This window comes from Tenrec ecaudatus, chromosome 9 (genome assembly GCF_050624435.1).
Source record: "Tenrec ecaudatus isolate mTenEca1 chromosome 9, mTenEca1.hap1, whole genome shotgun sequence".
Classification (NCBI taxonomy): domain Eukaryota; kingdom Metazoa; phylum Chordata; class Mammalia; order Afrosoricida; family Tenrecidae; genus Tenrec; species Tenrec ecaudatus.
In genome coordinates, this window is record NC_134538.1 from 68,951,389 (window position 1) to 69,528,104 (window position 576,716).

Here is a 576,716-nt window from a genome sequence, read left to right on the forward strand (position 1 = left end):
TTAAGGACCTGCCAATCTACACTTTGACATGCATTTCAGTGGTCTTGGATGGTTGGCAGTTACATAAGCTACTATCAACTTGAGGAAGGGGTGGAGTCTAGCCTGTCAATCAGGTCGCAGCTTGATGACCTCATTTGGAGGCGCGATGGAGAGAAATAGCTCACAGGAGGCCAGGCACATTCTCTCTGCTACACATTCCCTTTGAAAAGCCACATGGAGCTATGCGGATCAAGCCAGAGCCCTGGAGCTGGAGGAGTCACATGGAAACACACCTCAGCGCTGTTTCCACCGCCACTGGATCCACAAGACTTTCACCCACTGGCCAGTGATCTTCCTGCACTCAGCCTCAATGCATATGTGTGTGAGTCTCAAGAGGAATTTATAGACTAGTAATGGACATATGGACTAATCTCGGACTTACGGACTTAATCTTGACTGGGCTGGTATGTTTTCTTAATATATACTTACTTTCCTATAAAGGTCTCTTATTTCTCTAGTTAACCTGAACTAACACATTTGGGAATCTGAATTATGTTGGCATGTAGACAACTCTGTCATGCCAAGTTTAGGTTTTTAAGTGGTGCGCTGCGGGAAGCTAAGGCTTCTTAAGGGACCCGTTAGCACAGTGGGTATGTGAAGGATTACTAACTGCAAGGTCTGTGGTTCAAAACCACGAGCTGCTCAGTGGGAGAAAGATAAAGCTGTCTGCTCCTATAGATATTTACAGCTTAAGAAATCCTATATAGGGTCATTAATGAGTTGGAATTGAGTTGATGGCAGTGGATTTGGAATTTGGAGAACGATTCTTAAGGAATAAGCATCTCTCATCCTAGATCAATACTCCGGAGCTAGTCTTATATGCCAATGCATTTCTCCACAAATTCTTATAGAGCCCCTACAAAGTATCAATTAAAGTGCTTCCACAGGGGCTGTAACAAGTCAAAATGGCAACCTGAGAATGGGCACCTATTTACTTCTCAGTAGGAGTGAGATGATTTGATAAGCTTCCCCACAACAACTTTGTAATATGCTCAGCATGCATGCCAAATAGAATAACCAAGAAATGACAAGTCTCCCTTTCCCACCCACACTACAGAGCTAAATTTGGACATCCGAAGAATAAGAAAAAGGTAACCATTTGCAATTTTATTTCAAGAGATCAATCATTTTGGTCGGAGAAATGATTGCAAGGAGAAAGAACGGTCTGCAATGGGGGAAAAGAACCACCAAACGTAGGGACCAAAAGTCCAGTCACTTGCTCGTTGAAGAAAAGGCAATGAAGTCTGCAGAGGGACTATAGCCAGGACCGGAGTGGGAGCCAAAGAATCTCTAGAACTCATAGTCTCAGTATGACCAAGAGCTCAGAGCATTTTAGTGAATTCCAGCCTGGGTCCTTAAGGCTGGATCTTAAGGCAAAATTAAGTTTATGAAGGTCTGCTTGAGAGTGTGAACTCATATGCGCATGAAGCTGCTTACTTGTGGGCAAATCCCAGAGGAAAAAAAAATATAGAGAAGGTGTTCTAGTTACCTACTATTGTATAGAATGCACCCCAAAAGTTAGTGCCTTAAATAACCACCTTTTTGTTTGCCATCATTCTGTACTCTGATAAGGGATCAGCTGGGCAATTCTTCTGCTGGCTTGTTCAGGGTTGTTTGTGTGGTACATTGGGATAAGCATTGGCTGCTAATTGCAAGGTCGGTGGTTTAAACTCACTAGCCACTCCACAGGAGACTGAGCAACTTAGTGGCAGAGGGTTTGTTTGTTAATTTGTGTGGCTGTATTTAACTGGGGTGCACACTATAGACTGGGCCCAGCTATTCTGGGATATCTGAGTCTCTTGCCCTCTCCAAGTAATTCCAGAGACTTCCCTTTCGATGCTGCCCCTCCATGGGGTTTTCGATAGCAGGGACAGGAATGTCCCAGGGTGCAAAAATGCCTGACTTCTTAAGGTCTGTGCCTAGAATTGGCATGGGGCTGCTTGTGTCCCTTTTCTTGGTTAAAACCATCACAGGGCCATTCTAGAGCCAAGGAGCGGTATAGGCAGTCAGTTCATTGGAGGCTACCTATAGAACGATGCATTCCAGAGCTTCTGTGGGCTGTTGACTGAGGTTCACAGATCCTTGTTTCACCTCTGACTTGTGGTTGTTGGGTGTATCCTGACTTGAGTGTATCCTGACTTGATCTATTCACACTGTCAGAGAAAACTGAAAACAAATAGTTTGACCTCAGGTCAGATCCTTCAAGAGCTGGGACAGGTGGAGAGCACAGTTACCTTTAATTTTGTCAAATACACTGAGGCTGACGAATCTCTGTTACGTTCGTGGGAAGGTTTGCAAGATGACAACCACTTAGAAGTGGTTACGTGGTGTGCTGTGTTCCCTAAGGTCAGCACAACCTCAGAAATTGACAGGGGCAGTTCTACCCAGTCCTAACGGGTAGCTATGAGTTGGCATCCACTCGATGGCAGTGAGTTTTTGTTTTTTCACTTTACCTTGTTTCTGTGATGCTACGAAAGGATCCATGCACCAGTTATTGGGAAATACCTAGACCAGGATTCTGCAGTCATGCCATTGCGGTTGTTAGTTGCCCACGAGTAGGGTAGAGAGCAGAGAAGAGAGAGAAGAGTAGCGAATCGAGGGAAGAGTAGAGTAGATGCTGGCTCATGGTGACCTATTCCGATTCACAGTGAATCCTGTGCACCGCCAGTGCTTAACCATTGCGCTACCAGGATTCATTGACCCACGCAAGGCCTTATCTGCAAGGAGCTGGCCCTTCTTCACATGGATTCCTCTCCTGCCCAAGTCTTGTCTTCGCGTTGAAACCAATATTAGAGTGCCACCATGAGTCGCCCTTCACCCTTCTCACCCCTCAGCTCGAAAGCCATAGGCTGTTTCCCAGTCATGTACTTCCCTTACTGGCTGTGAGCCTCCGGAGGACAGGGGGGTCGGGCTGTCTCCTGCACCACACAGGTAAAGGGAGGCGCTCTGGCCTGGGTGGTCTGGCTGGGAGCCACAGGTGGCCAGCACGCACAGCTCCAGTCCCATTGGCCAGAGACAATCCCCCGTGTGGGGTGCCCCCCATTTTCTGCTGTAAAGAATCCGGGTCGCTGTCAGGGTATCCAATCGACTCTGCAGGAAAAGAAGCCCGAAGAGTGCCAGCAGGCTGTCCCCGGGCACGGTGGGGGGGCTGCTCTTTGGCCACCTTCCCTTTCTCCTCCCGGCCTCCGCTTCATCGTCGGGAGCGCGCTCTGGGCATTTTGGCGTCTCCATCCTGCGCGCCGCTCGCCTCGCGCTTCTCCCTCGGGTGTGGCCGTCGGTGCCCGCGCGTCCCGTCTCCGGCTCTGTCGCTTTAAGCCGGTCGCCGCCGCCGCGCCCCTCCCTCGCCGCTGCCCGCGCGCCTCGGCCTCCCGCCGCCTCTCCCGCTCCTCCTCCGCCTCCTCTTCCTCCTCCTCCTCCTCCCGCTCCTCCTCGCCGCCGCCGCCGCCGGCCGCGCTGCCCGCTCTGCTCCTCGAAGCCTTCCCGGACGCGCAGCCATGGCCGAAATCAAGACGGGCATCTTCGCCAAGAACGTCCAGAAGCGCCTCAACCGCGCGCAGGAAAAGGTCAGAGGCGGGCGGCGCGGGGCGAGGGCAGGTGGCTGGCCGCGGGGGGTGGGGGCGGCGCCCGCGGGGGGAGCGCCCGAGGCCGGGGTGGGCTGCGCCTGGGGGTGGGCTGCGCCGGGGGCCGGGGCCGGGGCCCGGGGCCGCCCCGCACTTGGCCTGCGGCGGCTGCTGCAAAGGCGGCACCGGTGCGCCGCGGGGCGGAGGGGGGGGGCGGGATGCGCAGCCCGGAGCCGCAGCCCCCCTCCTGGGAGACGCCGGTCGGCTGGAGCCGTCCCCTCCGAGGGGGCCCGGGCGTCGCCGCGAGCCCTGCTCTCCCGGGGCTGCTCGCTGGCACCGGCAGTCGCAGGTGCGCCGGGTCCCCTGCAGCTTCGGGCGCCGGAGCCCAGCCCCAGCCCGCCCGCCCGCAGGCAGCTCGCAGGGTCGCGGCCCGGAGAGGAGGCGAGAAATTGCGGCTGCAGACCTTCCTCCAGGGGCATTTGTGGGCGCTGGAGTGCGGGAGAAACGCACAGTTTTGCACAGAACCAAGATCCGTTTGGACCAGTAGAGGAGGATCGCCCCAAGCAGCGGCTCTATGTAGTGCGGTCAGTGGAGTGAATCGTGGAGTTCAAAACAGAGATCCGGAGTGTGTGTGTGTGTGTGTGTGTGTGTGTGTGTGTGTGTGTACACGCTTGTCCCTTTTACCGCCGGTGCCCTTCCGTGGAAGGTCAAAAATAAAGTGTGACCTGGACTCCGTAGTTCTCTGCACATTTCTACAATACGGTTTTCTAAAATAAATATTGTAAAGTATTCACATATATAATATCCACACTGCATGCACTGTGCTCCCGGTGTTTTTGCAAGCCACTGTATAAACCCCCCACTATATTTGATTTATTTTTCTTCCCCCGAGATGTGCATAAATTAAACCCAGGTCTCTTCCTAAATGAAGAGATATAATAGCGGGTACTGAGCCTGCCCCTTTACCTGATGACTGCTTGCCTCTGATAGCGCTGAGGTCTTCAGTTGTGTCTTGAGCCAAGGACATTTAGACTGTAGCTTGAGTATTGTACTTGAAAATGAACACCAGCTAATGAGCCCCATGATTTGTATCAGTCGAACTGAGTTCTTCACGTGGCAATATTTTTCCATTCCTGGGATACTGAGTGGTGAATGTTTTCGGCTGAAAGTCAGACTTGTCAATTTGTTCCTCATGCTAATGGGTTTCCATCTTGGAACCAAAGCTCAGACTGTCCCCCAGTTCAGGAAGAACCCAAGGAGCTGAACAGGAAGGGGCACCAATCCGTTTGCTTTGTCCCCAGAGACTCTGTGACTGCCCCCATCCCCTTCCTCCACATAGGCACACTGTGAATGCAGTAAGAGGATTGTATTTCTTTTAATATCTACCCAAGCTCTTGGACTGTGGTGATCCTCCTCCCTCCACAGCTGAATTAGCGGGCTTCCTGCTCCCTTCCTGCCCTTGGTTACATGCCCAGAAGGTTGCCAGGACTCTGCCCGCCTTGGGGTCAGGGCCAGGTTTGCCCATCATCTTTGGATACTTCATCTTATCCACTTGTACTTGCTCCTGCCACCCCCCCCCCCTGCACAAGTGATTACTTGAGTCTTCTGTCAGAAGCTTCGTTGAATCCACTTTCCATCTGTGAAGGAATGCGGTGCTGTGGTCTGTCTGTTCACATATTAAATGATTTCTTAATCTAGGTCACCAGCTGCCAATATGCCCAAAATAAGCGAAAAGAAAATCTCTCTTACAGAGCATGCCAGCTCCTACCAACTGACGGCAACTGCCTTAGACAACATGCTTGATGATTAAAGTCCAGTGTGCATTGTGACTGCCCGTGCAAGTTGGGCGTCCCTGGCCCTTGAGAGTGGAGCCGAAGGAAGCCTGAGCGATGCGTCAGGCTGGCCATTTTCTGCCTTGGGGCAAGTTTCTGAGGAGCAGGACTGTGTATGTAGTTTAGGGTGTTACACACCACGATTCTGAGAGCGTGGGTCGGGTCCTGGGCAAGTTCTGCTCCCTTTCCGGGCCGGCGTAGCATGAGCTACGCTTGGCACACAGGGAAGAGAGCCTTTAGGGGTCTGGATAAAGCAGCTGCGTCAAGCCCAAAGGGAAGCTCCTTTTGAATGGGAAGCACAGAGCGTGTGTGTTGCGTTGGAGGTTTCATGAGGCATCTTCTGCATTGATTGCCTCTCTGCCTCTGTAGCCTCTTCCCCCAAACACAGCCTCTCCTCATGATTGTACACTACACATGTCCCTGGGGCCCCCTGTGCCCTTTCAATTAAATTGTCTCAAAGACAGATCTGTTCAACAGCTTGCATGCATCTTGACTTCAAATGTGTGTCTGCCACACAGAAGAGGTGACTTAGAGCTTTTTAAGGAGCCCTGGTGGAAGTGGTTGTCTGAGAACCAACAGGTTAGTGGTTTGAACCCACTAGCTGCTCTACCAGAGAAAGATGTGACCGTCTCTTTCCATAAAGATTTACAGCCGTGGAAACTGTGAAGGCAGGTCTCTTCTGTCCTGTGAGGTCTAGTCTGTGAGTCAGAATTGAATGGACGGCAGTGAGTTTGTTTTCGTATGGCTTTCTCTTGATTCTACCCATCAGAGGTTTCACTTTCACGTGATGGGAATCCTATTAGGCATTTTCCGTGTGTGTGTAGAACAAAAAATTTGATACTGTATATATATCTTTTTAACCTGCTTAATTTAATAGTCATAAATGTTCTTCCAAATTAATATATGTAGGTGTTTTCCTTCATTACAATGTATGTACTTAATGGCGTCCCAAGTTTTGAACATTGTTTAATATATATAGACATCTATATATATAATGTATACAGACATCAATGTATATTAGACATGCCTAATGTATATAGACATATGTGTGTGTGTGTGAAACTCATGGAGAAATGCTTGACCACAACCTAATTCTCTCTTTAGATAAATTCCTAGAAAAAATTATTGCGTCAAAGTTGTGTTCATTTCTATTAGAGTTGAATTGCCTTCCAGAAATGTACTAATTTACATCTCGCTAGCAGTCCATGAGTCACTTGCCAACACTGATACCACATTTAAAATGACCTTCAGCATTGGAATTGGATACATTATCTTTTGATTTCTTACTTTCATTTGATTTAAAATAAACAGACCTTTTTTCATGCTTCTATTTCCCCCTTAACTTTGTGGATTTGGGTATGCTTTATTATTGTTGTATTTTTGGTTGTGGGGCCCCTGGTGTTGCATTGGGTTTTACAGTAAGGTGCTAACCACAGTGTCAGGGGTTTGAACCCACTAGCTTCCCCATGGGTGAGAGATGAGGCTGTTTGCTCTCACAAAGATTTAAAGTTTTGGAAAACCAATGGGACAGTTTTACTTTATCATCTCAAGGGCAGTGGGTTTATTTTGCATATGTATCTTTGGCTTGTTATGCTAATTTTTCTGGTATAGAGAATTTTTGTGTTTATGCATGTTTTTGTTTTATCATATTGCTTGGTGTTATTTCTATTTTGGATGGTTGAATTAGCTTGGGTTCTACCACTTAAACGTGTCAGAAAACTCACCTTAAATTGTAAATTAATTGCTACTAATTAGAATAGGTAAGGAGCCCTGGTGACATGGTGGTTACAGGTTGGCCTGCTAACTCCAAGGTCAGCAGTTCTAACCCATTAGCCACCCTAAGGGAGAAAGACAGGGTTTTCTATTCCCATAAGCAATGGCAGTCTTGGAAACACAAGGGGCAATTCTACCTTCTTGTATTGGGTCACTGTGAGTTGGCAGCTCAATGGCACTGAGTGAGCTTTTTCAGAATAAGAAGAGGTAACATTTATTTACTACTCTGAGCATATTATTACCTATAAATGAGCTTATAATATATAAATATATATTTTTACATTAAGGTACATATATTCCTATACATAAGTATGACTACATGCAGGTAGATAGGTGTTTATTATATGTATTAACTTTTGAGATTCCATGTGATAGTTACTGTAAATATCCCTAATTTATAGATGAGGAAGTTAGTAACATGCCCAAACTCTGTTAGCAAGTGATCAAGCCAGAGTTGGAACTCAAGCAATCCAGCGCCTTCCCGTCATGTTATGCTGCCTCCTTCACAGATGTGGGCACAGGTAGGTACACTCGGGCCCACAATAGAATCAGGGCTCAGCCACAGATACCAGGGTCCAATTGCCCATTCCTTTCTCTCATCTGGCTATCCATCCTTTCAGCCAATTCTTTGGCAAGTACATCTCTCCTGGTGCAAGATCTGCTTTAGCTGGTGGCATGCCTTTCCTTCAACGTTTTGACAGACTTTGGTATCACTCTCATTAACCCCAAATAGAGTTTATCTCTGGAAGAAAGAAATCTGTATGGCCCATGGCCAGGGCCATGTGGTTGAATTGGGCCTGAGTGACAAGCCATTGCTGAAGCTGGGGATGGGAAAATCCTCCTGGAACCATACGGACTATTGGAGGAGGAAGGAAATCATAGCATCGAAGAGGGAATGAACAGTAGAAGGACAAAATAAAACTATGTTCAATGAGGCATATATTAAACCTCGACTGTTTAGTGAAATCATTACACATTTAATATTTGAAATGGAATATTATTTTTTCTAATAAAAATCAAACCAGTGTATGCACATCTATTTCTAGATCAATTCTTTTCTGTTTGGTGCAGATTGGTAAATGCTTAGTTTCTCTTACACTCATCCCTCTACTTCCCCTCTCCCCAGTCATCCATTAAGGCTAAAATTGTGGGTGCCTGCATTACACATTTTAAAAATTTGAAGTATTTTTACGGAATAACATGTACAAGTCTTAAGTTTTTCAGTATGGCAAATTTTTATGCATGTGGATAGCTGCAAAACTACCATTTAGAACATTTCTTGTGTCATCAAAGATGCCCTTCCCTTGCTCTTATTTCTCCAGTGAGCACCTTTTTATGTCCCTGGCATGGTGGTTATGCTCTGAGCTGCTAGCCGCAAGAGCCAGACCAGGCGTCTTCCTCCCACAAAGAGTTGCAGTCTCAGGAACCCACAGGGGCAGCACTACTCTATCTTATGGGGTCACTGTGAGTGGGAATCGACTTGGGGTGGGAGTGTGCTTAAGACTTGTAATTTGGATCACTTTTTTTGGTGAAGCACAGTTATACTCTCCTGTCTATATTTTTTATGTTTCTGAAATCTCTTTTTCTTTGTGGGAGTTTTCTTTTTATATATTTTCATATATCTTTTTGATCACATAAATATGTTGTAGATATTTTCTCCTAGGAAGCCTTTTAATTTTCTTAATTATGTCCTTTGATGAGTGGAATTTTCACTTTTATATTTTCTGACTGATGCAGTCTTGTTTTCCCTGGAGTTAATACTTGCTGTGAGCCTTCCTATGCTCATTATTTTATGAACTATTTAGTATCATTTATTTATTTGCCTCATCAGATATGTCCAATGCCCATCATTATTATTATCAAATGTCAAGACATACATTTGATATATAATATACATCATATATCATAAAATTACATTATATACCATATAATATAATTGTTCTGTTTTCTCCTCCTGGAAATGTCCTTTTGAAGTTTACTCCCTTTTGTGGTCATTGCAGCTGATGATTCTGTAGGCTTTTATCCTGAGACGTCCATTGTCAGTGTTGGAGTGACCTGGAAGGGGCCTGAAGGCTATGCTCCCAGGCTTCAAACAGCATCCTGTTGTCAGTGTTTGTGCTGCATCCCCACCTTCTGTAGTAAGTGATGGAATCAGGGACTAAGCGTGAATGTATTTTCGTGTGAACAGTGGCTACTGTTTCATTGGTTGACCTTTTACAATCACTTTTTTGGGAGTGGGGGACCAGAGGATAGTTTCCTATATCCTGCTGTGTTTCTATTCTCTGACGCTTTTCTTCAGCGTCTGTAAAAATACCTACCGCTCTTAACTACTAACAATACCTTTCCTACTTTTGTTTCTTTTTCTGTCATTTGGAGAGTTTACGGAGGAAATGGTAATTAACATACACTGTCCGTCTGTCATGCATAACCAGAAGCCATTTTATTTCAATATTTAGTCCAATTGGTAGTTTGCTTTTCACCACCTTTTTCTACTTATGAAATCTAGTGGTATTAGTCTCTTTGGCCCCTATGCAATATGTAAAACAGGGAAGCGCTCCATTTAGACATTGTTCAAATCATGAGCAGGTTATTCTTGGGTGTGATACAATATTAACTTCGTTAAGCATCGCTTACTAAAAATCTGAGTGCTAACCTATTTCAATGGAAAGGTTTTATGAATTTTGTTATTCCTTATGCCAGGTTTTTTTGACATAAGACATTATAATATGATAATTTGACGTACATTTTCCAGTTCGTTATTCCCGCCCAATGAAAATGTAGGCTCTTATGAACCTGCGTTGAGTAGTTTGTGGCTTGTTCGTGGCCAGTGACTGTGCGTTGGTTTGTATTCCTGTCTTTTTGTTTGCTTGCTTCGCACTCCAGTAAGCACGTTGTCATAAGGGGTATTGCCATGTCAGATTTCTCTGACTCTGTGAACAGGTTGCAAGGATTTCCCCGTGGCATGCTGTCATTGTCCCTGGCATCGTGTGAAGGGAGCACACCAAATGCATTTCTTCTTGCTGATTTTGTACATGGCAGGGACTCTCTCAGTAATAGGCTGAAGTGCATAAAATTATCCTTTTTGTGGGTCAGAACAGTCAAATGCTGGCAGAATATTTATGTTTGGACAAAAATTGATGGAGCGAAACACTAAGAAAAGGAATGACGCACGGCCTTCCACAATCCCATTTGCGGAACGTTTGAGTTTTGTTGAATTGTTGCCTTGCTAATGACCTCATTAGGTTGATTCTCATTCACATTCATTGAGAAGTGTGTGTGTGTGTGTGGGTGTGTGTGTGTGTGCGCCGTATGGAAGAAGTAAGAATTCCCAGGAAATTCCTTCTGTAGGACCCAGACACCATATTTGTAGAACAGGTAAAATATATATGTCCACACTTGGACTTGGCTAAGGACACTTTGAAGACAGAGTCTCCAGTGCATATTCAAGATTTCTGCTTTTAAGATTTTTCTAAAGCCTTCTTGTTCCCAGCTTCTGCGTTGTCCAAAATCTACACTTCCTCTTCCAGTAAGAGCATCTTTCCTGGTTATATTAGTAGCTGTCATAATAAAAAACTAGTAGTTATGGGGATATCCTTGCTAGAGTTAACTACTTCCATTTTTTTAAGCATCATGCATCATTCTTTCTTTCATGCTTCATTCTTTCTTCAGATACAAGTAGAAAATTGGAACGGTAGGGATTCAGACTTTAACCTTAGTAGAAGCTACCCTTCTCCTTCACAGCACAGCAACAGGGATAGAATGGGATGGGATGGGATGCAATTGGTGTTTCCAGGCATGACGTGTGGTGAAACAAAAAATCACTGACCTCTTTAGTTAGAGGATACTCTCCTGGGGCTTTTGAATTTGCCAAAAGAGATTGAGACCTCAGAGAGAAGTAGGATATTCTCGTGATACATTCGACGGGGTGTAACAATCATTAAATTTGACTATTGAAAGCAGGGGTATTTATTTTGTACTGTAATTAGGTAAAGTGGGCCATATTGTTTATACAAATATTTCTGGAATTTTAAGATGTTTTTATCCCTGGAATACTGTCTTTTAAAGTATGAATTACTATTTCTAAACAGTTTTATGAACATATAATTCATTTATCATACAATTCAATAGTTCATTAATATTAAAAAGAGTTGGAAATCTTTAGCAGAACAAACCTTAAATGTGACTTTTTGGTTGCAAGTTCTCTCTCCCGCACATACACATGTATACACACAGAGTTTTATGTACTTTTATCCTCCTTGTGATTTGCTCCAAGGGACTGGATTCCTGAGTTAGGAAGCATTTCAGGATCTTCCGGTTGTGCCTTGAATCATCTGTGCTGTTGCATTTCACTCCACTCCATTCTCTCACATTCTGTTTTTAAGAACATGCTCATTGGGAAAAAGTATCCTGAGAATATACCATCCTTTCCCATAAATTGATCATCTGGGTCACTTCAGTCCCTCAGAATATTGGGTGTGTGTGTGTGTGTGTGTTCATACATATCCAAACCAAACTCAACCAAACTTGCTTGTTTCCAAGTATATTAAAGATTTCTGAAAATACTAACAAAATAAAGTTTAAATAGAAGTCATTTTGGAACACCTTTAGAGAGACAACAGAGAAAAACAGAGGCTGAGGTCCCAGTGGATAGACACATAGCTGATAACCAAGACATTGGTTGGCATGCCCACTGGCCACTTGGTGGGAGAAAGACATGGCAGCCTGCTTCCATAAAGATCATAGTCTTGGGAACCCTGTGGCAATTCCCCTCTGGGCTACAGGGTTACTATGAGCTCGGCCTGGCTCAGTGGGCAGTGGGTTTGAGTAGGGAAGGAAAAACTTATTATTATTATTTTTTAAAAGACTATTTTCTAAGTCTTTCAAGTTTGATAATTCCCATCTGAAACTTTGTAAAAAGCATTTTATTTTCCTAGAAGTTTACATTAAGGTCCATCTGAATGGAATACTTTTGGAAATGATAGTGATTCGGTGGGCGTAAAAGTCCCTTGTGTTGAACATATAATTTTCCAGACATAATCATTAATGGTTAACATTTACATATGGAAATGTCTATCTTCACCAACTGAGAATTTACCCCATGAAACAATATAAGACTGTGTATACAGCATTTTGTAAAATTAATGTGATCATAGTTATAATTTCCCAAGACACACCCGGGGACAGGCTCTCAAAATGGCGATGCTGCATCTTCATCTCGTTGATTGAGAATCCAAATTTAAGAAGTCTTTTGGCTGTAGATGTACTTCTTGAATGCGTATTGAGCAAATCCCTTATTAGGATTGATGCTGCAGACACTCATGGTTAATATCTTAGCTTTGAAATATTTTTGAAATATTTGCTAGGCTATAGTTGTGAACCAGCTGTGATCACTTTGAAGTTGTTTAGAACAGTTCTAGTAAAATGAGAAACTGTCTTATTATTGTCATCTGACTCCCATGCTATTATTTAGTTGAAAGCTTAGTCCATATTCGCTAGTGGGGATAACTTGACAAGAGAAATACTCATATATTTTATCTGAACGTACCTGTAAATATTTAATAAGGAGTTCTGGTGGTATAGTGGGTTATGTATTGAGCTGCTAATCACAAGGTCAGTGGTTCAAACCCAGCATCTGCTCTGCATCCAAAAGCTAAGGGCTCTGCCTTTTTGTCGAGGTGGACCGTTTTGGAAAGCCGAAGGAGCAGTTGGACCCTGTCCTCCAGAGTGGCTACAAGTCGGAATCGACTCAATGGCCGTGAGAAACTTTGCATGAAGTGCAAATAGCCCCCCGTGCATGAATGTGCTTCTGTCAGTAATAACTTTTCATGGCATGCATCATTTGTTGCGTAAAATATGCACATTTTACCTGCTCGAAGGAGCCCTGCTGGTGTGCTGGATTACGAGTTGGGCTGCTAATGCCAAGGTCAGCAGCGAGAACTCACACGCTGCTCCTCAGGAAACAGATGAGACTTTTTGCTCTCGGAAGATTCACAGCCTCAGAAGCCCACGGCAGTTATTCTACGCTGCCCTACAGGGTCGCTGTGTGTCGGATTTGATTCAAAGGCAGGGAATCATAGTTGTTTACTCTATTGTGTAATCAATCTGGCAGAATTCATTTATTCATGTTCTTGTTGTTAGGTGCCCTTGAATTGATTCTGACTCAGTGAATGAAACGCTGCCCAATCTTGCTCCATCCTCACAATTGGCCCTAGGTTTGAGCGCATGGTTGCAGCCACCGTGTCAATTCATCTTGCTGAGGACCTTCCTCTTTTCCTTGTCTCTCTATTTACCAAGTGTGTCCTTCATCAGAGACTTGTTTCTCAAAGAATGTGAGATAAAGTCTCTCCAGTCCTTGCTTCTAAGGAGCAGTCTGGCTGTGCTTCTTCCACGACAGATCTGTTTGTTCTTTTGGCAATCCATGGTACTCTCAGTATTCTTCACCAGCACCATAATCCAAACCCATCATTTCTCCTTTGGTCTTCATGTAAGGTGCATTGATTAAGACTCATATATGCAAGGCCGGTCCTAGATACCCCAAATAAAGCAGTAAACCAAGTTCTTGTGGCTGAGCCCGCAGACTGATATGAGTTGGTGGAGAGATAAATCTTTCTACATATTAATCATTATTTTGCTACTAATTAAAAAGAAATAATTCAAATGCTATGGGGAAAATCTAGTCTGTTATGTAGCTGTGACGTAGAGCAAGAGGCTGAGTCACATTGACCTGCAGAAGGGAGATTTTAAACTAAGATCCTAAAGGCAAGTTGCAGCCAGACTGGCAAGACATGGAGTTAGGTTGGAATGTAAAGAAGAATTAGACTGCAGACATTTGCCTCTGACCTCCTCGCCCTCTTATACATCCAACTATCTGACATTCTACTTTATTAATTGTTAGGTGCCCTTCAGTTGGTTCCAACTCACGTGTTATCTGCGTATGAGGTTGTTAATAACCCTTCTTCCAATTGTAATGCCTCATTAGTCTTTACATAGTCCAGGTTTTTTTATTATTTTGCTTATCATAAATATTGAATAATTATGGTAAAAGGAGAACACCCTAGGAGTCCAGGAAGAAAAGTAATGTTTGCAAACTGATTGTGGTAGCAATTGTACAACTCTGCTTGATTTGATTGAACTATGGAAGGATATTATCTATGTATTAACCCACAATTAATAATAAATACATAAATTTTAAGAAGGATACCGTCCTAACACACCTTTTTAAAAATTATATTTTATCATTTTAGTGGGGGCTTGTACAGCTATTACAATCCATACATTCATCCATGTGTCAAGCACATTTGTACATATGTTGCCATCATAATTTTCTTTTAATAATTTAAGTGTCTACATTTATAGGTTTAGTATTAAGGTGGTGGAAGGACCTAGGGCCTCTACTCAAGCACTCCCTCAATGCATGAATATTTTCTTTTATTAAACTGGCACTCTATGATGCTCACTCTCCCGACACAACTGCTGAAGCCAAAGCGGGTGAACAAGTAAATGTGGTGAAGAAAGCTGATGGTGCCCGGCTATCAAAAGAGATAGTGACTGGGGTCTTAAAGGCTTGAAGATAAACAAGCGGCCATCTAGCTCAGAAGCAACAAAGTCCACGTGGAAGAACACATCAGCCTGTGTGATCGAGTGGTTCCCGAAGGTATCAGTTACCAGGCATCAAAGAACAAAAAATCATATCATTGACTGCACACCTCCATGATAGGATCGCTGAAGACAAATGGGTGCATAAGCAAATGTGGTGAAGAAAGTTGATGGTGCCCGGCTATCAAAAGAGATAGTGTCTGGGGTCTTAAAGGCTTGAAGGTGAACAAGCGGCCATCTAGCTCAGAAGCAACAAAGCCCACATGGAAGAAGCACACCAGCCAGTGTGATCACAAGGTGCCAAAGGGACCAGGTATAAGGCATCATGCAAAAAAAAAAAAGGTATATATATATACCATATTGAATGAAGGGGGATGAGCAGAGTGGAGAACCAAGGCTCAAGTGTCGGCCAATGGAGATCCCCTCATAGAGGGGTTTAGGAGAGGAGATGGGTCAGTCAGGGTGCGAGGTAGTACCGATGAAGAACACAGCTTTCCCCCAGATCCTGGATGCTTCCTCCCCCAAATTACCATGATCCGAATTCTACCTTGCAGGACTGGATAGGGCAGAGGTTGTACACTGGTGCATATGGGGACTGGAGGCACAGAGAATCTAGGGTGGATGATACCTTCAGGACCAAGGGTGTGAGGGGCGATGCTGGGAGAATGGAGGGTGAGTGGGTTGGAAAGGGGGAACTGATTACAAGGATCCACAAGTGACCTCCTCCCTGGGAGAGGGACAGCAGAGAAGGGGGGGAAGGGAGAGTCCGGATAGGGCAAGATATGACAAAATAACAATGTATAAATTAACAAGGGCACATGAGGGAGGGGGGAGCAGGGAGGGAGGGGGAAAAAAAAGAAAAAAAAAGAGGACCTGATGCAAAGGGCTTAAGTGGAGAGCAAATGTTTTGAGAATGATTGGGGCAGGGAATGTGTGGATGTGCTTTATACAATTGATGTATGTATATGTATGGATTGTGATAAGAGTTGTATGAGCCCCTAATAAAATGTAAAAAAATAAAAAGAAAATGATTAGGGCAAAGAATGTACAGATGTGCTTTATACAATTGATGTATGTATGTGTATGGATTGTGATAAGAGTTGTATGAGCCCCTAATAAAATATTAAAAAAAAATTTTTTGCCATCATAATTTTCAAAAGATTTTCTTTCTACTTGAGCCTTTGGCATGAGCTCCTCATCCTTTCTCTCCTTCCCACCCTCCCTTCCTCATGAACCCTTGATCATTTATACATTATTATTTTTTCATGTCTTACACTGACTGATGTCTCCCTTCACCTACTTTTCTGTTGTTCATTGTGATTGGTTCTCCCTTTCTCTCCCCCCACTTTCCCCTTCCCCTCCTGGTATCACTGCTCTCATTATTGGTCCTGAGGGGTTTATCTGTCCTGGATTCCCTGTGTTTCCAGCTCTTATCTGTACCAGTGTACATGATCTGGTCTATCCAGATTTTTAAGATAGAATTGGGGTTACGATAGTTGGGGTGGGGTGGGAAGGAAGCATTAAAGAACTAGAGGGAAGTTTTATACACATCTTTCATACTTTTAACCATGCAGTCTTTCCTTGTTCTGTTCATAGGGCTGACTCTTGCCTCAGTTACAGGTTTTACAGGAACCCAATGACATATTCTGAAATTCCCATTCTTTTCAATGTCACACATAGTTTATTATGATCCACATAGTTGAATGCCTTTGGATTTGAAATATAAACACAGATAAACATCTTTTGGTATTCTCCGCTTTCTGCCAAGATCCATCTGACGTCAGCAATGATCTCCTTGTTCCTCGTCCTCTTCTGGATCTGCCTTGACTATCTGGCAGCTCCCTGTTAATGTGCTGCTGCAACGATTGTTGAATTATTTTCAGCAAAACTTACTTCTATGTGATATTAATGATATTGTTTGATAAATTTCACATTCGATTGCACCATTTTTTCTTTAGAATAGTATAAATGTGGGTCTCTCCCAATTATGTTGGTCAGGGAGCTGTCTTCTAAATGTGTTGGCATAGCCAAGTGAGTGTTTTCAGTGCTTTTGTAGCTTGTTGAAGCATTTCCATTAGTCTCCATCAGTTCCTGAAGCCGTGTTTTTGGCTAATGCTTTCAGTGCGGCTTGGACTTCCTCCCTTGGTGCCATTGGTTCTTGATCATGTGCTACCTCTCGAAACTGGTGAATGTTCACACGTTCTTTGTGCTACAGTGATTTTGTGTATTCCTTCCATCTTCTTTTGCCATTTTCTGCATCATTTAATATCTGCCCATAGAATCCTTCAGTATTTCAATTAGAGACTTGAATTTTTCTTTAGTTTTTTAAGCTTGAAACATGCCAAGCATGTACCTCCCTTTTGGCTTTCTAAATCCAAGACCTTTGCACATTTCCTGACATTACGTTGTCTCCTCAGATACCATTTGAGTGTTTCGTTCAGCTCTTTTGCTTCATTATTTCAATAGGACTCCATTTGGTATGATCAGATTTTGACCCTCACACGATGAAGCACTATTACCACCTCATCGCAGAACCAGGACATGTTCAGAGCCCACCTGCCCTATGCATCATCAGCATACAGAGACTCTCCTACATGCATGAAGTTCCAGTCCAGCCTGTTTTTAAAGATCTATTGAGCATAGGATCTTTTATCATAACCACTAGAAATTAAAATGAAAATTTGAGCACTTCTAAGTGACTTCTTGTGTCCCACCAAGAAAGTTTATTTTCTGTTTAAGAGGTTGAACTGAACTTGGACACCTTACATATAATTAAATTGCACGAGTATGTGTGTTGACAAATTGAATGATAGAGAATGAATGGTTAAGAATGGCATCGACTTCACTAAATTATGTTGTAGACACAGCTTGATTGTTTTGCCGGCAGAACCGGCTTGAGGTGAGATACTAAGTTTGAAAGAGGATCGTTTGTAGCAGATGATCATCTCTTCTGCCTAATGCGTTGCGTGCAGATTAATGGCATATGAGGTCTATCACTTGCAAGGATTTCCCAACTTGTGTTAATACTGTTAAGAAGTTCTGACACTCTTCACAACCCCATTTTCCCTCAGATTTTGAAATGGCTGTACACGGACTCCTGCATCACTAACACACCTTTCCAAAGGAAAACAACTCCTTGCCTATTCTCAGTTTAGTGGTTTTGTTTGAAAGCTCTAGGACAATTATGTCCAGACTCCTTCACCCAGTTTTTCAGGAAATCTGTAAAATCCTGTGACTATTAGCATCCCTATGCTACTAACCTAAAAGTTGGTGGTTCAAACCCACCCCCCCCCCCCCAGCCACTCCAGAGGAGAAATGAGTTGTTTATCTGCTTTACTCACTCTCCCAGCCGAGAAGACCCATGGTACAGTTCTACACGTTCCCTAGGGTTTCCGTGAATCGCGGTTGGCTGGGGGTTGCGCAGCAAGACTCTGGATTGCGATGGCTGTACTGGACATACTTGGCTCAGAGTCATTTCTGTTTAAATCCAGAGGATGAGTCTAGAAGTCACCTACCTCTAAGACCGGGCTTAACTCAAAGTGCAGTCAGGTATATTTGGGAGAGTATTATTTAAATGTGTACATAGTGTCCAGTCACTGAAGTGTCGAATCTGTAGAAGTCAATAATGCAAGCATTTGGGTTCCTGATTGTCATGGTATGGACAACTGGAGAAAAGATACTCTATAGGGACACCACCAAGGGCTGTATTCTGCTTTCTACTCTTTAAAAAGTTCTTTTTCTGTTTCTAATTGTTACTCCAATGCTTTAAACCCATTGGTCTTTACCCCTCAGAGGTCACAAATCTTTTGACAATTTGATGGAAACTATGAAGATCCAGGAAAAAAAGTATAAAATGGTACAAACCTTTTCAGGAAAGTCATATAAACCCTGCAGGTCATTTGTTGAACCCATGTTGCGTATGCTGATTTAGAGGAGGCTCACAGGTCCCGTTGCTGTAAAGTAGCCCTTTCTCAGACAACTAAATGCTCGTGGTGATGATGTGTGCTCCTAGTGAGCACTTTGAGGCAGAGCTGGGAAGAATCCGAGTGTTCACTTAAGCTCTAAATAATATTGAATGGTTCACAACGGGGGACTGTAAAGTTTAGGAAGCATCTGAAACCAGGTCCCAATAATCCAAATCGTATGCTGCAAGTATGCATTTCTTTATAATAAGATCAAAGACTTGAATCTTTGTATTGCAGTCATGCATCATGTAACGTTCATGATACAGTTTGTGAAATTGATCACTATGTGATTTGGACTTTGTTCAGACTCCAGTGAGGAGGCTTGAAAAAGTTTGTGGAAAGATGAAATTAAAAGACAATGAAATATTCTCATATACTACACACAGGCAGTTCCAAGATTACATATGAATACTGAAATCTGTCTTTAATTTGAAATTGTTCATAAATTAAAACCATTTGTATCTAGCATGAGTTAGTTTTTGAAAAATATACTTTTATTGGGGTATGTGTCAAATATCATAGTATTGAATAATTTGATTATATTAGGATTTGTGCGATATCAGCATAATCAATTTCAGAATGTATTCTTGTACTCATTGTCATTAGCTGCACATTTTCCCCAAGCTCCCATGCCATGACACTTGGCGATTATCAATTCAGCTACTGTCTGTTTAGACCTACCTGTCTTGGGCTTCATATATAAAAAAGCCATACAAAATACAACAAGAAACAAACAAACCAAAAAACCAACAAAACTACTGGATAAACACACACAAAAACCTCTTTCAAAAAGAAAGTATAAACTATTAAAAACTGAAACAACTATGGGTCAAAAAGGAAATGAACGACAAGGTAATGAATTCTAATCTATCTACATCTGTGATAATCAATTTTACAATGTTCTCTGTCTGATGGCAAGGCAATTCCCATCCCTTGACTGTGGCCTGAAGGCATTCAATGGGGGCTTAATCCATGTGTGGACCCTGAAGATGGATTTTGGGCTTCTGCTGTGATTTGCAGTCTTCTGCAAACCAGGTGTTCATAGTTTTAACTCTGAAATCATTTCCTCTTTCAGATTTTGATTTTGTTATTTACAATCCTTGGATCACACAGGCAGACGTGCTTCTCCCATATGCACTTGGTTGATAGCTCATTTAGATGGTTGCTTGTTTTAAGACAACCCTTTAACATGCTAGACACCATTCTTTCTGATATATCCAGCACGCTCTGGTTTCTTCACCACACTTTGCTAAAGCACCCATACCTACAGTGATCTGTTCATGAGGGCAGACATAAAGAGAGCAAGGCCATTTCATTAGAACCAACTGATCTAGATTGAGGCTAGCATTAAATGCCCCAAGTCCATTAATGTATCCATGGTTTATATGTGTCTCTGGTTAACTTGAGAAACATTATCATCATTTTATGACAGAGAGCATGATAGCGACAGTCAAATTTTATCTCAGTATACAGGGTACCTTTCTATGAATAAAAGCATGTTGAAGAAATAGGTTCAGATACATTAAACCACCTTTAATATAATACAGCAACAATAATAATATTTGATGAGTATACCAAAGTAGTGCCCTGTTGCTATAATGAACCAATATATGTACCTCACTTTTAAAATTTTATGGGTTTTAGGAACACTGACATATATGCAGTCAGATGTTGCCAAATGGACATTATGCAGCACATAATTGTACTTTGTTCTTAGCAAAGTTATACCTATTAAATGTGTTAACAACACTAGATATCTCTATCACATTGTTCTAACTTTTTAAATGTGGAAATTACCCAATTTATTATTTGAATAGAATTCATTTAATGAGAAAAGTATTTTGAAACATGCATGAAAGAAAGCCATACTAAAAAACCCTCAGTAACCAAAAATAAAATGTTTAATCAAAAAAGGAATGTGTTTGCAAGCTTTATCATGTCTGATAACCACCCCCACCATCTCCAGAAAAAACCAAATGGACCCAAAACAAAGCAACAGCACCCGTAAACTCACTGCCTGTGTTGGCTGGAACCCAAGCTGCAGTCTCTCCGAGGTCGGTCTGTACTGGATTCCTTGCAGTAGTGACCGTGGGCGCGAGTGATCAGTGTGTGTGGCCTCTAGGGTGATTTATCGCAGTAGCTTAAGCTACTTTAATAGTTATTGCGTTCAAAGTCTGATGAGGGCTGGAAAGAAGGATTCTTGGGTGTCTAAGTTTATTCCTACAACATAGAGTGCAAAATCCTTTGTTCCACCCAATATAACCTCACCCATTGAGGAAGAGAGCAAAGCAGGCCCGTGTGCGCTCCACCCGAGTGGAAAGGGGGATTTTCACAAAAGGCCGGTTTTTCGTGAGCCATCAGAAAACGTGTGCCTGCGCTCAGTCTGCTTCGTAGTAACTTGCATGTTACAAGCATGCGCATTTCCACTCCGCCACTTCTGTTTTTCTCTTACTTTCCAGTTTTAACATTTAATCAATTGTACATGGTCCATCATAAAGACTCTTCACATTGAATACCAGTTACTACTCGTTTGTACCTCATGGGACATACATGACTGTTTTCTCTAATATCAATCTTTTCATTTTTATTTAGTATCATAACCTTTTCCCCCCTAGGCATGTGGGCATTCACCAGAGATAGTAGCTCTCCTCCTCAATGACAGCTAGCTGTGGCCACAGGACTTACTGATCCCGGCACATCTGAGCAGATCTCCACTGTAAAATCCCTCGGTCCCGCTCAACAAGGGGGAGGTTTGCGCTCCACTTACCCTGCTGTCTTTCTCAACAGATGATGTGGGGCAATGGTGGTGGGAGCCTGAGATTAGACTATGCAAGAGAAGGTAGGCCCACCTCCTAGGCTACGAATGGCCAGACAGTGAAATATGAGGCGCCTGGGTCATTCGTTCTATAGGATTTCTATAATGTCCTGGCCTACATTACCCGAAGGGCCTCTTGTGGCACTGAGGTACAGGGCTTGCAGATTGCAAGGGAAGCGGCTCCGGCTTGCCCGTGAAAGACAGACGAAGCTCTCTGCTCCTGTAAGATCTTGGCGTCATGGAAACCCTAAGCAGAGCTGCTCGGAGTTGGCTTTAACTCAATGGCACTGGGTAATTTTTTGTCTTATTATTATTATTATTGTGTGCTTTACAGTAAGACTAGATAATCTATATCCCGATGGAAGCGATCATATTTTTGGTCTTAGCTCTAGCAGTTAGGGCACTATCCTAAGTTTAGGATGAACCATTGGAGATCGAAAATTAAAAAAAAATTGCCACATATCAGATATTTTAAAAAATCCAGATTATAAATACGCACTCCCTTTTCCAATGAACTATTTTTTTGTACCCCCTACCGGAGGATACATACTGTGGAAATAGAGAACAATTTTTGAAAGATGCAAAGATGACGACGGAAGGAATACTATCAGTTTTAGACAAGGGATACTGATCAGGTGCTCGGTTACTTGAAAATTGTCTAGGTTACATCGGTTGATGAGGATCACTTTGGTTATAACTTTCTTGGAAGGATTAGACCCCTCGACATCAAACATCAACATCAGTGGCTGACTTTGTGGTTTTGTCTCTGGTGGATATTTTAGTTGAATTATGATGTGAATTTCTATTTGGTATTGGATGGTAGATCAATGGTAGGTGCTGGTAAGGCTATTCAAAAAGTACAGGGAGAGGGGTGCGGGTGGGAGTCCAAACAGTTCAAGGAATCAACCCATTTAAAAAAATTCAACTTTTTCCATGAACATTTTGAATTCCCCTTGTCTTTGGTACTGGCTATGACACTTTGGAAAGATGGCTTTTGGTAAAAAATCTGCAGTACATGTCTGTACATATGCAAATATATTTATATATGAGATGGGAAAATAGATCTATGTGCCTATATTTATAGGTTTAGTATTAAGGTGGCAGAAGGACATTGGGCCTCTATTCAAGTTCTCCCCAAATGCAAGAATATTTCTTCTATCAAATTGGCATTCTATGATGCTCACCCTCCCAACACAACTGCTGAAGACAAAGCGGGTGAATAAGCAAATGTGGTGAAGAAAGCTAATGGTGCCCGGCTATCAAAAGATATAGCGTCTGGGGTCTTAAAGGCTTGAAGATAAACAAGCGGCCATCTAGCTCAGAGGCAACAAAGCCCACATGGAAGAACACACCAGCCTGTGTGATTACGAGGTTCTGAAGGGATCAGGTATCAGGCATCAAAGAACAAAAAATCATATCATTGGCTGCACACCTCCATGATATGATTGCTAAGGACAAACGGGTGCGTAAGCAAATGTGGCGAAGGAAGATGATGGTTCCCAGCTATCAAAAGGTATAGCATCTGGGGTCTTAAAGGCTTGACGGTAAACAAGCGGCTATCTAGCTGAGAAGCAACAAAGCCCACATGGAAGAAGCACACCAGCCTGTGTGATCATGAGGTGTTGAAGGGATCAGGTATAAGGCATCATCAGAACAAAATGTCTTACCATAGTGAATGAAGGGGGAAGTACAGAGTGGAGACCCAAAGCCCATTTGTCGGCCACTGGAGATCCCCTTGCTGAGGGGTCTAGGGGAGGAGATGAGTAAGTCAGGGTGCGATGTAGCACCGATGAAGAATACAGCTTTCCTCCAGTTCCTAAGTTTCCCTCCTCACCCCCTCCACCCCCCGCTATCATGATTTGAATTCTACCTTGCAAGTTTGGTTAGATCAGAGGATGTACACTGGTGCAGATAGGAGCTGGAGGCACAGGGAATCCAGGGTGGATGATCCCTTCAGGACCAGGGGTGTGAGTGGCGATACTGGTAGAGTAGAGGGTGAGTGGGTTGGAAAGAGGGAACCGATTACAAGGATCTACATGTGACCTTCTCCCTGGGGGACAGACAACAGAAAAGGGGGTGAAGGGAGACGCCAGACAGGGCAAGATATGACAAAATAATAATTTATAAATTATCAAGGGCTCCTGAGGGAGGGGGAAGTGGGGAGGGAGGGGGAAAAAAAGAGGACCTGATGCCAAGGGCTTAGGTGGAGAGCAAATGTTTTGAAAATGATAAGGGCAATGAATGTACCGATGTGCTATATACAATGGATGGATGTATGGATTATGATAAGAGTTGTATGATCTCCTAATAAAACATTTAAAACATTCTGCAGAGCTTGACATGAAGATTGGGAAGGGTTTGGAAGCCCTGCAGTGGGATTGCAGCATGCTGCAGGATGGTTGAAGGAGACAATGGAATTAGCCAGTCACAGGTGTGGATCCCGACGTCTTGCTTTCTAGCTGTTGATCTTTGACCCAGCTCTCTGAACCTAACGTCTGTGAGAAATGCCAAAACAATGCTGAGTTTTAAAGCTGTCATTAGAATTGGGGTCAGCATTTTAAGTACTGGCATAGCGTGAAGCATTTCCATAGACTACAAATGACAACTAGTTTTATTTTCCTTGGTTTGGATTTCAGTGTCTTTCTCAAGGTGGCTAATTAGTGCTATATTTATATACTTCTAAACTTCATTTTGAAGAGGTTGCAAAACAGGGCATCTAAGTATATAGACCACACATCTCTTTCACCCCAAATTAGGAAGCACTTCGTCTAAGCTGAGAAAACCTAATATAGAGTACGTATTTCTCCCAGTCTCCCTCAGCTATACTAATGAAGTATACTAGAGCCTCAGGTGTTGACACCATTGACATTGCTGGCCCTCAGAGGGTAGCAAGCAAACAAAGCACCCAGCCCTCATCCTCAACCGTGTGAAACAGATCCATGGACTCTTTGGAAAATTCTACTTCTTTCATGAAGCTTTAAATGGGACAGGATAAAAAGGTGTTTTCTTTCAGATCTCTCCACACACCAACTCTTCTCAAGCCCTTTGAGAAAATCGTTTAGATCCTAGGGAGGAACTTCATCAGAGATGATCTGGAAGGTATCAGCCTTGTCCTCAATTCAAGTGCTGAAGGCCCCTGTAAAGCGGTAGTAGCATTTTTATGCTAAACCTTCCCCAAACAAAACATTCCAGTAGAGTGCTTATGGAACATAGACTCATCATTTTAGAGTTGGGTGGTGTCTTTAGACCTGAATCTTTGGCTTGGTCTACTTTAGTAAGTGTTGTAAAGAGAGCCACAATGCCTGGTGTATGTGTGAGGTGTTTCCATTTCTTTTTATTTGGCTTTCTATTTACCAGGGGCTCTAGTAGGCATTGGAAGGTGGGTCGTTCACACTCACCAGCCACTCTATGGGAGAAGGTGAGGCTGTCTGCTCCTGTAAAGATCCACCCCCTTGGTAACCCTCTAGAGAGTCTCTACGTTGGAATTAATTCAACACCAGTGGGCAGGCATCAATTACAGGCAGTCCATGGGTTGCAAACTTGATCTTAAATGTGTTGTGATAGTCTGGGTTGACTGGAGAAACAAATCCAGAGACACTCATATGTGTATAAGAGAGAGTTTTAATCCCAAAGTAATTATATATTAAGATAACATATCCCAGCCTAGTTCAGATCAAATTCATAAGTTCAATATTAGCCCATAAGTCCCATGAATTCCTCTTCAGCACATGCAATGATGCTGAATGCAGGAAGATCACAAGCCAGTGGGTGGAAGGTCCTGTGGGTCCAATGGCAGTGGACTTATCTCCAGGGCTTTGGCTGCCATCAGTGTGGCTCCATGTGGCTTGTCAACAGGAATGTCAAGCAGAGAGAGTACATGTCCCACCTCCAGGGAGAAAGACAGGATTTCCCAGAATCCTCAGAAGTCCATTCCCACACAAAGGCCTCATTGACTATGACCTGATTGACAGACTAGACTCCATCCCTTTGCTCAAGTTGACAGGAGAGTATGCAAGTGCCACACGTGTCTTTAGGTCAGATCTGTAGATGAGTCAGAACAGCTGCATGTCATTAGTACTTAGCTTTACTTTAGTGCCAAACAAGGAGCCCTGATGTCATAATGGGTGCTGATTTTGGCAACAGGCCAGTACTTTTAAACGTGCCAGCGGATCTGTGGAAGAAAACCGTGGCTGTCTGCTTCGGTAAAGATTTGCAGCCTGGGGGCTTCATAGGGTTGTCACTATAGGTGAGAATGCACTCGATGGAAGTGTTTGTTTTGAAGTGCATGAACGGAGTCCTGGTGAGGCCGTGGCTAGACATTAGGTTGCTAACTGCAAGTGTGATGGTCCAAACCCATTAGCTGACCCATAGGAGAAAGTTGTGAGACTGTCAGCTCCCATAGGTTCAGAAACTGTACATAAGGTTGATAGGAGTTGAGTTGGAATCTACTTGTTGGCAGTGAATTTGGTTAGTTCAAGAAGAGGCTCTAAGGCTTTCCAGTGCTTTCAACACTGCATATATAGCAAGTGACTGTGATTGTGATGAAGAATTTATGGTGAGTAGGGGTGGGTTGAATCTTTTCAAAGTGAGGGATAATTTATTTAGCATTAAAGGGAAAATAAGCCTCCAGTGAGCTCAAGTATAGTTACCCTCATCTCTCAGTAGAGGATGTGTCTTGCCATGATGTTCGACTTAATGCAGAGGAGCCTCCAGACCGAGGTAGATGAGGAAGAAGGTCTGATGCTCTACTTCTGGAAAACCAGCCAGGAAAGGCCTATTGGTTTCAAGTTCTGATCCGTATGCGTGGGGTTGCCATGAGTCAGAAGAGACTCATGGGCAGATGGTAACAACTGATATATTCATTATGGAATTAATTAGAACTTCTCTTCTAGCCTGAAGCACAGGGAAACAGTGAAGACACCTGAGGTTAGATGAGCTAATCCAAGGAGGCACATTTCGGTAAGACAATTTGTGGCCAATGGGGAGAACCAAGCTGTTGGTTTCATTTCTTCTGGGCTGTTGAAAATGACAGGTTGTTGCAGATATCTGCTCTAGCCAGGGAGCAGAATGCGAAAGACGATTTCCATCGACGACGAAGAGTGAAGCTTTAGGTGTAGGAGCTGTGCACCTGGGTTAGTCATGTGATCGGGTGCTTCAAGGGCCAGAGAAGGAGTGTTCATCCTTCAGTGGGCATCTCTGAACCCACTGTCTGACCCAACTTCTGGGTATTGCCGGTGTCGTGTCTGCTTCTCCGCCTTCCTGTGCTCTGCTTGTATTCCTGGCTTTCTCTCGATATCAGGGGACTTCAAGAAGTCATGGGAAAATGGCATTCACAGATTATGGAATTTTTGTATGGACTTTTGGAAGCCTTTTGTATGAGCTCATAGAAGGCAATGATATCCTTGAATGTTGTTGAGCGTTTTAAGGTCTGTTACTGAGTTGCTTGTGTTGTTGTTGGTTGTCGTCATGCTGCCCCCAGCTCCAGACTCTCCCTTGTGTGTGGCCTGACACCATGCCATTCACCATCACTGATGTGATGCAGTCCATTTTCTGCATCCGCTCTGCCTTTCGAGTGCTTTCCTAACTTGAAGCCCCCTCTTCAGTACTACATTGGACAGTAGTCTGTTGTAATCCACAAAGTCTTCAGCTCTGCTGAAACCTGTCCACCGGTGGCTTCGTTTGAGCATCATCGCCACGCACAAACCACCATGTAGAGCAAATGGACAGACAGGCGGCAATTGACTTATTTATAGAGCAGATAGAGTCCCGGGTTTAAAACACGACTCTGCTCATTGCTTCTTGTTTGGCGAGCTAGAAGTCTTTCAGACTCTTTACACCTCACTTATAACCTCGTTAGCAAAATTCCTAAGACTCTTAACTTGAACGCTTGTCAGGCTAGAGACCCCAGAGTGCAATTACAGTGCCCAGCATTGTGCCTCTGATCAAGTGAGCTCTCAAGAAAGTGTAGGCACCTTGTTTTCCCAGTCAGGTAAGCTTGGATTAATATTTTTCACAGAATAAAATTTCAATGAAGTTGACTTTTTATTTACATGTTCCTTTATATAGATTTTTGTTTCTATAAGTCTCTGGGTTCCTATCATTTTATGATATTGCTCCCCTTTACTTATTTTTGAACAGAATTAGTTATTACTTTTTAAGAGACACTAACTTTTATTTAATGTCAGACACAAAATAAGTTTTTAGAAAAATACTTATAGAATGCACAGAGTACTGATTATCTATTAAGTATTTTCTGAGGTATAACATAGTTTGCTTTTTAAGAAAGAGTTAATTTATGATCATAGGTATCATACATGCTCCCTATAAAATGAGCAACCACAAGTTTTAACCCACATGACCCCAACTTTATTTGAAAAAATTTTAAATTGAAAATTTACAGAACATACCCATAGATGCGCATTTTGTGCCTAGTACCAGAGTCCTGTTTAAGTGCTTTGGAGGATGTGGTTCAGCCGGCTGGAGTAAGGATGGATGCGGCTGGAACCAGAGTCTCCAGTAGCCATCCTCATGGAGAGCTAGTGATGGCCATGGTTCTTCCAGTCTTGGATCTGATGAGGTTCTAGGAGTGCCGGAGACAGTGGTCTCTGAAGTGAAGCGAGGGCAAGAGGATTTTTCGGCTTAATCAAGCCCTGGGAGGAGGTCCAGCTGAAACGTCTCAAGTTGTCTTTGAGAGACTCGACTGGTACCCAGGTTAAACGTAATAAAAGGAATCCCCTAGCCCAGATGAGAACCCTCAACCTTTGAGTTCATGGGTGAGGACCACCTGCTCTTGCTTATGCTGACCCTCAAGCTACCACCTGTCACTGAAAATAATTCCTATTTATCTGAGTTAAACCTGAAAGTGGAGAGCAGGTTACAGCTGCCTGCCCCTCCCTCTACCTATGATGCTTAACCTCTTCTCAGAGGTCTTTTACTGAGTTCTGTGGTTGTTTGAAGTAACACCATTTACTGCCTGGTTATTTACTGTTAACTATGCAAAGCACACTCAGGCAGTAGCAAAATTATAATGGCTCATTTAAACTGCATGACGATGCTCAGAACATATTCGCCTTGTCATCATTTCTTCTGCGGGCACATCCCTCAGGCAGGCCTGCCAAGGGGAACTGGACTCGTGGGAGCAGATGGAAAGAAAACGGTCCTTGAAGGATTTGGATTTTCAATGCAGGCGGGCATGTGGATTAAAATAATAAACTGCTGTGGCATTTTTATCATGCACATGAAAGAGGCAAGCCTCGCACGTTTGGGGACTCTTGCCACACGTCGAAGGCAGCATCCGGCGATTGGGAGAGTTTTCACCCTGACTGATCTCTGCTTCTCCTTTTTGGTGTCAGTAACAAGAGTCGAGGTCAGTTGTGGAAATGAATGGTTTCTGAGGAATAGGACAGAGACAAAACTCACCCTTCCTGCTCTTGAGTCTGGGGCTTTTGGAGTGCCCATCATTGCCACACTTACTGTTGATTCAAGCAGACAAAAATCAGTTGCCGTTGATTTCTAAATTCTGGTGATCTCGTGGATGTCAGAATATACCTCTTGACTCCAGAAGGTTTCAATGATGGACTTTTTGGAAATAGAGCTCCAGAATTTCCTTCCAAGTTACCTCCAGCTGGACTTAAAACCACGAGCTTTTCCAGCAGCAGTTGCCTGCCTAGCCATTGGTGCCACCCAGGGACGAGAGGTGTGGCCACAGGAGTGAACGTCCTAAGACAGATGCCAGAGTGATATGTTAACAAGCCAGGGAGATACTCAGTAAAGGAAATATAGAAAAAAGGGACAACCGAAGAAGGTGCGTTGGATAGGCATTTGCTTATTTGCCTAATTTAATTTTTGCAGGGGTGTTGGGAATAGCATGACCTTTAGCTTTACAGATGAGGATACAGAGGCCCAGAGAAATTAAGCAGTGGATAATGAAGAACAGCTAGCAGTCCCCTGAGATGATGTCTAGGAGAGTTGGCCACCGAGCAACGATCAGACAGACTCAATCCTGCACACCATCAACGCTCGTGTCGAATGCAGAGGAGCGTCCATCGAAGCTCTTCCCACAAAGATGCAGAAGTTTCATGACTAGCCACAAAGAAATCGCTGATTTATAGAATGCCTTTCACCGTTGAGGAAGGAGGCTGTGTATGGTTGTTTGCTTACAGGCAGGATTCCTGGTCACGACAATAGCAGCTAGGTGCTTTCAAATCACAAACCTTGAGAAGTAGTGACTGAGGAAAATGAGACTCTAGGAGGTGACAGGCTCAACTCATAGGGGAAACATGGCGGAGATGGGACAGACCCCAAAACCTAAAAGCATGCTCTCCACTGTGTTTTCGGGGCGAGGATTTATTGTGTGTAACCTCATTCCCATCTCTCTTCTTTGTCTACACTACATCCCCTGACACTTCCCAGCACACAAGTGCAACCCAGTCCACAGACATGGAGGGTGTGCTAAAGGATCAGAGGCTGTTGAGGAGTTGGGGAGCTTAAAACACCGTCCTTTTCTCTTGCTATCTTCCTGTATTATCAGATAATACTACCATATGAGACTTTGCTTGGAGCTTATTGGAGGAAGGTCTAATGGAATGAGACCTGGAAGGTGACAGCCCTTGGAAGGTGACTTAACAGTGACCTTGTGCCTGTTTCTCACGGGCTTCATGGACAAACTCTTGTGGGCCTTCTCTCTCTCGTCACCTAATCTCTCAGGCATTGGGGGTTCAAGTTCAGCTGCTAGCTGCAAATCAGGAACCTTCTTCTTAATCTAGACTATTTTGCCGGGGTTGTTTATTGTGTTTACATGCATACTTTTGGGGGGTATGTACCCCTTGGTGGTACAAATAGGTAATGTGCCTGGCTGCTAACCTAAAGGTTGGAGGTATGAATCCATCCAGAAATGCTTGATAATCTGCTTCCCCAAACTTGTCCACTAAATCCCCTCTGGAGCATCATTCTACTCTCACACACATGGGGTCCCCTGGAGTTGGAATTGATTGGCTGCTACTGGTACTGGTGTTTGTTGGGGACAATACAGACATCTCTTTTTATTTAGAACGGTCTCAGCGCGCAGAGGAGTGAAGGCTTCACTTCTACTCAGTGTCTCCATACATGAGCACATCTGGATAGCCCAGACAGGTGTCAGTTGTGCTTCTTTGTCTCTTGAAAGATGTCTCACCAAGAACTAATTCTTTCCAACAAAGGACTCAAGCCCTTTATACATCTGTCCTTTGTCCACTGCAATGAAAATAAGTCGCCTGCCTTGTACCACGTCCCTCATTACATTTATTTTGCCAAGTTTGTCCAGCCCTGGACCTTTTTTCTTATTTTTGTTTCATTATTTGGGCAGGGTCTGTGAACTGAATTTGGCGACAGCCTGTACTGTGGAACCTAGTTAGAGTTTCATGCTCCAATGGCGTCACATAAATGACCAGGCTTTATGGACACAGGACATAATTTCTGATGCCCAGTGCTAAACATATGCTGTCGCCCTGAATCGGACTTACTCCTTTGGCGTGCAAGGTTTCAGGGCCCACCTACTGTATAGGTGTGGCTCCCTCTCACGTCCTCTGATGGCTTCAGTCACCCCTGTTAAATAATCTAGGAGCTTGAGAAACCGCCTGCCCTCCTTTCTCTAGGCTCATGTAAGGCCCAAAGGAGGTTGAGAACATGAAAACTAATTTCACAACTGGTCTCGATAGCCTTCGTTCTTTTGGAGTCCCAAGAGCAATGGTTAGGAATGTAATGTGGGTTTGCCTTCTTTTATTTTAACTTCTTATTTTACATAATTTTAGGCAGATAGAAGAATCATAATATAGTACAAATAATTCTTGTATGTCTATTTCTAATTTACTTAAAGTTGAAAATATGATCCCCTTTTATTTCTAAATGCTTCTGTCTGTATTTTCTAAAAATAAGATTTTCCTGTATTATAGTACAATGATCAAAATCAGGAAATTTATGGAGTAACATTAGCCAGTCTATAGACTTGATTCACCTTTTTCTAGTTGTGTCCTTTATAGCACTTCAAATCTCAAACAAAAAAACTTGCCTTTTTTTTTTTTTTAGTCACAGGACATTGCCCTCTTTGAAGACCACAAGCCCATTATTTGGTAGAAGGTCCCTCAACCCGGGAGTGTCTGTTCCTTCATAATTAAATTCAGGTCACACAAGAATCCCCCAAAAGGGGGCGTAGTTCTCAGTGCATCATTTCAGAGCCACTTTAACTTTTGTTGTGGAGGTCCCGGAGATTGTTTAGGCAGATTTATGGTCTCCCCAAGACCGCCCATGATTCAAGGGACTTGGCATCTGTGATTAACTGATCTATGGTCAAAGTAGATGTTATCCTGGGCAATCTTGGTGGGTCGCATGCAACACATCAGTAAACACTAACCCCAACCCAGCCCAGCCCATTTCCATTGGATCAATTCTGACTCAAAGTGACCCTTTAGAAGAAAGTAGGCCTGCCTAATAGTTTCCAAGGCTGTAAATCTTGATGGATAGACATGGACACATGTTTCTCCTAGGGAAGAGCTGGAGGGTGTCCACTGCTGACCAAGAACTTAACTACTATGCCAGAGGACTCCTTCACAGAGAGGAAGACGGAAGAGACGGGAATGTCAGAGATTTGAGATTTGAAGATGCGATGCTACTGCTTTGGAGATGGAGGAAGGGATAATGAAACAAGGAGGGTGGCGGCCTCTCAAGTATGGGAATGGGAAGGGAAAGGCGGTCTTGCAACAGCTTGGTTTTCGCCCAATGAGACCCATTTCAGACTTCTCCAGGACTGCGAAACTATCAATTTGTGATGTCTTCAAGCACTGGGTGGGTGGCACTTTGTTATCGAGCAGTGGGGATTGGGTACAGAGATCCACTTAGAATGCTGGGTCACCAAAGAGGACAATAGCAAAATACAAATTTGATGAAGGGGAAAGTATCAGATCTTAAATTGTGAACTCCCAATTTATAGAAGGCTGTGAGGGACAGTGGGGGCCCAAAAGCCACCTGCAGAGATCCAGTTAGATCAAGCCTTTGGCAGATCCCTTCAAGCCACAGGCGAGGGACTCAAAACAGCTCTATAACCAGACAGAGCCTATTGTAAACTTGATTATGATGGATCTAATATGCTATAATTTGACCTCCATTTTGACCCAACCTGAATTTGATCTAGACTCAAGTAGTTTTTGCTTGTTCCATGGCAAAAATTTCTTCCCTGGCTTTTAAAATTTTGATGGTGGACTTTTCTTTCTTACTCTTTATTTGTATTTGTATGTTTATATTATTATCATTTTATTCTTGCTTTTGTTTTCTATTGTTACTGCTGAGTTTCTTGGTTTGTGAAGTACAGGAGTACATGCATAGAGATAATAACTGATTCAATAGTTTATTAGTGATATGGAGGTGGGAGGGGGAGGTAGAGAATTTGGGGGATTTGGCGAGCAAAGAAGGAATCCAGGAGTGGGGAGCTAGCACTGAACTGATTGTGATGATATATATACAACTCATTTTCAAAGTGATTTAACCATGGAGGTGTATGATTTGATGTCAAGAAAACCACTTAAAAAAAGAATGTTGATATAATGTGAAAAATGTAGCCAATGTCATTGAACAACATGTATAGAAATTGTTTAATGGGACCTAATTTGCTATGTAAACACTCACCAACACACAAGAAAATATATTTTAAAAATAAGAGAGTATGCAAATAATCTGAGGAAGACTTCTCTCGTGCTCAGCATGGGTCTCCTTTCCTCCAGGACCACTTGTCCTTTCCTCCCCAGTGGGCTCTGCTACACAGCCCTCTGTTGACCAGGACAGTGGTCTTCGCTGCCCTTGGAAGGTTTATCCTTAACCTTTCCTGTTATGCATCACATGAATGACTGAAGACCAGGAGTGACCTTCCAGAGCTTCTGTTTTCTGCCTTCCTTTATGGTTCTTTTTATACCCCCACAGAAAATTGGCTGGTGGTTTTGCATTGGTCTTTGAAGGGAGTTATAATTTCACTTTGGGGGACTCTGAAACTTTCTGAAGTTCTCTGTAGGGTGTGAGGATGAGTTGGGAGTTGAAAAAGTGTGGAGAATGATTGTTCTGGTAGGCATTATAATTCACACTTGTTTTCTTATTGAATGCTGTCCATAATTTGAAGAGGCCACCATGGTGGAAACAGACTTAGATTGAAGACCACGCTCAGTCACACCATGGAGCAAGCACTTGAAACCAGGTCTGTAGGACTCCAGCGTCCTGGTCATTCCATTGCACTGCCTCACCTCTTTGAGCGAGGATTATGATACTGTGTTTAACGCAGCTGCCTTGATTCAGCAGTATTGTATGCAAGCTGCGGTGAGGACTTGAAAGACTATAAAGCACAGCTTGTATTTCTTAAGCATGTTTTAATTCACTTCTGAATGAAAAACAAAATCTCATTGCTTTTAAAGAATCCTACAAGGCAGTTGAGGTGAACAAAACAGAAAGGATGTAAGTGTAAGACAGAAGTTGTTGGTCACATATCCCAGGCGAGGTTGCTGCTTTTTGGGGTATAATTTTAACAGATCTGATAAAAAGGAGGTGTCATCATGCCCTTTGAGTCTCTGGGAACACGTGCTTCCAATCAGTGTGTGATGGAATTATGGGGACGGCTGTTGCGAATAATGGACCTGCAGAGCTTGGGTGCCGCCACATTCTCTCTTACTCCCATTCCACGGCCTGGCTTGGCTAGGGCAGCAGGTGAGGGGAGGAGCCTTTTGCTCACTATGAGAAACATTGCTTCTGGAGGATGAGAGGGCGAGGGAGCCACTGCATGAGTGGGGAGCCTCCAGATATGACAGAGTCTCATTGCTTGTCACCTATGCTCTGGATTGAGTGGCCACCCACAACGATATGTTGAAATCCCGACTCCTGCAGTAGAGGCCATTGGGGTCACATTCCCTTTTCTTTGTAGATGCTATCAGTTAAGTAATGACGTCATACTAGAATATAGTAGGTCCGAATTCAGGAATCCTGGGCCACACAAATTGTTCAGTGCTCACATACTATCCCAAAGCTTGGTGGCTTGAACCCACCTAGAGGTGCCTTGGAAGAAAGGCCTGGCATCCTGCTTCTGAACGGTCACAGCCATGGACCTTGCAGAGCTGTTCTGCTTTGAAACAGAGTCAGCATTTCCTTAAGGGCAGCCACTGGTGATTGACGGTAGAGTTTTTATCTTTTCTGAGCAGTCTTATAAAAGAGAAATGCAGACAGGAAAACAGTCATATACAGGAGGAAGATCTGTCTATAAGCTAAGAAACCCTTCAAAATGCTTGAGATGATCAGCCAGAAACTCAGAGAGAATTGAAGAGTTTCTCTCTCTAAGACCCAAGGAAGAATGGACACAGCCAAGACGTGGGTGTGAACTTCTCACCTCCAGAACTATGTTGGAAATATGTGTGTTCTCCATATAGAAAAAGATAGTTTGGACATTGAGTGTGGTAACAATCGTACAATACTACTTGACATGATTGAAATATGGAATGATATGATATATGTATTAAGTCCCAACTAAAAAAAAAGTTTTACTACCTTGGAAACCCTAAAAAATAAAATCCTGTTCTTTCACGGCATTTTGTTATGACAGCCCTAGGAAATGAAGACAAGTTTCAAGGAAAAGATGAGCATTAACCTAATGAACAGTTGATTTAGTTCCCACTCATAATGACTTTATGTACAGCAGAATGACAGACTGCCTGCACCTGTGCGCCATCCTCACAAGTGATCCTATGCTTGAGCCCACTGTGCAGTCACTGCATCAATCTGCTTTGTTGAGTCCTCTTCTCTTTGCTGCCCCTCTACTTTATCAAGCACGATGACCTTTTCCAGGACTGCTCTCTCTTGACAACACCTTCATCGTGAGGGAGGCGAAGTCTCGCCAACCTTGCCATTCTTGCTTCTTGCTGATAGCATGTCCAAAGTACTCGAGGCGAAGTCATGCTACCATTCCTTCTAAGAAGCCGTCTGGACATACTTCTTCCAGACAGACTGCTTTGTTCTGGCAGTCCATGGTACTTTCCTTTCTCTTGCCAGCACTATACTTCATGCGCTTTGATTGTTCCCTGGTCTTCCAGAGTCGATGTACAATGTTCGCAAGCATAGGAGTCAATTGAAAATATTGTGATTTGGATCAGGTATATTTTTGACCCCAAATTGCCACCCTTGAGCTGCATCAATTTAAAGGGGTCTGGTGCAGCAAATTTACCCAATGCCATGTGACCTTTGATTTCTTGACTGCTACGTCCATGAGCATTGGTTGTGGAATGTTTTTCTCTTTAGTATGATGTGACCTATTAGTCCAGTTACGAGGATTTTGGTTTTCTTTACATTGAGCTGTGATCCATACTGAAGGCTGCCATCTTGGATCTTCATCAGCAAGTGCTTCAAGTCCTCCTCACTTTCAGCAAGCAAGGTTCTGTCATCCGCGTATTTCAGGTTGTTAATGAGTCTTCCTTCGATCCTGATGCCAAGTTCTTCTTTATATAGCTGAACTTCTCAGATTATTTGCTCAGAATGAGTAGTTATTTTTAATGTTCTTTTCAAAATAATCACTTGTTCAGCTGAAGAAATTTCTGAGCCTTTGGCACAGTGCCAGCATGGGCAACGGCTGTCTTAGGTGGTACCCATCAATCTCTACCTAAAGGGTCTTAATACCTTAGGTAAATTGCCCTATTATAGACATTGAATAAAGAATGTTTAGCCCATACCAACAAATGTACATGCCCCATAAAACAACATCCTTCCTGACTAGATAGAATTCACCTCTTAAGTGCAAAGATGGTTTAAACATATTTAAAATATATTAGTTTGTGCGATAAATCATGTTTAATAGATAAATCATGATCAAAGATTGATATTTTCTTTTTGTTTAACCTAAAAATATATCTAATAAATAGGTAATAATTTCAATAGATGTGGACAAGTATATGATGAAGGTAACTACTCATTTACTTGTTTAAAGATAAAGCCTCTCCTTCACAGGATTAAAATATTAATGTTAATCTTATGGTGATCATTATAGTGTGGTCACACATGCCAATTTAATTAAAATTTGGAATATGGATAGGATTTCTGTTGCACCATTAATGCTATTATTTAATGATGATTTGGAATTTCTGGTTCATTCCAACTGATATGAAATAAGAATAATATTGTTGGCATCTAAAGTGTAACCATTGGTCCCTTCTATTCTGAAAGAATGTAGAGTGATGAAAATTGAAAGATATATGGAAACAATGAATGACCCACACAACCGTCAGTCTCGACAACTCTGAGACCAAAAGAATTGAATGGTGCCTGGGGACCACCATCCAGTGCTCTAATAAGGATCACTATGAAAGTCTGGGATAGAGTGTGGGGGGGGGATGTGCAACAAGACTAAAAATCATAAATGGAATGAGACATATTGGCCAAATATAGCTAGACCCTCAAGACATGTTCTTAGTCACACTTCATGCCTGGGACTGAATTATTTAAATATTCACCTTTTCCTACAGATAAAAATATTCTCAAATGGGTTAAGTATAAAAATGGAACCAGATAAAACCAGTCATTAAAGAAGCATATTATAACTGAATTTGTGATGATAAAATTTATAAGCATAAAAACAACAAAATTACTAAATCGAGTTGATCACATAACAGTTTAAATGTAAGTTTATGAGGAGTTTATTAAAACCTGTGTGTTTTAATAAATTCTGACTCACAGTGATTCTAATAAACAGAGTAGAACTTCCCATACGGTGTTCAAGCAGACACTACATCTTTCTCATGAGGACAAAGAATGATTTCTTCTTGGGAAATATTTCTTTAAATATTGTAAGTATTAATTAATAGCATATAAGAATAAATGAGGTTTGTATAAATTAAATAAAAGCCCTTATTTTCTGACACTATTTATTTGAAGAACATAATGAGCACCGTAAATGCCACTGAATTGTGTCTGTATGACACAAATTGACTTAAAAAAAAATCCGTGGAAAAATTCCACAAACTCTTTGATACTTGGTAATATATTTAAAAAAAAAATAAAAAGAAAGCAAAAATTGATGTTAACCTAAAAACTACTTATTTGAAAAAGTGATAAAATAGAGCTCCGAGATAGCCGATCAAGGACAAAAATTGATATACACATAAGCAATGTATTGTACAAGTAAGGATACTGAAGCACAGATACAACACTGACTTAAAAAACCTTGTGAAAGACAATATACATAAATTGGAAAATTTTAATGAGAAGAATCTGATCTTAAGTAGTAAACATCAAACAAGAATCCTGATGTGATCATGTAAAATCAGGTGGAAATTATAGAAAGTTGGGATAAATCCCAAATATTAATAATAATTCTATTTTGCTAAATCTGTTGGGCCCAAAAATAATCATTTGTGGACAAATAAAATCTGATCGATTGCATATTCTGTGCACGAAGAGGAGTTTGCAGTGAGTGCGGAGACACGGTGTTTGGAGAGAATGCAGAGGAGTCAATATAGAGACTGAGAAGAGGAGACGTTTTTCTGAGTCACGCACCAAGGCAGGTATGATGTCAGCAGAGATGGACAGGTTCCACTCTGTTGTAAACAAAGCGAGAGCAAAAAGTGCGTAAGCGAAAGTCAGAGAAAAATAAAGAGAACGTGTTTTCCGGTTTCAGATAGTTGCAAGACAGTGGTACCATAATGTTCTATTGGCTTTGGGTGGGTGAGTGTTTTGAGGACTAGTTTATTTTACCAGGTATTATTAGTGTTGCCTTCCAGGGATAGTCCCAGTGATTGTTGGAATAAGTGTTGTTTTATTGTGTGAGAAATGATAGACATATTTTAATTGTGAGAATAAAAAATAATTCAAATGGTGATTTCTCTCAGCATGCGGGAAATGAATTTAAGCAATCCCAAGAATAAGTTATTTCTGTATCTATCTCTTGATTGACTCTATAAAAGCCCTGCATGCTTTTTACCTTGATCTTGTGGTTAGGGAACAGATTCAAACCCGTGCTGGTCAAATGTGTGATCTATGGAATGTCGTGATTTGCACTAACCTTTACCTATTCCTCTTCTGAGGGAAACATTCAGTAGAGGCTACTTGTTTAAATGAAATCACTTTCCTGATGATAAGCTCCTACAAAAGGGAAATGCAATAATATATATAAATCATCATGTATTCCTATAGCTATATATATCATGGTCATATATAGTTTCAAACATAAGCAAAAGAGCTAAGTGAGTCTGAAGCTTTTATTATGTATTTATCGGATCGAAACCGTACGATGAAATGAATGTTACGTTTTCTGCTTTTTCAGATTATTGTTGGCAAAGCAGTACTATGCCTTTTTATATTCCGCACAGAGACTTGTTCTGAAACTAGAGTAGCATGCGTGGCGATGATTTAAACTAGATTCGTTCAGGGTTTCAGTGACTATTGTTTCTATGAGCCAGGCCGTATGGGTCTTTAACCTGACATCAGAGCGAATCTGTTGACGCAGGAGAGAGGAGCTAATCAGATTCTCATGTTTAAAGGGTCATTTGGATTGTGGTATAAAGACTAGTTTGGGGCAGGAACTGGTGGGTGGTACCGGAAGCAGAGCGAGGAAGGCAGAGGCCAAGGGGCTGATGAAGGCGGCCATCTGCCCCGGAGCAATGACAGTGGTGTGGAGATGGCAGTTTTACTCTGACACAGAGAGGTCCCCAGGAGCGGAAAATGGCTCATTTTCTTGTTTCCCAGCAGCACTGACTTCCTGACAGTGTCGGTAGGAAGGGCTGCACTTAGGTAGAACTTGTTAGGCAATTGTGCCAGTTGTTGGATCCATTGAATATTCATTTTTTTACAAACAAAAACAAACACACAAGCACACATTTAAAAGTCAGGAGACTGCACATCAGAAATTAGCCTTGAGCTTTTCCTAGAGAGATCCTAAGATGTGGAAATGCTGGCATGGCCTTTCCTCCCAGTACCAAGCTTCTGGGCAGAGGAGACGCCGGCTGTCCCATCTAGACGTTCCCGCTCTTCGCCAGATTAAGCCTTAAACAGATGACCTACTTCTGCTGAGCCTCGGTCTGTTGAACTCTAAAATTGGGTAAAAGCCTCTATTTCTGAAGGTTTTACTGTGGCCCGTATGCTTACAAAGCCCCCAGCACTATGGCTGATATGACATAGACAAGCAGTCAGGGTGAGTTTCCAGGGTTAAGGGGAGATGGTGTGTTTTCAAGACATCAGAAGAGATACTTGGAATTCCCTGGGATCACGCAGGTATATTGTATACAAACCTGGCAGGTGCCTTGTCATTCTAGACTCCTCTCTCTCTTGCCCCATATCCAGCCCATTAATATATCATGTCAGCCCTACTTTCAGCAAATATCTGGAATTTGACCACCCTGCCTACTCTCTGAACCATCCCGATTTGGGCCACCATCGTCTCTCACCTGGATACAGAACTAATCTCCAAACGCATCTCCCTGCTTCTGTTCTGAGCTTGGCTATGCAACTTGTTCTCCCCCCAACTGCCTGAGTGCATCAGTAAGAGGATGTCAGGCCTGCTCTCAAACCCACCAATGGCCCCCAAGTCCACGGGTAACAAGCTACTGTGCTCAAGGTGCCCTCTAGGCCCTAGTGATGCAGCTCCACATGATCTCCTTGCCTCACTTCCTCCTCATTCTCCCCAGCTCTCTCTACGGTTTCTCTCCTCACTGGCTCCTCTCTGTGCCTTGAGCAGACTAGGACTTCTTACCAACTGAGGCACGACATACATTTCACTTAAGATATTGCTTCTCTCCTCCTTGGAAGGTGAACTCTGCATGGGGAATCTGTGATTGTGTTCTTCACCATCAGTACGTGGCCCTTAGTAAAAGCTTGTTGAAGCAATGTTCGAAAGTTAGTGAAGGCGTGGAGCCAAGTGGCGCCTAGGTGACCCCCTTCTCCAGCGTGAAGTGATGATGTAATGCAGCAACTTAACACTTGCTATTTTTAAAGAAGCAGTTAGCTCCTTGTGATGGAACTGAGAGCAAGCAAGGGAAAATTACAGACCCTTTAATCTATTGATCTGAAAATGTTAGCCCCACCCAGGAACACTGTTTGCTGTCCTGTGGTGCTATGGATACTACTGGGGTTGATGTGGCCATGCTTGCTTTCTGACATCACTGTTCTGGAAGCTCGCTGTGCTTTCCCACTGATATCTTCTCCTTTTTTAAGTCCAAAGACTGTAAAGCTAATTAGTGGATATGTTCCGACACTGGAAGAATAGTTTCTCTTTCCCTGGAGTGGAAGCGGATCCTTATATACGTGCAAAATATCAATTACTTGTCCTTGTTCAGATCTCTTTCCCTTCTAAAGCATTTCATTTATGGCATTTAGCAGAACTTTTGATTATGTACCTGCTCAATGTAACTAATTAAGTGGTACTTAATAATGAACCTACTTAATAGGAAGCCATGGTGACTTAGTGGTTATGTGGTGGGGTGCCATCTGCATGGTTGGCAGTTCAAAACCACCAGCAGCTCTTTGGGAGGAAGAATGGGCTTTCTATTTCTGTCAATAGAAACTCAGAAACCCAGAAGAGGTTACTGTGAGTCAGCATCAACTTGGTGGCCATGAGCTTGGCTTTGGTTTTTGGAATGCTGAGTGCTTTATAGGCTGCAAAGAAAGCTATTTAAACAACTTCATCACTGAAATAACTTGTAGTGTAATTGGAGAAGCAATTCTGGCATGTAAACCTATAAGAGAAGGTGTGTATGCACCATAATGAAAGTTCAGTTTTAGCAGCCATTGAACTTGGGATATACCAGGCAGCCTGCCCTCATTTAGTCACTTTAAGGTAGTTATTCCTGTCTGATGCATTCAGCTGTTAACCTAAAGGTTGGTGGTTCAAGTCCTCTCAGAGGCCATTTGGAAGAAAGGCTTGGAGTCTCCTTCTCAAGAAATAGCCACTGAAAACGTTATGGAGCACAGTTCTGTGATACACAAGGGGATGCCTTGGGTTGCATTGACCTGATGGCCACAGATTCTTCATCACTAGGTCAACTGGGAAGCAAAGAGCTTAAGCAATTGGCTCAATATCACACAGGTGGGATTGATCAATAAGGAGAAACAAAATTACAATAGAAGCTATTAAGTCCCATTTCTCTTTCCACAATAATGTGACTGAGAATGTGTTATGGAGTCTCAAGGAAGGGAAGATCTGGAGAGGGACATCAAAGAAAGTTGAATGGAGGGCTTCGCTGAATAGGTCATTGTTACCAAGGACGAGTGTTAGGGAAACCACCAGAGGATGGAGGTGGTAGAGTGTGCCGAGTGCACCTGTGAGTTTGTTGGCAGTGTGTGTCTGTGAGCTTCTTGTCATCCAGAGGGCCTGATGAGGTTTGGGGGACTGTTGCAGTATCTGGGTGCTTTCAAACTTACAAGGCAGGGCTTCCAGCAAGAACATGCTAGACTTCTTGTGTTTGTAAATTGTTCTCACTTCGTTGAGAAGATTTGGTTGGGATAATTTTTATTTGGAAAGTGCCCTTGCTTTAGGGAACTGGAGAGCTTGAGGTGGGAGACAGAGAGGCCGGGTTGCTCCGCCCTACATTCAATACTACAAGGAGACCGAGAACGTGATTTTGAAAGATGTATGGTCTTGTAGAAAGAGAATTGACTTTAGACACAGGTCTCCCTGGCTACTGATTTCTTCTCTATCACTAACTCTATATATATACACACTCTGTGGTATGTTTGACTCTCTTAAATGGAACTTAATGATATTCTCAACATTTCTGAATACAAGGCCACCCTTCATTTTTTTCCAGAGAGAAAATTGGCTCAAATCCTCTACCGCCCCATTGGATACATATGAATTTCAATGGCTGTAGTAGAATATCAACTTGATGTTATTAATGGACTGATTTAGGAACATTTACTTAACATCCCATGGGAAATGATGTCTCACCTGGGAGATACATCTTTCTCCCTTGGAGCTGCTGGTGGGTTTGACCACTTCCCTAAGAGTGCTTCCAGGAATCTTCACAGAAGTCAAATGTGTACATAAAAGATAAACCAAAAAATTGTAGCAAAGAAACAAAAAGGTATCTTTTTCTGGTGGTGCTTTTCCATTGGTCGTTGAGTGGGATCTGTTATACCTCCTTAGGGCAAGTAATAAATACCCCAAAAAACTGGTTGGAGAGCTGGGCCGCCATGGAATCGAGTCAGAGATGTGGGGAGGATGTATTCCAGAGAAAGGAGCGCAAACATTGAAGTAATAATGATCTGGCTTCTCATCTAGACTCTGCTCAGCAAGTCATCTAATCTCTCTAGCTCTGCTTTTGCAGCTGCAAATGGATGATAACAGATGCATTTTGCTGGGGACACAGGTTGCAGTTGAGAATATGCCCTCCGTACATGGTAACGATGGGGACTCAGCTGATGACGCCGACGCCGACAATGATAAATAAAGTTTGAGCCGCTGGTCCCAACTCCTTGATGTGGTATGATGAAGTGTGTCTGTCTGTGCATTTGCTGTCTAGTCTGGGGGAGCCCTGGGGGTGTCCTGGTTAGGCATTGTGTTTCAACTGCAAGGTAAGCATTTTCAATCCACCAGCTGCCTTATGAGAGAAAGATACACTTTCTACTCCTGTAAAGAGTTACAATCTTGGTACCCCACGGAGGCCATTCTACCCTGCCTATAGGGTCTCTATGAGGCATTATAAACTCAGTGGCAGTGAGTTTGAACTTGATCTTCCAGGTGTGAACCACTTGGGTTCACCTTACTCCCCGCGTTGTCTCTGACCCCTCCTTCTACGGGGAGCATGCATTTTCATGGGACGCAGTGAGTGAAAGGAAAAAGAGCAAAATAGCAGCCAGTGTTGCTTATCTCTGGCTCACTAGCAATTAGCATATTGAGAGCTTGACTCATCTCAAGCACGAGTTAGCAGCTAGAGGTTTGAAATTGAGCAGATGGTCTTGATCATTCTAGACTCGAGACGCCCAAGATTGTCACCACAAGAGAGAGGCTCTGAAGTAATTACTGACATTTCACATCACGCTGCCACAAAATACAGAAATTTGGACACCCCCAGAATTCTAATGTAAGGTGTATTTTTCTCAGAGTCTGCCATAAGAAAATTCTGGTGAGAAAGCTAGTGGATAGATGTCACACAAGGGTTCGAATGTTGTCCATTCTTGAAGTTGCGGGGCGGACATCTGGGAATGGATGATCCCATCTTCTCTACCTATGTGTGCATGTCTGAAAAATTCCACAATAGAACCAGGCCTGTACTAAAAACATTTAGAGAGCAGTTCCTTTCTGCTGGACTGCTTGAAAGACAAAGAGGCATGTTTGTATCTTGTGTCTACTCCTCATGCAGCTGTCTTTTAAGTAAGTAGTATTTAATGTCTCATGTCAGTATTTGGGATAGGAGATGAATTGAAAAGGTGAAGGCTTAATTCAAAAGAAATATGAGATGGTTGCCTCAGTGCATAAAAATGAGGCTGAATAAAAATCCCTTAGGCTAGCTCCAACCTCACAGTCCTCTGACTTAAGAATTATGTATGGGAAATCCTCTGTGTATTCTAAGTCCATAACTATGCATACATTCATATTTAAATTCCCCAGCAGGAAAAGTCACCAGTTTTGAGGCATTATTGAGATTTGGAAATCTACCCTGTACCATGCTTAGATGAGGAGGGGTGTGCCAAAAATAGCCCTGAGTGGATTTAAATAGTCTGTTAGTGTAGACAGGAAAATTCCACCGGCACTCTGTACCATAAAGCTATTTAGCAGATCCATATATTAAAAGCACAGACTAAATTTGGATTGGGTTTGTGATGTGTAAAAACAACATCACAACCTAATATAAAAATATAGCACTATGCTTTTTTCTTCAAGGTCTCATGCATAAATAGGGCGTTATTTGTCTTAAGCCAGGTTTATGTGCTCAAGACTCCACCAATGACCTGTGGCCTTGCTGTCACCATCACGCAGTGTCCTCCTCGTTTGCAGGAGTTGCCAGCAGCGTGTCCATTGTTCTCGGGTTTTTACTTCTCTCATTGCCCCAACCGAAAGCTTGCGGTCATTGATGACTCCTACTCTCTGCCATGCCTCCTGAATAAAAGATATTGTTCAGTTCTTTCCCAAACAGTTACGGTTTAGTGTATGTGCTTAGGTGTCAGAAATACTATTTTCTGATCCATAGAGTTTTCATTGGCTAATTTTGGGGAGTAGATTGCCAGGTCTTTCTTCCTGGTCCGTATTAATATGGACGTTCTACTGAAGGCTGTTCAGAATCACAGCAACATATAAATCTACATGAACAGATGAGTGGCGGCTGTCTTTTGAGGAACATCAGCTGAGAATGGAAACTGGGTCTTTTGTGTGGAAGGCCAAATTCAATTCTTGGCCAGATTCTCTAGCATGGCCTTTTAATAGATCTGTGCTGTTCAGTCTCATCAGTCCCTCCAAGTTCTCATTTCAAAATGGGAATAACATGATGGTTATGGAGAAGAATGGGACATTGCTCGTAATTCGTCTTTTACCTAGTAAATACTCAGTGATTGTGTGAATTACTGTGATTATGAGTATGATGCATGCTTAACAGACGTCTGAGGGGCTGAAAATGCACCTTTATACTTCCTCCAGTTGGAAATTGCCATGTTCCTTGGTTGTCATGGAGAATTTAGAGCTGAACATTTTGTGATTCTTACTTGGAAGAGAGAGAAAATATCAGTCTCAAACATGAAGCATGTAGGGAATGTAGCCCCATTGGCTGTCTGGCTGAAACATACACATACCCGTGCACACTGGACACCAGCCCAGAGCTTTATATAATGGACATTTTATTTAGGTTCCATAAGCTCAGATCTCTGCAGAAGCAATGATGCTATTGGGGCATGTACCCAAGAAAGTGCAGAGGGCCCATTCCCAGGAAGCCTGCTGCCTAGTAAGGTACATTTCCCAGTTCTCTTCTCACCAGGCTTTTGATTTCCCGAGAGGTTCTTTTCCTTTGCTACCACATGCTACAGTCTGTGGTTAAATGCCAAGCATTAGCCACCAGAGAAGGAACAGCGTATTCCAAAATGGAACTTTAACTTGTAACAGAATAACTGCCTTCAGGGGGGAATGTCTTGATGGTTGTCATTGACTGAAAAGGAAGGTGACAGATGTTGACAAAAAATGTTTCGCAATAATTAAAACCAGAATATTCCTTAGGGGCAAAAATGATGGGATTTCAACTTGCTCCCTTTGAAGATGTCATCAGAAGAGAAGAATCTCCAGAAAAGGATAGGGTCAGTGAAAGAGAGGGAAGCTTTCAGTGAGAAGGACTGACACCATAACCACAGCCACGGACTGGAACGTACCAGTAGATCATGAAGGGGGTGCAGGACTGGAACGTACCAATAGATCATGAAGGGGGTGCAGGACTGGAACGTACCAATAGATCATGAAGGGGGTGCAGGGCTGGAAGCACTTGGTCTTGAATCAGAGCTTTGAAGGCAACTAGAAATACCAATAATGATAATAGCAAAAATGAAATCACTGCCACTGAGTCAGTTCTGACTTATGGAGACCCTGTAGGACAGAGTAGAACTGACCTTGTGGGTTTCGGAGACTGCAACTCTTTAGGGGACTAGCATCCCAAGTCTTTCTCCCATGGAGTGTGCTGGTGGTTTCAAACTGCTGACCTTGTGGTTAGCACTCCAATTTCCAATGCACCAGCAGGGCTCCTACAATAACAACAGACATGAGTAATTAACGAATATGGCTGAGAGACATCTCAGGAAGGGGACTGCATTTTGAATGATGCACAGCTGTTTGCTGACAATACCTAAAAACAACGATAACCATGCAGGAGTAGCTTGTCCCCTACACAGAGGGCCCGCTTCCTAGAGCCTAGGTCCCCAAACTTAACTGATCATTGAAATCACCTGGTGGTTTGATGAAATTACAGATCTCTGGGCTCTTTTTCATAGATATTATGATCTCTATGAAATTTGGGTTGCAAATTGAGCCCAAGAATTTGTAGTTCAACCATATCCTCAGGTGGTTCCAGTCAGCAGTCATATTTGGGGCCCTTGGTTTTAGAGCTTACTTTCTATGAAAAGGAACCAAGGCCCTCTAGGGGTCAGCTGATTTCAGGTGTGAGCAGGACACTTACACCAAGAGCTGAGCCTTGGAGTGCCCCACCCCCTCCCCCTCCAAAGTAAAGCAAGGCTGCAATCCAAGACTACCTGGGTCGTTCCAGCTCGACGCAAATGCCAGTCAACTTGCAAGTTCTCGACATGTCCCAGATGATAGAATAAAAGCATCTAAATGATTAAGGATCATCCACCAAACCAAACCCACCACCATTGAGTCTGGGTAGAATTGCACGTTGGGGCTTCCAAGACTGTAAATCTTTTTGGGAGCAGATAGCCTCATTTTTCTCCTACAGAGCAGCCGATGGACTCAAACTATTGACCTTGCAGTTTCAGCACCATTCATAACCCACTGCATCACCAGAGTTCCTTTAGAGGGTATCAGCTCACCCCAAATCTGTTAGAAATAGCAGGTACATGACGATCCTAAAAATGCTTTCAATGAAATGCTGGCTATAACTGACTAGAGCTGACTATAACATAACTGGCTGTAACTCAGTCTGCTTCTCAGGGAGTTGTCACTGCCATCGAGTCAATGCCAACTCATAGCAGCACTATTGGACAAGGTAAAACTGCCCCCGTGACGTTTCTGAGGCTGTAACTGTTAACAGTGGAGTATAAAACCCTGTCTTTCTCCTGAGGAGCGGCTGGTGGTTTCAAACTGGTGACCTTACGGATCACAGCCCAAATCATAACCACTAGTCCTAAACTCCCAAGACAATGAAAGATCCATCTCTTGGTACATCTGTCTTTGCAGAGCAGAACTCAGGGAACTGAAGGGTGAAGGATAGTGATGGTGGTCTCCCGGCCCCGGGGCTGTTCCTCTATGCAAAGAAGACCCCGGGACTTGGTGAGCGGGGAGCAGTGCAGTGCTCCTGGCTCAACGTGCCCCCCCCACCATTGTGCCCAGTAGGACAGCCCTCTACGCATGCCCCTCTTTAGTACAGTGTTTGCTCAGGGCTTCTTTCTCTATTAGCTTCCCAGAGGCAAAGATCTGTTTTATTCTCATCAGTATTTTCATTGTCTGCCAGAGTGCCTGGCATGTTACAGCATTCAATAAACATCGAATGAGTACAAACCTGATAGGTTGTCTGCGCTATAAAAGAGGAGCCCATCTCAAATTGAATAAGGACGTAAATACTGCTATGAATATCTCCAACACGTATTTCTCCCACTAAGCCGTCGTTGTGTGCTTGCTTTTTTAAATGCCTGTTTTATATTATGATTTTCCTTGATACAATTGAAAGGTATGTGGGTTATAATTGATTATTGAAATAATTTTTAAAAGCCATCATTGGTTAAATAATTACCATATACTAGGTCTTAGAGTACGTAATTTATGTCATTTTATTTAACTCTCACCTACCTATGAAATTCCTCGTTTATAGATTGGAAGATTAAGTCTCAGAGAAGTTAGTAACTTACCAAACTCACTGAGCTAGGAGGTGGAAGGACTGAAGTCTCCCTAGCTCCAAAGCCTGCATTTTCCCCCCCTAACTACATTGAGATTCAGAACTGCAGTCCTGGGCTCGATTGATGTTTTGCCGAAAGGGAGCCCACATGAATATAATTCTTGAAAATGAATGAGCAAGATGGAGATGATTCCTTCTACTTTGACACTTTATTAAAAGAATTCCCTATTCTCATCAGTAATAAACCATGAGATTGTCACTACATTGTCTATTATTATATACGGAGAACTTTCCTACGCTAAATTTCTTCTTCGGCAAAAAATATAATAAAGATACATTGGATTTGAATTCATAGGCTAAAGTAGCTTGAAGTGTAGAATGGTCATGTGCATTTTAATTTGAGGCCCTGAATCACAGTGTTTCAGGGTAGAGTCTTAGTGTGCCATACTTTGACTGGGACCCTGTATGTTCCTTTGTGTTAAAGCCTTGCCATGTGCCACGGCCGAGGGCTGCTGGCTCCTCTCAATTAATTGCTGTATAGTAGTTGAAGAAATGCCCGATGAATGCTAACCACAGAGTCAGCAGTTCAAACCCCTCAGTGGCTCTGAGGAGAAAGATGAGCGAAACTTTGAAAAGATATAGTGCAGGAGACAATATAGGGCAGTACATGTCATTAAGCCTTACTTTTAGTTTATATCTGTTCATCTGACCATCCATCCATCCATCCATCCATCCATCCATCCATCCATCCATCCATCCTTTATTTTCATTCTTCCATCCATCTGTCCAGCTACTCACCCATCCGCCCATCTATCATCTCAGTGGTTCTCAAAGTTTTGGCCTCAAGTTACATTATAAAAATAACCCAGGACCCCAAACGAGCTTTGTTTGGGTAAATTATATCTATTGACATTGCTCACATTGGAAAGTAAACAGAAAAGTTTAAAAGACAAAATCACACAGGCACACATGCATTTGCTCTCAGAACAAAGATTTCTCAGAACAAATAGCCCACCAAAATAGTAATTATTTCAGCCCCATGAAGGGGTCTTGGGGACCCCCGGAGTCCTGAGACTATGACTTTTCTGTATGATCTTTATCATTCCTCTTCCTTTCTTTTGGACCACCTCCAATTAGGTTTTCTGCCCAATCATGCCATTAACACTGCTTTTGTCAAGGTCATTGGGACCTCCACATTTTTAAATTCAGTGGTCATTTGTCAGTCATCATCATATACATCCTTTCAGAAGCATTTAATACAGTTTATCTTTCATTTATCTCATTTTGTCAATTTAACTTCCAAGTTGCTTAGCAACTCACCCACACTTCCATGGGTTCTCCCTGTCTCCTTGACCTTTTAATGTGGAGCTTCCTATGGCTTAGTCTATGAAGTTCTTTCCTTTTTTATTACACTCATTCACTTAGTGTAGACGTGATCCCATCTCATTAAATAAAGAGGCCTTATTTAAGAATACTCGCACTCATATATTTTCATCTGGATCTGTCTCATGAGCTTTGAGCGCTGTGTTCAACAAACCTCTTTTCCTTTGCTGCCTCTACATAACACCGTGCCTGGGTTCCTGAAGGCGCTCCCAACTGTCCACTGGTCCCTCCTTTGCTTGGTTATAATCCTTTTTCCAGTTGTCAGCTTTTTTCTGTTAGACGCTAAACCAGATTATGTCTCTCCCGTGTACTCCAGTGACTTCAACTCATTCAAAAAGAAAAACAGCCTCTCAAAGGTCCTCAATGGTCTGCAACATCTGCCCCTACTCCCATCATCTCTTTGGTATTCTCTTATAACTATTCATTTTGCTCACTTTATCTGCCTACACTGCTAATCCCCGGCCTGTTGCATAGATGAGATAGCTCTCTCTTGGGGTACCCCTCCTTATTTATAGATAGGGCTCTCAATATTGTCACTTTTAGACCATTTTAAAAAACACTTCGAGTATATGTACTGCCATAGATGTGATTCTGACTCATACTAACACTATAAGATAAAATAGAACTGCCCCCTAAGGTTTTGGAGACTGTAAATATTTGCCAGAGTAGATGGCAGCATTTCCCCCCTACAAATGGGTTTGAACTGCTGACCTTGTGGCTAGCAGCCCAATGCCTAACCCACAGTGCCACAGAGGATAATAAGATTTCCCTTAATACCCTCATTAAAATTTCAATTCCCCTAAAACTCTTCGCCCTCTTTCCTGCTTTATTTTTCTCCATGGCACTTTTCATCATTTACTGTGGTGCTCTGCAGTAAGTGCTGGGTTGCAAACCACAGATCGGCAGTTCAAACCTCCAAGATACTGAAAAAGGGAGAATGATAAGGTTGCCTGCACACATAAAAACTTACAGAGCCTCAGAAACCTCACATAAGGTCACTGTGAGTTGGAATAATCTTGATGGCAGTGGGTTTGGTTTGGGATTAGAATTAGTATTTTATTTATCATATATATGTATCAAGGATATATAGATATCTTATGACTATGGATATCCAACGTGTGTGTATGTGTGTGTGTGTATGTGTTTTATGGCTATATATGGATTATGCTTCAATGTAAAGAAGCCCAAGATCCTCATAACTGGACAAATAGGTAATTTCATGATAAATGTAGAAAAGATCAAAGCGCTCAGGATTTTGTCTTGCTTGGATCCACAATCAGAGCTGATGGAAGCAGCAGTCAAGAGATCAAAACATGAGTTGCATTAGGTAAATCTGCTGCAAAGGACTCCTTTAGAATATTGAAAAGCAAGGATGTTACTTTGAGGACCAAGGTGCACTTGACCCAAGAACCGATATTTCCTATTGCCTCATTTTCGTGTGAAAGTTGAGCATTGAATAAGGAAGAGCAGAGAAGAATCAATGCAGATGACTCGTGATGCTGGAGAAGAATCTTGGAAGTACCATGGATTGCTGAAAAGACAAATTCATCTCTTGTGAAAGAAGCCTGGCCAGAGCCCTCCCTCAAGGCAAGGCTGGCGGGCAAGCCTTCATTGCACGCAATCAGGACGAGTGGTCAGGCGACACCGGTTCCCTGAGAGGGCGTGGTGCTGGGTAAAGTAGAGGGCCAGTGAAAAAGACGAGGGAGGCCTCTCAGTGAGCTGGGTTGACACGGTGGCTGCAAGGGTGAGCCCAGACATGGGAACAATTGTGCGGTGGTGCAGGCCTGTGCAATGTTTTGTTTGGTTGGGGCTAGGGTTGCTATAGGTGGAACGAACTCGATGGCACTTAACAACAATATCTTATTTATCTTTACAAGTGTATCTTTTCTTCAACCACAACAGAATAATCTATTCCATTTTCTAAGGGATTATTAACGTGGGGGTGAAAGCATTATGAATATTATTCCTGCCATAGCGTGGTTGTTTTTCTAGACCAGCTCTGGACCATCAGATGTTTATTAAGTCTTAAACTTTAAACTCACCTCTTCAGAAGTTAGTGCAAACCATATGTTCACCGAGCCTAGGCAATGCAGCAACTGTAGCCCCACTCAGGAGAAGACAGCCTGTGCATGATGTCTAGACTAGCTCAAAGAAGCCATCTAGGTGGACGCTGGAAACACAGTGCTGAGTGGAATAAGTCAGTCACAAAAGGACAAAAATAGTATTGTCCACTTCAATGAACCATCTAGATAGGCAAGTATACAGAGACCAAAGTTTATCCGTGATTGTCAAGGGTGGGCGAGAGGGATGAAGAAGGCAGGCACAATGCTTGGAAGACCCTGAGCTTTGATTAAGAACGAAGGCAAAGTTTGGGAATGAAGTAGGGTGAGGGATAAACAACATGGTGAGCAAAATTAGCAACCCTGAACTTTGCTTGTGAAGATTATTGGGCTGACAACTGTTTTTACATATATACTTGCCACATACCACACACACACAGAAAGGAAGCAACTTGGACATTGCTGGTGTGAAACGGAAGTTTCCACCAGTTCCCCCTGGGATGTCTGAGAAGGCTATTCTCTAAAGAATGGTGCTGGAAAGGAGAGAAAACAGGTGGTCAAGAGTCTGGCCGTGTTGGAACCAGTGTGCAGAATGACCGCTGTCCTAGGACTGTGCTGGACCCAAGGACGGACTTTCTATCTCTCCCACTGTCATGGTTGGATACTCTTGAGCCTCTGCACACTGCAGAGCAGCAGCTGGCAGCCAACAGGAGACACAAAGATGACAGTTTTGGAAACCTCTACTTTTCCACTTGCTTCCAGTTGGCTTTGGGGTTACACTGTCATCCTGCTGTGGGCGTCGTTTGACATGTCCAGGGCTGAGTTGCTTTGTTTCTCTGTTGAGTGAATTCTGGCTGCAAGCACGTGTTTCTCTGTACAGGCCAGGTGTCCTTATGGATCCGACCGCTACAAATAGAGGGCTCCCTGGTTTCCACTCACCAGCAAGGAAGTATATGTACTGATGGTACAGCGCAGGTTTTCTACATGGTACTCAGGGACGAGTAGAGACATTATTGAACCAGCAGGGCTTGCTGTCTGCTGTTTGTTGGAAAAGGTGATTTGTTTTGGTTTTAGCAAAAAGTAGGGTGGGGGATACAAATCCATTATTATTCTCTGTTGGTGAGGGCAGAGAGTCAGGGAAAGACAAGTCAATAAAACAATGAATATTTATGAATTCTGTTAGATAGGAGTCATCTTTCCCATTTTATAGATGGGGCGAGTGAGATTTACAGATCCAGTGACCTGTAGGGTCGCCAGGACTCTCGCCTCAAGTTCAGTGTTCTGTTCTTTTTTGTTATATAGTTGTTTTTTGTTTGTTTGTTTGTTTTTTTTGCTCTCAAAAGCTGAGAGTCTCCTTTAAATGCAGGACAGAACTGGTCTCCTTGTTCACACAAGCGTAACCCAAGATAAAGGACCGACACCCAGTTAAATTTGAATTTCATATAGCAAAGGAATTTTTTGAAATGTAGAATAAACCTAACTTACTGTCATCGAGTTAAGGCCCAATATAGTGACCCTATAGGACAGGGTAGGACTGTCCTGTGGATTTTTAAGGCTATATATGCCTTTTTATGAGATCAGAAAGCTCTATTTTTCTCCCACAGAGTGGTATGTGGTTTCAAACTGCTGGCGACCTTGCCCGTGCCGCCCCTTGCATCTGCAGAGAGAGCCCATCCTGCCTCTGGGGCGGCCGTGAGGAACCACAGGCTCTTCTTGCTTACTGACTGCCAGCTCAGTGGGCAGTGAGGCCAGCGGTAATGAGAAAGGGCATGCAGGTTATTCTGGGTGTCTTTTTGACTTTGCAGTGGTGTGCTATTCTTCTGCCAAGCACTGCTGTTTATTGAAGGTCACTGAGAGTGCACAGTGCCTCCCCGGTTCCCTGCGACTTTGTCTGCAACTTAAATGAGCCCAATCTCTGCCATCGAGTGAAAAACATGATGTGGTTACGTCTGTTCACACTCAGGAAACTGGCACACTTTTTGTGGTTATTTCCAATGTTTTGTTAGGTGCTGCTGAGTCAATTGCACTCATAATGATCCAATGGACAACAGAAGGAAACAGTGCCTGTCCCGTGTCATCTGCACAATTGTCGCGTTTGATCCCATTGTTGTAGCCATTGGGTCAACCGTCTCATAGAGGGTCTTCCTCTTTTTCCATGACCCTCTACCGTGCCTGATGTCATTTTCTAGGGACTGGTCCATCTTGAGAACATGTCCAAAGTAAATAAGACAACATTTTTGTCTTTTAAAAAAAATTTTAAGTTTCTCTTTCTTTTACGTATTTTTTTACATCTTTTTTTTTAAAAACATTTTATTAGGGACTCATACAATTCTTATAACAATCCATACACACATCAATTGTATATATCACATCTGCACATTCTTTGCCCTCATCATTTTCAAAGCATTTGTTCTCTCTCCACTTAAGCCCTTTGCATCAAGTCCTCTTTTTCCCCTCCCTCCCTGCTCCCCCTTCCTCATTAGCCCTTGATAATTTATAAATTATTATTTTGTCATATCTGCCCTGTCCGGCGTCTCCCTTCACCCCATTTTCTGTTGTCCGTCTCCCAGGGAGGAGGTCACATGTAGATCCTTGTAATCGGTCCCCTCTTTCCAACCCACTCACCCTCCACTCTCCCAGCATCGCCCCTCACACCCCTGGTCTTGAAGGTATCATCTGCCCTGGATTCCCTGTGCCTCCAGCTCCTATCTGCACCACTGTACATCCTCTGGTCTATCCAGACTTGCAAGGTAGAATTCAGATCATAGTAGTTGGTGGGGGGGGGGGGGGAAGGAGGTGAGGAGGAAGCATTTAGGAACTGGAGGAAAGCTGTATTCTTCATCGGTGCTACATCATCGACCCTGACTGACTCATCTCCTCCCCTAGACCCCTCTGTGAGGGAATCTCCAGCGGCCGACAAATGGGCTTTGGGTCTCCACTCTGCACTTCCCCCTTCATTCACTATGGGGGCTGTCTTATTTCTTGACGGGCCATGGTGCCTAAGTGAGTAGCAGGTTCTGGTTGTACTTATTCCATAACAGATTTGCTTGTTCCTCTGGTAGTCCATGGTATAAACATCCGTCTTCTTTGGGAACATGAAATTCAAATGTGTTCATTCTTCTCTGACTTCCCTTATTCATTATCCAATGTTCTCGTGTATATGAGGCATTTGAACATGTCCTGCTGTGGGTCAGGCACACCTTAGGCCTCGAAGTGACATCTTTCCTTTTTGGACCCCTTAAAGAGTTGTTTGGTAACAGATTTGCCCCTTGGTCATGCAAAATTTGATTTCTTGACGGCTGCTTCCCTGAACATTGATTGTGGATCCAAGGGAACTGAAATCCTTGGTGACTTCACTGTTTGCTCCATTTATTACGCTGTTGTGGGGTTTTGTTTTGCTTTCTTTCGGTTGAAGTGTAATCCATACATAAGACTGTATGTAATCTTTTATCTTCCTCAGTAAGTGTTCCAGGGCCTCTTCACTTTCAGGAAGCAAGGCTGTGTCATTTGCATATTGTGGCTTGTGAATGAGTCTTCCTCCGATCCTGATGCTGACTTCTTTTCCCTGTAGCCCAGCTTCCCAGATGATGTGTTCAGCCTATAGGTTGAACAAGTACAGTGAAAGAATATCACCTCGATGCAGAGCTGGTGTGAATTTTAAACCACACACGATCGCCTTGTTCTGTTTGCCCGTCGGCCCTCAATATTGCCCCTGCCAGGTAGTCACTTCCCACATAGAGCCACCTGAGAGGACACAGTAGAATTACCCTGAGTCTTTACAAGACCAGAAAGCCTCCTCTTTCTCCCACGGAGCAACTGCTGCTTCTGAATTGCTCATCTTGTGGCTAGCAGTCCAACTTGTAACCTGCTCTGCCACCAGGCTTCCTTTGCTTCCATGTGAAGCCCTGGGCAATCCCAGAAGAGGCTTGTAGGGCTGGTGCCCCAGAGGCTTCACAGGCATATCTTGACTCAGTTGTTCATAGAGTCAACCATTCATTCATTTTTCCATTCTGCCTCTCTTTTTACCCCTCCCCTGCCCTACCCACATTCTTTTCTCCGTCCCGCACCCTCCTCCTTTTTTCTTCTCTGCTTTGTGTTTAGATCAAGAACAGTCTGAAAACTTCAATCTTAGAAGTAATGCTCGCTAGCCCTTCTTTGGATGTTGTTCCACCCCTCTGGACATTTATGTTTTTCCTAATCAGACATGCTCTACCTCGCTTGCTTTTTGCTTCTCTTCCCACCCTCTCACTCTCTTCTCTCTTGTCTCATTCTATCTAGTGCTCTTTCATTTCCCATTTGATGCCTGCATTCTGCAGTGTATGAGACCCTGTACTAAGTGCTGGTTTTCAGAAAAGAACCAAAAAGGTTCCTCCCGTGAGGGATCCTGGTCAATATCCCAGAAAGCATTGCCATTGACTTGTGGAAATCAAGCAGGACTGGGAATAAGCAACTTGGACGAAAGCCGGAGGAGGCCACGACGACTTACCTCCATTGCATGCAGTTTTCAAGTGGGATATGCCTCAGGATACAGGCACCCACAGTGTTGCTCTTCTTTTCCATTAAAATAAAATTAGTTTGGGATCACACATCCTTAAAAATAGGGGGGAATCCAAGAAATTCCTCAAGATGTGGATAGAGTGGGGAGTCATTATAGGGAGTGAAATTAGTCAAACAAGTCAAAGGACAGTTTCTGTCAGAGCCCACTGCTGTAGAAGCAAGTGTCAACACGGGCCGAGCCCAGGCTTCCAGGGCCCCCAGGCTATTGACTGGGGATCAGTCAGTGTGGCCAAGGAACCATCCACCATCCGCTCCAGGTAATATTTTGAGTAGGTTAGAAGCACGCTAGGCCAGAGAGAGCCTCATGCCAGCGGACATCAAATGGTCATGGGAGAGGAAATGGGGGTGTATATAATGTGAGGCTGACATGTATATCTGTGATGAAGGCTCCTGGACAGGTAGACAGGCCTACCAGAGGGAGGAAGGCTATAGGCGGGAAGGAAGAACAATACAGGAGAGGGGAAACAGGGCAAACACGTCTGCAGGACCACATGGCACACCTTTTGATAGGAAAAGAGAGGACTGACTTCCAGGTCTGTGGGAGTATGACTGAAAATGCTTTGGGGGGAGGGCCTTCTGGGGATGCACTGGATGGACCACACTGACTCTGGCATCTGAATGCATTCTGGGGACACAGCTATCATAAAATAGTGTCTGGGGTCTTACAGCTTGCCTCTGAACAAGCAGCCATCTAAGTGAGAGGTCAGCTAAGTCCACATGGAAGGAGCACACCATCCATCATCAGTCACCACAGAACTGTGAAGCATGTCATCTGAAGTCGAAGGAGGGATTAGTATCAGAACCCAAAGTTTGAGAATCGAGTTTGCAGAAGGCTATGGATAACAGTGGGAGCCCAAGATTCATTGGTGGAATTGCACAGGAAATAAACTTCTGGTGAACTCCCTCCGTCCAAAATTGAGGAGTAGAAGGAAAGAGGTCGCTAATGAGTGCATCAGTCAGTTGAGTAGAAGGACAAAGGCATAAGCCTGATTTGAACAGTGAAAACTTGTCAGAAGATTCCCCCAGGATACATGCTGGACCTGATCTAGTTTCCAAAATCATATGTATCTGGGAGATATATTTTTTTGTTTGGTTGTTGATTGTACATATTAAGAGGTATCTCAGGAGTGTTATATCATTGGGGGGGTCACTCTCTTGAAGTTGCAGTAATTTTTTTTTCAGTGGGACAGATGAAACTATAGAGTCAACAAGTGGAATAAGGGTGTTTTTTTTTTTGTGGGGAGGGGGCACAGAGATGGTGGAGTTGGTGATGACGTCAAAGGGTCCATTTAGCAAAAGAATGTTTGGAGACTGATTGTGGTAGAAAATATACAATTCTGCTGGACGTGATTGAACGGGAATGATTTGATACATGTATTAATCTCAATCAATAAGAAAATTAGTTTGGAGCTGTCATTTGTTTAGTAGCATGTGTTAGTTTTATTTTCTTGTGGTTTTAGTTGTGCTAATACTTTATGTTGGAAGCAGCACATCTGCTGCACAAAAGCCTATCTTTGAGCTTCTCTCTCGAGTAGAGGTGGTTTGGCAGCAGGGTGGAAGAGAGTCAAGTGGGCGGTCAGAAAGCAGGTGGGCTGTCTTTAACTCTCTCTTTGGGAGTCAGTTCTGACTCTTAGGGAGCCTGTAAGGCAGAGCAGACTTGCCCACGTGGGCTTCTGGGGCTCTGCATCTTTATGGGATCAGAACGCCTCACCTGCGCAGTGATTTTGCACGGCTGCCTTTGTGCTTAGCATCCCATTGTGTAACCTACCACACCCCCACGCTCCCTTGTGCATCTTTGTTTTCCAAATATTATATTGGGGGTTCATACAGCTCTTATCACAAGCCATACATCCATTCATTGTGTCAAGCACATTTGTACACATGTTGCCATCATCATTTTCAAAACATTTTCTTTCTACTTGAGCCCTTTGTATCACCTCAATTTTCCCCTTTCCCCTACTGTCCCTCCTTCATTAACCCTTGATAATTTATAAATTATTATTATTTTTCATGTCTTACACTGACCAATGTCTCCCTTCCCCCACTTTTCTGTTGACCATCCCCCTGGGAGGGGTTATATGTAGATCATTGTGATCAGTTCCCACTTTCTCCCCCCACCTTCCACTTCCCCTCCTGGTATTGCTACTCTCATTATTGGAACTGTGTTAGTCTGAGTAAACTAGAGAAACAAATCCACAGGATTTTTATATAAAATTATGTATATAAATATTTTAATATATAATTTTATATAATATATGCATATATTTATATAAAATATATAATCTTTATATAAAAGATAAGTGCACCTCAAGAAAACATCCCAACCCAGTGCTGCCCAAGCCCACAAGTCCAACACTAACCCATATATCCCACACCAATCTACAAAGTCCTCCTCCATCTCACAAAACACATGCAATGGTTTGGGATCAGTTCCGGAGAGTATATTCTGAACCTGATATATGTTCTTTCATTTGGCTTTCAAAGCCCACAGGGCAAGTAAAGCTGAGAGCTTTGGCATAGGAGACTGGATTGTGAAGTGAGGTGAACTTAATTTGGGGAGCTGGTGTTCTGGCCACAGGAACTGAAGCGGAGTGCCCTTGAGTTAAAGCTTACTGTGAGCAGCGTGTACTAGGGGCACTTATTAGCTGCCCTAGCAGAACTCTGTAACATGTTCAGACTGAATAACTATCATTCACATTTCTCACCTGACTTGTAACCTTTTAACTTCCATAATAATAAATCCCACGAGTATCTGTGAGTTCCGTGTGGCCACTGCAGTGAACTATAGAATCTCGAGAAAAAAAGAGTGTCAGGAGACAGACGCTTGATAAATACGATGAAGATCATGATTGTGTGGGCAGAGAGTTCACTCTAAATAATTTCCCTGAAGGCCCCCGGGTGGTTCCTTGGTGGTATTCTCAGGTGGATCGGCATGAAAACAAGAAAACAAACTAAGAAGAAATAACAAATCATAAGACAAAATACTCCAATGTAATATCCGAGGATAGTAAATCAGACACTTGAAGGACCGTCTGTGGAAAAGGCATTAGCTCTGCCCTGGCGAGCGGAACCAGAAAACCAATAAGGAGAAATTACTGCTGAAAAGCGCACTTCAGTAGGAGGGAAGTGTCTTGTTTTTAATTACGGCTTTTCCCCGGTGGAAGGGACCCCTCTGAAAAGTTTCAACTTCGCCAGCACTGGACTGCGCCTTCAGAGACTCCTGGAGATGCTGCATTGCTCTCTGGGTCCTTTGATTTTTCGATCTTACAAATTGCCAAATCTCCACAGGTGGTGAGAAAGTGTAATGGCAGTCTAAGCCCGGAAGCCTAAAAGGGCTCTTTGTAAGGAAATTATTTGATGGAGTTGGAGTCTTGGAGTTGAGCAAATGGTTAATACATTTGGTGGCTAACGGAAAGGTTGGAGCTTTGAGTCCTCCTAAAGGCACCAGGAAGAAAGACCTGTCAATCAGTTTTCCAACGAATCCATCATTGAAAACCCTGTGGAGCAAGTTCTACCTTGACACACATGGGAGCACCGTGACTCAGGCGTCTACTTGTCTACCACTCATTTTGTGAGTTATGTGGGAAAGTGAATCAAAGCTACATCGGGGGTCGAGGGGGTTTGAGGAAGTGGATTGAGGCTGTGTCTGACCTCCTCTGGCTTCATAAGGGGAAAAGAGAATTCAACTCCACATCAGCCCAAGGCTGACTTATGGGATGTAGCAGTCAAACATGCCTCCACCTTCCAACCCTTTCTATGCTATGCTGACTCCATCTATACACAGCCCCCCTCCCCCAGCACGCTACTTCTCTGCTGGGTTCGATAGTACATTGCAATGGTCCCACAGTACTGACATACCAAACTCACGATTATGGGAGGCTATTAGGGAGTTAACAGGTTAACAAGTTAACTAAGGAAAATAAATGTAAGGGTACATTTTGTCGGCATTGTTTTTTTGTCAGCTGTGTGAGCAACCTCTCAGGCACGTGACATTGACTTCTGCCCTAATTGGGTGAGGATGACAACACTCCTTTGTATTGATAAATGTACTGAAATGTGTCCCAAAGTACTGATCAATGCCACTCTGTAAGCCAGAGTCCTGCCTGAAAGGCCTCAGCTTTACTCATTCTGGGGGTCAGGAAACCCTCCGCTCCGTCTCCTGGTTCCAGTGCTGCTGCTTCTGCTGCCTCTTCACACAGGATCTTGGGGTCCAAAGGGCACACTCCACTCACGGCTCTTACTACTTTGATAGTGGTTGTGAGTTCCCCTGACTAGTGGGATGGCAAAAGTGACCAATCCCTTGGTTGGAGTCCCATATATGTTTGTGTATGCTCCTACCTAAGCCACCAGGCATAGGGACAGTCGTGAGGATGGCACTGGACCAGGCCTGCCTGTTTTGTTCTGTTGTGCATAAGGTTGCTGTGGGTTGGAGCTAATTCAATCGCAGCTAGCAATAACTCCCAAGGCATGTGGTGGAATTTACAAAGGTTGTGGGTAGAAGAGCTATGCCTACTTATTAAACTATGCCACAGGTTGTTGGCGTTGTCTTCGTCATTGCGTCTCTTTCAAGTTAGGAGAGGCCTGGCGGGACATCGCCTCTTGTATTTGCTTCTACTCCTCTGAGAACCGAGGGAAAGAACATACCAGAGGCTGGGCGCTGACTGAGGGGCAACATGGTAGAAGGAGCCCAGGCTGCTAGGAGAGGGCTCTCCTTCCAATCCTAGCGTGGACTCAGTGTCCACTCTCCATTTTACCGAGCTACCACTATTGTAAAACCACTGTTTAATTTCACAAATAGTCTCCCATATATTCTCTGGGATAAAAATTAACATGATTACAAACCAGGCTAAAATTTTTTCCCCTCAAATCCCCAAATCTGGATGAGTGTCAACTTGCAGCTGGAGCATGACGCCTGGGCGTGTGTTGATAGAAGAAGGAGAGGTCAGGACACTGGGTGTCCAGGTGGACTCGGATTTCGACCTACTGTGCAGTACCTTACGAGCTGTTTTCATTTGGGTGATGGTAGGGAGGGAATGGAAATTTGGAGAGCCAGACAAACTGGCAAATAAAGCAGCTGTCCTCCTGCCCAATGAGAACTCCTCTAACCTCTCCTGTCATTCTTTTATTTACCCCACAACCACCCATTGGATGTTGTAATTAAGGGTTGATTTTATTTACTTAATTATTTTTGGTGTTTGTTTGGCATATTTTTCAAGCCAGTCTTTAGTGCCCCCCCCCTTTCTTATAGGAGACAAAGCCTGTGTGAACATCAGCTGCTGATGGTGATTCTCCTTCCAGCTTCCTCCATCCTGTAATTAGAGGAAACCCTAATGGGAGTTTAGAGCGTGGGTAGAATTCTAATGCTGCCTGAGTCTGTGTGCGCCTTCATGTGTCAGCGTATCTCTGGGTTTGAGGTGGCCCCCGAGGGAGGCTGACTTATGATCTGCCCAGTGAACACCACATGGGGTGGCGTTTCCCTTCCATGTGGGATTTGCGTAAAACAACATCCCATTGTTATTATTCTATTATACTTGGAAGCATGAGGTTATTTTTTAATTTAAATGAGCTATAATACCACCAGGAAAAACTAAAAATTAATATTTACCTAAATTGAGGATGGGGACAGGCTCCCTACACATGCGATCATCAAGAGGAGCCACAAAGGACTAAAACATTTAATTACATAAACCTTAAATGTCTATATTGTGTAGGTCAGCAAAGCACGCAGAATATTGAAAAGGAAATAAAACAACCAATATTGGAGCGAATGAAGAATTGAATAGCTGGCTTCAAAGTCGATTTGGTACGAAACCAAAGCTTGTGCCTCAGGTTTGTGGTGTAGTCACGTTGCTTTTCTTAATTAGCATGTGCTGAAAATTCTGCAGGCACTTGTAGGAGCATATGCATCTCTGTACCCATGCCTGACTCTGACACCATCTTTTTCAGCAGTAATAATGCCATAGTAATTACATAGGTGCATATGCATCTCCCGTTCCTGCTTGTTGCATCAAGCATTTACATCAGCTTACAGAGGTGCAGAAAGTACAAAAAGAAAAGTGAATAGTAAATGTGGAAGACAAGAAGAGAAAGTAGTAACCAGGAAACGAGGCCTGAGACTGAGCAGGACACAGGGAAGGGATGCCCAGCTGTTTCCAATGGCGGATTACGATGCCGGTCAGGGACTGCCTGGATCTTGGGCCTGTTGGCTCTCTGATCCTTCCCTCATTTGCCCTGTGCTCCTTGTTATAGGGTCACTTAGGTTTCTCGTGTGGGTAAGACCTCGACCTCGGTTCTTGGTTTCACACTATGAAGAATTCACACCGAAGCCTGTTTTGTAATCAAAGTGAGTTTTTATGAAGGACAGGACCTGGGCACAAGCAACCTCGTGGAAAAGAGCACCCACACACGCAGAACTGGGGAAGGGATTCCAGGGACTGAGGGTCTAGGGAGCAAGGGGCAAGAGGCCTCGGAAGCCAGAGAACCAGGGGGCAAGAGAGCCTCCCAGAGCATGCTCCTTGCCTTTATGCTAGTCCACCCCCTGGCTGGGGGAAGGCATGGTTGAAGGTATTCGTTTGACCCCATTGGCTGAGTTGAGCCCACCTGAGTGATGTCATGAGCCTGGGCCTACTGTGGTTCACCCAGGTGTACCTCCCACCTGGCTCGGGGGCTTGAGCATGAGCACGCTCAGTTTGGGGTCTTCCTAGGTGAAATAACGGTTGCCTGGTTTCTTTCCAACCTCCTCTATGGGGACCTCGCAGGCATAGGAGCGACAATCCCCTGTCCCTAAATCTGGCTATCTAACAGGTGCAGGTCCTGAAGGCTCCTTTGTTCAAGTTGAGTGTCAGTTGGTCTCTGGCTGGGTTAAGCGGTTAAAGGCATTGTCGCAAGATTGGCACGTGAGTGGAAGGGCGAGAACAGCTGATTTCTCCTCGTTGAACTCAACCTTGGGTAGCTACTTAGCCGTCTTTCTGTCCCAGTTTCCTATGAAGTGGTTGATGGCCATGCCAGCTTCTACTGAACAACTAAGCCCCTGGACTCATTCATAATGGCCCCTCCTCCCTTTGTCTCTAGCACACAGATGGGAACAGCTTCCCACACTTGCTGATCTTTGGCGCGGACTTCATCTGTCTTTGCTTGACTTTCAGTTCGTCCATCCCTTAGGCTGGAGTAGTTTTCTACTTTTCTGCTTGAGGCAAATATTAAATTTCAGCCAATCCAACGATTCTGGAGTGTATGTTGGAGTCTATATGATGACACGTGGAGCCCTGGTGGCTTAGTGGTTCCGTGTTGGGTTTCTAAGCTCAAGGCTGTCAGTTTGAAACCACCAGCTGCCCCCCAGGAGAGAGATGAGGCTTTCTACTCCCATAACGAGGTATAGTCTCAGAAAGTCACAGGCATAGTTCTACCTGTCCTGTGTGGTTCATGTTTGTCAGACTCCACCCGAGGGCAGTGAGTTTATCATGTCATAATCAGCCATCTAAAGCAAAAGAGAAGTGAATTTCAAGTCTGGCCTCCCCATATGGTCTCTCTTACTCACGTGGAACCCATTGCTTATTTTAAAAATTGTCCTTCGTGTTACTTCTTTGCATGTACTTTCTATTAAAAAAAAAATCAGAAGACTGCTTTGGTTGAGAAGATCCTTGCCAACAGCGTCGGAGTCCCGGGCCTCCAATTTCCAGGACTCATTAAGGCAATTTCCAGGCAGGCATCAGTGTGATAATCTATGTGAACATCCATTTAGACTCACAGTGTCAAGTAAAATCTGTGCTGTCATGGCCAATTACCATCTAGATGGAAGACATGTAATTCATTTATTTCAGTAATTTATTTCCAAGAAACGCACGACCTTACAAATGCAGCATAATTGGAACATTTGGGTTTTTTGTTTCATGAAAATTGCTTCCATCTCCTGCTTTATAAGAAAACAAACAAACCCAAAACAACAACATAGAAGTAATACCTCAAAGGACATGTAATTACAGCTCTCCCAGCACCTCTCGTGCTGTGGTCGGCCTACTCATAGTGGGTACGTAGAATCAACCTCCCCTCCCTCCTAAACTCTCCCACCCTGGAACTGGGTTCTGTCTCTCTTCCTAAACCCTCTTCAACTCTAATATTCCAAAAATCTCTAAGCAAACAAAACAAACATATTTTCCTATTTTTTATGTATAAGCTATATCAATTTAGTAGAAAATGAAAAAAAGGGGTACACTGAGCTGCTAACCCAAGCAAGGCCACCAGCTGTTTGGTGGGAGCACAGTGAGGCTGCCGAGAGCTATAAAGAATTACAGTCTCCGAAACCCACAGGGACAGGTCTACCCTGCAGTGAGATCGACTACTTCCATCCTTTATTATTCTTTTGTTCCCTTAGCTTTTCTTTATTTGTTTTCCTGTTCCAAGTTCCTGTATGTTGCACTGGTGACAAATGCTTTCATCAGGGGCTCCTGTTTTTAAATTCATGTGAGCTGGAATTCATTTAAGAGCCCCGGTGGCTGCAGTGGTTTGAGCCCACTAGCAGCTCTGCGAGAGAAAGGTGTGGCAGTCTGCTTTCATGATGATGTAGAGCTTTGGAAACCCTTAGAGCAGTTCTGCTCTGTCCTAGAAGGTCACTATGATTTGCAATCAACAGTGCAGCAATGGGTTTGGGTTGGATTTTGCATACATTTTATATTTGGGTACACATCTATAGGCGTCAGTGGTGGTTACTGGGTAGAATTCTTGGCTTCTATACAGGAGGCATGCACTCCTATACAGGCTTCTATACAGGAGGCGTGGGCTGTATAGGTGGGTTCACCACCTGTGTGTCAGTCGAGGTTTGTGTAAGTGTGATGCTGACTGGGATTCAGGAGATCTTTAGGATTTACAACGGACTGAGAAGACAGGTCTGAGCACCTGCTTGGAAAGCAAGGCATGAGCAAGCCTATGGACTGCCAGAGTCCGATTCTCTTGGGAATGGGGTCATCGTGAGTGAGGAGCCAACTGGATGACAGCCAGCAACCACAACAACTCCTTCCATCCAGGGATACAGTTGTTGTAGCACAAACAGACACATGCAACGTTGGGCCACTTATAGTCGTTAGTGCCAGAAAGTCATTTAGAATTTTTATTTTTTATGATTTGAAATTCTCAATGCTGCATCATACATTGTGGTTCATCACTTGGGAGACATTTCTCTTTTTAAAAAGAACACTGTGATGTGACTGTGCATGAAGTCCTTTCTGAGTTTTAGACAATTTCCTCAGGCATTATGAAGTATTTATTCGTGCTCATATTTTGAAGATTCTGTCAGTCACAATAACTTGAGGTTTGAATTATTAAATGATATTAAATTTGTATTACATTACATTAGAATTTAAAAGTGTGATGTTAGGGTGCAGATGACTGAAAGGCAGGACAGGTGATGGTTGACGACATGAACTTTATTATGGATCAGACCAGGTCTGAGTCTGATAGCCACCCTGGTAGTTTCTGTGTGGCTCCATATCATAGCATGTTGATCATGGTTGTTTAGAGAGCTAGCCAGTGTACCTCGTGGACATTTGAAATAGGGATAGTTGAATTGAAATGTGCTGTCGATGTATTGGTCAAACACATTATTAATTTTACCTACTTTCAATGTGCCTTCTAGAAAACTTAAAGTTACATTCACATTATATTTCCGCTGGACTTCTTAAATATGGAGGATTGAATGTGATAACTCACATCCCATCAATCACATAGCACAGTGCCTGGCATGAGGCAAGAGTTTAATTAACACCATTGTCTGTGTGGTGATTAGTACTAAGCATGATAGTCATGCCATGAAGCAGAAGCTGAGGTTGAGCACCTCTGTCTTTGTTCTGTGGGATGTCTGTGGGATGCTGTACAAGGAGAAACACCAGATGCCAGATGGCTTCTACTCAGTGGGTTGTTTTGGTTGTGGGCTGTCAAGTCAATCCGAATTCTCCCAGTAGGACACAGTAGGAGTTATTTTTGTCTGGTGCAGATCACCAAGTCTTTCCTCCAGTCGAGCTGCTAGTGAGTTAGATCCATGGAACTCTTAGTTGGCAATGGAGCACTTTTTTTTTTAATTTTAACAATTTATTAGGGGCTCATACAATTCTCATCACAGTTCATACATATACATACATCAATTGTATAAAGCACATCTGTACAGTCTTTGCCCTAATCATTTTTTTCTCCTCTTTTCTTTTTTTACATTTTATTAGGGACTCATACAACTCTTATCACCATCCATACATATACATACATCAATTGTATAAGCACTTTATCACTGTGTGCCCAGTAGAAAGGAACCTCTGTCTACCAAAAGGAACCTTCTGTACCATATAGGTTAGGTTGGTTCTTCCCAGGAAGCCAGGAGAGAGCAATAATCTCTCTTTCACTAACATCATTCACTTGATTCCGACTCATAGGATAGAGTACAACTTCTCCCTTGTTTCTCCAAGGCTAATATTTCTCCAGCCTCGTATTTTCCCCTTGGAGCAGCTGGTGGGGTTGAATTGCTGACCTGTAGGTATCAGTGAAATGCGTAATCTACGACACCACCAAGGCTCCAACTAAGGCTAAATATGAATAGTCTGTACTGACTCTGACTTACCTACAAATTCAGTTTAAATTTAGGAACAGATCTTGTTCGAAATCAGAGGACTGCCTGTACTAGGCCTGAACAATTTTTTCTAATGCATATATCTAATACATTTTCATTCAAATAGGAAAACTTAGAGTGCATGGTCTTGTTTTTCATACTGGCTGGAAATGTAGCTAACATTTAGCTTTGGATGGCTAATCTGGAGAATTTATTCAAAGGTTCTCAGAGTTGCATCTGAGTTTAACAGTAAGCTTACATTTTGCTTCAAGTGAGTCTCTTCTGGGCTAAAAGAAGGGCGGGTGTGTGTGTGTGTGTGTGTTTGTGTGTGTGCATGAAGTTACACACTATCCACTGTTGGTTTTTATGTTTATTTCTTTTGCTGTAGTATTTTTTCTAAGTTATTTTTTTAATGAAAATGCACAGAGCAAAGGTTATGTCATTTTAACAAATTTCTTGAAAAATTTCAACGAGTTGCTGACAATTTATTTTACCACTTCAACCTAGAATCACTTCCCCTTAAGTTTGATCCTTCATAGATAAATCTTTGAAAGCCCACAGTACTCAAAGCAGCAATAGTTTATGAATTAAACTAAATGATTGCTTGATTCAAGCTGGAGAAAGATGAGACTTTTATATTCTTGGAAAACACAGTGCCATGAATCGGAATCAACTTGATGGCATGGAGGTTTGGTTTTTTTGGGGGGTGGGGTAGGGAATGGGGGCGGGGGTGGTATTGCTTGAATAAAAATGGAGTTCAAAGAAAGTCTTGATTTGAGGTTTCAGGCTTAAAAATTAATTCAAGGCAATAGTTTTGGGCTCACTGTCTGGGTGCTTTTGAACATTTAGAGTTCTAAAAGTCATGGGAGCAAAAGTTGTTTCTTTTTTTACCCTCCCATTTCTCTCACTCTTCCACTTTGTAAAAAGCCTCCATCCCGGAGCTCTCTCCTATTCTCCCTTTTTGCAACTAGGCCATGGTTTATTTGGACATTTTGTTACCAGCCCAACATTTTCTCAGAAGCTGAAGTGGGTGAGTTTTAACAATCCTTTCTGTGTCTTGCACATCGTATCTTTTGCCTTGGATCTTGATTACCCTGAGGGACTGGAGACCTTTACATCTTTCTCTGTTTTCATCCTTCCGTCCACCCTGCTTTGTGATAATGAGCATTGATAAACTAGCAATTGCATCTTGTTGCTGTCTTAGTATCATAAATTATATCAATACAATTTGAGTTATGCTATAAATGGATTGGTTTAAACAGAAAAGGAGTCCACAGAGGAGTTCGCCTGGCCTCATCCAGTCAGATAATTGCCTGGATCTGTCAACAATGGCACCACACCCTCTACCCACTTTCTTGACTGCTATGGCTTATTGGAAAGAATTTAGTGTCTAGGTGTTTACTTAAGATTAAACTGTGTGCTAGTTTGGGTTGACTAGAGAAACAAATTTAGAGATACTCATATCTGTATGAGAAAGAGGTTTATATACAAGAGCAACTGAATATTGAGAAATTATCCCAACCCAAGCCAGATCAAGTTCATAAGTCCAATATTAGCCCATATGTCTGATACCGATCTATAAATTCCTCTTCAGACTACACAACACATGCAATGACACTGAATGTAAGAAGATCACAGGTTAGTGGGTGGAAAGTCTTATGGATCCAGTGGCAGTATAAGCATCTCAGTGCTGGCAGGGGTCTCCACGTGGCTCCCAGCTCAGAGTCCTAGGGTAGCTCCATGTGTCTTGTCAATGGAAATGTCTTGCAGGGAGTCAGTGTGTGTCCTGATTCCAACAAACTATTTATCACTTTAATGCCTCCAAATGAGGTCATCAAGCTGTGACCTGATGACAAGCCAATTTCCACTCCTTCACTTGTAAGTCTCAAATTGACAACAGATTATATAACTATCACACTAGGTTTTTCTTTCTGTCGAGAAATTGCTTTGTTTACCTTTCCTTTCCCATCTGAGGAACTGATCGTCTTAACTGTATTACTCGGAGCCCTGGTGTGTTGTGGTTACACGTTGGGCTGCTGACTGCAAGGCAGGCAGTTTGAATCCACCAGCTGCTGCACAGCAGAGAGATGAGCCTTTCTAGTCCTGTAAAGCAGTGGTTCTCAACCTTCCTAATGCTGTGACCCTTTAATACAGTTCTTCATGTTGTGGTGACCCCCCAACCATAAAATGATTTTCGTTGCTCCTTCATAACTGTATTTTTGCTACTGTTATGAAATGGGATGTAAATATCTGATAAGCAGGATGCATTTTCATTGTTACAAATTGAACATAATTAAAGCATAGTGATTGATGACAAAACAATATGTCATTATATATTATGAAATATTTATTTCTAATGACAAATAAATGAAATTTTGTCTTGAAGCTTGGTGTAGCATGGGTAACAGTCCATGCCGGGTACTCATATGAGGGCGTATCTGCATGTGGGTGACCTGCCTTGAGAAGGATATAGAAGAGCAGTATCTCCATTCCCATCAGAAATATGTGGGTCGCGACCCACAGGTTGAGAACTGCTCTGTAAAGGGATACAGTCCAGGAACCTCACAGGGGCAGTTCTACCCTGCCCTATAGGGTCGCTATGAGTTAACTCAATGGCCATGAGAGACGACACTACCATCTACTTGGCCCCTCAGCTGAAGTCCTTCCTCTGCAGGGACACGTTCCTGCATCTGACCCAGGAAGAAGTCTCCTTCCTCCTCCCCGTAGGAGTCATTCCGTGAGCCAGTGTGTGGATTGATCTTATCTCCTCAACTTCTTGTAATCATGGCTGTATCTGGGTATTCTATTAGCCTTTTATAGCAATGAACCCTTAGCCCCCCAGAAGTTTCTTTCACTCACAGTTCTGGAGGCTAGAAATCTAAACCGAGAGCACCACGGGGGCCATCCTCTCTCTGAAGGCTCTAGGAGACCTTGATCTCTTCCAGCTTCTGAGAGCCCTGGCGGGTCTTGAGCTTGTGGCTGCATCACTTTCATCGAGACAAAGGCCTCTGTCTTCATGTGGCCAAATTCCCTCTGTTTCCCTGCTTCGGGCTCTCTTCTCCTCCCTTTGTGAGGACACCAGGCATACTGGATGAGGGTGCTTTTACACAAATGATGCACATTTTATGTTTTTGGCCAACCATACCCTCTCCTTCTGAGGTATTCTCACAAGTGCATTATTCTAATATTTTCCAGCAACATGTAAAAGTATTAGCATGGCACGCTTATGAAAATGCCTGGTGGAATGCAGTTGGCAAAAACACAAGCATACAGCATGCACATCATTTGTATAAAAAATACAACAGTGCTCCTCCCATGTTAACGAATCACATCTGAAAAGACCCTATTCACAGGTATGATGAGGTAGGACTTCCGTGTATCTGCTTGGGGAGACACAGAGCTGTGCAGCGCCTAACACATGCTGGTCACTCACCATGAAGGGCTGGCTCTTGACCCATGCCATGTCCTTCCTAGACTGTTACAAATGCCCTTTTTTAGAAAGTATAGGCAGGGCTTGCTGTTTAAGCGCATGAGAAGAACTTGGACTTGGCCACTTCACTTGGAATGCCCTATCTGTGTCACATTGTCAGGACTGGAAGGGACTTTGTGGTTCCTTATTCACTTGCATCTGCCTTTAGAAGAGAAGGCTGAGTGTAGGTGAGATGAAATAACTCCTTTGAGAGCCATAGAAATAACTTCTTTGAGATTCATAGAAATAGCCATACATCTGCTCTGTAGGTTTCACTGTGGGTCTTCAAACGTGGAAAATCAAGGAATCCTCTTAAGAGACCAAGAGGCTCATGCTTCATCAGTGATAATGTTTCTTAGTGGAAGGTTTAGCTTTCCTTAGTAAATTTACAGATTGAAAAAAAAATCCTCATAGACATAGTTAGAAAGAACAAGTGATAGAAATAACATGTCAGCTAACCATAGCAGAACTGGAGTTCAAACACAGTTTAATTCTAGAGGCACAAATGCTGTTCCCCTAATTTAGACCAATTAAAGCAGATTCTCTGAAGATGAGTTTATAAAGCAGTATTTTTAACACCTCTCCCAGGTGATTCTTCTATGCAGCCAGTGTTGGGAACCACCAGAGAATGTCTACTTTTAACGGGCATTCACTTCTGACGTTTTTGGGAACGAGACAGGCTAGACTGAGAATAAAAGCAAGCACACAGTGTGCTTGCTACTACAGAGGCAGAAGAGCTGCTGCTGGGTAGTCACCGAGCCATGTGACTGGTGTGCAGGGATACAGCCATAGTGCCACACTGCACCGAGGCGCACACTGGGGAGCTGTCGGACCTTTGCTTTCTAAACACTTGTATCAGTTAGCTCTTGTGTAACCGAGTAGTTTAAAACAAAGACATTGATCATTTCTTTCAAGTTGGGCGTTCGTGGAGAAATTCATGGGGCCTGGGCTATCTTGACTGATCTCAACTGAGGCTGCTGCCATTTGGTCTGGGGAAGTCCAACTCACTGCACTGCTGAATAATTGGTTATCAGCGGAGATGTGGGATGATGACTAGGGCTTCTCCACAGCCAGCAGTTAGCTTGGGTTTCTCCACAGAGTGGGGGGTGGTGTTCCCAGGGTTCCCAAGAAAAAAATGATAAGCCCTCGCGGGAATATGTTTGAAACGGTTTTGCATGATTAAATTCTCACCAGTCAAGGCAAATCCTACAGACAAGGCTCCACTTCCAGGATGGAGAGCCAGAGTTCACCTCCTAAAAAGAAGGGCCACACATGTGTCTGGTGAAGCGGTGTGCAGAAAGGGAAAGGGCCAATTTCATGAGCATGCTTGCTGTTCACTATTCTAGCAAGCGGAATTCCAGACGAAATTGAATTATCGTGTATAATTCATCATTTTACTTTTCATTTTGAGTGGCTTTATAAGAATGTAAGCAAGGCTCTGTTAAGAGACATTAGTCCCGTATGTGTCATAGATAACAGCTGCACAAGGAACATATGGGCTTTTGACTTGAGTTAATCTTCAAGCTCAGAATCATGAAACCATAGAATGATTTAGGCAGAGACCAGGCTTCTAGTTCTACCTCTATCACTTATGAGTTATGCAAGGTAGGGCCATTTATTAATTTTCTCATCTACCCATTGGGGCTAATGTATGTTTGGTACAAAGTCAGCATCAATAAGTGAAGTTGTTATAATTATGGCAGCTATCCCCATTTGTCAAAGAGACAAGATGAAACATCCACGAGTTCCTCTTTACTTGAACGCAAACAAATCATTCTGTGAGAAGTGCTGGTAGGATGCTCTTTAGGGTTTGGATATCATGAGGGATCCCTTGCTGGAAAGAACACTATGCTTGCTGAAGTAGAGGGGCTCATGGGAAAGAAGACCTGCAGATAGAAAGATGGACACAATGGCTGCAACAATGGGCTCACATACAATAGGAATTCTGTTGATTATTGGGTTACTTGGAATTCGAGCCTGTTCAAAGGAACCTAGCTACAACCGTGTATGCAGTTGGGTATTTGAGCCTATTGTGAGTGATGGCTGACGGGCATATTGCTAGGATTCCTGGCTTTCCAATGCCATAGGGAAGACCCAGTGCAGTTAAAACCCCAGGGCTGCCTCTTTTCCAGGATATTCTGTAGCAGTCACCAGCTTCTGTTCCCCAATTTACAGATTAGATTACTCCCCTTTATCATTTATTGATAGGCACATTGTGTGTGGGGGGGGGGTAGGCTGGGGGTGGGGTGTGTTCTGAATTAGGCAGGCCTTCTAGGGCCCTGTAATTGGCTGTCCCCCAAACAGCAAGTTTCAGGAATATGTGTACCGGATCTTGATGTCAGTAGTATGCTGGTTGGGTTCGCCCTGTGAGCCAGGTTATAAAATGCTTGCAGCTGGCATGCTGGAGCCATTGTGTCCTCCTTTCTGAATGGAGGAGGCTGGAAAACACAGGAGAATTGTCCCTTTTGACAATCCGAACATGGGGAGAGCATGTCCCCCATGACTTTGGTTTTTCCTTAAACCATCTGCTCTGGGATTCTCTAGAACGCCAGACTTCTCACTCTTCCTTGTTTGGCACATCCATGTCGGATAATCTAAGGAGACTGACTCCAAATGGAAGAAAGCAGAGGAACCTCAATGTGGAAGGTCTGCTTCCCACACAGGTACCAATTGCAAAATCAATAGGCATTGGGGTTTTGCTTTGTTTTTACATGGCTTGAGGTAGACTTTTGCCTAAAGATTGAATTCCCTGAGTGACCCCACCCGGTGTGGCTGCGGAGCAAATCACAGGGCTAACACGGAACACGCAATGTCTTTTTCAGGCAGTTTTCTTAGAGATGTGAGACTTGTTATGTAACACTGTTTTGCATCTAACCTACAAACATTCCTTTAAAGACTTTGTGTTTTTCTCCCCAACCAGATGCCTACCAAACAGCCTCCTCCCTCCTGTGCATCACTACTCCTTTCTCTCTACCACCCCTCAGATTAAAATAGCATTCAGCAGAATGTTTAAAACAGCAGACCACTTTTTAACCCCAGAAATGATTCAGTTCTCCAAGCAAGCTCAGATGGAGTTTAAAAGCAGGACCCTAAGGCCAGGACTGAGTTGTCCAAGGTCACCCTTTCTATTGAGTCCACCTTTTGACCAGGGATTCCCCACACCCTGCACTGATCCCCTTGGGGTTTCGTATGGAAGCCACAGGTCGTCTGTCCTTGCTCAGCTCACATGTATGAGCTGTGTGCCCGGTAGCCCTTTCTCTGGATCCCCTTGTGGGTCTCGCTCCCCTGAACTTCCTTTGGGATCTTTGCTGAGAATGTTTCCAGGATGATACATTCCCCCCCGCCAAAAAAACACAAAAACAACATTGTACAATTGTTATCACAATCAATTTCAAAACATTCTCTTCCTTCTTGAACTCCTGATGTCAGTCAGCTGCCTTTTACCCCTGCCCCACTGGATCCCCCAGAAACCCATATTCTATTTGCTGTCTCTGTAGGCTCAGCAATCCTGGGGTTCACAGACTGAAAGACATATAACGAAAACTCAAAGGGTCACCCCCCCAATGACAAAAATACATCCGAGATAAAGCCCAGTATGAACAAAAACCCCATAGAAAACGTTGAAAACCAGTTCAGACCCAACATGCATCAGAGGGGGGATCAACTGGCCTTTCAAGTCAGGTTTATCTTTCTGATCTCCTAGTCATCTCTTCAATGCAGTCTGTTTGATGAACAGGGTTTCCCCCCCCCCCCCATTCCTCTATTATGGAGAGAGAGGGAACTCATTAGAGTTTTTACCCTACGTAGATCTCACAAATGTATCTTCGGTTCCCACTCTCATCCAGAGCCCTCTGCAAACCAGAATCTCACAATTTAGGCTCTGATGCCATTCCTTCCTCTGACTTTGGATTATATGATTCTTTACATCAGCAATGAAGTCAATGTTTCAAAACAACAATGACGAAGGGAAAAAACCCAACTCAAACTCACTGTCACCAGGTCAGTTCTGACTCACAGTGACCCTAACGGACAGAGAACTGCCCCTCTGGATTTCCTAGGCAGTCACTCTCTGTGGACGTAGGCGTCCACATCGCCGTCCATGGAGGTGCCGGCTTCCAAAGGCGGACCGTGTGCTTCACAGCCCAACTTGTGACCACCTACATCACTCGGGCTCCCTTCTGAAACGTTTAGCTTCCCCAGTGGTCACTTTGTCGTCAGTTTTTAATCTCCTAAGTTATTTCATCAATCTTTTTCTTTTTTCCTCTTCTTTTTGGATCTTTTCCCTTTCCAATGGTTTTCTGTTTGCAATAGCATGTTAGCATCTTGAATGAAGGTCCTTTGTCCACCTTGTTCTTGACTTTATCCCGTGATATTAGAATAGTGCTGGTCATAGGGGATCTACTGTCATCAGGGAATTGGAGCCTTGGTGGCACTTCTGAATAAGCATTGGGCAGCCTACCACAAGGTACATGGTTCAAACCTACCAGGAACCCCAGGGAGGAAAGACTATCTGCTCCTGTAAAGATTCACAGTCTTAGAAACCCTATGCAGTAGCGCAATGAGTTAGAATCGACTCAATGGGAGTGCGTTTGGATACAAAGGGAAGCAATCTGGTGGTTCTTTGGGTTTCAGCATTGGGCTGCTAATCACAAGGTCTGCAGTTCACACCTACCAGCTGCTCTGTGGGAGACAGAGGAAGTCTGCTCCATTAAAATCCTAAAAGTTCCTGGGGGGTGGTAGGAGAGGGAGGGAGGGAATAAGGGGAGCTGATATCAAAGAGTTCCAGAAGAAAGAAAATGTTTTGAAAATGATGATGGCAGGATTTGTACAACTATGCTTGATCTAATTGAATTAGGGATTTTTATAATATCTGTAAGTGCTCCCAATTGAAAAAAGAAAGAAAGAAAAGGAAAGCCTCAATAAATGGAGAGGTGTACTATGGCCATGGGTCAAAAGACTCGTTATTTTTAAGATATCTGTTCTCCAAAAGTGGTCTACAAGTTCAATACCGTCTCAATCAAGATTATAAGAAAAGAAACAAACAGACAAATACAAAGACTTATGGTCTGTGTTGTTTAGATTTTATGTCCACCTGATGGCACCTGTGTGGTGGAGTACCATGTGTTAATCAGATGGTATCCTGGTGATGTCGCCTGTGATCGAGCATTTTTATAAGGGAGAATGGGAGACATTGTCTCTCTTGCTCTTGCCCTTTGCCTTCTCCTTGCTTGGATTTCCTGTCTGTGATCTCCCTGCTTCTCGGTTCACGTTTCTCGTTCATCAGCTTGCAGCCACCCGAGTCTGCAAGCATTGGACTCCTGGGTTGAATGGGACAGGGCTAGGATGCCTGTGTGATAGATCACTTCTTGATATAAAATTCTTTCTTTAATACATGTATCAACAAACTGCTTCTGCATCTCTAGACAACCCAGCCTAACACACGGCCTCAGAAACCCTAAGAAACTGTTCTGGTTTTTCCTTATGTGGTTTGGGATTGACTTGATTGATGGCAGTGAGCAGAGTTCATAGAAAAAATCATCACATTTGAATACCATTTTCTATGAACCATTTGAAGTCTCTGATATTTACAATTACAGTAGGAGCTGTTACAAGCAGTGTACCTCATGTGCTCCCATGTATGCTAAACATTAGTGGGATGAATGAGTGAGTGAATTAATGTACACACTACCACATCTTATTTCAGGTCCCCTTCTTTTCCTTGCCTGATAGTCCCACAGCCCTCGTAGCGTCCCATGCATCCCTTCTTTCCTACGCCCCAGTCTATCCCCTGCATTGCTGCTCCGACTGCCTTTCCCAAAGGGCTAATCGGACCATCTCATGCCTTTGTGTACAGCTCCTTGGGTCACTGGTGCATAGACCCTTTATCACCATGTCTCTTCTTGTAGCACTATCCCCTCACACGTTAACAATGATAGTACTTATTAAAGAGTCCTGGTGAGGTAGTGGGTGTGCATTAGGCTGCTAATTGCAACATCAGCAGTTCGAAACCACCAGCCTGCTTCTTGTAATTCTTAGGAAGAGTCGCAGTGTTGGAAACCCACAGGGGGCATTTCTACCTGTACCTACAGGGTCACCGTGAGTCCGCATCTGGAGGACAGTGCATTTGAGTTGAGTACTTAACTAATAGTATCCTTCTGCGCATGTCTTCTCATTACTTGGATTTTGTTTCTTGCTTCTACTTTATCCAATAAATATTTGAAAATGCTGTTAGGGATTGAATTTTGTTGAAATCCTAACACCCCGCCCCCATGCCTGTAAGTATGATCTTGTTTGGAAATAGGGCTTTTTTAGTATGTTAAGAATGTTGAGCTAACCAGGAGGTTGGTGAAGGAGAAAGGATAAAAATGAGGAGCTGCTACCAAGGGTTTATGTAGAAAGAAAATGTTTCAAAAATGACGATGGCAACATTTGTACAAATGTGCTTGATACAATTGATGTATGGGTTGTTATAAGAGCTGGAAGAACCCCCAATAAAATGATTTACATATATATGTGTGTGTGTATGTATATAAAATATCAGGTCTTAGGCCAGGTGTACCTAGTCCTTAAAGTGACCTACTTGGTCTTCAACCCTTCGAAGATAAGCGCAGCACAAAGGCAGCAGATCAGTCCAATGCACATGTCGTTTGAAGCCTTGACTGCTGCTGCCAAGAGTACTGATTGTGAATCCACGCAAGATGAAATCCTTCACAAACTCAGTCTTTTCTCCATTTATCATGATGCTGTCTATTGGTCCAGTTGTGAGGATTTGGGTCTTCTTTACATTGACTTGCAGTCCGTACTGAAGGCTGCAGTTCTTGATCTTCATCAGCAAGGGCTGCAAGTCCTCTTTGCTTTCAGCAAGCAAGGTTGTCTCATCTGCATGCCATAGGTTGTTAATATGCCTTCCTAAACCTCATGCCATGCTCTCGTAATATGACCCAGCTTCTGAAGGCTATTTGCTAAGCACACAAATTGAATTGATGCTATGAAAAGATAAAATCTTGACCCACACCCTTGCTGATTTTAAACCAGACTGCGTATGTTCTGTCCACGACTGCCTCTTGATCCATGTACAAGTTCCAAATGAGTACAATAACGTGTTCTGGAATTCCCATTCTTCTTCCCAATGCTATCCATAATCTGTTAAGGTCTACCCAGTTGAATACCTTTGCGTTGTCAATAAGACACACACACACAGACACACACACACACACAGCATGCCATACCAGAGTAGTGTGAGTCCTAAACCTAATCACTTCTCAGTAAAGTCGTATAAAAAGAGCTGCAAAGATAGAGATGAGCATGGAGAAGACAGATGCGAAGAATGCTGAAATATCAGGAAACTCCTAGGTGACTGACAAGGCAGGGCCTCCCACTAGAGTGCGTTAGTCATTTGCGCCATTTGTGGGCTTAAGTATTTGCTTTAAGAAAACAAAAAGAGCTTGTTTTTATTTAATGGATGGATTGTTTTCTTTCAGGTTACATTTTTAATAACATTTTTCTCTTAATTTTCAAAGTATACGTGTATTGTCGAAAATTAAACACCCAAAAATTCAGGTGAAAGCAAAAACACCCATTCTTTTATCCCTACTGCTCTCTAACAAGTGTTAACATGTTTGCTGTGTTTTTTGCATCTTTATGCATAATATATGTACAAGGGGGTTTCAAAAATTTGGTGGAAAAGTTTCATGATTTTCAATTCCATTTTCCACCAACTTTTTGAAGCTCTCCTCATATATGAGTAGGTGAACTTATAATCACTTTTTTTCACATAATAAAATACTATGACTATTTTCTCATATTCTTAAATATTTTATACCTGAAATCCCCCAAATAAATAACCTCACTGTTCTCGAGTCAATATTGACTCATAGTGACCCCGTAGGACAAGGCAGTACTGTCCCTGTGAGTTTCTGAGACTGGAACTGTTTTATAGCAGTAGAAAACCTCATCTTTCTCCTAAGGAACTTCTGGTGGTTTTGAACTGCCAACCTTACAGATTGTAGCTCAACGTATAACCACTATACCGCCAGGGCTCCACATATTTTGCACTCGTCTTTATTTTTCATTAGACATGCCATTCTTTATTTACTATTCCTTAGAACTAACCCCATTAATGTTTTGTCTGAGGACGAGGTTGAGGTTAATTCCTCCAGACAGGATAGGTATGAGCCAAGACTGGTCCCCTGTAGTCACCATCTGCCTGGTACAACTCTGCATTCCTCTACCCAGAGGAACTTTACAGTGTTTTCTGCTTGAGAGTTTGGCCTTGAATTTTGGGAGGTTGGGTCTCAAAAACAGAGTAGGTACAATTGTGCCATCCATTTCCAAGGAACACATTTCTTTCCACTCTCTCTTCAAGTCACAACGGCTGCTTTCCCTCACTGTTCTCTTCCTGTGGCAGGCAGGTATCCTTCTACTTCCTCTGGGTGCTGGCTTTATGTGAGCGAGGGGAGTTGGCCTGTCTGTCTACAACCCTGGGCTAATTGTATGTAAGCCTTTTCCTTGGTCCCCATCTGCTCAGTGCCATTGTCAAAACAGAGAGGAGGAAGGTTGCCCCAGGCAGAAGCCTCCTAGACCCTTTGTATTGGCATCTTGGAGTTTAGTTCCTTGCCAGCAAGCTCAGCAATCCAGTTAGAATGATGTTTGCTGGATTTCATCTGGACTTTATAAATAGGAAGATCAATCAAGGCTTTTTGCTCATTATCATGCGGGAGAGAAATGGCAGGAACATAATTAATTTTATATTTTGGGATATGTAGTTTGTCTTTTTCTATGGGTATTGATAAATCAGTAAGAGCATTCTTGCTTTCCACAAAAGAGGAAAAGCAAAACAAAACACGAACGCACAGCCGTTGAGTTGATCCTGACTCATAGCAACCTACGTAGGGTTTCTGAGGCTCTAAATCTGTACAGGAGCAGACAGCGTCCGCTTCTCTGGAGATCTTCATTGGAGCTGGTAGTCTCCTCATTCTTCCATGGAGAAAGTGCTGGGTGCGAACTGCTGATCTGGGCTTAGCTGTTCTATGCATACCTGAGAGCAGAGACCTGGGTTAAATTCCCAGTCTGTCAGTGGAGTCTTGTGTGTGATTATGATGCGGAGCAATTTTTAAAGGAGATTCCAGATGAAGACAGGCTAGAAAGACCTGATGATTTACTTCTAAAAATCAGCCAATGAAGTCCTATGGATCATATTGGGCTGATTTGCACCCTACTGTGGGGAGCCCTGATCTAATGGTTTGGGCTGCGATCCACGTGGTTGGCAGCTTGAAACCACCAGCAGCTCTGCAGGAGAAAGACTGGGTTTTCTACTCCCATAAATAGTAGTAGTATCAGAAACCCACATGGGGGGTTGCTATGAGTCAGCTATTGACTCTTGGCTTTGTGTTTGGTTTTTTTTTTAAACAATTTATTGGGGCTCATACAACTCTTATCACAGTTCATACATATACAGACATCAATTGTATAAAGCACATCTGTACAGTCTTTGCCCTAATCATTTTTTTCTCCTCTTTTCTTTTTTACATTTTATTAGGGACTCATACAACTCTTATCACAATCCATACATATACATACATCAATGGGGACAATACAGGACCACGGAGAGTTTCATGTCACTGTGCATGGGATCTCCATGAGTTGGTGATGACTTGATGGCTGCCAGTTCCTAGAGCCTGTTGTTCTCTAAAGACTTCAGTACAGCTTAAAGGTCTTCCTCCAGCAGCATCAATCCTTCATCATATGCTACTTCCTGAAATGGCTGAATGTTGACCAATTTGTTTTATTCCATGACTCCATGTGTTCCTTCCATGTTCTTTCAATATTTCTCCAATCATTCAATATTGTGCCAATAGAATCCTTCTAGATTGTAACTTGAGGCTTGAAATTTTTCTTCACTTCTTTCACCTTGAGAAATACTGAGAGTCTTCCTCATTTCCGGATCTCTAACTCCAAGTCTTTGCACAAATATTACTTTACTTTGTCTTCTCAAGTTTCCCTGTGAAACGTCTGTCAGTCCTTTTACTTCATCAAGGGCAAGAGGGAGAACAAACTAAGAACTCTTTGCTGATGGCCATTTGTTGTGATGTTGTGAGGTGCCATGAGGTGTTTCTGTCTCAGGACCCTATGTAAAACAGAACAAAACATTGCCTCGCCCTGCACCATCCCCCCAGTTGTTGTTATGTTTGTGTCCATTGTTACAGCCACAGTGTCAATCCATCTCACCAAGGGTCCTCCTCTTACTGCCCCTCTTCTTTACCAAGCATGATGCCCTTTTCCAGGAACCTGTCTCGCCTGACAACATGTCCAAAGGATGTGAAACAGTCTCACATTCTTGCCTCAAAGGCTCATTCTGGCTGCACCTCTTTAAGACTGTCTGTTTTTTGGCAGTCCATGGTACTTTTAATGTTCTTTCCTAGCACAATATTTCAAATACATTGATTCATTTCCAGTCTTCCTCATTAAGTGTCCAACTTTCACATGCATATGAGTGGATTGAAAACATCATGGCTTGAGTCAAGTGTCCCTTATCCTCAAAGTCACATCATTGCTTTTCAACACTTTAAAGAGGCCTTGTGCAGCAAGAGCACATTTACCTTTCTTTAAGCTTGATGGAACATTTTGAGAATGGTTGATAGTGATGGTTGAACAAAATTATGAACATAGTGATTTAATTGAACTGTATACGGGAAGATTGTTGAAATGAAAGTGCTCTGTTGTTTGTATATTCACTATGATAAGATGATGATTACTTAGGAATAAAGTTAAGTAATTGAATCAGAAAAAAATTAGAGCAATGTTGATGCTCATCAGGATTCTTGGTGAAATCAGAAGTTTGATGGGTGGCTCTTCTGCCAACCCAGTTGAGAGGTTTGTTTGTGAGATGCGAGGAGTCCCCAGACCTGGATCTCTGGTGTCACGCAATTTCCTAAAGCCTATTTGGTAGAGCTCTAGTCTTATATATGTTTTACAAAATCATTCTCTGGTCAACAAGTTTCTTGAAAACCTAACATTATACATCTTCCCGTTGGAGATTCAAAATACATTTGGAATATTTTGGAAGTCACCTGATTTCTTGGATAACTTGAGTGAGTTATTATGTAATAAAGCATCTACTTTATCTTTTTTCCTTTCCAAACAATCATGTGATCCCTTAGTTTTGCTCTTAATGGTCTATGAATCTATATTCAGGAAGGAAGTTCATTTCATCTGCTCACGTACACACATCAAGACTGAGTATGGTACAGCCATTGCTTTTCCCCTCTTCTAGCAATCCATTGCTTAACAGATCATAAGCAATCTGCCCAGCGTGTCTGTCTCCTCTCTTCCTTCCTGATCTCCTTGGTCCCATTCTACACGTAGATCCTAGATCCAAGGTTGGGGAAATTTGGTTTCTTGGGGTCTTGGGCATCAGAAAAGGGATCTTTAGGGTCTGCAGATTATTTCAAGAGAGACCTCTACAATTGAAATGTTGTCTTGCTACCTACTGGCTGCTTTTCACTACATAATATATGTTTCTTTGATGCTAATAAAGTTTGTGGTGTAACTGCCAATAATCTGACAGGAGGGAAGGGAACAGGCCAGAAGGCAATGAGAGGGGAAGAAAACCTCCATTCTGCCAAAACGACAAGTTCAAAGATGGCATGACTGCCCTGGATGCTTGTAAATAACCAGCTCGTTGCAGTTCGCAATAAACGTCATGTCTAGCTTACAGTGAAGTGCTGATTGCTTATTAGGTTTTGAAAGAAACAGCAGCAATGGGTTCAGTGTCTATGACACTATGACATGCAAACTACTGGGTTAAAAACCTGTCTCTTAATTCATGACAACAATCATCTTAGAATTTTGCCCAGCAATAGATGTGTGCTTGTTTACAATGGTAATTGCCTGGTGTTAGAAGTCTGTGTGCAATTTGAGTTGTTTGAAACATTGGTTTGGAAATCTAAAACCAGGCATTGTTCATCTGGTCTCAGTTGTTTCAGCATGAAAGGGCAAGATCTTCCACCAGGGAATTTGAACAAGACAGCAATTACTTATCATTTTGGGGCATGGCCAGGAAAAAAAACAAAACAAAACTCATGGATTTTCATTTAGAAGTCATGGGATGCCTTGAGCCAGGAATTCAAGTTTAATTCACACATTGTGGCCAAAAATGTAACTAATTAAAATTAGGCCCCTTCCTGTGGAGTGGTTTGCAGCAGCAGCTTTCTCCCTAAGAACCTAATTGTGATGATTTCATTAAAATGCAGATCAAACTGCAGATAATCAGAACTCAGTCAACCATCCAGAACAGTTAGCCGCATGGAAAAATTTTCAGTCCTCTGCTTTAAGAAAATGGCGAAAATGCTAAACAGACTTTATGTCTATGTCTTAATAACCAGCACTCCTGTGATCAGTCTGATCCACTCTGACTCTTGATTTTTTTCTGCATCTCTGTCATATGCCAAGATTAGTGGCTTTGGCTCTTTCATTGATCTGTGCTGGGGTGGGACAGTGAATTTGTAGTACTTTTTATAGTTTGAGCAACAGGCTATAGTATTTTGATTACAAGTGAATCACCTAGGGATCCCGTTAAGCATTCAGATTCTAATTTAAAAGGCCTGCTTGTCGCCCCCCTCTTCCCCCCCCCAGCTTCTGCATTTCCAGCAAATGCACAGGTGAGGTTCGTGCTGATGACACCAGGACTCACTGATTGGCAAAGAGTCAGGGGAGGAAATTTAAGGAGGATGAATGGACTATTTTAAGTAAAGAACCAGTTATACTTATTGCTTAATATATTAAGCATGCTGATGAATTCATTCTTGAGGATATGCAGTAATAAGGTTTGCACATCTTTTTATATATTAGCTCTTTCAGTTAATCCCCTGGTAGTGCAAATGACTAGCCATTTGGTTACCTGGATGATCTATTTCTGGAAAATCAGCCACTGACAGCCCTTGGAGCACAGACATACATAAGCTCACCATAAACTGAATTGATTCCATGGCAACGGGTTTCCTTCAGCTAACCTGGACCCTGTATTGGTCGGACTCTGGTGTTCTTTCCGTTTTCTAATTAATCTGTCTCCTGTGGCGTGGCTGATGGACATGAACTACTGACCTTGGAGATGGTAGTCCGCTGCTATGGACGGCACCATCAGGGCACCTTAGCCGGTCAATAGATTGAGTGTGTGCACATCCTGGAACTGTTCAGGGAGTATCCTGCTGGTTACAGTCCTCATCCTAGTAGCTCTGGGTTGACTTGGGGTCTCAGGACTGTCTTTGAGACAAGCTGCATGTTTCATGTACCAATATGTTACAGATCAAACTCATACAAACAAAAGACAGAGAAAGAATTCTATGTTGTTTCATATAAGATATAGGAGCAGTGGATCCAGTCATTATTTCATGATTATTGGGTACATGGTGAGAATTTTCCTCCATGTGTGAGCATGGTCAGTTTGCCTAAAAATACAGGATCCTTGTTCCACCCAATTTCTTATGTATTTGCTTCATAGGATGATTGCAACAAACTGGGTGGCTTAAAACAACAGAACTTTATTTGCTTACAATTCTGGGGACTGGAAATCTTTGACACTGGGCCAAGCTCCATCAGAAGATGTTAGCTGTCTTTCCGCAGTTCTCATGGCTGTTAGCATTCTGAGGCTTTCTTTGGCTTGGAGAGGCCTCCTTCCAATTCCTTCCTTCACTTGCACATGACTCTTTTCTTACATGTGTCTCTTTGAATTTTACTCCTTGCATTGGACTGCTAACTGCAAGGTTGGCAGTTCAAACCTACCAAGTACTCCATAGGACAAAGATGAAGGAGGCTATCTGCTCCTATAAAACAATTATTTACAGCCTTGGAACCCTACACAAGGTCACGGTAAGTCAGGATCACCCAAGGTTGAACTGGCAGTAGCTTGAATGAGAACATCTAGTGTATAGGTTTTAGGGACTATCTCCTGAAATGTGACCTGCAAAGCCCTGTTTCCAATTAGGATACACTTCACACTCACAGATTCTGGATAGACTCATTTTTTGCAGGACTCTAAACATGGAATAAGGCTGATAGGGAAACTGATTTGTGGTGTGTGTGTGTGTGTGTGTGTGTGTGTGTTTACTTTCAGTGGACTCAAGAGCTACTAGAGAAGTGGTTCTCAACCGTCCTAATGCCGCGACCCTTTGATACAGTTCCTCATGTTGTGGTGACCCCCCCAACCATAAAATTATTTTCATTGCTACTTCATAACTGTAATTTTGCTACTTTTTTTTCCCAATCGTTTTATTAGGGGCACATACAATCCATACATATATCAATAGTGTAAAGCACATTTGTACATTCATTGCCCTCATCATTCTCAAAATATTTGCTCTCCATCCAAGTGCCTGGCATCAGCTCCTCATTTTCCCCTCCCTCCCCTCTCCCCCTCCCTTATGAACCCTTGATAATTCATAAATTATTACTTTGTCATATCTTGCCCTGTCCGACGTCTCCCTTCACCCACTTTTCTGTTGTCTGTCCCACAGGAAGGAGGTCATATGTACATCCTTGTAATCGGCTCCCCCTTTCCAAGCCTCCCTCCCTCCACCCTCCTGGTATTGCCAGTCTCACCACTGGTCCTGAAGGTATCATCTGCCCTGAATTCCCTGTGTTTTCAGTTCCTATCTGTACCTCAGGTCTAGCCAGATGTGTAAGGTAGAATTGGGATCATTATAGTGTGGGGAGAGGAAGCATTTAGGAAATAGAGCAAAGTCGTATGTTTCATTGTTGCTACATCGCACCCTGACTGGCTCATCTCCTCCCAGAGACCCTTCTGTAAGGGGATATTCAGTGGCCTACAAATGGGCTTTGGTTCTCCACTCCGCACCTCCCCCTCCTCATTCACTATGATAATATTTTTGTTTTAAAAATTGGGTGGCCCCTGTGAAAGGGTCATTTGTCCCTCTTCAAAGGGGTCACAACCCACAGGTTGAGAACTGCTGTACTAGAGGTAAAGATCAAAGCTTTTAATGAAATAACGATTTTAAAAAGGCAGAGATAAATCATAACATTTTAAATTCTCTAATCTGAATATTTAATTCATTATTTTCAAGTAACTTTGAAGTAGAGTGTTCCATTTTCTGTTTCATTCTCCTTGCCCCCACAACCCCCACACTTGTTTTGGCCACTTTAGGGCCTTTGCATTTCTCTATATAATAGAACCAGCTTTTCAATTTATTCAACAGAGCCCGCTGGGAGTTTGGGTATGAGTGCTCTGAATTCTTCAGGGAGGAAAATCAACATCTTGATAATATTGGTGCAACTGGGTTATGCAAACTGCTGGGATAAATGTCCCGCAGTCTTTAAAAAGAGGAAACGGCTGCCCGTTGGGAGGTGTTCAGTTGAAGGCTGAAAATCTCTTACTAAACACTTTTTAATGATAACGATCCTCTGCCAACTGCAAGGCATATTATGTTCCTGAAAAGTGTCAGAGTGGGCAAAAACCCATTGTCAAGGGGATTAGCATACTTAGCTCTGCTTACCAGGCAAATTGTTTTTGGTGGGACCCATCGACTTTGTGACATGACAGTGGTGTGTTTCTACAAGACTCCTAGATTATTATTTTTCATTATTTCACAAAGTGAAAAGGTAAAAAGGTAATGGAGAAATCTGAGCTGGGACTTTTGAGACACACATTCTATTCTAAGGTGCCTGTGGGGAGAGTCATGGGAAATGAGCCAGGGGTGGTGATGCACTCAGTGATAGAGGCTGGTGGCTTTGAACTGCTGACCTGGTGGAGCAGCCCAGCGTATGACATCATCAATGTCACCAGGGATCCTCTGGTGGGATACCCAAGATCAGAGTATGAATCTGGAGGGAAAAGGGGAAAACAAGCTTCACAGTCATTTTTCCAAGAATTTACAGATGGTGTGAACCACTAGTGAAATGCTATTCTAGAAGGTAACCCTCTGGGATCTGGGTGACATGTTTTTGTTTTTTGGTGTATGCAACCAAGGACAGTGAAGATGGTAAGTAGTAGAAGAGTTCCTAGGGGTGCAGTGGAGGAGGGGGTAAAGGGGAGCTGATATCAAGGGGTTCAAGATGGCAGAAAATGTTTTGAAACTGATTGTGGTAGCAGTTGTACAACACTGCTGGATGTGAGTGAACTCTGGAATGAGATAATATCTGTAGTAGCTCCCAGTAAACTGGTAAAAAAAAGAGTCCTTTTATTTCTCTTATTACCATGCAGGAATTCCCAAATATGCTTGTGTTACTATTACTAATTCTATCATACAGAGATTCTTATACATCAAATTCTACTTCTTAAAAGATCCCCCCAAAATATAACCAAATCACAAACAAGTGAGTCTGGAGATAGCTGAAGGCAGCTTAGCATACAGTTTGTAGTAGAGTACTTCTTTGAAGTCTTTGCTGTTGTTTTCTTTCTTAAAGATCAAGCAAGTTCTGCATTCAACTTTATAAAATCAACCAAGTTAAACAGAGAAACACGGGGATTCAAGTTTGAAAAACCCAAATGAAGCCAGAAGAAACCTGAATAAAGTCTGAGCTTCTTATAAAACCTAATAATTTCTAGATTCTACTAACTTATTTCATGCATTCTGAAACAGAAGGGTGTGCACTCTGACAGAGATGGAACACAGAAAGTCATAAGTAGCAACCTTTTCTTTCCTCCCAAGTGTCTCCAATAGCTCATGTTTGCCGCCTTCGGTTCAAGTGCCCAAGAATGACTGTGAAGGAACCCCGAGTTCTGTCTTGACCACAGACATTAACACACAACCCTGAAGACAAATGGAACTGAAGCTCTGTGTCCAGCCCTGTGTCAGAAAGCATTTCCAGAGCAAGGGAGATTAGATGTTCTCTCTCTTATTAGTCTTCTTTTATTTCTTTTACTTCCCTTCACACCTACACATACCTACACACACACACACACACACACACACCTACACACACACACACCTACACACACACACACCTACACACACACCACACACACACACCTACACACACCTACACACACACACCTACACACACACCTACACACACCTACACACACCTACACACACACACACACCTACACACACACCTACACACACACACCTACACACACACCTACACACACCTACACACACCTACACACACCTACACACACACCTACACACGCACACACACGCACACACCTACACACACCTACACACACACCTACACACACACCTACACACACACCTACACACACACCTACACACACACACCTACACACACACCTACACACACCTACACACACACCCACCTACACACACACACACACCACACACACACACACCCCTACACACACACACCTACACACACATGCACACACACCTACACACACACCTACACACACACCACACACACCTACACACACACCTACACACACACACACACACCTACACACACACACACACACCTACACACACACACACACACACTGGTATGAAAATAAAATTGTTTTTATCAGATTGTTATTTTTGGACCAATAAAAGTAAAAGTGAGAAACCCAGTGAAATTACCCTTGGGGTACTCTGTCCGAAATGCTCATTCAGTTATTATGGACCTGGGCATTGGACTGTGTTGAATGCCCTTCGGGGGGATCATTTAATGTCAGTGGTGTCAAATTTGCGATTATGCAGAACATTTCTCTAAAAGTTCTATGTATGAAGTGAACATCTCTTTTTCTCTTCATTCGACCACATTTTTTTTTTTTTAGGCAAGAGGAGGCTAGTTATCAAAACAAGAAGTAACATTCATTCTACAGGGTAGGTTTCTAATGTCAAAACAGGGCTTCATTGGGGACAATGGTATGGGATTTCTGATCATACTGTTCCTTCCATCAAAATTTACTGCAATTTAAATGACTTTTGTCTTAAATATAAAACCTAACCAGAAAACAAGAAATCTACTCCTGGTATTTGCCTGGGTGGTCCCCGTACCTCCCAAGCTTAGATTTTCCTGATTCGGACCAAGAGGCATTAACTGATCTGACAGTGCTTTTCAGTCTTCCTTTGAAACAGGGTCATGTGGGAGGATTCCATATTTTAAAAATCATTTTATTGGGAGCTCTTTTAAAAAAATCATTTTGTTGTGGGCTCTTACAGCTCTTATCCCAATCCATCCATCCATTGGGTCAAGGACATTTGTACATATGGTACCATCATTTTCAAAACATTTTCTTTCTACTTGAGCCCTTGGTATCAGTTCCTCACCCACCTCTCTCCCCACCCTAATTTATAGATTATTATTTTTTTCATACCTTATACTGACTGTTGTCTCCCTTAACCCACTTTTCTGTTGTTCATCCCTGGGGGGAAGAGGTTATATGTTGATCATTGTGGTCAGTTTCCCCTTTCTCCCCCTACCTTCCCCTGCCCCTCCTGGTATCACCACTCTCATTATTGGTCCTGAGGGGTTTATCTGTCCTGATTCCCTTGTTGCGAGCTCTTATCTGTACCCGTGCACATGCTCTTCTCTAGCCCCGTTTGTAAGGTAGAATTGGAGTAATGATGAGGGTTGGTGGGGGGAAGCATTAAAGAACTAGAAGAAAGTTGTATGTTTTGACTGTGCTGTACTGCGTCCTGACCAGCTCATCTCTTTCTTGTGACCCTTCTGTGAGACAATGTTATTGGGAGCTCTTACAGATATTATAATAATCCATAATTCAATTAGATCAAGCACAATTATACAATTTCTGCCACCATGATTTTTAAAACATTTTCTTTTTATTTTAAATCTTTTTATTGGAGGATCAAACAACTCTTATCAGAATCCATACATGCATCAATTGTGCCAAGCACATTTGTACATTTGTTGCCCTCATCATTCTCAAAATATTGGCTCTCCACTTGAGCCCTTGGTATCAGATTCTCATTTTCCCTCTCCCGCCCCACTCTTCCCTCCATCATGAACCCTTGATAATGTATACGTTATTTTTATTTTGTCATGCATTACACTGTCCGACATGTCCCTTGACCAATTTTTCCGTTGTCCAGCCTCCATAGAGGAGGTTATATGTAGATCTTTATAATTGATTCCCCCTTTCCACCCCACCTTACCTCATGAAGGGATCATCTGTCCTGGATTCCCTGTGTTTCCGGTTCCTGTCTGTACCAGTGTACATCCTCTGGTTTAGCTGGATTTGTAAGGTAGAATTGGGATCATGCTAGTCAGTGGGCGGGGGTGGGAAGAGGAAGAAGCATTTTTTTCTTCTTGAATTCTTTGATATTACCCCCCTTATTCCATTCCCTTATTATTTTAATATTATATATTATTAATGCTATAAAAATTATCTTCAAGCTGGAAACACAGGGAATCCAGGACAGATAAACCTCTCAGGACCAATAATGAGAGTAGTGATACTATGAGGGTAAGGGAAAGGTGGGGGGAGGAAAGGGGAACCAACCACAATGATCTACATATAACTCCCTTCCAGGGGGACGAACAACATAAAAGTGGGCAAAAGGAGACATTGGTCAGTGTAAGACATGAACAAATTATAATAATTTATAAATTATCAAGGGTTCATGAGGAAGGGAGGGTGGGGGGAGTGAGGGAAAAATGAGGAACTAATACCAAGGGCTTAAGTAGAAAGAAAATGCTTTGAGAATGATGATGGCAACAAATGTACAAATGTGCTTGACACAATGGATGGATGTATGGATTGTGATAAGCATTGTATGAGCCCCAATAAAATGATTTAAAAAATAATAGCCTATTGAGAATAGCCTACAAACCCAAACCAAAACCAAAACCAAAAAATTTTCAGCAGCTGCTTCATGGAAAGATGGAGGAGTCACCCACAGTGGAGGTTTCTCAGAATCTAGAAGGCTTGCTTACACTAACAGTGTCGTTGGCACATGCGCATGTCTTGTAGTCGGAGGCCGCGTACTGCTCGGGGACATGTATTGATCTGCAGAAAGAGAATTGCCAGAAACTACTTTCCAGTTAAAGGTGGCTCCTTAATCTTTATAGGGCTTCGTTAGCCTAAAAGATTGCTCGGTAGGGTGGAGGATTGAAGAGGTGATCTTGACCATACACTTGACTTTCATCGTCCTTTGGACCAGGGAGCTGGATTACATAACCTCTGAGCTCCCTCTGCGCTCTTTCATGTAGGAGTTTATGATGACGATATTAAAGCAGATGCTAAGTGACAAGTGGCAGTTTGAGTCCCCCCAGGAGTCTCTAGAGGAAGGCCTGGAGCTCTCTCTTCTTGACAGCGCAGCCCTTGGAAGCCTAAAGGAGCGCCACTTTCCTCTGACCCCTCTAGGGGCACTGGGAATGATAATTGGCTCAGTGACAACTGAGTCACCCCCCTCCTCATCAAGTATTGGGTTAGGCACTTAGGCTTTGGGTCAAATCAAAATCTTCCCAGTAATCGGCATTTCCCCCCTTTCTAAAGATGAGAAAATGTGAGGTCAATCTGCGTGTGTGACCTACGCTGGTTTCCTTGTTGCCATGAGGCAACAGAGGGCAGACATCCCTTTATCCTCCATCATTCTTTAAATTATTTTTTCTTTTTTGCCCCGTGGTGGGGTCTGCATGCACACTCTCAATTTTGTGGTGACATAACCAATGCTCTCCCCCTGGGGGCATCCTCCATCATCCTTTACCCTGTTGTGACACCATTCTTCCCTCCCAGCACTCTACTTTTACACTGGGTTCAATAATTTGTTGCAGTGGCCACACAGAACTCACACTATTCCTGTTGAAGGGGATTTCTTAGGGACGTCAATAGGTTACCAGAAGTCAGGAGCAGCAAATAGTAAGGATACAGCCATTGGTCTTGGCTTGCAGCTAAGACTCTCAGCCACATGGTCCCCAGATATTTCTCTGGTCTTTGTCTCTCAGCCACATAGTCCTTTGGACTTTATTTTTGTGGGCCAAGAAGCCAGCCCACCAGTTTCCCTGCCCCACCATCAGGCCTGACAAGAAGATACCCCGTAGTGTGGGCACACTATGCCACAGCCTCCTGTGCTTCTGGTCTGGGTGCTCTCTGCCCATTTAGAGAGAGGTCTTGGACGTGCTCTTCCAAATGGACCTGGTCCAGGTCCCTGTGTCCCAGATGGCTCCTGTTACTGAGGGACAGCTTTGAGGGGTGGTTTGTCTTTTTGCAGACCACACCCCCAAGAAAAAGGAAGAATGACATCTTACGTCACACCCTTTACTTAAAGGGGTCTTAAAGACTTTCTGTCCTCACATATGCATGTAAACGTTGAACATTAAATAGGGAAGACCAAGGAAACAGTCATGCATTTGACTTACGGTGCTGGCAAAGGATATTGAATGTACATGCACTACCACAAGAACAAACACATTTATCGTGGAAGAAGTACAACCTTGCCTCTAAGGAGCAAGGATGGCGAGAGTTTGTCTCACATACTTTGGACTTGTAGTCAGGATAGACCAGACTCTGGAGAAGGACAGCATGCTTGATAAAGTAGAGAGAAAAAGGAAAAGGAGAAGTCCCTTGCCAAACTGGATTGTCACCACAGTGACTGCAACCATAGGCTGAAGCCTACAGGAGCAATTGTAGGACGACTCAGGACCAGACAGTGTGTCTTTTTGTGATGCGTGGGGTCGCTATGGTTTGGACCAGGTTTGATGGCATCTAACAACAACAGCCACATCCTGCCTACAGAACGCTTTCAAAGGAAGCTTATTGTGGTAGTTACATCATCTGTTGTCAATTTGCGACTATTAAGAGTGAAGGGGTTGAGTTTAGTCTGTCAATTAGGTCGCAGCTTGATGATCTCATTTGGAGGTTCTAAGGAGATAAATAGCTCGCTGAATGCATCACATACACAGACACACACACACACATTCCCTGTTGACAAGTCACATGAAGCTATGCTGATAAAGGCAGAGCCTTGGAGTTGGAGGAGCCACATGGAAACCCACGTCAGCGCTGAGATGCTTCCACCACCACTGGATCCACAAGACTTTCCACCTACTGGCCTGTAATCTTCCTGCATTCAGTGTCATCACATGTTTTTCGTGAGTCTGAATAGGAATTTCTAGATTGGTATCAGACATATGGGTTAATATTGGATTTATGGACTTGATCAAAACTGGGCTGGGATGTTTTCTTAATGTACAATTACTCTAAGCTCTTTCCTACACACACACACACACACACACACACACACACACACACACACACACACACACACACAGCCATCTACAGAACTGCTTCAGTGTGAGTGGCCTGAGAACAGAACCCTTCTTGGCTCCTATTGCCATACCTGCTGGCATCAGCTCCTGTCAAGTAGTTAGACACCTGTTTGGCATACATGAGATGTCAAACATCTGGCCAGTGATAAATAGAAGATTATTTTCCCCTAGATAAATAGTGTGGGGATTAATGCAAATGAACCATTGTATTTATTTTCTTGTGAAATATTTACCCAAGACAGTACTGTATGCTTGGAGGAGGACACTGGCGTCCCTCAAGGGACATCATGCAGGGTTTATTAGGCTTCCTTCTACATCACTTAGTTTGATGTAAATATTGTCTGCTGGTATACATACTGGAGGTGCTGTTTTGAGCAAGATAGCTCTGAGACAATGTGTCCCCATTCAGAAGGAGAAAGCAGGCATTTGCCTTTTTGGTAGGAGAGGAGGAAATCATATATCCAAACCTCAAATCTGTTCATCTTCCCAAATAAATATTCCTCAAATAATCTGCTTCAGCATTCTTTTTAAGGTGGATGATTAGAGAGCTTCAAGTCTACAGGATTGAGGAGGGTGTAAGAGAATGGAATTTTGGAACACGGTGCATCACAGTTGGAAAAGCTTCAGCATTGTCAGATGTTGACAGTATCTGAACTCAGGGACCCTTCTCACTGACCTAATCATGTCTGCAACTTGTGCTTTCTATCATGCAGTATTCTCAATATTTGTGTCCCATATTGGCACAAATGGAACAGAAGAACTGGCACACTCTCTTACTGGTTATTGCTGCTTCCCTCTCTAAAAGGCTTTACCGTAAGAGCCAGAAGACTCCTGCCATGCCAATGATGAGGTGTTGATGAAGGCCAGTGTATTGTTGAAATCCTGTAGAGCAAGGAGTATATGCTGTTGATTTTACAGTAATAAATTCCAGAGAAGATAAAATGGGAGACAAAGAGAAATACTTTAAGGAGCATGTAAACCACACCCAATAATGATTTTTTAGTGATTCATGATATTCTTCTCAAAATGTGACACATTAAAGCCACATTTTAAAGCACACCCAGAAAAAGATTTTAAAAAACCCAAACAAATAAAAGTAGAACTCCGAAGTGCCTACAGGACCCTTCAGGACCTCCATCTGATGTGCGCCCCCTGCCGGCCTTCCAGTCCCGGAGCTTTGCACAGTGTGGGTGTGGGAATTTGATTCATGCTCCTAGTGTGAGCAGATGTCAACAGATAAATGAATGACCCATTAGGGCCTGGTAAGGAGAGAAAACCAGAAAGGTCATGTCCTTCCTATGTTGTTTCTTCATGGATTTAGTAGATAATATTTTACATAGATTTCCATGCTTTGCACTTTTATAAGGACAGCAAGTCCGGAGAGCCAAGGCATATCCTTGTTTACAGAAAAAAGGCGAAGTTATATTACTTGTGGGAGGGGCTGGCTTAGGGAAGACAGAGTCACGCAGAGTTTGAGGTTTGTCCAGTTTGAGCCTCCCTTCAATAGATGAGTCCTTATAAGGCACCACTGTGACCCACCCTGCCAGGCACTCGTAAGCAATCATTCTTGATCGACATCATACCATACATAACAACCTGTCTATGACATCTCCACACATATCTCCATCTTGCATTGGTCTGTAGTTCGGATCCATTCCTCATACTAGTTTTTACCTTTGGATCTCAGGACTAATTTTCCTGCTTGAAGAAATCCCCCACTATAGCTTGATCTTGCTTTGCTCACTTCCCCAAATTAATCTGTCACCCCAATTGGAGAATGGAGGCTTATCAATGTTTTATTTCATTTTAGAATCCCAAGTGCCCTCTTCAAATCTTCCATGATAATATTTATTCCCTTTCCAATTTTCATAAATTTTTTAGCATCCCTTTAGTTTTTATTTCATTTTTACATTAGAGTTCTCAGATTGAAGTTTTACTATTCAAATGAATTTGCTTAAAACAATTGTTTTACCTATATCCTTTTTAAATTTATTGGGGCTCCTACAGCTCTTATAACAATTCATACATCAATAGTATCAAGCTTATCTGTACATATATTGCCATCATTATTTTCTAGACAATTACTTTCTATTAAGCCCTTGGTATCAGCTCCTCATTTTACCCATGCTTCCCGCACCACCCTCATGACCCCTTGATAAATTATTAGCTACTATCTTAAGAAAACTTATTTATTTTCCTATGACTGTGATCAACAGTATTTAATTTGTCCAGGAGTATAAGAACCTGGAAACCATAACTTGGCTTTAGTCTTTTGCAGCCCAAGGAAACTGCCCAACTCAAAGATTTCTGCATTCTCTAGATAATTTTTTGGCTTGTTTATAAATTGCTCTTTAAAAAGACCATGCAGTCTCTTATCATTGGCATAGCTCTTAGAGTCCAAGCTGAAGAACTGCTTTAGGAGACCATAAAGGAGAATTTACCACAAATTACAATATTCCTGCATTTTCTTCCACCTGATTCATTTTAATTGTATGAGTCATATCTTTTAGCACTCTATCAGTAATTGCGAACTTGAGCACTGAATGTGAGAAAATATTTCAGTCTCTCTGAAAAGGGTAAAGCTTGAAAAAGCTTAGTCAATTTAGAATTTTATTTTGATTTTGGAAAACAGCAGTAACAGTGAACAATAAATGTTTGATTGTTTTAGAATAGTAATGTGTCCGCCTACATGAAATCACCTTCTAAGCTAAAGATGTTCAGTTTTAAAGCAAAGTGCAGTAGACATGGAACTTCCTTTCTTTTGCCTCTAAGTGGAAGATGTGTCATGTTGTTGTCAAAACCTGAAGTCAGCTCCTTGACTATGCAGTGATCCTGCTCTCACGCTCATGCAGGCAGCTCTTTGGGGATTAATTGATATTTTCCACATATCCAGTGGAGAGATGAACGTGTAAGGTTACCTAAATTATAAATCCTCTGTCAAATATTTGTGACATAAAACAAAGCAAGAGACATGTTTTCAGTCATCTCAACTCTAGCTTTCAGAGTGTTGTATGCCTTTCAACACTGTTAGGTAGCAGATCCACCCGTCCACGACAGGAGAACTGCTGGAGAGAAGTCACAGAAACACTCAAATCTCAAGGGAAACACATGCAGGTGTTCTGCAGCCACTGGGCCTTGGATTCTGTCCGTGTTTGGGTGTGTTTCTTACCTTTCTCCCATGCTCCATCTGACCCTTTCCCTCTCCCTGAGATCTTGACCACAGCCTAGCCTCCCGTGTCTTGATTGATGGCTGTGTCTTTCGCCACGCAGGAAATATGCATCTGTTAAATATGAGTGCCCCCACATTTTTCTGTCATGCAAGCAAACAGCTTTCAATAACCCTTCCTTCTGTTTCTAAGAACTCATTGTGCCTCGTCCTTACACCCCTAGGCCTTTCTTACTGTGTGATCCTATTTCTCATAACTTCCACCTCCTCCTTTCGAGGGTCAGTTCACCGTGGCAAATACACAGGAAGCCCGAGCTTCACTCGTTTTGGGAGATCCTTTTTTGACTCTGCATGCTCCCAATTTTTGGATAAAGCAGCCTGCTCTAATTCTTACCTTCCATTTACTCAGTCTACTACGACCTGGGTTTTCATGCTCCCATTCCATTCAATAAACGGTTACAAGGTTGTCAGGAACTTCCTGGCTTCCATATCCAGTAGATACTTGCAGGGTTTTTTTATTTTCTAGTGCACAGGTTCTCTGAAGCTTTTGAAAATGGCCCTTTCTTTAATTTATTTCTGATTTATACATATCTCTTATTCTCCAATCTTTTCCCAAGAATCCTTTCTCTACTCATTTTAAAAGGTTGGTTTTTCTGAGATCTATCTTTAGTTTACCCCTTTCCTCATACTAAACTTTATCTGGGCTTTTTCATTGATTCTAGTACATTTTCTACTGTCTTATTCTAATGACTTCCAGAGACTGTGTGTAAATCAGAGATTTATCTCTGTGCACCGTCTCTCTACCTGGATGCTTCAGCGGCATCTCAAACAAGGTATCTATTTGTTTGAAGTAACCACTGGTATGCCATCGTCCCTGAAGAAATCTGAGTCATCCTTTTCAATTTTTTTTCCTGTTCCTCATCATTTTCATTGCAAACCATGAAGTGTTGTATATTTCTTTTTCAAGGATAAGTGATATATTCTCTGTAGCCAAACCCTGTCATTACTTCCTAGATATTTTGATTAACCTCTTAGCTGGCATCTCTGTTTCTAGCCCTACTCTCTTCTAATTTATGTTTCACATTCACTCTAGAGAGTCCAACCGTCTAGCTCCCCTCAGGGAAACACTATTTCACTTTCCCACATCTATATAAGAAGGTTCACTATTCAGAGCCCTGCAGACTCAGCCTTTCAGTAATTTGGCCTCTCCTTCCCATGCCAGCTGTTTACCCTCATTATGATTGAACTCATCAGCTCTTAGGACAATGAGTTCTTTCTCTCAGCCAATGAACTACTGTATCTCCACAGAACCATGATAAATATTCGATTGTACAAAACTTTCTCTCACAGCTTTTACATTCTTTATCTTAGTATCTAATAGAAAAAAATCTGATATTTATTAGGAAGGTCTTTTAAGTATTTGAAGACAGCTCTGTTCTTGTTCCTCTGGTCTTCTTGTTTCTCATTAATGTACCCAATTATATCAAGTGGGCCTCTTGCCACATGGTGCCAACTTTCTTTGCCTTATTGAGGGGTCCTTTTACTAGCTCTGGCTCCAATTTGTCTGGTTATTTATATGGCCACAAACTTATCCATCTCAGAGAAGCATTTGTGACTGTTTTCTTTGCAGTTATTATGCAGCCTAAGGTTACATTAGATGCTTTGGCAACGGCATCATTTTGTTCACTCCTATTGATTATTGGCTAAAATTATTTCTTATTTATATTTAAAGCCAGAAACCATGCATCCCCTGAATCCACTCTGCTGCATTTCCTGTGGAAGTTGAATGCATAAATTTTGTACTTTCCCAAGTATATTTTTAACCTAAATTTTATCCCAATTGAATTTTGCATTGCTAGAGAATGTCTTTTGTGAATCTAGATTCTCTTTATAAGAATATTCAATATCCTTCCCATATTTTGTCAATCTAAACTTATGACATCAATGAAGTGATTCAGCAAGGTTGGCTGACACCGCCATTAGCAACAGTAATAATACTAAACCAGGTGCCATTGAGTTGATTATTACTTAAAGTTAACCCAAGAATGTAGGACTTTGCTTCATGGTTTTCAGTGGCTGATTTTTGTAAGAAGTAGAGCGTCAGTCCTTTCTTCTGAGGGACCTCTAAATGGATTTGAACCTTTTATTACTATCCGAGGAATTAATTCTTTTATGAGCCCATCCATGTGTGTGTGTCACAACAACAATAAAGTATATCATTTTCTTAAACATTAAGCATATGGCAGACATACTACCTCAGCAGTTCCTGGCTTTCCTCAGTGGGTCCACACAACGATACTGTCAAGTAAGCACAATGCATGGCCCTTCCTTACACAAGGCCTGCTGAATTATAAATAGGAGGCTGGGGTCTGCCTCTCGGGGTGGTCTTTAGTTGATTATTATTTCACTCATGAGTGTCTTATGAGGTGAGTCTTTTAACTCATTATTATGAAATCCACTTACTTGTATTGGAATCTAGTCCATAAATCTCTTCTCTATAAAATATCAGTATAATAAACCATATAGTCAATTTTATACATTTTCCTAATTAGTAGCATAACACTAAAAAATAATAGAAAATATATCTCATGAATAGAATAATATAATATAATAATCACCCTTAATCTTAATATGTAGAAATAATTGTTATCCTTTAGGGAGAAAGACAGTTACAGTCTCAGAAACCACAGGGAGTTGCTGTGAATCACCGTCGACTCAATGGTAATGAGACCATTTAGTTTTTCTTATCATAGGTATATATATATATTTGTGTGTGGGGGGGTATGTACACATTGATATGAAAAGACTCAAATGTTATATGTATGTATACATACATACATAATATATACATATATAATACACCAGTTGCTGTGAGTCAACATTGACTCAATGGTAGTGAAACCATTTAGGTATTTTTTATATATATATTTGTGTGTGTGTATATATATGCATGATTTCATGAAAAAGGCTCAAATTTTATATGTATGTATACATACATAACATATACACACATAAAACATGTGAGACCGATAGCATATGTACAAATGTGTACATGTGATGTGTATGCATGACATATAACACCATATATACATGTAACAGGTTGGCCTTTTCATATTGTAGCATGTGTGTTTTATATAAACATTTTATATTTATATTTTCATATGTAAGCACAAGTATTGCTACTAGGGATCCAGTTATTGCCAAAGACCATGTTTAAGCATGTTCCGGTGGGTGGCTGCAGACTCGTTCTTTCCAGAATACACTTAAACTTGTCTCATTAGGGTGCCTTAAGAAAAGAGTGCTCGATGAATAGCAGAAGGCTGGGTAAAGGGAGACAATGGACAGTGTAAGAAACAAAAGAGCAATTACAATATATAATCAACCAAGGTTTCACGAGGATAGGTGGAAGGGGCCCCCAATGAATGAAGAAGCTGATTGAAGTCCAAAGTCTGATGGAAGAAGACGGTGGCATTACTGCTGATGTGATAGCTAGAGAAGTGGGGCGCTCACGTGGTCCAGCATTTTCAATTTTAAGGGAAAATCTTGGCCTCAACTAGCTTTTGATGTGATGGGTGTCAAATGTGTTGAGTGAAGATTAGGTAGCTCAACAGGATGATCTTTCCATCAGTCTTTTAAGCACGATAGTAAGTAATGAAGATGAATTTGTGGAATGAATCTTAACTAGGGACGAGTCTTAGATTTATTAACGTGATCCAGAGAGTTAGGTGTAGCCAATTAAAACAGTTACATCTAAGGGGATCGGTAGGGCAAGTTCAATTTAAGGCAGAGAGGTAACCTGAGAATGTTAAAACAACTGGTTTTTTTTTTGAAATCTAAAAAAGGTAATCTTCATAGATTTTCTTTAAGGACACAGGTAAATCATGGTGCTTATTAGGAAGAAAATTTAAATACAGTGAAATCTACATTGATGAGAAACAGGCCGAAAGGTTGCATCAAAATGTTCTTTTTTCATGTTAAAATACACGATCTCATTCTTTGAGGTAGCAAATACTGTGCAGTGATTTAAATGGGAAACCTACCCTCTGTACCCTACATCCAGGATCTCACGCTTCACTTCTTTCTGTTCCCCAAACTGAAGGAACATTTAGAAGGACCTTCATTTGAGCCCCTCAACTATGCCCCAACGGTAAGGTTGACACAATGTAAATCAAAGCACACAGCCTTCTGCAGGGAATGGGGAGAGAGGTGGAGGACACGCACAGTTCTAAATGGAGCCTATGTCAAAGAGCAATAGTTTCACATTTTTATATTTTTGTTTAATAAAGTTTTCTTTTTCATTTTGTGGCAATACTTTATGGCTCTTCCTCATATATTTTGAAAATAAGGCTATATGTTGTATTTATATGCATAAACATGAATATGCATAGATATGTATATCTGTATATTCTATGAAAATGTTAAAATATTGTGTTTTTATACATGTGCATGCATATACAAGAGAAAGATCTGATTTTACATTCCTGTATGTGTGTGTGTGAGTTGTAATCAATTGGATGACAACACCACTAACAATAAGAAAAATCAGACTAAAATACTAAAATGTCAGCATTTCTAGATTTCAAGATTAAAGATGATTATTATGTCCTTTATGGTTTTATTTTCAATTTTATAAACACACACACACACACATATATATATATATAGTCTTATGCTCATTAACTCTTTCCTAGTTATGCCTGATCACTCCAAAAAATTCAATGTTTTTTGCTATTCCTGTCAGATAGACTCTTTTGAAAATGGCACAAATTATTAATAAATAGAGTTTTGGTCCTTTAATATTTATGTTACTACATCTCTTCAATTTAAAAAAATCTTCAGTAAGGAATCATATATTGTTCATGTTATTTAAATGGAACACTGGTCTGGGAAATAAAATCAAGTACTGTCAAATAATTGGTAATGTGCTTGTTAGTTTTAATTTTATTTTAAAAATGTTTCTTAGTTTACTAGTGTCAAGGGAAAGGAGAGAATACACACAAAGAGAGGATAATTATTTCAATAATTATTTAAAAATAAAATAGAAGAAATTTTAGTGGTATAATTAAAATAATTACTATTTTTTCCAAGGAAAATTTGTGTATTGGAGAAATTTGCATGGATTCTGGTTTGTCGATAAATACTTTGAGATACTTAAGAAATACCAAACCAAACTCATGGCCATGAGGTCAGTACCAACTCATGCTGACCCTGTAAGATAGAATAGAACTGTTCCTGTGGATTTCATGACTGTAAGTCTTAGGGGAGCAAATGCTCCTTTCTCCTGCAGTGGTCAGTGGGTTTGAACTACTGACTTTGAGGTTAGTAACCCAACGTGAAACCCACGATGCTACCAGAGCTCCTTAAAAATAAAACGTTTTATTAGCAAATACTTCACAAATCACACAATTTAATGGCTTAATCATATTAAGAAGATTTGTGCAATTATCACCACAGTCAAATTCAGTACATTTTCTTCTCATGCTCCGATGGCTAGTTCCTCATTTCCCCGCCTCCTCTAGCCAGTTACCATGCCCCTAGTCAATTATCAATCTGGTTCCTTGTAGTTAGGGTGACCTCAGACAGCTGTACATGAACTGCTGACTTGTAGAGCTTAAACTCCTAAATGATTAAACACTACACAAACAATGGGAGTTGATGATGGGGCAAAACTTTCAAAACATGCATTCACAAAGACAAAATCATGCCTACCAGATTAATACACGTCGCAAAAGCAAGGAGGACATTGAAGTAGTGCTCAAATGGTAGTTCAGACCACCATTCATTGAGCAACCTCAAAGCAAGAGGTTTGAACCAAAGTCCAATGACTGTGGCCACCATGCTCAACTACAATGAGAGGGAGCACACTAGAAGGTCTTAGAGGAGGGGGGGAGGGGGCTAGGAAAAAGGCCAGGCTTACTGGTCAGATAGAGACTAGTGGGACCTCTGATACTTTGGTCCCTAGCCACTCTTCAAGCCTGCAACTAAACCCACTCCTGTGGCTCAATTTTCAGCTAAAGAGTAGGTATAGAGGAAGAACGATAGCATTAGTGAGGTACACACACCTTAGGGCAGGCGTCCTCAAACTACGGCCTGCGGGCCACATGTGGCCCACCGAGGACATTTATCCGCCTGCCGGGTGTTTTTGCTCCATTTGTTCTTTTTTACTTCAAAATAAGATATGTGCAGTGTGCATAGGAATTTGTTCAGGTTTTTTTTTTTTAAATCTATAGTCTGGCCCTCCAAGGGGTCTGAGGGACAGTGAAGTGGCCTCCTGTTTAAAAAGTTTGAGGACCCCTGCTAGAGTAATCAGCTATTTAACATGAAAAGAGTAGCATTTAAATGAGGAAAGAGTTCAGAATGGTTAGCAAAACAAACAAACAGCTGCCATCAAATTGGCCTGACTCATGATGAGTTGGTGTATGTCAGAGAACTGTACACCATAGCATTTTCAAAGGCTGAATTTTTGGGGAAGTCTACCCAAGGTAGACTTGGACCTGCACCTTTTGGTTATTAGCCACGTGTGTTAATCTTTTGTATGGGCCAGGATTCCACTAACAGCAACAACAACAAACAAACAAATCCACTGCCATTGAGTATTTCAACTCTTAGTCACCCTGTGTAGTGTTTCCGAGACTCCAGATCTTTGTAGAAGCAGACAGCCTCATCTTTTCCCAGGGAGTGGCTGATGGCTTTGAACTGCTTACTGTGCAATTAACAGCCCCATACTTAATCTATGGTGCCACCGTTAGGTAGGTCTGGATTCTACAGCCTGTTGCTGTTGAGTATGGCATATTTAATATTGAAAATTGGGGGGCCTGTGCTAGATAGGGCACATTGGTGAGAGTCATATCCCTTGGAGGCGTGTAGTCAAAATCAGTAGCAGCACAATACCGACACATATGAGTAGAGCAAACAGAAGTAAGGCGATGACAATAATAGTGGCTACCATTTATTTCAAATACATACACCAAAAGAAATTAATATATATAATGCCATATCAGAAATCCTGTCAAGTACTTTCCATAAATTCTTTACTAGGAATTTGAAACAATTCTACGATGTAGGCAATACTATTACCCCCCTTTTGAGATGAAGAGAGGTTCAGGGCGTTGAATACTCTTGGCTACATAGTAATGTATTCCCAAACTCAGATCTGTCATCTGGAAGTGCCACTGTGTTGACAGGTAAGAACAGGCCTTTAAAGGTACTTCATCCTCGCCATCAGCCCACCTTCTAGCCTCACAAAGAAGCATTCTATCTGATTTTTAGGGTGTGTGTGTGCATGCATAGCTTCCAGAAATTTCCTAAACTTTCTTTATTAAATCAGATCTCCAACTTCAAGCCCATCTTGTGTAGAATGTATGAAGCTCTCATTACTTTAAATTCCTTGCTCTCATTTACTACTCCAAGGAAGGTGTCCCAAGTACAAAATAAATGTAAGGAAAATGTACTGATGAGATAAAATATAATCCAAAATTGTACACTGCCCAAGTCGGAGTTCTGACTTCCCCCAGTGATACTAGCTCTGTGACCTTGGCAAGCCACTTCACCTCCCAGCAACTCAGTTTCCTCATCTGTCAAATGGGTGGAGTGGTACAAAGGAGCTTCAGAAAGTTCAAAGGCATAAATCTGACTCGAACAGTTAAAACGTTGTCTCCTCTGATCATGCTGGACCTGATCTGGTTTTCAGCAGGTTCTGTATTTTTGTTTGTTACTATCAGGGTGTATCTCAGGGGTATTATGTCATTGAAGATTACCCTCTTGAAGTCGTATTATATGTTTTTCTGGGTTGTGATGTATGAAATACGGGATTGATGAACCTATTGGGAAAACCAGTAGAATAAAGGTTTTGGGGAGCGAGGGGTACAGCGGTCCTAAGGGATAAAAGGAAGATGATGTTAAGGAGTCTAGGAAGAAAAGAAATGTTTAGAAAATGATTGTGGTAGCAATTATGCAATTCTTCTTGACATGATATATGTATTAACTCCCAATTAATAATAAACAAATTTTAAACATTCCATGAACTTTTGGAAGCCCTCTGGTATCCGCATTGAGTTACGAGGATTAAATGAATTAATTCATGCAAAATTCTTAAGAAAGTTCCTTTCCATAAGGTAAAGCCCAATCTAAGTGTAAGTCATGAGAGTAAGATGAAGCTTAAAACTAGAGAAGTTTGGGGTACTGATTTAAATGGCAAGAAGTTGACACCATTAACTCAGATTGGACTGGGTGGTGTGATGAAGTATAAGGTGGTTTTATGATTAAATGAGGAGAGGGACATTTTTCTAGGCTGGGGATGGTGGGAAGTATTGCTTAGGGCAAGCTAGGACTCTTTAGAAGCCTACCTATAAGGAATGGCAAGCAGGTTTCAGTTCAGAGACCAATGTAAAGACATTGGCCAATTTAGTTGCCATTAGAGCAAAACTACTATAAAGTCAAATCTAGAGCTAGCTTAAGAGAAGGATGTGATGGATTAGAATTGCCAATGTCATTGGTAGGTGATAGCATACATGACACATATGTGTCTTTGTGCCGCAGTGCGGTGGCACATTGGGTTAGGTGTTGGGCTACTGACATAAAAGCCAGTGATTCAAACTCATCAGATGCTCCATAAGAGAAAGGTCAGGCTGTCTGTTCCCACAGAGATGAATAGTCTCAGGAGTCCGAAGGAACCGTTCTAACTACGCTGCCCTTAAGGTTTGCAAAAAGTTGGAATCAGGGATCAGTTATCAGGCATCAAAGAACCAAAAATCATATCATTGGCTGCACACCTCCATGATACGATCACCGAAGACAAATGGGTGCATAAGCAAATGTGGCGAAAAAAGCTGATGGTGCCCGGCTATCAAAAGAGATAGTATCTGGGATCTTAAAAACTTGAAGGTGAACAAGCGGCCATCTAGCTGGGAAGCAACAGAGCCCACATAGAAGAAGCACACCAGCCTATGTGATCACAAGGTGCCAAAGGGACCAGGTATAAGGCATCATGCAATATATATATATATATATATATATATATATATATATATATATATATATATATATATATATATATACCATAGTGAATGAAGGGGGAAGTGCAGAGTGGAGACCCAAAGCCCATTTGTCAGCCACTGGAGATCCCCTCATAGAGGGGTTTAGGAGAGGAGATTGGTCAGTCAGGGTGCGATGTAGTACCGATGAAGAACACAGCTTTCCCCCAGATCCTGGATGCTTCCTCCCCCCAACTACCATGATCCGAATTCTACCTTGCAGGACTGGATAGGGCAGAGGTTGTACACTGGTGCATATGGGAGCTGGAGGCACAGGGAATCCAGGGTGGATGATACCTTCAGGACCAGGGGTGTGAGGGGCGATACTGGGAGAGTAGAGGGTGAGTGGATTGGAAAGGGGGAACTGATTACAAGGATCCACATGTGACCTCCTCCCTGGGAGAGGGACGGCAGGCAGAGAAGGGGGGAAAGGGAGACTCCGGATAGGGCAAGATATGACAAAATAACAATCTATAAATTATCAAGGGCTCATGAGGGAGGGGGGAGTGGCGAGGGAGGGGGAAAAAAAGAGGACCTGATGCAAAGGGCTTAAGTGGAGAGCAAATGCTTTGAAAATAATTAGGAAAAGAATGTACAGATATGCTTTATACAATTGATGTATGTATATGTATGGATTGTGATAAGAGTTGTATGAGCCCCTAATAAAATGTAAAAAAAAAAAAGTTGGAATCAACATTATGTCAGGCAGGTTGGCGTTACTTTTTCCCTAAGTGACAAGGAACAGGTGCCCTGCCTCCATTCCAACCACTGTTCTTCACAAGATACCTCTCTTGGTATATAAAAAGCATTTCATCAGGGAATTGAAGCTTTATAATCACTAATGAGAAACTTGTATTTGATTCATGGTGATTCAGTAACCTATGGTAGAACTTAATAAATGAATTATTAATAAGTATTTTGATGAATTGAATTTATGGAAATGAAGGCATATTGTTTAGCAGTTGTCTTGGATACAACTTCCTATCATCAAATGAAAAACAACTGAATCCAGAAAAGCTTATCATTAATGTTAGTTAAAAGATCCTGCCACCAAGTTGACTTTGACTCATAGAGACTCTAGGTAGGGTTTCTTAGACAGTAAATATTAATTAGAATAGGCAGCCTCATCTTTCTTCTGAGGAGCAGTTGGGGAGTTTGAACTGCTGAAATTGGAGTTAGCAGCCCAACACCTAATCCACAGTGCCACCAGTGCCCGTTATTAAAGGACCATTAACAGGAATCAAATTCATTGGGCAGGGAAGCACTTTGCTGTAGTATTTCTATAGGGAATACATCCTTGGGAATAGGAGATTTGATTGTGGGTTCTGCTTCTTCTGAAGGGAATGGTCTTCAGTAGGTTGGTTTATCTCTCCAAGTTTCATCTATACAATAGGGATGAATAGACTACTGTATGGATGAAGAGACTATTGTGATGATCAGCTGAAATAACCCCCTCATGTAATGGCTGGTAGCATAGTGGTTACGTGTTGAGCTGCAATCAGCAAGGTTGGCAGTTTGAAACCACCAGTCACTCTGCAGGTGAAAGAACGTCTTTGAAGCTCACCTTGTCCTCTAGGGTTTCTATGAGTCAGTACTGACTCAAGGGCACTGGGTGTGGTTTGGTTTTTGGAAATGGCTGGCATGATGAAAGCTCTTAGCAAGGGCTGTATTTCTTCCCGTCTCTGTCCTGTGTGTTCTTCATCTCCCATCTGTTACTGCTACAGTCAACCAGATGTGAGTGTGTTAGAACTCAGGGACTTCTGACTTGTTGTGTTGCTTTTGTTAGATGAGAAAGTGTGGATCTATACTTTCATTCAGTTATGTTTTTTGTAACTCTTTACATCTAGAAGCAGTTATTTTATTATTTATTTATTTTTATATCACCCAATTTCTGGAAACATGGAAAGCAGGGATGATCTGTACTCAGCTTGAGGTCTACATTTCCTCAGACCTCAGAGAGTGTTTGCTCAGTTGAAAGGGGTTATCAGAAGGACTCCCATGTACCTGGCTCGCATAATTCTAATCAATGAAGCAGATTACTATTTTAGCCAGATAAATTTGGTTCACAGTTTAGCCAGACTCGATTACCTATTGTGTATTAACTATTGCAGCAAATAGTGTGGACAAGAAGACAAAATAAGACATAGTTAATATCTTTAAGACTTCTACAGCTTCATGGAAAAGACGGATACACGAATAACCAAAAGCATTTTAGTATGACATTGCTGAAATCCACATAGCCAAGACGTAGTATGGCAGTAATTAAAATCTAGGTCCTTTCGACTTCAAAGCCAGGACAAACTAGCTGTGTTCAGGTCATGGTCTCTTCATCAACCTCAGTCCTGTTCGGCCTATAAGCTGAAAGGTATAGCGTTGTTTGAAAACATCATTAAATCAAATCATTTTGTTTCATTCACAAACTAGGTCCTCCAGAAACTTGGGAAAGCTGATGAGACCAAAGATGAACAGTTTGAAGAATATGTCCAGAACTTCAAACGACAAGAAGTGAGTACATTTATCTACTTTCTGGAATGGGAGGGGGGGGGGTCACTGTGCATATGTGTGTTTTATTGAGATAGAATCCACATATCATATAATTTAATAGTTCACTCAGAGTACGAGGAGTTGTACAAGCCTCACCACAATCAACTCTGGAACATTTTTCTTTCTTGTACTCATTGTAGTTGACTCCCCATTTCTTCCCAACCTCCCCTTCCATGACCCTAGGAAATTATTTATCCAGTTATGATCTCTGTAGATTTATGTATTCTGGATTTCCTATTGAGGAAAAATATAACAAAAGAGACAAAAGCCAAAACAGCATGCAAGAACACTGAAAAATAAAATAGAGAACAATTTCATTGAAAAGAAAGCAAAAAATATCTTTTAAACTGGAAAAAATTATATAAAATATATTAAAGTTTAAGAAGATAAGGTGGGGTTAATATTAACTTTAGAGTCACACTTGCTAAATCTATACTTTGTGTGGAAGGGAGGGAAGAAGCAGAGGCACAGTAGGAATGGAATGTGCATTTAGAATCTAAGGACATGGAATAATACTTAGGTGCTCTTCAAAGCTGGTTCCTGATTTGAAAGCAGAGCAAGGATTTGGCATTTTACCTTTGCCTAAGTATTAGAGAAGCAGCAATTAAGTACTTCTGGAAAAATGATCTTGCTTGTTGAATTTTTCAATATCCTGCATTCTCATCAGTGAGGATCTTCTCCCAGAGAGTGAAAATTGATTCTTCCTTCCAAAACCCAAACTTGCTCCCATTGAGTTGATGTGGACTCAGAATGACCCGACAGGACAGAGTAGAACTGCCCCTGTGGGTTTCTGAGACCGTAACTCTTTATGGGAGTAGAAAGCCTCACCTTTCTCCCACACAGCAGCGGGTGCTTTAAACTACTGACTTTGTGGTTAGCTTAGTGTGTTAAAAAAAAAAAAGCTTACTCTTTGTACTATAAAGCATCAATATATATACAGTAAAAACCAACACATATTGTGATACTAAAATCTCATGGGTAACTGGTAACTTCATAATCTGATGTCAATATGAGGGGATTATGAGTGAAGGGGTGGAGTCTGGCCGGTCAATCATGATAGAATCAATGACGCCTCTGTGGGGGCATGGCCTTCCTCTGAGGATTCTAGAAAAACTCGGAATTTCTTCCTGGGAGGCGGAAGACACACCCTCTCTGCTCACTCCCTGTGAGCCATCCCTGGGAAGAAGCTACATGGATCTACCCTGAGGCAGCCAGAACCCTGGGCCCGGAGAAGCCATGTGAAGACCCCTGCCAGTGCTGAGATGCGTACAACACCACTGGACCCAAAGACTTTCTACTCATTGGCCTGTGATCGTCCTGCATTAGGCATCATTGCCTGTGTTTTGTGAGTCAGAAGAGGACTTTATAAATTGGTATCGCACATGTGGGCTAATATCGGACTTATGGACTTGACCTGGACTGGGCTGGGATGTTTTCTTAATGTACAGCTGCTCTTGTATGTAAAGTTCTTTCTTAGACACATCTGAGTTTCTATGGATTTGTTTCTCTAGTCTACCCAGACTAACACAGTAGCCATCACCAGTATCCATTTCCAATATTTTTCATCACCCTTAACAGAATCTCAGTGATGGTTTCACATTGTGATGAATGTTGTCATTGTCACTGACCTGTATGTGTACAAGATGTTGACATGGAAAAGTGGCTATATTTAATTATGCATGCCCACATGAACACATACCATAATTAAAGAACAATAATCACAAAAGATCTTGTAGAAAGGTGATTAGGAAAAGACTATCTAAAAGGCAATATGAAAAAAGAAAAGGTTGTAAAATTGAGAAAATGGTACGAGAGCCACATTTGACCTCTGTTTTCTGAACAAAAGAGAAGAATTCAACTGTACACGGGCCCAAGGCCAATTCCCACAGACAGAGGCCAGACATATATCCACATTCCATCCTTTTACCTGATGTTGACACCAGGCATTCCTCTCCTATCACTCTATATCTGTGCTGGGTATAATAATCCATTGCTGTGGGTACATAGAACTCACAGATAATACTCACAATTAATGGAAGTATATTGGGGAAGTTCAACATACCACAAGAGTCGGGATCAGAAAACATGAAGGACACAGTCCTGTATCCATAGCAACACCTCTCCTTAGCCAGCAGTCAAGTCTCTCTCTGGTTCTCAGCATCTCATCCACTTGATCCCTTAGTCTTGGTCTCCATTGGCCAGAGAGGCCTCCTGTCTCCTTTCCTTTCCCCATTGCAGCATGGTATCAGCAGCTGGCTCTGGTGCTCTGGTACCTTTGGTCTCTGGTGTCTTATTGCCTCTGCCACCTCAGACAGGGATCTCATATACACTTCCACGGGAGGTTCTTCTCTCTTAATAGACCTGGCATTGTCTCTGTTTTTGCATTTGAGATGGCTCCCTTACACTTAGAGGAATAGAGAAATTAGCCAATCTGTGAGTCAGAATTCTCTACCGCTAGATGAAAGCAATGCGGGCTTGAAGTACTTGCTGGTGAAGATTATGGACGGAGCCTTCAATATGGATTACAACTTAATGCAAAGAAAATTAAAATCTTCACAGCTGGAACAATGGGAAACATGAAAATTGGAGAAAAGATCAAAGTTGTCAACTATTTCTTGGATTCACAGCCAATACTCATGGAAGCAACAGCCAAGAAATCAAATATCATGTTCCATTGGGCACATCTACTTCCCAAGTAAGACCTCTTTTAAAGTGTTGAACTACAAAGATGTCACTTTGAGGACAAATGCACGCCTGGCCAAAGCCAGGGTATTTCCAGTTCCCTCATATGCACAGAGGAATTAGTGCCTTTGAAATATGGTGCTGGCAAAGAATACTGGCAGTGCCATGGACTGCTAGGAGGTCCATCAGGCTGTCTTGGAAGAAGCACAGCTTGAATGCTCATTAGAAGCTAGATGGCGAGACTCCGTCTCATGTACTTTGGACATGCTGAGTTCAGTAATGCATTTGTGAGTAGGAGACACTTTACATTTTTCCAGGTACAGTGAACTATTATTGCTTTAAAAATTTTTGGTGTTGCAGAACTAGCTAAGATTCAGTTGGGGTGGGGGCGGGACAGAGGGTTCTAAACTATCAGAGAAAATTTTGACTGATGAAGTCACTATGTCAATTAAGTGGTCGGTGACTCCAGGAACAGCAGCATGGGATGACTTTGTACTCTAGTCCACCATCAGTTACTGTCACTTTGTACATATATATACATATATGTATTATGGAGCAAATAATATACTACTACTATTTAAGCAAAACAACATACTTTTCTCAAGAATATTAGCAGATTTCATAATCTAGATAAGACATCAATATTGGGGAAATTTGAACAAGCATGTTTATCTGATAAGAGTAAAGCAAATCAACTAGAAATGTAGATTATGTTATTGCTTAGGTACATTCACAAATCCCTTTGGTTCACTTTGAGAGCATTGTTTGCATCAGACACATCTTGTATTTGATCATCCAGTCATTTGTGGGTGAGGGTCAGAGGGGGAAAGATTCAAGAGGCCCTCTGAGGTTTTAGATATCAAACCTAGTGATCATGGAAAGAAGGGGGGACCCGAAGACCTAGGACCACTGGGTTTAGATGTGGGGACAGCGTGAGGGTATGGGTTTATTTACATGCGGTCACTGGAGATACTCGTTCTCACAGATGGATTTGTAACTCAAGGACAATTGCATATGTATGTATATGTGCATACAACTTAATAAGGAAGAGTAAGTTGAGCGTCATTACAATGAAGCGAGGAGGAAGGGCACCTTGACCGTCTGAATAAGTTTGTGTATTTATTAGAGAGAGAAAAAGAAGAAAAGGAAGGTAGAGACAGACAGATGGACTTGTTAATTTTGTGTAGGAATAAGAGTTGAGAAATATTGTGGAAGCTTGAATAGACTAGTGATCTGCAAGGAGAAAACACGTGTTTCATATACCCTTAGTTTGCAATGGTGACCAGTTCACATGTTACATATGTTGAAAATGGCGTGGTGTTTACGGAGAAATGTTAACCTAGGAAAAAGTGTCTATCAGTATTATAGTTACCTCTATGACCTATTATTCTTACTATTAATGTTTCTGTGACATTATTCTAGAAGCAGGAAACATGATCTGTTCTAGGAAACCTAGTAACCATATTTTTCCATGAATTGATTTTTTTTCAAATCCCCAAAAGATATAAAATGAATCACAGTTGGATTTTGTGCATTACATTATAGTGATACATTATATTATAGTGATATGTAGATTACATTATAGTGATATGTAGAAAAGTAGATTACTTTGGAATGCTCTAGAGTTTCTAGAAGTTATTTAATCATTTTGGGCCTTGATGATCTTGTTTTTAAATTCCCTTTAATAAAATCATAAAGGTCTTTATAGTTCCCAATGCTTATTTATGCTCACAGAAACAATGACAGAAAAGTCTGTGTTTGAACCCCACGTGGAGCTCAGGTTTATTTTATTTCAACAGAAAATTTTTGTTTTGACCCCAAACCACTTTCCCTACAAAGTGGCTTGTGTTTGGGTGGGTTCCTGGATAACAGCTATCTATATAACTCTGCTGGTCCATTGGACCCCCAATTGCTGTGATTGCTAGATCCCAGATTTCATTAGCTGCCTAATTAGACCAAGTAGGACAGGGAAAGGAATAGTAGAGCAAAAGGGAATCGAGTGAACTCCCTAACAAAGCACGTGGAATTTTCCAAGATGATTAGGGGTAAGGAGAGAAAGGATTATAGAAATCCCACAGGAAGAACTAAACCCGATTTCAACCTTAACCTCCCTGAAGGATTATTTTTTCCATTTCTACTTTTCCTCCTACCAGAATTGCTAACAAGTAACAAAATTGACTTTCAGTTCGCACAGTGCCTGTGAGAAAAGGTCCTCAAGTTCAAGGTCCTTGACTCTGCTCTCCTTCTTGCTAATAAGCGTGCCCACCAAGGTACCACACCCATAGCAAAAATGTTAATTATCACAACACAACAACTCTGGGTGGACCAACATAGCTAACTATTTAATTATGTCTTAGGGGAGATCTAAGCACTGCCAGTCATGGGCTAAGAACAGTACTGCAAACAAAGGAGCCGTGAACCTGACCCGCGGTAGCTTTTCCTTCCTGCTTTTACTGCCGTGGCAGTGCTTCTGCTGCTTCTCACCCTGCTCATTGCCAGCACTGGACTCACTTTGGAGTAATACCAACTACTCCAAAAATCACTCTGAATTCGGATTCATAGCACGCCTGGGCAGGGTTTCTGAGACTACACATCGTTTTAGGAGCAGATGCCTCCTTTTAATCCCTTGGAGTGCCCCTGCTGATGAGTTTGACTCACGACGGTGAGGTTAGCGCCCTTGTGCTTAACCCACCGCAGCACCAGGGATACTTAATGTAAGCCAAGAAGAAGCTAAATACCTGGGCCTTGACATCTTTTCAGTAGCAAGCATTGAGAGACAACGCTCTAATTATTTGTGTAATCAGTGAGCGCAGATGGAAATGCTGCATCCTCTTCTACACTAAACTGATTTCTGCTTAGCACAGGAATCCTGTTTGGCTGCTTTCATTTTTTTAACTGAAAATAATTTAGTATTTTCACATAAGCTATCAACAAAAAATGTGTTAAACTTGAAGCTAAACTAGTGGCAGAAATGATCATTTTGAACACTTCTTACAGTATGTTTCTTTTTATTTCTGGGAGGGAAATATAATGTTTTGTAAACTTTAAATACCCTTTTAAACAACATAAGATGCTTAAATGATTAAAAATAAAAGGTACAGAAACTGGACTTGTATAAAAGACTGAAAATATGAAGTATACTGTCACAGTATGTTAAAAACCAAGTAACATTTTTTTTCTTTGCTGATGGTAAGATGTATTGCTTTCTGACAGTTTTTGCAAAATGTCTAGCGTCTACCTTAGAAGCATTTTTTTTCAAAGCACAGGAAACCATGATGCTGTTTATCCACACTTCAGTGCATATTAATGAAATATCTCAGACTGTCTTCTGAGATAGCCACTGCCTTAATTAAGCTAAGCGTAAGCCCACTGGGCCTGTTTTGAATAAAGTCAAATTCTAAGTTGGTGCCCTGCCCCAGTTTGAAGAACTGGAGGTAGCCTACAGAGCCCTCTATGAGGGAGACCAACCTTTTGGAGTCTTAGTTTGGTGTCCATCAAAACAGTGGTTTCCAAACTTAGTTACATCCGATTCACGCAAGGCCTTGGTAAAACACAGATTGCTGTACTCTACACTAGAGAACCCGATTCAATAGATGTAGGTGAGGTTCAAGAACTTGCAATTCCACCCAGTAAGTCCCAAGTGATTCAACTGGTGCTGATTGGACAACACTTTGGAAACTGTACACTAATATCAACTCATATAGTTGTTTTTTTCCCCAGCACCCTTTCTGATTAATCTTTGAAACTTCTATTTCCATGTCAATGTCCCCATTTATCATCTTTATGACAAGTATAGATTAAAATTTAGTGGCATGCTCCAAATTACCTGACCTCACTATCTCCATAGATCAAATCACGTAAGAGAATATTCTCTTCTTAGGCTGATTTTGGACACCGACCGAGGGGCCTTCATTCCCAAAGTTGTCTCACCTGGAATCTGTTCAAATAAAAATACCTTTGGATGAGTAAAGTATATATTATTTACAACTTTAATGCAAATGAGTTTAATTAGTTTTTTCCAGATAGTGCGATTTAATAGAGTAAGAGTATGTAGAAGGTACTAGAGCACTGGCCATAGGATCCTAAGGGAAAAATAAAGAATATTTAAAAATGAATTTGATAAAATAAGTACATATAATGTCTCTAAACTGTAAATACCCCCTTTCCAAGAAGCTCAAGCAATGGTTGAAGAGATATCTGTAGCACTGTATGCTTGCACTGTGCAAACACCTAGTTTCTGTCTTAGATCTTTTTGTTGCTGCCGTTGCTTTTTGCTAACAGAAAGGAAGAATATGCCCGGAATATTTTAATCTAAAAGAACTCATGAAAAATGTCAAGCCTTGAGTTGTAATATTGAAAGATTCTATGGGCAAAATACTGAATGATGCAGGAAGCACCGGAAGAAGATGGCAACAACATCCAGATTCACTGCCCCACAAAGAACCTATCAACAGTCAACCATTTCAAGAGGCAGCATTTGATCAAGAACGAATGTTTTCCAAGGAAGAATTCCAAGCTGCACTGAAATCATGAGCCCCAAACAAGGCTCCATTAGCTGATGGAATTCCAACTGAAATATTTCAACAAGTTGATGAAGCCCTTGAAACACACACCCATCTAAGCCGGGAAATTTGGAAGACTTACTGCTTGGTCAACTGAATGGATGGGCTCCGTTTTTGTACCCATTATAAGGCGACTCAGCAGAATGTGAAAATTATAGAAAAATATCACTGCTATCTCATGCAAGTAACATTTTGTTGAAGATTGTTCGACAAGAGTGGCAGCAGTACATCGACAGAGAGCTGTCAAGGTTCAAGCTGAATTCAGAGGTCATGGAATAAGGGACATCCTTGCTAACATAAGATAGAACTTTGCTGAAAGCAAAGAATACCAGAAAGATATTTACTTGGGCCTCATTGATTGTGCCAAGTCATTTGACTATGTGGATCATAAAAATTTTTTTTTAAAAACCCAAACTTGAAAAGAATGGAAATTCCAGGACACTTCACTATGCTCCTGTGAAACCTGTACATGAATTAAAAGGCAGTTGTGTGAACAAAAACAGGGACCACTGCATGGTTTTCAAATCAGGAAAGGTGTATGTCAGGTTGTATCTTTTCACTATGCGTATCCATTCGGTGCACTAAATAAATAACCAGAGAATCTATTATATGAAGAAGAATATGGCATCAGGCTTGGAAGTAATGTGCAGATAACAACACCTTGCTTCCTGAAAGTGAGGAAGACCTGCAGCCCTTGCTGATGAAAATCAAAAACTGTAGCCTTCAGGGTAGATTATACTTCAGTGTAAAGGCCAAAATCCTTATGACTGGACCAATAGGTAACATCGTGATAAAAGAAGAAAAGATTGAAGTTGTGAAGGATTTTGTCTTGCTTGGATCCACAATGAATGCTCATGGAAGCAGCAGTCAAGAGATGGACGCATTACATTGGGTAAGTCTGCTGCACAAGACCCTTTTAAGTGTTGAATAGCAAGGTTCTTTGAGGACTAAACTGTGCCTGACCAAAGCCATCATATTCTCAAGTGCCTCATATGCATGTTAAATTTTGACATTGAATAAGAAAGATAGAAGAATTGAAGCATGTGAACTATGGTGTTTTCAAAGAATTTTGAAAGAAGCATGAATTGCCAAAAGAACAAAGACCTGTCTTGGAAGAAGTACAACCACAATGTTTCTCTGAGGTAAGGCCAAGGAGACTTTGTCTTCTCACATACTTTGGACATATTGTCAAGAGAGACCAGCCCCTGGAGAAGGACATCAAGTTTGGTAAAGTGGAGGGGCGCTGGAAAGAGGAAAGCTCTGGAGATGGATCAACACAATGGCTACAACAGTGAGCTCAAACTTATGAACAATTGTGAGGATGTTACGAGACTGGGCTGTGTTTTCTGCTGTTCATAGGGTCACTATGAGTGGGGAATGACTAGCTGGCACGTAACAACAACAACATATGTTTACATGAAAGACTACTGGTTATAGTACTTGGCTGCTATCCAATTGGTTGGCAGTTGGAACATACCATCTACTTGGCAGGAGAAAGATTTGGTAGTCTGCTTATGTAAAGATTCCCAGCCTCTTAACAGTAGGGGACAGTCAGAGTAAACTCAATGACAATATTTTTTTCTCAGTTTTTAATGCTTGCATTTGAGATAAAGATAGGTGTGAAATCAGTAAATTAAAGTTTTTCAGCAAATTAGAAAATATGTGCACCAGAAATTGAAAAAAGAATGAAGAGTAGAAATCAATGAGATTGAAAATAAGTGAAACAAAAAGCTGATTCTCTGGGGAAAAAAAGTCAATGAAACTGACAAAACTTTAGCAAAACTGATAAAAATATAGAGAAAAGAAAAAACCACCAATAAGACTATTTTAGAAATATTTTTGTGACAAATTTCAGCACACATGATGAAGGTGCTCAGCAGTTAGTAATACAGCAAGTTTTCAGAAACATAGACAAGGCTACTTCAAAATTTGTATGGCAATGCACAGAGCCTACAGAGCCTATAATAGCTACAACAATGACAAAGAAGGATGACTGTCTCTTTGCCACGCTGAAGTTGCTGTAGTAAGAAAGACAGTGTAGTGTTGGGGAGAGGAGTAGACAAACAGGTCAGTGGACTAGCACAGGATGACCAGAAATCAAAACTGAGACCCTTTGCTGTCCATTCTCCCTCATCCTGATTGTATGACAGTGTAGAACTGCCCTATCATAGGGGTTCCCAGGCTGTAAATCTTTACAGAAGCAGATTGCCAAACCTTTCTCCCATAGAGCGACTGGTGAGTTTGAACCACTGACCTTTTGGTTAACAGCCAGCACTTCCTCACTGCATCACCCAGAAGCAATGCCTAAAAATGGAACCTATTGTCATTGAGTTGACGCCAACCCATAGTGTCCATATAGAGCAGAATAGAACTGTCCACCTCGAGTTTCCACGGACCTCTGATGTGTTGTCAGTTAAGTGTTGGGCTGCTAGCTACCAGATAAATTGTTCAAACCCATTAGCTGCTCCACTGGAGAAAGAAGAGGCTGTCGGTTTCCATGAAGATTTACAGCCTTGGAAACCCTGTAAGATTGCTCTGAATCAGAATCAATTTGATGGCAGTTGGTATAGATTTTGGTTTAAAATCTTTATAAGAACAGATTGCCCGTCTTTCTCCTCTGGAGAGGATGGTGATTCCAAACCGACTGCCTTCTGGGTAGTAGCCATGCACTTTGATGACCGTGCAAGATGACTCCTTTCACCCAGATACATAAAACCCCAGTCTATTGCGGTTGAAGAACTCCAACTCACAGTGGCTGGACAGGACGAAGGAGAACTGCCCACAGGGGTTCCAAGGATGAGAATCCTTACTGAAACAGAGTGCCACATTTTGCATTTTTCTCCTTTGAAGTGGCTGGTGAGTTTCAGCTGACAAGCTTCTGTTTACGAACTCAGTGCATAACCACTGTGCCCAGAAATAGATCCCCACAAGTTCAACTGATTTTTGATGAAGGAGAAAACACAGTTGAACAGAGGAAAAGTAACTTTTTCCATAACTGGTGTTATAATGCTCTCCATAGGCAGAAAAGTAAACATCGGCCTAAATCTCATTGTAGAAACCTTAATTCCAACTCAACCACAGGTTTGGATGTAAAATATATCACTGTCAAACTTTTAGGGGAAAAAATTGAGTAGATTTGGGGGGGGGGATCTAGGTTCAACAGAGTTCTTAGTCTTGGCATTAAAAACATGTTGTATACAAAGACAATTTGATAAAATGGACCTCATCAAAATTAAAACTTTTTGCTCCATGAAAGACATGTGTAAGGTGATTAAAAGACAAGCTACAGACTAGGAGAAAATATTTGCAGCCACATCTTCATAAAATGATGAAGTGCTCAAATTACCTATTCACTGATATTGAGTTGATTCCGACTCTCAGTGACCCTGTAAGACAGTGTGGAACGAACCGCTCCCAGTGTTTGTACATCTCTATGGGAACAGATTGCTTCATCTTTCTCCAGTGGAACAGCGGGTGGATTCTAATTGCCGACCTTAGAGTGAACAGCACCATGCGGAACCCACTACACCACCAGAGTTCCTTAACATACAAAACACCTCTCAAAATCAACTGCAGGAAAAATAACAATTCAATTAGAAAATTTGTAAAAGACATAAATAGATATTGCTTTGAAAAATATTACAGATCCCACCACAGGAGATGTTCAGTATCATTAGCCACTAGAGAAAAGGCACTCTGTAACCACAGTAAGATATTATCACATACATTTCAGAATGGTTAAAAGATCAAAATAGTGGCAACATCAAAAATTAGCAAGGATACCAAAGAACTGAATCACTCCTTTATTGTATACAATTGTATAGCTACTCAGGAAAGTAGTTTGACAGTTTCTTTTTAAAAAGTTACATTTCCAAATCACGTATTTAACAGCCTTTAAATTATTGGATATTTACCCTATAACAAAGTAAGTTAATAGTCTCACAAGACCCTGCATACCAGTGTTTACAGCAGCATCAACAGGGTATTGGTTAAACAAGTTATGATCCATACATACTCTGGAATGCTACTAAGCAGTCAAAAGGGACTAACGATTGATACAACCTGGATAAATCTCCAAAAGTTATGATGCATGAAATACCGAAGAAAAACGTTTCCATCATTGACATACTGAGTGATTCCATTACATTTGTGTCTTGCCAGACGTGTAGAGTGCAGTACATTTTAGCCGGTACCACAGGTTAGAGGTGGGGAGGTGCCCTTGGGTATGTAAATGAGAAGTGCTCAGCGAGGAGCTGAAAGACTGGCGGTCTACACCCACCCGGAGGCTCCTGTGGAGTAAGGATGGGCACTTTGTTTCCAAAAGATCCCAGTCATTGAGACCTTCCAGAGCAGCTTTCCTCTGCACACGAGTTGGTCAGTTGGGACAGAAACTAACAATGAGGATGGGAAAGGGGGCGGGGTCACGAAAAGGCAGCATACAGGGTCCTTGTCCCAAAGGCACTGCTTTCCTTTCTTATCTTCTCTTATCTCATGAAAGCAACACAAGCCCCAGTCCCCAAACAGGCTCTGCGTTGTAGCCTAGCTTCCACTCATCCTTGGATTGTTGGCCCAATGGATGGTTGTTTCCAGCGGAAAGCTGTGTGTGGTTCCACTGGTTTCCTTGCGCTGTGACATCAAGGAAGGTGTCACTCTGCTGCCAGCCTATCCTGCAGTGGCTCTACCTGCTTCCTCTCCTGCCGGTGCCACTATCTTCACCAACACAAGTGGTACCACTCTAGAGAACACAGCACACAAACGCACGCACACATCCATGTAAAACTGGGGAGATCTCGGTAATGTTGGTGGGTTATATCTATGTGATCATACCGTCTGTAGGTTTCAAGATAGTGTACTCTTGGGTGAAACTAAACACAGAGTAGTCCAGGCATCTATCTCTATTATTTCTTACAAATTAATGTCAATTTATCATTGCCTAAATGTAAAGTCTAATTAAAAAGTTTCCTTTACCTTGTTTCAGCTAGAAAGAGTTTACTGTTAGAGGCCTCGATTAGAACAAATGGGGCACTGAGGCAGAGTCACCAGCTCACATCCTTACTGAGATGGAGCAGGAGCTTAGATCCTTTTAGTGTGCATGGGCATCTAGAAGCCAACTCTGGATGCTAGGTGGACCTATGATTCCATGATTCTAGACTTTCTCAGGGAGCACCATCTATGGGTTACACTCTAGTAACTAATACCAGCCAACCAGCTGCCACTGAGTCAGTTCTGACCCTTACTGCAGTAACCGGACTGTACTGCAGAATAGAACGTATCCCCGGGGATTCTGAGGTGGTAAGTCTTTAAAAGAACAGAAAAGCTCATCTTTTACTGGACTGGTGACTGGTGGGTCTGACCTCCTGATCTTGGGGTTAGCAGCCCAATGCACAGCTCACTGCACCACCAGAGTGACTTAGAGTAACTGAAAAGCATCAACTGTGGCAATCATTTCTTTTGTAAGAATTAATACCAAACTGGTTCCAAGTAATTGGAGATTTAAGAAGTTCCAAATGTCCAACTCTTCCAAGATGCTAGTCTGCTCTATTCTACCCCCGACCCCACCCCTCTTCTCCCTTGAGCGTATTTTCTCACGTTTCTGGGTTCTTCGAATTGCTGCAGGGTCCCAAAGAAACTTACAGAAGTTTGCGGGAACGTCTCACATGGTGGTGAGTGCTGTCCAGTCCCAACTCTGAAGGTCAGACATGGGCAAGGCAGAAGCTGGGTGCACAGGCTGTGCTGTGCTCCTGGCTCTTGCTGGTAATGTGATCAGAGCCCTGCTCCTCAGAGGGCTCCTTTTAGTCTAGCCAGCAGGTGGCACAATAGGGAATACAGTTGGCCATCCTTCACAGCTGAATCCTACACCAGATCCGCACAGGGAAAGGTCATTTGGTGAGAGTTACATTGCATATCAGTGGTGCAATGTAATTAACATGTAACCCTTCACCCAAATGTAATAATCTATTCTCCACTCCTGGACTCTAGCTTATTTATGCACAAATGACCTGGGGCCTTTGGCATTTTCCCAGGCCACTCCAGAAGTAGCATTTCTTCTTCCTGCTGTAACATATCATGACTTAAATCCATTCAGAGTAACAGTAACCAAGATGACCATTAAACAGAGTGTAGCCTGATTCACACCTTCTGCTAAAGGTCAGCTATTAATCTCATCCTATTCCAAATTAAACTCACTGACACTGAGTCCATTTTTAGTCATAGCTTCATCCTATAGGACAAAATGGAATTGCCCCTGTGAGTTTCTGATGCTGTAATTTTTCTTACAAGAGTAGAAAACTTTATCTCCCTCCCAAGGAGCACTGGTCATTTTCCAACTGCCTACCTTGCAGCGTGTGACCCCACTGCAACCAGGGATCCTTGTTAGTGAATGCTCCCTAAAGTAGGACTGAAGTTACAGGTGTGTGAAATTCAAAATTATAACATACCACTTAATTAAGGAATCATGGCTAGAAGGGCCATATTAATGGAATAGAACTCATTTTTAATGCCCTAAAAGAAAGGTAGCAGCTATTAACATCTGTTATCTTATTAGGCAATCTGCTTTTAAGATTTTAATAGTCTGAAATTTATCCATTTAAATATTAGATTGATTTGCATTTCTTGATAAAATATGTAAATGTTATTGTTGAATTCTGGAAGCATATGCTCTTTGCTTGAGGTTTCTATCACCTATACATCATTTCAGCAACTCCAGAGGATTCACCAGCTATATTAGCCATTTCTTATGAGAGGCATAATAAACCAAAGCAAACTCATTGCTGTCAAATTGAATTCCAACTCATATATAACCCCAAGCCAAACCCCAGCCATCAAGTGAATTCCTACTCCTATCGATGCTATAAGACAGACCTGCTCCTGCCGGTTTCTGAGTCTTTAAGTTTTTACAGAAAATTATACCCTCATCTTCCTCCAATAAAATGACTAAGAAGGTTGCTTGAGCATCAGCCTTGCAGTTAGCAGTCCGATTCTTAGCCCCTGGTAACATTCACAGGGTTGTAGAATTAGTCTTACTTCCCTTTATCCCATTGCAGCCATTGAAGGGATGTCACAGTGGGATTTTCATGACAGGAAGGAGGGCTTACTCGTGCCAGTAAAGCACAAGTGTAAATTACAGGCTTATTATTTATAGAAACATCTCTTCGTTTTATTGATTTTTAATACTATTAGACTAAAATATACATTATTCCAGACCCAGTATTAGGGAAGGAAAATCATGTGCAGGACAGATAAATAAAGCATTTGATTTGATGGAGACATAACAGCTCTTGATGGTTGGAGTGGTCCAAATATTTGGAACATGTATCTTGATGTTCATGACATTCACTCTAAAGTATACCATGAAGTGTGAGTTTACGTGGCTGATTGGCTTCTGTGTCACTGTGTAGACAGAAGAAGATGAGATGTAGTGAACAGCTGGAGACATTGATTGACTTGTATCAGCAGCAGGGAACTTCATTAAAGTAACAGGTATAACCTCCCTAAGGATAAATGCATATCAAAAGCATTGCTTGACTGATTCCACAAGTAATTGAATGCCTGCTCAGTACAAGAACTGAAAAACAATGTCGAGCAGTTCCGAGTTAATTCCTGCTTTGTGAAGCTTAGAGTGCACAGGGGTCTTCTTTATTTGAAGCAATTTAAATAGTAGGAAAAATGATACCGAATTTATTGATGATGATACTGTACTTCTACCATTTCAACATGTTTTGATAACCTCCTTTTATCACTTTGTAATTGGTATATGAGAATATTTTTACCCCAATTCATATTCTTAGGAAATATTATTATTACACCTTCCCATAATCCCACTTCCAGCTAAACTCCCAAACACCCACTCTCCCAGGCTTATTAGGTATTTATTGGCTGTTACTACAAAGGCCCCTCTTACCCTATATAAAAAAACCCAAACCATGGCCTTAAAATTAATTCCAGCTCATGTAGACACCATATGATACAGAATAAAACTGAACTCTGTGGGGTCTTCTTTGCTGTAATATTTTACATAGAGTTGTCTGGGTGGCAAAACTATTTGAACTCGACCCCCAATCTCAGAATTGGTGCTTCAGACCCACCCGTTGGGGCCTTGGAAGAAAGACCTGGCGACCTACTTTCATAGAGAATACAGTTTGGTACACAGTCCACTCAGTAATGGAACCACCAAGAGCAATGGGGTTGCTTTGGTTTGCTGCTGGGTGAGGTCTCACAATCAACCTTTGGATAACTGATCAAACATAAGCCATTTGTGCGACCCAGTAAGATGACTCCTATAGAACTGTCCTATCTGCCTAATGGGAAAAGAGAAAAAATACAAGCAATCACAGGTCTTCAAAGAGTTTGTGGAAAAGTTTAATTTTTCAAAAATGTTCTATTTTGTGAATTGAAGCTCTGGTGGTTTCTCGTTGGGCTGCAACCTGCATGGTCAGCGGTTGTGAACCACCAGAAGCTCCACTATAGTAAGAGTGGGCTTCCTATTCCCATAAAGGGTTATACAGTTTAAGAAGACCACAAGGGGTGTGATAGGTAGGATTATTGTGCCAACCTGGCTAATAAACACATGTGGGATTAATAAGGTTGCAGTCTAATTGAAGGGCAAAGAGATACATGGCTCAGTGAGCCTCGCCTTTCTGTCTCTTGCTCTCTGATTGGACCAGTGTGTGGCTGCCTTAGCTAATTCTCTGCCTCAACTTGTGAGCTACACTACCTGTGGGGCACCCAACCCATGGACCGTGTCACTATAGTTTGAGGTTCCTTCAAGACCTGCTTTGCCACACTGCTGGTGTACACATCATTTGAGCTGGGGACTGTCGGACCCTGTCATCTGGCTGACTGTTGGTGACTGCCCTGCTGTTTGCTGCCTGTGGCCGGACTGCCTGTACACTCAGCTGTGTGCTTCCTTGACTTGCACCCAGCAGCCCTTGTGAGTTGAAGGTCTAACAGTGTATTAACTATCTCATGGGATTGAGTTGAACTGAGTCATTTGTACTGCTCTGTGGACTGTCAGGGGAAGCCAGCCCCTAACACATCATCACGGGTCTGGTAGGCGCAATTGTACAGCTATAATAAATAAAGATTACAATAAAGTCATAGAGAGCATGAGAGATAAAAGAGAGATAATGAAATAATGGGGTTAGACACATTTCATGGTAGCATGCTCACCTCAGCCCCTCTTGGTGGTGCATATGGAGAGAGAGCAAGAGATATTTAATGCTAACCAAGGCTTTTATATTCTCTGGGGGCATGCAAGCCCCCTAATTATAGGTGAAGACATATATCACAGGAAGGGGTTGTGCTATAGGTAATACAGTAGTGGAAGGGGATGATCTAGGGGGATCCACGCAATAGGAAGAGGAGGGAGTGGGGGCACACATGTGGCAAGATGGGCGGATCCTAGATTCAGGATGGCAGCCTAACTTTGGATGTCACAGAGCTGGTTTGGCCTGTTCTCTGGATCTCCATAAGCATCATTAGCAGTAGGGTGTAAACCCCACCTACAGGAACCAAGCTAATGGTTGCAAGAAATAGTCCATTGTCCCCAGCAGCAGGGAGCAGGCCCACCCCTGTGGTGGGGCAGGACAGCAGTCTGGCAGTGATTTCCTCAAGGGAAATAATTTTTATCATTAGCTGCAAGCAGTGTCCTAAATCTAACATATTTGGGGGAGGCAACTTGGGATAAATCTTTCTGTTTCGCACAGTGGACTAATTAGCTGTTTATTTCTTTGTGTTGTATATCTCTCTATCTCCATATCTATCTATAAAATCATAAGTGTCCTGGTTTTGTTTCGCCAGAGAACCTTGTCTAATACAGGGGGTCCCTATGAGTCAGCATCCACCTGATGGCAGTGAGTTTGAATGTTTTGATATTGTGAATTGGGCAAAGGTTTATAGAACAAGTCAGTTTTCCATTCAACAGGTTATACACATTTTGTTTAATCCCCCACACTGATGCAAGGTAACATCATTTATCCCACTCCTTGTTTTTCCTGTTTCTAGTCCTTCTCCTTTCCGAATCCCTCTGACTTTTGAGATGAAAAAGATGACAGTTAACTTGTAATTTAATTTCTTCACAAATATTTTGAAGCCCCTGTGTAGTAACATTGGAGAATCTGTCCATTTTTTTAAGCCTCTTTCCTGTTATTGTTTCAATCAACTGAAGAATGTTTCCTCAGTTCTGGGCTATAAAAGGTAAAATCTTTCATGGAAAATCTGTTAATTTTTGACTCCAGCTCTAAATGTCAGCCATTGCCCCTTGAGGAAGCTCTTGTCTGAAGATTTCCTGCATCAACCCCATTCTTTTACCTGTATTTAATTATAGTTTCTCCTGACTACATTAATTGACCATAGGAACCAAGGAGGATTTAGTATCTCTGTTAGGCACATTGTCTAGTTTGGATGCTTCTCTCTGATTGATTGATCAACTGCCTAACTCTGTTAAAGGAATACTTGAGAGCATTAGACGTGTCTCTCAGCCACACATACAGAGACTCTCGGAATGGTTTCGTGCTGCAGTTGATTTCTTGATTGCACCAATATGACTGCTTCTCCTCTGTGCCTCTTTCTCAACAGTCACTCTGTAGGCTCATATCTAGCTTTGTCACTGGAGCAGCCATCTAAATGAAAGATGTGTTAGAATGAAAGTCTTATGGTGACTGACATTAACCAGGAGTCAGCAATAATTTGAACTGTATTTTTAGCAGTTTCATATTAGAATTTCATACTCGAGTGTCCATCATTGGGTCCAATATTGCTTCACAAATGATACAATGAAAAACCACCGTATTGTTGTGAGCTCCAATAAAGTTGGCTCCTGACTCCTGGCGCCCCCACGCCCAGTGGAATGAAATGCTCTCTGGCATTCTGTGCCAACCCCATGTGAAGTTTCAGAGCAAGCCATTGTGATACCCAGGGTTTGCCTTGGCTGATTCAGAAGGAACCCACCAGCTATTTCTTTCACGTCTATTTAAATCCATTTTCTCTTAATTTTTAAAAATTTTATTTTATTGGGGCTCTTACAGCTCTTATAATCCATAAATATATCTGTGTGTCATAGACATCTGCATATATGTTGTAATCATCTTTTTCATAACATTTTCTTTCTACTTGATCCCTTGGTATCTGCTCCTTATTCCCCCCCCCCCCCCATCCCAGCCCCACCTTCCTTGCCCCATGTCCCCTCGATAATTTATATATATATTTTTCATTTCTTATACTGACTGCTGTCTCATCTTCACTAACTTTTCTGCTCTCTGCCCTCCTGGGGGGGCATACATAAATTATTGTGATTAGTTCCTCTTTATCACACACCCCTTCCCGTATCCTAGTATCAGTATCGTTGCCCACTTATTGGTCCTAAGGGGTTTATCTGTTCTGGGTCCCCTGTATTGTGAGCTCTTATCTGTACCAGTGTACATGTTCTGGTCTAGCCGGATTTGTAAGATAGAATTGGGATGATGATAGTGGGGGGAGGGGGGAGCATTAAAGAACCAGAGTAAAGTTATATGTTTCATCAGTGCCCTTCCTGTGGCCCTTCCTGTGGCCCTTCTGACAGAGGATGTCCAATTGACTACTGATGGGCTTTGGGTCTCCACTCTAACCCCCACCCCCTCATTCCCATTGATATGATCTTTTGTTTGTTTGTTTTGATTTGGGTCTTTGATGCCTGATACCTGATCCCATTAACACCTCATGATCACAAAGATTCACCAATCTTTGCTTCTTCCATGTGGGTTTTGTTGTTTCTCAGCTAGAAGACTGCTTGTTTATCTTCAAGCATTTAAGGCCCCAGATGCTATCTCTCTTGATAGCCAAGCACCATCAGCTTTCTTCACCACATTTGCTTATGCACCCGTTTGTCTTCAGTGATAGTGTCAGGGAAGGTGAATATCTAGCACCTTTCATGAAACCTGTATCGTATCACAATGACATGCAAGTCTCCAGTGACAAATGGGTGGTAGCTGTGCATGAAGCACATTAAGTGGGGATTTCCTGCATGGAAGATAAGAATTCTACAACTGGACTAATCACCCCCCCAAAAAAAAATCATAGTAGAGGCTCTCAAATAGCTATTACAACCATCTGCATGCCTTGTAAAGATGCAGATTCCTAGGTTCTACTCCAGATTTCTGAACTCCAGATTTCGCACATAGGACTTGCGTCACTAAAGAGCCATCATCCTCTTCTAACAACTTTGATGGAAGCCTAGACTCGCACCAGTTGGAAGTGAAGACAATGCCTTTTTAAGTTCACAGCTCTTTGAAGGTTTCCAAACCTGGACGATTAACAGAATTTTCTAAAGAACTTTGACCAAACTGCAAACCAAACCCATTACCATTGAGTTGATTCTGGCTCCTAGTGACTGTAGAGGGCAGAGTAGAACTGCCCCACAGGCGTTTTGAGACTGCACATCTTTATGAAAGCAGACTGCCACGTCTTTCTCTTGGGAGTGGCTGATGGGTCCAAGCCACTGATCGTTAGCATCAAGTACTTTAACCACTGTGCCTCCAGAGACTCACAGGGACCCTACGGGTTTCTAAATTTCTGAGTTCCACTTGTTTAGGCAAACATAGGAATAGGTATTGTTGTTGTTACTGTTTTCTACATGTAGGGCTTTGACATGTATAAAGTGTTTGATACACTGTCTCATTCGATTCTCACAGCAATTCGTAAGTATAATTTTACTTTATAGATGTGAGGGCTGAGTATATGTCATAAAAACTGCAACTGCATTTCATTAGCAAGACTGTTGTTACTGTTGCTAGGTGCCATCGTGTCCATCCCAAGTCACAGGCCACACGCACAGCAGAATGAACCATTGCCCGGTATGGCGTCATCCTCCCATCTGGTTACACTGAGCCCATTGTTGCATCCACAGCGGTGTTCTACTTAACCCAGCATGATGTACTTGTCCAGTAACTGACAGTTCCTGATAGCACATCTAAAGTACGTGAGATGAAGTCTCACTACCCTCACTTCTAAGGAACATTGTGTACTTTGTCCAAGATAGATTATTGGCATCACTACTGCTGAATTATCTACGAATAACCAAAAGAATAAGAAAGCTTAATTCTAAAATTAATCTTCTTGTTACATATTCTTATTTAAAAATTCATATTGTATGTATAATTTATCATATTGACTTAACTTTTCTCAGATGCATTGCTAAGTGGTTCTTAGACATCCCCACAATTTATTCCCATGTGCTCTGGGATCCTCTATTACTGAAACATTTAAAGTTATGAGAAATATAACTTTATATTTGAGATTTGTAAATACAAATTAAAAATGAGACAGCATTGTAAATCCCCAAGTAGCATGTTAGGGGATATTTCAGATATTTCCTATGAAGATATTCTTTTGCAATATGATGTATAACAGAACTGAACTCAATCAAACTTTTATGAAAAACCAACTCTGCACAATTTATCATTTACAAAATATTTCATAGGGGAGCATACAGCCTCACCTTTCTCCCAAGGAGTGACTGATGGGTTTGAACCACTACCCTAACAGTTAGCAACCCAATCCAAATTCTACAGGGATCCTTAAAAAACAGCTGTTGCATCCAATACTGAGTTACACTATGTGCCAGGTCGCCTGCTGATGCTTCATATAACGGTCCTCAACTGCACTGACCACTAAGATGTGAGTACTGTTATCATTCGCATTTTTCAGAAGAGGAACAAGAGGCCAGGAGAGTCTCAGTCACTTGCCCAAGATTACACATAAATGGCAGAGCTGAGATTGCCAAACCGGGCAGTGTGATACCAGAGCCCACAGACTTAACCTCTATGGACTGTCACTCCTGGGAAAATAAATACATGAATTCATAAGATTTTTTAAGGAAAAAATGAGTGCAAAGAAGATACAGCACAGAAAATAGTGTTTCTAGTTAAATTAGTCTCATTGATCAATAGTTGCTTCCTGTCAGACAGTGATAGCCTCATGGTATCACTGGATGACACCCACATCTTTTTTAATCTGGGAGCAAATCACCCAGATGAGCTCATGTACTGGCTTGCCTCCTTCCAGATGCCTGACTCTGGGGGAGCTTCTTAGCTCTGTGCCCCAGCTTTCTTATTTATAAGCACATGCCATCCCTAGCAGATTATTGGGAAGATTGCTGCCCTTGGACAGTGCCTGACAAGCAGTGATCATTCCAGCAGCCGTAGTCTTGGTGATGATATTGCTATATTAAAGGACTGCGTGGACCTTCCCACGACATTCTAGGTGATATATGATTGGAATAATGATAGACAAGGAACATCCTTCTTTCTGATTAAGAACATCTCTATACTTTGACATAGCAGGTCCTCCCCACCCCCATGCATTTATATTTGCCCAACAAAGTCTAGATAGAATACCATAGGTAAAGCAGATCATCCTCAGAAAGGAGGTCTCAATCATAAGCTATAGGAAGAGCTACCCATGAGATGGGCTCCTATGGTGATTCCTTGATTTCTAGGTCCGTCCACGTCCATCAGATGTTCTATTCATGATCTAAGTCTCAAGGTAAAGGTTGAAAACATATTTCAGTAATGCCCCAAATGTACCTTGTAAGTCATCTACACACACACACACCACAAGAGCAAAAAGAAAGAAAGAAAAAAATTTTTCAAGAACTGTAACTCAATTGCTTAAAGGCAGTAGAGCGTATGTTCAAGTTGTGTCTGGCCTGCACTGTGTGTGTGAGTTTCGGAGCGGGTTCCGTGTTGGGCTGCTAGCTGCAAGGTCTGCAGTTTGAAACCAGGATTCACTTAGTGGAGGAAAGGTGAGCGTTGGAAACCCACAGGGCAGTTCTACTCTGTCCTGTGGGGTCATGATGAGTCAGAATTGACTCCATAGCAGTGAGAATTAGACAACTTGTCTTCTTATTTAGGAGCCCAGAGGATGTAGTGGTTATGCCTTGGGCTGCTAACTGCAAGGTCAGCAGTTCACAATCACCTGCCGCTCCACAGAAGAGAGATGAGGCTTTCCATACCCATAAAGAGTTACAGTCTTGGAAATGCCCGGGACAGTTCTACTTTGGCCTATGGGTCCCTATGCCTTGGCTTCGATTTGATGGCAGTGAGTTTTGGTACCTGGGGGCATGAATAATTAAGCACTTGTTAAGAGAATGAATTCTGTCTCTGCAAAATATTCTGTACTGGTGGCTATAATCCTATTTGGGAATTTGTTTCTTTGTTATGTTAATAAACCTGTACTGCAGTTGCAAATCATTCTCTTTTGGGATATAGAAGAGATTAAACAAGCTAGTGAGCAAACTGATGTGGGGGAAGAGAAATGCTGGCAACATGGAGACAGCCTCGGAGCAGAAGCTTAGAAGAAACAAGAAACCTCCAGAACTGACAGAGAGAAACACTTCCTTCAGACCTGTGAGAAAAAACAATTCTGTGTGTTATAACTGGCGGTACCACTGTTGGAGCAGCATTCAAACTCACTGCTCTGGAGTCAACTCTGATTCATAACGATCTTATAGGACTGGGTAGAACTGCCCCTGTGAGTTTCAGAAACTGCAGCTCATTATGGGAACAAGGTGGTTTTGAACTACTGACCTTATTAGTTAGCAGTGCATCCCGTAACCACTACCCCACCAGGGATCCAAACTAGGTAACTAAAATAGCATTCCACTCCTAACTGAACTCACCCACAGGTACCTTGGAAGATAGGCCTGGTGATCCCGGCTTTGACAGTGTTTCTTATAGAGCACAGTTCAATTTGGCAATGCATGGGGTAGCTGGGAGATGGGATTAAACTGATGGCAACTGACTTGGCTTTATATATCCAGTAGCTACCTTTCCCAAAATACCCGAGTAGAGATTTGTATAAACTCTTTAGTTGGCTTATGAGCCATGTGGTCCTTCTTATCTTGTCCACTTTGTTTTATTGAAAGATGGAAGTTGAGCTGTTGGGTCATAGGTAATGTTGATGGCAGGCCAGTTGGGCCATGACTCTCTGATAAAATTGTGGAAACGGAAATGGCCTCCTGATGTCTGTCCCTACCCCTTCCATGTGCCCCCACATCCTCCCCTAAGTCCATTTTCTCCTTTTCTCATCCATAGCTTCTCCACTAATACCCACCCAGAAGACATAATGATGAAGACCTTTAAATGGAGCAGTTGGTCTATGAAATCAGTACTGAGTTCTTAATGAGAGTCCCTGTTAACTACAAAGAATAAGGAGACAGAAATGCAAATTTCAGAGACCCTGCTCTGTTGCCTGTGACGAGCTCTTGTCTTTCAATTTGACAGCATGTTAGCTCATCTTAGGGAGAGCCCTATTTCCTAGCAACTCAAGAGTGCAGGCAGCCTACTGTTCAGCTGCCCAACGTCTTTGATCTCAAGTGGAGTCAGATATTACGCGTTATTAGCTATTCATTAATCAAGGTGCTGATTATGGCCTCATTAAATATTGCCTCTTTGATAATCTTATTTTCTTCTTAGCACTGAAACTGGTGAGCAAATTTATTAACATTGCTTTCAAGATTGAGCTAAATCCTCTGAACTCTGAGAAATTGAGCTAATTTGAATTCTGATCTTCTGCTTCAGTCATTTTCAAGAGAGGAATTTCAGCAAGAGTCAAAAATAATCATGAAAGAATAAGAACTTCTATAGGTCTAGGATCACAGACAGGATGGCAAGACTTGCCTTTGTGAAGTCACCAGTTAGTGGTTGTATTTCCCCATGTCTAGATTTTATACTTTTATTAGTACCGTTGCCTTTCACGTGAGCCCTTCCTGAAAAGTTGGCTCACATCAAGTTGCTGAGAGAGGTGATTTAATAACTAACACTTGTCTTTTAATGTGTGTGGCATTTTCTTTCTCTTTTTTTTATAATGAAGTTATATATACTTATCATACTTTAATGAGCCCATTCAACAATCCAATGCCTGTTTAATAGATATTAAGCACCTTATCCATAAGATTTTTCTTTTTAAAAATCATCTTATTAGTGGCTCATACAACTCTTGTCACAATCCATACATACCTCTATTGTGTAAAGCACATTTGTGCATTCATTGTCCTCATCATTCTCAAAACATTTGCTCTCCACTTAGGCCCCTGGCATCAGATCCTCATTTTTCTCTCCCTCCCTGCTCCCCGCCCATGAACTCTTGATAATTTATAAATTATCATTCTGTCATATCTTTCCCTGTCTGACATCTCCCTTCACCCACTTTTCTGTTGTCCGTCCCTGAGGGAAGAGGTTTTATGTAGATCCTTGTAATCGCTCCCCGCTCTCTACCCCACCCTACCTCCATCCTCCTGGTATCACCACTCTCACCATGGTCCTGAAGGGATCATCCACCCTTATCCATAAGATTTTCATTGATTATTTTTTAGACGTAGATTACCATGCCTTTCTTTCTAGCCTTTCTTGTTTTGGAAGCTCTGCTGAACTGTCTGTCATGAGTCTCCCTGCTGGGATTTGAAGTACCAGTGGCTTCACTTCTCGCATCACAGCAACGTATAAGCTAAAAACACCTACAACCAGCAACTATTATCTTAAGGTATTTTGCCAGACCTGCATGACCTTATTAATAGAATCACATGAATTCAGTATTGCAATTAAATTCAGGACTACATTGATGGGCCCCCTGCCTGGTGACCTTGTGCACATGTTGGTTTGTGGGAAATTTTGTTTTCAGTTGCTGTGGAGTTGATTACAATTCCCAAAGATACCACACTTTATAAAATAGAACTACCACATATACTTGTGTATAAGTTGAATTTTTCAGCACATTTTAATGCAATTAAAATTAGGTGCCTCTGCTGATATTCAGGTCGGCTTATACACGAGTATATATGGTACTCTGTGGGGTTTTCTTGATTGCAGTCTTCATGGAAATGGCTTGCCAGGACCTTTCTTCCGTAGTACTTCTGGCTAAGACTGAGCATTTTGTACCACCCAGAGCCATTTTTAAAGAATTGTTCTTGATGCATGCTGTTGAGTCCATTTTGACTCACAGCAACGCCATGTGACAGAGCAGAACTGCTCAACGGGGTTTCTTGTGCTTTATGTTTTGTGGGGGCAGGTCAGGTGGTCTATTCTCTGGGGAAGCAGTTGGTGAATTGGAAGCATGCTTTGGGTTAGTTGCTGAGTGCTTAACGGCTACACCACCGGGGCTCCTTCTTGCAGACATTGAAGCCAAAAGTCCTTCACTGCCAAGTCAATTCCAACTCATAACTTATAGGACCGAATAGGATTGCCACAGAGTGGTTTTAGGCTTGTAAATCTTAAAAAAAAAAAATCAAAATTATTTTTTATTAATCATTTTATTGGGGGTCTCTTACAAATCTGATAACAATCCATCATTCAGTTGTATTAAGCACACCTGTGCATATGTTGCCATCCACATTTCCAGAACAGTTTCTTTCTACTGGTGCCCTTGGTATCAGCTCCTCTTGCTTCCCCTCCTACCCTCGTGAATCCTTGCTCAATTATATATTATTATTGTTATTTTGTGCGTTACATGGTCTGTTGTCTCCCTTCACCCACATTTCTGTTATTCACTCCCCAGGGGGTGGGATATGTATCCAGCCTTGTGATGCGATCCCCCTGGAGGAAGACTATCACATCTCTCCCCTGCAGAGCAACAGGAGGCGTGCAACCTCTGGCCATTCAGTTAGCAGCCAAGTACTCAACCACTGGGCTATTGATGCCCTGAGCTTAGGTTCCTTCCAAACTGTTGCTTTCTTCTAAACATTTTGTCCACAGTTCAGTCAAATCAATGTTTCAACCATAGCTTCCTTGTCCTGGGCAAAAGTGCTGGCTTATAGGTGGGGTAACAAAATCATACCTCTTTACTGGCTCCTGAAATCATAAGCGTAGGATTTACTAATATTTTACTAACATTTACTAATACTTTAATGTTTCTAAATTTCATTTGCCTAAATAATACATAATCAATTCTTAAGCCACATTCATTCATTGCTATTAAGTAAAACCTTGTTTTTAAGCTCGATGCCTAGAGGTGGTTTTCCACAGCTGTAGAATTTTAAGTCGCTGCCTTTATATTGTATGTGTAATTTTCTTACTAGAAAACCAGCTCATTTTGTAGAACATTGCCTGTAACTCTTCTGTGCTCTTATCAGGGTGAAGTAGGAAATTTTGGTGTCAGAAGCATTTATAATAGATCCTTTGACACACAAGGTCCTTGGGTGGAACAAATGGTTTGTTTACACTGGACTGCTTATCTAAAGGTTGGCGGTTTGAGCTCACTCAGAGGTGCTGTGGAAGAAACATTTGTCAATTAGCTTCCATAGAGATAACAGCCAAGAAAACCGTATGTAGCAACATTTCTACTCGGCAACACATGGAGTTAACACAGGAATCAGAAATGACTGAATGAAAAGGGATCTTGGGTTGTTATTTAGTAGTGTAGTGAATTATAACGTGGGCTGCTGGCCACAAGTTCAAAGGTTCAAGCTCACCCACTGTTCCACAGAAACCCCCAGGGGCAGGGTGGTGCTATGAATTCTACGTTGGGCTGCTAATAACAAGATTTGGCAGTTCAAACTACCAGCTACCCTGTAGGAGAAATATGAAGCTGTCTGATCCCCTAAAGATTTACAGTCTCAGAAACCATAAGTAGAATCACTATGAGCTGTAATCAACTGGATGCCAGTGGATTGTTAGGTTTAATACGTTTGAAGCTGTCCGTGGTGCTGAATATAGAACCGTGAACTACACCTGTTGTGAATCACTTGTCTTACCCACAAGATACATGTATTACAAATAATGAAAGAATGAGTGTTACTAAGGGTTAGCCTGCCACGAAGCAATCTGTAAACATATTTAATTAGGTCTGGAATGTAATTTCCTTGCATTGACTAAACAAAGGAATCTGAATTACTCCATGGTGCCGTGGCTGCTGCACTTATTCTCCGTTTAATTAGATTTTGACTTTCACTGTAATGCTTGCAAGGGGAGGTATGATGAGCAGAACCCACAAGAGTAAGAAGCAATATCTTTGAGCTATGACTTAGCACAAGAATAAAATGCGTTTTTGACTAGGAACAGAGATTCTCAGGCCTTTATAAAAATTTTTTCTGCCTGTATATCATGTCTGTGTACCTGTATTCTCACGATGAGACCCAGATGACCCTGAATTGTTTTTTAGACCTGGCAGGAAGCAGAGATCTGGGGACACTATGCCCTGTTTCCCAGTCCTGTGAGAGTGCAAGACCCCAAGGGAGCGAGTGGGTGGGAATGGTTTAATGAGAAAAGAAGAGCAGACAGACTCCCTTGGGCTGCGTGGGCAGGAAGTGAGGCCTGCGCAGATGCCGGGCTTGAGTAACACCAGCACCTGATACAGTTGGAAAAAATAAAGATCCTCTGATCAATACCAGAGCCACATTATTATATGATATGCCAGGGTGAAGATTTGTGTAGGTGGTGGATCCTTTTTGGATCTCATCCAAAGAAGAGTATTACTAGGCAATCCAGACAACTTAATTATAATAAACTTACTTCCCTCCTGTTGCCATATGCTACAAGGAAAAGTGAGCTGGGAGATAGAATGATGAGTTTATTTTGTAGAAAATGGCATGAAGTACGAGAAGGGAAGAAGGTAGGCCTGCAGGGCTATTGGGTAAAGGATCTGTTTTCGGTGAGCATGCATGCATCACTCAAGAATAAATTACTGCCATCGGAATTTCCCAAGGCATCTCGGATGAACTTCAGATTCAGTGAGATAGAAGCAGGGCTATGAGAATGTATCTGTCATTTTAAAGCAACTTTGTGGTTCCTATAAACCAATGATGCTCAAGCAATTGTATTAAAATTGGTTTTGTGCAGCAACAAGTATAGGATGTTGTAAGTGAGGAACAGCTCTTTAATGTCAGTTACCTTTTATATTCAGGCAGAAGTTTAGATGAAAGTCCATCTTATTACTGAATGATTTATGAGACTAATACACATAGGACAAATCTAATAACTTTAATAATTGGAATGTATAAAAATCATTAAAATTGCCATCCTATTTATCTGCTAAAATCCAACCATCTACTTAAGCTATTACTCTATAATTTAGAATTCCTATTACTTTTTTAATATTAAAAAATTCTCTTCTGAATTCTGTTCTGTACGTATTATTTTTCAAGTTTATTGTTTGACTCTGGCAAGATGAATCCAGCATATATATTTGATTAGAGTAAATGCTCTATATGGGATAACAAGCTCCAAGGAGATTTATTTTTCAAAGAAAAATATATTTAACTATTTAAAGAAAGAATTATTTCCTTCTCTTGTCCTGGAAAAAAAAGAGAGACTTAATTGTGGAGTTAACTTGTCATGCTATAATCATGAAAATCCTTTCCCCACTACTCTTTTGCTATTTCCAGAGACTCTGAATAATTCTGGTGACTCATAGTCAACAATTGCCAGCGATGGCTTTGCATTGCTTTCTGTAGAGAAAGGAAAGGGACCACCATGCCCTCCTGAGTCAGAAGTGTGGAGCCCTTCTCCAGCCCGATTCTGAGACTTCACGGAAGAGCTATGAACAGGAGAGCCAAGTCCTAAAGCAGAACTGAAGCCAAGAGATGTCTGTGGATTTTCGTTTCATCTTGTAAATGTGTGCAGGCATTCATGCTCCACCATAGCAGAATGAGTTAAGGATGGTAAAATTATGGTCTTGCTTCTATGCCTTTTGCCCCAGTCCCAAACTCAATAAATGAATTTTCCAAAGTGATGCTTGAGGTATGGTCTGTGGCTTCATGTATCCTAGTCAAACCATTAAGTAACCCCCTGAGCTCTATGCTTAGCCATGTTGAGAAATGTAACATTTGGGTATTCAAATTCTTCTAATTGCACATTAGAATTGCTGTTGACTTTAGATTGGTTTGAGATTAGATCCATCCAGGTACATTGCCTATCTGTAATGTGATAGCTACTATTTCAGACATTGTTCTTTCAGAATTATCTTACATATAGGGCTTAGTTAATTACCTTCAGTGCTTCTCATTTCTTCCCATCACTCTCCACTCTTTGCTGATTGCTCAGGGAGGCGCGTGGCTCTACAAGCCAGGGAACTCTAAGGAGTGACAGCTGTAAGGGACCCTGTTGCCTCCTGAACCATCACAAAATAACATGTCACTTTTTAACAATCCCCTACTTGTTCTGCCTCCTGGTGGTGGTGTAGTTACGAGATTCTGAGAGTTTCATGAGCTTCAACCACTAGTCTCTCCTTCTCTGGGGAAGAGTGGTGAAAATGGAAAGATAGGCAGAAGCAGTTAGGCCAATGGACAGGGAAATATCAGTCTCTGCAATCTGAACCTGCTCCGAAAATGATCCCTTTTGAAGATATTGGGTAGAAATATGGAACAAAACTGAAAATCATGAAAGAAACCAGGCTTACTGGTTAGCTAGAGACTGGTGGAATCTTTGAGACTATGCCCCTTAGTCACCCTTGAGGTCTGAGACTGTACTCCCTTTCATAGTAGAAGAAACCAACCACTTTAAGATCAAAGGGACAGCAACATTCAGAGGGTTAGGAAAGAAGGAATACAGGAAGAAAGTGGAATAAGTGACGGTACCTTCAAGGGATTACAATGGACGAGATGAAATAAAATGTGGACGGATTATTGAATGTAAGACTTAGGATCTCCTCTGTAAACCTTCACTTTATAGTAAAACATTTTAAAAACTCATAAAACTGCCCATTTTTAGTAGCCCTGTTTTAGCAGCCTTAGGAAATGAAGTCACTAACCATCCAGTTTCTCCATATCTTTTCCAAGATGATTTTCCCTCCCTGAAATGTTTTGGTGTATGTTTTTTAGTACTTTTCTGGTTCCTAACTCTATTGGACGTTTTTGTTTTTTGAGAAGGTGGATTTCAGCCTTTACTGCCTTTCAGCAATTCCACCACTGTTGATGAATGACTGCATCTGGCCACTTAGGCTGTGGTAACAACGCTTCTATGACTTTCAACAATGGGTGTTTATTTCACACTTGTGAAAATATGATGGCCAACTATACTTAAGTTCTCTGCACTCTAGGATTCAAGCAACAGTAGCTTCAATGGCCATACATTTCAGCTTCTTATGGTCTCATGATCTGATGAGATGCAGAAACTGTCACATAATTGATGCTCAGTATGGAAAAGACCCGCTTGTTTCTTCCTGGTCTTCTTCCTTTTCACGTGAGTTTTAAGGACCATGTGCTAATTCTTTGCCTACTGTTTCTTTGTAACCTCTTTAGCCTCTCCCTTTCCCAAGCAGTAGTCACCAACATTTTCTCTTTGTGTTCTGCTTTCTCTCCCTGAAAAATAGTTTTCTCTTTTGGAAACCAACCGTGATTCAATTTTCATTCTAGCTTGTGGGCAGTTTGCCTTTGGTTTACCAACATAGTGGAAGCCGATAGTTTTGTCATGGTGAGGTATTAGCAAGGAAGTCAATTATTTTGAACTTTGATGATTTATGTTCTGGTTTGATTTTTAATTCTGAATTTAAAAAAATGCTCTCCCAATGCATTGCAATCAATTTGATTCCAACTCATGGACACCTTATAGGGCAGAATAGAACTGGCCCAACAGGTTTCCGAAATGACAAATAAAGATTTCTACCAGAGTAGAAAGCCTCATCTCTCTCCCTAGAAGTAGTTGGTGGTTTTGAACTGCTGACCTTGAAATTAGCAGCCTAATATACCACCAGATGGGAGTTTACATGTGCCAGCAAATGATATAACTCTTTAAGTCTCATTTAGTAGGACCTGGGCCTAAAGAAGATGCCCTGGTGAGTTGTGCATCAAACTGCTAACCACAAGTTCATCAAGTTGATCCCACCAGTGGCTCTGTGGAAGGAAGATGAGGCATTTTGTTCCTGTAAAGATTTTCAGCTTAGGAAACCCAAGAGACAGCTCTACTCTGTTCTGTAGGATCACTATGAGTCAGAATTGGCTCCGTGGCAATGAGTTTGGTTTGGTGTTTTTATTTGGGCCTACAAAGTTGCAAAAGTAGCTTGACTTGCCTTTTTTTAACTTTTTGTAGCTTGACTTCAATAGTGTTTAAAAACAGAAAAGAAACAGCAGCCACCTCATCTTAACATTACCTAGATTTTATAGAAACAATGTCACTGTAGCTGCACTGAGTCCCTGGTGTCATGGTGGTTCAGTGCTTAGCTGCTAGCTAATGGTCAGCTTATCACACCCACCAGCCACTCCATGGAAGAAAAGAGTCTGCTCCCATAAATGTGGCTATGGAAATCCTCTGGGGTAGCTCTACTCTGTCCTCCAAGATTACCATGATTTGGAATTGATGAAACAGCACACAGAAACAACAACAATAACATAATAACTACATTATGCAAGTGATGGCATAGTGTTTACGCATTGGGCTGTGGGATCCACATGGTCAGCAGCTTGAAACAACCATAAACTCCATGGGAGAAATACTGGGCTTTCTACTCCCATAAGTAATTACAGTCTCACAAACCCACAAGGGGAAGGTCGCCGTGAGTCAGCATTGACTCGCTGCCAGTGAGTTTGGTTTGGTGCATGGAAAATACTCTCTCCTGAAGTCTCTTTTTGAGTGAAGTAGTGTTTTAAAAGAAAATCTCTTTGCAGCATTCCCTTGTGTTGAAAGTTAACCATCTTATGAAAGTTGAAGGGCGTTTTGTTTTTCCCTGAAACTCTCAAAACACACTGAAGAGCTATGTTTTTATTATGGGCCATTGAGTCATTAACTGTGTGGTTGTTACTGTATGCCGTTCAGTGAACCTTCTATTCAAATCGACCTCGAGGCAAAGAATAGAATTGCCCGATAGTGTTTCCAAGAGTGTACTCTTTCGGGTAAGTCTCTCCTCGGGAGACTGGGGTATGTTTTAACCAGCAGCTTCTCACTTGGCCAGCTGGGCACTGAATCATTGCTTTGCCAGGACTCCCTTTGAGCGACTCTAGCAGAGCTGAATGAAATAGACCGGTACTTCTCATTGCCATGTATTAGTTAGATATTTTAGTTCCTCTACGAGAGTCAGTAAATTACTATCGTGGTAGCATTGTCTTTACTTTTTGGTAAGCACTCAGAACTGTTTGTTGAATTGAATATGATTAGTATATTATTAACTGCAAAGGGCTACTTCAATGGCGATCTGAGAGAGTAGAGGTTTAAGTCCATCCAATGGCTCCTTAGAAGAATGGGATAGTGATTTACTTTAGAAAAATCAGCCACTGGAAATCCAATGGAACATAGCGCTCTCTGACACAGATGGGGTTACCATGAGTCAGAATCAGTTTCAAGGTAATTAGTTTATTAAATTAGCTATATTACTGTTGAACTAAAAGTGGATTCATCTGGAATTTCTCTGTGATTTTATTAAATTATTACACAAAGTATGTGTAATTTTTATATATTCAGTTGCAGTGTCATATCACTGTTGGTCCCTAGTTTTACCCCTTATAGCACCGGCTTTTTCTTATACCCCTTATACCACTGTTGTTTTCTGAGCTCACCAGACTGTCTGGCTACAGCCAGCATTGGAAGCTCTTGCCTGAAGGCTTTCTGTGTGGGGATGCTGGAGAATGAATGCTTCCCACCCCCGAAGTACCTTCACAGGAATTCCCTTGCCCTTAGGTAATGCTATGGTTTTCTAGGACTGCTGTATCAGGAATATCTCAAGAGAAGAAAATTATTTCTTATCGTTCTAGAAGCTTTATGTGCAAATCAGGATACCAATCATGTTAATTCCTTCCGTGTTAGCATTGTAGACATTTCTTGAATCCTTGGTTTGTAGAGGGTTGTCACATGGCATCTGTCTTCCACAATTTGTGCTTGTCTCTGGGTCTGATGTGCTCTTTTCATAATTAAGAAGTGATTAAGTTTAGGACCCATCTACACTGGTATTTTCTTATTAGCATAACATTAGATATCTGTGAGTCACTATGAATCTGAATGGACTGGATGGCACCTAGCAACAATAGTTGCATTATGGAAAGAGATTACATTATGTTACTCTACATCCACAAGAATTCCAATGTATATTTGGTGGGAGGTGGGGGGAGGTATGACAGGTAGGATATTCATATCTCCTAGGATTCCCCACCAGACTGAACTCCGGTTCCCTACAGTGGTAACTTGCTATGTGATGTATATGTCCTGACTCTCTTCCCTGTTCTATCTCTTTCTTCGAGTCCCTTGTTGACTTTCCCTGGATCAGCTATAAAATAAATCACTCATGATCTAATTCTAGTCCTGGAGTTTCTACAGGAATCCAAATCAAAATAAGCATTCATATATACCAAGATTTACTATAAAACAATTATTCTAACTCAGTATTGTTCAAAAGAAATAGTGTACAATGTAAATTTTCCAGTGACCTTTTTAAAAAAAGCATATATTACCTTTAATAATATTTAATGCCACATATCTGAAATACAATTTAAATATGTAATCAATAAGAAACGTGTTCATTAGATATTTTATACTAAGTCTCTGAAATCAGATGTAAATATTATTCTTACTGCCCCTCCTTGCCCTCCACTGCTCACTACTGTCAAGCTGGTTCTGATTCATGGCAACCCTAAAGAACAGGGTTGAACTTCCCCGTAGGGGTTCAAAGGCGTACATATTGATGGATGTACTGTTAACTCTTTCTCCCAGGGAGTGGCTGGTAGGTTCGAACGCTTGACCTTTTAATAACAAGTGAGTGTTTTAGTCACTGTTCCACCAGGGCTCCTTTTACACGTATGGCACATCTCATTTAAGACTAACTGAGGAGCCCTGGTGGCATAGTGGTTGTGAGTTGAGCTGTGATCCTCAAGGTCAGCTGTTCAAAATCACCAGCACCTCTGGGGAAGAAATACAGGCCTTTCTACTCCCATAAGCAGTTACAGACTTGGAAACACAGGGCAGTTCTCCCTTGTTGTATAGGGTTGCTCTGAGTGGGCACCGACTCGATGACAGTGAGTTGATGCTGCAAGGACTTAGCAACTGCCTACCATATTGGACAGTGAGTATTTACTTTCTAACATTCTAATCTGTGGGTCAAAATTTCAGGACATGATAGTTCTTGAATATATAGAAGGCAGTCTAATAGGTCATGTTTCCCACTCTTAGTAAAATCTTACACGCCTTCTTTATTTCTCCTTTCAAGTTGAATGAAATCTTGTAAATATCTGGACTAATTCTCTCAAGAATGAATCTCTGGAAATGATACATTTGAGACATTCTCTTATGCTTCTCACAGGTTTGCATGGAAGCTGTAAGTAATGGAACTCAGCATCTCTGTGTTTGTGTGTTTTGCAGGCAGAAGGCACGAGACTTCAGCGCGAACTCCGAGGATATTTAGCAGCTATCAAAGGTAATGTGCATGAGGTTGTTTTGGGAATTCACAGAGTGACAAGATATATTGTTAATTACAGAGCCATTTGGCCTTTTGGCAAGATGGGCACTTGAACACAGGTGTTCAGTTTACCATCCTCCAAATCTCCATTGAAATGATAATAAGAATGAAATATGTTTGTCCTTATGCTGGAAACTAGAAATAGGTGCCACCCACATGCCAGAAGTTTCTAGGAATGTGTATTAGATAAAGTGAGTGAGACCTGGCTTGTGAAAAGCTACATTGGGCCCACATCTTGAGGGAGACCATGTCCCAAGGGAGAAACACAGACTCACATTTAAATTCTCTAATGGGAGGAGTAAGGTAAGGCTGGCAAGAGGCAGGTGCAGGGTTGGCAGTAAACATGCCTTAGACTACCCCTGACTTGAGTATCCCAGCTGCACCTGCAATCCTGCCAAGGGTACAGAATGAAGAAGCCCTGGCAGTGATTTCTGGCTCTATTCATGCAAGGCAAAGAAATGAGGCCAGTGGAGGAGGGAGGAAAGAAAGGCAGGCGTACCCCATCTAAACCGACTATAAATGATCATGCTGCCTGTACTGAACTGGATGCAAGGGCCCCCACAGAAGAGAAACAGAACTAAGCAAGATTTTAGATTAGGGGGGTGAGAATGGTCATGGGAAAACTGGCCAAACATTTAGGGAAAAAAGTGAGTTTCTCAAACTCACATTGTATCCTTTGTTCCCCGTACCAGATACTGTAAAAATTTAAAGTAGAAATACACTGAACTCCTAGAATAAATATGGTGGATCTCTTGACTGCTGCATCGATGAGCACTGGTTGTGGATCGAAGCAAGACAAAATCTTTTCCACCTTCCAACTTTTCTCCATTTATCATGACGTTACCTATTGGTCCAGTTGTGAAGATTTCGGTCTTCTTTACATTGAGCTGTCATTCACACTGAAGGCTACAATCCTTGGTATTCATCCGTGCTTCAAGTCCGCCCCACTGTCAGTGCGAAAGGTTGTGTCATGTTCATGTTTCAGGTTCTCAATTAGCCTTTCTCCAATCCTGATGCCACGCTCTTCATTATAACGCAGCTCCTGTGATTATTTGCTCTGTATGCAGATCGAAACATAAAGTGAGAGGATACAACCCGGAAGCGCAGCTTAAAAAAAATTTAAACCATGAAGTAGCCCCTTGTTCTGTTCACAAACCTGCCTCTTGATCCATGTACAAGTTTCTCATGGACACAGTTTTCTGTAATTCCCTTTCTTCTCAAGGTTATCCACAATTTATTATCGTCCACACAGCTGCATGCTTTTGCATAGTCAATAAAAGACAAATAAATATCTTTCTGGTATTCTCTGCTTTGAGCCAAGATCCACGTGACATCAATTGCATTATCCCTTGTTCACATCCTCTTCTGAATCTAACGTGAACTTCTGGCAGTCCCTGTCAATGTATTACTGCAATTGCTGTTGGATGATCCTCAGAACAGTTGTACTTGCATGCGATGCCAGTAACACTGTTCTATAGTTTGAGAAATCTGTTGGGTCACTTTTCTTTGCAATAAGCAAAAATATGGATCTCTTCCAGTCAGTTGGGCAAATGTCTGTCTTCTAAATTTCCTGGCATAGACGATTGAGTGATTCCAGTGCTTCCTCAGCTTTGCGAAACGTTTCCTTTGGTCTTCCCTCAATTCCTGTAACCTTGTTTTAGCCTAATACTTTCAGTACAGTTTGGACTTTTTCTTTCAGCACAATTGGTTCTTGCTCATATGCTACCTCCTAAAGTGGTGGAATGTCAACCAGTTCTTTCTGTGTGTTCTTTCCATTTTGCTCCTGATGCTTCCTGCAGCAGTCAATATTTTGCCCATAGATTTTTTTTTCAATAGTGCAATTCAAGGCTTGAAATTTTCTTAAGGTCTTTCAATTTAAGATATGCCAAGTGTGTTCTTCCCTTTTGGTTTTCTAATTCTAGGTTTTTACACATTTTATTGTAATATTTGACTTTGTCTTATCGAGCTGTTGGTGAGTTCAAACTCCTGACCTTGTGACTAACAGGTCTCTATATAATCCACTACAGTTACCAAAGCTCTTTAAGAATATATCTAGATGTATGATGAATGCTTATCCTCATAAATAATCAATGCCAATCATATATTATCAAAGGCAAATGTCAATTTCCTTCTGAATCTCACAAACTTTTTTTAAGACCAAAGCTATAGGAAGAGGGTCCCGTTCATATACCACTGGTATAGCAGCGCAATGCAACTAACTCAGTAGATGAGTAATCCCTTCTTCTTGTTGCTTTTGCATACTTTTTGACCGAGGTCTTTTATTTCTAAAAAATTACAAGTTTTCATTTGGATGTGTGAAACTATTGATAAAAGATACTGATTAATAATGAAATAATGCAAAAATAAGTAGTGAAAAATGAGATGTAATAAGAAGTTAGTGAATTAAAAAATAACTTAGAGTATAAATTTTCACACTTTTTATATCTTAGACTAAGGCATGGTGGGGTAGTAGTTACTCGTTGGGCTGCTAACTGCAAGGTCTGCAGTTCAAAACCACTAGCCACTATGAGGGAGAAAGATGGGCAGAGTTGATACAATTCCTCATGCTGTGGTGACCCCCAACCACAAAATTATTTTCGTGCTACTTCATAACTGTAATTTTACTACCTTATTAATTGGGCGACCCTTGTGAAAGCGTCATTCACCCCCAAAGCGGCCACCAGCCACAGGTTGAGACAGCTGCTATAGGGGCACCATAGCTTGGAATGTACTCAATGGCAATGAGTTTGGTTTTACCACGTGTCTGTGAGCCTGTCGTGCTGTGGTGGCTTGCATGTTGTTTAATGCTGGAAGCTGTGTCACTGGTATCTCAGGTAACAGCAGGGTCACCCAAGCTGCGCGGGCTTGGCAGAACTTTTCGAGGAGGAATGAGCTACAAAGAAGGACCAATCTGCCTGCTCCTAAGGGGTGCTCCACTGAAAACCGTAGGAATAACAGCGAAACATCAGCTGTAGGGCTGGAAGGTGAACCCCTCAAGTTGGAAGGCCGTCAAAAAATGACTGGAGAAGAGCTGCCTCCTCAGAGTGGCGTCCACTGTCATGATGTGTGTGTTGGCTGAGTCGATGTTTACCAGACCGTGTGGGTGATGTGGCCCACCCTACCAATCGGGTCAAAGACTGCTGACACCTCTTTGAACATGTGGCCTTCTATCAAAGAGATCAAGGAGAGCTAAGTTCTCTTTGACACTTCACCTTCTGCTGCTGCTGGATCCTACACCTGGTTCCTGGAACTCCTGTGGCATCCTGCCAATATCACCGCTGTCGGCAGGCCACCAACAGTGTTGATTCATTCAGCTGACCTTGAGTCACTCACCTCTGCATCCATCAGTCTGTGCACACCTCCACCACATCCCTGCTTCCCACTGCTTCACTGCGTTGTCACCCCGCTGCTGGTTTGTCAGCTTCCACAGCCGCATGATCAGGAGAAGCCGGACTTGACCCGGACTGGACTTACACAGCTGTGTGAGCCATTGCTTGATCTAAGTCTCTGTCTATAAGTAGTCACATATAAGGGCCACTGGTTTTGCTTCTCTAGAGAACCCAACCTAACACATTGTGGACCACATTAAATATTTGGGACCATCATTTTCTTATGAGATTTGATTCAAAAGTATAAGAAACAACTGCAAATATCCCCGAATAACATGAACTTCAAATGGACCAGCTAGAGGCATTGTTAAAATGAAATGCAATCTATAAATATCAATACCCTAGCACCAGTGAGCTGAAATGGACTGGTTTTGACCATTTTGAATCAGACGACCATATGGTCTACAATTCAGGGGACGATAAATTCAAGAGGAAGGGTGTCACATTCATTGTCAAAATGAACATTTCCCTCTTTGTCTTGAAGTTCAATGGTGGCTGTGCTAGGAGTGTCTGTGTCCCTACCAGGGATGCAGCTATTGTTCATATGTATGTATCAACCGCTCCAGCCAGTGATGGACACATTAAAGAATACCGCCAGCTTCTTCAGTCTGAAATCGATCACACATGCCATCAAGAAGTATTGTTGACTGCAATACAAAAGTTGGAAATAAAGAAAAAGGAACAGTAGTTGGAAATATGGCCTGAGTGATAGAAACAGAACCAGAGATTGCATGCTGGAATATTGCAAGACCAATGATTTCTTCACTGTGAATACCTTTGCCAACAACATAAATGCCTATTATGCATGTGAACTTTACCAGATGAAATATACAATCATCAAATTCACTACTTTGGTTGGAACTGACCATGGGGAAACTCAATGTTAGCAACCAAAATGAGGCCAGAAGCTGACTGAAATATATCATCAATTGCTCATATGTAAGTTCCGGTTGAAGTTGAAGATAAATAGAACCCATTGACAATAGCCTAGTTTTAACCAGGAATATATCTCTTGTGACTTTTGGAGGGAAAAAAATCTCTAGGAGATTTCATATATGAAATGACCTGATGAGTTATGGGATAAGTTATGTCTTGAGAACATTATACATGAAGAAAGCAAAAGATAATTAAAAGGACAATGAAGAAAGGTTAAAGTGGATGTCAGAAGACACTCTGAGACTTGCTCTTGATTGCAGAGTAGCTAAAACAAAGAGAAGATATGACCAAGTAAAAGAGCTGACTAGAAAATTGAAAGGACAGCCTGAGAAGGCAAAGACAAATATTTTTATTTTTTAAAATATTTTATTAGGGACTCATACAACTCTTATCACAATCCATACATATACATACATCAATTGTATAAAGCACATCTGTACATTCTTTGCCCTCATCATTTTCAAAGCATTTGCTCTCCACTTAAGCCCTTTGCATCAGGTCCTCTTTTTTTCCCCTTCCTCCCCACAAAGTATTTTAATGAAAAGTGGAAGGACCTGCAGTTAGAAAGTCAAAAGGAAGAAGAGGCACAGTATATATTAAGCTGAAAGAACTGGAGAAAGAATTGAATCCTTGAATTACAATATGAAAGAATTCCGTGGGCCAAATCTTGAAGGATGCAGCGAGCATCACAAGATGATGGAAGGAATGCACTGAATCACGTGAAGAGCTAGCTAACATTTCCTGTTAACTGCGTGGTTTAGGCATTACTTCTTTGAAAATTCCTAATACAGCTCTTTGATAAATATCACTAACCTTCCTCATATTTGCAAAAATATAAGTGGACAAGAAGGCAGAGAAAGGGGTTGCTCTCTGACTCAACAGCCAGCTATCTTTTGAAATTCATTCTATAAAATACGAGTCTGGTAAATTCTGATTGGTTTTGTCTTTCTTGCACAGCTCACACATCCCTACCCCAACCCTCTCCTGGTTCCTCAGTTTTATCACTATTCCAAGTCACTGGAAGGCAAGTGGCACCTGAGAAGAGGGAGAAACGGGTAGTGTCAACTTGAAAGTCTAGTTTTCAGTGAAGTCCGTGCAAGCTACGAGGGTAGGCTTATGAAGTGAAGACTGAGAACAGAGGACAGTAGGAAAGAACAGTGAGGAGGAGGGGAGAGGAAGCATTTAACACATTCACTTCTCCTTCACCTAAATGACTTACACCTACTTGCTTATATATATATGAATATACATGGATATATGAAGTCTCAAAGTAGTCAACATCTACAAATTCATATATCATAATTAACTGGTCAGGTAGTTAAAATGAACTCTGCCTTAAATATTTGTAACAGGCTGGAAAATTAAAGTTACCTAGCTATTTCTTGTGTTATTGATTAAGGATTTGCATATATGGAGTTATATTTTGTTACAAGCACCAATTTTCTCTATGTTAATTGAAATTTTTTAATGTATACAGGGATTGGTTGGATAAATGAGTAAACTTTCTCAAGTCTATATATTTTGAGCTGTTTTATTTTTTCAATGTAGAGAACTTGGCTTAAAATCCCAGTATCCTTCTTTCTCCTGATGTGGTCTAGACAGTCAAGACTCAGTGCCAGAGTTATTCCTATGAGATCCTCAGTAGTAGCTGAAACCCACCATTCTCTCAGTACTCTGGATTTCACTTCCATCGTTCTCATCTTGTTGTTGTTGATGAACTTGTTGTTAGCTGCCGTCCCGTGGAGGCCCCATGACTGGAGTGAAATGCTGTCCAACCCTGTGTCACCCTGTGATTGGTTTGACACTGAACCTTTGTGATTCCTGAGTTTCCATTGGTGGTTGATTTTCAGAAGTAAATCTCCAGGACTTTCTTCTAACTCCATATTAGCCTGGAAACTCTACTGACACCTGTCCAGCATGGAAAGCCCCCACTGATGGATGGGTGGTGGCTGTACATGAGGGCCTTTGGCTGGGATACAAACCTAAGTTTTTCACATGAAAGAGGATTCAAGCTACCGGAATTCTTTCTCCAGAGGCTTTACATCACCTCTTCCTCATCTTCAATCCTCCTGATTGAGTGCTGTTTACAAATGCCACCCACTAACAGAGATCCAAGTTTACACCAGTTTGGCCAAGGCTGGGTGGCATGAATGATTAAATAGGTCACTGCAGAGCTGCTCCATGTCCTCAGTATGTTAACGTGATCAGAAGGGTGTAGGGCAGACAACCTTTAGGAAGAATGCTGGTCTCTTCTCACCGAGTGTCAAGAAGAGGACATTCCTTAGAGTGGGTTTTGGATTTGGGGAACACACTTAGAGACAACAGATGTGTGTCCATTGTATCATAATTGGCATTGTCAAAGGGCTCCCGTGGCCAGTTTTTCTTGTTCTTTTAATTCTTCCATTAAAACACTCCAGCAACCTGTCTGTGGTGTCTGTGACATTGGTGCATTGCAGAGCAATTAGACTGTCCCTGGAACTTCCTGGGCCCTGGATATGGTCTCAGAGATCGTTATTCGTGGGACAGTCACAGAGCCACTCAGCTTCCTTGGCCTGCTCATCTCCAAAGGGTTCTTGTTGCCTCTGATGCTCACAAAAATCATGATTGTGTGCAATGAGGTTAACTGGGCTCTGGTGTGTGTCTCCTTCCTTTTGATGTGTGGGTAGCAGTTACCTCTGTAGGTGTTTATCATCTTCACTGATGCCTAGGCTTTGCAAGGCAGTCTTTCCTCTTTTAAAACAATACATGGTAAATTGTTATGAAACAAAGTATTTGCCATCTCAGCGTTCTTAACTTGTACAATTCAGTGACACTGTGTTTATCATATGACGCAGTCGGCATCACTGTCCGATTCCACACGTTCCTACCACTCTCATTCATACGACTTTCAGTCTCCCTGAAAATAGGAGTACTCATTTCCCCGCTCCATGGCCCTGGCTCTGATGCCCTCTAACAAATCCTTTTCTCTAGACACTGGCTCATATGGTTCTGTTTTATATGTGGATATCATACAGTATTTGTCACTTTGTGTCACATTTCACTCGGCATAATGTTTTCGAGATCCATTCACATGTCAAGACTTCATTACTCTTTATGATGGAATAATATTCCATTGCATGATTCATCTTGGCAATCAATGTGTGTATCCATTCCTCTGGGGAATCAGTGTTAGATTGTTTCATCTTTAGCATTCACACAGCTTGGTCTTTCTGCTTTCAATTGTTTGGGTATATGCCTACAAGTGTAGTTTCTGGATCATATGATAAGTCTATATTTACCTTTTTGAGGTAGATCTTAGGCTCACATTGACCTTAGCAATAAAGCTATCATCAAACACCATTCTGTACCCAGTTCTGCTCTAGGAACTAGAGATGCAGAACTAAGCGAGATGTACTACCTATTTTCCGGGCACTCACTATGGAGATGGGGAGATAGTTAAAGGCACAAAGAGCCAGAGATGCATAGTAATACATGTATTAATAGAAGTGTGTTTTGCCATACAGAGGTCAGTCCCTCATCCCCACCTCTGCTTCAGGAGAGTCAAGAGACAGGGTGTTGGGAATGGACCTTCGAAGGAAATTACAGTGGCAGGGGCCTAGGAAGGGGACACAGGTGTTCACCTGTTGATAAGGTATGGCAGAGAAAGAGGTTGAGGCTAGGAGCACATTACAGGTAGAAGAAGCAGCATGTTCAAAGGATCTGGAAGCAGGAGGAAGCATTTGGCTCTTTAGGGAGCAAGAAGATAAGTGAGTTGCAAATAAGGAGTTAATCTGGCAGTAGTGCATATTAAGTAGGCATCATCTGTATAATGAATTGCTTTATGCATCATTTTAGGACATTTGGGTTTTACTCTGTCAATGGAGAGTCGTTAAATTATTCTCAAAATGGCAGGAAGCCATATCTTCAGATTGACATTTTAAAAAGACAAAGTGATTGTGGTTATGTGACCTTCAGGCTAGAAAAAACTTAAAACTACTGGCAAGAATGCCCATTAGAACTATCCAATTACTGCCAAAGAGTTGGTCGTGGCTCACGACCACCCTGTGTGTTTCAGAGTAGAACTGTTCTCCATAGGGATTTCTATGGCTGATTTTTTTGTGAAGCACTTCATTAATTTTAACTCACCTAACACACCCTCTTGGAAGCCACTGTTTTGATTGGACCTTTTTTGTTGTTGTCGTTGAAAGCATCCTAAGGAGACTAAGACAAGTGTATTATTATGAGAACTTGTTTGCAGCCGCCCATTGGTCACAGAGCATGTTTAAAGCGAGTTTCATTTGAAATAAACCCACACATGCATGAACTAGAACTGCAGCAGCCATATGCTTTGACTTACCCTTATATATTTCAGTGTGGAAGGAAGAAGCCAGAGTAACCTCCAGGTGGCACTCCTGAGGAGTGGGAATGGAGGACAGGAAGGCTCTGAGTTTGCTTTGGAAGTGGGAAAGCGGGAGGTACTGGTGGGCTATGGAGTGGATATAACCAGTAGGAATTTAAAGCTAGGTGTCATTGGCTTGTGGGGTATTGGATGCCCAACACAGGGGTGATGAACACTCCAGCTCTTTTTTCTGAACCATAGGTTCCCAAATTTATTTGGCCTATTCCCTTTTCAGGGAAAAAAAAAAACCCTTTCTGTCAATTAAAAACACATGTCCTATAGCCCATAATTGAGGATAAATTGTAGGTATCTGCTTTTGTAGCTCCCCTGTATCTTCTTAGTCAGGGAAACCCTGTTCTCAGTGGCCCGCACCTGTGGTTGAATTAGTATGCTAATGATATGTGACAGGGGCAGTGGTAGTTCAGTGGTAGACTGACTGCTCTTCGTGTGGGAGACCTGGCTTCCACTCCTTGCCACTGAACCTCATGTGCGGCCACCTCCCATATTGGTGGGCGTCTCCATGTTGCTATGAGGGGCTTTCAGAGAAGCTTCTACACTAAGATATCCTCGGAAGGATGGCCTGGTGATGTCATTCTGAAAGATCCATCCTTGACAGCCCTAGGGGTCACAGCGATATGCTAGCTCTGCCGTCGGTCATGGGTGTAGCTGGCCGGCAGCATTGTGTTCCATCGTGCGCATGGTGGCCATGAGTCTACTGGCTGACAGCAATGCCTACCACCACAGTTGTGTGGGATTTATGATATGTAAGTATCATATGTAAGTATGATACTTAAGTATATTGTTTGCTGTTACTGCACTATCTCACATTAAGCCTATTTCCCCCTCTATACTTGCTGCTATTGTTGACCTCATCCTTGAGACTCTAGGGAAAAGACAGCCTTTCTTGCTTTCCAATGAGGCAATGGCTGTCTTGTTAAACAGTCTCTTATCAGGTAGCTACAAACCTACAGGATACTTTTAAGATTTCAGGGTTTTTTTTAATAGTTTGAAGATAATGGCTGCCATGGTTATACAATATTGTAACTGGTATTATACTGTGAACTAAAGCACACCCTCAAGCTATTTAAAAAAAATAACTTGTGTTGCAGTTCAATCTATGTAACAAATCTTAGAGGATGAAAATAGAAGTTTACAATTTGGTGGTGAGAGGAAATAGAGGATGTTACAATAAATGTCTTAGAGGAAGTCCAAACATTTGCAGAGAAGGAAGTGGTTCACTCCATCCAACAGTAAAATAATAATTTTTCTATTACAGGATGCTGTTTTAGAAATCTCTAATAATTTAAAAAATGAGGGAGGGAGGCAGGATAGGGTAGGAAGGGGAAAAAAGAGGAGCTGATACCAAGGGCTCAAATAGAAAGAAAATGTTTTGGAAATGTTGATGGCAACATATGTACAAGTGTGCTCAATACAATTGAATGATGGATTGTCATAAGATTTGAAAGAGGCCCCCAATAACATGATTAAAAATTTTTTAAAAGAGTGGATAGTAGACATCATTAAATGCCAGAGGTAGAATTTAGTTGTCTACTTTTATGCTGTCAAATTACTTTGAAACTAACTTGGAGTTTAGCTTGTCTTTTTCCCCTCAGAGTGCTTGGTGGATGAAGCAGGTGTTTACGTCATTTTGAGCTGTTTCTCCATTCTCTTTATTCTAATTACACGAGAATCTGCAGAGACTTCTTGAGTCATCACTATTTTTTTTCTTTCTTACTCTTTGTTAGAAGTCCTCATCGTGTAATGGGTTATGCATAGGGCTTCTAACTGTAAGGTCAGCAGTTCAGAACCACCAGCCTCTCCCCAGGAGACAGATGAGGTTTACTACTCCCGTAAAGAGGTACAGTCTCAGAAATCCCCAAGGGTAGTTCTACCCAGTTCTGTAAGATCACTATGAGTCTGAATCAACTTACTGGCATAGAGTTTAGTGTTTTGTTTTGGGGACCTCTGTTGTAACCCTGAGAACACATTCAACTCTGTTCTTCAAAGACCAAATATCTATCCACAGAAGGAAAAGGAGATGAGGAATGTTCTATGTTTAAAGAGTGACAAAGTATCTTGAAGTACCAAATTACATATTCACTTTAGCTCACCTGCTTCAAGGATATGCTATTATCGCTTCAGCCAGCTTTATTTTTGTCCTTTTCACTCGCAATCTTTTGATCTCTGAATGAACTACCTTCTGTACACAGTTCCTGCTTATCATTCATTGATTACATGTTTGCAAATTTGCCTACTTGGTAAAATATATTTCCAGCTCCAAATTAATACAAAAATGTCATGTCTACCATTTGTAGACATACAGTAAACAACCACAACCAGCACCTGCAAACTGCATTGCCTCATGTGCAGGCTCCTGGCTGAGGCTGAGCCAGGTGACACTCTGCCTTGTTTCTTCAGCTCTCATGCTCTGAGCACGTGTCCCCTCCATGATACGCTTTGCTCCCTTTCGGTGCTTTTGGTGTTTGATTTCCTTGTTTAAAATGGCCCTTAAGCACAGCATACAAGTAGTGCCTAGAACTCCGCGCAGGCTGTTATGTGCCCTACGGAGAAAGTATGCGCCAGATAAGCTTCGTACAGGCAGACTTTACAGCGCTGTTAGCTCTGAGTCAGTATAGTGCTATGTATTGATCAGATAGCTCCTTAAAAGCTAGGATTGCAAGATTGCTTCTGGCAAACTTTGAATATGTCCCTAGGAAACATTAGTTGCCACAAGGACATCCTGTTTGTTAAGTTAGAAAGGTCGTGGAAAACAAAAACTTTCAAGGAGATGAACTGACCCAATACACACTTAGCTATTCTGCCGCATTGATTTTGACTCACAGAGACCCGGAAGGCAGAGCAGAGCTGTCCAGTTTCTGAGCTGTAAGTGTTGAAGGACTCAAGCAGCCTCATCTAGCTCTTGTGGTTTCAAACTGCCAACCTTGCAGTTAGCAGCCTACCAGTGAACCTGCAAGGGCTCCTGACTTGACCCAACAGCCAATAATGGACCGGACCACATCAAGGATCATGAAATTGGTTCAAGATTCAGCAAATTTAGTTCTGTTATATACAATATCACAAGAATTGGAGCTGACTTAATGACAATGAACAGTTGATGTGATATAAATGTGTCCAGAGTTTCACAGGTTCTAGTCTCATTTTAGAGTTGACAGGGAGAGTCTGGGATGGGAAGGTATTTCTTCATGGTTACCAGCCGAAGAGTACATCTTAACCATGAGCTGTCTCATGACAATTTGGCACTTCCAAGTTCACTATCTCTCCGATTTTTGAAAGGGGTATGGGGGCTAAAAAGACTTGGTGATACTATTTTATATTACCATGTTATACTCAGAAAGAATAATTTCTCTACTGTCATTAAACAAATTTTGTAATAAGCATTTTTATTGAAAGTTCTGATCCATATGCTCAATGAACTTTAACTATTTTGTGATTTCCACTTAAAATTGTATTCATAGCTTTTAAGACTACTGGGAAAAGAAAATCATTTTCTCTGTTGTCTTGAAATGTGTTTAAAACCACTTAGGCCCCTTCAAAAGTTTATGCTTGAAACCCCTATTGATTTTGGTTCTACCTGCTTCTAAAATATTTTACTCATATTTAATATCAGTTAGGGTTGATCGTATAATTTTATGGTTTGATATCACTTAGCCAGTGATCACATACAGAGCATAACCCATCATTATTAGTTTTTATTGTTTTCAGAATGGAATGTGTAACAATTTTTTCTCAGACATACTGTCTCATGTAAATAACAGAAATGCACAACATGATCGGATGAGCCTTGGAGACTGTCGGGGAAAGATGTGATTGTAAAGATTTTGCCTCCATCTGATTTTACTGGTTTCTCCTGACTTTTCTCTCACTTCTCCAGTATAACCGGATGTTTTTCTTACCCAACACCAGGCATGCAGGAGGCCTCAATGAAGCTCACTGAATCGCTCCATGAAGTCTATGAACCTGATTGGTACGGGCGAGAAGACGTGAAGATGGTTGGTGAGGTAAGCGCTGGGGCCCCAGCCTTCGAGAGCCCTGGGAGACTCGCTGGAGGCTCTAGCAATGCTTGCTTATAGAGTAGACCTTCTGCCCCCGCCTGGCTGTGACCATCAGTGCAGATCGTGTGCTCAAAAGGCACCACACAATTGTGCTATCTGGATCGTTGCAAGCTCACAGTGAGACATGAAGATGATTATGAAACAAGTTGGGTAGAAAGCTATGGGTGAGGCTTCTATTTTCCTCAAATATCGATAGCATTTTTCTGCCCCTTACAGCCCATTTATAGTAGAAGGGTGGGGTGCTCACACACAGCTTTCCCGAAAGTCCCCTATCCACTAACCAGTTGCTGCAGAATTGGCTCTGGCTCATGGTCGCCTATGTTAGAACAGAAACTGTACACTGATGCAGGTGGATTTTTCAGAAATAGATTGACAGGCCTGTCGGTAAGGCACTACTAGGTGGATTTGTAACTCCATCCTTTGAGTTAGCAGCCGAGTGTGTTAACTATTTGCCCCACTCGTCTCCCTTCCTGAAGGCAGAGGCAGGAGCGCCACAGAGCATTGCCACTTCCATTTTAACACTGATCTACAGTGCCCGAGGGCAAATGTAAGACGGTCTGCTGAAAAGAGATCTCATTTCAATTATGGTTGTGGGGATAAAGGATGGAAATAACCTGGTTATCAGACAGAGAGGATTGGAGAGATGACTCTAGTACATTAAAATGATAAATCTGACTTCAATGGTTAAAACCATGTCATTTGATCTCCCTTTTGATACATTTTGTGTTTGCTTTGGTTTTCAATATTTTCTGGTTTTTTTAATATTGGATTTATCTGTGTCGTATTTTTATTGTGTTTTGGTAGCCTTCTTGGCTTTATTATATATTTTTCCATTTTTCAATATTTGACACTCAGGATGGGGGAATCTACAGAGACAATAACTAGAATAAGGGTTACTGGGAGATATTGCTGGGAAGGTCGGGGGCAAAGGTAAGAGGGTCGGGGTTTCTGATACCAAGGAGCCCAAGAAAGAAGACAATATTTTGAAACTGAAGGTGAAAGCAATTGTGCAACACTGCTTGATATGGAATGGTGTGCGGTCTGGATTAAATCCTAATAAAATGGCAAAAAAAAATGAGAGAGACCTAATTTCAGTAAGGCCTTGACCTTAGGCATGTCTTAATATCCGAAATCCACTAACCAAGGACTTCCGGCTGCTAAGGGTGAGAAGGAGGGTATGCTGTTGTGTGTACGCAAGACTGTAAGAAACCAAGAAGAGTAACTCTGTGGTGTTAGCTTCTTTTCTGGGGCTTTAATTTCCTCGCGGACAAAATGAAAAACGATCCCCGCTCCCTCCCTGCCTGCCATGGCTTTGATTCTGGCTTTCAGCAGCCCTCCAGGACAGGGTGGAACTGCCTCTGCATGTTTCCGAGACTGTCCTCTCTGACAGGCACAGACAGCCTTGTCTTTCTCCCGAAGAGCATCTGGCGGTTTTGAACGGAAGACTTTTGGATTAGCAGCTCAACACATCACCACTGTGCCACCAGGACTACCTACTAGTGACACATTTGAAGCCTTGTGCCGATCGAACTAGGTAGTACTCAATCTACATTTTCCCTAATGAAACAAGGGTCAGCCAGGGATCGCCTGACATCCTAGTGCTTTTTTAGGCCAAAGGGGAGTTGTGTGTCTGTGCTTCAGTTCACGTGCGCTCATCGCAGCGGAGTTAGATGGAGCACTCCCCAAATCTGTGCTGGACTGGGAAGGTCTGATGTGAGATGAATGGAGCATCTACAGCCATTAGAAAGAGAGTACTGCCTCCCCAACATTTATCTTCAAGATCTTGTTATGACTTAGATAAAAAGAGTTTGTTCATGAGGAGAGTTCAATTGGTTCTATTACATCCTTCAAAATATTTCAGGGTATGTATTTGGCAAAATCAGCCCTCAAGAATCATTTCAAATACAATCATGATATAATTATATCTTCTCACATTTCTTCAATAAAAGTAGTTTCAACATCATATTGCTAAATGCGTAACTTGTTCTTTAAAGATCTGGTTACTAGTGTATCATTTTATAAAATTCATTACTGAAAGAGGAGCATTTCTATAAAGAACATAAATTATTTTCAGAAGACAATGCTGTATTCTATGTGTTGCAAATGCTGTTATTGATGTTTATTTCTTAAGTAAACAATTATCTCTCTTGTCTTGATACTTGCAGTAGTAGGAGTTGGGAATCCTTAATTGCTGGTTCAAATATGAGCTTTGCTGATCATGAAGGGACTTAATATTGAATGCTCAGAGGATCTGCTTACAATTGATGATTACCCTTTGGAGCAGAAGATTCCTAATTTTTGTTTGCATAAAATTCTGGAATTGGGATCTATAGTATGTAAAATGTTTTAGAAATGCAAAAAAGGAATGAAAGCAAACACATGCACCCTCCTCCACCCTATGCCTTCTTCCCCAAAGAAAGATTTAAGCAAGTTAAAAATTTGTCTTTAACATAAAGGAATTTGGAGGCCAGGAGCCCAAGTAAATCATGTGGACCTAAAAGTTATCGGGGACTCATCTTTGTCATCCTTAGCCTTTCGTCTCCAGATCCAAGGTGATTCTTTGAGGTCTGGCCTTCAGCCCCCAATTCTATTCCAGGTAGCAAGAAGGGAGAGGATGGATGTGTTTAAGCATGCTTCATACACACCCCATTGGTCATTGTCACATGGCTACACTTGGCTGCAAGAGAAGCTAGGAAATACGGTCTTTCTCTTAGATGGTCACGTACTCAGCTAAAATTGGTGCTTTTGTTCTTAATGAAAGTAGCTCTGCTGGCGTAGTGGTTAGGCACTTGGTTACTTAACAAAAGGTTGCTGGTTCGAATCCACGAGCTGCCCTGTGGGAGAAAGTGCAGCACTCAGCGTCTGTAAGGATTGCAGCCTGGGAACCGGTTCGGGCAGTTTTACAGCCTGAGGCCATCCCCCTCTGTCCTTACAGTGTCACTATGAGATGGAATTCACTTACTGGCCATAAGTCTGGTTTTCTGTGTATTGTTAGGGAGAAGAAAGGGTAGGTCCTGGGGAAGCAAGGATCATCGTGTTCTACAAGTTCTCAAACTTGTTAGAAGGAAAAAATAAAAGGAGATGACATTTCTTGAACACCTGCTATGTGTCTAGAATTCTGCAAAGTATTTGATGTTATCAAACTATTCAGTTGGGAAAATGAAAATGCCCCAGAGAGACTAAGTTATCCTAAGTTCCACACTGAGATGTGAGCCCTGGTGTGGGGAGGCAGGCTTGTATAATTCACAGACCATGGTCTTGGAACTCACGTGGGCTGAGCTGATTTGGAATCTGTTATCAGCTACCTGACCTCGGGTAGAATATAAATCTCTAGCTGCAGGATCCTCTTTTCTAAAGTGCCAGTAATAAGACTAGCAGGACAGAGACAGGGTGATGCCAGAGGTGCAGGCCAGATTCAGAAGAGGTCATGGAACAAGAGCTATCTGTCCTGCTGTCAGATGGGTCTTGACGCCAAGCAGAAAATACCCAAAGGATATTTATTTGTGTTTTGTTGACGAGGCAAAGGCATTCAACAGGGAGGGCCTTAATAAACTGTGGCTAACCTGAGAGGAAGGGGAATTCCCGAACACTTCATTACGTTCGTACGCAAATTGTACATGGATAAAGAGGCAGAAGTGTGAACAGAACAAGGAAATAAATGCATGGCTTAAAATCAGGAAAGGTGTGTGTCAGGGCTGTATTCTTTTACAATTTCAATCTGTATGCTGAACAAATAATCAAAGAAGTTGTCATTTAGGAAAAAGAATGTGGCCTCAGGATTTAGTGATGTGCAGATGACACTACCTTGCTTCCTGAAAGTGAGGAGAACTTGAAGCAGTTGCTGATAAAGATCAAGGATTACAGGCCTTCGGTGTGGATTGACATTCAATGGAAACAGGACCAAAATCGTCACAAGTCGACAATAGGTTACATCATGATAATTGGAGAAGAGGTTGAAGTTGTCAAGGATTTTGTCTTGCTTGGATTCACAATCAATGCTCACGGAAGCAGCAGTTAACAGATCAAAAGACAAGTTGCGTGAGATAAATCTGATGCACAAGGTCTTTTTAGAGAATTGATAAGCATGGCTGTCACTTTGAGGACTAAGGGGTGCTTGACCCAAGCCATGGTATTTTCCGTGGCCTCATGCATGTGAAAGTTAGACAGGGAATAAGGAAGACCTGAGAAGAATCGGTGCATTTGAATTGTGATGCTGGAGAAGAACATGGAAAGTATCGTACAATGCTATAAGAACAAGCAAATCTGTCTTGGAATGAGCATGCCCAGAGTGCTCCTTAGAGTCAAAGATGAGAAGAATTCATCTTAGATCCTTTGGACACGGTTTCAGGAGAGACCAGTCCCTGGAGAAGGACATTCTGCTTGGTATAATGTGGCATGGTAGCCAAAAAGGGGAAGGTCCTCAATGAAATAGATGACATCACGGCTGCAACAGTGGTCTCAGGCAAAGGATCATTTGAAAGCATGGCACGGGCCTCTGCAGTGTTTTGTTCTCTTGTGCATAGGGTCACTATGGGCTGGAACAGGCTAGATGGCAGACTATTCTGTATTGGGAGTCCTTTGTGGAACAAATGTTTAACATTCTTGTCTATTAACTGAAAGGGTTATGGCTTAAATCAACCAAGAGGTGCCTTGGCAGAAATGCCTGTTGATTCACCTTTAAAAGCACCGTAGAGCACAGTTCCACTCTGACGTACGTTGAGTTACCATGAGTCAGAATCACCTTGATAGGCATCAGTTTGGGTTATTTATTTTCAGTGGTGAGAATTGAATGATGAGGCGAGAGGTATGCATAGATGCCACTGTAAAGTGTTTAACCCAATATCTTGGCATAGTGATCGTAATTAGGAAAACACTTAATTTTCATATGTATAATTTTCATATGTACTTCATAAAAGATGATTGGTGCAGATAGGAGCTGGAGGCGCAGGGAATTCAGGGTGGATGATACCTTCAGGACCAGGTATGAATGGTGATACTGGGAGCGTAGAGGGAGAGTGGGTTGGAAAGAGGGAACTGATTACAAGGATCTATACGTGACCTCATCTCTGGGAGATGGACAGCAGAGAAGGGGGTGAAGGAAGACGTAGGACAGGACAAGATATGACAAAATAATAATTTATAAATTATCAAGGGCTCATGAGGGAGGGGGGAACGGGGAAGGAGGAGGAAAAAAGAGGAGCTGACGCAAAGGGCTTAAGTGGAGAGCAAATGCATTGAAAATGATGAAGGCAAAGAATGTACAGATGTGCTTTACACAATTGATGTATGTATGGATTGTGATAAGAGTTGTATGAGTCTCTAATAAAATGTTATTTTATAAAAGATGATAGGGCCCTTCCCAACATAACTATATATTTTCTGCGCTCCTTGTGGAGACTTCTGCAAAGATTTTTTTTCCGGTTTCTGTCTAGGTTGGTTTCCAATTTCATGGACTATTTCAGAAGCAAGTTATATCAGTAGAATATGTTATAGTTTCTTAGCTGCAAAGTTCATCGTTTGAAAACCCCTAGCAAGAATTGACACAGTGACTGCACATGGGCTACAACCTAACAGTGCTTGTGAGGATGTGCTCTTTTTTGCTGTCCATAAGGTTGGCGTGTGTTGGAACCAAGCCAACAGCACTGACCAACCACACATCACTGTTTTTTCCCTCAGGACCCAGTGTTGCAGTATACATGTGCCAAATGACATTTTTGAGGTTTATTCTTTAAATGGTTATTATCTTATTTATTCTTCATGAATTCAGAATCTCAGATGCATTTTTTCCCTTAATGTGCTGAACATTCTGATGAGCAATATTGTAAATTAGAGCAGGTAGACAAACTACTTTGAAATATTGTGTTATTTCTTAATAACCCACAATATTTCTAATATGCAATGCCTGGGGAAGCAATGGTTATTGGATTTTATGAGTTCAGATTACTTCTAAAAGTTGGGTGAAATGTATCCAATTAAAATAATTGAACAGTTATCTCTGTATTTCTCTTTTTCTTTAGAAATGTGATGTTCTATGGGAAGACTTCCATCAGAAACTAGTGGATGGTTCCTTGCTAACACTGGATACTTATCTGGGACAATTTCCTGACATAAAGGTATTTTACTCTGTGTCTCTAAAGGGAAGAATTAAACAACTCCATATAGTTATTGAACTATGACGGAGACATAAGGCAAATGTGTTCAAACTGACTTGAAAGCCAGTTGTCAGTTTTTCACTTGTTTAAGCACGGGGCTTTTATTCTTTCTCTAGCAGCTGCAAGTGAAATATAACTTCAGTAATCTCATTTTCTCCTCTAGTGCACTGCTTCAACTTTTATTTCTCTATGAAAGTCTTTTAAGCTTATAGATATAAATTCTTTTCACTATCTAGCATTTGACAAAAATTTCCAGCAGACCATACAAGAGTCACAAAGAAGGATATTTTCATCACAAACAGAAGAACATGGCTGTTCTTTCCTTGAAAACTCTTTACTTTGCATGTGTTCATAGTGCACCTGGGTATATTTTCCTTCCTTTGAATTTTCAGGTGTAATTTATGCTAAAAATATGAGTAGTTCAAATACATTTGCATCTGCATCTAAAAATATCTTACCTAGGACATTTATCTTAGCTGATACTCAGATCCATTGTAAAAGTAAGCAACTTAAAATCAGTGAAGGAGTACTTAGAATTAATTTTAGACACAAAGGAGGTTTCAAACCCAAACTATGGGGTACATAAGAAGGCTTTAAACTATTTGTGTAAAAATGAAATTAAGAGGAATTTTTCCATGAAGGTTTTGAATCCCCCTGTATAGAGCTAATGAGTAACAGATCTGCCTGGGGTTATTTTTCCTACTAAATTTGGAGTGCCTGTCCTGCATGATGTAAAAGAAAAACGCAGAACAAAAGTCAAGATCCTGAAAAGAACAAATCTAATGGGTGAAAACCTTGAGACTATGGTCCTTATGTCGGGGCCAGCCAACAAGTTGGACAGTCCTGAAAGGGGGAGTGAGGATTACGGAAAAACAGAGAGACAGAAAGTATTGGGAGGGCAACAGTGAATACTGAAGCCCCAAGTCTATTCTACATACTCCTTTTATCTATGCAGAAACAACCCAGGGTTAATTATCTAATTGTTAAGCAAGCACATTGGATACACATATCAACTCTGTCTTCTGCCAAGCCAGGCATCCTTGAGAAAATTAAACAACCTATTTCCCCAGACCTTGCATACTCTCTTGTTCTTGACAGTCTGTTCAAAATGTTAAGTCACAGAAGAAATCAGCAGGACAGGAGGAAAGTCAAGGGAAATAGAGGAAAGAGCTAGGAGGCAAAGGGCATTTATAGAGGTCTAGACAAAGACATGTACATATGCAATATATATGAGGATGGGGAAATAGATCTATGTGCCTATATTTATAGGTTTAGTACTACGGTGGTGGAAAACCTTGGGCCTCTATTCAAGCACTCCCTCAATGCATGAATACTTTCTTCTAGTAAATTGGCATTCTATGACACTTACCTTGCCGGCACAACCGCTGAAGACAAAGCGGGTGAACAAGCAAATGTGGTGAAGAAAGCTAATGGTGCCCGGCTATCAAAAGAGATAGCGTCTGGGGTCTTAAAGGCTTGAAGGTAAACAAGTGGCCATCTAGCTCTGAAGCAACAAAGCCCACATGGAAGAACACACCAGCTTGTGTGATCACGTGGTTCCAAAGAGATCAGTTATCAGGCATCAAAAAACAAAAAATCATATCACTGGGTGCACACCTCCATGATACGATCGCCAAGGATAAAGGGGTGCGTAAGCAAATGTGGCGAAGAAAACTGATGGTGCCCGGCTATCAAAAGAGGTAGTGTCTGGGGTCTTAAAGGCTTGAAGGTAAACAAGCGGCCATCTAGCTCAGAAGCAATAAAGCCCACATGGAAGAAGCACACCAGCCTGTGGGATCATGAGGTGTCGAAGGGATCAGGTATAAGGCATCAACAACAAAAAAAATCTTACCATAGTGAATGAAGGGGGAAGTGCAGAATGGAGACCCAAAGCCCATCTGTCGGCCCCTGGAGATCCCCTTGCAGAGGGGTCTAGGGGAGGGGTTGAGTCAGTCATGGTGCAATGTAGCACCGATGAAGAATAAAGCTTTCCTCCAGTTCCTAAATGCTTCCTCCCACCATGCTACCCCCGCCCCCCCCACCCCCTGCAACTATCATGATCCAATTTCTACCTTGCAAGTCTGGATAGAGCAGAGGATGTACACTGGTGCAGATAAGAGCTGGAGGCACAGGGAATCCAGGGTGGATGATACCTTCAGGGCCAGTGGTGTGAGTGGCGATACTGGGAGGGTAAAGGTTGAGTTGGTTGGAAAGAGGGAACCAATTACAAAGATCTACATGTGACCTCCTCCCTGGGGGACAGACAACAGAAAAGGGGGTGAAGGGATATGTCAGACAGGGCAAGATATGACAAAATAATAATTTATAAATTATCAAGGGTTCATGAGGGAGGGGGGATCAGGGAGGGAGGGGGGAAAAAGAGGACCTGATGCCAAGGGCTTAAGTGGAGAGCAAATGCTTTGAAAATGATGAGGGTAAAGAATGTACAGATGTGCTTTACACAATTGATGTGTGTATGGATTGTGATAAGAGTTGTATGAGTCCCTAATAAAATGTTAAAAAAAAAAAAAGAAATCAGCAAACACTGACACATAAGTCATGGGAATTCTCAGCCTTTTCAAGGCTGAGTCTTAATGGCCTTCAACACCCTATCAAACCCAACCCAACCCATCAGATCCACTTTATTGTGTATGGATTCTGTGGGTCAAAGTAGAACTTCACCACACATTATTCTGATACTGTAAATGTTTAGGGGTGCTGCAGTTTTATGTATCTTTCTCCTTGGAGTGGTTGGAAGGTTTGAACTACCCACCTTGTGTATAGCAGCCCAATGCTCAGCCCACTTTGCCACCATAGCTCCTCTGTGGCCCTTAGAGTTCCTTCCAGCCAGAGCAGAACCCACACCCAGAGATCATCAATTATCTAAACAATAGACATGCCTATAGGACTATCGTATGAGGACCTTCAGAGGAGCGTGTTTCTCAGGACAGTCAATCATAGGAGATAAAATGGAGCCACTTGGGCATGTGCCCCAAAACAGTGCTCAGAAGATGGGAAGGGACAGGAAAGCAGGACAAATCGAAACAGGGAACATAGGGAGGAAGTAGAAAGAGTGCTGTTACATTGAGACTGTTGTAGTTAACATCACAAAACAAAATGTGAGTAAATGTTTACGTCGGAAACATTTTTCCCTACAAACTTTCACCTAAACCACAACAATATTTCCCCAAAAAGGGTGGTAATAGCGGCTTGTGTTTGAAACTATCAATACCGTCTATGCTCATGCATAAGCCAAATTTTTCAGCACAGTTTTTAATGTAGCTTTGTGGTAAAATAAGGTGCCTCGGCTGATATTTGTTTCGGCTTATACTCCAGTATATACGGTAAGCCATGCCCTCTCAACAGGCTTTTGTACTTATTGTCTTCCGAGGGGCAATATCATCTTTACCTGACCTTCGTTGTAGCCCTTGCCAAAGACCCGAAAAGGGTTTGAAGAATGTGTCATGGCCTTGACAGTTAAACATAGTGAGATTTGTTGGTAATAAAGCACACATATAAAGGACTTTAATCATTTCTTGGGCCCACACAAAATTCTTAATGCTTGCTAGCCAATGTAAAAAGTGTGTCTGTGGATACAAGGGCCACTAGAGTGAGCCAGACTAGCCCTGTTGGCAAAATGTCCTGAGCAACCAACCCGAGGGATGGCTTCTCAATGATGGTATCATCATAGGAAGCGTGCTGCTATGTTGAGCTATTGGGTAATGGTATCCAAGTTCAGAAAGCATAGGTCAAGTTTTTAAAATGTACTTATCTTTGCTTTTAACTCTGACAATTACAAAAATTAGTGAAAATTTGGTTACCCTGTGAGGTTTCACAGATCAACCCACTGGAACAATGTTCTGATATTTAGAATTCAGATGTTTTCTGGGAAGGTGTACCATTTGAGGAGAAAGGAGACTCTCAGGGTCACTGTGATACTTTCACAAAACAAGACAAGCAATAGTTGCTGAGTCAATTCCAACTCCTAGTGACCCCCTGTGTTACTGCATACCTGTGCAGTCCGTTTAGCTAACAAGGAAAAGTAGATCTCCACAGCAGATGTCAGCAAATTATTTAATGCATGGTGAATTAATAACTTTAAATTATCTATTAGAAATAAATCAAAAGGATAAAAGGGAAAACAGTGCCTTCCTACATGAAACTCCAAAGCAGCTTGCCTAATTTAGCTACTATCTGTGTGTGTGTGTGTGTGTGTGTGTGTGTGTTAGATGCATCCACTGAGAATAGGACTCAGCTAAGTCAACAAGGACTGTGATTACCAGTTAGAGCAAGCCATTTAAAATGTGGAGCTGCAGGAATGAAAACAGCAACATCAACAAAATGTGAAGGATTCAGTTGACCTGGTGCTGCCCAGAGATAATTATCTAGAGACAATTGTCCACAGTCTCTAGGATCATTGGATTTGGGATAAACACACAGATGTGCCTGTGTTGAAATAGTACAACAAAATTATGGTAGATTTTATTACATAATCTTTTTAGATTGTTCTGATAAGAAAGATCAAAATCTCATTAGAACATCTTTTTAAACATATTTCCCGTGTCTATATTAATTTCCTATATTGCCATAACAAACTACCACACTGTTATTGCCATAACAAACTACCACATGGTGGTTACTTATTGAGCTACAAGTCTCAAGATCAGCTGTTCAAAACCCCAAGCTGCTCCTCTAGAGAAAGAGAAGGCTTTTTACTCCAGTCAGGAGATACGGTCTCAGAAATCCACACAGCAGTTCTGCTCTGTCCTATAGCATCACTATGACTATGAGTCAGAATTGACCATGACGGGGAGTTTGGTTTTCTGATTTGGGGGACTTATAAGAAAGGAAATTCGTTGTCCCATAGTTCTGCAGACTGATAGTATGAAGTCTGGTGCTGGCAGGGTTGTTTTCTCTTTAAAGCTCTAGGGGAAGAATTACTTGTCTCACCGTAGCCCAGACACTTCCTTGTGTTGTAGATGCCCCTTCACATGACTGCCACCCCTCTCTGTTTGTCTCAGTGTCTCTTCTTTAATGACACCAGCCATATGGAAATAGGACTCGCCTCACTTCACTAGTGCCTCATGGTAACGGGTAATACTGTTGAAAACCCTATTTCTAAGCAAGGTCACATTTACAGGTACCAGAGATTAGAAATTCAACATAAATTCTGGTGATAGGGGACCTAATTCACTCCCAAACCTGGTCTATGCTTGCATTGACTCACAAAGATAATTTCCAAGTACCAAACCAAATGTACACTAGAAATTAGGAATGATATTATTGACATCTCTTTTTCTGTGTGCTTGGAAGATAAATACATGTTGAAGTTTTACTTGTGTTAAAGAGAGAGTAAACCTGTGTCTCTCTCTTATTCTCATTCAGAAAAGCAAAATCTACTCAGAAATTAACCAACCAGACAGTCAGAAAATGGCACAGTGCCACAAGAAAAGCAGTCCGAGAAACCGTCGTGGCGGTGGTTAGGTACCATTGAGTCCGTTCTGACCCTTAGCTGCACTGTGCCCAACAGGATGAAGCCCTTCCGGGTCATGCACCCTCCTCACGATCATTCCTCTGCCTGGGCCCATTGTTGCAGCCACTATGCCAATCCATTGTTGAGGACCTTCCTCTTTCTTGATGCCTGTCTACTGCAACAAAACGTGACGTCCTTTTCCAGGGACTGCTCTCTCCCAACAATATGTACAACGAAAGTGTGTGCGATGAAGGTTTGCCGTCCTTACCTCAAAGGAGCAGTTTAGCCAGGCTTACTCCAAGACCTATTTGTTTGTCCTGTTAGCAGTCCATGGTACTTGCAATGTTTTTTCTAATTCAAAGACATCAATTCTTCTTCAGTCTTCCTTAATCTATGTCCAACTTTCTGATGCATACGAGGCAATGGAAAATAGCATGGCCTGGGTCAGGATCACCTTAGTCCTCACTGGGCAGCCGTTTTACTTAATCCAACATGTCTTTTGATCTCTTAACGTATGCATCCATGAGCATTGCTTGTAGATCCAAGCAAGATTAAATCCAAGCAACTCCTCCACAGATACCTTTTGAGACTTCTCTAACCAGAGGGCCCCATCTTCTGTCACGAGCCCTCCTTTTTAAAAATTGAACTATATTGTATCGTTTTAGAATCATTTTATTGGGGGCTTTTACAGCTCTCATAATAAATCGTGTCAAGCATATTTGTACATATGTTGCCGTCATCATTTTCTAAACATGTACTTCCTATTTGGTGTCACCTCCTCTTTTTCCCCTCTTGCCTCTTCCCACCCTCGGGCCCCCTTGATAGCACAGTATTCCTCTGGTTCTTTGAGGCTTCTTCACCACCCCACCACCGCCCGCTATCATGACCACAGTCCTGCCTTTCAGTTCTTGGTAGACCGGAACACTGGTACATGGAATTTAGGAACAGAAATGGGAGTAGAGATGTCAGGAGGGCGGAGGGAAGTGGGGGAAGGTGAGGAGGGAAAGAAGGGGAAACTGATCTCATTGACCTATGTACACCCACTTTCCCAAAGGGGGGTGAACAACAACAGAAATGTCAGTGAAGGGAGACAACCGTTGGTGTAAGATATGTCACCATCTCCAACAGTTATCTGCGTCCCTTCACTAGGCCTTCAGTAGTGGACAGTGTTTCAAAGCTCTGCATAAGGTTTTCAGGGCCTCCTTCCTCAGAAGTGGGGAGCCACGTCCTTCTTCCTTGTCTGTTCTGAGTCTGGAACCTGTTCACTTTGGGTGACTCTGCTGATACTTGAAATACTAGTAACATGGTTTCCAGCATCCCAGCAACACACAGGTCCCTACCTAATTACCAGGGAGACAATTTGGAAAGTAGGATGTACCACTGGCTTTAGTACCTGAAGGATTTTTCTTCTTTGTAAATGGACTGAAGTTATTCTGTATGCCTTTGCTCAGTGGGTAGAAGTAAGAAGTAGGTAGGGACTCCATTTCCTCAAAAGATTAGATGGGAGTGATTCTATAATAAATGTGTTATTGGTGGAAATGAGGCTTTTGATGAAAAGTAATAAGAGAATTTTTAAAGCATGGAACATGATTGACTTACTTGACTCTCATTATCCTCAACAGGGCATGTGTGTTTAAAACCTTAGGTACATTTCCAAATATTTACCCCAACCTATTGATTAGGGTAAGCAAGTACCATTCATGAGGAGATGGTGTTTAACTTAGCCAGCTGTGATTGGCAGGGCACCCTGTGACATGGTTCCTATTATGCAACACTGACATGTAAAATCAATGTTATAATAAGAGCCAGCTTGTCGCCAGCCCAGGCAGGCTTACAGCTGTGAGTAGTTATTGTGAAAATACAGTTTCGATTCTAGCTGAGCTCCATGCATGAGCAGCTAAGCATAGCTTTACTGTAGTGTATCAAAATGAATTTGAAAGGGGGATTTTTATTGGAATTTAAAGAGAAAATAGAATAACTCATTATTATTTTCCTGTAGAAGACAGTGGGAAATCTCAATGAGTTTTAATTAAATTCATTATATTATAATTAAACGTACCATTGGGCAGTTAAATATAAAATGCATCACCTTCCATAAAAAAAGGCTAAAGTGTATTAACTGTACCTCACTTAGATTGGATTCTTTTCCAAGTTTGCCAAGTGTCAGACAGGTAAGGTGAGCAGACTGATGTGTTTTCGAGCATCTGCGCATCAAAATGAATGATGGTTTTCACAATAGTTACTTCCACCAAGGTAAGCTGTACTGTGTAATTGACTTGTCAGTTACACAAGAAAAAAATGAATCACCTTCTTTATTTCACGTCTTCTCTGAAAGGTCCTGGATAGAGTAGGAGAGAAATGTAGAACAAAAACTTGACTCTGTGCCCCTTAGTCACCCTTGAGACCTACAATGTAACTTACACCCCATGACTCAGTTTTCAACCAAGAAATAAGACAGATCAGTAAGGGGAGCATGTAAGTGTGGAGCATGCACACTTTAGACCGGTCCATCATTTGAGATCAACAGGGCAGCATTGACTCAAAGGCAGAGCGCAGAAGGGTTAGGAAAGGATGAATGGGAACCAGAAACACAGGGAGAAGTGTGATAAGTAATACTATATTGAGGCGGGGGTAGATTGCAATAAATATGATGAAACAAAATGTACATGAATTATTGAATGTGACACTGATGATATGCTCTGTGTAATGCTTCAGCCAATACTAAATAGAAAAAGTTAAAGAAAAAGTACCCAACGCACTCGCTTACCTTATTTCCACATTAGGCAATTGCTGAATTTTGACTCCTTTCAAAATCGAAGCCATTTTCAAAGAATGACAATTTACAATTTGGATTATATTATAGGAGTCTTTCTCCCCCAAACCTCAGGACGGAAGAAACGTTTTATGATTCTGTCCTCAGTATAGCATCGTCCCCCAGGGCACTGCTCCAAGGAACAAGGCTCCTTTGGAGGTAACCTTTTAGATAGCTGTTAAAAATCATTAGCTTTTACATGTAATAATGCATCTTCATTATAACATACCCTGCCTAGTACTACTTGATAGAGCGCCAGTGAAAAAGAGGAGCTCTTTCCAGCGGTTGCTCTTGTTAGGTGCCATGCAGTTGGTTCCGCCTCACAGTGACACATGCGCACAGAAGGAAGCACCTCCCGCTCTGGTCCCTACTGCTCACCCAATGTCAGCGCCCATTGTCTTAGCTGCCTCGTCTGCCGGGCTTGAAGGCATTTCCTCCTTCTCACTGATCCTCCATCAGGAAGGAGGTCCCTCTCCAAGGACGAGTCTCTCTGATAATGTCCAAAGTATGTGAGATTAAGTCTTGCCAGCCTTACTTCTAAGGAACCCCCTGTCACCTTAGAATGAATCAGGGTTGGAAAAACTACAAATTCTTCCAACACTGATTAATTCATTCTCTGGCCGGCTGTGGTATAGGCAATATTTTTTGCCAAAACCATGATTCAAAGGCATCAATTCTTCTTTGGATTTCCATGTTCATGGTCCAGCTTTCTCGTGCAAGTGAGGCTATTGTTCATAAGAGAAAAAGTCTAGGCAATAGACAGAGTGTTGTGTAAGCATCCTGAAGCAACCATAGGGTCAGGCTTCATTCACACCTGCATTTCTCTCTCTGGTTTCCTGTCTGCTTCCAGACTTTCTCATGGCATCTGGTGGATGCCATGGGAGAGCACTCACTTGGCAGCTCAACTATTCCAAATGGATTCATTAGATCTTCAACAATTCATCAAAACTTATTTGATCTCTTCTCACCTACCTACCACATATACTCGTGTGTAAGCCGAGTTTTCAGCACATATAAATGCCGTTCTTGTGGTAAAATTAAGTGCCTCAGCTGATACTCGGATCAGCTTATACTCGAGTACACACGATATATGGTTGTCACATCTCCTTTTTTTTTTTAAAGCTCTGGTGAATACAGGCCTGTTTATATGTCAGATTTCTTCTTAAAGAGAATTGTCTTTCGGATTTAGATTGTTTTGTTGCCTTAGGACCTGACGTTTCATTTGCACACCAGAGAAGGTTATACTTTTGTAGATTATTCAGATTTGTCTCTTTTTCTTTTTAAAATTATTTTATTGGGGCTCATACACCTCTTTTCACAAACCATACATCATCCATTGTGTCAAGCACCTTTGTAATTTGTTTCCCTCATCATTCTCAAAATATTTGCTTTCTACTTGAGCCCTTGGTATCAGCTCCTCATTTTCCCCTCCCTCCCTGTTTCTCCCTCCCCTATGAACCCTTGATAATTCATAATTATTATTATTATATCATGTCTTACACCATCGAACATCTCCCTTCACCCACTTCTCCGCTGTCCGTCCCCCAGGGAGGAGGTTATATGTAGATCCTTGTAATCGGTTCCCACTTTCTCCTTCACCTTCCCTTATCCCTCCCGGTATTGCCATTCTCACCACTGGCCTTGAGGGATTCATCTGTCCTGGATTCCCTGTGTTTCCTGTTCCTATCTGTACCAGTGCATTTCCTCCGGTCCAGCCAGATTTATAAGGTAGAATTGGGATTGTGATCAGATTTGTTTATTATTGTGGGCATCAAATTGTTTACAGCTTGTATGAGGAGAATTCAAGAAGGTCATGGAAAAGATAGAATTCAAAGGTAATGGAATTTTTCCACAAATGGTTTGAAGCTTCTTTGTGTAAGTAGAAGCAGAAATCAATAGGCATCATTATATTTCAGAATTCCTGAGCTGATCCTGATGAGCAGAAAGAAGGTGGAGAAATGCTGCCATGAAAAGATTCGCTTAGGAAGAAAATGCTTTATAGAGTTGTTTAAGTGGAAGTTAGTGTTATGAGAATTATTATAAATCAGATCCTAGTACAGTCTTTCAAAGTGGCACATTTCAAAGTTCATCATGGAGGTAAATAAAACTATAGGTTTACTTCCTCACCCGCAAAATATTTTCAAAGTTTTCTGGTCTCTTTCTACAAACTTGCCCACCAACTTCTTGGGATTGGCCTAATTGTTGTCAGAATGAAGGGATTAGCCTAATGGGGTCCACACAACCTACAGGATGTATTCTGATGTCAGGAAATCACTTGTCTCTATCTCCAGTCAAAGTTTAAGCATCTCCAAACAAGGGAATCATATGGAAAATCGAAAAGAACCTCTCTGCCCAGGTGCCTTTCTGAATACACGTATTTCTCTGTTGGTAGAATCGCATTGCAAAGAGGAGCAGGAAGCTAGTGGATTATGACAGTGCACGCCACCATCTAGAAGCGTTACAGAGCTCCAAAAGGAAGGATGAGAGCCGCATCTCAAAGGTAAGAATTAATGTTCAGTAATTCATTAATTTGCTAACTGCTGACACCCCCTTCATGTTGTATGACCTAGAGCAACCTGGCTTTTTAATATTAGATATCCTCTTTTCAAATGGAAATGAAATCAGAACAGAATTTAAGTTGATGCTGGTGGGTGGCTTCTCATTAGCTTTTAAACTAATAATAAGCTTTCTGTTGTTATTGTATTTCTGCCATATCTTGCACCCAGAGCAACTGGTGGGTGCAAAGTGCGGACCTTTGGGTTAGCAGCTGAGCACTTAACCAATGGGCCACTAAGACTCCTTTCTCTGACACAGAAGCCTGAGAGGTAACCATTCATATCGCTCCTTATGGATGAGATGTCTGAAGTCCAGAAAGAGAGACCAGTCTGACAAAGTCACACAGCTAGTACATTAGAATCCCAACCCAAAGCGCTCCCCACCAAGTATTTTGCGCCTTCCACGTCCAGTCCGAAGGCGCCTCCTCCTGGGAGGCGCTCTGTGTGTGTCCTATCCCACTGTCCCTCATGGCATGCTGCAGGCAGATGGTAAGTCCCTCTGCAGCAGCACTAATGTGATGGATCGTCATTTCGACTTCCCCACTGGACGGAGGCTTCCTAAGGGGCACATTCATACCCCGTCTCAGGAAGGGAATTTGCTTTTGTATAATGAATGAATGAACCACTGACTACAGGGAAACCATTGTAATCAGTGATGTTTTCCGAGACTGAATATTTCTTTTTTTTTTACTTGAAAAAAATAGTGAAATTTTTAAGCAGACAATTTTTCTCCATACCAATATATTTCCAGGTTGTCATAATATTCTACCTATTTTAAGTGAAAGAACGTTGTTGTATATAGAATTTGCTTTTGTTTTTATGTGATTCTATCCTTTCAGTGGAGACAAATGTTATGTGTCATTTCTAGGCAGAAGAGGAATTTCAGAAAGCACAGAAAGTGTTTGAGGAGTTTAACGTCGACTTACAAGAAGAGTTACCGTCATTGTGGTCACGGTAAAGACACCTCTGATTATCTATGACCCTTTTAGAAGTTCAGAGACTGACTGTTCATTCCTTACGTTGCCATTATTGTCTGTGATGCTTTGGTACTGTCCAAGAGAATTGTTCTGTCTCCCCTTTCTAAGCATGGTAGCCACGATTTCACTACGTGAGATGCTTGATCACTTGAAATGGGATTAGCCGGTTTGCAGAACTTCATTCCTTTCAGAATATATGTGCATGTGTATACCATGTGATTTCTTCTGCTCGCTTTAGGCTTAGATTCTTTTTTCTTTTGACCCTGTCGTATTTAGGTCAGGCTGTTGATTTTGAGATTGTTCTTTTTTGTAGCGTATGTATTTATAGCTATAAATTTCCGTCTAAGCACCGAAATCAGCTGCTTCCCACATGGGCATACATTTTAATTCATCTAGGGTGCTTTCTTATCTCATTTGTGATTTCCTCTTGGACCCATTAATTTCATTTCCCCAATGGAATGTGCTTTCACTATACAGCCTTGTCTTTCTTCAGGAAACTCTGCTTCCCTACAAGAACCAGTGGTTGTTGAGACATTTCCAATTTCAGGTGACCACCCACGTGTATCAGAGAATAGGGTTCCATTGTATTTTCTTTTCCAAAAACATCATTTTATTGAGTGCTCTTATAAAAATCCACACACCAATTATATCAATCACATTTGTGCATATGTTGCCCTCATCATTTTCAAAGCATTTTCTCTCTACTTGAGCCCTTGGTACCAGCTCTTCTTTTTACCCTTCCGCCCTCACTTTGTTATTTTCATGTCTTATGCAGTCCACTGTCTCCCTTCACCCATGTTTCTGTTGTTCGTCCCCCTTAGTAGGTGGGGGGTGGGGTGGGTGGTATTTTATGTTGATCCTTGCGATCGGTTACCCCTTCTACCCCAAGACAATTGGACACACACACACACACACACATACACACACACACACACACATACACACACACACACACACACACACGTCTCCGGAAGGGTTATAAGGAAGGGATGGCTCAACCACGGTGCAGTATAGCACCGATGAAGCATACAACATTCCTCCAGTTCCTCAGTACTTCTTCTCCCCAACTACCATGGCCCAGGTCTACCGTACAAAGCTGGCTAGACCAGAGAACACACACTGGTACAGTTAAAAGCTCTCGACATATGGAATTCAGAAACAGATTAACCCCTTAGGAACAGTAATGGGAATAGCGATATCATGAAGGGAGGGAAAGGGGGACCCCTCACAAGATTGGCGATAGAGACTCACAGCCCTACCCCCATGGGAATGAACAACAGAAATGTGGGTGAAGGGACACAACGGACAGTGTGAGATATGAAATAATAATAATATATTATTCATCAGGGATTCACAAGGGTGGGAGGGTAGAGCAGTGAGGGGAAAAAAGAGGAGTTTATGTCAAGGGCTCAAGTAGAAAATGTTTTGAAAATGATGATGGCAACATATGTACAAATATACTTGATACACTTGATATATGGAATGTTATAAAAGCTTAAGGACCCCCAATAAAAATGATTTAAAATAAAAAAGAAAGAAACTTCTAGTTTGTTCCAAACATTAAAAACAAACAAAACAAGATGCAATAAATTTAAAAGACTAAATCATACCAAGTCCATTCTTAGACAACAATTAATTGAAATTTGAAAACAGTAATATAAATAAAAGTGGAAATTCCATAAATACATAATAACTAAGCAAACCTCTTAAAAAATTAATGGGGATGCCCAATTGTCTACTGATGGGCATTGGGTCTCTACTCTAACCCTCCTCATTTGCATCGATATGATTATTTGGGGTCTTCTGATGCTGATACCTGATCCCATGTACACCTCTTGGTCACACAGGCTGGTGTGCTTCTACCATGTGGGCTTTGTTGCTTCCCTGCTAGATAACCATTTGTTTAACTTCAAGCCTCTATGACCTCAGAGGCTATATCATCTAGTAGCTGGGCACCATCAATTTTCTTCACCACATTTGCTTATGCACCCATTTTGTCTTCAGTGATGGTGTTGGGAAGATGAGCATCACAGAATGTCAGGTTATTAGAACAAAGAGTTCTTGTGTTGAGGAAGGGCTTGCTACCTTAATACTTAACATATAAATTGATATATATCTCTATCATTATACATTAATATATTTACATCTATAATGTATAAATGTCTTTGCTTCCTATTCTTTCCTCTATTTCCGTTTACTTTACTCCTGTCCCATATCATGCTTGATATTCACTTGATTCTCCATAGTTCTTCTCAGCTACATTGCAATTGATTAAAACCCACCAGAAGGGTCACAAGGAAGGAAGGAAGAAGTCAGCCAGGGTGCAGTATAGCATCAAAGAAACACACAACATTCCTCTAGTTCTTTGATGGTTCCTCTGCCCCCAATATTATGACCCAGTTCTTCCTTACAAATCCAGCTGGACTGGAGCCTATACATTGGTACAGATAAGATCTCTCGACACATGGAATCTAGGACAAGACCAGTAATGAGAGTAGCAATATCATGAGGTTAGGGGAGGAAAAAGGGGGTAAATAATTACCATGTAGGTAAAAAATATATTGTTAGCTGAGGTAGAATGTGAATAAAGGCATGGGGATTGAAGCAAATCTGGGGTTCATAGATTAGTTTGTTTAATATACAAGATTTTAGATCATAAGTATTTATAATGGGGGTTGTGGAGATAAAGTAGCAAAGTGGTAGGGGTCAGATCGTTTAGCATTCAAATATTTACTGAGTCCTTTGTGTGTATCAACTACTCTCTTGTCCTTGTTCGATGCCATCAAATTGGTTCCAACTAATAGTGACCCTATGTCCAACAGAACGAAACGCCGCCCAATCTTGTACCGTCCTCACAATTGTTCTTATGTTTGAGTCCAGTGTTGTAGCCACTGCGTCAGCCCATCTCATTGAGGACTTTCTCTTTTTCAAGTATAATCTCCTCATCCAGGAACTGGTCTCTCCTGGCAACATGTCCAAAGTACATGATATGAAGTCTTCCTGTCCTTGCCTCTAAGGAGCATTCTGTCTAAACTTCTTCCAAGCCAGATTCATGTGTCCTTTTAGCAGTCTGTTACTTTCATATTTTCCTCCAGCACCATAATTCAAATGCATTCATTCTTCTGTCTTCCTTATTCAATGTCTGTGTAACTCTGGGTACATTAGAGAAACAAATCCACAGAAACTCATGTCTAAGAGAGAGTTTTATATAAAGATTAAGTGCGCATCAAGAAAACATCATAACCCAGTGCTGCCCAAGCCCACAAGTCCAACATTGACCCACATGTCTGACCAATCCACAAACTCCTCCTCCATCTCACAAAACACACACAATTCCTCCCAACTACAGGAGGAAAGCCGAGTCAGTGGAATGTGTAAGCATCTCAGTGTTGGCAGGGCTCTCCACACGGCTGCTCTAGCACCCAGGGTTGCTTCAGGGTAAGTTCATGCGGCTTCTCCTCAGGGATGTCCTGCAGGAAGTGAGCCTTGCAAGCTTAGACAGGGAACTGGCTAAGGCAGCTCCACCCTGGCCTGACCATCACAAAGCAAGAGACGCGAGAACTCAAAAGGCTAGGCTCACCGAGCCATTTATAACTCTCCCCTTTGATTAACCCCACATGTTTATAGGCCAGGTTGGCGCAATAAACTACCTACCTCAATGTCCAACTTTCACAACATACTTCCATATGAGGCGATGAAAAATGGCTTGGCTCAGATGTACCTTAGCTCTGAAAATAATATCCTTGCTTTTCAACATGTTAAAGAAGTCTTGTGTAGCAGATTTACCTAATACAATTCATCATTTGATCTCTTGACTGATGCTTCTATGAGCATGGATTGTGGATCTGAGCAAGATAAAATCCTTGGCAACTTCAACCTTTTTCCAATGATCATGGTTACCATTTGTGATGATTCCAGTCTTCTTTTCATTGAGTCTAAATCCATACTGAAGGCTGAAATCCTTGGTCTTCATCAGTAAGTGTTTCACGTCTCCTACTTTTCAGCAAGCAACGTAGTATCATCTGCCTATTGCAGGTTATTAATACACCTTCATTCTATCCTGATGTCACATTCTTTTACATATAATCTAGCTTCTCTGATTATTTTCTCAACATACAGATAAAAGAAATGTAATGAGAGGATATAATCCTCATTTTAAACCATGCAATATTCTCTCATTCTGGTCTTGATCCAAATGCCTCTTGATCCATGCACGGGTTCTACACAATGACATGTCTTGGACTTCCCATTTTCCTCAAGACTCTCCATGGTTTGATCTACACAGTACCCTCTTGGTGCGGGTCATCCTGTGCTAAAGTTTTATGTTTTTGTCATGGCCACATTAAAGGAGAAGGGAAGGCAACGATCAGCCAACTAGTTCAATTTGGAAACAAACTAAGAGACTAGAGAGTGACTCAGGATATGGGTAAATAGATTGGATGGCTAGGGAAGATTTCTCTCAGAGAGCAAGAGAATATGTGATGAAGTGCAAGTTTTTGGGGAAATTGCCAAGTTTCAATATGCTTAATTGAAGAATTGTAAGGAAATCCTAAAGAATATATCTAGCTAGGTATCGAGGTCACTAAGTTTAGAACTCAAAAGACAGGTAACTGATGCATGGCAATTGATGCCAGCACAGTGAATGAAATTGGCAGTTAGAAAAATCAAATGGATAAATGAAACCAAAGAGAGAACTTTTGAGAACACCTACATTTGAAAAGGAATCTGTGGACAAGAGGAACATGATCTACTGAGAGATGTAGAAGAAAGAGATCTAGGTAAAGGAAATACCTCAAAAGTCAAGAATTTATAAAACATTGAAATAGGGGGCTATCATTTACATCACAGATATTGGGGTGGTTGAGGATTAAAAATTCTTTGCCTTTGAAAACCAGAAACTTCAGGAGACATTTCAATAGTTAGAGGAATCAGACTGTATTACAGAGATTAAAAATTATGGACGTTGAGAAACGGTGAATACCATTAGGTTATTTAAAGCAGTTTGACCATGATGAACATGAGAAATAGTGAGCAGCTGATGAAGATAGATGAGAGGTCAAAAGAAGCCTTTAAAAAAAGCACTTCTTCCAGTTTCAGAAATGACAGACGGTAGCAAAATAAAGTCATTGGGGTTGAGGGTATGTGGGCAAGTAGGAGGTACAGAGGCATGAGATATGGCCACACTTGTCACAGAAGGTGGGGGGATGGCACAGGGTCACAGGCTTGATAAAGCAGGGTATTAAGCTAGTAGGGGCCACTAGTCTGAAAGAACATAGCAGCCTTCTCTGGGAGATTTAAAGAGAAAGACAACAGGTAGGATGGGAAAGTGAAGTCAGAAGGTTTCCTTGTGGCCTACGGAATTTGCTCAGTGGGTGAGCCATTGGCTATTCCCATTTCTGAAGTGGAGTAATTGTGTATGACAGCAAGGTCAAGGATATGCAGAGCTGTCATGGTAAGATATGGTATACTTAAGGCTTCTGAGATCATGGAGCTTGATTTCTCCTTGGCGGAACATGTAGATGCTGTGATTGCTTTATTAGAGTTTGCATTTGGTGATGCAGAGGGAAGCCCAGAGATAGTTATCATTGTGAGCAGTGATTGGGATGGCGCAGAGGCCTGAGAGGTTGATAGCTGAAACAGGAAGGCTTTTATTTTGTGTGGATGAATCTCAGCAAATGAGCTTAGACGGGCCAGAGTGAGCTAGAGGAAATCTTGACTTTCTGCAACCTCATCTAGCAAGGCACACGAGGCGTGGCAGATAGCTGACCCTGCTGCTGCTCAGGTTCCTAGAGAGCGGTGACCCAATGCTGAGGAGTTTTGCTCTGTGGGGAAGGATTCTCAGTGCATTAACCTGGCAGGAAAATCTAAACATCTCTTTAGATTAAATATTAAATTTATTTCGTCCAGTGTTGTTCACGTTGTATTAAGAAAATGTGTTTTTTCATGTATGCCATTGCCACTGAAAATACATCTCTGGTGACTTTCCCTCCCCCTCTCCCTTTTCTCCCTCTCCCTGTTTCCACGCTGTAGACGAGTTGGATTTTATGTCAATACTTTCAAAAATGTTTCCAGCCTTGAGGCCAAGTTTCATAAGGAAATTGCGGTGGTGAGTAATCATTACTTTTATTGATGGAATGTAAAGTTATGCCAAAGAATTCACCCTTTTTTGCATGCTTTTTTCATCATGTATGTGGCTCTTTGTATTATTTCTACATTTTAAATGACTGTAGTTCTCTCTCTAGTTTGGAGATTTTATTTGCATGCATGCAGAAATACTCTCATGAATCCTTGCCTGTGTTCATTTCCTTCAGAACGTATTTGCTATTTCCCTCATGCACATATCAATCCTTGCTTATTTATTTGTTTTTTTCCAGTCAGTTTATAAAGTTGGAGTCTGAAGGGATGGCTTAGGCTAATACGAAAAAAAAAAGTGTCACAAAATATTCAGATAGCCAGCAGCTTGGTCATGAAGTAAAAACCATTTCTTAGTTCCACTCAGGGGCAATGTACCTTTGTAGAGCCAACGAAGCAAACTTTTTGTTTTCTTCTCTGAACTGTGACAAATGGACCACCTGAGTGGTGCCAAAGTGGAGCACACGTGGCTGTTCAAGAAACGGCCTGCGGTTCAAAGCCTGCCGGTTGGCCTCTGAAAAACATCAGCCATTGAACACCCTGCGGAGCGCTCAGGTCTCCTCTGACTCATCCGGGGTCATCATGGAATCAGAATTGACCAGGCCACCACTAAATTTGTTTTTTAAGTTTATTTTGTGTTTGGGGAGTTTTGATTTTTATTAGCTTTTTTAACCTGCAGCAGAACTGAAATTATCCCAAGAGCACTCATAATATCATAAGAGATTTGCCTAATATATGATTTCTTTCTTGGGGAAAATGGTCTGAATTGACACCCAAATGATGTGCAGTTAGTAGGATGCCTCTGTTTCCATAGCTTTGCCACAAACTCTATGAAGTGATGACGAAACTGGGCGACCAGCACGCCGACAAGGCCTTTACCATCCAAGGAGCTCCCAGGTAGGACGCGACGCGCCAGCGCTACCTTTGCCATTACCGAAGGGTCATGGTGTGCATACGTGCCTGTCCTTTCGCTCCATCCTGGAACTGTCTCAAAGGAGGTGTTCCTTTTGGAGGTCGGACACCGGAGCTAGCCACCCGGGGCTCCTGTGGTGGTCACAGGAGAGGGGCCCTGGTGCGGCAGTGGGTTACATGTTGGTCCACAGGAGAAAGAAAGGATGGCATTTTGCTCCCATAAAGATGGACAGCCTTGGGAAACCACAGGGGCGGCTTTATTCTCTCACCTGCGGTGACTGTGAGTCAGAATTGCTAAAGGGCTAAGTTACTCTGTTTAAAAAGAATAGATGCTATTAACCGAAGCTTTTTATAAGGTCATATGTAATTGTGACATTCTGTGTTTGCAGTTTGAATGACACACAAAGCTAGTAATCACTTGGGATTCCTGCAGTAAATGGCACGGGCCCATACCTACCGCCTCCAGCTTCCTGAGTGCCATGAGGCAAGGGTCCTTCTTTAACTATGGCGGCCCCAACCATTCCTCACTCACCACTCTACATCCACAGTGGGTTTGACGACTCACTGTTTGGCTCCCTAGAACTCACAGACAGTACTCATGTTCAAGGGGATTTGTTAGGGTAGTTAACAGGTGACCACAAGTCAGGATCGGTCAACAGTAAGATTACAGTCATGGGTCCAAAGCAACACCCCTCCTCAGCCAGCAAACCAGTCCCTCTCTGGATATCAGCCTCTCAGCCACGTGGTCCCTTGGCCTCTGCCTTCCTGCACTAGGAGGCCCACCTGTCACTTGTCTCATAGTCCCAGAGTCTTGGAACTGCTTGTCTTGGGCTGTCCCATAGTGGTAGCGGGACAGTCTCTAGTGCCTCTGGTCGGATTCGGCCACTTCAGACAGATCTAGAACATGCTCTTCCGATGGTCCTGGGCTTGCTTTCTGTGCCCGAGATGGCTCTGTGCACAGAGGAATGGCGTTGAGGAGTGGCCTTTGTCTGTCAGCTGACAATACCCTTGAGGAAACAAAGGGTGGGATTTGGTTTACACCCTCTCCGGAATTAGAGATTAAGCTCACCTTAACTCTATCCCCAGGTGCATAGCAGAAAATTCCCTCTAACATAGGATTGTAGCCACAGGCATAGACTCCAGGATTATAATATATCATATAATATGGCTAGAAAGGTCATATTAATTGATTACATTTCATTACTTCACTGTCCACACACACATTTATGATAGCACACTCTTCATACATGTGTACAAGTGTCTCTGGATGCTAGTGTTGGGGTTCCTCTGGAGATACTAATTTTTCATATTTCTTGTTCTTTGAATTAGACATACTGTAGTCTGTACTGTGGCCACTGTATTGAATGAGCATTCAGTTTATCTTCTCTTTCTAAGGGAAATAAGATGTTCTAACAAAACACACAAAAGAAGTAGAGCAATATTTTTCGGTATGGTTACTTCAATATTGGTTTAGGTACAAAGAATTAACTGAAATGGAAATATAAAATTGATATTTGGGGTGTTTTAGAAATGAGGTACATATTATTTCAAAGGACTCCTGGCCCACAAGAACCACAACCTACTCTTCTCTGCGACAAGAAGAACTAGCTGGTGCCCAGCTACCACCACCAATTGTCCCTACCAGGGAGGCAATAGAAGTTCCTGGTTAGAATGATATGAAATCTAAAACAAGGTTGGATATATAGCCCACCCCCAGGGGACAAATAACAGAAAATGTGGGTGAGGGAGACAATGGCCAGTACAAGACATGAAACAAAAACAATAATAATGTATAATTGATCAAGGATTCACAAGGGTAGAAGGCATGGGGTGGGGTGGCCTGGAGGGAGAGGAAAAAGGAGGAGCTGAAGTAGAAATAAAATGCTGGGAAATGTTGATGGCAACATATCTACAAGTGTGCTTAATACAACTGAATGATGGATTGTCATGAGATTTGTAAGAGCCCCCCCCCCAAATAAAATGATTAATAAAAAAGGGGGAGACCCTCAAATTAAAAAAAACCAACTTTATGGTCTGAGAGAGACTAGAGGAATCCCCAAAACTATTATCCCAAGTCACCCCTTTCATGTGGAGCTAAAGCTGTTCCTGGAAGCCACCTCTTAACCAAGTAACAGAGTAACAGACTGACTTCAAAAATAACCAACAACAACTAGGAGGGATATTCTTTGTAGAACAATAAGCCATATGAGGAAAAAAGGGCAACAGTTGCCCCACAGCAAAGATAAGAAGGCAGGAAGGAAAACTGGATGAATGGAAATGGGGAGCCCCGGATGGAATGGTAAGAGGACTGGCACGTTGTAGAGACTACCAATGCCAAGGAAATATTAGGTATGAATTACTGAATAGAAAACTAATAGCCCAGGTAAACCTTCTGAAAAACAGTAAAATATTTCACACACACACATGCACGCACGCACACACACCATCACCACCACCACCACCCCAAAACCATAGGATTACCAAAGGAAAATGAGGTACATGAAAAGGTTAAGAGTTGATGCTTCACATGCAATGAAAGAGACGACTCTAAAAATCCCACTGCTGCCTAATCAGACACCATTAAGAACAAATATGGCCATGACGCCTTAACAAACCCATTCGTTTTCCCCAGTTTCTTTTGCAGAACAAGGTGGTAAGTGAGCTGCTCAGTGGGCTCCCCACTAAAGTGGACATAGCCTGATAGACTGGGACTTTGCTTCCTGCCAGATGCTGCCATGATTGCTGCCAGCCAGCCTAATCATGCAGTGTCCACAGCCCCCCTAATGTACCCCATCCCCCGCCCTCCGGACTGTGCACAGACCCTACTGCCTCCCGTTGCAGATTACACTCCTAGAGTAGACTGGGCCTGAGGGTCGTTCTCGGTCACCCTAGGTGGCCTGTTCCGATCCATCTGCTGGAACACATGATAGGTTCTCAGTGAGCATCACTGAGTCTCAGACATCACAAAATTTGTTTACGCATTTCACGTCCTCTGGGTTGAAAGTATGGAAAGATAACTAGTGAATTTGTTTATTTCCCAATGTTATCAGAAAGCAGCCCTACAAAATTAACACCATCCTAAGGATTCTTAATATAAAATGTCTCATCTTTAAAACAGACTTCTCTGTGGATTGTGACTTGCCAAGACTTTCTTGTGAATCCAGAGTGAAATTAATTAATCTATTTTGGTTTACACTGGGAGGATTCAGGACAAGACCAATTGACATTGTGGAAAGGGCAGTAGGTGTATATTAGTTGTGTTGGACAGGGTTCTCTAGAGAGATAAAAGCAGATTGCTGATAATTTTATATATATATATTTATAAAGATAGATATATAACACAAGAAATGAACAGTTAAATTATAAACAGATAGATATATAATACAATAAATGAACAGTTAGATTATAAACAGATAGATAGATAGATAACACAAGAAATGAACAGTTAAATTTTAAAGCAGTACAAATGGCTCAGTGCAACTCACTCCCGTGAGAGAGTTGTGAGACACTGGCAGTCCTTCAAGTCTTAAGGGCCCCCAGGTAGTCCTCTGTAGAGAGAGCTAGGCTATCTCAGCACAGGCAGCAAACAGCAAGGCAGGTCACCAATTGTCAGCCAGGTCACCAACCTTCAGTCCCCAGCTCCAGAGATGTACACTCTAATCATGTGGTCTTAAAGGGACCTCAACTTACAGCGACACAGTCCACAGGCTAGGCGTCCCACAGGTAGTGTAGCCTGCAAATTGAGGCACAGAACAAGCAAGGCAGCTGCACATTGGTCCAATGATTAAAGAGTGAGAGACAAGAAAGGTGAAGCTCACGGAGCCATTTATCTCTCCGCCCTTCAATTAATCCCACTTGTGTTTATCGGCCAGGCTGGCACAATAAACTATCTCATTAGTCCTACCTGAATTCTGTTTCATTGCATTTAAGCACCTCTGTATTCCCTTTTGGGGAGCAGAGGTGGCATCGTGGTTGTTTGTTCTTTGTTTTTTACTGAGCTGCTAACTACAGGGTTGGCACTTCAAAACCACCAGCTGCTCCAACAGAGAAAGACAAGGCTGTCTGCTCCTATAGAGATTTATAATCTTGGAAATCCTGTACATGGTTTCTATGAGTCAGATTCAACTTAAAGGGAGTGGGCTTGTGTTTTGGATGCTTCCCTTCAAGCAGCTCTGAAAGGACTTAGCTGCTAATCAAAATATTGGCAGTTCAAATCCACCAGCTACTCTACAGGAGAGAGATGTGATAGTCCTGCTTTTGTAGAGATTTACAACCTTGGAAAGTCTATATGGCAGCCCTGCTCTGTCCTACAGGGTTGTTATGAGTCAGAACTCACTGACAGCAGTGGAGTTGGTTTAGGGTTATGCTTCACTTTACCTGCTGGTAGAATGGGGCAATGTAGCTATTGTGAACTCTCTCTCTTTCTCCTTCTCTCTCTAATTCTCTCTTTCTCTGTCATTGAGTCAATACCAACTCATAGTGACCCTATAGGGCAGGGTAGACTTTCCCCCTGTGAGTTTCTGAGACTAACTCTTTACTGGAGTAGAAAGCCCCTTCTCTCTCCCATGGAGCAGATAGTGGTTTCAAACTGCTGACCTTTCAAATTGCAGCTAATTCATAGCCACTCTGCCACCAGGACTCCATGGTGAAGATTAGAGCTAATAAATGAATGGGCTAAAGGGTGTCACAGGTGATACATGGTATGAATTAATCACCCCCACTGTTGGTAATAAGTAGAATTAACTTGGAAGAGAGGGGTAGGATAGCAAACAGTATGTGTCCTGCTTTAGGATGTCTCTGAAATAGAGAACCCCTGTTAAAATAGATACCGTTTGATAAGACGGTCCCTTGCTTAATCTTCAATGTGTGTTCCTCCAGTGATTGTGGTCCTCTCCGAATTGCTAAGACACCATCTCCACCTGAGGAGCCTTCACCCATATCAAGCCCCGTAGCTAGTCCAAATCATACACTAGCACCTGCGTCTCCTGCACCAGTTCGGCCTCGGTCCCCTTCACAGGTAAGGAGAGATCAACTGTATTGGGGCAATAGAAGAATTCAAGATAAGACTAGCCCATCTGAGATGGTCCATAATGCTGAGGCATTAAGATGCGTTTCCACTCTGGGAGACTTTAAAATGTGAGGCTATAGACATTACGACCATTCTTAGGACTGAAACGGATTTTCCCACTTGGCTTTTTATATTTCTTTACAACCTGTGGTTGAGTCTGTTGAGATTCCTCACCATGGTCTTAAGATGCTCAAGCTAGCGGGTTCTCCTTTTCTCCCAAATCTTGGGCTCAATCTCTTCTTTGAAAGCTCTATTTAATTCTGCCTTCTTCACATAGCCTTCCTGCCGCCAGCACGTTATATCAGGGCAAGGACTGCCCAGCAAAGCAGCTATGTTTACATATCATTGCACATTTTAAATATCATCGTCATGACAGTGCGTCCTATGAATAGCTGTTCAGTCAACGTGGATGGCTCAAAGGTGGAAAGAAATGGTACATTCCAGGCGAAGAGAAACACAGAATCCAGTTGCTATGCTTTCCTTTGCTACTTTGGGTGAAACTGAAATCCATGTAGGAAAAGCTGCAGTCTGCAGACTCTGATCTAGTTCAGGCGTCTTTGTGTGTGGTGAGACAGAAGAAAGCCTTGGGATGACGTGTGCCACGGATAGACCGCTACCGTTCCTGCTTTTGAAAACACAGGGATGGAAAGCGAAAGTAGTGCTGTCTCTCGCTCATCTCACAGGTTCAGTGAGAGGCTGGTTTCATTTTAATTTTATTGCTGAAGTGAGAAACCATTTTCAGTTTACCTCTAGTGTAGCATGCCCGTAGATAACAATTGTGTGGAGACTAATAGTTTTATTGCCAAAGGTTTTCTTAGTGAGCCATTCATTGCCTGTCAGTTCCCAGAGACTCACACAAGTAGATAGTGTTCATTATATCTGACTCAAGTAGGCTTATTTCTACATGTAGACGTAAATTACAACTGGTGACCAATCTGTCCACCAAGCTATGCCTGTGACATTTCTGCATGTCTCATATTTCATCTTGGGCCGAATTCGCTTCAGCTTGCTTGTGTTGAATGCTTTCTAGACAAGGAAAGGGCCTCCTGTCCCACCTCTGCCTAAAGTCACCCCAACAAAGGAGCTCCAGCAAGAGAACATCATCAATTTCTTCGAAGACAACTTTGTTCCAGAAATAAGCGTGACGACACCTTCCCAGGTAAGCTCCTGTCTGCAGCCGAGGTGCCCATGAGAGTGTTATGGGAGACTTTCCAGGGGCAGCTCTCCCTTGGCCAACATTGGAGCCATCGTACATTAATTGCCATGTAAGTTTGTTTGAATTACCTGGTATATTTAAAAATACAGAGTATTTAAAAATAAAAAGGACTTCAAAAAGTTCATGAAAAAATGAAATTGAAAGATGGAATTTTTCCACAGACTTCATTACCATTCAAACTCTTAGCTATGACAATGGTTTGCTGCTTTTTATCAGGTTTTCCGCAGCTAATTACCTAGAAGAGGGCAGCTCATTCCTCTTCTTAGTCTGTTCTTAGTCCGGAAGCTCTGAGGAGACCTGCTCATTTGGGGCGGCCTTGGTGGTAGCTGAAATATCAAAACCAGAGCTTCCGGCAACATAAAAGCCCCACAGGATGACACACTGACAGGCAAGTGGTGCACATGCACATCCTAACCGAGGCTGGCACTCAACGGGGCAGGGTTTCGTTCGGTTGTGCACAGGGTCACTCCGAGGCAAGCGGACCTCACAGCCTCTAACTACAGAACTACAGCACACCCTTCCTAGCTTTTTAAAACCTTACTGGAGAGTCGCATGAGTTGGAACCAACTCAGTCGCAGGGAGTGAGCCGAAACAGGAAAAACGCTAAAAAGTGTGAAATGAAGAACTTTAATACAGGCAGTTCCTGGGTTAAGTACATCTGTTTTACAAACAACTCCCACATCCTTCAATGTTGTATAAATTTGCCTTCATCCTGATCTGGCCGAACCAAAGCCTACTTGTAACAAATTATTCTTCACAATCACTTTCCTTTGCTCTCCCTTCAGCTGTTAAATCATCAAAAGGGCCCCGGGCCTTTTTTCTCACTCAAAACAAAAAGGGAAACCAAACCCACTGACATCTAGTTAATTCCAACTTTTGGTGACCCAATATAGAGTTTCCCTGGTTGCAAGTCTTTTAGGAATAGAAAACCTCATGTTTCTCCTGTGAAGCGATTGGTGGATTTGAACCCTTGACCTGTGGTTATCAGCTCAGCACCCAGCCTAAAGCATCACCAAGGCTCATTTTTCCTTTCTGAGCTAAAGAAAAGGCTCAATAAGCACCTAGTTCAATGTAGCTACTCATTCTTAAAAAATACAGTTAATAATAGATCATACTTTTAACCTAGCAACCACCCTAATCATGCAAATGATACCAGTCTGATATAATCATTTAAATATCTTGGTCTATTAAAATTTTTTTTCTAGGTATATAAATAAATTTTGTGTTGTGTACCTGGATTTTAAAAGTATATCTGTGAAGCATTTTATTCCATGCTATGTTTTTGGCTTATAGGAATCGATGTTTCCGCCTTCTGTTATCCTTTCACTATGCATTCGTTATAGGAGAGGTTAACACAGAAACCTAGATTATTTGATTCCTGCTCATGCGGACTCGTGTGTGGCAGGTAGATTTATACTCTCGTGGGTTTTCAATGCCTATAATAAAAATACGAACAAATATACTGCCATGGTGCCAATTCTGACTCATATGGACCCTATAGGGCAGTATAGAGCTGTCCCTGTGAGTTTCCAAGATTATAACTCTTCTAAGGAGTAGAAAGCCTCATCTGTCTCCTGCAGAATGGCTGATGGTTTAGAACTACTGACCTTGGGTTAGTAGCCTCCCACATAACCACTACGCCATGAAGGCTCGTTATGACTACTGGGATAGAGACTGCCAGGCCTTTCTTTCAAGATGTTCTATGTGGATTTGAATCTCCAACCTTTCAGTTAGCAGTTAAACACATAACTTCAGTTTATTCCACCCAGAAAAATAGGAGAATGAAACTAAGTGAATTTCTGTATGGCCTTTCCTTTCCACAATGCCATTCCTATTTGCATGAGTCAGCAAGTGGAAAGGTGACAGCTCCCACTGCTTTGGAAGGTACGTAGGAGATCTGGTGGTGTAGTGGATTACACGGTGTTCTGCCAACTGCAAAGTCAGAGGCTTAGGAGAAATGAAGTTTTCTTCTGTAAATATCTTGTTGTTGTTATTTGTTGTTGTTGTTAGGTGCCCTTGAGCTGGTTCCCCTCTACAGCAGGGCAAAACACTTCCCAGTTCTGCGCCATGCTCTCGGTTGTTCTTATGTCGGAGCCCATTGTTGCCACGGTGTCAGTTAGCTCGTCGAGGGCCTTCTCTTTTTAGCCGCCCCTCGACTGTGCCAACTACGATGCACTTCTCCAGGCACTGGCCTTTCCTGGCAGCATGTCCAAAGTATGAGATGAAGTCTTGCCGTCCTCTAAGAAGCATCCTCTAAGAAGCATTCTGGCTGTACGTCTTCCAAAACCCATTTGTTTGTCCGTCCAGCAGTCCATGTTACTTTCAATATTCTTCACCAACGCCAAAATTCGAATGCGTCAATTCTTCTTCCGTCTTACTTATTCAATGCCTAATTTTCACATGTGCATGGTGAAATTGAAAATACCATGTCTTGGGTCAGGAACACCTTGGTCCTCAAAGTCATATTTTTGATTTTCAACACTTTCAGCTTGAGAGCTTCAGAAATCCATAGGGGTAGTTCTGCTTTGTCTCACATGGTCACTGTGAGTTGGAATCGACTTGATGGCAGCAGGATTGTCTTGGTCCATAAGCCCCCACTCACAGCTCCCTCTGGGGAACCGACAGACCTGTCTCAGCAAGAGAGGAGGGAAACTCTCTCGTTGCCTCCACGTTACCGGAGCTCGGAGCTGCCAGGATGCCGTTTAAGCCACATCTGCGATTTTTGAAACCCTCCTCCCCTCAACCGTCAAGTCAAAGACATTTCCCATCACTATTCTTGGGGTCTGAAGTAATATCTTTATTTCTTTTATATGAATTGTTCATGCATTGCTGTTATGAGGAACATATCAATAACAAAACTATGGGTAATATCAATTATAATCATGTTATATGGGTAGTGTATCAATATCATTGATTGATAGTGTGTCAATAAGGGGCTTATAAAATGAAAACCCAGGTGCATTGCAGCTACAAGGTATTTTTTTGAGAGCATCTATCAATAAGCTCAAAGCTTTTAGCTGTAGCTTTTCCTATCCTGTTACCTACATGAAATGATGAATTTAACTAATGGGTGGAGCTTCGATTGTGATTAACAGCTTCTTTTGAAGAGGCATGTTTACAGTTGTGTTGAAGTGAAATTCTTTATGGTCCTTTTATCCATTTCTCCATAACTCCCATCAAATCACTGGGTGGCACCATGCAGATAAGGCGCAGAGGACTCTAACTTGGGGATTTGTCAGTTGTGCCGCTCCCCTGGCTATGAGAAGAAAGCATCTCAGAGGCAGGAAGAATGGAACCGTAGGGCCAGCGAGGAAGCAGAGCCACAAGTGAAGCACGCTTGACCCCTCTGCCTGCAGTGACTGAGATCGTAGTGGCCATGCAGAGACCAGAGTCAAGACAGGAGGACCTTGAGACAGAGCCAAGGACCAGCACCAAACCCACGAGTCTGTGATGCAGAGCAGCTGGGAGCTGCCAGGCCCAGGAAGGCAGAGGCCAAGGGATACGTGGCTGATGGGCTGAGAACCAGAGGGAGCGTAGGAGAGTCAGAGGAGATGTGTTGGTGGTTCTCAACCTTCCTCCTGCCGCGACCCTTTCACACAGCTCCTCATGTCATGGTGACCCCCAACCATAACATTATTTTCATTGCTACTTCATAACTGTAATTCTGCTACTGTTATGAACCAGGTGAGCCCTGTGAAAGGGTCATTCGACCCCCCAAAGGGGTCATGACCCACAGATTGAGAACCGCTGCTGTAGACCAATGACTTTTACCTTAATGTTTTCTGATCCAGGTTGTGGTAAACTGTTAACTTCTGTAATAAACCCCGTAATTGTTAGTGTTGTCTGGGAGTTTATTGTGCCCATTGCCATGAACTCTTGAGCCCAGCAGAGAAGTAGCGTGCTATGGAAAGAAGAGTTGGTGTCAGAATAGGGTAAAGAAAACTGGTGTGAGGAAGGGGGCATATTTGACTTCTGCCTCGTGGCACTTAACCTTCGGATGGTGTGGAGACTGAGTTTTCTTCCCCATACGGAAGCTGAGAAGGTCAGACGTGACTCCCATCCATGCCACTTTTGTACCAATGTACATTGTATAGGTAAATCTTAGGTCTCAGCCAAGACTTTTATTTGCTCCCTTGCTGAGAAATTGCATTTCCACCCTAGATCCACTGAAGCTGAGTTTGACAACTTAACAGGATACCCAAGAGATTTATTTAGATTATTTATGTATGCATAAGCATCACCCGAGGATTTGTTAAATGTAGATTCTGATTCAGTATATCCGGAGTGGAATGCAAATCCTTCACAAGGCATTTAACCAGAATAAACCAGTTGGAAGAGATGGTTGGACTACCTTGGCTACTGCCAACAATAACTTTCCTGGAGTCAAAGGATCTGAACCTCCCCACCTCACCCCAGTCTGCTAATTTTCCTGACCGCAGGCCTGAGCAATTTACTCTCTAGGTGTGCTGTCCATCTGCCCGCTACCACCCAGCTTGACTTTCCCGTTGCTACATCAACTCTCAAATAGAGGGTGGTTTGCAGTGGTCATGTGCTTCAACTCTCAATTAACGAGTAGTTTGCAGTGGTCATGTGCTTGCCCAGAATGCTTTCAGCTGGATCCTCCAAGAACAACCTCTCGATTCCATCTCAAAGAACTAGCTCACCTGGATGCTGTGTGGGCTTAGCTAAGAGCATCTCTATTGAATAGGTGAGGCAACTGAAGTAGAGAAAACATGTCACGTAAATGAGGTCTGAAGCAAGGACCGTGTTCACAATGCCCTTTCTTCTGGTGTTAGTGATAGGGAGGCGGGGCGAGAAAGCCCTTCTGAAAGTAATGAACGCTAGGGGACACCCTAAGTACTTCCATAGCGTTACTTTAGCAGGTCTTGTTGAGTGAGGCTAATGGGGAAAGTGAAGAGTTAGGGAAGAGGAGAGGACATGTATTGAAATATAAAACATTCCAGCTGTGGCTCCCATGCAACGCTGGGAGACTCCACCTGCCCCAGCATGGCTAGTGTTTTATGCGGGTCGCAGAAGAGGGGAGCATCCGCTCTCCATCAATGCCTCTACGTACTTAGCGGTGCAGTGCAGAGCTGAGGGTCCAGCTTTACCCAGGGCTGTCCCAGGAGAAAGTCTTGCTGCCCTGCGTCTGAGAAACCAGCCCCTGGAGTGCTCTGTAGCACAGTTCTGCTCTGGTGCAGACGAGTTAGGATTCACGTGATGCCAACACGCTTCAGCACCAGGGGCATGTGAGGGACTTCATTTGACTTGTACCAGGGACACGTCACTTGTGCTTTGCTTTATTCTACCTCACCAATGGTGCACTTTTGGCAAATTAAAAATTATGACACCCTGAATTGAGCAATTATATCACATGAGTTTTCCAACATGTGCTCACTTCATGCCTCTGCGTCACATGTTGGCAATTCTCACAGTATTTCCAACTTTTTTATAGTGTTGTCGCACATTGAATACACTGCAATATAGTGCAAACACAACATCCTTTTGCACTGGGAAACCAGAAGATCCACATCCTTTTACTGCAGTGTTTGCTTTGTTGCAACAGTCTGGAACCACACGCTCAGAATCGCCGAGGTGTGCCTGCACTGACTTAATTTGGTGAAAAAGTGGGTTCTGTCTTTTCTCAATCTGAGAACCAATGCAGGTCTCATAGCCAGACCACAGTATTTCACTTCAATCATTTTTATTGACTACATAACAATTCCCTTCGTGTCAAGAAAGGACTTAAAGCAAGCATTTGTTTCATTCAGCCTTCTTTCTAGCTTACTGGGCGATGTGACCTTGTAGTATTTAAAATATACATAGTGTTTTAAAATACATGCTGCTGCTTGTGTGGTGGTGGGGGAGGTTTGGGTGAGAATTTACAAAGCATATTCATTTCCCATTCAATGGTTTACATATACTTTGTTTTGTGACATGAATGACAGTCTCCTCGACCACTCTTCCCATGTCCTCCCTGGGTTCCCATCTCCATCCTTCCTGCCCCTTCCTGACTCCTGAGCTTTGATTTTAGACCGGTGCTTTCCTCTGGTCTTCTTCCCCGTGGGTCACTCCCTTTATAGGCCTGGCTGCTGTCTGGTGGAAAGCTGATCCCTGGGAGAGACTGCATTTCCAGGCTTGAAAGGTAGCTAAGGCTACGGTTTCATGGCTCCAACCAGTTCCTGTCAGTGTGTGTCCGGTCTTTCTGTGGTTCAGAATGTTGCTCTACAGTTGTTTCCTCCCATACTGATCTGGACTTTCCAGGGTGGTCCTGATCAATAATGACCACCATCTAGTTCCGGTCTCAGGCATGTGACTCAACAGTCCTTTTGACTACAAGTTTCCTTGAATTTTTGATTGTCTTCGATCTTTTACCCATATAAGAAGAAACCAATAATATTATCTTCAGGGGTCACTTGCAAGCTTTTAAGACCTTCATTGTTACTTATTTAAAAAGTATGTAGAACATTGTCATTGTGGAATATATTATGCCAATTAACCTTGCCCTCTGACAGTAGACCAGAACTCCAAGCTCATTGTGTTACTCTCTCAGGGAGGTTGGCTGTGGCCATGAGGTTTTCAGAGGTTTGTTCCCCATATGCACTAAAATACGCTTAGACTTATTACATCACACACTTATATAAGTGCTTATCAAGAAATATACTTTACTAAATCTGTATATACTCCTGGATATACTTCCGTTTGCTTTCTTACCTCTGTATGTCTTTCATGTCTACCTGTGCATCTACGCATAGATGTTGTTATTACCATGATGGCAGTATCGTGTGTTGTATGTTACTCTTGTGCAGTTCCCAGTGATTGGCTGTGCCATTAGTCGTATTGAGCTGCCGTCTCCCTGATTGTATATTTCCTTTTCCTTCACACCCTTTAGGATGTGTCTACTGTCTAGTTAGTGATTTGTCCTCCCTTCCATTTCTGTAGATTTGGTTCCTACTAAGAAAGACCCTGTGCCACAGAGTAGAACCATGACCAGGCTTGCCTTTCTCATGGTTGTTATGCTTGAGCCCATTGCTGCGGCCGCGTGTAAAGCCTCTCCTGGAAGGGCTTCCTCTTCTTGCTGCCCTTATATTTTATCAAGGATGATGTCCATCTCCAAGAAGGGTCTCACCTGATCACATATCCAAAGTACAGAGTCTCAGCATCTTTGCTTCTAAAGAGAAATCTGGTTGCATTTCTTCCAAGATAAATTTTGCTTGCTCTTCTGGAAGTCCATGGTACTCTCAGTATTCTTTGCCAGTACCATAAAACTGGCATTTTATTGGTTATTTTGAACTTCAGTAGAGGGACATTATGAACAATTTATACACAATTATTTTTTAAATCATTTTATTAGGGGCTCTTACAGCTCTGATACCAATTCATACATCAATTGTATCAAGCATATTTGTCCATATGTTGCCATCATTATTTTATAAACATTTACATTCTATTTGAGCCTTTGGTATCAGCTCCTCTTTTTGCTCCCCCTCCCACCCTTGTGACCCCTTGATAAATTAGAAATTATTATTATTTTCATATCTCACACTGACCGCTGTCTCTCTTCCCCCATGGTTTCTGCTGTTCATCCCCCTGGAGCAGTTGTTTATGTGTGGATCATTGCTATTTGTTCCCCCTTCCTCCTATCCTTCCCCCACCTTCTCCCTATCCTCCCCCCCCTTCTCCCTATCCTCCCCCCCCCCTTCTCCCTATCCTCCTGGTATTGCTACTCCCATTTCTGTTCCTGAGGAGTTTATTTGAGTTGGATTCTCTATGTTGTGAGCTCTTATCTGTACCAGTGTACATGCTCCAATCTAGCCAGAACTGAAAGGCAGGACTGGGGTCATGATGGTAGGGGGTGAGGAAGCCTCAAGGAACCAGAGGAATATTATGTGTTCTATCTGTGCTATACTATACTGCACCCTGGTTGACTCAACCATTCCTTGTGAGCCTTCTGTGAGGGGTTCTACAGATAGGTTTCTGGTCTCTGCTCTGACAGCAATATGGTTTTATGTTTGTTTGTTTTAGGTCTTAGATGCCTGTTACCTGATTCCATAGATACCTCATGACCACACAGGCTGTTGTGTTTCTTCCATGTGGGCTTTGTTGCTTCTGAACTAGATGGCTGCTTATTTAACTTCAAGCCTTTAAGACCCAGACACTATATTTTTTGATATCCAGGCATCATCAGCTTTCTTCACCACATTTACTTATGCACCCACTTTGTCTTCAGAGATCATGCAGGGAGGATGAGCATCACAGAATGCCAGATTGATCGGATAAAGGGTTCTTGCATTGAGGGAGGGCTTGAGCCGAGGCCCAAAGTCTGTCCACTACATCAGTGTATTGTGTCTCTATTGCTCCCTAGAACTTTACTTTGTTTCCTTTCACTGTCCTGTCCCACCATCATGCCTGCCCTTCTTCTGCCTCTTGGTGATTCCTCTCAGCTAGATCGCTCTTGCTCCAGCACTACCAGGATCTCTATGTCCTCCTCATTGTTGATTTTAATTTCCTAGTTGTTCCCCTATCTCTGGTGTTATTTGCTTACTGCTCCTTTCCCCTGCCTTCTCCTCCCACCAAGTCCCTCCAGACTATTGGTCCTGTTATTTTCTCCTCGGGCTTGCTTCCCATGCCTATTTTGCATAGGGAGGCAAACCAATAATAACAAAGACGAAACAACAAGAAAACAATAATTGAATACAACGAGAAACTAAATAAATAGTGAAAAAGAAAAAGTATACACAATTCTAGGTCTGTCTACTGATCTTTATAACTATCTCCCCACTGGTCCTGGGTATTCTGGGAGCTGCTCCTCCTAGCCTAAGGTCTATTTGGGGCTCCTCGTGGGCTTTGTGGCTTGGTGTTTCTCCCGTTGCTGAGCTGATATGCTCCCTTCTTGGTTCGCCCCACTGTGGGGGAGTTCAGACAAGATTCACTCCCCACTGCAAGTTCAAAAATTCTAAAATATCATATAGCTATATATATATATATTTTATAAATTTCAAGATTTATAAGGCACATTTTCCTTAAGAGGCTATCAAGTACCATTATCTTCAAATGTTCATACACTAACATCCTAAGTTCCACTAATTCACAATTTAGTGACATACACACTACACATGCATATATTCAACCTTTCGCAGCACCTAACAGAGTCATAAGGAAAACTGGACTACCACAACCAAGGTGTTATAAAATGCACACAATTCTGACAAGAAAGCCATGATCAGAAAATGGCTTTCAGACACAGTTCTACTACAAATTAATATAGAAACAGAATGTAAAATGTTCTAGTTATACAAATGCATGATGATGACTCCAAGTTGTCATTAAGTGTGGTTTGTATTGTTGTTGTTAGGTGCCAGTGAGTCAGTTCTAACCCCGTAGTGTCCGTAAGCACAGCAGAACAAAACATTGCCTGGTCCCATGTCTTCCTCACAAGTATTCCTGTGCTTGAGCCCATTGTTGCGGCCTCTGTGTCCATCCATCTCCTGAGGGCTTTCTTCCTTGTCGCTGCCCCTCTACTGTACCAAGCATGGTGTTCTCTCTAGTGACTGATTCTTCTTAATAACATATCCAAAATATGTAAGATGATGTCTCACCATCCTTGTCTCTAAGAGTATGCTAGACTATGCTTCTGGCCATACTTCTTCCAAGACAAATCAGTTTGTTCTGTTAGCAGTCCATGGTGCTTCCATTCTTCTTCTCCAGCACCACAGCTCAAATGCATCGATTCTCCTAAGGTCTTCCTTATTCAGTGCCCAACTTTCACATGCATATGAGGCAATGGAAAATTCCATGGCTTGAGGCTTGCACAACTTAGTCCTGAAAATAACAACCTTGCTTTTCAATATTCTAAAAACATCTTGTGCTACAGATTTACCCAATGCAATGTGTCTTTTGGTCTCTTGACTTGACTACTGCTTCCATGAGCATTAATTGTCAATCCAAGCAAAACAAAAATCATTGATAACATCAACCATTTCTCCATTTATCTCGAGGTTATCTATTGGTCTAGTTGTGAGGATTTGGTTTTCCACACATTGAATTATAATCCATACCAAAGACTGGAATCCTTGAACTTCATCAACAAGTGCTTCATGTGCTCCTGACTTTTCACAACCGAGGTTGTATTATCACAGGTTATTAACACACGTTCCTCCAATCCTGATGTCACATTCTTTTTCATATAATCAGCTACTCTGATGATTTGCTCAGCACACAGATTGACTAATTATGGTGAGGGTCTGAAACCCTGATGCACACCTTCCTGATTCAAACCATGCAGTACTCCCTTATCCTGCTTATCCGGCTGCCTCTTGATCCATGTACTAGTTCCTCGTGAACACAAGCAAGGTGTTCTGGAATTATCATTCTTCTCAAAGCCATCCACAGGTAGCTATGGTCCTCACAGTCCAATGCCATTGCATACTTCATAAAACACAAGTAAATATCTTTGTGGTATTCTCTGCTTTGATCCAAGATCCATCTGATATCAGCAATGATATTCTTTGTTCCATTTCTTTATCTGAATCCAGTCTGCACCTCTGGTGGCTCCCTATCAATGGATTGCTACAATCATCTTTTAATTATCTTTAGCAAAATTTTAGTTGCATGTGATAATAATGATACTATTCTGTAACATTCTCTTGAATCACCTTTCTTTGGAATAGGCAGAAATATGGATCTATTTCAACCGGTTGATTAATAGCTGTCTTTCAAATTTCTTAGCATAGATGAGTGTTTTCAACATTGCATCAGTTTGGTGACACCTTTTTGTTGGTTTTTCTTCACTTCCAGGAGTCTTGTTTTTGCCCGGTGCCTTCAGTACAGCTTGAACTTTTTTTACTTCTTCACTACACTCCATCCTTAATCTTACGCTGCTTCTGAAATGGTTGAATGCTAACCAATGTTTGTGACTCTGTGTGTTCCTTCCCCACCACCAGAAGAATTAGACAAGCTCTGCTCAAGAGTAGCGGACGCCCCTGTGGCACAGGGGCAGGGGCCTGGCTTATAATTTTCTGTCCCTTGGGACAGAGAGGAAGAATAGATGACATGTTTTAGCATTTCTTCAAAGAAGATATTTTTAAAAAATGTTCCTAAATCTCCTGATGAAAAAGCTGCATATTTTCTCTCTGATATGGATTTCTTCTTTACAAATATGGAGGCACTGTCTTTTGAATACCCTAGCTTGCTTCTTTACACCCTGTGCATCACTTCTGTTGGGGTGTGAGTGTACTCCATGGCGGAAGGCACAGTCTTCAATCATGTGAGTCGAGGATTAATTTAGTCCCATTAACTTTCTGCTTTTTTATTTCGGTTTTCCAGCTGAATTGCTGTATCCAGAATTTCAAGGTCATGAAATCATTCTATTTTCCTTTGCCAGTTGAACTGAAATAGATCTCCAATTTACAAAATAAGTTCATGAAATGGCTCTTTTCTCGGCCATACTGATGAGGTCAGCCTGCAATTATGCATGAAGGCATTACTCAGTGGCTGAGATAGCTGCAACGTGGGCTTCTTGTCAATTGAATAGACTCTTAGTTCAGGGTCAGTGTCACCTAGTTCATGTGCAGTTCCCCGCCCCACCCCCACCACAAGCAAGCATGTTAACCTCATTTTAAGGTAAAGCAAGTTAGTAAAATGAACATCTGTAAGGAGAAAAATACACCTACTGTATATACTCGTGTATAAGCCGAGTTTTTCAGCATGAGAAATGTGCTAAAAAACTGGGGTTCCGGCCCTTTTTTTTACCCCCTCCCCCACCACAAGCAATACTATTTTTGCTTGTGAAAATTATTAGGGCAAAGAATGTACAGATGTGCTTTATACAATTGATGTATGTATATGTATGGATTGTGATAAGAGTTGTATGAGCCCCTAATAAAATGTTTAAAAAAACAAAAAAAACGGGTTCGGATTATACACGGGTCAGTGGTACCCCAGCAAGGTGTAACATCTCATTAATTTATTTGTTTATTGGCTGATTGATTTTTAAATCACTTTATTGGGGGCTGATACAACTCTATCACAATCCATACATACAACCATTGTATCAAGCACATTTGTACATTTGTTGCCATCATCATTCTGAAAACATTTGCTTTCTACTTGAGCCCTGGGTATCAGCAACTCGTTTTTCCTCTCCCTTTCTGCACTCCCCTCCCCCATGAAGCCTTGATAATTTATGAATTATTACTATTTTCTCATATCTTACACCATCCAATGTCAACCCTCACCCACTTCTCTGCTGGTGGACCTGAATTTAAATAGCAGTTTTGCCATTTACTTGTGTGATCATTCCCTAGTTAACCGAATAACATAATTTGGTTTCTTTTTCATATAGTTATTGTTTTGTTAATAATTGTTATTGTTGCCATACTCATTTTCCCTGTGATGGACAGTGAACTTGGTCACAGACTGTACCCTTCTCAATTCTTAGCAAGTAAATCTTATTGCCACGCTGACTGTTTTGATCCTGCCAGGTTCTTTGAGCAGCTAAGTCTTCTGGGTTATGGGGACAACTGTTCCTATGAGTAGTCGCAAATGTGAGCCTTACTTGATTCTCTGCATTAGTGTTTCTAGCAAGGGAAAAAAATGTGTATTCTGTTATCATGTTCTTTGGGAATGCTAGATTTGAAATTCTTGACTACATATTTTAGTAATTGGTTCAATGAACCACATGAGCATACCCTTCTTTAAAAAATATGTAATAAGCAGCAATCAGGCATTGTATACTGAGATTAGAAACAGGTAGGTCAATTATTTACCTAAATCCATAAGGAGTCCTGGTAGGGCTGTCAGGTAAGCATTGGGCAGTTCAAAGGCACAGCAGTTTTGAGGAAGAAAGATGAGGCTGTATGCTCCTATAAACATTTAACCAATACTTACAGAACTGAAAGGAGACATAGACAATTATAGTGGGGGAGAGGGCACCTCTAGGGAGGGCTGATCATTGGGAAAACACAGAACTCAGCTCACTGCCACTGCATTGATTCTGACCCATAGCAAACCAAGACATAACCACTATGCCAGCAGGGTGCCTCCCCGAAGACCTAAACCACAGAACTAGCCATCTGAGTCTTCTATGCTTGCACAGAGCACTCCACCCAGCAGCACTACAGTGTACATGATTTTCCAGTGCACGTGGAATATTCTCTAGAATAGACTGTATGTTAGGTCACAAAGCAAATCTTAACAAATTTTAAAATACTGAGATTTCAGTATACATTTTCTTAGATCGCATCACTAATAAAATTATAGAGCAAACATAGAAAGAACAAGGACATAGAGGGAAATACTGGAAACTGAAAAACACACTACTTTAAAAGTACTGGGTAATTGTTGAAATACAGAACGAAATTGAAAATTTCCTTGAAACAAATGAGAATGAAAGCACAGCATGCCCAAACCTTTGGGACGCACACAAAGCAGTTATCAGAGGGTCACTTATACCATAATCTAGCAACTCAACAGCTAGAACAAAAGCTTTAAAAACACGACAGCACAACAACAACAAAAATCTTTCAGCCATTTGGTAATAAAGATTAGAGCAGAAAAAACATGAATTTTAAGGTTGAATTTTTTAAAAGATTAACAAATTTGACAAACCACTGGCAAAATTAACAAAGGTTCAAAAACACAATAATTCAAATATTAAGAACTAGAAATGAACAGGGTGACATCACCATAGAGTAAAATGAAATAAAAAATTATGTCTTACTATGAAACACTGTATTCCCACAAACTTAAACACCTAGATTAAATTGACAAGTTTCTAGAAGCATTCCTTTGCAGACCCTTAGCCCCTCTTCCAGAAATGTGAGATATGGGGGCGTGGGTCGCAGCAGCGGCGTCGGGAGCTTTGCGTCAGAGAGGGTGTGACTGCAATCCTGCCTCTACTGGGTTCCTGCCAGAGGACCTGGGCCAGTAGACAGCCTCTCTCTGTTCCCAATCCTCATGGAGAAAAGATGCCATTTATCCCGGCATTTAACATAAGGAATAAACTAGACAATTAGATAAAGCACAGTCTGGGTGTATGGTGAAATAAATGCTTGCAAGGCAGTAGTGCAGTTGTCATTAGACTGCTAAATATGTTCTTTTATCAGAGAATGGTCCTAAGGTGACCAGATTTTAACATTGGTAAAGCGGGACACCATTGCCTGGTGGGGGGCGGGGGTGTACTTGGTTAAAAATTTGGTCTATATGGAGCAGCAAAATTTTCATAAAATGCAAAAATAGTGTTGTAATATATTTTTTAATTTCAACATAAGTATAATTTACAAATATAATACATTAAATTATGTACAGTATTATTTTATTCTTTGGCATATTTCTCATTTGAGTCAATTCTTTTTAGAAGATTGCTGTCATTGTTTAAAAGGTCATGAAATTTTTCACAAGAATTTGTTAAATTATATTTCACACATAAAATGGCTTTCAAAGTCTCAACACTTAATTGTGATTTTTCTGTTGTCCACACTTTATTTACCATGGAAAAAACACGTTCAGTTGCAGCACTAGTTCTTAGTAAGGACAGCGCGTATTCCACAATATTTAGTGCATTATTGTATGGAACATGGTTTGTTTCAAAATGATGAAATATTTCTAACCATTTGTTCTCTATTGTAATTTTTGCTGATGGCCAAGTTTTAACCCTTTCATTTTCAATATATATTTAAAATAATGATGCCTCATTAAAAAGATCATTTTTGTAAATATTACTATATGGAAAATTTTGAGTAATATGATCGAATGGTTTTTGCACATCATTCCAATTAAGTTCTTGTTTTAATGTAACCCAATGAAAATGGTCAATATCATTGTAATGTACCGTCCACTCTTCTAAATAATCTGTGCAGTTACTATAGAACTATTTAATGTGATTCATGATATCTGCATGATTTATTGCACCTGTTCTTCTAGCTGGTTTATACTATTACGGATAGTTAACAGAAGAAAATGATTTTCTAACCACTCTTGACACTGAAATTTTAAGTTATTAACTTCATTTGCTACTTCGATTACCAAAATTTTATCACCTTCAATAAGTTTTATAGCATTTTCAAAAGAGCTGCTTGATTGAGTATAAACTCTAGCCAAATTTTTGAAGATTCTTTTTCAAAAAATTCTTTTCTACAATTCTAGGACATTTATCCTGTGATAGAAAGTAGGATTTCAAAGGATCATATATTTTCAAGATTCTTTCGACAGCTGGCAAAAGAGCTAACCAGCACATTTTACTATATTCAAGTATTTTCCGACTTCCGCAGTTTCACAAAATTCTTTAAGCATTTCAATTCGCACAGTGTATATATAGAAATAAGAATATATTTTAATAACAGTATTTGCCACATCTAAGGGCAAAAATCAACAGCTGTTTGAATGGCGCTATGTATTGTGTGCGCTGCACAGCCAACACCAATGTTTTCATTAAGGTTTTTGCTTAATTTATAAAAAATTGCACTCGTGTTGTCTGCACAATATGCAATCATTTTATGTTTTAAATTGTTTTTCCAAAATATTAATAATGGAACTGAAAATGATTTCAGACCTTTCGCCGGGCACAGAAATAAAATTTAAAATTCTAATTTTTATTCCAGTTTCTGAATAAAGAAATCTAATGATGGTTGGAAATAACTTTATATCCTTACAATTAGATGTGTCAGAATATATTATATATATTTTTATAATATATAAAATTAATTTTTTTTCTAGATTTTTGTTTAATTCTGAAAATGCATTATACACAATTGCCTCGGATTTTGTTCTAGCAAGGGCAAATTTTTTGTTGATTAACTTTTTGATAACTTGTGATGTACAGTCCATAGTTCTGAAGGAATGATTGTGACTAATAGCATGAAAAGACATAAGTCCTTCTGATAATGCTAATTTCTTTTCTTCGTCTCCATAATTTGTTTTCCGAAAAAATTCCTGTATTTTGAGGAAGATGCAGCAGTATTTAAATATCTTTTATGTGTCTGTGTCTCCAAGTGCTTTGAAATATCATTCTTTCCACCATGCGAAATAGAAAATTCACCATTACATTTCTCACATTTCACTATGTAATTGCTTTTGTTTTTTTAATAAAAGGAAATTCATTTCTTAGATCATCATTGAATTTGCATCTTCTTTTCTTACTCATTAATTAAAAACCTAAATTTTTATTATAATATAAATTATATACATATTACTTAAAAACACAGAAGGTGCATAATTACATGAACATATTTTATTGTTAGTTTATAAATTAAATTAATTTGATTGTCATAAAGTAACTATATTTTAAAAATTATTTTAATTTTAATCCTATATTTCTTTCTAAATAATAACAATACTAACTTGTATTATTTTTTCTCTTAATTTGCTGTAACCTAAGTCATAAGTGTCACTTTCAAGGCCGGCACTAGACTTTTTGCTGCCTCTATAAAATATAAATAATATGAGTACTGTCTGCTAAATTCAAGAAAATTTTGTATTTATGCAATAAATAAATAAATTACTTACCTAAATTATCTGAATAGCTGATTTGTTGGCATAACTTGTTTAACTAGCACTAGCACACAGTACGATGTGTATAGTCTGAGAGACAGTAACCAAATGTTTTCGTCGTTGCCAATGCCAAAAAAATGCCATTGTTCATTAAGTCCAAACAATGGTGGTCGATTCCTAACAACTGATCAACATGCGAACTTTGATAAGCAGTTCTCGATAATCAGTTTTCAACAATTATTTGTTATTATTAAAGTTTAACATTATAAAATAAACAAAAATAATATAAACCTCATATCCTGGCAAAATAGCCACATGGCAGCCGAAAACCGTACATTCCCTTCCCGTTCCCCTGCCGTTCCCTAGCTTTTTGTGCTTTTTAAAAAAAAAACGGTACTTTTTTAAAATGCTGTGGGACACGGGACAAATTGTTAAATATCGGGACTGTACCGCCCAAAGCGGGATGTCTGGTCACCTTATATCCTGCCAAATGTAATGTGTTAGCTAAATTTTGCAAAGATAATCGCTATGCCAATGTAAGATCCCCTGAAAAAAAATGAGTCCTTTCGTAGTTAGGTTAAAATGCAATATTTTATTATTTGATCCCCCTGTTTACCCATGTAAAAGTTATTTCCCATATAACTTTCCTCTAGTTCTTAAATGTTTCCACCCCCCCAACTATCATGATCCCAAGTCTACCTTACAAATCTGGCTAGACCAGAGGATGTACACTGGTACAGAGAGCAACTGGAAACACAGGGAATCCAGGACAGATGACTCTGTCAGGACCAGTGGTGAGGGTGACGATGCCTGGAGGGTGGAGAGAATGTGGGGTAGAAAGGGGGAACTGATTACAAGAAGCTATGTATAGCCTCCTCCCTGGGGGAGGGACAGTAGAGAAGAAGCGGGGGGAGACATCGGACAGTGCAATATATGACAAAATAATAATAATTTATGAATGATGAAGGGTTCATGAGGAAGGGGGCAGTGGGGAGGGAGGGGAGAATGAGCAGCAGATAAGGGCTCAAGTAGAAAGCAAATGTTCTCAGAATGATGATGGCAACAAATGTACAAATGTGCTTGACACAATGGATGTATGTATGGATTGTGACAAGAGTTGTATGAGCCCCCAATAAAATGATTAAATTTTTAAAAAGTTGTTTCAATTAAAATAAAAGTGAAGTGAAGTCCACATGGATTAAGTTTGGTGAATCCCCTCTGACCATAGACCAGGGATGTGTCCAGCCTTGCTGTCATGCCGAGAACATCTGCTTTACTGCAGATGCGGTTAGGTTAAAACGTAGCACTTTCTCATTTGAGCTCCCTCTGACACATTTAAAATTTGGCCTCGGTTTTCATACTTTCTGCTTTCTATTGAGATTTTTCTCTTGTTTACTTTGCTGTTGTTTGTTAGTTTTTTGTTGTTTTCTTTTTAGATGTTTTCCTGTATATGCAAGCTAGGATAGTACATCTGTAGAGCCGGTAACTGGATTAATGGTTCCTTGGGAGTATCGCAGGGAGGGTGAAGGGGATGGGGGTTAATAGCCATGAGGTCAAGCTTGAAGAACGTCTTCTAAACTTGACTGCTGTGATGATTATACAACTCCTCTTAATAGAAGTGCACTCTTGAATTTCATTGTTTTTGAATTACATGCCAATAAAACTCTTTAAATCATTAGTCTTTGATGGATATGGAACAAGGTCAATGCAGTCAGTTAACAATTTTGTGCTTGTAACTGTCAGCAGTGGCTCGATGACAATGATTGTTTTTTTAATTTGTAAGGAAATCTCAAAAGAGGATTAGCCTTATTAAATTAATTGTATATATATATATATATATATATATATATATATATATACCAGGAGTAATCACACTGAAAAATAGAAAACTCAAGACCTGTAATGTGAAAATAAGCAGTTTCCCTTCTACACAGTTTGGGGATGTGCTTTGAAAAGTGTTATAGTCACAGCTTTTCATACATTAAAATTTTTCAAAAATGTTATGCCTAAGATCAATATTCATTAAAATAATTCCAGCTCTTTCAAGTTTTTTATATAAGCCTTTTTATCTGTATAAAAAACTTTGGCCCTTAGTATGATTTTAAAAAATTTCTAGGCAACACAGATAATCCCAAAATGAGGCTTCTATATAAAAAATCTATATATCTCAAATTGTATGAAAACTGACTTAAATTTTCTTCATGGTTGTATTGTTTATGAAGACTTTGTCTCAGTTCTGCTCTTTTACAGTAATTGTAAGCAGTTGAACCTAGTTGCCTCCCACCCCCAAATTAAAAATAAAAACGTGAGACTAGTTTTCAAAAGAACTGAAAAATAAATCATTGCCACCGAGTCAGTTCTTACACACAGTGACCCCATCTGTGGATTTCTGAGACTGTAACTCTTTAGTCAAAGCAGAAAGGCTTATTTTTCTCCCATGGAGTGGCTAGTGGCTTCAAACCACTAACCTTAGAGTTAGCAGCCCAATACATAACCCACTACCAGTGCTCCTCCAAGCCTGTTAGGTCATCTTTAAGTCTGTATTATTTTCCTATGTCATAATCCCACAAATGAATGAATGTTAATGTTCAGTATTATAGCTATTTTAAAATTATTATTACAGAACTTTTTTTGATAGGCTGAGCCCATCACTAATCCAAGCATGTAATACATTTAGGGTTCATTTTTCAGTGAATGTGGGACATGGCTCTACCCTTCCTACTTCCTGCCTTCCATCATATGCACATGCAGTCAGGAGAGACAATAATATGAATGAAAAATGGATTAACTGGTAACAAAATTAGGGAACCACAGAAGACTTGGGCAGGTAGTATTGCAGTAGACACAGATTTCTGAAATCTTGGTCCACTCTGTCTGTCTGGCCACCTGAGCTATCTGAATAAGCAGACATGTTGATTTCTTTGATTGGAATGAAATTAGAAACCATCCCTCAGACATGCTGTTTGTTGACTAGACAAAGGACTGGAAGGAAATCTACGATATGCCCCAGGATGATTTCACTCCACTTGACCTCTCATGGCCATCCAGTCAGTGGTGACTCATAGCAGTCCCCTGTGAGTTTCCCAAACTGTGACTTTGCAGGAGTAGAAAGCTCAGTGTTTCTCCCATGGAGCTGCTGGTGGTTTTGAACTGCTGACCATGCAGATTACAACCCAACCTGTAACTACTACACCACCAGAGCTACAGAAGATGATTTCCTTTCTCTTCACATTCTCCTGAATGCCTGACTCTAGGGGCACTTGAATATGGCACCTGAATGGTAAACGATCAAGTATACTTTGGGGATACAGAATGACAGTGTTAAAGAGATTATACATAGGGTATGTCTGAGTTCGGATCAGACGCAAGCTAATGCATCTTTTGTTTTGTTTTTTAAAAGAATGAAGTCCCTGAAGCAAAGAAAGAGGAGACTTTGCTGGATTTGGACTTTGACCCATTCAAACCTGAGATAGCATCTGTGGGAACTGCTGGTGTGACCCACTCACCCATGTCCCAGGTATCAAGTGTTTTCTTTGTATGTCCTTGGATGGCATTTCATAGATCTTAGCATTGCCTGTGAAGGTCATGGATACATTTTTAAGTGATCATTTTTCCTTCTGAATTACTTCTATCTATTTTACCTCTTGATTGACACATATTTCGAATGGAAAGTTGGAGTAGAAAGATGGCATTATTAATATAGATTCTTCGAAACCTCCTCTCTACTGCATTCTAAACCACAAGAGGGTGGCTCATTGGAGCTGCTCTCTCTCCCCTCTTAGTCATTTCATAGATGGGGGCTATCCTGGAGGCCACCCAGTTGTGCAGAAATGCAGGGCAGGTGTGCAGCGTAGCTAGAGCCAACCCAGATGAAATGGGCGTGATGAGTCAGGGCTTCAAGACCCATAGGCTTTCCTACAGAGTCCAAATAAGAGGAGATATACTATCTGATCTGAAAACTGGTGTGGCGTTGGTACTTTTAAGAAGGGAGTGACCGAGTCCACAGTTTGCTATTCACATTTAGTAATTCAACACAATTCCATAAACATGAATTGATTCAAATAGTCAAAAAGACAGGGCAGCAGAGGATGGGACTTATTTCAGAAAGAATGTAAGAAAGAGAGTTCCCTCACACTTCCCACATGAAATGGGAGCCATTTGAAATACATGGATTCAGTCTCCAGGATCTAAACACTTCACAATTAAATGTCAGTAGTAAATGTAATTTATCTATAGGGGAGTATCCTGGTGATTTGCATATATTATATTTTGTCCAATTGAAGAACTACTCTTCCAAGGGAGAGTTACCACCTAACTAGTTAAAACACATCTTCTTAGTTCTCAGACATCTTGAATGTGGGTTTCGTGGGGGTGGGTGAGGAGGTGTCTGTGGGTGTGTGAGCACATGCACACACGGGATACAGATAGAATTAACAATTAGGACCTACATTTTCTCCAAAAAGATGCCATAAACCCTAATACCAGAGCATCTTTCTTACTACATTGTAGTAGGATATATAGATGCACGTGTCTCTGCTAAAGTAGCCACATTCATTGTTTTACAGAAATAGTTATCTGCCTGTATTGAGAAAGGTCTACTACTAGTCAGCCCAATAACCATTAACCATGCTCAGCTATTTACATTTAATTACATATGTGACATTATATGAAATCAGCCATAGTTCTCTAGTTGTATTATCACCTTTCCGTGTGATCACTAGCAACATGTGGCTCTCAATGCCATCGATTTGATTGCAACTCGTAGTGGCCCAATAGGACAGAGTAGAACAGCTTTCTGAGGGTTTCTGAGACTATAAATCTTTACAGGAGTAGCAAACCTCATTTTTCTCTCCAGGAGCGGCGGGTGGTTTTGAACAGCTAACCTTGCGGTTAGCAGCCCACCGTGTAACCCACTATGCAACCAGAGCTAGAGGCTTCCTAATTGGAAAACACAGATATGGAATGTGTCTGTAATCAGGACTAAGTGTTGAGAGCGTGCTCGTGATTTTATTTCAGGAACCATGTTTATCACCTCAGGGCTTTCATGCGTTTGAATTGTGTGTATTTAACAGTATTTTGTTTCTTTGTTTTCAGACACTGCCCTGGGACCTGTGGACGGTAAGGGCACTAGGAACAATGAATTTGGGGGTTCTGGGTTTCTAGAAATTTGCTAACTCTTATTTACATTTGATGGTAATGTAGTCTCTGGGTACAAGCTTCCCAGAATGGCTCGATTCTGAAAACGATGCTGAAGAACAATGCTAGTGACCCACCTTCCTTGGTGCCCAGTAGTCTAGAGTGGTTCCTGTGACCCTCTCTTGTTCCTGTGGTGATGGGTGGCTGGAGCAGATAGTGCAGGTGAAGAGCATGCACATATGTTGCTGATGTTACAAAGTATGGCTGAGTAAGTATAAGATATGGGCAACCTTGCACATGAAACAATGTATCTGTGTTTTCATTATTGCAAATCTTTCATCATAAGGAATTTAAATTTTATCCACTGGGTGTACGGCATGAAAAACACAATAATTTATAGCCTGTCAAGGGTTTATGAGGGTGGGGGAATGAGCTGATACAAAGGGCTCAAGTAGAAAGAAAATGTTTTGAGAATGATGATGGCAACAAATGTACAAATGTGCTTGACACAATGGATGTATGTATGGGTTGTGATAAGAGCTGTTAAGAGTCCCTGTGTTAGTCTGGATTGACTAGAGAAACAAATTCATAGACACTCATATGTGTGTAAGAGAGACTTTTATATCAAAGAGTAATTGAATATTGAGAAAACATCCCAGCCTGGTCCAGATCAAGCCCATAAGTATGATATTATCCCATATGTCCAATACCAATCTATAAATTCCTCTTCAGGGGCGTAGAACTGTGTGGGAGTCAGGATGGTTGACATTAGATCATTTCCCCTCAAACTCCTGCCTCAAGGGCTGAACCCAGAAGGGATAAGTCTTAGGAAGACTTTATTCAGATTTTTGTGTAAGAGCGTGTGGCATCATATAATTTTGTGGTTTTCTCAGCCCGCCGGCCACATGTGGCCCACCAAGGACATTTATCCCAGCCTGCCTGGTGTTTTTGACCCATTTGTTTTTTTGCTTCAAAGTAAGATATGTGCAGTGTGCATAGGAATTTGTTCATAGTTTTTATTAATCGTTTTTTTTAGGGGCTCATACAACTCTTAGCACAATCCATACATACATCAAATGTATAAAGCACATTTGTATATTCATTGCCCTCATAATTCTCAAAACAATTGCTCTCCACCTAAGCCCCTGGCAACAGCTCCCCATTTCTTCCCCTCCCTCTTTAGCTTGCTTATTTACTTATTGGAAACTTTGCATTTAAATCTGCTAGAGAACAACTTTGCAGTAGCCATAAAACATCCTTTTTGATACTAGAAAATGACCAAGGCTTTTTTTGTGTTTCATTTATTCCTGTTCTTCCAAAATATTCTGATCACTAAATGTGTTGTTAATTTTTACCTTCAATCCCCAAATAGTGAGAGACCAGCCCTCAGCAGAATCTTTGTTCTAGACAGTGGGAGATTTTAATGTGCCAGTTAATTTTCTTCTCTTTTCTTGTCTTCTTCTTTTTTCTTCCTTAAATTCATACAGACCAGCACTGATTTGGTGCAGCCGGTAGGTGTAGTTCCAGAAATGTCGGGATTTGGTGGTGGTTGATGTGCTTTGAATGCATGTTACATTATCCAGAAGAGGCGATTCTCACTACATTGCTAGTCTTAACCGAGCCTTTAACTTGACCTCTTTTTAGTTTTGTTTAATTGGAGCTACCCTACTAAAGAGCTTTATGCTTTTCATGAAATCTTACCATGATCTATTTCATCTTATTTTTTATGTGTTTTCCCCCCTTTACTCTTCTGCATTCTTTAAAGACTGACTCTTCAAAAAGTCTTTCCCTGTGTAACCTGATCATGGAGGAAACTCCAGACAGTGGGTTGGCCGAAGAAACTCAAAGATCTCAAATTGACCTAGGTGCATTTGCTTGGGGGCCTGATGCTAGTGCAGAGAGTATCAGCCAGGAAATTACCCAGCGCGGGTCTCTGGAAGACCTTGCATGTCTCTCTTCCACTGACTGGCCCACTGTACCTGAGGAAGGTGAACCTGACCTGGAGCCAGCACTGCCAGGTGGAAATGAACAGCTGCCCTCCGAGCCTGAACCCGAGGCTGCATTTGCTGAATCTTCGCTTGACCCACAGATGCCAGTCATGGCAACTGGTGGCCTGTTCAAAGGAAATCAGGAAGAAGGTGCAAAGGCAGAAGAGGAGGAAGAGAAACAGAAGATAGAAGATTCTATGTGGGCAGGTGTGGAGACAAGTGAAAAGGTAGACATTAGAGCTATTGATATCAAGGCTCTAGAAGGTACGCAGGAATTTCAGGAGAAAGCTAATGAACGTAGAGGAAGCAGGATAGCTAATCTTCTTGAGACAATAGAAACTCAAGCCCAAGAGACCTTAAAAATAATTAAAAATAACACAGGCCAAGGACTAGATGATGGGATTCCAGAAGCAATAAATAATTGTGAAATTATAGAGGGCCCAGGAACTAACCCTCCCAGTCAAGCAGATAGCCTGAATTGGCCTCCCTGGGCTAACCCTGCCACCAGGGTTAAAGAAGCTATCCCTGCGGGATGGGCTCTAGGTAAAGAAGACGTAACACATTTTGTGGAGTCACCTGAGCGTGATATAGTAGATTGTGCAGCACACGGCAGAGCAGGTCCTGAAGAAATTCCGCGTGGGGCTGCAGTAAATGCTCTTGGAAGTGGCAGGGATGAAAACCAGGCTGCTGTTTCATCCATAAAATGTGAAGTGGCAGCTCAGTCTAGGAGTGACCTTAATCCTTCTCTTGGAACTAATGCAAACAGACGGGATTGGTGTTCATGTATTGCAGAGGACTCGTTAATAGCAAGGTCTGAAAGACCAGCGACGGGGAACTCTATTCATATGGTTAACTTGCCAGGAATTGCAAAGACAGACTCTTGGACAACAGATCCAGGTCCAATCTGGTGCCAAAGCTTGGATTCAGCCATCAATAATGAGAATATATTCAGGTTCTCTGGTCTTCCAGATGGCCAAGCAAGTGGATCTACCAGTTGTCCAGATTTTATTAAATACTGGCCTACCAGAGATATGGGAAACGTAGATAACCTTGGTAAACATTTAGACAGAGTTGAGAACAAGAAGGAGCTGGAGATAGACTCAATAGCAGCTGTCTATGGGGAGGAAGCCGTTGGTAGCTGCTTGGAACAAAACCAAGAGAGAGTTAGGCCACTGGTTTGGGGAAATTTCTGGAATTCTAGCCCTGAGAGTTCCTCTAGTCCCCAAGACCATGACACCAACAGCTCAGATTTATCTGAAGATGAAATCGCTAACCAGAGATATGGATTGTTGTACCGGGAAATAGAGACTCGTAAGGAAGAGGTACCTACCCAGTGTGTAGTGTAGATGAGCCGCAGACGGCTGTAGGTGCTGTTTCCCTAATGTCTGTCCCGTATGTCCCCGTCCGTCACCTCTCTGCTCCTAGGCCCACCTCACCCTCCCAACAGATTGGCATGTAACTCTTGAAATCTGTGTAAACCCAACACAAATAGATTGACCAAAAAAAAAAAAAAAAAGAGAGAGAGTGATTGTGTAGGGAAATAATGAAATGTATATTACCTTCCCATTACTTAGCTTGTTCGTCTCAAGCAATAGAAATATGCAAAATGAAGAGCAGAAGTAAATACATCGCTCACTGTTTTAGAGGTTCCACTTCAGGAACACCTAATGATGTTTGTCATCATGATATGGGATAGACTTTAGAATCTTTTCCAGTTTTTCTATCTGTGACCTTGGGTGGGAGTGGGAGTCGGGGTGGGGTCGGGGGAAAGAGCTCTTTAACCTGTTATTGCTCTTCTCTGGAAGCTTCATCTCATTAATGAAGAGGCAGGTTGTGAATAACAGCGGGCCCTATACAAGCAATAATTGCAAAATAATCACCCAACTTTTTTTGGTCAGCCTATTTATAATAATACAGTGCAGCTTCTTGCATTTCCTAAGTATTTTTGCTCACAGTAACCTTTTGTATTATTTCAAAATTTGTGATGGTCTTTCCAACTTGTCAAATGGACATTTACTTAACATTTATAAGTGATGAAAAAACAATACACTCTCATTTCCATCTCTACTTAGGCTTCTGATGGTTCCTTTAATGGATTTGCACAGGTAAGAAATCCATTTTCCTGCAAGACGTCTCTGCTGAGAACGACAAGCTTTAGACCTCAGGGGGCTCCTGTGTCATTGATCTGGCGGAGTTGAAGGGTATAGCGTGTACACCGGTCCCACAACTTATGAATCGAGTCAGAGAGACAGTGATAGAAATGACATTGAAGGGGTAAATGCATAAAGAAAACACTTAGCCCCATAGCCTAACATAAACCAGAGGAAGTCCAGCCGTCATGACATGCTGCCAGGGTTCCAGTTAATACATACACAGGTTTATTCCAAACAAAGCATGCTTCAACCTGTCTCCATCATGAATGGATAGGCTGCAGACCAGTTCTTTCCACAATCCATGTAGTCTCATCAGGATGCCTGCAGGGAGGAAAGCAAGCAAGAAAGAAAAGGTCCAATTAAAACTGGTTTCCAGGGATTTCTGCTGGGCCAATTAAATTCAAGGCAGAATTCAAAAGATTATGGAGACTGTTTTTTGGGGGGATCCCAAAGGGGCTATCTATTTATATTTTCTCAAATGACATAGGACCATCATGAGGACTTATGAACTTTTAAGAAAATAGGGAACCACATTTTTTGAGAAAAAGCAGGAATAGGTGCCGGGGAATTTTTACTTTCCTTCTTCATAGAGAGCAAGTCCTCTGCTACCAGAATTTCTTTGGGAAATTTCAATGGGAAGCCACTCTACAACCTTCATTCTCCTTTTTTTTTTCCAAAACTAAAAAAAAGAAATTAAAGGAACATGATGTGAGCCCCCAAAGGACACAAAAACTGCCATCTTGATGTGGTATCAATTGAAGAGTACAGAATTCTGTAGGGAAGATTAGAAAATTATAAACACTGACTTCAGACATGTATAGACCTGGATGCTAGATATGTTGAGAAGTGATATCTTCGCATTTTGATATTTTTGTGAAAGTTGATATTTAATGAAAGTTTTCATGATTTTGTAGAAACACTTGTTAATTTGCTCTCATACTTGATGAGACTAAAGTTACCTATTATTATTATTAACTACACCAGGGGATTCTTTTTATCTAATTATTTGGGACATTAAATAACTTTTATTCTTTTCTTTGCTCCTCAATGTCAAGCCTCAAGATACATCATTGTTCACAATGCAGACAGACCAGAGTATGATCTCTAACTTGGTGAGTTGATTTTGGCCTGTGTTTGGGGGAGATAAATAGATACCACTACACACCTGAAGCATCATTCTAAGTTGTCTGGGACTCGAATATCCAGAGTAGGTTGCTCTAGTTCCCTCTTTTCTGCAAGTTTCTGGAAAATCTCCTTGTGGCTGCTGACTCTATTGTGTCTTCTGTTTTTATTTATATAAGGATTGTGATCTCGGCAAAAGGTCTCCTAAATATGGGCTTCCTTGAGATTTAGCAAATCCACCGAGGACAGGGTTATTTCCATGGTCCGAATAGGAAATGGTGAGAGAAAGGTGAGCCTTTCTCCTCCCATAAAGAATTATAGTCCACTGCCTGGAGAAGTGAAGAGTGAAGAAAATCACAGAGTCGAGGATTTCCATTTAGTGTAACAGAGTAAAGGGCCACACGCACCACGGCCTCAATTACCCTGAGATCGGAACGAGTAGATGGTGCCCAGCGACCAATAATCCCCACTCAGTTGAGATCAGAGAAGGTCCTGATCAGGATGTAATAAAACTATATAACAACATTCAGAATCCTAAATAAGACTTACTTGGTCCGATAGAGACGAGTTGAATCCCTGAGAAGGTGGCCTGTCAAGCCACGAACTGAAGACAGCCTGGATCATCTTGCAGCCAAACCACAGACAGCCCTATACAGTGATCAAAAACATTTGTGAGGATTGTGTTCCTCAGAGCAATCAGTCATGTGAGCCCAATGGGGAAGCATTTGTACCCATCCCCACCCCACCCCCCACCCATCCTAGTCTCAAAAGACAGGCAGGGCCAAGGGGAAATACTAAGTGGAAATGAGCTGGGGCAAGCAGGAAGAGCGCTGTCGCATTGAGGGGATCACAATGAGGGCTACAGACAAAATGTGTGCAAGTTGTTGAACGGGGAGCAGTTTGCTCTGTAAACTGTCACCCCACGCACGGTTCTAACAGTGAAAGAGACAAACCCGTGGGGCTCAGTTCTACTCTGAAATGCGTGAGGCCGCCCTTAGTTAGGATTGAAGCCAGGGCAGCTAGTTGATAACTTAATCCACAAGATGGAAATGAAGTTGCTGAAGAACAATTTAGGGACAGGATACATAGGAAATATGCAGCAATATTCATTTTTAAAAGATTTTTTATCGTGAGTCGGGTGAAGGTTTGCAGAACAAATAGAAATGTCACATTCAGCAATCCATCCACATTATGATTCAACTCATTCATTGCAGTCTCCTCAAGGCGCCGTCACTTATCCCACCCCTCCCAGCATCCCTGTTTCCAGTCCCCCTTTGTCCCTCTGGACTTTGTACTTGAGTAAATGGTGCCCTTTGGATCTTAAATGGCTGATTATACTTTTACCCAAGGTGAGTTCAGTCCCAGTCATGCATGGGGACTAGGGGGGGCAGTGTCAGGGGTCTCATCTCTCTCTATGTGACCAGTAAGCCTGGTCTCTTTTATGATTTGGAATTTTGTCCCCTCACTTTTCTCAGGTCTTTCTAATGTGACCCTCTTCAGAGCCGTTGGTAGTGGCAGCCAGGCTCCGGCTAGTTCTTCTAGTTTCACGGTTGTTAGACTGGTGTTTGCGTGGTCCCTCCGTCCAATGTACTAATTGTCCCCTTGTCGGTGGAGAGTCTAACATCAGTCATATTGTGGTGAACCTTTTTACCAACAGTTTTCAGAATTGAAGCCAAGTCACTTGTGAGATTGTCAGTCATACACTTCTGAGGATTTTGGCTCTTGGAAGTTTCGTTGACCAGAATTCGATTTTTCCCAAGAGCGTAGTGAATGGTTATCCTAGCTCCTGACTTTCACATGGGAAGCTGTTGACCCTGAATTAATGAAGAAAATGAAATGATTGGCTTTGCCTCAGGGACAGATGGGATTTGGGGGCAAATGAATGGAAGTTTTCTTTTTAGATTATTTCAAAGTCAAGACTTCAATTCTGGGAAGTTTATCTTCAAGGTTAATTTGATATTTTGCAAAGGCACACCGATTATTAAGCTTTTGCCCTTTGCTTATCAAGGTGAAACACAGTGTCTGCATGGTCTTCAAAGACCTATTTAAATGGAGAAGATAAATGCACATATTAATAATGGAGCCAGAGAGACTCATTATACACATTCAAACCTAGTCTAGATGACGGAGATAAGAGTTTTACTGGCGCTAGTTGATGGGTTTTAATTATTAGCTGTGAGTGGGTTAAGGAAAATGAAGAATTACAAATATAAAGGAGAAGCAACGGGTCTTCATTAGCTAAATTCACACTCACTATTTGGATGACAACCATCTAAGCATGGGATTTCATGGCAGGTACACTCTGAACATCTCTGCTCCCACCACAGCTGGTTCTAGAAACTTCCATATCTGCCCTCCTCTTCTTTTGATATGTATCCACTAAAACAGACATCTCCCACCATCTTTCCATTTCGGAGCTTAGCTTTATCATGTCCCGCATTGCAAATGTTGCTACCATTGACTGTGATGCCTGAGATTGTAGGAAATCACAATGAGCCTGCATTTCTAGTTGAGCGTGACTATGCGGGACCTTTTCATGAGCAAGAAACCTTCTACTATTTGACTCGTTAACTGTCTGAACAAAGGAGGGGAAGCCGGTGGTTAGACGCGCATCTCCACTGCCCACATCTTGTGGCTCAAGAGGCATCCCTTATATACTAGATCCTTTTGAAAGAGAAACTGCCTTGTCCAGGACTCAGAGTTGCTCCCAACACTTTTTGAAATTTCATGCCTGAGTTCTCCAAAGGTTGCAGAAGTTGAATTTAAGGCAAGTACCATTTTGGACTGTGCCTAGACCCTTAACCCTACTCTCCCAAATTATCTCCTCTTCCTTTATGTTGACCCCTTTCATTATATCAAAGAGGTTACCAGAAAATGTGCTCAGTGACTACACTCCTTCTTGCTCTAAAGGAAGAATTCCAGTTCTGATTCTTGGAGTCATGCTGTTATGGCAGCCTGTCACCATAAATAAATATAAATATGGGTGTCTCTTATAAGTATATAATGATTGCTATATAAGCAAACAATAGTATATTATTACTTACATTCCATAGTGTGGTGTGGTGTGGTATGGTGTGGTGTGGTTTGGCGTGGCGTGGCATGGCATGGTATGGTACAGTACAGTATGGTATCCATCATCTGCAGTATGTCAAGGGAGACATCTTGTAGAGAAAAATAGTGGCCAAACAAGGTACAATTCTGACCCAACTATTACAGACCTTTCTGTGAAATGGCACTCACAGTTTTTCTTTATTTTTTACTCTATCTTGACAAAATGTGTGTGACTTTACTTACCTCTGGAGAAATAGAAGTTACTTCAATTTCTACATATGAGTCACTGATTTTATGGACAGTCGTGTTATCTTGGTTCATCCTTATTTATCACCCACTGAGTTACACTTACTCTCTTGCAATTGAAGTCAACTAGTTGGGATACTACATGGTACTATTGTTTGTGATGTCACGACATGGGACATACCTACCTCCGCTTTACATTATCATGCCAATTTCAGAGTTCAGAAAAAATATGTAAGTACCCTCACTTATGAAATTACCCTCAGGAGAAAGATGAGACTTTCTGTTCCCACAAGACTTACAGCCTCAAAAATTCAGAGGGGCAGGTCTCCTCTGTCCTGTATGGTCACTAAGAGTCAGGACCAACTTCACGGCAGTGAGTATTCATCCTTATATAAAACTTGAAAATTATTTCAGACTTTCCACAAACAGACTCTGATGCAGATGTTTTCTTTATTTTGAGTTATCTTTGTGTTTTTATGTACAGCAATATATTTATTTGACTCGTGTTTTGAAGCTTCTTTTGGCTTCTCAAATGGCTTCAGACATTCTCCACAGTATAGATTCATCTTATAGGGGGCAACATCTGCTGTGGATTTCTTGTGCTTTATCAAACTAACCTTCAGGTCCTCCACTGTACAGTCATTTGATACCAGGCTCTCATAGCAAATCACCTGGACTTCTCTGAATGATGCAGTCACACCCCAAGAGCTTATAGAATTGGTTTACCATGATGAATAATTATTTCATCATGAAGATTATTCTTTTTAAATATCAAAGTGATGTCCTCTCCTATAAACAACTTCTAAAGTCATATTGGAGTGAATTTTGTTACATTCTTTCTTGAAACTCGTGTCAGACTGCCTCTTACAGTTTATGAAAGCCCATAAATATATCAAACCTCTTTGCATACTTGTCTACCAAACTATCCTCTCATGTTCTGATGCCCCTGGAAAAGAACAGCGCTGTGATCGTGGCACACAGAGCAATGGAGGATTTAGTAGGGACACAAGACAAATGGTATATTTATCTAGTGCTAGGCTTTCCTTTTCTATAGGATCCATATCAATTTTCTGTGACCTCTCTCTGAAGAGTGTCAAGCACACAGTGAATGTACAGAAATAACAGAGGTATCTTTCGTGTTTGTGCTGAGAGTTGGGCAGACGTGACTGTTTTTTAGTGTTAGGCTTTGACTTCTTACTCCTCTGGGAAAACACTTACCTCTTTTAAGGGTTTAAATGTTCTGATGGAAAGGGATTTTAATGAGCTCTCCCTTGTCCATCCATTTAGTGAAACAATTATGCTGAATAAATATGCTTATACTTAATTAATATAATTAAGTATATTAGTTAATTATAGTTAACTATAATAGTTAACTATAGTATAGTTAAGATAGTATATTAGTTCAGTAATAAAATGGAAGGTACCAGGAACATTTTCACTAGCTGTGATGTCATTATTAACTGGTGTTTTAATGGCCAATTCTATTTTATTATTTCTAATTTCAGAAAAGGGTCTTGTGCTAAGAGATTCTGGATATATGGTGCAGCATGAAATTAGAGTCAGGATGATATCTCTGTAGAGATATTTCAATAGAATGAAAATATTTTTTATTTTGTCCACATAATTAAATGGATCATGTAACAGAGAATTCTTCCCTGTGACACCCTAAGAATTGGGTGATTATAAGAAATAGATCAACTGCTGAGGATTTCATTAGAGGGACAGGGAAAACGTGGGACAGGACTGGAAATTACAGGGCAGTGGTATCTGTGATGACTTCTTTCCAGGTAGTTGATCTATTCCTCCCAATCTTGGAAGTGACCCAGTGACCCATAGTGATGAACTAATGAAAATGAATGGATTTTCATTTAACATTGGCAGATCCCTTGGTATTTTGATGCTGTGCATATCAACAGAATTATGTGCCCATGATTGATCTTCTTCACTTTTTCCAATGGGCAAATGTGGGAGCACCTAAAACACCCTCCTCCCTCATTCCCTCCGTACTTCCCTGCCCTGACTTTCCCTCTGCTTCTCTGCTCAATAGGAACGTAAGTAATCAAGTGATGAAAGTAAGTAAAAGGTATAGTCCGCTGGTCAGACTTGCATAAAGTCCAGGGAAATGAAGTTTCTCGATTGTGGTAAAACAAGAAGCTCCAGAGTCCATCTCCGGACCTTTCCATTCTATGAAAGCCCATGACGCCAATTGGGGAAGTTCTTGGCTAGTACCAATTCAGTGAAGCTAGTACTTACGGGATGATCAATAAAACTGTATTGTCAAGTATATTGTAATGCTCTCTGTTCACGTGTTGAATTCTTTCCTCCTAACCCTCAAAATAAACCAAGGCTGAATCTGAACAAGCTCCACCCACAGAGCCCAGCGTAGAAGAGCCTCCTGTGTCTGCTGCACCTGCTGCTGGACTGGGACCTGGACTGGATGCTCAGCCCGAGGAGCCCGTGGAGGAGGCAGCGGTGAGTGCACCTCCATCCCACCCGCCATCTGCTTCACCTGCGGCAGCAATGCAATGCTCTACCTGTCATCCTTTTATTTCTTGTGACCGATGCCTCCCAGCTCCATGTCCAGGACGGCTCCACAGATTGCCTGGAGAACTGCCTTCAAGTCGAGGCCAGCTCTCAGGGGATAATTCGAGAATTGACAACCTTGTTGGTACTGTCGACATATTGGAGACTGAGAATTTTCCCCTTAAGGTCAGGGACAAGATGAGGATATGTCTTACCACGGCTATTTGATATTGCTTTGAGAGATTGTAGCAAGAGCAGTCGGGCAAGAAAAAAGAAGTGAAAAGCATCTAGACTGGATAAGAAGAAGAAAGGCTATTGTTTTTTGCAGATGACATGATTTTAGGTATAGAAGACCCCTGATGTTTCACATGAAAAGCTCTTATAGCTAATAAATGAATTTGGCTAAGTGGTAGGATATGAGCCCCCCCCCCAAAAAACCTGAAAGAAGTATTACAGAAACAATTACATTGACAAGAACATCTAGGAATTAATTAAACCAGATCGTTTAAAGACTTGTATACTGATTGCTTACAATATTCATGTTTTTTAGATTCATTAAAATCCAACAAGGATTTCAAATTTCATAATTTCAAATCTCTGATTCTGCAGGGATTCATGTGGGTAGAAAACTATTTGCTCAAAACCACCTGGCTCCTATAACAAGTGAGAATTTGAGAATATGCTCTTTTGCTAAAGAGGAAGCGCAGGTCTGTTTGGTTGGAAACGTGGACTCTTGCCCTGGTATTGCAGCCATATACCACACCACCTCCAGAAACTGGGTTAAAATTACACGTGTACTATGTTGAAATAGATCATGAAACAGCTACAATGGTGTCGAAGGAAAACTTACTTTTAAAACTCCATGGAGAGTTAGAAATGGTTTATTTCTGAGATCCCATAAAAGGTTTCCTGATGATTTCAGTAGTGTACACTACAACTTTGTTCATTTGGTACAAATAGGAGAGCCACCCTCCTCTTGCCAAAATATCACCACTCTCTTTAACACACGGAAGCCATTGGATAGTATGGTACGTGGCTTATAGGTCAATAAAACAGTTACATGCAGGGCGGAAATCACATTGCCTGGATTAGAGACCTAGACCCATGAGTGTTGCCTTCTCTTGCTCCTATTGCTCTAGGTCATTTCAGGGGGGAAAGCGGCGTCAACTTTCAAGTCTATAGTTTCTGTAACGATGAGAAAGATAAATAACGGGGGAGGATAGTGATGGGAAATGCAAATGACGAAAATAGTCACTTTTTCCAACCGAAGAGACAGTATTGGACTAAATCATGCAGGGGCACGATAAGTGGACCCCGTCGCTGCAGCAATGTGCTCCAGCATAAGAACAGCTGTGCGGGCAGCAAGGACCAGGCAGTGCTGTACACAGCGTCACCCTGGTTGGAACCAACTCGCTGCCCCCAACAACACCCACATGCAGGGAAAACAAGAAAAATGTCCTGTTCGGTCAACTGTCTCCTCCAAGCACTGCCTGCATGGACTTTGGAAGGTGGATGCCTTGAGACCCCTTGAGTCAGTGCCTAGGACTTCTGTTTGGATTCATTAGCAATCACAACAATTCCATGCAGAGAGAGCACTTCCATATGGTATCCGATTGGGATCTGTTCGCTCCCATTAAGATTATTCAATCAGCAAGGAAGGAAAAGATACATCATCATTGCTAATAATGCTAAAATGAAGGAGATGTTTTATGTTTAAAAGAATATGGAAGATGCCAGGGAATTAGAACGGTATTGATTTAGGCATGGAGGGAAATTGTTTTACTTTTCTAAGTTCTCAGGTTCCTGTTTCGAATGGTAGATGGGCTTCATCTTCATAATAATTTAAATTCCAGCTTAATCTCTCTGTGTTTCATTGAGTTACATGGTTTTGGACAAGGACATTTAATGTTGTACAACCGGTCAAAATTAATGTGTAAACTAATGTTAAATGGGGGCTTAAGCATGTATTCTCCACAACACCTTCAGAATCCCATGAGTACACATCTCTCACACCCAACCTGATTTTAACTATATATATATGTATATATATATATGTATATAATTGGGTTCTTCCTTTTTGTCAGATTCCATGTGGTTTTATAATGAACAATATTGGTGGCTACTAGTTACCTATTACAGGGGGACTTCAAAAAGTTTGTGAGCGGAAAAATAAAATTAAAAGATAAAAAAAAAATTCCACACACTTTCTGAAGTCCCCTCATATTTTCTGAGGATCCCGGGGCACGGTGGTTAAACTACTTAGCTGCTAACCCAAATGTTAGCGGTTTGAACATACCAGCCCATCTGTGGGAGAAAGGGACGGCAGTCTGATTCTGAAAAGAAACCAATCCCACAGGGCAGCGTGACTCTGCCCAGAGGCTTGCTTTGAGTTGGAAGCAACTAGACAGCAAGGGGTTGGGTTCTTGTTTGTTTTGTTAGGCTGACTGTCTGCTGGGTTTTCATTGTTGCCAGCTCATGCCAGTGCAGCGGCTCCCCAGCATTTTCAAGGCTCCTGACCTTTTGGAAACGGAGCACTAAGGTTTTCTTCCAAGACACCTCTGTGTGGGTTTGAACCAACAACCTTTTTGTTAGTAGTTGAGTGCTTTGCTTTTTGCTCCAAACAGGGACTCCATCCAGGTAGTCCATAGATATGATTTATAATCCTTTTATCTACAGGTTATATTAATAATATCCAAGAAGCTGTATGGCACAGGGATTAACCATCATAAGGCAAAAACCAAAGCAAAGCAAACTCATTGCCATTGACTCTAGTGTTTCACAGGGATCCCAGAGGACAGGGGAGAGCTGCCCCTGTGAGTTTCTTAGACTGTGACTCTCTAAGGAGTAGAAAGCCCTGCCTGCTGGTCTCCCCAGGAGCAGCTGGTGGTTTCTGCCAGTCCAGATTGTAACCACTAGCTGCTCTGAGATCAAATAGAGAGATATTTGGAAGATTCATCATTTGGAAATCACTTCTCTCCTACGTTTTATAGATAAACTTTTCAGCAGCAATAGTCTATATCCGTATATGATATGCTTATATCCTATATCTGAATATAAAGCACTTCAGAAAGTCTTAGGAAGGAATTAGGGACCTGCTGAGAACCACGGGGGATGCAAGAGCACCAACCAGGTCAAGTTCAGTGTGAGCCACCTTCTCCAAAGGGGAAAAGTTCACCAAGTTCATTCTTTAGCTATGGACTGAAACAGAAAAGCCACGTTCATTAAGAAGGCAGCTTACAACTGCTTGATTTGCCTAATGGTCTCTAAGGAATGCCTTCCATGTTTTCCAAACCGACACACTTGGATAAAATCAATTCACCTTGTTTTCCCTGGCTTTTGAAAAACAGAATTTTACGGAATGTATTTGTATTCTCTAAAGTAGATTTATGACTTATTTTCTTTTACTCACAGTAAGCAAAAATCACAATATTAGGATTATTTTTTTCCTTAAAGAAAGACCCCTCTGTCGCTAGATGTGTGAAATTTGGTTGTAAGAGCATGGAAATCTCCGTGTGTCCCAGACATTGATTAATAGGCTGCCTGTAGTTACCATCATTCACGGCTGGATTGGCGCGACCTTTTGAGGCAATCTTTTTTGCTTCCTAAATGTCAGCACACAGTTATTAGTTCAAATCTTGACAGATTGCATTTCATCTGAGGTAATGTTTGTGACAGTTTTGTAAAAGAAATATAATTTTCAGAACAGGAACTTCTAGTAGTGGTTCACAATGAAACCCGGGGCTTTCAAGAAAAGTTAAATTTTTACATTTTCGTTTGCTATTTTATTCTCTACAGGCTGAATATTGTCTTTAGTTTTTCTCCCATAGCACCAAACTTCACCTGTTTGACTGTAAGACGCATCGATAACCAACATTGTAGCTTCTCTTTCCTCTCATGTTTCTAGGTTAGGCCAATAGAGATTCTATTCTTCAGGGGGAAATAATTTCATTTTATATAACAGAGAATCAGGTTTTATAAAAAAGCAAACTCCAAGTTCACTGCCCTCGAGTTGATGGCACCTTATAGTTACCCTGCAGGACAGGATAGAACTGTCTTGCGAATTTCCCTGCGACTGTCACTCTTTCTGAGAATACAAAAAACGCCCAGCTTTCTCCCTCAGAGCAGCTGGTGGTTTCAAACTGCTGACCTTGCACTTAGCAGCTAAAGAAGATTATAAATCCAAATGATAATGTTTCCTTTGCTTATAACTAAGCATGCTTGTCATTTTCTTGTGGAAAATTTTTACCCATTCCATTTTCTTGCGTAGAGACACATTTAAATGGTATCTAAGTTTCTGCCTATATCTGTACCTGCACAAATAGTGAATTGGACCAGTGCTCTTTTTACATGTTTTGAATGTGTTTTTTAGCAAAGCATTGTAATAAATTTTAAGGTTAACATTTCCAAGACTGAGGTACAGATCTTATGGTAGAGATATGAAAGATGACTTTTCATTTTACTATGCCTATCTAGAAAAATAATATATGTAAATTTATTTGCCAAGACCAATTTAATAAAAGAACATCAGAAGGCTCAGACTGTATAATCTATGAACTTCATCTTTACTGGAAGTCCTTCTCTCTGCTTGAGGAGGCTACATGTGCCCATTTCCTTCACTCAGGTGACACTTTTGAATCCTTCATGGGTGTCAGGCTTGTTCTGGACCCAGGATACAATAGACAGATGTGGCTTCTGCCGTCATCATTCTTGACAACTAGTGGTTGAGACCACTATGAATGTCTCTGAGGTTGGAGTATCTCTCTCTGACAGTTCCGTCATGGAAAACAGCATTTGCGTTTTCTCCTTCTACAGAGAACACTTGTAGAACCAGGTGCTGCACAGTTCCTGGAGCTGTAATGTCTTGATCTATCCGACAACGTCACTGAGGATGAGAAGAAGACAGGGGGTTTATTTCTTGTTCTTTCTTCATTAATGTAAATGTATTTTTCCAAACAGCAAAGGACACTATAAATGAAATTGTCGAGAAACACACGCAAGCGTACATACGGATTGTATCTTTTCCTAATTTAAGGCATTTTCAGATTACAATGGAGCACAGATACTGCATATGGTGTTATAGCACATAATCTACCGTCGTGATAATTCTCAGATATGTATATGAAATATTTACAAACCCTACAGGTAAATAAAGAGACTATTTACAGAGATACTGATTATAAAAGGCAGCAGTAATGAGAACTAATTTTTAAAAAGAGGCATTCAGCTGATGTTAGAGCTGACAGGATGGAGCCCCCGAATGGAACCCTGTATGCAGTTGTTCCATTTTGAGAACTCTGTCCTGTCAGTTCTGAAGTCAATGAAGAGAACCTTGGAGAGAGGGGACTTTTCTCCGAGTGGGCTCGCAGCTAACTACACGGTCGGCATGCCTTTGCGCTCACTCGCTTCTGTCCCACGGTGCCCAGTATGGAGCCTGGTGCGTAACTGTTGCTCAGTGAACTCTGGACACTGATTTCTTTGTTGATTATTTGGCTGGTTAGTCCGTTGGTCCTGGAAAGAACTGCAACCTGATTTCATTAAATATAAATACGAATAAGGTAATTTTCTTTCTCATTGCTTCCCTTTAAACATAGGTGCAAGCCATTCAATTTCTGTTTCAAGAACACCTATTTGCCTAAAACATGCATATCCGTGGCCCGTCCTGTCAGGTTTTGTGTTTTGGTTTTGGGTTTTTTTTCCAGCAACCAGAAAGGATTTGCTGGAGATACTGGACATACAGTTTCCATAGGGAACACATGGGCAGGTGGGGGTTGGGTAAGAGCTCTTCCCTCTAGAGACATAAAATAGGCCAGGGGCCTTCCTCAGCTTCCTGACACCCTCCTTCAGTGTGGGCTGTCAGACACTGATGTGTTATTTTTTAGGCTGCTAGAAACTGGTCCGTAGCACAAAGCTGTCTCCACACCTGAATCTCACCAGTCTCTCCCATCATCGTCTAGCTAGGGAGATGGTGGGTGGGACCTTCCGGGCAATATCTCAGAATTGAGCCCCGAGGTGTTTTTCTGCTCTCAACTTCCTTAGAGATCCAGGTTCAGCAGCTCGTCCTCCAGTGTGGTCATCAGAGCACCTTAGGGCTGTGAGGGAGGGAGGTGTCGTGATGATGATCACAGAGGTAAAGCAGGACCTTGTGGTGGTGGTGGGAGGCTCCAGGAGTATCCCCAGGGATGACTAATAAATGATCATTCCCTAAAGCCACCATCTAACCCCAAGACCTCCTGAAGTATAAAAGAAAACCCAGGGCACCTCCCCTTGACATCCTGGATTGAATGAATCGTAACCCCCAATATCAGCTAACTTGAATGGATCATGATTCGCTGGTTTGGAAGTTATAGAATGATCTCCACTGTGAGATCTGATATGATAAACCTGTCATTTGTAAAGAGATCAAAGCTGGGGTAAAACAGCCTTAATTTTCACGCAGCCCTGAGGGGGCATTCCCTGGAGTGTGGCCTGCAGCACATTGTATCTTACACAAGAAAAAAGGGGAGAAAAGCTAGCAGGGCTCTGAGCGACCCACGCCCATGTATTCAAAGCTCCAAATGGAGAAGACCCTGTGAATCTGTGCAAAGCAAGGCAGCTCGGTGTACAGAGAACGCAGAATTCTCACAACTGCCAGTAGGTTACATCCTAACAAACATAGGAAAGATTGAATTTGTCAGCAATTTTATCTCGCTTGGATTCACAGTCAGTGCTTATGGAAACAGCAGTCAAGAGATCAAAAGACTCACTGCATTACAAGGATGCTGCTTTGAGGACCAAGGGGCTCCTGACCCACTCCAGGGTGTTTTCAAGCATTTCGTGTGCATGTGAAAGTTAGTGCATCAGGAAGACCCAAGAAGGATCGACTCGGTTGAATTATGGTGCTACAAAGAGTACTGGAAATGCCAACTGACTGCCGAAGCATGGCCAGTCTGACTCGGGAGAAGTCCAACCAGAAGGCTCCTTAGAACCAAGGATGGTGAGACTTCATCTCATGTCCTTCGGACATGTATCAGGAGAGAGCAGACCCTGGGAAAGGACATCATGCTTGGTGAAGGAGCAGGCCATGAAAAAGAGGACTCAATGGACTCAAACGTGACAATTGTGAGGGAGGCTCTGGACCCGGCACTGTTTCATTCTGTTGTACATCCTGTTGAGTCCGAACTGACTCAGTGGCACCTTCCCCCAACAGCGTGAGTCAGAATTGACTAGATGGCAGTGAGTTTGGTTTGGGGGACGCTGTGTGTGAGAGTACAGAGACATATCCAGATCAGAGTTAGCATGTAACTAAAGATGAAGACTGGTGGGCACTGCATGTCTGCCTCCACCTCTTGCTCTTCCTTTCGTGGCCTATCTCAGCAATGCCTCCAGAGTCCAGAGACTCTTTGCATGGATGACTCCAGTTTCTCCTCTGTGGACATTAACTGGGACCTAAGTGTGATCAGCAGAAGTTGCTTGGCTCTTCCTTTTCCTGATGTCTTAGTTGCCTCATGTTGTGGTAGCAGAAATACCACACGGGCCTGGCTTGAAGGAGCAGAAGTGGACTTTCTCGATGTTTCGGAGGCCAGCATCCCAAACCCGAGACGTGAGTGTATCAATTCCACCTGTGAGCTTCTCTCCAAGTGTCCGATGTCTGCAGGGATCCTTCGCCGACAGGCAGGTCCTGCTGCTGGCCGTCCCTCTCTTCCCTCTGATTTGTATGTAACTCACAAGGGATTGTGTTGAGGACTCACACGCTAATATAAATTAGATGACCAGAGCAGAATACAACTCCCGTTTTCTGCTGAGGTCATATTTACAGGGTTAGGATTTCAGCCCTTATTTGAAGGTCATACCTGTATCTAGGTCACACCAGATCTTTCCTCCTTTGAAAAGCAAAAGGCATTATGACTAAAATAACAAGAGCGTTGACAGAACCAAGAGTAAATTGAGGCCCAAACCTGCTGTATTATTGATACAATCTATTGGGACTACAGGAGAAAACCCAAAAGCAAACTCATTGCCGTCGAGTCAGTGATGACTCGTAGTGACTCCCCCTGTGGGTTTCCAAGACTAACTTTTTACAGGAGTGAAAAGTCCAGTCTTTCTCCTGAGGACCTGCTGGTGGTTTTGAACTGGCAACCATGCAGATCGCAGCCCAATGCATAAATCACTGCCTCATCCGGACCTTCTACTGCCCTAAAGACTTATAGTCTTGGAAACTCAGTGGGGCAGTACCACCTTGTAGTCTTGGGGCGCTAGGAATAAGTGTTGACCAGAAGGCAGCGAGTGAGCGATTGCTAGTTTGGAGTGCCAGCATCCTCCAGGTATTACCTCACAGCAGTTTCACAAACCTGGCATTATTTAGGGCTCATTACTTCCATCTCACAGATTAAGGAAATTAAGGCACAGGGGAGTAAAGTAGGTTAAGCAAAATCAAAAAATCAGAAAGTGATGATACTGAACTCAAACCCATTTTCATCCATAGGTACCCACACACAACCTAGTGTAAGTGTGCTGTGTCCCTTTAAAAAGTTCTGCAAAAGTAAACTTATCAACTGCTTTTACATCACCTCTCACTGAAGCTCTCTGTTCACACTTAGGCTGAACTCTCTTCCTCCTGATAACAGGACATCCCACCAGCCACCCCTGGTTTGTTGCTATGAGACAGAGACAGAAATTCTTGTGTAGATCATCCTCAGCTCCCCATGGACAATATGTGTCTTAATTCCCCACGGGCTGCAAGTGAATATCAGTGGAGTGATATTGGGAAGGGCACTGACCTGGGGGTCTAGTGTGTTGGATCTATGGTTAAGGGCTTTGAGCAAATCAGTTTACCCTTCACCCCTCCGGCCACACCTCATCTTTGGTTTCTGTATTCTCTGTAACCAGGAGAACATCCTTTGTACTTATGACTTCCCACCCCCACCCCCACCACCCAGTCTCTCATGCCTATTTGGTGGGATTGGTAGGTTTTACTTACCACTCTCACTCAAAGACTAGAATGAGATGGCTGTCAGCTGAGTCTTCCAAGCATGACTGTCAGTTCTCTATCGCTCAAGATCCAGCACCTCTCCTCACCCTCCATGCCATCTGGTTATAGCCCAGGTTACCCAGTTAGGTGTATTTTATATTTGGCAAGGTGAAGGTTGGGAGTGTTAGCAACAGAGCATGATATTGATGTGATTTGTAGATCGCTATGCCACGAGCCCAGTAGCACAGTGGACTAAGTGTTGGACTGCTAACTGAAAGGAGAAGGGCTTGAACCCAACCATCACTTCTTGGAAGAAATATAGGCGATCTGTGTCTATATAAATTTACCTTCTGGGAAATGCTGGGGTGCAGTTTTAATCTGACCTATAGATTGCTGTGAGTCAGAATCAAATGGGCAGCAGTAGGTTTGGGGTTTTTATATCATGGCCTAGTCTTTGGGTATGTTTGGCTACCTCACAAGAAAGTATATTGAGCAGTGGCCATAAAAATGTACATTTCCTTTTTTTTAATTTTTTTTAATTTTTTTTATTTTAACAATTTATTAGGGCTGATACAATTCTTTTCACAATTCATACATATACATACATCAATTGTATAAAGCACATCTGTACAGTCTTTGCCCTAATCATTTTTTTCTCTTTTCTTCTTTTACATTTTATTAGGGACTCAAACAACTCTTACCACAATCCATACATATACATACATCAATTGTATAAAGCACATCCATACATTCCCTGCCCCAATCATTCTCAAGGCATTTGCTCTCCACTTAAGCACATTTCCTTTTTTAAAATCATTTTATTGGGGCCTCATACAACTCAACACAATCCATGCATACATCCATTGTGTCAAGCACATTTGTACATTTGTTGCCATCATCATTCTCAAAACATTTGCTTTCTATTTGAGCCTTTGATATCAACTCCTCATTTTCCCCCTTCCTCCCCACACCCACCTCCCTCATGAACCCTTGATAATTTATAAATTATTATTTTGTCATATCTTACACTGTCCGAAGTCTCCCTTCATCCGCTTTTCTATTGTCTGTCCCCCAGGAGGGAGGCCCCATGGAGGAGGTTGTATGTAGATCCTTGTAATCGGTTTCTCCTTTCTACCCTACCTTCCCTCCACCCTCCCAGTATCACCACTCCCAGCATTGGTCCTGAAGGGATCATCTGTCCTGGATTCCCTGTATTTCCAGTTCCTATTTGTACCAGTGTACATCCTCTGGTCTAGCCAGATTTGTAAGGTAGAATTGGGATCATGATAGTGGCAGGGAGGAAGCATTTAGGAACTAGAGGAAAGTTGTATGTTTCATTGTTGCTACACTGCACCCTGACTGACTCATCTCCTTCCTGCGTCCCTTCTGTAAGGGGATGTCCAGTAGCTTACAGATGGGCTTTCTGTCTCCTCTTTGCACTCCCCCTCATTTATAATGATATGATTTTTTTTGTTCTTTGATGCCTGATACCTGATCCCTTCGACACTTCATGGTCACACAGGCTGGTGTGCTTCTTCCATGTGGGCTTCATTGCTTCTGAGCTCTATGGTCTATTGTTTACCTTCAAACCTTTAAGACCCCAGATGCTATATCTTTTAAAAAACAGTTTACATTTAATTTAGAGAAAATGCACTGAGGCACGGTAATATGGTTATTGTATTGTGAACCCATTGCTCTAATAGCCACTCTGTAGCAAGCTGTTTCCACCCCTGTCGAGCTTGTTGAAGGAGTCCTGGTGGCTTAGTGAGTTCCACATTGGGCTGCTAACCACCAGGTCAACTGTTCAAAACCACCAGCCAATCCAAGGGAGAGAAAGTGTGATAGTCTCAGAAATTGCCCAGGGGCAGTTGCACTCTGTCCTTTAGGGTCACACTAATTCGGAATGCACTTCATGGCATCGAGCGGGAGTTTTCCAGCGATCGTCCACTGTCACTGCTCTTAAACATGCACTTACTAATCCCTTTATATCTGAAAGTGCACACACATGACATTTTTCTTTTCTTCAAAGATTCCATCAACTTTTCCTACCCATTTCTCTCATAGACTCTGCAAATAAATCTTTAACTAAAGCTTTAAATATTGATATATGTCACTGTGGACTATTTTTCCATGACCTTAAAGACCAAATTAATCAAAACCTCATTTAACTTTGGCATCTCCGAGGGAGACCCTAATTCTTAAAGAATGTTGTGTTGAGAGGTTGAACCTGTTGTTGCCTGGGCAACCCTGCTACAGCTGCTGAGTTGCATTGGGACCTGGCGGCTGAGGGGTTGCCATAGGACCGCAGGCAATATGAGGACAGCAGATTGAAAAGAGGATTGAGGTGAAGGTCAGCGGGGCAAGAAACAACGCGAGCTATTCTTTTATTAGAAAGGAAGCATATAAATGTGCTGAAGTTTGCAATAACGTCTTTTAGAGGTGCGCCATTGGGGATCATGTGTTCTATGGGCGAGTCACGTGGGAGGAAATGCTCGCTGGTGGTCTTTTGAATGTGTGGAGAGCACTCCTGCCTGTGTCTTCGTAGCTAGAGAAGAGGTAGTGGACCCCAGCTGTCTCTTGGGCTTTTCTTTAACATAAATCCTGCAAGAAATTCTGCATTTGCATAAGGATGCCAGTGTCTTCAGGTCACAGTCAAGAGCACAAGTGGGACCCAGAAGAAGTTCTGATCAGGAAAACACAAAGATCTCTAGCTGGTTTCCTACTGTGAAAAATAACTGTTCTCCTCTGTCCGTTTTCTGAGTCCTGGTGGTGTAGTGAGTAGCATATTGGATTGCTAGCCAGAAGGTGGGCAGTTCAAAACCACCACCCACTCCTCAGGAGAAGCACAGGGCTTTCTACTCCTGTAAATATGTGCAGTCTTAGAAATCTACGTGGGCAATTCTACTCTGATATGGGGTTGCCATGAGGTGGAACCAACTTATGGCAGTGAGTTTGAATTGTGGATTTCTATGACTTCCAGTGAGTTTACTAAGCAGGGGCCAGTCTAGCTCCACCACTAAATAGTGGAAGCAGCAGAACTAGGGCTCTGAACCCCAGCTCGGCTCCGGCTCCAGCACATTTCCCAACTTCTACAATGAGAACCTTGGGCTAGACGAGATCACTTGTTTCTAAGCACAGTTATGGATATCCAAGTGTCCCGTTTCTGAAGTTTCTCTCCGTTAACTCTGAAATGTAGTAGACAAAAGATGAGAAGACGGGGTGGTTTTTCCCAGTCTGCACTGATTCCTTGGAGCCGTGCCTCTGCAGGACTGTTGGCACAAATCACGCAGAGAAACTCTGCCCCACAAACCTCTTGCTACTTATGGGGCAGATAATGTTGCATTCATTAAGGATGATTTAGGGCCTGTTTGCTAGGGACCCAGATTGAGTACATATACAGCTGAAGAATGCATCTTTTTTTAAAAGAAGGCATCTTTCTTTAAAGATTAACATCCCCAGAGTGTAAGCGAATGCAGTGACTATTAAAACACTCAAGCATTCTTCTTCAAACTTGGTTGGAGTTGTGATATGTGTATCAGAGGCATTCCAGATGTCTGGATCCTGGTAGAATTCTGGCTTGAGAGAGGCATTGTCTTGTAGGATGTGGAATAGTGCAAAAATACACAGAATTTTGAGTTAAACGTGCCTCTGTTCCAATCCCGGCTTACTGACTTTTGGTGAGTTACTTAAACATGGAGTGCTGGCTGACTTTCCTAGGAAAAAGTGATGCTATTTAATAGCGTCATTATGAAAAGAATATGCAATAAATGTAAGACATCTGGAACAGTGCCTAAAAGACTGTAGATTCTTGGTAAATGTCAGCTCCCCAATGGACTACAGAACTTGCATGTATTAAAACTGTCAAGCAGAAGCCTGACCACGAATCAGAATTACTATTCTTCATGCGAGGGTACAATGCTAAGCCTAGAATTCAGTCGTCTTTCAGTCGCATGCTTATGCCAAGAGCAAACATCAGAAAGACTGCTTTTTTTTAAATTCTAGCATCAAATCTCCTTTAGCCATGAACTAACACCATTGAATTGAAAGTCAATATCTGTAGCTTGCATTATTTACTGATCACTTGTGTTATTTATTCCAGGAGCACTGGAATGTATCCAGGAGGGCGTACATGAAACTGGCATGAGAAGCCTGAAAACAGTTTTTAAAAAAATTTTGATGAGATGCTTCACTGCAGACTTTTATTTTCCATTTCAATGTTCTTTACACTTAAATATACACAAACTAAAATGCTTCATTAGTCTGAATTTTATAAATATTGGCCAAGAGTCGACATGAAAAATAAAAGGCCTGGCAGTATGATGGGTGAAGCAATAGGCTGCTAACCGGAAGCCCGCCAGCTCAGGCCCCTCAGCAGCTCCCTGAGAGGAAGATGAGACTGCCTGTCCCTGAAAATATTTCCAGTCTCAGAACCCCCTACAGGGTGCTACGGGTTGGAAGAAAGAAAGCCGGGCCTTTCTACTCCTGTAAACAGTTGCGGTCCCAGAAACTCAAAAGGGGCAGTTCTGCCTCGTCCTGTGGGGTTACTCTAAGTCAGCGTCAGCTCGATGGCAGTGAGTGCATTGGGTTGAAGCTGATTTGACGGTAGTGGGTCCATTAAGCAAAGAAAAAGATAGGCGCTTCCCATCCATCCTCACCCCACACAGATGCTGACGAACCATCTAGCCTCCCACCCGTCGGAGGCGTCCAGGCCCTTTTAGCCTGCTGCAACTCTAATAGTAAACTGCAAACGTCCAAGCTCGCTGCTGGTGAGTGGATTCGGACTCATAGAGACCCGATAGGACAGGGTAGATGGACTCCATAGCCTTCCCAAGGCCGTACTCACTAAAGACCCCGGCGGCCCGGTGGTGTAGTGGGTTGTGCACCGGACTGCTCACCATAAGCTCCGCGGGTCAAAACCAGCAACCACTCCAGCAGAGAGACAAGGCTTCCCGCTCCCAGGAAGATCGGCAGTCTCATAAATGCACAGGCGACAGTTGCCCTATTGGGTCACTATGAGTCACCATTTATGCTGTGGTAGTGAGTTTTGATTTGTTGTTGTTGTTTGTTTGTTTGTTTTGGACATTAAAGGAGCCAACTGCCCTATCTCTCTCCCATGGGGCAGCCGGAGGGTGCCAGCCCCCTTCCAGTCACCATGTGAGCCACCAAGGCTGCTACTGCCACGTAGCATGCAGTCTACAGGATGCACTCCAACACCATGCATCCTCTTACACACAGAACTGGGGCATCAAGATCGATGGCGGTGCACAGACACACTTGATGAGTCGCTCCCCAGCAACTCTTCTAAAAAGGGCCACTAAGCATCTCCATATGGTGAATACGATGGAACAAGGGGAGCCCACCTGCCTTGTCTACAGTAACATGATGTCCAGGGATGACAGATTCTGCAGCTTGGCACTGAGCTCACTCACTGCTATCAAGTCAATACTGACTCATAGTGACCCTATTGCCCCAGGTAGAGCTGCCCCTGTAAGTTTCCGGTTACGGGAGTAGAAAGCCCCGGGGCATCTTTTTGGTGGTTTTGAACTGCCAACCTCTCAGCTCAAAACCCAATGATAACCACTGTCACAGCCCTTCTCCATGTTGGATCCAAGTCCTTAGTCACCTACCTGTTTGCACTGTACCATCTCCTAGAAAGCCTGGCTAGTTTCATGTCAGCATTTTGCAACACATCATAGAACTGTATTCATTTAACTCTACTTGCAGGAAATGCTGCTACACTAGTTATTGATGCTGAAAGAACCCTGGTGTGAATGCCCTGGAACATATCTTGTTTTCCCTCAAGGAGATTGTTGGGTGAAGAAGTAAGAGCGAAGGCAGTGAGGTTTGTAGGGTGCAGTGGTGTGAGAACCATCGCTCTCAGTCTCAGAAGTGGGCCCTGCTGGGCCAGTGATGCCTGAGTGACTAAGGTGCAACATACCAGTAGACTTGGGCCCGCGCCCCGCAGACCTTGTGGGCATAGAGAGCGCCTGGGCTTGGAATCAGCAAAAGTTTGTCTCACCTCCCTTTGCTTGAGCTGTTCTCATTTGGCCAACAAATAGTGGAGTTTGGTAAGAAGCTGAGGATAATGCTTCTCTTAATGTTTAATGGCATTGAAATGGAATGGGATTGAACATCCAAGGCTTGAAATACCTTCCATCGATTCTGTCATCTGGTCTCCCTGAATAACACTTAAAAAAATGAGAAAGCAAATAGCAGTCATTTGTCATTGTCAGTTTTTTTTCTTCTCTAGCAGGTGCAACATTGACTCTGGCAAGCAGAGCAGAGAAAATGCTTTTCTTCCCTAAATCTACAAATAGCTAACACAGAAGGATGCATAAAATAAATCTTAAAAACAAGAGTAACTCAGGCTCCAAAAATCTTGATAGTCTTTCCCGGTTTCCGCTAAGCTAACACCCCATCTGTGCAGATGGGTCCCTATTTTCTGTTGTGTTTTTGTGATGTTCTATTGTGGGAGATCAGTAAATAAACATATAAAATACTTGGAAAGAGCACACCGGTTCCACCTGTGGAGATTCGACTGCCCTGGTTTCCAGACCGGTGACAGAAACAGAAGGATTTTAAGGAAACACAAACTATGGCCAATGCTTTTCTAGTGACATCCAGTTCTCACACTCCATAAAATCAAGTAGTTAATTAAGAAGTGACTAGCAAAAGATGAAGGAGCCCTGGTAAGTGACGTGTTGAGCTGTAAACTCTAAGGTCAGAGGTTCAAAAACCACCAGCCACTCTGCAAGAAGAAGGTGGGGCCTCCTACTCCCATAAACAGTTACCGTTTGGGAAACTCACAGAGGCAGTTCTGTCCTGTCCTATAGGGTCACTTTAAGTCGGCATCAAGCCGCTGGCAGTGAGTGTGGTTTGATTTGGGTAGCAAAAGAGGAAGAAGCCCAGGTGGTACAAATGGGTTGTGCTTGGTTACTAACCTGCGGGTTGGTGGTTCAAACCGAGCCAGCGGTTCCGTGGGAGAAAGGCCTGGCCATCGGCGTCCACAAAGATTACAGCCAAGAAAAATCCGTGGGATAGTTCGACTCAGTAACACTGGGGGCTGTCCCGAGGCAAAGTCACTGGCAGCCGCTAACAACAAGGACAACACAGACGTCTGGATCCCTTACTAATCTGTTCCTGGAAGAAGAAGGGAGGCGTGTTCCTTTCTTTTCCTTTTCAAGGTCATTCAAATTCTTGGACTTTACCTTGATAGTTGAAATGCCAGCCTCCTTAGCGCCCCGCCGTTGCTTGTTTGGTCAATATTTTGCTGATTTCTTTTTTACCGTCCTCATTACCAATAATTTTCTACCCGTGCCAGTCCAGTCTCAGTGACACATCAAGGGAATTACTGAAGACAAGAGACAAGCCAGTGAACCTGGGAGCGGTTAGGCAGAGTCCTTGGCCTCCCCCTTCTGGTGAACTGGCATTACTGCAGCCATGCTGACATTGGTCTATCTCTTAACCTGCAAACCTTGCCAGTTTAAATTAGTTCCCAAATAAGAGCTAATATGTGTCTTTGCGTAATAAAATCTGATACAAACAAAATTATAAAGATAAGGACTAATGATTTACATTAGATTTTATGGTAAGAGCTAAGAAATTACTTTTGTTAATATACTCAATTAGTAAAACACACCCTCTTCTAAAAATGAATTATGTAAGGACCTCTGGTGGCATAGCGGGTTACAATGAGGCTGCAAACTGCAAGATCAGCAGTTCGAAACCACCGGCCACTTCCCGGGAAAACGATGAGGGTTTCTGCTCCTGTAAATATTTTGACAGCCTTGGAAGCCCCAAGGGGAGCCCTACTTTGTCCTATGAAATCACTGAGTTGAAATTGATTAGATGGCAGTGACTGTAGTGGTGATGGTGGGGGGGGGGCGGATAGTGGAGGGGAGGGAGGTAATCAATTCAGTTGGGAGTAAATTTCAAATACTAATAGCATATCTGTGGGAGTATGGTTGAAGTGACCCTTAAATAACACAATGATGTCGTCATTGTGTGTGTGTGTGTATCTAGTAATCTGTACCCTGCTATGCTTGTTAGACTGTCTGTGTGGATATGGGGTGCATCTGTGCGGATATGTTGAAATTAGTGGTATTCTCCTTCCACAGATGTGGTTTTCCAAACAGAGGGAAATCATAACAATCTCGTTGTACCTGTCACCAACCCCCTTCATTAATGATCAGCATTTAGAATTCACTTTGAATGAGTATGTGCTATGAATTCCTGTGGAAGGATGGCTTCTCTGAATCCATTCACTTTGATGACGGGATAAAAAGAAGTGGCTCCTTATTGCTAGTAGTGGCATTTGGGATCGTCACACACTTCATGGAAAGTCAAATTCTCACAGAGGGAAGCACGTCTCTAGACAACGAGTAACACTTGGCCATGGACTACACAATGCTGCTGCGAACTGGAGCCCTGGTGGTGCAGTGGGTTAAGCATAGGGCTGCTAACCAGAAGGTCCGTGGTTGAGCCCCCCGGCCCCTCTGTGGGAGAGAGTTGAAGCAATGTACTCTGGGAAGCTCTGCCGCCTTGGACGCGCCGTGGTGCAGTTCAGCTCTCAGGGTTGCTGGGAGGGGAATCAACTAGACAGCAGTGGTAGCTGTTAGCATTCTTCTTATCCATAAACGGCAGCATTGCATTCTCGAGAAATGTAGTTGACAACAGGTTCTTTTTCTTTGATCTAGTGCCTGTAGATCCGAGTCATAAGAAAGGTGTTTTTTTTTAAATTCTCCTTCTGCCATGTGATGCCCACAGCACAGACACGGATAGCTCATTGCCCTTTGCAGGAGCCTGCGTGTGAGAGTGAAGAGCAGCAGCAGCAGCCGGCCTTCCTAACCTAATAGGATGAAATGGGTAGAACTGATTCAATAGAGAAGAGGAATGGCTAATCCTATCACATCAGCTAGCAAGATCAATTTTTGAAATATGTGTCCTGTGTGTATTACATAAGATCAACCTACTATTCTCCTCCTTGCTTGGACTTTCTGATTTGAGCCTCTGACATTAACTCCATCAAGCTGATATTGTTACAGTTGTATTAAATGCTTAGTCTCCGAGACTAATTTATTCAATACTAAATTTCTGAATCTACTCTTTTAGTTTATTACTATGATTTAAATGCCACATAAAGCCTTCTTTTGACTGTGTTCTGAACTTAGACATCTCATTTTTTAATATTTTTAAAGATCTATTTCACTTCTCCCAGTAAACACGCAGATCTGGTACTGGCATTTTGCTCACAGACACGTGTGGGTAATTACCGCATCTGAGGTGCATATTAGACGTGCATATTAAATAACAGAAGGTATTTCCCCCTCTTCTTTATTCTCATTATGTCTCATTGAGAAAGCGACTCACCACAAACTTTTTTGTTTTTCATTTTTAGATGAATTTAATTTAGGTTTTGGGACCTTTCCTAGGAAGATTTAAAAGTTTATATTGAAATATGGGTTTTTCTATATTCAGAGTTTATGTGATAAGGATACTTACCTTATGTTGTTTTCCTTCATGACTCAGGACTTGGACCCAGGCCTTTTCTATCTTGTGGTTCAGATACCCCCGATGGTGTGGAGTAGTGGTTATGCATTGGACTGCTTACCATAAGGCCAGCAGTTTGAAACCACCAGTCACTCCCAGGGGAGAGAGATGGGCTTTCTACTCCTATAAAGAGTTACAGTCTTGGACACCCACAGGGACAGTTCTACCCTGTTCTATAGGGTCACACTGAGTCGATATTGACTCAATGGCAGTGAATGTGGTTGTATTTTGTTTTGGCTTTTGGTTTTCCATAAAAAAAATAAAGAAATTATGGAGAGAGACCATGACACCATGAAGTCTTAACTAAAGGATGGTCCATGTCATTTCCACTCAAATTCTGTTATGCACTTGTCACTGCAAGGAAGGAAGCAACCAGACTAAACTCACTGCCATTTCCTGACTCTGACCCACAGCAGTCCTACAGGACACAGCAGAACCGCTCCTGTGGGTTTCACGTGCTATCGATCCTGAGGGGAGCAGAAAGCATCATCATCTTCCAGAGTAGCAATCAGGAGATTTGAACGACCGACCTTATGGTTAGCAGCCCAACAGAAGACAAAGGGTTGATTTTGCCTCTTCGCCGAGACCCGTGCAGATGCAGATGTGACCTGTCTTGGTTCCTGGCTTACAGGTTGTACCTGGAACTGAGGCTGAGGTTGCAGCTGAGGGAGCCTTGGCCTCTGCAGCTGAAGGTGCCCTGGTGGAGGAAGCCGAGAAAGAGGAGGCGGCTATCCCCGTGGATGAAGGAATAAGTTTAGAGGAGCCCAAAGCCGATACCGAGACCACAGAGGCTGCAGAGGGTGACAGCCCTGCTCCAGAAGAAACCCAAGCTGCAATGCCTCAGGTACGGGTCCTGGGCAAGCAGTGGCTCTGAGCAGGTGGTGCCAGCAGCAATGCTTTGCCTGTGGGCGATCACTCTTTCAGGGGGTGAAACAGGTTTGCCACTATCTTGTGACACCCCCTCGTACAAAGAAAAGTGTATCCGATACTCAGAAAGAGTAGCCTCAACAGCCTGTCATTGTCAGCCTAGCGAGGCTCCACACAGGACCCAGTGCTGCCTGTGGCTGACTGAGCATCAGCACAGACAGGGGACGGAAACAGTGGTGCACTGCGATGGGGAAAGGACGAGCCAAGATGAGAATGGAGCAGGGAGGAGATGTGCTTGAGTCATGGGATTGTTGTGGGGTTGTCGAGAAAATACCCATAACACGGTACCAGGCACAAGATGCGAACTCGACGTTAGTGGTTGAAACACATGGCTATTTTGCTATGATTGCTATTGCTTTGTGTGATGATGCTTCTTACAAATAGTATCTATTAAATCTTAAGCAGGAAAAGACAAATGCGCATCATCCACATGAGGGAGGCCATTCGCGTGACGGGTCCTGAGGCTGTGCATCTTTCAGATTGCAGTTAGCCTTCGCTTCCTCACGTGGAGCGCCTGTCAACGCGCTTCCAATTCGCCACTCGGCTCATTTCATCAAGGGCCCTTCCTCCACTGCGCACCGATGAGGGGACCGAGTTCTAAATGTATAGGCAGATTTGGCATTCAGTCTGTCTTGCATTCACAGCAGGAAGGTAGCTCTTCACGTCTTAAGAGTGGTGGTCAGAGGTCGCAAATCCACATGCTTTGGGATGATGGAAGCCTGTGACCCAGCTAGGGGTCCTGGTGATGTAGTGCTTACGCAGTGGTCTGCAACCAGCAATTCAAAACCACCAGCCGCTTCGAAGGAAAAAGATGGGACTTTCGACTCCCATAAAGCAGTAAGAGGCTCAGAAACTCACAGGGGCAATTCCACCCTGTCCTATAGGATCCTACACCAGTAGGGCCGCGATGAGTCAGCGTTGGCTGTGAGTTTTCATTGTTGACCAGGTACCAGTGCAGAGCTCAGTGGGTAAGCACTTGGCTGCTGACTTAAAGGAGAACTGTCTCACTCGCCAGCCACTCTGTGGGAGAAATGACCTGGCAGTCTGCTCCTGTAGCCATGACAGCCACAGAAACCCTGAGGGCCAATTCTGGTCTGTCCTACAAGCTTGTCATGAGCTAGACACCACAGGACAGCAGTGGCTGACCCTCTTTCCAATTTGCACAGAAAGCTCACTCTCACCAAATTACATAATTGTCCGAGATCCACAAAGGTTATCTCAATGAGGATTTCGTCCACACCAAGGAAGCTGTGTGCCGAGGTAGCTGCATCAGAGCACAAGAGCAAAGGCAGGAGGGCCTGAACGAGGGGTGGGGGTCAGTGAGGCACCCGGTTGCCTGGAGTAAGGAGGGAGGCAGAGGCACAAGAGCGCGAGAGGAGGGTTGAAAGAGGTGGTGGAAGACACCCCTCAGCACCGCCATGTTTCCTTCCCACAGGAGAAGGTCATCCCTTCGGTGGTCATCGAACCAGCTTCCAACCATGAGGGAGAGGGAGAACACGATGTGACCGTTGGCGCAGAAGCCAAAGAGGCAACCCATGGGGCGGCTCTCCCAGGCTCCCCCAGCGAGACAGTGCCTACCCCGGAGCAGAAGGCCCTGGAAGACACTCCACTGGCTGGAGATGCTGACCAGTCAACCCCTGCCCGGGATGCCTCTCAGGAATTGCCCCCTGGCTTCCTCTATAAGGTCTTCTTTTTTCTCTCTCTCTTTTAAAGGTCTTAAAGCCATTTGTCTTGCCTTCGCTTTGAGTTCCTTGTATTCAAATCTTTGATTCCTTGATTCCAACGTTTACCCATTGCCATAGGTAGTTTCTCTTTGCGTCTCTTTTCCTGCTGACATCAGGTGGGAGCACATACTGCTGCACATGCAAGCAGAGAACCTGGTAGTGCTAGGGCCAGAATGCTAGGCTGCTGACCTAAAGGGTAGAGGCACTCCCCAGCTATGCCAGAGAGAAAGTGGTAGCCGTCTGCTGCCATAAAGATTCCAGCCTCGGGGACCCAGTGGGCAGTTCGACTCTGTCCTACAGGTCAATGTGAGTTGGAATTTCCTCAAGAGCACTGGTTTGGCTTGGTTTGGGCAAGCACGCACTACAGTAATATCTCTCCTTCTTTTAAGAAGGAGTAGTAAGAGGAAAGGTCGCCGCAGACTGAACTGTTGCCTGAGCGGTGAGGGACTTTATTCCTTCCACTGCTTTCCCTCTCCTCTGCCATCCCTCATGCTCTGTGGGACCTCCAGTCTTGCCTCAGACCGTGGTTTTGAAATGTGCCTTTGACTAGTCTGCACCCTACTTGAATTATATACCCCTGTAGGGCCAGCCAAGCTAAACCAAACCCACTGCCATCAGTCACTTGTAACTCATAGCACCCGTATAAGGGTTTTCAAGACTGTGGGGTCTTGACAGGAGCAGAGAGCCTGCATCCCTTTTCTAGGGAGCAGCTAGTGCGCTTGCAGCACGGACCTTCTGGTTCGCAGCCTTGCACTTAACCCCGGCCCCACCAGGGTGCCCTCTGTGGAGTAGGATGCATGCATTAGTGGTCGACCCTGCTATTTATGAACAAGTAAGGTGTCAATAACCTTAATTTTAGATAAGCGAATAAATAAATTAATGGTTTTCTCACTTACTGAGAACATCTGGGAAATGCTGAAATGTTAGCTGGTTGGGATTTTTAAGTTTTATAATTTGATTTTACATCTCTGGATTCAGACTCTTCTCCTTTGGAAAGTGTTAAATGTGCATGTGCTTCAGAAGGTGGGCGCTGCATTATAACAATCTGTGCCTGTATGTGCTTGTGCCTGTGTACGCATAGCCACACGGCGTGGGGGAGGGAGAGTGGATATGATGAAACAGTGCGTGAATTGGTGTGGAAGTGTTCTGCAGCCGGGTAGGGGGAGCCTGGTGTCCTCATGCATTTCGTGTCCTTTCGAGTGAGAAGGAAGGGGGCATGTGCCACAGAAAGCCAGGGCGTGCTGGACCCAATCCTGGGTTCTCTCTCTAAGCCCCTGTGACAGGAGACCCATCACACGTCTCCTCAGGGCTTCCCTTCCTCCTCGGAGAAATGCACTTTGCCTTCAAGTAGTCCTTGCTGGCTCTGACACTTGACAATGGTATATGACAAAGAACAAATTGTTCAACCTTGCGGTATGGGAGGTGGGTTGAGGACAGAGATTCGGATGAAGCAAAGCAACCATGAATTATTAGTTGAGCAAGCTGAGCTAGGTTGCTTTTACTAGTTTTGTAAAGCAGAACTCCAAGTCATAAAAATGTCAGGCTAACGATCACAAAGAGACTGCAGAACCTCTGAGAATATGGTCCTAAGTCATGGTTGAAAGGTAAGTTTGGAAAGAAGGAAGTTTATTTGAATAACTGGATTCTGGGTTTCCTGAAAGAAACATTCTCTTAAGACACATGTGTGGTGGTTTCCCCGGTGAGGACCTTTCAGCCAGAGCAGCGGTTGGCAGACTTAAGAACAGAAGAGACCATCCTGCTCCTCACAACAACTTACAATGTATTCACGAGGCATAAATATATTTTCACAAACAAATGAAATCACCATTATCTGATTCTTGTCCTTTAAATATTTTATAGATGAAACTATCGTAGTTTTATTTTCATTTTCATTTCATTTCCGAGCTGTATGTATGCATCAAAAGAGCTGCGTATGGCTCTCAAGCCCCAGTTTGCCGACCCCTGAGCTAGCCGTTGTTAGTTCTGGCTCTAAAGAGGAAGAAGGGGGAAAAAATAAAATACGAAAAGAAGAGAATCAATACATCAGTGATAATAAAAGGCACATCTTTCAAAACATATGATAATTAAAAATGTAATTAATTCTACTGTTCTGTTAGCTCAGAAGGCATCGCCTCGTGAAGTCCACATCACAGTGATCTCAGCATCCGTCTGTGAGGTTATCAAGTAGCAGGAAGTGGGGTTTCCTTTGTGCCAGCAGGGCCCGTCTTCCCGGGGAGATCATGCCTTACTCTGGGTTTTCTGCAGTCTGCAGTTGCTTCTGAGAGGCCCAAGACATTGTCAGGGAGTCTTTGATGTCATGTCCCTTTCTGTTCTTAACATCATTGGTTATTGTGCCATCTCTTGTAGGTGGAAACACTGCATGACTTTGAGGCAGCCAATTCTGACGAACTTAACTTACTAAGAGGTGAGGTGGTGCTGGTGGTCCCCGCGGACTCAGAAGCTGACCAGGTAAAGGAGGAGATGGGAACCCGCTGGGTATCGTTTGGTTTGCTTTGACATAAGGTCACTGGATCCAGTGGGTTCTGATGACTTTTCCATTTTCTGAGATGCTACAACGCACACACACACGCGCACACATCTTGACAACAGCTTATACGAATTCAGCATTGAGCTATGGGTTTTCAAGACACCTAGGTTGCATGTGTGGGCCGTTGTTATTCATTTTAAAAAGATGACCATTTCTGACCATGCGCAGTTTACAGGGAGTTGTCTCTGGCTTGCTAACCCAGTCTTCGGTAAATGCACTTCTGTAGACTTCCTGGGGTTAGTATTGCCCCGTGAAAGCAATACATTTCCTATGGTCTTGTAGGAAGACAGGAAGCTAGACAGTGAGCCCACCAAGGCCTGCCGAGGTAGGAAATGCCATCCTCCTAGTGAGAGCTTGCTGAGCGTGTAAGTGTCCTCTCTCATTGCATGGGAATTGGGAATGTTTGCATAGGGGGTCGTTTGTATGTAAGAGAGATTTTTTTTTTCATTTCTAACTAGTATATTGGTGCCCAAACTCTACCCACTGATGTGGGCCACACTAGATTGTTTCCTGAGCCCCAGGAGCTCTGGTGCACTGTGGGCTAGACATTGGGCTACTCACCACAAGCTCAGTGGTTCAAACCCAGCAGCCACTGAGTGGGAGAAACATGAAGCTGTCTGGTTCCATGAAGACTTGCCATCTTAGAAGCCCTGTATAAGGCCGCTATGCGTTGGAACCAGCTTGATGGCAGTGGGTAACAAGTAAGACGTTGGTCCATGCTTGTTTTCTAGTAGAGCTAAGGCCTGTTCAGGGAGCCAGTTATAACCCCTAAATTCCACCCACCAAAAATCTCCATTAGAAAAGGTCCCCCCAGTGGGGGTGGAAATTGACTAGGAAAAGACCTGAACAAACTTTCTAGAGTCATAAAAATGCATATATTTTGTTACAGGTATGGGTTATATGGATATATGTGTCAAAGCTTAATGAAATGTATACTTTAAGATACATGCATTTTACAGTATTAATCTTTTTTTACTTTCTTAAAAAAACTCTTTCTGGCTGTGTAACCTGGTGTTAAAGTGCTGTGTTAGTCCAGGTAGACTAGAGAAACAAACTCATAGACACTCATATGTGTCTAAGAAAGAGTTTTATATACAAGAGCAATTGAATATTGAGAAAATATCCCAGCCCAGTCAAGATCAAGTCCATAAGTACATTATTAGCCCATATGTCCGATACCAATCTATAAATTCTTCTTCAGACTCACGAAACACATGCAGTGACGCCGAATGTAGGAAGATCACAGGCCAGTGGGTGGGAAGTCTTGTGGATTCAGTTGCGTTGTAAGCATCTCAGTGCTGGCAGGGGTCTCCATGTGTCTTCTCCACAGGATTTTTCACAAGGAGTGAGCTTGCTCCCTGCCTCCAGCAAGGAATACAGGAGTTTCCAGAATCTTTAGGAGAATTCCATGCCCATACAGAGGCCTGATTTACAGGATAGACTCCACCCCTACACGCTTAATCCTCAAATTGATACCAGTTTATGTAACTACCACAAGTGCTAAGAACCCTATTTTATTTTGTTCATAGGATTTATGAACCCTCAATATTATATGTAAAATACTTACATGTGTCTAGTGATATTTTTTCTAGAGAAGAGGACGATAATTTCCGTAATTTCCAAAGATACTTATGAGACTTTTCCTCTAAAAATACAGTTAAACATCACTGCTTTTGAAGTTAAGCTTCCATATCCCCGAAGTTTGCTTTTTTCCTCTTGATAATATACTTACTCTGCATAGACAAAGTGCTGGGGCAAACAGAAAAACCTCTTAACTGCATAGACTTAAATTGGAAGTCATACCACTAATATATCCTGATATATTAGTAAAAACCTTAAAGGTTTGAAAATTTTACTTCAGAATAATCCATTGCTCTAGGACTAAGCTTTAGTTTTGTTGTTTTTTTTCATTCCACAGTAATCATAGAGATTCTATATGTTTCATTTAAGAGGACAAAAACAAATCAGGTTTAATATCTAGAGTAAATAGAAGGAAATAAGTAATAGAAATTAAATGAGAAATCAGTGCAATAAAAAAGATATCTAAAATGTAAAATAAAGCCAAGAGTTGGTTCTCTGGAAGGATTAATAAATTGTTAAAACCTTCAAAGGACTTTTCAGGAACGAAGGTGGCAAATCATAAATTATCGATTTCAGGCAAAAAAGTACTGTGTCTGCTTAGCTCAAATGCATTACAAGTTTAATTAAAAAGTAGTGTGATAACGTTTATGACAATTATTTGACCAACTTAAATAAACTGCACATTCCTTATAATGTAACTTGGTAAAAAGGACACCAAAAAATCATGTGAATAGCTTCATAACTATTGAGAAATTGAAGATGGGATTTTAAAAAGTCCTTCCATTCAGAGCCAGGTGTTTTCACTGGTGAATGTCGTTAAAAAGTTCAGTGAAGACTTACTGTCAGTCACACACACTTTCTTTTGGAAGACACGGGAAGAGGAGTGTTTCTCAATTTGCGTTCCGTGGTCAGCATATCCTTATACTAAAATCTGGCAAAGACCTGACATGGAAAAAATTACAATATACCTCATAAAAATAAAAACTAAATACATGCAAATATCCCTCTAAAACATTTAATAAATGAAATCCATAAACATCTAAAAGAATAACAAATTGGCTTTATTTCAGAAATGCAAGCTTGGTTGGTAATTTGAAAATTAAGCACTGTAGTTCCCATGTCAACAGAAGAAAGGAGGAAACCTTACAATTGTTCTATTAATGCAGAGAAAGCATGGACAGATTCGAACATATATTCATTACAGTCGCTCTCTTGAAGCTCCTCATGGAGAAAGAAGTACTCCAGCTCCGTATAGCATGTCTGTGAACGCTCAGACCCATCTCCTCCCATCCAGCTGGTTCAGACTGGTAACAGCCCTCTACAGGTGGCCTCCACTCTCTCCTGCGGAGTGACTTGTGTGTTTGAACCACTAACCTACAGTTAGCAACAGCCAATGCCTAATCTACAGTGCCACTAAGCCTCCTTTAAAAAAGTCTAAACATAACATACTTAGTGCAAAAAGGTTGAGAACGTTTTCCTCTAAGATTGGAAGCAAGAAAAGGATATCATATATTCTTCCCACTTCTAATTCTGCATTGTACCAAAGGTACAATAAAGGAAGAGACATGAAAGAAAGAAATACTGGAAAGGAAAAAGCCTCATGTGCAGACATGATTGTTTACAGGAGAATCTAGGGAATCTGTGAACCAACTATCAGAATACTAGGATTAGTAAGTGCTTGGGGCGGCAGAGGGGAGTTAGAGTCTCCAGCCACGAGTACAGCTTTGTTTATTTCTCTATTTAGTTCTGTCAGCATTTGTTTCAGGTACATCTCACTCACTGCCATCAAGTCACTTCTGACTCATAGCAACCCCATGGGACAGGTAGAACCACCCCTGTGGATTTCCAAGACTATAACTCTTCTCGGTAGTAGAAGGCTTCATCTTTCTCCAGCAGAGTGGCTAGTGGTTTTGAACTGCCAACCCCCCAGTTAGCAGCCCAACGTGTAACCACTATGCCATACCATGGTGTTATTCAATTCATGCATGTTTATGATTTCTTAATTTTCTGGATGAATTCTCCCTTCTGCCTGTATGAAATGTCTGTCCTCATATCCCAGAGTACTCCTTGTCTTGAAGTCTACTGTCTTATACTTACTGTTTGAATGGTATATGTTGTCTTCCTAGACCTGTCACTTTAATTTAAAATGGATAGTTCTCTTCTTAGCAAGCTCTAGCTACCTGACTCAACAGGATGGTAGAATTCTTAGGGAAAATTGGATTAGCGTAGATCTTAACCCAGGGCACTTCCCAACTTTCCAGAATTGAATACTGACTTCTTTTGGTTGGTTTCCAATGTTTCAAATAATTGGGTATGTGTGTTTGCATGTTGTAGATAGACAGGTGGGTAGGTGGATGGATGGATGGAAGCATGGATGGGTGGATGGATGGATAGATAGATAGATAGATAGATAGATAGATAGATAAGAATAAAGCTCCGATAAGTAGACTCTGACTTACAGTAGTCCTGGGTACAATAGAACAAAGCAGTGCCCAGTCCAGCATCATCCTCACATTTGCATTTCTAATTCATCATGGTCCCAGTCCATATCCCTCAGTGCTTCTTTCACTGGTCCTGGACTTCACCAGTCATAATTTTCTCTTTCAGTGATTGATCCCTCCTGATGGTTTGCCCAAAGTAATCTAGTTAAGTGGTGTTATTTCGTGATCCATGAGGTTTTCATTGGTTATTTTTCAAAAGTAGATCAGCAGGTCCTTTATCCAAGTCTTACTGTAGAAGGTCCCCTGAAACCTGTCCAGCATGGGTGACCCTGCAGGTACCTGAAATATCAGCGGTCTGCCTTCCAGCATCCAACAACATGCAAGCCACAAACTGTACAACAGATCGACAAACTGACTGGCACACACACACACACGCGCAACCCTCTTATAAAAACACTTTAATGTTTATAGTATGTATTTTATAGTAAAGAATTCATACACACACTCATAATTTAGTATATGAATGTGTGTGTGTACACATATTACATTGCTGTCAATTCAATTCCAACTCATAGCAACCATGAAAAATGGAGTTGAGCTTCCCAGGGGAGGTCTAAGGCTGTAAATCTTTGTAGAAGCGGCCTGCCTCTTCTTTCTCCCTCAGAACGCCTGGCTGAGCTTCTAACTCCTATGTCAACACTGACAGTCCTAATCAACTGGAAGTCTATTTTGATGTGAATGTAGTTGGACCAGCTTTCTTATGCTAACTGTATGAATTCTGTATTTTTCTCTTGCCTTTACTTTCTATCTGCCTTCATGTTTACGGTGCATGTGTGTATCTGTATGTATATAGGTATCCCGTAATTTTTAATTGTTCTCTGCTAAACGTCATTGTGATACAAGCTATTTGGCTATTATCATTCTGGAAATACTTGTGTACCATTTATTCTAAGCATTGAAAGCACCATTTCGCATATTCAGCTGAAAAATTAACTGACATTCTTCCCTTTTAAGTTGTGCTTCAGAATGTCTAAGATGGGCCTGTGCCAGCTCTTTGTGTTTTTCCTTCACTGAAACGTTGTTTAAATGCTGACTCGACATGGGCCCCTTAGGCTTTTTCACTCACTGTGAATAAATTTTAAATGTAGACAGTGGGCATAAAAAATGAGCCTTTATCTAGACATTTAGGAAATATTTAGTTATCATCTCTTGTCTTTGTCCTTCACAAGTATAACATCATAATTCTAAACAGGCAGTTTCCTCATCAGCCAGAGTTTTATCAGTTATTTTATTGAGTCATTTTTCCCTTAGTTTCCCCCCACCCCACCCCCTCGGCCTTCAAAGATTGGCCTGTCGAAGCCCTGCTATGTCTTGCCTACAGAGCACCAACAATTTATAGTCTCAGATTGTATCAAAAGGAAATGTATTCAGCTTCTTCCTTTAATTTTTTTCAGACCTCGCTTTATCTGATGTACTTGAACTATATTGGGGACTGATTCAGATGAGATCTTGTTAGCCCTCATCTTAAGTGGGATCCCCTTCCTGGATGGAGTTACTAATCATTCCCCACTAGTCCCATTTCACCCAGTCAGTATGTTTACTACTGTTCCATCGACTCAGCTCTTCCCAGCTGGACTCTGCTCAGTCCGTGCGCACTGGGACTGGCCTCCATTTCTCAGGTTGGAGCACTGGCTGCTGTGACTTGATGACCATCTGGAGGTTGGCTTTTTAACTGACTGTGGCTCTCTGGCTTCACATCGTATGGTGCCACTTTTATACTGATGGATAGACGTTACAGTGATGATCCTCCACACGGAATGTCAGCACATGAAACATTATTTTGGAGCTTATGTAAACTTGAAAATTAGGCTTTATAGTAATGATACTAATGTAAACAGCCTATATTGCCTCAGCATTGGACGAGTCCTATAGGTAGGGGGTTATTTAGGTTACATGGTGTGAGTCAGGCAATAGGTGACCTCCTTTAAGCAAGCAGGCCAGGAGGAAATAGAACCCTTCTACAGACCCGTGGTGATGCTGTGGATTAGGCAAAGGGCCGCTCACCACAAGGTCAAACCTACCAGCTGCCCGGCGGGGAAAAGGTGAGGGTGTCTGCTCCCGTAAGGTTAATAGTATCAGAAACGCTAAGGACTAGTTGGAACTAACTTGATGGCAGTGGGTTGGGTTTGGTTATGGCTTTACCAGCCCTATATTCTAACTTTGTCCCGAATGACCCTGCCCCAAGCATGGGGTCTTAAGTAGGTGGCTTGTACAGACAATGTGATGTTCTCTCAGATGACACGCATGGTGGGGAACCATGCACCAGACCAACACATTATCTTATCCATATTGACAGTAAGAATTTTGTCCAACTGTTTTATTGGCATATAAATCAGATCACACAATTCAATAGTTCAATTCCATCAAGAAGAGATGTGCGGTCACCACCACAATCTGTTCTATAGTGTTGTCTTCATTCTTCCACTCAGCATTTTCTCCCCCACCACCCCCAGCCAGTAGTGAGGATTGTTTGTTGTTGTTGTTTCTTAAGTAGCATCATTGGATTCTGACCATTTCACTCATTAGTGGCTATGGGGATATTTTAGAGTGAATTCATTGGATCCTGCATATTTTATTAATTGGCACGGCCATCAATTTGAGTGTCACTGATAGAGCACTATATAGATTTTCCAAAGCTGTAACCCTTTATGAGAGCAGACAGCCTCATCTTTCTCCTGCAGAGTGGCGGGTGGATTTGATCCACCAATCTTGAGGCTAGGAACTCAGTGCCTACCCACTAGCTTCACCAGGATGCTTATTTTTTGCATGACTCGTTGGAACCCGAATCCCTTGTCTTTATCTTACAGGATGCAGGCTGGCTGGTGGGAGTGAAGGAGTCGGACTGGCTTCAGCACAAAGACCTTGCCACCTACAAAGGCCTCTTCCCAGAGAACTTCACCCGACGCCTGGATTAGGGCCACAAGTATTCCAGAAAGTGCTTGCCTGCTGGGTTTTCAAACCTTCACAGAAACCTGAGCGTTCACTTTTGCTATTATACTATTAGTGAGTTACAGACTGATGCCAGACAAAGCTTGCAAAGACATCTCCCAGGAGCATGTGTGCAAAACCATATAAAAAGAAAAAAAAATGAATTAAGAGGGAAAGAAGTCCTCTCTTGTTCCCACGTTATTGGTGATAAGGTTGTTTGTGCTTTGTCCGAGTGGCAGTGACTCTTGTACTTGATCCCCACCCCTACCCCTTCTGAATTAGCCTCCTCCCGAGGAGATCCAGACGGCCCCGCACCACGTGCGTGGGCCTGAGTCGCTGCCTGTGCAGAAGCCGTGATGAGTTCTCCCGTAGTCCAAGGTGATCCGAACCCCACCCCCCGCGGATGTGAGCACTGCTCTCCCCCAGCCCCTTCTCGAGTTTACTGTGTTCCGAACTAAATTGCTGCAAACGTTTTCCATGTTCTTTTCCAATGCAACTGCATATGTATGTGGGTATATGCACACACAGTCACACAGGCTAGTTCCCATGCCTTCTGGATCTATGTGTATGCGGACGTCTACATACGCATAGCTGACTCTTCTGAACCCGCCTCGCCGGTGTCATTGATACATGCATTGCTCGCCTTCTGTCTGGCATCACAATTGCAGTTTTGCCTCCGGGCAAAACCAGCCATCTCATTGCCAAAACAGTCGACAGTATCTGTGTTTGTAATGTGCATTCTGCAGGGTGAGATGACAAACAGCATGCCGGAGCTCCAGCTCCCTGTAGAGGCAGCAGTACCTGCTTATCTCCGCGTCCTGCTGCTGGGGCTGGAGGTAGACCAGTGGGATGACCAGCTAGGTAGTCTTAGTGTCTATTTTCATGAGATTGGCTAGATCATGGAGCATATAACTCCACCCCCACCCCCACAGAAGAAAAGAACACTATTTAAAAAAAATTAAAAAGCTCCTATATATTTCCACCTCTTTCTATTTATGCAACTCATCTTCACAGGTTGTCCTAAAATAAGATAGCTGATGTATGCTGTACCAACAAGTCATCTGTAACAATTATGTTTTCAGTGTTGTGTCATTTCAAATAAACCTTTGGTGAACTCTAAGCATTAGCCTAATTCCTTCGTATGAGTCATTGTCTTGGAAATCTTGCTTCAGTCAGATGTTCTCCTGGAAGTTGTTATTTGTGCAGAAATATGCTTGTTACCCCTCTGGGGGTGTCGTCCGCAGCCCCGCCTTCCTTCCCCACCCTCTTCATTCAGTCATTGCTGGGTCACTCGGTGGCCACTGATGTCCAGCAACTACTGGAGCACAAATAACAGCTGCAGATGAAGGACCAGCCTGGTCTATCAGAGTCTCGAAAGCCTTCATAATCAACAGTTCCTTCTCACACCACCTTCATTTCTTGTTCACTTTTCTTTCTCTCATATGCATGTTCGCGGGTGCATTTACAAAGAGAGCGAGAGGTCAGAGGTAATAGAAAAGTCCAGTCATCAGGTCATTGTTTACAGATGATCACTTTTAAAACAAGAGCCTGTCATTTGATTTAGACTACTTCCTGCTAATGCGATTCTGCTCCCAGTGTGAGCTGATCAAAAATGTGCATTCTTAGACATCTAAATGTGGGTCCATTATCTCTGATTCATGGTTGAACATTCCCTAGTGCATGGCTGGTGTTAATGGTTTATGTGCTAATAGAGAAAGAGCTGTCATGGATTCGAGATTTTTCCAAGGAAAAATTTATAAGGAAGCTGGGGCGTCATGAATGCTAGGTAGGCTAGTACCAAAGAAATCACATGCAGCATCCAGCCCTGTCACTGACAATTCAGAAAATTAAATGCAGTACGATTGATTGCAGAAGTGCTGACCTTCGGATACACGGTGTTACAAGCTACAACTGGGAGGGCAAACGATCTTCATTGAAAAATGCACCCATCCTCTCCAGCGGTGATCGCCACAGCTGAAGCAGCTGCTCTGAAATTCCTCCGACCTTGATCCGGATTGTGGTTGGGGTCATCAAGTCAATTCCGACTCACAGAGTAGAACTGCCCCTGGGCTTTGTGGGACACAAGTCTCAACAGGAGCAGATTGCCAGACTATCCACCCCCCACATTGGAGTTTCTAGGAGATTTGAACCACTGACCTTTAGTTAGCAACCAAGTAATAAACCATTGCGCCACCAGGGAATTTTCAATGTACACACCATAGCTCGACATTGTCCAGATGCCTACTAACTGGAACCCACCCTGGTGAACTTAACAGGTTCTTTCCAAACTGACAGGGTTTAACTAAGCTATATTGTCTTGGTCTATAGTCCTTTGTTCTTGTTTGTTTTATTTTGTTTTTTGGTGGTGGGGGGGGAATGTTTTCATTTGTTTTTTGTAAACACCTAATAAAAGCGATCAAACTTTGTTGCTGTTGCAGGAATTTTCAAGATCCATGCATCCTCAATGTATGGAAAACTGAATGGATAAGGGAATAGGAAAAGCCGCAGTCACAGAAGGGTCTGCAAAGATGAAGTGGATGTAGTTCATTTGAGAGGTTTTCTAAGTGGTTTCAACTCTACACGGGTAGAAGTAGTTCCTAGCATGGAGGCTCTCTGCCCTTTCACGTGGCCTTTCTTGCCAGTCTGCTATGGGCACTTGACCTGGCCAGGTAGGAGTCAATATGTAGATACCCTTATACCAAACAGCCCTGGCCCAGGAAGCTCCATTGGCTCCTTCTCTCCCAGTATAAGGTTCCCGTGGCATGTGGACCCTCAGATAGTTTCAAAGTGATTTTTATTAAATAGATACTCTCTGTTTCACTTCACAATTCCACCTATAGTCCCTCGTTTGCCCCTGAGTGATGTATTTGAGGGTAAGTAAAAAAGTGGTGCTATAAAACCATAAACAAAGCTATCAAAATGTAAAGCTATTGTTTCTCAGTAGACCTGCTATCCGGGCCAATACGCTTCTGAAGGCCATGTCTCCATCTCTCTCTTGCTTGCCCAAATGATTCGGTGCTCTTCGATTGATGACATGTTAAGAACAGTCGTTTTGGCATCCTGCAGGACTCAAATTGCATTCCTTTGAAATGTTCTTTGAGTTTAGGGGAACAACAACAAGCCTGAAGGGCCAGACCAGAGCCAGAGGGTAGTTTCTCGAAGAACCCATGCCAGGACTGCCCTGGCTGCCTGGAAGACGGAGCAGGTACATTGTCGTGAAGGAATAAAGAATGCCTTGGTAGAATTTTCCTGGCCTTTCTCTCACCAATTTGGAGTTTTCCTTTTTTTTTTTTTTAAAGCCTCTTCAAAATAAACCCTGTGATTGTCTTCTATCCTTCAAGAAATTATGTCATTTTGTGATTTCACAAAAAGCAGGTCTCTAACCTTCCAAGTGGACCTCTCTACTTTGAATTTAACTGATCCAGCAGATCCGCTCAGAAGCCACCGTTTGGATTGGACCTTGGTTTTAAGGGCACCTTACCAAGGCTCAAGGCACTCTCATGGTATAGCGGTGACATGATGGGCTGTTAACCACAAGGTCAGTAGTTCATAACCACCAATTGCTCCCCAGGAGGAAGATGAGGCTTTCTATTCCCATAATGAATCTTGGAAATCCTCATGGCCAGTTCTACACCTTACCCTAGTGTAAGAAGGGACTCAATGGCAGTGGGTTTAGTTTTTTTGTTTTGTTTTGTTTTTTAAGGAGATTGAAACAGGTGAATTACTGGGATGAGTTGTTGGCAGCCATCCACCGAGTGTAGAGATGCACTGAGAGATATGTTTGTTGCAAACCCATACAGATATGAACTGGAATCCTAGTAGCAATATTGTTTTACTTGTCCTTAAATAATTGCAAAGCAAAGTTCCCTGGATATTGATTTCTTAATAATATTGCAGTAAAATCAAGACCCCTAAAGCTTAAAATGTTTCATGCAATTTCTGTCCACTGGAGCCAACGCTGAGCTCTCTGAGTCGGCACCCACCTGGAGCCCCACTCCCTTCCTGACTTGGGCTGCCAGGAAAGAGGGAGCAACTTCAGAATTCTGAGCCCCTTTTAGTTGTCACCAAATGCCATCAAGCCCACTCCAATTCATGGTTCAGAGTAGAACTGTGCTCTCGGTTTTCAGTGGCTGATTCTTCTGACATAGATCACCAGGCCTTTCTTCCAAAGCTCCTTTGAGTAGACTCAACCCTCCAACCTTTCAGTTAGCAGCCACATATGTCAACTGTTTGTACTACTCAGACATTCCTTATCACACAAAAAAAGCCAAGGTTCAGCTCTTCGGCAAGTGCCAGCTTGACCCCTCTGTTTATTCTGTTGATCCATTAAAACCCTCCTGAATCTCTGTCAAGGTTATGAGAAAACCACAGCTTTAAAGGTTGAATGATTGAAGCTTTGGGGTTTATTCCTCACAAATCATAAGACTTAACCCCTCAAAGCCTTAGAAGTAGATTGAGTTGCCTTGTTGAGGACCTCATCACCTTTAAAAGGGAGCCCAAGAGGCCTTTGATTTTTTTCTTGAAACCAAATTAAAAATCTTAGCGAGCATGGAGGGTCAGCCCCTGGAGGCCTGGTCACTGGTTACACCACATCGCTACACAGTGGTGTAGCAACTCTCCCCCAAGCCTGCAACCTCTTCCTAAGACAGATGAAATGGAGACTCATATTTGTGAACTGTGTGGAGAAGAGTGAACCAATCCTCTCTTGGCAAACAAAATTGAGCACCACGTGGTACTGTTAGCACAATTTGGGTCCTTGCCTGCCTTCTACCTATTTTATTATTGTTCAGTCGTGCACTGCCCCGAGATGAGGCAAACCCTGGCTATTCATGGGCAGCACTGCTCAAGGTACACAGCACGGGTTTGATAAGTGCCATCTATGGGTTGTACATATATATACACACACACAATAAAGGCTGCTTGAATGCTTTAAACGTCCCTCCAAATATTTTGTGACTCACTGGTTATTCTTTATTATTTCTAAGATGGCAGTATGTCAACATATATTGATGTAAAACATAATTGAGACATGCAAACCAAGAAGAAGGTGAGATACCTGGAAGCTATTTCAGAGGCTTCCTCTCAGTCTCTTACCATCCCATGGATTACCAAATCCCTGTGATATCAGGTCCAGCACACAGGGGGAGACTTATAGCTGTGGGTTGAGTCAGAATTGTTTATCCCTTCTCACCCTGTGCCACCCAGAACAAGGGCAGGGCACCTGAAGTGAGCTCAGAAGAAACTTTTCCTGACACATGCAAATACCATGTAAATGAGTCTGCCGCAGAGGCATTATCACTGGCTAATACCATCCAATCCTCCCCACCAACAAGTATCATTAAACTCTATCTTTTTATGCTATTAGATCTGCGCTGTAACAATCGACCAGTAACCACCAAAGTATTTGAATGGTGTCTAGTAACGTGTCTAAACTTTCCCCAAACTCTCCCTGCGATTCCAAGATACCTATTTTTCTTAACAGCTCTCTGACCGTTCCTTCACTATCCCTTATACTAAATTTTCTGCCTTCTCCCTGTGGGTGCTTGGGGTGGGAGTTGGGTGGGACAACAGCCCATTTCTAGCCCTCAGGCTTCAGGGGTCCAAAGCATGCTTCTGTTGGAGTGTCCTATTATTACTTCCAAGCCAGTCTGTTCATTTACTCATTAAACATTTGTCAAGCAAGCTCCTACTAAGTGTCAGTTACTGTACACTGGACTCTGGTTAATAAATAGCAGATCTTGGGTTCAAAGGAACTTCTTTCCAAATCTTGCCACATATCTAAGACACGACTACATGTTTCTACTGTCCCAGAACAAAATAATAAGACAGTAAGCAGGAGATCAGAGAATAAACATGCTTACAGGAGCCACCATTTACCCCAAATCCAGAAGGACTAGATAGTGCCCTGTTACCACCCCTTACCATCTGCCCAAGGTCGCAGTAATTGATCCTGGACAGAATGGGAGAAAATTATGGAGCAGAACTCACAATCCTATTTACCCAAGGAGAAGCCAGGCAAACAGAACAGATGACTTCTATCACTCTGTGACATTCTTTCGAGATACATGCCTGTCTCTTGAAATCAACTTTTAGCAAAATGACAAGAGTGGCAAAGAAAACAAAGGATTGGTGCCCCACTTTAAAGTATCAGAATGGGCCCTCATGGATTGGCATTGATTCCCTAAAAATGAATGTCATTGTCCATCCTGTCAAATTCCAACCCCTCCATTTGGCACTCAAGGTTCTCCAAGTCTTTGCTTGTACTTATCTGATGCTCTGCCAGGCTAGTCTGCTCACTGTCTTGTCCTGCCCTACACATTGCCCGCTCCAGACCTTTGCTCACAAGTTCCCTTCTCCTGGGCCACACCCCCGCCCATATGGCACAGTCCAAGTAAAGAGTCCGCTCCTTCCTCTTGCCCATTCTATATGGTGTCATTTGGCCCTTATTTCCCCAGAAGTTGACATTCTCTCTTAACCTTCTCAATATTCTGAGTTCACTTCAAACCTTCCTACACAAGTGAATAAAGAGATTGATCGATCCACTAGTTCAGGGAAGTCTCATCTCAAGATCAAAAAAGAAAGAAATCTGAATTAGATATAAGAAGAACCTTTAGATTATAGGAGAGGAAAAGGTTTCTCAAAAAGACTGTAAAGTGTTTTAAGTACTTATATATGAGTGGAAGTATTTGTATTTGTGTACACACACACACACACTCATATAGAGTTGCCATGAGTCAGAATCAGCTCAATGGCAGTGAGAACATATTCACTCCTCTCTCTCTCTCTCTCTTTCTCTCTCTCTCTCTCTCTATATATATATATGTATATATATACACACATACACACATATGTTTATATAGATATATATACTCTCTCTAGATATATACTCTACATACAAAGGGGTACTGCACCCCTAAAAAATGAAAAAAGGCTCCATTAGGTGGAGCTTTCATAGTATTCATGTTTCCTGCTAAGTGGGCATTGAACCACTCGCTATGAGTTAGTGCGCCCACTGGCATCACCTGGGAATAGTCTCTCTGGTCACAGTGAAATTTTTCATAAAAGCAGTTTTGCTAAAACCTTGTTTTTTGTGTGTGATGGCTGATATAAGAGAACAGTGTGCAGCTGTGAAATTTTGTTTCCTGCTTGGAAAAGTGCCACAGAAACTGTTGTGATGTTGAAGACAGCTCACAAGGACAGCACTATGGGAAAAACTCAAGTGTACAAGTGGTTTTTCTCATTTCACAAAAGGTAAATATCGAGGAGGGGAAAAAATAGCGACCAAATAGGACTCATCCCTCCGGAGCTCCTGATGCCAGACCAGAAAATTGGGAGGCGAAGGAAACAGGGAGGTGGAGTCCTGAAATTAGGACTAGGGTACCAGGGTTTCTCCTGAACCCCTTTTTGTGTGGGATTTCCACTCACAAAGCAAACCAAGAATGCTTTAAAGCGCTCTAGCTTTGGCGAGCCCGCAGACGCCTGCTGCGCCCTTGTCTGGAGCAGTGATTCCTGCAGGCTGATGCCAGACACGAGGGGAACCCCACTCCAGAGCTCTCCATGCGATTGGCTGCCTTGAGCTCATGGCCAGGGAAGTGGTGGTGGGTAGCCATAATTTAGAGTAGAAGAAATAAGATATCATTACCTTAGGAAGATCACCGTGTGGGAGAAAATAGGCGGAAAGTCGGGAGTCCAGGGAGCAAATTTAGTTCCCATTGGCTAAGAAGGAAACAACCCCTCCTAATAAGCTGGATCTCCCCCTTTGGGGGTCAGCCTGACAGCCCCAGATCAGACCACATCACAAGCATTAAAAAAAGGGGGTGAAATATATATTATAGGTTTAAAACTCAAACCCAAGTCTTGTTCCTCAGCTCCAAGGAACACATAGGTGGGAATCCCTTAACATAAATCAGCATAAGAAGAAACTTAGCTAAGAAATGCCAGAACTCAGCTATAGGGCCTAGCATCTTTTAGCATAACAAAGACCCACTGTAGCAAGTGTCAGCTTTAAACAGCCCAGTGACAAACAGCCCAGTGACTGTGAGAGACAATTTCATTTGATTTTATTCTAGCTGGCCAGGGGGATAAATAAAATAAAATCCTCTGATCTAGTAAGCACCAACAGACTAGATAAGACAAGTCCAGCTTCCCGCTCAGTGATTCTATGCATAGCTGGGAGGCTCTGCCTGTCCTGGGACCCTAGACGGGGCTGAGGGAACCCCCCAGTGTGTCCGTGCTGCAGTGCTACATACAGCCCAAGGCAGGCACACCTGAGAACTCCAGCACCCAAGTGACCCCTGGCCATAGGCGCAATCTTGCTTTTGAAGTAATCCCACACATCTGTGGAACCCTACATCAAATGGGTTCACCACCCCGCTACCTTGAGGAAGAGTTGGAACTCCTCCAGCCTCACGGACAGGTGATCAAGTCTCAGTTATTTCCTTACCTACTGCTGTATTTCTTCTCTCTCTACTAGCCCTTCTAACTTTTCCACCACACTCAGTCTCAACGAGCTGAGGTTTGTGTTGGGGTTTTATTTTCTCTCTTTCTTCTTTGTTCCTCTTTTTTTCCCCTCTTTCTCCTCTACTCTCCCACTCCTATCATATGCCACTACTGGCTTCCAGGCCACTATCCTACGCTTAGGGCAAATCAATCCAAATAGTAGGAGAAACCCCAGCCTGCCCTGGGAGCGCTGTACACCACACAAGGCACCTGGGACAAATACCTACACCTCACTGCGCTGCTGAGGAAACCTCCGTCAGATCTCTAAGGCGATCTCATCAACTAGGGCAATTCTGCCCAGTACCCGGCATTAAAAGGGCACACCACCTGCCATTTGGGGGCAGGGTTTAAACCCCTATAGCACCACATCTAAGCAATCAGGGATCAGCTATCTCTTTATTCTTTATTTCCTCCTCCTTCTCTCTCCTCCCTCTTTACCATCACAGCCAATCTTAGTGAACTCCGATGGATCTATTTCTTTCTTTTTCTTTGTTCTCTTTTTCTTTCCTCCTTCTGTCCTTTCTCCGCTTCTCTATCTGTATAATTCTCTCTGCTCCCTCTCATTCCTTGCACATACCACTACTGGTTCCCAGGCCCCTACACTCAGCCTAGGGCAACCCTGTCCTCCCAGTGGGCAGCCTGACCCCTAAGACAGTGCTGCACACAGGACGAGTCAGTGCTACACACAGCACAGCACAGGGTCAGCTATTTCTTTAACTATTTAAAAAATTCTCCTCCTCCTTCCTTTTCTCTTCTCTTATTTATCTTTTTTCTAAAATGTTTTATTAGGGGCTTATACATCTCTTATCACAATCCATACATACATCAGTTGTGTAAAGCACATCTGCACATTCATTGCCCTCATCATTTTCAAATCATTTGCTCTCCACTTAAGCCCTTTGCATCAGGTCCTCACCCCCCTCCCTGCTTGCCCCTCATTCATGAGTCCTTGATCATTTATAAATTATTATTTTGTCATATCTTTCCCTGTTCGACGTCTCCATTCACCGCCTTTTTTGTTGTCTGTTCCCCAGGGAGGAGGTCACATGTAGATCCTTGTAATCAGTTCCCTCTTTCCAACCCACTCTCCCTCTATGCTCCCAGTATTGCCACTCACATCCCTAGCCCTGAAGGTATCATCCACCCTGGATTCCCTGTGCCTCCAGCTCCTATCTGCACCAGTGTACATCCTCTGCTTTATCCAGACTTGCAAGGTAGAATTTGGACCATGGTAGTGGGTGGTGAGGGGGGGGGGGAGGAAGCATTTAGGAACTAGAGGAAAGCTGTATTCTTCATTGCGCTCTTCTTACACATTTTCTTCTTTTCTCCTCTCCTTCAAGCTCTTCTCTATTTCCTACCACAGCCTTAACAGATTTAGTTCTCCTTTTTAGTTGTTTTCTTTTTCTTTTTTTTTTTTTTACTGTTTTCACCTTTGTTTACTGTGTGCATTTTAGTTGTGCATGGGTGAGGGGGTGTCAGTTTGATTGGCATTATTGCCCCGGTCTGTGTCTTCCTCTTTCTCTATTTTTCCTCTCCTTTCACTCTCTTTCCTGTCACAAGCCACTAGCGGCCACCCAACCACTCCTCTCTGCCTAGGGCAACTCTGAAGGCCCAACTGGGGGAGCTCCCATCCACATTTATTGGCTTGGTGAACAGCTTGGGAATTCACGCTGGTCCTCTCCCACATACCAAGCAGCAAGAGGTTCTCCCCTACAAAAAGTGGGGGCATCCGCAGCCTAAATCCTGAGGCCCTACAAGTGACTAGGGGAAATGCCTCACCACCATTTGTGGGGCTCCATGCTACTGCGGGAACATCCACCCAACCTCCAAGGTGATCTCTCTGTGTATGGTAATTCCTCTACCAGCTACAGAACTTTACACGAAGGAGGGTATACCCGCACACCCTACTTAGCACTACAGTTGCAGAGAAAAACACCATAGGACATCCGAGGTGCTCCAAGAACTCTGAAGCCTACTTAGAGATAGGCCAGGGAAGCGACGCAATCAGGGGCCCACAACAATCCGACGAGTGTCACATGAGAGGAATATCCAACACACATTCCATGTAATGGACTTCTGGACGGTTAGGATAAGAGTGAAACCACAGGAAGACAGACTGATAGCCTGACCCCTCAGTACAGCTACTGGCAGGTAGTTCATAGAAGTACTCATACAAATCCCCCAATAGAGAGCCCAGGGATCTTCGACTCATGAAGTTGGCTCTCGGCTCCTCTAAAACAACATGTAAACAGCAACCAGTTCTAACAGCTTCAATGAAAAAGCAGGAAAAACAAAAAACAATGACGGAAGAAGTTATGAATGTAACGATGTTCATAGAAGGAGCAGATATTGGCCTTCCACAAAAATAAATTTTCAAAATGCTGCTTAAAGTCATAAAGGATATGAGGGAAGCATAACGGATATGAGGGGGAAAGATGAAATGATAGAGGAGATAAAGGTAATGCACCAAAGGGAAATACAAGAGTTAAGGGATGAAATAACAGAATCCAGTAATAAATTGACAGACCTTGTGAATATTCTTGAGGAGGCAGAGAATCTCACCAGTGACCTAGAGGACAACCAAGCAGACCTCAGCAAATGGGAAAAAGAGTCAAATAAGACAATCAAAGAAGCTGAAGAAAATTTGAGAGCCATGTCAGATGCTATGAAAAGAAACAATAATAGAATAATTGGACTACCAGAATAAGACACAACAAAGAAGTCAACAGCGAAAATAGCCAGGGAATTCTCAGAGGAAAACTTCCCTAGCTTAATAAATGAAAATCAAGCAACTATACAAGAGGCTGAAAGAACACCAGCCAGACTGAATCCCAAGAAGTCACCAAGACACATAATTGTCAAACTATCCAACTATGAGGAAAAGGAGATCATAAAAGCAGCTAGGGAAAAACAAACAGTCACGTATAAAGGTACCCCAATACGAGTATGTTCATATCTATCAGCCGAAACTATGAAGAAGAGGAGGAAATGGAGTAACATATTCCAAAAATTGAAGGAAAACAACGCAAACTCAAGAATACTTTACCCAGCCAGATTATCTATTAAGATAGATGGAGAAGTAAGGGTCTTCGCAGACAGGGACAACCTCAAAGAATACATAAAAACAAACCCAGCCCTACAAAAGATCCTTGCTGATCCAGTATGGGCAGAAGATCCACACTCACTGAGGGCAAATAAGAGACCATCACATGGTGCAACTCCACCCATAGGGTGAAAAAGAGTAAACAGCCACCAGGATAGCATCAGCTCAATAGTGGAAAGAAGGCAAACAAAAACTACTCACACAAAACAAGCGGATAAGATAGGTAGATAGGGAAATATCCATCACAAAAGGTACAATATGACATCACAGAGTCCACAAATAGTTATAACACTGAAATCAATGGCCTGAACTCAGGCATTAAAACGCAGAGGCTAACAGACTGGCTCAGGAACCATAACCCATCGATCTGCTGCCTCCAGTAGACTCATCTCAACCTTACAGACAAAAGGCAAAATATCAATTGATGACAAACCTTGTTATGGACATCTGTCAACTTACCAAACCAACGAAAATGTCAACAAAATTTATACTGTGCTCAAAGACTGACGCTGGATCATTGAAGAGATCAGAAAGTTATCTGGACTATCTTAGAGCTCAGTTCAGTGAATTTTAACAGAACATTTGGGAATGAGAAAGGTTGCTGTGAAATTTGTGCCTTGGTTCTGACTGAACAGGAAAAAGAACGTTGAGTGGAAGTATGCTGTGCTTTGAAAGAACAGCTCCAAAGTTACCCAGACTTTTTGTCCAAGGTCATTACTGGTGAAAAGACACGGCACTATTCTTACAACCTGAAAGCAAATGTTAATCAAGCCAGCGGAAGATGACATCATCATCTTGCTTCCCAAAAGCTCATCAAGTGAAATAAAAAATCAAGATGATGATAATTTTTCTTCTTAAATGTGAGGGGGATAGTGCATTTGGAGTTCATTCTACCAGGTCAGACTGTTAGGCAAGCTTTCTGTTCAGACTGTTAGGCAAGCATTCTACCAGGTCAAACTGTTAGGCAAGATTGGGTGACAGTATGCCACCAAAAAAGGCCTGATTTGTGCACACAAGGGACTGGTTTTGCCATCACGACAATGCACCTGCTCATGCAGCCATATCAGTACACCAGTTTGGGGCAAAAAACAGCATGCCAATCACGTTCCACACACCTTTCTCAACTGACCTTGCTCCGTGTGACTTCTTTTTATTTCTGCAAATGTAGAGGGACATGCAAGGTCAGCGACTGGATGAAAGTAGAGAGGTAAAGAAAAAGCAAAGGAAATACTATCAACTATCCAAACAGATGAGGTTGAAAAATGTTCCCAAGAATGGAATCACAGATTTGACAAATGTATTAAGTGTAATGGAGAATCTTTGAAGGTGCTAAAGTTGTTTGGTAAAAAAATTTAAATACATAGTTTTGGGGGAAAAAACCTCTGCTTTTGGGGGGTACCCCCTTGTATATTTATACACACACACACACACAAATTGAGGACTATAAAGTTCAATTTCCACTTAATAAAAAATACTTCAAGGAAAGTTTGAGGGCATAAATTCACAAAGAATAGATATAAATACATGCTTGTCTAAGTGTTCTATGTGTTCACTGATGTCATCTCCACAATGTAATTAAGTGGTGACTATTTATACTTTTTAAGGACAAGAAAAAGATGGGATGAAATTGTTCAAGATAACACAATCAGGGTCAGACTAACACCTAAACCCCCACCAACAAACTGTAAAGCTCACTATACTAATTTTCCAACTCAACATGTTTACATTTATAATTCAGTGCCTCCAATTGTATTAACCCTTGGGCATCCACTGCCAGTGTCCTTGCCAAGTTTTTCCTCACCTGACATTCCCTGCTTCCCAAACAAGGGCTCCCTTCCCTGCTCCTTCCGGCCCCTGGTAACCTCTAATTCAATGTGCCCTCTATACAGTTGCCTGTTCTCGCTATTTCCTATAAGGAAACACAATTCTTCTTTTGTGACTGGCTGACTTCACCCAGCATGATGTTTTCTTTCTTTTTTCTTTTTAAATCATTTTATTGAGGGCTCGTACAACTCTTAACACAATCCATTCATTCATCCATCCATTGTGTTAAGTACATTTGTTGCCATCATCATTTCAAAAACATTTTTTCTACTTGAGCCCTTGATATCACATTCTCATTTCCCCCCTCCATCCCTCCCCAACCCTGCTCCCCTCATGAACCCTTGATAATTTATAAAATATTATCTTTTTCATATCTTACACTGACCGATGTCTCTCTTCACCCACTTTTCTGTTGTCCATCCCCCTGGGAGAGGTTTATAGATAGATCATTGTGATTAGGTTCCTCTTTCTCCCCCTACCTTCCCCTTACCTTCTTGATAGCACTGCTCTCAATATTGATCCTGAGGGGTCTATCTGTAATGAATTCCCTGTGTTTCCAACTCTTATCTGTGCCGTGTTTATGCTCTGGTCTAGTCAGATTTGTAAGGAAGAATCGGAGTCATGATAGGGAGGAGGGAGGGGGGAAGCATTTAAGAACTAGAGGAAAATTTTATGTTTCTCGTCTCCTCCCTGCGACCCTTCTGTAAGGGGATGTCCAGTTGTCTACTGATGGTCTTTGGGTTTCCACTCCACATTCCTCCTCATTCACAATGATATGATTTTTTTGGGGGGGGCATCTTTGATGCGTGATATCTGATTCCTTTGACACCTCGTGATCACACAAGCTGGTGTGCTTCTTCATGTGGGCTTGGTTGCTTCTCAGCCAGATGGCTGCTTATTTACCTTCAAGCCCTTAAGACCCCAGAGAGCATAATGTTTCCATGATTCACTCACTGCACTCTCAACCTGCAGCAGATAATTCTTCTCTTCGTTCCACTTAAAGGATGTGACGAAGCAAGTCCTAGATGAACACACATGAAAATATCCGGAAGAGATCCCCAGGTTCCTAGTAATCACATAAGTGCCTATTAAACAGTGCAACCTTAGCTTTTTGCTCTCTGGCTGCCAAATATCAGGATAGCTGGTGACTATATAGCTGACTATACCCCAGCACTGTCAGTGTTCACTGAGGATGCAAACACCCTATATGATCAGCAAGGTCGGGGTTGCATTTTCAGAGAAATCATTGCAGGGGGCATCTCGATAAGGTACCCCATCAAAGCTGGTGAGAGCCAGGAGCCGCAGTAATCCAGCTGCCTATCCCTGGAGGATGGGCTGCGGGCTGTGGGTCAAAGGGCAGTGGCAGAGAGGAGCAGTGCACTGCTGGTCCATGCAGCCCTGGATCAGAAGCAATGGCATACAACTTGCCTAAATTTAAAAGGCGTTACAGAACATACTGCATAAGTCCTAAAACTAATGATCAAACAGATTAGATTAGGCCTTCAGGGCAAGGTGGGGAGTGTACCTAAAACAGGAAAGGGAAACAGAGTGAAAAAACAAATATATAGCACTATAGAACATGACTGATATGGATTAACCATGCCAGTGTGTCACACCCTGAGAATCATTACATAAAAATACAAGGACAAAGGGCTAAATAATGGAACCCCCCGCCCCGCGCAAATCAGAAAAAGTACACCAGGGAGACTCCCAGAGGATTTTTGAAAAATCATTTTACTGGGGGCTTGTACAACTCTTATCACAATCCATCCATCCATCCATCCATCCATCCATTGTGTCAAGCACATTTGTACATATGCTTCCATCATCATTTTCCAAGCATTTGCTTTCTACTTGAGCCTTTGGTAACAGCTCTTCATTTTTCCTCTATCCTTCTCCCACTCTCCCTCCCTCATGAAGCCTTGATAATTTATATATTTTTTTCATGCCTTACACTGCCCATTTCTACCTTACAAATCCAGCTAGACCAGAGGATGTACACCAGAGGATGTACAGATAAGAGCTGGAAACACAGGAAATCCAGGACAGATAAACCCCTCAGGACCAATAATGAGAGTAGTGATACCAGGATAGTAAGGGGAAAGTGAGTGAAGGGAGACATTGGACAGAGGATGCTAATTACAGGGTACCCATTAAAACCTTGTATTTAAGCTTGGAGAGAGATTTTAGTTTAAACCCCTCTAAAAAAACCTTAACCCACTTATGTGAAGCTGATTCTCATTTATATTACCATTCACTCAGCAGACACTTAAGAAATGATGTGCTATTACCAAGGAACCTACTGGGAATAAGATTTTTAAAGAATAGTATCAAGTCAGAGAAGAAGCCAGCAACTGCATTATGTTGGATCAAAAATGTTATTTGAAGCTTCCAGTTTTCTAGTTTCCAATCTAGACTACCAGTTGCATTAAATATCACTCGATGTTGAAAATAGACAATCAAAAAAATCCGCTCATTTCAATTGGAGCTACAGAAATGGAAGTGTCTATACATGTAGGACATGCTCCCAATAGCCAGGAGGGGGTGCTAGATATTAATAAATGTTATCAAGCACTGTCCTTAGAAAGCAGGAAGGGACAACACATGAGCAAATCAAAGGACACTAGGAGGTGCCCAAGACTAAAAGGCAACAAAGGTGGCTAGTAGTACACACATAATCCTGCAATAATTGTAATAATAAAGAATATTTTAAAGTAGTTACATGCAAGCTATGGTATTTTCAATTGCCTCAGATTCATCGGGAGTTGGACACTGAGTAAAAGGAAGATGAGAGAAAGGATTGACGCATTTGAAGGTTGAAAGTACCACCGACTGCCCAAAGAACAGACACATCTCTCTGAGGAGTCCGAGCGGAAGGTGCCACTTCGGACACGGTGTCGGAGAGACGCATTCATGGGGACCTTCTGTCGTTCCACTGCCTTCCTGGGCAGAGTGCTGCTATATTGAAGGGATTGCAACCAATGACAAGAAACAAAATGTGTATAAACTATTGAATGGAAAGCTAATTTGCTCCATAAATGTTTACCCAACTACAATAGGAAGTGAAATTTTAAAAGAAAAGCAAAGTATAACAATATCACATCTTGTATTAAAGATATAAATTAATTTCCAAATCATAAATACCTAAGCAAATTACTGAGGGCATGCGCTCCAAAGATTGAAACACTTAATTCAAGTTCGCCATGTGCTCTTTATTAACATAGTAACTTCACACACGTTTCAATTCCATCTGCAAAATGGGGATTAAAAATGCTACTTTATACTATGGAATGAGTCCTGTTGACTCAGTGGGCTGCTAACCTCATGGTCAATGGTTCAAATCCAGCAGTCCCTTCGTGGGAGGAACATGGAACTATCTATTCCTGTAACGACTTACAATCTTGGAAACTACAGGAAGCAGTTCTAACCTGTCCTATCGGCTGACCAGGAGTCAGAATTGGTTCCAGGGCAAGGAACTGGGTTTTGTGCTTGTTTGGGTTTTATACTTCAAGGAAGGAAACCAATATACAATGGAAACTTCGTAAAAGGAGTATGTTAGCATTTAATAGAGTGCTGGTTCTGGACTATTTGGGGCAAGCATATAGTAACTACCATGTATCTCCCACTGAACGCAATAATACATCCTGAGTCTGAGAAATAAATGGCAGCAAGCTGACTGGGCAAGGAAACCAGGAACCATAGAACAACTGAGCTCCTGGTGAGTTTCCCATTCCATTTGCCTCTGATACCCTTCCGCCTAAACTAAAAGACAGATCTTAAACCTAAATTGCACCCAGCTCACACCAAGAGGACACCAAGAAACATCCTCTTTTTCTGGTCAAGAGGCTCTCTAGGGACCCAAGGCTCCAGGTGATACAAATGGGTAACCTGCTCACCTGCTAACCAAAAGGTTGGAGTCCACCAAGAGGTGCCTGGAAAGAAGGTCATATTGATCGACTTCCAAATGATCAGCTGTTGAAAACCCAGTGGAGTCTAGTTCTACTCTGACATACATGGGGTCCTCAGAACCAGAGACAGGGCAGCTGATTTGATATGGGTTTGGGTAAACCAGAAAGCCAGTTTTTTTTTAAGGGTATGCTATTTTTTAAACAGTTTTATTGCATGTGGTTCTCAAATCATGCAATTCAATAGTTCAGTTATATTAACAAAAGTTGTATATTCATCACCACACTCAATTTTAAGACACTTTCTTTGTTCTTATCCTCCTTGCTATTAGCTAACTATGCCCAAACTCCCCTGCCATACTCCCAAGTTATGCTTCACTTATATGGCTGCTTGTTTGAAGAAAAGCCATTAACATTCCAGACACAATTCCCTCTGATAGCTGGGCACCATCTAGTTTCTTCATCACACTTTGCTATAGCACCCATATCTTCAATAATCTCTTCGGGGGAGATGAGCCTTTCAAGCAGGGCCATGCCATAAGAACTGGTTGTTCTTACATTAGAGCTAGAATTAAATGCAAGTCCAAAATCCACTCATGTATCTGTGATATAAGATGGTAGAATAGGTAATTGAGGATGAAGGGGCATTCCAGAGGGCTGGGGAGAAAAAGAATCACATAATATGTAGGGTTTTACAGGCTATTGTTGTTGATTTCATTTCTTGAGATGGGCTGTGCAAACACATATAGTATGTTTCTTTAGAAACAAAACAAACAAACAAACGAAACCCCTCCAGATTTCTTATCCCTCAAACCTAAATAGTGGGATGAGTGGCTTCAAAAAGCAGAAGAATGTAAAATGGAAATAGACTTACAGTGTTTATCGACAAACAAGTACATCTCAAAGAAAGAAAGAAAGAAAACAACAAAGAAGTTGGAAACAACCCAAATGCGCATCAGTGGAAGAATGGATAAAGGAACGATGGTACATACACACAATAGAACACTATGCATCTTTAAAAAAAGTGATGAACACATCATGACATGCAGGGACCTGGAAACCATTACGCTGAGTGAATTCAGTCAATCACAAAAGGACTTCCATTATTACAAGGATAAACAAAATACCAAGATGAAAGAAGACTAGCACCCTGAGCATGTAGTCTTCTACTCCGGTCCTCCAGCCAATGAGGGCGAGAGCCTGCCTCTCATACATGAAACACATATTACCTTCCCTCTATGGAACAACTTGGACAGAGGAGACTTTACCTCAGCTGGGTCAACTTTTCCAAATGTGGGGAGAAGGAAAAAGCCATTCAGCTTCTGCCATATAACATTGTGCTAAGGTCACCCCAAATCACCAGACACTGCTACCAGCGTGATAAGGAAACTATTGGAAATGGGGAGGGACAGGGACATGTATGTCTCAGAGAAGGCTATTAGATTTCTGTTGTTAGGGAAACACAGCGGAGCATCCTCCCAATGGAGAAAACAACAACAACAAGAACCACTTAACAATACATGCAAAGAACCAAAGAGGAGAATATTCCCGGGGCCATGTTCCCATGTGAACAACTTTGGTCTAGTTTCTTCTATCCAGTCGTGCGATATTCCAGTGCTATAGACTACTGGGATTTTAGACTTTTCTTTTGAGGCACACGGCATCTTTCAGAGAAGCGGTGTGCTATAGCTCAAGTTCACTTGTAGCCCTTCGTTTTAAGGCTGAAGCTCCAGCGGAAGAAGCACATGATGGCTCCTGTAAGGTTATAGACCTGGAGCTCCCTGGACTTTGGTTCAGATCTCTTGCCTTGAGGGTGCCCAGGGAAGAGTGGCCTGAGACTTCCATATTCCACGTGCAGGACAGGAAGACAGGAGACTCCAAGAACTGGAAAGGGTTGGGGAGGGAGATTGAGAAAGCAATTCCCTGAAATGGTTGTTGAACTGTGTTGACCGCTTTTGTAGCATAACTACTCACAGCCTGCCAGGAGAGGGCAGTAGAGAAACAGGGTGAATCAGAGAGGCCTGGACTCCTCCCCAGCCTTGCGCCTTCCCCCTCCCCCACCACATCCTAAGGGTTCCACCTCTTCTGCAGACATCTTGCTAGTTTTCTAAGCCAAACCTCAGTTACTTCTCCACTTAGGAAGATCCACCCTACCTAGTCATCTGCTGCTCTGGGAAGACAGACTTGCCCATTCTCCTCCTCCTCATCTAGCTCACTGGCCTTCGAAAGCTCGGAGAGGAAGGCATGTGGTTGTCTCTAGCTCTCCTCCTCGCTTTCCTGGCTCCTGGTAAGTGCGTTTCACGGAGTCTGAGGGGATTGTGCATGTGTAAGGAGTAGATGTGGGGAGGTGGCAGGAGAGTCATACTAATGAATTTCTACTAACTTCCGTCTCATTACCTTTTTTGTTTTTCCCATCACAGCAAGCCAGAAAACTTCCTACTTGGAAATGAGTAAGAGGTCAGTCACCAGGCCGATTGGAGAATCTGCCATAATCACTTGCGATGTTCTTGACCAGAGCGTCTTCCTCATCCACTGGTACAGGCACCGAGAAGGAAAGGCCCCGGCACGCCTCCTCTACTACCAATTATCCACCTCAAGTATAGTGCTGGACTCAGGATTTAGTACCAGGAAATACCATGCCTATGAAAGCAAAGGAAGGAGTTGTAAATTTTTAGTTAAAAATCTCGAAAAAAGTGATTCTGGAGTATATTACTGTGCCACCTGGGATGGACACAGTGACTCAGGCCTCCTGTTTCCTCTACTTAAAACCTTGCCTCATGGCTGCCAATATACATAGTACCCAAGATAGATCAACTCTTGTTTACTTGCTCCCTGCCCTTGACCTCATGATACTCTTAGTCATGAAACCCCTGAGCTTATAACTAGCCCAGCCTTTCATCTTCCAAGAACCTGCATTCCTCTCTCCTCTGTATGCAAGCATCATTTCATGTTGTTGTGGGGCAACCATGAGTTGAAACTGACACGATTGTAACTAACCCAACGACATCAAGCTCTCAAGCACATTGAGTTGATTCGGACTCACTGAAACTCTCTAGGAAAGAGTAGAGGTTCTGGGGCTATTGATCATTACAGGAGCAGACAGCCTTCTCCCTCTCCTGTGGAGCTGCAGGTGGTTTCCCATGACTGAGCCTGAGGTTAGCAGCCCACCATCCAGCCCACTGTGATATCATCCAGAACTCCTTCACGTCACTGCATAGGTAAGCTAACGAGCTGAATCACATGTCTGCAGCCTTATCCAGAGATCATGACTAGACACGGTGTTTATATCTTTCCCAGGGGTGTGGGAAATGGTGGGATGCTGCTTTTGGATTTCATGAAGACCTTGAGCTGATCTCTTGGACAAACTGATATGTCCCACACCATCACTAACCATGGTATAGTTAGCATGATTGGGAATCTCAGGAAAAAATTCTTGGAGAAGATATGCCAGTCATTATCTCCTACTGATCTTCTCTTGGGGAAATCGGCTCCAGCTAATCAAGACAGCTGCTCTGTTCTAAACAAATAAAATGGTACTCCACTCCAGCATAGATGCAGACAAATTAGAAGCTGACATAGTCCATCAGACTTTACCCCTCTAACTATAACTAAAAGACATGGGGCAACAATCAGGGAATAACTACTTCATATTTATTATAAAAACCAAGGCCATGAAGGCAACCAGGGAGCTCTAACTGAAGAGTCTTGTGGTGATGGCTAACAGACCACAGTGTTCTTAGGTGCAAGGTAAATGCTCAAGTGACCATGATACTGCTTCTCTGTTAAATATATCAGAGAGGATGATCAGAAAGCTTATGACCACAGTCCCAGTTTTCAAACCCAGAGTCTTTTGAATGAGGAAAAGTCTGGGCACCCTTAATGAAGAGCCCAGCAAGTAGATGAGGAGATTACAAAAGGTTAGTGGAAAATAGAATAAAAAAATAATGGAAACATTCAACAAACATTTTGAAGCCCCACCACATGTGATAGTGATGTCCCTCTTTCCCAAGAGGGCTCTGTGGCCATTTACCTAGCTGTAGATTGAGGGCTGCATAATTATCCGATCTAAAGACAGGATCTGAATTAACATCAATATAAGGAAGCCCAAATAGTCAATCTGGCTCCCAATTAGAGTGAAAGTATAGGGAAGTCAGGCATTGTGTTAGTCTGGGTACCTCAGAGAAACGAATCCACAGAATTCATGTATAAGAGAGAGTTTTATATATAGGTTAAGTGTGCATCAAGAAAACATCCCAACTCAGTGCTGCCCAAGCCCACAAGCCCAACATTAACCCATATGTCTGACACCAATCCACAATGCCCTCCTCCATCTCACAAAACAGAGGCAATGATGCCGACTGCAGGAGGAAAGCCGAGTCAATGAATGTATAAGCATCTCAGCACTGGCAGGGGTCTCCACACGGCTGCTTCAGCCCCCAGGGCTGCATCGGGGTAGGTCCATGTGGCTTCTCCTTGGAGATGTCTTGCAGGAAGTCAGCCTTGCAAGCTGAAGCAAGGAACTGCTAAGGCAGCTGCAGCTGGTGCGACCATCACAAAGCAAGAGACCCGAGAACTAGAAAGGCGAGACTAACCAGGCCATTTATTCCTCCACCCTTCAATTAACTCCACATGTGTTTACTGGCCAGGTTGGCACAATTAACTAACTAACTCAGGCATTAAAGGAAATTCTAGTCCAAGTCCATCTCAAAGTAGAGTCCAAGAGATATATGGACCTGCTTGTCCATGGTCATCACCCTAGTCCCTGTGAGTATAATCAGGATGTATATAACTAACAGCTCAGCAGCATCACTGTACTGGTTCCGTAGACTATGAAGTTATAGACATCATGGTTGAAAAGGTCAGATGGAACTTTCAGAACCCTTCTCCCTCCCAGGCATGATTGTGAACCTAGGCATGATTATAAAAATTCTGTGTGTTATGCAAATGGCAGTGTTTAATGTGTTAAGAAGACTAGAGAAAAAAAATCTAGACACTCATATGTGTGTAAGAGAGAGAGCTTTATATCAAAGAGCAATTGTATATTAAGAAAACGTCCCACCCCAGTCCAGATCAAGTCCATAAGTCTGATATTACCCCATATGTCCAATACTAGTCCATAAATTCTTCTTCAGACTCACAGAGCAATGATGCCTAATACAGGCAGATCACAGGCTAGTGAGTGAATGCCTTGTGGATCCAATGGCAATAGAACCATCTCAGCATTGGTGCGTGGTTCCATGTGGCTCCTCCAGCTCTCTAAGTATCTCAACAGTAGGAAAGTGAAGTAGCAATAGAGTGTGGCCCACCTTCAGGAAGAAAGAGAGGACATTCCCAGAATCCTCATGAGAAGGCCACACCCACAAGGAGGCATCATCAGACTGTGACCTGATTGATAGGCTAGATTCCACCCTATACTTATTTATCAAGTTGACATGAAATTATGTAACTACCACAATTAGTGACCTCAAAGAATTAAGGATGCAGAGTTGAGGACCCATGATACCCCAATTTACTTAATGAGGTCAATCATCATAGATGTCTAAGGATGACAGTAAAGCTACAGTGTTGAATGCACTATCTTAACTAGAGAAGACCAGCACATTATGGTACTGTTATGTAGCTATGAATCTGATGATAGTGTTGTTGTTGTTGTTTTAATCAATACCCATCAGTAAAGAGGATCAGATGTAATTCCCACTCATTTTGGGAAGGGTAGCAGAACATATTCAATATCCTTCCCCAGAGCTTTGCAAATTCTCTTGGTTTCTGTTGTAATTTAGTCTGAAAGTAATCTTAATTATCTGGCTATTTTGCAAAATGGCACACTGGTCTGTTAAATTGATAATATTAGATTTATTGGTTGATTTCCACCGTTGTCACTTGCTTTGCCATGTAATGCTTTACTATAGCTGAACTAGATACCTAGAGAGGATATCAATGTTATCCATGGGTATCCTTTTTGCAATGGAGCCCTGGTGCTTCGTGGTTATGTCCTCGGCTGCTAACCATAAGGTCAGCAGTTCAAAGCCATTAGCTACTCCATGGGACAAAGATGGGGAGTTCTACACCCATAAAGAATTATGTCTTGGAAATTCATAAGGGTAGTTCTATTCTACTGTATATGTTTACCATGAATTAGAATCGTCAGTGGCAGTGAGTTTTGGTTCTGGTATCCCTTTAGCAAAATATTCTGTTAGGCTAAACACTTACTTAAACATAACTCCAAAGCCTCCACCTTGGGGTACTTGTTCCTTGAATGTTGTCGTCATAGCCGAGCACCCTGATTGCTCAGTTGTTACCAGAGAAGAAGAGCTCAGGAGATGCAGCTGGTAGTTTGTGCTCAAGGACCCACACTTGTTCTTCACCCCTACGCCCTTCAGGCCACCTGTCCTTGTCCAATGGTCCCACCTCCTTCACCTCGGGGCTCCCTAGGCATTAGGGCTGCTACCTGTAACTCGCATTCTTGAAATGGGCCTGACCTTCAGCAGGCACAGAGGCCATGCCTGTTTTTCCAAATTTCATCCCAGGTGCAGTCTCTAACTGTTCCTTCTTTTGTTTTGTCAAAAACAAAAATTTGCATTGAGAACCAACACAAGTATCCTACCACTCACCTCAAGCAGCATCGAACAATTGCTGCTACAATCAGTTTCAAATGACTATCTTCGGAAGCTCCTTGAGATCAGCTTCCTTTAGCCGCCCCTCTCCCAGTGGACCCCCCAGGAATGCTTCTTTTAATTGCTGTCTCTATAGATACATCAATCCTGGGTTTCAAACGTTGAACAACCGAAAAACATGGAACTAAAATTCAAGAGGGTGACCCCCAATGACAAAGTACATCTAGCTGTCCCTTCTTCATGTCCTGCTGTGACCATTTCTGAGGACCCAGAGCTGGAACGAACGGAAGGCCTGTTCTACCTCTAGGGATTCACTGTGTACTGGCTTGACTTAAATACCTTCCTTGAAATAAAAACACACATACTTTACCCTCTAAAACTTTATTAATGACAATCAGTTATATTTCCTGTGGGTCTCATATCATTTCTTGCATTCTGCCGGTGTCAGGTTAAATCCATAGTAATACACCACACTGGTGGAGCATTTTCTGTGCCGTTGGGACTTGGCTGTGCACTGTACTTACATTGCCACCGTCACTTTCCATGTAACCTCATGAGGTCACTCTTCACAGACGAGGAAAAGGAGATAAAGTAGCATGCAGTTATTGTCAGACTGTTTGAAGACATTTTCTATCTTTGTTTTGTCTCTGAGACAAATGTACACAATATAAATGCTAGTTCAGAGAGTAGATGTATGTTTTTGCTTTTCCCTGAGGAGGAGCTGTTTTGTGGGTGTCCCTTTCACACAAATCCTTCATCATTCTGTTGCTATGAGATGCTAAAAGAGGAGATTTGTTACCAAGAAGACCTGGCTTTGTAGACCAATTCTATTCCTCATCAACTGTGTGGCTGTGGAAAAGTTGCTTAAATTAGCAGCCTTGTCACTTGACCTTGTTGGAGTTGTTTGGAGGATTGAATAAAGCAGTAAACGGAAATCAATTCTAGCAGTGCTGAATGGAGTGGGTAGGCAATTGTTATTATTCATGGGGTCATAATTACACCAACATTTAAAATTTTTTGTCATGTTGCAAACCGTGGGACCATGAGCCCTGGTGGTGCTGATCTAGAGCCCTCCCCTACCCCAGCCACCGTGACTCCATGTCAAATCCACCAGCCCTCTCAGGGCTATCTGCTCCCATAAAGATTTAGTCTCAGAAGCCCTATAGAGGGCTGTGACTCAGAACCAACTCAATGATAGTAGGTAGGTTAATGTATCATTCTCTCCCTTTAACTTATGGTCCAATTTATGTCTTGCTCTTGGGTCTTTTCCTTGTCTGCTCCCCTCCCCTGAACCCCTCCCCCCATCTCTCTCATGTTCCTGGTGTGAACTAACAGAACAGATGCAGACCTACCTGCCCTCTGCCGCTCAGATGGTGAGGCTCATCCCACTGAGAGCATCTTGTCATTCTTGCCACCTCGCTCCACCTGTTGCAGACGCAGAGCCATGCTGGGCCACCTGGCTCTCCTCCTGGTTCTCCTGTTACCTGGTAAGTCTCTTCTCTGGTGCCATCTGGGGAGAGGTTGTGTGGCTTCCTGACACTCCAGTCTCACTGCTATCTCCTTTGCAGCTGACCAGTCGGACATCAGATTAGAGCAGCCAGCCTATGTCCAGGGGCGAAGGCACAGATCAGTTGCCCTGCAGTGCCAGGTCCGATCAACCGTCAGCTACATCCACTGGTATCGGCATCAGAAAGGCAAGGCCCCTGAGAGGCTCCTCTATCTTGCCATGTTCCAATCAGATATACGTTGGGACTCGGGCTTGAAGGCAGAAAAAATCACAGCCATGGAAGCAAACGACGGCCGCAGCTGCACCCTATGGGTGCAGAAGCTGGAGAAGAGTGATGAGGGTGTGTACTACTGTGCTGCCTGGCATCTGCACAGTGCCACGTGCAGCCTCAGCCCATGTACAAAAAGAACCGGCATTCCCCACTCCATCCAGGCCTGGGAACTCTCACTGATACAAGGATAATGGTGGATCAGGAAGAACCTTCTTGCCAAAGCACTTCAAATTCAGACACCACATGTCTATCCATGAAGACGTATGCATTGTTAGGATGCTGAACAGGTTTCAGTGGAGCTTCCATATAAGAAGGAATAGGAAGAATGACGCATTTATCTACTTCCAAATAGATCTCAGTGGTTTGAACCATGACTGATCATGGAAACGGTGCGAGATAGGGCAAGATAGTATCACCATGAGTCAGCAGGAGCCCTGGTAAGGTAGTGGTTTAGGAACTAGGCTGAGGACCACAATATAAACCGTTTGCAATCACCAGTCTTTCCATGAGAGAAACATGAGCCCTTCAACTGCCCTAAAGAATTACAGTCCTGGAAACCCAAAGGGGTGGTTCTAGTCTGTCTTATAAGGTCACCATGAGTCAGAACCGACTTGATGGTAGTGAGCTGGGATTGGGGGATCAGGTTTCTAAGAGTCTGAATCAGCTTGAAGGCAGTGAGAAAGAAGAAGGAGTCTGCGCTAAACAGTAGGGGCTGAAAAGCCCAATCCCTCAGCAGCCCCCTCTCCCCTGCCCGCACTGCAACTAAAACGGTGCCTGCATAATTCACAGACTCAGAACTAGGGAACTACTGGCTGTATGGAAACGTTGAAAAGAGCACCCACCCCAAGATGCTTTCTTAGCATCTTGAGAAGATCCCGTGTAGGTCAATAAAGGATCACGAGTCACCACTGGCCATTAGACACCTGAAATGTGCCGGGTCCTGTAGTCAAAACTGCAGTGTGTCAGAAGTATAACAGATGAGTTTTATTCTGAAGTGTTTGTATTAAAAAGATGATGTTAATTTTGATTGAAGGTTGAAATAATAATATGTGGGGGCTATTGGGCTAAGTAAAACTATCATCCAACCTCACTGAGCCGGTTTCCTTGTGACTCTCTAATGAGGCACCTAGAACAGAGACAATGTGAAGGCGATACTTCTTCCCGCCGGGCAGCGCCGTGGCGGACAGACATATGAGGGTCCGGCCATCTCCCCTGAAGAAGCACACACAAAACATTTTGCAAATGGTTTCAAGGGTGAGCTGGAGATTTTACCACAAAGTGGTTGAAAGGCAGAGTTGAAGCCGGCACCACAGCCCAGGTTCCATGTTCTTATCCCCCTAAGGTCATGATTACAGCGGAGGAAGTGACACTGGAAGCACAGGAAACGTTGCTGCCAGCTTCTCAGTCCTGTCTTCCCCGAGGCGTGTCTGGCCCTGGAACTGAGGCAAACTCTCTGCTGTCCAGCCGATTCTGACCCCTCATTGTGACCTTGTAGAGCAAACTAGAGCTGTTTTGTAGAGCTTCTGAGACTATAAATCTTTTCAGGAGCAGACAACCTCACCTGCATCCCTTGGAGCAGCTGGTGGGTTTGAACTATTGACCTAAGGGTTAGAAGCCCAATGCTTAACCTGCACTATGCTACCGGGGCTCCTGCAACTGAGGTGGTAGATCATCCTCCTCATGGCAGGTGATACAGTAATGCTGGGCAAACACCCCGTTGCCTTAAACCTCCCCAATGTGGGACTTGACATGAGGGCTAAGGAGGGGAACTCCCAGATCCCCTGGACCCCTCAACTCTTACTCATAAAAGTAAGTAGCTGCTAACATTGACTTTGACTTCTCTATTAAACTAAGTCATATAAATAAAATAGCACCACATTCACTACTTTCTTCCCAAACCAGAAAAATGGAGCTAGTGCTCCTCTAACCACCAGCAGAGAATCCTCCTCCTCTTACACGTGGAGACGAAAAACAAAAGCGCTTGGTGGTCTACACCGAAGTGACATTGTGGTGCTAATCATAAGGTCAGCAGTTCAAATCCTCCAGCCACCCCAAGGGAGAAAAGCGAGTCTGTCTGCTCCAATAGATAGCCTATATAAAGTAACTCTGAATTGGAATTGACTCCAGGAGAGTGGGTTTGGTTTTGTTGTTGTTGTTTGGTGGGGGAAATGGGGAGTTGATGTCTAAATTGAATTCACAGTCCTTTTCAGTTGAAAATTCAGACTCATTTACAACTCAACATAGCATCAATTAAAGTGATCTGTGAAAGGAAAGTCTGGATGATCCTGAAGGGAATCAGTCCCTTAACTCGCCACGTATTGTCCTGAGCTCATGTGGTCATGATAGCATGCTTCACTTAAGGAGATAAAGCCCAGCCCCTATGAAAGGCCTAAAACAAGGAACAGTTCACCCTTCCCACAAAAAATAAACTTACTGCCACTGAGTCAATTCTGACGCAAAGCATCCTACAAGAAGAGGTAAACCTGCCCTGGGAGGTTTCTGAGACTGTGACTCTGCAGGAGTAGAAAGCCTCCTCTTTCTCATGAAGTGGTGCTGGTGATTTTCAACTGCTAACCTTTCAGTTAGCAAGCCAACCCATAGCCACTACACCACGGGGGCTCCCAGTAAGTGTGAGTAGAGGTAAAGGGCTAAAACTTACTTTTGTCTGCTTTCAGGTTGGGGGAGAACAGAGCACCTATTCCTCTTCCAGGGCCGACTTCATCGCTTGCTGTTGCTGGTGCCCCTGGTAAAATAGAAAAAAACCTTGCCAAGCCGAGTAACCTGACCCACCTCTGGTGTGCTGGAGACCATCGCTGCAGCCATGGTGCATACTGAGTGCCTTCTAAGCCACAAGGCCCATCTTCCAGCTCCCTGTCAACGTTCTCTTTGTGGAAGTCGATCACCAGACCTTTCTTTCTTGTCTGTCTCTTTCTGGACATTCTGCTGAAACCTGCCCACCACGGAGGAGCCTGTTAATATTGGAAATGCTGGTGGCATTGTTTCCAGCCGCAAACGAGTCACCACGCCACAGCAAGCTGACAGGTGGGTGGAGGATCTGACTCCAGAAGAGTGATTTTATGAGGTGGTGACTGGGGGGAGAGGGGTGACCAACAGGAGGAACTAGCGCCTCACTGGCCTGCTTACACAGCAAGCAGTCTCACTTTCTCCAAGAGCCGACCCAGCTGGAGGCGATTTCCTCTGTCACTGCTGTACGCTTCCTGCCCTAACCACCATCTGCACCCTCACTAACTGCTGCTCGATCCTGTACGAGTTTTAACCTGTGAGGTCTCTGCACTTCCTCATCTCCCAACAGAGATAGGAACACTCCTCCAACTCCCTTGGGATTCCCACCCCTTGATTTCAGTTTCATCCTCTGGCGTGACCAAGCAGCCTTTTTCAGCGTGGAATGCCGTAAGGTGGAGAAATGTTTCTCTTTTCCCTAGCAATCCCATCTACAGACAATCGCTGCCTTGGTCTTGAACTTGCATTGCTAGGGGAAGGGGCCCATGTTCTTTCACTTACCTTGTTTCCTTTGGATGTGATGAGATAATGGATCTCTCTCGATGAGAACTTGAGCATGGCACGTGTAGCTGGCAGATCTCTGTTCATGGCCTGTGGCATGGTACTAGCAGGCAGTGTGACAGACTGTAACAATAATCACCATCATGTATCTAAGACATGCTGAGTGTTGGTGACTTCTAAATAGTCTACCTGGGTTAACTTATTTGTTCTTCACAAAAACACAAATATTTATTCTCATTGAATAAATGCAAAACTTGGAACTTAGAAAGATATAAAAAATATAGGCCTTGGAGTCAGAAAGAATTGTCTCAATCTCAGATATATCACGTTAAGTTTTGCTACCTTGATCCCTTCCCTTAATTTACTTCCATATGGTCTCTATGGGAATAACATTAAGCTAATGGACCTGGATATGATAATAGCTACTTTCCAAAGCGATGGTCACATCCAAGTCATTGATTAAGAACCTATTGGAAATTTCATTTTTTAAATTGCATTCTAAATGGTGGTGTTTTATTGACATCCCATCCAATGGAAATGCTTCAATGCTCATTTTTCTGCTTACTTCTTCACTCTTTCATCCATACAACACACCCCTGGGAAGCTATTGAGAAGGAAGATGGCCTCTCTTGCCTAGAAGCTTAGAGGATGGTAAGACAGGACTGTGAGCACGTGGGGGCGGTGCTATGAGAAAAGGAAGCACGAGGTGGTGCTACTGGAAAGCACATTGCACGCACACCTCTCCCTGACTTTCTGGGTAAAGAACAGTTCTTGGAGATGCTGCCTGAGGTGAGCCCAAATTAATGGGCAGGAGTTAGCTAGGGAAAGTGAGCTACATGGGTGATCCAGACAGGAGTAGCTGTGAGTTCACCCATAGGCCTGGATCATAGAATCCTAGGTTGGGAGTGACAGGAGACAAGGGTCTCCATGGGGGTTGGTGGGAAGGGGGAGTTTATCACATCCTAGAGAGACCCAAAGGCCAAGAACTCTGGACTTTATCCTCAGATGCAAGGTAAAATGGAATGTGAAGAAGTAAATTGACCAGATCAATCTCCTGGGCATGGAAAGCTGGAGGGGCTAAGAAAGGAGGCACGAAGTTGAATTTACGACAGCACTGTGTGAATCCTGGCAGCATGTGACAATTTCTAAGTCTCCTGCAGTGTCAGAGGACTGAGGAGGCAGAAGTAGACTTAAGACACTTTGGGGAAGAGAGTCTGCAGGAATAATGTAGTTCAAGAGGAGAATTGAAGTTGGAACTAAAGTTTCTGGTTTGACAAAGCAAGGGACAATGTCCTATCTTGAGACGGCATTAAAGGCAGGGGCTGGTGGAAAGAAAGGAGTGCACTCCAGGCTATGTATTCAGTTGAGGTCTCATACTTGAAGACGTCCAGTAGTCAGTTAAGGTTTTGGATATGGGGCCCAAGAGGAAGGGGTGGGCTAAAGATGGACACATACCATCCTTGGCTCCTCCGGTCCTCAGAGAATAAAAACCAATAAAAGCATTTCTTTTTTTAGTTCTTTTTATTCTCAGTCTTGTGGAAGGGTTCCCAAAAGATGCCCTGGGGAAGAAGAAAGGCCGTGGGCTTCGGAGTGGCCACCTCTGAATGCTCACGTCACAGATTATGTTTCCCTTGTACGTGTGTCTATTGTTCCTAAATTATTGTACCTAATATGTTAATTTTAAAAAATTAATATTTCACAACATTAAAATATTTCTGTGTTATTGAGCACTTGAGGTAGCATGTGAAATTGTCTATAAAGACCCATCCTTCTCATTAGTTCTACCTTGAATACTTTTTATGTGCCTCTTCTCCAATGACATTTCTTCTTTGCAATATCCAATCTAGACTTCCCTTCTGATTCCTACTGATCCAGTGAGCCGAGTCAGGGACAATGTTCTTACTTTGAGTATTCATGGTACCTCTAATGTGGGCTTGTAGCTATGTGGGCTTTCCGCTGAGTGGTACAGATTCTAAATATTACAACTAGTGATAGAAGATCCCAATCTTCTTATTAACAATCTGCCATGATCTTTTTTCCTTAAAAATTCAAATGCACTAACGGATGGTCTAAATAAAATTGTGCAAATATTGTGTAAACCACCAAGGTTTTTTTCCCCCCAGGAAAGTTGTCTTGGCTCTTTTATTATGTGACATCATTCTCACCTTGATATGTGTTTAAAAATCAGCCACCTGTGATTTTTACCCGAAAAGTAAGTAGATAGCCTTTCAACCTGGACTCTGTATGTCCTCTTCTTTGGGGACATGGGTTTCTCAACCAGTCAAAGGATATACTGAGGCTCAAAAGAAATGAACTCTTGATGACATCTGTTTTCTGCTCTGTGTGCCCGGAGTCTGGCCCCGACGAATTACACCAATGGCATCTTTATTCTTTGATTTGCGGTGAGAGTTGAAGTCCAAAGGTACTGTTGCTATGATCCTGATTTGATACATACACAAAATTACTTCCTTGGATACTAACTTTTTTAAGGTTTAGACTCCAGGATATGGGGGTGGGGTGGGGGAGCTCTTCTAGTGAGCTAATAGTTTTAGAAAGGAACATGCATTCCCATACTTCCCTTCTTCATTCCTGGCATAATCATCCTGGCTATGGGGTATTAAACTAACTCACGACTGTAGAGTCCATTGAAACTCATAGCAGCCCTCTTGGATAGAGTACACTTGCTCCAAAGAGTTTCAGAGGCTCTACATCTTCTTGGAAACAGATGCCTCATTTTTGGTTAGCCGTCCAATGCTTAAGCTACTGTGCCAACTACAGTGCTATGTTTTTGTTTTTTTAACTAAGGTGAGGGATGTAGCCAATCAAACGCCAACCAGCACACTCCACTCACTTCCCAGCGTCACATCAGTGCTTTCCATTGCCTGCTGCCAAACATCAAGTGTGGGGTAAGGAGGAGCTGAATGATGCCCGCGACGGTCAGATTCTTAAGGCATAGGAGGAAGGCAAGGGGGAATTAAAAAGAGCAGATCTGGAGGAGCCAAAGTGGGAAATCAAGCAGACATTTAAATAAGTGAGCCCTGTTTCACCGCAAACAAGTAACACGAGCTAGGGAGGAAGAACAAGATTGCATCGAGTCGGCTTCATTTCACTTTCTGCAAAGCCACCAAGATCCCATCTCTAACAGAACAGGATGTGCTGCTGTCCGTTCAGTAGCAAAACAGGAAACTGGACAAATGTTAAGAAATTGTTGCTAAATTCTGTACTTTTCTACTTGATGAATTTAAGAGAGGAGGGCATGTAGGTCATTTGCAATGTATTCATTCTTAGGTACAGTGGTGGGTGATAGGCTTGCAGGTCTTTTTTGACCCAGCAAGTGGCTCAACAAATGGTAAATAGACTAATAAAATAATGCCAAAGAGTTCTATGTGTAGATAGAATCGTGACTTGCTGGCATCGTGACTGAGTGGCCCGGCTCATGTAAATGCTATGAACAACAAAATGAAGCTCTGCTGGGTTCGTCACAAGCCTCCCAGTTGTGGTTCTGCTTGATGCCATATTGCAGTCACTGTGGAAATTGTCCTGTTGAGGGCCTTCCTCTTTTTCACTGCCCTTCTACTTTACCCAGCCTGATGTCCATCTCCAGAGACGGGGCCCTTTATTGGCATGTTTAAAGTTTTATGATGAATTCAATTCTATGTTGATCACCTTTTTGAAAAAGATAAATAGCTGTAACTCAGTTGACTAATTCTTTTATTAATTGACTGAGATTTATTAATTGACTGTGGTGTCTGCCACAGCCACCATGCCAGCTCGTTTGCATGTTGTCTTCCTCTACATCCCTGCCACTTTTTCCTCAGTTTACCGACATACATTTCTAACCCCACACATTTGAATGGTTTAAGCATATTAAAATCATCACCACAATTTTAGAATCTTATCTTCATTCTTATACTCATTATTATTAGCTCCCCTCTCCCTCCTAGTAACCCCATCACAAGTCCAAGATACTATTAATCTGGCTACTGTCTCTATAGACTTATCTATTCTGGATTTCACATTTAAAAAAAAAACCCAAAAAACCATACACCCCCCCCACTACCACCAACACCAACAACGATTATAACATGAAACACAGAGTTATCTTAATCCAAAAAAGTAGAAAATAAAAACTAGAACAAATTTAAGATGGGTCAAAGGGAGAACAAATGATACGCTGTTAGATTTTATCTCAACTACATCCACTTTGAGTCAATCTCTAATTCTTTCAATTACATGCTGATTATTATCATTCTACTATTCCTTTTACATTTATTTATTTAACTTTCAGAATTACAAAGGGATTATCAAAATCCAGAGTTATTTTCTGATAATAGCCCTTTACCATTGATGCTCTAGGACAGAGTAGAATTACTCCTTGGACTGCACATCCTAACAGAAGGAGATAGCCTCAATGTCCTCCCACACAGTGTCTCCTGGGTTTGAACTGCTGATCTTGTGGTTAGCAGCCCAATGTTTAACATTACAATTTGCAGATGATGGGTCAGCAGGATTCTTTGTTTCTGCTTATTTTCTCTGGTTAGCCATAGAAAAACAGAATTGATTAATTTATGGGTGTAGACTTGACGTATAGGGCCACTCTTTCAAGGAGTTCAGTTCTATATGCAAATAATAATAATAATAAGACTCTAAAGATTGGTTAGAAGCAAAGAACTGTAGCAATGAAGTATGAACTACTTCCTGCACCACTCAGTTTGACAGAGGGTAACAGAGGGCATAGAAAGTGGAGACTGGCCCACAGATGCTCCCAATGTTGGATGTACTATTGCCTTTGGAATTGAATTCCTGACTAGAGACTCTATCTGCTGAGATTGTCTGATTATCTCAGAGGAAAAGCAGGTACATGATTTCATTTCCTCAATGTGAAAAATTCTGGTGGAAGGTGCTGGGAATGACCAAAATAGGCGTTTGCACCCACTGTCTGCCAGGGTAAATGCCAGATGTTCTGCATAGTTGAGACTCATCTTGTAGGATCATTACCAAAACCCCACTAAGGAGGTATCAGTAGGAAGGAAAGGCGTCCTGGTGGTAGAGTAGATTATGCTTTGGGTGATAACTTCCAGGTTAGCAGTTTGAACCCATCAGCTGCTCTTCAGAAGAAAGGTGAGGCTTCTGTTCCCATAAAGATTGAGAGCCAGTGCTTCTCAGGGTTTTTGGATCAAGGAAAGATTTACAGCCTTGGACAACCATGAGGCCAGGTTGAATCCACTCCTATAGAGTCAACGTGGTCAGAACCAATTTGATAACAGTGAGGCTTTGTTTTCGTTTCAGCAGAAGTCACAAAGCTGAATACATGGGAGGAAAGGAAGATTCGGGAGAGGCAGTGATCTGTCCAAACAAGTAGTTCATGCTGCTTCAGTGGCAATATCTAGTGACACCAACAGCAAATAAATCCAGCCCTAGGATAAATGGCTACCCTAGCATAGCGCCATTTCAAAGGAAGGTAGATGAAAACAGCAAATTAAAATGATCGGGCGACTGCATCTCCACCGCAATTCTCTGTATAAAGCTCAGAGGCCCTGTACTATCAGGTCTAAAGAATTAAAGTACCCAAGAAAAATACCTCAAGAAATTGGCCTTCAGTTCTCAAGTTAGAACCTTCTTACCTAGGCAGCCTCAGCCTTTGCTGTCAGCCCCAGTCTCCGTGGCAACTTCATCCTCACCCCTTTCCCGTGCTGCCAAATGTCAGCTTAGTCCCAGTGCCACCAGGAAAAGGAATCAGATAGCTACCAGCTGTGCCTGCCTACTGCCAAATTCCTGTGGGCCTGGGTTCCTCCTGGCCGCGGCATCTGATTGAGCCCTGTAGAAACAGCCTGCAGATCAGCCTAGATCAGAAATCACCATGTTTTTATCCTGAGATCTCCACAGAGTCTGAATTTTTCCTTTAGAAGCCTCAGGAGGCTGACGTGAAGGAGGATACACTCAGTCACAAGAACATTCCTGGGAGAGCTAGGAACGGAATCCAGACAACTGAGGAAAATACAAGAGTTGCACAATGTAAGCCCTGCATCATTAAGGATGTTTTCTCTGGTTTCTCGTGTATGCCCAGACCCTGCACAAAACCTTGCCTGTAATGGATCCCCACAATACATGTGCTGAATGAACGTATGAATACTACACCCCCGGAAACATTCGTGAGGAGGCAAATATAGTATCGTTCAAATAAGGAATCCTAGAGCATGTATTCTAGGGCCTACTTAGGAAAGAAGTAATATGATAAAAGAGGAGTATTTACATATAACACACACACAGCAACCTACTGACCTTCAGCCAGTTCTATTGACCCTCTGCTGTGAGGAGGGATTGAGTGGATTCCGATTCACAGTGACCCTTTGTACAACAGAACGGAACACACTCAGGCCTGCACCATCCTCTCACTTGTTCGCATGTGTGAGCCCATTGGTGCAGCCACTGTATCAATCATCCCCTTGAAGGTCTTCCCCTTTTCGGCTGCTCCTCCACTTTTCTAAGCACGCGATCCGTTCAGAAACCGGTTCCTTCTGATAGCGTGTCCAAAGTCCATGAGATGAAATCTGACCATGTTGGCCTTTAAAGAGCTTTCTGCCTGTACTTTCTCTCTTGGACAACCCGCGGCAGTCTGAACTCTATCCTGCCTGTCCAACAAGGGGCGGGATGAAGAACGTTCGCTTCAGGAACAGCCTTTGCCTGGGGATGCAGGAGCTCCGGTGTACAAGCAAAGATTTCAGAGAGAAAAATAATGTGGACACTGTGGAACAGAAATGGAGACTCTTAGGCGAAGAAAGAAAGGCGAGAAAGTGCTATTTTTAAAATGTAACCAGTTGTCATTAAGGCAAATCTGACTCATGGCAACGCCCCATAGAGAGTCCCACGGAGTGTTCCATAGAGAGTCTCATAGAGTGAGTGCCCAGTGAGTGTTCAGAGAGTTTTCAAAAGCAGGATCCCCAGGCTTCTCTTCCCAAGTACGTCTTGCTGACTAGACCTTCCAAGCTTTCCGTTAGCAGTCAAGTGTGTGTACTGATTGCTCCCTCCCAGGGCTCCCTTCAAACTGTAAGGAAAAAATTAAGTAACAATATCTGACTGGTCTCCTTTTACTAACCCAGGTCATGTTAAAATGGTCACCAAAGTATTTCAATAATGAAAATTGGGGGAAATTGAAGTGGTTGGCCACAGAGTGGAAATAAATTAAGATATGGCAGTAATAATTCTGTTAAGGGTGATGGGAAATTTTTGTAACACCATAAATAAGGGTGTTGATGAATCAACTTGAACACAGTCAGGGAAGGCTGAGGTAAGAAATGTTTTGTTATACATATATTTACCACAACAGAAAAGAACATCATTTTAAAATGGTAACAGTAAGAATAATATGTAAAACTCTATGCCAGGAACCATACTGGATACAATAAAGTGTGCAATCCACAAAAAAAGTTTTGAAATAGGGTTGGTGCTGCAACCAAATGAGGAAATTGAGGTTGAAAAATCATTTAGAATTTTTCACAGTGCCAGGCAACTGTTAAGGGGCAGAGATGAACAGATAACAGCTGTTAGCATAAAAAAAGCTTTAAGGACAGAGGAAATCGCTCAGTACATAAGCTAAATTGAAAGAAGAATCAAGAACCTTATCCACAGTGAATGTGAGTGCGCCACGACAGTATAACACGTCCTATAAAAGCATACTCTTTGCCAAGCACCCACAAACAAAGTCATTCTACAAGTGACAGTCGTTGGTCTTGGTCACCGGCGATGTCTTTGTTTCCATGGCCGCTCTGTTTCTCTGAATTCCTGCAGTGGGTCACTTTACCAGCATGTCCCCTTGTCAGCTGTGTGGTTTTCCTTGAGCCCCTACCTCTCTGCCAGATCGCCCTCGTTTATAAAGAACAAACAAGTCTTCCTAGCTTGCAATGGTGAAGGTGACCAAGGTGAAAGCATTTATTTAATGCTCATTAAATATTTTTTAATGTCAAACTGAACGTGATGCATGTCGAGTGTATGTTGGAAAACATTACGACGGCAAAACCAGTTGGTGTTGAGTCGACGCTGACCCACGGTGACACTATGCATGTCCGAGAGAAGACCATGTCATAGGACCATTCATGCCTGGCTTTTCTGTGGTGTCCTGGCGCAAGCGGAGCCTCCAGCAGTTCGTTTAGCAGCCTCCTGTATAACTAGCCATACGGCCCACCCAGGGGCTCCATGAAGACGGACTCGTAACACAGGAGGAAGTATTGGCATTTCCTCAGCGGGGATGAAGGCACATGGATGGACCCCTGGAAAGTCGGGGCTTTCGACTCCCACAAAGAGTTACATTCAGAAACGCTCAGGGGCAGTTCTGCTGTTCTCCAGAGTCACTGTGAGTCTGCATCCACTTGAGGGCTATGAGTTTGGTTTGAGAGGGATAATAAGCTCCTTCCTTGTTGAGGAAAAGTGTTCATAAAATAGCTCCTAGACAAGGGGCAAGTATTGGCCTTTCCAAGGCAGGAATTAAGATATTTCCATAGCCCCTCATCCCTGTGCCCCAAGCCCCCCAGAGACCACCAGCTCTATCTCAACATCTGCAGGAAACGCACAGGAAACCTCAGACCTGCTGAGACTGCAGCTGGAGCTAGAAGGTCCAGCCCACCCCTTCCGTGCCACCCCTCCCTTCACTTCAGACCACGCCCTCCTGCCAAGATCGGAGGTGACCAGTCTACAGGTTCCCAGTGCTTTGGCCTTCTGGAGGACACAGTCTGGGAGGCAGGATGTCACTGCTGGGAGCAGTCGCCTTCTGCTTCTGGACCCGTGAGTCCCTCCTGATCATTCCAGTCTCGATGAGTGACCAAAGGAGCCCTTTCGTTCTCCCGCTGGTATTCTCCCAAGTTCATTGGAAAGTCCTTTCTTTTCCTTGCACCTGGACTTGGATTACAAAAATTGGAGCAGTCACAGCTCTCACTGTGCACAGCAAGAAAGAAAAGTGCTGACATATATTGCATAGTATCAAGCACACATTTTAAAAATGAAGTGATTCGCCGGTACTGGCTGAAACCCAGTGGAGTTATGGAGCACCTGATAGAGATCACTTCAACAGAACACCCAGTTCAAAGATCACTAGGAAATAAGAACAACAAAATTGAGGCCAGGAAAGATTCCTAGTCATCCACTTCAATCTTGACCAAACATTTCATAGAAGAAGAAGATGCAGCTGTTTACTACTGTGCAGGATGGTACCCATGATACTAGAAGTGCTGAGACACCCACAAAAAAATCTCCTCTTCCGGGGTGTCTACCCAGATTGCCCCCCCCCATGTGGCAACCACAGGCAGCCCCAGCTGCACTCGGCCGCAGCCTCCTCCTCACTGCAGCACTTCCTGAGGGGTCCAGGAAGCCATCCAGCGTCAGACTCCTCCATCAGCCTCTGCCTGCCACCATAACATGTACTCAGATCCCTCTTCGGTTTGTTTTTTTCCAGTAGTTTTTCTTAATTAAATATATTTTAATACTTTTCTTTAATTTTTAACAAATTTAAGTCCTGTCTCAGGAGAAGCTATGTTACAATATATCACTATTCAGAGATTTTCAATGTGTGGGTAAGGCTCAACTAAGGTATAGAATCATTGATAAGTCTCTTAGGTATAATATGCATACATTATAACATATAATTAACACTACCCCTCAACAATATAATTATAATTTGTTTATTGTACAGAAAAAGAAATGAAAACTAAGAGATTAAGGTTAGCGTTTGGCAATGACAATAAATCCATGTTTTGTTAACTTCCAGTGAGACCACATTGAAACAGTAAGACAATGATTCTTTAAATGAACCTGTGTCCGTTTGTCATAGTTTGATAGCTGTTCCTTGCTATGATGCTGGAAATTATACCCACACCTAGTTCCAATCCTGCAGGGCCACTCGTGGCCACCACGAGGGATCAGAGGAACTTCCAGATGAAGAGATTAAGATCACAGAAGAAGATGGAACTGTCCATCTCTTTCCAAATTAGTGAAGGCAAGTTTTATGGCTCACAAAAGAATTTTGTCCAATATAGTGCTAAAAACGACCCTCGGGGTGGAAAAGAAGAAAAAAATACAGGATGGCGTGAATAAAGGGTTCAAACCTACCAACGATCATGAAGACGGTACGAGACGAGGCAATGGTGGTTCTGTTGCACATTGATCATCCAGCGGAGGCTGCACTTAGAGGCAAGCTGGTGTCAACTAGCCAAACTAAGGGATGCCCATGGGTCAAATCAGAATGGAGCAAGTGCCTGTTTCCTCGAGGGGTAAGGAGGAGAATGGTCTCCTCCACCAAATTCTTCAGATACAGCCCTGGATCTCTGGGGCTATCAGATGAAGAAGCCAGTAGATTGGATTATCTTCACTTTTGCCCACGTAAGAAAAGAAAGGGTGGATCAAGAGGAAACAGTTAGCTAACAGTTGTACATGTGTGTGTGACAGTGAGTTCTTTCCTATCATCCTCAGTTATGTACATATTTCAACTCCTTTCATGCTGACAGCAACCTATGAGATTTATTATTATTATTATTATTAGGATCAAGTGTATTTGACACATGAGTTAAATGAGAACCTAAGTGATTTGTCAATTATCAAAGTCGTATAGGTGACGCTAAGCCAAGTAGAGTAGAAAGCCGGAGAAGCTTCCTCTGGACTCTGTCCTTGCAATCACAGGAGGATAAAAAGAAAAGCTATAGATTGCTCTTTCTGCTATTTCTTCAGGGATTTGCCATGTATTCTCTTTTGGGAATGCAACTGAATTATAAATGAAATTCCATTTCTCTGACTGATAATTTTCATGGTAATAAAAATGAAAATTTAAAAGAAAGTCAAAGGCCTCATTGTTTCTGCAGAGGGCTTTGACAAATGAGGTATGCGTAATATCAGAGAGAAATATTACTTTGATTTTATTTTTCAAGCTATAAAATACTACACACATTTCATACACCCGAGTCAAGAATCCAAACAAGCAAGCAGAGGAATCCAGCTCTGTGCTGGGTACAGAAGTCATGGCCTGACATTTCTAGAACAATGCAAGGGTAGTGTGAAAACTAAGGCAGGGGTAGTAAGATTCCAGAGAATTAGGTCAATTTGATAATTTGCCCGATACACACATTCATACCAGGGAATCTGATCTGTGTCATGAGACATTTGACCCATCAGGGAAACACTCATGGGCATCAGACCCTTCAAAAGTGCTCCCTGGGACTGCAGATGATGGAGTCCCAAGAGGACCAGCTGACCCTCCACTTCCTTCTTCCATACCAAGTCACCCCACCCCCTGCCCTCACCAGGGCCCTCTACCAGGGTCCTCACAGCCACGCCTTCTCCCAAGATGCCACAGGAAGGAGGATGGCACTGCTGGGAACATTCGCCTGGTCTCCCTCTGGGCTCGTGAGTTGTTCCCAAGTCATTTCAACATCAGTGAGCGATGAAGCAAATTCTTTCTTGTGTCTTTTTATATGTCAGGTGTTCATGGAAACGTCCCCTTTGTACTTGCGTTTGGGCTTAGGCAGTCAGCATTCACATATTTTGTAAAGTGTCCACGGCAAACTGTACCAAAAGGTAAACCTGGGACTACAAGAAAGCAAACCAAATTACAGGACTTTTTATGTTCATCATCTCAAGCAAGAACCGACCTCCACAGCATTAGAGGTGCCAGACGTCTTCCACAATGACTGTCCTGGGTCTGGTTCCACCTACATCTTCCCACTATGAAAGCAATCAGCTGATTTCCAGCCGGTCTCCCAGCTTCAGCCTGTCCTTCTCTGTAGCATGCTGGGAGCTCCCAGGAAGCCAACGTGGCGGAGGTCCACACAGTCGCCCTTCCTCAGGCAGGACTATGGCCACGGAAGATCTTCCCATACCATTCTTCACTAAGATAGTAAGGGCCAGTCTGGCCTCGGGTGGAAAGGTTCAAGTTCCTTTTATCCTGTTCGAATCATCACAGACTAAGAACAAACTGTGAATAACTCAGTTGAGGGAGAAAATGATTGTGTATCAAAGACCCTGGAGAGATGACATATATGATGACATATATTTTATCTATTGGTGTCTAGGTGTGGTCATGTTGGTTCCTCCTCATAGCAGGCTTGCACAGAACAGAGCAAAACGCTGCCCTGTCTTTTCCCAGCCTCGCAGGTGTTATGTTTGAGCCTACTGTATCATTCTTTATATTATCTGCACACACGATTATCATTTGCCTATTTAACAGATGAAAAAATAAATCTTATAGAAGCAAAGTGATCAGAGGAAAGAAGCATAATTTCTGTAGTAAAATATATGTAACAAAAACGGCAATGTTAAGTATTTTAAGTGTACCAATAATGAAAACTAAAACAAACCCGCTGCCATTGAGTCGATGCCAACACACAGCAAACCTGGAGGTCATGGTTGAACTGTCCCTGTGGGTTTCTGAGACTGTGGCTCTGAGGAGTGGAAAGCCTCCCCTTCATCCCCCACAGCCGTTGGTGGTTTCAAGCTGCTGACCTTGTGGTTAGCCGCCCCAAGTGTATCGTTACGCTCCCAGGGTTCTCACCGTGTCCAAATAAGTCATATCAATGTCATATGTCACGTTGTGCACCATCACCACTACCCTCTTCCAAAAGCTTCACCGCAGCTCAAACAGAAAGTGCTCTCTTGAGCAATTACTCTTTTTGTTTGGTTGTTACTCTCTTTCTCGAAACCCCGTGTGTGTCATTGATGGAGTTTTGCCTGCGACTTTCATATAAATGGGAACATATAGGAGTTGTCTCTGTGCTTGACTTACTTCCCTCGCAATTATACAGGAATGTCCTCGAGGTTCAGCGGTGTTGTCGCATCTCCTCTCTCAGAACTTCATTTCTTTGCATGGCTGACTAGTGTTCCATTGGATGTAGCCGTACTGTATTTGTTTAACCATCACCTGTTGGGGGACATTGGGTTGCTCCCATTTTACGTCACTGTGATCAGTGCCACCATGGATGTTTCTATAAACCTATCTGCGTATACTCTCCTCGCGAGTCTGGTGGGTACACACCTAGACTGGAGTTGCAGTGCCATGAGGTGAGTCTGTGCTTGACTTTTCGGAAACCATCCAATTTTTTTTAACAGCAACACCACTTTTTATTACGTGGCAGTTCTAAAATTTTCACATCCTCTCCAACACTTCTTAGTTTTTATTTTTCTGATACCAGACACTCTAGAAACTATGATTTTTAGCCATGGAATGTATACAATGGACCATTTAAAGACCACAATTCTATTACCAACAGAATTTTAGAGGTACACTTGGGAAGGAGAAAATGTTCACCTTCGGAGGGAGAAAGAGATGTTGTCTCAGTTGATATTCAAACCTCTGTCAGCATGATGTCATGAGAAGGGAGTTCATAGCATTGGGGCCACGAACAACTTATAATTTCTAGTGTATATGAGTGTTCTCTACTAGTGTCTCAGTCTTTACATTGGACTAAAATGAGTAAACTCACATAGGAGGAAGCATCAAATGTTCATAGAAAAAGATCACAACTTTTTCCCATGAACTTTCTTAATTGACCTCATATATTAATTCCATCAACCTCACAAATGAATCTGAGTAATGTGGTATGTCAGTCATAGGTTGATAACTGAGAGGTCTGTGGTTCAAACTCACCAGCTGCTTCACAGCCGAAAGATGAGGCAGTTTGTGTCCATAACAACACACCATCTGTGAAACCTTATGGATGAGCGCTGCTCTGACCTGCAGGGTCGGTAGGAGGAGGACTTGACTTGTCAGCGGTGGATTGAGCTTGGTCAGCCCTCGTGTCCCATAAGGCATGGCTGAGCCTCATTATTTGGGGATTTCGTATTTCCAGAGATGAACATTGTAACCCCATAATCCACCCCCCGCAGTCCTTTGGAGTTCATTTGTCGACAGGTGCTTGCACAAATTGCAAAAAGAAATTGAGTCACCTGATGCATACACCTTTATAGCTGCGGCCGAACAAAGCAGGCTTGAGATTCCTTAATTGAGTGTTTCAGAGGACTTTATTAAACAGAACTAGTGTGAGTAATATGAACTGCCATGTATTTTGTTACCATTGAGCTCATTTGACTCATGAGATAAGTAAAATGCTTACTGGGCTTACTGGTTCAGTCGCTTTATAAGTCACAAAAACCTGGCTCTGTCTACCTTCATCATCACAGGAATATTAACATTCAGTGCTACACATCATTCTTATTCCCAGAGGTAATATGTGTGAAACAGCTACTGAAATAAATTATTATCCTATAGTGAATCATGTGACAAGGTCTTGAGTAATGAAGAGTCATCATTGGATAAATAAAATGTTAGTAAGTTCTCAATTTGTTTATAAGAAATGTCATTGTAATGCAGTGCTGCGCTGTGAAATCAGTGTGGCCTAAATGGAGAATCCGCTTTTTTTTTCCCTTATTTTATTTTTTTTCCAACAGTTTAATTGCCATATATTTCACATAATCTATAATTCAATTTTTCAATCACATCACGAAGAGTTGTACAATCATTACTACCATAATCAGTTTTAGAACATTTTGTTCAATCTTGTATTCATCATTATTAGTTCCCCATTTACCCCCAACCTTCTCTGCTGAGCCCCCAAGGAACCCTTGATCCAGAGACTCTCTATAGATTTACCTCTCCTGGATTTCAATACAGTAAAACATTAAAGTAGCAAATAGCAATAAAAACAAATAAGAATAACAAAGTTAAACAGATGAAAACCTCAATTGAAAAGAAAGCAGAAAATGCTAAAAACAAGAACAAATTTAAATGGATCATTAGGAAGATCAAATAATAGAGGGCTAAATGTTAACTAACTGCATCTGCTACAGTCCATTTACCAATGCATTCTGCAAGCTAACAAGGTTATTCACACCGCTGGTCCATGGTCACGGGTTAACCCACAGATATTTCCCCTTCGCGGTTTTTTAACCTGAAACAGGATTAAAACGGGTCTAAAGGGAGATCAATGATCAGATAGTACATTGTGCCCTGAGTACACCTGGCATAATCAATGTTACAATGCTCTCTGAGAGCACGGCTAGTCATCCCTCAACTGTGATTGGAGGGGAGTCGCCAGAGGTTAAAGCCACGTCTGGACCACACCCATGGCTTTGGGGAGTCCACTGTCATCCATAACCTTCTTCAAACCAGGTGTTCGTACTTTAAGCTATGATGCCATTCTCTCCTTCAGATTTGGGTTACATGACTTACAATCTTTGGCTCACACAGCTAGCCTGCTTCTTCCATGTGGACTTAGTTGACACCTCACCTAGATGGATGCTTATTAGAAAACAAGCCTTTCAGACGCGAGGCACTATTCTTTCTATGAAGTCAAGCCGGAGAAGCTGCCTTTTCCCTGCTTCCTCACCCCGCTGCTTATTTCAGTACACATAGTGCCTCCTAGAACAATCAAGTTATGGTGTTGGATTTGTTATAATGTGCTGCTTAATGTACAGAACCTTTTCCAAAGCCAGGGCAACAAGTTCAAACTCAGCCTCCCCTTTTCTGAAGAACCAGATGTTTTTCCCAATGCAAGGATCGTATTGAAGATGAAGGGCGGTCACAGGAAAGGCTGCAAATGAGATAGAAATAGATGGTCTGCCAGTATTCTTCCTCCTCCTTTTTCGAGTTAAATCCACCTGTTGCAATTCACACCTGTCCCTGAGATTCTGCCTATACTGAGCCTTCTGGTGGGCCACAATTGGCGTCCTGGATCTAAATAGGCTCTAAACAGAAGCTAATACAGAAGGGAGTCTTGACTGGTACAAATAGATGCTCAACTATTAATGAAAAGATTGGGGAAGTGAACCCCCTAGAGCCACTTCAAACTCCAGGCCTAGTGACATGCACCTAAACGTTGACGGCTCTGAGAATGACAGATTCAGTTGTTTCCCAGGAACACGGCTGTAATAAGTCAGAATCACTTCACATTGACTAACAAAAGCTAGACAGGGAGCAAGGATTGGGACACCCCCACCCCTAAAAAAAACTAAGGACATGAGCCCTCTTCATGAACGACTGCAAAAAAAAGTTCTCATTTCTTGATGAGTCCTCTGAGTCTATCCACTTCTGAAGGTGGAGTTCCTATCTCTTTGATCCGTGCCCAAAGATTTCTGTGCTCTCTGATTTGCACCACAGTAAAATAGCAGTCCTGACAACCACGAGGGAATGAAATTGTGTTATTTTAAATATTCTTAGAGTCTGCGCACCAAAAGGAAGTCTGTGGGGTGAGTGGGACAAAGTTTCCAAGAAATGCTCACAGGATAGTCCTTGTAATTCTCAAATAATAAGCAAGGACATTGTCGTGAAGAGGCCCCCCCCCAAAAAAAAAAAATCTTGGCACTTCTCTGGCCTTTTTCTCACTAAAGCAGTTCTCCATTTTCTTAAAACTTGTTCATCATAAGCCACATGCTAGCCTGTATCCTTCGAGAAAACGTATCGAAATTACCGATTTCACATCACCAGAAAACAGTCGCCATAGCCTCTGAGCTCACCTCCAGGCCTTGATGCTTGCTGGCAGAGCAGGTCCCTCAGAAGCTGCTATTTGGATTTTTTATGAATCACTCTAATGACACAGCTCTATTGCTGAGATAACTAGTGTGCAGCCATTTGGCCTAGAGGGACATATGTAAACATGTTCCATTTGGAACCCAGGCGTGTGAAACCCTAAGAACAATACTTTGTGATTCCCCCTACAATTACATGTCTTTTGCATTACTTAATCCTCAAAATATCCATTTATGTAGATACCATTTAGAGAACTTAGAAAGTCGATGTGAACAGAGACAAGAAGTGCATGTTGGTGTTGTTCTTTTTAATGTGTTATTGTGGTAACACGCATATAATAAATGATCTACGATTTTAACTATTTTAAATGAATAATTGCATAACATTACTTATACTTACAATGTGCAACCATCACTACCCTTTACATCATCCCAAATAGAAGCTCAGTGCCCTTTGCACACTAACTGCAGGTCCTCCTCCTGCAGGCCCCATCAGGGTCACCATTGGTTACCTTAGGTCTCTATGTATTTGCCTAAGGCAGATAGTAGATGCTCTTTTTTACTGTACTTGACTTAATTCACTCACTACAATATGTTCAAGGTTCATCCAGGTCATTACCATGGACAAAAGTTTCACTTCTCTTGACGACTGAGTAGTATTCCATTGTATGGATATGACACATTTTATAGAGATGCTTTTCTGTGGACTGACACTGGGGTTGGTTCCATCATGTGAACATAGGCGTGCACGCTTCTGGTTGTGTGTTTGCTTTCAAGGCTGTTGGGTACACACCTTGGAGCGGAACTGCTGCTCACGTGGTAACTCTGGAGCTAACATTCCGAGGAACTGTCGAGCAGTTGGACACGGTGCATTCCCGACAGCAATGTGTGAAGGCCTCAAAATCTCTGTTTTCTCAGAATTGTTAGTCGGAATCTACACACATAGTGCCGTCCCACGTAATTGTTTCCTGCAGTGCTCATGCATATGAGATATTAAATAACAGCATTGAGATGCTTCAGACTCTGATATGCTTATTGTCTTGTAGAAAATCAAATGTCTTGAATCAGCAGCAAATTACAGAAGAATAAGCAGTGAGGCTGAACACAGAAGATGCCTTTTCACATTTCCATAGACATGTTTCTATAGTGTGAACTTGTTGAGGGAACAGGTGAAGGGGTTCAAGAACCATCCTGCCCCCCTCCAGACATGGACATTCATACCAGCGATCTCCTTCCAGCTGAGTCCTATGAGCAGACGTGGGCAGCATTCGTAAGGTTCAGGAAACCCCAGAGCTGTGCTGCCTTTCAGACAGATACCAGGAAACCACCCAAGCCACTGCTTTTCACTGAAGCCAGAGCCCTCTCTCCCACCTGCCCCCGACCAGAGACTGTGGCTCACAGAGCTCTGCTTCTTACCTTCTCCTCCTGGAGGGAGCGGTCCAGCAGCCAGGATGCCGGTGCTGGGAGCACTCATCTTCTCCTTCCTCTGGGCTTGTGAATTCCCCACCAGTCAGGTCACTAATCAGGGACCGATGGAACTGCTTAGTGTTGTCTTTTCGTTTGGCATTTGTTCACGGGACTTTCTTTGCTTTGCTTGCAGTTGGACTCGGGCAGGTGATGCTGGAGCAGCCTGATCTATCCATTTCCAAAGCACCAAGGAAAAGTGTGCACATAACCTGCAAGGTGTCCTCTGGGGATTTTGCAAACAGAGTCATACACTGGTATCGCCTGAAACCAAATCAGGCTATAGAACATCTGATGTTTGTTACCTCAACAGAAATTCCTGCTCGAGTGAGTTTAGGGGAGAGCGGGAAAAAACTCGAGGCAAGTAAAGATGTTCGCACATCCACTTCAACTTTTAAAATAAATTCTGTAGAAGAAGAAGATGAGGCCGTGTACTACTGTGCAAGTTGGACCACAGAGGATGAGAAGCCAAAATACACTCCACAAAAACTACCTTCACCCACATCCCCCCAATGTCGGCAACCACAACAGACTCTTTAGGTGGCTTCTCAGCTGGGCTCCCAGCAGGTCTGAAGACCACCAAAGAACACACAAAGGCAAGTGCTTTGTAGAAAGACATTTTTGATGATGCTCATACCCTAGGTTCATATGGTATTAACAGCGAATACTCAAAGGACAAAGGAGGGAAACTTGACCCAGTTTCCTACTGCGCTGGGTTCTTTTGGAAACTCTGAAAACATAGAATGTATAAGTCAAAGAAAAATCCATTTTTTCAGTAATTCACTATACAGACTCTAATTGGATGGTTTAAGGTGGAAGTGGGATTTAGAATGTGCCAAGAAATGGATCTATATATTACATATATCTTTTGTTATATTTGCTAGCATTGATTTAATGGAATTATAATTTTTCCAATTCACGCAAGAACATCCCTTTTCAGAGGTAGAGTGATGGGTCTAGTGTAAAAATTGCATTGTTTTAACTAACATCCTTAGGCCGTCAGAAGAAATCGAGGGGGCGTTTCCTCCATAAGCGCACAGTCAGCTCTCTGAGGTCTGTGCAGCTCAGAACGCATGTCCTGGGCCCCAAGGGTCTCAATGCAGATATAACACCAGCCCACCCACAAGACCCGAGCGTGATGGCAATGACTGGAAGATCCTGCTTCCCAGGTTTCTTCGTGAAGCAACCCAAGGATCCCGAATAAGCACTGAGCAGAAATGACAAAATTATCACTTTTTAATTATATAAAATATGATGATGAAAATGCAAAATCCATGATAAACTCTCAATATAAACGTGTTTCTTGCCTCTACAGAGGAGTTTCTGGGCAGTGGGAACGACCGGCATGCTGAATTGCTAGAGGCTGGAGATTTGAGCGCACCAAAGGCATCAAAGGTTTGAAAATCCACTTCGGCTCAGGCAACATTGAAGTCCGTGGGAGCAGAGGTTGCTCTGACACGCCTGGCGTTGTGTGAGTCAGAGGGGACGTGGCAGCCACTCTCCATGGTGACGGTGGTGGCCTTGACAGGGGGAACATAGATAATGTCCTTTCAGAGTAATTAGGCAATAATTATGGTTGTGAGTTTAATCTTGGAATAAATAGTTGGATGGTTAAACAGGCTTCAGTAGAAGTAAAATTTGCTAATTTGATTAACAAAGCATACGACTTGGAAACCCTTCCCAGGTTGAACATTCCCTTTTAAACTGTAAGAGAGTGAGTCAGTGATATAGTTAATGTTTATTGTGTCAACCTGGCCAATAAACACACGTGGGGCTAATTGAAGGGCGGAGAGATAAATGGCTCGGTGAGCCTCATCTTTCAAGTTCTCGGGTCTCTTGTTTTGTGATGGTCGGACCAGGATGCAGCTGCCTTAGCCAGTTCCCTGCTTTAGCTGTCAAGGCTCACTTCCTGAAAGACATCCCCGAGGTGAAACCGCATGGACCTACCCCATTGCAGCCCTAGGTGCTGGAGCAGCCATGTGGAGACCCTTGCCAGTGCTGAGATGCTTCCACGTTCACTGACTCAGCTTTCCTCCTGCAATCGGCATCACTGCATCTGTTTTGTGAGATGGAGGAGGACTTTGTGGATCAGTGTCAGACATATGGGTTAATGTTGGACTTGTGGGTTTGGGCAGCACTGGGTTGGGATGTTTTCTTGATGTGCACTTAACTTTTATATAAAACTCTCTCTTAGACATGAGTTTCTGTGGATTTGTTTCTCTAAAGTACCTAGACTGACACAGTCCGGAAGATCCTTGGCTCAAAACATTTTCCAATATTTCTATCCTTGATAATCTCGAGACCTTGCTGCAGAGTTGTAGTGTTTGCTGCTTCTCCACAGAAATAGGTACAATGTGTTCATTCTCCATTTCTTTATTCTAAAGATCAGTGCTGTGCAACTGATCTCAGAAATACTACTGAGAGCAAAGTCAGGGGCCTTCGCAGGGCCCCACGGTAACCTCGATTCCTTCCAGACACGGACGCGGGAGCTTGTAGCCCATGCTTGGTTCCTTGTGGCTTCTGACCATGGTGGGTCCTTAGGGGGAGAATCCCAAGTGCCTGCTGGAGTCTTAATAGAATGTCACCTCTTCCCTGATGCCTATGTAACAAGCAAAGGCACAAAGACCACAGATCTGTTCCGTAAAGGAGAGAACAGACATAGGAAATTGCATTTTTCTTTTTTTATATATTTAAAAAGTTTATCTTTAACATCAGCCAGCTGGGCTCACTTTAGATGATTCCAATTTTGTGGGTAACATCTTCTAAAGTGTCATAGTCAGGAGCCAGTCGAACATATGCCTTCTTCTCCCCGTCAGGCCTGATCAAGGTGTTGACCTTGGCTACGTCAATGTCATAGAGCTTCTTCACAGCCTGTTTGCTCTGGTGTTTGTTGGCCTTGACAACCACAATGAACACAGTGTGCTGTTATCTTCGATCTTCTTCATGGCAGACTCTGTGGTCAAGGGGAACTTGATGATGGCATAATGGTCCAGCTTATTTCTCCTGGGGGCGCTCTTCCGAGGGTATTTGGGCTGCCTTCTGAGTCTCAAGGTCTTGGCCCACCGGAAGGTGGGTGACGTGCGGATCTTCGTTTTCGTGTGACTGTGGACGCCTTTCAGCACGGCCTTCTTGGCTTTTCAAGCCTTTGCTTTGACTTCCGTTTGGGGAGGGGCAGGAGCGTCCTTCTCCTTCAGCACCATCGTCGTGAAAAGGGTCAGAAATTACATTTTTCAAAATACCAGTGTAAAGCTAAGTGCTTTACAAGCATCCTTGATTTATAAGGTTACTGTAAGGACTTCAATTAAATATGCAAATAAACCCACATACCACAGAACACCTGCTCTGATAGGATTCTAAGTACTATAATAATGGATATTATAATTGATTATAATAATTGCTATTGTTTATTGGATGTTATTAAATAATGGGTATTATTTATTGAGCACTCATTTGGTACTATGTCAAACATTTTACACACGCCATCACATTTAATCCTAATAGCAATACTGTGATGAAACTATTACTATTTTTATACAAATTCATAATTTGGAGACACGAATTCAAGCCTTTGATGTATTAAGTGACTTGAGAGTATTGAGAAGGACTAAAATTTAAACCAATATGTGCCTAATTATAAAATCTGAGCTCCAGATCCCACCACCAGAACTGGAATAAAACAAAACAAAGAACAAAAGAAACACACGTTTTTCAAAGTGAATTTGGGAAGGCTAGAGATAATTTAGCCATTCATTTTATGACTGCCGGCAGTACTTAGCTGGTATTTTCTAGAGACCCCTGAAGCTACACACATTTAAGACTGGGGAGTTTCTTTAGAGAAACAGGCAGAACGATGGCGGCTTTCCAAGAGAATTGCCTTTTCCAATCACCCGTCTGGGTTTGGAGATCTAAAGAATGTTGTGTAAGAACAGTAAAGGGATAGCATCAACCAAAAAAAGTGTCCCTGTGAGAAAGTTAGAAGGCAGGCACCCCAGGTATAGGAGAAGCAAGCAGGCACTGAGAGCATTTGGCCTGTTTCCTGAGAGCTTCGGGGAAGCAGCCAGAGAGGACTCTCACCTGCAAAAGGCTGAAGTTGGCTCCAGGTCATAGCGATTGGACTAACTCTCCTGCTGAAATCAATTAAATTACGTGTGTGTGTGTGTGTGTGTGTGTGTGTGTGTGTGAATCTAATAAACTCTATTAAAATTTTGTAAAAATGTGTTTAACATAGAATTTGCAAATTTCGCATGGCTCACGTGTACAATTCAGTGGCATCAATTGTGTTAATCATGTTGAGCAACCATCACCAATACCCACTGTCAAACTATCACTGTGAGAAGAAACTCAATAATCTTCGTGAAATATTTTCTAAATCTTCCTAAAAACGTCAAAGATAGTGACGTCATCTATCTTGGTAAGTGGACTACTTGTTTGCGTTTCCTAGAGATGTGGCTCAAGCCCCTATATAATTCTAACTTGCATTAATGATGCGTTCTGGTCCTCAGACACCCATTGTCTTTGTGCAAGTTCTTGTGAGACGGTCCTGCTCCTAATGCTGGAGAGACATCTCCTGGTCCAGGGTCCTTACCTTCGCAGTTCCCTCCTTGGCCAGGCATTCCGGGCAGGCAGGAGGCTGTGGCCATCCCTCTTCTTGAGACGCAGACAATGTGAGTTTGTGCCCCTATTTCTCAAAATAGCTAAGAATGCCTTTTACATTGTAATTTTTCTTGCTATTCTAGCTTTTTTATTGTAAATGGTACCTTTGCGTTTGTAATTGAACTTGGCTAAATAAAATGGAAGCAACAACAGTGAAAAAGAAGCGTATATATTCCCCGTAGGTTATCTAGAGATCCTTTTTATTACATGGCACAGTTATTGGTGAACATCAAGTCAGGCTTTGAGACCAGCGGATACGGGCTGAACAAAGCTCGTTGGCTATGCTCTTTTAGAGCGAACTTTGGCCTGCTGTATGAAGAGGTTCTACTTCTTTTTACTTCCTAATACAAAAGTTACAGAAATCAGAAACATCCGTAACCTTCAGGCCTGAGGGAACCTTCAGGGTTACTGGAGGCAGGATAATGAACACACAAGACCCTTAGAAGCTCTGTGGCCACATCCTTCCTTCTCAGCACGGAGCAACCTTGATCCACAGTCCCAGCCTCAACCCCAGAGAGACTCAGCGTCAGCATGTAGCACGTCCTCTATTGCTCCGGTTGGCACTTCAGGAACAAGGAAAATAGGGAAACAAACAAACAAACAACCATGAGTGGCCATCGGTTTTACTCCAAGAGATGCTGCATCATTTCCTTTGGAATTGAGTTCTTAGCTAGAGATTATATATGATTATCTCAGGGGAAAGAGGTCATTTCCTAGATATTTCTACTGCTCATGAAAAGCTCAAGTTCAAGGTGGTAAATATGAACAAAGTAGTATTTGTATTTCGTTTTCTTCTGCTGGTTTCCAGGCTATGTTCTAGGTTTCCTGTGCATTCAGGTCATTATAAAAACAAAAACAAAAACAAAACAAAACCCTACTAATGAAGTGTCAGCAGGTATCAAAAGAGCCCTGGTGACATAATGGGTTGTTTATTGGGCTGATACCCACAAGATTAGACGTTAGACCCATCAGCTGTTCCTTGGGGAAAAGATTAGTCTTTCTACTCTCATAACGATATACAACCTTGGGGTACTGGAGACAGTGGTCAGTGTAAGATATGAAAATAATTTATCATTTATCAAAGGGTCATGAGGGTGGGGAAGACAGGGGAAAGAGGGATTGATACCCAGGGCCCAATAGAAAGTAAATGTCTAGATAAGAATGATGACAACATATGTACAAATATGCTTCATACAATTGATGCATAGATTGTTATAAGAGTAGTAAGAGCCCCCAATAAAATGATCATTTAATAGTTTTTTTAGTGAAGTTTTTTAAAAAAGAAAAGATATACAGTCTTGAAAACTCACTAGGGTTAGTTCCTATCTGACTTACAGTGTGCCAGGACCAATTTGATGGCAGTGAGGTGTTTTGTTTGTTTGTTTATTTGTTATTTAATTTAAGTAGGTGTCACAAACTTTAATACATGGAAGAAAGAAATGAAGATGAGACAGGGGTCTTAAACTGTCCATACACACAGTTCGTGCTGTTTCAGGCATACTCTTGTGCCACTTTGAATAGTCTTACTAAAAATAATTGCCTCAACTTGCAAGACTCACTTCCCATGAGACATCCCTGAGGAGAAGCCACATGGATCTACCCTGATGCAGCCCTGGGTGCTAGACCAACCATTTGGAGAGCCCTGCCAGTGCTAAGATGCTTACACATTCACTGATTCGGCTTTCCTCCTGCACCTGGCGTCATTGTGTATGTTTTGTGAGATGGAGGAGGACTTTGTAGATCAGTGTCGAGGATGTGGGTTAATGTCGGAGTTATGGGTTTGGACAGCACTGGATTGAGATGCTTTCTAAAGGTACACTTACCCTTTATGTAAAGCTCTCTCTTATAAAATATGAGTGCTTATGAATTTTGTTTCTCTAGTCTACCCAGATTGACACAAACGCTTAACAATACTTCTGAGAGCCCAAAGGGAGAATATGCCTTGTACTAATTGAACACTTTTGATATAGTTTCTATAATTCCCTTGGTGAACTGGGCAGTGTGTTATAGATCACTGAGACTGTAGAATCTCCTCTTCCAGGGCACACAACATCCTTCGTAGGTCACACCAGAAGAATTCAATATGGAAACCCCACTGGGCTTTACCTGAAACGCACCCATAGCCCTTGGCATAAGACTGGCATTTCTTAGTGTAAGAAGATGCAAACAAGTGCTATCTCAAGGTGATCGACATGACAGTCATTGGATTTTGGATCTCCTAGCTGGGACTACCATATACCTACTATTTCTATGCCCTACTATTTCTATACCATATACCTACTATTCCTATGCTTTATTATGACATGTATTAATCTGATAGGCATGGTTCTGTCATTGTGAATGAATATTATCAAAAGTTTTGCCCTATCACCAGCCCAGTAATTTAAAAGTTTAATCAGTACAAGTCACAAGTCCTACTTTGGACATCATAGCCAGCCAAAAGTTGTATAATGTACTTAGCTCAACAGTGTTTTAAATTATATACCACTGGCTAAATTAATGAGACTATTCAAAGAATTAACTTATGCCCCAGGGAGATGAATGATAATATTCTCTAACATAAACTGACAATGCTGTCTCTTATATAAACCATAAATATATGAATAAATTTTGGGCTCACTCTGAGTTCTAGCCCCAATCTAAATAAAATTGTGGTAGTTTTTATGAGGTGGCCCTGCTTGAAGTTTGCCCTAAAGAAGAGCTATCTGAAGATATGAATGCTACAGCAAAGTGTGGCAAAGAAACTAGATGGTGCCTTGCTACCAAAAAAAAAAAAAAGAGAGAGAGAAGAAGAAGGTACCTTAGGTCTTTAAAGTGTGTCTTTCAACAAGCTGCCTTCTAAAGAAGCATCAGCTAAGTCCACATGGAAGAAGCATACCAGCTTCTGTGATCCAAGGATTGTAAATAATAAAATCATAATCCAAAGGAGGGAATGGTATCAAAGTTTAAATTATGAACACCATTTCTACAGAAGACTGCAATGACAGTGTAAGCCCCAAATCCATTTCCAGGTTTCCCACATGGATTAAGCCTCTGGTGAATCCCCTTTGGCTATAATTGAGGGATGGATGTAAACAGCCTTGTTATCAGAAATAGAGCACCATAAAGTCAATTATGGAAGATATAGATAGGCTAAAATGTGTGTATTACCATTTGCACTCCCCTTTGAACCATTTAAAAGTTGTTTCAATATAAAAAAGAGTGAAGGGGAAATACATGTGGATCAAGTTTCTGGAGAATGTCCTTTGAGCATCGAATAGGGATATGAACAGCTTGCTATCATGAAGAGTATATTGGATAGTGGATGATTGCAGAGGCAGTTAAGTTAAAATTTAACACTTTATCATTTGATTTTTTTGAACCCATTTAAAATTTATTCTGATTGTTAATATTTTCTACTTCTTTTTGATGGACATTTTTCTCTGTTTTACTTGTTTATTTATTTGGTCTTTTGTGAAGTAGGTTTTTTCTGTATTTGAAATCCCGGAGAGGTAAATCTAGAGATAGTAACTGGATTAATGGATTTTGGGGGGTGAGAGGGGAGGTTGGGGGAAGTAGGGAGCTAATAATAATGAGTGCAAGAAAAGAGAAAATGTTTTAGATAAGTACAACTTCTTAATATGACTGAACTATTGAATTGCATGATCTATGAATGCTATGCCCACAAAACTGTCAACATGTTTTCCTGCAGTAACCTGAAATGATTCTTTGAGGCACGAAGCCCCCTTTTGCTGACGTAAGACTTAGATGAGTATGTAGATACACTTCAGTGATAATGGTGTATTTTCCTGTCTCTTTTATCTACCCACCAAGAGAAACTGGAATTTGAAAATGAGTAGATGTTGTATCTCACTCATTACCTCTGTAAAACAGGCAAAAGACAGTGATATTATACGGTGTATTTGAAGTCACACGGCAAGTTGGCACATCTCAAATTAGACCCAGTTTCCCTGACCTCTTGTATCTCCCTATCGTACTGCATGGCTTGAAATGCTGTCACACACCATCTCGCTATTTCTGGGTTCACAGCTATGCGACACACAGCCGAGGGGAAGAGTGCTCTGTCCAGCCACATAGTCACAGTCATGACTGTGTTGGGGTCCATTGCTACAGCAGCTGTGTCCATCCAGCTCCTTGATGGTCTGCCTCTCCTCTAGGGCCCTCTGCTTCCTTCAAAAGCAGGATGTTCTCCAACCACCAGGTCCTGCTGCCATCACGGCCAAAAGACATGAGAAAAATTCTCATCATCCTCAGTTTTAAGGGCCGTTCTGACTGTACATCTCCCAAACAGATATGGTTTTCTTCGGGTAGTCGATGAATTATCCAATATTCCTCACCCACACCATAGTTCAAATCCACGACTTCTTCTTTGGTCTTCCTGTTTTCAGTGCCTAGCTTTCTCATGCATTCTACTGATAAAAGATATCCTAGCTGGGATCAGGTACACCAGAGTTTTTAAAGTGACAGGTTTACTTTTAGAATGGTCTTTCTGAGCAAGTTTTCCCAATGCAATTTCTATTTTGATCTCTTTCGTTTAAAAAAACCCTTTCTTGATAAATAATATACTTTACAATGCCACTCAATGGGTTCAATATATTTAAAAGGGTTGTGAAATCATCGCTACAATCTCCATTTTCTTCATTCTTGCATCTATTGTTATTAACTCCCCTTGACCACAACCTTCTCTATCGCAGCCCTGATTACAAATTAATGTCATTACTATTTCTATAGGTTTACCTATCCTGGATTTCATATAAAGGGAGTCACACACAAACAAAATTAACCCCAAACCCATCAGTGACAACAAAATAAAACACAGATAAATTTCAATCCCAAACAAATATAGCCTATTTCTTATAATAAATCCCAGAATCTTATAATAAATCTCAGAACACGCATTCTAAAGGCCACAAGGACAGGAATAAACTATAACAATGTATTTACGTATAACTCGCCCACCAACCCACTGCCCACGAGTCAATTCCAATTCATAATGACCCTACAGGACAGAGTACCATCACTTTATAGTTTCCAAGGAGTGCATGTGGATGGGAGCTGACTGCCTCAGCCTTCTGTGGAGTGGCTGGTGGGCTTGACCTTACAGCAAGCAACCCAATGCTTAATACCTTGTGACACCAGACTCATTGGTCTACATACAGGAAGAGTAAAGTGTATTCTTTTCAACTTGATGTGCTCAAACTATGGAATGATATTATATCTGTATTAACTCCCAAGAAAATGGTTTTGAGGGAAAAAACACGACAGGCTTCACAATCAGCCGCTTTGGTGTAAGTTGCTCCTGCCTGACATGAAACATTTCATTGCCCTGTCATCAGAAAAAGGAATATAATAAAAAGGCGCCTTATTTCCTAGGTTTCTATGAAGATGAAACGAGCTGTGATCCAGTGTCTGTAGCACAGAGCCTGCCATGTAGAATGCCCTCCGCTCATGGAGCTATTACAGTTATGGAAAGAAAAATAAGCAAATGACATGTGAAGTACTTATTTCTGATAAGAGTTACAATAACCAGTCAAGGATTAATCCTGCCCAGGGTCTGTTCCTTGTCTGAAACAACTGATAAAAGAAAGAGAGCACTTCCTTGCCTCAGGGATGTGTTTGAAGCCATCCTTTGTCCTTTATTTTTGACACCCAGCCGCTGAACTCTGGTTTGGCATTTAAGGAATCTTTCTGAATATTGGCAGACATGAAGTCATTTCCCACTATCAAAAGAAAGATGCCAGCCTTTTTTTTTTGTTGTTGTTTTGCTCAATCTTCCTTGAAGTCAGTCAGGTAGACATTGTGGCCTCCACCAGTTAGACTCACTGAGCACGACTGTCATCCTAGCCAACCCCTAGCTCATACAGTATAATCGCTGGCAGTGCAGCCTCCTGAAGGAAATGTCTCCCCAGGGTGCTCATTGTCCGGTGGCAGATGTGAGGACTCCCGCAGTAGCAACACCTGGGATCCCCGAGCGTAGCACCTGCAGTCACATTGACCCATGCTGTCTGCCTGAGTGTCTCCTCCTTCGGTCTCATTCCCAGGTCACTCCTTAGTAGGTGAAAGAATGAATACTTCAGTTGTAACCTAGGAGCCCTTTGGTCTCTTGTCCTGTACCTCCTCACAGTCACCTCTCTAGTGTTGACAACGGCAGGAACGGAGCTAACCTGAAAAAGGAGGAAACCCAGAGGAAGGCTCGGGAGACACAGTCAGCCACTAGAACGCAAACCAAACTCAAAGTCAATTCCAACTTAGAAAGACCAGAGTCTGTCGCTTTCTGTTCTCGGCTGGACCACCCAGAGCACTCTGAAGTCACATTCTTTCCCGTGTGATGGATGATAAACAGAACATTAGCTCCAGGGACAACAGCTTCCCGGGGCTAAAGAAGTCCTGATATACAACCAGAGATTTCAGGGTCAACCTTATGGAAATCATGAAATAAAAATGAAGAAACTTAGGAACATTCTCAAAATGTAACCCATTGTCATCAAAGCAACTCCAGCTCATGACACCCTCTGTGTGTTAGAGTAGCATCATGCTCCACGCCGTGCTCAATGATTGAGTTTCAGGAAGTAGACCTCCAGGTCCTGCTTTCAAAACACTTCTCAATGAATGAGAACCTCCGACCTCTCCATTTATCTATTGCCTTACTGAAGGACTCCTTTAGAACTGTAAGTCAATGAAAAACTAACGATATTTGAGTGGTCTCTCCTGACTAATGCAGCTTACTTTGATATGATCACCAAAGTATTCCAATGAGGACAACTAGAGAAAATTTGAAATAGTTGGTGAGAGACTTAAATTAAACATTGATGGTGGTAATTCTGTAAAAGCTGAAGGTGACCTTTAGGAACATAAGAATGTTGGTGGCACAATTTGTTAAACATAATTATGTGGCATCCATTTACCACAGTGCAAATAAGAAAATCATTCTAAAACAGTAATAATGATAATATCTTGATAATATCTAACTGTCTGTGTCAGGAATTGTACTTACTAAACAAAAGTCAACCCTCATTGACTTGCAGTCCATTCTGACTCCAAACCACTCTTCCCAGCCGAGTAGAACGCCTCCCCCCCCCCCCCCACTGCGGATTTCCCTGACTGTATGTTACGGGAGTTTACAGCTCGTTCCTGAGGAGCATCCGGGAACTGCACTGCGAACCCTGGAGTTAGCAGCCTAACTGGTAACTCACTATACCACCAGGGATCTTTCAGGAAGTGCACTAAGTACATTAAATTTATTTAATTGGCAAAAATTTTTTTTCAGGTGAGCATTATTATTACAATCAGGCACGTAGGCCCTGCGGGAGAAAGATAAATCCAGATGTCGTCAATTAATGACTCCCGTTTTGGAAGGAATTCTCTTTTATAAGATAAGATGGGATGTATCCTTAGACTGTACTAGAGAGTGTGACTTAAGTTAACAACCTTTTTGTGGGGCGGGGATATGGTCTTATAAAAGACAAAAACCACATCTCCATCAAAGCCACTCTGTGATAAGAGCCATCTCAGAAAGAGAGAAAGCTCGGAACCCTTGGATGAACGTGTGGACTGGTGGAGGTCGAGACCAGAGGCAACAGATACCATGGCATGGGGAGTATGGGACACAGCCAAGGAGCTGGACTGAGACTAGAGACCAGGGGCAGACCAGAGAAGCATCACTGATCCTATGGTAGTCTAAGGTAGAGAAACAGGCAGGTTTGTGGCCCTTGGAGAAAGAAACCCAGGGACCACAGGGCTGAGAAGATGAGGACAAGGGAACAGACTTGGCTACTGACTAAGGAGAGGCTTTGCTGTGGACCAATGACAGTGTCCCTACTGTTACTGATCCTGATGGTGGTAACCTGTTGACTCCCCTGAACTTCCTTTTAATCATGGACAAAAAGAAGTTAACACATAGAATATGCTGATTTAATATTTTCTATTATGAAAAATTATATTCTTTATTGAGCACATGATTTGAAAATATTGTGTTGTTGGCAAAAACAAAACTAGTTGGTGTTGAGTCAACCTTGGGTTATGGCCACCGCATGTGTGGTGACATGGTAGAACCATGTGACATGTGGTTTTTCATGCCTGGTTTTCCCGAAAAGTCCTGGGCGATGCTGAAGTTCCAGCAGTTTGTTTAGCAGCCAGGTGCACAACCAATTGCATCACCCAGGGGCTCCATCCTGAGGGAAAGTGTTCATAAACTAGCTCCTGCTAGACAAGACAACCACTGCCATTCCACAGCAGCCACTGAAGCTCCTGGAAAGCCAGGCTTGCTACTCCCAGAAAGAGTTCCAGTCTCAGAAACCCACAGGGGCAGTTCTCCTCTGTCCTACAGGCTTGCTTTGAACCGGAATCAACTCAATGGCAGTGAGTGTGGTTTCTGTGGAGTTAGGGACCTTTTGTCCTTTTGGCCATTAAGCCCTTCTGAGACAATGAACCCGATCCCCGAATCTGCAGGGTAAACATGAGGCTCACAGGAAAGAGCAACCTCAGACCTGCGGAGTCTGCAGCCACAGTAAAAGAGTCCAGCCCACCGCTCCCATGCCTCGCTTCAGTTCAGACCACGCTTTCCTGCCCTGCTCTGAGGTGATCCTTCAGCAGGCCTCCACTGACGGATCACCTTCTTCTTGAGGACATCCTCCGGCAAGCAGGATGTCACTACCGGGAGCACTTGCCTTCTTCTGTCTCTGGACAAGTGAGTCCCTCCTCGACCATTTTTGTGTAGATGTGTGACCAACGTAGCTCTTTACTGCTCTTGGGTCCTTCTGGCTTCCTCAGCGCTCATTCGAAGTTCTTTTCTTTTCCTTGTAGCCGGACTGCACGCACTCCAACTGGAACAGACTCAGCTATCCGTCTGCACAGCAAGAAAGAAAAGTGTTGAAATATATTGCACTGTATCTGAGACAAAGTTTGAAACTAAAGTTGTTCACTGGTACAGGCAAAAATCGAACCAGGCTTTAGAGCATCTGATATACATTTTCTCAACAACGACCCCAGCTCAAAAACGTTTAGGAAAGAGAGACAACAAAATTGTGGCAAGAAAAGATTCCCAGTCTTCCACTTCAATCTTAACCATAAATTTCATAGAAGAAGAAGACGCAGCTGTTTACTACTGTGCAGGATGGACCCACAGTACGAGATGTGCCGAGACAACTCTACACGAACCGCTCCTCTGGGGTCCTACTCAGATGCTTCCTCAAAGGGGCGACCACAGGCAGCCCCAGCTGCGCTCCGCCTCAGCCCCTTCTTCACTGCAGTGCATCCCGAGGGTCCCAGGAAGCCATCTGGAGTCAGACTTATCCACTGCCCCCATAAACTGTGCGTGCATCCTTTCATTCCTAACGAAGGCTTTGTCCTGGGAGAGGTTTATCAGTATCCTATCATCATCCAGACACTTTCCATGCAAGGCTTTGGTTCAAGCTGAGGGCAAGAACCTTGCCAGAAAACTTAGCTATATTATACATAAATGCCCACATACAACTAAGACCATCCCTCTGCAATATGGCTATTATTTTCCTGTTTTACAGGAACTACAAAGCCTGAAGGCTTGGAGAATGTATGTTCAGTGTTTGGCCAATGACAACAAACCCATTTTGACCTGAACAATGAGGCGCACCATGATTTCATATTCCTGTTTCAGGATCATGGTTCTCCAGTGCAAATCTAGCCACTTCTCATCTCTTAGTTTGTCATACTCTGGTGCCTGTGTGATGCTATAATGTTGGAAATTATGCCATGAGTCATCCCAATGCCAGCAGGACTACCCATAGTGGCCAGGGCTCAGTGGAGCTTCCAAAGACAGGAAGGCAGACTAAGAAGAAAGATTTGGCAATCTACTTCTCCAAATTAGTCCACGAAGAATCCCTGGGCCATGACAGAATATTGCTGAAGAGAGTGCTGAAAAGCAAGCCTACTGCATCATTTGAAATCAGGAAAGGAGTGTCTCAGGGTTGCATCCTCTCTTCATATTTGCTCAATCTGCATGCCGAGCAAATCATCAGAGACTCTCGGAATGCAGCAGCAGGACGGGAGGGACGCTTATGGACCGCCTGCAACACACACCCAGGTGACACCGTCTTGCTGGCTGAAGGTGAAGAGGTCCGGAGACACTTGCTGATGAAGATTGAGAATTGCAGCCTTCACACAACTCAATGTAAAGCAAATCAAAATCTTCACAACTGGACCAGTGGATAATAACGTCATGACAAATGGATAACAGATTGAAGTTGCAAAGATGTCAATGTTCATGGGAGCAGGAGTCAAGAGATCGAACGACTCACTGCATTGGATAAATCTGCTGCACACGATCTCTTTAAAGCAGTGAAAACCAAGGGTGTTACTTTGAGGACTAAGATGCTTCTGACCTAGGCCACGGTATTTCAACAACCTTGTATGTGTGTGAAAGTTGGGCATTGAATGAGGATGACTGAAGTAGAGTCCGTGCATTTGAATTCTGGTGCTGGAGAAGATTATTGAAGTTACTATGGACTTCCAAAAGAACCAATACATTTTCCTTGGAAGGTATAAAACAAGAATGCTCCTTAGAGACAAGGATGGTGAGCCTTTGTCTCATGTAATTTGGACATATTATCTGGAGAGACCAGTCCCTGGAGAAAGACATCATTCTCAGTCAAAAAGAGGAAAAGCAAAAATAGAGGAAGGTCTTCAATTGGATTAGATGACAGAGTGGTTAGTAGAAAGAAAATGGTTTGGAAATGATGATGGCAACAAATGTACAAATGTGCTTGACACAATGGATGGATGGATGGAGTGTGATAAGAGTTGTACAAGCCCCCAATAAAATGATGAAAAGAAAGAAACCTAAGAAAGAGAACTGACACAGCGGCTGCATTGATGGGCGCAAACCTAGGAGTAATTGTGATGCTGGTGCAGGACCAGGCAGTGTTCTGTTGGGTTGTGCACAGGGTCTCTCTGTGAGACAGAACTGACGAGTTGGCACCTAATGACAACAGTTGTGGGAAATTTTCCAAAATACACAGTGTCTGAAATAAATGACTCAAACATACCTATGATTCCAAGATATGGCAATGTTTGGTTCTCTTGTACATTGGTCTTCCAATGGAAACCAATTAGCAAAGCCAAAGGAAACTTGGGGTAAATGTGGAGTGGAACAAGCTCTTTCTTTGGCAGGGATATTGGGTTAATCTTTACTTTGCCCTTGTAAGAAGAAAGAGATTTAGCGGGGAGAGGGAGAACAAAGAACACTTAGTGGTTGAGTGTGTGTGTCTGTGTGTGTGATCTCATATTATTGTTAGATATTTACACATTTTAACTCCTTTAACTCCGAAAGCTACCTATGAGCTTTACTGTTACTATTATCATCAAGCATATGTGATACATGAGGGAAATGAAAACCTAAGTGATGACTGCCTTCCCTAGGTCAAACAGCTAGTAAAGGCCAAATCGGGGTAGAAGCCCAGGTAAGCGGCCTCTAGATTCCATCCTTGTAACCTTGGGCAGATGTAAAGAAGTGCACGCAGTTCTTCCTGGTCTTCTATCAAGCCTTTGCCATCGATTCCCTTTTAGGAGGGCAGCTGGATTACAAATGGAGTTTATTTTCTCGGACTCATAACTTACATGCTGGTAACATTTTTTTCATTTTAAAGAGCAAAAGACCCCCTTGCTTATGTAGAGGGCTTTTAAAAGGAGATATTATTACTATCAATGAACAATTTCAGTGACTTTTTTAAACTGTAAAATACCATACATATTTCATACACCTGAGTCGAGAATCCAAAACAAGCCAGAAGAGGGATTCAGGTCTGTGCTGGGCACAAAAGGCATGCCGTGACATTTCTGGAAGAATGCCTGGGTAGTGGGAAAAGTAAGGCAAGGACAGGAAGACTCTGAAGAGGAATAAGACATTGAATCACTGACGCTGCACATATATTCATACCAGGGAAGGGTGCCATGAGACCCTTGACCCAATCAACTAACCACTCATGGGCATCAGAACCCACAAAAGTACTCCTCGGGTGTGCAGAAGATGATGGGGTCCTAAGAGGACTGACCATCTGACCCATGGCTTCTTTCTTCCATACAAAGTCACACCACACCCTCCTGCACCTCACCAGGGTGCTGCAGGCACCAAGTTCTCCTGGATGACAAGATCCCACAGGAAGAAGGAGGGCGCTGCTGGGAACAGTCACCTGCTTCTCCCTCTGGGTTTGTGAGTTACTCCCATGTCATTTTGACATCAATGAGCGATGAAGGAAATTCTTCATTGTTTCTTCCATATATGGCAGGTGCTCACAGGAATGTCTCCTTTGTATTTGGACTTGGACTTGGGCAGTTAAAGTTGAAGCAGCCCCAAAGTCAAATTTCCGTGCAAGAGAAAAGAATGCTTACATATTTTGTAAAGTGTCCACTGAAAACTTAGTACATAAAGGTAAACCTTGGGGCTAAAAGAGACCAAACCAAATTGCAGAACTTTTGATGTTTATCATCTCAAACAAGAACTGACCGCCAGTTCCCAAAGTTACGGAAAAGGACAAATCTACTTATAACAACAGAAAAAGAAGAGAATAAAAAGTTTCAATGGCGGGTTCCGTCTTCACTAGCTGCCTCACAGGCAGAGAGGGCGGGGGCAGTGGCTGCTGTGGTGTGTCAGGGAACCACAGCATTCTGGGGGCCACATGTTTCCACAGTGACTGTCCTGGGCCTGTTCCCACCCACATCTTTCCAATAGGAAAGCACTCAACTGACTGCCAGCTGGGCTCCCAACTTGTCAGCAGCCCTCTAGGAGCTCCAGGAAGCCAGCCTGGAGGAGGTTCACAGTCACCCTTCCTCAGGCAGGACTACGGTCATGGAAGATCCTCACTTTATATGATTTAAGTGTAGACTAAGGTCGGGTCTGGGCTCTAGTGCACAGGCTCAGGTTCCATGCACCATACTCACACCATCACAGACTATGAACAAATTGAATAGTTCAGCTAACAAAGGGAATGATTGTGTCCCAAAGACCCTAGATAGATGACATACATTTTATATATGGTGTTAAGGTGCTGTCAAGTCAATTCTGACCCATAATGACTTGGTAAACAACAGAATGAATCACTGCCTGGTTCCACTCCATCTTCACAACTGTTGTTTCAGTCGCTATGCCAATCTTCATATTATCTGCATATGTAATTATGATTTTCCCCTTTTACAGATGAAAACTAAATCTTATAGAGTGAAAGTGACAAGAGGCAATAAGGATACATTTTAGGGTGATGGGTGGTCATTATATAATCTGTTGTCAATTTGAGAGGATTAAGCGTGAAGGGGTGAAGTCCAGCCTGTCAATCAGACCATAGCCAATGAGTCCTCTGAGTAGGCATGGCCTTCTCCTGAGGATTCTGGGAACTCCTGTATTCCTACCTGGAGGTGGGAGACACACTCTCTCTGCTCAGTCCCTGTGAGACATTCCCGTTGACAAGTCTTATGGAGCCAGGCTGATGGCAGCCAGAGCCCTGGAGCTGTAGAAGCCACGTGGAGACCCCTGCCAGCACTGAGATGCTTACAATGCCACTGGATCCACAAGACTTCCCACCCACTGGCCTGTGATCTTCCTGCATTTGGCCTCATTGTGTTTCATAAGTTTGAAGAGGGCTTTATAGATTGGTATTGGACATATGGGCTAATATGGAGCTATGGACTTGATCTGGACTGACCTGGGATGTTTTCTAAATATGCAATTGCTCTTGTATATAAAGTTCTTTCTTGTACACAGATGAGTGCCTATGAATTTCTTTCTCTAGACCACCCAGACTAACACAGGGTGTGTGTGTATAAAATATATGTAACCAACATGTGGCAATTTTAAGTGTGTAAATACAAAAAAAACAAAGCAAAATCACTACCATCAAGTCGATTCCAGACTATAAGCTATAAGACAGGGTTGAACTGTCCCTGTGAGTTTCTGAGACTGTAACTATGGAAGTAGAAAGCCCCATCTTTCTCCCTCGAAGCTGCTGGTAGTTTCAAAGTGTTGACCTTGGAGTTAGCAGCCCAGTCAGTGTGTACCACAGCTCACTAAGTATACAAATAAGTGATGTTAATTACAGGCATAATGTTGTACTAGCATCATTACTATCCCTTTCCCACAGTTTTACATAATCTCAAACGGAAGTACTCTTTTAAGCAATTGCTATTTTTCTTTTCTTCAAACCCTCATCATCACTGATGTACTTTTGCCTGATTTTGTCTATGTGGGACCATATATGAGTTGTCCTTTTCTGCCTGACTTACTTCACTTACAAATAATGAAGAATTGTTCTCGAGGTCCGTTCGTGTGGTAGCATCTATCAGAATTCCATTTCTTTCCAGGGCTGAGTAATGTTCCATTGGGTGTGTGCATACCACCTTCATTTAAGGGTGTTTTACTTTGCTGCCTCTGCTGGTGGACATTTAGGTTGGTTTCCCACTGTGATTCCTACGAGTAGTGTCACCATGCGTGGCTGTGTAAGCATATGTGCTCATTCTCCCCTTTTAAGTCTCCTGGGCATAAATCTAGGACAGGAATTGTGCCCCATGGTAATTCTGTGCTGGACTTTCAAGGAACCATCAAGTGGTTTTCCACAGAAATGGCACCACTTTGGATTGCAGGAATTTTCTAAATTCTTTCACAACCTCTATAACCCTTCTTGGCTTCTGCTTGTCCGATCATGGCCACCTAGGGGGTATGAAGTGGTCATGCTTTCTAAACTTGAGGCCCCCCTAAAGCATGTACCATAGAAAATTTAAGACCACAATTCTGTGACCAACGGAATATTTGAAGTAAATTTGAGAAGGAGCCATTTCCCCCCTTTATTGTTGCACTTGACAGTCAAAGCACCACCAGCATGATGTCACCAGAGGAAATTCATAGCACTGGGGACACCTACTGATTCCACAATTTGGGGTCCTATTTGTGAAACAAAGAGAAAAAATGATCTAAACGAGCAGCATATAATTCTTAGTGTATTTCTGTGTTGTCTATTAGTGTTCCCAAGTCTTTACCTCGCCCTACAAAGGTGAAATTCATATAGGAGGGGCATCAAAAAAGTTCAGAGAAACGTGGACATAAGAGATCATAGGATTTCCCCCATGAACTTCTGAATTGCCCTGATATATGCACCCCATCAATCCTACATAGGAGTCTGAATAATGCAATCGGTTAAGCCTGGGGCCGAGAACTAAAATGGTCAGTGGTACAAACTCACCAGCTACTTCACAGCCGGAAATTCAGACAATTTGCTTCCATCAAGACTTGCATTCTCCGAACCCCCGGAGCCAGGTTTCCTCTGACCCAGAGTGTGTGGGAGTAAGAATAGACAGGTCGGCCGTGGGCTTAGTTTGATTCACCTTCATATCCCATGAGGCATAGCTGATCCACATCTTTGGAGATTCAGTGTTTACAGATATGAAAAACTCGGCCCCACAACCAACACCGACAGCTCATTTGGAGACACGTGCACAGATGAAAAAAAAATCAGGTCACCCGATGCATACACATTCATAGAGGAGGTTGAACAAAGCTCGTTTGGGCTTCACTGATTCCGTGTTTGCAGGGGCTGCGTGAAGCATAACCAGTGTCAGTAATAAGAGCCGATGGTGGGTTTTCTAATCATCTAGCACATTTGACCATAAGTGAAATGCGTAGAGGGTCAATCATTTTCTAAGACACCTAGTTGCTACCAGCAGGAGAAGACTGCAAATCTGACTCTGGCATCTGGCTCTGTCAGTTCTCTTAGCCACAAGGATATAAAAAATAAGTGTTTTGCTTCATTCAAATTCCCATGAAGACAATTATTATGAAAAAAATTGTGATTTGATATGTGCATTAATCCCAACTAATGAAAAAAGAAATATTTATTGTATGCTAAATGTTGTGACCAGGATTTTAATTATTAAGTCCTTACTGAATAAGTAAAATATTAGTAATTTCTCCATTTTAAACTAAACATATCAAACACACTATTCTGTGAAATAATTGTGATTTGAAATAAGAATATGTTTTCTCTGCTGTTTTTCTCCTTATGTACACACAGGTACCTCCTAGAAGAACCAAATTATAACATTGGATTTGTGATCATTTCCGAAGTCCCGGCAACATATTTGCCCATCCTGATGCTAAGGAACCAGGTGCTACTTCCCAGGGATGCTGTTGACAGAGAAAAGAGGGAAATAGAAGCTGATGGCCTGCTGACCTTCCTCCTCCTTCCTCTACTTTGATCCACCTGTTGTGATTGTGAGGAGGGGACAGGAGGGTGTGGTGCTTCCTCCTGTTGTGCAGGGGTCACTATGGGTTGGAACTGACTCAATGACATTTAACAATAACAGCATTGCAATTTGCACGACGTCTCTCCTCTTCCTGACTGAACTGATCCCCTAGCGTGGTCTCCAGTTCACCAAAGAGGACTTTGTTCTTCCCGAAATGTTTCCTACCAGCCAAGCTGGAGAATGGAGTCCTGGGTTATGCAGACAGTTCAGTGCTAGAGGAAGAGCCAAGAAGTGGAGGGATTGAAGCCCCTAGACCCTCCTCCAATGGCAGACCCTGGGATCTGCATCTGAACGTTCACAGCTCTGAGAATGCAGTTCAATCCCACATACATGTGATTGCCATGAGCCAGAATCACTTCACAGTCACTAACAGATAGGGAAAAGGGGCTGAGACAAACATAAAAACAAAAGCAAACTCCTGAAGAGATGAGCCCTTGATATGAAGGACTGCAAAGCAAGTAATTCCTTGATACATCCTTTATAAAAGCCCAGGAGCTCTGGTGGCGTTGTGGCTCTGTGTCGGGCTGCAGGCTGCCTGGTGACCGTTCAAACCCCAGCAGCTCAGCAGCAGGAAGACTGGGCTTTTGACTCCCTTCACAGTCAGTCTCGGGTCACGGAGTCAGCCCTGCGCTGAGGGCAGAGAGAGAGGTCCAGTACTCTGACTGTGGAGTGTCCACCTCTTCCACCCCTTCCCCAAGAATATGTCACTCTCTGATTTACGCCACATCAAAACAGCCTTCTTGTCAACCTTGAAGAAAACAAATCACCTTCTTCAAAAAGTTCTTTGCCTCTGGGCACCAAAAGGAAGCCTGAAGGCGGGGCAAGTTCAGGGCTGCAGAGTGAAGGGGGTAAAGTGTCCCAATGAAATGTTCATAAGACAGTCTCTGTTACCTCCCAAGAATGAACAGACTCGTTATTACAAAGGGATAAAAACAAAACACCACCACCACCAACAAAAAAAACCTTTAGCACGACTGTCCTGGCATTTTTCTCACCAAAGCAGGTCTCCAATTTTTTAAAACTTATTCATAAGCCCCCATGACCATCCTGTGTACTTTGAAAAACATATCAAAATACCTCATTGACAGTGCCCCAAACAGTGACCATAACGGTCTGACCTCCTCTCTGCCACACTGGGGGTGTTCCCATCATTTGGCCATGCTGAATATGCTACATGAACGTGGGTGTGCATGCTGCTGAATAAATGTGCACTTTCAAAGCTGTTGGGTACACACCTTAGAGTGGAACTGCTGGTCATGTGGTTGGTAACTCTATAGCTAACATTTCAAGGAACTGTCGAGCAGTTTTACACGGTGCATTTCCAACACCATTATGCGGGGCAAGGTCTCAAAATTTCTATATTCTCACACTTGGTACTCACAGTCATTCTAAGTCATTTTTAATTCAGTGCTTATACACCTGAGGATGAAATAATGACAGTGAGATACTTCAGCCTCTGATTTTTCGTTGTTGTATGCAAGAAAAGCAAATGTCTTAAATCAGCACAAGATCACAGAAGGAACTGAACGCATAACACATCATTTCACATTTATATACGGATGCTTGTACAGCGTGAATTTTAGGAGGAGTAGAGCAAGTACATTCACAACAGGGGTTCCTTTCAGCTCATGAGTCTGATTATCAGACTGTACAGGTTCAGGAAATCCCAGAGCTGTGCTGCCTTTCAGACAGATACCAGGAAACCACCTGAGCCACCGCTTTTCACTGAAGCCAGAGCCCTCTCTCCCACCTGCCCCCGACCAGAGACTGCGGCTCACAGAGCTCTGCTTCTTACCTTCTCCTCCTGGAGGGAGCGGTCCAGCAGCCAGGATGCCGGTGCTGGGAGCACTCATCTTCTCCTTCCTCTGGGCTTGTGAGTTCTCCACCAGTCAGGTCACTAATCAGGGACCGATGGAACTGCTCAGTGTTGTCTTTACATTTGGCATTTGTTCATGGGACTTTCTTTTCTTTGTTTGCAGTTGGACTGGGGCAGGTGACGCTGGAGCAGCCTGAGCTATCCATTTCCAAAGCACCAAGGAAAAGTGCACACATGACCTGCAAGATGTCCTCTGGGGATTTTGCAAATGCATACATACACTGGTATCGCCTGAAACCGAATGAGGGTATAGAGCATCTACTATTTGTTAGCTCAACATCAACTCCTGCTAAAGTCAGTTTAGGCAAGAAGAGCAAGACCCTTGAGGCAAGTAAAAATGTTCAGACATCCACCTCAGTCTTGAAAATAAATTACATAGAGAAAGAAGACGAGGCCGTGTACTACTGTGCCTGTTGGACCCACAGTGGTTGAATTGCCACAGTGTGCTCCCAAGAACCACCTCCACCCACATCCTGTGCAGTGTGGGGCCCCAGCAGTCTCTGCGGAGGAGCGCCCAGCCTGAGTCCCCCTCCCGGGGCACTTCCTGATCTTTTAGGAAGACATGTTGGATTCTCCTCCAACGTGAATCTGAGAGTTATTAGCAATTACGATTCCATATGGGGAAATTTGACACTGTTTCCTACTAAATTGTGTTCCTTGGAAACTCTGAAAATACAAAGTGGTGAGTCAAAGCAAAATCTATTTGTTCACTAATATACTGTACAGAAATTTCTGAGATTCCTTCTCACTGAATGGTTCAGAAAGAAAGTGAGAGTCCCACGCAAGTACCCCCTCAATGCAAGAACACTTTGTTCTATTAAACTGGCATTCCATGATGCTCACCTTCCCGACACAATCGCTGAAGACAAAGCGGGTACATAAGCAAATGTGGTGCAGAAAGCTGATGGAGCCTGGCTATCAAAAGATATAGCATCTGGGGTCTTAAAAGACTTGAAGGTAAACAAGCAGCCATCTATCTCAGAAGCAACAAAGCCCACATGGAAGAAGCACGCCAGCCTGTGTGATCATAAGGTGTTGAAGGGTTCAGGTATCAGGCATCAAAGAACAAAATTTCATATCACTTTTAATGATGGGGAGTATGGAGTGGGGACCCAAAGCCCATCTGTATGCAAGTGGACACCCCCTTATGGAAGGGTCGTGGGAAGGAGATGAACCAGGTTGCAGTGTAGCAATGATGAAACATACAATTTTCCTCTAGGTCCTAAATGCTTCCTCTCCCTAATTCCCCCACTATCATGATCCCAATTCTACTTTAAAATCTGGGTAGAGCAGAAGATGTACGCTGGTACAGATAGGAACTAGAAACACAGGGAATCCAGGACAGATGATCCCTTCAGGACTAGTGGTAACAGTGATGCTACCGGGAGGGAAGAGTGGGTTGAGTAGAAAGGGGGAACCAATTACAGGGATCTACATATAACCTCCTCCCTGGGGGACTGACAACAGAAAAGTGAGTGTAGGGACCTGTCCAACAGTGTAAGATATGACAAAATAATAATTTATAAATTATCAAGGGTTCATGAGTGAAGGGGAGTGGTGCAGGAGGGGGTGGAAATGAGGAGCTGATGCCAGGGGCTCAGGTGGAGAGCAAATGTTTTGAGAATGATGAGGGTAATGAATGTACAAATGTGCTTTATACAATTCATGTATGTATGGATTGTGATACGAGTTGTATGAGCCCCCAATAAAATGATTAAGAAAAAAGAAGTTGAGAGTCATTGTATGCCAAGATATGGAATATATCTATATCTATGTGATACAGAAATATATATCACATATATTTTCTATTATATTAATTAGTATTACCTTTATGTAATTATAATTTTACCATTTAATCATGAATATAAATTTCCAGAGGTAGAATGATGTGTCAAGCATATTAATTCCATTGTTTTCATTAATATCCTTAGGCCTCAAGAAGAAATCTAGTGATCATTTAATCCATAACTAAACAGTAAGTTACTTAAGGTTCTTTTAGGTACATGAAACATAAGGCCAGAGGCGTTGTACCTGTGAAGAAGAAGACATCCCTCACTCCACACTCACTGCTCACTGCAGACATAAAACCAGCCCTACCCACAGGAGCAGAGCCCATGAGGTGAGGCCTCACAGGGTGGAAATGATTTGAGGATGCTGTTTCCCACGTTTCTGTGAGGAAAACTAAGGATCCTGAACCAGATCTGAACAAGAGTCACTCTCCCCAGGAGCTCAGTTCTACATACAAGTAAACAAATAGAATAGCCCTGGTAGGATCCCAGTGATAGTAACAACGGGCGTTGCTGACTGAGCACTGCTTGTGTACTTGGTACTATGCGAAACACTCTGTAGACGGCATCATGTTCAATCCTCATACCAATTCCACGAGAGAGCTTTTATTATTATATTTCATATATCATTACAGATATAAATTTGAGAATTTCTTAAGTTATGTGACTTAGAGTATTCAATAGGACTAAGATTTAAATTAAGATCTGTCTGATTATAAACTCTGTGCCCTTGATATGACTGTCAGAACCAGAAACAAAATAAACAACAACAGCAACAAAAATGCACGCCCACCTTTTCAACCAGGCTTGGAGGGAGGATAGAGATAAGGTAGCCATTCATTTTTATGACCAGCATATTACCTACAACATTTGTGTTCTATTCTCTAGAGTCACATGAAGTGACTTAAATTTATGCCTGGAGGATTTGCTTGAAGACATGCAGCATAATGATGACTAATCACCAACAAGAAGATTTTATTATCCCATGGCTTTTCTGACTCTGCTAATCTAAAGAATGTTGTATTAGGGGAGAAAAAAGTCATAAACACAACAAGGTGTGTCCTGGTTCCAGAAGTGAGAAGACAGAGTGTTGAATTGTTTCCTGAGGGTTTCCTGGATGACTCTTTCCTGAGAAAGACAAAAGGTGGGCCCAATTCATCGCAGAGCAGGTGAATTGAACATACTCTCCAGGTGAAAGCAACTAAATTATTTGTATAATATACAAGTATGTAACATAATATTTGACACAACCATCTAAGCACTTATCGGTATCAGAATCCCTACCCCCAAAGGGCTGCTCGCATCTGCAGAAGGTGATGGAGTTCCGTTAGGACCACATGACTCTCCACTTCTTCCTTCTGTATCCAATCACCTCACCGGGGCTCTCCAGCCACCGAGTCCGCACACCCATGACAAGATCCCACAGGAGGAAGGAGGGCGCTGCTGGAAACAGTCACCTGCGTCTCCCTCTGGCTTTGTGAGTTGCTCCCTTCATGAGCAATGAAGGAAATTCTTCATTGTTTCTTCCTCATATGGCAGGTGCCCTTCTTGTATTTGGACTTGGGCAGTTAAAATTGGAGCAACTTAAAGGTCAATTTTCAGTGCAAGAGATAGGAATGCTCACATTGTTCATAAGGTGTCCACTTGAAGTTTCGTACATAAAGGTAAACCTTGGGGCTAAAAGAAACCAAACCAAATTACAGAACTTTTGATGTTTATCATCTCAAACAAGAACTGACCGCCAGTTCCCAAAGTTAAGGAAAAGGACAAATCTACTTACAACAGAAAAAGAAGAGAATAAAAAGTTTCAATGGCGGGTTCCGTCTTCACTAGCTGCCTCACAGGCAGAGAGGGCGGGGGCAGTGGCCACTGTGGTGTGTCAGGGAACCACAGCATTCTGGGGGCCACATGTCTCCACAGTGACTGTCCTGGGCCTGTTCCCACCCACATCTTCCCAATAGGAAAGCACTCAGCTGACTGCCAGCTGGGCTCCCAGCCTCAGCCTCACCTGTCAGCAGCACTCTGGGAGCTCCAGGAAGCCAGCCTGGTGGAGGTTCACAGTCACCCTTCCTCAGGCAGGACTACGGTCATGGAAGATCCTCATTTTACATGATTTACTTTTACTTATAGACGAAGGTCCGGTCTGGGCTCTAGTGCACAGGCTCAGGTTCCATGCACCCTCCTTGCACCATCATCAACAATGCACAAATTGAACAATTTAGCTTATAAAGGGAATGGTTGTGCCCAAAGACTCTAGATAGGTGACATACATTTTCTATATTTTTGTGAAGGTGCTGTTAAGTTGGTCCCGGCCTGTAATGACCTGGATTACAACTGAATGAATCACTGCCTGGTCCTGCTCCATCTACACAACTGCCGTTAAGTGTGAGCCCATTGTTGCAGCCACAATGCCAGTCTTCATGTTATTTGCACATACAATTATAATTTGCTCATTTTACAGATGAAAATAAATCTTATAGACTGAAAGTGTAAGGTACAGTTTTTGGAGGGTGGTAAAGTATATGTAGCAAGAACATGACAATTTTAAGTGTGCAAATGCCAAAAATCAAGGCAAACTCATTACCATCGATTGATTCCAATCTCACCGTGACCTGTAGGACAGGGTAGACGGTCCATGTAAGGCAATGACGCTGTCAGTCTTTACAGAAAGAGAAAGTCCATCCTTCTCCTTGGAGCAGGGGTGGTTTCAAACTGCTGACCTTGGAGCTAGTAGCCCGGTGTGAACCACTGTCCTCTACGTGTACAAACAAGTCGCATTAATTACATACATGCTGTCACACTCCCATCACCACTACCCTTTTCAAAAGTTTCACATCTTCTCAAACGAGCGTGTTCCTTTAAGCAGTTTCTGCTGTTCTCCTCTCCTTCAACCCCTCAGAGCCACTGATACCCTTTTGCCTGAGCTGCACATTTTGTCTACGTGGGACCATATATGAGTCGCCTTTTTGTGCCTGACTTGCTGCACACACAAGCATACAGGAAGGTTCTCAAGGTTCCTCATGTTGTAGCATCTATCAGAACTCCATGTCTCTTCATGGCTTAATATTTTTCAATTGGGAATATGTGCACCACCTTGGTTAACCATTCACCCATTGGTGGGCATTTAGGTTGCTCTCCCTTTTTGATTTCTATGAGTGCTGTCACCATGAGTGTTTGTGTAAAGGAATCTGCTTATGGTGAAAAATACAACTTTCCTCTAGTTCCTAAATGCTTCCTCCCACCTGCCCCCCAATCATGATCCCAATTTTGCCTTGCAACACTGGCTAGACCAGAGGATGTACACTGGTACACATAGGAGCTGGAGGCACAGGGAATCCAGGGCGGATGATCCCTTCAGGACCAGTGGTGTGAGTGGTGATACTGGGAGGGTGAAAGGAGGGTGGGTTGGAAAGAGGGAACCGATTACAAGGATCTACATGTGACCTCCTCCATGGGGGATGGGCAACAGAAAAGTGGGTGAAGGGAGATGTCAGACAGGGCAAGAAATGACAAAATAATAATTTACAAATTATCAAGGGTTCATGAGGGAGGGAGGGAGGGAGGTGGCTGGTGAGAGGGGAAAAATGAGGAGCTGATGCCAGGGGCTTAGGTGGAGAGCAAATGTTTTGAGACTAATGAGGGCAATGATTATACAAATGTGCTTTACACAATTGGTGTATGTATGGATTATGATAAGAGTTGTATAAGCCCCTAATAAAACGATTTAAAAAAATAAAGGAATCTGCTTATACTCTCCTTTCAAAGATCCTTTGAAACTCTCCTTGGCTTTAAACCTAGGAGAGGAATTGTGCCCCATGGTAATTCTGCGCTGGACTTTCAAGGAACCATCCAGTGGTTTGCCACAGACACGGCCCCATTGTACATTGCAGGATGTTCCAAAATGTGCTACATCTTCTCCCACGCGTCTTAGTGTCTGTGTGTACATTAATAGCCACCCCAGGGAATATGAAGGGGTCAGGGTTCTTAAACTAAGGCCACCCTAAAATGTGTGCAATAGTCAGTTTATACGAATCACAATTCTATGACCAACACAATAACAGAGGTAAATTTAGAAGGAGTTACTTCCCCCTTTATTGTTGCACTTGACATTCCAAGCTCTGCCAGCATGACATCATAAGAAGGAAATTCATAGCATTGGCAACACCTATTGATTCCACAATTTGGGGTTCTGTTTGTGAAAAAGGGAAAGAATCATCCAAAAGAGCAGCTCAGAATTCCCAGGTATAGGAGTATTTTCTAGTAGTGTTCCGAGTCTTTGCATAAGACTATGAACTAAAATGATTAAATTCACATAGGAGGAGACTTAAAAAGTTTACAGAAAAGCGGAAATGAGATAAAGAATTTCCCCATGAACTTCTGAATATCCCTCAGACATTAACTCCATCAACCCTCCAAAGGAGCCTGAATACAGCAATAGGTGAAGCATGGGGCTGGTAACTAAAAGGGCAGTGGTTCAAACTCAGCAGCTGTTCCACAGAGGAAAGATGAGGCAGTTTGCTTCCATGAAATAAAGATGTACACTCTGAGAAACCTTATGACTCAGTTCTCCTCTGACCTAGAGTGTCTGTATGAGTAGCAATTGACAGGTCAGCAGTGGGTTTACTGCGGTTAACCCACATATTCTTTTTTTTTAATAGATACATGTATATTTTTATTTTATTTTTATTTATTTTTTCTTTTTATTTATTTATTTATTTATTTATTTTAACAATTTATTGGGGCTGATACAATTCTTTTCACAGTTCATACATATACATACATCAATTGTATAAAGCACATCTGTACATTCTTTGCCCTAATCATTTTTTTCTCTTTTCTTCTTTTACATTTTATTAGGGACTCAAACAACTCTTACCACAATCCATACATATACATACATCAATTGTATAAAGCACATCCATACATTCCCTGCCCCAATCATTCTCAAGGCATTTGCTCTCCACTTAAGCCCCTGCATCAGGTCCTCTTTTTTTCCCCCCCTCCCTCCCCATTCCCCCCTCCCTCATATGCCCTTGGTAATTTATACCTAGTTATTTTGTCATATCTTGCCCTATCCGGAGTCTCCCTTCCCCCCTTCTCTGCTGTCCCTCTCCCAGGGAAGAGGTCACATGTGGATCCTTGTAATCAGTTCCCCCTTTCCAACCCACTCACCCTCCACTCTCCCAGCATCGTCCCTCACACCTTTGGTCCTGAAGGTATCATCCACCCTGTATTCCCTGTACCTCCAACCCTCATATGTACCAGTGTACAGTCTCTGTCCTATCCAGCCCTGCAAGGTAGAATTCGGATCATGGTAGTTGGGGGGAGGAAGCATCCAGGATCTGGGGGAAAGCTGTGTTCTTCATCGATACTACCTCACACCCTAATTAACCCATCTCCTCTCCTAAACCCCTCTATGAGGGGATCTCCATTGGCCGACACTTGGGCCTTGGGTCTCCACTCTGCACTTCCCCCTTCATTTAATATGATATATATATACATATATACACATACATATATACATATACACATATATACACATACATACACACACTTATATCTTTTTTTTTTGCATGATGCCTTATACCTGGTCCCTTGGGCACCTCGTGATCGCACTGGCTGGTGTGCTTCTTCCATGTGGGCTTATTTGCTTCTGAGCTAGATGGCCGCTTGTTCACCTTCAACCCACATATTCTATGAGACATAGCTGATCCTCATTATTTGGGGATTCAGTATTTTCAGATATGAAAAATGCAACTCCACAATCATCCCCCACAGCTAATTTGTGAACATGTGCATGTACGAACTGCAAAAAATATCGAGTCACCGATGCATACACGTTGATAATGGAGGCTGAAGGAATCTAATTTGGAATTCCCTAATTCATTGTATGCAAGGGCTCTGTGAAACATAACTAGTGAGAATAATAAGAGCGGGCTGTGTGTTTTCCTATCATCAAGCTCATGTGACTCATAAGGGAAATGGGTTGAAGTTCTATCATTGTCTAACTCACTAGAGACAGGAGTGAAAATCTGGCTCTGGCTGCCCTCATAATTACAAAAACAAGAACACTAAGTGTTATCCTTCATTCATATTCCCATGAAGACAGTTACTGTGAAAAATTATTGAAATATTGCTCGTAGGCTAAATATTGTGACCAGGATTTCAACCATTAAGTTATCACTGATTAAGTAAAATATTAATAATTCATCCATGTTTAATAAAACAATCATCCTAATATGCTCTTCTGTGAAGTAAGTGGGATTTGAAACATGAGCATGTTTTCCCTCTGCTGTTTTCCCCCCATTGCTGTACACACAGGTGCCTGCTAAAGAACCAAAGGACAATGTTGGGTTTGGGATCATTTCCACGGTCAGGGCAGCATATTCATCCTCACCCGCCCTACGCTGAGGAAGCCAGGAGAGGGATGCTGTTGGGGGATGAAGGGAGGTCCAGGGAAAGGCTGAGAGGGAGATAGAAGTTGATGGCCTGACGACCTTCCTCCTCCTTCCTCTACTCTGATCCACCTAGTTTAGTTGTGAGGAGGGTGCAAGAGTGTGCAGTGTTTCATTGTGTTGTTGTGCAGGGGATGGATGGGTTGGAACTGACTGAATAGCAGTTAACAGCAGCATTGCATTTTGCACCATGTCCCTCTTCTTCCTGAGTGTACTGATCCCCTAGCGTGGTCTCCAATTCACCAGAGGACTTTGTTCTTCCCGAAATGTTTCCTACCAACCAAGCTGGAGAACGGAGTCCTGGGTTGTGCAGATCATTCAGTGCTGGAGGAAGAGCCAAGAGGTGGAGGGATTGAAGCCCCTGGAGCCTCCTCCAATGGCAGACCCTGTGATCTGCATCTGAAGGTTCACAGCTCTGAGAATGCAGTTCAATCCCACATACATGTGATTGCCATGAGCCAGAATCACTTCACAGTCAATATCAGATTGGGAAAAGGGGCTGAGACAAACATAAAAACAAAAGCAAACTCCTGAAGAGACGAGCCCTTTTTATGAAGGACTGCAAAGCAAGTCATTCCTTGATACATCTTTAACCAAAGCCCAGGAGCTCTGGTGGCGTCGTGGCTCTGTGTCGGGCTGCAGGCTGCCTGGTGACCGTTCAAACCCCAGCAGCTCAGCAGCAGGAAGACTGGGCTTTTGACTCCCTTCACAGTCAGTCTCGGGTCACGGAGTCAGCCCTGCGCTGAGGGCAGAGAGAGAGGTCCAGTACTCTGACTGTGGAGTGTCCACCTCTTCCACCCCTTCCCCAAGAATATGTCACTCTCTGATTTACGCCACATCAAAACAGCCTTCTTGTCAACCTTGAAGAAAACAAATCACCTTCTTCAAAAAGTTCTTTGCCTCTGGGCACCAAAAGGAAGCCTGAAGGCGGGGCAAGTTCAGGGCTGCGGAGTGAAGGGGGTAAAGTGTCCCAACGAAATGTTCATAAGACAGTCTTTGTTACCCGCCAAGAATGAGCAGATGCAATATCATGAAGGAAATGAAAAAAAAAAACCCACCAAACTTTAGCATGACTGTCCTGGATTTTTTCTCACCAAAGCATTTCTCCAATTTTTTAAAACTTATTCATAAGCCCCCATGACCATCCTGTGTACTTTGAAAAACATATCAAAATGACCCCATTGACCGTGCCCCAAACAGTGACCATAACGGTCTGACCTCCTCTCTGCCACACTGGGGGTGTTCCCATCATTTGGCCATGGTGAATATGCTACATGAACGTGGGTGTGCATGCTGCTGGATGACTGCGAACTTTCAAGGCTGTGGGGTACATACCTTGGAGTGGAACTGCTGGTCACATGGTAACTCTGGAGCTAACATTTCATGGAACTGTCGAGCAGTTTTACATGGTGCATTCCCAACACCATTATGCAGGGGAAGGTCTCAAAATTTCTATATTCTCACACTTGGTACTCACAGTCATTCTAAGTCATTTTTAATTCAGTGCTTATTCACATGAGAATGAAATAATGACAGTGAGATACTTCAGCCTCTAATTTTTCATTGTGTTCAAGAAAATCACATGGCTTTAATCAGCAGAAAATCACAGAAGGAACTGAACGCATAACACATCATTTCACATTTACATACGGATGCTTGTACAGCGTGAATTTTAAGAGGAGTAGAGCAAGTACTTTTACAACAGGGGTTCCTTTCAGCTCATGAGTCTGATTATCAGACTGTACAGGTTCAGGAAATCCCAGAGCTGTGCTGCCTTTCAGACAGATACCAGGAAACCACCTGAGCCACCGCTTTTCACTGAAGCCAGAGCCCTCTCTCCCACCTGCCCCCGACCAGAGACTGTGGCTCACAGAGCTCTGCTTCTTACCTTCTCCTCCTGGAGGGAGCGGTCCAGCAGCCAGGATGTCGGTGCTGGGAGCACTCATCTTCTCCTTCCTCTGGGCTTGTGAGTTCTCCACCATTCAGGTCACTAATCAGGGACCGATGGAACTGCTCAGTGTTGTCTTTACATTTGGCATTTGTTCATGGGACTTTCTTTTCTTTGTTTGCAGTTGGACTCGGGCAGGTGAAGCTGGAGCAGCCTGAGCTATCCATTTCCAAAGCACCAAGGAAAAGTGTGCACATGACCTGCAAGATGTCCTCTGGGAATATTGCAAACAGTGTCATGCACTGGTATCGCCTGAAACCGAATGAGGGTATGGAGCATCTAATATTTGTTAGCTCGACATCAACTCCTGCTAAAGTCAGTTTAGGCAAGAAGAGCAAGACCCTTGAGGCAAGTAAATATGTTCAGACATCCACCTCAGTCTTGAAAATAAATTACATAGAGAAAGAAGACGAGGCCGTGTACTACTGTGCCTGTTGGACCCACAGTGGTTGAATTGCCACAGTGTGCTCCCAAGAACCACCTCCACCCACATCCTGTGCAGTGTGGAGCCCCAGCAGTCTCTGCGGAGGAGCGCTCAGCCTGAATCCCGCTCTGGGGCACTTCCTGATGTTTTAGGAAGACATGTTGGATTCTCCTCCAACATGGATCCATGTGGTGTTAGCAATTAAGACCCCAAATGGGGCAATTTACATTGCTTCCTACTAAATTGAGTTCCCCTTGGAAACTGAAAATACAGAGTGGTAAGTCGAAGCAAAATCTATTTGTTCACTAATATACTGTACAGAAATTTCTGAGATTCCTTCTCATTAAATCATTCAGAAAGAAGGTGAGATTCATTATATGCCAAGCTATGGATATATATATATGTATATACACACACACACACATATACCTATATATATCCATGTGATACAGTGAGATATATAACATATATTTTTCTGTTATGTTCATTCGTATTCTTTTTATATAATTATAATTTCACCATTTAATTCATGGACATAAATTTTCAGAAATAGAGTGATGTGTCCAACATAGTATTTCCATTGTTCTCATTAATGTCCTTAGGCCTCCAAGAAGAAATCTAGTGATCATTTAGTCCATAACTAAGCAGTAAGCTACTTAAGGTTCTTTTAGGTACATGAAACATAAGGCCAGAGGTGTTGTGCTCCTGAGGAAGAAGACGTCGCTCACTCCACGCTCACTGCTCACTGCAGACATAGAACCAGCCCTGAGGTGAGGCATCACAGGGTGTAAATGACTTGAGGATGCTGTGTCCCACGTTTCTCAGAAGAAAACTAAGGATCCTGAACCAGATCTGAACAAGAGTCACTCTCCCCAGGAGCTCAGTTCTACATACAAGTAAACAAATAGAATAGTTCTGGTAGGATCCCAGTGATAGTAACAATGGGCGTTGCTGACTGAGCACTGCTTGTGTACTTGGTACTATGTGAAACACTCTGTAGACGGCATCATGTTCAATCCTCATACCAATTCCACGAGAGAGCTTTTGTTATTATCATTATCTTATCTTATTTTATTTAATTTCTATCTGCGTAAAGTTTATTGAGTTAATTTACGAAATTATTAAGAGTTTTGCATGTCAAAATAGCAAAGAATTCGGTTTCTTACCATTAAAATAACAAGATTCTCTTTAAATAGTAAATTAAAATGTTACTTTAGTTCTTTGTACTTCGTACTTTCTAAAGTAAAGGTTCAATTGGGAGCTCTTAAAGAAATTATAACAATCCACGTTTCATTTAAACAAGCATAATTGTATAATTGCTGCCACCATCAATATCAAAACGTTTTCTTTCTTCTTGAACTCCTTGATATCAGGTTCTCTTTATCCCCTCTCTCCTCCACCCTACCCCACGGAACCCTTATTAACATAATATATATTATTCACATTATTGTTGTTGTTATTGTATCTTCCATCATCCAATATATTTGTCCCCTTACCATTCTGTTGGTTATACAGTCATCATTGCTATTAGTTCTCACTTCCCTCCTTCTCTCTTCCTGTACCCTCAGGGAATCATTACTCCTGTTACTGTTTCTAAAAGGTTATCTCTCTTGGCTTTCATGCCTTGAAAGAGCTTAATTATACAAACTCACAAAATCAGGTCTAACAGTATATATCTATTATAATAAATCATTTTATTGGGACTTGTTACAGATCTTATAACAAATACATACATCAATTTTATCAAGTACATTGTACATATGTTTTCATCATCCATTTTCAAAACATTTTCTTTCTACTTGAGCCCTTGATATCAGCTCTTCTCTTTCTCTCCCTGCCCTTCCTTCCCAACCTCAGAAACCGTTGATAAATTATAAATTATTATTATTTTCATATCTTACACCATCTACTCTCTCCCTTCACTCATGTTTCCCTTGTCCCACCCCATGGGTGGGAATTGTTTTATATTGATCATTGCGGTTGCCGCCCTCTTTCTCCCCCATCTCCCTGATCTTTCCCCTACCCTCATTGTATTGCTACTCCCATTACTGTTCTTGAGGGGTTTATCTGTCCTGGATTCCGTGTGTTAAGAGCTCCTATCTGTACCAATGTACACGATCCGGTCTAGTTGGATTTGTAAGGTAGAACTAGGATCATGATCAGGGTGGTGGGCAGGAAGCGTTAAAGAACTAGAGGAATATATGTGTTCCATCAGTGCTACGCTGCACTCAGGCTGGCTCGTCCCTTCCTTGTGGCATCTTCTGTGAGGGAATGTCCAATCATCTACAGATGGGCTTTGGCTCTCCCTTCTGCTTTCCCCCATTTGCATTGATATGACTGTTTGTTTGGGGTCTTCTGATCCCTTTGACACCTCTTGATCACACAGGCTGGTTTGCTTCTTCCATGTGGGCTTTGTTGCTTCCCTGCTAGATGGCCACTTGTTTAACTTCAAGCCTTTAAGACCCCAGACACTATATCTTGTGGGAATAAAGAACCATCAGATTTATTCCTCACATTTGCTTATGCACCCATTTTGTCTTCAGGTGTTAGGCAGATAAGTATCACAGAATGCCAGGTTATTAAAACAAAGTGTTCTTTCATTGAGGGTGGACTTCAGTAGAGACCCAATGTCTGTCTGCTACCTTAATGTTAAACATTTTTAACATATGAAAAATGTACATAAACCTACAGCTATCATTTATATTAATATATTTACACCTATACATTCCTATATTTACACCTATATAAATGATTTTGCTTCCTAGTTCTTTCCTGTATTTCATTTTACTTTCCTCTTGTGTCACTATCATGTTTGACCTTCTTTTGGCTCTCAATAATTCTTCTAAGATACATTGCCAAGATGGCACAAAATTCATCCCATTCCTTTTTGTCTTTGCATCTATTTACAAATACCCCTTTCTTTATATCTTTATACATTTACATATCTATATTTATACCTAGATATATAAAATCTTTACTTTATTCTTCATTCCTCTTTTTCATTCATTTTTTCCTTCCTGCCCCACCATCATGTTTACCTGTCATTCACCCTCAGTTATTCCTCTTGGATACATTTGAGTCATCATACGTAACCAGGTACTCTATACCTCTTCACCGTCCATTTAAATACCCATGCCATTCCCTTCTTCCTGTCGTTATTGGCCCACTACTCCCCTCCCCCCTCCTCCTTCCCTCCTATGTACCCCCAGAACATCAGTCCTTCACTGTCTCCTTGCAATTGCTTATCCTACTTATTTTATATAGATAGGCAGGCACCCGCACAAAACACACACACACACACACACAAACAAACAGAAAGAAAAAAACATACAAATAGTTCCCAGTCTGACTGTTATCCTGACCCAGAGTAAATGAGTATATATCTCTCTGTTAAATAAAGAGAAGGACATGTTCTTTCCCATCAGTGCAGTCCCCATTTCTCTCTGGGTTCCATATCCATATAAATTTATAGATATTTAGAGATATAAATTTGCAGCTCCCAGAAGTTAAGTGACTTAGAGTATTCAATAGAACTAAAATTTGAATCAAGATCTATCTGATTGTTTACCTTCAAGCCTTTAAGACCCCAGACAGATGCTATATCTTTTGATAGCCGGGCACCATCAGCTTTCTCCACCACCAAAGCCCACATGGAAGCACACCAGCCTGTGTTAATGTTGGCATTCTATCATGCTCACTTTCCTGACAGGATTGCTGAAGACAAAGCAGGTACATAAGCATATGTGATGAAGAACACTGGTGGTGCCCAGCCATCAAAAGATATGGCGTCTGGGATTTTAAAGGCTTGAAGATAAACAAGCGGCCATCTAACTCAGAAGTAACAAAGTCCACATGGAAGAAGCACACCAGCCTGTGTAATCATGAGGTGTTGAATGCATCAGGTATCAGGCATCAAAGAACAACACATCATATAATTGAGAATGAGGGACAGTGTGGAGTGGGGCACAAAGCCTGTAGACAACTGGACATCCCTTACAGAAGGATAGCGGGGAGGAGACAAGCCAGTCACAGTGCAGTGTAGCAATGATAAAATATACAACTTTCCTCTAGTTCTTAAAATGCTTCCTTGCTCTCCCCCATCTCCCACTATCATGATCCCAATTCTACCTTACAAATCTGGCTAGAGCAGAGGATGTACACTGGTACAGATAGGAACCAGAAACACAGGGAATCCAGGACAGATAACCCCTTCAGGATGAGTGGCGATACCAGGAGGGTGGAGGAAAGGTGGGGTGTAAAGTGGGAACCGATTACAAGGATCTACATATAACCTCCTTCCTGGGGGGTAGGCAACAGAAAAGTGAGTTAAGGGAGACCTCAGAAAGTGCAAGACATGACAAAATAATAATAATTTATGAATTATCAAGGATTCATGAGGGAAGGGGGAGTGGGGAGGGATGGGGAAAATGAGCTGATACCAAGGGCTCAAGTAGAAAGAAAATGTTTTGAGAATAATGATGGCAACAAATGTACAAATGTGCTTGACACAATGGATGGATGTATGGATTGTGGTAAGAGTTGTATGAGCCCCCAGTAAAATGATTTTTTTAAAAAACCAACATGTCTGATTATAAACTCTTTCCTCCTGATCCCATTGTCTGAACCTGAAGCAAAACAAAAGAAAAGCTATATATGCACACACACCTTTTCAACCAGGCTTTGGAGGGAGGTTGGAGATAATGTTGTCATTGATTTTATAATTAGCATATAACCTACAGCCTCTGGGTTCTATCCTCTAGAGTCACATGAAGTTACTTAACTGTACTGGTGGAGGGTTGCTTAGAAACACACAGTAGAATGATGGCTGATCACCAACAAGGGGATTTTATGATCCAATGATTCTTCTGACTCTGTTAACAGAAAGAATGTTGTTTTAGAAAAAATGAAAGGCATAACAACCACAGCACCAAACTGTGTCCCAATGAGAAAATTAGAAGGCATCCAACCCAGTTCCACAAGAAGTGTGGAGACAGAGTATTTGAACTGTTTCTGGTGGGTTACCTGGAAGAACAACTTGTGATATTGTGATAACTCTCATCTGGGAAAGACAAAAGGTGGTTGGTTTCAAGTCATAGCAGACTAGGTAAGTTGAAGCAACTCTCAAACTGAAATTGACTAAATTACCTATGTAACAGATGTAATATCACATCTGCAAACATAGCATTGTCCATGTATACAACATAATAGCACAAACTGTACTAATTATATTGAGCAACCATCGCCCAGTCATATTTCCATCACTGTAGGCAGAAACTCAATAATCTTCCTGAAATAATATTTTTAAAATCTTCCTTAAAGGTTGAAAGATAGTGAGTTCTGAATTTCTCCCTTGGTAAGTGAAATAACTGTTTTCATATTGCTGTTGTTAGATGCCATCCAGTTGGCATTCACCCATAGCGATCCTGTTATTAGTGGAACGAATCACTGCACAATTCTATGCCATCCTCACAGTTGTGCCTTATGCCAGAAACCATTGATGTGGCCACTGCACCAATCCATCCCATGGAGGATCTTCCCCTCTTTTGTAGCCCCTTCACTTTTAAACACAATGTCCTTCTCTGGGGACTGGTCTCTCCTGACAACATGTCCAAAATATGTAAGGCAAAGTTCCACCATCCTCCCTCTAAGGAGCACTCTGGCCTTGTGAGCATTTCTTCCAACACAGATTGGTTTGCCCTTTTAGCAGTCCATGATACCTTCAATATTCTTATCCAGCACCATGATTTGAAAACATCAATTCTTCTTTTGTCTTTCTTATTCAATGTCCAACTTTCACATGTTTTGGTACAGAGATGTAGATAAAACTCTTCTATAATTCTAATTTGCATTATGAGAAATGATTAATCCTGGTTGGTCCTCAGCCTTCCATAGCCTGTGTATAGAAACCCTGGACAGAGGTCCCTGCTCCTAATCCTGGCATTTCTCTTCCTACTCTAGTTTTCTTATCTTCTCAGCCCTCTCATTGACCATACAGTCTGAGAAGCCAGAAGGCTATGACTATAACTATCGTTCTGTACAACACTCTGTGAATGTGAGTTTGTGCACCTATTTCTCAACCCAGTTGAAGGATCTTTATAAAAACATGTAATGTTTTATCTTTTCCCTACTGTTCTAGGTTTTTGTTGGAAATGCTCTTCTTAAGTTTCAAATTGAACTTGGCTAGATAAAATTGAAGCAACAACAGTATAAAAGACGCAAATATCTGGAAATCATTTTTCATACATACAGTGATTGATGAACATCGTCAGCCACCTGATATTTGTTGAACAATACCCTTGACCAAGGTCTGTTGTAGGCAAAGAACTGCACTCATGATGTATGATGAGATTCTACATCTCTTTAGTTCTTCATGCAAAAGTCCCAGAGTAGGAAACATAGTAACCTTCTATTTTGGCCATAGAGAACCTACAGTGTTACGGGAGGCAGGATAATGAACTCACGAGACCCTTATCAACTCTGTGGCCACATCTTTTTGGAGAATATCCTCCTCAACTTTGAGAAACCTAGATCCACCATCCTAGTCTCCTCGTTGGCTAGGCCTCAGCCTCAGCATGCAGCACTTCCTGTTCTGCTCAGGTTTATACCTCCATAAGGGAATAGGAAAAGGACGCTTAATGGTGATCAGTTTTACTCCCATACATGCTTCAAATGTCTGAAAACATCCTTTCATTTGGAATTGGGTTCCTAGCTAGAGATGACATATGCTGAGATTATCTGATTATCTCAAAGAAAAAGTAGGTGCATGATTGCATGTCCCCAAAATGGTGGTGGTTGTTGTTAGGTGCCATCAGGTGGGTTCCTATCCATGGGCACTGGATGCACAACAGAAGGGAACTTTACCAAGCATTCTGTCCTTCTCCTGGCAATATGTCCAAAGGATGTTCAATGGGGTTTCACCCGCCTTTCCTCTAAGTAGCACTCTGGCAGTACTTCTTATTAGAAAGATTTGATGGTTCTTTTGGTAGTGCTGGTACTTTCGACATTCTTCGCCAGCACTACAATGAAAATGCATCGTTCTTCTTCCATCTTCCTTATTCAGTGTCCAACTTTCACATGCCTATGAGGCAATTCAAAATACCCTGGGCTTGGGTCAGGCCCACCTTAGTCCTTAAAGTAACATCCTTGTTTTTCAATATTCTAAAGAGTTCTGGTGTGGCAAATTTTCCCAATGCAAAGTGGCTTTTGATCTCTTGACTGCTGCTTCTGTGAGCATTGATTGTGGATCTAAGCAAATTTCTAGTTATTGTGAAAGCAGAAGTTGAAGGTGCTGGAAGCTAACAAAATAGGATTTATATTAATTTAGCTGTCATTGGATTTCAGGTCAAGTCCTAAATGTTCTGTGTATTCTGAGTCTCATCTCATATCATTATTGAAATCCTACTAATTACATGTCAGTAAGTATCAAAAGAGCCCTGGTGGTATGACAGGGTCTACACTGGGCTGATAAACCACAAGGTTAGAAGTCTGAAACCATGAGCTGTTTCACAGGAGAAAGTTTAGACTATCTGTTCCCATAAGGGTAAAGGTTTTCCTTGAACGCACATCTGGACATATATTTTTCCCGAATATTCTTCTGGATGACAGTTCTTCCCCAAGGGGTGGGAAAGGGACTGGTTAAGAAACCCAGGTGTATGTATTATGATAAAAGTTGTATGAGCCCAATAAAATGATAAAAAAAAAAAGAAAAAAGAAAAGAAACCCAGGCGTTCTCTGCTCTGGGGAACTTACTTTAGCAGGAATGGTGGGGGTGAGGGGGAGAGGAGGATACTTGGAGAACAGTCAAAACTCCATAGCCTGAACTTGAAGTAAACTACCAAAAGGTGGAATGAGGATATTTTGGAAATATATACCCCGCATAATTTTATTCTCCCTCATTAATCATGGCACTCATCTCCCTTTCCTTCTGGGAAAATTGGTTGGTTATTCTCACTCGCCATTTTCTTTAAAATTAAGTGAGAACCTATAGAAACTATGTAATGCTTCTTTTCTTATATTGGTGCAGCATAAGGGTATGAGCTGGGATGCTAGGCTCAAGGTCAGCAATTCTAAACCATCAACCAGCTCCGTGGGGGAAGGACAAGCGTCTCTACTCCCAGAAACAAGGACAGTCTGGGAGGGTCACAGGAGCAGTTCTACCCATCCATACGGGGCCATTGCGAATCAGAATTGACTCCAGGGAAGTGAGTTTTGTATATGTATACATATATATACACATGTATTTTATATATATATATATATATATATATATAATTCTCTCTCTCTCTCTCTTACACACACACACACACACACACACACACACACACACAAAACCGCCCATCACTTGTTGGGAATAAGGTCCAAAGAGCTCACAGAGCCAAGATTTGTCTTTGGTTCTGGACTCACATCCTTCACAAATGAGCAATTTCGGTCCTGTCTCTCAGCCTCAGTCCCCTCCTTGTGCCTCTCAGTCCCGGGGGCAAAAGAAAAGGAATCATCTGTGTCTGCAATGATTGTGAAGAGATTCCAAAGTGCATTTGGCCTGCTTTACTTCTAATCAGAGATTCTATCTGCTGCACCAGAAGACACTGTGCCATTGTCCTGAGATTTCCAGGGAGCATGGATGAATCAGACTGAAGCAAAAGAAGATTAACAGGAAGGGGAGGACATGCATAGTATAAACCAGCGGTTCTCGACCTGTGGGTCACGACCCTGTTGGGGGTCAAATGGCCCTTTCAAAGGGGTCATCCAATTCATAACAGTAGAAAAATTACAGTGATGAAGTAGCAACAAAAATAATGCTATGGTTGGGGGGGTCACGACAACACAAGGAACTGTGTTAAAGGGTCGTGGCATTAGGAAGGTTGAGAACCACTGGCTAGATAGCCAAGCAATGCACCAATTGAATTAAAAAAAAATTCAAGTGCTTCTACAGGATAAGCACCACACAGTGAAGGACTGTGGTTGTCCCTCGTTTCAGATATGCACCCAGGCCTTGCACCATGTCTTTCCTCACAATATATTTGCTGAAGCAATGCATGAATGAACATCTGTAAACATTACTGAGGAGGCAAACAGAGCATTTTTTAATGTAGTTATCCTTTTGTAGCCAATTGTATTTTAAAAACTTCCTTAATCCTTTTAATCCAAAATGGGAAAATTTATAGGTGTGAAATGTCATGATTGGGAAAGTTGATTTTATTAAAATAAATTTTAATTTAATTTAAAAATACATTTTAACTGGTTTCCTGCAATAGCATAAAGTGTTTGGAGTTTTTTTTTAATGACAGGAAGTCTCCTTGCAGCTGACCAATTACTTAGGTGAGTATCTAGGTTCGCTTACATGGTAATTATTGTATATTCCTATCCCTCTTATAGCTCCCCTAAAGAGTCATTAGAACTTGAAAGAAACAATATGCATTGAATCTCACCCATTTTCTCTGTAGAAAAGGCAAGGCCAGCAATGTTACATGGCACATTTGCAGTCACATGACAAGTTGGTTCATCTCAAATTAGAACCAGGTTTCCCTGACTCTCATATCTTCCTGGTGTCCTTCATGTCTTGAAAATGCCAGTGTTCAATGCCATCCACCTGGCTCTTCTCGCATAGCAACCTATGGACACTAGAACAAAATGCTGCTCCATCTGCCATTGCCTTGGTCTTGTCTCATGGCAACCTATGGACAGAACAAAATGCTGCTCTGTGTGACGTCACCTTCACAACCATGACTGTGCTTGGAACCCATTGTTACCAAAATTGTGTTAATGCATCTTTTCTTGCAACAATTGTACAAGATCAACCTTTTTTTATGTCGCTCTACTTTACTCAAAAGTCTATCATTCTCCTGATATCATTCCAAAGTACAAGAGAAAAATTTTCATTATCCTAATGCCTAAGGAATGTTCTGGCTGTAAATTTTCCATGACACATATAGCCTTCTTCTGGCAGTCCATAAAATATTCTATATTCTTCACCAACTCCATACTTTAAATTCATATAATCTTTGGTCCTCCTTTTTCGTTGCCTAGCCTTCCATGCATATGAGGTAGTTGAAAATATCATGGCTTGGGTCAGGTGCTCCTTAGTCTTCAAAGTGACGTCTGTGCTTTTCGCGCTTCAGAATGGCTTTTCACAGCAGATTTTCCCAATGCAATTTGTTGTTTGATTTCTTTCGTTATTTTTTCACATTTCTATTGATATATACTTCATGTATGATAGCATTCAATATTTCAAATATATTTAAAAGAGTTGTGTAATCATCATCATAGTTAATATTTAATCATGTTTTTCATTCTTGTATCCATTGTTATTAGCTTCCCCTTGCAACCTTCTCTGATCTGCACCTAAGGATCTGTTAATCTAGTGATTGTCTCTACAGAGAAAGTCATACAGAAACAACAAAACAACCCATCACTGACAACAAAATAAAACACAGATAAAACTTCAATCCAAAAGAAATACAGCAAACTTCTTATAATGAATCCCATAACATGCTTTCTAAAGCGTAGAAAGGAAATCAATAAATATATGACAAAGAGAAGTATTTACATATAACTCTCCCTCCAATTCACAGCCTGTTAATCAGTTCTGACACATAATGAGCCTATAGGACAAAACACAGCAGCTTTATAGGGTTTCTAAGGCTATATAAATCTTCATGGAAGCTGACTACTGCCTCATCTCTTGTCTATGAAGTGGCTTGTTGGCTTGACCTTTCAGTGATCAGTCCAATGCTTAATGCATTGTGACACCAGACTCCTTGGTTTACATACAAGAGGAATAAAGTGTATTGTTTAGGACATAGGCTTCACCAATAGACTTTAGGCCTCTACTTAAATCTTACCCCAGTACAAAAATGGTTTGTTCTAATAACGCAGTATTTTATGATACCCTCCTGACATGATCGCTGAAGATAAAATGGGAGCATAGGCAAATGTGGTGAAGAAAGCTGATGGTGCCTGGCTATTAAAAGATATAGCATCTGGGGTCTTAAAAGCTTGTAGTTAAACAAACAGCCATTAGCAGAGAAGCAACAAACCCCATGTGGATGAAGCACACCAGACTGTGTAATCATGAGGTGTTGACAGGAAGAGGTATAAAAAATTCAAAAACAAGCAACCAAATCAAGGTGAAGGGGCATGGAGACCAAAATCCCACCTGTAAGATAATTGGACAGTCCTCACAGAAGGGTCACATCGAGGGATGATAAATCCAGGGTGTGGTATGGCACTGATGAACTACATAACTATGTTCTAGTTCTTTAATATTTCCTCCCTTTCCTATTATGGCTTTATTTGCTTTACCTCATTAATTATGCTAGATTTGCATATGTTCATTTGTATATTTAAGATGGTTTGGTACATGAAAGTCAAGACAGATAATCCTTCAGAAACAGTAATAGGAATAATGGCTCCCTGAGGATACCAAAGAGGGGAGCTGATTGTATAACCCCACTCAATGGGCTCAAACAACAGAAATGTATGTGAGTATTTTGGATTGTGTAAGATATGGCAATGGAAAATAACTATTATAGTTGAGTTAGTTAAGATTTATTGTACTAACCTGGCTGATAAACACATGTGGGGTTAATTGAAAGGCAGAGAGATAAATGGCTCTGTGAGTCTCGCCTTTCTAGTTCTTGGGTCTCTTGCTTTCTGATGGTTGGACTAGGGTGCAGCTGGGTTAGCCAGTTCCATGCTTCAGCTGGCAAGGCTCACTTCCTGCAAGACATCCCTGAGGAGAAGCCACATGGACCTGATGCAGCCCTGGGTGCTGGAGCAGCCGTGTGGAGACCCCTCCCAGCGCTGAGATGCTTACACATTCACTGACTCAGCTTTCCTCCTGCCATCAGTGTTATAGTGTGTGTTTTGTGAGATGGAGGAGGACTTGGTGGACTGGTGTCGGACATATGGACTAATGTTGGACTTGTGGGCTTGGGCAGCACTGGGTTGGGAATGTTTTCTTGATGTGCACTTAACCTTTATATAAAACTCCCTCCTAGACATGAGTTTCTGTGGATTTTTTTCTCCAAAATACCCAGACTAACACAATAGTAAAAAAAAAAAAAAATCAAGCTTCCTGAGTGGTATGGTAGGGGAGAAACAGGACAGAAGGGAGCTGATATCAAGGAGTTTGATAAGAAAGAAAATGTTTTGAAACTGATTGTGGTAGCAATTATACCATGCTTATTGATGCTATTGAACTGTGGAATGCTATGATACCTGTAAGAGCTCCCAATAAAATGATTTTTTATAAAGAAATTTTATTTGAACAACAACAAAGAACACAGGCTTCAGAGGTAGACCCTTTGGTGTAAATTAATATGACATTGGACATGTCAATATGCTGTCATCTGAAAAATGTCAACAATATTAAGAACCCCTGTTTATAAGTTTTTTATGAGGATTAAATGAGCTGTGATCCAAAGTGTTTGTGGCACAATGCTAGCCACATTGAATGCCCTCAGCTAATGGAAGCTATTAGTATTATGGAAAGTAAAATAAATAAATAAAATTTGTAGGATCTATTTTCTGATAATGTTTATAATATTCAATGAAAGCTCAATCCCACCCATAGTCTACTTGTTTGAAAACACTACTACAGAACAACGAACACCTCCCCACCTCAGGAATATGTCTGACTTTGTCTTTCTTTTTGACATCTAGCCTCTCAACTCCTGTTGGCATTTAAAGAATGGCTCCCCTTGTGAGTACTCACAGATCAGAATTCCTTTTCCATTATAGAAAGGAAAGACGCCAAATAGTTTTTCCTCAGTCTTCCTTACAGTTAGTCAGGAAGATGGTGTGGATTCTTCTACACGGTTTTCACCACTATCCACCACCTAGCTCATACTATGCAATGCCTGGAGCTGCAGCCTCCAGGAGGAAACATTTGGTGAGGATCTTAAATCTCAATTGGGAGGTGGAGTCTCCCCCAACAGTGACAACCTCTGGGTTCCCAGAGCCTAGAACCTGCAGTCACACTAATTCCGACTGGTACAGAGAAGAATGAGGCCTTCCAGTCATAGACCTTGGATTGGAGCTATCTGGTCAACTCTCTTCTATCTCCTCAAGATTCATCTCTCTAGTGTTGAGCACTTCAGGAATGGTACTAAATTGGAAAAGAAGGAAGCCCAGAACATTCGTCTCAGGAGACACATTTCCCCCACTAGAATGCAAAACAAAACCAACCTCACTGCCACTGAGTCAATTCCAACTCATAGAGACCACAGTCATCCTCTTTCTCTCCTGGACAACCCAAGGCACTCTGAACTCACATTCTTTCCCCTGCGATAGATGACAAACTGAGCATTAGCTTCAGGACAACTACCCAGGGCTAAAGAAGCTCTGATACACACCCAGAGATTTCAGAGTCAGCCTTCTGGAAATCATGAAATAGAAATGAAGAAACTTAGGGACATTCACAAAATGCAACCATTATAATTAAGAGCACACTGACTCATGACAACCCCGTGTGTGTTAGAGTTGAATCATGCTTCATAGAGTGTTCAATGACTGATTTTTCAGAAATACCGTACATACTCAAATATAAGCTGACCCGAGTATAAGCCGAGGCACCTAATTATTACCTGGGAAACCAGAAAAACTGATTGACTCAAATATAAGCCTAGGGTGGAAAATGCAGAAGCTATTGGTGAGTTTCAATAATCAAAACAAATGAAAATAAAATTACTAAAAATTGAGACATCAGTGGGGTAATGTATTTAAATATTTATTTTAAATAAAAAACAAATAAAAGGAAAACAAGTCATTCAACATTAGTAAACCAGCACAGTATGTGAATTAACACAGAGACCAGAGGGGAGAGACAGAGCGCAGCTACAAAGACATACTTACCAGTTCAGCTGCCGGCATGAATGAATCACTATGGGTGCTTCTGTGAATTGGAGCCGTACACATCATAGGATGGCTCTGATTGGTTAGATGTGAGTAAACAAACATTCAAAGCCCTGCAGTGTCAGCAGGGCTTTGAATGAGCAGCAGAGAAATGGCAATCACCCAGGAGATAAACGGGCGCTCATCCCGTTACCTTGGGGGGAGGGGGGCAGTGAGATGTTACACCTTGCTGGGGTACCACTGACCCATGTATAAACCAAATCCCAGTTTTTCAGCAAATTTTTTGTGCTGAAAAACTCGGCTTATTTCCGATTATGTCCTGGTATTCTCTGAAGCTCATTAGAAATTTTCTTTTACTTTCAGCTGGACTTGGGTCATAAAATGGGAGCAGTCACAGATGCCCATATCTGGAGCAGTGAAGAAAAGTGTTGACCTACACTGATGCACTATATCAAGGACAAATGTTGGACAAGAAACTGCTGACTGGTCCCGGCAGAAACAGAACCAGGTTTGGGGAAATCTGATCCAGATCACCTAGACAAAATCCCAGCTCAAGGAAATTTAGGAAAGAAGAACACCAAAATCGAGACAAGAAAAGTTGCTCATTCTTTCGTTTCAATCTTATCCATAAATTTCCTAGAAGAGGATGTAGCTGTTTACTGCTGTGCAGGATGGACCCACGATATTAGAAATGCCAAGACAACCCACACAAGGCTCCCCTCCACAAACGTTCCTGCTCAGATTACACCCTTAGCATCTTCCCTGCAGCGCTTCCCGAGTGTCCCAGGAAGCCATCATGAGTTATGCTTATTCACTGGCCCCCAACTGCCACTGTCAATTGTGTTTAAGACCTGAAATTAAGGCTGGGCGCTAAGAGTAGCTGCATCATTCTTATCACAAGTCTCACCACTGGGAGACTTTCAATATGCACGTTTCAAGCTGAGAGAGAGAATATTCACCAGGAATCTTAATTATAGGACACATGTTATCACATATAACCCAGACAACCACACCACCATGTAATTGTTATTGGCCCATGTTACAGAAAAGAATCTAGAGCTTACAGAATTTATGTTGAGTGGCTGACCAGTCATAATAAGTCCATGATTGTTTTTATAATTTAATTTTAACTTTGTATTGTGAATTAGGTGGGGTTTACATTACAGAAAATTTTTTGTATTTAACATATTTTTAATTTAAATCATTTTATTGGGGGCTTGTACATCTCTTATTGCAACCCATCCATCCATCCATTGTGTCAAGCACATTTGTACATTTGTTGCCATCATCATTCTCAAAACATTTGCTTTGCATTTTAGCCCTTGGTATCAGCTCCTCATTTTCTCCTCCCTCCCCACACCCCCTCCTTCACGAACCCTTGATAATTTATAAAGTATTATTATTTTATCATATCTTGGATTTAACAATTTAAACAGCTTAAAAAATGTCCCAAGAGTTGCCCTACCCCTACCCTTTTCCCACCTTCTCCCTCTTGTAGAATATTATGTTCTATTTCACCCTAGTTAACATCACCCTACCCTCCAGCCCATTGCTTTCCTTAGCCTCCCTTTCTTTTCCCCCAGTGGTAAATATCAAAGTTGGTTTCTTTTGTTATGAAAAAAATGTTGTATTGATTTTTCTTTTAAAACAATGGTCTCAGGAAGTATTTTCTTTGTGTGATTGGCTAATATCACTCAGCATACTTTCCTCCAGATCCATCCGAGTCATGAACGGTTCCATCCTTTCACAGTTATTCTTGGGAGATACGGAATATTCCATTCTGTGTACCAAAGTTTATTTATTCTTTTTTCCCCCAGTGGTGGGCATTTAGGTTGTACCCATCTTCTATTATGAATAGTGTTTCAATGAACATGAACGTGAATGATCTGTTCACACATTGCCTCTTAGTTCCTTAGGGTATGTATTGAGTAAAGGAATTACTGCTAGGTCATATGGAATTTCTATTCCCAGTTGTTTGAGGCCGTGACCTTGCAGTCAGCAGCCCAATGGGTAGCTCACTATGCCACCAGGGCTCCTATTGCTAGCCAGGCATAAAATATTCACATGTTCAATATATATGGCAAAAGGCATATGTCAATGAGTAAAGAAGTTCAGTATAAGATTTTCCAAAGCAACACACCAAAGAGAGGCATAGTCTTAAAGGGAAAATTAGTATTGAACATAGTATGAGATTATTTTATGAGATCATAAGAAATCAGACAGTTACTTTAGCCCAGAAACATGATGAAATAACGTAACAGCAGATCATACTAGGAAGGCCTATCATTGGATCTGAAGCAATCTTCTGTCCCAGCCTCCTCAGAACAAGAGCTGTGGCTGCATCCTCAGCCCCAGTGCATGCTCTCAGTCTCCCTGATTGGCTGGTAATGCCGCCCCTGTGGATTGCTCCTGTGCCTTTGTCTTGGATGTGTAGGTTGACTTTTCTCCTTTCTTGTCTCTTCATTGTGGGCGTTGCTGGAGGAAACCTTTTACCTGTCTCTGATTTCTCTCCCTTGCTGTCAGGCACCAACATGAGACTGTCTCAAAATCAACTCTCCTTTACAAGAAAACCAGACCGAACAGAGCACATCAGTTGCAAGCTCGCTGGCATTTCCTTGGAAAACGCCACTGTACACTGGTAGCAACACAGAGAAGGGAGCCTCTGAAACCAATTACTTCTGGCTCATCCAAGAGTCACAAGCAAGGTGCAGCCGATTCCCGTTTGGAAACAGAGAATGGGATCTTTGACCTGATAATTAATAAAGTCACCAAGGGAGATGAGGCCACGCACTACTGTGCCTGCTGGGAGACCACAAGGCCACCGGCCCAGAAAGGACCTGCAAGAAACCCTTCTGTGGATGAACCCTCAGCTCTTTGACGCTTGTCTCACCACAAAAGCCCTTTCATGCTCTGAATCACAGGTCTTCTAGACTGCGAGAACCGGAAAAGACCTCAGGACACAGCCTTCTGCCCCAGAGATAGCAAATGACATGTCCAAAGCAAGTTAGCCCCAGAGGCAGGCCAACACCACTTCTGCATTTCAGATATCCAGTTCAGTATGTTTTTTCTGCCTCTTGTACTTATTGTTAAACTTCTCTTAGCAAAATCTCATTTATTTTATAAGATAAATACGACAACAAAGTCCTGTCTTCATATTCAATGGGCTGTATAACTCGGTCAGCTCTTATAATTTACCACCACACCAAGGAGGTAACACATGGAAAGAAAATAAAGGATAGTAGGAATGTTGCCCGCCCACTGGCCTTCATTACATAACCTTCACTGTGTCCTGACATCTCCTGACATTGGACTGCTGTCCCTGACCCATTTCTGAAACACATGGCCATAGAGGGGATGGGAATGGCCCCTGGATGACTACATTCAGAAACGACCCCACGCCCAGAATGTATGCATAAGGACCTACAAAACCTGGATGAAGAGCCAACTTTCATTGTATTTTCTGTAAACTTGAATTGATTCTAAGTGGATCGCTATGCTCTTCATTTAAAATAGATAGCCCTGACCTACTGTTAGGTAGCTAGCATAGGGAAAGGGGCGTCCATTGCGCATGCTCAGAGGTTTGAGTTCTGGCCAGGAAGAGGTGGTACACCTAGGTGGGCCTTACACCTGGATTGGTCCATCTAAGCCAGGTGAATTTGATTCAGCCTATGGGGTCGAGCAGTATTGTCGACCACCCCTCCCAACAGGCCCCTAAAAAGGCCAGAAGTTTTGCTCTGGGCTCTCTCTCTCTTTCCCAGTGGCTGCTACATGATGTAGCCCAGCTGGGCTGTGGTCCAGAGCGGCCAGGCTGCAGTCCCACAACTGTGCGGCGGACTCTGGCTTGAGTTCCATTTACATTCGGACGTGAAGCTGCTACTATTCTCTATAAACCTACTGGGATCACAAACCAGGCTTCAGCATGAAATCTTTCTCGTGCAGAGCCAAGGACCAAGGTATATCTCTCCCCTGAGATTTCTAACACTACTTTCTTTCAGTGTAACCATTGTTGAGTACACATTTGTCTACCTGCAAGCTCAGCAATTCAATCCCACAAAGAGCTCCATAGGAAAGAAGACGAAGCTGTGTGCTCCAGTAAGGATGGATGGCTTCGGGATCCCTAGCAAGCAGCTCTACTCTGTCCTGTCGGGTCTTTATGACTTGAAAAAAACTCAGTGACAGTGAGTCTTAGGCTCTCTTCAAATAACAAGAACAACAGTAGCAAGAATAACATCTATACCAATACTTTATGGCTATAATTCTCTCTTGTCAAATGCCTGGTAAACAGCACACAAAAAATTGATTTCAATCCTACTCCACCCAAATCCCTACAACCTGCTTTATTTCCCTCCACAAATCATTACCTCATTAAATGACACCATTTTCTAACAATTGACAAGACAAATCTAACTTGTAACATTTAAAAAACGGTTATATCCTATTACCTCTCACACACCTCTCTAAATACACTTAAACTATGCCTTCATCCATTTATATTCCTGTTGGTGGGTAAGTGGGGAGGAGCACCCTCACATCCGGAAGGGGTGCGTGCCCATAATTGCAGGGAACCCAAGGGGAGAAAAAACTCAGTTCTACGTTCCTGGGTAAACACTTTTAAACTAATTTCTACCCAACTCTCAGTGAACGACACCCTGGTCTAAGCAAGATGAGGAGTGTAGATGCTGGCTTTCTGGGGAACATGGCACCCCCATGGGCCACACCAGAAGGACTCAACAACAGGGAAGCTCAACTGAAAGAACTTTCTCTTACCTCCAAAAGACCAGTACCCTCTGGACGTAGGACTGAAATTCCCCGAGAGGAGAGGAAACAAATGGCCCCCACCCTAGGACACCGGAAGTGGTGGTTGTTAGACCTAGCTTAGGAGCCCTTGCTGAAAGGCCTGCAATGAGAGGACACCCAGAAGCACCATCAATTTACTACCTCAATGTCCTCCTGGCCCCCGTATAACATGCATTAATCTGATAGTCAAGGATCCGCCCCTGTAAAGAATGTGTCAGGAAATTTCCCCCAGCACCAACTCCACGCTCAATGTAAACAGAGCTCAATCACTTAAGAATTCAAAACATACAAAGCAACAACGCAGGGATTGCAGTCCGCAGCTGTACTATATTTGCATGAGTTCCTTTTCTCAACAGTACCTTAAACTCTGTGCCACTGGGTACACGGTCAATGCTGTCAGTGGAATCACCTCATACCCCCGGTGATGATTGGTTACAGATGGCCGTGGAGGACAGTGGAAGCCCAAATCCAGCTACGGAGCACCTGGTTTGATTAAGTCTCCAGCAGATTGCCTCTGACCACAGTTAGAGGCACAAACAGCTTTGCTATCAGACAGGTAATTATTGTAAACTTGATTATGGTGGATCGCGCCATGGTATGATACCTGGTCAGTTGACCTTCCTCTTTTTTTTTTAAGATAATTTTATTGGGAGCTCTTATAGCTCTTATAACAATCCATACATCAATTATCTCAAGCATATTTGTACATATGTTGCCATTGTTATTTTCTAAATATTTACTTTCTGTTTGAGCCCTTGGGGTCATCTCCTCTTTATTCCCTCCACCCCATCCCCATGACCTCTTGATAAATGATTATTTTCATATATTATACTGACCACTGTCTCCCTTCCCCCGTGTTTTCTGTTGTTCATCCCTTTCGGATGAGGGGTGGGGTGGGGTGGGGTAGGGTGGGGTGGGGGCCATGTGTCAATCATTGCTATCGCTCCCTCTTACTCCCCTCCTCTCTCCACCTTACCCCTTACCTTCTTGGTATCACCACTCCCATTTCTGTTCCTGAGGGGTTTATCTGACCTGGATTCCATGTGTAGTGAGCTCTTATCTGTACCACTGTACAGGCTCCTGATCTCCCTCTTGACCCAACCTCAATTTGCTCTAAAGTTAAATATTTCTCACTTGTTCCATGACAGGAATTTTCTATGTGAATTATTTTACTACTGCTGGCAGTCCTTTCTTTCTCTTTGCTTTTTATTTATTTGTTTTGTTTAGTTTTTGTGTTTTATTGTTTCTGTTATGTTGCCTAAATTACGGAACCCAGAGGAATGAATACATAGAGACAGTAACTGATGCCATGTTTATCAGGAGGAGAAGACTGGGACTTGAGCAAATAATGAACGCGGGAGGGGGGAGAGTGCACTAGAACTGGTTGTGATGTATAGAAAACTCCTTCTGAAAGCAACTTAACCATGGAAATAAATGATATGTGAATCTTTTATCAAAAAACCCTAGTATTTATATTTCTACTGCTATCCTCTTAATCCTTATTCTCTAGATTGTGCTACTTTAATGACTTTCTCCTTGGTCTCCTTAAATCCACCTTTGCTCCTTCAAAGTCCATTCTTTATCTAAACATCTAATTATATTTCAATAGTATATGTGTATGTGTGTGTATATATTAATACAGACATTTACAACATGTAAGAGGCATCCTAGAGAAACTTCCTCAAATTGAGTTCCTTTGAAATGTTATTTGAATTTTGAGAACAAAAAGAATGCAAACGGGAATGATCAGTGCTGTTGTGGGGGAGGGTGTAAGATTTATGAATAAAATTTTCAGCTAGCCCTTGCTTCTTGAGGAATGAGAGAGATACATTGCTGCGACAGGGTGGAAGGTGAGAGGACATTTAGTATAATTTTCCTGGACTTTTTCTCTTTAATGAAAACTGAAAATTTCTTAATCAGCTCCCATGATGGCCCTATATCCTTTGAGAATACCTTTCAAGATGATGATCCATTTGGAATCCCCCAAAACAATAGCCATTACTTTCTGAGCTGACTTCTCTGCCTTAAATTTCACTGGCCCTGAAGAGCCCCTCGGAAGTCACTGTTTTGAGTGGACTTTTTTTGAAGGCACCCAGTGAGCCTGAACCAAGTGTATCATGGAGCGAGGTTGTCTGCAGCCAGCCGCTGGTCACAGCGATGTGGTTAAACATGGTTTGTCTGGAATACATCTGGAGCTGGAACCTTAGCAGCAATACTTTCTGACGTACCCTCAGTTATGATTATGAAAGATATCTTTAATCTATCAATATACTTTTTAACTTAAAATTCTGCGATGTGTTCTCATTTTATGAAGATTAAAACACAGTATATCCTTTCTGCAACCTATGAAATCCATGGGCGCCACCCCTGCTAACCCATAGACCTCTTCTCACTCTCCACTCACTGCTTTCTTAGCAATTTTAGATAGGTTGGTGTGGTACTTACATAATATGGTGTTAACTTGAGAGTATTAAGAGTGAAGGGGTGGAATTTAACTTGTCAATGAGGTTGTAGTTTGATGGCTTCATTTGGAGGCACGAAGGAGACAACTGTCTCACCAGAGGCCAAATGCACTATCTTGGCTAAAAACATTTGTGTGGATGAGCCACATGGAGCTATGCTGATTGAGGTAGTTAGTTTATTGTGCCAACCTGGCCGATTAACACATTTGGGGTTAATTGAAGGGCAGAGAGATAAATGGCTCAGCGAGCCTTGCCTTTCTAGTTCTCCCGTCTCTTGCTTTCTGGTGGTCGGACCAGGGTGCAGCTGCCTTAGCCAGTTCCCTGCTTCAGCTGGCAAGACTCATGTCCTGCAAGACATTCCTGAAGAGAAGCCGCATGGACCTTCCCCAACCTTCCCCAATGCAGCCTGGGTGCTGGAGCGCTGAGATGCTTCCACATTCACTGATTCCGTTTACCTCCTGCAGTTGGCATCATTGTGTCTGTTTTGTAAGATGGAGGAGGACTTTGTGGATTGGTGTTGGACAACAATGAATTAATGTTGAACTTGTGGGCTTGGGCAGCACTGGGTTGGGATGTTTTCTTGATGTGCATTTCACCTTTATAGAAAACTCTCCCTTATACATGAGTTTCTGTGGACTTGTTTCTCTAAAGTACCCAGACTAATGCAACAAAATTTTCAGTGGACACTTTACAAAATATGTGAACATTCTTTTCTCTTGTACTGAAATTTGACGTTGGGGTTGCTTCAACTTTAACTGCTCAAGTCCAGCTACAAATACAAAGGGGACATTCCTCTGAGCACCTGACATATAAAGAAGAAACAAAAAGAATTTCCTTCATTGCTCATCGATGTTGAAATGACATGGGAGGAACCACAAGCCCAGAGGGAGAACCAAGGACCTGTTCCCAGCAGCGCCCTCCTTCTTTCTGTGGGACCTTGTCATCCAGGAGAACTTGGGTTAGGATGTTTTCTTAGTATATAATTACTCTTTGATATAAAACTCTCTCTTATACATATATGAGTGTCTATGAGTTTGTTTCTCTAGTCAATCCAGACTGAAACAGTAGGGAAGTAGTAAATATCCTTTCCCTATGTTTCATTGATTTTTTTGAAGTATAATTTACAAAGGTGGTTCAGAAAGTTTATGAGAAAATGAAATTAGAGGATAGTGGCATTTTTCTAAGAATTCTTGAAGTCCCTCATGCATAGCATAAAGTCATCCACGGTATGTGTACAATGTAATAATTTCTTGTATGCTTAAACAGCTTGTTGATCACCACCACAATCTACTTGTAGAACATTCCAATAATTTGCGGGAAATCCCCGTCTCCTTCATAGCTTGGGTAACCACTAATCTGACTCTATCTCTAAAATTGCCTTTTCTCCCCATTTTGTATGAATGGAACCACACGTGCCTGACTAATTTCTCACAGTGATTCTGAGGTGGGTAATGGAGTAGGATGTATGTAGCAGTAGTTTATTGCTCTTCATGTCTGAACAATATTCCATTGGTGGATTTTTAAAAATCCATTCAGCAATTGATGAATATTTGAATTATTTCCAGATTTGGGTGGTTAAAAATAATTAATGGTCTATGAACATTGTCTACAAGTCTTGGTAAAGATGCATATTTTCATTTCTCTTGGTGTTGGGTACAGAATTCTAAAGTAGTCCTGTCTTCATGAGTCCCATACCATAACAGAAAGCTAGCAGTTCATATGTTAAGTTAGAATGTGATTTTATCTCTTATAGATTTCAGATTGAATACTCATTTTACTTAAAGGCTGAGAACTGTCTATCCATCGGAAGTGTCTGTAACTTCTTCATGTGTCAGATTTACTATAAAAATTTCTAGAATGTGAAAAATGTCTGAAGTATTATATTGTTTCATCATGACAATCAAAATTTCAGATGAAACATTAGCTAAATTTTCATGCATTCTGAAGGGTTACTAAATTTGGTTGAAGTTGTTCATTAGGCAAATTATCATTCCCAAACCTGAAAAAGTAACACAAAACTCAAGCAGTTCAGTTAAAACTTGAGCTCTCTTCATTTGACTTACCATTTATATGTGGGTTCATTCCTCCCTCACCTTGTGAGGAGTAGAATTTAAATGGCCTCAGTTGATCACCTAAGAATGATAGAGAGGGGGGTGTGTATACATATAGAGGTGGGTTAGAGGTAAATTTACTAATTACTATACAAAAGTTAAGAGTCCTGGTCATGTGGTGGTTATGCACTGGAATGGTATCACAAGGTCAGCAGCTCATACCCACCAGCTACTCCAGGAAAGAAAGACTTGGCTTTCTACTCCTGTCAAGAACTGCAGTCTCAGAAATCCAATGTGGCAGTTAATTCTACTCAGTCAGATATGGTCAATATCAGTCAGAATTGACTTAATGCCTATGAGTTTGGGGTTTTTTATACACAAGCTAAGGTGTTTCCATTCTTTCAGAGGAAAAGTAATTTCTTTGCACCTGACTTTTGTATCAGTGATCCTAATGTGTACCAGGCTCTATTCCAGGCACATTATCTCATTTAAACCTTTAGCAAAACACGAGAAAAGGAAATCGTGGCTCTGAGAAGTATGTGCGTTCAAGGACATGTCACCAGGAGTGAACATGGTCCTTTTGATTCTTCCACGTCTTTTTCTTTACCCTCAGCCTCCTGAGATGTTTTTGTCAGGAGAATACTTTCACAACTCTGGTCAACCTGTTCATGTTATTTGTCTCACCCCTTCTTTCCATAAGAGAATGGAGACCTCGGGTTCCCTTTCACTCCACAACACATCTGATTCATTAGAATTCCTTCTCTCACCAGTCCACCATCCTTTCTACACATGCACTTATCTTCTTAAAGCACACACCGCATCATGCGGTCAAATCTTCACCACGCCCCCCTGATGTATTCTTTATATTTACAACCACTATAAATAGAAAAATTCTTCATGTTCCTAAAATTTTAACACGGGGCATTAGTAATAGTCCAAAACATGACAAACGTAATTGGTGCCACTAAGTTGTACATGTGTAAAATGTTGAATTGGAAGTTGTTATCTATATTCTTATAAAAATAAAAATTGTTCTATTGAGTCAAAATGTCTCCCAATTGCTTTCTTCTCCAAGTTCCTCTGGTCAGTGCATATAATTATTCTCCTAAATGTTATTTTAAAAATTCCATCATTATACATCTTTTTTTATCTTTATATCTTCTTGGAGCCCATTTTTATATGGTATGTGGTAGAGAATTATTTTTGATTTTTGGACAGATAACCAAAAGTTCTAACAATTTTTGAACACTTTATTGTTCTCCAAATTTAAAAATGCCATATCACAGATTCTATTTGTTTCATTATTCTTATGCATACTTCTATGCATTATGTCAGTAGATTTGTAGTGAGTATTGAAATCTGTTAAGCCAAATTTTGCTTCACTGTTATTTCTCAAATATTATTTTTCAAAGATCTTCTTTATAGTATTGAAAGTCATTGTGGTTTCCTTAACCCAATCCTTGCATCATACACCCCCCCCAAAAAAAGAAATGTTATAATTCTAATTGGATTCTGATGGGAATTGCCATAAAAATATATATGAATTTAGGCAAGCTTGGCATCTTTCTGGTATTGATTTTTTTCTTCCATGAATATTGTATGTCTCCCCATTTATTATAGGTTTTATTTTATTCTCATGTGTAAAATCATATGTATCCTTTGTATGGCTTTTATATTTATTCATATTTAATAAAGTACTTTAAAATATATTACTTAATCCTTAAATTTTATTCCTTAGGTATTTCATAGACTTTTGAAATATAAACAACTCCTGATGCTCCTGGTAATTTTCCTCATGGTCCTGAAACAAGAGGAAATGTGGACAAAGTGCCAGTAAGAGCTTGAGTAGGTATCATTCATTTCTATAACTGGTGCAACATATTTAACAGGTCAGTACTAATTTTTAAAATGCAGCTTAGTTAAAATGTGTGTGTGTGTGTGTTTATATAGCCCCTTCACACAAAATGTTTCTCTAGTCCTCTTATCCTCCCCAGTTTCCTACTGGAAACTATGTGTCACTGTGCCTGGAGTGTGACCCAGAATAACTGTATTCATTCCCTCATCTGTAGCAGCAGCGAAAGTGTCTGCTCATTATCTTTTAAAATTATTATTAGTCGGGGTTTTATATATACATATATCATGTCACTCCATGGTTCAGTCACGTGGAGTAGAATTGTACCATTGCTACCACAGCCAGTTTCCAAACACTCTTTTTCTACATGGACTCCTTGATCTCATCTCCCTTGTATCCCAACACCATCACTGTGTCCCACTGCCTCTGAACCCCTTCTTGCACTTGTTGTCCCTGTAGTTTCATCAATCCTGAGTTTTGTACACCAAAAAATGTAAAAGCATGTACATGAACGAGATGAATCTGGTGGCTCTGGGGATCATTGAGGTCTGCCTTCTCGGCCTCTCTGGATGCTTTATATGGATCCAGGGGAATGTCAACAGATACCTGCAATTAGAATTTCCCACAAATAAGTGGAAGAGGTTTAGTAACAACCTGCAGTATGCAGACAACACAATCTTGCTTGCTGAAAGTGAGGACGAATTGAAGCACTTGCTGATGAAGATCAAGGATTGTAGCCTTCGTTATGGATTATGATTCAGTGCAAGGAAGACCAATCCTCATAGCTGGACCAACCAGTAACATCAAGACCAATGGAGAAAAAATTCAATTTGTCAAAGATTTTTGTCTTACTTGGATCCACAATCAATATTCAGGGAAGTAACAATCAAGAGATCAAGAGACACATTGCATTAAGTAAATCTGCGGCACAAGATCTCCTTAGAGTATTGAAGAGCAAGGATGATTCTCTGAGAACTTAGGTGTGCTTGACCCAAGCCATGTATTCTCCATCGCATCATATGCATGTGAATGTTGGGCATTGAATCAGGGAGACTTTAGAAGAATAGATGTATTTGAATAATGTTGAAAGTACCTTAGACTGCTAAAAACACAAACTGATCTGTCTTGGAAGAAGTAAGGCCAAAGAGCTCTTTCGAGGGAAGGATGGCAAGACTTCATCTTATATATTTTGGACAAATTTGAGGAGAAGCCAGTCCCTGGTGAAGGACATCTCGTTTGGTAAAGTGGAGGGGTGGCCAAAAAGAGGAAGGCCCTTGACCAGATGGGTTACCACAGTGGCTGTCTCAATGGACCCTGGCATAGGAACGATGGCGAGGATGATGCAGGACGGTGCAGTGTTTGTTCTTTTGTGCGCAGGGTCGCTATGGGTAGGAGCCGACTTGATGGCACTCAGCATCAATAGAAGAGCACTACAGAACAGCCTTGAAAAGGCGTCTTCTTTCAACATATATGAGAGGTGGGTTCCCCCATAATGTTTCTAGCTGAATCAAGGAGTTCATTCTTTTATAGAAGGTAGCATGCTTCAAGCTCCTCTGTTGTTCATGAAAAAGCGGTCATCTCAGCACTTACTCCATCCTTTGGCACTTTTCTGGTGGCGAATGTTGGCAAAACATAAAGGTGCTTAATTGAAAGTGGAGAGCTCTCTTCCCTTTCCTCAAGTGAATGTGTAGAGGTGTATTTGCATTTTCAGTTGCCAGAAACTTCCTCCCCACAGAAACCCATTCCTAAATCGTCAGCCCAGCTGCATGGCATCCGTGAGAACAGAAGGGGCCTTCCTTTGATGTTATCTCTGAGCCGTTTCCAACACAATCGTGCACCTGGAAATTTTTCTTTAAGCCTAATTTTCCAAAACTACTTTTGTAAACTCTCTAACTTACAAAAAAAGTTGTTTGGCCGATTGGCCCTGCTCTCTTCTTAAACAAACTTCCCCTTTCCACTTTCTGCTGGGTACTTTTCAATGACCACTGCCTCCGTAGAAAACACATTTGGGACCATTTATTTGAGAAAAGTGTATGAACAATCAGACACCACAAAAGCTATATTCAAATGACGTTAGAAGAACCCAGAAGATCAAGCCACCAAGACAAAACTTTTTAACTGCTGGTCACACCATGTCTTAAAACAGGGCTAGGATTTCTGTAAAAGCTGTAACGAGTGTGACAACCAAGGATGGGTCAAGATATTTGGAGAAGGGACTAAGCTCATAGTAATTTCCTCAGGTAAGTCAGATTTTCCTTTCTTTCCTGTTTTTGCTTCTGGCTTTGAAAACTGACAGATGCTTTCCAGGAAAACGACAAACGACAAGAAGTGAGGATCAAGTGTGTCGTGACTGCCACATTCTTGGCCCAAAATCTGAGCAGTGGTTTTGCAGCTACTAGTTATTGGACATGGAGGGCAGCACAGCTGATCCATCTATTGCTTTGCCCTTCTCTCTGCCTAGGAAGGATGAAACTTTACTTTAAAAATACATAGAAAAAGAATATTTGAGCTAGAAATGAAAATGTTTGAGGAGTCTATCTGTACGCCACAGGTGTAAGTTACTGTTTTAAAATATTTTCTTTGTTGGAGAACTTTTTAAGTGAAAGGCATAAAAATAGTATTCTTTTAATTACTCTTCCTTTATATTTTGGAATAAAGTATGGCATCCTTTCTGTCTAATAATCTGTAAAACCTGTAAGTCTGATTTTGATCTTATTGGTAAAAGTAATTCATAAAAAATGAATTCTCAAGTGACTATAAAGCATCAATATATCCAAGTTCTTAAGACTAGCTCCTCGGAGCATAGACTGAGATCAGTCAGAATTGTGGTCTTGGGTCTCTCGTTACATGGTCTGGGAAAGTGCCAGTTTAATGAAATTTACAAACTCCATAAATCATTTCCGCTCCAAGTCCATGGTTTTACAATCTGGTTTGTTTAATTAATTCCTTCAGTAGACAGCTATTGAAGACCGTGTGTATGCTTGATATTGGAAATGAAAAGACGAAGAAGACAGAGTGACAGTCCTTAAAAACCTACCAACAGAGTAAATGGGTATTCTCGCCATTGCCTTGACTGGGCGCCATACTCTTTTGTCTGTAGCTCATAGAATCGTGGGAAGTCTTGGGCTCAGGAGCTCCTTCCCTCTCATAGTCTGGGTTGCAGCTATTGCTTAAAAGACACCTATATTGTGCTGGGTGGGAAAATGTTGATGGAAATGGCAAAAGACTATCCCATCCAAATCCATAAAATTAGCTATTTAGTTGAGGACCAGACATCATTCTCAAACTATCTGTCCCTTATCTCATTCCTCAACAACCCTTTGCAAGCGTCCTTTAATCCTCAGCTTTCAGCCGAGGAACCTGAAGCTTCGTGAAGTTACTTGTCGCTTACGTGGGCTAGCTCAAGTGACTGGGATAAAGTTCGCATTCCAGGAGAGATTTGTGTACTCTAAAACCCACAGCCTCAGTCATTATGTAATATTGCAAATATTAAGTCATACTTTTAACATATTACACTTTTGAACTATGAGCTTTTAAATAGATTCTTTGACTCTTTAATTAGTAACAGCTCAAAACTGGTGTTCCTACAAATACATGAAAGCGGTGCTTCTACTTCTAATCAAGGCACTAAAATGACAGCCCTCAAACAAAGGTGATCAAAGTCAGATTGAATATGCATTCATGAACTGCTTAACACATAATTCTTAGAGTATTACTACGTAGTGACAAATCACACCGATACCAGTCCACTCGGTTTTCTCTCTGTATAGACAGCAAATGTGCTAGAAACGTTGACGCTGGCTGAAGCATAGGGCTGTCCTACATCACGTAACTAAACTATAACGCAGAGCTGCCTCTGAGTCCATGATTAGGCAGCAGAAGAAATGCCAACGGACCAAGACTCTGTATGAGAAGCACAGGAGTTTAAGTCCTTGCTAGATGCTGTAACGGTGTTTTCAAAGAAAAAGAGCAGGTTTTCAACAAAGAATAACACATTGAGAATTCATACTCTGTACTATCTCCTCTGGGGAAGTTATTCTAGAACCCCTTCAGATGTCCACTCTCTAAGCATACATATCACACAATTCCTGTAACTCATAGAGAATGGGATTTTATTAGCTATCAAAGGTATGATTCCCACGATTTCTCATAGAAAATGAAGCAAATCTTAATTAACTGTAAATTCATTGCACTCCAGGTAAATAAGTGGCTTTTTGAATGAAAAATCTTTAATGAAGTCAGCTTAGGTGATGCCATCAAAATGATTTAAGAAAAAAAAAGGGTAAAATAAGACTCTAATGCATGAGATGCAGAAGGAGAACAGATGTCACGCAAGTGTCACAAGCCGGTGGGGAACCTCCTTCATTACATGTAACTCTCATGCTTGATTATCTGCAAATGTACTGCCACTTTGATTGATCTTTGTCTTTGTTTCATGTTATTTATATAATCATATTTTACATAAATTTATATACAATATATATATGAAATATTGAAATACATTTAAAAGCTATTTAAAAACAATCACAGTGGGATATTTCTTTTCTTTTTTTATTAAATCATGTTATTGGGGGCTCACCCAGCTCTTATCACAATCCATACATTCATCCATTGTGTCAAGCACATTTGTACATTTGTTGCCATCATCATTTTCAAAACATTTTCTTTCTGATTGAGCTCTTGGTATCCTCATGTTTTTCCCTCCTTCACAACCCTCCCTCCCTTATGAGCCCTTGATAATTCATACATTATTATTATTTTTTTCATGTCTTACACTGACCGATGTCTACAGGGAGCTTTCTATAAAGGGTTCTCAGGTAGTGGGTTTGTGGGTGGCAGTTTTCTCAAAGTGTTTGGATCTGGAACAGAGCTCATTGTTACAGGTAAACTTTCTTTTTTTAAAAAACAGCTTTATCATCATATAATTTACAAACTGTACAAGTCAATAGTGCAACCATATTAAGAAGAGTTTCACACTCATTGGACTTTATTTACGTATCGCATTGTCCATTGAAATGTACTCCCATTGGGTATTGTAAAGTGACCAAGGAGACAAGCAATCCAGACGCTACAGAGTAACATCCCCAAACTGACTTTAGAATTTTTCCACTTGGTTCCAGTTTGGTCAAGGATCATGGCAGGGCCGTGACTGGGGGTTGGTAAAGTGCCTAAAGCAGCAGTCTATTGACCTAGGCTGGAGGATACTAACAGAACACATCCTAATAGGGTGGAGACATATATCCTGTGGTACTTCTGAGTTAACAGGTTTGTAAATATGTTTACATGCTTTATTTATTTGATTCCAATAGTTACTGATAAATAGTACATAACCATGAATAAAAATGAAAAGAAAGCTTGTAAAGCTTACCATTTGGTCAAAGGAAAACCATTTGGTGACACAGAGGACAATTAATATAAATTATAAGTTGGTTATATTTTAAATGACAAAATGTGATTTGGTGGTTATACTCAAGAATATTTGTTTATTTCTTTCTAATTTCAGTCCACTAAATTTTCTTAGTCCTCATTAACCTGAAGGATTAATCTGGCATGGATGAGGTAGAATGGCTTATAATAATGCTTCTAGCCTATGAGAGCCACTGTGAAAGGCTTTCAAGAATTTTCACAAAATTGATAAAGGGTTCAGAAATAGGAATGGATTGTATATTTTGGTTTCCCTAGAAGTTGGGATTATATGAGAAAAATTAATTCATGAATTGAAAAGCAATCTTCCATTTCTCTTTTTTTTCTTAATTGGCAATATTGACTACGAATTGTAGCAATCAAATTTAATAATGATGGCCCGGGTATAATGCCCTTAAGAAGTATTTATGGGAGTGTATGTGGCAGGGGAGAGTGTGCGCTTTGACTCTGGCTTATGGCTTCTGGGTATATCACTTCCAGTCCAGCTATTCTTTGACAAGGGAATTTTGATCCATTCGTTATTGGTCTATTAAAAGTATAAACAAAAATCTAGCTTTTTATAAAAAATGAGAAGTACAAAAATAAAGAAAAGTAATCAGCCTTTATCTCTGATAACACATTTATATATTTCCCACTGAATATTTTATCTATGCATACTTCATTTTTAGTTTATAAAATTGGGACCATATCAAATGCATAGCACATCTTTTATTTTAACTTCCTTCTGCTTCATGAACACTTTCTCCAAATGTCTTTAGCATAATTCAGTAAATGAGAAAGTTTTGCACTTCTGAGTTCTATTTGATATGTAAGATGAAGATAATTATCTATCTCAAATGGATATTATGAAAATTTAATGAAATCAAATATTGAAATTACTAACCACAATGGCTGGCACTTGGTGGTGATAAAATTATTCATTCTTTCTCCAAAATGTAAAGGACTATCTACTGGAATGGTTTGTGAACTCAGATCTATAGACAAATTGCTAGCAGTTATGATAGTAATGATTATGAAGATAATTATAATCTGCATCTACAGGATGCTAAATACTTTCTTCTATATCTTGTTTTTTTTGTAGCCTTGCATTGGCATTAGGCTGGTAATGCGTTCAATTGATTTACACTAGTCTCATTGTTGTCAAATCAATAAAAAAACAAACCTTTAAATAATTTGGTTTGTTTAGCCTTAGGATTGATAAGGAAAATGAACCAGGACAGGAGTAGTAGTCTTTTGAACTCAGGAAATCATATTGTCACTGGAAATTAAAGAACCAAAAGAAGTTAAGCAATCTAAAGTTTATGATATGGTTTGAATCATTGTGAGGTTACTCTGGGAAGCTCTTTGGTGGTGGAACCAAACTTGTTATCACGGGTAGGTATTGAAAAGGTGCACTTTTTCTCGGCAAGAGGGGGGAGGAAAGAAAGCACTCACTTGAGATAATAGTAAGAATGTTCAGAAGAATAATGGAGAGATGTGATGAAGTATAGATGTAGAAATTTTAGGAGGATTTGTAAACACATTCTATTTTAAAGGACAGTATCAATAGTGCTATCTATATATTGTAACAGAACTTGGTTTTATACACCTGTGGCTTCTCTTAGGAAATGCTCCAATGTAATGTATGCAATGATAAAGAATTTAATCCTTTGACAATGTTGATTAGTACAGGCCAATTTGAAACTTTTGTTTTTCTGAGAGTCAAATGGTGTTTGAAAAGAGCCTGGCCTTTGGTGTCAGACTGATTGGAGTTCTAAATTCACTACTTACTCTTTTTGTGAATTTGCATAGAGATGTACGAATCAGTTTCCTAAGCCATAAGATGGAACAGCAGTACGGATCCTGCATGGTTGTATGACCACTGAGTGAGATAGTGTGACTGAAGTGTTTGCCAACCCTTACTCAATGCCAGACCAAGGTTGTCCTGATTCAATTGTAAAGGGAGAATTGTATCCACTGTGGAGAATTCTTTATAACAGTTACATAGAGATCCGTTGTACTTTTAAATACTAACTGTAAAGTTATTTACTGTGGCCTCATAGGGGAAAAATGCACAAGGAGATATTTCCCCACTGGACAGGAGAGATAAGATTAAAATGCATTGATTTCTATTGTTCTCCTACCTGCTTTACATTTTAATCTTTATCTTTATTAGTGTTGTCTATAACGCTAGTATTTATCGGCTCTTAGCTGAATAGCAGTTGCATTTGAGCTTTATGCTCATATTCATCATGACATTTTTTGAATTAATAAAAACAAAGGTCAAAGTATTCAACTACTGTGATATAATTAGGAACTTGTCATATGCCTGAAATGCATATTTAAATATGAAGTGACAGTAAGCATTGTCTGACCAAAGGAAAAGGATAAGATAAAAAAGGCACCTTAGATAAATCAGCATAAATAAATAGGGAACACTTGGACAATGTGTAGATTGGAAAAAAAAGTGTTTATAAGTGGAATAGAAAGTTTTGTTGTTTTTAACCTGACTGTTATTCTGTGGCTCATGAAAAAGGCGTTAGTCATGAAAAACACTGTTTATATGCATATTTTAAAATAGTGTTTTCAAAAAATTAAAATGTAATATAGTCATTCCAAATTAGTGCATCAACCATATGTAAACATGTACAAACAATTATTAGACTGAGGAAGTTACAGAAATTTAAGAAGAATTTTTCCATTAAAGGAATGAAACTTAGAGAATTGAAGAGAAGGGAAAGAGTAAATGAAAGTGTGTTACTGAGAACTTACAAGTTCATTTTTTGATCTTCAATTTTAAGAATATAGAGTCTTGAGAAGCGAATTGGATTCCTTAATATGTATAAATTATGCAAATTTATACATTGTGTAAATCACTATGTAAAGAATCTCATTAAATATTAATCATTTTGTATAGCATACAGTTTTTATTAAATGAAAAGAAAGTTGGTAGAAATATATACTGTCTTTCTACTACAACTAATAAACATTTACACTAAATAAGATATATATAATTAAAATAAACACATTTACCCTAATTCTACTTATAGTGATATTCTTTCATTTAAATAAATATTATTTCCTTTTCTAGTCAGAAGGAAAAAATGTTATCCTTAACAAACTGTCAACATTTTATTATTACTATTGTGTTTATTAAACAAATACACAACTAACTCAACAATAATATTAATTAATTATTTGCATTTCAATTGGAAAAAAAATTAGAAATATTTCTATGATTCACAATTTCAATCACTGTGTTAATAATACATTTCTAGCAACTAATATTCCTGACTATTTCAAATTATACATCTTTGTAAGCGAATCATATTTTGTATATTTTGACATTTTACAACAGGGCACTCTAGAACTATAACTTTCCATATTATATACCGGTACATATATTCAGCATTTTGAAATAAAACAATGTGACTTCAGAATAGTTCAATAATTAATGTGGTACATACAAAATCTGGGAGAAATACTGAGTGAAAATATGGATAGGCTGATTTGTGGAGATCATCTCATTGTTGAATTAAATTCATCTTAAAACAATTACCCAAAAATACATTATTGGTGTATTACTTATCATATTTAACATTCCATGCCCTTTGTGAATGGTTTCTAGGGGAAAATATTTTATATAAAATCATTTCTGAGCATATTCAACAAAATCCTTAATAGAAATATTTGAAACACTGTTCTTTGGCTTCTAAATTTAAGACATCATAAATAACTTGGAGATGCAGTTCTAAGATAGTGCTATCAAAAAACCAAGCAGCAATCAATAAATAAAACAATGAATTGCATTGAGTAAATCCATTTCAAAAGATTGTTTTAATCTGCTAAAATGGACAAAAGTCACTTTGAAAAGTAAATTCTACCTGACCCAAACCGGGATCAATTACCCCAATTGCCCCATAAACATACAAAAGTTATACAATAAATAGGGTACACCACAGAATTGAATAATAGTGTAGGCAAAAAATGTTAAATAATATACCATGGGCTTCCAAAAGAGTGAACAAATCTCTTTAGGAAGAAGTACAACAAGAATGTTCCTTAGAAGTGAGGATGTCGAGATTTTGTCTCACGAACTTTTGGACAGGGACCAGACCCTGAGAAGGATATCGTGCTTGGTAAATTAAAGAGTCAATCAAAAGAGGAAGATGTTTAATGAGCTAGATTGATTACAGGGGCTACAATAGGCTCAACCATAGGAAGGATTGTGACTACGGTGCAGGACCGAGTAGTATGTCATTGTGTTGTCAAGAGTCACTATGGGTCAGTATATACTTGACAGCACTGACAACAACAACCTAAGTAGTTCCTATAAAACATTAAACAACAACAACTACAACCTAAGTAGCTCCTATATGAAATTATAAAGTTAGAAAGGTGCTCTGGTGGCGTAGCGGTTACGGGTTAGGCTGCTATCCTGAAGGCTGGCAGTTCGGAAACACCAGCAGCTCTGTAGGAGAGGTACAGGACTTTCTAGTCCCAGTTAGTCTCAAAAACACACAGGGGTGGTGCTATCCTGTGCTAAAGGGTCGTCATGAGTCAGTATTGACTCCATGGCAATGATTTTGTTGTTGTTGTTGTTTATGAAGTTTGAAATTGAATCGAGAAACAGCAGGAACCTCAGCTCTAGGCACAGACTACACATTTAATGCTAAAAAGTCAACTTCCCATGAGTGTAAGCACATGTAGAAGTAGATAGATACCCTTTATAACAAATCAAAGTGTACTGTGTCAAAAACAACACTGGTAATAGAAAGTTTCCTCTTTACCTTTATTCGCGTAAGAAATCAAATAAACGTGGCACACTCCATTCAGCTAACTGGAGTCGATTCCACTGAAGTGCAAACTAGGAGAACATGAGTTATTTGGCCGGAGGGCAAAAGTCCCCAAGTTCACAGGATGGGAAAGGGAAACACTTTCCACAAGATTTCAGATTTTCATCGGTGAGCAATCAGAGCCTCTAAAAGGTCTCTGGTGTCCTGTCCCACATTTACCTCTTCATCCATCCCGAAAACATGTCCACCATGAGCGACTCAAAGATGTGTTTCAATGTCTCCATGAATGTGGCGAGTCTTAATATGAAGCAATTCAATGCCATACATAGCGAGGACAAAGGCCGGCCTTTAATGCGGGCTCTCGTAATGGTGACTTTCGTACATAACTTATCCTGCCGAACCTTTCCCTCCCCATCAGCCACATTAGGATACTGATGTGCGACTTACATAATGTGGGTAAGAATGAAAGGCCATGGAAGGCAGTCTATCACTGGCAACACTTCTTCCCTCTACTGTGCAACAGATCGTCCCAAACTGCAACATTGTTGCTTCTCTAACAACATTGTTTAACTAGTGTTTAACTTTCCCTACAGATAAAGGCTCCGAGGCAACCATTGCCCCAAAGCCAACTATTTTTCTTCCTTCCATTGCTGAAACACAACTTGACCATGTGGGAACATATCTTTGCCTTCTTGAGGATTTTTCCCCTGATGTTATTAAAGTAGATTGGAATGAAAAGGACAGCGATGCACCTCTGGGGTCCCAGCAAGGCGAGAGTATGAAGACACTTGAAGACAAATTCACGAAATTCAGCTGGCTGACCGTGAGTGGAGAGTCGTTGAATAAAGAGCACCAGTGTGTGGTGAAACACGAGACAGGTGTTAAAAAGATTATTTTTCCTTCCATAAATAAAGGTATGTATATATAAACTCCCCCCAGGAAAAAAATGTATTCCAAAGGCAATTTCCCACCATTTTCCATCAAGTCTTAATGCAAACAAATCTAAACTTGGTTAAATGTTGTTACATTTTGTGGTAGTACAAGGACCCTATTACTTTCTCATAGGATGAGAATGATGTCAGCTTGGGAATGAATTTTTTTTAAAAGAAAACAACAGGAAAATTTCAATGAACCTTTCTCAACCACACTTTCATGAGCCAAAATGGTTGTAAGGATGTTTTAGAGTTGAGCTGGCCAATGGGAACGTACCTGATATAACAAGTTTCTTTCATCATGATTGGGGGACTTTAGGGAGCGTGGAGGCACAAATGATTTTGTTTAAAGGCTAGCCCAAAAGTTGGTGGTTCAAATTCACCCAGAGACACCTCAGAAAGCAAGTAGTCTGATTATCTGCTTTTGAAAGGTGGGAGCCAGAAAAATTCTATGGAGCAGCTGTGCCCCGCACACCTGGGCGGGCCAGGCATTAGAGTGGACTGACTGGCAGCAAACAGCATCAGCACCTACGTGGTTCCGCACCGCCCACCTCATAAGAGTACCCTGATGCCAAACCAAACCCACCACCATCAAGTCAACTTTGGGTGCGTGTCCAAGGCTGTAAATCTTTAGAGTAACAATAAGTCTCCTGGTTCTCCCACAGTGTAGCTGGGGGTTGAACTGCCATCCTCTCTGTTGGTGGTCTTGCCATGGATGAAGCCAGTTCAATAAAAATTTGTTGTGCAATTAGTGTATGGGGGTCCCGAGAGGAACTATAGGGTAAGAAATAGGGCTGAAACTGTGGACTCGTGGAAAGGAAAGATTGTTTTCCTAATCACACCTGGTTCAGGTGTGCTGCCCCAAAGGAGTGGCTCTAATGCAAATGACGTCCCTATTTAGACGGTCTGGGTGGAGGACTGAGTGTATCCTGAGTCTCCTAGGACTCCAGTCTGGCTCTGCACTAAAATCTCTTTGTTAACACAGAGGGTAGACACCAACAGTTTTGTACTTTTCCTTTCAGTCTACAAAGTTGTCCCAAACCATGCAGACCAAGCAATAACTAAAAGCGGGAAGGGCTTTGCTATGTCCTGGCCCTCCTTTCTTCCATCTTTATCCTCTTGGATTCTTTGTTCCTCCAATTATCAAGGGACACTTTAACACTTGCCTTGGTCAGTGTTCATCACACCTCATGGGCTTGGGGTAAAGAGCAAATTAATGATGTCTACGAAAATACTGCCTTCAGCAATACCACACAGACATATCCACTTATTTATTTATGTCATTTCATTTTTTAAAACATTAACTCATGTAAGTATCAAAACAGTTCTAATTACATACTTCCACTGCAAGAAACAGCAGGAAAGTAAATATTTCAACACACGTTAATATACGCATATGCAGGTACATATGGTTCCTATAACCCCTGTATCTCAATGTCCGATTAGGTTCATGTTTCCTAGCAGTCAGAGGAAAGTAAGAAATACAGTAAATTGCATGAGGATTATTATCATAAGAGAGGGATGCTTGGGTTTATAGTGTGATTTTGTACTAGTTACTATTGAGTGGATTCCAATTCAAGGAGAGTCCATGTGTGGAGCTGTGGGATTTTCAATGGCTGATTTTCCCAACGTAGATCACCAGGCATCCTTGGGTGCACTCTGAGCTTCAACAGTACAGTTAGCAGCTGAGTGCGTCAAACATTTGTAACACCTAAAGTCTCTCTCTCTCTCTCTCTCTCTGAGTCTCTCTTAATAATGTGGTTTGTTTGACATTAAATTTTAAAACAAAGGATTTATATTATAATTTCTCATGCTAAAAGTGTTAGTGCAGATGTTCTAATGATGCTATACAACAATTCTGTAGTGCCATTTCTTAAAAGTTTTGTTTTTTAATAAAAGCTAAAAATGTAACATGGAAGCCCAAATCGGCAACATGACCCCAAGGATAGATTAAACGAATCTGGTCCAAGTTTAAGACCACCCCTGATTAAGAGAGAGAACTTAGGATGTGTGTAAAGATTTCATTATGAATTACCCTCATGAAGCGATCACTGAAGATAAGAATATTATTGCAAAATCTGGTGAAGAAGTCAGATGGCGCTCTGTTATGTGGAATAGCTCCTGGAGTCTTAAAGGTTTGTCTTAATCCTAGCCACCAGAGTATTTGGGTGTCAGCTAAGTCCACGCAGAAGGAGCACGCTGGCACTTGTGATGGAAAAATTGTAAATAATAGAATCCAAGCCCTGAGGAGAACACTATATTAGAGATTTAATTCTGAGCACTGTGTTTCCAGAAGACTGGATGACAGTGAAATCCAAATCTCTTTGTCTCCATTGAAGTCCCGTGGGCCGTTGAGCAGGGATGTGAATAGTCTTGTCCTCTGAGCGCGTTGGAAAGTGGATTACTGCAGGCAGAGCTTGGTTAGAATGCACCGTCTTACCTACTCTGGTTCTAGTTTTTATTCTGTTCTGCTCTCTTTTTATTTGAGGTTTTTCTGCTCTTGTTGGAGGGGGATTTTTTGGTATGCTTTTCTGTATTTGAAAGCCAGGTGAGGTAAATCTATTGAGACAGGAATGAGATTCATAGCTCCTCACCAGATATGATAGAGAAAATTGGAAGGTAACGGGGAACTAATAATAATGGATACAAGAATGAAGAAAATGATCTCATACTGATTGTGGTGTTGATTGCACAACTCCTTTTAATATATTTCAATCATTGGGGCAAACATTTCAGTATTTTATTGATTTCACCCCAGTCAACATATGGTGCTAGAGATGTTACCTTTTATCTAGTAAAGTCACTGTAAGAAAAAAAAAAAAGAGGTTTTCAGAGCACATTAAAGTCTATTGGCGATGGTATTGTAAGTTTTAAACACATTTATGTGAATATTTTTCTCCCTGGGATTTGACCCAAAGCCTCGACCTCAAGGCCATTCTTGGTTTTTTGTTTTTGTTTTTTAAGACAAAAAAATAAGGTATTGTCCAGAAACAAAACTGTATACGAGAATTATGTTCTTCGGGCCAACAGCATATCCCACAGAAAATGGATTAAGTGAAGCAAATACTCTGCTTCTCTCAATCCAACTATTAATTATATTCATGAAAATGATTTTTTTCATCATAGGTAAATACAACTCTCACGGAAAGCATCATATTACCAGAGAACTATAAATGTGACCTGGCCAATTCTTCTGTAACCAGGACCAATTCCATGCAAAATGCTGAGCTTCTATAATTAAGGCCATTTTTAGAACATAACGAGAGGTCTAGAAGAGAATATTTTCTTAGTATATTCATAAATAGAGTAGTAGGTGGTCACTTTATAGATGATATTCTGTTTTCTTTAACTATTATTTTTCCAAAGTACTCTCCAGAGTACTTTGAGAGTCTTTTATTTAATCCTCTACACCCACCCTTTGAAAACTGCCTCACCCCTCAGCTGGATGACCCATGCTTTAGGAAGGGCTTTCTGCCGCAGTTCTTGGTCCTCAGGGCCCCGCGGAGCAGGAATTGTCTCCATGGCAGTGAATTTGGAGTGTGGGTTTATAATGTAACTTACTTCAGAGTATTTTCAAGTACTAAGCATGGCACAGTAATAATTACTCAATAGGTGCTAGCATTTATCACCACGACTGCTGTCACAGCTGCAAACACAATACCAGGAACTCATTTGCACGGAGCAGGGATATTGCAGTTTATTGGGAGGAAGAGTCAACACCTCACCAGCCACCCTGAGGCAGTCAGCTCCCATAAAGCCTAAGAGAAAAGCCTCATAGCATCGCTGGATGGAAGTGGGGTTTCTTGTTTGGGAATATATGACTGCTTTTCATCGTTCAGTTGAAAAATGTCGTGTGCAGAAACACAGATGAGTGGAATCTGCTGACTTGCATAGATCAGGCCAATTATTCTTGGGTTAATGGGAGTTTATTTGTTAAGGTCTGTCTCTCTGTCGGTCGACTATACACACCCTCACACAGTTAAACCCTAAACCAAACCAAACTCCCTGTCATCGATTCAATTCCCCCTCATCGTGACTAGATAGAGGGTTTCTGATGACCACCTCCTCCTCCTGCAGAGTTTGAACTGCTGACCTGGCAGTTCTTAGTCTGACACTTAACCAAACAGAGTCACCAGAGCTCCTTGGTTTAATAATGGGCATGCACAACTGATGAATAATTGCCTTTATTTCTTCTAGGCTTAACTCAGGAGAAGAATTCCACAAAACCTTGTTTGAAAGGTGAAAATGGTAAGTTTTCATTTGTTACACTAGAAATTATTCATCCATGGGGCTTTTGTTTCTAATGATGAGGGAAATATGATAATACATTGCTTTCAGGTTATTGTTTATGTGTTTGTTTTTTCCACCTCTGGTCATTGTTGGTAGCTAAAAAATAAGCAGACACTAAGAATTTCTGAGACAGGAGGCATCATGCTGTTTTCTATATGTAATTCTTTATTGAATCCTCACAATACCCCTGGGAGTGCTACAGAAGTTCCCCCCATTTCATTGATGAGGGCAATGAGATAAAATTAAGTTTCTTGTTCCATGTCACAAGGTGGGTTTAAATCCAGGCACCTGAAGTAAGAATTCATATATTTAATTAAACTAGCCACAGAACGGGAAGTTCCAAGTCCACGGACCTCAAATATAATGTAGGAATGGGTCTTCAGAGTAATATAAACTGGGTTTAATCTCAGTTCTTTGAAGCATTTGCTGCATGAATATACATTTCTATTCTGTTCTGAGCAACATAGCCTCTAAAAACTAGAAATGATTGCAGTTAACTCACCATGACTTAAGTCACTAATGAGATAAGAAAACAAATCAGAATGTCTAGCATAAGATATCTCATTTAACAAACAAAAATTTTTATAGCTATTGAGTGGATTCTGACTCACAGTAACCCTATGGGACAAAGGAGAATTGTTCCCTGAGCTTCAGAGACTGGAAATCTTAACAGGAATTGAAAGCCTTGTCTTTCTTCTGCAGAGTACTTGGTGGTTTGAACTGCTGACCCTGTAGTGAGCAGTCCACTGAGTAACCCACTGTGCCACCAAGGCTCCTTATCTCATTTAGCAGGTACAGAATAAATAGTCGTCTTCAGCCCATTCTCCCTATACAAGACACTAGAAGCATTAAATCTACATCTGCGAGTCTTTCATCTTTCCCAACAACAAGACTATCTGGCCCTTACCTACCACTACAGTTGGCAAGGAGAGACAGTAACAACTGACCTGATCAAGACTCCAAAACCATCAACAAATTACCCTTCCCATGCCACATGCTATTGATTCCGGAGTTCTGACTCTGGAAACCAAACATGTAAAGGAGCAGCGGCTAAGCCGCCTGGTTCACTGAATCGCCAGTCTGGCCCACTACCATTGCCAGGCACTATTTCTCTACATTGTATATTTCCTGTGAAACTTCAAAGCCCAGTAAGTCCTCTTTTCTGTAACATTTGGAAAAGACATATAACACATTTAGGAAAGGCAGGTTAGTGAGCCACGCTAGTCTAAAGGGTTGGAGAATTTGCATGTCCAAATTCTCCAGTTCTCTTTTTATAAAAAAATCCATTTTCTCTAGTTCCTTTTTTAGGAAAATTTCCAAATCATGCCTCTCCCACCACCACCAGATTTCCACGGATGCTATCCTGCTTTAAGCACAGCATGACACTATGCAGGCGCTCCTGGGACAACAATTCATCTGTACTTGATGTTCAAACCCTCTGAGGTGTGGAGTATGTATTTCACGTAGAGATGCCGCATCCCAGAGGAGTCAAAAGCCTGCCTCCAAGGGCATGCCCCATGAGGCCTGGCATCAGACCAGGGACTTCTTTCCCTGTCCGAAGTTTCCTTATTTGCACAATGGAAATAAAATTCTCTTGGGAGGTTTTGTAAAGATTAAGTCACACTAGATTGTTGTGTATAAAAGCTCTCAGAACAATGTCTGGTGTGTGGTTAGTGCTGAAAGAACAGAATACAACCAAAGGATGTGTAGATTGTTATAAGAGCTGTAAGAGCCCCCAGTGAAGATTAAAAAAAAAAACCCAGCATAAAAACAGAACAGAATCAATCGTTATTACTTATAGACATGGTGTCGATACACAAATGCTAAAAACTAGTTCTTAAATGTATTTTTGATTCATTTGTCCCAAATAGAACTGTAGTCCTTAATGTTTCAGAGAGTTCAGGGTGACAGCAGAGTTTAAACCAGCAAGCCGAATTCCGAGCTACTGTGCTGTGGTTGATGGTGGTAATGGAAGGGATTTGGCTGTTTGTGGGTGTGCGGTGTCACTTTTATATAGATCATCGGAGATAAACATATGCGATCTCCCACCCACTGATGTGTCCCCTCCTTTCAAGACATGAGCCCTGGCGGCGCTGTGAGTTAGGTCCGCCGCTCACCCCCCAGATGCTCCCTGGGACACAGGTGAGGCTGTGCGCTAGGAAAGACGTATAGTCTGCGGCAGTGAGAGTCCTCTCAAAGTTACGGAAGACACTAATCCACCATCTTCTCCTAGACACCCTGGGGCTGCAGCTCACGAACTCCTCCGCCTTTTACACCTACCTGCTCCTCCTTCTCAAGAGTGTGGTCTACTCGGCCATCGTCGCGTTCTACCTGCTTCGAAGAGCAGACGTCTGGGGCTCGGCGAAGAGGTCCTGACCGAGGGGAGCACATGGAGCCTTCGTCTCTTCGCTCATATTGTTCCCGAGCTTTCTGCTGAGGGTCTGACCCGATTCTCTTTCTGAGTTGGGGTTCTTCCAGTTCCCGGGTGTGTTTTTTGTGAATGTTATTGACAAACCGAAGCCACTGGGCAAACCAAGACAACCCTACTTAGCACCTATAACAAAACAGTCTACTAATACCTTGGGGCAGGGTCAAGGGTCACCCACACAAGCCTTTAGAACCTTCTCACATCCCCCCCCCCCCCCCCCCACGAAATCTCCATCAGCTTCTCTCAGGCGACCCAAATACACACACTGAACTCAGGCCTGGTGGACCTTGTCGTCCAGCCCCACCCCTAGGCCCTAGTTTCCACTGCTTCCACTCAGGATCCTGACCCCCTGGGTGCAACAGTAGAGCTGGGCTCCATTGTTTGTCAGTGGCTTGTAGTTTGGGGTATGTTTTCTGAAGCATCTCCCCGTGGACTCTAGTCCACACACTTAGCCATTAGCAGTGGGACCCCTTACCATTTTTACCGCGCATGACTTCTGCCTGGCCACCTCGCATTCCTTAGCCAGGTAACCACCTTCAACCCTTCCATTTTATACCCCCGAAGCCACCATGTCTATGCTCCTTGAATGCTGTGCCTTGTTTTTAGATATCGGAACAATAAAATTCAATAATATTAAAACTCTACGCTTGTCCATTTATGCTTTAATTTGACAATCTAACTGGTAGCCCAAGATAAGAAATAGTATGGCTATTAAACAATGACATTTCTGATATGGAAGGGAGGCTATGTAGCCCTGCCAGGCCCAACACCTTGCAGCCTACAGCACAACTGCCACCATTCAGAGAAGTCGTGTGGCATGGTGGGAGAAATACGGAACAAGAAGTCAGGCCTCGTAAATAGAAACATTTCACAGGCTACTTGGCCTGGCTCTCACTTGCTGTGTCATTTGTTCTTGACTAAGTGATGTTACCTTAGTATATCCAAATTAAAAAAAAAGCGTTGAAATGAAATCATTCCTTACTAGGCATCAGATACTGCTGCAAATACATGCCGGCTCATTTAATTCTCACAATATCCCTTGGAGATATGTACCATGATCTCTGTTCTGTAGACGGGAAAATTGTAACCGAAAGGAGCTGATGCACACCCCACACACCCACCCTCACACAGCTCACAGCTGCGGTTGAAAAGCCAACACCATAGCTGCAGAAGCTCGGCTCTCAATGTCTGCAGCCTTTGCTCCTAGTGGAGACCTGTTACTTTATTAAAATAGGAAATATCCTTCCTCCTCGGTTAAGAACTGACTGAAGGGAATTATATCCTTACCTGTCCACGAATATTCTTGCTCCTACACCGCTTTTACAATCAGAGTTGTAGGTAAATCTATCACATGACTTTCTATACTGCAAAGACTTTTATGGAGAGGCTGCCAATTACCATGGGAATGATGTGATTAAACCCCTTATCCCCACACCCAATACCAAAAGCCAAACCCACTAGGTACAGTCCCGTATGTGATGGAAACACTGGACACAGGTTTGTATCATTCTACATAAAAAATAATTGTTTCAGTTGTCTTTGAATTAAAGCTCCTCATACCTTTATTAAAAAGAACAAAACAGTAAGATTTATCAACATTTTAACCATCATGAATTTTCCTCTACTGTTTTGGAATTGCTTTCCTCACAAGCTCCATATCTTGATTTTTTTTAACCTATCAAGCAGGACACAATAATTTAAGCAATAATTAATTTCCCACTTATTATCAATCAACTTCCTATATAATTGGCAAGCAGAAATTTTAAGCAATTGGAGCTAACCAGAGATATTACACCAAGATAATTTAATTTAGTCCAAAGTCTAGAATATCTTCCTAAGCCATGATGTCTGAGTAAACGTATGTTCTCCATCATAGTTTTTGATTGCTTTGTTTTCTTCTCCTCCTGCACCTCTTCCTTCTTCTTTTTCATTATAGCAAGTGCCCATCCCTTAGTGAGTGCTAGGAGTTCTACTAGGTAGTTTACAGTCCTTATTTGCAATGCGCTCCACTGCACCAAATACAGGCATTGCATTCATCCCAGCAATAGGAAAATTAGGTCTCCAAGGTTTCATCAAATGATCATCAAGTGATCCAAGGATTGTAAATTATATAATCCGAAACTGAAGAAGGAAATAGGGGCAGAGCTTACATTGTGAGACTGCAATGCAGAATGCTATGGATGACAGTGAAAGCCCAAAATACATCTGCAGGATTTTCACAGGGAATTCCCTCTGTCCATAATTGAGGGATGGGAATAACCTGGCTATCAGATGGAGTATGGTAGAGCTTACTCTAGTAAATTAAGATGATAAATCTGACTTCAATGATTAGAACCTTGCCATTTGGTCTGCCTTTTGACACAGTTGGTGCTTGATCTCAATTTTAATATTTTCTGGGTTTTCTTTTTAATATTGGGGTTTATTTATCTCTGTTGTATTTTGCCATTGCTAGTAACCTTCTTGACTCTATGCTATGCCTTTCTCTATGTTTGAGGGATTTGAAACCCAGGTTAGGTGAACCCAGAGACAATAACTGGAGTCAAGGTCCCTGTGATATGGCAGGCATTGGGGGAGGAGAGGGTCATGAAGAGGAGCTGCTATCAAGGAGTACAAGAAGGAAATGTTTTTTTATTGTGATACTGATTGTGTGACACTGCTTGGTATGATTGAAGTACTGAATGGCATGACGTCTAGAGTAGGTCTTAACAAAGTGATTTGGGGGTAAAAAAAGAGAATCTTCCTTTATACACCTGTAAAGAGTTACAGGCTCAGAAACCCAGAGTTCTACCTGTCCCACAGGGTCACTATGAGTCGGAATCTACTCCATGACAGTGTTTGAGTTGTTTCTTATTTTTTTGTTCTCATTAATTGGACTTCTTTAGGTCAAATACCAAACAAAACTCAAACCCACTGCCACCGATCCAATTATAACTCACAGCGACCCCATAGGACAGAGGCAGAACTACTCTTGTGGGTTTTCTTTCGGAGGCTGTACATTTTTGTTAAATCAGAAAGTTTCATGCTTCATGGGGATAGCTGGTGGCTTTGAACTGCTGACCTCATGGTTAGCAAGCCAACAGAGCCCACAATGTCATCAGGGCTCCTAAGACCAAATGCCTGACTCTCTACTTAAGAGATTTGGGGTTATTTCTGAGTTGTTAAAGCAAAGAAGCAGAGGAGTAAGTTTCAAATCATTGAAATTTCAGCGAGGCTGCTTTTGCTGCCATGGAGTACTGAATTCTGTCTCCAGTTGCTTCCGTTGTCTTAGCGTCTTTCTTGCCCAATCCGCTGCCCTTACGTTAGGAAATAGATGGGCCTGAGGGGTGGAAGTGGTGGTGGTGGAGACAGTGGGTGGTGTGACAACGGCTGTGTGGCTGATGGTTTGTATTTTCTGAGGCTCCTTCTGTTTACGTGCTCGGCGAACTGTGGTCGATTCGTGGAAAACACACAAAGGCAGGTCAGCCCCTACTCGGGGCTGTGCATTGGGTGGCTAGGGTGTTAGAAGATAAAAGAAAGGCAGTTAAACCACTACTAACTCTGCTCCTTTTGAAAAGGCCACAGTGAGCAGCCACACACGTATGAGATGATTATCAAACTGACTGGGTTGGGCTCCCTGCTTTTTTATCTAAAGGTTTCCCTAATCAGCTACGGTGAGTTGGAAATTTTATACGCAGGAGGGTGTAGATCCATTACCTTTAGTCTACTCATAGGAGATTGTTCTGGAGGAAACTTAAAGGTGGATGGCATGCTTCTCCAAAGCGGCTGTTACCTTTTTGTTTTGTTTTTGCAGTGTAGACCGTGTGACTCAAGATTTGGCCTGTGGTCTATTACCTTAAGTAGACTGAGGCCATGGACAACAGCTAGGGTATGCTTACTTTCCCCCAAGAGGTATGGAGGCCCCGACTTCAACTGTGTGACTGAATGGCAGAAATCAGTAGAACAATGTAACTCCCTGACACTGAGTCAGTTCTGACTCATAGTGACCCTAAAGGACTGGGTAGAACCACCCGTGTGGGTTTGCAGGACTGACGCTACAGGAACAGAAAACATGGGTTTCTCCTGTGGAGCAGCTGCTGGCCTGGTGGACAACAGCCCAAGGTGCAAACACAACACCACAGGGACGCCGGAGAACAATATCAAATCTATCTTAAAGGAACAACGTGAGTTTAAAGCCAACCTAAGAAGGCTTAATAGAAGATGTCTGTTCACACCAAGTGTGAACTAGGTCCATTAGACAAGGGCTGGTCACCACGTTCCCACCTCTGCCCTGCGCAAACATGGTGTGGTGTGGGTGTCCTGGCCCAGAAGTTTGCACAGTCAAGTCATATCCCTAACTCGGCTGAGCTTTGGCATCCTTTGAGGGCCAGTCACTTCCTACTTGCGCAACCAAGCAGGTGCGGGGGCGACTTCTTTCCCGGGTTAAATGAATACACCGACATGCTGACTTAGGTATCATCTATGGGTTTGGTGTGTGTAATTCTACCCCCATGATGGGATGTCCTCACCATGTCAACTCTGCTGGGTTCCTGAGGATGTGGGGCCAAGGCCAAACCCTGAAGAGTCTGCTTGGGTCTCCTTCCGCCCGAGAAGCCCTCACTGATCTCCGTGACCTCACCTGGAGCCTACCTTCTGCAGTGCGGGTATCCCTGAGCTTAGAATAAGCACAGAGGGTGCTGGATTTGGGCCAAACAAGATGCCAGTTCCATCCAAAACAGGGCCGCAGAGCCATACACAAGTAAGCCTTTATTGACTGTCAGAATGAAAGATGAGGAAACCGAACAAGCTTGTTGCAGATTCCATGTTTGGAAAAAAGTTCACAATAGAAGTTGGTTCATTTTAATTACAATTGGTCAAACACAAGGAAAAACAGCAGTTTCAGGGTGTGGGTTCAAAAAAAGAGAAAGACAGAGTTTTGTGATAAAATAGTATAAAATGTCAAGTAACACCATACACTGATTCACAGTCCCTCTTGTTCCCCTTTTAAATAACTATAATTGTAACACTTTGGGTCAATTATATGATGTAAAACAAGAAAAAAGGTAAACATTTTCATAGGGCAGATTTTATTAATGCTTTAAAACTGTACAAAGAGTGCATGTACATGAGTTAAAAACACAAGGGAAATACAGGTTGTGAAAAGAAGAAATATAAAATAAGGCTGAGTCATAAAACAAAGATTCCATTCTGTGAATCGGAACACAAAGGTACTTCAGTTACTAAAAACACGTTATGTTAATATATTAAGAAATGTTTTGATTAGGAACATAGGACATGACTTTTCTGCAACGATTCCATGAACATATCAGACTCATTCTCACTGAACACACAACGGATCATCAAACGATCTTAAGAGCCCCAGGCAGGCTACTAAATGTATGTGGATAGAGTACAATGTCTGTGAGGTATTACAATAAATAAATTCTTCATGAGTCGTCCAACCAAGTCAGCAGGGGGATGTCACCCCTTCAACTGTCCTGGGGGAGCTCCCCAGCTTTGGGGTTTTCTGATCCCCTCTGACGACTTTCAGGAGGGTTTTCACACTGGGGAAAGAAAGAAAAGAGAGAAAAGTGTGAGGCATTGTCAAAAGGCAAACTGCCATTTTGCCTTAAATTTTTGTAACAAAATGTGTGTCCTGAAGTTGGGCTGGTTTATAGAGAAACCAAAGAGACATATGAGCATGTTTCATAGCATCTTCAAGTGGGATTTACCCGGTCACATATCTGTAAGTTGGCTGTCTGTCTAAACTGCTGGGGTGGGAGGAAGGGGCTGCAGAGTGCTGGGTGTGCACGGTGGAGTACGAGGGCTTCCTCGAGAACCTTCTCCTGGACTCCATGACCTTGGCTGACCAGTTGATTTCCATCCCGGTCTCTCAAGGACAGGCACCCTTCCACTATTCCTGCCTTCCATGACTCAATGCCCAGGCAGGGCTGCTGCTGTTACAACAGACTTTCTGGGCATCTGCCTTGCATTGTATAAAGAAAGAATGCTTCTCTTTGATGGTCTGTGGGATTTAGCCATGTATCAAACACTCCAGTGTTTAAAATCAAGCATCATCGCATAGCTGCAAGCCTTCCCGGGACCCCACAGCGCCAGGTTAGTATGGGCGCTGGCACCACACTGCGGGGCTGGCGTGCAGCTCATGGCACGGTGGTAAAGCACCGCATTGCTCACCACAGCACAGTCATCTGAACCTACTCCATGGAGAAACGGGTGCAATGGGTTTGAGATTTCACTTGTTTTTACACCAAATTAAATGCACCTTGAGACTTTGAGGTATTTTTCGCACTTCACAAATTAGACAAATTTACAGAATAGGACACATCGGGCTCTACATTTGGCAATCAGTCTTTGGGTTGGACTCTGAGCATGCGCAAAGAAAAGGCTGCGTAATTCCGGCTCTGTCGCTCAGTCTCACTCACTTTAACAAAAGGAGTCTCTCATAGATCGAGGAGGGGCTTCTCACTGTCCTGTTTTTCGTCAGCTTCTTCATCAGATCCTACACAGTGGGGGAGAAGGAGAAAAAAACAAAACAAAGACATTCCCATCCATCTAAGTAACAAATGTTTTCTTTAAAATGACACCACAGAAATAAAAGTTTAAGAGATCTGGGTTAACAAAACTGTACAAGTGTACTTTTACACTTCAACCTTGCTTCTTGGTGGGGGGGGGGGTCTTTTGAAACATAGTCAATCACTCTCACTAACTGTGCCACAAAGGATTTCAATGTACGTACTACTAAAACTATTTTTCTTCCACGTCTTCTTTGCTTAGAAGCTTGCCTATATTTCTAAGTGCAAATAACCTGGAGCATTGGGACTGACAAGCAGATGTCCGTCATGTTTAAATTCACTTTTCTGGGTGCGTGAGAGAGTGGGGAGAATGACTCCAGGGGGCCCCCACTACGAGGAGCGTTCTGGGCGAGACACTAGTGGAATCCTATGACCCATCCTTCTGACCTGTCATTGCACGGCAGAGCTCTCACTCAGGCTCTGTTCCTGGGTAACCGGTACTAACCATGGTACAGCTTTCCCCAGCAAAATTGAAACGCCACACTCGCGGCTGTAGGTTGCTTCAGACTCATAGAAACCCCATGGGACAGCGTAGAACTGTCCCATGTGATTTCATGGACAGCCACACCTTCCCCCAGGAGCGGCTGGCACAGTTACACTACACCCCCAGGCCTCCTCTTTGCCCATCGTCATGTATTAGAATAAAGCTTCAATAATCACTACATTTAAATATCAGGCTCCATTTAAATATCTGGCTCCCAGGCACAATTATGTTTACAGATAGTTCATAACAACATGAAAAATGTGTATGCTATAAATAAAAAGAAAATACTAGTTAAATCGTAAGATTATTATTTGCTAAAGATAAAAATCCAAATACATACATGCAAATCAGAAAAATGAGAGGAAAGTAACCAGGGACTTTCAAATTATTTGCTACAGAGTTGAGCATTTCTATCATAAATTTGAATGAATTCTATGACATGATAAGACCTTTAAATCCTGGTATTTTAAGTGTAAGTATGTATTATAAAGTCACCAGTTTGCAACCATCAGGTACTCTGTGTGAGAAAGATGAGACTTTCTACTCCCGTAAAGAGTTACAGTCTTGGAAACCCACAGGGGAAGTTCTACCTGACCTAGAGGGTCACTATGAGTCATCAGTAACCGGTTGGCACTGAGTTTTTTTGTGCTTTTTTAAATAAAAGGAGTATGGCTATAATTATGTGACATTATACACTCATATATGGAATTTATAGGAGGAAAGCTTCAAAAAGTTGTGGGAAAGATCCATCATCTTTTAATCCTATTTCTCCATAAACACTTCGAAGTCCCCGTGTACAACAGCCATCACTCAGTAGTTAGAAACCCTCCCCCTGCACTGCCACCGAATTGATTCCCACTCGTAACAAGCGTTCTGGGGCTGTGAATCTTTACCGGAGCAGACGCCCCCCCCCCCATCTTTCTCCTGGGGGCCAGCAGGGGAATATGAACTGCTGAACTTGTGGTCAAATTTGTAGGACAACTCACAGTTGTCGGGTCGATTACAAATCACGGTGACGCTATAGGACGGAACAGAACTGCCATTAACTGTGGGTTCATGAGACTATAAAGCTTTACGGGAGTCGAAGTGTCATTTTTCTTCCACAGAGCAGCTACTGAGTTCCAACTGCTGACCCTGTGGCCCGCAGTCGAATGCGTAACCCCCACATGACAAACTCTCGGGACACTAATACTAGGAGGCTTGAATGCACCACTTATGAAGAAAGAGCTACAGAGACACTTGACCAAGACACAGGAGAACGGAACATTGGCCAACGTGACCCCACAGACACACACACACACACACACACACACACACACACACACAACACACCAGGTACACTGCACATGGTTTTTTCCCATCAGAGACCATGGGTGAGGCCCAAAAGTAAGCCTCAATAAATAGAGCCTTCGGTGTGGATCACAGTGTAAAATTACGAAAAACTCCTTACAGGAATAGAGAGCCTCATCTTTCTTCCACAGAGCAGCTGGTGGTTTCGAACTGCTCACTTTACAGTCAGCAGACCAATGAATAACTTACTAGGCCAGGTGATTTTAAAATCTGGTTCCTTCCAGTTCTTTTAAGAGGCATGTATTACTTTCATAAACTGAGAAGAGAATTTTAAATTAAAAAATATATATTTTAATTTTAAATTCTCATGAGCAAACCAAGATAGTAGTTTAAGGCTGTAACCTGTCCACATTCAAAGAAGTAGCAGTCTGTCTCCACTGTCGCTTTAATCTTACTAATCCCCTTCAAAAGCATGTTGGGTGTTTTGTTGTTGCTTCCTATAAGAATGTTTGCCTGGCTTATAGCCAAGAACAAATTTAGTGTAGGGGAAAGAAAGGCTGAGGGTTTTAAGAAAAGATTATATTCTGTGTCTTAACCTCATAAATTCAACTTAGTTCAGGTTAATTTTTTGGCAAAATACAAGAATAGTTTAAGAATATGGCGGTTGGTGGGAGCGGGGAGGGAGAGGGAGGGAAAAAAGCTGATTCCAGGAACCCAAGCGGAAGGTGAACTTTGAGAATGATGAGGGCAACGAATGTATAAGGGTGCTTTCCTCAATTGATGTATGTACGGATTGTGATAAGAGTTGTATGAGCCCCAAAAAATGATTAAAAAAAAGAATACGGTGGTTGCAAGGCTTTATTCTGCAGACTGTTAGCTGAAGGTAAGTCATGAGACAGACGCTGGTGTGGTTTAACTGCCTTTCCCTCTGAAAGACGCCTGAGGGAGACAGTCACACCAGGGCGTCCTGTCTCCCAGCTCACGCTCCACCACCGGGCATTTGAATCTCATGAGATGATGTGTCTCAGAATGAGCTGAAGTCCTAAATAAGGCTGTCTTTAATGAGAACATAATAACGTGCGCTTTACATAATTGTAAAATGAACATAAGGGTTTCTTGCTACAGCCAAGGGCGGGGTCAATACTCTTCCTGAAAAGCAGTTACCGTATACACTCTAGTATCAGCTGACCCGAATATCAGCCGATGTGCCCAATTTTACCACAAAACTGCATTAAAAATACGCTGGAAAACGCGGCTTATCCATGAGCATATACGGTATAAAGCTGGATAGCACTGACCACAGTAAACGTTGATGCTTGAAAAAGGACAGCCTTCGAAGAAGAAGAGTGTTGTTCTGGCCTGAGCTTGCGCTCATCCACTGGGGACCCAGCTTGATAAGCACAGAGATTCTGCCAGCGTGAGACAGACAGAACTGGGGTGCTAAAGAAAGCTCATTTAACTTGAAATGAGAAGAAATGACTACATCTAGTCTCACTGATGAAAACAGACAAATTCTCTGCTGGGTCAACGAGAGGGACCAGCAGTGGCACCGGTGCCTGCAGTCGGTCCTATCCTGCAGTTAGACCAGCATATGGCTGGCTGAGGCTGGGTGTACGTGTAGTGTGGCCCCAACAGAGTCCACGCCAGGCAAGCCCTCCTGAGGCTGGGAGCCCGGGCTCAGTGACAGTGCGCGAGCACGGCTTTGTCCAAGTATTGACTACTCCGATGCAGCAATACAGACATGGGGAACCCCTGGGGCTCAGGGCTGAAAAAGAAAAGCAAAAATTATAAAGAAAGAAAAACACCTGAGAAGGTTCATTGGCAACCATGAGTGACAGCAGCAGCAACATTTTGGGGAAAAGCTGAAAAGCTAGAGTTACTGCAATCTGTTATCTAACAGTCCCAATTTTCAACCAAAAATCATAAGACACATAAAGAAATCTTAAAATGTGACCTTCTCAGGAAAAAGAAAAACAAAAGAGCAATAGAAACTGTTTCAGTGTCTCTCCAGATTTAGCAGATAACAACTTCACAAAGAAGTTGTTAATATTGTGTAAACAGAGAAAAGGGTGACAAAAAATCTGTGAGATTTCCAAAAGGGAGCTATAAATTACCAAAAAGAAGAGTTTGTTTTTTTTAAAATAAGGAGTTGGGAAAAGTTTAAAAAGTAAAATTCACCGAGGAGCTCGATAAAGTACTGGCTGAGAAAGGAAAGAATTCTGGTATCACCACTCGTACCACTGGTCCTGAAGGGATCATCTGCCCTGGATTCCCTGTGTTTCCGATTCCTCTCTGTACCAGTGTACACCCTCTGGTCTAGTCAGACTTGCAAGGTAGAACTGGGATCATGATAGTGGGGGGGAGGGGGGTTCGTAGGAAGCATTTAGAAACTAGAGGAAAGTTGTATGTTTCATGGTTGCTACATTGCACTCTGACTGGTTTGTCTCCTCCTCGCGACTCTTCCATAATGAGATGTCCAATTGCCTACAGATGGGCTTTGGGTCTCCACTCCGCATTCCCCCTCATTCACAATGTTATGATTTTTTTGTTCTGATGATGCCTGATACCCAATCCCTGCGACACCTCGTGATCGCACCGGCTGGTGTGCTTCTTCCATGTGGGCTTTGTTGCTTCTGAGCTAGATGGCCACTTGTTTGCCTTCAAGCTTTTAAGACCCCAGACACTATATCTTTTGATAGCCGGGCACCATCAGCTTTCTTCGCCACATTTGCTTATTCACATGTTTGTTTTCAGCGATCATATCAGGGAGGTAAGTACCAAATGATATGATTATTTGTTCTTTGATGCCTGATAACTGATCCCTTCAGCACCTCGTGATCACGCAGGCTGTTATGCTTCACCCATGCGGGCTTAGTTGCTTTTGAGCTAGATGGCCGCCTGTTTACCTTCAAGCCTTTAAGACCACAGATGCTATATCTTTTGATAGCCAGTCACCATCAGCTTTCTTCGCCACATTTGCTTATACACCTGCTTTGTCTTCAGCGGTTGTGTTGGGAAGGTGAGCATCAGTTTAATAGAATAAAGTACTCTTGGGTTGAGGGAGTACTTGAGTGGAGGCCCAATGTCCACCTTAGCACTAAACCTATAAATATATGACAGAGATCTCTTTCTCCATCCTCATATATAAATATATTTACATGTACACATGCCTTTATTTAGCCTTCTACCCAACATAGTGTTTAGCTTCAAACCCCAGTAAGATGTAAATGCTTCTGACAACCACTAGGTGGTGGTAAAAATCACAGGCAAGAGGCCACAGAAGAGAAATGGAAAGTTTGCAGAATGCTTGGGGTGGCATTCCTTACTTAATTATGATCCTGCTATTTAGAACTTCTAATTAACAAGACACAGTACTTCTGAGAAATTTTAATAGTCTAAGAAAATTAAGTGGCTATACAAAAGTGTGAACTATGTGATCTTCCATTACAAAATGAAAAGAATGTGCTCTGTGTCTTTCAAAAGAGCTGAATAAAACAAAGCTTCTCATGAGAGAATACAAAGTTTAGTACTTAATTCCAGTTCCTGTTGGCCTAGGAGCAGATTTTCTGCTAAGCCATATCTGTGTGTTATCTGGTTCTGTGTTTGTGTGTTTTAAACATTCAGATCCAACATCAATAGTCCAGAATACCAAGGTATTTGGAGTCCCCCCAATATGCATTTCATACTGCCGGCCTTTGATCAGTTACAAGGCCCTCTCAGCCTAGAATCTGTCTTATTGTATTGTGGTTTAAAATAGTTACTATGCTAACAAACTATGATGTTGCTCAGTGATGGGAACAGAAAATGTCTCAAACTCAGAGAGCGGGGGGAGGGCGGGGGTCACTGACGAGGATGGCCTTCCATGGGGAACCCAAGTTCCGGTCCCAGGCAATCCCACTTACCAGTCAGCAGAGGCCCGTTGCCATGATGCTGAGCATGTCTCAGCAGAGCTTCTAAGCTAAGCAGAACAGGAATCAAAGCCTGGCGATCTCTTTCTGGGAATCAGCCAATAAAAATTCAGGGATCACAGGGATCTAGTTTGTGATCCTCAATGGCTTTGGGCAGAACCAAGCAGTGTTTTGTTCCGTTGTGCGTGCGGTCTCCATAAGGTCTGAGCCGACTAGACGACAGCTGACAACAACAACAGCAATCATGATCTCTAACTCAAGTTTACATTGCAGTGGCAGAACGAGATCAGGCTACTCGAGTGGAGGGGTGGGACAGGCGGATCAAAACCTCCTGAATATATGAGTGGGGACGAGGATTACAGAGTTGGGTCATGTTAGGAGCAGAAAGGCGAGATGTGCACTGAATGGTTTCAGGGCTTCGGATTCTAGCATTTTCAGAAAGTTAAAAACAATGAGGAAGTGGAACAAGTGGGTAAGGGTGGGCACAGGGGCACTTTCTGCCAGGATAAGAATCTCTGGCCTAATCAAATCCTCAATCCTTTACACCACAGATTTTTGAGCAGGGGACTGACAAAATCTGTTTTATATTTTCATAAAGAGTGAAATGCTGCATAGTTTGGTAGTTATTAACATGGACTTGAATATCAGAAGGTGAATTCAAGTCCCCACTCCACCACTTACATGTGTGTGACGTTGGGCAAATGACTCACTTCCGCTTCTCTCTCAAGTCGGATAGTAACACTCTGGCACCGAGCAGTTCTAGAGTTACTGTTGTTGTTGGCTGTCGCCCAGCCCATTCTCACTCACGGGGCTCATATGCATGCAGAACGGAACGGCTCACAGAGCTTTCAAGGGCAGGCCGAGGTGCTTCTGGGAGATTCCAGCCCCAAGCCCTCACATTCAGCGAGTAGTTGAGTCAACAGAGCGCCAAGGATTCCTTCGTAAAGTGGTTGCCACAGCAAACGAGCCAATATTAGTACAGTCCTTCCAACAGTGCTTGACAGTGACTGCAAGCAACGAGGCTGGTGCAGGGCTTTAAACAAGAAAATGCGGAACGGAATGAAGTTGGGGATGACTGAAATGGGGCGATTCAGATTAAGATCAAGGAGGTGTAAATGAAGCAGGGAAGAGGGACAGAGCACGGTGATTGAGGGGTTGTAAGGCATCAAGTCTGTACAGTCAGACCTTTCAGACCTGAGTAGTCCTGGGAGTGAGGTCAGTGAACGGGAAGAAAGGCACGAGGACAGCACCGTGAATTCCCCTTTGTCTGCCTGTCTTCTGAGAAGCAGCTCACACGCAGCACAATGCCCATGCACTTACTGCACGCATTTCACACCACAGCAAGGCACACTCTACTGACTTGCTTCCCTCTCTGTGAGAGTCGGCTAAGTGTGCTGAAAGAGAGTGTCAGAGACGTGGACCGACAGCTGGAGAGACCATGCAGGGCAAGTTCTTGAATAATCAACACAAACACAAACGATAAATATTTTACCTGCGTCCGACTCAGGAGGAGAATAAAACTGACCGTCAGAGAGAGCACCAGGTATAAGGGCTGCCCTCTCGGAGGCGTCTTGAACCATCAGGAGTCCTACAAGGAAAGGAATTCAGCTGCCGGGAATGACGTTATGATTCAGGTAACTTCTCACAATGGCGTTGCCAATACATCAATAAAGATGCTTTGCTCAAAGTACGTTTGAGACCTTTCAGCCATTCTACCAATGGAACTGGTTTTTGCTTTGTTTTTTCATTTACAAAAGATAGATACTTACTAGTCAACTGCTTTATGTCCCCGAGGGCAATCTTGGTCATAGTATTTATAGCAGCCTTCCCTTGGGAACACACTTACCTCCTAACGGTCATCAGCAGTCATGAAACCAACCCCCCCCAAAAGAAACCAACCAACAACCCAGGCGGCCTGCACAATAGACTGTCCATATTTGGCAAGAGAAAGGTTGGAGATGAAGTGCAACCAAGGGATGGCCTTTTTCTAAATATGAGCGCACTTCGAAAAATTCATGGAAAATGGAATTCAAACACAGGGGAATTTTTCCACGTATTTTTGGGAAGCCCCTCTGGATAGAGAAAGTATTTAAAATGATGAAGGAACTTTTACGAAGTGAAAGTTCTCCACAGAGCACAAGCTAGAGGACACTATCTGATGAATATTTTCTAAACACTTAATCTGCTTTTGAATTTTAACTTTCTCCTTAACAGATTTCTTCTCTTTGGGATTCACCGCAAGGAAATTACTTGCTAGGAGATGTCCCCTCCAGTTTGTACGGCTTTTATCTTCAAGCTTAACTTTCTCTAAGACGGAAGTGTTCCAGTTTTGTTTTCCTCTCAGGCATGGGAGAGTGAGCCAATGACTGATCCGAGCATAAACACAGCACATCTTGAAACTCTAGGGTCTCTGATTTGATCTCTATGGAGCCTCCAGTGGGTGGGTGGGTGGGCTCGGGTGGCTTCCACAAGGATCTCATATGAAGAAGAAAGCAGCCCAATTTAATAAACCACTCTGCCTTCCTCGGATACCCAGAGCCACATGAGATCTGCAGGGCTTTGCCAGGGCTCACGATGATGACACCATGCGATCTCTCGAACCACCACACAGCGAGCGCGGCGGGAGCTTGAGCGGGTTAAGCATGTCTCTGCCTGGCTGCCATCCTCCTCCTCGGGACTCCACAGCCATCCTTGGTTTGGAAACAGCCCCAGCGGGAGGGTGGGCGCTCCACATGCATCTCATTCAAAGCACCTCTCTCACCTTCTCCTGCTCTCTCTGCAGCAATGTGAGGCTCTGAGCAGCTGCTGCCTTTCACTGAGAATTCCTGCCTCAGCTCCTCCCAAACTGCTTTCAATTTCCCTGCCCCTGAACGATGCAGTCTGACTCTGTGCAGGGAGTACTTGGCGTCCGAGCTGGTCTACGGAGGACGGGGTGCTCTTTGTACTGCTGTCCCTGGAATCCCCTGCACCCACCTTCACACTATCCCTGGGCCAACCGTTGGCGCGAGGAGCCACATGCTCTCCCTCTCCTTGTATCCAATCCTTCTGATTTCTGCTGTAGCCACTCCAGAATGGAGGTGGAGATGGAGAAGGGGCAGGGGGTGGGGTGGCCAAGTCCCACCCACCCGCAGCTCCACGCAAACCAAGGCGTCCTCGCAGCCAAGTGCCCAGTCAGTAGCAGGAAGCTGATTCTGCGAGAAACTTACTGTTTACTTCTTCGGCTTCTTGAGGTAACACTTTGAAATCCAGGAACCAGGTCTCGATCCAGGCGAGGATGAATGAAATGATGGGCAGCACGTAGCCAAAAGCTCCCTGGGAGAAAAGCTGGCCGAACAAATCCCGCCAGGAGAGGGAAACGCAGTTACTATGAGCTCACACGGGGCGGCAAGGCTTGGTCACTGCAGAGGAACTAGAGAAACTGCTAGGCCATACCTTTGAGAGGATGACTTTCGCTAATAAAAAGGCACTGGCCACTGCAGTCGTCAACTGAAAGACATAAAAAAAACAGCACCTCCTGCTTAGACCTCGCGTAACTGTGAAGTTCCCTCCCATGGGAACTGTCACTCACCTGAGCCTCAAGAGGGAGGGAAACTGAAAAAGCCTGGCTTGGTCCCACATCCTGGCACCTTTGCCCACCCCTCTACCTCTATCCACTAAAGCCCAGACCGGGGCAAAGCGGGCTTCTATGTGGCACCCAGTTTCTCACTGGCAGCTTACAGGTTTCCCTTCTCCCACTTTTTAGGAGGCTGATGTGTTGGGGGGCTTGGTGGCATAGTGGGTTATGTGTTGGGCTGCTAACTACAAGGTCAGTATTTCAAAAGCAGCCCCGTGAGAAAAAGCAGCTTCCTACTCCTCTATAGATGTATAGGAACAGAAATCCACGAGGACACTTCTGCCCTGCTCCAGAGGCTCGCTCTGAGTCAGAATTGAAGTGAAGGCACAGTAAGTTTGGATGTGTTGGGAAAATAAGCTTTGCCCATCAGAAGGTACAAATCCCAATCCACCGCCACCACGTTAAAGGACCAGTGAGATCCACTGGCAGGGGCTGTGATGCCCAGAGGGAATCCCGGAGGACCAGGGCTTGACACGCCATCGTGGAGCCAACAGTTTGAGTAGGGTAAAGCCTGAACCAAATGAATGCCACCAGCAGCAGGTGAGGAGGCTGTTGGCATTCGACGGACAGAAGGGAGCTCTTGGAGCTTTGGTACAGCTCTTGGAGCTTTGGTACAGATTAAGCAAACAGGGCAAACACTGCGGTGCTTGGTACAGATGGGTTTTTTACATGAGGACACAGACTAATTTACAGGTAGACACTAATTGCTCTTTAGGGGCCAGCCGATTTCTCCTTCTGCTGTCTGGCCTCTCTCTGCCAGCAGTCTTAAAAACAAGTCTCAGCAACAATAGAGAGGATTTGTCCAATCTGATCTGTCCCTTCTAATAATGTGAAAACAGATGGTCAAAGAATATCTTCAACCTCTCATAGAGTAGGTCTAGATAAGCCACTTCTCTGAGATACATGGGACAGACGGTCCGACAAACACTAATTAATACGTATCATGGAGACTCTGGAACAAATGGGGAATGTGGCTAAAAGAAAATTCAGAAGGGAGAGTCACTATAATTATTGTGACATGGACAACAGTCTTCAGAAAGGGGAGTCAAATCTGGCCAAGGCTGGTCCACCTGAACCTGTGAGTGTGGGTTTCCTCCCAGGCCTGCCAGTCTGTGGATGATGGAAGGAGTTGGCCCAGGCAGACAGGACCCAGATGAAATCCACCCCAGGATGGAGGCACACGCTCCCCGGTCAAGATGGTCCAGCCCTGAATGGGCCCCTACACATTCTGGGGGCCATACACCCTCGTCACTGGGCAGCAGGTAACTCTAGGGCATCAGTTCTCAACCTCTGGCTCGTGACTCCTTTGGGAGTCAAAGGACCCTTTCACAGGCTTCGCCCGATTCATAACAGTAGCAAGATTACAGTGATGAAGTAGCAACAAAAATAATTTTATGGTTGGGGGTCCCCACCACATGAGGAACGGTATGAAAGGGTTCCGGCATTAGGCAGGTTGAGAACCACTGCTCCAGAGCAATTGTCCCTGGACTGATGAGCTCGGCACGACTCCCCGTAGCCCCGCCTTATGTGAGTTCGCAAAAAGGTGAGTGTGCAGATATCTGGGGAAATGGCAAAAAATAAAAATAAATAACAGGGAGAAGAGCTGCCAATTCTTCTTTCAACCAGTGTTTATTAAGCTTACCCTTTAAGACGGAAAGAAGGAACACTGCTGGTGAGGGTTAGGAGTGGATTGGAAACACGTTATCAAATGAGTCCAAGTCAGGAACAAAACACAACAAAACATGCAGCAGTGTGATGCGAACAAGAAAACTGCCAAATATTGCGGAAGCCCTGGTAACTGATCTCATCTCGTATGCACAAAAAGGAGTCAGGAGTTCCTGGCCAATGATTACTCTTGGGCCTCTGGGATTTCTCATTTGCTTCAGTATCCATAGAGATGAATCTAGTTACATCGGAAAGAGGCCCTGCAGGCTTCAACTGACTGAAAATGGGGAGGAGCAAAATCACATAAAATGGCAGAATTGAACCCCACTTCCAACAGCCTCTTAGCCCAGCTGGGCGCCATGTGAGCAGGTGCTGGCCACGCCCCTGCGAATTCCCCGACTACTCACCGCGATTGCCCACCAATGGCGCAGTCTGCACACAGCATAGGCAAGAATTAACACTTTAAATCGAAAAACTGCCAACAGCTAGTTTGAAAGAGAGAGACACATTTAAAATAATATGTCAAAAATAAAGAATTTTAGTTTTGTTAAAGGAAGAAAACAACAGGTCAATATTAGAGGCAGGGAAGTCTGCCTCTCAAACTTCACCATACCCCGACCTAAGTAAAGCTTTTGAATTAATTTCCCATCATCAAAGAATCTGCCCTTAAATGATTCCTGCTTTCTTCCTATTTGAGCCCACACGTGTGTCTGCTGGGGTTATGAGACAGGAGAGTCTGCTGACAGTTGAAATTCTCAGTCCAGGTAGAAACACTGCTTCGAAGGAGGTACCAGCTCCCCACGCTCGGGGTTAATGGTACCTTGGGGAAAGGGCAGCCTCTCTCAGTAGCCAGCATCACACTGAAGCTCTGTAAGTGCACCCCGTCCCACACGACCCCTCATCCCAACAATCCTGTGAGTCCACTGTTATCACTAATCCCAAACTACAGGAGGGGAAACCCAAGGAGAGGGAAGGGAAATCCTTAGTCATGTCGCCAGGAGATGAACCCGGCCGCTTGCCTCCAAAGGGCGGGGCTCTCAAAGCCATGGCAAAGCTGTCTTCGCAACTCTCATTCAGGAAAGGAATGGACACAAAGTGTGACTGATTTTAGTGGGAAAGCCACTAGTTGGCAGGGAGCTATCAGGACAGGGATGGGTCCTTACTAATCAAAACTACCGAAAGGCTGAAGAAGCTGTCAAACCCGCCAGACCTTGGCGCTTTGGTTGGTGGATTAACCAGGCTTCCTAGGAGTCCCGACTCAAGCCATTCCCAGACAAAACTAACGAGGGCAAACACTGAACCAAACCAATACAAAACCCAATTTCCTCTTTACATGTTAACAGTTTTAGGGGAAAGTATCAGTGGGACCTCAGCATGCCCTGCTCCCCACATACATGATTGAGGGTTGGGCAAGAAACTCATTTTGGGAAAAGTGAGGGGATTACACTCTATCAGTCATTTTCTAAATATTCTGCTGTAACCAATTTTTTCAACAAAATCCCAAGGGGAAGCCCAATAGACTAAACTGAAAAGGTGAATAATAACTCAGACTAAAGGCGGTCCTAGCCTGACCTGTGTACACATCTCCAGGCATCTTCTGTAAATAAAGTAGTGAAAATAGATCTGGGGGGCGGGGGGTGTCACTGTGAATTCTATCTATGCTGTGTCTAATACAATGTTAAAGTCGCACTTATACTATCAACTATAAAGCTCTATCTCCATGTTACAGTGTGTCGTCGAAGAAGAACACACACACATGTTTAGATAAAATTAATACCTCGTCTAGAGAGAAATATAAATTCTACATCTGACTCATATTGACCAAGATTACTAATACACAACTTCGCTCAAAAACTTCTACCGCAGCAGAATAAAACATAGTTACTATTAAAAGCACACCTAAATATTAATCTACTTAAGATGCAAAAGGAGCATCATGTTCATCATGAAATTAAATGAAGAGGTGAAATTTCCCTTTGGTCAATAGGTTATGTCAGCGGGTGCACTATGTCAACAATGTGAGATGACAAAGGCGGCTCTTCAAGGACATGGGTGTGGCTTCTTCTGCCTTCCATCATCCTCTATTCATCAATCCTTCTTCCCTGAGATAACCAGACCATTCCTTAAAAAGGAAAGGTGTGCTCAATGGGCCCGTCCCTACCTCAAGGAGAAGGAAACAGCGTTCAAGGGGGACAAAGGAATAGGTCAGCAGCTGAGGTCTATTTAGAGGGAAACTGCCTTTTTCTTTCCCCAGGCCTGAAAGAAACTGTAACACGGAAAATACTTACAAATATATCAAAATATGAAGAGTAGTAGTCATAGTGCACGACTTCCTTCTCCAATGTGTTTTCGATGCCTCCGTTCACCTAGGAAGCGAGTGGAAGGTGAACATCAGGAGAGGTGGCTCACGACGACAATACTAAACCTGCAAGTATGTTGGCTCTGTACTCGTTCACCTGTCATTTTAGAACCCACACACGCTAAACCATGCAACAGCACATGCTGAACAGCATTCCTACTTCTTCATTTTGAATTCATTCGCTCAACAAATAAGTAACTTAAAACAACGTGGCTCATATTTTGGGAAACTTAAGTGTTTTTTTTAAAAAGTCTCTTTCTTTTTCTTGTCAATCTTCCCAAAACTCCAGACTCAGTGTCTTTGAGTCAATGCTGACTCTCAGTGGCCCTACAGGACAGAGTGGAACTCTCCCCGTGGGGTTCTGAAAATGAAAGTCTTGATGAGGAAAAAGCCTCATCTTTCTCCTTTGGAGAACCTGGTGGTTTTGAACTACTGACTCTGAAGTCAGAATAACAACTCCTAGCCACTACATCACCAGGGCTCCTTTATTCCACCACAGGAAGAAGACCATTTATACTTTACCCAGAGCCTCCCTAACTTTTTATCACATATTTGAGGTTTTGGAAGGCCAACGGGCCCCTATTCTCTTAGCAAACATCAATGACAGCAGTTACTGTGGTGTAGGAGGGGTAAACAGTGTCTCTCTATTGTACGATACGCTTTAATATACGCCATTGGATGTCAATAAAACTGTTTAAAAGTTTTTAAAAAAAGTTTAAAATTTAAATTTTAAGTTTATTTTATTCACGCATGGCATTTGTAAACTTTGCAGTCTTCTTAACTTACTTTTTGTCAATGAAAGTCACAGTCAGTGAGGGAAATAAAAGGTAATATAAACATTCTTTCATCCCCCAATTGATCCATCAAAATGAGTTTTAAACAATAAAGTTTTAAGACCTACATATTATAGAAAACTTTTAAAAATTGAGGGAGGGTGGAGGAAAGAGGAGCTGATACATAGGGCTCAAGTAGAAAGAGAATGTTTTGGAAATGTTGATGACAACATATATACAAGTGAATGATGGATTAGTATGGGAACACCCCCCCCCCAATAAAATGGTTGATAAAGAAATTTTTAAAAATTGAGTAAAGGATCCAAGCTGGACCCAAACATATAAACATCCAGACTCATGGCCATTGAGTCAACTTTGACTCATAGCTTCCCTGCAGGACCGAGTAGAACTGCCCCCGTGGGTTTCAGAGACTAGCACTCTATAGGAGTAGAAAGCCTGGCCTTTCTCCTGTAGTGGCTTTGATTTGATGAACTTGAGGTTTGCAGCCCAAATATATATATATTTTGAGAGAGAGAGACATATCATGAGGCTAAGTTAACAGAAGAAAAATTTGTAAACAGAAAGATGACAGTAAATTCATCTTGTAATGCCGGAACAAATCTTATTTTCTAAAACACAGACCCAGACCCACTGTTCCTGGTTACTTGCTCACTAGGTGCTTCCTCTTATTTGTGGGAGCATTCACTTGCATTACATGTTTGCTGCACTGACTATTGCCATGCAGGTGCTTTGAGCCTCGGCCAAAAAACCTTCTTAACAAATAAAACGTGGTGCTACACAATCTTGGTTGAAATCTCAGTTCAGCCACTAATGATGGGAATTTAAACAGGTCATTATGAACCATAATTCCTTAGCTGCAAAACAAAGCGACCGGCTGCTTAATCATTTCACGGGCTCTCTAGAATTAAAATTCTATTGTTTGATGATCACTAAAGTTCTATTATGTTCTTCATATATTTTTCCACGCATTTTGGGGGTGGTCAGAGGGAATCTGTGTTTTGTAATGAATTGGTTTGATGGGCTGGTAATCAAGTCAAATAAAACAGCCTTTTCAAACAGAATAGAGGCTTCCGTTTCCTTTTATCTTTATGGAAAATAATGAGATGAATATTATCCAATTGTATAAGCCCTCTGTAATATCGCCTACTAATCCTTCATTGTAAGGGAGAACTTATCTAAATTAAATGTTAAAGAGGAGAAAATTTATTTTCATGACATTTGCATTACTTGATCTAAATATAGAGACTCAGAGTCTGCTTTCAAAATGAATTTTGTTCCTCCATCAGGATTCATGATGAAACCAATTCGATGACTCTAATTATTAAAGTCTGGTCCAGAATTGACATTACGGCTGTGACTCAGAATATTAACTGGAATTTCAGATTAAGAGGTTGACATTTGCGGCTCAAAGGCAGTAACATTAATTGTCAATTACAGCTTCATAATTTCTCTAACACATTTCCTATAAATCACATTGCATTGTGCTTGGCCAGGGGTACCTTCTAAATAGCAAACAATATTCCTATTGGCACACACTGTGGGCTTGATGCTGGGCTTCTTACCACAGGAGAGGCTGGTTCAGACCCTATCAGACTAAGATGAGGATCCCTCCCTACTCGAAGAGGTCTACTAAAAACCCCACGGAGGTTTGCGACGAGTCAGAGTTGACTCAATGGCAGTGGGCCTGGCTTAGTTCTGGAATACTATCACTACCTAGATATTAGCAAATATTTCCTGATAGTATTATTAAGGAATGAAGGTGAAAGAAGTAGGCTTTGAAGAAGCGCTAGATTCTTGTGACAGAAGATGACTTCAAATGTCTAAATCTCAAAGGGAGCTTGAATTAAATGAGGTTTGTTTTCAGCAATGCTATTAAGGAACAAGAAAGACTCAATCGGCTGGAAACAGTCCAAATGTTGCCTCACTCGGAAAAAGGTGTAACTCACTAAATGAGATAGAAACAATAAAAAAAGAAGAGGATCATTTCTCTCTAGAAACATTACTATAAAATCATGGGGTAAAAAAACACTTACATTTAACTCTATTATCCACAGTAACGTTACAAATAAGAGGTCGAAAGTGACAAACAAACAGAAAGTCCTCCTAACGTCGGATATGCCCTTCTTCTCCCTTCCTTCGTAGGATTCGATCCTGGCCATGAGCTGAGTGGGGTTGATGGAATGGACGTCCCGTAGAGAAGCCTGAGAGCTCTGGCTCCCACTGAGAGCGTTGTCCATTTCGTCTCGTAGGTGGTTCATCCTGAAGGAGGGTTCACGGAGACTTGGCCTGACTTCACCATCCCTAGAGAGAAGAGACCTTGGGGAAAAAGAAACAAACAAACAAACAAACAAACAGAGGCATTAAGGTAAACTAGAGGTCAATTAAGGAGATTGCACAGGAAAGGTGTACATCGGGGTTGTATCCCTTTATCATCTTACTCAATCTGTAAAGTAGAAAATAGTCTAAGAACCCTGGCTCTCTGAAGAGAAGGTGGCACTGGGGTAGGAGAAGGTGCATTAAGTACCTGCAATATGCAGGTGGTGTAATCCTGAGGTGGGTCCATATGAAGACCCCAATGGGCCTTCAGTGTGGATTTGAACCCGGTGAAAAGAAAACAAACACCTCACAAGTGGGCCAGGAGTCAACATCAGGGATAAGTGAAAGACTGTTTCACCAATGTTATTTTACTTGGATCCACAATCAATGAATTAATCAATAAGTCAAAAGGATTGCATTGGGCAACTCTGCTGCAAAAGTCTTAAGGAGCAAAGATATCTCTTTGAGGACTAAGATGCATGCGTCCCAAGCCAAGGTGTTTGCAATCACTTCAGACGCATGCGGAAGTCGAACAATGAATGCGAAAGACAGGCGAACAGCAGGTGCATCTGGATTCTAGTTTTGGCAGAGCTGGCTGAGAGTACTCTCAACTGCCAGATGAACAAATAAACCTGTCTTGGAGCAAGAACAGCCAGATTGCTTCTTAGAAATGAGGCTGGCAAGACGACTTTGTCTCGTGATTTTGGACATGTTATCAGCAGAGAGCAATCCCGGGAAACTAGCGTCATACTTGGTAAACGAGAGGCCCACTAAAAGAGAGGAAGTCCCTCAACGGGAGGGCCCGACACGGTGGGGGGCTGCAACCACGGACTCCGGCACCACAACCAGGGTGAGCGGGGAGCCAGCCCGGCCGGGTTTCGCTCTGCTGTACACAGGCTGCTCTGAGTGGGAGCAGACGCCGTGACGTGGCTGAAACGGACATGACTGAAGGAGAGCTTGACAAGGCCATGCCAAACCTGCTGACTACAGAAAGGTGTGGGTCCCGGCACCTTTCACAGCAACAGTCAACAAACCAGTCAGAAGAGCTGAGACTAATTCTACTCAATCGATCCCGCATTATTGAGAAGAAAGGAAGACTCCCAAGGTCATTTTCTGAAGCAGGAATAACTCTGACCAAAGCCATAAAGAGTAACCGCTAGAAAGGAAAATTATACACCCGAATCCTTGTGAAAATAGTGGGAAAATGTCTCATCTTGCATGTAGCCGGGGGAGGTCAGACATTGCTCCCACGCTGAAATAAGTGGGGAAGAAGTAGCTCCTGAAAATAGGAAGGGCATGGCCGAGGAGGGGGGTGGGGTGCGGGGGGATTGGGGAGTTCACAGCAATGAAAATGGGAAGAAAATGTGCTGAAATTGATTGTGGTGATGGATGCACAAGTCTTCTTATAGGATTGAATGATTACGCTACATTTGAAGCATATGCCAGTAAAACTATTTTTTAAATTCACCCAAAGAATAAAAGGCAAATCCATAAACCACTTTTAAAAAAAAGTGATGATGGCATATTAAACAAGGGACTAATCTCTAAAATTCCCACTCCAACACCTCAAGAAGCAAACAGACAGCTAATTCAATTAAAAGTGGATGACTCGTGAATAGACACGTCACCAAAGAAGCTACTCAAGTGGCCAACAGGCACAAGAAACGCTTGCGACCATTAGTCACTCTCTCACTGCCACCACATCAGTTCTGACTGAAAGTGATCTGTCCCTGTGGGCTTCTGAAACCGTTACCTGTTCTGGGAGTAGAAAGCCTGTCTGCCTCCCATCGAGCAATCGGTAGTTTCAAACTGTGGTCTCGTGGATTGCAGCCCAACTCTTTAACTATGATGCTGCCAAATGCAAACCAAAACCATGGAACACCATCTCCCCCAGCATTAATAGTAAAGTTTTGAAAAGCAGAAAACAACAAATGATGGTGAAAAGGAATCCCAGGCTCGCTCCAGTGTATCTCTCCCAAGCGCCCAGGGAACGGTCTGTCTCTCTGCCACTTAGGACACCACACTGTACTATAATTATCCATCTACTTGTCTGCTTGTCCCACTGGCTAGGCCACTCCTGCAGGGCCGCGTGGAGAATGCTATGGCGCTTGCTTTAAAAGTAGGAAACTGAAATACTAGAAGACCCAGCAATCAAGCTATCCAGTATGTATCTTAGAGACACGGGAGCCACGCCACAGACAGATGTATGCGCACCCATGTTCATCACAGCACGAGCCACAACAGCAAAAAGACGGTAGGAACCGAAGAAAACCCTCAGTGGCTAAAGGAATAAACAGTCAAATACCCCAAACCATGAACGAAGCTGGAGAATATTATGCTGGGTTAAGTTAGACACAAGAAAATAAATATTATATGCAGGCCGCGACTGCAAACAGTCAAGAAAAGGTGGACTCGCAAGAGGAAAGAGTAGTTACCAGGGTAAGACGGGAGGGCACATCGCTACCTAGAGGGTGGACACGTTAAAACTTGCACGAATGGGAACGAGGCAGTGACAAATGATCAAGAGAAATGAAGGCATTAGGAGCAGTACAAGGGTGAAAGGCTAGATGAGCAAATACTATTACATAGCCAGTCTCTCCACTACAAATTCTATGAATGGATACGTGGACAGGTACTCAAGCTCAACAGGTATAGGAAGGAGAAGCGTAGATAGATATTTGACAGAGGATATTTCTGCACAGGTATCTACCTACACTGCAACTATACCCAGGACTGTGGTAGCATACAGAGGGCGGAGTTCTGTAAACGTCTCAGCTGCAGCCAAATGAGTTGCTGGACTGAAGGATAAGTCACGAGGCCCGCAGCAGCTCGATGCTGACCAAGTTGATCTCTCGCTCTCTCGCTCTTTCTCTCTCTCATAAGGAGAGATGTTAATGTTTAAAGAAAAGAATAATTTCTGGGTTGGAAAGGGGGAACTGATTACAAGGAGCCACATGTGACCTCTTCCCTGGGAGAGGGACAGCAGAGAAGGGGGGAAGGGAGACCCCGAATAGGGCAAGATATGACAAAATAACGAGGTATAAATTACCAAGGGCATATGAGGGAGGGGGGAAAAGGGAGGGAGGGGGGAAAAAAAAAAAGAGGACCTGATGCAAGGGGCTTAAGTGAAGAGCAAATGCCTTGAGAATGATTGGGACAGGGAATGTATGGGTGTGCTTTATACAATTGATGTATGTATATGTATGGATTGTGGTAAGAGTTGTTGGAGTCCCTAATAAAATGTAAAAGAAGAAAAGAGGAGAAAAAAATGATTAGGGCAAAGACTGTACAGATGTGCTTTATACAATTGATGTATGTATATGTATGAACTGTGAAAAGAATTGTATCAGCCCCAATAATTTGTTAAAAAATAAAAAATAATTTAAAAAAAAAAGAATAATTTCTATGAATTCAGCCTATGTTCTTCTGAATGATTCTGTACACTGTCAATTTCTGCCAGAAGGCTCCTCAGAAATTCTCCCCAGGCCAGGCCATGGGCATCTCCTTCCAAGCTCCAAAGGACAATGGTCTCAGGGGACCCTAAGGTCCACTGGCATAGTGCAGCCTGCAAAGCCAATGGTCTACGTCCTACTTTGGCGAGGACTGATGGCAGTCTCAAAGTGGCCATCTGCAGGACAGCAAAGAACAAAGAAAACCAAAGACATTTGGAAACAAGGTAACTAGATCATTGCGCACCCTCTCATCCTCCTTTCACCGACTCCATTCCTTGGGAATACAAAAGGACAACACAAGTGAAACACGGCATCTAGATATTTTTGGTAAAATATTCAATACGTGACATTTATGCAATGGCGTGTACAATCATGACTGGAAATGAGAGCCATGAAATTTTTTCTCATATGTGCATGTATGTATGCATGGATAACTGTTAATTAGCTAGAATCTTAAGGCACGTAACAATAGTTTCCATTCTAAAGTTATCCAAAATATAGATTATTCTTAGCAGCTCGATGCGCTCTCTCAAGAACAGATGTTAATTTTAAAGAAAGTAATCATTCCTAAGGCCTCTTTCTACACAATGATTCTCTGAATTGAATTGAGCCTATGTTCTTCTGCATGAGTCTGTACACTGTCAATTCCTGCAGGCAGGCTCCCCGGAAACCCACTCCCCAGGCCAGGCCATGTGCATCTCCTCCCAAACTCCCAAAGAATTGTAGATCTGCCCCTCAGGGTACTGCTTACCACTGTACGCTAGAACTATCCATCTACTTGTCTGCCTCCCCCATGTGCTGGTGTACTACTTGCGAGGAGCCATGAATTTGTTTTACACACCTCTGTATCTCTAGGAATTAGCATGCTATAGGGCACACAGCGGGAACAAACAAATGTGAATGGAAAAACATCCTCTCTTGTATTTAGCACACAGATTAGAGCAGAGTAGAATCATAAAAATCAACTCGGAATTGCAAAAAACCACAGCTTCTCATTTCTTAGGAATAGCTTAGATATATATTCCCAAATGTCATTTCGGAAGTACTAAACTATCCAATCCCCAGTTTTGAGACCCTCTCTGGAGTTGGCTTAAATAAAGCTATGCTTCTGTAAAAAGGTGTTAAGTACTGATAAGTTGGACACACGAGAACACAACTCTGAAATCTCGAATTTATTCTAGCCACTGGAAAAACATAGTAGGAAGATGGAAAATTATACAAGAGAGATATACCTGCTTATCATTTCCTGGGCTCTGTGTGAAGAGATGAGTCAGAAGCCGGCATCAGCTGTCATTCAGCCCACCGATTTGGGACTTGCCAGCCTCTGTAACTACTTGAGCCATTTCCTTGAGATAAATGTGTCTCTGTGTATATACACACAAAATATAATCTTCACTGGTTTTGATTCTCTGGGGCCTAAGCCAATGTCACACTATGACTAGAGAGTTGAGTCATCTCAACAGATACATATGGTCCACAAAGACTAAAATATTAATACATTTATATGACCTGACATTTTAAAACACTATGCCACTATGATAAAGTGGCTCCATGACCAGATGCTGGAAAGACAAACAAGCAGGGGGAAAGAACTCAATGTCTTAAAAAGTCCTAACTCAGCTCAGAAGCACAAAGCCCACATGGAAGAAGCACACCAGCCTGTGAGATCACAAGGTGTCGAAGGGATCAGGTATCAGGCATCATCAGAACAAAAAAATCTTACCACAGTGAATGAGGGGTGGTGTGCAGAGTGGAGACCCAAAGCCCATTTGTCAACCACTGGAGATCCCCTTGCAGAGGGGTCTCGGGGAGGAGATGAGCCAGTCAGGGTGTGATGTAGTTCCTAAATGCTCCCCCTCCCTCCCCCACTATCATGATCCCAATCCTACCTTGCAAGTCTGACTAGACCAGATGACATACACTGTTACAGATAGGAACTGGAAACACAGGGAATCCAGGATGGATGATCCCCTCAGGACCAGTTGTGAGAGTGGCGATACTGGGAGGGCATAGGGTGGGTGGGTTGGAAAGGCGGATCCGATTTCAAGAATCTACATGTGACCTCCTCCCTGGGGGACATATGACAGAAAAGTGGGTGAAGGGAGACAGCGGACAGGGCAAGATATGACAAAATAATTTATAAATTATCAAGGGTTCATGAAGGAGGGGGAAATGGCGAGGGAGGGGAAAATGAGGACCTGATGCTAGGGGCTTAAGTGGAGAGCAAATGTTTTGAGAATGATGAAGGCAATGAACGTACAATTGTGCTTTACACAATTGATGTATGTATGGATTGTGATAAGAGTTATATGAGCCCTGAATAAAACTATTTAAAAAAAGGCCCTGACTTACTGGCCCAGTTGAGACTAACAGAGTCCCATAGACCACTGCCCTGAGATACTCGTAAAAATCTTGAGCCATACAATCCCCCGAAGTCACCTGTAAGCTAAATCACAGATTGACTAATCAAAATAAAAAATATCACTTGAATACTGCTTTCCTTTAAAAAATCATCTATTGGGGTGAACCAGTCATACCTAAGAAAGCCTGGCTATTCTACAAGGTGAACACATGTCAAAATCAAACTACTTTTTCAAATGTATTTCAAGTTAAAATATTCTTCTTAATGTTTGCTGAAATGAGGCCACCTATGTTTTTGAAATATCTCAAAGTGGGTTTGTAGATTTTAGATAAGGTGTTCTTGACAGAAGTGTGTTTCGTAGTTCTGTGCAGTTCCTCGTGCTTTGAGGTGTGTCAATTTTACCTCAGAAGGTAAATGGCATGGTGGAAATTTGATACATGTGGCTTTACAAGAGGCTAAAGCATTTGTGCAAACTTCACATGCTTCCTGAGCTGGAGAACAATCACTAATGACTATTACAGGAAGTTAAATAGAATCAAGACCACATAAACTTTCAGCAAACTGATCACTACCATTACTATATTGGTATTTTAAAACAACCTTAGTCTATGCCCCAAGTTAAATATAATATCTAGCAAAATGTTTCTAAAGTCTGGGTTGGGTTTTAAAATACCTACAAATTTACACTGGTGGTTAGAAAGTGGGAAAATACAGTCTAGAGCAGGTATCCTCAAACAACGGCCCGCGGGCCATATGCAGCCCACCAGGTGTTTTGCCCCATGTTTTTTTACTTCAAAATAAAATATGTGCAGTGTGCATAGGAATTTGTTCATAGTTTTTTTTAAAATTATAGTCTGGCCCTTTCAACAGGTCTGAGGGACAGTGAACTGGCCCCATTAAAAAGTTTAAGGACCCCTGGTTTAGAGCAGTGGCTCTCAACCTTCCTGATGCCACGACCCTTTAATGCAGGGCTCCTCATGTGGTGGTGACCCCCAACCACAAAATGATTTTTGTTGCTCCTTCATCACTATAATTTTGCTAATGTTATGAATCATAACGTAAATATTTGATATTTTCATTGTTACAAACGGAACATAAAGCATAATGATTAATCACAGAAATAATAATTATATACTGTGAAATATTTATTTCTAATTACAAATGAAATTTTGCCTTGAAGCATGGTGTAGCATGGGTAATAATAGTCTTAATATAACACTAGTAAACTACCTTGCTACATTTTGCGACAATGTGTAAAAAGCCAACATCAGGGCGAAGGTTGAAATAGCTTCTTTCTCAGTCGGTTGGCAATACCTGCATGTGCATGAATCTGCCTGGAGACGATAGAGGAGTGGTGTCTCAGTTTCTAAGACCACTGGAAATATGTGTTTTCAGATAATCTCAGGTGACCCCTGTGAAATTGTCATTCAACCTCCAAAGGGGTCGCAACCCACAGGTTGAGTGAGACCCGTTGGTCTAGAGAAATGTAGTTTCAAAAAGAACTCATTTCAGAGTGAAAACTTGTAATATACAAAATCAAGCAATTTGTACTACTCCAAATAAAAATAAAATATTTCCTAAATCAAAGCATCAAATTCTGCCAGAAAGATCTGTATTTATTGCATCGAGTGAAAATAAATGAAATTGAAAAGAAAAAAAATTATGTGTGTGCAAGAGAGAAACACTATAAAATTGATTTGTCCATTCTATCTCGGCTCTAATGGGCAATGTGAATTCCCAAACAATAGAAATAATATACTATGGCTCATTAGAGTTAAACTAAAATCACTGCATAATAAATCATAGTATGAATGTATATGTGTGTGTGTGTGTGTGTGTGTATAATGCCAAACTTACTGCCATTGAATCAATGCTGACTCATAATGACCCCTGGGGTTTTTGAGACTGTAACTGTTTATGGGAGTAGAAAGTCCAGTCTTTCTCTCGTGGAGCAGCTGTTGGTTTCGAACTGCTGAGCCTGGGGACTGCAGCCCATGAGTGACAGAGAGAGAGCACCCATACAGCACTGAGGAGAACTGCACTACAGTGCTGCCCGAGCTGTAATCATGATGGGAGCAGACTACTGCATCTTCTGCTTGTGAAGCAGTTGGTGGTTTCAAACTGCTGAGCCTGGGGATTGCAGCCCCATGAGTAACTATTACACACACACACATACAGAGAGAGAGAGAGAGAGAGAGAGAGAGAGAGAGAGAGAGAGAGAGAGAGAGAGAGAGAGAGAGAGAGAGAACGAACCCATAAGCACTGAGGAGAACTGCACTACAGTGCTGTCCGAGCTGTAATCATGATGGAATCATGTAATCATTGTGAAGCAGTTAGTGATCTTCCACCTTGTGACTTAGCAGTCAAGTAAGTGCTTAACCACTGTGCCAAACAGGACTCAGCAATGCATACTTATAATCTGCCGCCATCCATTGATTTCAACACCGAGGGCCCTACAAGGCCGGGAAGAGCTGCCCCTCCCAGGTTTCCACAGCTGCAATCTTTCCAGAAACAGACTGCCACCTGCTTTTCCCATGGGGCAGCTAGCAGGTTCACATGGCTACACTCCCAGTGAGTAGTCACGCACTGAAGCCACGGTGCCACCAGGGAAGCACATTTCAAGGAGCAAAATGGCTAAATCCAGAGACAAGACATACACATGATCGTCTCAAGGAACATGCTCATCAGACAAGGCCAGGCAGTCAGGAAAACACAGGAAAAGAAGTCTCCCAAGCCTAGAGTCGCCGTGCCTAGCCTGCCATCTCCAGGTGGGGCACTTTGCCCACCACTCTTTAAACGTTTCCGTTCCTCTGGCCAGGCTATTCTTACAATGAACAGGATGTATTCTTACAATGGCATCAGAGTTCCGTTAGTGTATTTTGTTACTGGCCAATGTGTTTTACTGGCTCCCTGCCCAGCTTCCCCTACCCTTTTCTAATTCCAAGTTTCTTATGGAAATGCGATATTTTTATACACAGGGAAGCAGTAGCAGAGCAGGCTCAAATAAACACTCAGTCTGTAAGACAGTACCTGAGGAGCACTGTGAAATGAGACAGAACTCCAACCATGAGAAGCCCAGCCACTCCCGGTGGGGGCTTGACGAACAAAGCTACCAAACCAGGCTTCTCAGTCGAAAAGAAAGGAGGCTGGAGTCGCCCCTTGTAACGCCACCAGCATGATGTCACTCACTGGCCAGCTTTTTTGGAGGTGAAGGTCAGGACGTCCTTTGATGATCATCAATGACTCATCATCAGGGACAAAACTACTCTTTGGGGAGATCTAGAAGCATGCTTCAGACACTATCTCAGTGACACTCCCATGAGACACTAGCATCAAATTCACTGCGTTGAGTCAATGATGCCCACAGAGACCCTATAGGACCAGGCAGAACTGCCCCTTTGAGTGTGCCGGACAATAGTTATTTAATTCCAAAATTAAAGAACTATTGTTAGCGGCCACCAAGATGACTCCAACTCATATACAGTGAACAGTCGCCCGGTCCCACACAATCCTCACGATGATTGCCAGCATATTTGTGCCTGTAGCTGTGATATTTTCCCCATCAATCTGTGGCCTTTACTGGAGTTCCACTGAAAAAGAAAGACGTTCTCCTCTTATAACCAATCCCTCCTGATGACACAACCTAACATACGGCAGACAATGTTCTACTGCAAACCATAAACTGTCTGTTGGCTACTTTTCAAAACTAGAAAATCAGAAGCTCCACTGAAATCTCCCTACCGCACACGATCCTGCAGGCATGCATCTGAAACGCCGGTTCCATAGCTTCACCCAGCAGTACAGCAACACACAAGCCGCCGCAACGACCGCAATGTGACAAACTGATAAATGGGTGGTGGATACTAGGTGTCAGAGTCAGGTCCACCTCACAGCAGTCCTATGTCCAACAGAAAGAACTCAGCGTGGTCCTGCCCCATCTTACAATGGTTCTTAGGGTGGAGCTCATTGTTGTAGCCACTATGTCGAGCCATCTAGGCACCCAAATCACCAAATTCAGTAAACACTGCACTAAGGAACTGTACAGCAAATACACAACACAAGTTAATGCAACAGTATTTTTTAAATTATAATAAATAAATAAATACAGGCTGTGAAAGCCAGGCATATTTATTGGTTTCACTCCCTCAAGTCCTATAATTGCTTTATAAAACAAAGAACAAAATTAAAGAAGTGGTAAATTGAATAATAAAATATTAAGCTTTCCTATTGAAAATAGTTATCATTAATAAATTAATCCAAAAGGAGGCTGTTGATGGTGGCTGCAAGCTGAGGAAGGGTAGCAATGTGATTTATATATTGGGGACCAGGAGGTTTCAAAACATTTATGGGAAATTTAAGCTAAGAGATCATAGGATTTTTCCATGAACTTTTTGAAGTCTCCTTGCATAGTCTCTCTATTTTTAAACATGTTTAAGCATTTCCGTAAACAAAACCTAAAATATAGAAATAAATCCAAGAATCAGTCTTTTGAAAGGCAAACAGACAAATCTAACTAGCGGAGGAGATGGCTAATAAAAGGAACACAGGGGGAGGATATTTTTTAAAACATAAGTGAAGCTTTTACTCCCAATAACATTTGAAAGTCCTAAGAAAAGTCGACATTATGAAAATATATCAAGAAGTCGATTACCTGAATAAAAGGGGAAAAGAATTAGGACTTAAGTAGTTTTATAGGTATTTAAAATTTTGAAATAAAGGATGAATAAAATTCTATAAACTGCTGCAGAACATTAAAAAAGTATCACTACCATTAAATGTCCTAATAAAGCTTTAATAAAAAATCAACATCGTGTGGCAAAGAAGATATAGAACAAAAGAAAAGTAGAAACGACTCCCGCGTATTCACATATCACCAGCTTGCACGGCATCCTCACACATGCGGGACAGCGATGCTGTTAGCTGCAGCCAAGTCGCATCCCCCAAATCTCACAAAACTCCAACAGGTGGAAGGGATTCCTGAAACGTCCCATCAGTCAAAATTTACATACACAGAACCAAACCTGGTAAGGGAGGGAAATATTTCTGCAGGCCCTCTAAAACGTTTCACTGCATTACAAAGGTAATTACAAATGCAACTTCTGATTCATTTGGGCTAGAAGTTGTAACGTTATGTATGTTTTCACTGGTTTTTCACTAAAGGAAATGTACATTTTCAAACTTGGCAAGATAATTCTTCATTTCTTCACAGATCTTTATTTATTATCCCCCACTTTTCTTAAGGTGGAGTCCTCAAGACACTCATTCTCCATGTTTTAAAAGACATGGGTGGTGGGGGGGAGGGGCATAGAAAGATACTGATCACTGATACTAGAAAAACAAACAAACAAAAATCCCAACTTTGCAACTAACAATTGACCTTGGGATACAAAGAACACGGGGAAACAAAGCATACAGAAAACCGAAATTTATTTTCAAAGCAATATGCTAAAATTTTTTTATAAGCCAACCTTATCACCTTCAAAGTACTCTCCATTACACTTAATACATTTGTCAAATCTGCAATTCCGTTCTTGGAAACATTTCTCAAACTCCTCCGTTTGGGTGGTTGACAGCACTGTCCTTGCTTTTTCTTCATCTCTTCTCAGTCTAACTGCTGTCCTTTCATGTCCCACTTCATTTGAAGAAACAAAAAGAAGTTGCACAGAGAAAGGTCAGGTGGGTAAGGAGCATGGGGCAAGAGAGGCATGCTATTTTTTGCCCAAAACTAGCACACTGAGATGGCTGCAGGAGCAGGTGCATTGTCGTGGTGGCAAACCAGTCCCCCGTTTGCACAAATCAGGCCTTTTTTGTCTTACACCGTTACACAATCTTTTCAGAACCTCAAAATAGGAAACTTGATTAACAGTGTGACTTGGTGGAATGAACACCAAATGAGTTGATATCTTTATCCAGTGGGAAGTTGAGGGACGTCCAGAAATAGGTTTGTCAGCAATCGACATTTCACCTTTTTTGAAACAAGAAAACCACTCATACACTTGAGTTTTTCCCACAGCGCTGTCCTTGTAAGCTGTGTTCAGCATCACAACATTTCTGTGGAATTTTTCCCCCGAGTAAGAAACAACATTTCACAGCTTACACTGTTCTCGTAAATTGGCCATCACAAAACAAACAAAATGAGGTTCGAACAAAACTGCTTTTATAAAAAAATTCAGTGTGACCTAGGTGCACTAATTCAGAGCGAGTTGCTCAATGGTTGCCTAGGGAGAAAAATGCACACCACAAAAACTTTACCCAACGGTGCTTTTTCCTGGTGTTTTTATTTGTTTGTTTGTTTTGAGGGGGTACCCCTCATATGTACCTGATTTTCAGGGTTTTACATATGGAAATAGATACTACATTTTTGATTTATCAAGAAAGCCATAAATTTGAACCAAAATACATAATTACCCAATTGTTAAGTATTAGTTCAACTTAAAAAGCAAGCCACGTAGGGGTAGGTAGTTTTCCATGTTAGATAATGTAGAAGGAATAAGAAAAATACATTTTAAAAATCATTTTTGGGGGGCTTGTACAATTCTTATCACAATCCATAGATACATCCATTGTGTCAAGCATATTTGTACATTTGTTGCCATCATCATTCTCAAAACATTTACTTTCTACTTGAGCCCTTGATATCAGCTCTTCACTTTCCCCCTCCCTCCCTGCTCCCCCCTCCCTCATGAACCCTTGATAATTTATAAATTATTATTTTGTCATATCTTACACTATCCAACGTCTCCCTTCACCCACTTTTCTGTTGTCCATCCCCCAGGGAGGAAGCTATATGTAGATCCTTGTAATCAGTTCCCCCTTTCTACCCCACCTTCCCTCCACCCTTCTGGTATGCCACTCTCACCACTGGTCCTGAGGGATCATCTGTCCTGGATTCCCTGTTTCCAGTTCCTACCTGTACCAGTGTACATCCTCTGGTCTAGCCAGATTTATAAGGTAGAATTGGGATCATGATAGTGGGGGGAGGAAGTATTTAAGAACTAGAGGAAAGTTGTATGTTTCATCGTTGATACCATGCACCCTGAAGTACATTTTATAAGAACCAGTGTAATAAATGATTTAAATAAGATTCATTCATGATTGCCAAAGGAGAAAAAAAAGGTAATGGATGGATCTAGTCGTTTAACTAGCAGACAAAGTTGGGTTAGGTAGCACGGAGTGGGCCCACTATGTAGCACAGAACGCAACACTGCCCAGCTCTGCACCCCGCTCATAATCTTCACGTTTGCGTTCACTGTCACAGCCACTGTGTCGATCCACCTCCTTGAGAGGCTTCCACTTTTCACTGACTCGTTTTACTTCACCAAGCAGGAGGTCTTTGCCAGGGACTAGCCTCTCCTGATAACATGTCTAAACTACCTGAGACTAAATCTCATTATCCTTGCTTCCAAGAAGCATTCCAGTCGTACTTTTTCCAAAAGAGATCTGTTTGTACTTGTAGTTCTTGGTACTTTTGATATTTTTTTGCCAAATATAACCATTCAAATGCATCATCAGTCTTTCTTATTCATTGTCCAGGTTTCATGTACATGCATGTATATATGAGGAGAAATGCCACTTAAGGCTTACACCAGTCCTTCCAGTGATGTGTTTTGCTCTTTGAACTTCACAAAGGTATTTTGCAGCAGTTTTGCCCAATACAATATGTCATTTGATATACTGACTGCTTGATTTCTTGATTGTGGATTCCAGCAAAATGAAATTTATGACTAATTCCATCTTTTCTGCATTTTTCATGATGTTGACTAGTGACCCAGTTATGAGTTTTGCTGTTTTCTTTACACTGAATTGAAATCCACACTTTCAGCAAGCAAGGCTGTCATTTGCATATCTCAGGCTGGTGATGCTGCGTCCTTGGATCCCTGATGTCATGTACTTCGTCATATGCTCCAGCTTCTGAGACTGTTGTAGTAGGCATGTAGACTGAATAAAGATAGTCAAAGGACACAACCCTAACACACATCTATCCTGATTTTACACCACGGAGTATCTCCTTGTGTGAATTCAACTGTGTCTCGCTGTAGGCACAGATTCCACACGAACACAATGAAGTGCCCTGGAACGTCCAGTCTTCTCGGTGTTAAACGTGGTTTGTTATGTATGATCCATGCAGTCTACAGACTGTGATAGTCAATGAAACACCGGGGCACATTGGTTTGGTATGGTTTTCTCTGCTTTCAGACAAGATCCAGCTGCTGTCAGTAACACAGTAATACCCTGCATTCCACGTCCTCTTCTGAAGCCAGCTTGAGTGTCTCCGACAGCTCCCTGAGCAGGTAACTGCTACCACTGTTTGCATTCTCTTCAGCAAAATGTTACTTGCATATGATATTAATGACATTGAAAAGCTCCACATTCTGTTGGGTTATCTTTCTTTGGAATGGGCACAAATATAGACAGAGCTCTTCCAAGGATTCGTCTGGTAGCTGTCTTCTAAATTTCTTGCCATAGAATAGTGAGCCCAACAGCGCTTGGCAGCTTGTTGAAACATAATAACTGACACCTTGGGACCTTGCTCTTCACTAATGCCTGAAGTTCAGCTTGGAATTCTGACGTCAATGAAATGGTGGAACATGGAACATTGACCAACTATTTTTGCTACAGTGCCTCTGTACCAGTGCCTCCTTCCAGCTTCTTTTGACACGTCCTGCATCCTTCAACATTTTGTCCATGCAGTCTTTCACTACTGTAACTCAAGGCTTGGTCTATTTTCTTCGATTCTTTCAGTTTGAGACACGCTGACCATGTTTTCCTCTTTGGTTTTCAAATTCCAGTTCTTTGCATATTTCATTATAATACTTTGTCTTTTCGATCTGCCCTTTCTATTTTCTGTTCAGTTCTTTGAATCCATCCTTTCTCCCATTTGCATTAGCTACTCTATGAACAAGAGTCTCTTCTGACATCTACTTTGATCTTGTCTTTCTTTCCTGCCTTTATAATGACCTATTGCTTTCTTCACATCTGATGGGCTAGACATCATCCCACAGCTCACTGAGTCTCCCATTATTCGTGTTCGTTGGGTCAAATCTGTTTTTGTGATGGTCTTGTAACCCAAGTGTGATGCACTCAGAGTCGTATTTTGTCTCCTTAATAATATCTTCCATCTGAACTTCCACATGAGCAATTAATGTCGCTGGCCTTGTTTAGGCTGATGGTGGTCAGCTCCTCGATAGTCTCTCTCTACATATGTACTAAATTTGACTTCTGTGTATTCCACCTGGCGAGTCCTACATGTATAGTTGCCATTTATGTTGTTGGAGGAAAAAGAAAACTTTTTTCAATGAAGAAATCGTTAGTCTGATAAATTTCTATTATGTGATCCTTAGCTGGTTCTATCACCAAGTACCTATTTTCTAATTACTGATGTTCCTCTTTGTTTCCAACTTTCCTATTCCAATCACCAGCAAATATCAATGTATCTTGGTTGCATGTCTGATCAATTTCAGACTGCAGACATTGATAGAATTCTTCAGTTTTTCCTTCATCATTAGCTTTAGTGATGGTGTTTAAGTTTGAACTACAGTTGTATTCATTGGACTTCCTGCAGGCCCATGGATATTACTCCACCATAGACAGTACTGTACTTCATGATAGATCTCAAAATGTTCTTTTTGACAATGAATGTTAGCACTATGTGTGATAGACAGAGTTCTCTAGAGAAACAAAACCAGGACACTTATGATTATATATATGATTATATATATTATATATATTATGATTATATATATCCATATATATGGATAGATTTATACAACACAAAGGCATATAACAGCTCATTAGTCTACACAGTAGTACAGAGGGCTCATTTTTATGGAACAGTTCATATACTGGGAGTTCAACTCACAAGAGCTACTGGGTCCAAGGTCAATGAAGCAGACATCAGTGTTCCCTAGGATAATGCAGGCATTTTCCCTACAGGCAGCAAACGGCAGGGTGGGTCACCAACAGTCAGCAGCTCAGGACCTTAGCAAAGCAGGCCCGGATGGGATATCAAACTCAAGGAAGGCAGATGACCGGATCCACCAGCCTCAAGTTCAAGTGAAGTACAAACCAGCAGCATGGCAAAGCAGGTTTCAAAGAAACCTCAAGCTCTAGCAACATGATCCATGGGTTGGCTTATCTCACAAGTAGTGTAGCTCACAAGTTGAGGCAGAGAACTAGCTAAAGCAGCAGCACACTGGTCTGATTACCAGAGAGCAAGAGAGCGAGGGGTGGGCCTTGCTGAGCCACTTATCTCTTTGCCCTCCAATCAAACTGTGACCTGATTAATCCCACATGCTCCTATTGACCAGGTTGGCAAATAAACCTACCATCACACTGTGCTTCTTGAATTTGTCATATCAATACCTGACCCACAATGGTAACCACCCATTTTTTTGCATCCCATTTAATTTTTAATGTATAAAAAGGAACTTCATATCAAGAAGTAATTTTATATCAGAAAGGTATCCCAGCCCAATCCAAGTCTATTTGACAACTTTCAATTTTCCTAGGTTCATACTTTGTGCATTTCACATAGATTATTAATGGATGTTTGCGACGTTTTCCTCTCATTTTGAATTCTGCCATTAACAAATACATGTTGAGAAAGCTTTGCTCCACCCACATCATTAAGGTTGACTCTATTTTTCCTTGTTTGTTGAGTGCTTTCCAAGCTGAGGGGCTCACCTCCTGGTACTACATCTGTCAATGTCTCAGTGCTAGTCACGTTTCTGGTAGCTGATATCTGAGAAACTAAGCTATTCCTTCTGTTTCTAGTGTGAAAACACTGCTAAAATCTGTCCACCATAGTGACTCTGCTGGTATCTAAAATACCAGTCATATAGCTTCCAGAACCACCACGATATATACACAAGCCACCAGAGTAAGACAGACTGACAAGTGGTAATACACACATAGTATTAATTTCTACTTAATAATGTATCCTGTTTATGCAGAAAATTTTCCTGATTCTTAGGAAATGCGCAGACACTGAGAAGAAAGTGTCATGATGTATGCACACCTGAATTATTCAGAAAAATAAGCATTAATAAATATATAAACATGCATTATACATATATACATATAACATCCCCCCAAACAAACAAGCTCACTGCCACTGGGTCAATGCCAACTCATAGCAACCCTGCACAACATGGCAGAACTGCCCCTTTGGGTTTCTGAGACTGTTACGGGAATAAAAATCCGTCTTTCTGCCAAGAAGCAGCTGAGGGCTTCAAACTGCTGACCTTATGGACCACAGCCCAACACCTAACCACTGCATCCCCAGGGCTCTTAAACATGTTTTAGCATAATCTATATAGTGTATGCATATCTCTCTTTCTATATATGTCTCTCTATATATAACAGAATAAAAGTAAAATTTCCTCACTCTCACAAAATCAACTTCATTATAAGTATGTGCTAGCTACCTTTGAGAACACAAAGAACCAACATCATATTTGAAGATCATTTTACAAAATAGAATTGGAAGATCATTTTATAAACTAGAATGCACCATGGATTATGTGTAGAGGTTTGAATAATGATTCTTATGTATATGATAATTCAAGAAGAACTTATAGTCAAAAAGGAAACCCTACATCCAGACGTCAGGACATACAAATCATTCTTCCCTTAGAATAATTATAACAGTTGCCACACAGATTGGTTGAATATTTCAAAAATGCCTGTGACTAAAACAGGATTCATTCTGATTGTGTTTTAAACCAATGTCCCTAAGCACATGATAATGGTCTTTGTTGTAAGTTCTGTAATTAGGTTTAAATGAAATAATGGTGTTACATCATGTATGTAATTGGGTCTAAAATCTCAAGTCGTCAGTTAAAATGTGCACAGAGAATACTGTTTTGGAAGCTTTTAAAGGGCACATTTGTTCATTTTTTCACTCAACTCCTCAAAAGAAGTTGAAGAAAACCTCTTTTACAAAGCATCACCTATAGGCACCATGTGTGGTTTGATTCATGCAGCCAACACGTACAACACTGCCTACATTCCAACTGCTTTCCCTGCTGTTCCTCCTCTTCCAACAGAACAACCAGTCCTGCTCTAGGTAGTTCCCTACATAGGATTTCCATGATTTGATTCCGTCTTCTGCTGTTTACATGTGCCTGGAATGTAATTAGTGTGTTTACACCATCCTGAGAGATCTGTTCACTCTTTGCTGCTTCTCTTCCCACAGAACAATTCAAGGCTTGTTAAAATTCCATGTTATTTTTCATCGTCCTGTTTCATTCAATGGTTTCTGCTAATATCTCAGTAGATGAAAAAGTATAGCAACTGTGTGTACACACACAGAATTTAACCTTTTCCAGTCTGCTTTAGGGCTCAGAGATATTTAGGCATTAGTAACAGTGACTTCTAAAAATTAAAGCAGCACATAAATATGCTATGGTGTTTCTAAGTCATTCTTCTAACAAAAACTCATTCATCTCCTAAGCACAAACTTGTTGCCATAGCAACTTTACTTTTAAATAATTTATTTCTTATAAACAAAGAGGAAGAAGAACACTGGAAACAGGGGGAGCGAGGTCAAAAGCCCACAGGAGGATGGACTGGGCCGGTTGGAAGCCCAGCCAGGTCAAATTAGCGGGAGCTAGATAAGAGAAAGGGAGAGCAGCAGGACATAAGGACAGGCATGAACAGGGGCCTTGGCCTTGTGTGATCACGCAGGCAGCTAGACGGATTTATCCCCTGAAAGAAATGGGAAGACACGGGCACGTGTAGCAGAGGAGGAATGAGCTGAGGAGGCCCTCTCTGAGACAAGCAGAGAGGCCAGTGGGATGCAGGACAATAATAATTCAGAAGAGAAATGAGGCATTAAGTCCAACAGGGTGGTGGGAGTTGGGGTGGTGAGAAATAGGCCGCCCTACGTGCAGCACTGGCAGCATTTGGTGATAGATTGAGGGACATAAGATTCATGGTCTGAAGAATTAGAGGGATGAAGTTGCTATCGACTGAAATGGAGGAGACAGAAGAGCTTTAAGGGAGAAGATTCAGTTTAGGGTTTGCTTGTTTTTTGTTTTCCAGAGTTCTTGATGGTCCAGCTTGCCAATTCCCACAATGGGAATTTCCAGGTAATCATGTTGTTCTACAGCCTCCTCTGCCTTGATGTGTCCATCGGAAAGTACACTTCCCTGCCACGTGCACTGAAGCAGTATCTGCCCTTATTTACTTCATTCCACGTCACGAAAACACCCCACATTCCAGCAGCCTCATGAACAGCACCGAGAAGCTTCTATCAGGAATCGAAGTGCAGAGCTGCTTACAAACAAAATTCCACATGAAAGTCTGTTGGAGAGTTGAATATTTAAACTCAAACCAAACTCACTGCCATCAAGTCAACCTCTACTCATAGTGACCCTGTAGGACAAAGCAGAGCTGTCCCCCTGGGTCTCCAAGGCTACAGAGACAGATGGCCTCTATGAGACAGATGACCTCAGCTTTCTCCCACTGAGCAGCTAACAAGTCCGAACCGATGGTGCCGCGGTTAGCCAGGCACAACCTCGGGCTTCCTGTGTTGAAGATAGCATGTTTTAATTGATAGACCCAGCCTATGAAGAGAACTGCTTCATAGTATTAGTGACATTATTTAAGCTTTTCTGAAAACATCTTTGGTAGGAAATGTTTTGAAAAAAATGGTCTCTAATGTACCAAGAGTGATCAGTCTTATTGCTCTAAAAAAGTCGAGCTGTTAACAAAGGCAGTACTTTCCAGATATTTGTTAATATCAGCTACACTTATGCGCCAACTCTATGGGATCCCTGGGTGGTAGAAACGAATAATGAGCTCAGCTCCTCCTCAAACGTTGGAGTCTGCCAGCTGGTGCCTCAGAAGAAAGTCCTGGTGATCTTACTCTTAAAAAAAAAAGTCATTGAAAACCTTGAGCAGCTCAGCTGTGCTCTGACCCACATGGGGTGTTTGTGAGTTTAAGCCACCTCAGTAGTGACTGCTTGTGGTCTTCACGGGCAGCGCGCCAGTGCCATTGTGCATGCAGGCGCAGGCCATCCCCTGGGGGTTTGGGAAGATTCCGTTTTGTGGGAGAAAAGGCAGTTCCGTTTTAGACCTAAAGGGTTTGAGATGCTGACTGTCAAAGAATAAAAAACTGTGGAGCTTCAGTCAAAATAAGAGAGTTTATTGAAAGAACAAAACAGGATGTGATAGCAACCTGTTGGACTCACTAAGCAGTGGGAAGAAAATTCCAGAACGTAAATGCAGAGGATCCACCGGGAAAATCCTGATTGGTTATCATATATAAAATCATACTTTACTGGAAACAAGACAATGGCAGAATCACTCGAAAATCAGTTTGCTAATCTTAAAGTTTGAATCATTTAATAGCTCAAGCGCCAGGTATTTGAAGGCCAGTCTGATGAGTGTTCGTGCAGGGACAGCACCGTGAGAGGACGAGGGGGCAGTGAGAAGGGCCTTATGGTGTCCGGAAGGCGACTGGCGAGCAGCCCAGATATAAGCAGTACACTGGGGGGGAGGCTGTCCAGCATCTTTGCTGGAAGCCTTTCCTTAGCTCCCCTCACCGAGTTCTTATAAGCTCCATCACACGTTAATATCCCAGTGGAGGCGAGGGATTGCTAGCTATGAGCCAGAAGTTTCGTGAAGTTTGGGTTAGAAAAACATGAGGGCTTCAAACAGTTCAAGAAAAAGTGGAATTAAAAGAGAAGAGAGTTTCCCCCGCCACATGTTTATGCTTCCTTCTGAGCCTGGTGGGACAGCCAGTTAATTGCTGGCATTGCAAGGCCGGCAGTTCGAGCCTACCCTCCGCTCCAAAGGGGCAGCTCTACTCCATCTTACTCAGAGTCGCTCTGAGTCGGGATGAGCGAGATGGCAGCGGGTTTCATATTTTTGACTCTGTATAAGTTTTAGGTGTCATCAGCATAGAGTTGGAACTTAACCCCATAAATATACTTATAATAGAAATTTCAAAGCTCACATTATTCCATACAAAGGAGGATCGATCATTTGTCCTCGAGAGAGCACGGAGCCACATCCACATGTGCAAAAGACTACTGACGTGTCTGGTGCTGACCATCCACCATTTCTCAGAACTTTCCTTTGTTCCCACAGAGCAAATCTCCCGTTCAAATGCAAAACACACAAAACACCTCACTGCCATTGGGACAATTAAGATTCAGAGCAACCAGAACAATCTTGAGCCTCATGCTCCTCCTGAGGAGCGGCTGGCAGGTTCGAACTGCTGGGCTTAGAGTTAACAGTCCAACCCAGAGCCCACTACACCAGCAGGGCTCCTTCAATCTTCCTTTTGGTCTTCTATGAGGGAGCGCTCAGTGTCTTTTTCAACTTTAATCGCATTAGAACTGCCAATAACCTTGCTGCTCCTCAGTAACTTGTGGGCGAATGGCGAATGTTTAGAGATTCCTTTTAGAAAAGTGTTGCCAGTGGAAACAATGATGCAGACAGTAATTTGTGTTGCTATTTAGGTAGATGTTGTTATTGTTGCGAGGTGCTTGTTGAGTGGGGTGAATGAAACGGTTTGGACCACTGCCAACTCCATACTCACTGCTCCGCCTGCGCTCACCAGTGCAGACCTTCCATTTTAACAAGCAGGGCGTACTTTTCCAGGCAATGTTCTCTCCTGGTGACATGTCCAAAGTATGTGAGACAAAATCTTACCATCCTTCTTTCTAAGGAGCATTCGGGCTGTACTTCCTTCCAAGGCAGGTGCATTTGTTTTGTTTCTTTTTATTAAAAGATCATTTATTGAGGGCTCTTTAAGCTGCATTTGTTTTTCTTGTGATCTATACTTCTAATATTCTTCGCTAACACTATAATTCAAATGTATCATTATTCTAATTATTTTCCAGTCTTGCCTGACTCATTCTCCAGATTTCACATGCTTCTGAGGTGATTGAAAATACCGTGGTTTCAGAGAAGAAGCACACAGCCTAAGCGAACACAAGGTGTTGAATGGACCAGGTAGCAGACACCAAGGAACAAAAACAATCATGTGTGATCACCTTCCTCACATAAACGCTGAAGACAAATGTGTGCATAATCAAGTGTGGTGAAGAAGGCTGATGGTGCCCGGCTATTGAGAGATATAGCGTCTGGGGACTTAAAGGCTTGAACGTAAACAAGCGGCCATCTAGTCCAGAGGCAACAAAGCCCACATGGAAGCAGCACATCAACATGTGTGATCATGAAGGGCCGAGGGGACCAGGTTTCAAACAACAAAGGCGGGGGGGGGGGCAATAAAACATCACCGTGAATGAGGGGAGTACGTGATGGGGACCCAATGCCCATCTGTAGACAGCTGAACATCCCTTGCAGAGGGGTAGTGGGGAGGAGATGAGTCACTAAGGGTTCAATGTAGCAACGATGAAACTCAAAACCTTCCTCTAGTTCTTGAACGCTTCCTCCCCCCGTTATCATGATCCCAATTCTGCCTTACGGACCTGGTTAGACCAGAGGATGCACAGCGGTGCAGTAGGGATCTGGAAACACAGGGAATCTAGGTCGGATGAACCCCTCAGGACCAGCTGTGGGAGTGGCGACACCGGGAGGGAAGGGGGTGTAGAAAGGGAGAACCAATCTCAGGGATCTACGTGTAACCTCCTCTTTGGGGGAAGAGCAATGGGAAGGTGGGTGAGGGGAGACTCTGGGCAGTGTAAGATAAGATAAAATAATAATTTATAAACTATTAAGGGTTCATGGGGGAGGGAGGAGTGGGGAGGAAGGGGGAGGGAAAAAAGGAAAATGAGCTCATTCCAGGAACCCAAGTGGAAGGCGAATTTTGAGAATGAAGAGGGCAACGAATGTATAAGGGTGCTTTAATCAATCGATGTATATGTGGATTGTGATAAGAGTTGTATGAGCCCCAATAAAATGATTTATTGAATTAAAAAAAGAAAATACCGTGGTTTGAGTCATTTGCACATTATTCCTTAACGTGACATCTTTGCAATTTAGCACCCTGAGGAGCATCTGGTATTCTGAAGGTCTTAAATTGCTAATCTCTTATGAGTGCACTCTGCTCTACACCACCACCCTACCACCTTGCCCTCCCTCCAGGGGACACCTGGCAATATCTGTAGGCATTTATTAATTATTAACTTTTTATTGCAATTTGAGTAAAGGTTTACAAAGCAAATTGCTTTTCCAGCCAACAATTCACACACATTTTCTTGTATGACTGATTGCCCCCCCTCCCCCACAATGCAACACTCTTCCCATTTCCTTCCTGTGGTTCCCATTTCCACTCCCCCTTCTTTCTTCCTACATCTTGTGAGATTTATCCCAGGACAAAGGCTGCCCTTTTGGCTCAGGATGGCTGGTCATTTGGAGGAGTGTGTCATTTCCTGTTCACCCTACAGGTTGACCGAGTGTTTGGCTGGACGCTGAGCTAGGGTGGTGAGTTCAGGTCCACATCTGACGGGTGGCGGAGGGCCGGTCTCCGGGTTCCAGCAAGCTAGAGATATATTCAGTTGTCACAACTGGGTAAAGTGCCATTGACACTGGGTGGAGGGACAGGGATGTAGCTGAGCATCCTACAATACTCAGACAGTCCCCTCCACAGTATCCAGTCCAAAATATCAATAGTGGCAAGGTTGAGAAATCCTGATACAAAGCAGATAAAGAAGGCCTGGCACAGAAGAAGTGCTGTGCACTAGTTATTACTGATAATGCTAAAACCCTATTAGAAACAATTGCATCTGGGATCTTAAAAGTGTGTCCTAAAGAAGCAGCCATCTAAGAGAAGCATCAGCCAAGCCCACACAGAGAGAACACACCAGCCTGTGGGATCCAAGGCATATTCTTCTAGAACAGGGCCTGGTGAACTCTTGAGACCTAAGAACCAATCTTGTCCCTCATAACAATTCAAAAATCATCTGAGATCTATAAATATAATTTTTAAAACAAATGAAGTTACCATTATCAGAATAATATCCTTTAAATGAAACTACAGGTTTTATTTCCATTTCCAATTTTACTTCAGAGGCCCATGCATGTATCGGAAGAGTCACATGTATGGCCTGCGGGGTGGCAGTTTGTGAATCCCTGCTCCAGAAGGTTCACGTCAACTCACAAGCAAAGCAAGGGAAACTATCCGCAGAAGCCTGTGCTGCTCCAGTGCTTTTGTACGAGGCTGCCCGGCAGGCGCTCTGAGACACGACACAAGAACCCAATGACGTCATACCTCATGCCCATGCTACGGTGCACTGGGGACCTGACCAAAAACCGGCTCCACATGACAAGGAGCCCTGGAGCAGTGAGAGTTTCCGTTTTCTTTCCGAAGGAAGTCCTTCAACATTCACAGACCAAAGAAGAGCTTTTCTCAAGAGAACACATGGCAACTAGAAAATCCAAACCCTTCACCAAAACAGGAAAGAAGTTTTATTGAATCAAGCCAAGAAAAGCCTGAGTGCTTCTCTTAAAGATGAGATAATAAGAGTACTGCCCCTAAAAAAAAAAAAAACAACCCTAGAAGGGTTTACAGTCTGTGAGATTTTTCATGTATAAGAGTAATTGTTAGTTCTTTTAAGCTTTCTTCAACGTGCATTTAAGCACCTACAGAGTCAGAATCGACTAAACGACAACAGGTGTGTAGTATAGTATGTCTGGAAACAAACAAGGGCACGGCTACTGGTCTGGTTTTCACTTTTTGTTATCAAAGATAACACAATTGGTGATTAGTAAACAAAGTCACCCCAACCCTCTCCCACAAGTGCTATGAAAAGACTCTATTAGAGATGTTTCATTAGAGAGCAGCAGTAATGATGGACTTAGAGAATCAGAGAGAACGTGACAGGTTGGAGTGAGCCATGCAGAAAACACTGCCCATGGAGAGCTCAAGGCTAACAGCCAGGAGTGGAGTCTGAGGCCTTTCGCGCACTAGGGAAGGAGCATTTACATCAAATGAAAACAGGCTGGAACTCCAGAATGTGGACATGAGTTGAACAAACCAACTTCAAAGACGAAAACACTTGGTTGGTACACTTAGCAGATGCTTAAAGAAAGAAGGATCTCCCTTGACTTTGATACAATTCAATCCTTTGAATGAATCATTCCAACAACACTGTTTGAATTGTGTGCTGTGGAGTAGATTCCCAATAGTGAACCCAGATAGCAGTCAATCTACCCCATAGGTTCCCTAGGCGACCATCTTTACAGGAGAGGATCTCGTCTTGTCTCAAGGGGAGCTGCTGGTGGGTTCGAGCCACTGACCTTTTCGTTAGCAGCTCACTACTTAACCACAGTGGTGTGTGTGTGTGTGTGTGTGTGTGTGTGTGTGTGTGTGTGTGTGTGTGTGTGTGTGTGAGATGAGGGGGAGGGAGGCATTAAAGCCTACCAAACCCATTCCCAGGAAGCCAACTCTGAATCACAGCCACCCTGCAGGGCAGAGTAGAAGTGCCCCAGCAGCTTTCCAAGGCTGTCATCTTTGCCGATGCAGAATGCTACATCTTTCTCCCAAGAGCCTCTGATCATAAGAACTGAGCTCCGTTTGGCTAATGTTATGTTATGATGCTATATTACATTTTGTATTTTGTTATGGGAGGGTCAAAACTCATGCATAAATAAGTTAAGTTCGCTATCTTATCAGATCCTAATGATAATTACTAGACTGAGCCAGCTTTAGAAATGAATCATGGTTTTGTGCATTTGTTTTCTTCAACTTCTAGATCATGTGAATCCATTTCTTAATTATGAAATTCATAAGATTATAGTTACCTATTTGAAAAATATGACAACATATGATTGAGAAAAGACAGCTAAATTTCTAAGCTGACATAGGGGTTTCTTCCGTTACAGGCAGAAACTATGATTATAAGCCAATAAACTCAGAGCAATAGTCCCACACTCCTAAGACTGCAGGATTTTAAACAAATTTTAATGCCTTCTCAAACATCTTTTAAATCAAGCAAAAATAAAAGCTTAAAATGTCATTTTGAAACTACAGTTGCTTTCTACTGACAGAACCCAAACAGTTCACCCCTGCTCACTGCTCAAAAAAGAAGAAAAATAAAGCTGAGATTCTTTTAGCCAAACAAGAAGCATTGTCTCATCTCTTTACAATTACCTTTTTCCTGATTATGCACAGTACACTCATGAGGCTGACACATCTATTTTTACATTTACAGAACACCTTGCCCTCGAACGTTCAAGAAGGAAGTCTGTAGGGTACTTGCAGACACACATGAATAAGTATTAGGCTGAGAATACACAGGCTATTTGGTGCCAGTTTGATCACTATCTGCGTGATGTTTTGAAAATGACTTCTCTGGACCTCCACAGTCCTACTCCCAAATGGAGAGAATTGAATCATGTAAGCTTTAAAGCAGCAGACATAAAGAGAGTGGCTTGCTGGCCATACAGAGACCGGTGGAACTGCTGAGTCTATGGCGCTGAGTCACCCTTCCTGTCTGGAAATGGACTCACCCCATGGTTCCATCTTTGGCCAAACAATAGGCAAGTCTGTAGGGAGAACAACAGCACTGGAGAGATGCATGGGTCTCAGAACAGTCATCAACCATTTAAGATCAAAAGGCAGCATGTACCCAAGGACAACGTTCAGAAGGGTTAGGAAAGGGGGGGGAATAAACCCAGGAAACACGGGCAGTGGGATAAGGGATGGTACGTTGTAGGGATTTCAATGAATGCGATCAACCAACATTTGGAGGACATGTTGAATGGAAATCTATCTACTCTTTAAACTTTCACCCAATTCACACGCAAAAATTTTGTTATCTATATCGTTATACAGATAGTTACACACACATGTAGTTACACACACACATATATAACAATACTAGAGATCTGGAGCTGCTTTTCTACACCAAGGAAGTCGTAGAGTAGAATTCAGTCAGCTTTGGAATGGGGCTAACACTCACACCCCACCCCGCCACCTCCACCTCACTACCATGGACTCGATGTCAACTCACAGAAACCCTAAAGCACTGGGGAGCAGTGTCCCTATGAGTTTCCTGTTATTAGTAACAGGAGTAGAAAGCCCTGTCTTTCTCCTGAGGAGCAGCTGATGGTTTTGAACTGCTGACCTGGCAGATGGAAGGCCAAGGTGTGCAGAACCACTAGCCCTGTCAGTGCTGCACCAGGGCTAGAGTTAAGGAGTATTTAAATCCAGCCATGGTCACTACTAGCTGTGTGGCCTTCCAGGTACGTTTCTTTGCCTCTCAAGAAGGGATACTGTTTACCTTTACAAGCCATTGTAAAGATCAGAATGTACTGGCCTGCGATTAAATAAAAGCAGGCATGAAGTCAGGGTAGTAACTGAAGGTCTGATTCCTAATTCACTTGACAATGCCATTTCCTAGAACTCTCCTGGGAGAAGAGCTCACATCACAGCTTCTAGTCAATTCTGACTCAATGACCTCCCCTATGTGACAGGGTAGAACTGTCCCTACAGAGCAGTGACTGTCTTTTCCAAAGGGAAGGCACAGAAAGGTAACACAGAAAAGGATTTGTGATTAGAAGTTGGGAAGGTAAGAGAACTGAAGCAGAGACTCTGAGCCCCATACATAAAAATGCAAAGGAAATAAACTTTGAGGAATAAAAACCATTTTATCTGCCCCCCTACCCCCACTAATAAGAAAAGGCCACTGATGAGGTAGGCATGGAAGTAGGGGAACCAACTGCAACAATTTCATAACCAAAATAAAGCAGAGAGCAGGTAGGCGCCTGCGTGCTGCTTCAAGAAAACAGTAATGACCTTGCAATGTACAAACCATGCTTCCTTTGCTGGCCCTTCTCGAAAGTGATTCCCATGGCCCAGCTCCTGCTCACTTCTTAGATGTCATCTTGTGCCATTCACCCACCTCACTCTCCCCGGGGCTCACCTGGCTCCAGACACACTACAGGTCCCTTCCTCGTACGTCTGGCTTCTCCCCCACACCTTGATCCCTCCAGCTCTTTATCTGGTAATGGTCTCTTTTCAAACATGTGATACTATTTTAAATGGTCATATTTATTTACATGAATGTAAGATCTTTGAGGGCAGGAACCTTATCTAAATTATGCCCCATTCCATTCCCAGTGCCTAAAACAAAGCCTGGCATAGCTAAGACCCCCATATGAGAAGCTGTCCAGTGAATAAATGCCAATGGTAATGCTCATCATTTTTCTGTGAAGAAAACTAAGGGAAAGTCCTCAGAAGAGGACTTTCTTAAGGCGTTTCATCCAATCATGCAGTCAGAAAAGGTCAATATCAGAACCAGGAGAATATTAAAGGGAAGGAATGCTTTACAATAAAGAATATTTTATGTGCCACATATTACTCTTCCTGGGTACAGTCTACAGTTTTACTTTATGAGTAATACTTATCCACCACTTTCTTATTAGAACCCAACAAGGAAGAGGTCTTGCTTTGTGATTCTACTTCTACAAGTAGTTTGTGAATGGGATGATCTTTCAGAACCTTCCCAATGAAGGACACTGACATGTATATTTCTAAGGACTAATTCCACTATATGTCAGTGGTTAGATCTGGTGTTGCTATGTTTTCTTGTTACTGAAATTATAACTCAGTCAAGGGAGGAATTCAGCAAGCCCATCTGTGAAACAAAAGACAAATGCTTTGGAGATCAACTATCTCAGATCCATGGTGAGCAACTGCCGCATGAAACAGGAGGATAAAAATGTCCCACAAGGTTAAACCCCATTTGGCCCTTAAAAAAAAAAAAAAAAAAAAAAAAAACTCTTTCTAATCCTAAACCGAAAGTAGGCATGCTTCTGAGATTTCAGAAAACCGGAGGGCAGGCAAAACTGTGGACTAAATCATTTTGTCAAAAAATTCACGGGCTGTGTTTTCATTTCTCATTTTACTTTGTCAGGGCTTTCCTTGATGAATTGCAGAGGCCTGTAACCATCCGTGCCTGAAAAGGCCCACCGATCATCCCCAGCGTCCGTTCTTGGTCATGATGCCGGGCCCTTGACACCAGTCTGCATGGGGAATGAAGGAATGGGACCCTCACTGCCTGAATCCCACCGCCCTGAATTCTCGTACAGGCACGGAGGTAAACGTGGCTGAGCCTTCTGCAACTTCACTTTCGAATCCATTATAGACACAGCATGCCTCGCGCCTCCTCCTCGGGGCCTGGAGGGGCGCAGCCAGCTCGGCAAAGAAACGGGATGAATGCTCCGATCGGGCTACGGTCAGCTGTCTGCAAACCCTCGGAGCCCGGGTGACTCAGTTTTCTAACCTGTCCAATAGGGTGACGAGAAACCCAACCTACCTCGTCGGGCGGTTTCAGGGTAGCCGCTCCAGGTTGGCCCGGGGCGAGTGGCTCCGTCTGCGGTCGCGCCCGCGGGGCCCTAAGTGGGCGGAGGGGCGGGGCGGGGCGGGAGACAGCTCCGCCAGCGCCGCGCAGCTCGCCGCCCGCAGCCTGCAGCCCCGGGACCTCTGCGAGGACCCGGCCGATGACGTCAGCACGTTGGCGTCACGTACGGAGCCCGCACCTCTTCCGAAGCCCTGAAGCCCGCGGGTGGGTACGAAGTGCCAACCGAGAGAAGCTATCTGATTGGTGGACTAGGTCGTCCGTCATTCATCGGCCAGTAAGCGGCACCAGGAGGTGGGGCAGGGCCGGAGAAGAGGGAGAGAATTTTGTATTACAAAGGCGAACCGGAGCCCGTTGGACTTTCCATCTTTCGAGCCACCCCACTTTCCACTCGATTGTAAAAAGCGTCTCCATTTCTGCTGCTTCAGCCTCCACCAGTCTCGGTGGGTTTTTAGGTTCGGCCTGTGGAAGCAATCGTGGAAGTGTAATTGCAGAACCCCTGAGTGACTTAGGGGTTAAACGCTCTCATGCGAACCGAAAATGTCTGGTTTCCCACCATCAGCTGCATAGGGGAAAGATGTGGCAGTCAGCGTTGGTCTGGGCAGTTCAACTGGTCAGAGCAGAATTCAGGGCAGTGGAGTCTGGGTTTTGGTTTTCACTTGAGGGCAACTCTTTTTTTATTCTTACTAGCTTCACTCCACCCCCAATATTAAACAACAACAAACAAAAAAACAAGCAGTGAGCAAGTGAAAAAAGTACCTCCATCTTAGTTCCTCAACCATGCATTCGCCTCTTTGGGAAATCAATGTCCTTATGAATTCTTCCAATGACATTCCAAATTTAAATAATTTTAAATTGCACAAATAATACTCGCCCATCAAATGTTTTAACATTACAGAGTTGCCTGAAAGCCTCCTCAGGCACGAATCACAAGCCCTGCCCATAGATAATGACCCCTATTTCTTGCATATTTACATATTTTAAGTGTTATTTACTTTCCTTTTTTCCTAATCAATATATCTTTAAAATTGTTCCATGTGTATATATAGTCCTACCTTGTTCTCTTATCACACTGTACTGCATGGTATCCCTCAGAATGCATACTTTTTTTTAAACAATTTATTGGGGCTCATACAATTCTTATCACAGTTCATACATATACATACATCAATTGTTTAAAGCACATCTGTACAGTCTTTGCCCTAATCATTTTTTTCTCCTCTTTTCTTTTTTTACATTTTATTAGGGAGTCATACAACTCTTATCACAATCCATACATATACATACATCAATTGTATAAAGCATATCCTTACATTCCCTGCCCCAGTCATTCTCAAGGCATTTGCTCTCCACTTAAGCCCCTTGCATCAGGTCCTCTTTTTTTTTTCCCCTCCCTCCCCTTCCCCCCCTCCCTCATGTGCCCTTGGTAATTTATACATCGTTATTTTGTCATATCTTGCCCTATCCAGAGTCTCCCTTCCCCCCTTCTCTGCTGTCCCTCTCCCAGGGAAGAGGTCACATGTGGATCCTTGTAATCAGTTCCCCCTTTCCAACCCACTCACCCTCCACTCTCCCAGCATCGTCCTTCACACCCTTGGTCCTGAAGGTATCATCCACCCTGGATTCCCTGTACCTCCAGCCCTCATATGTACCAGTGTACAGCCTCTGTCCTATCCAGCCCTGCAAGGTAGAATTCGGATCATGGTAGTTGGGGGTAGGAAGCATCCAGGATCTGGGGGAAAGCTGTGTTCTTCATCGGTACTACCTCGCACCCTAATTAACCCATCTCCTCTCCTAAACCCCTCTATGAGGGGATCTCCATTGGCCGACACTTGGACTTCCCACTTCATTTAATATGGTATATATATACATATATACATATACACACATATACACATACATACACACACTTATATCTTTTTCTTTTTTTTGCATGATGCCTTATACCTGGTACCTTGGCACCTCGTGATCGCACTGGCCGGTGTGCTTCTTCCATGTGGGCTTTTTTGCTTCTGAGCTAGATGGCCGCTTGTTCACCTTCAAGCCTTTAAGACCCCAGACACTATCTCTTTTGATAGCCGGGCACCATCAGCTTTCTTCACCACATTTGCTTATGCACCCATTTGTATTCAGCGATCCTATCATGGAGGTGTGCAGTCAATGACATGATTTTTTTGTTCTTTGATGCCTGGTAACTGATCCCTTCGGGACCACTCGATCACACAGGCTGGTGTGTTCTTCCATGTGGACTTTGTTGCTTCTGAGCTAGATGGCCGCTTGTTTATCTTCAAGCCTTTAAGACCCCAGTCACTATCTCTTTTGATAGCCGGGCACCATCAGCTTTCTTCACCACATTTACTTGTTCACCCACTTTGGCTCCAGCCGTTGTGTCGGGAGAGTGAGCATCATAGAGTTCCAATTTAATAAAAGAAGGTATTCATGCATTGAGGGAGTGTTTGAGTAGAGGCCCAAGGTCCTTCCGCCACCTTAATACTTGACCTATAAATATAGACACATAGATCTATTTCCCCATCCTCCTATATATGTTTGCATGTACATGTCTTTGTCTAGACCTCCATGAATGCCCTTTGACTCCTAGCTCTTTCCTCCATCTCCCTTGACTTTCCTCCTGCCCTACTACCATGCTTTGTCGCCACCTGGGCTAGAGTATACCTCTTCTCTACGCAACCTTACCCTTGATCATTTCCCACCAGGCCTGCCAATCCCCCTTCTCTACCATTTGGGGTCCCATGTTTTTCCCTTGTCCCTGGGTTTGTTAACACCACTTCCTTACTCCCCTACCCCCCCACCCCAAGTCCCCCCGGAACTGTCGGTCCCGTTGTTTTTCCTCCAGATAGTTCATCCAGCCTGTCCTATTCAGACAGACCTGTGGAGACACTAACATGCACGAAAACAAGACAGAGGAAAACAAAGCAACAGTTTACAACCAGACAACAAAACAACAAAAACAAACCACTGAAAAAGAACAGAACAAAACAGTTCACAAGAGAAAAGCTTGTAGTTAGTTCAGGGATTGTTTGCTGGCCCTTAGGAGCGTTTTCCAGTCCAGTCTGTTGGGGCACCACGCCCTGGCCCCAAAGTCCACTTTCAGCATTCCCTGGGGACCTTGCCACTCCATTCCCTTGCTGTTCCGCTGCACTCCCCCAGTGATTTGCCTCGGTGTGGTGGGATCAGGTCAGGTGCAATTCCCACACTGTGTCTCCGGTGCTGTCCCCTGTATCGCCCTTAGTCAACTGATTGGCATCATTTCTCATAGTGGGGCCAGCCATGTTGTTCTCTCTGTGGACTGGCTGCTCTACTCAGGAACATCATCATCACGGCCTGGTGAGCCAGGCTGTGCTCCACTCTCTCCTCCTGCCCCTTCATCTTCTCCCGTGTGCTCTGATCAGATATGTTCATCTCCCGGAGCTGCAGAGTCAATGTCGTCCCTTGGAACAAATTCTTTTTGGGGGAGGGGCAGGAATCCACTTAATTTATGGTGCTGGGGACAGCTTCCCAGACCTCTCCACTGGTTCCCTACTCCACGCCGGGATATTGCATTCACACCTTGCGACACTGGGTTGAAGTCTGGTCCCACTTTCCCTGTGGAGATATAAACAATACCCTCCCCTTGGGTGGATTAATGCCCCATGCCCCCACTTCCCTTTTCTTCCTTGTATTCATCCTTTTGTTTTCCTTTCCCCACCTCCTCCACCATTGTCTACCATGTACATCCCTGGTTTTGGTCTGGTCTCTTCCATACTACACAGTCTTCACCCCTAAAATGTTTGTATACAGTAGCTTTTTTCCTTATGCCACTTTTGCTTTTTAAAAAAATTTTTAATTCTTACCTCAGCGGGCTCATGTTGTACTTGTCCTTTTGTGCCTGACTAACCTCGCTTAGCATGATTTCCTCCAGTTCTTCCCATGCCGCTATGTGCCTCATACGTTCATCACTGCTTTTTAGTGATGCGTAGTACTCCATTGTATGTATATACCACAGTTTTTTAATCCAATCGTCAGTTGATGGAAATTTGGGTTGCTTCCAGCTCCTTGCAATTGTGAACTGTGCCGCAATGAACATTGGAGCACAGATGTCTGGTCTTGGTTTGTTTCTTGCCTCTTCTGGGTATATGCCGAGTAGGGGGATTGCTGGGTCATATGGTAACTCTATTTCCATCTGTTTTAGGTATCGCCAGATTGATTTCCATAGTGGCTGTACGTACTTACAGTTCCACCAGCAGTGGATGAGAGTTCCTGTCTCCCCACAGCCCCTCCAACACTTGTTGCTTTCTGATTTTTTGAATTGGGCTACCTTTGAGGGTGTCAGGTGGTACCTCATTGTTGTTTTAATTTGCATTTCTCTTATGGCTAAAGATCGGGAACATTTTCTCATATGTTTGTTGGCCATTCGGATTTCTGTGCCTGTGAAACTTCTGTTCAAGTCTTTTGCCCACCTTTCAAGTGGGCTATTGGTTTTTTTCTTTTTGGAAGCTAGCAGAATATTGTAGATTTTAGTAATAAGGCCTTTGTCTGATGTGTCATTGCTAAAGATGTTTTCCCAGTCTGTGGACTCTCTTATTACTCTCTTGGTGAATTCTTTAGATGTACACAAGTGTTTTATCTTCAGTATATCCCATTTGTCAATTTGTGCCTCCTCTGTGTTTGTGTCTTTCCCTATTTCTGATAGCCTGTGTACAGAATGCATACTTTTTATGGTGTTAGTCTGGGTTGACTAGAGAAACAAAATCATAGACACTCGTAATGTGTATTAAAAAAGCTTTATATAAACAGTAATTGTATATTTAGAAAACATCTCAACCCAGTTCAGTTCAAGTCCCTAAGTCTTACATTAGCCCAAATGTCTGTACCAGTCTATAAATTCCTCTTCAGATTCACTCAACACATGCAAAGAGGTCAAATGAAGGAAGATCACGAGCCAGTGGGTGCAAAGTCTTGTGGACCCAGTGGTGGTGGAAGAATCTCAATGCTGACATGGGTCTCCACGTGATTCCTCTAGCTCCAGGGCTCTAGCTCAGCGCACCTCCACATGGCTTATCAACAGAAAGACAAAGCAGACAGAGTGTGTTTCACCTCTAGAGAGGAAGACAGGAGTTCCCAGAATCCTTAGGAGAAAGTCATCCCCTCACAGAGCCCTTATTGGCTATGACCTGATTGACAAGCTAGACTCTAACCCTTCTCAAGTTGACAGGAGATTATTATAACTACCACATATGGATAGTTAATATTGAGAAATATTAACAGTCAATAATTGAGCTAAACAATACACTCAAAGGCCATCAAACAAAAGTTTTCTATTTAAATTTAAACCAAGCATTATTATTGTTCGTGGTGAGAAGCAGTTGGTCTGGGTTTTTTTTTTCTCCCATGAAGTGGCTGGTAGATTCGAACTACCAATCATTCAGTTGCCAGCCAAATGCTTAAGCATTATGCCTATTGTAAATTTCAAACAACTGTCTAAATTACATAAAACATGTTTGAAATGTTCGAAGCTGTTACATATTATGAAAACTTCAGAGGAAGTCCTTCCATAATTAGCCCTAGTCATCTGCTACAACTACTTTCAATTTTCATTCATTTCCATAGACTGCTTACATCTATGACACTTAGTAAATACTCGTCGAAGGATGGTACAGTGTATACATCCTGTTAGAATGTTTGTGCCAATGCATTGCTCTTATCTAATCCATCCTTTGAGGATGCTGCTTTGAAGACTAAGGTGCTCCTGACCCAAGCTGTGGTATTTTCAATGGCCTCACTTGCATTGAATAAGTAAGACTGAAGAAGAATCGATGCATTTGAATTAGGGGGCTACTGAAGCATATTGAAAGCATCGTTGACTGCTAAGAGGACAAACTGATCTGTCTTGGGAGAAATACTCCTTGGAGTCAAGGGTGGCAAGACTTTGTCTTACATTCTTTGGATATACTATCTGGAGGGACCATTCCTTGGAGAAGGCCACCATGTTTGGTGAAGTAGAGGGGGGCGGTCAGCTAAAAAGATGAAAGTCAACAAGGAGATGGTTTGACACCGTGGCTGCAACAATGGGCTTAAGCACAGGAACAATTGTGAGGATGGTGCGGATGGGCAGTGTTTGCTCCTGCTGAGCGTTAGGTGGCTATGGGTCAGAACCAACTCAAGGGCACCCAACGATAACAAATCATACTCTGTGTACCTATAGATTACTCTGTATGAAATATGATGAAATGTTGAAGTCTTGCAGTAGATCTGTCTAAAATGAAAATGAGTAATGCACATTAGAATAGGGGCGAAAGGAAATGATACATATATAAACTATTAAAAAGTAGACTTGTGAAGACTTGGCAACTGACTTGGGAAAATAATGTAGAAAGGAAAGAATTTCGGCCATCAAAGTTGGATGATTTTCTGGATAGACTGCAAATATCATGAGTTTGGACAGAAAGCCAGCTTGGGGTAGTGGTTGGAGTTCAGGCCAAAAAAAATCAATTTTGAATATTTTATATTGAGAAAGCTGTGGTTCAGTCAGTAGGCATGTAGATGATAAACCTGGAGAATTCAAGTGAGACATCATTGTGTATGTAGGTATAAATTATATCAATCAGAGACAATGCACAGCTTGAAAATATGTGTGTGTGGGGGGCACCTTTGGAGTCATCATTTAGGAGGAAGCAAAAGTTAAAAGGAAACGTGGGCACATTGAACTCAAAAAAATCAAAGAAGAAACAGTCACATCATGGGTGCCTAGTGTTTTGAAAATTTATAAACTTTAAATAAAACTGAGCAAAAATTAAGAGAACATAGATTAGAAACCATAGAAGAGCAAAGTGTATGGAAGTATTTACTTAAACAGATTAATTATAAACCTTGATATTTAAATATATATGGTTGTTAGTGGCCCTGAAGTTGGCTCTGACTCATGGTGACTTTATGTATCACAGAACGAAATGTTTCTGCATTCTACAACAGCTTCATGATGGAATGTTCGAGTTTTCTGTTGTAACTGTTGGTTCCAAACCATCTTATTGAAAATTTTCATTTCCATTGTCTCTCTAGTTACCAAGTAGAATAGCTTTTTCTAGAGATTGTGGGAGTGTTTGTGGTTTACTGCTTATACACTATGCTACTAACCACAAGGTCAGCTGTTCGAAACCACCAGCCACTTTCTGGGAGAAAGATGAGGCTTTCTATGTCCATAAAGAGTTACAGTCTTGGAAACCCACAAGGACAGTTCTACCCTGTCCTATATGGTAGCTATTAGTGAGAATGGACATGGTGACATTGAGTTTGGCTTCTAGAGATTGGTCTTTCCTGGTGATGTGTCCAAAGTACACTAGTTAAAGTCTCTTCATCCTAACTTCTTAGGACAAATCGGGTTGCATTTTATCTAGAACTGTCCTGTTTGCTCCAGTGGAAATCCAAGGAATGTTCCATATTCTTTCCCATCAGCACCATACTTTGAACACATCTTTTCTTCTTGAGTCTTTCCTTCAGTGCCTCACATTCATGGAAGGTGACTAAAAGAACCATACCTTGGATCAAGTGCATCTTAGTTACAAAAATGATGCTCTAGGTGGCCTTTTGCAGCAGATTTAGGTGTAGAATGGGTCACAATGTTTGATTTCTTGGCTGCTATTTCCATAGACATTGATTATAAAGCCAAATAGCATAAAGTCATCAACAACTTCAATGTCTTCATTCATTACCATTTAGTTTATCAGTACAGTTATAAGAGCTTTTAAAAAAATTTTCCCCTCCTTGTCAGAAGAATTTATTTCAAAAGACAGCATTGAATCTGTAGCGCTGGAAGAGGAACATATCTGATCAGAGCAAAGGGGTGCTGATGAAGGGGGGGGATAGTGTGGAGCACGTCCTGCCCCACCAGCCCTTGAGAACCATGACCCCAATTAGAGCAGCCAGTCCACAGAGAGGACCACATGCTGGCCTGACTTTGAGACATGACGCCCCTCTCTGGCCCATAGCTCTACGGGGACAACACTGGAGACACAGTGTGGGAATTGCACCCAATCTGATCCCACCACGCCAAGGCAAAACACTAAGGGGGTGCAACAGAATAACAAGGGAATGGAGTGGCAAGGTCCCCAGGGAACACTGAAGGAAGGTGGACTTTGGGGCCAGGGTGTGGTGCCCCAACAGACTGGACTGGAAAACACCCCTAAAGGCCAACAAATGATCCTTGAACTAACTACAAGCTTTTCTTTCTTGTTGTGTTTTGTTTTGTTTTTGTCATTGGTTTGTTGTTGTTGTTTTGATGTATATTGTTGCTTGGTTTTTCTCTGTCTTGTTTTGGTGCATGTTATTATCTCCATGGGTCTGTCTAAATAAGATGGGCTGGATGAACAATCTGGAGGAGAAAACTAGGGGACCCATATTTCCGTGGGGACATGGAAGAGGGGGAGGTGGAAGGAAAGGAAGTGGCGTTAATAAATCCAGGGACAAGGAAAACAACAAGTGATCCAAATTGGTGGTTAGGAGTGTGTGGGAGGCCTGGTAGGGCATGATCAAGGGTAGTGTAACCAAGAGGAATGGCTGAAACCCTGGTGGGGACTAAGGGGACTAAGCATGGTAGTGGGACAGGAGGAAAGTCAAGGGAAATAGAGGACAGAGCTGGGAGGCAAAGGGCATTTATAGAGGTCTAGATAAAGACATATGTATATGCAAATATATTTATATATGAGGATAGGGAAATAGATCTATATGCATACATTTATAGGTTTAGTATTAAGGTATCAGACAGACATTGGGCTTCAACTCAAGTACTCCCTCAATGCAAGAATACTGTCTTCTATTAAACTGGCATTCTATGATGCTCACCTTCCCAACACAACAGCTGAAGACAAAGTGGGTGAATAAGCAAATGTGGTGAAGAAAGCTGATGGTGTCCACCTATAAAAAGATATAGCATCTGGGGTCTTAAAGGCCTGAAGGTAAACAAGCGGCCATCTAGCTCAGAAGCAACAAAGTCCGCATGGACGAAGCACACCGGCCTGTGCAATCACAAGGTGTTGAAGGAATCAGGTATCAGGCATCATCAGAACAAAAAATCTTACCGTAATGAATGAGGTGGGGAGCGCAGAGTGGAGACCCAAAGCCATTTGTAGGCCACTGGACTTTCTCTTGCAAAAGGGTCTTGGAGAGGAGACGAGCCAGACAGGGTGCGATATAGCAACAATGAAAAATACAACTTTCCTCTGGTTCTTAAATACTCCACCCCCCGCCCACTATCATGATCCCAATTCTACCTTGCAAGTCTGGCTAGACCAGAGGATGTACACTGGTATAGATAGGAACCAGAAACACAAGGAATCCAGGGTGGATGATCCCTTCGGGACCAGTGGTGTGAGTGGCGATACTGGGAACGTAGACGGAGGGTGGGTTGGAAAGGGGGAACCGATTTCAAGGATCTACATGGGACCTCCTCCATGGGGGATGGACAACAGAAAAGTGGTGAAGGGAGAATTCAGACAGGGCAAGATATAACAAAATAATAATTTATAAATTATTAAGGATTCATGAGGGAGGGGAGAGTGGGGAGGGAGTGGAAAATGAGGACCTGATGCCAGGGGCTTAAGTGGAGAGCAAATGTTTTGAGATTGATGATGGCAATGAATGTACAAATGTGCTTTATACAATTGATGTATGTATGGATTGTGATGAGAGTTGTAAGATCCCCTAATAAAATGATTATTAAAAAAAGTAACCCCCCCCCAAATTTTTGTTGTCGTTTTGAATGTGATTCATTCTGAAGGCTGTGGCTTTGCTTTTTATCAGCAAGTGCTTCAGACAACCTCACTTGGGCAGCAAAGTTTTATTAGCCACACGTCACAGGTTTCTAAGGAGATTTCCTCCAATCCTGGTGGCACATTCTTTTTTTCAAACAGACTGGTTTATTGGACTATCTGTGTAGTACACAGACTGAAAAAGTAAAGGTTCTGCTATAAACTTTAAAAATATTTGAACCATCCAGGATGCCTTTACTCTGTTCCAAAGACTTCCCCTTGATCCATGTACAGGTTCTACATGAGAACAATTTGTTGTACTGAAATTGTCCTTCTTTACAAGAAAGTATATAAGGTGTAGAAAATGGTCAGAGAGTAAGTGGAAGATGGGAGAAGCGAAATGTTTGGAGAAGGCAATAGTACACAAAACTTCTAGGAACACTAGCCAAACTCACTTCCATCAAGTCAATTCCACCTCAACATCATAGTGACCCTATAAGGCAGTCTATAACCTCTGTGGGTTTTAGGTTGTAAATCTTGACAGGAGCAGAAAGCCTCATCTTTCTCCCACAGAGTGGTTGGTGGGTTGATTAAAAAAAAAAAAATCAGTTGTTGGAGGCTCACACAGCTCTTATCACAATCCATTCATACATCCATTGTGTCCAATGCATTTTTACATTTGTTGCCACCCTCATTCTCAAAACATTTTCTTTCTACTTAATCCCTTGGTATCAGCTCCTCATTTTGTCCCCTCCCTCCCCCACCCCCAACCCTCACGAATCCTTGATAATTTATAAATCATTATAATTTTTTCATGTCCTACACTGACCAATGTCTCCCTTCACCAACTTTTCTGTTGTCTGTCCCCCTGGGAGGGAGTTATGTGTAGATCGTTGTGATCGGTACCCCCTTTCTCCCCCCACCTTCCCCTTATCCTCCTGGTACTGCTACTCTCATTATTGGTCCTAAGGGGTTTATCTATCATGGATCCCCTGTTTCCTGCTCTTATTTGTTCCAGTGTACATGCTCTGGTCTAGCCAGATTTTTAAGGTAGAATTGAGGTCATGATGGTGGGGTGAAGGAAGCTCCAAAGAGCTAGAGGAAAGTTATATGTTTCATCGGTGCTATGCTGCACCCTGACTGGCTCATCTCTTCCCTGTGTCCCCGCTGTAAGAGGATGTCCAATTGTCTACAGATGAACTTTGGGTCTCCACTCTGCATCCTCCCCTCATTCACATTGATATGATTTTTTGTTCTGGGTCTTTGATACGTGGGATACTTGATCCCATCGATATCTCATGATCACACAGGCTGGTGTGCTTCTTTGTAGTTGGTGGCTTTAACTGCTGTCCAACTCATAACCCACTATTCTGCCGGGCTCCTGTACATAGAAGTGTAGGCCACTAAATAATCTAAAACTAATCACTTATGTTGGAGTCTGAAAGAGGCTAGGTTTGGTCATATGATGACAAATAGGATATATAAATTTTTTCTGGTTTTGGTAGATTCCTTCTGTTACTTAGTAATCTGCACCTAAGGAGGCTTGTTGGTATAGGTTTTACATGTTGGGAAGGTAACTGTAAGGTCAGCAGTTCGAAACCACCAACTTCTCTGCAGGAGAAAGACATTTCCTACTCCAGTCAAGAGTTAAAGTCTCAAAAACTCACTGGGCAGTTCTACCCAGTTCATTAGGGTCACTATGAGTAGAATAGATTTGATGGCAGTGAGTTTTTGGAATATGTAACTAAAATAGACAGTGCAGTATAGGTAAAAGGCATAAGCCTTTTAGAGATGAATCAGTAATGCATGCATAACAGACAACACTGTGTAAATTTTAAAGGCAAAGACCTGGGATTGGTAATTTCAGTTTTCAAAAAAAATGTATAAACATCCCAATCTGGAAAATGAACACAGTAGTAGATGACTGTTGGGAATGGCCATGTCCATGCTATCCAGAAAGTGTCCTGAAGTAAACCGAGGCATCTGGATTGGGAAGTCTTTGGATCTAAGGAAGTCTTTGAATGATAATTCATTCTTTATAGTGAACAAAATATACATTCCAATAGAATTTATTGGAAAGACAACATAGGCTGCAGCGATTTAATGGATGGAAGATGAAAAGACACTGTTTCCAATGATTTATGGGCCCAGAGCTAATGTTAGACCTTTGTCGAACTTTGCCAACCCAAACCATCCGTGGACTTGGTCATTTCCATCCTGTTCTCTCCTAATTGGAAGGATTTGGTTGCATTTTGGTGAACCTGTTTAGCTCAATGCGGTCTCTCATGTAACACAAGACCACAACCCCAAGGAGAATGCTCTCCTGCTCCAGAGAGTGAGTCAAGGCGGCCAGGAAGGAGGCCGTCTTCTGCCATTGTGACTCACCAGGCATGAGACTGAGCGGGCGACCCAGGGTCGGGAACCACTGCAGCTCCTTTACATGTGGAGCCGATGTGAGCCACGGCTGGTCAGACCACCAATTCCACATGTCCAATTAGTCCTCAGCCTTGACAACCCTGCCAAGAAGTCATACAGAGGTCATCTGTCTGTTCTTCCCAGCTATGTTTGCAAAGAGTTTCACATAATGCTTGTGTTGGCAGAACGGAGCTCCTGCGCGATTCTAGTGGTAACATGTGAGAACAGAAAGGCCCAAATCGTGGCAGAATATCCAGGAAAAAAGTGTTTACCATTTGTATCAGTTAATTTCAGAAAATGTTATCCACTTAAAAAAAGGTTATTGGGAATTTCCTTTGTTGTTTTGAAGGCATCTTTAACCTGAAGTCCTTTCTATGTTGAAAAAGGAACCAGAAAGCAAAACACAATAAAACAGGCAATGCTTCATGTTCAGCAATATCATACTGTTGTACATACTTTCTCATAAAATGATCCTACCCATAAGGTGCTTTTTGAAAAATGGAAAGAAAATGAACTCCTGAGAAACTATGCTAACACTTAGGAGAAGAACAAACTTACAGAATTGATATTGTTGTTGTTAGGTGCTGTCTAGTCAGCTCTGGCTCATAACAACTGTGAAAATGCATCACAGACACATCTGATTCCTTGTAACGTCATAAGAGGAACAGAGAGTCACAATTGGCATGCGCCAGGGCTGATTCCGATGAAGTAGAGGTCGGACATTCCTCCTCTCTCCAACTTTTTTACCAATTCTGACACCAGCCAGCCCTATCAGGGCTCTCCACTTCTCTGCTGGGTTTGGCAATTCATTACAATGGCCACACCGAACTCACAGTCAACCCTCACACTTATGGGGATGTTAGAAAAGTACCAGGTTACAATTCAGGATCAGAAATGGCACAGAATACAATTCTTTGATCAGGACAGCCTCTTCTCAGCTGCACCCAGAGGCAAGCCTCCTTCTGGCCAATAGTTTCTGAGGCCAGGGTTACAAAATTCTGTACTGCTTCCAGTAAATGCCCAGAGACACTCACTCTGTCATCAACTCTTTTGCCTGGAGGGACTCAGCTTTCTTGCTAAGTAAGTCATGCCACTTTCTGCTGGATTGTGGTCCTGCTGAGGCTGTTTCCTGCTCCCGTGTCTGGTCATCTCTGCTGTTAGAGTTCTTCGTTTCCTTGGTCTAACAGATGCCCAGTGCAGGAATCCCAGATCCAAAGGAGAGCGTCTATCAGGCTGTTTTTACTTAGAGGTCCTGAAGGTCCCAGAATCCATCTCTAGGATGGCTCATGTTAACTCTCATAGGATGGCATTGGGAAACTAACCACAAGGTAAGCAGTTCAAAACCTCCCATCGCTCCTCTGGAGAAAGATGAGGTTTTCTACTCCTGTAAAGAGTTGTAGTCCTGGAAACCCACAGGGGCACTTCTACCTCATGTACTACCACAGCTATCGGCTGTAACTATACGGTGAGTGTATGGTTCCAGGAAAACAAATCTGTCTTGTAAGCAGAAGAGCCATAATGTCCCTTAGACTCTAGGGTGATGAGACTATGTCTTCTCATCTGCTGGCGAAGAAGGATCGACAAAGTGACTTGCAGAGTGGCCTCTAAATAATGACTGTGAGGACAGTGCAGGGCCGGGAAGTGTTTCGTTCTGTTGTGCGTGTGGTCACTATGAGTCAGAATGCACACGAAGGCACCTAATAGTAGCGTCACTGGGATCCCAGGTGGCATAGTGAGTTACTGATTGGGCTGCTAATCGCAAGACCAGCAGTTTGAATCCACTTGGCTTTCTGCTTCGGTTAAAAGGCATACTCACAGGGGCAGTTCTAGTCTGTCATTTGGAATCACTGTAAACTAGAATCAATTCAATGGCAATGAGTATAGTGTTCCAATGAATTGTAATCAAATCAGTAGCACTCAGGGAGTTATTTTTAGTTTTTGTTATTTTTTTTCCATGTGCTTCTTTTCATTTTTGCTTATCACAAATATGTCTTGATGCTATTGTGTTGGGTTTTAGTTACAACCAACTTCAAGTTTGTATTAGAACCTAAATTCTGAGCACTACATGTACCAGGGCTCCTGATATCCAGTTCTAGAGGTTCTGAAATAAATGATGGTTAGAGAGATGCTCTGGAGAACAAAGGAATGAAACAGGGGCTTAGCTTTCAAAATGAAAGTGAAAGACCAGAGCCCATGTTGTATCAAGGAAAACTTCCTTCAGCCTGCGGGAAAGGGATGGAGACTGCAGCCGGTCAGAGTTACTCCAAAGCTGTGATGTTGCAGAAGTTGGAGGTCACACTGGCACCAGTAACCACTGGCAGCTTCATTTTGTATTGTACAAACTAAATCTATTTGAGAAGGTCTGGAACATTTGCCAAAAATGTAAAACCATCTTTTACATCAAGTCACTGCAGAACAGGTGGGGTGGGAGTGGGGTTAAAATAATGGTCCATGAACTGATTACAAGGATCTACATATAGCCTCCTCCTTGGGGGACGGACAACAGAAAAGTGGTGAAGGGAGATGTCGGACAGTGTAACATATGACAAAATAATAATTTATAAATTATCAAGGGTTCATGAGGGAGGGGGAGTGGGGAGAGAGGGGGGGAAATGAGGAGCTGATGCCAGGGGCTTAAGTGGAGAGCAAATATTTTGAGAATGATGAGGGCAATGAATGTACAAATGTGCTTTGCACCATTGATGTTTGTATGGATTGTGATAAGAGTTGTATGAGCCCAAATAAAATGATTTGGGGAAAAAATGGTCCATGAGTGTCTTTCAAGGTTTTCTAATATTTTATAATATTCTACCTATAGTAGGGATTTTGAGCGGGAAGTATAATCACCTCAGAACCAACATCAATAACCCCTGTGCCTGTAAATCATCAATTGGGGTCAAATCGAAGCATATTCCTGGGTACATGTCTGACTTGTGATGTATTAGTTCATATTCTAAAAGACTTGCATGATTTCAGTAATCATGCAGGAACGCAAAAATATGCCTGGGACTACGGGTGAAAGGCTGAAATAAGTCTACATTTACTGATATGTGTACATTTATTTAACAGAGATTCTGAATGCCATGTGTGAGCCTGTGTAAGGAAAATGACTTGGTCTAACTATGTGCTTATTCGACTACCATTGGGCTCCATTAGGTTATCTTTCAAGTAGCTGAGATGCCAGCATTTCTCTGGGAGAGAGAACGGCATCAGAAGATTTAGGAATGTGGAACTGTTGGGGACGGTGAATTGTGTATTCATACTTACACGACACCCAACTTAAGGCTCAAAGGATACTGCTTTTCACTCACAAAACCAACTGCACCACCATGAGGTCCATTTTGACTCATGGCAACCCTATGAGCCATTGAGCAATTCACTGGCAAGCAGAGCACCAGCACCAGCTTACTTGCAGCTCTCCATGTCATGGTAGGAGATGCCCCCCTTGAGGCAGGTGTCCTGATTTCCAAAAGCCTGTGAGGCAAAGTCACTTTCACTGCAGTGAACTTTGGATCTCCCTGAAACCCACAACCCGCTGACTGCTAACTCAAAGGGAATAATTACTGAATTTGAACATGTTGTTGTGACTTAGAAGAAATGTAAATTTAGTGGTTAACTTACATATATCTATTTTCCCCCAAGCAGCAACTCGGCCAGGTCAGCTGAGACACTCTTTCTCCTACTTGCTTGCTCATAAGAATCACCTGGGACCACAGTTAAACATATGGGTTTCTGGACCTGGTCCCAGACCCAGTGTGTCAACCTCTCCAGGGGAGGGGCTCTAAGCTTCTATTTTTAACTAGTTCCTCATGACCAGAAAAGTGGGAAAACACACAGCTCATATGAAGGAATATTCCTGAGACAGAAAAGAGACCACTCAATTTGCAAATACTGTCAAGCATGCATTTGGAAAAATGAGGGGCTCTTCAAAAAAAGTTTGTGGAGAAAACAGAATTAAAAGACAATGACCTTTCCCCACAAACTTTTTGAAGCCCCGTGTGTGTAACCATCCCATTGACTAAAAGCTCAAGCCAAACTCACAGCCAGCCAGTCAATGCTGACCCCCTGTGGGTTTCTGAGGCTGCCGCTGTTGGTGGGAGTCAAAAGCCCAGTCTCTCTTCCACAGAGGGGCTGGGGGTTTCCAATTGCAGGCCATGTGGATCAGAGGCCACTGCACCACCACTGACTAGATTCTGAAAAGTAAGGAGTGTCTGAGTGATAGCTGAAAACTTTCCTGTGTTTGAAGATGGTGAGTTTCGAGATCCAGAATAAAACTATCATTGACATGATATGTTCATTGCATCCCTGTTCACAATAACAACAAGGTGAAAACAATCTAAGTGCCCTTTGATAGGAAAATGGATAAAGAGACTCTGGCACATTCACACAACAGAATACTATACATTGCTGAAAAACTATGACCAAACCACGAAGGATTTTGTGGCATGATGGACCATGAGAACAGTACGCTGAGTGAAATTGGGCAGTGACACTATAAAGGGAAAACAAACAAAATAAAGATTTGTGCAACAAAGGGAGTAAAGACTTTGGAAGTTGCCGTGTGGTGGGGGAGGAAGGGCATGGGGATAGGGGGATGTGGGATGTGGGATAGGGCAATGGCTGGACTGTCGGTGTGTGTTGACTTTGGTGAAATGGAGGATGGTCAGGGGCAGGTGGTGGAGTTAGCAGGGAGGTTGGACTACCGGAGGGTTTGCTCGGAGGTCTGAACTGTTGAATGTAAAGGTGGTGAACTGAAATGAAACGCTCCACCTAATTTACAATTAAAAATAGTTAAATAATAAAACAGCAACAGCCCTAAACAAAAATTATCAGTGAAATGAACCACCAATTAGTGTCTTTAATTAAATGAGAATTCTAATTAAGTATTTACAGACCATGGTGACAATTTGTGAAAAGAGGGCCATAAAGATAAGGAGAGATGTCATGTCTCTTACATGAGGGGAGAAATTACCAATGTTTAAATATTTACCATGAATCAAGCACCCTATAAGCTGGATTTTATGAATGTGGAACCATTTGGGAAAGCAGAGTTTTCCATGATCATAGGGTACATTGTGTCCCAGATACCCCAACCCAGATTATTTTCTAAGGCAGCTAAGTGTGTACCTAAGAAGAGATGAAAAGATTGAGAATCCACATATTTAAAAATAAAATGCAAGGCAGAAACCAAAATCCAAAGCAGTTTCTGTTGATTGTGACTCAGGATTATGATGTATGTGTGTTAGAGTGTAACAGAATTCCATAAGCTTTTACTACTTGTGAACTTGAGGAAGCAGATTTCCAGGGATTTCTTCTGGGAAGCCAATACATGGATTTGAACTGCGAACCTTCTGCCCAATGCTTAACCATTTGCGCCAACCAGGCACTATGCAGAATAGAAAATAAACACTGCTATTTCTTTCTACTCCAGGAAACTTTATATTGGCTGTTGTAGTCATTAGGGAGAAATCAATGAAGTTGTTGTCAGTGGGTTAAATGCTATAAGATCAATGGTGAAGACTGGTTTATTATAGCGACCAAATAACGAATAAACACAATTTCCCACAAAAACAAGTAAAATAAACACCATGGTCTCTAGCTTGTGACTATGCAATCAGGAACCACAGGAGAATTTCTTGAAAATAAACTCAATTTTATGAAGTCAAATTACAGAATAAATAAAATGCAGTGTTATATATTCTCCAGCTTCTCTCAATTATAGCTCACAGTTTTGAAATCGAGAGTTGCTTGTCTAGGATATTTTCATTAGTTCAAGTTTCTCTCTTTAACTATTTGGAAATCATGTGGCCTTTTGCTTTAGCAACAATTTTGATCAATTTTATAGCCAATGATTTTAGTTTATACTTTTAAAACTCTATTATAAAAAGTATCTTCCAGTTTAAGAACAATTACTTGATATGTTCATTTTACTCATCAAAGTTAAAAGTATAAACGCCTCTTTAGATGTGCATCAGGAAGAATCTGTGTGGTCCATTGTTGCAGGTGTTGTTGTTGTTAGATACATCAAATAGACTCCCACTCTAGTCCTGAAGTCATTTTGTCCCAAGGAGCATTCTGGCTGTACTTCTTTTAGCCACCCACAGTACTTTCAAAATCTTCGCCAGCACCACAATTCATATACATCAAATCGTTGGTCTTCCGTATTCAATGTCCAACTTTCACATGCATGTGATCCCATTGAAAATACCTTGGCTCAAGTCAGTCACACCTTAGTACTTAAAGTAACATTCTTGCTTTTCAACAGGTTCAAGAGGTCTTGTGCATCACATTACCTAATACACTTGATCTCTCTTGACTGCTGCTTCCATGAGTACTGACTGTGGATCCAAGCAAGATGAAATTCTTGACAACTTCAATCTTTCTCCCCTTATCATGATGCTACCTATTTTCCTGTTTTGAGGGTGTTGATCTTCTTTACATTGAGCTGTAATTCATCCTGAAGGCTACAATCTTTCAACTTCATCAGCAAATGCTTCAAGTCCTCTTCACTTTCAGTAAACAAGGTGAGTCATCTACATATCGCAAGGTGTTAATAAACCTACTCCAAACTTGGTGCCCCATCTTCTTCACACTACACTTGATCTTAGCCAAAAGGCCGAGAAGCGATTCAGTCTTCTTCATATAATCCAACTTCTCTAATGGCTTTCTCAGACTACAGATTAAATAAATACGGTTACAGGATACAACCCTGTCACACACTTTACCTCACTTTACACCACACAGTATAGTCCCTTGTTCTGTTCACACAACCACCTCTGGATACACATGCAAGTTCTCTATGAGCACCATGATTTGTTCTGCAATTCCCATTCTTCTCAGAGATCCATAGTTTGTTATGACCTACAGTCGAAGGCCTTGGAATAGCCAGTCAAACAAAAGTAAACATCTTTCTGGTCTTCTCTGCTTTGAACCAAGATCCATCTGACGTCAGCAAAGAAATCCCTTGTTCCACGTCCTCTTCTGAATCTTGCCTGAACCTTTGCAACCATTATTGGATGGACTTCGGCAAAAGTTTACTTTCATGGTGTTAATAATAGTGTTCTATAATTTGATCATTCTGTTTGCTACCTTTATTTGGAATGGATACAAATAAAAATGTATTCCAGCCAGTTGGTCGAATAGAGGGCTTCCAAACTTCCTGTCACAGATACGTGAGTGCTTCCAGTGTTTCATGAGCTGGTGGAAACATTTTGATTAGTAGCCCATCAGTGCCGCTTAAATTTCATTCTTAATTATCATTGGTTCTTTCTCATGTGCTACCTCTGAAATAGTTGAATGTTAACAAGTTGTTGCAGATAATGAACAAATATTTGAAATGTATTAGAGTTTAAGTTCTGGGCACTAGATTTACAGATCTCACAGAACAAGGCTCTCAGTAACATGTGTTAGGTAGCTAGAGGCAGAGCTACATGCAGTGCCTCTTTTACATGCCAAAGCCTACCTCTCCCCTCCAAGGAAGCTGAAAGCTGCTTAATTAAGGCAGGAGGGCATGAACACATTCAGGTCTTTGAGGCAGGAAGCCAGTAAACCTGGGTGGGACCCCATCTAGGCTAGGAGGGCCTAATTCAGCCATTGGGGTCAAACAGTACCATCTATTGCACCTCCCAAGGGGCGGAGACTAAGGTGACCAGATTTTAACATTGGTAAAGCGAGACACCATTCATGGGGGGGTGGGGTGTTCTTGATTAAAAATTTGGTCTATATGGAGCAACAAAAATTTTCATAAAATGCAAAAATAGTATTGTAATATATATTTTTAAAATTTCAACATAAGTACAATTAAAAAATATAATACATTAAAAATTATGTATAGTATTATTTTATTCTTTGGCATATATCTCATTTGAGTGAATTGTTTTAGTAGATTGCTGTCATTGTTTAAAATTTTTCACAAGATTTGTTAAATTATATTTCACACATAAAAAGGCTTGCAAAGTCTCAACACATAATTGTGATTTTTCTGATGTCCACACTTTATTTACCATAGAAAGAACACGTTCAGTCACAGCATTAGTTCCTGGTAAGGACAGCGTATATTCCACAATTTTTAGTACATTATTGTATGGAACACGGTTTGTTTCAAAATAATGAAATACTTCTAACCATTTGTTCTCTATTGTGATTTTTGTTGACGCCCAAGATTTAACCTTTTCTTTATCAATATATATTTTTAATAATGATACCTCATTAAAAAGATCTTTTCAGAAATATTACTATCTGGAAAAATTTGGGTAATATGATCAAATGATTTTTGCACATCATTCCAATTAAGTTCTTGTTTTAATGTAACCCAATGAAAATGTTCAATATCATTCTAATGTACCGTCCACTCTTCTAAATAATCTATGCAGTTACTATAGAACTTTTTACCGTGATTCATGATATCTGCACGTTTTATTGCACCTTCTTCTAGCTGGCTTATAAATTATTTTTTAACCACTCTTGACACTGAAATTTTAAATTATTAACTTCATTTGCTACTTCGATTACTGAAATTTTGTCACCTTCAATAAGTTTTATAGCATTTTTGAAAAAGAACTGCTTGATTGTGTACAAACTCTAGCCAAATTTTTGAAGATTCTTTTTCAAAAAACTCTTCTAAAATTCTAGGACATTTATCCTGTGATAGAAAGTAGGATTTCAAAGGATCATATATTTTCAAAATTCTTTCGACAGCTGGCAAAAGAGCTAACCAGCGCATTTTACTGTATCCAAGTATTTTCTGATATTCAACTTCCGTAGTTTCACAAAATTCTTTAAGCATTTCAACACGCACAGTGCATATACAGAGATGAGAGTATGTTTTAATAACAATATTTTCCACATCTACGGGCAGTAAATAGGCAGCTGTTTGAATGGCGTTATGTATCACGTGCGCTGTGCAGCCAACACCAATAATGTTTTGATGAAGGTTTTTTTTAATTTACAAAAAATATTATTTGTATGCCTTCTCACTTTTCCTCGAAAATTTGCGCTCATGTTGTCTGCACAATAAGCAATCATTTTATGTTTTAAATTTTTTTTCCAAAATATTAATAATGGCACTGAAATTTATTTCAGAAGTTTCGCTGGACACAGAAATGAAATCTAAAATTCTAATTTTTATTCCAGTTTCTGAATAAAAAAATCTAATAATGGTTGGAAATAACTTTATATCCTTACGATTAGATGCATCAGAATATATTATATATATTTTTATAATATATAAAATTAATGTTTTCTAGATTTTTTTAAATTCTGAAAATGCATTATACACAATTGCCTCAGATTTTGTTCTAGCATAGGCAAATTTTTTGTTGATTAACTTTTTGACAACTTGTGATGTACAGTCCATAGGGCTGAAGGAATGATTGTGACTAATAGCATGAAAAGACAGAAGTCCCTCTGCTAATGCTAATTTTCTTTTCTTCGTCTCCATAAATTGTTTTCTGAAAAAATTCTTGTATTTTGGAGGGAGATGCAGCAGTATTTAAATATCTTTTATGTTTCTGTGTCTCCAAGTGCTTTGAAATATCATTCTTCCGACTGTGCGAAATAGAAAATTCACCATTACATTTCTCACTCATTACATACCATGTAATTGCTTTTGTTTTTTTAATAAAAGGAAATTCACTTCTTAGAAAATCATTGAATTTGCATCCTCTTTTCTTAGTCATTATGTTAAAAATCTAAAAAAAAATTAAAAATTATACTATAAATTATTATATACATATTGCTTAAAAGCACAGCAAGTAGGTACATAAATAATTACATGAACATATTTTATTGTTAGTTTATAAATTAAATTAATTCGATTGTTATTAAGTAGCTATATTTTAAATTTTATTTTAATTTTATCCTATATTTCTTTCTAAATAATAACAATACTAACTAGTATTATTTTTTCTCTGAATTTGCTGTAAGTCATAAGTGTCACTTTCAAGGCCAGCGCTAGACTTTTTGCCGCCACTGTAAAATATAAATAATACGAGTACTGTCTGCTAAATTCAAGAAAATGTATGTATTTATGTAATAAATAAAGTACTTACCTAAATGATCTGAGTAGCTGAGTTGTTGACATCACTTGTTTAGCTAGCACTAGCGCGCAGTATGATGTGCATCGTCTGAGAGACAGTTACAAAATGTTTTCGTCGTTGCCAATGCCCCAAAATGCCATCGTTCATTAAGTCCAAACAATGGTGGTCGAATTCTAACAACTGATCAACAATATGAACTTTGATAAGCAGTTCTCAATAATCAGTTGTCAACAATTATTTGTTATTATTAAAGTTTAACATTATAAAATTAACAAAATAAACACATGGCAGCTAAAAACCATATATTCCCTACCCGTTCTCCCGCCGTTCCCTACCTTGTTGTGCATTCTTTCCAAAAACCAGTGCTTTTTTAAAACGCCGCGGGACAAATTGTTAAAAATCGGGACTGTCCCGCCAAAAGCGGGACGTGTGGTCCCTTTAGCGAAGCCAGAAGTTTTCTCTTGCGGGGCTCTCTCCCAGCTGCGGCCAAGGTCCCCGAGGAGCAGTCATGCACATCTGTGCTGCTTCTTACTTTTATAAAACTCACTTGGATCACAAACCACTCTCTGGCGTGAAGTCTTTCTTGTGCAAGCCAAGGAGCAAGGTATTTCTCATACACGGGATCTAAAATAAGTATATTTTTCTCCCACAAGAGATCTGACGGATGGATTGACACCGTGGCTGCAACAATGGGCTCAAGCCCCAGAGCAGGATCAGACAGTGTTCCCTTCTGTTACACACAGGTTCTAGCACAAAGTATGAGTCCCAATCACAGTCCCACTCCTGATGTTTGTCCTGCCTGCAACTGGGATGTATTGACCTGCCACCAATCATGTATCAATGAGTCTCCTCTCTCCTCCCATGTCCACTTTAAGCCATAGTCTCCCTTATCTTGATGATCTTTATTTGTCTTTGTCTTGTGTTTTTCCTATTTTAGACTTAGTAAATGTTCTCTTATATTATATTTGAGATTTGAGGTCTATTTTGTACCATAAAACAGGGGAGAAGAAATGAAACTTCAGCTGCTAAAACTTTCCCGAGGATTACCATGTTATTTCTTACAGTGCTTTAGAATTTACATTTTGCTTTCATAGAGATTCTGATTCATAATCAATTTATAATATAATATCTGGGCTAGAGAGATTAATTTGGGGTCCATCAACATATAGATTACATTAAAATTATGATGTCTACTTATAATGGAAATTAAAATGTTTGCATTTTATTACATAAAGGATGTGAGGAAAAACAAAATTAAACTTCATAATATGGACTGCGTTATTTTGATAAGGAATATGATAAAGAATGTGATGAGGAAGTTGATTGACATTGTTCTAGGTTTGCAATAAGAACAAACGAAAACAGGAAGATCCAAGCTTGGGTAAAGGTCAGCTTGACTGCAGAATGATCCGCTTCTGTCCCCTGTAGCTTCCTTGAAAAACCGCATGCTGGTGCAATGCAAAGAACCGTGTTCTTTCCGTGTGACCCAATAAACTGCATGCCTACAACAGTTTGTGCCCAGTTCCCCAGCGTGGTCTTCATACTCAGCACTCAACAGAGTCTGATGTGGTGCCTCAGCACTGAGTCTAGGTTTGGCCCAATAAACCTCTGAAACTATACCTGGTTTCTGCTCGTTTTATCTATTCAACAGCCTGCTTACAACAATTATATCCACCCAAGTGTTATGTTGAAATCTTAGCCCTGACCCATGGTCCTGGGTCAAAACTTTTGCTATCTCTACCTAACCTTTGGTGAATCATGCCATGGACCAAGCACTATGATGACCTTAGACACTGGTCTTAGACGGAACATGGCATCTCCCAAAGGCCACACCAGAAGAACTTGACCTGGAAGCACAACTAAAGGAACTGGGCCCTACCTCAAAACTGCCTGCACCCACTCATTTGACCTTGAGTGGGACTCCTTGCTTAGTGGGGATCCAATGAAAGGAGACCATGAACCACCATATATTTAGAACCTTCCCATCGCATTAATAAGATGTTTTCATTTGAGAAGCCAGGGTGTGTCCTTTTAAGACATGATATAGGAAATTATCTAGCACCAACCCCCATGTGCAATGTAAACAGAGCTCAATGTATTAAGAAATCAATCTGTACAAAGCAACAACTCATGGACTGCACCTCAAAGTTGGACTATACTGACACAAACGCCTCATATCAACAGAATCTTACATTCTTCATGTTATCAGGTCAATCACCCTATACCCAAGGGGGATGATTGACAATGTTTTCCTCTTTTGTTTATTGGTTTTTGTTGTTGGTAGTTTTTGTTTTTGACATGATATAACCACCAAAGTAAACCAGAGTTGATCATGACCTGGGACAAGTAGATGGATTCTGGGGTCCCCCTTATTTCTAGCCCCAATCCAAGAAGACTTGGTCTTTACAACACGGCCCTGCCTGATATTCACCTTCACAAAAAGATCACTGAAGATCAGGGTGCAACAGAAAGCATAGTGAAGAAAAAGATTAAGCCTGACCATCAATTAGAATAGTGTCTTGGGGTCTTAAAAGCTTGGGGTGTTCAAACAAGCAGCCATGTAAGTGAGGCATCAACTAAGCCCACATGGAAGAAACACACTGCTGTGTGATCCAAAGGGGAAAGTATCAACACTGAAATTGTGAACATCCCATTTGTAGAAGGCTATGGAGGACAGTGGGAACCCAAAATCTTTCTGTAGAGTATCTAGTTAGATTAAGTCTCTGGCAGATCCTCTGTAGTCACAAACAAGGGACTCAAACAACTTTATCATCACACAGATATTAGTGTAAACTTGATTATGGTAGCTTGGACCATAGTATATCATATTTGGTCAGTTGACCTCTTTCTTGACCCAACTTGAATTTTCTCCAGATGCAATATTTTCCCTTTGTTCCACAACAGAAATGTCTTTTCCGGCTTTAAAAATATTATTGGTGGTCTTTACTTTCTTACTCTTTATTTTTATATTATTATTGTTGTGCTTTCCTTCTCGTTTAGTTTAGTTTTTTATTGTTTCTTTTAGGTTTCCCAGTTTATGAAGCATAGAAGGAGTGAATACATTGAGATAATGTCTGATACAATGGTTTATCAAGAAGGAGGGGCAGGGAGTAGAATTAGGGAGCAATCAATGAATTCAGAAGCAGGGAGGAAGGAAGCATCAGAACTGATCGTGCTGATGTATATACAACTCTTTGTAAAATCAATATAACTATGGTAATGTATCATATATGAATATTATATCAAGAAATATCCTTAAATCCTACCCCTCTGCCTGTTTGGAATTAGGGCTATTCTTTTATTATGTTAATGAGACCATGTTAGAGTAGGGTGGGTCCTACATTTGGTTTGTAGTTCAAATGCACAATCTTTTCCTTGGCAGAAAGATGAGGCTTTCTACTACCTTAAAGGGTAACAGTCTTGGGAATAAACAGAGGCCATTCTCCTCTGTCCCATAAGGCCACCATGAGTCAGAATCAACTCAATGGCAGTGGATTTGGCTTGGAGGTTTCGTTTCTGGTGGGGTGTCTTTTAACAGGAGCAGAACAGACACAGACATACCAAGGCAATGCCACTGAAGACAGAGGCAAATTAGTCTATAAATCTAGACATGCTAAGAACTGCTGGAAGCTACTAGAAGATGAAAGAGACAAAGAAGAGCCAGGGCCCTGACTCTTGAAATTTGAACCAATAGAACTATACGTGTGTGTGTGTGTACACATGCAAAGGAAACACTAGGTAACTAAGACCTACTAGCTTTTGCACTTTATTCAGGCCTGCAAAGGAAATAGTTGTTACAGCTTTTTGTCAATTAATCATAAAGGCTTAGTTTAGAAAATTTAAGCTTCTCTGTGTTAGTCTGGGTTAACTAGAGAAATAAACTCACAGATACTCATATGTGTCTAAGAAAGAGCTTTATATACAAGAACAGTTGAATATTGAGAAAACATTCCAGCCCAGTCTATTATCAAGTCCATAAGTCCGATATTAACCCCTATGTCCAATACCAATCTATAAAGTTCTCTTCAGACTCACAAAGCACATGTAATGACACCAAATGCAGAAAGATCACAGGCCAGTGGGTGGAAGGTCTTGTGGATCCAGTGGCATTGTAAACATCTCAGCGCTGGAAGGGGTCTCTATGTGACTCCTCTTGGCTCATTGCCAGTAATGTCCTGCAGGGAGGGAGCATGTATCCTGCCTCCAGCAAGCTATTTGTCTCCTTAGCATCTCCAAATGAGGCCATCACGTTTGGACCTGATCGACAGGCTAACTCCACGCCTTCACTCTTAAGTCTCAAAATGACAAGAGATGATGTAACTACTACACTTCCCTCTCTCCAAATTCTATTCCTCAAAAGCAAGTAATGAGGTCCAGCTCACACTCAAGAGGAGGTTATCAAAACTCAATTGTGTGATTATCAGGAAGTGGGGATCATTTGGGGCCATCTCAGAGGTATACTTACGACATAATGTGCCATGATGCCAGCCCATGTGCTCTTTCTCCATCAGCTGGAGATTTCTTTGTTTTTCACCATATCTCATGAAAATAAGTGGTCTGAAATATATTAAGCAAGAAATTCATAAACAGGTGAGAAGATAGAGGAGAATGTCTTGTGAAAGAGAATAAATATTAACAGGCATCTTACTTTGTTTTGAAGATGTTTCTCTGACCCATGAAAGCAAACATTAACTGTATATATAAAAAAAGCCCGATCCAGTCGCCAACTAATTACTGAATAGTTTGGGCAAATATTCCATAGAAATGGAAAATAGAATTTCAAATTCTCACAGACTCTACACTTAAAAATAAAACTAATTTTACTGGGAGTTCTTACAGATATTATAACAATCCATCATTCAATTAGATCAGTCATATTGTATAATTGCTGCCACCATCAGTTTCAAACATTTTTGTTCATCATGAATTCTTTGATATCAGTTCCCCTTTATCCCCTCCCTCTCCCACCTTACACCCAGGAGCCCTTGTTATTATATTTATTATTATTATTATTTTGCCATATCTTACACCATCTAATGTGTCCACTCACCTACAATTGTTACCCTCAAATGGGGTTATATTGTCACGATAGCTATCAGTTCCTCCTTCCCTTCCCCCCTCCTCGCACACCCCCAAGGTATCATTACTCCCATTACTATTTCTGGAGGGTTTATCTCTCTGGGATTTCATGCATTGAATGCTCTTATTATACAAATGAACATAATCAGGTCTAACAATATTAATGAAGTAAAACTAAGACCATAATAGTAAGAGGAGGATATATTACAGAACCAGAGGATAGTTATGTGTTTCATCAGTGCTATACTGCATCCAGGATATAGGATACCTTCTGTGTGGCCCTTCTCTGAGAGACTGTCTAATTGTCTTACAGGTGGGTTTTAGGTATCCACTTTATCTATGCTCCTTCATGTCAATTTGATTGCTTGTTTTTGAACTTCTGACACCTATTCCCATTGACACTTCATGATCACACAGGCTGGTGAATATCTTCCATGTGGGCTTGATTGCTTCTCTGCTACATGGCCTTTAAGACCACAGTCACTATATCTTTCAATAGCCAGACACCATCAGCTTTCTTCACATTTGCTTATGCACCCATTTTGTCTTCAGTGATGATTGTGTAGGGAAGATATCATACGTTGCCTCAATATTAGAACACACTGTCCTTGTACTGAGGAAAGCCCAAAGGTATTGGCTCACCCCTCCCTCTGCCTCCTCCTCTCTGATGCCTCCTCTGGAACAATTAGTCCATTGGTGTCTCCTTGGAATTGCTTATCCTGTCTATCTTATATAGCTGGACACCAGAAGGAAAAGATAAGAAAAGAGAGAGATCATACAAATTGCTCCAAGTCTAACTGTTGTCCTGACCCAGAGTAGATGAGTATCTCTCTGATGAATAACGAGTATCTCTCGGATTAATAACGAGTATCTCTCTGATGAATAACGAGTACCTCTCTGATGAATAACGAGCAGGCCCTTTTAGCATCCATCCATGTTATCCTCATTATTGTTTTTTTTTTTAGGGATCCATATTCCAGGACCTGCTTACCTAACAACCCTGATACCCTGAGAGTCCTCAGCATTCATGCCCCAAGGGCATGCTTTCTCCAAGAGACCACGGCTCTTCCTACACAGACACCCACACTCTAGAAACACAGAGCTCGCAGGAATTGCTGAGCGTATTGCCCTCAAGACCATCTTTTAGCCGTAAGAGAAACTTATCTTCTCAAGTCATTGTAAAACCACCAGTAGTTCAGCCTAACTAATAAAAAGGTCTTGAGCATTACACGCCTTTAAGAACTATCTAGATGGGATCAAATTGGCAATGACAACGTCAATGATTAGACAGAAATTCAGGGGCATTGTTTTTATCTTAAAGTGGGAGGATCAGTTCATAAAAGGGATGGGAGAATATTTGCAAAATTTTAAGAATGTAATCAATGTCACTAAATTATACATGTAGAAACTGCTGAATTGCTGTATGTTTTGTTTTATACTTTTTCAACAACAAAATAAAACAACAAAGGAAGGAAAAGCAAAGCCTTACACAAACTTCAAAAACATTGACTTTTTTTTTTTGCCTTTATGACAGAAGCTGTCCTGCAGCAATGCAACTTTGACTTTCCTCCTAGAAAAGTGTCGCCTGTGGCAAAACCAAAGGATGTTTGGTGGTGAAATGGGTTAAGCAGCTCCATCAGCTTGCGTATTCCCTTAAAGATTTATAATGTCTGAAACCCTAAGCATCGGTTTTACTTTGTCTCAGGGGATCAGTATGAGCCAGAGGTGACAATGACTACAGGTTTGGGTTAGTATTACAGGACCATTACCTTGTGATGTAATGAAAATGATATTAAGCTTACTTGATTTCAAATTTAAATCTCATGACCAACCCCCTAAACCACAACCATCAATTCCAACTGAAAACAGTTGTATATAGGGTCCAAGACTGAAAATGTGTATGGAGCAGATAGCCTTACTCCAAGAGGAGCAATTGATGGATTTGACCTTATGGTTAGTAGTCCAGTGCTTAGCGAACAGTACCACAAGGGCACAAGGGCACAAGGGCTCCTTTCATGAGACCGAGAACCAATTTTTTGGTAGTCAGGCCAGACATGACCTTGTGACATGATATCAGTGAATTCAGTCAAAGTCTGAGGTCAGGATTCAGTCAAGGAACACTGGCGGCGCATGGCTAGGTGCTCATTTGCTAACAGAAAAGGCCTAGAGTTGAACCCAGCAGCTGTCTAACTGCCGTAGAGAGAGTTGGCAGTAGGCTTCTGTAAAGATGTATTGTTGCTAGGTGCTTTGGAATAGGTTCTGACTGCATAGTGATTCTACATACAGCCGAATGAAATGCTGCTTGGTCGGCACCACCCTCACAATTGTTGTTTGAGCCCATTGTGGTAGCCATTGGGTTAATCCACCTCAGCAAATCTGCTTTTCTCCTGACCCTCTGCCCAGAATGATGTCTCTGTACAGGGACTGATACATGTCCAGAATGTGTGCGATGAAGTCTCACCACTTTCATTTCTCTGCAGCAGTTTGGGCTGTACTTCGTCCAACACAGATTTGTTCGTGCTTTGGGCAGTCTCGTATTCTCTCAATGTTCTTGGCCAGCACCATAATTCAAATGCATCAGTTCTCTCTGGTCTTCCTTAACCATTGTCCAGTTTTCCCATGTAGGTGAGGTAATTGAAAATACCATGGTTTGGGTCGTGTGTGCCTTAAATGTCACTCCAAGTGACATCTTTACTCTTTAATGCTCTAAAGATGTCTTGTGCAGCAGATTTGCCAAATGTAATATATTGATTTCATTCCTGCTGTATTTCTAGACTGTGGATCCAACTCAAATGAAATCCTTGATTAGTTTTATCCTTTCTCCATTTATTGTAATATTGTCTATTGTTCCAGTTGTGAGAATATTTTGCTTGCTTTGCATTGAGTTTTAATCTGTACTGAAGGCTATAGTCTTTTATCGCATCAGTAAGTGCTTCAAGCCCTCTTGACTTTCATTAAACAAAGTTGTGTAATTTACACATTGCAGATTAATGAAACTTCCTCCAATCCTGATGCCACCTTCCTGGTACAGTCCAGCTTTTCAGATTCTTGGAGCATACGGACTCATTAAGCATAGTGAACAGATACTGTGGTGATTACATAATTTCATGTCAACTTGATATGTAAAAGTGTAGGGGTGGAGTCTATCCTGTCAATCAGGTCACAACATGATGATACCTCCTTGTGGGCATGGCCTTCTCATAAGGAGAGTGCTGGGAACCGCCCCCCCCCCACCACCACCACATCTCTGCCATCACCTGCCTGCTGGTGAGCCACTCTGGGACTTGCCAGAGATCTGTGAAGCTTCCACTGCCACTGCATCCATACGACTTTTCATACACTGGCCTCTGATCTTCCTGCATTCTGCATCATTGCATGTGGCTGCATGAGTTTGAAGACAGGCTTATGGATTAGTATTGGACCTATGGACTTGAGTTGGACTTGACTGGACTGTTTTCTTGATATGTAACTCCTTCTTGATATGAAGCTCCTTCTTACACATGTATGATTGTCACAGGATGTGTTTCTCTAGTCAAACCAGCCTAACACAGATACAATCCCAATGCACTTTTCACGATTTAAAATCATATTCCCAAGTTCTGTTTGAATGGCTTCCCTCTGATCTGTGTGCAGTTTGAGTGTGAGTGCAATGAAGTGTTCCAGAATTCCCATTCTTCCCAACAGTACTCAAGTTATGACGCACACAATGGAAACCTCAATAAAACACGGGTAGACAACCCTCTGGTATTCTCTGCTTTTAGGTAATATTCATCCGATGTCAACCACCATATCCCTAGTTTTACATCTGCTTCTCAATCCAGCTTGCATTTCTGGTAGCTACCAGTTGATATAGTATGGCATTGTTTTTAAATTATCTTCTGCAAAATTTTACTTGCATGTTCCATTAATGATATCATTTGATAGTTTCAACATGTTGTTGGGTCACCTTTCTGTGGAATGAGCACAAATATGGTTAAGGAGTCTGGAAGGACTTCACGTCAGTGGCTTGGTGATGTGTCCCACTCACGTTCTCCTAAGTAAAAGTTGCTCCCCACGATGTCCCCCTCTAACAATGCCAATTTTAAGGTGCCACTGGCAAGTACATGGCTACTTACTATGTTCTTGATGGGTAGATGCGTCAAGACCATCTGCCATCAAAAGCAGTCAGACCATCTAAACCTACTTATAGTTTACCCCTTCTGGTAAGGGTCATAGATTGATCCCCTGGAGAAGAGCTCAGGTCACGCCAACTCACAGATGACCAATTGTAGGCCACCTTCTTAATGCTAGAACCCACCCATCTTGTTACATAAGGTACCTTCCATGTATACCTCTAATACCTCCCCAGTGTAGTCTAGCTCATTCCCTTCCTGTCACATGTATGCCTCTAATACCTCCTCTTCCTGTCATGTATGTGTATGAGGTGGCATGTATGCCTCTAATACCTCCTCTTCCTGTCATGTATGTTTATGATGTGGCTTGCATGCCTGAGATTAAATAAGTCTATGAGACAATACATTACTCACTGCCTCTGATCTGGTCTTCATCAGAAGAGGTGAGCCCTAGCATTTCTTTTCTGATATCTCTTTATCTCTCAATTACACAACCACTCCTTGGACCCATTCAATTTTGGGAAGGCTGCTCCCCCCACATGTCATTTCATCCATTGGCCAGGTAGCTGTCTTCCAAATTTATTGTCATAGACTAGTGAGCCCTTCGAGAATTTCATCAGTTGGTTGAAACATTTCAATTGATATTCTGTCAGTTCTTTTAACCTTGGTTTTTATTAATACCTTCAGTTTAGCTTGGCTTTCTTCAATTGTAGGGATCATATGCAATAGTTCTTCATCATATGCTACCTCTTGATTTTGTTGAATTTCAGCCAATTCTTTTTAGTACAGTGACTCTGTGTATTCCTTACCTTGTCTTTTGGTGTTTCCTACATTGTTCAAAATTTTGCGCATAGAATCCTTAAATGTTTCAATATGATTTTTTTGAAGTTTTTCTTAAGTTCCTCCAGCTTTTTATGTATTGAGCATGCTCTTCCCTTGTGATTTTATAATTCCAGGTCTTTGCACATTTCCTTGGAGTATTTTGTGTTCAGTTCCCTTTTGAAATTTTCAATTCAGTTCATTTACTTCATTGTTTATTTCATTTGTTTTAGCTACTTTATGTTAAAGAGCAAGTTTCAGAGTTTCTTCTGATAGCCACTTTATCTTTTCTTTATTTCATGTCTATTTAATGGACTTTTGTTTTCTTCAGACATGATTTTCTTGATGCCATTCCATAACTCATGTAGCATTTGTTTATAAGTGTTTAATAAGTTAAATTCTTCCTTGAGATGGTGTCAAAATTCAGGTGGGATATACTCAAGGTTGTATTTTTGCTCTCACGGACTTGTTTTTATTTTCTCCAACTTCAAACTGAGTTTGCGATTGATAGATAATTGAACAATTTTTGGCCTGTTCCACAGTTGCTTCTGGCTCTGTTCTGGCTGATGATATTGAGTTTCTCCAGCCTCTTTTTAAAAAATGCAGTCCATTTTATTTCTGTGTATTCAATACAGCAAGGTCCATGTGTACAGTCTCCATTTACATGATTGCAAAATAGATATTTCCAATGAAGACATTGCTGGTCTTGCAAAATTCTATCATGTGATCTTGTAGATTCATTACTCTCGCCAAGGATCTTGTTTGTTTCCAACTTTCACACTGAAATTACTAGTCCTGATCAAAACACATTGATCACATGAGTTTTTGGTCAAAGACATTGGTTGTTTTTCAGGGCATACACCCATTAGGTATGACCTTCACATGGCTTCTTGGCACCCTGGAAACACAGGTGACCTCTGACATTGCCGTAGGTAACTGGCCTGCTCCCAAAGTCCCTTTGAGATGTAACTCCTTTCAGTGTAAGGTATCACGTAGCAAATGTGGTACAGAAGTCCCACGAATATGAGTTGTTTAATTTCTCCAGTTTTTTTAATGATGTGGTGATTTTAAAATAAATAAAAAACAAACAGAAATAGCTGTGGTCCAGATGATGCCAATGTATAGCAACTCCATGTGTGTCAGAGTAGAATTATACTTCAGAGGGTTTTCATTGGCTGGTGTTGCAGAATTTGACCCCCAGGCTTTCGTCCACAGTATCTCATGGTAAAACTCCAACCTTCCATTAGCAGTGTAACACTTAACCGTTTGCACCACCAGGAACTCCACAGTGGTTTGAGACGCTATGTAAAGCTAAGGAAGAGGATTTTAAAGGGTGACATTTGGCTTACGTCGTTAAGCTTTGTACACAAAGCCAACAAGCCCATACAGTAAATATTTTAGGACTTCAAATTATTTCTGTCACAAACACTTTATTTTTGTTGTTTGCTTTTGGTAATCCTATACATACAACATATACATACTATGTTTCATTCTTTCTTCCATATTTCCCACCTTTAAGATTTCACGTAGGGAGAATTCCTTAGCTAGATTCTCTAGTTCATTAATTTGTCTTAATGACAATTTACAGTTTTGCTCATTTTACTGCTTATTCTCCAGCTAGAGTGGCCTTTTATTAATTCGATGATCACAGTTTCAATTTTCTTTAGCTTTATTTGATTTTTTATGGATGTAAAATCTACTTCCCTAGAGGTCTGCAAACATGTATTTTCTAAAGGATCTCTTATTCGGCTCTCTTGGCTTCGTTTACTCTGGAACAGGTTCTTGCATTTTAAAGGGTTTGCTTGAGCCTCTGTTGCTTTTTGTGGTGTTTCTGCAAGGTTTTGTGTGCTCTTCTTTGTTTGATCTTTCTGCTGACTCTCTTGGGGGACAGGATGTGTTTTTATTGCATCCATCCATTTTTACTTATGAAGAGGGGGTGCAACACAGTGACAGATGTGTGGCTAGTAATTAGTTTTATTGATGTGGAGTGTCTCCACTTTCTCATGTTTGACAGCATAGAACCAACCTGATTTTTCAAAAGAAATCTCCACACATTTTCTTATCGGAACAGAAACTCCTGCTTAAATGATAGAGGTCATGTCCATAAGTCATTGAGGCTAAGTCCCTGAGGAATACGAAGGCTGCCTCTCAGAATTCCCTCTGCAGATCAAGGCAGGGAAACAGTACTCTATCATGCCTAACCTGTATTACTTTTCTTGAATTTCTTCTGGGTTTCAAGCACATGCAGGTGGAGGGTTCTTTGTGTTATACAACAGCAATGACACACTTTGGAACAAGAAGTATATATGTTGGCGACGTAATATGAGAGAGAGCCTCATGAAACCATTTGCTTCCATCACTGCAGGAATTGTAGGTGAGATAGAAAATCTAAAGTAGGGCATTAGCAGCATTTGATACAAGAAATGGGATAGAAATTCAGGCAAAAGATACTTTGGGGACTTCTTCCATAGTCCCAATTCCTAGGAGACACAGGAGACATTTCAGAAAATTAAAGACAGATCCAACTTGCAGTTACCTGATTTTACAGAACAACACAACAACAAAATACCCCAGTGGGCTCATGGCACCAATTCCTTCTCACAGTACTGCACACCCGATGCAAAGGGACTCATCCTAGGTCCGGACAAACAACACCTTCCATTTTGGAATTATCTCTGAATCCCACGATTAACCTTAGTTCTGCTACAAAGGCACCGAGAAAGATTGTTTTTCTTATCATATTACCCTCCATCTGTACTCTTGTCAAAGAAATACATAACCTATTCCCAGGGGTTTTCAGTGTGTATGAATTAAATATGCAGTGCAAATTGAAACACATACACCCCCACAAAAATATCTGCTTAAAAGTGTCCATTAGAAGGATCCTGGGAGGAGCTGACTAGGCTGAAGGGCAGGAACACTGATTTATCAGCATCCCCTCAGTCACAACTCATCAACCAGATGGTGGGCATATTTGCAAGGTGCTTGGACCACAGGAAATGTGTATTATATATTTATTTCTATTTCCCCCCCAAATGTTAGGGGATGGAAAAAATCTGATACTAGGTGTACTGTTTAAAGATACGTCAAAGGGAAGATGACTTAGCCTAGAGGTTTTGAAACACTATGGAAAAATGGAAATCTTGGGCTGCCCTCATTAACTATTGTGGATAACCACGGCATTTCCCAATCTGCAGAGTATGCAAATTGTGGGAATTCACACACACAAAAATGTTTTCGGAAAATTTCAGCAAGAAAATGAATTACATGCATTTTGTTTTCAATAGCAGATTATTAGAGTACCTTGGTTTTTCATTATAACCTTAAATCTTATCACCTTTATCTCATACAAAAAAACCGCTAGACTATTTTGTCTTCCATTTCAGTCTTTGTTCCACTATCATTCTTTGGAAGCTTCAATTCAATAAACATATGGCCTTAAAATCCTGAAAGGGCATTTTGTTTTGTTGGGGTTTTTTGTATCATTTTACAACAGTAACCAGATTTTCTAGCCTCTTCCTGCAGGGGGTGGGGGTGGGGGGTAGGCTCTGACTTTAAGGAGAAGGAGAAAAACACTTAACTGAAAGAAGATCCATTGTCAATCTAAGCACATTTTTATTGCACTTTTAACTGGGCTGGTGAAGTTCAGTAATTAGCATCATAAACACATCATTTTCTTTGCCTTGCTGGTTTAGAGTGTTTATGTACTTTCTGGGTGTAAGTTTTTTAAAAGTTCACTCCTGTACTTAAGTTTTCTATCCCATCAGCAAAGTTTGGCTGAATTGGGGTTTAAAATATGCCTTCTGGTAGAATGTGTTGTTCTCCAGATGACTGACATTAAACTTGGCTGCTCAATCAAACCAATGCAGGAAAAGACACTGTTTGACTGATGAAATGTAAATGTTTAATAATTCAAAAACACTAGCGTGCAGCCTGCTTTGATTTAGACTCCTATGAACTTTCCAGCTCCAACATTGCCTTCCAGCAATAGAACTCTCAGCCAACTTAAATATATTTTCCTTGAGGAAGGAAGAATGAAAGTTTAAAAATTTAAAAAGCAAATTAAATATCCTTCTCATCCCTTTGTTAACATCTTAGGGTAATAGAGGAAGACTAGAAATACTTTGAAGGATAGAAGTGGTCTCTGGTCATTCCAAGTCAATAAGGGAGACAGTAATTCTGAAAAGCAGGTGACAGATTTTGAAACACTTGTCTACACATGCTAATTAATTTTGTTATTGTTATTAATTGCATATGGCTCATTAATTAATTAATTGCCTCATGGTGACCACGAGCACAACAGAAAGAAACACCGTCCAGTCCTTTGCTATTTTCACAAGTGCTGGTATACTTAAATCTATTGTAGTCACTGTGTATTTGAAATGTCTTCCAACCCAGGATAAAGACTGGTAATGTCAGATAAGCTTTGAATTATTAACCGTAAAGTTAATGGTTCAAACCCACCAGCTGCTACATGGGAAAATATAAGGCTCTCTACTCCTATACAGATTTTAAGATATAAGTCCAAATTTAGGAGCCCTGGTACCTTAATGGTTACAAATTTGGCTGTGATCCAAAAGGTCAGTGACTCGAAACTACCAGTTGCTCTTCAGGAGAAAGACAGGGAGCTTTCTAGTCTCATAAAGAGTGACAGTCTTGGAAACCCAGAGGTGTAGTTCCGCCCTGTCCTACAAGGTGTCTCTGAGTCGGCATTGACTTGATGGCAGTCAGTGGGTGAGTGAGTGATGGTTCTGAATTTACTCTGGTGTGATGGGTACAAGCCAGACTAGCTCATCTTCCAGTTATGTATCAGCTTATTCTATTGGGATCTATAAGGGTTTCACAGGCTAATTTTTGTCAGTAGATCCCCAAATCCTTCTCCCTGATCTGTCTTAGTTTAGGAGCTCCAGTGAAAGTTGTCTATCATGAGTGATCCTCCTAGTATTTGAAATACCATATCAGAGCATCCAAGGTCATAGCCACATGCACGCCACCACACTATGAGAAACTACCCAGAAGAAGTGCCTTTATTTTGGGTTTCTAACTCCAAAACTTTTGCCTCATTTAATTAATTTTTCCCCCAGTACCAGAAAGGCATCTTTGCTCACATATCCTGCCCCACACTCCAAATATACTTGGTCTAAATCTGGATAACACTTCTGCTCACCCTAATCCCATTGTAAAAGATGACTTGATAGTAGTTTCCAGTCCAAAGAAGGAACGAGATTAAATGAAAGAGATTACAAAATAGGTTTTGCCAACGCGTGCAGGTGCTTTCTCTGTAGAACCCATGGCCTAGTCATCTAGTGAAGCAGAACATATTGGGCAGAGAGAGCACGAAGCAGACATGCCGTTTGGAAGAAAAGTCCTCTCTCTTCAAAGTTACTAGGAGGGGTGGAGTGCTAATGCTTCACGTGTGTCCTGCTCCACTTGACTGCTGCACTTGCAGTGGATATGTTGGAAGACAGAACTCCGGTAAAAAAGCATAAAAGTGCAGGGCATCCCACAGTCTCCAACAGGAAGCTTCTCTGGTTTTATCTGAAGCATACCCCGGTACCACGGAATCCCTCACAATCTTTGAGACTTGAACCGTAGCAGCACCCAGCCCATGTTTGGATTTCTTAAACACACAACTGAATAGCCACAAGGATGACAAAGTTGCTTCCTTAGCTCCTGCCAATTGTTCTAAAAGATATACCATGGGATGTGAACATCATTGATTCTTGGGGCGGGAGGTGGGTGGTAGGGGACAATGACTGCTTAGTTCAAATGCAGTGCCATAGGCAGGAACTTTTGCCCTTTTTCACCACTCTAATTGAGGGCCAATCATTTGGAATTCTTAATTTAACAGATGAGAAGATTAATGTTTGAATGCAGTGAGTTGCCTTATTTTATTTTAAAAATTAAGATTTTGTTTGTTTAGAGTTAGATTTAGAGGTAGGGTTAGACTTAGGATTCGGGTTAGGGATAGGCTAAGTGGTTTAGGGTAAGAGTTAGGATGTTAGGAATGACTTTAGAGGTAAGGCTAGTGTTAGGGTTAGGGATAGGGTTAAGTTTAGGGATAGGGTGAGTGTTAGGGTATACGCTCCCTTATTTATAAATAGAAATAAAAACTGAGGTATAAAATATTTTTATAATGATAAATTTTGATTTTTTTTCATTGGTAGTGGTTTAGCCATTGATCTCAAAGCTACTGTTCCTTGCTTACTACTTTCTTTTTAAAGACAATTGACCTTCTGGAACTCATTTTTTCTTAAATCATAGAAAAATGAACCAGTATTGTATTAACAAAAATATTCTTGGATAATGATTACCAGAAATGTCTGACAAGAGACCGTGTAAAATTCTACCACCTGGAATATCTTCAGACCAGGCTACAGGTTGTTCTTCATATTCATGGGCTGTTGTTGCTGTCAAGTGGGCTCCAGCTCATGACATAAAAGAACCATTGGGTAAAAAAACAAAACAAAACAAATATTGGTTTCTGAGTCCGTTGTCATGGTTATTGTATCAATCCTTGTTTTCTTTAGGATTTTTCTCTAGAGAATGACCCTCCAGCGATTGGTCTTCCTGATAACTATGTAAAGTAAGTGAGTGCGGTAGGTAGTTTATTGTGCCAAGCTGGCCGATAAACACATGTGGGATTAATTGAAGGGCGGAGAGATAAATGGCTCAGCAAGCCTCACCTTGTTTGTTGTGTGCCTCAATTTGCAAGCTACACTACCTGTGGGATGCCTAACCCATGGACTGTGTCGCTGTAATTTGAGGTTCCTTCAAGAACTGCTTCACACCATTGGAATTTACATCTCTTGAGCTGGGGACTGTCTGACCCTGTCATCTGGCTGACTGTTGGTGACTTGCCTTGTTGTTTGCTGCCTGTGCCCGGATAGCCTGAATTGCTCTACAGAGTACTACCCAGAGGCCCTCAAGCCTTGAAGGACTGCCAGTGTCTCACAACAATCTCATGGGAGTGAGTTGCACTAAGCCATTTGTACTGCTTCATAATTTAATTAACTGTTTATTTCTTATGTTATATATCTATCTATCTGTATATATATATATACATACATATATATAATTATTAGCATTCTGATTTTGTTTCTCTAGAGAACCCTGTCTAACACAGTGAGCTCACAACACTTGTAAGGAGCATTCTGCTGTATGACTATTTTTTCTACCAGGTCACCAGGTAGCTGCCACCTGGTCAGTTCTTACTCATAGTGACCCTGTTGGGCAATATGTGAATGCTACTGTTATTTAGAGATGCTATTCTTTCTTACATTAAAAAAGGAAGGATGGCAATGGAAGAGAGCAGTGGGGTCAAAGTTCATCCATTTGTGGATTTGGCTAACAAAAGTGAGAGGGAAGATGAGTACTTGTGAGCAAATCATGCCACGAGGACTGAAAAATCCTTCCCAACTCAGACATCCCAGGGAATAAATACAGATTTTGTGAAAATGTCTTCATATATAAAAGCCCATTGTCTCCTGTAATTATAAGATTGAGATTTTAGGGAGCTCAGGCCTACAATGGCCAAAAACCATGATAGTTGAATGTAATGCTAAAGAAAGATGTCTTCTTCCAATGGAGAAACTGCTGCGACAAATGATCGAAGGTAGTAGTGCTTGTAGGTCACTGTGCTAGTCTGGGTTGACTAGAGAAACAAATTCATAGATATGAATATGTTTACAAGAAAGAGTTTGTGCTTGTTTCAGCAGCTCACATAGTAAAATTGGAATGATACAGAGAAGATTAGCATGGAAAGAACTAGAAGGCAAAGGGAATTTATAGAGATCTAAATACAGGCATGCACACATGTAAATATATATAAAGATAGATATAATAGGGAAATAGATCTGTGTACATGTATTTATAGGTTTAGTATTAAGGTAACAGATGGAAATTGGGCCTCTACCCAAGTACTCCCTCAGTACAAGAACACTTTGTTCTAATAACCTGCATTCCATGATGCTCAACTTCCCCACACAATCACTGGAGACAGAGTGAGTGCATAAGCAAATGTGGTTAAGAAAGCTGATGGTGCCTAATTATCAAAAGATATAGTGTCTCGGGTCTTAAAAGTCTGTAGATAAATAAGTGGCCTTCTAGCTAAGAAGCAACAAAGTCCACATGGAAGAAGCACAGCAACCTGTGTGATCATGAGGTGTAGATAGGATCAGATATCAGGCACCAAAAGCCAGAACAAAATAATCATATCATTGTGAATGAGGGTGAGTGCAGAGTGGACACCCAAAGCCCATATGCAGACAATTGGACATCCCCTTATCGAAGGGTCTCAAGGAAAAGAGGAGCCAATCAGGGTGCAGTATAGAACTAATGAAACATTCAACATTCTTCTAGTTCTTTTATGCTCCCCCACCACCCCCACTATTGTGACCCCCAAATTCTACCTTACAAATCCTGCTAGACCAGAACCTATACATGGGTTCAGATAAGAGCTGGAAACACAGGAATCCAGGACAAATAAACCCCTCAGGACCAATCATGAGAGTAGGGATAAGAGGAAGGTAAGGGTAAGGGGGGGTTGGGGTGGGGAAGCAAGGGGGAACCAATCACAATGATCCACATATAACCCCCTCCCAGGGGAACAGACAACAGAAAAATGGGTGAAGGGAAACAGTGGTCAATGTGAGACATGAAAAAATATATATATATATATATAAATTATTAAGAGTTCATGAAGGAGGGAAGGTAGAGGAGAGAGAGGGCGGGGAAAAATGAGGAGCTGATCCAAAGGGCTCAAGTAGAAAGAAAATATTTTGAAAATGATGATGGCAAACAAATGTACAAATGTGTTTGACATGATGGATGGATTGTGATAAGAGTTGTATAAGCCTCCTTTAAAATGATTTAAAAAAAGAATGTACCTATTTAAAAAAGAAAGAACTTTATATAAAAGAGCAGTTGTATATTGAGAAAAAAATAGCCCAGTCTAGATCAAGTCCATAAGTCCGATATTAGCCTATATGTCCGAAACCAGTCAATAAATTCCTCTTCAGACTCACACAGCCATGCAATGATGCCAAATGCAGGAAGATTACAGACCAATGGGTGGACGGTCTTAGGGATCCAGTGGCAGGGGAAGCATCTCCATCCTGGCAGGCATCTCCTCCAGTTCCAGGGCTCTGGCTCTATCAGCATAGCCCCATGTGACTGTTAACAGGAATGTCAAGCAGAGCGTGAGCGTATCTGCCCTCCAGTGAGCTATTTATCATCATTCAGCCTCCAAATGAAGTCATCAAGTTGTGACATGATTGAAAGGCTAGGCTCCACCCCTTCCTCAAGTTGACAGGAGATTATGTACCTGCCCCAGTCACCAAAGAGCTCTCCTGCAGCCTCAATGACCTAACTCAACCAGTGATTCAGCAACCAAACTGCAAGCGACATCACCTGTGTTTCAACAGTGACACCATGTGGCAAAAGTTATCAAAAATGACCTCTCCTCCCACAGGCTGTCTGACTCTCCTTCAGGATGGAGCGTGCACGGCGGGAGTCATGGAGTTCTGACTGGAAGGAGAATCCTCGAGGGAGAAGAAAAAAAGAGCTGTCCTCCACATGGACCAGGCCACCCACTGTGCGAGAGAAACTTCACCTCCCTCCCTCCTTCAGGATTTAGTCCCTCTTTACATGGAGGACATCAGGATCAATTTCAAGCCGCGAGAGATTTGAAAATCAAGTTAAACTGCAACTCCGAACTGATTGCCAAACAATTCTTTACAGCCAGGTCTCTAGGTGACAAGCTAAAAGCATGGCCTTTGTCTCAGTCCTGCTTGGGTGTCAGCTCAGTTCTGCCATTGACTACCTCTGACTACGCATGTTATTCAACTCTGGACCTACTTTTCTGATCTGATAGTGGGAAGGAAAATATATACTCCACGGAGTAATGTTGAGAGTTTAATGCATTAATTCAGATAAAGTACTTAAAAGAACCAAAAAGTGCTAGACTTCATTGTACTTTCACCTTTTCATATTTGCTTTGCTCTCAGGCTAGCTGTAATCCACTGCCATCACGTTGACTGACTCATAGCAACCATATGAACAGAAGTGGCCCAAAGGTTTTCAAGGCTGTAAGCCTCTTTGAAACAGACCACCACTATTTTCTTTAATTCAAGATTCAACACATAATTCAGTAATCAGACTTTGAGCCTTGTGATAGTCACTCTATTTTAACTCTATATTTAAAAATTTTTGTATTATCCAAAATTCCATTGCTGTCGAGTCAATCCCAACTCAACTCTGCAGTGCAAAGCATTGCCGCTGCATGGGGTTTCAGGACTGTCATACGTATGAGCATCGTGGATGACCACTGCCACCCACAAAGGGGCACGGGGGAGGGTGGAGGCTGGCTACCAACCTGTGGCTAGCGGCTGAGCGCTTAATGACTGTGCCACCTGGGCTCCTTCATTGCTGTACAAAATTGCATTTCTCTCTCTCTTCAGATAAAGAAGCAGAGCTTAAGGAATGGAGGTTCTGATGACACTCACACAAGGGTCACAAAGCCAAACACCTTCAGGAACTGGGAGGGTTTGTAAATGATTAAAGTGATCAGATAGAAAGATAAGAAGAAACTGAAGTAGAGAATGAATGCTCCTTCTAAATGAATGGTCTGGTAGATCAAATGACTGTCTGCAAATAAAGGTTATGTTAGAGCTTCAATTTTCCAGGAGAAACAAGAAATGCAGTTTTAGAATGTGGAAATTTTAATTCTGTAACAAAAAAATTTTTTTATGAACAATTAAGTAAGTGAAAGGCTACAGAGCAGATCAGTTCCATTCCATTCAATGTCGGAGTACAGTTCTTCATAGTATTGGTATTACCCCTTTAATTTTAGTGGTTTTGCTGTGATGTCACTCATTTAATTACCTCTTCATGTCATTTGCACCTCTTTCTTTGCTGGATTTGCCAGCGATTTGCCCAGTTTATTAATCCTTTAAAAATAAAACAACTTCTAGTGTTATTGGTTATTTCTATTGTTTTTCTGTGTTCTGTTCTATTTGTGTCTGCTCCAAACTTTAGACAACAATCTGAGATGAAAAGAAATACCTGGTGGTACAGTGGTACAGCAAACTGTAAATTTGGTAGCTTCAACCCACCGGCCACCTGTTGGGGAAAAGATCAAGCTGCCCGATTCAGTAGATTACATAGCCTTGCGGACCCCAGTGAGCCACTGGGAGTCAGCGTAGCCTTGATGACAGTGGGCTTTGTGCTGTTGTTTATTTAGATCTTTATCATTTCTTTCCCACTCTTTCTCTAATAGTTGGAGATGTTGGGTTAGGGTACTAATGCTGGTTCTTTCTTCTCTTTTTTAATGTGTGTGTATGTGCATTGCTGTGATTTGCTCTCTGAATGTACTTTTGTTGTGTGCCAGAGATTTAGTATGTTGTATTTTCATTCTTGTTTGATTCGAAGAATTTAAAATTTTAATTTTTCTTCTAATACTCAATAGTTAAATGGGGTGGGGGTTAAACTTCTATACATTTGACTTTTTTTCCTCTTGGTGTTCCTAGTGTTGATTTTTAGTTTTACAGCACTGTAATCTGAGAAGATGCTTTGTCGAATTTTAATATTTAGCAATTTATTGAGGCTTGCTTTTGGGCCTAACATATGATCCATTCTGGAGATGTTTCATGCCCACTTGGAAAAAAAATGTATGTTCTGTTAATTATTGGTGGGATTCGCTGTGAGTGTCTATAAAGTCAACTTGGCAGAATGTGTTATATTCCTAGACTTTTTTCTTCTTTTTCAATTGTTCCAAGATTTTCCTTTGTCCTTTCAATTGCCCAACTTGATTTTCCAATAATTCAATTCTACTCTTTTGCCCTTTCAATGCATTATCTAGTTCTGAACTCTTAATATTAAGTTTTAAAATTTCTATTTGTTTTTTTTTATGGTTCCTAATTTTTCATTTCTTTTGTCAGTTTGTTCTGGTAGTGTTTTTCTGAATTCTTCTCAGGTTTTTTCTGTATTTTCTCTGATTTCATTTGTAGCTGTCTCGATCTTTTCCTCAAGCTATTGGCAGTATTTTAATAACTATATCTATTTTAAATTACTTCTCAGGTAATTCTAAATCTATTTCTTCCTTAAAAGAGGTTTTATGAATCTGGTTTTTGACACTTACTGGAGCCACTCTTGCTTATTTTTCTGTGTGAACTAAAAGTTCCTGTTGTCTCTGAGACACGGCGGTGTTGTATTTGTCTTTAATTTGTGATTGTATGTGTTCTCAAGCACCCCTTACCTGTATCCTAGTGAGGGTAACAGAGAACGAGAGTGTGAGATGTAGTCGATTCATATGGCCCTTCAAGCCATAATTCCTTATGCAATGTTGTGTTAGGCCAGGTTGATTAGAGAAACAGAGCTGTTGACACTCCTCTGTGTATAAGAAAGACCTTTATATCAAGAAGTAATTATATATCAAGAAGTGTCCCAGCCCAGTCCAGCTCAACTTCATAAGTCCAATACTAGCACGTAAGTCTCTCTTCAGACTCATTGTAGCCACAAACAATGACTCAGAAAACAAGAAGGTCACAGGTCAGTGGGTACAGAGTCAAGTGGATCCAAGATCGGTGGAAACGTGGTAGGGCACTAGCAACTCCAGGTGGCCATCAGCATCCCAGTAAGCAGGAAGGTGGAATGGAACAATGAGAAGGAGGCTCTCAGGGTCCTCTTTATGAGAAGGCCATACCCCAAGGACACAGCATCAGGTAGACAAGTGTGACTCCACCCCCCAGCCAGGAGTGTCTACTTGACATAAAATCATCTAACTACCACAGATGTACTCTAGATTCTGGACTTTATGCCTGTGACTATAGACCCATTTGAAGGATATTCTCTGCTATGTTAATGGACAAGATTAAGATGGCATTAAGTCTCAACCTTAGTAGAAGATGGAAATGAAGTCATACCCTTTGTTTCCTTGGTGGTATGGTCTACTGAAAGATAAAAGTCAAACTTCCATTAAAACCATTTTTTTGTGTGTACAAGAGCCATCTCAGGCACACAGAGTGACATCCCAGGACCATCAGAAGAGGAAGACATCTGAGAACTCTCTCAGAAGTGGCAAAGGCCAAATCCAGAGGCACCGGAGGCTGAGGCACAGAGACCATGGGACAGAGCAAAGGAAGCAGGCCAAAACCAGGGGATGAAGCAGGGAGATCAGGAGACAGCACAGAGGAGCAGTGCGGAGAGCATGAGACTCAGCGGTAGAGCACCAGGTGAGCTTCCTGGCCACTGGAGCAGAAGCTAAGGGACCCTGTGGCCAAGAGGCTGAGGATCAGAGAATGACTTGGCTGCCACCTGAGGAGAAGTATGGCTGTGGACCAGTTCCTAAAATTTTACTCTTTGCTGATCTTGACTTGAGGTAGCCTATTAGCTTCCATAATAAACTCCCATAATTGTGAATCATGTGAATTGTGAATTCAAGGTCGTTGCAATGAATTGTTGAATCCAGTATAGAAAGAGAGTGCCATGGGTGGAAGGGTTGGTGTCAAAATAGATAAAGAAAGATGGAAGGTGAAGTCATACCTGACTTCTGCTTTGTGACAACATGAAAGTCAGAGGAAGTCAGAGCTGGTCCCTCCTCTGCACCATTTTTACAGACAAATATTGCATCCATTTGTAAGGACCAACCTTACAACCAAGGGAGTTCTATGGATCAATTGCACCACTAAAAGAAAACAAAGAAACAGACAGAGTTCAGGGTGCTCACCTCTTCCATGAAGCCAGGAACAGAGATAATAGATGCATTCGCCAATAGGCTGATATAGTCTTGGGCTAGCCAGCCCCAGTAAACACGTGTGTGAAAGTATGGGCAGGCACTAGAGGCACATGTACGGTATACAATAGGATGGCCAGGTAGTAGGGTTACAATAGCAGCTTGACCTTGGATGTCCTTGAGCCTTCTCCAGGGGGAACAATCTAGGATCAGTATCAGAGGGGAATCAGCTGCGTTTTGGGAGGGGCGGACAATAGAGCTTGGTTGATCTTAACAGCTGGTAACCTCCGGGCCTATAGTGAACAGCCATGTACTTGTAAGAATCAGCTTAAAAGCAGCACTATTTTTTTTTTCGGGCTGGGGGGAGGTTGTTGCTGGTGGTGGTGGTGGTGGAGATTGTGGGGGTGAATTTTAGTCAGGGGAAAGTAATCAGGATTCATCTCCACCTCACAAACCTGAAGGCCTTTGTTGCAGTTATATAATCTGTTGTCAATTTGAGAGGACTACAAGTGAAGGGGTGGAGTCTAGCCTGTCAATCACTGTATAGCCTATGAGGCTTCTGTGTGGGCATGGCCTTCCCCTGAGGATTCTGGGAATTGCTGTATTTCCTCCTTTGAGGCCAGCAATTCTCTCTCTTTGCTCACTCCCTGAGAGATGCTCTACTGACAAGACACATGGAACTACTACGCTAGTGCCCTGACCTGGAGAAGCCACATGGAGACCCCTGCCAGTACTGAGATGCTTACAATGCCACTGGATACAGAAGACTCCCAACCCTCTGGCCTTTGATATTCCTGCATTCAGTGTCATTGCATGTGTTTGGTGAGTCAGATGTGGACTTTATATGTTGGTTTCAGGCATATGGCTACTATCAGACTTATGGACTTCATCTGGACTGGCCTGGGGTGTTTTCTCAATGTTCCCAATATTCAATTGCTATTATATATAAACCTCTTTCTTATATACATTTGAGTATGTCTATGAATTTGTTTCTATAGTCCATCCAGAATAACACAGCCTTCCTCCACCAGAGTCTTGGCCTTCCAGACTCTTATTTTTACTGTAGAGAATTCTGCATACACTCTTGGTCCTTGGTTTCCCACACCTATTGTTTGTATAGTTCAGCGCGGGGTAGGTTTGTCTGATGGTGACCATTGTTTACCTTGATTAGGTGGTATAGGAGTGAGTAGGGCAGTGGTTCTCAACCTTCCTAATGCCATGACCCTTTAATATAGTTCCTCTAGTTGTGGTGACCCTCCCAACCATAAAATTATGTTTATTGCTACTTCATAGCTGTAAGTTTGCTATTGTTGTGAATCGGGAGACCCTGGTGAAAGGCTTGTTCGACCTCCAAAGGGGTCGTGACTGACAGGTTGAGGATTGCTGGAGAACGGACGCTTGCCTAGTGGGTGGAATTGTAGGATATATGGGTGTGGCTGGCATATAAGGGCACTGTTGTTATCTCCCAAGAGTCTAATAAAGAAGACAAAGAAGAGGAAAAATAGCAAAAGAGAAAGGAAACAATAAAGGAAAAATGCCAGCAGGAGAGACAAAGCAAATGAAACAAGAAATTTAATAAAATAGAAAGGAAAGGATAATTAAAACTGGAGAAGAGAAAAGTAGAATGAAAATGACTAAACACTATCAGTAAAATGTAAGGAAACCCTCTGCACTCAAGTTGATCACAACTCGAAGCAACCTGAACACAGGGCAGAGTAGAAGTGCCCCCTAGACTTTCTGGGGCTGTAAGATTTCTCAGGAGCCAACAGCTTCATTTTCCTGCTATTGAGCAATAGGGTGGAATTACTAATCTTGCATTTAACGGCCCAGTGTCTAACTGCTCCTGCCATCTGAGTTCCTTGACCAAGACTAGGGAGGGAAGAAGTGATAATAGAAGAGAAAAATCAAGGAGAAAGAAAGGGAAAAGAAAAGTAGAGGAAAGCACAAAGAAAGAGAGAAAATATGAGGTGGGAAGTTATATAATATGTTGTTGTTTTGGGGGGATTAAGAGGGAAGGGGTGGAATTTAGTCTGTTAATCAGGTTACAGCTTGATGACCTCAGTTGGAAGCGCTAAGGAGAAAAGTAGCTTGTTGGACATGGGATACACGCTTACTCCCTGCAAGACATTTTTGATGAGAAGCCACATGAAGCTACCCTGATACAGCAGAGCCCTAGGAGCTGAATAGGCCACATGGAGACCCCTCCCAGTGCTGAGATGCTTACAACGCCACTGGATCCATAAGACTGCCCACCCACTGGCTTGTGATCTTCCTGCATTTGGCGTCATTGAATGTGTTCCATGAGTCAGAAGAGTACTTTATAGATTGGTATTGACAAATGGGCTAATATAGGACTTATGGACTTGATCTGGACTGGGATATTTTCTTAATATTCAATTGTTCTTGTGTATAGAGCTATTTCTTATACACATATGAGTGTCTATGAGTTTGTTTCTGGGCTAACACAGGGAGGAAGAGAAAGTGTGTTGGGAAGGGTAGTGCCTGGTAGGGAGAAAACTGTGGAGGGAAGGATACCAGGTAAGGGCTTGAAGTGTGGGGTAAAAGGACTGGGCAGAGGGAGTTCTTCTTGACTTAGAGTGTGTATGAGGTGCCTGCCTCCAAAGAACTTATTTTTCCCTGGAAAACAGTTGGGGGTAGGACAATATAAAACCATTAAACTCTAAACAGTAATTCAATGAAAAATATAGAGACCAACTATTCTGTATTGGAAAAAGTTGTTGCAGCAACACGTTGACAGGGATCTGCCAGAAGATCAGGCTGGATTCAGAAGAGGACATGGAACAAAAGATATCACTGCTGTTGTTAGATGGATCTTGACGCAAAGCAGATAATATAATACCATATAGAAATTGTTTACTTGTGTTTCATCGACTATGTAAAGTCATTGGACTGCGTGGGCCAGAATAAATTGTGGAAACCTTGAGAAGAATGGGAGTTTTGAAACACTTCATTGTGCTCATTCAGAACTTGTACACGGGTCAAGAGGACATTTTGTGACTTGAACAAGGGAATACTGCGTGGTTAAAAATCCGGAAAGATGTGCATCAGGATTGTATCTTCTTACCACCCTTGTTCAATCTATATGTTGAGCAAATTATGAAAGAAGCTGGATTATAAGAGTGTTGCATCAGGAGTGGAGGAAGGCTTATTACCCATCTATGGTGCGCAGATGATCAGCCATGCTTGCTGAAAGTGAAGAGGAATTGAAGCACTTGCTGATAGAGATATGGGATTATAGCCTTCAGTACGGATTACAACTCAGTGTAGAGAAGGCTAAAATTCTCACAGCTGGAATAATAGTAACATCATAATAAATGGAGAAAAGGTTGAAGTTGTCAAAGATTTTGTTTTACTTGGATCCACAGCCAATACTCATGGAAACAGCAGTCATTTACCTGCCATATATTATCGTGTATAAACCGAGTTTTTCAGCACAAAATTAGTGCTAAAAACTGGGGTTCGGCTTATACATGGGTCAGTGGTACCCCCAGCGAGGTGTAACATCTCTCAGGTGATTGCCGTTCCTCCGCTGTTCATTCAAAGCCCCGCTGACACTGCAGGGCTTTGAATGTTTACTCACATCTAACCAATCAGAGCCATCCTATGACATGGACGGCTCCAACTCGCAGAAGCACCCGCAGTGATTCACTTGCGCTGGCAGCTGAACTGGTAAGGATGTGTCTGTGGCTGCCCTCCGTCTCTCCCCTCTGGTCTCTGTGTTAATTCACATCCTGCATTTCCCATCCTAGGCTTATACTCGAGTCAATCAGTTTTTCTGGTTCCCCAGGTAATAATTAGGTACCTCGGCTTATACGTGGCTTGACTTATATTCAAGTATATACGGTAGTTTACATTAAGTAAGTCTTCACACAAAAAACCTCTTGGGGGTACTGAAGAACAGGGATGTTGTATTGAGAACTACGGTGCACCTGACCCAAGCCATAGTATTCTCTTTTACATTATATGCATGTGAAGTTGGACATTGAATAAGGAAGAGCGTAGAAAAATAAAATGCATTTAAATTGTGGTGCTGGAGAAGAATACTGGAAGTACCATGGGCTGCTAAAAGGACAAACCAATCTGTATTGGAAAAAGTAAGGCCAGATTGCACCCTGGAAGCTAGGATGACAAGACTTTGTCTTACATACTTCAGACATATTGTCAAGAGAGACCAGTCCCTGGAAACAGACATCATGTTTGGTAAAGAGGAGGGGTGGCAAAAAAGAGCAAGGCCCTTGACGAGATGGATTGACACAGTGGTTGTAAATGGTCACAAATATAGGAACACCTGTGGGGCTGGTGCAGGATCGTGCAGTGTTTCGTGTTTCTGTGCACAGGGCTGCTATGGATTGGAGCAGACTTGATAGCACCCAACAACAACCTGTATCAAGCAAAAGATATCTGAGGACTTGATACTGCCCATGCCAGTTTTCAAGGTCCAAATAGAATTTTGGATGTGTGCCAGCTAGTGCTATGAATTAAAATTAAGAGACTCATTGATAAAATGTTCCCTTACACTTAGATTTTATTGCTCATTATTGGTGGTCATTGATGTCTTCCAATGTTTCCTAAATAATTAGCCATGAGTACTAGTAGAGTCAGTTTCGGGAACTGCTTTTATCACAAGCAGTTGTTCCATAAAGTACTGCAGTCTCGTAACCACAGTATCTCCAGAAGACCCACTCTTTTCTCATGTTTATTCTTCTAATATCTGGAGTTTCTGTTCTCTGAAATGGAATTATCTGCTATTGGGAACAGTTCTTCCAAGCCTATACCCCAATTTTGCCTGGATCATATCCTACTTCTATCCACATTTTGAAGACAACACCATGCAATATTCCACAGTGGTTACATCATTGGACAGTCCCACTAGTAATGTGTGAGGTTCCAGTCTCTGCATATTTTCATCAGCATGTGTTGCTTTCGGTTCTTTTCCTCTTTAAAACTTCACCATTCATGCTAAAATGAGAAGATAACTCTTTTGTTTTTTATTGATATCGCTTTAAAATGTCATTGTGAGTCAGAATTGATTTGATGGCAGTGAGTTTGGAGGTTTCTGGAATGGCTAAGAGAGACTTGGTGGTACTGTCGGGAAACAGACTGCTAACTGCAAGGCCTCTGACTCAAACCTAAATGAAAGATTTAATGGCTTTTTAAAATAATGCTAGTGCTTATGAGTATTTCTTCATATGCTTGTTGGCTAACAGAAAGTCTTCTTCAGTGAGAAATCTATTCATATCCTCTATTTTTAAATTGGATTATCTTTTTCTTGTTGATATATTGGTGTTTTCTATACATTTTAGAAGGTTCATCCCTTGTCTGATATGTCATCGTCAAAAATGCTTCCCAGTTTGTGGGTTTTCTTCTTACTCTACTAATGGCATATTTTATTCATACAACATTCTATGTATTTCAGTTAATTTATTGTTCATTATATCTTGCTTCTCACTTCTTCCTTTGGGTTGCATTTTCTGCTTCTGGAAATATAGTTAAATATACTTTAGTGAGGATCTATCACAAAATTGAAGTTGTATAAGGAGAGTAGAGAGAATATGGGCAAGAACAATTTTAAGAGGTAATATTTCAAGACTTCTGCAAAGGTGACTAGGAGTTCCTCTGCATAAGGAAAATGACCCCCAACCCTCAAATAAAAAACAAACCAGCACAGAAGTAAAGAAAGGGCAAGAAGATGAGTTGTATTGGTGAATCAATCTAAAATAATACTGAGCATAATGAAGAAAACAAATTAATACTATTTGGGGGTGCTTGAAAGAGGCAGAATCAAAATACGTGACAGCAATTGCATAAACAGACAGAGGAGTTAAAAGTTTAAATATGTGTTGAGAGGGGTTCTCTAGAGAAGCAAAATCAGTGACGTTTTTATGTGGATGTATATATACAAAGATTTCATTCAAGAAAGAGTTCACGCCATTGTAGAAGCGTTAAGTCCAGTCTAGTTCGGTCAGTGGGTCCGATGTAAGTTAGGAGTTTCTCCTGACCCATGTAGCTGCAGACACTTATCAACAGGAAGCAGGAAGATGAATCAGAAAGACCATAGACTGGTGGATGCCAAGATGAATGAATCTGCGATCAGCCAAATGAATCCAAGGTTAGCGTCCACTGATGGAGGTTGACAACCAGATGCTGGTACAGATGCAGTGTGAGAAGAAGTGAACTAGTTCCTGCACCATGTTGATCTATATGAAGAGAAGGCTCCATCCCAAATGAAACCCCCCCTCAATGGTATCAATTTTATGACCAGATTGTGAAAGTGGTACTCTACCTTAGTGTGATAGGTTTATTGTGTCAACCTGGCCAATAGGAACATGTGGGATTAATCAGGTCACAGCTTGATTGGAAGGCAAAGAGATAAATGGCTTGGCAAGGCCCACTCCTCTCTCTCTCTTGCTGTCTAGTGATCAGACCAGTGTGGGGCTGCTTTAGCTAATTCTCTGCCTCAACTTGTGACCTGCACTACCTGTGGGACAAGCCAACCTGTGAATCCTATTGCTAGAGCTTGAGGTTACCTTCAAGATCTGTTTAGCCAGGATGCTGGTGTGTACATTGCTTGAGCTTGAGGCTGGTGGATCCTGTCATCTTGCATTGCGTGAGTTTGGTATCTCATTTGGGCCTGCTTCACCAAGCTCCTGAGTTGCTGCTGACTGTTTGTGCTCTGCCCTGTTGTTTGCTGCCTGTGGGTAGACTCTGCCTGCATTGCCTGAGGGAAGGCTCAGCTGTCTGCTTCCTTAACCTTGAATCTGGTAGTCCTCTTGAGTTGAAGGACTTCCAGTATATTAACTATTACACGGAAGTAAGTTGAACTGAGCTCTTGGTACAACTGTGTGGACTAATTAACTGTTATATTCCTCATGCTGTATAAATAAATTATTTATATATATATACACACAGTGTATATGTTATATTCCTCATGCTATATAAACAAATTATTTATATATATACCTATATGTATAAACAGTGTGTGTGTGCATAGATATATATAAGTGTCTTGATTTTGTTTCTTTAGTGAACCCTGCTCAACACATTTATTCTTCCCAAAAAGTGCTTGGCTGCGTCAACAAAAATTCCATTATGCAGCTGAACATACTATGCCAGGTCATATCATGGGAGAATCCTGGCCAAGCAAAGTTGACATAAAACCTAACTATCACAATAAGTCATAACATTCCCACATTGTCTAATATGTAGCAAGAACTATTATATATAATCCTAATCAAAGGTACAGATTGTAATTCCTTGGATAATAGTGTATATATAAATATTTTCTCTACAAATAGAGATTATAATGAAAAACAAATTGATCGATGAAGCTAAAGACAAAGGATACGAATAGAAAACAAATAGTAAGGTGACATATATAAAATCAACTCTAGTTGCATTATTAATATATGAAATATTAATATTTAAAGACAACGCTTGTCAAACTGAATTAAAAACAGCATAAAGTTATATGCTACTTACAATTTGAATATGTTGTTGCTGTTGTTAGGTGACATTGAGCTGGTTCCAACACCTAGTGACCTTATGCCCAACAGAACGAAATGCTGCATGGTCCTGCGCCATCCCCATAATTGTTCCTATTCCTGACCTCATTGGTGCCGCTGCTGTGTGTCATGAAGGACCTTCTTCGTTATGACTGCCCCTTCCCTTTACCGAACACAGTGACCTTGTCCAGGAACTGGTCTCTCCTGATAGTATGTCCATAGGAAGTAAAGCAAAGTCCACTCTGGCCTTCCTTACTTCTTACGTCCTTAATTTAAATATGAGAACATAAAAATAGTGATTGTAAAAGGATGTAAAAACTTATTATAGGTATATATCTCTATAAATATTAAAGTACACTTTAAATCAAGAAATATTACTAAGAGAAAAAGATATTTCATAACATTAAAAAGGTAAATCTCTTGGTAATTTATACATTGGAAGCGGGGAGGGAGGGGGAAAAAAAAAAGGACCTGATGCAAAGGGCGTAAGTGGAGAGCAAATGCTTTGAGAATGAATGTGCGGATGTGCTTTATACAATTGATGTATGTATAGGTATGGATTGTGGTAAGAGTTGTATGAGCCCCTAATAAAATATTTAAAATAAATAAATAAATAAAAGACCCCAAAAAAATTTTTTTTAAAAAAAGGTAAATCTCTGTGGAATGAAACAATACAGAATGTGTATGTATCTAGTAACAGATTCAGAAATAAAATTGGCATAACAGTAGAGAAAAGACAAATCTATAATTACAGTGATGAATTTAACATGCCTCTCTCAGGAGATGGGGAGAAAGACGGGGGCTTCTACTCCTGGAGAGAGTTATAGTCTTGGGAACCCATGGCCTGTTTTACCCTGTGCTATAGGGTAGTGTGTTCATCTGGGTTGACTAGGGAAACAAATCCGTAGACACTCAGATGTGTATAAGAAAGGGCTTGATATACAGAGTCATTGTATCTTAAGAAAACATCCCAGCTAAGTCCAGATCAAGTTCATAAGTCCAATATTAACCCATATGTCCGATACAGTCTATAAATTCCTCTTCAGACTTAGGCAATGCATGCAATGATGCTGAATTCAGAAAGATCAAAGGGTGGAACGTCTTGTGGATCCCATGGCGTTGTAAGCATCTCAGCACTAGTGTGGTGTCCACATGGCTCTTCTAGCTCCAAGGATCTGGCTCTATTAGTGTAGCTCCCTGTGGCTTGTCAACAGGAATGTCTCACCAGGAGAGCGTGTTTCTGGCCTCCAGTGGGCTATTTATCTTTGAAGTGCCTCCAAATGATGTCGTCAAGCTGCGACCTGATTGACAGACTCAGTACTCTACCCCTTAACTCTTAATAGTCTCAAGCTGACACCAGATTATGTAACCACCACAGGTGACTGAGTATGGGTCAGTGTCACTCAATGATGGTGAGTTTGGCTGGGTTTTATCTATTGAAAGAAACTCACTGTGAGTTTCCCAGCTCATAACTCTTGACGGAAGTAAGCCCCATCTTTCTCCTGTGGAGTAGCTGGTGTTTCAGAATTGCCGACCTTGAGGTCAACAGTCTAATGCATAATTGGAAGATACTGATTCTTCAGTATTCCTTGTGAGTTGTCCAGTTTTCTCATGCATCTGAGGCCATTGAACATACAAAGTGTACAGGAAGATCGCATAGATTCTTTAGGGATAGATCTTAAGGAACTTGAAAACTGCGTTGTTAAGAAAAGACCATAAATTGTGCTGAGGAATTTTCCTTTGTGACAATTCATCTACTCATTCCTCAAGGGTATCAAGGTCCATCCAAGAACATTTTGCTGGCAAACCTTATCCCGTTCACCCTACAGTCATGATCTTGTCTTTGCAGACTTCTTTTTGTTTCCCAAAGTTAAAGAACATTTAAAAGGACTACAATTTGAGTCCTTCAAAATTTGCAGAACTTCCATTGTGATGTGGTATTAATCAGAGCGCAGAATGCTCTGGGGAAGGGTTGGACAATAAAGTCATCCCTTCAGAAGTGGATAGACCTAGATGAAGGATAGGTCGAAAAACAGTAGCTACACACTTTGCTATTTTCATTGATCAAAGGTGATTATGATTTGGTAAGAGTACTTTTTAATTACCCTCGTGTGGGGGGGAATATTACCAATCTATTGTGACCTATCCACCACTTATCTGTCACTATATTGTGCCGTGGTGGCTTGCATGTTGCTGTGAACTGAGAAACGATGTCATCGGTATTTTAAATACCAGCAGGTTTACGCAGGTTTCAGAGCAAAAACAGACTACTAGTAAGATAGAATAAGATGTTCACTTCTGAGAGAACAGCCTCTGAAAACCTGATTAATAGCAGTGGAATATTAGTTGATAAAGTACCAGAAGATTGTCAAAGTAAAACTGAGGAAGCATCATCAAACTTAATGCTGTGGATGGAGGAAAGCTTTTAGTATCTTCACTGGCTGATGGGACATGACTCAAAATGAGAAGAAATAGCTAAAAACACCGACTAATCATCAAGATGTGGAATGCATGAAGTAAACATTTAGGAAATTTGGAAATTGTTAAAAATAACATGGAGCACATTGATATGCTGGGGCGAAATTGGTCATTTTGAATTGGACAATCATATGATTTACTCTGCCAAGAATACGGAATTTAGAAGGAATGGTGTCATATTTATCATCAAAAAAGAACATTTGAGAACCTATCTGGTTGTAAAATGCTGCATGTGAGAACATAATATCTATATGCTTACAAGGAAGACCAGTTAGTACAACTATTATTCAAATTTATACAATGACCAATAAAGCCAATGATAACGCTATTGAAAAATTCTGCCAGCTCCTTCAGTTTGAAATTGATCAAATATATAATCAAGATACATTGATTTTTTTCATGTTGATGTATTATTTAACACGGCACATAGAAGAAATGGTCACTTCAAGAGACAATCAACATAACACAACAATGTGAAGGAAACTATCGCTGTTGAGTTCATGTTTACACACAGCCATCCTAAAGGACAGAGCAGTCCTGCCCACGGGGTTCCCAAGGTTAAAGATCCACATGGGGCTGTGGGTTGGTGTGAAATCCAACGAGTGTGGCCTCAGAAGAAAAGTCTAGAAGTATGTTTCCATAAAGATCACCATTGTTGTTTGCTGATTAGTAGATAGGGTGTGTGCGTAGTAGAGCTGGGAGTCTATGGCCCAGAAAGACTGTGAGTTTCTGAAAGGCCATTTTTCCTTTTGGTTAACAAGAATCCATTGATAATTACTGAAATTCAAAGTTGGAAACACAGAGGAAGGATCCACGGTTGGAAATATGGCCTTCGTGATAGAAATGAAGCTGAAGATGGATAGAATTTTGCAGGATCAATGATTTCTTTGTCACCATTACCTTGTCCAGCAACATAAACCACAATGAGAAACATGGACTTCGCCGATGGAATACACAAGAATCAAATGGACAACATCCGTGGGCATAGAGGACAGAGAAACTCAGTGGCACCAGCCAGAACAAACCAGGAGCCAATTTCTCATAGCAATTTCTCTTATAAAAATTCAAGATGAGGATGAAGGAAGTTAAAATGTCCACAGAGGTGAAATACGACCCTGAGTATTCTATGACTGAATTTAAAGGCCATCCTAAGAATAGATTTGATGCATTTGACCCTCCAACAGACACGACTTTGTCTGCTGAGAGCTAAGAAGACTGAAGCACTTATTGATGCAGAGCACAGACTGGAACCTTCTGTATGGACTGCAACTCATTGTAAAGAAAACCAACGTATCCTTACTGCATCAGTGCATACCCTTCTGATAAGCGAAGAAAAGGTGGAAGTGTCAAAGCTTTCATTTTAATTGGTCCCATCACCAAATGCTCATCGAAGAAACAATTAAGAAATCAAATGGGCAAACTTGCAGCGAGGATAAATTTAAAGTGTTATCAAGCAAAGATGCCACATGCCACTTTAAGGACTCAGTGCACCTGATCCACTCCAAGGTATTTTCAATCACCTCATATTCATGTGAGAGTTGGAGAGTGAATAAAGAAGACCGGAGACAAATTGATGCATGTGGAATATGGTGTTGTAAAATAATATTAAAAGCCCCATGGACTGCCAGAAGAATAAGCATCTGTTTTGGAGGAAGTACCACCAGGAAAACTCTCCACAGGTTGGATGGTGAGACTTCATCTCACATATCATGAGAGACCTGTCCCTGGAAAAAGACATTATGCTTTGTAAAGTGGAAAGTCAATAAATATGAGATGGATTGACATAGTAACTGCAACAATGAGTTCAAACATAACAAGTCTGGAGATTGCACAGACCAGGCCGCATTTCCTTCTGGAGTACAGGGTTGCTATGAGTTGGATCTATTTTGATAACAGCTAACAACAGCATTTTGATTGCTTAGTTACTAACCATCCACTCTCTTGGTATGGTAGTTTTATAAGTCTTCATGAAAAGTAAGGAATTCATGTCAATGTAAAAAGATAGTTTTCAAAAAAATAAAACAAAAGTTAGTTTTCACAGAAAGTAACATCTTGTTAGTTTTTGCAAAATACTCTTATAGAATTATTTAAGATTATATGAATATATGGGCCAATTTGTGGAGAAATCAATACAGTGAATATTCCAGTACTTTAATATGAGATGTTCTCAACTTAACATATTGTTAGATTTTATCCAAATCATTCTTCATTAGTTCTTCTCTGTGGGGATATTATACAGTATTCAGAGTATTGATTTTTAGTTAATTGATAATTTAGCTATTCTTTAACTTGTATGTTTGAAAAATTTTGATTTCTCTTTGTCACTAGCACGCAGAAGTATAGAAGTGCTTGTGAATAAGTATGTGTCCTAAAGCCATTTGATATTCTGAAAAACTGTTTACAATGTGGAAAACATATTAAAACCCAAGTAAGCCAGGAGATCGCAAGAAATTTAAGTTACACACATGGCATATAATGAACTCAACTCGCTGCTTTCTTGTCGATTTCTGATTCATAGTGACCCAATAGGGCAAGGTAGAATTGCCTTTTTTGGTTTCCAAGATGGTGAAGCTTTATAGGAGTAGAAACTCTCATCTTTCTCCCTCTGAAAATCTGGTAGTTTTGAGTGGCTGACCTGGTCATCATCCCAATGGGCTCCTTTTTTTGGGAAAATGTTTCAAAGTTTATTGTGATGATGACTACAAAACTGTTCTTAGTATGCTTAAACGATTTAATTTAATTTTTTTTCTAATCGTTTCATTAGGGGCTCATACAACTCTTATCACAATCCATATATACATCAATTATGTCAAGCGTATTTGTACATTCATTGCCCTCATCATTCTCAAAACATTTGCTCTCCACTTAAGCCCCTGGCATCAAGTCCTCATTTCCCCCCTCACTCCCTGCTCCTCCATCCCTCTTGAACCCTTGATAATTTATAACTTATTATTTTGTCATATCTTGCCCTGCCCGATGTCTCCCTTCACACACTTTTCTGTTGTCCGTCCCCCAGGGAGGAAGTCACATGTAGATCCTTGTAATCGGTTCCTCCTTTCCAACCCACCCTTCCTCCCAGTATCACCCTTCACACCATTGGTATTGAAGGGATCATCTGCCCTGGATTCCTTGTGTTTCCAGTTCCTATCTGTACCAGTGTACATCCTCTGGTCTAGCCAGATTTATAAGGTAGAATTGGGATCATGATTAGGGCAGGGGTGGGGAGAACTAGAGGAAAGTTGTATTTTTCATTGTTGCTACATCACACTCTGTCTGGTTCATCTCCAATGGGCTCCTTTGACAGATAGAAGTAGCCTAAATTAAAATTATGTTGATGGAAAAGAAAAGAAGATAAATAAGAGATAGAGTTTGTTTACTGTTGGATGTAGATTGAGGGAACGGAAAGAGTTCATAATTGCTTCAAGATCTAGGAGGATAAAAACATCACACACAAAGGTGGAGGAAGAAAATTGGACCTTGAAAGAAGCGAGAGACATCCAAAACTGAGCTCATTGAATTCAAAGGGCTTGTGAAAAAACGCCCAGTGAGAAGTTGGATTTAATATGAATGTGACGTTCCAGAAACATCTTGGCAAACTTTAGTATGCAAGTGATAGGTAATGACACTGAGGTCCAAAAGATTACCTTAGAAGTGTGTAGGAAGATAAGAAAATAGTTAGACTTAGAGCCCTGGATATATCAATAGGTAAAATATTGGTAGATAAATCATAACAGGTGATCCAGGGATGAAACAAAGAAGTTAGAAGAACTTAAAGAGAAACAGAAGCCAAGTGAAGGAAAAAACATCAGTATGAATTATTACCGCAGTCAAGTTAGGGAAGAGAGTTGAGAAGACCAAAAAATCTTTTGGATTGAGTACAAAAGGGTCATGATAACTTTCAAGAAATATTTTTAATTTCTCAGAAGAGTGAGAGCTAGATTATGATTCTTGGTGTATTCTGCAACTAATCTGAATAGTGCTTTCATAGAACTGGGTATGAGGGTGATAAGACTTGAAAATGCTCCCCCACCAAGGTAAGCAATTAACTATCAAAAGTTAACTAGCATAATTTGCATTGCCAGAGATACTTATAAAATTCTGGGTTACATTTTTCAGAGTTGCTGATTTAGTAGATTTGAAGTGGGGCAATTGGATCTGTGTTTTACCAAGTGCCCCAAGATGAATATGATGTAGAATTACTAAAGGACACAGTTTTAGAAATACCACAGTGGAGGGAAAGCTTGTGAATACACACACACACACACACACACACACACACACACACACACACACACACCAAAAAAGAGCTGGTCCATAAGGGCTTGGAAAGGGGTAGGATCCAGAGATTAGGTTGTGGAATAAACATTAAATGAAAAATTTTAAAAAGTGTACCACTATGATAAGATGGAAAGTGTATAAGATAGGTAGTACAAACAATCTGGAGGAGAAAACAATGGAAACAATGATTCTGGGGGACATGGGCGGGGCCAGTGTAAGAAGGAGGCTGTCAACACACCCAGGGACAAACAAAATAAAACAAAAAGAAAGCTGATGGTTCCCAGCTATCAAAAGATGAAACATCTGGGGTTTTAAAGGCTTGAAGGTAAACAAGCAGCCATCTAGCTGAGAAGCAATCAAGCCCACATGGGAGAAAGCACACCAGCCTGTGTGGTCATGAGGTGTTGATGGGATCAGGTACCAGACATCAAAGACACAGAACAAAAAATCAAAGCACTATGAATGAGGGCAGCATGGAATGGAGACCCAAAGCCTATCTGTAGACAATTGGACATCCATTACAGAAGAGTCCCAAGGAGGAGGCGAGTCAATCAGGGTGCAGTATAGCACCAAGGAAACATACAACGTTCCTCTAGTTCCTAAATGTTTCCCCCCTGCCCCACTATCATGATCCCAATTCTACCGTACAAATCTGGCTAGACCAGAGGATGTACACTGGTACAGATCAGAGCTGGAAACACAGGGAATCCAGGACAGATAAATCCCTCAGGACCAACATCGGTGATGCCAGGAGGTTAAGGGGAAGGTCGGGGGAGAAAGAGGGAACCGAGCACAATGATCTACATATACTCCATTCTAGAGGACAGACAAAAGACAAATGGGTGAAGGGAGACAGCGGTCGGCGTAAGACATGAAAAAAAATGATAAATTTGTAAGGGTTCATGAGGGAGGGAGGGGAGGGAAGTGGCGGGAATGAGCTGATACCACAGGTTCAAGCAGAAAGAAAATGTTTTGAAAATAATGAAAGCAACATATGTACACATGTGCTTGACACAATGGATGTATATGTGGATTGTGATAAGAGCTGTACGAGCCCCCATAAAATGATCTAAAAAAACAGAAGGAAACTGTAGTGTTGTGTTATTGTTGATTTGGTTGTTTGTGTTTTGTTTTTATTTTTCATCCACTCTTTACAAAATGAGTAATGAAATCATTTACTAGGATAATGGACAACATAATTGGGCACTGCCAGGGGGCGGGGCTGCTTTTCCTCGGGGTGGTGTTTTCTTCTGGCCCCCATGGTACCCTCCCAGGAGGCGACTCCTTTACAGTGGGAACGGCTTGGACTTGGGCAGCTTCTCTGAGTGGTGTGCTGGAAACCTGTGATTCAGACCATCCTGTAAGGTTGGCAGGCGCCCCAATTAAATGTAGTCAGTGCCCCAGCACTGATGGTGGCCCGCAGTCCCTCGGTGGCATTCTCCGTTTGATGAGCCATGGTTACCTCGCTCCCGTGAGAATCAGCCTCGTGGGGGAGGTAGAGCTTTCTTCCAGGTTTGCCCCTTTGGGGACTTCAGTGCTGCTTCCCTAGAGCTAGTGCTATGGCTTTTCCGGAGTTCTTTGGAGCTCTCTCCGTAGTTTTAATAGTAAAGATGCTACTGCGGATGAATGGCTCTTTATGTTAAAATTTCCCCGAGTTCAAATGATTTCTGCCTTCAGACAGCAGCTGGGTGGATTCACTAATTGAAACTGTTTTCTTTGTAAATACCATTTTAAAATTGTTGACCTGGCTTAGAAAAAAGGCTATCTAAAGAAATATAATTCGGAACAAGTTAGCCAGCCCGCATTCCATGACAGAGATTGGTTTGTTTGAATGGAAAGAAAACTGGCTCGTAAGAATAAAAGTATAAAACTTCTGAATGTTCATATAACAGCTCTGGAGATCAATCATTGCAGAGAGGAGGTTTATAAAAGAAATACATGGATTTTCTTCCCATATTAACTGTGAAGAAGCATTTACTGACATTTGGCCTGCTTCAACTTGCTTGAAAGTTGACAGGCTCCATGCCTGAAAGCAGAGAATAAGAGAAAGATATGCTTCTTTGACTCTGTAAAGGTGTTTGACTGCGTGAATCATAATAAACTATGGATAGCCTTACTAAGAATGGGGATTCCAGACCACTTCATTGTTCTCAAGCAACCAATATATGGATCCAGAGGCAGTTGTGGGACCAGCACAAGGGAATACTGCATGGTAATCAGTAAAGGCATGCTTCGCAGTTGTGTCCTCACACCATACTTATTCATTCTGTTTGTGGAGCAAATCAGAGACACTGGATTATATGAAGCATGCAGTATCAGGATTGGAGGAAGGCTAATTAACACCCTGAGATATGCAGATGACACAAACTTGCTGGCTGAAAGTGAGGAGGTCTTGAACCATTTGCTGATGAAGATCAAGAACTGCAGCCTTCAGTGTGGACTACAACTAAATGTAAAGAAGACCCAAATCCTTACAATTAGGCCAATAGGTAATATTGTGATAAATGGATAAAATATTAAAGTCAAGGAGTTCTCTTGCTTGGATCCGCAATCAATACTTATGTAAGCAGCAGTAACGATACGTTGCTTTGGGTGAATCTGCTGCACAAGACCTCTTGAAAGTGTGGAAACGCAAGGATGGTACTTTGAAAACTAAAGTACAACCTAAGCCCTGGTCTTTTCGATGGCCTCATAGGCATTTGAAAATTGGCCATCAAATAAGGAAAACCAAAGAAAAATGAATGCCTTTGAAATAGGGTGGTAGTGAGGAATATTGAAAGTATTATGGACTGCCCAAAGAACAAATAGATTTGTCTTGGAAGAAGAACAGGCAGAATGCCATTAGAGGCCAGGATGCTGAAACTTCGTTACACATATTTTGGATTTATTATTCAGAGAGGTAAGCCCCTGGAGAAGGATATCATATGTGGTAAAGTGAAGGGGCACTGAAAAAAAGGAAGTTCCTTTCCAAGATGGATTGGCACACTGATGAAAACAGTGGGCTCACACACAAGAACAACTGTGAGGGTGGCACATGACCAAGCAGTGTTTTGTTCTGTTGTGCATAGGGTCCCTGTGACATGGGCCCAATTTGAGGGCACTTAACCACAGCATCAGCGACATTGCTGTATTCAGAAATGCACTTTAACTAGATCCGTTATAAATGAATATATTTTAGGAGCAAGAATGACACAACCATGACTGACTTAGGTATGTGTTATCAAGACAGACCCAATCACTATAAAGAGACATCAAGCTTGGTCAAGTAGGAGGTCAATGAAAACATGAGAAATCCTAAATAAGATGGATTGCCAGAACAACGTCAACAGTGAACTCAAACATACCAATCCTCAAGAAGATGGTAGAGGGCCAGTCAACGTTTCATTCTGCATAGGATTGCCATGAACTGGGTGAGGATGTGAGAAGAGCACTTTTTGGTAGATTATATGCCCTGTGAATGCGGTTAGGTCTCAGCATAATTAAAGGAAGACATGAATTATCTTTAAGGAATAAATAATAAATACCATATATGACAAGGTAAGTTGTATAGCTGACCAATTTCTTTGGACACCAACTATGCCTACCAAAGATGAATGGCTCAGGTCAAACCTAACAGTTTTGGTTTTTTACAGTCCAAACCTAATGTTCTATTTCTCTGCACTTGCTTATTTTATACTCACTAGGTTCACGCAGAGGTTAAATTTATTCCCCACCCAAAACCCACAGGAATCAAGCAAATGTGTTTTGATGGATTTCTGTAACTTCCTTTCAGAACCAGATGTTGGACAGAAGCCATCTGAGTGAAAACAGCTGCTGAGACAGGTTAAAAGGAGAAGAGAATCTGAAGAAGAAATTGGTTGAAAAAAGGTAAATACTTTATCACATAATCACACGTTATATTTGAAGTTTGTGATCCCCGAAAACCTTTAAACAATGATTCTCACAAATACCAGGGCCCATGACAGATTGCCATAGGTACCCAGCTACTATATGTGATAAGATTATTTGGGTACTCTGTTTTTGATGCAAAACCAATGAGGAGAATCTGAATAATTCAGGCATTGAGGTTTAGATTCTGCAAAGAGCACTCTTAGTAAATGTGAAATAAATCAAAATTATTTCAGCCTTTTCATTCTCTTCTGTAACAAGAAGGTCTTTGGAAATCAGATGAGCTCATAGTGGACATTAAAAAAATAGTAGGTTGCAAATTATTTTCAGTAAGAATTTGATGAAGTATCAATAGTCAATTGTTAGCACTGCCATACCAAATTACCACACACTGGGCAGTTTAAAATGTCAGTATTTTAATATTCCAATGAACGAGCTCTCCTGCTCTGGCAGGTCTTATGATCAGCAGTCCTTTGAACAGCAATAGAAGCTACAGTTGTAGGAAACCAGTTAAGGAACAACCATAAAATCTAGCTTTAGTCGTATTGAATTTAAGGGGACTTTAAAGTTACCAGATGACTATGAAAGGAAAGGAGTGAGAGATGTAGGAGTAAATTTGGGGTCTGTCTCCTGTGGATGCCAGGCATCATCCAGTGATCTAGAACATGCAATCTAGAGAGTAACAAGAATCTTTTTCTGACTCTGACATTCAGTATGTTTGCAACTTTGGGAAACTGAGGATTCTCTGTTTGCTTTTTAAAACACCTATCCCTAGAATTGCTGTAGTGATTAAATAAATTCAGGTGAAATATTAGAATGGTGCCAGGCAAATAGGATATATTGTATAAATGAGAGCAGCTAATTATGTGCCAATTGTGCTCCCAATAGTCATTTGCCCTTCTTGTTTAGTAATGAGAGCACTGTGTGGTTACGGGTGTTCTTCAGCATAAGAACTAAAACAAAATCATTACAGCTCCCACCCCAAACAACAACAACAAATATTTCTAAACCTTCCCCATAAATATGGCTGTTCAGTGATCTGTAAATGGAAGCTACTGGATGTGATTTATGAAAAAGTTCTATAAACAGCAATTATTTAGCTGGTTGGATTGTTTCCTTCTTTGCCTTTCCCCTCCCCTTTCTGGAAATAAAGAGATGGTGGCTGGAACGGCTGTGGAATTTTTGGTCCATGCACCTTGATGCTGAGATCCTTGTGTCATTGAGTCTTACCATGTCAGCCTTCTCATCACCCAAGAAAAATGTCAACCATTGTACCTTTAAGTAATACCACATTTTTATGTTGTCAACCTTAAATAATTCTTAAAATATATACCAAGAAGCCAAACCAATCTCACTCCCATTGGGTCAATCCTGAGTCATAGAAACGCTATAGGGCAAAGTAGAACTGATCCCTGGGGCATCCAAGGCTGTAAATCAGGAGCATACAGACTCATCTTTTTGCCCATGGAATGGTTTGATGGAGTTGAACTACTGACCTGGTGGTTAGCAGCTCAATGCACAGCCAACTATACCACCAGGGTGCCTATAAATGATATGCCTTCTAGAATTACAAATGAAAATTTAAATTGAGGAAAATTCCCTTGGGGGTAGAATTGGATCCAAAAGAAGCATATTATGAACACCTAAGAAGAACAATACTTCAAAAAGGAGGGACTAATCTTCAATATGTATTATACATCCTTGCTTACACCATTTACCTTTGACTTTATGAAAAAATAAATAGGATTTAGGAAATTATTACCAACAAAGCAATAAGTAAAACATTTTAAAACTAGATTCAGTCTTTAAAAAAATCAGGTTCAAGATAAGATATAGGTAGGCAAATTTTAAAAAAATCATTTTATTGGGGACTCATACATCTCTTATCACAATCCATCCATTGTGTCAAGAACATCTGTGCATTTGTTGCCATCATCATTCTCAAAACATTTGCCTTCTACTTGAGCCCTTGGGATCAGCTCCTCATGTTTTCCCCTCCTTCCTCCACCATCCCTCCCTCATGAACCCTTGATAATTTATAAATTTTTATTTTTAATGTCTTACACTGTCTCCAGGGCACCTATAAATAATATGCCTTCTAATATTACAAATGAAATAATGTCTCCCTTCACCCACTTTTCTGTTGGCTGTTCCCCTGGGAGGGGGTTATATGTAGATCATTGTGATCGGTTCCCACTTTCTCACCCCTTACCCTCCTGGTATAGCTACTCTCAGTATTGGTCCTGAGGGGTTTATCTGTCCTGGATTCCCTGTGTTTCCAGCTCTCATTTGTACCAGTTTACATCCTCTGGTCTAGTCAGATTTGTAAGGTAGAATTGGGATCATGATAGTGGGGTGGGGTGGGGGTGCAGAGGAAGCATTAAAGAACTAGAGGAAAGTTGTATGCTTCATTGGTGTTATACTGCACTGTGACTGGCTCATCTCTTCCTTGTGACCCTTCTGTAAAGAGATTTCCAATTGTCTATGAAAGGGTTATGGTCTCTACTGCAATCGCCCTCATTCACATTGATATGAGTTTTTGTTCTGGGTCTTTGATGCCTGACACCTAATCCTATCAACACCTCATGATCACATAGGCTGATGTGCTTCCTCAATGTGTACTTTGTTACTTCTCAGCTAGATGACTGCTTGATTATCTTCAAGCCTTTAATACCCCAGATGCTATATCTTTTGATAGCCGATCACTATCAGCTTTCTTCACCACATTTACTATGCACCCATTTTGTCATCAGCATTTGGGCAACACAATTTTTAAAATCATTTGTTATGGGCTCATACAACTCTTATCACAATCCATATATACATCAATCGTGTAAAGCACATTTGTACATTCATTGCCCTCATCATTGTCAAAACATTTGTTCTCCACCTAAACCCCTGGCATCAGCTCCTCATTTTTCTCCTCCCTCCCCACTCCCCCTTCCCTCATGAACCCTAATTTATAAATTATTATTTTGTTATATCTTGCCCTGTCCGACGTCTCCCTTCACCCACTTTTCTGTTGTCTGTCCCCCTGGGAGGAGGTCACCTGATCCCATTGACACCTTGTGATTGCACAGGCTGGTGTGTGTCTTCCATGTGGGCTTTGTTGCTTCTGAGCTAGATGGCCACTTGTTTACCTTCAAGCCTTTAAGACCCCAGATGCTATATCTTTTGATAGCCGGGCACCATCAGCTTTCTTCGCCACATTTGCTTTTGCACCCATTTGTCTTCAGTGATCGTACCAGGGAGGTGAGCACACAGTCATATGATTTTTTGTTCTTTGAAGCCTGATAATTGATCCCTTCAGCACCTCATGATCATGCAGGCTGGGGTGCTTCCATGTGGGCTGTGTTGTTTCTAAGCTACTTGGCCGCCTGTTTACCTTCAAGCTTTTAAGATCCCAGACACTATATCTTTTGATAGCCAGGCACCATCAGCTTTCTTCACATTTGCTTATTCACCCATTTGTCTTCAGCGGTTGTGTCAGGAAGGTGCCAATTTAATAGAAGAAAGCATTCTTGCATTGAGGGAGTACTGGAATGGAGGCCCAGTGTCCTTCTGCTATCTTAATACTAAACCTATAAATATATACACATAATCTATTTCCCCATCCTCACATATAAATATATTTGCATATGGGCAACACAATTTTTATATGATAAAAATACAACAAGGCGTTTGTGCTGGATCCTTGGACATAATGATTGTAGATGACTAAGTGCAACCTCAACATCCATTCATATATTTAAAGTGTGTATATCTAAAGTGTATATATATATATTCATATCTGGTCCATTTTAGAGACAGAATTATCATCTTGTTGAGAAATATTTTAAGTAAATTCCAATGAGACATTTGGTAATTCTAATAACAGTGTCATTAATCCAGCCAATGGTATAGAATTTAAAGTACTATTGAGAAAAGTACTATTTATTCTACATTTATAGCAAAGTTTTAGACTAAAATTCAAGGGATGTTCACTTATACAGTTTAAAAACTTTAGTAACTGAGCACTTTTTAAGAAAGAAATGAGGGTTAGACACGAGACAAACATTCAATATCACTCATTCACTATAGCAAAACTATGTCTGTAGAACCAAAACATGTGACAAAAAGCAAAGAAAGTATGAAAATAGCAAGTATATGGTAGTCTTAAATTGCCAATTATTGGGCAACTTAAAAGCAAGAGATTTGAGCCAAAGTATATTAAGTTCCAAATCCATGGCCAGGAGTCTACCTTTTGGAAGATGCACCATGCCACTGGACACAGCAAACACTCCCAATTGTGTACTAAAATAAGCACATCAGATCCTCCCTCTCCTGGCATAATACAATTTCAAAGACACCAACTCAGAAAAATTCGTATTTTTGTTTCTGATCATTTATTCTCTAATCTACCAGTTACCACTTGCTTCCTAATGATAGATGCATATTAGTCATCTTAGTTTTCACGTGGTGGTTTTTCTTGATGTAATGAAAGGTCTCCAAGTAAACTCTTTGGATAAGCTGCCTGCCAAAGGTTCATAGACCAAGTTAAGATCATACCACCAACATATTTTTAAGCAAGAAACAAGGAGAAAGAGAAGCATTAGATTGCTACACTTAGAATAAGGTGAAAACAGGGCTGAAAAACCATTCCACTTGGAATTTTGGTTAACTGGTGTTCATATTGCCTGCTTCTCTTTCTAATACATTAGCTTTTCTTGTTGACTGTAGGGATGTGGGGACCAGAGTGAAGGGTGAGCAAGGATAATCAGCAGCTGAATGCTGTCTAGAGCTAATCATACCCATAGCTGTTCTATTGAAGAGACATAGGGAAAAGTGTTGGACAAGTTCAACAATGATCCTAATAAGAAGCTACAATTTTTCACTTCCTAGAAAAACATGTAAGATCAGAATAGATGTCACTAAATGGTGGACAATATGAGTCATGAGTATTATTAGAGCCTATGTGTATCAATGAATATTAGTTACCTCCTAGTCCTTTCATCATTGTCTACCTGTTTCAGCACATACTATTTATATTATGTGTTCTCATATATTAATAATTTCCTCATTGCACTAATTAGTAGGGAATAAAATTTTTATACTATGAGCTATGCTCAATGCATTCTGATATATATGATGAAACTTATTCTGTGTTTTTAGTTGGTGGGTAGAAATGAGCTCATAGTAAGCAGCAATAGCCCACATGGCATAGGCTAATGCCCTTCCCTCTGTAACACAGGACCTTATTGCTGCTCAGTTTCTCTGGCAGGAGCTTCCTCAGGGGCACCTCATGTACACACAGAGTCTACCTCAATTGTACTCTACTTCCCAGGTGAACACAAAGCTCTCATGTAGCTCAGGTGTGGAATATCTCTACCTACTATAAGTTGTGTGGACGCCCAACAGAGAAGCCTTTTCCCTCTTGTCAGTTCGTGTTTTATTTTGAAATGTATTCCTTTATATATCTGAGATTCTCAGTTCTGAGTCCAGTAACAGAAGTGGGTAAGACAAAATCTCAAAGATTATGAGTAATTCCTAGAATGGTATTTTGTCTTAGGCTGCATTACAGAACTGTGCCCAATATGCTGTAAGTTTCTTTGTGGAATACTTTTTTAAAGGCCCCATGGTCTTCTTCTAATAGATGCAATGGAGAGAAGTCTAACAGACTTATTAGGAAGAGGCACTTAGATGCATAAATCTCAGACTCATGGAGAAAATTCTCACCCCCCAGATCTTCATTATTGTCGGTTGATTATTCTCAGCTTTTAAAACTTGAATGATGAATACCGTCCTTACTTCACTGTTGAAAAACCTCAAGGTTCCAGAGAGGTAAAATAGCTTGCTCAAGTACTGTAATCCTTGACCAGGCTTGCCATTGTCCATTCCTCTTAGTCCTCGTCATGCTGGAAGTGACTGTGTATATCCTACGTGGTTGCAGCATGACTGAGATTAGGGATGTCTTGGAATCATTCCTTAACCACTAACCATGAAGCATGGAGCCTTGGTGCTGTTGCAGGTTAGGCACATGGCTGCTAAGTGAGCAGTTAGCATTTAAAACTCACTAGCTTTTCAGAGATTAAATTTGGAGAAAATGAGGCCCAATGGGATGAAGCTGTCTGCTCCCAGAAGAGGGTTGCTATGAATCTGAAGCTATTCAATGGTTTTAGAACAATGACATGGGCAGAGGAAGGAACTGTTTGTAGAATTTGATCATTAGTTCCAGGTAATGTAGCTTATAGAAGTTTCATTAACGAGTAAGTGGAAATCGGGCAAATAATTCCCTTCGATGTCACTGTCAGTAAGGAAACAGTAATTTTTAGAAAGCCTTATAAATATCACAGTTTTCACCCTGCAGGCCCAGATTTAATTCTGTTAATGGTTAGAGAAATTATACCCCCAAACTGTGTCTCTGACTTAACACAAATCTCAGAAATATAAAAGGAGTGTTAAATAGTAGCCCTTTCATGAATACCCAACTACTTGGGTTTCACAATTTGAGGGTTGAAAAATTGTCTATTTCCTTTAAGGAAAACTTTGGATGAAGAGGCAACATTTAAGCAGATCCCTGGGATACACAGTCAATGGCATGTTTCAGAACAATCAAATTTAATATGGTTTGAGGTTTCTCAATAAAATCTCATATGATCTTAAGCAAAGAATGCATCTCCCTTTACAGAGTCCAGGAAAGAACTTGAACGGATGATAGCGAAAAATAGGTTAAACCAAACCAGAGGAAATAGACAGCAGGATGGGAGGCTCTGCCAACATGGGGTGGACTGGACCAGACCGTCACATACATTATCATTTTCCAAAACATCCTCTGTCCTGGAAGCCAAGGTTACCACTTGGCCTGCCAAAGGCCATGTGAGCAGCCATTAATAACAAACCCAGGTCAGCCATATCCGATGAAGCCCTTAACTCTTTAGCTCACAGCAGTACAGTTGTGAATAGGAGTTAGCATCTTCTATATTGCAGGAATTTGAACATTTGTGGCAACCAAAAATATTGTCTAATACATTTTTCTTTCCCAAGTTGTATCTCTTCTGTTTACCAAAGATCTGAAGCTCTCACACATTTTATTCCACACTTCAGGGAGGCATATTATTATTTGTGTATGGTACCTCAAAGATGCTTCCAATGACATGAATTGGGGCAAAAAGTTAATGATTTACTGTATATGAAGATGACAGTTAACTTGTTCCCTTTCACAAAAATCATGGAAAATTTCTTTCCGTGTCTAGATTATCCTCAAGTAAAGACAAATTCTTTTAATTTGAGGGGTACCCCCCCAAACCTGAATTGTGCTGGGTGGAGCAGAGCTCTTGCAGTTCGCATTTTCCCTGCTAGGCAAGCATCAAGCAATTCACTCTGAGTTAGTGTACCCAGTGGTGTCACCTGGGAAGGTTCTCTCTGGTCACAGTGAATTTTTTTCATACAAGCAGTTAATATTACAGGGCAGCCAGTTGACCTTATACCTATGGCCTAGAGAAAATGCTTAGATACTACACAAAGTGGTAAGAAGAATTCAGTGAAAAGTCTCAATGACTCGATGCAATAGTTAGGTTTTTGTGTAGACGTGGCTGGCGCAGTTTCAATGTTTTTTTCAGTCAATACCTATTAATTTCAAGATGTGACCTAATACAAAGTAATAAACTCTATAAAGGGATCTACTATGTATAGATAATCAGTTGTAAGAAATTTAGGGCGCAATGCAACACCCTTACTGAGGTTGCAGTCCTAAGGCAGCCGCTTGAAAGGAAGTTTACTTCGAAATACAGCCTGCTTCCTATATGAGGATGCTGTAGAAAGGGTGGCTGGTGGCTGAGTCTGGATTCAATTGCTTCAGTGGCCTCCAGCTCTTTGGAGCTGAGCCAAACACCCTGCCATATTACCAGACCTCTTGACCTTACATTCATTCAATTTTGTAGCCACAAGCCTGATCTGAGCTTGGCTTCATCTGCTACTGTAGCTACTCATTAGTAATCTTCAAAATGCAGATAATACCACTTTATTTGCTGAAAGCAAGGAGGACTTGAAATATCTGTTGATGAAAGGCAAGGACTGAGGCCTTCAGCACAGATAACAACTGTGCGGTGTAAAGAAAGCTAAATGTCTCACAAATAGCCTTATAGGCAACATAATAATAAATCGATAAAAGATTGAAGTTGTGAAGAATTTCATATGGATCCACAATCAAGGTGCATGCAAGCAGCAGTCAAGAAATAAAATAATATTACACTGGGCATATGGGCAGCACAAGACCTTTTCAGAGTGGTGGAAAACAATGATGTAACTCTGAAGAGTAAGGTACACTTGACCCAAGCCATGGGACTTTCAACAGTCTTACTTTCAACAGTCTCATATACATGTGTGATATTTAAGTTTTGTGTCAACTTGACTGAATATAGAGGAAGAAGACATTGGTGGAGCCCAACCTCTCTTTGAGGACGGTGAATATGTTCATGGGTGTATGGTCTGTTTGATATGTGTAAGAGACATTGTGGATATCTGGCTCTCTCTCTTCTGATTACTACTGTCCTGGATCCTTCATCTGGCTTCCAGTGGTGGCCAATATTGTGTGGTATGTTGACTCTAGGGATGTCATTGGCCTGCCAGGTTCCCTGTCAATACTGGATCAACTTTGCCTCCATTAGCTTGTGGTATTCCTGCTTCCTAGTTCATTGCTCTGACAGGTGCATGAGTTGGGAAGGTCATCTAAGTAGCACATGACCCATGGACCTAAGTTAAACTGAGATAGCCTATTCTGTGGTTGTAGAGGCCACTTTCTTGATATAAATTTATTTCTTGATATAAATGTCTTCCTTATACAGATATGAGTGTTATTGGTTTTGTTTCTCTAGAAAACCCAACCTAACACAGCATGTGAAAGTTCCACAATGAATAAGGAAGACCACAGAGGAATTGGTGCACTTGAATTATGGTGTTGGTGAGGAATATTGAAAGTATTGTAAACTTCCAGAAGAACAAATCTCTCTTGAATGAAGTATGTTAGAATGGTGCTTAGAAGTGGTTACAGTGAGACTTTATCTAAAATACATGTTAAAATAACAGACTAGTTCCTGGAAAATGATATCTTGCTTGGTCAGAAGGTCAGAGAAAAAGAGAAAGATGGTCAAAAAGATGGAATTACACATTAACACAAAAATGAGCTCAAACAAAACAATGAATGTGACGATGGATCAGGACAAGGCCCAGTGTTTTGTTCTGTCGTGCATAGGGTTGATACAAGTTGGAACTGATTCAATGGTATCTGAAAAATGTCTAATTTTCCTATATAAAATGTCTAATTTTCAACAATAATAGCAAAATGATCCTAGAAAGATGTAAGAAAATAACTACTTATATTCAAGAGAGAAAGCATGTGGAAGAACCAGAATTGACAATAATACAGATGGTATAACCATCAGACAAAAATATTTAAAATAAGACCCCAGACGCTATATCTTTTGGTAGCCAGGCACCATCAGCTTTCTTCACCACATTTGCTTATTCACCCATTTGTCTTCAGTGATTGTGTTCGAAGGTGAGCATCATGGAATGCCAGGTTATTAGAACAAAGTGTTCTTGCATTGAGAGAGTACTTGAGTAGAAGCCCAATGTCTGTCTGCTACCTTAATACTTAACATATAAATATATGTACATAGATTTATTTTCCTATAATTAAATATAAATATATTTACATATGTATATGTCCATATGTAGACCTCTAAAATTGTCCTTTGCCTCCAAGTTATTCCCGCTATTTCCTTTTACTTTTCTCTCATGCCAATATCATGTTCATAAATAACCGGCCATCTAGCTGAGAAGCAACAAAGTCCAAATGGAAGCACAGTAGCCTATGTGATCATGTGGTATTGATGGGATCAGGCATCACTCATCAAAGACCCAGAACAAAAAACCATATCAATGTGAGTGAGGGGAAATGTGGAAAGGAGATCCAAAGCCCCTCTGTGTACAATTGGATATCCCCTTACAGAAGGGTCACAAGGAAGAGATGAGAGAGTCAGGGTGCCGTATAGCACCTATGAACCATACAACATTCTGATAATTCTTTAATGCTTCCTCCCCACCCCACCCCCTACTATCATGACCCAATTCTATCTTATAAATCTGCCTAGACCAAAGCATGTATAGAGCATGTACAGATAAGAGCAGGAAACACAGGGAATCCAGGACAGATAAACCCCTCAGAGTAGCAATGTCAGGAGGGGAAGGGGAAGGTGTGGGTACAAAGGGGGACCTGATCACAATGATCTACATTTAACCCCCAAGGGGATGGACAAAAAAAATAGGTGAAGGGAGACATTGGTCAGTGTAATACATGAAGCAATAATAATAATTTATATGTTACCAAGGGTTCATGAAAGAGGGAGGGTGGGTGAGGGGGGGAAATGAGCTGATGCCAAGGGCTCACGCAGAAAGAAAATGTTTTGAAAATGATGATGACAACAAATGTACAAATGTTCTTGGCACAATGGATGTATGTATGTATTGTGATAAGAGCTGCATGAGCCTCCAATAAAATGATTATATATGTATATATATAATAACTAAGGATAGGGAAGTATAGACACTATGCATGCTCACTTTGTCAATTTAACTAAAATATGAAGGATTAAAAAAATATCACATAGAAATGAGAAATGCAATAAGAGAGATAATGAAGGTCTTCACACTAACCCACCCAAGGGGAGGGTATTGTTTATATCTCCACAGGAGAAGGAGAGAGAAACCAGATTTCAACCCAGTGTGCCAAACTGTGAATGCCACATAATGGTATGAAGCAGCAACCCAATAGAGAGGTCTGTGGGGCCGGCCCCAGTTCCAACTATATGGACCCCACCGCCTCCCCAGAAGAATGTACTTCAGAGGACAGCACTGAAACTATAGCTCGGAAGAGGGGTGCATGCGATTAGAGCACACAGGAGCAAATGAAGAGGGAAGGAGAGAGAGTGGAACACATCCTGACCCATCAAGCCCTGAGGATGACATTCCTGCTCAGGGCAGGCAATGTACAGAGAGGACCAGAGAGCCAGCCCCCATCATGAGACACAACGTAACTCACAGACCCATAGTACTGGAGACAGTACTGGGACAATACTGGAGACACAGTACAGGAATTGTGCCTGATCGGACCCCACTACACAGGGGCAAAACACTAATAGCTTGCAACAGAGCAGCAAGGGGAGCAAAGCAATGAAGTCCTCAGGGAATGCCTGTGGTAGTTACACAACTGGTGTCAATTTGGGACTTGAGAGGAATAAGAGTAAAGGGGTGGGGTCTAGTCTGTCAATCAGGTCACGGCCAATGAGGTCAGGTCACGGCCAATGTGGGCATGGCCTTTTCCTGAGAATTCTGTTATATCCTCCTTGGAGGTGGGATACACACTCTGTTCACTCCCAGGGAAACCTTGCAGCTAACAAGACACGTGGAATTATGCTGGTTCCCTGAGCTAGAGAAGTCACATGGACGTATCCTGCTGTAGCCCTGGTGCTGGGGAACCCAGGTGCAAACCCCTGACAGCACTGAGATGCTTAGAACACCACTGGACCCAGAGGACTTCCATCCCATTGGCCTGTGATCTTCTTGCATTCGACATCATAATAGCATGTGTTTCGTGAGTCAGAAGAGGACTTTATAGATTGATATCAGACATAGGGGATAATATCAGACTTACAGACGATCTGGACTGGGTTGGGATGTTTCCTCAATATTTAACTGCTCTTGTATATAAACCTCTTTCATATATATATATATGAGTTTCTGTAGATTTGTTTCTCTAGTCTACCCAGACTAACACAATGCCAAAAATAGACTTTGGGGCCAGGGCACGGCCCCCATCACACTTGGAAAATACTTCTAAAGGTCAACAAACAGACCTGGAACTACTGATAGGCTTTTCTTTTTTGTCATTAGCTTTTTATTGTTGTTGTTTTGTTTTCTTTTGCTGTCTTGCTTTTGTGTTTGTTATTGTTTCTTCATGTCTATCTAGATAAGATAGGCAGGATAAACAATCTGGAGGAGAAAACAGTGGAACTGACAGTTCTGGGGGGAAATTGAGATAGGGAGGTTGGGGAAAGAAAGAGGGTGTCAACAAACCCAAGGACAAGGGAACAATAAGTGATCTAAAAGCAATGGTGAGGGTATAGAATGCCTGGTATGGTTGATCAATGTAGCCGAGCGGAATTACTGAAACCCGAATGAAGCCCAAATGTGATAGTGGGACAAAAGGAAAGTAAAAGGAAATAGAGGAAAGAACTAGGAGACAAAGGACAATTATACAGGTCTAAATATAGGCATGTACTTATGTAAATATATTTATATATAACACTAGGGAAATAGATCTATGTACATATCATATATATTTGTGTATAAGCCGAGTTTTTCAGCACATTTTTAATGCAGTTTTGTGGTAAAATTAGGTGTGTTGGCTGATATTTGGGTCAGCTTATACTCGAGTATATATGGTATGTTTATATGCTAAGTATTAAGGTAGCAGATGGACATTGAGTACTCCTGTACTCCCTCAAAAACAAGAACACTTTGCTCTAATAACCTGGCATTCTGTGACGCTCACCTTCCTGAAATGATCACCGAAGACAAAATAGGTGCATAAGCAAATGTAGTGAAGAAAGCTGATGCCCAGCTGTCAAAATATATAGTGTCTGGGGTCTTAAAGGCTTAATGATAAACACATGGCCATTTAGTTGAGAAGCAACAAAGTCGACATGGAAGAAACACACCAGCCTGTATGATCATGAGGTGTTGATGGGATCAGGTGTCAGGCATCAAAGACCCAGAACAACAACAAAAAAAACAACCAAACATATCGATGTAAATGAGGGGGACCCATTTAATTTACACCTGGGATGATCTAAATTTGGGTCCAAGAATTGGGACCCAAAGCTCATCTATAGAAAATTGGACATCCCCTTACAGAAGGTTCACAACAAATAAATGAGCTAATCAGGGTGCAGTATAGCATCGACAAAACATAGAACAACTTTCCTCTAGTTCTTTAATGCTTCCACCACTCCACACTATTATCACCCCAAGTCTACCTTACAAATCTGTCTAGACCTGAGCATGCACACAGGCACACAGGTACAAAAGAGCTGAAACACAGGGAACCCAGGACAGGGAACCCCCTGAGGACCAATAATGAGAGTAGTAATACGATGAGGGGAAGGGGAAAGTGGGGGGAGAAAGGGGCAATCAATAACAATGATCTTCATATAACCTCTTCCCAGGAAGATAGACAACAAACAGAAATGTGGGTGAAAGGAGACAGCCGTTGGTGTAAGACATGAAAAAAAAAAGATAAATTATCAAGGATTCATGAAGGAGGGAGGGTGGAGGACGGGGGAATGAACTGATACCAAGGGCTCAAGTAGAAAAAATGTTCTGAAAATGATGATGGCAACAAATGTACAAATGTGCTTGACTCAATGGGTGGATGGATGGATGGATGGATGGATGGATGGATGGAGAGATGTTGATAAGAGCCATAAGAGACATTTGCTCTTGTCTTCTAAATTCCATACAAGTGGATTTCATTGACTGAATCAAGTCAGATGAATATATATATATATATGTATATATATATTTTTCTAGAATATCAATCTTTAAAGTTTCCAGAATAGTCAGATCCAGAAGATATACTATAAGGATATTGGTATGAATTTTGAGTACTAAATTAATATGTCTATCACAGAATATAAAAACACCAACTACCGTACAAAGTCATAAATATCTTCAGCCTTATCTGGGCTCTCAACATTGACTTATTTTATGCACACACACACAAATGTTTTCAATGTTTCAGTTATCTCTTTCATTTGATACCCATAATGCTCATGGTTTTTCACATTGTCATTAAAAATAGGTATCTTATCTACACAGCCAAATATTTACTTCATAAAAAGCAGACTAATGATTTGAAAACACTAAATGTTACTCATGATAAAGAAAAATAAAGCCAAAATGTAACTTTAACATTCATAATAGGCTTTATCTATTGATAGCATAAAAAAGAACATGTAGAAATACATAAGTAGATATATGCATAGGAATCAATTTTAGTATGGACAAGAAATATGACTAGTCAATGAGTCTCTAACAACCACCAAGAGAGATTTGTTTTGGCAAGTACTCAAGGAAATTTGTTACTTTCTTGTAGTTAGTAGGAATTGAAAATTGTTATACAAATAAGGTATATCAGCTAATGTACATATTGGTAGAGTGTTAAAATGAAATTCTACTTATATAAATCCATCAACATTTTTTTGAACTGACTCTTATTGCTAATTTTATTGGAGAAGGGTGGAGCTAGAACATACAACTGTTTTTAGGATCTGAGATAAAAGGAATATCTGCTAATCAAGAGAGAAGTTAAAGGTTCAGGGAATTAGACGGTAAAATAGAAAATTTAGTATCAAGGAAATCAGAAAGAGGTCTTTGTTTCTGAAAACATCAGAAGGCTATCAATGGTTAAAAGAAAATTGTAGAAAAGAGAATTAACATGGTTTTCTAATAGGCTAGTTGACTAGTCCATTCCAAGGTAAATATTGGAATACTGTAGAGAATTCGCTTGACAATATTGTTTTGGGGATCTGTAAAGCACACATCTTATCCACCAACAGGTAAAACCTACACAGGAGCAAAATACAGATAAACAATCTGGAAGATAAAACAATGGGACTGACGGTTCTGGGGGCATATGGGAGATGGGGAGATGGGGGAAAGGAAGTGATTGTTAACAAACCCAGGGACAAAAGAACAAGTGATCCAAAATTGATGGCGAGGAGGGTGGAGGAGGCCTGGTAGGGCTTGATCAAGGGCAATGTAACCAAGAGGAATTACTGAAACCCAAATGAAGGCTGAACATGATAGTGTGACAAGAGGAAAGTAAAAGGAAAATAGAGGAAATAATTAGGAGGCAAAGGGAATTTATAGAGGTCTAAATATAGGCATGTATATATGTAAATATATTTATATATGAGGATGGGGAAATAGATCTATTAAACTGGCACTCCATGATGCTCACCTTCCCAACACGATGGCTAAAGACAAAGCCGGTGCATAGCTTATGCGGTGAAGAAAGCTGATGGTGCCAGGCTATCAAAAGAGATAGTGTCTGGGGTCTTAAAGGCTTGAAGGTAAACAATCGGCCATCTAGCTCAGAAGCAACAAAGCCTACATGGTAGAAACACACCAGCTTGTGTGATCACGAGATGTTGATGGGATCAGGTACCAGGTATCAAAGACCCAGAACAAAAAGTCATAACACTGTGAATGAGGGGGAGCATGGAGTGGTGACCCAAAGCCTATTTGTCAACAACTGGACATCCCCTTACAGAAGGGTCACAAGGAAGAGGCGAGCCAGTATATTGGTGCAGTATAGCACCAATGAAGCATACAACTTCCCTCTAGTTCTTTAATGCTTCTCTCCACCCCCACTATCATGACCCCAATTCTACCTTACAAATTGGGCTAGACCAGAGGATGCACACTGGTACAGAGAAGAGCTGGAAAGATGGGGAATCCAGGACAGATAAATCCCTCAGGACCAATAATGAGAGTAGTGATACCAGGAGGGTAAGCAGAAGGTGTGGAGGAAGGAGGAACCAATCATAATTATCTACATATAACCCCCTCCATGGGGGACAGACAACAGAAAAGTGGGTAAAGGGAGACAAGGGACAGTGTAAGACATGAAAAAATAATAATAATTTATAAATTATCAAGAGTCCATGAGGGAAGGAGGATAGTGGGGAGGGGGAAAATGAGGAACTGATACCAAGGGCTCAAATAGAAAGCAAATGTTTTGAGAATGATGATGGCAACAGATGTACAAATGTGCTTGACCCAATGGATGGGTGTACGGATTGTGATGAGTTGTATGAACACTCAATAAAATGATTTTTAAAAAAAGAACAATATATGCATTTGTACTAATTGTCTTTTAAAAAGACCCCATGTCTTCAAATCAAAACCAATTTAGAAGCGGCTATCATGCTTAAATTCCATACTTTTAGAGCGGATGGGGCTGCATTATTATGTTGTTTAGGCAGGTTATCAAAATAAGAACTACTCAGCAAGTCGGATGTTACTATAAATGCCATCTGGAAAGTCCAGGGAAGGGCCATGTGCTGCTGCTGGGAAAGGGAATTGTCCTCGGGCCCGTGAGCTGGTGTGTTTGTCTGCCGAGTGGCTTCAGTGGTTTCATTCGATGCAGAAGGAGCCAAAAGAAAGGGGTCAAACAGGACTCTGATCCACACCACAATGAGCCGAAGATGACTGCCAAGGGAGTGTTTTGCTTGGGTGCTGCCTCGTCTTCGCTCTGAAGTGGTTCACTCAGTGTATGGGCTTCTCATCATCTTCTAGACATGATTAGTCCGGAGGGAGGGGGGAATGAGCAGCCGATATTAAGGGCGCAAGTGGAAGGCAAATGTTCTGAGAAGGATGATGGCAACAAATGTACATATGCGCTTGACACAATGGATGGATGTATGGATAGTGATAAGAATTGTATGAGCCCCCAATAAAATAATTTTTTTAAAAAGAAATGATTAGCCCATCTTTGGCATTGAGTGGGTTTTTCATATAGTTTGATGATAACACAAAGCCCTAGGACCTGTTAGGATTTTTAATGATGCTTTGCTATAATTGGTAAATACCTCCTATTTTCTTATATTTTTTATACATTTATTAAATGTTCACAGAGAAGAAAAAGACTAAAAGAGCTAGAAACTTGCTTCTGCTTTCAGACAGGTTGTCTTTGATTCCCCATGAACTCAATTTCGCACCAAACATATGGGCTAGAAACTTTGCTATTTGGATCACTGAGATTCAGATATTTATTTATACATCCACATTTTTATTTCTGCATACAAATCTCTCCCTTCAGTGTCTCCATTCCATACCACCCCATGTTCTTAGAGTACTGAAGGAGAATATAAAAAAAGTGTAAGAATATTTAATTAAAGTGTCAAGTTGATGGTGAAGTTAGAAAAAGAACAAACTGGATATTAGATGGAAATGGACATATTTGAACACTGTTAATAAGCAAGAAAATTTTATCAAATCTTCTGGAGCAAATTAGTATAATAGGAACCCAGTCTTAAGTCTCTTTCCCTTGACTCAGACTTAATGCTCACGGGGATTTATACTAAGTAACTAACAGTATGAGTCTAAATATCAAAATATAAGGATAATTGCAATACTATTGATTTTTAAATAATATAAATGTCTAACATTGATTGAACTCTGTCCCATTCTCTAGATTTTGGGAAAGCATGTTTGATTTAGGAACACATCATAGGTCTTTTTATAAGCCAATATTTTAATAGGAAAAAGTTCCAACTTAGAGAAAAGTTGAAGACATTTAACTGAGAATACCTACATGCCTATGACAGGTTCTACAATGAAAATTTTTACTGTGCTTTGAAAGACACATATCTATACACTTCTTCTTGTGTGTCCCTGTATTCATTCTGAATTTCAAAGTAAGTTGTAGAGTTCAGTTGGAAGAGGCACAGCCAGAAGATAATGCTCCTTAGAATCCAGGATGGTGAGATTTTGTATCACCTATAATATTTTGGAAATGTTATGCGAAAGCACCAGTCCCCTTTGGGGACTGGTGAAGTAGAAAGTCAGTGAAAAAGAGCAAATCCTCAGTGGAATGGATTAACACACAATTGCAAAGCAGCAGCAGTTGTGTGGTTGGGGTAGGGCTGGGCAGTGTTGCCTTCCACTTCGCATGTGCTGGCCATGGTTGGACACAACTTGCTGAAATATAGCAACGTCTGCAGCAAATATTTTACCTCGGATTCTAGTATCAAGAGTTCCATTTGTTTATTGCTTTTTAGACAAATGTATACACATTGAAACATGCAAATCTTAAGGATAGCATCATTGAAGGTTGAGATGTGTGCACCCCTGTATAGCACCAAACCTATCAAGATGTAAAACTTAAAATCACCCCAGAAAGCACCTACATTTATGAGTTCCTCCCACCCACCTTTATGGATGAGCTTTCCTTGTTCTAGAACTCGGTAGAAATAGACTCCTACAATATGAGCACATACCCTTTTGGATAAAGCCTCTTTCACTAAGCATTGATTTGGACGCTCCTCCATGGTGAATGCTTCCCATGTTCATTCCTCTCGTTGTTCAGCACGATTCCCGTACACGTACCCTGGTTTCTTTAGCCACTCTCCTGTTTATGGACATTTGGGCGGGAAAGCATAGGATGTGTTTGGAAAGAATAAGGAAAAGAGCCCAATAAGAAAGACAAGATGGTTTTATAAACATCAACACACAAAATGGGATAGGTTATACTGTGACGTAAGATACATCACAAAATAATTGGCTATGACCTTTAGGGGCAAAAAGAAGAATAGCTCAAAAAACACACAACACCCATCACGTTTGGAAAAACAGAATCCAATGAAAATGAGAGAGAGCTTCAACGATATGCGCTGACATAAACAGACTCAAACATATCACGATTATGGAGATGCTGCAGATTCAGACATTAGGGCCAATGTCACAGACCACTCGGCTGGCCCGAACAATAATAGCATCCTGTTTGCAAAGACATTTGTGTGTAGTAACATAGAAATCCTTCTGACAGGCACTAACATAATAATGGTAAAGTTAAGGGGATTTTATTTTGCTTAGATGATTTCTTGCCCTTCGGCAATTAACACGGAACTGTTGATCACTTTGTCATGATTAGACTGCCTAGAGGAACCTCGAAAGGAACTGAGATCGAAAAGAAAGCACAGAGCTATAATTCGACTCTCGGTCCCTGAAATCAACGGGGGTGCTCGTCTGCAGGAGCCACAGCCGCTCACCGCCTCTCGGCAGAGGGCGCCCAGGACCCAGAGGGCCATCTGTGGAGAAGCAGTGTGTGAACACTGCGCTCTAAGCAAAAGCCCAGACTGCGGTCCTGTGCCTGGCTCAGGATGCCACCTCGTAAAATCCCCACAAGTTCTTTTTGCTCTTTGTTACCAAAACACGTGAATTAACCTTTTGTTGTTTCCTAAAGAGCACAAAGGGAAGAGCACCATGGAATGTTTTCATTCCAAGTGACAGGAAATAAAGGGTGACCGCTGAAAGGGAACAGCGAAGCAGGGGAAGGGATTTGAAACCTCACAGAGCTCACGATTTCCGCACCGCAGTTGTGCCCATGTGTGAGCAAACACAGTTCCGATGAACTGGTAAAGGAAGTCTGCTTTGAGCACTGAAAACGATGATAATGTCTTATTTCGTACCATCACAGCTCTGCGAGGGACACTGGATCAGTAGTGGTTTCACTGGAAGAGTGACAATGAGGAGGCTACATGACGAGACAAAAACCAGGTCAACAGCAGGCTCTTCCTGTCCTCGGAGGCCACAACGAGCACCGGAGGAGATGACTGAGCTGGCTGATGGAACGTTGCAAACTCCTTCAATGAACACTGCCTAAAATCGCAGGAGCCTGCTGGCCCCCGCGTTTCTGTGCCAGCTCCTGAGCGGACCCCACTCGCCGCTTCTGCCTTGTCAGTGGTCGGGAGTCATCTTACCATCACAGCGAACTGTTGTGCGAGATGAAAACAGTCGCTAGTTTCTTAAATATGAGAGTATTTTCCACAGTGGTTTTGTGCAACCTATTTATAATAGAAATATGTTTACTTATATTGTATTGACTCTGTGAAGGATCGGGCCTGTGTGAATCATAACAACTACGGATAACATTGTGAAGAATGGGAATTTCAGAACACTTATATGTAGTTGTACTGAATCTGTAGATGGACCAAGAGAGAGAGAGTCATTTGAACATAACAAGAAGGCGTTTCATGGTTTAGAATCAGGAAAGGTGTGCACCAGGGTTGTATCCTTCCACGGGAATTAACCCATCTGCACGCTGAGCAAAGAATCCAAGAAGCTGGACTCTGTGAAGAAGAACATAACATCGGGATTGGTGGAAGGCTTGGGAACAGCTCACAGCATGCAGATAATACACCTCTGTTGAAAGCACAGTGCTTGGCAGCACTTAACTGATGAAGATCCAAGAGTACTGTCTTCAATATGGATTGCAACTAAGTATAAAGCAAAGCAAAACAAAAATATCATCAAGAGTGACCCAGTAGACAACATCATGATAAACAGATGAGATTAAATTGTCAGAATTTAATTTCATTTGGATCCATAATTGATATAGTTACAGTTTATTGTGCCAGCTGGCCGATTAAACACATGTGGGGTTAATTGAAGGGAAGAGGGATAAATGGCTCAGTGAGCCTCGCCTTTCTAGTTCTCGGGTCCCCTGCTTTCTGATGGCTGGACCAGGATGCAGCTGCCTTAGCCAGTTCCTTGCTTCAGCTGGCAAGGCTCACTTCCTGGAAGACATCCCCATGGAGAAGCCACATGGACCTACCTCGATGCAGCCCGGGGTGCCAGAGTAGCAGTGTGGAGATACCTGCCAGTGCTGAGATGCTTACACGCACAGATTCAGCTTTCCTCCTGTAGTCGGCGATACTGCATGGGTTTTGTGAGATGGAGCAGGACTTAGTGAATTGGTGTCAGACATATGGGCTAATGTTGGACTTGTGGGCTTGGGGAGCATTGGGTTGGGATGTTTTCTTGATGTGCACTTACCCTTTATATAAAATTCTCTTATATATATATATGTGCTTCTGTGGATTTTTTGGTCTAAAGTACCCAGACTATTACAATGATTGCTCTTAGAAGTACCAGTTAAGTAATGAAATGATGTATTAGATAAATCTGCTGCTTCAGACCTCTTTAAAGTGTTGAGGAGCAAAATTGCCATTTTAAGGACTAAGGTGACCCTGACCCAAGCCAGGGTATTTTGAATTGCTTCATATGTGTGCAAAAGCTAGACAATAAATAAGGAAGAATGCAGAAGAAGTGATGCATTTGAATTATGATGTTGGAGCAGAATATTACATGTATTGTGGACAGCCAAAAGAACAAAAAATAATCCTTAGAAAAAGTAAAACCAGGATGCTCCTTAAACGTGAAAATGATGAGACTTTGCTTCATGTTCTCTGGACAGAAGATTAGTCCCTGGGAAAGGTCATCTCATCAAGTTTGTTAAATAGGATCAATAAAACAGAGGAAGCCCTTCACAGGATGGATTAACAGGGAGCAACATGAGCTCCAGCATGGTGGCCATTGTGAGGTTAGTCTGGTAGTGGGCGCTGTTTCATTCTATTGTATGTGGGATCTTGGAGAGTTGGAACCAACATAATGACACTAAACAACAACTTAAACTACTGTACAAAGGTATATTTTGAGACTATCTAATTAAATGTGTATTATGTACTTGAAATTTTGCTTGCTTGGGTAATATTTTAGTTGAATGAATTTTTTTACTTATATCAGATTTGGTTCCCCATTAAATCAAGGTGTATAACTTCTCCTATAGCTGGCCCGTTGACTGGAGTCCAAAACTCCTAAGTCTAGGTGTGCAACCTTATCAACCACTGAGCGGGAAAGTGTGGTCACTCACAGAGAAAGGGCTATAAACCCTTCGTGGTTGAGCAAAACCAAGATCTCTGGTCTGCTCTGGCTTTCTGTATAATCGATCCTCTCTTTCCAGAAACACAGCAATCTGCACTGATCTTCTCTTTCCCAGACGTCTTTCTCCTAATGACAGAGATTAAGAATAAAAGATTCCCACAAATGTCCCTCCTCTGCATTTTCTAAAATTCTACTGATGCACTGGCCACAAAGCATGCTCCAACAACTCAGCACAAGAGTCTGCCAAGAGTCAGTGGCGGGACACTGACGGACAGACACCAGATTCAGTGGGAGAAGGAGGAGAGATGAAGGTGGCATCCTAGAGTTGGGAATCTGCTGTCAGTAATGAAATTTCTAAGTGCTGACCCCAGAGTGCAGAAGAGAAAAAAGGTGGGGAAGATAGGAGGGAAACGGCAGAGGTGGCAGACAACAATGGGAGAATTACTTAGAGTAGTGGTTCTCAACCTTCCTTATGCTGTGACCCTTTAATACAGTTCCTCATGTGGTGACCCCCCCAACCATAAAATTATTTTTGTTGCTACTTCATAACTGTCATTTTGCTACTGTTATGAACTGGGTGACTCCTGTGAAAGAGTCGTTTGATCCCCAAAGGGGTCGCGACCCACAGGTTGAGAACTGCTGACTTATAGGGTATTACATGTATGCCAATCAGTGTATTTCAACTCATTGTGACCTCAGGTGGAACAGAGTACAATTGTGCTCCAGGGGGCTTTCAATGGCTGTTTTTTTTTAAGTCTATTGACAGGATTTTCTTCCAAGGTGCCTCCAGGTAGGTTCAAGGCGCAAAACTTTTTATTAGCGGAGCATGTTCACTTTCGCACTAACCGGGGACTCCAGAGGCAGAGGCTGTAAGACTGGTCAAATGTGTGTGGGTGAGGGGGAGTGGGAGGAAGAGCGAGTCTGGCTGGCGGTAAGGAAGGAGAAGAAAAAACGGGACACTACCCGATGCTTTGCACCAATTGGAATCATCTTAAAAAAACCAACACATCAGTCTGCAGTTACAGTTATGCAGTGAGACTTCTTTTTTTTTTTAACATTTTATTAGGGGCTCATACAACTCTTATCACAATCTACACATACATACATCAATTGTATAAAGCACATCTGTACATTCTTTGCCCTAATCACTCTCAAAGCATTTGCTCTCCACTTAAGCCCTCTGCATCAGGTCCTCTTTTTTTTCCCCTCCCTCCCCGCTCCCCCCTCCCTCATGAGCCCTTGATAATCCACAGATTGTTATTTTGTCATATCTTGTCCTATCCGGAGTCTCGATTCCCCCCCTTCTCTGCCGTCCGTCTCCAAAGGAGGAGGTCACATGTGGATCCTTGTAATCAGTTCCTCCTTTCCAACCCACTCACCCTCTACTCTCCCAGCATCGCCCCTCACACCCCTGGTCCTGAAGGTATCATCCACCCTGGATTCCCTGTGCCTCCAGCTCCTATCTGCACCAGTGTACAACCTCTGCCCTATCCAGTCCTGCAAGGTAGAATTCGGATCATGGTAGTTGGGGGGAGGAAGCATCCAGGATCTGGGGGAAAGCTGTGTTCTTCATCGGTACTACCTCGCACCCTGACTGACCCTTCTCCTCTCCTAAACCCCTCTATGAGGGGCTCTCAGTGAGACTTCTTAAAGATACTAGACTGCTGTGCTTGACAGAAATAAAACTACAGACATTCGAAGAGAAGATTATATTTCATAAACATATTTAATAGCATATTAATATCCTCAAGAAGGATTCTTGGTAGCACAATAGTTAAATGGTTGTCTGTTGACGCAAACACACCCAGTGGTTTCATGGATAAAGACCTGGGGATTTGTTTCTACAGACGATCTTGGCCGCAAGCAAAGTGCATTGGAAAGTAGACTACCTCCACCTCTCTCCAGCCTGCTCAGGGAGGGGCAGTCTCTCTTAGGGGCTTGTCTGGGTATGTCCTTGATAGAGGTCACTGTACTGGGAAGATTACAGGGGCTCACCTAGTGTGAGTCATGTCCTGTTAATTGTGCCCTGACTGCGTTGGTCGGAAGGCCCTGAACTAATGGTGGAAGCTGTTCCATCCAGCAATGTTTGCTATCTAACTTTGTTTCTTCAGACTTTCTTATTTATTGTTCAGCATATGTGGCAGTTAAAAATTACCATAACTTGGATCAGGCACACTTTAGTTCTCAACATAATATCTTTGTTCCTTAGTACTTTAAAGAGGTCTTTTACAGGAGATTTTCTCAATGAAAATCTTTGAATTATTTTTTTATGTTGAGGTGTAACTGGTGCTGAAAGCTGCGTATTATATCTTCATCAGTAAGCACCTCACATCCTTTTCATTTCAGCAAATAATGCTGTGCCCCCTGCCTATCACAGGTTGTTAGTAAGTCTTCCTCCAACCCTGTTGCCACATTCTCATCCAGTACAGGATAAGAGAGGGATGCATTGCTGTCATGCAGCAGGATTAAAATATTGTAGTCGCTGACCGAGTCAATAGCCCAGACACTGTTTTAGAGAACAGTTGTGAGAGCTGTCAGCATTTCCATGTAGGGAAGAATAAGGAGAAGTGAAGGCCGACAAGCATTCCATCCTTAATCTCCACCTACAGTCCCAGAGGGACACAATCACGTTCTTTTATTTGGGGAAACTCACATGACAATGTCAGAATTGAAGAATTTTCAAATTTTGTAATTCTATACAGTGAATAATCTGTTAAATAGCTCACAGTAGAATGTCTCATCGTCTATTATTACTGTAATTGCTAGACCTCCATAAAATTATTCATCATTCAGAGAAGTAAAAACAAAGATGGCATTAGCGGACCAAAACACTCAGTTTTATAAATATGAAAAGGCAATCTAAACTCTTACGGAGTTCGTTTTGAATTTGGCGAGCTGACCCAAATGTTTTGAAGGAAACACAAAGAACTAGCTTAAAAGAGTCCAGACCATTTTACATAAGTAAAAGATTAGAGGAATTATTCTCCCAGATACCAAGACTTTTCGTAAGCTACAGTAAAAACGACAGTGTCCTATTGGCAGACAACACCAAGCAACTCAAACGCATTGCCATCAAGTCTACTCTGACTCAGCGACCCTACAGGACAGACTGCCGTGGTGGCTTTCTGAGATGGTAAATCTTCAAGAGAAAAGAAGGCCTTATCACACCTGGCCCCCAAGAGAGACTGGTGATTTTGCCCTCTCAGGGCTCCCTTGCTCAGACAAACAGATCTGAGAAACAAGAAAGTATCCTTTGAGTGAGGATTCAGTTGACACTACAGAGAAAAGCTGCTCAGACTCAGGTGGACTCCACCTTCCTTGCACAGAATCCCGTCTGGGTTCCACGTCTGCTCTAGTATCCACATTGTTTCCATTAAATTGTGATGTCCTTGCCTAGAAACTGAGATATGTAGCTGACCTGAAATACTATATATATATTTTTTTCTCAAAAATGTCTAGGATCGAGGATGAATCCCAAAACATGTAAGGAGACTTGAGGACACCAATATTAGACCTATCAGCCCATGGCAGAATATCAATGGATCTTTGGGAGTATTTTTTCATGGGGAGTCACTGTAGTTGAAGTAATTTATTATCACTTAAACTGGCAGAACATTGGGATGAAAAGACACAGTGTGCTAGAAGAGAGACCTGTGTGCTAAAGAGACAGCTGCTACCTTCAAGTTGGTTCCAACACATAGCAACCTTATAAGACAGACAGAGTAGAATAGACCATTGCATTTCCAAGGTGACAAAGCTACATGGAAGGAGCCTGCCATATCCTTCGCCTACAGTTCATGGGTTTGAACCACTGGTCTTTGAGTTAACAACTGGGTACTTAACCACTGCACCCCAGTCGTGGTAGTAAAATTCTTAACTGTAGACTAGCCAAGGTTATAAGGATGATTAACAACACCCCCACCCCCCACCCCCACCTCTCCCAAGAGGTTGAAATAGTAAGGAAGAAAAGGCTGTGGTCCAAGTAGAACAACCAGAAGCTTCTGGGACACTGATATTGGGAAGAAAGAAACGAAAGAAACTCTGGTCACTCTCAAGTCTCCGCAGGACTGAGAGTTTCTTTTCAATCAGAGATCGACTAAATGCTAGAACTGAATGCAAGAAGATCTGCATGTAGCTGTGAGAATGTTTCTAGTTCCCTTACCCAATGCTCTATAGAAGCGGCTGGAATGCAGAAGTTGACTGCAAGGGAGGAAAGTCTTTAGCACCTATGTTGTGGCTTTTAATTGAGAATAGCTGTTTTTACATATAAATTAATTTACTTTTTTATAAAAATCATTTTATTGGGGGCTCGTACAACTCTTATCACAATCCATCCATCCATCCATCCATCCATCCATCCATCCATCCATTGTGTCTAGCACATTTGTACATATGTTGCCATCATTTTCAAAACATTTTATTTCTACTTGAACCCTTGGTATCCGCTTCTCATTTTTTTGTCTCCCAACCCCCCCCTGCCCGCCTCCCTCATGAACTCTTGATAATTTATAAATTATTATTAATTTTTCATGTCTTACACTGTCTGATGTCTTCCTTCAACCACTTTTCTATTGGCTGTCCCCCGGGGAGGGGATTATATATAGATCATTGTGATCAATTCCCTCTTCCTCCCCCACCTTCCCCTTCCCCTCCTAGTATCGCTACTCTCATTATTGAACCTGAAGGATTTATCTATCCTGGATTCCCTGTCTTTCCAGTTCTTATCCGTACCACTGTACATCCTCTGGTCTAGCCTGATTTTTAAGGTAGAATGGGGATCATGATAATGGGGGGGAGGGGGAGGAAGTATTAAAGAACTAGAGGGAAGTTGTAGGTTTCATCAGAGCTATACTGCACCCTGACTGGCTTGTCTCCTCTATGAGACCCTTCTGTGAAGGGATGTCCAGTTTCCTACAGTTGGGCTTTGGGTCTCCACTCCGTACTCCCCCTCATTCACAATGATATGATTTTTTTGTTTTTTGATCACACAGGCTGGTGTGCTTCTTCCATGTGGGCTTTGTTGCTTCTCAGCTAGATGGCCATTTTTTATCGTCAAGCCCTTAAGACCCCAAACACTATATCTTTTAATAGCAGCTTCAGCTTTCTTCACCACATTTGCTTATGCACCTGCTTGTCTTCAGTGAATGTGTCGGGAAGGTGAGAATCATGGAATGCCAGTTTAATAGAATAAAGTGTTCTTGTGTTGAGGGAGTCCTTGAATAGAGAGGCCCATGTTCATCTGCTACCTTAATACTAAACCTATCAATATATGCACATAGACTTATTTCCCCATTGTCATATATAAATATATTTACATATGTACATGCCTGTATTTAGAACTCTATAAATGTCCTTTGCCTCCTAGTTCTTTCCTCTATTTCCTTGGACTTTCCTCTTGTCTCACTATAATATTTGATCATCATTCGATTCTCAGTACTTTCTTTCAGCTACATTGCACTTGCTCAAATCCCACCAGGCATTCTACTCCCTCCTCGCCATCAATTTTAGATCGCTTGTTGTTCCCTTGTTTCTAAGTTTGTTGGTTCCCTGCTTCCTTTCTCCCACCTTCTCCTCCCTTGTGTCTCCCTGGAACCATTTGTCCTGTTGTTTTCTCCTTGGGATTGTTTCTCTTGTCTATCTTATATAGATAGACAAAGAAAAAAAGAAGTGACCTATAAATTGTTCCAGGCCTGTCTGCTAACTATTATGAATATATTCTGATCAGTTCTGATGAAACCCCAAACACTGCTGCTGTCCCCTCCCCACATCAGAAGTCTATTTTCAGAATTCCTCAAGAACTTTGTTGCTTTCCTGTGCTTCCTGCTCTGTTCTGCTCCCTCCATATTTTGCCCTGGTGTTGGGAGGTCAGACCAGGCACAATTCCAAAACTGTGTCTCCAGTGCTATCCCCTGTGGAGCCGTGGGTCACTGAGGGGGTGCCATATCTCATAATGGGACCAGTCCTATGATCCTCTCTCTGCATTCGCTGCTCTGAGCAGGAATGTCCTCCTGGCTTGGTGGGCCAAGATGCATCTCTCTCTCTCTCTCTCTCTCTCTCTCCCCCTCCCCTCCTCTCTCCCTCTCTTCTCCTCTCCCTCTCTCCCTCTCCCCCTCTTAGTTTGTTTCTGTGTGGTCTGAACAGACCCACCCCTCTCCCCAGCCTGTATCTTCAGTGTTGTTCTTTGTAGTGCATTCTTCTGGGGAGGGGTTTGATGTACCTGGGATTGGGGCTGGCCCCACAGACCTCTCTGTTATTTACTGCTTCATGCTGGTATGTTGCTCTCAAGCATTGGCACACCAGGTTGAGGTCTGGTCTCTCTCTCTCCCTTTCCTGTGGAGACATAAGCAATACCCTCCCCATGGGTGGGTTAGTGCCCTGTTCCCCCACCACCCATGTCCTCCTCTTTTTTTTTTTTTTTTTACTTTTTCCCTCCTTTTTAGTTGGCTGTCATATGTATCCTGGGCTCTGACCTCTGCCAGAGTGCCTGGACCTTGCCACAGGAATGTATGCATTTAGTGGATTTTCCCCTACGCCCCTTGTATTTTTTAAGCTTACCCCAGTGGGCTCATGTTTTACTTGTCCTTTTGTGCTTGGATTACTTCTCTTAGCACAATTTCCTCCAACTCTTCCCATGTGTCAATTTGTTTCATGTGTTCATCACTGCCTTTTAGGGATGTGTGGTACTCCATTGTATGTATGTACCACAGTTTTTAATCCATTTGTCTGTTGATGGAAAATTAGGTTAATTCCAACACTTTGTGAACTGTACCACAATGAACTTTGGAAAACAGATATCTAGTCATGGTCTGTTTCTTACTTCTTCTGGGTATTTATCCAGTAGGGGGATTGCTGGGTCACATGGTAGCTCAATTTCCATTTGTTTTACGTCACCAAATCAATTTTCATAATGGTTTAACTTACAAGTCCAGCAGCAGTGGATGAGAGCTCCTATCTCACCACACCCCTTCCAACACTTGTTACTTTCTGATTTTTTGAATTGGACTATCTTTGAGGGTGTTAGGTGGTATCTCATAGTTGTTTTAATTCGAATTTCTCTGTGGCTAATGATCAGGAACAATTTTTCATATGTTTATTGACCCTTCAGATCTTTTGCCCACCTCCCCAATGGGCTATTTGTTTTCTTCTTATTGTAGGGCAGCAGAATACTGCAGATTTTAGTAATAAGGCCTTCGTCTGATGTGTCACTGACTAAAGAAGTTTTCCCAGGCTGTGGTCTCTCTTATTACACTCCTGGCAAATTCTTTCAATGTGCACAGGTATTTCATCTTCATTATATCCCACTTGTCAATTTGTGCTTCTTCTGTATTTGTATCCTTCCCTATTTCTGACAGCCTATGCACCCCTGTGCCAAAGTTCTTAGGTTTGTCCCGATTCCTTGATTAATGGCCCTAATAGTTTGGGGTTTTACCTTGAGGTCTGTACTCCACCTGGAGTTTATTCTTGTACATGGAGTGAGGTAAGGGTCTTGCTACATTTTTCTGCAGGTTGATACCCATTTTTTTTCCCAGCACCATTTACTGAAGAGGGCATTCACTTCCCATTTGTTATTTTTGATCCCCTCATTGAGGATCAGTTGTCTGTATGCTGATGATTTTATTTCTGGGTTTTCTGTTCTTTTCCATTGGTCTGAGTATCTGTCATTATCCGAGTACCACGCTGTTTTGACCACTGTGGATGTATAATAGGAACTAAAGGTAAGTAAAGCAAGCCCTCCGATGTGATCCTTCTTCTTGAGGAGTTCTCTGCTAATTCTAGGCTTCTCCCTCTCTACAAGAGGGTTGTAGTCAGTTAATCCATTGGTATTTGTATCGGGATAGCATTAAACTGAGTGCCTGGGGTAGGGCTGATATATTTACTGTATTATGTCTTCTGATCCACGATCATGGGATATTCTTCCATGTGCAGAAGCTACTTTTGGTTTCTTGTAATAGCTTTCTATAGTTTTCTTCATATAAATATTTCTTTATTTGGTTTAGGTATATTCCTAGATATTTCTATTTGTTCTTGGGTATTGTGAAGAGTGCTGCTTTTATGATCCCTTCATCCTTGGTCTCGTCCAATGTATATAGCAGTCTGATAGATTTCTGTTTGTTGATCTTGTGCCATGTTCCTCTATTGTGTCGAGAACTCCACTTGTGGACCTTTTTAAGCTTTCCATACATAAAATCATGTAATCTGAGAATAATGATAGTTTCACCACTTTTTCCCCTAAATGAATACCTTTTAATGTCTTTCCTTTGCTTTATGTTGTTAGCTAGGACCTCCAGTACAATTTTAAATAAGAGGGGTGACAAGGGGCAAACTTGTCTGGTCCCCTTTTCAGTAGATTGTTTTTGCCTTTTCCCGATTAATTATCATGATGGCTGTTGGTTTTACATGTGGAGCTTGTATTAAATTGAAGATTTTTCCTTTCATTCCTCTCTTTGTGGGTGTCTTAAACAGGAATGGGTGTAGGATGTTGTTGAATGCTTTTTCTGTGTCTATCAATACAATCATGTGGTTCTTATTCTTTTTCTTATCAATGTGGTGAATAATATTGATGGAGTTTTGGATGCTGAACCATCCCTGCACCCCTGTAATGAATCCCACTTGGTCATGGTGAATTATTTATTTTATATACTTTTGTATTCTATTGGCCAGTGTTTTATAAAGGATTTTTTTGCATCGATGTTCATTAGAGATATCAGTCTATAGTTCTCAATTCTTTGGAGGCCTTGCCCACTTTAGGACCTAAAGTTTAGGTATCAGTGTTACATTAGCTTCATAACACAGTTCAGGAGTTTGCCATCATTTTTACACTCTGGAAGAGTTTGTGTAAGATTGGTGTCAGTTCTTCCCTGAATGCTTGGTAGAATTCTCTTAATTTATAATTGCATTATAAATAATGACATTATTGAAAATTTTAGTGTATATTTTCACAAAAACACACTGTATTTTATTGTCTACACTGGAAATGTCTCCATCTCTATCTACTGGGATTCTACATAAAATTTATGCTTGTATTTCCTTTGGTCTAGTAAGCTTTTATTGCATTATACCTTAGTTCATCCAGAAATGTTCCCCAGTGCACTATTGTCAACAATGGAATCATTGGCTCCCTGCTTCATGGCTGCACAGATGGCTGGCTGGAATTCTTATTTAGTTAGTACCCACAGGTTAAAACCAGGAACCTGGTGTTTGTAAGAGCACTGATCATATTTTTAATTTATGCTTTCCTCTTTCAACTCTTTTTTTTTATAACTATGACACCTGTACTTGCTAGAAGGGTATAAATAAACTAATATATAAACAAATAACATAACTATGAACTGGTAAACAAATAGTTGATAAATATTCCCTTAAGCTCAAGTACGCTACAATACGATATGATCAATCTAGTGCAATTGGGTCCCAGGTAGCACCATCAGGTAAAATAGCTATGTTGGTGGTTCAAACTCAAGCAGCCAGAGAAAGATGCTTTTTAACAATCTTCCATATGCAGATAATACAACTTTGCTTGCTGGAGGTAAAGAGAACTCAAAGCACTTACTGATGAAGGTCAAGTACTACAGCTTTTCATGTAGATTACAGCTCACTGTAAAGAAAACCAAAATTCTTACAATTGGACCAGTAAATAACATTATAAACGATGGAGAAGAGACTGACCTTGCTTGATACTATATTCAATGCTCCTGAAAGACGAAGCCAAGGATCTACTGCAGAAAACTTCTTTAAAGTGTTGAAGAGTAAGATTATTATTTTAAGGACTGAGGAGGAACCAAGCTGTGGTGTTTTCAGTTCCCTCATATGCATGTGAAAGTTGGACAATGAATAGGGAAGGCCACAGAAGAATGGATGCATTTGAATTATGGTGTTGATAAAAAATATTGAAAATATTATGGTCTGCCAGAAGAACAAACACATGTCTTAGATGATGTTGAGACAGATTGCTCCTTAGAAGTGAGGATGGTGAAATTTCATCCCACATACTTTCGACATGTTATCAGGAAAAAACAGTCCTGGAAAAGTATATCATGCTTGGTAAAGCAGAGGGTTGGCAAAGAGAAGAAGACCCTCAACAAGATGAATTACCCCATTGGCTGCAAGAAGGTGCTCAAACATAGCAGTACTGGCAAGGTTGGTGCAGGACCAGGTATTTTTTGGTTCTGAGTTGGAACTGACCCACCATCACCTACCTCCTAAAATAATATTTCTACAATGAACTTGGATTACTTATATGAAAAATCAAAATATCCTGGTGCACTGCCTTTTTGAACAATATGGAATGGGGGTAGAGAACTCGACCATATGAAGAAGAATGTTAAATCAGGATTGGAGACTCATGAACCATGACAACATTAATAGCAGTTAAATATCAATATATTAATAGATTAAAATAAATACTTCATAAGTCTTTAAAATACTTTGAGTCTTTCATTTTAATAAATATTTCTTTATCATAAGAGGAAAATGAATTTGCAATTACTGATCTGGTTTTGGTGGCTTTTTTTTCCCCTGAAAAGATTGAGCTTGTGTACTGAGAGAGCACATATCCAACACCACTGTGATCAAGTCATTTCAGACCCATAGCAACGCAACAGATTTTCTGAGATTGTCATCTTTGTGGGAGCCAACAGTTTCCTCTTTTTCCAAGGAGTTGCTGGCAAGTGTGAATGGTCGTACTTGCAGTTAGCAGTCCCACACATCCCACTGCACCACCTGAGTAGCAGCGTTGACTGTCTTCACTCAAAGGCAAGAGACGGAAATCGCTGACCCATAAAGCGAGCAAAAATAGCATATTTTCCACATATTGACTGTATGTTATGGACTTCATCCTTTAGGCTTCACTACATGTTGACTTGCTGACCGCAAGGTCATCAGTTCAAAACCACTAGTCACTCTGTGGAAGGGTAAGGGTAAGGCTTTTTATGCCCTTAAAGATTTACAGACTCAGACACAGAAATGGGTAGTTTTATTCTGTCTTCTATGAGTCAGAATTGAATCACCAGCAATGAGTCTGAGATTTTGACAATTCTTTGGGTTCTGTCTTAGGATGCAAAAGTACAACAAGCTGTGAAATGACAGAGTCAAGGTATTAAACAATTTTTGTTTGACTGAAAACTGATTCTTTACATGAGACAGTACTCCCAAAATTACATAATGCTTCCATAATACTTCTCAGGGTTTTCAAAGTGCCACATAATAAATAAATAAATACTATGGGGCAGTTTTGTTTTTTACTAATCAGAAGATTGCAATAAGTATTATTATTCCCACATATGTTAGCGATGAAATTTCTGCTGCATGGGAACATCAAAAGACATTAAATTTTTGCTACTATAAGTGCTGTCTTTTGTATTTTATCCTAAAAAGCATTGTGATGTGAAACATTTGAAATTGCTTATAAAAAAACCCAGAAGTCTTGTATTCAGTTTTGAAGAAATCCCAAACCAAACAAAGAAACATGGTCCTTGCTAGACTGTAAATCAGAATTCCTAAATTCAGACAACCTCAAGGTTTGACCATAGAGCTTTCAGCTACTCCTTCCAGTTCCCTTTTCATGGACTCTAACTGATGCTCTCCAGATGCATTCGCTGTTGGTCCTCTTGAACCCTTGCTGCTTTCAGATGAAGCAGTGGCTGCTTTTCACAGACGATGGGGAAGAATAAAGCATCCTAGTGAAAAAATAGCCCATCTTTCTGGTACCATCAGGGCATAGAGATGAAGGTGAATGCATGTTTTTTTAAAAAAAAAATTATTTTTGGAGATCTTCACACACACACACACACACACACACATCACAAATCTGTCCCTCTGTCATACTGTGTGCTGGAAGCTCTGCCACCAGTATTACAAACGCAGCAGGGTCACCCATTGTAAACAGGGCTTAGCAAAGTCTCTGGACTAAGACAGACTAGGCAGAAAGATCTGGTGATCTGCTTCCAAAAATTAGGCTGTGAGAATGTTAGAGATCACACAGAATATTTTCTGCCAAGTTAGCAGTGCTGGAAGATGGGTCCTGTAGGTTGGAAGTAACTCAGAATATTCAGTAGCAGCAACAATGAACTGCAGCATACTAGTAATCATGAAGATAGGGAAAGAACGGACGTTTTGTTCTTTGTACCTGGGGTAGACTGGAGTTGGAGACCCCACTACATAGCAACTGACTAACTAGTTGACTAACTAATATACATTCATATATAGATAGGTAAATAGAGTATAATAAACAATAATAAATATTTAAATGTGCCAATACCAAGCATCAACAAACTTTTTATGGAGCCCATTACCCACATGTCTTTGCTTTATAGCAAATTCCATACAAGGTATTATTTTACCAACAAACATTCCCATATGTAACTATAAAAAGATAAGAACTCTTCTTCTTTTAATATAACCACGATGCCATGATTTTATCTTTAAAGCATTATAATAATCTCTGCATACCACCAAGATTTCAATCACTGTTCAAGTCTTCCATTGTTTCAATTCTATCATAGATTTTCGAGTTTGTATGAATCAAGAGCCCAGTAAAGCCGACACGAAATGATTGGTGAATACATTTAAATGTTCTCACATACTTTGGTTTCATCTTCCACCTCTTGCTTGTTCTTGCAATTTCTTTGCTAAAGAAACTTGATTGTCCTCTCTGACTTTGTTGATTGCCTATAACATGTTCCCCTGTCCTCTCTCTGTTTCATTAAGTAGTAATTGACCTATAGGATTCATCAGATTCAGATTTTATTTATCTGAAAAGACTCCATAGGAGGAGATGCTTTGATCACCTATCAGGAGGCATTTACGATCTGGTTATCTTTCTCTCTCACGTATCAGTCATCCTTTATGCTCAATGTCTAGATTCTCTCATTCATTGTAGGTTGCACAACGATGACACTTTATCTCTTTCTCTTTTTTTGTTTTTGTTGAGATGCCACGATGAAGACAATCTTATCTTTACTATTTGCCTGCCAGGATTCTAATGTTCATAAATTTGGAAAATAATTCATTGGTTCACCTTTATCTTCCAATGGGTGGCACGTTATTTTTCAAACATCATTTCAAACACATGGATTTAAACTTATTTAACATGTCCTAATCTTCTGATGTTTTAGCCCCACTGATTTGCAGATTGCTTCATTTTTTACAGTGCCTTCAAATTCTTGTCCAACTCCTGTTGCTACAAAGCAAACCAGGTCTTTAATAGTTCAAATATTATCTGGTATGAGAAAAGTTTCTAAGATGACTTTTTGTATTGTCTGCCCAAGAAATGGAATTAACTGTTTCTCCAAGGACCTTTTGCTAATTTAATAAAGAAATCCAAATATGGGTTCTGAGGGCAGGTTTAGAAACCAGTAGAAGCTAGGTTGTTAAGAGCTATTAGGAAACAGGCAGCCTGTCATAAAGAACATACACTCAATATATCATCACTTCTATCCTTGGATTACACCCACTACATTTCACTTTTCACACAAAGCTGAACTTTGGATAGTTGTCATCCAAGGATCGGTCCCCTGGAAAGTCTTAGTGCATCGGTTTTATGGAAGATGGCAAAAGAAGAAGCAACATATGTACCTAGTTGTAGCAAACCTAGTAGTTGCCTCCTCTTTGGTTGCATGGTCAAAATAGGAAATCACATGCAATTTATGACTGCATTTGATATTATGCAGAGTTTGTAAAGGAAAGTTTACTAAACAGTCCCAGGGGAAATTATTTCGAATTCATTGCTAGGCAAAACTTTTGATTTTTCTTAAGTGCTATGTTTCCTTTTCTTGATGAGACTCCTCATAACGAGGCTTTCTATTTTTACCTCTGGCTTCTAGGAATATGAGCCAAATTGTGGCTCCGCCTTGCAACAATAAGTATAATTATGTCAACGGCCTTATTACATGCACTAATTTTTTAACTTGTCCCTTTTCTCTGTAGAGTTATTTTTGAAATGTTGGTGTGAAAGGAAGATTCATAAGAAGTTCCATCTAACATTTAGTTCAGATGCGTATTTCTGAATCAGAGGTGAACAGTTAATCAAATTCTGATCCTGAAAGAGGCTTGATGCCAAAAGAATGTTTAAAAACACTGCTATGATATCAATTACTACACTCTACTTATAAAACAGAAACTTCTGTTCTAGTTGCACTTTACACATTTAAGAATTTGAATCAAAATTATTTTTTCCTGAACCAGATTAATTTTTGTATGGTAAAATATTTGTATGTTAATCTTGTTGCAGGATAATTAACAATGAACTGAGGAATTTATAGTACAGGACTTATCACTGGAAAACAGATCATGAATTTACAAGTCTAGACTAATGTTGGTCGGGGGGAGGGGGCTGGGACTGAACTCGTTTACAATAAATATTAAGATCCCAATGCAAATTTATCACCTGGTCCACTAACTTTGGAAAAGAAGTAACATTACATGCGTTGATTCTAAGTAGCATCTTCCTAGGAATAGATTGACCTAAAACACTTCTGTAGACATTTTAACCTCAACGAGTTCCATTTTCTTTCTTCTCTGTGCATCTCCTCCTGCCGTCACTGGATTGTGTTTCATGGGCATTGGTAACTCTTTTGTGGTCTTTTGCTGAACATTTGTCAGATTGGGCATAGTTTTATTACCATACACATGGAACCTCCGAATAAAATTCTTTCATTCACTTAACCAGTAATTCATGTCTGCAAATAGTTCTCTTATTGAAGACAAAAGATACAGTAACATACAGTGTTTTGTAAGATAGCTTTGATCAGACACATACCATTCTTTATGATGCATGTATCTAAAATTATATTAATTTTATCTCCAGTATTATTTTAATATGATTGTTTAGAGAGTGTGCGCTCCTAAGTCAAACTGAGTTATAGTTATGAAATGTTGTTTGGAAGGTGAATTGTTAGTATATTGAACTTCAATCTAAAAGGGGAAAAATAGATGTTGACAACCTAAAAACCCAATAACCAAACATTGATTTAGTAAGATTTTTAGTCAATAACCTCTAATGTTAATGTAGAATTATTAGAAAACCTATGATGATATTACTTTTATATTTATCTATGTGTCTGTGTATATGTAGCTAGACATCTACCTACACCAATAAAAAAAAAGAGAAGGATTGGGATAAGCAGTACTTGTTAAATAAAAGCTAACCAGACTTGAGAGATCAAATATTAAGCTTATATTTGGGAATCCAAAATGTTTCAATTAACAGAACAATTGAATGTAACCATTCATCTACAATATATTTAATTTATATTTTTCAGTTTTTGTATTTTTAGCTATTCCTGCTAACACTTTAAATCTTTTCTACCCTAGAGTAAATTAATAAATTTATGATACAGAATATTGGATTGACTTTTGTTCACTTGAGAAAAAATTAACTTCTGATTTTGAATCTATTATCCAACTGATTGCGATTTACATTCTCTTTGAAGTATTCTGAGAAGTTTAACTCTGACTGTTTTCTTTCTGTCTCACTGTTTTCAGTGAAATCAGATTAAATGCTTTAAATTTTACAGAATACAGAGTTTAATTAATGCCTTAGAGTATTGCAAAGTGGTTGATAATGAAATGTTTAATAGTGTTACCATACATAATTATTCATAGCATGAATAAAAACATTTACGTGACTTTCTCAAATATAACTGAACTTTAGACAAATTATTGTAAAATTTTGGTCTTTTGCTTTCTTCAATCAAGTAGAATTAGTAGCTAACATGGAATTCGATGTGCCTGGTGTAGAAAGAAAAACATTTGAGGTTAACATTTGTGTGGATGTTTTTATAAAGCATGGAGTCAGCTTAAACAGCTATAGTGGATTGTGACACTCACTCTTCTTTCTCACTTTTGATTTGATTTACGGAGCCAGTGGTCCTTAAGTGTTACGTTAAAGAGAGCTGAGTTAAAGGTAGTTATTATGATAAGCAAAGCCTCGCCCCTTTCTTGTGGTCAGACATCTGACTTTAGTTATGGGAGAGATAGACAAACATTGATACTATGGTCAGATACAAGTCGGTTTGCATTTTTAAAGCTCATTAGAGTCTGTAGCTGGCCACACACAAACACACACGCACACACTCAGTTTGAAATAAAGACACGTTTCTGTACTGTACCGATCAGTTTTCTAGACGGATAAATGCAGTTTCACATACCACTCTAGAATCAAAAGGCAAAAGTGCAAGAACAACAACAATAAAAATGGGCTCGCTTTCAGTTTATGTGACTTCATACTTGTTCTCGCAACCTCATCTGTAGCTCTTCCTGGGGTCAGTTTATTGAGTTATTTATCCTTAAATCATACAATTCCATTTTTCTACCACTTCACGTTTTCCCTAAGTCATACTTACTCTAACCCCAATCAAGAACAAAAAGACCAAAACCATCAAAGTGAATTACACAAAGGTCTTATTTAACCTCCTTTTCATCTCACTTGCCACCAAATGATTTCCTTCAAAGTCACATCATGATTATTAACTTGAATTTTTCAGTAGCAATAATAAGAAAATGGTTCTAATAGCTAGAATTTATAATCTGCATGATTTATTTATGTTCAAATATCAAAAGCAGTACATTGTGTTTAATAAGTGGAATAACAATACAATTACAACACAGATAAAACTAATAATCATCGACCCGAGCAGCCAAAGTCCCCTGACACCACATGTCCCTGTCCCTCTCTGATGTAAATTCCTGGAAGTGAGTGTGTACCTTTCAGCACAGACTAGTTAATTTTTGAGGTTTCCTTGAGATTTCTTAACCCTGAGTTCTTGGGAGAAAGATGAGGCGCCAGCTCCCGTGAAGATGTCCAGTCTTGGATACCCTTTATAGGATTGCTATGACTTGGAATCAGTTTGATGACAGTGGGGGTAACTCTGAGTTCACGTTCTACAGCGCGCGGGTTATGTAGTTCTTGAGAGATCCTATCACAGGTCCAAGGTGACTACAAAACACACTTTATAGATGTTTCTCTATAAGTCAAAGCAGTTTAAACAGGCTTTAAAATACCTAAGGCCACTCTGTCTATAGTAACCCAGAGGTAGAAGCAAATTATTTTTTTCATACTCCATACTCTAGTTCTTCAAGAAGATTTTGAAAACCTAGTTACAAATTTGGGAATAATTTTTGCCACTTCCAAAGTATGAAAAATAGTCAACAACTTTATATAATTACTAAATTTAAAGCGTAAGGTCAAATATGCTTAAATGTTTCCAGATAGGCAGGTAGGAAGTGCTTTCCCAATGCTAATGGAATCACTGAGTAACAGCTATTTGGTGTCCTTTGCTTTTGGAACAGTGATGGTGAATGCTAGTGCAGTTTGATAAATGAGCTTCCCATCATGTTCTCATTTTGTGGGTTTAGGTCAGACACCCATATTGTGACTTGGTCGATGGGAGGTTGGTGTTTTATTGTATTTTTAGAATATTTAGTCTATTTAGAAAGTTTATATAATTTTGGTTACAGTGACTAAAGTGACTAGGACAAAAATAAGAGGAGCTTCTACAAAAACAAACTCTTCTGGCATTAAAAGATGGCAGCGCATGCCAGTCTTTCAGATTTTGGGGTTTGGTGCTCAGATTTGCAAGTAGGGGTGTTTATGGAGGGGAGAAAACATGTTGCCTCTATTACTTACAAGGGATGGAACATTCCAGAAGGGCAAAATAAAAAAGGATGTTTACTTTGTCATAGTTCTTGGTCAAATGTAGAGCCAGCAAATAGATTTCATCTGGTTTCTCAACTCCAATACATTAGTAGTAGCTGTCTGGAGTTCTGTGGATGGAGAGTGGAGGGCCTCTTGAAACACACACACACACACACACACACACACAAACATTAAATCAGTTAGTGAAAGATGCCAAGGATTGAGTATAAAGAAGGAGCATATGGGTAACATACTTGATATTTCTGAACTAATAGAGAATGAGAGCTTACCTGGAAAAGACCGTCTAATAACCCATTTCTAGTTGCAGTTCCCTATTGTTTTTCATATTGTTCATGAATTTCCCTGTTGGCAGTTCATATTGCTTTTCAAGTGAATTGGATAGAAAGTTCCCTGAATGCTGATTTTTAAAACAAAATACTCATATTTACAATGTATAAAAATTTTAAATGCAGCAACACATAAATTCACAATGGTGTGTTAGGCAGGGCTATCTAGAGGAAAGAAACAGTGACACTCATATATACATAAGGAAAAACTTCAGGAAAACATTCAACTTTATGTCAAGAAGCCAAGTCTAACTCAAGTCCATGGGCCCCAGGCTAGTCAGAGCCTTCTTCAGACTCATGGAATTACAGGCTGAGGAAACAGAAAGGTAAAACACGAGGCAGGGAGATTAAAGGGCAGAATGATATAGATCCAAGGTTGGTGGGCACACAGCAGGACACCAACATCTTCAAAGTGAGCAGCGCATATCGAGTTGTCTCTGGAGACGTATGAAGCATACAAGCAAGCAGGAAAGTGAAGGGGGAGAAAGAGAGATGTTCTCATGGTCTCTCTTATAAAAAAGGCCACACCCCTAAGGAGGTATCACCAGGCTATGACCAGACTGACAGGTTGGAATCCATCCTGTTCTACCCAGGTACTACCAAATCTAACTACCACAAATTGTCCTTACTTAAACACATTGGAAACATTAAAGTTTTTTGTTTAAAAAGTATCTAGTTGCGACAAAAGCAGTTTTCACTTGATAATTAATATGTGAAGTTCTTTTATAAGATGAGATTTTACTGAGCATGATATTTTAAAAAGTATAAAGGAATGTGTTAGGCTGAGTTCTCTAGAGACGCAAAACCAGTGCTGCATATATATATAGTTTTACATCAAGAATTGGCTTATACAATTGTAGAAATAGGTTAATCCATGAGTTAGATGGTAAGCCGAATGCTTCTTCTGACTCATGGAGTTACAGGAGCTGGTGAATCAGGAAGCAGGAAAACCACAAGTTGGTGGATGCAGAGTCAAATGAATCCAAGGTCAGCAGTCTGTTGATGGCTCCTGGGTTAGGCAGGCAATATGGCAGGAAGTCAGCAAACCAGGGCCAGCAGAAGTGCCAACCTTTCTCATGGAGTCTGCTTAAAAAGGAAGATGAGCAATAAGAGTCTCCATCATAAATTAACAAGGAGAATTTGAAAGGGGGCTAAAGGCAGATAAATAAGCATAGACCTAGGAATGGGTTTTGGACTCTCACAAAACCCCAGCTTCAACTTAAGAACAATTGGTTCTTACATCATGGGTCTGCTTGACACTTGCCCTCAGGAAAGGAAGACAGAAGATACAGGTGCTGCAGCAAAGTGTGATGAAAAAATTAGATGGTGCCCAGCTAACAGACAAACTAGCACCTGGGATCTTAAAGGCTTCTTTGCAAACAAGCAGCCATCTACGTGAGATGTCAACTAAGTCTACAAGGAAGAAGCACATGAATATCAGTGACCAAAAGGATTATAAATCATATAGTCTGCAGCCGAAGGAGGGAATAGTATCAGAGCCTAAATTGTGAGAACTTGGTTTGCAGAAGAATGGGAAGAAACTGGTTACCAGAGTGCACTGGAGAGATGACTATAGACGGTCACAATGGTCAACCTGACTTGAATGGTTCAAACCTTGTCCCTTGATCCCCCTTCTGATACACATTGGGCCTGATCTGGTTCTTAAACTTTGTTTTCACTGGGGTTTACATCAAGTGCATTTTGTCATTGGGATGAGCCTCTTGAATTTTTGTTATATGGTTGTCTGCTTTTCAGTCTATGAAACCCAGGATTGATGAACCTACAGAGACAGCAAGTAGAATGAGGGTTTCTGGAGGGTTCAAGGAGGGGGTGTTGAAAAGGAACTGAAGTCATGGAGTTCAAGAAGGAAACAATAGTCTGACTGATTGTGGTAGCAATTGTACAATAATGCTCGACATAACTGACTATGGAATTGTATGATATCAATATTAACTCATGATAAAATGGTTTGAAAAAAAGACAATGAGCAGGTCATACCCTTGAGGAGTCTTTCTTCCACTGGAGTCAAGGCTGTGATGCAGCCAAGGAAGGTTTGCTCCAGCACAACTGCTGATTGCTCACAGGATTGATTACATCATGTACAACCCGTCACCAAGCTGTTCATATCGTGTCTCAGGGGTCCTCAAACTTTTAAAAAGAGGGGGCCAGTTCACTGTCCCTCAGACCCGTTGAAGGGCCAGACTGTAGTTTTTTTTAAAAAAACTATTAACAAATTCCTATGCACACAGCACAAATCTTATTTTAAAGTAAAAAAACAAACGGGGCAAAATGTCTTCCGCGAGCGTCATGTAGTCCGCGGGCAGTAGTTTGAGGACCCCTAGATAGCGGATTACTGCCGAACTACTTTAACACCTGGTCTAGACAAGTTGACCCAAAATCTGAATATCACAAGGAGCACGAACAAGTAGCATGAATGGCGATACACATTCAGAATATGAAAATTTAAGACCATGTATATACAACTTGTATATATTGGATTAGGATTTTAAAATATTTCCCATTTTTTGAACTATTTCCCATTTTATATAAATTGTGCTTAGAAATTTAATACTAAAGTAATAGGATGCTTACTGAAAATTTTTGTTTAAAAATTGAAATTTTAGTGTTTATGTATTACAAATAGTAACTCTTTGTAGCTGTATGAATTTCAAATATATTTTATTTGGTTTGTGTATTACTTGCTTACTATAGTTAGGGGGACTTTTGATGACAAGTTCTAAATTTTAATCGTCTTTATAAATCTTTTTCTTTATGATTTCGATTTCTCTATGTGTTATTTAAGAATCCTCCCCTGATGTATCATAAAGATATTCTTATGTTATCCTCTAAAAGCCATTGCCCCTTGCATTTGTCACTAATATACTTGCATTTGATTTTTTGTGTGTAGTGTAATGAATTCTCCCAGCACAATTGTTAAACAGCCCATCGTTTCTCAAATGATCACGGAACCACATCTTAAGAATTGAGTTTTCATCTATAACTAATTGTATTACAGTTTTCTATTGCTTCTTAATAACTTAGTGCTGTAGAAAATCATACTCTCATTTGCTTTAGTTGTATAATACATCTTGATATCTGGCAGGGCTGGTTTTCCCTAATACTGCTACTCATTTTCAAGTTTTGTTCTTATTTAGAAATTTATTGGCTATTTCTGACTTTCACAGAAGTCTTAGAGCTAGCCTCACGTCCCATAGTAAATATTTTACTGAGCCTGGTCTCGAACCTGCGGTGAGAATAACTGCGCAGGAAGTTTGTTGTGATTCCTGACCGGAAGTGAGGGAGGCAGGATGGAACTAAAGACAATGTTGAGCGGCAATGCAAGTGCATCAGGCTAAATCAAATACCACAGCGAGCTCCGGGTCTCAGAGATCATTCAAATTAGTTAAAGGGGTAGGTCTTTCAATATCCACAATGACTAGTTATTATATGTGGACTACTGCAATAAAGGGGTCATGACAGTAAGAAATTTACCTCCCATGAACCAAAAGCAACTCTCCCTCTATGACCCAACTATGAGCTGTCAGCCAACATTCCAGGAAGCTCCAGGAATGATTCCCTTGTTTTTGAAGAGGGGATCTGGGTGGTACACCACAAAACTCACTATAGTCCAACTCCTTCGGGACTCTGGTTGCGCTCCCCTCCTGGGGAAATCTCCAATGGAAGGCTCACGGAATCAGCTACAGAGTTCATCTTTGATGCTGGGTCCAGGTGTCACTAAATGATTGTCATCATTCTGCTTTTTAAGACACTTTCTAGATTCTTCTCACCCCTTGATAGCACTTTTGCCAGGCAAGGTGATTTACAGAGCAAATGGCCCAGGCCTCGGTCCAGAGGGTGTGAGGCTTTGGTCATCATGTCCTTTTTAGGACGTGGCTCCTGAATTTCTCCATGCAGAGTCCATCAAGTTGTTCCAGCGGATCACCTCCATATCAAATTAATTCTATTTTGCCCACACTGTATAATAGCAGCTTATCCTCTTCTTGATAATGATCAGAATTTATTATCACCTTCTCTTGTTTTGAAGCAAAAAATTCTGCAGCGACTAGAATTGCAGAGAGGAGCAGTGCAAATTTGTTGAGTGAGAAACTAAGAGTGATAGTTAAATATGGTCATTCTTACTGGCACCACTTAACTCCTAGACTGATATATATATATTTAACTACTGGGAACATCGCATCCTAAAGTGATTATTGACCTAGGGTGTACTCCACCTCCTGGAGTATGACACTCCACCTTTTTAAGCTGTCATTTTCAAGTTAATGCCTCTGCTGTGCTTTCAAATGGCCATTCAATTACTCTCTTCTGGATAGTGTATTTTACATCAGCCCCATGGATCCCCTGGGCTGTACCACTTTTCCTATCTAGTGGTCCCATGGTCTAAGTCAATGGTAGGTAGTACTCTGTGTTTCGTGTTGTTAAATCACTTCAAACCCTCAGTTTTATTGACCGAGATTCTGTGGGTGGCAAATCAGCCCACAATCATATCCACAATATGTGACGACTGGGCACTGCTAACACCTTGGTTTCTGACTTGTGGCCTCCAGAACTCTGTGACAATATATTTATGTTGTTTTAAACACTGGTTTATGGTTCTTGGTTACAACAGCCCTAAGAAACTAAAAACATTTGCCACAATTGTATATTAAACTTCTTAATTTTTGTACAGCTTTTAAAAGGTTTCTACATACACAATGATATTATTTGAAAAAAATATGAGTTTGGGTTTTCTTTTTCTATTGATTTTTTACTTCTTCATTGCATTAACTAGATACTAAATTTGATGAATAAATAGAAGTAGTGTTGACAATCATATAAATATATATATATATATATATATATATATATATAATGTACAAAAAGATAACTTCAAGTTAAAAGTCTAAGGCCTGTACCAGGAAACGTGAACTTGTTTGTCGAAATAGAATTTGTGTTTACAAATGTATCCGTTAAATGAACAAAGCCATACTGCAGTCGGTGAGCTGTCATTGTAATCCCTCTGAGTGGTGGAGTTAAAAAAGAAAGTTGGGTTGGAAAAGAGCAAAACAGATATAGAAACCCTCACACAAAGGGGGAAGACGCATGTCTTCATTCCTACGCAGCACGGGAACTCCTAGGACAGCCGTGAGACACCTCTCCTACACCTCTCAACGGAAATCCATATGGTTGAGACCGTGAATGCAGTGGAACCCCACACAGTCTGTTCTGTTAAAGCTGCCCATCTTGTTTTGCTGTGGCAGTCCTGGAATAGTAAGACACTGATTGCACAGAAAATACTTTTAACACTATACCACAATGTTGACTGTACTTTCTTGTTTGCTTGTTTTCAGTTGCTTTTTAACAAAGTAAAAAGTTTTGGGAAAAATTCTAATTTCCTAAAGCAGATTTAAATCATGTATGACAATAATTTTTGCATCTATTGAGATAACCATCTACCCTTACTTTTGTTTGGTTTATGTGATAGATCACATAAATGGATTTTCTTTTATTAATTAAAAATTGTATCAGAGTGTAAACTTGGTTTCTCATAGTTTATTTCTTAGTAATATTGATTTTTTGATCAAGGTGTTTGATTCTTACATCATTTTTATTAATTGAGTGGTTCTGGTTAGCTATGGATATCAAAAATGAGCCTTATAAAATGAGATGGGATAATTTTGTAAGGTCTATTTAAATGGACATTTTTTTCTTAAATACATAGTAGAAATTCTCTGTTAAATTGTTTGGGGCTGACATTTCCTTGATGAAATTTTTTATTGACGTTGAATCATTTTTATTTAAAGAAGTGAATGTATTTCTTGATAATTTCTGAAGCAACAAAGTACTTTTAGTTTACCAAATTACAGCAGCATCTTCATCTCTGGGAAGGAATTTGTTTATTAAATTTCCACTAGGCATGGCCAGAGAGTGCTGATTGTAACAACTTTATGGCATAATTTCCATCATTTTACTAGAAATCACCTTACAACTTATATAAAAATAACAAAAACAATAACTATCAATGCTACCTATGCATTTTGAAAACACAAGAATCATTTTCTAGGTGGCAACATAGTGTGGCATTAATAATGATTCAGAACAAGTTTCTGATTTTCTATCATTCTTATGTGTACGTGGCTTGATTTTCCTTTCACAGTGCCCTGAATATGCTGTTTCAAGTGGGGTAAATAGAGGAGGGAATCTCCTTACCAGCAGGAAGCAGGAATGGAGCATTTCTTCTGGTCTGGAGAGCCCTGTGCAGTGAACCTCCTGGATCCAGAAGACAGCTATCCCATCAGAGGCCCCTCAGCAACCCCTCAGAGTGGATGGCCTTCCCAAACCTTGGGGCAAGTAAAGCTGAATGGCTTTGTGCTGCAGGCTTGTTTGTAATGTTGGGTGTCTCTGGGCACTTAATTGGGGAAGTTGGGCTTGTATACACTGGAGCTTGAGTTGAGTTGGGGTTCATGGCGGAGAAGTACGTCCTTTTTGGACCTTTATCAGCAGACCTGAAGAACTTTGTAACACATCCTGATAAGCAACTCAACCCTGAGCATTTCCCATTGACATTGCAACTTGTTAAAGTTCTTAAACTCTTCAATCATGAATTTTGTCTGTGTGTTCTGTGCAGCCATTGAAATGGATTTTAGAACCCAGGGATCAAGAAGAGACTGTTAATTAAGATCTACAGGCATAAAATAAAGTCCTTCCGTCTCTGTTCAACAAGTCTGGTCTTTTTTATTATTTACAATGTGCCACATTTGTATCCCATTCTATTTAGAGTCTTGTGACGTGGTCTCCTGCAGAGCACTTGATAGTGCTGGCTGATCAGCATATAGCTGTAGTCTAAGAGGCCTGGGCTCTGATGTTTGTGAAGTCCATTAGTCCATTGGACACTATTTCCATGTCTCTGAATGTTATCACTCTTCATTCCTCTGGGGGAAAGGTGCATTTCAGATGACTTCTCATGAACTGTAAGTCCAAAGTCACTACTGACTCAAGTAGGATGTAGAACATCGTCCTTCTGGGCTATTTTGTGCCAACTGGCCAGGTATCCTCTGAGACCATGACCCTGACGTGTCATGGTCTGAGCCATTCGTTCCCTCAAGTATTTAATTATGTCTTAGAAGTTTTCACAACTTTGCCTTCTATATATTCTACACATATGTAGATATATTTGCAGCAAGAGTAAAGATCTATGTACAAATATCTATGATATAATTATATATATTTGTTGATTTCTTCTACTCTTCTTCACGCAGCCATTCAGCCTGTGTGTTTATCAGTGCATCACCTCATAGATCGTCATTATTGGAGGATAGTGTATGAAAGCGTACCGACCTCTGTTATCATTAACTCTGGCAAACCTCAGTGTTTTCTTCTGCCTCAATCATTTTTGCCAACACGTTCCTTTCACTCAAGGTAACACCTCCCTGTGCTCAAGCTTTCCTTTCCTTTGCCATCCCTGGTAGCTATCTAAGAATGTTTCTTTCAGTGTGAACACCTGCTGTTGCTTTGGGCCATCTTGAGACTGCATCTGTCCTCTCCAGTTTCACATCATCCAATTGAATGGACATAGTCTTATTAAATTCATTCAATTTATTAAAATTTAATTGTTTTAAACGCATGAAAATTGTTGACATGCTAAGGAACTTTTGGTCTTTCTCTTCAAGCTAAATCAAACACCTTAAGTCCTTGTACGTACTCATTTCTGAAGACCTCTGTTCACAATGATAAGAACTTTCACAAGAAAGATTGTGCCAAGACATTTTGTGCAAAGGTTCCCTGAAATTCCCAATATTCCAAGAGTGATCGGAGACTATACAACCCACAGATCCCATTAATGAAAGTGACATGTTTTTGTTAAGCTAGTGCTAGGTGCTTTCCAGTCAGATGTGATTCCTGGCAACTCTCCTTCTAATGTACTAAACAGTGTCCCATCCTACACTGTCCACACAGCCGTTACTATGCTGCGACCATGGTCAGTCCATTTTGTCGAGACTCTTTGCCATTTACTCTCTACCGAAGATTATGCCCTATTTCAGAGGCAAGTTCCTTCTGATAACAGGCTCAGGTCCTCCAGACGAAGTTCCCCATTCTTGTGTCCACGAGGTAATCCAGTTGTTTATGTTGTATATAGTGTGTTCAATAACCTTTGCTCACAGCATAATTTACATGCATCCATTCTTCTCTGGTCATTATTCACTGTCCAATATCACCTGCATCTAAACAATTGAAAATATCATGGCATGGGTGAAGCACACCTTGCTTCTCAAAGTGACACGGTTGTTTCTATATTTGAAAGAGGTCTTGTATAGCAGAGTTCCCCAGTGAAATATGTTGATTAATATCTTGACTATGATCATAAGTATAGTTTGTGGATTATAGTGAAATAAATCTTAGACAACTTCAATGTTTTCTCTATCATGATTTTATCGATCCAGTTGTGAATGTTTTGGTTTCCTTTACAGTGAGGTGTAATTCACACTGAAAGTTATCATTTTTAATCTTTGTCAGTAAATGTTTCGAGTCCACTTCACTTCGAGAAAGCAATGTTGTGCTAGATGCACATCTTAGGTTGTGAATGTCATTGTTAATGCGATGCCACATTCTTCTTAATATAATCCAGCTTCTAGGATTATATGTTTGGGGTGTAGATTGAATAAGCATGGTGAAAGGTTACAACCATGACTCACACATTACCTGGTTTTAAACTATGCTCTATCTCCTTATTCTTTTTGAATGAGTATCTCTTAGTGTATGTACAGCTTCTAAATAAATACAATCAGGTGTTCTTGAATGCTCATTATTCCCAATATTACCCATACTTTGTTGTGATCTACACTATGAACTGGTAGTATAAGCAAATATCTTTCTGATATTCTCCTTTCAGCTATTTCCATCTGAAATCAGCAATGATGTCTCAAATCCCAAGTCCTCTCTGGCTCCATCCTGCCTGTTTGGTAGCTCTCTATCAATGCATTGCTGCAATTATTTGTAAATTCTTTTCAGAAAAGTTTTACTTATATTTACATAATAATGTAATAATAATGATTTTAAATGATTTTCACATTGCATTGGGTCATTTAAAAAATTCATATAATATGAATCTCTTTCAGTAAGTTGGACAGTTAACTGACTTGCAGATTTCTTGGATGCATGGACTAGTGTTGCTACAGTATTACATCTGTTTGCTGAAACATTTCTTTATTCCATTTCATGGCTTCAGTGGAGTTTAAGACTTCTGTCAATACTGCTGGCTCTTAATCATATACTTCTCTTTAAATGGTTGAATATTGGCCATCTCTGTTTGTTATAATGACTCAGTGGCAAGCTTCTTTTGACGTTTCCTGTGTCATACAATATCTTCCCTACAGAAACCTTCAATATTTCAACTACAGGCATGATTTTGTTCTTCGGTTCTTTCAGTTTGAAAAATACTGAATGTGTTCTTCCCCTTCTGTTTTCCAATTCCAAGTTTTTACACATTTTAGTAAAATGCTTTTGTGAATCTTCTTGAGATTCCAATCACCAATCATTATTAATGCATCTTGATGGCATGTTTGTTTAATTTCAGACTGAAGAAGTTTGCACAATTCTTCAATTTCTTCTTCCCTAACTTTGGTGGCTGGTGCATAAATTTGAGTAATAGTGTGCTAGTTGGACATCTTCATAAAGTATGGATATTATTCCATTATAAAAAGCATTTTGCTTCAAGATAGATCTTGAAATGTTCTTTTTGATGATGACAGCAACACCCCTCTTCTTGAATTTGCATTCCTGGAATGGTAAGACATATGAATACCTAATTCAAAAAGATGCATTGTCCATTTTATCTCAACAGATGCCTAAGCATTGATCTTCAAGATCCCTGGAATCATATGACTCAAGGACAACTTTTATTCTCAAGAGGAGTTCTTATTGATGACAATCTCTAATAATGTTCTGATCCTGGAGATATCCATTAAGAGATACATGATATTTCTCCATACCCAGGCTTTTATCTGCCTGACCCGTAACTAATAATCATTTTCAGCCAAGTCTCAAGTTTTTGGTAGTAAACTTAGTATTGGAAATGAGAAGTATTGTACAAAACATCTTACAGCATGGCTTTCCCCTTATTTGTTATTTTATATGATGATGCAGGTCTTCTTTTTTCCCCTATTAGTTGAGGTTTAATTCATATATAATATCATTCCATATTTTAATCACATCAGTAGAATTATACAATTGTTACCACAATCCGTTTCTAAATATTCTTTTTCTATATGGATTCATTGACATTATCTCCCTTTTACTCCCCCTGCCCCAACCACTGTACCCACCTATCCCTGGAACCCATTTTTCTGCTTGCTGTGCAGGTCTGTTTTGAATATAGAACTAAATATGTATTAGGTACAGTGATATGCCTGAAGGTAGATACTTACAGTAATGGGAAAAAAAACTTACTCCATACTCACCACACAAGCAGCCAGCACTAGAAAAATACAAGGATAGGATATTTACACTGGTTCTTTGCTGATTGATTCTTACTGACATACAGCTCAAAATTCAGAGAACCATTTTTTTTAAAACAGCACAACTGTAAATATTCTGTCCTTAGTATATTTTCATTGAGGTTACAATAAAAGTTTAAAAGAAAATATAAAATGAAGAATAAACCACAATAGAGGAAAGGAACTCTGATCTGCACTTATAAGTCATTCACCCTGTGGTTAATCAAAGCTACAACTTTGAAGGGGAAATGAAGAGCCAAAATGCTCTGATATTTTAAAAGCAGAAACGGTGAAAGTGTCTTCCTCTGAGGGAAAAGATGAACAAAGAAAGGAAGAGGGGGAAAGGACAGCATTATTTCACTTGCTAATTTGTAAGTGCAATCAAGGTTAGAGTTATACTTCCCTTCACAAGAAAACATGACCCAAAGCACTGTGAGCCAGAAAGCTCTGTTTGTAAAGAACTTTTCAAGATGTTGTTTTTCTTCTGGAAAATGTGGCTTATCTAATTGATGGGTGAGGAAAACCACCTTTTTATACTTCCCATTCCATGAGTCATCCTGGGGTGTGTCTGATTTGTAGCATCCTGTGAGATCCAGTAATCTAAAGTGGCATGACCAACACAGTCCCAGCTTCATGCGTCAAGTGGAGCTATGGGTGCTGGGAAGCCAGAGGAGGACTGGCTGTCTAAACAGAGTGGTTAACGAAATTGCATGTTATAAAATGGGGCTTCATCCTCTAAAGGCGTGTTACTCATTTTTAAAAAGAACCTGTTGAATGATTCCTATCAACACCCCGAAGTGTACAATTGGCAAAACCAAGCACATTACTCCAACTAAACTCATTTTCTCCTTGTGGCTCCTTAATAGCAATGTTATTCTTAAAGAAAATTTCCAGTACTTACCATCAGTTATGTTAAATAGAAGTGAAATACTGTGGACACGTACTTTCCCAAATATAAATTGAGACACTGAAAAGGCACTAGAAAGATTGAATCAGATGTAAAAGACATCAAATTCTGAGAAAAGAATTTCAAAAGCAGTCTAAAACTGTTGTTTTATCATGATTATAGATTCTTGCTCACAATTAGTAATAAATGGTAAATTATTTATAACTGATATATTTTTTCAATACTTTTATTGGGGGCTCTTATATCTCTTATCACAATCCATACATCCTCCAGTGTGTCACGTACATTTGCACATGTGCTGCCATTATCATTTTCAAAGCATTCTCTTCCTATTTGAGGCCCTGATATCCACTCCCCATTTTCCCCCTCCCTCCCCTGCCCATCCACCCTCATGAACTTATAGATCATATTTTACATATCTTACATCATCCTCCATCACCCCTCACCCACTTTTCTGTTATTCGTTCCCCTGGAAGGGGGTTCTAGTTTGATACTTGTGATCAGTTCTCCCTCTACTTTCCCCTAATCCTCCTGATATCTCTACTTTCATTGTTGCCCTGAAGGGTATATCTACTCTGGATTCCCTGTGTTTTGGGTTCTTATCTGTAGCAGTGTGCATGTTCTGGTCTAATCAGATTTGTAAGGTAGAATTGAGGTCATGATCGTGGGGTTGAGGAAGCACCAAAGAGCTAGAGGAAAGTTGTGTGGTTCATCAGTGCTATACTGCACCCTGACTGGCTCATCTCTTCCTTGTGACCCCTCTGTGAGGGGATGTCCAATTGTTTACAGATGGGCATTGGGTCTCCACTCCATGCCTCTCCCCTGACCCCCATTCACCTTGGGTATGGTTTTATTCTGGGTCTTAGATGCCTGATACCTGATCCCACTGACACCTCATGATCACACAGACTGGTGTGCTTCTTCCATGCAGGCTTTTATGCTTCTCAGCTAGATGGCCGCTTGTTTGTTTTCAAGTTTTTAAGACCCCAGATGCAATATCTTTTGATAGCCAGGCACCATCAGCTTTCTTCACCACATTTGCTTATGCACCCATTTTGTCTTCAGTGATCCTGTCGAGAAGGCGAGCATTGAAAATGTTAGAACAAAGTGTTCTTATGTTAAGGGAGTACTTGAGCCGAGGCCCAATGCTCATCTGCAACCTTAATTCTTAAGATATAGATATGAGTACATAGTTCTAGTCCCCTCTCATTATATATGTATTTACATATGTACATGCCTGTATTTAGGCCTCTATAAATGTCCTTTGCCTCCTGGTTCTTTCCTCTATTTCCTTTTTACTTCCCTCTTGTCCCACCATCATGTTCGGCCTTCATTTGGGTTTATCATTTGGGTTTATCAATTCCTTGCTGCTACATTGCCTTTGATTGAACCCTACTAGGCATCCTATGACCTTCCTTCCATTGATTTAGTTCACTTGTTGGTCCCTTCTCCCTGGGTTGGTCCCCCCTCCACTTCCTTTCTTCCACCTCCCCTTCTGTGTCCCCACAGAACCATTGGTCCCATTCTTTTCATCTCCGAATTATTTATCCCGCTTATCTTATCTAGATAGACATGCAGATACATTAATAAGTGCAAAAACCAGGCAAAGCTAAATAAAACAATAAAGGAAGTCAAAACCAACAAAACAATAACAGCAGCAAAAAACAAAACACAAAATAACAATACCAAAAAGAAAGCCACTGACAAAAATGGAAAAGCCTATAAATAGTTCAAGGTCTGTTTGTTGGTGTTTATGAATGTTTTCCAGTCAAGTCTGATGGGGTGTCACACTGTCTTCCAAGTCTATTTTTGGTATTCCCTGGGGGTTTCATCAGTCTGTTCCCCCTGCTGCTCTGCTGCCTGTCCTCAGTGCCTCGCCGCAGCGTGATGCGGCCAACTATTCACTATTCCTGCACTGTGTCTCCAATGCTGTCCCCTGCAGCATCATGGTTCACTGCTGGACGCCGTGTCCCGTGGTGGGGCCAGCCCTACAGATCCTTCCCAGTGCGTGTCTGCTCTGAGCAGGAACATCGTCCTCTGGGCTTGGTGGGCCAGGATGTCCTCTTCTCCCTCTCCATCCCTTTGCATTTCTCCCATGTGCTCTAATCTGCTGCGCCCTTCTCCCTAAACTGTAGCCCCAGTGCTGTCCTCTGAAGTACATTCTTTGAAGGGGACGGGGTGTCCACATAGTTGGGATTGGGGTTGACCCCTCAGACCTCTCTATTGGTTTCCTGGTACATGCTGGTATGGTGTATTCACGTCTTGGCACATTGGGTTGAAGCCTGATCTCTCTCCCTCTCCTGTGGAGATATAAACAATACCCTCCCTTTGGGTGGATTAGTGCCCTGCTTCCCCCTACCCATGAATCTTTTTCTCTCTTGGTTTCCCCCTCTTATTTAGTTGGCTGTCATATTGATCCCTGGATTGGGTTTGGCCCCTGCCAAGTTGCGGGGCCTCACCCCAGGGATGTATGTACATAGCTGAGTGTTGAAGCTCAAGTGTGTAAAAGATCAAGAAGCATGACATACATGATAGACTTTAATCAGATGCTAGAGAGTCAATTCTAAGTCATGATAAATTTTTGTGTGTGTTGTATTAGAATTGTGATCTATAGGGCTATTTCATTGATTTATTTTAAGACAAAGAGATCCATTTATTTGTGGGCACAGCTCAGGCAGGGCAGTGTTTTAATAAATGCAAAGTATGTCACTCGTTCAAGGTATCACCATGGGGCACATGTTTGGTTCCATAGCCATCAGGAATGAGATGCTTCTCTGCCTTTATGTCTGTAAACACATCTATGTTAAACTTGCTAACGCCCCCTTTCTTGGAAAGAATGACATGTTGGTGCTGAGAAATTGAATTTGGCCTTGTGTGGGTTTCAATTACATGCTCCTTGTTTTAAATGTTTTTTGGATAACTTGGTCATAGTCCCCTGTGGTTTTTTTATGGTATCTCACATACCTCCCTGAAGCCACTCAGCCAGAGAAAAGGTGTGGAACCAGCCCACAACCAGATGGGTCCTAAAGAACAGTTGTATAACTGAAGGGAATAACTGGACAGACATCAGACAAGGCATGTGAGGGTCACCTTTTCTTCAGAGTCAGGATCCAGAGAGAAAGGATTAATATATTCTTTTACAGGCTAATAGAGTCTCAAGACAGGCAGACCTCATTAATTACATAAGTAACAAGGTGGGCAGTATCTCAAACTTAGAGGTCCCTGAGCTCATTGGGGGAGAACCTAGTACAAGTATTGGGGGCAGGCAGAGGGGAATCGATTGCTCCTTGAGCAGGGAGGACAAGACAAACCTGCCTGTTCCTATAGATTTAGGCATCAGACCACACAGTGGTCAGCCATGTGCTTGTAAGAAACATTGAGGTAGCACAATCTGGGAGGATTTTGAGGGGATGGTTTTAATTACTAGTATGTGACTGGGACTCTTCTCCGACTCACAAAGGTGATGGCCTGCCTCCACTCAGAATCCTTGCCTTCCAGGCTTATTTAATCATTAGCATAGAGAATTTGTCCACGTACACTCTCTTCCCAGTCCTCATTTTCCCACACATTGGCCAAAATCTCATAAGTGCAGATGGTCAGGAAGACATGGAGCCACACTCAGACCTGAAAGCCACATCTCTCCAACTTGCCACCATGTACTTGCCACAAATATGGGCAGCTTCCAGGGCTTCTGCAGAGAGATTCAGGCATCCAATGCCATGTAGTCACCGAATGGGGACTTTTGCCTTCTTATGACCCAGGTATAAGATGTAGGTCTTGTCATCAGGGACTTTAGGTAGGGCTTGTTCTTAAAACACTGGTAACACTGAACCAGGCAGTGGCTTACGGAAATACCAGGATCTTTGTGGTGTGTGTCAGTCCGGTTTGACTAGAGAAACAAATTCAATGACACTCATATATGTCTAAGAGAGAGTTTTATATCAGGGTAATTGTATATTAAGGAAACATCCCAGTCCAGTCCAGATCAAGCCCACAAGCCCAATATTAGCCCATATGTCCAATACTAGTCCATGCATTCCTTTTCAGTATCACATAGCCACTCACAATGATGCCAAATGTAGGAAGATGACAGGCCAGTGGGTGAAAAGTCTTGGGGATCCAGTGGCAGTGGACGCACCTTTGGGGCTCTGGCTACTATCAATGTGGCTCCATGTGACTTTTCAACAGGAAGGTGTAGAGAGAGAGTGTGTCCCGCCTCCAGAGAGGAAGAGAGGAAGTTTCCAGAATCATCATGAGAAGGCTATGCCCACAAGGAGGCATCATCAGGTTGTGACCTGATTGACAGGCTGGACTCCACCCCTTCACTCTTAATATCCTCATGTTGACAGGTGGTTATGTAACTATCACATGGTGAATCAAAGGAAATGAGTGCTGTACAGTTTTCAAGTCTTGGTTTTTTTGAAATAATTCATCAGACTTTTCTAAGGCTTTTCTGGGTGAACGCCAACCTTCACCCTTATGGTTAGCAGCTGAGTACATAAACTCTTAATGGGTCTTCCTAGAAAATAAACTGATGACATCAGAAAAGAAGAAAAATAAGAGATTGATATGAACAGGTTCTGTAGGATTGTTTGTGGACAGGATAAAGATGATAAAAACTGGAAGTCAGTTAAAGTTACCTTTGTTCTCCACTAAGGATGAGTCTGAGTTGGCGTTGATTGAGGTATGATGTTAGAATGAAGTAGGATAGAAGCTGGTGCTCTTGAAAATTGTTGTTAGGTGATTTAAGATGACCCTTAAGATGCACAGCAAACGAAACACTGCCTGGCCCTGCACTATCATCACAGTCATTGCTATATGTGAGCCCACTGTTCTACCGCTGCACCAACCCATCACCTTGAGAGTCTCCCCCTTCTTCACTGATCTCCTGTGTTAGCAAGCATAGTGTGCTTCTGCAGGAGCTGGTCTCACCTGATAACATCCAGAGTTCATGAGATGAAGTCTCACTACTTTTGCCTCTAAGGATCATTCCAGCCCTATTGATTTCAAGACAGATTTGTTTGTTTTTCTGGCAGTTCAGGGTACTTCAATATTCATACTGACGACATCATTCAAATACATCAATTCCACTTTGGTCTTCCTTCTTCAGTGTCCAACTTTCACTTTCATATGAGGTCATTGAAAATATCCCTTGAGTCAGGTGCATATTCGTCCATCTTCAAAGTGACATCGTTGCTCTTAAAGAGTCTTTGTGTGACAGCTTTGCCCAATGCAACATCGCTTTTGGTTTCTTGATTGCTGCTTCCATGAGCACTGATTGTGGGATACAAGGAAGATGAAATCCTTACCAACTTCAAGGTTCACTCTATTTATCATGAAGTTCTCTATTGGTCCAGTTGTGGGGATTTGGGTTTTCTTTGCAGTGTTGTAATCTGGACTGAAGGCTGCAGTCCTTGATCTTCTGTAGCAATTCCTTCAAGTCATTCTCTCATTCAGCAAGCAAGTTTGTGTTGTCTGCATACTTCAGGTTCTCAGTAAACCTTTTTTCCAGTTCTGATACTGCACATCATTTAGCCCAGTATCTTAGAATTTTTTTCTCTGCATACAGTTGAATAGGCATCACGAAAGAATGCTACCTGATGTATAAATTTCTTGATTTTAAACCAGGCAATATTTCTTTGTTCGGTGTGAATAGCTGCCTCTTGATCTATGTATAAAATTCTGCATGAGGACAATTAAGTGTTCCAGAATTCTCATTCTTCTGAATGGTATTGATAGTTTGTTATGTTCCACACAGTTGAGAGCCTTTGCTTCGTAAATAAAACACAAGTAAACATCTTTCCGGTTGTCTGTGCTTTCAGCCAAGCTCCATCTGACATCAGCAATGACAACCCTCATTCCACACCCTCTTCTGAATGCAGCTTCAGTTTCTAGGAGCTCCTATATTGTTGCAACCATTGTTGACCAATCTTCAGCAAAATTTTATTTTCATGTGATATTCATGATCTTGCTCAGTCATTTCTGTAGTCTATTGGGTCACCTTTATTTGGAATGGGTAGACTTATGAAGCCCTTCCAGTCGGCTTCCTAAGTAGCTATCTTTCAAATTTCTTGGTTAGTGAATGGGTCAGTGAATGTTTCTAGTGCTTCATCAGCTTGTTGAAACAATTCCTGGAGGCTTGTTTATGCTAATGCCTTCTATGCAGCATTGGATTTCTTCCTACAATATCACTTATTCCTGATCATATGCTACTCTTGAAATAGTTGAATATTTACCAGTTATTTTTGGTACAATCAATACAGATTTTGTATTCATTGTGGAAGCTGCAAAATGTGCCAACAAATTGTAGATGCTACCTAAACTGAAGAATGATTACTCAAATCTTCGGGGATTTGGGCTAAAGTTGGAGGAATGGATGGGTCACCAGATAAGTTCGTTTTCCATTGAAGTGTCTAAACCTTTTTGGTCTTTCCATTTTGAGGAGCGACAATGGTGACGGAGGTTATTGTAGTTTGTATTATTGTAACATCATTTACAGTATTGACACTACGATAAAAATCTATGAAGCACTGGTGACACAAAGAGAAGGAAATGAGAGGAAACAGATATGATGCACCAAGAAAAGATCTGCACATTGCATTTAGTAAAACAGGATTGACTTATTTTGAGATTTCTAGGACTCTTATCAAGACATGCAAATGATGTGCCTCTAGCCACGTTAGGCAGAAATGTTATCAGGTGTGCTTAGAATGACCACCACATGAGACCTAGCAGGAGCCTCCAGAGGTTTGAGTCTGGGAAAAGATGTGTCTTGGTTCTTCATGTGTTCTGACTGCTCATTAGCAACAGTGTAATTTTCACTGCTCTATAGGCCAAGAAACATCTCAATTACAGTCTTAGATTATGAAAGCCTGCTCTGGTAACTGAAGCAAGGAATCTATGGTCACCCACAGTGGGTGGTAAGGAGCTCCTTCACTCGGAGTTGGCTGCTGAAAATGAAGACAAAAGCCCAGCACACCCCTTATTGTCGTCATGGACATAATTGCTCTAGAACTATGACTATTGAATGAATATTTGACTCTATTTTTGTAATTCTTCATTAATATTTTCAAAAAACCATTTGCTTCAGATAACATTTGTGTTTCATTTGCTCCACTCCACCCGCACCCCCTGAAAGACTTCTGTGCTGAGTTTGATAGTGTTTACAGTAATTTAGATGGGACATTACCACACGAAAGAGAAAGGTGGTGAGGATAATGAATTTAAATAGGAAGTACATATAGGGAGTGTGGTAATTACATAATCTGTTGTCAATTTGAGACTTAAGAGTGAAAGGGTGGAGTTTAGCTTGTCAATCAGGTTGCAGCTTGATGACCTCATTTAGAGGTGCTGAGGAGATAAAAAGCTTGCTGAAGGCAGGACACGGAGACATTCCATGTAAGACATTCCTGTTGTCAAGACATATGGAGCTAAGCTAGAGCCCTGGAGCTGAAGGAGCTGCGTGAAGACTCCTGACCATGCTGAGATGTTTCCACTGCCACTGGATCCACAAGATTGTCCACTCATGGGCCTGTGATCTTCCTGCATTTGACATCATTGCATGTGTTCTAGGAGCCCATGGATCAGACATGTGGGCTAATATCAGACTTATGGACTTGATCTGGACTGGGCTGGGATGTTTTCTCAATATTCAATTGCTCTTCTATATAAAGCTTTTAGTTATACACATATGAGTATCTATGAATTTGTTTCTCTAGTCTACCCAGACTAACATAGGGAGAAAAAAAATCATTGCTATTGAGTTGATTCTAACAGAAATCCTCCCCCCCCACCCGCCCCACAACAGTTTTATTGTCATATAAGTCACATATCATGCAATTCAATACCGGTCAATCACATCAAGAAGAGTTGTACAATTATCACCACAGTCTGTTTCAAAACAGTGACTTCATTCTTGCACTCATCATCTATTAGCTCCCTGCCCCACACCCAAGTAACCATTAATCCATTTACTGTCTCCATAGATTTACCTATCCTGGATTTCTTATAAAGAAAAATATTAGAAAGCAAACAAATAAAATAAAACCTAACAAGAATAGCAAAGTGAAACAGACAATAACCTCAATAGAAAAGAAAGCAGAAAATATTAAACACTACAACAAATCTAAATGGATTACAAGGGAGATGAAATTACAGGGTGCTAAATTTAACCTAACTGCATCTACAATATCTTCTTTCCAATGCATTCTAACAGAAATCTTACAGGCCAGGATAAAACTGTTCTTTGGGGTTCCCAAAGCTATATTTTCTTAAAATCATTTTATTAGGGACTCATACAACTCTTACCACAATCCATGCATACATCAATTGTGTAAAGCACGATTGTACATTCATTGCCTCATCATTCTCAAAACATTTGCTCTCCACTTAAGTCCCTGGCATCAAGTTCTCACTTTTCCCCCTCCCTCCCCGCCCCCCTCCCTCACAAACCCTTGATAATTTATAAAGTATTATTTTGTCATATCTTGCACTGTTCGACGTCTCCCTTCACTCACTTTACTGTTGTCCATCCCACAGGGAGGAGGTTATGTGTAGATGCCTGTAATCGGTTCCCCCTTTCCAACCCACCCTCTCTCTACCCTCCCACTATTGCCACTCACATCATTGGTCCTAACGGGATAATCTGTCCTGGATTCCCTGTGTTTCTAGTTCCTATCTGTACCAGTGTATATCCTCTGGTCTAGCCAGACTTGCAAGGTAGAATTGGGACCATGATAGTAGGGGGTGGGGTGGCGGGGAGGAAGCATTTAGGAACTAGAGGAATGTTGTATTTTTCATCCTTGACACATTGCACCCTGACTGGCTCGTCTCCTCCCCAAGACCCTTCTGTAAGGAGATGTCCAGTGACCTAAAAATGGGCTTTGGGTCTCCACGCCGCACTTCCCCCTCATTCACCATGATATGATTTTTTTGTTCTGATATTGCCTTACACCTGATTCCTTCCACGCCTCATGATCGCACAGGCTGGTTTGCTTCTTCCATGTGGGCTTTGTTGCTTCTGAGCTAGATGGCCATTTGTTTACCTTCAAGCTTTTAAGACCCCAGACTTTGTATCTTTTCATAGCGGGGCACCATCCACTTTCTTCACCACATTTGCACGTGCCCCCGCCAAAGCTATAATAGCCATAGAAGCCAACTGCTGCTTTCTTCTCCAACAGAGTGGCTGGTTGGGTTGGCTTAAACCACTGCTCTTTCTGATTTTCAGCCTAACATTTAAATACTGTGTCACCAGTGATCTTTTATAGGAACATAGTAGGTAAATAAAAATAACAAATAACAATGGTGCATGCATATGAAGGGTAAACACCACCCCCAAAACCAAACAAACAGAAGAAAAATTAAAAAGCTCCATCGGGCGGAGCTTTCATGGTATGCATTTATCTGCTATGCGAGCATTGAGCAACTCACTCCGAGTTAGTGCCCCAGTGGTGTTGCCTGGGAAGCTTCTCTTGGTCACAGTGAATTTTTTCATTAAAGTTCTTTCACTCAAGCCTTGTTTTTTGTGATGGCCGATTTAAGAGAACATTGTGTGGCTGTGAAATGTTGTTTCCTGCTCAGGAAAAATGCCGCAGAAACTCTTGGGATGTTGAACACAGCTTACAAGAACAGCACTATGGGAAAACTCCAGTGTATGAGTGTTTTTCTCATTTGAAAACAGGTGAAATGTCAATTGATGACAAACCTCATTGGGATGTCCCTCAACTTCTCGAAGGGAGGAAAATTCCAACTCGTACTGCATTTGGAGTTCGTTCCACCAGGTCACACTGTTGATCAAGCTTTCCATTTAGAGGATTGTGTAACAGTGTGTGACAAAGTGTGCAACAGTGTGCCACTGAAAAGATTGTGTAACAGTGTGTGACTAAAAAGGTCAGATTTGTAGCAGACAGGGGATTGGCTTTGCCACCATGACAATGCACCTGCTCACACAGCCATCTCAGTGGGCCCATTTTGGGCAAAAATAGTATATCTCTCTTGCCCTGTGCACCTTAATCACCTGACCTTGCTCTGAGGAACTTCCTTTTATTTTATTCTAAAATCATTTTATTGGGGGCTCTTACAACTCTTATTACAATCCATATATCAATTGTATCCAACATATTTGTACAAATATGTCATCATTCTTTTCTATACATTTACATTTCATTGAGCCTTTGGGATCAGCTCCATAAAATTTTCCCATCTCCTCCCCCAAACCCAACCCTCGTGGCCCCTTGATAGATTATAGATTGTTATTAATTTCAATGCTCACACCAACTGCTATCTCCCTTCCTCTCTGGTTTCTGCTGTTCTCCCCCCTGGATGGGAGTGTGTGGTTATGTGCCATTCATTGTGATTGGGAACCCCTCCCTCCCCACCTCTTCCCCTTACCCTTTTGGTATTGCTATTCCCATTCCTGATCCTGGGTCCCATGAGTCGTGAGTTTTATCTCTTGCGTATACCTATGTACATGTTTCTGTCTAGTCCAGTGTGGGAAGCAGCACTGGGGTCATGATTGTGGAGGGTGAGGAGGCCTCAAGTGATCAGAGGTATATTGCATGATCCATCGGTGCTCTACTGCACTCTGACTCATCCCCTCCCCATAACCCCTCTATGGGGGGATGTTCCGTTATCCACAGATGGGCTTTGGGTCTCCGTTCCAATTCCCCTATTCTCATCAATGCATTTTGTTGTTTTGTTATGAATCTTCTGATGCCTGCTGCCGGGTCTCCATAACACCTCTTGATAGCACTGGTTGGTGTGCTTCTCCCATGTGGGCCTGTTGCTTCACTGTTGGATGGCCGCTTGTTTAACTGCAAGCCTTTGGGACCAGATTCCATATCTTTTAATAGCTGGACATCATCCTCTGTCTTCACCACATCTGCTTGTGCACCCATTTTGTCTTCAGCTATTTTGTGAGGGGCTGGGTGAGTAACACAACATGTTCTTGTATTGGGGGAAGGTATGAGCCGAAGCCCAAGGCCCATCTTCAGCCTCAGTGTATTGCCTTATAAATATATGTACATAGGCCAATACCTCTATTTTTATGGATTAATGTCTTTACATTAGTACCCGCCTCTGTCAATATCCCTATCTATACCTTTGCTTCCTTGAGATTACCTCTGTTTCCTTTTGCCTCCTGCTGCCTCAACTTCACTTTCCCCTTCTTCCACCTCTTAGTACTTCCTCTCAGCTGATTGGTGTGGCTCTATTACTTACAGGATCTCTACACCCTTATAGATGTTCCCAGGAACTTCTTTTTGTTTCCACGAATGAAGAGGGACATAAAAGGACAGCAGTTAGAAGAACAGGTACAGAATAAAACGAGGGCAGTGCTGTCTGCCATCCAAATAGATGAGTTTGAAAAATGTTTCCAAAAATGGAATTGCAGATTTGACCAATATAATAAGCATAATGGAGAGTACTTAGAAGGTGATGAAGTTGTTTTGTAAAAAAATTTAAATTCATAGCTTTGAGAAAAAATTCATTTTTGGCACTCCCCTGTATAAGAGTAATATAATTTATGTGAATTATTTAAATGTCTCCTATATTTTACTTTCTGTTTGATACATTTCAAGCATTTCAATACATTTCAATACATTTCCCTGCTAGATGTCCACGTGTTGGACTACAAGCCTATAAGACCTATATATTTTAATAGGTACTATATTTTTTAATTGCTGGGCACCATCAGCTTTCTTTACCACATTTGCTTATGCACCCAATTTGTCTTCAGCAATCGTGTTAGGAAGATGGGTATCATACAATGGCACACAGTTAGAAGAAATCATTCTGGCACTGAGGTAAGGTTTAGATAGAGACCCAAAGCCCATCTGTTTCCTTGTTGCATTTATATACATATATAAACAAATACACCTATATTTATATATTTACATATATAAAAAGTCTGGGTCGTTTGGAGCTGTCCTTGCAAAGCACAGCATGTTTCCCCTCTATGCTCTTTTTCCTGGTCAGTCAGAACCCGAAGCACAGATTTCACAGCGACCCTTCTCATTTCCAAATCTGCTAAAATTCACTGAACCGAGCTCCAAGGTAGTCCAGATAACTTCTCTATTGCTTCCATGCCCATCGTTGGCCTTCGAGCACGAATGCATGGATTTTATCAACATTTTCATCTGTTTGGGAAGTTGATGGACATCCAAAATGAGATTTGTCATCAATTGACAGTTTACCCTTTTGGAAATTTGAAAAACACTTGTACACTTGAGTTTTTCCCATACCACTGTCATTATAAGCTGTGTTCAACATCCCAAGAGTTTCTGTGGCATTTTTCCTGAGCAAGAAATGACATTTCACAGCTGTATGCCATTCTCTTAAATTGGCCATCACAAAAAAGTTCAAGCAAAACTGCTTTTATGAAAAAATTCACTGTGACCAGAAGGAAGTTTCCCAGGTGATGCCACTGGGTGTTTTAACTCAGAGTGAGTTACTTGATGCTTGGCTAGAAGGAAAAATGCATACTGTGAAAGCTCCGCCCAGCAGAGCATTTTGGCGGGGGGGGGGGGGGGTTGTACACCAAAAATATTTTCCCTTCCTCTTCTTTCTTCTTTTTCTTTCATCCTACCCGAATATCATATTTCCCATTGTTCACCTCTCAGATACAATTCTATTGATCAAACATGGTCAGAAAAGCTATATCCTCCTCGCATCATTTTTAGAACCTCATTAGCCACCTGTTCCTGTCATTATTGGCTCACCCCTGTACTCACCCCACCTCCTCCTCTCCCATGCCTCCCAGGAACCATCTGTCCTCTCACTGTGTCTGTAGGTTTTCCTATCCTGCCTATATTATATAGATAAACACACACACACACGAGGGAATAAAAAGAACATACATGTAGTCACCAGGTCTATCGGATTCTGACACAGAGCAGAGGAGTATCTCTCTTAAAAAGAGGTAGAACATGTTAAAATCTGTCAGTCCAGCCCCCCTTTCTTTCAGGGTTCCATATCCTGTGTCCTGCTTACCTACAACACATAAACCCTTTGGTCTTCAGCATTCGTGTCTGAAAGATGCACATCCTTAAAGTCCCCACTGCTATTCCAGCAGTCAGGGATGGAGCAGTCTAAACCTACCCACCCCCCCACCGCCCTTTAAACTTTCAGTGTGGCCCCCTGTTGAGTAACCCCCAATCCATTCAGATGTGGTGCTAAGTACTGCCCCCTTAGTCAAATGTCTACAATCGGGATTTTGGGGACAGCATTACCATCACCCGTCTGTTGCACTCCCCTTTTGGTTTACCCCATGTGGGTGGGTCAGACTGGCCACTAGCCCTGAACTGTATCTTCAGGCATGTGCTCTGTAGCACTGTCATCTAGGGATATGACAGTACATATGGAGCTGAGGCCAGACTTGCAGGCATCTCTGGGAATGAGTTGCTCTGAGCAGGAACATCATCCTCAAGGATTTGCACCCCAGAATGAGGTCTACTCTCGGCCTCCCTTTCCTGTGGGGACAAAAACAACACCATCCTCTTGGGTGAATTAGTGCCCTGGCCTTCCATTACCTTCTTTTTCCTTCCACCGCTCCTCTGTGGGCTGTAAGGCAAATGAGAAGGGGCCATGGAGAAGATATCTTTCAGTACAGGCACTATGTGCTTCTTTTTTTCTCTTTTTAATATGACATATGCATCATTGGGTTCTTAGCTTTGTCCCAATTTTCTCATTATTGATCCTGATATTTTTTGGTTTAACCTTGAGTTCTGTGATCTACCTTGTATGGAATGAGGTAAGGGTCTTGCTTCATTTTTGTGCAGGTGGATATCCACCTATTTAAAAAAAGGGCATCTTATCAAAGATCAGTTGTCTGTATTCTGCTGTTTTTATTTCTGGACTATGTGTTCTTATCCATTGGTTATAGCATCTATCAGCACTCTGCTGTTTTGACACCTGTGCCTGCATAAGTTTTAAAGTCAGGTAATGCAAACCACTCCCTGCCCCCGCCCCCTTGTTTGTTCTTCCTCTTCTTGAGGGGTTCTTTGACAATTCTGGGATTCTTCTCTTTCCATATGAAGTTGGTATCCGGTTTTTCAATTTTGTTGAAAAATGATGCTGTTATTTGAATTGGGATTGCATTGAACCTATAGAGTGCTTTAGGTAGGACTGACATCTTTACAACACTGGGCTTTCTGATCCATGTGAATGGGATATTATTCCATGTGGGAAAGTCCTCTTTGGGTTTCTTGTAATAATGTTCTGTACTTTTCCTCATACAGATCTTTTTGATTAGGTATATCCCTAGATATTTCAGTTTATGTTTGGCTATTGTGAAGGGTACTTCCTTCTTGATCTCTTTTTTGGAAATTCCATCAATTGTACATAGCAATCCAATTGACCTCTGCTCGTTGATCTTTTTTCCTGCCACTCTACCACATTCCTCTATTGCTTTCAGCACTTCTGTTGTTGAGACTTTGGGGTTCTCAGTATATAAAAATCATATCATCTGCAAATTATATTTTCACTTTTTCTTTCCCCAGAAATATCTTTTTGATATCCTTTTGTTGTCTTATATTATTAGCTAGGACTTCTAGGATGCTGTTGAATAAGTTGGGACAAGGAGCATCCTTGTCTTGTTCCCTTTTTCAGTGGGAATGTTTTTTCTCTCCATTGATTGTAATGCTGGCTGTTGGTTTTTAATGTATAGATTTTATAATATTGAGGCAATTTCCTTCTCATCCTATCTTCTTGAAGTTCTTAATTTAAATGGGTATTGAATGTTGTCAAATACTTTCTCTGCATCTATTGGTATTATTATGGGGTTCTTGTCAATGAAGGATAATGTTGATGGAATTTTGGAAGTTGAACCAACCCCACATCCCTGATATGAATCCCACTTGGTTATGTTGAATTACTCATTTTATATACTTACGTATTCTCTTGACCAAGATTTTGTAGAGAACTTTTTGCTTCAATATTATTAGAGATATTGGCTTATAGTTCTTTATTCTTGTGGAATCCTTGCCTGGTTCTGGGATCAGTGTTATACTAGCTTCATAAAATGTGTTTGGGAGTTTACCATCATTCTCTGTGTTCTGGAATATCCTGTGTAGCGTTGGTGTCAGATAGTCCCCGAGTGCTCGGTAGAACACTCCTGTGAAGCCACTGGGCCACGGCTTTTTTGAGTTGGTAATTCTTTGATAAACTTATATATTTCTTCCTATGCTATAGGTCTTTTCAAGTTCTTGATGTCTATAAGAGAGAATCTTGGGAGGTTTGCTTTTTTAGTTATTTGTCCAAGTATTCCAAATGGTTGTATTTATTTGAGTATAATCCTTTATACTACTGTATAATTAATTTTTTATATTTCATTAAGGTCTGTTTTAATTTCCCCTGTTTCACCCCTAAACCTGGATTCTGATATCTGATCCTTCTTATCTTTTGTTAGGCTTCCCAGCAGTTTTCTATTCTGTAAAACCTTTCAAAAACCAAGCTTTTTAAAAAATATTTTATTAGGGGCTCATACAACTCTTATCACAATCCACACATATACATACATCAATTGTGTAAAGCACATCCATACATTCTTTGCCCTAATGCTTTTCATTTTCTTTCAAAGCATTTTATTGGGGGCTTGTATAACTCATGACAATCCATTGTTTCAAGCACGTTTATACATTTGCTGTCATCATCATTCTCAAAACATTTGCTTTCTACTTGAGCCCTCAATATCAGCTCCTCATGTTTCCCCTTCCTCCCACTCTCTCCTCCCTCATGAACCCTTGATAATTTATAAATTATTATTATTTTGTCATATCTCACACTATCAGACATCTCCCTTCACCCACTTTTCTGTTGTCATCCCTGATGGAAGAGGTTATATGTAGATCCATGTAATTGGTTCCCCCTTTCTACCCCATCTTCACTCCACCCTCCCCATATCGCCACTGTCAGCACTGGTCCAGAAGGGTTCTCCTGTCCTTGATTCCCTGTGTTTCCAGTTCCTATCTGTACCAGTGTACGTCCTCTGATCTAGCCAGATTTGTAGGGTAAGATTGGGATCATGATGGTGGTGGTGGGGAGGGGAGGAAGTATTTAAGAACTAGAGGAACGTTGTATGTTTCATCGTTGCTACACTGCACCCTGACTGGCTCGTCTCCTCCCTGCAACCCTTCTGTAAGGGATGTCAAGTTGCCTACAGATGGGCTTTGGGTCCCCACTCCATGCTCCCCCACATTCACAATGATATGATTTTTTGTTCTTTGATGCCTTATACATGATCCCTTTGGCACCTCAAGATCACACAGGCTGGTGTGCTTCTTCCATGTGGGTTTTATTGCTTCTGAGCTAGATGGCCACTTGTTTACCTTCAAGCCTTTAAGACCCCAGATGCTATATCTTTTGATAGCCGGACAACATCAGCTTCCTTCACCACATTTGCTTATGTACACATTTGTCTTCAGTGATTGTGTTGGGAAGGTGAGCATCATGGAATGCCAGTTTAATAGAACAAAGTGTTCTTGCATTTAGGGAGTACTTGAGTAGAGGTCCAATGTCCATCTGGTACCTTAATGAAAACCTATAAATATATGCACATAGATCTATTTCCCATCATCATATATACATATATTTACATATGGACACGCCTTTATTTAGACCTCTGTAAATGCCCTTTGCCTCCTAGTTCTTCCCTCTATATCCTTTTACTTTCCTCTTGTCCCACTATCATGCTCAGCCTTCATTTGGGTCTCAGTAATTCCTCTCGGTTACACTGCCCTTGGTCAGAGGTCAGAGTGACGCAGCAAGCTCTCCAATCACTCTGTGGGGAGGTCTGAACCACAAGTCCTAGGACACTGGGATTCTATTTCTAGCACTTGGTTTCCCAATAGGGGCCTCCTTATCTCTTAATTTTCCAATATAAAAAAGGGAGCACTGGGGTGGTGATTCTACCTGACCACCATCTTCCTCTGTGTTATATTTTATTACCAAAATACTCTAGTTGTTCTCTTAAAATTATGTGTTTGTATACACATATATGAGGGGGCTTCAAAAAGTTCCTGGAAACATTCATGGCTAATAATTTTACTGGCCCTTGCACTTTTGAATTCCCTTTGTGTGTATAAATACATGTGTATTATAAGTGTGTATGTATGTATGTATGTATGTATGTATGTATGTATGTGTGTGTAGCATGCCTTGTGGTGCTGTGGGTAAGTACTGGACTGTTAACTGTAAAGTAAGCAATTTAATTCCACCAGCTGCTCACGGGAGAGTGTTGTGGCTACTTTATCCATAATGATTTCCAACCGCAGAAACCCTATGAAGGGATTTGTGAGTTGAAATAAATTAGATGGAAGTATGATATTTTAATGGATGTATATAAATAAGAAGTCAATTCCATATGTGTGTGTTTCAAAAAATTGGGGGAGAAATGGATTGAGAAGATAATGGAATCTTTTTTTGTGAAATTTTTGAACATTTCCCCCCCCACACACACACATATTTGGCCCCTACTTCATGCCTCATGGATGTAGTATATTCTTATCTGAAAAGACATTAAATTTTACTTGGATCTGTCCCCTATGCCATTGTTTTGCTCCTATTCACTATATTCATTTTTTTCTGGTTATTTTGGTCTCTTTTTCACATTAGATACTTTTGATTGTCTCTATTTATTGTATATATAATATCACTAAATATTAATTTCAAGCTTGTCAAAGATAGGGTCTGATCACTTGGGCATTTCACTGTAGAACAACTGAGCAGGATCTGCTCAGCATGTTGGGGATCCACAATTTCTATTTTGTGAACATTTCCCCCTAACTAATCATAAAATAATCTTCTCTAAGAAATACATCTGTCTATATCCTGAATGCAGTGTATAAACCAAATCATGCCACCAACTCTAGGGAAAGAATATTGTTTTTTATTATTCATCACATCATCTTTCAATTGCTTTCTATGTGGCAATTGACATTGTTCTCACTGCAGTTAGGAGCCCTGGATCCAAAATCTATTTGCTCTACCCCTTCCAGAAAACAAATATCCAGTGTACTCCTGGATTGAGAGAGGCTGATTTACTTGGGATTTCCAAAAAGGAGAACCTGAGATTTTGGCATAAATACAAATTTAGTTAGAAAAAGTAAGTATTAGGGGAATCAGGCAGGGAAAATAGATGAACAATAAATAAAAATGATAATATAAATTAGACAATTATAGGCACCAAAATGCACATAATTCCCTAAAAGGAGACATAGTGGCGAATTCTTTATAATGTCTTTAGCAATTCAGTGCTTAAAAGATTGCATAGTATAAAAATATGGAAATTTCCTTCTTATTTCATGAAATTGGCATGAAAAACAGGAGACTGGATGTTAAAACAGACAAACAAGCAAACTATGATCATGTAAGAATTTATAACTAGAAACCACAGATATTTTAAAGATTTGCAACCTATCAGAACCAATTAGTAAATCAAGATTTACAAAAAACTTTTGATAAAGCATCCGTATTATTTTGCAAACTTCATAAGGTGAGACTAACCTTCCATTTTTCCTTTTAAAATAAAGCACTGGCAGCATGTCTATTACAGTCAGATCCAGCTATCAAGGCAGATGGCCATGACTAAACTTTGGTTTGGAAATTCTGAAAAACTCATAGTTTCTTACTCATGATGAAGATTGTATTAGAAGGTAAACACCTGTAAGTGCCAAGTCTTTCCAATCATTCAATCGCATTGTTGTTGAAGAGCTCTATTTCATAAAATAAAATTCTGCGAACGTTTCCTGCCTTTCAGAAAGTGCAGAGGAAAGAACTGAGGGAGCGCTCAGGTCTCTGAGGAATTTATCTAAGTGCTGTTTACAGAGGAGAGTGGGAGGTCTTCATGTGTTGAGACTGAGATCCTAGCCACAGTCATTCTGTGATGATTGTTGGCTTTATACCCACATTCCAGACACTTTTCTGACCCTGTTGCGAGCGTGATGGTAGGTATCCTGATGCGATAGAAAAGCATTCTTCATTGGGTTTGCGATGGGTTATGGGTAGTTTTTATGGATGTTTGAGAAAAAGAATTTTTGAGGCTACCATAGGGTAATCCCACACTCTCGTTGAATAGATTTAAATGAGATGTCTGTCAAAGGGAAATAAGATATGACACCTGCCATAGAAGCCATGGTGGTGCATTAGGTAAAGCATTGAGCTGCTAACTGCAAGACTATTGGCTCGAACCCACAACTACTCCATGGGAGGAAGATAAAGCTCTCTTCTCCCATGAAAATGTACAGTCTCAGAATTCTCCTATGTTCTACATGATTACGATGGATTGAGATTGACGACATGGTAATGGAATATCAGGATTGGACAGTTGATGAAATTTCATTCAGACTCTATAGACATAAAATATACTACTATTTACTATTTGATGCTTGTGTAATTATGGTTAAGTGAATTACACCCCTTTCAAAGATATCTTGTCATATAGACCAATATTTGCCTCCTAGGATTTATTTCTAGCATCTAATGAGAGGTAAAAGCTCTTCTGAATAGAACCTTATGTGCTCACATATCTGAAATCCCAGGAGACTTTTCATCTGAAATGTTTGACCTTTGTCACCACAAATGCCAACAGAGGTTTCAAACATCTGGTAGACTTGAGTCAGAGCTGGGAGCTACTAAGGTTGCGAAAGCCTACAGACTAAAGCCTTGTGTATTCTGCCAATTTGGGTGGACTAGAATCTACAAGGGAAAGGTCAGAATCTTCAGGTTGAGCAGTCAATTAAATGGCATAAAATTGAACCCTTCTAACTAGGAGGAACCAGGGACACCACAATCCGTAGTGGAGCACATACCCCCCCCCGCCCCCGCCCCTCTCCATGCAGTCCAACAATCCAAATGACTGGTGATAAAAGTAACCACAACCATTTATTGGAAAATTACTTATTTTCAGGATCAGCACTGTGGACTCCAACTATTGTGTCCTAAATGCCTGGCAGATTTTTACTATCCACTGAAAGTGGTGTATAGAAGCAGAGGACATGTTATTTGGTTATGACACTGATAGAACTCTTCATAGGAAAAACCCAAGAAGCATAACGCTTCGAAATTATTTCAGTTATCTATTTTAAGACAATTTGGTTTCAATATGAGAATATTTCCATACATTAGCATGATACCTTTATTAGTCTTTGCTAGCAATTGCACTGACTTCCTTACAAAATGAGAGTCATTGTAGCAGGATTTAGGATGTATAAACCAAAGTTAACATGTGATCTATGTCCTGCCAACATAAGACAAAAGTTGTATAGATCATAGTACACTCTTACTTGATTGTGATCATTGAGACCTTGCTGTAGGGAGTCAGCAGACCAAGCAGGATAAAATAAAGTTGAGATGTAAGAGGATTTTACTGCAAAGTTCATATTAAATAAACCAACTGTCAAGCTCAAATAAGCTGATATTATAAAGCCCACATGGAAGAAGCACACCATTCTGTGAAACCATGAGGTGCTGAAGGGATCAGTTATCAGGCATCAAAGAACAAAAAAATCTTATCATCGTGTGCTCACCTCCCTGATATGACCGCTGAAGACAAATGGGTGCATAAGCAAATGTGGCGAAGAAAACTGATGATGCCTGGCTATCAAAAGATATAGCATCTGGGGTCTTAAAGGCTTGAAGGTAAACAAGCAGCCATCTAGCTCAGAAACAGCAAAACCCATATGGAAGAAGCACACCAGCCTGTGTGATCACAAGGTGTCAAGGGATCAGGTATCAGGAATCATCAGACCAAAAAAATCTTACCATAGTGAATGAGCGGGGGAGTAGGGAGTGGAGACCCACAGCCCATTTGTAGGCTACTGGACATCCCCTTACAGAAGGGTCTTGGGGAGGAGACTAGATGGTCAGGGTGTGATATAGCAACGATGAAGAATACAACTTTCCTCTAGTTCCTAAATGCTTCCTCCCCCCGGCCCCCCACTGTCATGATCCGAATCCTACCTTGCAAGTCTGACTAGACCAGAGAATGTACACTGGTACAGATGGGAACTGGAAACACAGGGAATCCAGGACGGATGGTCCCCTCAGGACCAATGGTGTGAGTGGCGATACTGGGAGGGGATAGGGAGGGTGGGTTGGAAAGGGGGAACCAATATCAAGGATTTACATGTTACCTCCTCCCTGGGGGACATATGACAGAAAAGTGGATGAAGGGAGACGTGGGACAGAGCAAGATATGACAAAATAATTATTTATAAAATATCAAGGGTTCATGAGGGAGGAGGGAGTGGGGAGGCAGGAGAATAAATGAGGACCTGATTCCAGGGGCTTGGGTGGAGATCAAATGTTTTGAGAATGATGAGGGCAACAAATGTACAAATGTGCTTTGCACAATTGATGTATGTATGGATTGTGACAGGAGTTGTATGAGCCCCTAATAAAATGATTTAAAAAAATAGTCAACCCTTGTGCAGTGTTGTTAAAATTAGAGTCTGGCTCTATATTTTCACCAAGTCTAAAATGTTTACATATTGCTAGCCATTGCTTAATTTACTTTATTTTTAGAGACACATATCTTACTTCATTCTCCTAGAATTCTTTTTGTATATCTTTAATATGTATCTAACTTATGGTACGTATCCTCGGGGAATGTTATTTTTAAATGTTCTGATGAAAGATTTTAAAAAATTACTCTTACTTTCAGCATTAACACTCCTCCTGAAGGCATTTATTTTTAAACTACAATGTTTCATTTGCATACTTTAAAAATAGATTTTTCTACTTTGTACTAAGTGGTTCCATAAATCTGTTTCTCTCATAGAGATACAATCTGTTGAAAGTCTTAAGAACAGAAACCAAGGTTTCTTGAGAGAGAAGAGTTCTGCTTCGTGTCTGGCACACAGTTATCTGCCAGAATTTTCTCCTCCTGCCTAGAATGCTGTGGTTTCTAACTTTTCACCCGATTTTGGACCTGCTGCCTCCGTAATCATGTGACCCAGTTCCTTCACATCTCTTTCTTTCTTATAAGTATGTATGAATGACATAGATGGACACTGACCAGTTCTTTCAGCTAAAGTGACTCTATGCATTGCTTCCATCTTCATTGAATGCTGCCTGTGTGGATCAATATTTTTTCCATAAAATCTTTCAATATTGTAACTCATTTTCTTCGGTAGTTTCAGATCACCAATTTCTGAGTTGTCCTTTTACTTTGGGTTTCTAATGTCAAGTTTTGCGTATTTCATTGTAATATTTTGTCTTCTGAGCTACCCTTTGACATCATTTGTTCAGCTCTTTCACTTCATTTTCTCACTTCTTTTCACTTCAGCTTCTCAGCATCTAGAGCACCACCTGTCTGCACCTTGTAATTCCATGGTGGCCTCTGTGTTGCTGCTGTTTCTCACATCAGCAGCATCATCGATGTGGGAGAGGTTTCACTGGAATTTTCAAACTCATACAGACTAGGAGATCTGATGTTCCAATTCTGAAAATAGTGGTCACTGAAAACCTTATGAATGGAACATGGAACAATCTCTGAAACACTGCCAGATGTGGAACCCCTCAGATTGGAAGTCACCCAGTACACCTGGGGAAGAGCTGCCACCTCAAAGTATAATCAAGGTTAATAACACGGATGGAACAAAACATTGGGGGGGGGGGCTTCATTTGCTGGTGTAACATGACTCAAAATGCGAAGAAAGCTGTAAATATCCTTTCAAAACCAGAATGTGGATAGAATTAAGTATGAATTTAGGAAAATTAAAATCAGAAAAAATGAAACAAGGTTTATAAAAATTGTTATCATAGGCAATGGTGAGCTGAAATGGGCAATTTTCTGTGAGCCAATCACATGGTCTATTATGTTGGGAGTGACCAATTAAAGAGGAATGGAATCATAATCATAGTTTAGAAGATCAGTTTAAGATCTATCCTGAAGTATGATGCTATCAGTGATAAATAATATCCATATGCCTACAAGGAAGAGGTGCTAACATGACTATTTCTCAAATTACACACCAACCGCAAAATCAAAGATGAAGAACTTGAATATTTTCACTAATGTCCCCAGTCTTAAATTGATCAAACATGCAAACAAGATGCATTAATAGTTACTGATGCTTAGAATTCAAAAGTTGGAAACAAAGAAAGATCACCACCTGGAAAATATGATCTTAGTGATAGAGATGAAGTTAGAGATCATATGATAGAATTTTATAAGACCAGACTTATTCTTAGCAAACCCCCTTTATCAACAATATAAATAGTAACTATGCATGTGTATTTTACTGGACAGAATACCATGAATTCCATCTGTGGAAAAGTTTAGTATTAATATCATCAGTCATAACAAGACCAAGGGCTGCCTATGAAACCGATAATCAATTGCACATATACAAGTTCAAGTTGAAGCTGAAGAAAATTAAAACAAATTCATGACACCCAAAATATGAACTCAAGAATATCCCACCTGAATTTAGAGACCATCTCAAGAAAAGTTTGGTACATTGACCACTAGTGAGCAAAACCCGATGAGCACCACTAACATCAGCCTAAACAAAGGGCCGTGCAAAAGACAAGGAAGAAGGAACAGACTCAGAGAGTGATGACCAGAGACAGCAGGAGATTTTGAGGAACTGGATTACGTGCTTATGGGTCTGGCAAGTCCAAAGTCAAGCAAAATGTTAGAAATTCTCTCTTGTTTGTGCTCATATGCAAAATGGACTGATAGAGACAGAGATTAGGGTTAAGGTTAAATATCAAAGATCTCATTTTGAGGATGAAGGTATGGTATCTTAAATGACCTCACATGCATACAATACCTGGACAATTCATAAGGAAGATCAGAAAATAATTGATCGCTTTGAGTTATGGTATTGGCAAAAATATTAAGTATACCATGTACTTCCAGATTAATAAGATTTGAAAGGAATATAACCCCATTGATCCATAGAGGACAGGCTGGGAAGACCTTATTTCACATATTTTGGACATTATCAGGAGGGACTAGCTCCTGACAAGGATGCCATGCTTGCTAAAAGGGAGGGACCATGAAAAAGAGGAAGGTCCTAAACAAGATGGGCTGACACACATCGCAACAATGAGCTCAAGCCTAGAAGTTATTGTGACAATCCATCGTCCGCAGGCACTATTTCCATGTGTTGTTTATAGAATCGCTGAGCGTTCGCTCAGTGGCATCACAATGACAGCAGGCAGACATTTTGGTTGACAGAAAATATGCTAAATTCTTGACTATTTGACATAATAGATTTGTATCCTTATATTGAAGTACTGATTGCTTATCCTTAGATTCAGTTTGGGGCATCTTGGTTTCAAAGAAACGTTTACAGCAATAGATACTTTTATTAATATTCTATGGTAAAATGTTAGCCATTTAAAGCATGGAAGTATAAAGAATGAGTTATCCTTCTTTTTTGAGCCCCAGAGGTAATCACTACAAGCAGGTTGACAAACTACCATTTGTCACCGGGTGTTCATCAATTCAGTGACACTCAGATATGCATAGGAAAGAGATTTATATCAAGAAGTTGTTTTATAGCAAGAAGGCACCCTAATCCAGTCCAATTCAAATCTGTTATGTCTGGTGTGAGTCAGGACCCTCTTCAGACGAATGTTGCTACAGGGTGAAGATGCAGAAAAGTGAGGCAGAATGCAGGAAGACACAGGCTGCTGAGTGCAGAGTCACATGGATGCAAGTTTGCTAGAAAACATGAAAGGATGTTGACATTTCTCATAGTCTGGTGGCCCACATGGGGCCACCTCTGGAGGCAAGCAGAGTCCCAGCAAGCAGGAAAATGAAGTGGCAAAGAGAGAGTACATCCTAATGTTTCTCACTCAGATACAAAAAGACTTATGACACCAAGGAGATGCCATAAGGTTCTAGTTGATACTATATCTAACTGCCACGCTATTAAAATTTCATTTTGTTTTCTAGTGGTGTTCCTGGTAACGTACAACCTCAATCATCTCTATTTCTGTGTTAAATTATCTGTGGTATAAATATTTGTCAAGGGAGGAAGAATACGAGTATTTCCATAATGTTTTCCATAAATCTTTACGGAAGCAGATCATGAGGTCTTTTCTTCCACAGAGTCTACGTGTTACAGAGAACTTCTTTATATGATTTGCATGGCTGTAATCGTTATGGGGGTAGATCACTGTGCCTTCCTTCTCTGGTGCCATTGGATGGGTACAAACAACCAGCATTTAGGCTAGCAGCTGAGAGCAAACCATTTGTGCCACGTAGGAATTTTTAGAGAACTATGCATATACTTAATAAAAATCATTAAAATGTAATGCACATAGTAAAAATTGCAAAAATCACAAGTGCGCAGCTTGATGAATTGTCACAAAGTGAACTGTCCCATATAACTAGCAACTAATTCAAGAATTAGAACATATCCAGCTTCTCAGAAGGATCCCTAAGGCCCTTTCCTCTCATGCCACCTCTTTAAATTGTATTTTCCTTTCTACCATTACATACTGTCTCTTTGGAATTATATAAATGAAATGATATATTCATTGTGAATGAGCGGGAGTGTAGAGTGGGGACTCAAAGCCCATCTGTAGGCAACTGGACATCACCTTACAGAAGGGTCGTGGAGCGGAGAGGAGCCAGTCAGGGTGTAGTGGAGCAAATCTGGCTAGACTAGAAGATGTACACCGGTACAGATAGGAACTGGAAACACAGAGCATCCAAGAAGAATGATCCCTTCAGGACCAGTGGTGAGAGTGGAGATACTGGGAAGGTGGGGTAGAAAGGGGGAACGGATTACATGGATCTACATATAACTCCCTCCCTGGGGGACAGACAACAGAAAACTGGGTGAAGGGAGACGTTGGACAGTGTAAGATATGATGGAATGATGATTTGTAAATTGTCAAGGGTTCATGAGAGAGGGGGGAGAGGGGAGGGGGAAAATGAGGAGCTGATGCCAGGGGCTTAAGTGGAGAGCAAATGTTTTGAGAATGATGAGGATAACAAATGTATAAATGTGCTTTATATGATTGATGTATGTGTGGATTATGATAAGAGTTGTATGAGCCCCCAATAAAATGATTTTAAAAATAAAATAATTAAAAATAATAAATTCCATGCCTACTCTATTGACTCAACATTATGTTTAAGAATCATTCATATTGTTATGTAGGGAAACAGCTCATTTCTACTGCTTCAAAGAATTTGACCACATACATATGCTAATCTTTTTGAAGCCCACAGGGTAAAGTCACATGAGTAACGAACTCTGGCTTTGGTATAATCAAGTATGATAACTGCCCTGGATTGTCTCTTTGGGTTGTTATCCAAATCAAAGCCAAACCGAACTTGCTGACTTCTAGGTGACCTATAGGAGACAGTAGAACTGTCCCTGTGGGTTTCCAAGACTCTACTTTTCCCTGGAGAAGGTCTCATCTTTCTCCGGTGGAGTGTGAGTGGGGCTTGAATAAATATTATTGGTTATTATCATCGGTCATATGGTTTCTCTCCATTTATTTAAATTTATGTCCATAGTAGCAGTTTCTAGCCTTACCTGTGCAAGCTATATGAGAGAGAAATGAACATCTATCTTATATTAAGAACAGTTGTTTTCCTGTTACTCATGACTGGATTATAACTCAAACAAGCCCTTTTCTAAATTTTGCTATGACATGGCATATAACAATGAACACACTTCCATTTATCTTTATGTATCCATGTGTCTACTTTTTAGAAAAAGATGATTACAAATGGAATTGCTATGTCTAATGTTAAAAACATTTCAAACTATAGATACTGCCCAATGTTCCTTAAAAGGTTGTGTCAACTAGCCTCCTGCTGACTTCACGGTCAATGTTTCCCCCTTCAATACACTGCGTGTTAACTTGACACACTTCACAGAATACAATAGGAAAGAGCAAAACAAAGAACCAAGAACCCAAACAATATTCTTTTGAAAGTCTTTTTTAGGAGAGTTGAGTGCATTTACCTTTAGTAAAATCCAATGCTCTTCCTTCTCTTAGATGCTCAAATGCTTTGCTTATTACCCTATTGTACAAGCCCTTTTAAATTAGTTTAATGAATATTTAGAATAGAACCTAACTTTGCTTTGTGTGGCTTTAGGTGTTTTGATATGGGACATGTTATGGGACATGTCTTTCTTCACTCATAGTTAATTAAAGAAATCCATACCATTTTTGTTCCATAAGTAATTTAATGTCAATTACTCAAATTCCAAAAATATAAATTTTGAATATTTATTAAACATATTGAGTTGACAGGAGGCTTGGATAACCGACATATACATTTTATTTGGTGTTGTCATCAGTAGTGCTTTTTCTACAGTTATTTCAACATGTCCATAAGTAGCAGTTGTGGCCTTATCTGTGTAGGTGTAGGCAATGTTCATTTGTTTTGAAGTTTTTATCAAGCTGTGTTAGATTTGACAATTGGATTAGGAACTTTATCTTTACTGTTTTATACCAATTAATACTGACTCATGAAAATACTATTGATTTTTGTATTTTCTTTTGTAGGTCCCCTTAACTAATTTTAATGAGTTAATTCAAAATAGTTTTCTACAAGTCATAGCATTAACAAAATTTTACCTTTAATTGAAATAGGTTAACCTGATTTTTCTTGTCATATTGCATTGGGAACAACACCAGGACAATACTGAATCATATTAGTTAAAGAAGATAAGATTTTTTTCCTTACTAATGAGAATTACTTTTAAAATTCACCATCAAGTATGATATTTGAAGTAGGCTTTTAGTCAATATTTTATCTAATTTAAATATAGTGTTTAAATATTTTGTCTCACATTAAAGGTTTGTTTTCAGTTTAGCTTGTGACATCTAAAACCAATTCACTCCTAAACCTCATTTACATATCTTATTATTATCCCTGTTATCAAGAGGCTTAGTTCATTTTACTCTCTTGAGCAAAGTATATGTGCATGTGTTCTGAGAGAAAAATTAAATTCTTTAGACTTAGCCTAATGTTATCAATTGGTAGAATGCTTACGCCATATAAGAGCTTAACCCAAGTATTGAGACAGAAATTGGTAGTGATTACACTGAGAAATACTGTAGATCTCAATAGTCTAGGAACGTCTGCTAAAGAAAACAATGAGATTTGGAAATTACCTCACAGTCATAAAGAAAATATTTTGGCCACCCAGACGGATGTTCCAGGCACTAGTGTGAGTCTTACCATAGCTACATAACCCTTTTAGGTCAGCGGAAAGGTCACACAATTGGACAGAGTTCAGAATGATCATGCATTTGAGATTTGTGAAAAAGGACACTCAGATCTAAAGTCTACAAGAACTGGCCTTAGATGTTTGGGCCATAATTCGTTTATTATTGATACCATATGATTGCAATGACATCCAATAGCATAAGGGCAAGATCTGCTGCCAACACACAAAAAGTTTGTGTAAAGGTTTTTTTTTTTTTTTGGCCACTGTGCAACAAAGATGTAATTTTGGTTATTTTCATTTTTGATCCCTCTAAGGACTCTTTTGTTCCTCCCGTCAGTCTCCAACTATCTTACTTATTATTAGACAATCACAGACTATCTGTCTTAAGATCACAAGAATGTTGTTAGTAAGGGTGGCCACTAATTTATGACCCCAGATGAAGAAAACTTTACTTCTTTCTTTTTTCTAAAAAGAACCAGCAGAGTGAGAACCTTAAAGTCCAATGTTTTCAAGGTTTAGTTATAGCATACTATTTGAAACAGTTTTGTGGGGAGGGGAAGATCTACTTCTAACCCAGTAAAAATCATGATGGAGATGGTAAAACACTCCCCCCAAGCCCTCCCTAGACCCACATCCCCATGAATGGAAAAGTAAACTGTACGCATGTGCTAAGGATATGTTCAGTACTTAACATTGCCTACTTGTGACAATTTGTTGAATTCAATTAGTGCAAATAAATAACTACTGTTACCTTCACTGACACCAATAACTGGCGTTTCCCTTGATGCCAATGTTTGTGCTTTGGTTCAGGAATGGATGGCGTTTCCCTTGATGCCAATGTTTGTGCTTTGGTTCAGGAATGGATGGGCCTTAAGTTCTCATTCAGATTGTCTCCCCCTGGTTTAAAGGTTAACATGCACACGGTTGGCTCATTTGATTTTGTCATGAAGAATCTTACATCTTTCAGTGCATCACTTCCAGCCCAGAATTAGAAGGTGATGTGGGAAAATGAAAAGCTCAACAATGTAATGGCCTTTCTAGACTTCAGATAAGCCTCTCACAGATAAACTATTTTGCTATAGGGGGTAAGAAGATTTCTTTATGTTGACCGTGCTTTCTGGCATTTTATTACAATTTGAGGGTTATCTCTTAAAAAAAGGTTCTTAATGCGCCACTTTAATATCAGAGTCAAAGTGCTACCTGTGTCACTTTGGTGGCTAAGATAAAGGAGCTGATGAAGGAGTAAGTCTTTTCTGGTCTGCATTCAAGGACATGAAATCTTGACTGCATCCTAGTTCTATTTCCCTTCTAGCACATCACACCAGTCTCTTCCCTCTGTCCTTGTTGACTGCACAGCAGGCCTTGGCGATGTGACAGGGTACAGATTAGTACTAGGAAGTACAACTCAAAAGGTAAACCTATTATCTCACCACCCACATAATTTCAAGTGAGTTACAGGGTCAAACATTGCTGTTCTAGGTTGATTCTCACCCACAGAGACCCTATAGGACAGAGTAGAATACGCGACTGCGTTTCCAAGAGAGTAAATCTTTACAGAAGATTATCTCATCTTTTTCCAGTGGGACAGTTGGTGGGTTGGAACCACTGACCTTTTGGTTATCAACCCAGTGCTTAAACCACTTTGTCACCAGGACTCGTTTGCATAGATAAGTCAAAGGTCCAGATTCTTTTAACCCTATTCCTGTGGATGTTACCAGGAACAGCAACAGCAAACACAAAAAAGCAACAAGGCAGACTCAATTCTGTAAACATACAGCAAAGTTTAAGGTAACCTGGTGGCACTGGGAGATAAGCATTTGGCTGCTAACTCAAAGGCCAGTGTTTCAAACCCACCAGTCACTTGTCTGGAGAAAGAAAAGACTGCTCCTGTAAACATCTATAATTTTGGAACCCCTGAGCAGAAATTCTACTACTCTGAATAGGATCACTATGAGTCAGAACCATAGTCATGGGTTTGGTCCTGATTTTAAATCAAAGATTAGAAATTTCTATGCTGATGATTTAATAGAGATGAAGTGCCAGATATGTGTAAAAGTGCTTAAGCCAACAAGGAATGTAGGGAAAATTATGCTATTCATTAGTTTGGGTACAAACTGCATGTAACAAACTGTGACATCCTCAAAAACCATAATGCACTCCTGACAAGTTAATTCCAACTCAAAGTGACCCTAAAGAGTCGAAATGCCTCATGTGAGTTTCTGATACTGTAAATCCTTGTGGCAGTTAAAAGTCTCATTTTTCTCCACAAGGATGGTTGATGGTTTTGAACTGATGACCTTGGAGTTACCAGCCCAACACTTAACCAAGGATGCCACCCAGAAAGTTTAAAAGATAAATAAGACAATAGGCATCCCCAAGAAAAAGATGGATCAGTGAATGTCATGTGGATTAGAGACACTGAAGATGAGAAGAAAAACTCAGAAAACTAACCTAGTCATCATCATACCATCCTCATCTTGCATGGATTCCGAACTATGTATATTTCCTTTGGTTTAGTAAAGTACCACCTTCCCCCCTTGTGGTTCAGATTTTAGTTACCACAATACCTTAACTGTGAGCAATCACATGAAGAACAACCTTCATTGTAAGCCCCTCAGTCTACAAGTTATTACTTAAAGAACATCATGATCAGAGACCAATCACATCACTTCTTTCAAAGTCCACTGGGGCAGAGACATAAGCTACTCAGTATACACACAGTCAGAAAGACCTATCATTGTGATGCGTCCTTGTCTCCTGCTGAAGAACCTACATGACAGTACAGTTAGTCCCCAATTTACAACGGATTATGAACCTATGATTCCAAGTATTCTAAGTCAAAAACTTCACTTTTTGTTTAAATTATTATTATTATATTTTACCATCAGTTTGAAGCTCCGATGAAACAGTATTAAGCAGACTATTCTCTGGGAGAAAAAAATGGCTTTATGCTTCTCAAAATACCACAGACCTTAAAGTCCTAGAGCAGTTACACTTTGTTCAATATGGCTGCTATGAATCTAGATTCACATAATGGCAATAGATTTGGTTATTATCAGTATCTTTATAAATCCCATCTTTATCTTTGAGGTTGGCATGAGAATGATAAGACCCAAAAATTGTGTGTTGCAACATTTCATATAGTACATATTACTGAGGATGAACCATAACCCAAATCAACAAAATGGATAGAGGGAAATCACGGGAGGCTTATTTCCTCTGTAGATCTCACAAGTGCGTCTTGGGCTTCTACTGTCTTTATACTGGGGTTTATCTCAGATGTATTTTATCATGGAGGGTAGCCCTCTTGAATTTTTGTTGTATGTTTTTCTAGTTTTTGCTGAGGCCCAAGATTGATGAACCTATAATGATAACAAGTAGAAGAAGGGGAGTGTACAGTAGCAGGGTGGGCAAAGAGGAGCTGATGTTAAGGAGTTCAGGAGGGGAAAGAATGCTTTGAAACTGATTGTGTGATTGTGGTGGCAATTGTACACTACTCCTTGATGTGCTTCAACTATGGAATGATAAGTTTCTGTATTAGCTCCCAATCAAGTGATTTTGGAAAAATAAATAAAATACCAAACATAGTCAACAAAATGGACAACTGTAAGTACAGTGTGTTATAACTCACGTGCCTCATAAGTCAGGGGCTTATTATTGTTGTTGCTGGGTGCCATTGAGTCGGTTCCAATTCAGAAGAATCGTATGTTCTACAGAACCAAACACAGCCTGGTTGCAACTGTTACTATGTTTAAACCAATTATGGCAGTCATTGTACCAATCCAACTCATTAAGTGTCATCTCTTTTGGCTGAGCCTCTATGTTAGCATGTATGATTTTCTTCTAGACGCAGAAATGGATCATCAAAGAGGAAATAGGCCAACAGATGAGCAAAGATGACAGTGTAACAAGGAAACAAAGATTGATGTTACTGGAGGTAAAACTGAAATAGAAATACAGACTTATAGAAGAAATAACTGCCTATGGGAATATTGAAATGAATACCAGTTCAAAGGCTCTAGATATGCAGTACCATATCCAAAGAAAGAGGACTCAATAGAATGCCAGACTTACAGAACAATATTATTAATATCACGTGCAAGTAAAATTTTGCGGAAGGTCATTCAACAACGGTGGCAGCGGTACATTGACTGGCAGCTGACAGAGGTTCAGGCTGAATTCAGAAGAGGACGAGGAATAATGTATATCACTGCTAATGTCAGTTAGATTTTGGCTGAAAGCAGAGCATACTGGACAGATGTTTACTTGTGGGTTTTTAAAAAGTAGTTTCGTTGGCATTTACTTCACATATACAATTTTATGTGGTTCAATTAAGATTTGTGCAATCAACACCACAACCAATTTCAGATTTTCTTCTCATACTCATTGATGTTAGGTTCCCATTTCCTCCTATCCTCCCTGCCATGCCAATATCCACTTCCTGTCTCTATACATCTATCCCAGATTCCATCTACAGAAAATCGTATCCAAAATCATAAAAAGCAAGAAAACAAAAAATAACCCCACCAACAATGACTAGACAAAGTATAGAAAACCCTCAATCAAAGATAAAGTGGAAAATATTAAAAACTGGAACAACGTTAATATTGGTCAAAAGAGATATCATATGATAGGGTATTACTTGAACATTTTAACCCAATCATATCTGCCATAATCAGATTTACAATGGTCCGTGCATGATGGCAAAACCATGCACATCCCTTGACTATGGTCTGAGGGGATTCACCAGACACTTGATCTATGTGGGCCATACAGTAGAGTTTAGGCTTCAGCTGCTATCCATAGCCTTCTGCAAAGGGGATGCACACAATTTAATCTCGGGAACCTTTGCCTTCATCTATAAACCAGCTTCTCTGATTATATGCTTAACATGCAGATTGAACAAGTATGACCAGAGAATCCAAACCTGACACACACCTTTCCTGGTTTTATGAAGAAGAATGTGACATCAAGTTTGGGGGAAGGCTTGTTAACAACCTGTAGTATGCAAATGATACAACATTGCTTGGTGAAAATGAGGAAGACTTGAAGCACTTGCTGATGAAGGTCAAGGATTGCAGCCCTTAGGGGGGGATTAAAACTAAATGTAAAAAAGACGAAAATCTGCAAAACTGCAATAGGTAGCATCATGATAAATGGAGAAAATAACTGAAGTTGTCAAGGATTTTGTCTTGCTTGTGTCTGCCACCAATGCTCAGGGAAGCAGTATTCAAAAGATCATAAGACGTGTTGCATTAGGCATCTCTGCTGCACAAGACCTCTAGAGTACTGAAAAACAAGGGTGTTACTTAAGGACTAAGGTGTGCCTGCACTAAGTCATGATATTCTCCATAGTCTCATAGGCATGTGCAAGTTGAACACTGAATAAAGAAGACTGAAGACGAATCAGTGCATTTGAATTGGAGTGCTGGAGAAGACTATTGGAAGTACCATTGACTGCTAAAATGACATATTGATCTGTCTTGGAAGAAGTATGGCCAGATTGCTCCTTAGACTCTAAAGCTGAGAGGCAAGGGTGGTAAAATTCCATCTTACATACTTTGGACATATTGTCTGGATAGACAAGTCCCTGAAGAAAAACATCATGCTCTGTAGCATAGGAGGGGAATGAAAAAGAAGACCTTCTATGAGATGGATTGACACCATGGCTGCAACAATAGGCTCAGGCACAGGAACAATGGTGAAGGACCATGTTATCGTTTGTTCTTTTGTGCACAGGGTCACTATGGGTTGTAAGCCATTTGATGGCACCTAACAATAACAACAATTGCATTCTTCAAATTTGGGTTTTATTATTACAATCCTTGGATCACTCAGGCTGGTGTGTTTCTTCCATGTGGATTTATTTGACCCTCACATAGATGACTGCTTATTTAAAACAAACCTTTAAGACCCTAGTTATAGTTCTTTCTGATAGTGGGGCACCATCTGGTTTCTTCACCAAACTTTGCTATTGTATCCATATCTTCAGTTATCTCTTCATAAGGGCAAGCATTGAGGAGGGTCATATAAAAATATAGCTGTTCTTCGATTTAAGTGTGATCCCCAAATCCATTTCTATATCTATAGTTTACATAAGTCTCTCATTTATTTTAGAGGTAGCATTATTATTTTATGGTAGAGAACATTGTAAATCATTCCCCTTAAGCATAAGTTAATTCTATTGATGGGGTCATTAATTTAGTAAATGATGTAAAATGTCTAGGCCACTAAAAAGGTAAGGATGGAAAAACTTCGTGTTACATACTTTGGGCATATTATCAGGAGAGATCAGGCTCTGGAGAAGTACATCGGATTTGATAAAGTGGATCAGTAGCAACAAAAAAAAAAGGAAAGCCCTTAATGAGATGGATTGACATCACTGAGATGGCTGCAACAATTGTGAAGGTGGAACATGACAATAGGAGCAACTTTGAGGATGGTGCTGGATGGGCAGTGTTTCATCTGTGGTACACACGGTCATTCTGGGTAGCAACTGACTCAATGGTGCCTAATGACCACCACTACCACAACAGATATGCAGCTAAAGGAAGTGGGGGGAAGCAAACAGAGGAGAAAAGCAATCCACTGAAGTTTGTAATGAAAAAAACAAGGATGTCTCAGAAAAAAATTCACATTAAAGAAATTCTCAGAACTGTTGCATAACCTTGAAAGGATAAAGGAGCAAGTGTTGGAAGGTAATCCAAAGTTAGAAAAGAGCTAGAGGAAAGAACCAGGAGGTAAAGGACATTTATAGAGGCCTAAATACAGACATGTACATATGCAAATATATTATATATATAATGAGAGGGTAATAGAACTATGTACTCATATCTATATGTTAAGAATTAAGGTTGCAGATGGACACTGGATCTCGACTCAAGTACTCCCTTAACACAAAAAACACTTTGTTCTAACAATCTAGCATTCTGTGATGCTCACCTTCCAGACACGATCACTAAAGACAAAATGGGTGCATAAGCAAATGTGGTGAAGAAAGCTGATGGTGCCTGGCTATCAAAAGATATAGTATCTGGGGTCTTAAAGTCTTGAAGATAAATAAGCAGACATCTAACTCATAGGTAACAAAGCCCACATGGAAGAAGCACAGCAGCCTGTGTGATCATGAGGTGTCAATGGGATCAGGTATCAGGCATCTAAGCCCCAGAATAAAATCATACCAATGTGAATGGTGGGGAGGCATGGAGTAGAGACCCAATGCCCATCGATAGACAATTGGACATCCCCTCACAGAGGGGACACAGGGAAGAGATGAGTCAGTCCGGGTACAGTATAGCACCAATGAAACACACAACTTTCCTCTAGTTCTTTTGTGTTTCTTTCACTCCACTATCATGACCTCAATTCTACCTTTACAAATCAGATTGGACCAGAGCATACACACTGATACATATAAGAACCTGCACCACAGGGAATCCAGGATAGATAAACCCCTCAGGGCCACCCATGAGAGTAGAGGTACCAGGAAAATTAGGGGAGGGTGGGGGAGAAAGGATGAATTGATCATGAGGACCAATATGTAACCCCCTCCCAGAGGAACTAATAACAGAAAAGTGGGTGAGGGGCGATGGAGGACGATGTAAGATATAGAAATAATAATCTATAACTTATCAAGGGTTTGTTAGGGAGGATGGGTTGGGGAGGGAGGGGGAAGAAATGGGGAGCTGATGTCAGGGGCTCAAGTGGGAAAGGAATGCATTGAAAATGATGATGGCAGCATATGTGCAAATGTGCTTGACATACTGAATGAATGTATGGATTATGATAAAACATGTAAGAGCCCCCAGTAAAAGTATTTTTTAATTATAAAAAAAGCATGAAAATATTCCAAGAAGTTTTAAACAATGATGCTTATAACACATCAGAATTATACAATGATGAGAAGGCAAGCATTGTTTAAACTACTTTTGAGAAGATTTTTCCAAAGAAATAACACTTTCATTCTTAACATTATGAATTGTTTAAATTAGGGCACTAAAACAATAATATTTTTATATTTTCTTAAGAAATTCTCACTGTCTCGAACTTTTGTTATATGTTTTTCTCTTTTTCAGTATATGAAACCTAGGATTTATGTTCCTATAGGGATAGCAGGTAGAATAAGGGTTTCTGGTGGGGGTAGGGTACAGTGGTGGAGAGGGGAGGGTACAAGGGAGCTGATATCTTGTAACTGTGATAGCAATTGTATAATAGCAAGGTCGGTGATTGATATTTATCAGTCCCTTTCTCTGAGGAAGAGGGGGTTGTCTGTCCCCACAATGACTGATAATCTCAGACATCCTATACAGGGACTCCATGAATCGGAATTGACTCAATGTCTACGGGTTTAGTTTACTTTTTTGATGTAAGTCACAGTAAGAGGGTGTTTAGTGTTTTCACCTAAAATTTAAAAGCCACAAAGCATCCTTTTTTAAAATATTGATTAATACGTCGGTTCACATGATTTTGGCTTGCATAGCTATTTTTATGGTCTCCTTCACCATGATACAAAGTGAGAACCGTCTACGTATCTGACCTAGGTTGTTGGCAGTGTGGAAGAAAGGAAATGATATTTTGTGGGAAAGCAAAACTATAAGGACCATGATTGATCAGTTGTGAAAAATGAGTTTGGAGATGATGGTGATCATGCTTAAGAGGGAGAGAAAACTTACACACATTTATCAACCAAACCAAAATAACCCCTTTGTCATCAAGTATCCTCAGACTCAGAGTGACCCTGTAGGAATGCCTTTGAAATCCTGTGGGATTTCAAAGGCTGTAAGGTGAATCTGTACAAATACTAAGGCGTCTTTCTCCCACGACTGGCTG

General features: G+C 41.6%; 3 protein-coding genes and 1 gene segment (V, D, J or C); 3 read left to right on the plus strand and 1 right to left on the minus strand.

Moving 5' to 3' along the window:
* The first annotated feature begins 3,533 nt into the window (after window positions 1-3,533).
* AMPH (amphiphysin) lies at window positions 3,534-249,138 on the plus strand. 2 transcript variants are annotated; one of them, XM_075557542.1, is made up of 21 exons: window positions 3,534-3,602; window positions 106,964-107,044; window positions 141,570-141,624; window positions 154,294-154,388; window positions 160,460-160,555; window positions 171,272-171,379; window positions 172,303-172,388; window positions 178,442-178,517; window positions 179,358-179,440; window positions 184,334-184,472; window positions 185,554-185,682; window positions 205,628-205,744; window positions 207,322-207,345; window positions 208,851-208,874; window positions 211,424-211,456; window positions 212,560-212,616; window positions 218,270-218,395; window positions 237,574-237,786; window positions 239,305-239,553; window positions 241,961-242,062; window positions 249,031-249,138. In XM_075557542.1, exons 1-21 carry the CDS (start codon window positions 3,534-3,536, stop codon window positions 249,136-249,138), a joined length of 2,070 nt encoding a protein of 689 aa, XP_075413657.1. The 2 variants fall into 2 exon arrangements, with proteins under 2 accessions (XP_075413657.1, XP_075413658.1); XM_075557543.1 differs by lacking the exon at window positions 218,270-218,395.
* Window positions 249,139-274,540: 25,402 nt separating this feature from the next.
* Window positions 274,541-275,065, plus strand: LOC142456003 (T cell receptor gamma variable 8-like). The segment is given in 2 exon segments: window positions 274,541-274,583; window positions 274,665-275,065. Coding segments are annotated over 2 exon segments (444 nt in total).
* Window positions 275,066-365,750: 90,685 nt separating this feature from the next.
* On the plus strand, window positions 365,751-372,570 carry TARP (TCR gamma alternate reading frame protein). The gene is made up of 3 exons (XM_075557319.1): window positions 365,751-365,886; window positions 370,102-370,152; window positions 372,428-372,570. Exons 1-3 carry the CDS (start codon window positions 365,751-365,753, stop codon window positions 372,568-372,570), a joined length of 330 nt encoding a protein of 109 aa, XP_075413434.1.
* Window positions 372,571-377,346: 4,776 nt separating this feature from the next.
* On the minus strand, window positions 377,347-424,836 carry STARD3NL (STARD3 N-terminal like). Its single transcript, XM_075558186.1, has 9 exons — window positions 424,672-424,836; window positions 395,338-395,620; window positions 392,440-392,517; window positions 390,559-390,636; window positions 388,306-388,359; window positions 388,080-388,197; window positions 386,366-386,461; window positions 379,042-379,118; window positions 377,347-378,162 (listed from the first exon to the last, which is right to left on the minus strand). Exons 2-8 carry the CDS (start codon window positions 395,560-395,562, stop codon window positions 379,060-379,062), a joined length of 708 nt encoding a protein of 235 aa, XP_075414301.1. The 5' UTR covers window positions 395,563-395,620; window positions 424,672-424,836; the 3' UTR covers window positions 377,347-378,162; window positions 379,042-379,059.
* Window positions 424,837-576,716: the final 151,880 nt, after the last annotated feature.

Bases quoted from the DNA above. Each gene is read 5' to 3' on its own strand.
- AMPH (XM_075557542.1), top strand. From the start codon at position 3,534: ATGGCCGAAATCAAGACGGGCATCTTCGCCAAGAACGTCCAGAAGCGC. The intron at 107,045-141,569 runs GTGAGTACATTT...TGTGTTTTGCAG, and splicing joins AGAACTTCAAACGACAAGAA to GCAGAAGGCACGAGACTTCA. The intron at 237,787-239,304 runs GTACGGGTCCTG...TCCTTCCCACAG, and splicing joins CCCAAGCTGCAATGCCTCAG to GAGAAGGTCATCCCTTCGGT.
- STARD3NL (XM_075558186.1), bottom strand. From the start codon at position 395,562: ATGAACCACCTACGAGACGAAATGGACAACGCTCTCAGTGGGAGCCAG. The intron at 392,518-395,337 runs GTAAGTGTTTTT...CTCGCTTCCTAG, and splicing joins TGTGGATAATAGAGTTAAAT to GTGAACGGAGGCATCGAAAA. The intron at 388,360-390,558 runs GTGAGTAGTCGG...TATGTCTTTCAG, and splicing joins GCCATTGGTGGGCAATCGCG to TTGACGACTGCAGTGGCCAG.
- TARP (XM_075557319.1), top strand. From the start codon at position 365,751: ATGAAGACACTTGAAGACAAATTCACGAAATTCAGCTGGCTGACCGTG. The intron at 365,887-370,101 runs GTATGTATATAT...TATTTCTTCTAG, and splicing joins TTTTCCTTCCATAAATAAAG to GCTTAACTCAGGAGAAGAAT. The intron at 370,153-372,427 runs GTAAGTTTTCAT...ATCTTCTCCTAG, and splicing joins TTGTTTGAAAGGTGAAAATG to ACACCCTGGGGCTGCAGCTC.